Genomic DNA, 560,806 nt, shown 5'->3' with positions numbered 1-560,806 from the left:
CATATTTAAGCATTTAACCTATCACATTTCAACCATCATTTATTACCAGGGTCAGAAGTCTACCTGGACGCCTTCACAATCACTTCTGCAGGCTCTGGAGCATAAAAATCAATGTCAATGAAGCAGTTGGTTTAACCAATCAGATTTCAAGTTGGCAATCCAAGGCCTGCTCGAAGGCGCTGGAAACATCAGAGTTTATGCAAATGATGATTGGCTTGTCACTAGCCAGTCATAGTATCACTAGCCGCTAGTGATAAGAGCATACTGGACTGAGCTAGCACACAAAATCTGTCGCAAGCTGTATAAGTAAATATATTGTGTTGATTTAATAGCAGTTTTGTCAACCAACAATAGCTGAAGTAGGAAAGAAATGGATTTGGTTGCAGATATATTGTTAAAGCCATTTTCAAAACGGACTTTTCAAGAATAGATGGACATCATTAAGGTTGGACAGCTCAGAAGCTAGCAAAACTAACTAATAATATTGCAATTTTATGAGGTCATCATGAATCCACACGTTCATGGTAAAAATTCGAACACACACAGTTATTTCCTGGCCAGACATTTCTAGTGTGTAGTAATATAACATCACACTCCCAGCTGATTGATTAAGAAGTAGCACTACTGAAGGCCTAGAAGTGCCATGCACGACCCGCTACTGTATATACACATATGATTTATATGAAACATATGATTTATATATTTATATAATCTGAATCTACTCTCTCACCTACCTGCCCTTAACTCATTCATTGCCATTCACTTATTTATTCGGGAATCAAAAATATAATGTAGAGCGCCACTCCTAAATTTGTTCAATTTTGATTTTTCTTGCTTGGATGCCGATAACTGGCCTTGCACTGGCCAGACCTCTGGCAATGTTTTGTTCCTTCCACAAGGGGCAGCATTTCCCTATTTTTTCGTGTTAGCGCTTTACTCCAGCTCCAGCTGTTGTTAAAGCGCTATATAAACCAATATGTATTTCTTGCACTGTATTTAGGACAGCCGTCCTCATTTCAAGCACATATAACTCCAGACCCATATAATTTAGGATTTAACTCTTTTTTTCTAGTCTAAGGTTTATTACGCAGCATTGAATATTTATGTAGTCTAGTCCTAAAACTCAATATTCTGTGGGTCCTGGAATCTGAGTGACAATGACAAAAATCCTGGCACTGGAGTGGACACAGTTTTGCACGTCTGGCAGTGAAAGAGTTAATACACAGTCACCGCCACATGCAAGTAACATAATGTTCTATTGTGTCTTATGAAACAAAAAGCTAATAATTCCCAGGTCCTGAGTTCCTCCACCAATAACTAAAAAAAAAACAGCCTTGAAGTTACGCGCGATCCGCATTTTAGATCCCAGGCTCAATAAGTGAGGTCAGACCTCCTCAGCCAACCACCAGATGGCAATTACTTCCTCCAGTGGCGTAGCACGACCCCCAGTGCCCGTGGCAAGGAAAGTATTACCCCCACTCCCTCTTCTTCAATGTATATTCCCCTTCCAACTTCCAACCAAGGACACATTGCAATAATTCAAAAGAAGCGGGCAAGAAAATAAATACATGAGATGGATTAGGTAAACGAATATGTCTACTTCCTATACTTCCTTGAATTACAAAATAACAAGTGAAACTTGGCTGAGGTCACTTTAAGTGCCACAATTTGAAGAGGGGCGAGTAAGGGCTGCCTTGTCCTTCACTCAGAGCCTGTCAAGACTGAACAGACATGTCAACTCTGCCACCCCCACGGCTGCCCACCTAAAAACCAAAGCAGCAGGAAAGGTAGAAATGCTGTGCACTGCCATCTCCTGCAGACGAAAAGGTTACATAAGATGAAAATTGGCCCTGTCAGGATGATATCGGGCAGACCTCCTCCCTCGTCCCCCCAAAAAAAGAAAAACAACAGCACACCATTTACAAGAAGCATGCAAGACATTCTGTGAAGGGTGCTATTAAGAGCCGCTTTACACCAGGGCTTTTTTTTGGTGATGTCTCAGAAACTCTTAGCTTTATCTTTCAACCTCTGCATGCAAGGACTGTAAAAACAGAAATGCCCATCAACATGAGTGAGTCCATCCGTGCCAGGAGATTATGTCCCTTCCGGGACCTTGCCCACACAGCAGGCAGGCAATTGGGGACCAATGCCAGGGCCTGCTTACAGAGATTTAGCCATGACTTTACATTCGCCGCTTTGGTCAAACACATACACACACACACACACACACACACACACACACACACACACACACACACACACACACACACACTTGGGTCTCTTTTGGAACTCCTTCTTACGAGTGGATTGCGGTTTTTGCTGCTTTGGTCTGGTGAGGGTGTTCCAATGTGGGGCGATGTAGAAAATGGAGGAGTAAGTTGGTGTAAATGTGTTGTTTGGTTTAAATGGCAAGCATGAGTCACATCACGCTGCACGTCAATGAATGGCTTGATGTCAAGGGTGTCAAGAGCACAAGCCCAGAGTTGTGCATGATTGCCACGAGAGTCACAGTTATTCATTTCGGATTCGATCTCGGTGATCGTGGCAATGAGTCCGTGTTTTGAGGCTGTGATCAGAGGTCCGACTTTAACTCGTTCACTGCCATTCACAAATTTATTTGAGAATCAAAAATTTGTTCGGGTATTGTTTTTTCTTGTTTGGGTGCCGCTAAAGAGCTGGCCAAGGCATTTGGCAATGTTTTTCTCTTCCACAAGGGGGCAGCATTTCCCTTTTTCCATGTTAGGGCTTTGTTTCAGCTTCAGTTGTTGTTAAAGCGCTATATAAACCAATATGTATGGATTGCATTATATTTTGGACAGCTGCCCTCATTTCAAACTCATATTTCCATAGACATATAATTTAGAAATTAACTTTTTTTTATGGAAGAAGGTTCTAAGGTTTCTTACACTGAATTGAATGTTTATGTAGTTCTAAAACTCAATATTCTGTGGGTCTTGGAATTTGAATGACAATGACGAAAACCCTGGCATTGGAATGGACACATTTTTGCACATCGTCTGGCAGTGAATGAGTTAAGGGGAAGTAATACAGAGCCGTGGACCAAGTATGGCCATTTGGTTAAACTTACTTAACAGACCCATTAAAGGACAACTGACGTCACTTTTTTGTTTCCTAACTGACATCAGAAAAACATTTTATAGCATCTAAAATACCCAAAACACGCAGTATGAGATTTTTATTCAAATGCAAAACACCAATAAAAATGACTTCAAGGGTCCAAAATCTGCAAAAAATTGAGTTGTGAATTGGGCATTTTCAGAAAGTCCCGCCCCCAGTTCGTGATGTCACGCCAAGACGTCTTGCATTGCTGGAGAATCAAAACAATGGCTTCAGATTTGGAGAATATGCTTTCTTGTTACACATCCAGTTATGAATATGATTCAAATAGTTCTGAAGAGGAAAGCATACATGTTTGCAATCGATTAAATAATTTATTCCGTGCCATTTTGAGGCAACATTGAGGGGGAACTGTATCACCAATAAAGAGGCAGAAAATGGCAACCAAGCTCCGTGTGAGGAAATAATCAGCCCGTTTCCACAGGCTGATAAATTCCTTACATGGAGCTTAGTCGCCCTCTTCTGGCTCTTTTTGGTGCAACATGACATTTTCAGACCAAACTAGTACAGCAAAATATATTGACGTGATGGAAGGACTGCTAGAATGTGTCCTTTTTTCAGTTAGGGGTGTTCCTTCAGTGACGTCACGTACAGACTCGTCACCAACTCAAAAACATGACTTCCGGAATATTTAGCGTGAGTCTTAAAACGTAAAATATAGCTATATGCGGTGGAATCTGTGTAAAATACACTCAGTAGAATCATTTGAAGCCATTTTACAAATTATGGACACAACTTGCCCGGAGACGTTGGTTGTCCTTTAAGGGAACATTGAAGTATTTTCTAGTGTATAAGGTGTACTAGAGTATGAGGCGCACCCCTAATGAATGGTCTATTTTTAAACGTTTTCCATATATAAGCCACACCTTCAATGAATGAAAAAAAATTATATATAAATGTTTTCCAAATATAAGGCACACCACATTGTAAGGCGCTATAGTCGAGGCTGGGATTACGCACTACTTCTTCAACAGGGTAAAAATGGAGTCGGTGGTTGCTGACAGTAGTTGTGAGACCTGTTGTGGCTCAAAATTACTTCTATAAGGCACACCTGCATATGAGGCGCAGGGTCATCTTTTGAAGAAAGTCAAGGCTTTTAGGTGCGCCTTATACACCGGAAAATAAGGTACCTTTTTTAAATAACAAAAAACATCTGATACATGACAAAATTGGTTTGTTTTGTTTTGCAACCTAAAGGGGTGTTCACTGAACTTATGTCCAAGTCGACCTATTATACAATACACACAATGCACAAACATATAATGTGTCAATGACCCTTTAACAGTAATGAAAGCATCAAATGTACATGACAGCAATATATTCTGTCCTTGACGTGACTTCTGCGTTGGATTACGCAAGAGACAAAAGGGACAGCGGAACTATATGTCCTTTCACCGTGTTGCATGACATCCATAAGATGCTCGGTTATCCCACAAATAAGCTGACCAAATGACACATGGCCCAAAAAAAACGAATACGACACCTTCCGTTATGCAGCGCTGGCATTGCATTTGATGCTTTTCGAATGAATCGAGCAGACAGATGGAGGCACGATGATCTCTTTGTTTTCCCTCCGCACAACCTGTCTACTTTTTTATTGAGGCCCTCTCTGGCCAATGGCTGGTGTACATGCGAGGCATCCTCCCGAGAGTTTCGGATTTTGCTCCTTGTAAAGACTTCGCAGTTCACGGCGAGGAAAAATAAATACGTACATGAATAATCAAAGTAATCCCTTGTTTGACGTGGTTAATGGGGACCAGGACTAGACGCGATAGATAAAAATCCGTGAAGTAGGGTTTGGCCAACCACCTCCAAGCCACCCCCTATCCCGCACCCCACGTGGGCTTGCTGTATTTATGATTAAACAATTAACTCATTCACAAATTTAGTCTGAAATTGAAAATATGACAGAGCGCCATTCCCAAAGGTGTTCATTTTTTTTCATGCTAGGGTGCCGATAAAACGCTGGCAATTGCCTCTGGCAATGTTTGTTCTTTTCCACAAGGGGGCAACAGTTCTCTTTTTTCCCATGTTAGCGCTTTGTTCCAGCTTCAGCTGTTGTTAAAGTGCTATATAAACCAATATGTATGTACAGTATTGCATTGTATTTTGGACAGCCACCCTCAAGCTCATATAACTCCAAACCCAGATCATTTAGAAAATAACTTTTTTCTGATGAAAGAGGTTTCTTATGCTGAATGGAATGTTGATGTAGTCATAAAACTCAATATTCTGTGTGTTCTGAAATTCGAGTGACAATGACAAAAACCCTGGCACTGGAGTGACACATTTTTGCACATGTCTGGCAGTAAATGAGTTAAGGAGACCATGCTGTTTTCAGTTCGAGGGTTTTTGTCATTGTCATTCAAATTTCAGAACCCACAGGATATTGAGTTTTAGGACCACATAAACATTCAATGCAGCGTAAGAAACCTTAGACTCTTTTCTTTCGTCAAAAAAGGAGTTAATTCCTAAATTGTATGGGTCTGGAGTTATTTGAGCTTGAAATGAGGGAGGCTGTCCAAAATACAATGTAATACATACATTTTGGTTTACATAGCACTTTAACAAAAGTTGAAGCTGGAACAAAGCACTAACATGAAAAAAGGGGAAATGCTGCCTCCTTGTGGAAGTGAAAAAATACATTGCCAGAGGTCTGGCCAGCGCTTTATCGGCCTGCCGGCAAAAAACAGAAAACAAAAACCGAACAAATTCGGGAATGGCGCTCTACGTCATATTTTCAATTCCCGAATAAATTCGGGAATGGCAGCATGTGACTCAAATAGTCATTGCGTGTGTTGAACAATCTCCTCGCTTTATTTGTACGCCTGCACAGGTGTGGCGGGTAAACAAGGGCAGGGTACAGATCCATCTGACTATTCTAGACTTCTGGGCTGCTGTCTTCATTTCTTTATTATTTTTTCCAAACATGATTCAGGCCTGCAGATGAGAGCACGCAGGCAGACAAACGCTGACTCGCCGGTATGGATTAACACTCTTCTGTTTGGGCTCCTGTCATCCTCACACGGACATCACTCAGCATCCATGATTCAGCCCTCCAACATGGCTTTGTGTCATGCAAAAGTGGTCTGCGGGCGTAAACATACCCACACCCAGCTAATCTTCGTTCTGCTTTCCGGCTTTGAATTAATCATCAACAGGGTCTCCTCGTATCTCTCAAGGTTGTGTCAGTCGTGTCACATCATATACGGGGGGTGGGGGGTTCCATGTGATGTGCGGGTCTCGGACAGGTTGTGTTCTGCTGACCGTCTGGAAGTAAATGTGTGTCATGTGAGTCTAAGTGTGTGCAAACATTTGGTTAATATTTGAGAAGTGGTTCAATTAGTGGTGAATATAAGCCTTTCAAGGTCAGCCGTTGCGACATCAGACATCTTATCCTGTTATCAAGGTTATGGGGTGCATGATAGGGTTAACCTAATTTTCCCGTCTTGGTGGATTTGAACTCATTCACCGCCATTCCCGAATTTAGTCCCTTAATTGAAAATATGATGTGGAGCGCCATTCCCGAATGTGTTATGGTTTTGTTTTTTCATGTTTATCAAGCTAGCTATCTATTAGCTATCTATCTAGCTTTCTATCTATTTGAGTTACTTCCGGGTCGAGTGAACGCTGGCGCGTGTGGCTGCCGCGTGTGGCTGCCGCTGCTCACCCACAGAAAAACTGATCCTGTGACTGTAAAGTGACCTTGAGAGTTTTGAAAGGCGCTTCAAAATGAAATGTATTATTATTATCGAAGTGCTGGCCATGGCCTCTGGCAATGTTTTTTTCCCCTTCCACAAGGGGGTAGCATTTCCCCTTTTTTCCATGTTAGCGCTCTGTTCCAGCTTCAGCTAAAGCGCCATATAAACAAATATGTATGTATTAAATTGTATTTTGGACAGTCGCCCTCATTTAAATCTCAGATAACCCCATACCCATATAACTTGTGAATTAACTATTTTTTCTGATGAAAGAAGAGAGTCGAAGGTTTCTTACGGTACATTGAATGTTTATGTAGTCCCAAAACTCAATATTCTGTGGGTCTTGGAATTTGAGTGAAAACGACAAAATCCCTGGCACTGGAGTGCACACATTTCTGCACATCGTCTGGCAGTGAATGAGTTAAGTGAATGACATTGGAGCTAAACGTAAACAGGCAACACTTTGAATCCTGTTTATCAACTCAAGCTTCATAAATAACAAAATAAAGGTTTCACAACTTTTAGATAAGCAAATCCCAAGTTTAAATTGTCCCCAACCGCACGTCAGCAAAGTGCCTCAAGTATTGCAAAAAGGAACTGCTCCGGTTTGTTTTGCTCCGAGAGGGAGAAGAATGTCAGGTTGTCAGTAAAACAGTTTCACATGATTTAGCCTTAAAAAAATCGCCTGCCAATGACTTGCGACCATTCCTGCCGTTCATTCAAAATCAGTTTGGATAAACTTGCCCACGATTCTCATGAGGACAAACCGTATTAAAAAAAATGTGATTGGTATTTTGGCGACAAGATTCTATTTTTGCTCGCTAACAACAAATCATGAAATTACAATATCATCGTTTTGAAATAACAATTATTATATCAAATTGCACGGCTAAACCATATCGCATTTTGAAGGGGGATTAGGCCATAAAAAAAAAATAACCAAACATGAAAACTTTACACACGATGACAGTTGGGCAGATTTACAAGATGCTCTCCTATTATTTAGCGCAGGATTTTGATGTGCCTTATGTTAGCTTTGAATGTTTTGTGACTACACACACACACAAAGGAAAAAAAATCCACTTTCACATGATTATGTCAGCGACATAAAGTGGTCTGCTTAGTGAGGAAAAAAGGGATTATATTCCATCTATCCTCCACACAAAAGGAAATAGCTACCCACTCTGCAGATCCTCTGGTGAGAAGATAATCTTTTTTCAGCTGTATTCAAGACCAGTTTTACAGCCAGTACGGCGCTCCACTATCGATCTGTGATTGTTCTGACAGGTTGTGTCATTCAAAAACGGGGTCTCTGGGGAGTAAAGGGGGGGAGGCTTTTTGTAGCTTCTCTCGCCAGGTTTAGCCGCTTGTTACATTAAAACAGGGGACTTCTGTGACAGAGTCAGCATTATGAAAACTAAGAGGATTAGCTGATGGACATTTCTGGCGTGGCTGGTCAATTATCGAAATGAAAAGTAGTGACGGCACTGGCAAAGCGATGGTATGTTCTGTTGCAATATAACCATGGCCACCCCCATGTCTCTACTCTGCCCTTTTCGTATTGCTCCCCTGTACACAATGATGACAATGAACAAATAATTGCAACGCACAATTGGTACGTTTCTGTGTGTTTTGTGAGTGAGCCATGGATTAAAACAGAGCATTTAAATTTTAATGTCTCTAAAGAGCAAAACTGTATGTTATGCAACTGTAAAAAAAAAAAAAAAAAAAAAAAAACACGCTTGCACGACAGCCAGTCATCCGTGCTGGAATCTAACTCCTCCAACCATGTGCATGATCACACACTCTTTCTCCCTCCCTCACCCGATTTACTGTTGGTTTCCCGTTTAAATGCCCCCCAACCCCGCCCTCTTGTCATCACACCCGGGGGCACGTGCAAAGTTCGTGGGAAATAGCTGTGATGGTGATGATTTGGTAAAGAGTATTGTCGTGTTGCCTCATCAACTTGTTTCTATCATATTAGAGGCCATATTGCCATCACCATGTGCCACAGTGTGCACTTCGCAGTCTGTCAGACCCCCCACTACTTTTTGGGGTTCTCTTCTGCACCGCCTGACGCTTCACCTGATCTAGCGTCTATTGACTTAACTCATTCACTGCCAGTTGTGGAAAAATGTGTGCAGTCCAGTGCCAGGGTCTTTGTCATTGTCACACGAATTCCAGGACCGTCAGAATATTGAGTTTTAGGACTACATAATCATTCAATGTGGCGTAAGAAACTTTAAACAATTGTTTTTTTTTATCTGAATAAAAAGAGTTAATTAATAAATTATATGGGTCTGGAGTTATATGAGCTTGAAATGTGGGCAGCTGTCCAAAATACAATGCAATACATAAATATTGGTTTATATAGCGCTTTAACAACAGCTGAAGCTGGAACAAAGCGCTAACATGGAAAAAGGGGAAATTCTGCCCCTTGTGGAAGGGAAAAATACATTACCAGAGGACATGGCCAGTGCTGTATCACCACCCTAGCATGAAAAAAAAAAAAACAAATTCTGGAATGGCGCTCTACTTCATATTTTCAATTTCCGAATACATTTGTGAATGGCAGTGAATGAGTTAAGGTCGCCTCCCAGTCTCTCTTTAAGCGGAGAGATAGATGTTTATAGGGTGAAAGAGGTGTCACATATTTATTTAATGGTGTCGGAGAGCAACCAAACAACAATTTATGACCGCCAAAACATTTCTTTCGCCAGTATGCAAAGTCGAGATTGATAGGACCATGTGTCAAAAGAAAGAGATGACAAATAATGTGCACTTGCTAGGATGACATTAATCTTACACTTTACAGAGCTACGCTGGGGGATTCACACGATGCCACCTGATGCGTGACTGTTCGCCGTTCTCTTTATCAGCCATCTTTTTAATACACTGCCGTGTCCAAAAATAGATAAGGAAAGCGAGCTCAAATCTGTTTGGCTGCAGCAATCCCAAAATGATAAACGAGAGGGCTAATCCGAGCTCATGGCACGACAGCGGCTGAAGGGTCTTTTCCAGCCCACTTGTCACTTTAGGCAATACTGTCATATGGCCTCTGACGGTTCACATGAACCCGCTGCACGAGGACACTGGACACCGTCTGCGAGAAATAGACGGAAATGTCTCCATCTGCAGGTGGAGGATGTTGGTTGGGTTTTTTAATCCATCTATTTATATGCAATAGGCATTTGAAGATTTTCCTCAGGCAAATCTGATGGAATTGTTTTCAAAGCACCTACTAATCCTTGCTTCTGCTTTATTTTGACGGTAAACTTCACTAAGAGTTGCCAATAAACAAGCCTGTTTTTTATAATAATAACAACATCGATGAGAAGGTTTCTTCAGCCGTCATCTGTACAAAAGTGAAGGTTTCGGACGTTTCGCCTCCTATCCAAGAGGCTTCGTCAGCGAACTAAAGTCTGACTGGTCGTATCGGCCCCATTTATATAGCCCTAATGTTGCGTCCCGCCTCCGTCTGTATAAAAAAAAAAAAAAAAAAGTTTGACCTCAATCTCACCTATCACACACACGCAATTTTATTTGACATGTAAACTAAAGGAATGTTCACCGGTTTGACACCAAAGGTTTCTCCACTTTGACGCAGCGTCCTCTTTGAGTTCATGTTCTGCGCTGCATCTATTTTAAGTTCTTGTCAATTACACATTTTCATGTTGACGTCCTGGTTTGCTCCTGCTTTTCCTTTTTACACATTAGGGATATATAAATGGGGCCGATACGACCAGTCAGACTTTAGTTCGCTGACGAAGCCTCTTGGATAGGAGGCGAAACGTCCGAAACCTTCACTTTTGTACAGATGACGGCTGAAGAAACCTTCTCATCGATGGACCACTCTTGTACGACTGAGAGCTTACACAGACGAACAACAACAACAATAATAATACAAATAATAATAATATAAATAATAGAAATATAGATAATAATAAAAATATAGATAATAGTAATAATAATCATCATCATAATAATACATTTCATTTATAAGCGCCTTTCAAAACTCTCAAGGTCACTTTACAGCCACAGGATAAGTTTTGCAGTGGGTGAGTAGCGGCAGCCAGACGCACCAGCGTTCACTCAACCCGCAAGTAACTCAAATAGATACAAAGCTAGCTAACTGGCTAATAGGTCGATAATAATAATCACAATAATACGTAACTCAAATAGATAGAAAGCTAGCTAGCTAGACAATGGATAGCTAATAATAGCAACAATAATACATTTCATTTATAAACTAGAAATTACATCGACTCATCATCTTGAGTTGATAGAAAGTGGGAATTTAAAACAATCATTCACACACGCAGTCACACCTCGGGACAGTTTAGAGAATTCCATCTCACACGTTACGAGACCAAGTGAATTTCCTGTTGCGTGTCTTGAGTGTTGTATAACATTGGGCCGTAACATGCCAGGCAGTATTGAGCTCATCTGCACTCTCTTGCCTTCTAAAAAAATCTGAGATTATAGTTCTGTATTTCAACTAAAATATTTAAACGACCATATTTGTGATGTGACTATTGTGTGAGCATCAGAAACAAATACAAAAAAATCAGATTAGGAAAAATGTGTTTTACTGTCAAAATGAAGTGGAGAGGAATCTCTTGTCACATACAGAGATCAATCAGTCAGTATAAAACAAACACCAAAAAAAGAATCCATTGTCATGATCTAACATTAAAGAATGGAATATAAAATAATATGAAACTGTACAGTTGGAGGTACCAAGGGTCCAACGGATGACTTCTTTGCGTCGAGTCCTTGTACGGGACGGCCTTGGTGGTGGCTACTGCTGTTATACGACAGCATACTGCTGATACAGCAGCTCCCGGATCTTATAGTAGTCATCGCACAGGCAGCCTTCCAGGCCGATGCGTCCCGCCTCCGTCTGTATAAAAAAAAAAAAAAAAAGTTTGACCTCAATCTCACCTATCACACACACGCAATTTTATTTGACATGTAAACTAAAGGAATGTTCACCGGTTTGACACCAAAGGTTTCTCCACTTTGACGCAGCGTCCTCTTTGAGTTCATGTTCTGCGCTGCATCTATTTTAAGTTCTTGTCAATTACACATTTTCATGTTGACGTCCTGGTTTGCTCCTGCTTTTCCTTTTTATTTGGCTTGATATGACAAGTTTCACCTGTGGTGGTGTTTTTTGTACCCACCCCTCCCCGTTTCCTGCGGTGAGATTCTTCATAAGCCTCTGGGCTTTCTGCCCTACTTAGACGAACTGTGTTTCGTGAATGTTCTGTTGAGTTTCATTTCGGAGTATTTTTTCCCACTCAAAACTACATTATGGTCACACGCAAATTATTTTAATGAAACATTGAAAACATCATAGTATGAGTGACGGTATTCTTTTAACTCATTCAGTGCCATTCACAAATTAATTCGGGAATTGAAAATATGACGTAGAGCGCCATTCCCAAATTTATTCAAGTTTTGTTTTTTCATGCCTGGGTGCCGATAAAGCGCTGGCCATGGCCTCTGGCAATGTTTTTTCCCTTCCACAGGGGGCAGCATTTTTTTTTTCCCATGTTAGCGCTTTATTCTACCTTAACTTATTGTAAAAGCGCTATATGAACCAATATGTATGTATTGCATTATATTTTGGACAGCCACCCTCATTTCAAGCTGATATAATTCCAGACCCACATAATTTAGGAAATAACTTTTTTTCTGATGAAACAAGAGAGTCTAAGGTTTTTTTACGCTGCATTGAATGTTTATGGAGTCCTAAAACTCAATCTTCTGTGGGTCCTGGAATTTCAGTGACAATGACAAAAACCCTAGCACTGCAGTGGACGTATTTGAGCAAATCGTCTGGCAGTGAATGAGTTAAATCGTGCGTTTACAGTAATCCCTCATTTTTCGCCATTAACGGGGACCACTCACGATTAATGAAAATCCGCAAAATAGAGTTATGTAAGAACCACGTGATAAGACAGAGGTGGGTGCTGGGCGGGACTGAGAAGATGTACAGCAAATCCACATGGCTGTAAATTATGGGATATCGTGCTGTCATTGGGTGACGTCAGCTCTGGGAACCAATCATGTAAAAAACCTCTGAATCATTCGGCCTTTGTTTATTCTGAATGTTTTTTTCTTGAAAAAAGTTAACCGCAAAGTAACGAGGTATCACTGTATATAATATCACATTTGAATGCAATGAAATAAAATAGTGAGTAAAAAAAAAATATATATATATATATATTACTCACTCTGCGGACAGCTACTAGGTTGTTGCACACCAACACTCCTCCCACAAATTCAGCCTGGATGCCTTCCCTGAGAAGGACCTGCTTGAAGTCGGACAGGCGGGGCTCGTTGATGAACACCGACTGATGTCCAGGCGCCTGAATGCAACACAGAGGTGCGGTAGAGCAGTTGGACACTAACTTCAAGGACGGGCTGGATTGGTTTTCTGGCCTTGTTAATGCATTACCGTAATACGAATATCTAAAATCTAAAATCTAAAATCTAAAATCTAAAATCTATGCGACAATTTATAGCAGCGAGACATCGCGGCCGCCCCAAGGCAAGCACTGTATCAAGTAATCTGTCGTCATCAAGATGATAATGTTCCATTTTGACGGAGACCGTCACAGGGATACTCATTTAAAAATATTGCTGTGCTTTTGTAATGCATCTTCGTGATAGCCCTTGCTGAGATTTTTGACTGCTGCGTAACTAAATGATGTAACAGCACTCCATAACTTGTGACCCACAAGAAAGGACTTTTCATAATTGAAATGTGTGCGCGCGTGTGTGTGCATGGGAAAATATCACACTCCCCGTTAAGCACACAAAAGGACATTGTTAGAAAGAAATTTCAAGTCACTAATGTGAAACTTTTTTACAGGCGAGACCAAAAAGAGATCCACTGCATGGAGTTTGGGGTTAATTTGCATGAAAAGTAAAATGAACTGAAATGAAGTCAGTCGAACCTGGGAGGCCAAGGAGACAGACCGCGGTGAAGATACATTTACAGACACGGGAATAATAATTGAAAGCACTTTGTTGCATGAAAGGGAAAAAAAAGCACGGTCACTGACACAACTTGAAATAGAGGAATAGTAAAGTCAATGAGAAATTCTAATTCTATGTCAGTGGTGTAACCCGTTGACAATTAATAAAATAACACAGTTAAAAATAAAGTTTAAAATAAAACTGTTAAAAAATAAATACAACTATTAAAAATAATCTATTAACTCATTCACTGCCAGACGATGTGCATAAATGTGTTCAATGTCAGGGTTTTTGTCATTGTCACTTGATTTCCAGGACCCACAGAATATTGAGTTTTAGGAGTACATAAACATTCAATTCAGCACAATAAACCATAGACCCTGTTTTTTTGCATTGGAAAAAAAAGTTAATTCCTAAATTATAAGGGTCTGGAGTTATCTGAGCATGAGATGGGGGCAGCTGTAAGAAATACAATACAATAAATACATATTGGTTATATAGCGGTTTAATAACAGCTGAAGCTGGAACAAAGTGCTAACATGGAATTTAGGCAAATGCTGCCCCCCTGTGGAAAATAAAAACCATTGCCAGAGGCCAAGGCCAGCACTTCATCGGGCAACCAATCATGAACAAACAAAACCCGAACAAATTCAGGAATGGCGCTCTACGTCATATTTTCAATTCTAGAATAAATTGAATGGCAGTGTAAGAGTTAATAAATAAATAAATAAATTCACTCACCTTGTGTGAGGGCAGCGGCTCCAGCGTGGGAATGACATCACTCTCCTCTGACGGCTCCTTGTCATCCTCTCCAAATAAATTCTTCATGGCCCGCTGAGCCGCCACCATTGCGGCACTGTCTTCACTACCGAGGTCGGGTGCGGTGTCCATGGGTTGCTCGCCTTCATCGGGTTCATTTTTGGTGCCCTCCTCCAGCATCACGCCCGTGTCGACTTTTACCACCCGCATGTCCAGCACCCCGTCAATCCATGCCAACTCTGTGTCTTTGGCTTTGCAGAACTGCAGCGAGCTCACCAGGAAGTCTTTTAACCGCACCTTTGGTGCAAACCAAAATGTTGATACCTTGACTTACAGGTTTAAGTTCTTCCGTTGTCACAATGAGCAGACAAAAAAACATTTAAATCCCAAATCATTTTCTCTGATGAAATTTGCAGTGTTATTAATCTGTTGCATCCCTCAACCCCACACACCAAAACACGTGTGTATTCAATAGTATATTTTCCGTAATTTGCAGTTGTCCTTCATGCAAGCAGATGGATGATCTCATGCAGGTAAAAAAATATTTCAAGAGACTGTACATTTAATGATATTCACAAATACGTCTTTGTCCGAATAAAAATAGAATAAAAAAAAAACTATTTTGAAATGTACCTTTAAAGGACAACCGACGTCTCCGGACAAGTTGTGTCCATAATTTGTAAAATGGCTTCAAATGACTTCTACTGAGCGTATTTTACAAAGATTCCACCACATATTGCTATATTTTACATTTTAAGACTGGCGCTGAATATTCCGGAAGTCTTGTTTTTGAAACGCCCCTGACCGAAAAAAAGAACACATTGTAGCAAAAAAGGACACATTGCAGCAGTCCTTGCATCACGTCAATGCATTTTGCGTCAACGCTCCATGTAAGGAATTTATCAGCCTGTGAAAACGGGCTGATTAATTCATCACATGGAGCTTGGTCGCCATTTTCTGCCTCTTTTTTGGTGATACATTTCCCCCCAATGTTGCCTCAAAATGGCACGGAATAAATTCTTTAATCGATTGCAAACATGTATGTTTTCCTCTTCAGAACTATTTGAATCATATTCATAATTGGACAAGTAACAAGAAAGCATATTCTCCGAATCTGAAGCCATTGTTTTGATGCAAGACGTCTTGGAGTGACGTCATGAACTGGGGGTGGGACTTTCTGAAAATGCCCAATTCGCAGCTCAATTTTTTGCAGATTTTGGACACTTTAAGTCATTTTTATTGGTGTTTTGCATTTGACTAAAAATATCATTGTGCGTGTTTTGGGTATTTTAGATGCTATAAAACGTTTTTCTGATGTCAGTTAGGAAACAAAAAAATGATGTCGGTTGTCCTGGGCACCGTCTGTTGGTTTTAACTAGCAGTGCATTTCATCCCAAATGTAATAATTATAATTATTATTATTAATAACACTCTTCTTCTTCTTATAATAATAATAATAATAATAATTATTATTATTATTATTATTATTATAGTATTATTAGTAGTAGTAGTAGTAGTAGTAGTATTATTAGTAGTGTTATTATTATTATTATTATCATAAGAATGATAATTAAAAGTATTATTATAAGAATAATAACAATCATATAACACACCTATAATAATGAAAATAATAATAACAATAATAATATTAACTATTATTATTATTATCTTTAGGATGTTTTGTATTATTATTATTATATTACTATTATTATTATCATATCCTATTATCATTATAATAATAATAATAATAATAATAATAATTAATATTATTATCTCCCGGCAAATTGGCATTTTCATGTTTATTATGTTTGTTAAAGTCATTATAAGTGCCTTGCATGCTGGATCCGAGAGGACAGTAATTTCATCTGTGCTGTATGTCATGCATATTAGAATATTTGTCAATAAATCTGACTTTGACTTTATTATTATTATCATCATTATTACACCGAGGTGTCATTTCACAATGCACTAGCGAGAGAATATTTTTCCGATTGACCAATAATCGATAAATTGACTTATCAGGCCAATTGTAAGCTGGAGAAGAGGAGACACAGAGCTGACCTGGTAGATGTGCGTCTCGCTTGTGGCGTCTACTGTCTCCTGCAGTTTGGGTGTGTACACTTTGAGATCCTTGCTGAAAGCCTTGCAGGACTCAGCCAGGTCCAGACTGGCCTCCGCAGGGCCGTGGACAATCACAAGTTGCCTGGGCTTCATCTGGTTGATGATTTTCTTGATGGAATCACCGTCAGAGCGACCTTCGTAGTCTATGTATGTTATTCTGGCTCTGAAAATGGGAAGGCAGAATAATGTTTCAATCATGACGCTCCTTGGATTTTAACATGCCCAGATCAAGTTGGTAATCGCTCACCTGATTTCAAGACTCTCAATACTAGAAACACATTTTGTAGGAACAACAGAGAGATCTTGGTCCATCGGCTCATCGCCGTTGGTCAAGCCTAATTCCATTTTGCTTTTTTCCTCCTCTGCAGCTTGCAGCTCAGGAACCAGAAAATCTTCAATCCTGCAATCAAAAAGAATGACCGACTGATAAATAACAGCTCAACTTTTATTTTCCAAAAATATCTTCCACTGGATACCTGATGATCTCTCCGTATTCGTCCCATTTGATCCTTTCTTCATGTGTTGGGAACATTGGGTAGGACTTTTTGGCTTGTTTGAAGAAACTGCCTTTACGGTTTCCTTCGCCCTTCATCATCAAGTCGTGGTGTTTGGATTTTACCACCGTCGGCTGATCCAGGTCATCGTCCAAGTCACTCTCGTCGCTTGAGTCCACATCCACCCTGCGGGATTTCCGGCTTCAAGTGTCAGCTTCACACTATTTACCACTTTGATACAATATTTGTTGATATACCTGTATCTGTATTTTTTTTAACATACCGGAATATTCAGACCAATCCAAATCAGGGAGTTTACCGTATGATAATTTCTTTGATGAGGTCCGTATTGAAGTATTAACTGTTAATATTTTCAAATCCACACATATTGAAATATTTAAACCAGCATTGAGATTAGCTCCGATTGGCTCAATCGCACACACTCAACACACCCAAAGTATGAGGCAAAGTCTTAGATGCAGTCAAATCGCCACTCATCTCAATGACATGAATTCATTCTGGAGCATCGATGAAAAGGTTTCTTCAGCCGTCATCTGTACTTCTTTGAATGAGGTGAAACCAGAGCCAGGGATAGGACAATAGATGTAATCAGATTAGCTTCAGGGAATAGTCTACTGCTCCCCGAAGCTCAGAGCAGGGACCTATAAGAGCAGAGGTCTGGCACCGCCACCTCTGTCCATTAGGGATATATAGAGGATCATAGTTACCAGCACAACTTTAGTTCACTGACGAAGCTCTTCGGATGAGGAGTGAAACATCTGACACCTTCAAAGAAGTAGAGATGACGGCTGAAGAAACCTTTTTCATCGATGGACCACTCCTGTATGACTGAGAGCCTACAGACGTATTCATTCTGGACCTTATTTTTGCCATGCATATTTCTTTTACTTTTTTGTTTTTCCAATTCTAGAATCACTTCACTGTAAACCTGACTTACTCTTTTTCCTGTTCCAGTTTCTTTGCCGCTTCTTTCTTTAATTTGTCATTTTCAAGGTACTCTTCAAGCTCCTTTCCTTCGAGCTTCACTCTTTTTCTCACCTGTCAGAACACGCAACAAAGTGACATGTTAGATTGTTTTATACATGGAAAACTTAGGTAATTTGAGGGTACAGTATACAGCAACAAAGAACATAAATCTAGCATGTGCTAATGGTCACTTGCGTTGTTACTGTGGCTTGATCATATTCCAAAGTCTCCACTTTGCTGTAACAGCCCATGTTTTCTCTGCACTCCCTCTACAACAGCTGCATGCTAAAGCCTTCTCTTTCCCTCTATTTTCATTGCCTCTGAACATGCAACCTTCCCAATGATGCATTCAAGGTAGCATTGCTTTAGCCCTTTCTGGTGCGACATATTTTTAATTGCAAAATGGACTTGATTTACAGGTGAACGTACATGCGACTATAAACACATTAAGGACAACCGACATCACTTTTTTGTTTCCTAACTTACATCAGAAAAACGTTTTATAGCATCTAAAATACCCAAAACACGCAGTATGATATTTTTGTCAAATGCAAAACACCAATAAAAATGACTTAAAGTGTCCAAACTCTGAAAAAAAAAAATGAACCCGGAAGTGGCCAGTTTCAGGCCCTGCCCCCTTGGACGTGGTGTCACCCCAAGACGTCTTGCCTTGCTGGAGAATCAAAACAATGGCTTAATTTTCGAATATGCTTTCTTGTTACTCATCCAGTTATGAATATGATTCAAATAGTTCTGAAGAGGAAGGCATACATGTTTGCAATTGATTAAATAATGTATTCCACAGGCTGATTAATTCCTTACACGGAGCTTTGTCGCCCTGTTCTGCCTCTTTTTGGTGCAACACGAAGTTTTCAGACCAAACAAGTACAGAAAAATGCATTGACGTGATGGAAGGACTGCTACAATGTGTCCTTTTTTTCGGTCAGGGGCGTTCTTTCAGTGACGTAACATGAGGACTCGTCACCAACTCAAAAACAAGACTTCCGGAATATTCAGCGCGAGTCTTAAAACGTAAAATATAGCTATATGTGGTGGAATCTTTGTAAAATACGCTCAGTAGAAGTCATTTGAAGCCATTTTACAAATGATGAAAACAACTTGTCCGGAGACGTCGGTTGTCCTTTAAAGGACAACCGACGTTTTTACCGGACACCATTTTTTTTTTCCTCATTGACATCAGAAAAATGTTTTATAGCATCTAAAACACCCAAAACACGCAGGCTGATATTTTTAGTCAAATGAAAAACACCAATAAAATGACTTAAAGTGTCCCAAAACTACTTCAAAATGACCTCAGAAAGTTTCAGTTTCAGAAGGTCCCACCCCCTTGTTCATGATGTCACGCCAAGACGTCTTGCCTTGCTCGAGAATCAAAACAATGGCTTCAGATTTGGAGAAGATGCTTTCTTGTTACTCATCCAGTTATGAATATGATTCAAATAGTTCTGAAGAGGAAAGCATAAATGTTTGCAATCGATTAAAGAAGTCCTTCCGTGTCATTTTGACGCATCTGGACTGCAATGTAGCGTCCCAGAAAATTTACATATGGCGCCCAAGCTCCATTGGAAGTGGGCTGATTTGTCTGCTAGGAATTTGTGTCAGCTTGTATCAAATAGTAGTCTTGGTGCAAAACACGATTCACCATCGCGTTATTTATGTGTTTTCCTTCTAATTTCGCCATCAACATGGATCAACACGAAGTTTTCAGACCAAAGTACCCAAAATGCACTGTGTGTCGCTTTCTCGGTCAGGGACGTTCCAACCGTGACGTCAAGGTAGGTATCGTCGCCAACTCAAAAACAATACTTCCTAAATATTCAGCGCGAGTCTTAAAACGTAAAATATAGCTATATGCGGTGGAATATTTGTAAAATACGCTCAGTAGAAGTCATTTAAAGCGATTTTACAAATTATGGACACAACTTGTCCGAAGGCATCAGTTGTCCTTTAAGTTTAAAGTTGCAATAAAAACTATGCGGGGACAAATGGAAATGTCCTCTGGCCATATTCATCATGTCCTTCTTACCTCCAGATCCAGCATCTTCTCTTCGGGGTGGTCAATGAGGTATCGGGCCAATGTTCCAGGAGTGGTACGATAGGTCAGAATGACCGAATGTTTGCTATCTTGACACCACTTGATAAAGAGTTCTCGAGAAAAACCAGACTCGAGGTCCGGCTGGCTGCACAGTACCACTTTAGGGTTGGGGACCCGAGCAAGGTCAGCCAAACTGTGGCAGAGGGTCAAATGACGGAACTGGAAAGGGTTATTTCTCTTGTCCTCGAAACATCTCATCAGCTTGTCGCTCATCCACTCCACCTGTGATCAAAGTGTGCATCAGCTCCCACTGTTGCATTGAACCTAACGAAGCAAAAAAACAAAAAAACAAAAAAAAAAACAACGAAGGCAAGACTGATACCTGTGACTTTGAGAACTCCACAACATTGTAGCTGACATTGTTAAGTAGGGCGAGTGGGTAAGCTCCGAGCCCGGCATCCTTTGTCCTCCAAATCTGGTCTAGGAGCTGAGCCAACTCCAACACCCGACCGGCTGTATCCACAGCGATAAGCACGTTACCGTCCCCACGGAGTGTCTCCATTACGTTTGCTTTGCAGGGAGGTAATAAAAGGGACAGAGAAGAGGGAAAAAAATCGTTTTCACACCTTGCTTTTAGAATACATCAATTACAGTAGGATTGTTATCTAAACAATTACAGTACTTACTAAGTAGCTGTTCATCTCTTTGTTTGCGGCGCGGTTGTACATATGCCGCATTGAATGAGTCAGTAATGAGCAAAGATGGTCGACTGATGCTCTCCATAGTGCAGCCATTCAGGTGGCTAAAAATAGAAACACAAACAAAGTCTGAATAGCTAGACAATAACATTCCATGTTGTTGTCCATTTTTAATCATGTTGTAACCATTCACATTCGAAGTGATGTGCAAATTTGTGCCTGGAACATTTATTCCTTCTTACATTTCTCTTTTGTGGTTAAAGTCGACGGCATAAACAACCTCCTCCTCCCCATCTTTCACAATCTTCCATATAGTTCCACCAATCATGTGACCGGCAGGAAGTGGTGTAATTGAAAGACCATGTCCTTTGCCTATCAGAGAGGAAGAAATGACGATTACATTATCTGCAGTATAAATGGCAGCAATTAAATTATTTATGTTGGATCACACTTTTAAAATCACTGAACAGCCATTTTACTGGGGGTGTCTTGACAATTTATATCCACTAACGCAGCTGTAACATTCACGACAAAATGTATTAATAACACATTTTAACTCACCTTTCAGATTGACAATCTGCGAATACTTTAACTGCTGAATTTTATCAAAAGCACTGTCTACATCATCAAGGGTGTACAGAGTAAAATCTTCGCTGTTGTTCCGTGACTATATATGGAAAAGAGATGAAAAGGGAATTAATACCAGATGAAAAATGAAGCTGGGTGTAAATGCACCTGGGAATCCTTCTCACCTGATACAGGTCATACATGAACATTTGACCCATCTTGTATACCGGAATCGTTGCATATATGGTACAATTCAAACCTAATTTACCAACAGCATACGGTAAAGCTCCAAGGTGGATAGGATCAGGATGGGAGAGAAGCACAGCGTCAACCTGATGTACATGCCTGCAATATACAATGACCACAGATTACCCATGATTCCATAGGCATCATCAGGCCCATTCTGTCTGTGCACTTTCACAATGTCCATCACTTTGAGCAGTTTCTCTCCAAGTTATTGAACACCTCCACTTTTCCCCCATATTTTGTCTTTGTGTTGCCTCCTTCTAAATTTAAGACCAATATTCCAATTACCGTTTTATGGCATCAATTATGTCCATGGAGAAGTTCTCGTCCCAGCCACAGTCCAAAAGGATGCGAAATTCATCCACCTGGAGAAGGTAGCAGAGAGCGGACTCCTCCTGAACCCCTGACAAAGCTGTCAGTTTGATAATGGACGTCATTTTGGCTTTCTCACTTGTCTTCACGCTGGAAAAAAAAACAATATGACATCAAGCATTGAATTATGAACTTCACTGGCAAAGTACATGTCTGGAAAGACACAAAAAGACAACAATCGTTATTTAAAACTGTATCCGCCTCTACTTTAATTGATCCACTAATTAGGATACACATTTGGATAAACACACTGTTGCGGGTCACGCTACCAAAACTACCAGTAAGTCTACTTGCAAGCTGCATTTTCGCTTCTGCATACGTAACGCAAGATAAATTCAATATTTTAAACGTACCATTCAGATAGAATACGTATAGATTTAAATATTTAAGCAGGGTGGTCTAACAAGCAAATAATCGTAATATTCTTTTCTTTTCTTTTAGGACATTTTTGCAAGCGTCGAAGCATCACAAGCAGCCATGTTTGCCTCTGCGTCATAGGTCAAAGTGAATAAGAGCCTACCAACTCGCTATCAGATGCAGGATAATATTCTAACCAATAACAAATCGATTTCGTTTCTGTAACATTATTAGACGAACATTATATCTATATTAAATGTCCATATTAAATTTTGAAATTGTTAAATACATGTTGTTATGCATTATTTTGATGCCCACAACTTGCTAAAACCACCCACTCATGTCGGCGCAGATGGTGTATTCCAATGTCCTCTGTAGGGTGAGTGAACAGCAAAAGGCCGTACAAAGCTTTCTTTAAACACAAGGTAACTTAAAACATAAAATAGACGTTTTGGCATGTGACTAATAACCGCCTTTAAATTGTTGTCATAATTATGGTTTAATTACTGTAATGTAATAAAAACTTTCATGTAAACAGATTATTGCACGCAGTGCTAAGCCATTAGCTTATCGATACATTCATTTTCATGACCACTTGTCCAAACAATATGACATGCTAAAACATATTACATGGTCGGTACTGCAGCCCTTCTGAAATGTACTCGAGCTGAGCTTTGTTTTACTGCTCATTCTCTCCCATCTACGATTGCGTCAAGGTGGAAACGGCAACTGGTCATGCAGAGTATGAAATAACATACTGTATACAGTATTTGATTCTTATTGAATAGGACAAAACCACCCCCGCAATGTGATTTGAATCTGAATATATGCTTTTATTCTTTAGCTTAATACATTTTGACTGAATGTCAAGATTATTACTAAAATCTTACTGCTTTTTTTTCTGTATTTGCAGCAAGCATGGTCAATTTTGTACATTTCGCCCGCGAGTACTGGGTGAACTTGCTTGTGCCCATGGGTTTTGTGATTGGGTTGTACCTCGACAAGCAACAGGACAAGAAGCTGACGGCTTTCAGGAACAAAAGTCTTTTATACGGCAGGTAGGATTCTACGTAATATTTTGTTGTCGTCTCTCAAAGCAAATGTGTTGATTGTCTTCATATTTCTATTCTGTGTAAGGGAGCTGAAGCCTGGCGAGGAGGTGACTTGGAAATAAGACTTCTTCACCCCAGTGTTTGTCCACTATGTCCGCAGTGTAAATAATGGATGATGCTGAAATAATTATATTGAAAAACACTCATGTCTTTATTTTGAGTTGTATCAACCAACAACAAATGTACTTTCCCATCCATTTCTGTTTTATTTTTATTAAAAAAAGTAATCAGATCATGTAAAAGTGAGTTGCTCAGACTCAGTATTTGAGCTTCAAATGTGCAGATCAAAGAGTGGGAGAATGGGAGTGTATCCACACATCCGAATTTCTTTATTGCCGTAATATTATGCCTTGTTTTTTTTCCAGCTGGGCCTTCATTCTCCTTCGTTAGAGAGCAAACACTTACGATGTGATTCAGCATTCAATTGGAAAACATTTGGAGATTTCTGTTTGATGATTGTTTATTTCGACAACTACATCATTCCATTTATTAATTCTTCAAATTACGATTCCATCCGGATGACCCCCTCCTGAAAAAGTAGCTTGGCCAAATAGATCTGGGGAAGAATAGAAGTGCAGGCACATGAGCAACAACCGACCCATCATTCTATGTGCCTTGATACAAAAAATCTCCATTATCGGAGCAAGAAAAACACACACCTTTTCCTGTAGAGAATCGCACGGGAAACTGCCCACAGTCACAAATTTTGGATACGAGTGTATCAGAAACTCGACGGCATCTGTGTGCTGGAGGAAGGATTTTCGATACATTACATTTTCAGAGTTAAAAGAAAAGGTCAGATTAGTTTGACATCTACCTCAGGTTTTATTTCAAAGCTTTTCGGCTCTTTTTTGTGATAAACTCTGGAATTGTCTGTGTTGTAGTAAAGATGGACGGCATCTCCATCACTGCATAACCTTCAGAATTAAAAACCAAAACCATGTGAGCTGAAAATCGCGTGTTTACATAAATTATGTTACATAGGTCAAATTACCGGGCACATTCTGCTCGGAGGAGACCAACCCGGGTCTGGCTTGTGATATGTGTGCCTGCATTCCTTACGCGCCCTTCCTCCAATCGAGCAGGTGCGCCAGACACACTGCATGCTGCTTCCTCTATGGGAGGGGTGTGTTCAAACAGAGCGGTGTTCAGTCACATGCTCAGTAACTGAATTAATTAAAAAAGATACGTCCGTGGTATAACACATTTACAGTACATTGAGAAGCGCAGTACGGAAAAAGGGCTCACCTGCAGTGAGCTTCGGCGGCAAGGAGTCATGAAGGAAGTCTCTGGCTTTAACATCCACAGCGGCGTCAACGGCAACAAAATTCCTCAGCTTGTTCATAAGGTTGTCGATTTTGGACAAGAATTTAGCCCTGCGTGGATCATCCTACAAGAAAGCAAACAATTTGGGATATGCGATAAAAGCACACGCGAAATGTTAACGTTGGGTGAAGAGGCACACCTTGTCAGAGTTTTGAACGCCCATGTAGGAAAGGTAATCCAAAGGTAAGCCTTGTCTGAATTCGACATCCTCCTCCATTGCGATTTCGAGAGCAGTCGGGACTATCTGGGAAGAGAACCGTATGGTGCTACTCCATCCCCAAAATAGTGACTCAAAAAAATACAATAAAATAATGCCTATTATTGTGAATTTTCTCTTGCGATTTTCCTTATTATGGTCAAAATTTTGAGTGGTTTCCCCTTCAGATAGACAGCTTTGTTAATCAGTAACTGGTTTTACTGTATTTTTGTTCGTTTCATGTCACCAAGAAGCATTGTGTTTATTGTGATGCAAGGACAGTAATCCCTTGCTACTTCATGGTTTGATGATCTCGGCCCTTGATGCATTGTGGATTTTTTTTCGAACCTTTAAAAAAAAAGGCCGCAAATGGCAGTGAAAGTCACTACGGTAGAGTACTGTAAAACTACAACGGGTCACAGAGAGCAGTATACAACATTCATGAGATTTGCCATTAATTTATTCATCCATTTTGAGGTATTACTGTGCTGTAAATGCACAAAATCTAAAATTAGTTCAGTCACCAAAAACATTGGTTTCATTTGATCACGCCTCACAATGAGTCGACGATTAATGTAAACAAAAGTTTCATCACTTTGCGTACTGTATATTAATCGTCTTGACTTTATTTACATTCATGTGATGCAGCGCTGTCAGCTCTGGTTTTTCTTTTTTCATTTGTTTTCGTGCTGACTTGGGCAGAAGCCAATTGGCCAAGAGATGACACTACTGGACATCATTGCACCCACCTGAATGCTTATCCCTCCCCCTGGTCTCGCATTAGTTACATACTGTACGTATTCTCGCATTTTAATTCTTACTTAATATGATGACAGTAAGTGAAAAAGTAAAATTACTTGACAAACTGAGGGAAAGTTGCACGCCATTACAATGTTAATGAATTTACGGTGTGTTACATCAAAAAAAGACAAGTCGTGTATATGTAAATATTATATTGTATATGCATGTTGACAGTGGGCTGTTTATTGTATTAGTTTTGTACTGTACTACAAACATTTACTGTGCTTCTTTATGCATGTCCTGTACTGTGTTCTACTAAATTTGCCCTTATAAATATTTTTTTGTACTCATACACATGTAAAATTACCAATACATGTCGTATTTGCTACATTGCTATTTTTCATCTATCGCGGGTGGTCCCGGTCCGCATTAACCCAGATAAATGAGGGATTACTGTACATTACCTTCTGCAACAAATCTCCCCAGCTGTTTTTCTGGTAAGTGGAAATGGTGAGATGCATGGAGTGCACTTCAGGGAGGCAGTCGGCCTGGTGGATGAAACCTCTCGGAAAGTACAGCATATCTCCTGCTTCTAGAACAACTTCCAAAATGGGCTTCCCGATCTCTGCCTGGTTAAAGTTAGCTGGAAAGACAAAAACATCACCACTAACTAATTCAAGTTGGTTTTACTCTTTTGTATTATTGTACATGGTGTACTTACGGCTTGAAAGCACGGGCAAGACTTCATCGTCTGACCTGAGGGGAAGTTACAACACAACATAAACAAATCTTGCATACCAGCTGACGAATTATTCAATATTTTTTTGACACCATGAGTCTCAGCAATGAATATGTTCTCGCTTCAAGGATGGTATTTTTTTTCTTGTAAAGCTTTTAATTGAAACACGTTTTCGATACCTTGATGCAATGTTATGACTTTATGTTACTCCAAAGTGTTGGATCGCAATCATTGCGCCTCTTTCAAAATAACATCACATTACTTTTGTGTCACCTCACCTTGGGTTGTAGACCCTCCAGTGTTTCTTTCCCTCCAGCTGAATCACAAATGCCTCAATGTCGTCATAATGTGGGGCGAATCCTTGTGTGCCCGGTGGCGTCAAGTAGCTGAGGCGGAGAGAAAAAAACATGACTAGGATAAAAACCTGATATAAATCGGCTACCGTGTCGATGTGCTACTCACACATTGGCGCCTGCCATGCTGCCAAAATGCTCCTGCAAGATGGACAGAACATTCCACATGGTGGAGGAGAACGCCTGAGGATTCAGCATACGGAGAGAGCAGCCATTCTGGGAAAATAGTCATTTATTCCACATTTAAAGACGAAAATGTTTCTAAAAATTACTAATAATGGTACGTCTGAATATACCTCATAGAAGTCCCAAACAGTGAGTGGTAGTGCTCTACCAGGGGGGTTGTGCGTTTCCCTCTTGCCATCTGTGTAGCTTGTGACATCCAGATTCACGCCATACTGAACATCCTCCTATTTTTTATTTGTTTTATAAAAAGAAAAAAATGGCACCAGAAGCATGTGGTTTAAGATTTCGGTCTTGACAATTAAAAGCGAACACTGAAGCATATGAAGCTGTTTTTGATTTTTACCTCTCGAAGAATGCAATTAAATTCTTCTGTGGAGAATAACCCCTTGTAGTAGTTGGGATTTTCACGCTGAACAAGGATAGGTTTCTTTTCCCATGTTTCCCTTGGAGATGAAAACAAGAATGGTACAGTATATGCATCCACACATGGCATGCAAAAGAAAGGCAACATTTTAAGGCCATAACACTCAGGAATGATAGAAATGGTTGTCACATTTTGTAAAAGAAAAGTATCCATCTACCTGAAGAAGGCCTGGGTGGGAATAGGGTTGATCAGCCACTGGAAAAGCTTGCCGGCACGCTCCTTGCTGTTGTTTATCTGTGCCAACTCAGCTAGTAACAAAGTTAGTGCCTCTTCGCCCTCGTTTACACACTCCCGCTGTGTTTGAAAAATAACAAACTCTTAAAAACTTAACCATGTATGACAGAAAGGGCAATACATCCTCAAAAGGTTGGAGCAATTTAAGTTTGAGTCTCACTTCGGTCTTCTCCTGGATTTCAACCTCTGCTGCATGATTCTTTGATTTCCTTTTCTTTGGTGGTGCGATGTTTTTAGAATTAACATTTTCAACTGCATTGCCTTGGATCCTTTTCTTAGATGACGTCTAGAAAATAAAACGAGTTTAAAAAGAGGTCATGCAGCCTAAAAATGCTTTTAAAATAATTGGATCATTAGTTATATTAAAACTATAGGCATGTATTTGTAGTATGAAATGGAGAGAACCGTTACTCTGCAGAAAATTAAAAATATATGCCAATGGCCACGTTATCACATTCCCGACCTGGTCCATTGTTAAAAGAGAACAATGGCGTAGATGCAAACATCTAAACCATCTATTTTTTTTCTTTCGTTTTTACCTGCAATGAACTTTTCTTGCGAGAGAATGACAATTGAGGTTGGAGTGTTTGATAGATGGAATAAGCGGATATTTGTTTTCTCTCCATTTCGCATCGTGGGCATTGATGTCATAAAACGGCGACTTGTTTCGTGTCTTCTTCGGCCAATATAATGTGTCATTTACACTTCCATATTCTAGCGCGCTCCCTGGGAACCCAGCGATACTGCAGGTGCTGTAAAATTAAAATTCATTGTCTTCTTTTCCTTACGGGTTAAAATTCATCGTACAGTATTTAATTCATAATTCAGAGTTCTATATGGTCATTACACAATGCACAGCCTTTGTTTTACTTCTTGGTTATTTTTTATTATATTTCTTAAATATATTTTAAGGTTGAAAATAATGCTGACAATTGGATTGGATTGGATTTGCCTTTATTAATCTCACAGTGGATAAATTTACATTTCACAGCAGCAAAGTGATGAAAGGAATGAAAGTAGAAAAAAGAAATACATGAGCTGCTGGAAAGGCAGCCACTCTCGCGGCGCCTTTGAAGTCAAAAGAACAAAAAAAAAAAACGAAATAACAAATAATATGACAACACAAAGACACAGAGAGTCATTCATTAGGACTTGCTGTACCCTCTTTGTGATGACATGAAGCAGTTCTAGATGAAAGAGGAGAGTATCAAAGCGTCTTTCCACCAGTGGATCAGGGACATCATGGTGGAACGTGCGCGTCGACTACAAGCTAAATGTTGAAAGCAAACACACAGCTGTAGCATCCATTGACGAAAAGAGATTGTCTCACATCTCCTGTCCCACATAAATCTGCTTCAATTCCAAGCCGCAACAGTTCCACAGATGCATCGGCGCTCTGCGCTGACGCTCCTTTCTTCTTATCTTACAGTTGATATTCTTATTTACAGTTGACATTCTTATTTTCTTATTTTGTTATGCTTATAATATCTTATTTTCTATCCTTTCGCCCCCACCCCAACCCCATCCCTTTTCAACTGCTGCTGTGGACTGCAAATTTCCTCATTGTGGGACGAATGAAGGTTTTCTGACTCTGATTCTGATTCTGATTATCGCAGGCTCCTCAAGCCATACATCCATCCAGCCGCAGACTGTCCAACAGCACCGACCTTTCCGCTGAACAAAGCGGGACTGTGAAGATGCTGCCTATTACAGGCGCAAAAAAAAAACCACAATGGCCCCTTTGGTGGCCAGCGATGGCAGTCGAATGGCACCAACATTCCTCCCATTCAAAAACAGTACTGGCATATTCATGCTGCCGAAAAGGCGCAACCGCTCAGCACAGTATCCTCCTTGATGAATGTCATGGTCAAAAATGCTGAAGAACAATCCGTATCCATTCCACACGACGCCCAACAACACAAAGTGACAAAAGAAAACACAAAACAAGACAAAAACAACAAAAAAAGCAAGGCACTTGCTGACGGCTGCCTACTCGGGCGCCATCTTGGACTTCTTTATTCTCCAATCCTCCTCCATCACCTGATTTGTTTATCCCATAAAATGGAGTACAATTGAATTGGAATTCAGGGGTGAGAAACATTCTATTTTCATTCTAAATTCAAAATCGTACAAAGGAAATTCGGTGATCATTTAAAAGGGTAAGGAAGGAAAAAACTACGCCCAACGTGGGGCTCGAACCCACGACCCTGAGATTAAGAGTCTCATGCTCTACCGACTGAGCTAGCCGGGCTGTGAACAACGCGTCTCACATATCAACTAATCAATGATAGCCGAGGCTGCGTCTGCATTGGAAAAGGTCATGTCTTGATTGCGTTGAAAAGCTCATTACTTGCACGAAAGTTTATTCAATTTGCAAATTCATTTGCCATAGATCTTTGCAGTACCATTCAAAACCAGACGACGACAGAGTTTTACAGTGTTCGCGTACGTGGTGCAACACCATTGATTTACCACAATGCATAGCGGCAAAACGTCGCCACTATTTGTACTGCGGTATTATCGACAATGCAGTTTTTGATGATGGTGTGACCTCCTTTGCTACTCGCTCCCAAACACCCATTCGTTCCAAATTAACACACTGGATGTACAAGTAAGCAAACAGGCGGAGTGGTTTATTTTTTTGGACAACACGTTGCACCTCCGGTGTCTCAGAGCGGTGAGTAGCAACTAAAGCTAACATTGCTGGGCCAGTCAAGAGGATAGAGCATGATGCATAATGCTGTGACGATTACAGGCTAACCTTAGTAGCGAGATGACAGTTTATGGTTACGTCCAACTTGTTTAATGTTTGTTGATTCTGACGTGGTTGCAGTTAAATGACGAAGGATTTATCGGAGGCCAATATGTGATGCTTGTCGTGTTATACAGCCAAGACGTGTGTGTGTGTTTGTACTGAAACAACACATCGGCGTGCTCTTAAGTATATAGATTTGCATCCCGTGTTAATGAACACCATTATGTCTGCTTTCTTCTTCTTTTCCTTTCGGCTTCTAGGGGTCGCCACAGCGAATCAGTAACCTCCATCTTCAGAGGTAGGATACTGCATGTTTGTTTTGGCCCAGCTTTTACATCGGATGCCCTTCCTGACACAACCTTCTGTATTTATCCGGGCTTGGGACCGGCACAAGAAGACTTATGTTCCTTTGTGGCTACAGAACAAGCAACTCGCTCAGTAAAAGGCTCCCAAACACAAAATGGTCATCAGTACAGCAACAATCAAAAAAGCAAAACTATACTCACCATTTGATGACAATGCTCTGATCTTACCATGAAATGGGCATCTCTTTCCCTATATTACATCACAAACAGGACTTCAAAATCTACGTTAATATGATTAATACTGAAAGAAAAAAAACATAAAAAATGTGATGTCAGTTAAGAAACAAAAAATGGTGTCGTTGTCCTTTAATACTTTACATTTTAAGCGCTCTCAAGGACACTTTCCAGTCATAAACAAGCATAGGTACTATAATAAATAAAATACAATCACAAATAGAATGCAATAAATAAAATGCAATTATCAATAGAAACAAGTGAGAGAGCTACAAATATATCCATGAATATTCATTACCTCTTTTTCCAGATAGATTAGACCTTTGTCTTCCTCCTCCTAACCGGTATTGCTACAAATTGAACAAATGAGCTAACCCTCAGAGCCTAGCTGGCTCTTCTTAGTTATGCGGCATTAGTTTATTAATTTTAGCGACATTAACAAATGAAACACAGAACGCGCTTTACTCCACTAAATCATTACAATGTTCTATAAAATGCACACGTCATTGCTGGCAAACAAATATTTTGGGGATTATCAAGATTGAGGAGAGTATATTTTCTACTTTCATTTCTTTCATAACTTTGCTGCTGTGAAATGTAAATTTCTTCACTGCGAGACTCATAAAGGCAAATCCAATCCAATCCAAGAGCTGCGACTCTAAACCACTTCATTAAAAGCATTGGTGGCATACGAAGTTTCGTACTTTTCAGTGTTGTCAGAGTCCATTATGAAAAAAACAATTGATTTTTCTCAATGTCCCAATTGACATTGTGTGTCATTCAAAATCGATCACACACTGCAGATCATTGGCAGCATCAACACTCCATAATCCTATCGTAATCTGCCATTATAGTTAACATAAACAGGGATGCTGATCTAGAGGAAATGAAAAAAAAAACATATTGACCGTCAACATTACTATGCAAATAAGAAAGGAGTCTGAATATTTGGCAATATATTATCTAACATTTTCCATTCGTAAATGACTAACATGAAGTCGGGATTGAGCAAAAACCAATGTGCTCTTTATTTGGGAAGGAAAGAAGGGAAATCAAAATAATGTTGAGAAGTAATTGTCTTGTTTTAGAATATTAAAACACTAGTAAGCATGATGTCATGTTCTTATCTTTCAAAATAAGACCATTACACAACAACGGTGAAGAAATTAAAATAAACCAAATGTAAATATTGCATGCAGTTTAGTTTACCTGGTCTGACTCTTTTCCTCCCTTGATTTAAATAAAATATTTAATGGACTGCCTGACAGGTTTGATTTGACTTTTTGTCAACACGCAAAAATACATTTTTCAAAATTCTGTCCCTGTTGAAAAATACAGGCAGTTGAATGAGAACACACGTTAATGTTGAAGGGAACCAAAAGACGGTTAATTTTATCGGTTTTCAGTCATCACACGCCTCACGATGCAACCAGAATTTGGGATGCTGTAGCGAAAGAACAGCTGCAACAAGGAAGACTGGATATGATTTTTTTTTGGGGGGGGCGTGGGGGGGGCTGCCATCTGCCATCCTCGGCGCAGACTGATTCACCAAATGCAGCTGCTGCCTACTTGCATGCCCTAACCCCCAGAAACCACAAAATCATAGCTAGGCTCTCTTCCTGTTTATACAAACATCTGTTTTCAGAGATTGGAGACTTTTGCAGGCAGCCTATTCCATGTCATTGCTGTCAGAACGGCAGCCATTTGTTTCATAATGATTATTTCTGATGCCAACAGTTGTAACTTCCGATAAAAATCCATGAGCTGGATGGCAAGTAGCATCTCATGTCTTGAGATTTGATGATGTGATTCAACGCCATCTCTTTACGGCAACACTCCTGCATGTCAGGAAGCAAAATTAGTCTGCTGATGCCTTTTCCGCACAGTCGTCGTTTTTCACTGGCAGTCGTCACGTTTCATGCTCAAATTGGGATAATACACTTTGTTGTGAGGCTTGGGTGTTTTTCATGGTTTCCTGGTGTATGCTATTAAAGGACAACCGACGTCTCCGGACAAGTTGTGTCCATAATTTGTAAAATGGCTTCAAATGACTTCTACTGAGCGTATTTTACAAAGATTCCACCCCATATAGCTATATTTTACGTTTTAAGAGTTGCGCTGAATTTTCAGGAAGTCTTGTTTTTGAGTTGGTGACGAGTCCGTACGTGACGTCACAAAAGGACCGCCCTTGACCGTAAAAAAGACGCATTGTTGCGGTCCTTCCATCACGTCAATGTTTTTTTGCTGTACTTGTTTGGTCTCGGGACCTGGTGTTGCACCCATAAGCTGCCAAAAGGCCAGAAGAGGGCGTCCAAGCGCCATATAAGGAATTTATCAGCCTATGGAAACGGAGGTGGCCACAGGAGGTCGCCATTTAGTGCCTCTTTTTTGGGTGAGAGATTTTTCCCCAATGTTGCCTCAAAATGGCACAAATAAAATTATTTAATCGATTGCAAAATGTATGCTTTCCAGAAGTATTTGAATCATATTCATAACTGGATGTGTAACAAGAAAGCATATTCTCCGAATCTGAAGCCATTGTTTGGATTCACTAGCAATGCAAGATGTCTTGGCGTGACGTCACGAACTGGGGGCGGGACTTTCTGAAAATGCCCAATTCGCAGCTCAATTTTTTTGCAGATTTTGGACACTTTAAGTCATTTTTATTGGTGTTTTGCATTTGAATAAAAATATTTCACAGTTCTGCTCTTTGCAGTATTGTCCTTGCAAAGCAAATTAACAATAGAGTCAATTGATGAGAAGGTTTCTTCAGCCATCATCTGTACAAATTTGAAGGTTTCGGACGTTTCGGCTCCTATCCAAGAGGCTTCGTCAGCGAACGTCTGACGTTCCACTATGATGTCCCATATCCAGTGGTGGAAAGACGCTTTGATCCTCTCCTCATTCATCTAGAACTGCTTCATATAACAAAGACGGTACAAAAAGTGCTTAAGAATGAATGACTGTGTTTTGTGTTGTCATATTGTCATTTTTTTTTTTTTTTGTTCTTTTGACTTCAAGACGGCGCCGCGCGAATGGCTGCCTTTCCAGCAGCTCATGCATTTAGTTTTTGTACTTTCATTCCTTTCATCACTTTGCTGCTGTGAAATGTAAATTTCTCCACTATGAGACTAATAAATAATAATACATTTAATTTCAAGCGCCTTTCAAAACACCCAAGGACACTTCACAATAAAAACAAAACAAAGCACATAACAATAAAACAATAAGTAAAATGATGAATAATAAAATATCAGATTCAACTAGACATTGAAAGCAATTTTAAACAGATGGGTTTTGAGGTGGGACTTGAAAATAGGGAGGGAGTCAATATTATGGATGTTGGGTGGAAGTGAATTCCTGAGTTTGGGAGCAGAGCGGCTCTGCATCCCATCGTGGTGAGACGGGCAGAGGGCATATAGAAGTGAAGGGAGGATGAGGATCTGAGGGACCGAGAGGGAACGGAGATTTAAAGCAGGTCAGAAAGATAGGGAGGGGCAAGGTTATGGATGGCTTTGAATGTAAACAGAAGTATTTTGAATTTGACTCGATGTTTAACAGGGAGCCAGTGGAGTTGCTGGAGGACAGGGGTGATGTGGTGAAAGGAGGGGGTTCTAGTGATGATCCGGGCTGAAGAATTTTGGACGAGTTAGAGTTTATGGAGAAAATTCTGATTGACACCGAAGAGAAGTGAGTTACAATAATCAATGCGGGAGGTGACAAGACTGTGGATAAGGATAGCAGCGGAGTGAGGGGTGACCGAGGGACGGAGACGGTTAATATTACGGAGGTGGAAATAAGCAGACCGAGTTATGTTATTTATATGGGAGTGAAAAGATATTGAGCTATCGAGGATGACACCCAAGCTCTTGACCTGAAGGGAGGGGGACACGGTTGAAATGTCAATAGCGAGAGAGAAACTGTTAATTTTGTGGAGGGTGGATTTGGTACCGACAAGGAGAAGTTCAGTTTTTTTCACTGTTAAGCTTGAGAAAGTTATTGGAAAGCCAGGATTTAATTTCTGAGAGGCAAAGTGAGAGGGATGAAGGTGGAGGAAAGGCGTCAGGTTTGCTGGAGAGGTAGAGTTTGGTGTCATCCGCGAAGCAGTGAAAGTGAATGCCAAACTTACGGAAAATATTGCCAAGAGGAAGTAGGTAGATAATAAAGAGAAGGGGCCCCAGGACAGACCCTTGAGGCACACCAGAGGACACAGGAGAGGACTGTGAGGTGAACGAGTTGATTTGGATAAATTGTGAGCGATCAGAGAGATAGGAATTAAACCAGCGAAGTGGGGTGTGCGTGATGCCTAGGGTGGAAAGTCTGTCGAGCAGGATAGGGTGGGAAATGGTGTCAAAAGCTGAGGTCAGGTCGAGAAGGATGAGGATGAAGCGTGAACCGGCATCGGCTGCCATGAAAAGATCATTCATGATTTTTATGAGAGCCGATTCAGTACTGTGGCGGGGGCGGAAACCAGACTGGAATTGTTTGTAGAGGTTATTGTGAGTGAGGTGAGAGTGAAGCTAATAAAGGAAAATCCATCCATTTATGCGGCATAGTGATTGAGCCGTGATAGTGCGCTTCCTGGTCCATATTGATTGATTATTTTGACGGGCATTCAAATAAAACCTATATTCAATTCCTACATTTTATAGCAGCCTCTCTTTGCCAGAACACATCCGGTTGAGCAGCAACCAGCAAAATAAATTTTGTACCCTCGTTTGTGTCTTTCTGTTTCTCAGGTTTCCTAAGTGTGAAGAATATTTTCCTTGGGTCAGAATATTGTTCAACCCCAGATGGGAGCAACGTGGCCACCCGATTGGACCTCTCTTTGAGCCATCATGCTTGCTCCTCGTCGCTCATTGAGGGCTTTCACTGCTCAGAAGTGGAACAGTTTCCTGACTTGATTTGCACCCCTTAAATATGGCCTTAGCTTGATTAGGCTCTCACATGGTACGGTACATATTACTTTACAAGTGAAGCTGGGTTCACAGTTGATAATCACAGAACCCAGAAGAAGAAGAGGCGGGCCGTGCCGGTTTTCTTTTCTTTTCAAGATTTGAAGGTCAACACATGAACCAAGCTTTGATGATATAACATCCACACCCCCGCTGCCCGACAAGGTCGAATCATGGCTGCTGCAGATCCCCGTAGCATTAATTTCTTGATGAGCCAAGGGGCAGACTGATTGGAAAATGCAGCGCAACGGTGGCGGACTCGGGGGTGGCGGACAGCCATGGGTGTTGAGGCGTGTGCGCCTCACCTGGCTCAGTTTCATGCTTTTCTTTATCCTGGTTTTCTTCCCACTGATTGCCCACTACTACCTCACGACCATCGATGAAGCCGGGAGTCCTGACAAGCGGATCTTTGGTCCCCGGCCCGGTGGCGAATTGTGTGAGGCCAAACATGTGCAAGATCTGTGCCGCATACGCGAATCTGTCAGCGAAGAACTGCTACAGCTGGAGGCCAAAAGACAGGAGCTCAACGGGGAGATCGCCAGGCTCAACCTTCGCATTGAGGCCTGCAAGCGTAGCATCGACAGCGCCAAGCAGGACCTACTGCAACTGAAGAATGTCATCAGTCAGACGGAGCATTCCTATAAAGAACTAATGTCCCAAAACCAGCCAAAGCTGTCCTTGCCCGTCAGGTTGCTGCCTGACAAGGAAGATCCTGGACTCCCTCCACCGAAATCTTCCCGATTCTGCCGCCTGCACACCTGCTTTGACTATGCCCGTTGTCCCCTCACATCGGGATTTCCAGTTTACGTTTATGACCCGGGCTCATATCCATGGGGGGAAAATATTGATCCGCTGGTGAAGCAGGCTTTTGTCGCGTCGGCTAAGACTAATATTTACGTAACGGATGACCCCAGCATTGCGTGTCTCTATTTGGTGTTGGTCGGGGAACTACAGGAATCGCCTCCTTCTGACCTGCCAAATCCGTTGGATTTAGAGAGGCAACTTAAAGCGCTTCCTTATTGGAGATCAGACGGACACAATCATGCACTCGTCCACCTCTCGCGAAAATCAATGACGCAGAATTTCCTATATAATGTCAGCACGGGGCGAGCAGCCGTGGTTCAGTCCACCTTCATGGAGCAGCAGTATCGAGATGGATTTGACATGGTCGCGTCGCCACTGGTTCACGCTCTCTCGGAGCCCAACTTTTTGCAATTGCCTCATCAGGTACCAGTAAAAAGGAAATACCTGTTCACCTTCCAGGGGGAGAGAGTCGAGACGCTGAGGAGCAGCTTACGAGAGGTTCCTCCGCAGTCATTTGAGGACGAGATGGACGGCGATCCTCCAGCTGACTATGACGATCGCATCATTGGCACATTAAAAGCAGTGCAGGATAGTCAGTTGGATCAGGTGCTCATTGAGTTCACCTGTAAAAAACCCGAGCCGAGTTTGCCGACCGAGTGGTCTCTCTGTGGAGAGCGACAGGACAGGCTGGAGGTCCTAAAGGCATCTACTTTTGCCTTGGTCATTGCCGCAGGAGATGGGCAAGTGGTCGCCTCGGCGGGCTGCGGAATGAGACTTTTCGAAGCTCTCGAGGTCGGGGCCATCCCCGTAGTGCTCGGGGACCACTCCAAACTACCTTACCATCAGTTTATTAGATGGCATGAAGCTGTCATTATGGTCCCGAAACCACGTGTGACAGAACTCCATTTCCTGCTGCGCAGCCTATCAGACAATGACATGCTAGCTTTGAGACGACAGGGTCGCTTTCTGTGGGAGACGTACTTTTCCACCTCCGAGAACATTCTTAATACCATCCTTGCCAACATTCGCACCAGGATTCAGGTTCCTGCCGCACCCATCAATGAAGAGCCTGCACAAGAAATCCCCCATAAAGCTGGGAAACTCGCCGGTACTGATGCCAATTTAGCAGACAACGGGGATCTTGATTTGGGTCCCGTGGAGACGGAACCTCCGTACGCCTCCCCGCGCTTTCTCCGCAATTTTACATACACGTCGGTGAGCATATACCAAACATGGAACCGCGCTCCCGGCCCTTTTCATTTGTTTCCCCATACTCCCCTGGACCCCGTTCTGCCTTCTGAAGCCAAATTCCTGGGTTCGGGTACAGGTTTCAGGCCCATCGGTGGAGGAACGGGAGGGTCTGGGAAAGAGTTCCAAGCGTCTTTAGGCGGGAACGTTCCCAGAGAACAGTTTACTGTTGTCATGTTAACGTATGAGAGGGAGGAAGTGCTCATGAACTCTTTGGAGCGGCTGAATGGACTGCCATACCTCAACAAGGTCGTGGTCGTGTGGAATTCGCCCAAGCCTCCTTCTGATGACCTGCTGTGGCCTGATATTGGGCTGCCAATTGTGGTGAGTTTCAATCGGGCAAATAAACTAGTGGTCATAGTGTAAAAAGCCCCTTTCAATCTCCCCTAATTCCATTACAAGTACCAATAAGAATCACTTTGATTAGCCAAGTATTTAGATAACACCTTGTTCAGAATCAGAATAAGAATGATTAGTAGAACACACAAGGAATTTGTCTCTGGTAGAACATGCTGCATTAGTATCACCATAAAAAAGACATTACAGCTAATTATGAAGGACACCAATAAAGGCTAATCTAATAGAATTCTTTTGTGAAAGTGGTACCTCTCAGAAACACCTGTGAGACAATATACAAACTATCAAGCATACAGTGGTTCGAGTACAGAGCTGGAGCTACAATGATTATAACGTGATGCTGTTCCACAGATGTGTGCAACATTGCAAAGAGGCACTATACAGTTATATTTGGTTACTGTTTAGAGAGTTAAAGGCTAGGGGGTAAAAGCTGTTTAAATGTCTGCTGGATTTGGTGCGCATGGATCGGTAGTGTCTACCTGAGGAGAGTAACTGGAAAAGGTGGTGGGCAGGATGCGGAGGGTCCATTCGGATTTTCCGCGCCCATGTCTTGATTCTTGCAATGTGCTATATCAGGCAATCCGAGTTCTTTGAAAATTGTTAGTAGCTAAGCAAGTATTTTATTTTTCATCATTCTGCAGGTCGTCCGCACCGAAAAGAACAGCCTCAACAACCGGTTCCTTCCCTGGGATGTTGTGGAGACCGAGGCCATCCTTTCGATTGATGATGATGCCCACTTACGTCATGATGAGATCATGTTTGGCTTCAGGTCTGTTGTCGAGGCTCAGTTCAAATAACCCAGTGTCCATATTTGAATATAAACTGTTTAATTTGACAACAAATATGCCCTTGATCTTTATAGTGCATGCACATCTTGTAAAAAAAAGCTGAACACAGTGACACTGATATGTATGAAAAAAATGTGGTTCAGTTCCAGATTTTATTTTATCTTCGAACAGTCTGATGACAGCTAAGGCGATAATCAGAGGAGAAAATCAAAAATACCAAGTCAAAAATGTTGCCATTGCGTCATAAATAAAGTATGTAAAGTATGTGGTTCAACCTGCCTTCTACCATTGCCTTCAAAATAGTGTCACAACTCACTGCAGTAACAGCTTGTGCAGACTTGTGTTGTACAGGTGTGTGTGCATGTGTACATACACATGGACATTTGTGAAAAAATTACTCCAAAGTGCTTTACAATTACTCTGGAATGTGCCCCCGAGCTCTACTTGGAGCTCAGGTCAGGAATAATTTTCAGTGTCTCCCTTCCAAGAGATCTTGGAGGAGCTCAGTAAAGGTATTACATATTTGAGGTATTTGGCACCCAAAGGGGGTCTCAGCTTTGTGCGCTGTGATCATTAGGAAATGTTTAATGATGTTGTAATTGGCTATCCTACCTCGGTCTGAGGTTTGGTTGATCCAAAGCAGGCACAAGCCAAAGCCACAACGACTTGACTTTCACCCAAAGCCACAACAGCCTGTCTTTCAACGGCCACTGTTTGCGTCTTTTCACACACTCTCGTGTTTGTTTTGCGCTTATCTCAGAGTGTGGCGAGAGGCCAGAGATCGTATCGTTGGTTTCCCCGGGAGATATCATGCCTGGGATATCAACCATCAGTCCTGGCTCTACAACTCCAACTACTCCTGTGAGCTCTCCATGGTGCTGACCGGAGCCGCATTCTTTCACAAGGTTTGCACCTACCTGTTTATCCAGCCCGGGAGAAAAATACCTTATTAACAACACAGCATGGATCTCTTCCTGTGGTTCCCCATCAGTATTACGCATACTTGTACTCGTACGTGATGCCCCAGGCCATTAGAGATATGGTGGACGAGTACATCAACTGTGAGGACATCGCTATGAACTTCCTGGTTTCGCACATCACTCGCAAGCCTCCAATCAAGGTCAGTGATAGCGAGCAATCAGCTGTGCTTGCTGTTCCACTGCTATGTGTGGTGGGCATGCACTCATGGCTCACGTCAAGACTACCGTATTTTCTGGTGTATAAGGCACACCGGAGTATAAGGTGCACCCCCAGTGAGTGGTGTAATTTCAGGCTTTTTCCATATATGAGGCACACCGGACTATAAGGCGGACCTTCAATTAATGCATGTTTTTTTCCCCGAAATATTATATATAAATATCTAAAAGTTTTCAAAATATAAGGCATACCACATTATAAATGCCGGAGTAGAGGCTGGCGTTACGCAGTACTTCTTCTACTGGGCGACATGGAGTCGTGGGCTGCTGACGGTAGTTGCAAGACCTATTGTGGCTCAATATTACTTCACATATAAGGTGCACCTGCATATAAAGCGCATCATTTGAAGAAAATTAAGGCTTTTAGGTGCACCTAATACACCGGAAAATACAATACACATCTGCATCAGCGGGTGGTGTTATTTTAGCAGGTAGCAGTCAGTCTTTTGTTACCATAACGACCTGGAGTGGATCATTGCGACCAAAGTGGCTCCCCCTGAGTGGAATAAAACTGACCGCCTACGAGGACAATAAAAGCCTTTTTCCTTGTAGAGGCTATTCTTCAAAAATACTTGTGTGTCATGACAGATAATTGGGGAGGCATGTATTCAATTTAACGTAATTCTCGAGGCATTTATTATTTAACTCAGGACTGCAAGCTGTTTTCCAAGTCGAGTTCCTCATATTGCCAGCTGTACTTGGTCATGTGACACATTCTGTCACCATTTAAGAACCAAAGGAAAGAGTAGAATTTATTTTTATTCATACATGGCAATATTCCTTCAAAGGATTACATGTCAGTTTTCCTCACCATCTAACAAATGCTTTATCTGCCTCGTCCTTCTCAGGTCACATCTCGCTGGACTTTCCGCTGCCCTGGTTGCCCGCAGGCACTTTCACACGATGACTCGCACTTCCACGAGCGCCACAAGTGCATCAATTTCTTCGTCAAGGTGTATGGCTACATGCCGTTGCTGTACACGCAGTTCCGTGTGGATTCTGTCCTTTTCAAAACGCGCCTGCCGCACGACAAGACTAAATGCTTCAAGTTCATCTAGGGGTGGGCTAAGGAGCCATAGCTCCAAATGATAATGAAGTCGAATGGATGCATGGGAGGACCTCCCATTGGGAGGTGATGCTGAAAAGGGGCCCCACTGCCAACTTAAAAAAATCCCTTCAAGTGAATCACCCCCCTTTTTTTGTGTCCTCATCAAGCTTCGTTTTGAACCACTACAGATGTTTTATAATCCTGAAAGTGATTGCACACAGTGTACAGAAATGGGGATGATTTCTATCGAAAAGAATTTTGTCACCTATGTTGACCCACAGACAGCTTCATTGCATCTGGTTGGTCATTTCACAGTTCACGAGCTGTATTCTGAGAACATATGTGTGATGGAAGCACTGATTGTCAAAAATTATTTTATTGAGCTTTATTTTTTTAAATGTGCAAATGGACATTTTTTTATCCATCTATCCTGACTTAGAAGCCTAGGGGTAATTCCCGTTAAGTTCAACAAGTCACCATAATGCCTAAATTTTATTTGTGTGTGTGTCTGTCTGTCTATGTGTAGTTTTTCCTTAGCGTATCACAAATGCTCTTTTGTATTTTAACAATATTTCAGAGTGTGTGGGCGTATTGTCCATTTGTGACATGCTCAATCTCAGCTGCCAAACACCGCACAATGTCAACCCCTCCCTGCCCAACGGTGACGTGAAAATATCGAATTAAGGTGAAATAATGGAGGTACACGACAGAATGAACATTGGCTGTCCTGAATTGACTGCTCTTAGTCCAACCGCGTATGACCGACTTGTACAGAACTCTCCCAAACACGTATGTCTAAATGTCACTTTAAAGTGTTGCCATATTGGTTTCACTTTTTTTTTTGAGAAAGTAATCAGTTCATGAATGTTTTCTTTGCCAAACAGGTACAAACGATGCAGTCTGGTACGGCCGCAAGCGAGGTGATTCATTTGAGCGTCAGAATTGTGAGTCGAAAGTCTTTTAAAGAAACAAACTCGATTCAACAGTCCTTGTGTTGGGATGCTTTTTAAAAAACACGTGCTCGAGTCTGTGTTTCCCGTATATTTATTGAAGACATCTTCTTTTTGTAATTGACTGACACATGCAATAAAATAACGAAAAATTGGAGTCTCAGGAAGGGCCAATGAAAATTAGCTTGTGCCACTTTCCTCCCTGGGGTCTGTTCTTGTGTCCAAACATTTTAATCAGCAAATTTGGGAGGCAGCTGGTATTTTTTTTTTTTAATTCGCTGTGGCACAGCTAGTTTTCCATGGTTAGGAGCAGGGAAAATATATTGCAGAATGCTGCAATCATCCTGCATGTTCCTTCCATGAGAAAAAGGGTCATTATTCTGAACCAGCAGGAGACAGAAGTCCGGTGAATGGAAATAAAAAAATATATGAACATAATCTTGACTTTTTTTTTTTCCCCCGAAACGCGAGTCACTTCAAATTTGATTTAAAATTAAAGGGTTAAATATATTAGTACTATTTGCAGAGGACTAAATACGTGTGTTCAGATATCTCAACATGTAGGGTAGCAACATTGCCACAATACATCATTTTCCTACTGCAATTGTCTGTCAATTTCAGGATGATTATTTTTTTTTTTGTGTACTTTGAAAATCAAACATGGCTAGCTACTTGAACACAAATTTTTCCCCAATGCTACTTTAAGCCCTGGTCCCTTGAGATGCTTAGAATTTGTTACCAATTTGTGGTTACTTGACTTTGGAGGATCCGCTAAATACCAGCATCCTTTCTCTTTATGGATACACAGCCTTTTTGCCTGGAAGGAGAAAATAAGACGATGCCGCAAAACGGTAGTTTGCATATCTCCTCAGAAAGGGTCGCATTTGTGCATGAATGGACTCAACCCACCTGTCAGAAGGCTGACTGGTGAAAGAGAGGCTCAGTGTGTTATGACACTAGAAGACGAGCTGCACTAGAATAACCTCGCCGAGCAGCTGTGCCCAATTCTGGAAGACCGCAGGGACATGGTTTGACTCCACTTCCTTTGCATCATGTGGCGCTAGTTTTACGAGGTCTTTGTAGAAATCCGGTAAACCTCTTGACTAATAATTAAAAAAAGGATGTTCTTGCATAATAAATACATGTAAACAAATCACAGCGTATGAGCATCATTGCAGCATGTAAAATAGGCTTTTTTTAAAACAGTGTGTTTTGCTTATCAGTGTCTGTGACCCACAGAGTGTCTGCTATGCTGGTGGCTGCCGAAGGAGGAGCCCACGCCCGCTCCAAGTTCTTGGCTTTGAAAGGTACCAACAGCAAAAATGTCTTTTTATGCCTCATGGCTCTTCACATTGTAAACGGTTGCTGCAAACTGCATGCAAATTACTACAGGTGTGATGGTGTAGAATTGATGGGAACACAAGACCCTGTTGAAACAAGTTTTACCCCCCGCGCTAATTCATTGCAATCCCTTTCCAGCGCAATGTTTCAAGGAAATAATATAAATTGGGCAGCATCAGCGGTTATCATATATCCCTCACAGTGTTGAGATTCTGAGTTGAAATCTTCCCTTTGACGTTTCATTGTGGAGTCGACATGTTCACGTCATGCTTGGGTGTTTCTTTTTGTCTGCCTTTTACAGCGTCCACACACTCGTATTCATCAATGGGTCCTTCAATGTGAAAACTGAATATGGTAATAATCACAACATTCATGTCACTATGTGACTGTATGGCAAAGTATACTTAGTAATTCTCATGCCAGTAAAAAAAAAAACTTAGCTTTTAACTCATATACTGCCAGACGTGCAAAAATGTGTCCACTGCAGTGCCAGGGTTTTTGTCATTGTCACTTAAATTCCAGGACCCACAGAGTATTGATTTTTAGGACGACATAAACAATCAATGCAGCGTAAGAAACCTTAGACTCTCTTCTTTCATCAGAAAAAAAGTTCCTAAATTATATGGGTCTGGAGTTATAGGAGCTTGAAATGAGGGCGGCCGTCCAATATAAAATGAAATACATGTATATTGGTTTTATATACAAAGTACTAAAATGGGTAAAAAGGAAATGCTGCCCCTTGTGGAAGGGAAAAAGAGCATTGCCAGACTCCATGGCCAGTGCTTTATCGGCACCCAAGCATGAAAAAAACTAAACCCGAACAAATTTGGGAATGGTGCTCGATGGCATATTTTCAATTCCCAAATAAATTTGTGAACGGCAGTGAATGAGTTAACAGGGCTCTGTTCCATTTTTATATCACCTGTAAAGGTTTCTTTCCTTCTTCACGGCAGCTTCAGGATCTCAAAATTTCTATTTGACAAGGTCTCAACAGGTAGCGTCTGCCTACGAGAGCATGTGATGCCCCCCGCACCCCCCAACAAGATGGACCGGATTTACAAATATCCCAAATAGCAGGCACAAATTTGCACACTCACACCAGCAGAATGTGCGCACTGTTAATGGGCACCATATGCACGATCGACACCCAGAAAACTGCTATGGGCGAGTCTAGAACCACAGTGTGTTCAAAATGCAGGGAAATGCAGTGCTGAAAAGAGTTTTGTCTGTTATGTGACTGGCTCAGAATTAGCACACAAATCGTTCAGTCGCTCCAAAATTGCCTCGCTGATTAGGCAATATGTCCCGACAACTTTTGTTTCTGCCATTTCAAATTGCAATTTTGCATTTTTGGCACGCTTGTCCCTGGGTGCCCCCAGTTAGAAGCTCGGCATCCACATCTGTGTGAGCAATCAGTCTGTGCCCCTTTCTGCTTGCATCAACCTTCAGTCAATAAATCAGACCCTTTGTGTCGGTAAGCGTGTGCCAGTGACACACCTGCTGACCCTCAGCCTCCTTCATCTCGGTCCAATGGGCCAGTTCCTCCTCGCCAGTGCTGCTGTGACCCAAGGAGACCCAGCCCAAGCGCTCCCGTGGCCTCATGCTACTGCGGCGGCAGAAGACTGACAGAACTAGTGACACATCAGTCAACTGGAAGAGCGCCACCTGGAAGACGAAGGTCTCTTTGTAGGAAGGGCTGGGGTGCCCACGGCATACCGCCGTCTTGAACTTGGACATCTCCTTGCCTTTGGAGTCCAGCATGGTCAGCGTTACATAAGTGTCTGCAAAAGGATGAGGTTGGGAGAGAGCCATCAAGTGGTGGAAAGTGAGTAAATCACACACTGCAGCAAAGTGATTTGAAATTCACAATTATGAGTTGTAGCTCAATAAATATGGAAATCATACAAAATAGGACTGAAGACCTCAGGATTAAAAAAAATGTTTTTATCCCCAACAAACGGTGATTTTTGAGGACCATAACTCATTCACTGCCAGACGTGCAAAATTGCGTCTACTCCGGTGCAAGGGTTTTTGTTATTTTGACTCAAATTCAAGGACCCACAGAGTTTTAGGATGACAAACATTCAATATAGCGTTAAAAACGTTATACTCTGTTATTCCATCTGAAAAAATAGTTAATTCCTAAGTTATATGGGTCTGGAGTTATCTGAGCTTGAAATGGGGGGCTCTGTACAAAATACAATACATATATATTGATTTGTATAGCGCTTTAACAACAGCTGAAGTTGTAACAAAGCGCAAACATGGACAAAAGGCAAATGCTGCTCCTTCGTGGGAGGGAAAAAAATTGCCAGAGGTCTGGCCAGCGCTTTATCGGTACCCCTCCGCAAGAAAAACCAAAACCCAGTGAATGAGTTAAAATGAGTGACAACTCACCCAGCTTTGAACACACAAAGGAATGTGAATCAAAATTGAAATATATTAGCACATATTTCTCATGTGTTCATGTATTTTGTTCATATTTAAAACATTTTTCTCATCCATTTGGTGAGGAGGTGCATGGTCCTATGTGCCCACCCACCCTTACCCGGTGACCCACCAGTAGCACTAATGAATCATTTTTTACCTCTTCCAGCATTTTAGTTGCTTTACATCTTATAACATACCCCATGAGGTTCTTACCTCTCATGATATAAAGCTGTCCCCCAACGAAATGCTTTAAACAACAAAACAGACCATCTATAGCACACAAAGATTGGAAACAATGAGAAGCAGGAGGTGAAAAGCAGCACACAGAGGGAAAAACTGTTGCAGGAGTTTCAGAAAGTGCCAAAAATCAAAGTAATGAGAGAGCTACTTGACTTACTGACAGGTTTATCGGATGCTGTACTTTTAAAATGGCTCCCTTGGATCACCTCAGCAGACAGATGTCCTGTGGCAGAGTTGTAGACGAGTCCCAGGAGGATTTCTGGCGAGGACGAGTCCTCGGTGGAGTGGTAGGACACGGCACCTGCGCTACGGGACACGCTCACCATTGAGCCGCAACCCTGAAAAAGTACAAGAGAAACCGAAGGGAAACGGTTGCATGTCAAGACTATCAGGAACAGGAACAACCCCCGCTGAATCGGACACAAAATGGGCTTGTATTAAAAGCTCTCACTGTAAGTTCCGATCCAGGCTCGAGGGTGACAGGCAAAGCGATTTTCCCATGCAGGTTCAGCTTTGTCAGGTGGAACACCTTCTCACCCAGGACCTTCTCTTTTTTCATCCTTCGGATGCTGTACAGGCGAAATCGAACAGCACAATCGCTCAGCACCTCCTGTTCCACTCGAGAGAACTTGAACGTCTCTGTGAAAACCGGGCACGGGCCCTTCTGGATGCCCGTCTTGGCTCGCTGTTTCTTGGTAGGGAGCAGGACAAGGTGGACCTGCCACGAGATGTTGCCCGCCTGCTTGAGAGCGGGGATGTCCGTCGCTGCAGTGACCGTGACGGCGAGCCACTGCTCGTTGGAATCGTACTCGAAGGCCACATCCAGCGTGCCGTACTTGGCGAGGGGCTCTGGCTCGTAGGCTGAGGGGAACAGTGGACCAGAACTGTCCTGAAAAAATATATATATATTTATTATTCAATATACATAATTTAAATTTATTTTTTGATTAGCTTTCAGATTGGATTTGTTAGCATTTAATAGTTAATGTGCCTTTTTAAAGAATGGATGGATGCATGGCTTCAGGAGCCCGCGATGAGAAGAAAAGAGCATCCGCGCAGAGCGCCGATGCGTGTGTGGAACGGTCGCAGCTTGGAATTGAAGCGGATTTACGTGGGACAGGAGCTGTGAGACAGTCTCCTTTCGTCAATTGATGCTACAGCTTCGTGTTTGCTTTCAACATTTAGCTTGTAGCAGATGTGCACATTTCACCATGATGTCCCTGATCCAATGGTGAAAAGGATGCGTTGATCCTCGCTTTCATCTCAAACTACTTCATACAACCAAGAGGGTGCAGAAAGTGCAGAAAATTGAATTACTGTGTGTCTTTTATGTTGTCACGTTATTTTTTTGTTTTGTTTTGACGTCAAGATGGCGCCTTTGCAGCAGCTCCTGTATTTTTTTTCTATTCTTCCTTTCCTCTTACTTTCATCACTTTGCTGCTGTGAAATGTCAATTTCTCCACTGCGAGACGAATAAAGGCTAATCCAATCCAAATTGCCCGCAAACAGGGACCTTCTTCTCACCTCAGGCCCCACCACAGCAGTGCTGTCACTGGGGATGTCCTCCTCGCAACCTTTGTTGAGGTAGCTCTCCGTGTCCTGATCCACGCTAGCCTCACTGGAGCAGCGCTGAGGGGATGACCCCCTACCCACTCGGGAACGAGAGGAAGACACACAGGCCATCGAGACCCGGTCCTGATAGGGAGGAGGCTGGCCCTCCGTGAGCGAAGGCGCTTCCTTTAATTTCTGGATGCGGCTGGCTGTTCTCATTCCCAATACAGAGAGATTTCAAAATTGGGTGAGTCAATTGTCATTCCACACTCGCATTACACATTGACACGCTTTTATCAAATTAGCACCTCCACAATAGAATATTGTAATTCCAATCCGAGACGAGGACGACACGGACTTGATTACAAATCCCCCTGACCCACCCCATTTAAAATTTACTCTTCACTTCTATCTACTTGAATGAAATATTATTCATTCCATAATGCAACACCCGTGACAATGAACTCTCACCATCTTCATTGGAGGCCTCACTGCTGTAGTCTTCCTGTTCTGTGACCTTGTTTTTGCTGTGGCAAATTGTGGTTGCGGACTGGACCACAAATTCTGGATCTCTTTCCTCCTCACTTTCTGTCAAAACCGCTTCTGATAGGACAAGTAGGTAAAAAAGGGGGATAAATAACTTTAGTCTCAATGTAATATACATGTAACATCTGACTTACAGCCAGCTCGACCTACGACCACCCATACTTACGACCTCCAGACCCTATTTTTTTTTTTTTTTAATAGCAGGCCGGCAATGCGTACCGCAATTTTGGCCAGCCAGCCAGCATCTCACTCTCGCACAGCAAACGACAGTGTGATGCCACCAGAGGGGGAATTTGCGAGTCATTTAGCCTCTGAGTCTAGTCAACATTTTGAATGGATTTCGACTTACGACCAATTTGATTTAGGACCGTTTGGTCGGAACGGAACTCGGTCGTAAATCTGATGTTACCTGTATATATATTATACTATTTATGTATTAATAATATACATCATAATGTAATATAATATATAGGAAGTCCAAGATGGCGTAACAATAGTGGTTGCCTTTCCAGCAGCTCCTGTATTTTGTTTTTCTACTTTTTCCTTTCATAACTTTGCTGCTGTGAAATGTAAATGTCTCCACTGCGAGAATAATCAAGGCTAATACAATAACAGCAACAACAAAAAAAACAGTGCCATGCGTATCATTTGGAACAGTTCCCAATCAATATTTTTCGGTCGAATTTGGGCAACCAATCATAAGACGGAAAAAATTCTGAGTCCCAGAGCAGACTCGAATGACATTCGATTGGACAAACTAAAAATGATAATAATCTCACATCTATTTACAGATATTTGAAGAAGTGAAATTAAGTGATTAGTAACTTTGATTCACCTTGCTGGCCCTTAAAAGGACAACCGACGTCTCCGGACAAGTTGTGTCCCGTTGCCGTCCTCAAAACACAAACTCATTTGGGGGAAGAAAAAAAAAAGCCGCCATGAATTAGAACTACGAAAGTGTTCCCGCAAGTACGTGCAATTTTTTTTCTTTCTTTTTTTGATACTTTTTCCATAATTTGTAAAATGGCTTCAAATGACTTCTACTGAGCGTATTTTAAAAAGATTCCACTGCATACAGCTATATTTTATGTTTTAAGGCTCGCGCTGAATATTCAGGAAGTCTTGTTTTTGAGTTGGTGACGAGTCCGTACGTGACGTCACTAAAGGAACGCCCCCTGACCGAAAAAAGACATATTGTAGCAGTCCTTCCATCACGTCAATGTATTTTGCCGTATTGTTTGGTCTGAAAACCTTGTGTTGCAACCAAAAGCCGCCAGAAGAGGGTGTCCAAGCTCCATATAAGGAATTTATCAGCCTGTGGAAACGGAGGTGGCCACAGGAGCTCGCCATTTTGTGCCTCTTTTCTGGTGATCGTTTCTCCCCAATGTTGCCTCAAAATGGCATGGAATAAATTCTTTAATCCATTGCAAACATGTATGCTTTCCTCTTCAGAACTATTTGAATCATATTCATAACTGGAGGTGTAACAAGAAAGCATATTCTCCGAATCTTAAGCCATTGTTTTGATTCTCAAGCAATGCAAGACGTCTTGGCGTGACATCACAAACTGGGGGCGGGACTTTCTGAAAAAGCCCAATTTGCAGCTCAATGTTTTGCAGATTTTGGACACGTTAAGTCATTTTTATTGGTGTTTTGCATTTGAATAAAAATATACTGCGTGTTTTGGGTATTTTAGATGCTATAAAACGTTTTTCTGATGTCAGTTAAGAAACAAAACAGTGACGTCGGTTGTCCTTTAAAGTGAAAGAACACCACAGAAAAAGTCAAGAAATTACAGAAGCTTAATGGAGTCACGGCGTCCAGTGAAGTGAATTTAAAGGACGGAAGGTTGAAAGCATCCAAGTGGCACACCATCTAACCTTTTTTTCTTTTGTTTTTCTTCTTGGGCTTCTTTTCTTTCTCCTTCTTCTTTGCTTCTTTCTCTGCTTTCTTAGCTGCTTCCTCCTTCTTTTTATCCAACTTTTTCTTTTTCACTTCACTTCGAAAGGCATCCGGCATGTCCTCATCATCTCCTTCTCTCTCGAGGCTGTAGCTCTCCTCTTCATCTTGCTCATTCTGTTCCTCCTTCTGTTCAGGTAACATTTTCTCACTTTCAGCGCCCGACGATGGAGGGTGGTCATCATAGTTTTCACCTCCAACCAGCTGTGTTACATCTTCACCTTGCCTCGCTTCTTTGCCTGTTTTTTGTGATTCATCATCTTCTGTGTGCACTTCTTGTCCCTCTTTAGGAGGCTCTTGGTTTTTCGTGATCACGCCGGCCTTCTCCAAGCGCTTCTCTCTCCTCTCTTTCCTCCTCATCTCCCTTTTCTCCATCAACTCTTTCTCCTCCTCCTTCCTCTTCTCTTCCTCCGCTAACTCAGCTTCCGTCTTCTTCACCCGCCAGCATCCGTCCCTCCATTCCCACTCCAGTTGGCTTTGCTCGTAGTCCGCCTCGGAGGCGTCACTTGTGTTGCTCTTTGAGTTTGAACTCATTTCCGGCCACAAACTTCTACTTGCAGCTTTTCCGTCCTGGGTGGTGGACATCTGAACCGAATCCTGCTCTCCGTCCTCCTCCTCATGGACCTTGTTGATGATGGTGTTGACCTGCTCGGTGAGCTGGTCGCTAACAGCGTACGTGACGTCGCTGACGGCATTGGCCAAGTCGTCCACTTTGCTGCTAACCGAGTCCAAGATGGAGGAAATGCTGAACGGACGGAAGGTTTTGCTGAAAGTTCTTGAAGAAGGCCATCTTGGCATCCAGTTGACTGCCAGGTTAGTTAATCACAGGCACTGATACGGACAAATGTTTGTTAACAGTGGGGAATGGCAGGAGCATCCTACACTCCGCAAGCATTATTAGTGAAATGAATGGATTTTTATTCAATAATTAATTTGAGTTCATTTTTAGAGCAGGTTTAACCGTTTTATTCGTTTTTTTTTTTATCCACCCATCCATTTTCCAAACCGCTTTTTTCAAATGTCCCCATCGTGGGACTATTAACCATCATATTAGGTTGAAAAAAATCACATTGATTATGTTGTGGGTCATTTTTACATGTATGTAAAAATTCAGAAGCCTATCCTGACTGTCTTTGGGCAGAAGGTGGGGACACCCTGAGCCCGTTGCCAGCCAATTGCAGGAGACTTAGATGAGCAACCACCTAAAGACAATTTTAACTTTTCCATGAACCTGTGATGCATGTTTTTGGAAAGTGGGAGGAAATCCGAGTACCCGGATAAAAACCACGCAGGGAGAACATGCAAACTCCACATGGGAATTGAACCCTCTGCTATTGCACTGTGAGGCCGACATGCTTAACAGCCGAGCAATGACCCATGCAGAGAACTATTCCCTCATTTAAATCAAACCATTTAAAATTAACTGAAACTAATGAAGTCAACAACTATACAGTATATCGACAATTATGGCGCATGTTACCTGTCTTGTTGTTCACGCTGTCAGAATTGTCCACTGACCGTTTGTTGCTGAGGTAAAGAAAAAACAGAGCCATCAGTGCCATAAAGGCAGCGATGGAGGACAGGACACCCAGAAGCTCAGGTGACACTGAGGACATAAACACAAGGGGACAAAAGGGAAGGGGAAAAAAATATGATTTATTTCAGGGCTTCACGAGCAAGTTTACATTATGTAACTAAGAGACGGGAAAACATCGTCGTCAGGAATGCTGCAGCAATCTGATTTCTCTCCACGAAGGTGCAGCAGCTCTGTATGTAGGCCAGTTGCGGTGAATAGTATCATGCCTGTGCTATTTTTACGAGAGCCTGACTGCATCGTAGACCGAGTTAGCGCACTGGCATCACATTCTGCCTTTGTTAATCAGCCAGATTCTCGCACACACATTGAGTACAACGTCAGACTGAGGTTGACACATTCAAATGAAGAGAAAGTACACATCAATCATGACAATGCTTCTTTCGGCTCTGCAAGACATTTGTTCATTTATCTGCAGGGACAGAATAATACAGCCTGGAAAAAGCTGCAAACTGTACACCTAATGGAATATTAAATCCTCAGACCTGAAAAAAATCCTCTTCTGCAGTTGTCTTACCATGTGTATATCCTCTTTCAAGTCAAAATTATTTCCAAAGAAGCTCCTTTTTCTGCTAGATAGTGACGGACACAGAAGCTACAGTATTCTATTTGGAAATGCTGGAACAGCAAGCCTCGATGCTATCTATTTAAAAAAATACAGTAGCAAGCTTATTGTCACATTGGATCTGGCAACGCTCGACAAATGTTAACAATGGCTGAATAATTCAAAGCCCTGTGGTAAATTGGCCTCTCAGCCCCCCTTCATTGGAAAGTGGAGACGCAAGGAGCCAACATTAGAGACTCGCATTGTTGTTAGGGGGTGGGTAGGACTTTTTCAAATGTTATTAATGTAATACTTTGTAATTAGTATCAACTTCTACAATGGTGCAGTAAAATATGATACAGTTGTCTCAAAAAAGGCATATGAGTTGTTACACATGACCCTCAGATACAAAACCTCAATTCTGACTACATCATGGGCACATTGCTGATTCCTTGTGCTGAACTGAACTTGATATGCCATTTATAATTCAGCAACATGCCAAGGGAGCGCACTCCAAAATCAAAAGGGTACCACCACATTCACGATGCGTGTTCGTTTGCCGTTACCTCGTCGTGCGCAGACGAGCTCGTGAACACCGCAATTCCTCCCGCCGCCTAGTGAGAGAAAATGAGAAAAAGGAGAACAGACTTTAGACTACATTTTTAGGAATTCCAATGTTTTTTCCCCCATTCTGGAATGTTAAAATTAATTCATACTGTCAATTAAAGTCTCTACAGAGCGCAAAGTGGAACAACAACACTCTCTAGCGGTGAAGGACGGTACATATTCATTTGCAGTATCAATTGACAGTGGTTTACAATGCAATACAAGACATATTGACTTACATAGCGCTTTAACAACAGCTGAAGCTGTAACAAAGCGCTTTACGTGGACAGCTATCATATACATGAAGTCAAGCAGTCATAAAGATAGTATAAGGTTTGGATACTTATAATCCAATTCAAGACACTTTTCAAACAAAACTAGCTAACGAAGATTGGAGTCACGGCTTGAAGGGGTTTGCTTTTTATTCGCTTGAGATTGACATCGACATGCAACATCTTATGTTTGGGAAATATTTATGAGGGGCAAACAAGAATAAATACACGTAGAGCCTAAAATGGAGGCTGATTTGTTTTATGTTGCACAGCGGACAGAAGCACTCAGGCCCAATCACTTAAAACTCTGCAGGCAATTCATCCATGATCCAAATGCTTGCCAGTGCCAAGAAATTGTCGCACTCACCAGAACCGAGAGCACCCACTTTTAAGTCTCATGTCTGATGAGAAGCAAATACGTATAGAGGATACCAATTTTATGCAGGCTTGTAATTTTTCCAAAGCGAATTTGGGATAAAATTGAGTGGTGATGGTGAGCCACTGGTGTAAAAATGATGATGCTGTGATCCCATATTTTCGAAAAATATGATCACCTTTTTCTCGTCTTTTAACAGCACATGTCACGTGACACAATGTTCACAGTGGGACACTGGATGTCACGTACCACTCTACACCACCTAGTTGAGGCAGTTTCCGTTTAAGATAATTTTGTTATGAGACAGTAAACTTACCATGTGGGTCACGTCCTTTGTACGCACAATTTTGCGACAAGAACAGCCCGTCCCTGGTACTAACGCTCATCTGCTAACCGCATAGTCCCAGCAAAAACAAAAGTGTTCGGGACACCAGAACCTACATGGTGCAGCAATAATGAAAATGAATCGGCGTTTGAGTGTGCATTCATTCTGGTTTAGTTACAATATGAGAGCACGTGAACGCACCACCCCATCGTGATTTGAGCATCAGAGCATCCCACATCCCGTGTTGGGATTGTAACATTCCTCAGCATCATGCAGCTCCTCGCGATAGGCACCACCCCGGCCCAAAAAAACTGACCCCCGTTTTAAAACTCCTCTTACTGTGGCTTTAAACGAGATCGTCGATCTGTCCTGTAGTAAAGTTTCACGAGACATCCACGCCCACCATCGCCACCCCCAATACAACACCTGAGAGCAAACACTTACCGTCCACCGCCATGATGCTCTGTCCCGGACTCTACCAAGTGTAAGGAGGGGAGGGGACTGTGATGGTCCTCTTGTCAACACAGGGAGGTCATTCATGCGTTAAATACATACATACACGCTGTGTTGTGCATCGATTTTTCAATATATCAAACGGACTATACCAGTTCTCTCAAGTAGAAAGCGAGACCAGGGCTGTGCAACTTAAATGCACGTATAAAATATCACCTATAATATATTACTAAACTATTCATTTAAATAGTTGCATGACTTTAGCGAGTGTTCCGCTATTCACTTTCCCCGACATAAAATAATTGTGTAGTAGTAATAATAATAATAATAATAATAATAATAATTACAGTCTATAAAAAGGTACCCACTTTAAATATCCTGTGACTGTAAAGTGTCCTTGAGAGTTTTGAAAGGCGCTTATAAATGAAATGTATTATTACTATTATTATTATTATTATTATTATTATTATTATTATTATTACTTTCGGCAGTCAATTATGCGCTGACGACTACGTCATCGTAGAGACACACCCACCAGACTTTCGTTACACTTCCGCAAACTTTTGCCTTTTTTTTCTTTCTCCGTTCTACCACTTACTTTCTCTGTCAAAAGTCATTTCGGAAAATGAGCGAAATAAAGCTAAACGAGTCAAGTCAGGCGGAGGAAAAGGGCGATGAGAAAGACTGGGCCGCGTCTAAAGCATTTTTTGAAAACCTCAAAACAAACAAACCGAGACCAGTAAGTACACGAGCTTGAGCCACGAACTTGAACTTCGCGTATTTGTTATAGTAAGGACTGTGACTAAAATTGACAAAAATGACAATGTTGTTTTCATGTTTTGACTGATGCCCGTGTCTCTCCAGCCTAAACCCAAGTTTGCTGTCACAGTCGCCGTATCTTCCCGAACCCTCTTCAACATGGTGGAAGAGAGGCTCATCTATGAAAAGGAAGGATTGGAGAACTACGTGGCTTATCAGGTTGAACACGAGAACGAGCCTTTGAAGCCCGGACCTGCTTTCCAATTCGTCAAGGTGAGCCGGCAGGCATTCGACAGCAAGTTCCTGCAGGGTACTTGCTTGCAGGGTGTGGTGCTTGCAATGCTTCACTTAGTCTCACAGTAATGTATGCACACAGGGCCAGCTCCGCAATTCACTCTCTGATGCTGAGTGAATTTTTAATCTTTGTGTCGATGTTTTTCCCCCAAGTACTTTGGTGTATGTATTGTGAAATGTAAATTTCTCCACTGCGAGACTAATAAAGGCAAATCCAATCCAATCCAATTTTTAGACCTGCATGTCATGTTAACAGAAGACACAAAATTGTCATTGTGAATACTTGCGCGTCCATGTGTACACCGCGAATTGATGATTATTTCAATTCAGTTCCTCACTCAAAGTTGACTAGGTGAGGCTTCCGGTCATACTTATACTTATGAGTATGGATGGCAACGCATTGTACTTTGTTTATTGATGGTTAAAATTAGGAAAGGTGATCATTTTTCTCCCAAAAATAACTGTCTTTATGCATCTTCAAGGCATGACAAAACTTTTCATAGCCCATTTTTGAAGTCCCTTGCTTGTGTAACATAGGGAAGTTGCATATACTGTAAAATATAGCAATCCGGTAGAAATCGCAATGATTACTCCTCAGTTTATAAGTCCCTCCATTGTGTTAAATGCAGAAAGAATGTCGTGAAACGGTCACAGTGGTTTTGCGATTGATTGGTTCTTATTGGCCTAAAAATCAGTGCAGTTTTTTTGGGCGGTTGTGTGTTTGAATATAAAATATAATTTAATGAAAATGAAAATACAATGTGTCAAGAACACTGACGAGAAAAGGACAAAATGTATATACAACATTTTCAATGCGCTCCCACAGGCACTGATGACGGTCAACTCTCGGCTGAGGGAGCTCTACCCGGACAGCGAGGAGTTGTTCGACATTGTCCTCATGACAAACAACCACGCCCAAGTTGGCGTGCGCCTCATCAACAGCATCAATCACTACGGTATGGCGGCATTTGGTGTGATGTCGAACAATGCTGAATTGCTAACAATTCTTCAATGGGTCTTCCTTTCAGATTTGACCATTGAGAGATTCTGCATGACTGGAGGAAACAGTCCGATCGGCTACCTCAAAGCTTACATGACCAATCTGTACCTCTCAAAGGATGCTGAGAAAGTCACAGAGGCCATTGATGAAGGCATGTGATGGAGTGATGAAGATATGTGTGTATATATGCTTATTTCTGGCATGTGTTTGTTTTTAAATGCTTCTGCTTCAGGGATTGCCGCGGCCACGGTGTTCATGCCCGAGACGGAAAATGAGCTGTGTGACAATCAGCTAAGGGTGGCTTTCGATGGCGACGCCGTCCTCTTCTCAGATGAGTCGGAGATCATTGTGAAGCAAAGTGGCCTGGACAGCTTTTTTCAGCACGAGAAGAAATTTGAGAACAAACCACTTGCTCAGGTACCTGCTTTTGTATTTTAATAAGATATCAAGTATAGTTTAAAAATATTTTCCCCTCCTATTATTAAAAAGGATAACAAATGAAATAATGACGGATTAAGATCGCGGCCTAAATCGGCCAGGTCTCACTGAACAGATTTTTCCTCTATATTTATTTATTTAATTATTTTAGCTTTTTTAACTCATTTATTGCCATTCCCCTTTCCTCTGTCCTTGTTTTGTCATATTGTCTGTGTGCTGTCATATTATTTTTTTTTATTTTTTTTTTATTTTTGTTCTTTTGACTTCAAGACGGCGCCGCGAGAGTGGCTGCCTTTCCAGCAGCTCATGTATTTTGTTTTTCTACTTTCATTCCTTTCATCACTTTGCTGCTGTGAAATGTAAATTTCTCCACTGTGAGACTAATAAGGGCAAATCCAATCCAAAATAAGACATAGAATGCCATTTTTTGTCAGGATTTGTTATTTCTTGGGTGCTGATAAAGCACCGGCCAAGGACTCTGGCAATGTTTTTCCATTCCACAAGAGGGCAGCATTTCCTTTTTTTCCATGTTTGTGCTTTGTTCCAGCTTCAGCTGTTGTTAAAGCGCTATATGTATTAATCAATATGTATGCATTGCATTGTATTTTGGACAGCCGCCCTCATTTCAAGATCATCTAACAGAATTTAGGAATTAACACTTTTTTTCTAATGAAAGAAGAGAGTCTAACGTTTCTTACACTACATTGAATGTTTATGTAGTCCTAAAACTCAATATTCTGTGGATCCTGGAATTCGAGTGACAATGACAAAAACCCTGGCACTGGAGTGGATACATTTTTGCACGTCTGGCAGTGAATGAGTTAATTAGTCAGCTAATTTATGCAGACTCGAAATTTTATTCTTACAAGTATAAGAATTGTATTTTTAAATCCACATTGAGAGGCGCTCATTCTAAACCTGGTGTGAAATTGACATAATGTCATTGAACTAAACACTTTGGTGATGGTTTTAGGGCCCTTTGAAATGCTTCCTGGAGGCCTTAGGAAAGCTCCAGAGAAAATTCTACGCCAAAAATGAGCGTTTGGATTGCCCCATAAGAACCTTCCTGGTTACGGCCCGGAGTGCCGCCAGCTCGGGGGCTCGAGTGCTGAAGACCCTTCGCAGTTGGGGCCTGGAGATCGACGAGGCTCTCTTCCTGGCAGGAGCCCCAAAAGGGCCCCTGCTGCAGAAGATAAAACCGCACATCTATTTTGATGACCAGATGTTTCACATTGAGGGGGCCCAAGAACTGGGCACTATCTCCGCTCATGTCCCCTATGGAATCGGACAGAAATACCACAGGGGAAAACTCATTGAGCAGCCAAAAACGGAGTGAACTGTTTCAGGACAAAAGATGTAATGTTGAATTTGTACTGTAGTTTTATTTGCTAGGGAAAAGGGATTATAAGAATATCATCTTGTCATGTTTTTGCAGTTCACTGGAGACTTAGGGAATAGGGCTTTTTTATTTTGTATTTTCTAGTTTGTGAATGATATTTTCAAACCATCTTATTGTGCATTTGAAATGGCAAAGGCTAACCAAACAACAGTGTTTGACACTGTTTTTCCTGTTTTATTCACCGAGGCACACAACTGCAATGTTTGTTATTTATATTCTGAAAATACACATCACTGTTGGCCAGTGTTGCTTTCAGTGTCTTCTTTTGGTGTTGGTGTTGTCGTCTTTGTGACTTGCAAATAAGATTATATAATAATAATACATCCGACGTAAAAGCTTGGCCAAAACAAACATGCGGATCAAACCTCTAAAGATGGAGGACACTGATTTGCTGTGGCGACCCCTTGAAGGGAAAAGCCGAAAGGAAAAGAAGAAGAAGAAGAATACATTTAATTTCTAAGCACCTTTCAAAACTCTCAAGGACACTTTGGCTCCAGCTCACTCCAAACGCAAAGGTATTATGAAATTGAATTAATTGATTTATGCCTCGATATTTTATTGGTATGAATGGCCATTGCTCCCCCCTTTGCCATATAAGCACAATCATCACACTCATAATCTGAGTTTTTTTTTTAAATATTTTCGCTCTTTTATTGAATGAATGGTTTTGTTGTTATTTAAAACTTTGTATTCGTCATCGCATGATATCTAAATGTTTAATGGTTGCCTAGTTTTATTATGTGTTTGATATAAAAGCGTCAAACACTATTTTCCTACTTTGTTTTAAATTTCTCCCCGAACGAATTTAATTTTTATTTTGGTGACGCCAGTTGACCGCAATGTCTCTCGTATACGCTAGAGGGCACTGTGAATCACAAAATGTTGTTCGTCGGCTTTTTTTACGAGAAAACTCATCAACATTAATTCTCATTTAAGATTTGTTTGTTAAGATTAATTAAAACCACTGACAAACTATGACGAGGGTAAGGATAAGTCTTTCTTGACCGTAAAATGCTTATTTTAAAGCACGTTTCACGTTGCTTCCTGAACGAGTAACTGTTTCCGGTCACTTTTGTATTCAAAAAGATGGTTTGGGATTGGTAAGTAGTTTTGATACAAGCTAAAACATTGTTTTTAAATGATGTGTCAGCGTTCTTTACTGGTACAATATTAATTCACAAGCTAGTAGAAGGTGAATGCCAAACGCCTAAAGTGGTTGTCGAGTTGTCTTGCTTTTTAGGCTGAAATTGGAGATCTTTCAACACTGTTTCTGTAGGTGACACCAGCAACAATATCTTATCTTTTTAATAGGGTCTGCTGCAAATGGCGAGACTGGGGTACACCATATATTATTGGAGAAACAGGTCGATTAAGGTTGAAGAAGAAGTCAGATGGTCCTCAGCTCTGACAACAGCAGCCAATGCACCCTTCCAGAAGGAAGAATTCCAGGAACTGTATCATCAACCAGGTCAGAACACATCCACAGAGACGGTCACATATTCACTTCTTCTTTGAAAAAAGTCGCCTCCTGAACTGCAATTTGTTTCTATCTTTTTTTTAAATCACATAAACGTCGCCTCATTGCAACATGTCTTTTTTAATACTGCTTATCCCGAACGGACTATAAAAGAGAGCCAGCATTTAATCCATAGGAAATAAATGTTGATTGTTTCCATTTTTTTTTGTTGTATAGACCACAGGTAATATTCTTTTGTTGCTTTGATTTACTTTCCATATTGCTCATTTTGTGTGCATCAATGATAGAACCACAAGAGGGTGCTAACGCGTTGTTGTATTGCACGAGCCTTTACCTTGGACGCATTGGCAGTACAGTGTGGACAATAAATTGAAAAAAATAAAAACAAACCATTATATTTGGACTAAACGTCATAAAATATCACTGCTCAGCATACAAAAATGTCACTAAAAAACCTATATGTTCACATAAACATTTTTTCCATCCTGTGACAATGCCAAATGAACCCTGTTGTGTCAACATTGAATTTATTTCTGAAGTGTGCTATATTTAGTTATTTCAAGTCTTGAACTGTATTTCTTTACATGTAGTCTTGCCTTTTCACATTCTTTTGACACTTCATAAACCTTTAAACTTTTGATACAATAATCTGAAAAGTTGACATTTTTATGCTGATTCATTTCATTGGCTTCTAAGGAAGGCATGTCAAACAAGAAATGCAGAATTATATATTTTTTTACAATGTTTATAATATTGCTAGTTAATAAAATCGAATCCTGCATTTCTATTAGTTTTATACATTACAGTTAATACATCAGAATACAAACATAGGAAACACTTTTTATGGATATTTAGGAACAAACAATATAAAACCAAGCAAAGTAATTTGCACTCACTGGGACGTCTGAAGTAATTCTGATGCAATCTTGTGTTGACAGCCAAAAAATGCCAAATGCCGCCCGTTATTGGAAGAATGGGGTATGAACTTGTACCGCAAATTTGGGAAGAAACTTACTCTGCTGTATTTTTTACCAGTAAAAAAAAAATATGGTGGTACTCATTTCTACCGTCAGTATCGAAAGAGTTAAAAAAAACTCTTTTAGGTGAGGGAGTACAGATGAAATTTACAAAACCGTTAGATGCCTGTTTTCGCCAAAAAATGGAAAAATAAAATGAGCATCATATCATCAGTTTTGCGAGGTCTACAATTTCCCCTAAACTTCAAAGTTGCTCAAACAACAGGTGAGGGAGCACCAGGAAACCATTACAAAATACTTCTGTGTAGGCTCTCAATCGTACAGGAGTGGTCCATCGATGAAAAGCAGGTGATACCAGAGCTAATGGGGCAATCAGTGCCAGGGATAGAATATTAGAGGTAATCAGACAGAACAAAAGAAGTAATCAGATTGGCTTCAGGAAGTAGTCGACTCCTCCCCCATGTGGCCAGAGTTACCGGCATAACTTGACTGACGAAGCTCTTCGGATGACGAGCAAAACGTTCGCCACTTTCAAAGAAGTACAGATGACGGCTGAAGAAACCTTTTCATCCATCACAAAATACTGTTCATCAGCACTATTTGTGTGGCCTTAAAAAACACTTCACAGGATTCTTTTCCCTCTCCTGCATGCACCAACATCCCTCCAACAGCGCGTGCATGTGTGTGACTGCGAAGTGCGTGCTTGCGCTCAATCCCGGCCATCCGGATTAGTGACGTCGGCGTCAGCGCTCACCCTCACCGTTCTGATAAGAGCGCAAATGCCGAAGCCTTCCTGCCGTCTTGCGTTCCTGCTTGCCTGCTGCTCCTCTGCTCAATTTCAGATAGTGCTAATGGAATCTGTCCTGCACGATTGTAATGCAAGCGAGACTCATTCTCCACGGAGCTTGGAACTGTCAACTTGGCGTGTGTGTATTTTGGAAGGGGGGAGTGGGGTCATGGAAGTAGAGGACGAGGAAGAAGTGGGTGTGCATGTCTATACTACATAAATGTATGACAGGCAACTTCCTTCTTGTCATGTAGTCGTTTTGTAACCTACAATGCTACCCTCTCTTGTGGTTTGTAGTGATTAAGTAGTGAACTTTGACAGCGTTATGACCTCATTGTTTCCATCCAGGGGTGGTGCAAGCATGGACTGCCTGTCATTTTTTTTCAACAACAAATCAAATTGCCTCAATGCTGAGAGCTTCTCTCGTCCTTCTAATTACAGCGCAGGCCTTCCTGCGTGCAACTTTTAGTTTCTCTCCATTATTTAGGTACTCAAGTACCGTATTTTCCAGTGTATAAGGCGCAACAGAGTACAGATGCTCCCCAATTTACGAACGAGATACGTTCCAAACGGTCGTTCGTAAGGTGAATTTGTTTGTAAGTTACTTCAGTGCTGTATTTTGGATGGAATGTATGTTTCAGGCTTATATAAGTACAGTAAAGTCTCGTTATATCGATATCGGATATATCGATAGTCCCGGTTATATCGATACTATTTCTATGCACGTACGGAGAAAATTACATGCAAACAGGGTCGGATATATCGATAGTCCCGGTTATATCGATATTTTTTCGGACTCCCTTGAATATCGATATAACGAGACTTTACTGTATGTTTAAAGTTCATATAAGTGTGTTAGCTTGCATTGAAAAATAAACATTTAATAAAATATATGCTCTATAAAGATATGTTCATGTACAACTGGAGAGAATACTACATATGTTAGAGAGAGAGAGAGCTCTCACAGCCCCTCACGTCGGTATTAGAAAGAAAGTAGCACTACTCGGGAAAATTGGAAAAATGTGTGAAGTACAAAATCTAATTTACAGCATCTCTGTCCGAACACACAACCGCAAAAATGTTCGTATGTACCGTTGTTCGTAACTTGAATGTTCCTAAGTAGGGGAACGTTTGTATAAGGTGCACACCCAATGAATGGTGTATTTTCTAACTTTTTCCATATATAAGGCGCACTGTACTGGAAGGCGCACTTTCAATGAATAACAAAAGTTTCCCAAATATAATGAAGAAATATATAACGTTTTCCAAATACGTATAAGGCACACCACATTATAAGGCACTACAGTAGATGCTGGGGTTACACTCTACTTCTACAAGGGGAAATGGAGTCCATGGCTGCTGACAGTCGTTGCAAGACCTGTTGTGGCTCAATATTACTTCACATATATACCTGCGTATAAGGTGCAGTTTCATTTTTTTTGAAGGAAATGAAGGCTTTTGGGTGCGCCTTATGCACCACAAAATACTCTTTGTTACTTTGTATCAGTATCGGCAAGTATTAAAAAAGGAATACTTGTACTGGTATGAAACAGCCTTACTCATTTTATATGATGGTGTTTTGACTATGGTTGTTCAGCTTTTTATGCTTGTTTGAGAACGCCGCCAGTAGTGTTTAGCAACTCTGCATACAAAGAAGGAACGAGCTAGCGTTTCACAGGAAACGCTCAAATGGATTAAATCCATGGAACCAAACATTACAGAAGTACAGAGTTCATCTCGTAGATAGAAGGGGGAGAAAAAAGACCACTTAGTTATCTACTAGGGAGTAAGAATCAGAGGCTGCAGAATGTGATACTGACTAGGAAGAAAAGACGCCACGTGATGAGGAAGATGGGGCGCGGGGGGCAATAAAGACAAGCAGAAGGTGGGGACCTGGCAAATTAGCAAACTCAGGGTTCTGTCCCTGCTTTGCATTTCATTTACATGGCTGGCCCTATCGGCCAATCGGATTGGGAGTGCAGCCCATGGCTTAGGAAGCTGAATAAAGAATCCAAATGCCTTCACTGCTCTCAACCCGCTCGCTTATAATACCCTGTCTGCCTCTCTTTTCGCTCTCTCTCTCTCTCTTCCATAATACCCTCGCTGGGTCTCTCTGGAAGTAAACCCTGTCCGCTGTGATAGTGGGATGAGCTTGATTGGGAGACGTGCAGGGGGGCTTTTATTACGGCTGCCACCATTGGAAAAAAAAACAGTTATAATTGCAAGCTTATATACAGAAGGCGCTTGTCACACGTCTGTCAACTATGCACTATATATATATATTATATATTATTTTTTTTGTATATTTTAAAAAGTTATTTCAGAAACATTTTTGAATGAGAGAGGTAATTTACTTTCAAAGTGTAAACATGACAAGTCATTACTAAAGTGGTGGAATGTAATATGTTGCACAACATGAATGACAACTATTAATCACTTTGCCTGTCATTGTCATTATTTTCCCTTTTCTTAGCCTCACAGGCAGTCATTCATCCCACTGCCGTTAATCATAAATAACAATACCTGATTTGTCAGGGAGGAGTGTTTACAATGGGACGTATCCCCCGCCCCCTAGCCCACCCTCTGTCAAACTACCACAGTGTGTCAGTGTGCCACCAATTACCCAGTGCAACTTGAATGAGGTCATCACGGGATGGGGTCATTAGCAAAACAAACCCAGCAACCCTGCCGGGACTTACAGGAGGAGGTGGGGAGGGGGGCATTTTGGAGGGATTGGTGTGGCGGGTGCTCAAGAGATAAGTACAGGGTACTGTTGGAAAGACTCGCTATCTGTAGCGACCGCAGTAGAACAAGTAGTCAATCACTCTCTTGATTGGATTTTGGCGAGACTGAAAGAAAAGATGTGAGTCACCTAAAAATATATCTCATCTCATCTCATTTTCCGTACCGCTTATTCCTCATTAGGGTCGCGGGGGTTGCTGGAGCCTATCTCAGCTGTCTTCGGGCACGAGGCGGGGGACACCCTGAATTGGTTGCCAGCCAATCGCAGGGCACACAAAGACGTACAACAGTCACTCTCACACTCACACCTAGGGACAATTTGGAGTGGTCGATCTGCCTGCCATGCAAGTTTTTGGAGTGTAGGAGGAAACCGGAGGACCCGGAGAAAACCCACGCGGGTCCGGGGAGAACATGCAAACTCCACACAGGGAGGCCGGACCGGGTCGCGAACCTGCGACCTCTGCACTGTGAAGCAGGTGTGCTAACCACTCGACTACCGGGCCACCCTCCTCAAAATATATGTTTAATAATAATAATAATAATAATAAACGTTCTCCAGGTGCCACTGTGGTTGCCAACCGTAGCATAGTAGGCCCAATTTGTTCCTGTAACACAAAAACTCCTCTGTGCAGCATTTTATGGTGAATAAATTTCACCTTAGCATTATATTTAATGCTTCAATATAAACTCGTCTTGTGTTTGGTTTTAACTCCTTTCCCTGCCAGACATGTGCAAAAATGTGTTCACTCCAGTGCCAGGGTTTTTGTCATGGTCACTCGAATTCCAAGACCCACAGAATATTGAGTTTTTGGACGACATAAACATTCAATGCAGCGTAAGAAACTGTCTTCTTTCATCAGAAAAAAAGAGGTAATTCCTAAATTATATGGGTCTGGAGTTATATGAATTTGAAATTAGGGTGGCTGTGCAAAATACAATGCTATACATACATACAGTATTGGTTTATATAGCAACAGCTGAAGCTGGAACAAAGCGCTAACATGGAAAAAAGGGAAAAAAACATTGCCAGAGGCCATGGCCAGCGTTTTATCGACACCCAAACACATCAGAGAATTTATGTTCATTACTATACTGTACTTCTCTCTGTGCGTCTGTAGGGTAATGCCACATTAAGTGAACACATTGACTCGAAATCCCCATCCTTACAAATCCCAATGAATCAGAATCAGAAAGCCTTTAATAGTCCCACAATGGAGAAATTTGCAATGGAGCCCATTCACAGATATCGACGATGCTCTTAGTGAGCATCGAGGCCCATCCGTTTCGCGAGTGTGTGTCTGATTGTGCGTGTCCATATTTGTGATTGTATACCTCCATTGTGACGCGTGTAATCCGCATGCTCTCTAATCCCCGAGCAGGTGGCCTTGCGTGTGACGGCTGCAGGGGTTGCGTTGAGGGCACACGCTTCCAGCATCACACACACACACACACACACACACACACACACACACACACACACACACACACACACACACACACACACACACACACACACACACACACACACACACACACACACACACACACAATTGAGCCACATCCACACTACAGTGCTCGATTTGGTGTGTAGTTTTGTTGCCTGGTGTACACCGACCGGCCTGAAAGGGGAAGACGCACCGCCGTTACCCGTTACCCTTGATTCCGCTTATCACCCAAGCCCTGCCCCCTGCACGCCGCCATCTCAAACAGACACGCTCGCCTCCGGGAGCTGCTGGCGAGGCATCTGTCTACTGTACGATGCCTCCATCTGCTTCTCAGACAGACACGCGTAACCAGAGGGAAGGTTATTAGCAAGCCTAATAGTAGTTCACACTCCTGGCTGGAGAGGAATAAGTGGCATGGATAAAGCAGGCAAGTGAGTGGCGTTTCTTGACCTGGCCTCAATGTAAGAAACGAAACTCTGAGGCCCCTCCAACTTTGACCTCGACATTGTATGGAGGCGAACTGCATAGTTTGGCGGTTGAGAAGGTTTTTCGACATGCTCTTATGCTCTCAGTTAAACACACATTGTCATTTTTTTCACAATCAGGTCTACACGTCAACAAATTTTGGAATCTGAGTTCATTTTACAGGCCATAGGGTAGCAATTCACTTAAATTCACATCTTTTTGGGGCACGAATCACGTTGAAATGACCGAGGATGCAATTGATCTGTTTTTCCACCATCTACCTGTTGCTCTTTGCTAAGGCGCTTTATAATACATGTTCGCATTTATGAAGATCAGGGGTGTTTTTTTTTTGTCCAAACATTGATAATCTGATTTTGTTATATAGGCTAAATGAACAGGAGGAGCAAGTATGAACTTTATATAAGGTAAAAATATAAATATCTCATTTTTGACATCGGACTTTTTCTTGAATCCTGGAATCCATTTTATAAATATAGATACGTATGTTGTGTTGTCTGACGTGGACACTAAAATCATTCAAGTTAAATCTCACGATTTGGTCGTGAGAGTCGATTTTGACCATAATACTCACTTTATAAAGCAACGACAGTACTGACAACATACAGACAGTTCATTTGTAAGGTGAACAAAAGAAAATGTAAAAAAGAAAATACGTTTTTATACTAATTGAATGTGTATATAATCAATTCAATTTATTTACTTCTAATTTATACTTTTGTAACGCTCACATTACCATAGAGTCACGAGTACGAAAATCTCCCGATTTCTGATTTTTGAAACTTAACATGTATGTAATATAACTGCAATTATATTACAAATTGAATCCATGGCTGGCATTTTGTATCTCGCGCAAGCGAGCTTCCTCAACGGCCTGTCTGACTCGGACACACAAACGCCATTGTCTCGCTCATTCAAATGAGATTCCACGAGTGGAGCAGCAGTGTTGTTGTTCATGTTGTTGTCATAGATGAATAATGTATGGGGCTGCCATAGTTGATATGTGATAGAATGTAGGACACACACTTATGCATAACAATAGTCTACAGTTGTGTTCTCACCAACAAAACTGGCCACTTAGCTTCCACGTTTGCTTTTTAATGCCGTTGCTGCTCCTCGCCTTTGACAGTTGCTCAGTTGGTCTACTTTCACTTCTTTGTTTTGTTTCTGACACAAAAATGAACTATTCCCCCCCCCCCCCCCACTACTGGTCTCCCTCCCAATGGGATTTTTAATCAGGAGTTGTCCGTTTTAAACGTTTTTCTTGAGACGCCTTTCCTCGCTCTCAGACACGGAATCACTTTTCACTCATGTGACACATCAACTGGGTGTCCTATAAGTGACTTAGAAAAATAGTGTGCAATATATGTGCAAACCTGTTCGAATATATCGTTCAGCTAAGTTAATGAACATTTCAATTAGCCTGTTGCTTCAATCGGAACAGAGAATTAATATAAACCACAAGAAAAAAAGTTGCAACACTACAAAGTGCATTTTAAAGGAATATCGTAGGATCATCAATGTGTTTTATGTGAAATAGAGTAATTAACTCATTCACTGCCATTCCCAAATTTATTCGGTAATTGAAAATATGATGTAGAGCGCCATTCCCGAATTTGTTCGAGTTTTGTTTTTTCATGCTTGGGTGCCGATAAAGCGCAGGCCATGGCCTCTGATAGTATTTTTTTCTTTTCCACAAGGGGGCAGCATTTCTCTTTTTTCATGTTAGCGCCTTGTTCCAGCTTCAGCTGTTTTTAAAGCGCTATACAAACCAATATGTATGTATTGCATTCTATGTTGGATAGCTGCCCTAATTTTAAGCTCATGTAACTCCAGACCCATATAATTTAGGAATTAACTATTTTTTTCTGATGAAAGAAGAGGATCGAAGCTTTTTAACGCTATATTGAATGTTTACCTAGTCCTAAAATTCTATATTCTGTGTGTATGGAAATCAAGTCTTCTTTTCCTTTCGGCTTTTCCCTTCAAGGGGTCGCCACAGCAAATCACTGTCATTCAACTTCAGAGGTTATAATGTTAAGCAGATTCCTTACTTACAGACAGTGTATTGTCGGTGTTCAAATACCTGACATGTTTCGGCGACTACTTCCGCCTTCGTCAGAGTGTCACGGATGTTGCTGTGACGCGCCATTTTCAGCTGGTGTTGCTATGAGGGCGTGACCTACCTGTCAGAACTGACAGGCAAGCCACGCCCCCCGCTGTCCGCTCGTCCCTCCAGGATGCTGCTCCAGGTAGTAGAGAGCATGTAAGCTCCCTCATCCCTGTTGATGGTCCTTGGTCCTCGCTTTCGGATTTCAATGGCCTCCCTGATCCAGCGCTGATGTTTGTTGTCTTCGGTGCGGATGACTCTGGCCTTCTCCCAGTCCATGATGTGGTTCTCTCTTTTGCAGTGGTCCGTGATGGCTGATTTATGGTGCTCCTGTTGTGCTTGTTCTTTTATTGCTGAAAAAGCAAACAAACAAACAAGAACACAGAGCAATGGTAACACTACCGTACATAAGAGGAATCACAGAACGCATACAAAGGGCACTGAGGAAACACAACATAAACACACCGGTCAAACCACACACAACTCTCCGTCAAATCTTGGTACACCCAAAGGACAAAATACTCCCGGAAAACAAATGTAACTCAATATATGAAATCCCATGCAAGTCATGCAATAAATCATACATCGGGGAGACAGGAAGGAGTTTCAATACAAGAAAAAAAGAGCACAAGAACGAGTGCGAGAAGGAGACGGCAACAATCCAAACAAGAGCAATAAAAGAACAAGCACAACAGGAGCACCATAAATCAGCCATCACGGACCACTGCAAAAGAGAGAACCACATCATGGACTGGGAGAAGGCCAGAGTCATCCGCACCGAAGACAACAAACATCAGCGCTGGATCAGGGAGGCCATTGAAATCCGAAAGCGAGGACCAAGGACCATCAACAGGGATGAGGGAGCTTACATGCTCTCTACTACCTGGAGCAGCATCCTGGAGGGACGAGCGGACAGCAGGGGGCGTGGCTTGCCTGTCAGTTCTGACAGGTAGGTCACGCCCTCATAGCAACACCAGCTGAAAATGGCGTGTCACAGCAACATCCGTGACACTCTGACGAAGGCGGAAGTAGTCGCCGAAACATGTCAGGTATTTGAACACCGACAATACACTGTCTGTAAGTAAGGAATCTGCTTAACATTAGTTATCAAGTAGACAGGATGAATTTAGTACAACGATTCAGAGGTTATATTCACATGTTTGTTTTGGCCAAGCTTTTACGTCGGATGCCCTTCCTGACGCAACCCTCTGTATTTATCCGGGCTTGGGACCGACACAAGAAGATACAGGCTTATGTCCTCTTGTGGCTACAGAACAAGCAACTCTATGAACTTGATAAAAATGAAAACAACAACACCGAGCGTTAATAAGTAAAACGTGGTCTCGGATCGAGCCGGTGGTTGTGTTCTCGCGAGGCTTTCAGAAATGTATTATCAAAACTGAAATATATGTATGGATGCATCATGTCCTAAACCTGGTTAAGATGTGAGTAGTCTTATGTGCACCCAATCTCCCCCAGACGCACTGATGAAAAATTGGGGCCCCTTTCAGTAGTGATTTTGCCCATCCCTGCTCTTTGTTTTACAATAGTTTCCCCCAAAATATAAAATCAAGTGACAATGACAAAAACCCTGGCACTGGAGTGGACACATTTTCGTGCATGTCTGGTAGTGTAGGAGTTAAGAATATAAGAGTACGTATTATAATTACTGTATTATGAAGATAAAACTGGATAGAAGTGAAGTAATATCGCATTATTTTCCTAAAACTGTTTAATATGAGAATAAAGTTGTTTAACGAAGCCATATTTGGACCAAAAACAAAAATGCTTTTGGTCGAATGTAATGCATTTTCCTAACTTCATGACTTTTCTCACAATTTGTTCGATTTCAATGTAATTTTATTATCAACAAAAAAACAGTCACATTTAATTTTACATGCATTATTTTGTTGGGTGGGTTTTATGATTTAAATACCGGCAATTAGTACTACTATATGGTTGAATGGAGTTTAACTTTCAACATTTTTTTTTCCATTTCATCAAAGTTTTTTTTTTTATTCTGACTCTTCTCAACCGAATATTTAAGCCACTCGGGTGTGTATGACCATCTACGGCATGAGGAATTCCCAGACGCACGGTCAGGTGAATCATCCTGGAAAAGCCTGGCCTCAGGAACCCCCTAAAAAAAGCTTCTGAGGCTTGCTCTTCCACTTTATTGTTTGCCATACTCACAAGCGAAGAGGGGATGAATAAAGCGCGTCTGGCAGCTCCATATGGCCCCTCTGGTGGTGCTTGTGCTTAATTAAAAGCTAATGGATACTAGTGGTCTAGGCCGCATGGGGGTCAGTGAGGAGGGTGGGAGTTCTTCTCTTTTCTTGAGACATGAAGCTCACTCATGACTTTCTGCTCCATGTTGCCATTTTGGTTAGGGCAACCTGTTGAGGTTGATCGAGGATGTATACACATGTAATCTCTTCAATTCCCCAGTGAGAGGTACTGGATCATTCTATTCTGTCTTTGTACGTCCCAACTTTTTGTGACTTGTCAATATGGCCCCAAAACCTTTTTTCCCAAAGAAGACATATGTCACATTTTACTACCCTACTTGCCATGATGAAATTTGATGCAAAATTTGCTGTGTTCAAGACTGACTTATCTAAACAAATCATTCACAGCTAATTGGAGGTCAAACAGCCCACAAAGCCCTCCTCTTGTCCTCGAATGATACCTCCATACACCCACTCCCATAATCCTGCACATAGAATTTCCCCTCCCTCCCAAAGAAATTAAAAACAAATCTAAATACCTGGAGCGGAAGTGATTTTATAGCTTGATCACCTAGTTGATTTGGAATAGATTGTGGGTCAGAGGTTGAAGGAAATACGTAAATGTTTATAGTCTTGTAATGTTCTTGTGTAATTCACGTTACTCCTATTATGACTATTTATATTATTTATATAACTTGACTTTACCTCAACGCTATTGTCGGAACGTTTTTTTTGTCCGGCAATAGTGAGACTAGTAATTGAAGGGAGTTATTTCTCATAACTATATATGTATGGCTTTTGTTTTTTGAAATATGCACCTTAATATCTTCAAACTTTGCAATATGTCTTTTCTCATGAATGTTCAACATTGATAGAGGTCACAAAGCAAAACAGCAGATACACATGCATGTACACATGCAACTTGGCTCATGTTTATTTAAATACAGCTTAACCTGCATAGTCCCCATTTCAACTATAATAATTTATAATTAAACAGTTGCTTGCAAAAAATTGCAACAAAAAAAGGGAAATTGATCTATAGAACAACATAGAACAAAACAGAATTGGATGAAAACGAAAATTGGGGGAAGCGTTTGATTGTCTTAGTTTTTAAACATATTTGTCATAAATTAAGTAGTGCCTCCTTGTCAGAAATCTTTCATATGCCAAAACTTTGAGCACATCGGGAATACTTAAAAAGTGATTTAACACCACCGCCACCACCGCCATGCACCACCACCAAAAAAAGTTATATTATTTGTTATTTTTTTAATTGTTCCTTCTGCTCGATCACTCGATCAAAGTCTGTGGTGTGAGATCTCAGTTGAAAAGATGGGGGTATGGAAGAGGTAGAGGAGCCAGTCGGTCGGCCGGCTCACGCCCGAAGAGGAGACCCCCTCGGCCGGCTGGCCTTCCGGCTCGTTCCCGAACAGGAGTCCCCCCGGTCGTCTCGTCTGCCGGTTCGCGCTCGAAAAGTAGTCCTCCCGGCCGGATGACCAGCTCGTGCCCGAAGAGCAGTCACATCGGCCGGCTCTCGCCGAAGAGGAGTCCCCCGGTCATCTCGCCGGCCGGCTCGCGCTCGAAAAGTAGTCTGCCCTTCCGTCTCGCTCCTTATGAGGCCCTGCGGCCAACTGGCTCAAGCCCGAAGAGGAGTTCCCCCGTTCGGCCGACTCGCGCCCGCTCCCGCGGGGCCTCTAAGTCCAATCACAGAACCTGGAACTTCCACGCCGCCTGCTGCTCTTTATATTCCAAACAATCAGTGTTGAAATTGAGCTTCCATGAGGACGAATTTGTCTGGTCCTTATAGTCCATACAGTCCGCGGTGCCTCCGTAGCCGTATGCGGACGAAGAGAGCGCCGAGGCCGGACTTAGGTGACTGGACACTCCGCTGCCGCCTCCTCCGCCGCTCATCGGGGTCATGGCGGAGCTCAGCTGGTGGTGGTGGTGGTGGTGGTGCATCGGCGAGAGGTATGGCCCGCAGTCCATGCCGGAGAAGTAGGACGATGAACCCGTGTAGCCCTGGTTGTAGGCAGACGTGGCCTGGGTGTACGTCACCGGGTAGGAGCGCTGCATGCAGGAGGACGCCGAGGAAGCGGCCATGGGGTCGGACAGAGGCGAAATGGAAGCCGGGCTCCAGATGGACACCGGCGTCGCCGCGGTGCTTACGGCCGACAGAGACGCGTTGGAGGGTGGGGTGAACTGCCCGCTCGCTCCGCTGTCCGAGCTGGCCTCGCGGACCGGGGAGGTTTTCTTTTTCACCGGCCTGGTGATGGACGCTTTGCTGGGTGCTCCGCTTTGGGTCTGCTGGGCCTGCTGGCGGTGTTTGGCCCTTCGGTTTTTGAACCATACCTGCAAAGTGAGAGCAAATCGTGCGACTGTGAAACATTTAATCCACACAATTAAAAAATAACTAAATAGAAAAGATAATATTTATTTTATATCTAGTTTATAGAGGCCAACAACACAATTACATTATCAGTTATATATAAAACTGCGGTATATGCAAATGTACCTTGCATCTCTCAAGCTCCTTTAGAATTTTGAAGCCCTAAATGCTCGTCTTATTATGTTAATTAAAATTTGTTATGATATGTTTTTTTATAGATCGTTTTTTCAAGTTCTGCACTTTTAGTAACACTCTTGCAAATATGTAATACAATAACATGTTTGTGGCATAAATATTCAATGCATGATATTTTTCACTCATGTAAACAATTTTCCAATCATTTAAACACATTTTCACACATTTAAATAATGTCTTCAGTAATTAAAACATTGAAACCCACAAGTGGTCAAGTGGTACTTTGATTCAAAAAGTGAATCTCTAGACACGATGAAAATAGTTTTAATAATTGCACCCTTTCATCACTTAAGATTTCATAAGAAACGATTTTATTATTCTTTTAGATATGATTGAATAAATGACATTTTTAATCATAGCGTTAATCATAGCGTCAAGCATAGTCCATTGCGCAAACTATTTGTATTGATCATTGGGGGGGGGGGGGGGAAACAGAATATGCAAATGTAATTAGCCTGATAATATTTTTTGGGGGGGCTGACCTGCACTCTTGATTCAGGCAGGTTGATCTTGAGGGCCACCTCCTCCCTCATGAAGATGTCCGGGTAGCGCGTCTTGGTGAATAGGTTTTCCAGCACGTCCAGCTGGGCCCTGGTGAATGTGGTCCTCTCCCGCCTCTGTTTCCGAGGCGCGCCTGCGTGCAAATTTGATGAAACATGCATGAAAGAAATAACCGCATTTTTCTTCGCTTATTTTCGTTCCAAAACAATTTATTATTTACCCTGGTATCCCACGGAAGGATGCAGCAGGTCCACTCCAGAGGAGGATAAACTGAGTCCGTTGACTGTGTAAGGGGGCTGCTTCAAGTAGGACATCATCGTGATGACTGATAACCCGCCCCCTAAAAAAACGATAAACTTAAATAAAAAGAGTTTTCCTCTGCTCTTTTCGTTCCAAGATGATGATGGAGGTGCGCTAAAAGAAGTGAGCGTCTCAAACGTGTGCGCGGGTTCTTAAACCCACAGACCCGTTCCCCTCCCCTCTCTCCCGTCCCTTCCCAGCTGTCTATCTATCCGCCCCCAAAACATACTCCTCTCTTAAAAACAAAACATTGTCGTTAAAAAATGCACCCCTCCTCCCAATTCCCCGCCCCCTTCATCAAGCATTACCATATATACCCACAGGTTAGACTGCAGCTAAATAGGCAGCTGATTGGGGGGCCATTTGCAAGGACAAAGCCCACTGTTGACGATAAGTAACGCTGATAATAAGAAGTTGCAAACAAAAGCTGCCAAGTGAGCTGCGTTATTCAGCTACAACGCCCCCCCACCCCGCTCCAACAGAGTGCGCCCCCTCTCCCACCCATACTCCCATTTTTTGCGATGTCATTAAAAGCTTCGCACATGTCAATGTGACCTAATTACAATACGAAGGATAACTTTGGGGGGCAGTCATGAAGAAGCGGGTCTAATTTAGAAATCACATCGACACTCTTAAATGCGAAGTAAACACTCCTGCCTCCGACTCACTTTTAACAGTCTCTTCCCCGAACCCCCCCTCCCACACACCTCCGACTTCGTCCTCATCTCCTAATGAATTGCTCCCGGTAATTAGATTTAGAAGGTGAGACCATCGTAAAGTGTTGATTAGGAGACTGCACTTAATCTTAATCTAAACAAACAAGGGGTCGATTTTTTTTAACCGGCGCATTAGTTTTTTAAGGCGCTTAAACTAAAATGTATTCTTTTTATTATTACATCGTGTATATGTATATATATATATATATATATATATATATATATATATATATATATATATATATATATATATATATATATATATATATATATATATATATATATATATATATATATATATATACAGCAAATCAGTGTCCTCCATCTTTAGAGGTTGTGATCTGCATGTTTGTTTTGGCCAAGCTTTTACGTCGGATGCCCTTCCTGACACAACCCTCTGTATTTATCCGGGCTTGGGACCGGCACAAGAAGACGTATGTCCCTTTGTGGCTACAGAACAAGCAACTCGCTCAGTAAACGGTCATCGGCACAGCAACATTCAAAAAAGCAAAAACTATACTCACCATTTGTTGACAATGCTATATATAGATACATCAAAAATATATTGTATATGTTTATTGTTAAAGTATATTGTATTTGTATATTATTTGTTGTTTTGATAATATTAAAGGGGGTCATAATGATGACTTAATACAACATTAAATATTTTTCTATACACAATTTGACCTGCAAAGTACACACAAAGCTAAAGTATGTTTTCTTAATCGAGCCAATAACGGACGATGCAATCTGTCACTTTTGTGGGCCCCCACCCAGACTGCACCCCCTTCTCCTCCCTCCACCCTTAAACCCACCAGTTGCTCCATGCACATCCGCTCAATAATAATCATAATAAGTACCAGTCTTTAATCATTATTGGCTTGCTATACGAGAAGAGATAATTTCTTTTTGACAGTTAATCAGGGTGGCACGCGTTGGCCTGATTAGAAACTTGGCATTCAAAAGGGGTGCATGGACTTCTTCCATACTGCGTGTAGATATACATTGTATATAGTCCACTTCCGTCATTTTTGCATCAGTACCCTCAGACAAAGATTGGCATTGTGTCGATCATACCAGCTGATTGCCAGACACACATGAGCACACACACAGACTCCCCCTCAAAACACCCCAATTTGCACAATAACAACCAACACACACACATTTTTTAGTATAACTGTAATCACTCTCTTGCCAAATTCTCAAGCATCCTTGATCCAAATGTATCGTACTATTAATATAGCCTACTGTCATATCTAATTATAATACAGTAAAGTCTCGTTATATCGATATTCTCGGGAGTCCGAAAAATATCGATATAACCGGGACTATCGATATATCCGACCCTGCGCGCATGTAATTTTCTACGTGCGTGCATAGAAATAGTATCGTAATAAACGGGACTATCGATATAACCGATATCGATATAACGAGACTTTACTGTATAACTAAAAATGTGCCTTTTTTTACTATCCTTCTCTTATTTCTGTTTTCATTCTTATTTTATAAATGTGTTTTTTATATTTCTATAGCTTATCCAGTTGTTTTCAAAATATCATTTTGTCCAGAATTGATTGGCATTCAAATCTTTTGTATATGTTTGTTCAGGGTATTAATTTCCTTAACTTGCATTTCCTTTCTATCCTACGCAAGGCCTACAATGCAACTGATTTAATCACGTTACCGTAATTAAGTCCTTGGAGCATTAGTATACATGGGTGACATCCTGGTACATGTATCCAAGTGGTTTTATCTCAATTTGTGCTCCATTAAACACTTGAATGCCCTTTTCCCTGGAGGGGCGTCAATATTGCAAAGTTCCCTCAGCAGAAAAAAAAACGCCTCCTCAATTAACTCCCAACATGGACTCCCGCCTTCCTCGTCTTCCCCCGCCCTCCTATTCCTCCGCTCTGGCACCATTTGGGTGACCCAACTCTATTTAATTATAGCAAAATAAACTTTTACACTTACTGTAATACGTTCAAGGGCCTCCCCTCTGGCTGCTCAACTCCAGTTTTAAGCGGATGATGCTTGGTGATGCACACTATTCATGCACTCACTGAAAATCGAGAGAGATAGGGCGGAGAGAAAGAAACTGAGAGAGCAAGATGGAGAATAAGAGGCTTTTAGGAGCCAAGAGAACGGAGAGAACCCTACAGAAACATGATGATGCACCATTGATTGCTGTCAATTTATAGTACAGTTTTTGAGTAGTGACTATATGACTGTCTTTTTTTAATGCTTGAGTAATAAAAATTAATGCATTTTAATTGCCATTATTCTGCTTTTTAATCACCCTACAAAGAGCTGTTTTTAATATTTTGACTATCATGACTAAATGTACAAAAAATGTTTAATTTTAAACACAATAACAATCATGAAATATGTCATGTGGTGTTACTGTGAATTGTAGAGGTTTTTTTTACTTTATTAAAAAAAAACAAATACACTATTAGAATAGTTCCATGGCACTTTTTTAAAGCGCTACATGAGTATCAACCCATTTACCATTGCGATCTTTTGATCCAGATTCCCCCACTCCACCGTGCATCTCTTCTTCAGAGGGAAATTCTACCAAGGCCTGAAAAATTCCACACACAAACATAAATGATTGACATCCCATATTAGACATTACATATTAGAAAATAATTTAATGTAACAATCGTGGACAATTTTCAAATTCTTTGCTGCACGTCACGTGCATGTCTGAAACCGCCACAGCGCCATACTTTACATCACAGGTGTCAAAGTCAAGGCCAGGGGGCCAAATCTGGCCCGCCACATCATTTTATTCGGCCCGTGAAAGCAAATCAAGTATGTCAAGTGCCATGACACTTGCTAAAGTCTGAACCAAAATTTCAAATTGTCCTATGTAAACCACAGTACTTCAGATTTGAAAACTCGTTATTTATTCATTTTTTTTGTGCACTCTATATGTAATATGTGGAGGGGATGAAACATTCTAATGGCTTCCCCAAATTCATCATGGCCCTCAAGAGAAAACCGCAACTACAATGTGGCCCGCAGCAAAAAAATGACTTTGACACCCCTGCTTTACATTATGTGACACTTTCTGTTCACGAGAAGTCATTGGAAATTTAAATAATACACAGGAGTTGGTATTTTAATGTGCTCAGAAGTCAACAAAATTTTTGCACTTTGTCGTCAATTTTCTTTCTAGACCGACATTGTTAATGCAATCAAAAAGTATTACAGTAAAGTCTCGTTATATCGATATTCTCGGGAGTCCGAAAAAATATCGATATAACCGGGACTATCGATATATCCGACCCTGCGCGCATGTAATTTTCTCCTTGCGTTCAGAGAAATAGTATCGTAATAAGCGGTACTATCGATATAACCGATATCGATATAACGCGACTTTACTGTATTTATCTAGAATTATGTCCTGATACAACCCAAATCAAAGAGCCCCACACCCCCTTCCTTCATCAGCCATCGTGTCAGCTCCCCATTGAGTGCTTTCATCTTCAACTGTATTATACATAATTCATGCATGCAAAGATATCTCCCAGCTCCGGGGGGAGTATTTTCTAATAAACGGCTGGCCGTGTTTGTCAAAGAAAAGGTAAATGGTCTTGTTAATGCGTCGGGCAATATGCGCTCCTCCTGTCTGGAGGCCAATTGACAGAGCCTGGCGATATGCTACAGGACATGTCTGTGGTCAAGGTTTAATCTATGACTCCATCTGTTACACCCCTCCGCCAATTGGATGTTGCATTAGTTTTCTGGTGCCATCTGTACAGTAGATGTGACAGTGATAGATTTATTGATAGGCGTCAGGGGCCCATTTTGTATTGATAATGCCGTAAAGCAAGCAAAGCGGGCGTCCTTTTTTCTAATGACTTGTTTGGCGTCATTGGAGAGACTCTTCAATGGCAGCAGTTGCATGTCAATATGAAACAACAGGATGATCCAATATGTGAGGAAATGAAATTATCAGATAAACAGATGCTTTCAAAAAAACAGCTATGAGGCAATATTTCAAGTACGTCTTTAAAAATAAATGAACAAAAAAGACTTGTAGCTAGAGTTGTGAGTAAGACTCCTAATCTACTAATTGGTTATTACATTTAAATTGTATGTGCACTTTGCACCTGCTGTAATTTTGATCATTTCTGCATACCCACTCTCCAATCTGCAGTCTACTCAGTAGGGGTTTGCATTCCTCGTGGTAGTTTGTTAACCCCTCCCACCTCCTCAACCCCAACCCCAGTCCCCACATACACTCTCTGGGCCAAGTCAAGTGAGGAAGCTTCATACCTGGGAGTTGTTCAGCAGGGAGCAACCCCCACCGGGAGATTCAGAGCAACCACTGAGCTCACGGAGAAGGCAAGGCGGGCCAAACAAAAACACAACCGGTCATCCGCACAGTAAACAGCCCACCAACTGGCGGCCAGCATCTGTGCTGAAGCAGGCACATGGGTGTCCATTCACATTCTGATGATTGCAAACAGTGAGCCACTAACTCTGCCTTTGTATAGTTTCATGTAAAAAAGAAAAAAATACATACATATCTTTATGCCGACATTAAGGAAAAGTACAATGAACCAGCACCACAAAAGATTTAGTTCTGGCCATTATTTCCTATATTCAGAAGTCACTGATGGCATAGTTTTACAGTTGCATGCCTTGTGTGCAGGCAGCATTGGATCAGTTCCTGCTCAGTGGATGTGGATGGACATTTATGTGATGATGTCATAATCTTGTCAAAATTTGATTGGATTAGCCTTTATTAGTCTTGCAGTGGAGACATTTACATTTAATAGCAGCCAAGTGATGAAAGTAAGTGGAAAGGAAATGAAGTAGAAAAACAATATACAGGAGCTGCTGAAAAGCCGCCATCTTGAAGTCAAAACAATGACAAAAATCAATAACAAATAATGTGACACAACAAAAAAGACACCAGCAGTCATTCAATCTTAAGCATTTGCTGCACCCTCTTTGTTGTGTGAAGCAGTTCTAGATGAAAGAGGAGATGATCAAAGCGTCCTTTTTACCAGTGGATCAGGGATGTCATGGTGAAATGTGCACGTCTGCTACAGGCATAATGTTGAAAGCAAACCCAGAGCTGTTGCATCCACTGACGAAAAGAGATTGTCCCACGTAAATCCGCTTCAATTCCAAACTGCGACAGCTTCACATACGCATCAGGACTCTGCGCCGACGCTCCTTTCTTCTCATCGCGGGCTCCTTAAACCATACATCCATCCAGCCCCAGATTGTCCAACAGCACCGACCTTCATTTATAGCGAAGGCAGGGCACCGGCACCACCATGTCTGGACAGTAGGGATATATATAAATATATGGCCTAAACTACCAATAAGACTTTACTTTGTTGACGAAGTTTCTTGGATAGGAAGCGAAACGTCCGACACCTTCAAAGAAGTACAGATGACGGCTGAAGAAACCTTTCCATCGATGGACCACTCCTGTACGACTGAGAGCTAACAGAGACGAAGGCAGGGAGGTTTATTGATATATTATATATATATATGATCTATTACTGCAAATCATTTTACCCCCCCCCCCCCCCCCACACCGTGCACTCTGTCCCCCAAGAAACAGCTCATAGACAGACTGCTGCCGCCTCACACTACCCCAGTTTGAGGACCACTGGACTAGACATAGAGTGTCAAGTTAATCCATTTTCAATTGATGCCCACTGTTGTTACAATGAAAACAGTTTTCTTGAGTAAATTTGCTTTCTCACCTCAGTTCTCACTCTTATTGCGTCTGTTTCTTTTGGGGTGTGTGTCTCCCTTCTTTCTATGCTTTTTAATTAGAGGGGCCTATTGGGCCACCGAACCAAGGACTTTAATCCCCAACTGACGAACAATGCAAAAAGCCAGCCTTTGAACAGCCGACCTGCTAACCCCCCCATCTTTCCACCTCCGTTACCAATTTCTGCACTGCTGGAGCACCCCGACACGCCTCCAACCGTCGGGAAAAGTAGCTTCTCTTCCCTTGCCATCTCCTTTGAATTATCACATAAAGCATTTGAATGTGTGACATAGCATTTCAAGGTCACGCTAGGGTTTTAGTCAAGCTTCAAGTCTGAGTCTGTGGTCAGCCAAGATAGTGTGACCAAATATTCCTACTACCGTATTTTCCGGTGTATAAGGTGCACCCCCAATGAATGAAAAAAATTTTGCAAATATAATATATAAATATATAAATGTTTTCCAAATATAAGGCACACCACATTATAAGGCATTACAGCAAAGACTGCAGTTACGCTCTACTTTTTCAAGAGAGGGAAATGGAGTCAGTGACTGCTGACCGTCATTGTGAGACCTGTTGTGGCTCACTATGACTCCACATATGAGGCGCACCTGCGTATAAGGCGCAGGTTAATCTTTTGAAGAAATTCAAGGCTTTTGGGTGCGCCTTATATACCAGAAAATATGGTAATTTCTGGAAGCATGAGCACATTTTGTGTATTTGACATTCATCTTTTCTTTAAAAATAAATAAATAAGAAGTTACTCACCAGTTCCACAGTACTTGAGTTGCATTTTCAGACTATTTTTACTAATTTATGTTATAAAGTAATAGACATTATAATTGTTGGTTTTTCCATCCAGGACCGGTACCACCTAATCCAACCCAGGGTAAATTCTCATCCAATTAAGTCGAACGCTTTTCACCACCTTGGATTCTGACCGCACCAACTTGACAGTTGTCCAAATTGAGCACCATAAAAAAATAATTCTGACAAAATTTGATGTTTGTGGTCATGAATGCTAATGAAAGCAGTTCACTGGCTGAGCTAATTTTCCTGTAATATTGCCGATTATCTGTCAAAAATTTGCCAGCATTGCTGTCTGACAATCGCCGCGCACAATAGCCATAATGACATTTTTAACCTGACAACCCAAAATGTGGACAAAGACAAACCACTTTGTGTGTGTGTTTTACATTGGGAGTGCTCCCTCACACCAAAACGCTTGCTTAATCACAGCCACCAATATTTCCATTGCGGACAATTAGCATCTCGCTTTCATGTGGCAAAATGGCTGCAGAGCGTCAGCACAGTCGCAAAACACACGGCGAGAATAAAAGAGCAATTAAGACGTCGGGTGAGCAGGGGGGGGGACACAAGACGAGGCGGTCTGCCGTCGTGTGATTTGAAGCTTGCCTGGCCCAGTAATTAGCCTCGTCATTGTGAGATAATGGACTTGGCCGCTCTTCCTCCCTCTCCCTACTCAGTCCATGAGGAGGTTGAAGGCCACAAATGTGCTGCTTGACATCTGACAGGAGTCTTGTCGGTTTTCAAACAAATCGATACTGAACAGCAGCGGGTCAAATATCATTCTTTCCATGTCTTGTGATGGTTACCATTTACAATCCAGTATTGACGAACACTACAGTCCATCTGAGACGTCTTCCTCTTTGTGTTTGCTCTCAAAACGTAACAGGTAACAGATGTGCACATTCTACTATGATGTCTCTGATCCACTGGTGAAAAGGAGGCGTTCATCTTCTCCTCTTTGACCTCGAACTGCTTCATATAAGAATGTGTTTGTCTTGTACTCAAACATCATAGTGTACATGAGGAAAGTCGTTAAAATTGCTCAACTGTCCATGTTTTTATGTTCCTGTTGTGTTTATTATTTTGCTTTGTGTTGACTATTATATGAAGCGCTTTGTTACAGCTGCAGCTGTTGTGTAACCCCTATATAAATTAAGATGTATTGTATTGTACTCTTTGTCTATTGATGCGCTCACATTCGTGGCGTGAGTATGTGTTACTTCCGGATTGAGTGAACATTGGCGCGAATAGCTGCCGCTGCTCACCCGCAGAAAAAGAAAATTCTTATTTTGTGATTGTGAAGTGTACTAGAGAATTTTGAAAGGCGCTGAGAAATAAATTGTTTTATTATTATTATTATTATTATTATTATTATTATTATTATTATTATTATTATTATTATTATTATTATTATTATTATTAGTGTTTCACTGTTTATCATCACAAATAATAAAAACTCTGACATGATTGCTTAAATCTTGTGAGGAGCTCCTCATCGCTACTTTCACGGACCCAATGAATAGTTACAATGAGTGGATTGTTCCACATTTATTTGAGAGTTGTTGCTATCTTTTCACAAGTTTACCTTTTTCACTTATATGGAAATGATTACTGAATCTGTTGTTCTCCCAGGAATTTGCATTTTGTTGTCATCTGGAGAAAAAAAATATTGTATTTACTGTCACTCCAGCATCAGTGTTAAAGGTTACTGGATGCTTGTTTGGATTAATCTCACTTTTAAATGTCCTCTCTAGTGGCCTATCAGCCTTTTAGGACGTTGTCATCACTGAACCCTGAATCATAATCTTTGGCTAAATCGATGTAAGACGGGTAATTCGATCAAGCAGCATTTTCCTCCAGAGAAGCAAAATCCTGTTGACTATTCAGGGATTGAATCATCCAATGGTAATGCCATTAGACCAATGCTACGGATTCCTCAGAAAATGCTGTTTAATTGCCAGTAACCAGCCATTGTCTGGTGACGGCTACGCTCTATGCAAGTGGCGTCAGCGGCGGGTAGGGGGTTCAGGGGGAGGTTCTTGAGAAAAAGATAGCCCCCTCGCCTTGAACCAATCGCCATTGAGAGACAGATTTATGCCAGGGCTGAAAAGTAGCAGAGGCACTGGCTTAACCAAAGTCTTCAAGAGTCTAAATGCAGAGTTACACTTTGGCCTTTTATCATGGGATTTGTGCGACAATGCGATTTGGAATGGGGGGAGCGGGGGTTGTCTAATCAAGATTGTTTTATTTTTTTGTATTTGAGGTTTGCGAGGATCAAGTCGTGTCGCTCACGTATATTAGCGCACAAGTCGATTGTTGATGTTGTAATCGCCATGTTTATATGTGGCTTGAAGAGAAATCTCTCGGCCCAATGAATAAATAACCTTCAGATGTTTTTGTCAATAAAACTGATTGCGCCTTTTTATTGGACGATCCGAATGGTGACAATATAATGGGAGTTTGAATCGGAGGCCCACAGTGGAGTACGTAGATTGAAAGTGAGAGGTGTGTCGGGCTTCTTTTGTGGCATGCTGCCTGGGAGACAGGCGCCGCTGCCAGCACAGACGTTGATAGGCTTTGACAGCGCAAAGAAGCTTTTCTTGTGTGTTTTTTTTCAACTTAGCGACAACAACAAAAAACAGTGGACTGTTTTTTTTTTTGTTTTATTTGCTAGGAAACAATGACTTTTTGTGCATGCTGAGTGAAAGCAAATGCATTGCTCGAAATGATTTTTTAAAAGACCTTACGGCATGAGGAGACCATTGGATGTAGGCCTCATATTACTTTTTGCCTGTTGGCACTTTTATTGTGGTCTCAGATATTGTTTTGCCAACTTATGCTGGAGACAAAGACAATGGCATTTCAAATATGTACACTTTTTTTTCAATTGGGGCTTATTCGCAGTTACTCCTAGTATGAATTTGACCAAGTCACAGTCCTGAATGGTACTGCTCAAAGGAAAGTGTCATGATCTGGTTGGCGACCAACGGGGGGCGCTGTCGGCCCCGCCTGCACCTGCACAGGTGCTGGTCGTCCCGATCAGATTGGCGACCAACGGGTAGCGACGTCAGCCCTGCCTGCAGCCTCGCAGGTGCTGGTCGTTTTAATCACTGACACTTAAAAGGACACCCGGCACGACCATCGGGTGTCGGTTCATTGTTTGCTGCATGTTTGCTTTGTCTGCAATGTGTATGCTGTGCATGTGTTTGTTTAACCTTGGCGGACTTTTACATTTGGTCTTCTTTTGCTACTTTGTATTTTTTCCATTCAGATGATTTTGATGTTTTACATTTTGTTCCTGCTGACTTTATTTTAATACAATTTGTCAAACAACCTCCTGCTCCCTCCTGCTTGCTTTTTGAGATCCGCACCCGCCATCACCACCTCGCAAAACCGTGACAGAAAGGTTCTTGGTGCAAAGTCCAGGCGAGCACAAAACAAGATTGGGAAAGACATGATGGCAGAGTGTCATCTTGGAAACAATCTGAGAATAAACATAACACCATAATGCCCAATGTTGATGTTTCCCTCCCCAAACACACCTGATCTGCTGATGATCATCGTGTTCAGTTGAATCGGGTGCATGGGAGAAGTAAAACACCTAAAATATGAGTGACCGTGACCCTCGTGGACAGAATTTGGACAACCCTGATTTTGAGTTTTCTCTTAACTTTACAATGATACTGTATTTTTGGCATTTTAGGAGGAAGACCAGAGTACCTGGAGAAAACCAAAACAAAGGGGAGCATGCAAACTCCACAAAGGAAGGCCGAGATACAAATCCATGATATGCAAAAAAGAAAAACACAAAAAAGGTAAATATTACTGTATATCCATTTATGGGATGGCCTCCAGATTAAGAGACATTTCTCATCCCAAAATGACACTTAGCATAAAAACTTGCCGCGATAGTGCCCATTTTACATCTTGTTTTGTGTCATTTTCGACACTGCATGGCACCATGTGGGAACATAAATGTTAGAGTTTTAGGGATTAAAGGGTCTAGGTTAAGAGTCAATTAAAAGGGTTTATGTGTGGTAGCCCCTTCTAGACTTGGCCATACTAAGAAAACTGCATATTTCCACCTTTGAATTGTCAAATGCTATTCGTCAAGAAGCCCCGAATGGACATTATGGTACCATTCAAAATGTCTTTTCAATGAAGTTGATGAACAAATAGTCAGTTGGTGCAGGATGTTTTTACACAAGAGAAAACGAGTGATAGGTGGAGTATCACTTTGCGCGTAGTGATTAATCTGTGGTTTTAGTCACCTGGGGAGCGCGCCAACCTCTTGACGGGCTCTTAGCGGCGTCGCTAATGACGAGTTTGATGCGTGCTTTTATCGCTCTGCCCTTCGATGACTGCACAGTTTCATTAGGCATGTCTGTCTCATATCTCACTTTGCACCAGAGCAAACTGTGAAGGGATTAATTTTATGATGGACCCCCTACCTTCTCCTCGTCTCCCTCCCCGACTCAGCTACCCAGCTACCAGCCAGGCACCCAAGAGGAATAGCGCCTTTGTTGCCCTGCCGTTTTTTTCCGAGTTGAGGAACAAGAGGAGTTTAATCCTCATTGTCCGGGAGACTGCCGAGGGTGAGAGGGGGTCCTGCGGCTGTAAAATGATCCAACTGGCCTCGGCTAATCCCCTGCTAACCCCCCCTCACTCCCAGGCCTGACCCACTCCCGGCCTCAATTCATGCCCCGCCGCGCTACCGCCACATTATTACCTCCTGGTGAGTGCGCAAATGTTGCTTTTAAGAATAAAAATAAGGATGTTCTGAATGGAAATGCATAAGGATGAGAAAGTGAGAAAAAAACAAGACCATAAGTGGTGAATCCGCCAAATGATCATCAATCGTTTTGTTTTTTTTATAAAGACCATACCTTTAGTCCGTATTGCTATATTTTGTTGTTAAAATATTTGCATATTACTATATTGTGGGTCTGTGGTAGCTCTCCAATACAGTGCTGCACTTCTTGAATTGAACTCTGCAGCACACACTAACCACATACTTATGTGCTAGGTGGTATTAGCGCCGTGTATGTTTTAGTTGGATATAACTTGAACCGCATGCCATCTTAATTGAGAAGAAATTCTCAATTTGGGGAGCCAGAGGTGTCTCATCCGGAATGACAATGAAACACCCCGCTGAGGGAATCCAACCTCGTTTTTAAAAAATGTTCCTTCATGTCCAGTATTTTGGAAATGGCTTAATAACAGTGAATGTTCCTGGTGACATTGAAAGAAAACATCTGCATGGTACGATAAGCAAAAAAAATGCGCCCAAAAGTGTCAATCGGCCATGAAACAACTTATCATTAGAGAAGTGGGATTACTGGGAGGCCGGACGTCTCGTTGACGTTAAGTCTTTTCCCCGCACAAGACAGATGCGTCGCCGATTTTCTTGCCTTCCCTTCCTCTCCTGTTTTCTCCCTCCTTTCCTCTGTCTCTCTTTCTGTGAGTGACATCTCAATGGTTGCCTCTCCCAGGCTTATCAAGCCTCAGCAGATGGTTGACTTGGATCGCTGTTCATACGGCATGATCCGCGATGGCGATAAAACGCCATAACAGAGGAGGAGGGAGAATGGATGCCATCTCTCCATGGTTCCCCCTTTCGTCCTCTTCCTCTACTTCTTTTCTTCTCCTCCTCCAGCTTCCCGTTCCCACCTGCCCCCGAAGCACTCAGTCTTCACCGTCCTTCACCTTAAAGAACAACCGACGTCTCCGGACAAGTTGTGTCCATAATTTGTAAAAGGGCTTCAAATGACTTCTACTGACCGTGTTTTAGTAAGATTCCACCACATATAGCTATATTTTACGTTTTAAGACTTGAAGAAGTCTTGTTTTTGAGTTGGTGACGAGTCCGTATGTGACGTCACTAAAGGAACGCCCCTGACCGAAAAAAAGACATTGTCGCAGTCCTTCCACACGTCAATGTATTTTGCTGTACTTGTTTGGTCTGAAAACCTCGTGTTGCAACCAAACGCCGCCAGAAGAGGGCGTCCAAGCTCCATGGAAGGAATTTATCAGCCTGTGGAAACGGTCTGATTCATTCCTCACAACAGCTCGGTGGCCATTTTGTGCCTCTTTTTGGGTGAGACATTTCCCCCCAATGTTGCCTCAAAATGCCACGGAATAAATTCTTTAATCTATTGCAAACATGTATGCTTTCCTCTTCAGAACTATTTGAATCATATTCATAACTGGATGTGTAACAAGAAAGCATATTCTCCGAATCAGAAGCCATTGTTTTGATTCTCCAGCAATGCAAGACATCTTGAGATTGTCTAAGCCCCAGGACCCCCTCATTCACTCAGTGGGCTTTGCAGCCATGCCAGAGATTTTTATACATGAAATGACATTGATTAAATAACTATATCAACAAGACAAAACACAGATTTTAATTCTTTACAACAATGCCTTATGTTGGATCTGGAGGGGCAATGCCCAGTTTTCCCTAGCAAGCAAAATCAAGACAGCGTTGCTTCGTCCAATTCACTCCATATTGGTCACCGTCTGGCAACCTCCACATTGCAACTGCATCCTTCCATCCATGCAACCTAACCCGCTTTTTGTTCTGGTCCCGCCCCCTCACTCAGTCCCTAATTAAGCCAACAGAAACTAATTAAATGCAACTCTTCGCGGACCAGACGCGGAGGCTGGACAGAAAAAGACAAGAAGAAGTACACTGGGACAGAGTGTGGAGAAGGGTGGGGGGCAGGGGGAGACAGAAATTTGGGCATGATTTGACCTTACACAACTTGTTTTTTTAAGGTATTTTTTGCAATGGGCTTCACTTGAGTGCCAAGCGAGCACTGTAATCACCAACACACCAGTCACATGATGCAACTGACACCCCGGAGATATTTGGAAAGCAGGGTTGCAAGTGGGAAAAAACCTACAACAGGGACAGAATAGAATAGTGAATGTATTTATATGCAGCCAAGTGTTTGTGAGAGTCCCTGGAAAAAAGCTGGCGAGAAGTGATGGAGAAAGTCATTAAGAGAAGCCTGTTCAAGTAGATAGGCCCGAAAGGAGATTTGAAGAGGGGGAACTGATTGCACATGTCTCATTGCGGCTCTTCACCAGTTCTCAGCACCTCGAGGCTTAGAGAGCGCTTTCAAAGGCATGCTCAGCACTGCACATATCAAGCTGTAGATGTCTCTTTCAAGTATGTTCAAGAAAAATATGTATTTATCTTTTGTGTCAGTGAACTTAAACACCATATTTGAAAAAAATGTGCAATCAATGTTACATTTGATTGACTTATTGAGAGAACACAGTAATAGCTTCCATGAGCTCAACAATGGAACAATGTTAAATATTTCAGAGCAAATTATTTCTATAATTTACTTACACACACACACACACACACACACACACACACACACACACACACACACACACACACACACACACACACACACACACACACACACACACACACATGCACACATACACACCTTTTTTACCCTTATATTTGCACTGAAGTGATGATTCATCTGCTGTGCTGCTCAATTACTCATTCTCTCTTTGGGTCATTTATTATTATTATTATTATTATTATTATTATTATTATTATTATTATTATTATTATTATTATTATTATTATTATTATTTCCATCACATATTGGTAAAAGGAAAAACCAATGGCGACATATTGCCAAACAAAATGACCTACTCTAATCTACATTTGGAAGGTTCTCGTGCAAATAACTGTAAAGTGTCCTTGAGAGTTTTGAAAGGCGCTTATACATTGAATGTTTTATTATTATTATTATTATTATTATTATTATTATTATTATTATTATTATTATTATTATTATTATTATTATTATTATTATTATATTAGCGTTACAGAGAATGAGGTGATTAAAAAATGTTCTGGTGCCATCTAACGGACGTTAAGAAAATTACAACACTTTGATTTTGCCATCTCCACAAAGTGCCCACAGTACAGTAGTTCTATATCATTTTAATCACACAATTATTGATTTATGTAATTAATACCACAATTGTAATCGATTTAATGAATTTTAGTTCGTTTTTCATCCACAAAATGTACAAACTATGTTTATTTGCAGTGTGGAGGAACTTGACAGTTAAAAAAAGTACTTACGATAAATCACAAATTATACCGCCACTAACAAATGCAGACAATCTATTGAATGTCATCACATGTGTGTGTGTGCGTGCGTGTGTACGTGCGTGTGTGGTTGTGTATACGTGTGCATATGTGGATTATAGTATAGTCAATAGCTCCGTATTCGTCGTCTATAAATAATAAAAACAAAACACACGTCTTAAAAATATACACTGTGGGTAAAAGCAGGTGTTTGTGTTTTACGGCACTGTCGTAAAACAACAGTGAGCGGCAGTGTTGCAATGGCCTTTGCTGCTACAGCACTTTGCGGCAGCAGGGAGAGCTCGAGGAGAACGATAGCGAAGAACGTCGCCGCTTCGCGAGCCACTTTCGCCCCAATATTCAGCGGATTTACACTGCATTCGGAAGAGTCGCACCCGTTTCGCTGTTGCACTCCATTTGGGCGTCTTGAATGAGCTTGTGTCTGACGTTTCCGAACCGCGAATCGCCACCTTGATGCGGTGGGATGGCCACAGTGCCGCCTGGGCCTAGTAGCGCACCGGCCGAATCCCCGACTGCAAGTCCGCCTTTCCCCGGGGCTGGGGGCGAGGACCGAGGGCCGCGTCGACCTGGTGAGTACCCCGGGTTGGGGAAGCCACTCGTCGAAGTCAAGCTGCCGGTCAGGAAGAAGCAGAAAAACATGCTAGCCAGAGCTAGCCCACCGGCGTTGCACCTCAAAATGCCAGACGTGGAGCAGCAGCTCAACGGCTTGGCTGGTAGTCCCGTGGAGGAGCCAGGGGGACACCTTGACAATCCGAGACCGCCAGCGGACGACTGTGACAGCGGCGACGACGACGACGAGACCACGACCGCAACGAACGACATGGAACATTGCCAACGCGAAGGCCCCCGCTCCAAAAACGGCCGACCCTCGCCTCTGGTTAACAATAGCGTGAACGGGATGCCGGCCCGAACAAGAACTCAGGCAGCGCTGCTAGCTTCCGAAAGCTCCGGGGGCATGGAGCCGCTGCAGCAGCCGAAGCTCCAGCCTCCCTCGGACCAGCTGGCCCGGTTGGAATTGGGCGCCTCGCCGCAGGAGGACGGCCATGACATTTCTTATGTACGCTACGAGTCCGAGCTGCAGATGCCATCGATTATGAGACTCATCACCAAGGACTTGTCTGAGCCTTACTCCATTTACACATACAGGTACTTCATCCACAACTGGCCACAACTTTGCTTCCTGGTAAGTGTCAAATCCACAACCATCATAACATCACACAGTATACCCGAGTTATATGACATACCTATGAAGCAACGGAGAAAATACCCTCGGTGGTTCACAGGGGACATATTTCAATACGTTTTTCAAAATTGGATCGTCATTTGCATCAGCTAAGCCACGCTTATGTCAAGCACCATGTACTAAGTGTGTATTGAACCTAATTTGACCCTTTGAATCATTTGACCTCATCTATGTGGTCAAACTCAGTACTGAGATGTTTTAAAGCAGCTTTGTGTATTACTGACTCAGTGTTTATGATCATCCAATAATCCTAAATTGTTTTAGGGATGGTCCAAATTCCATATCGATGCACGGATTGTCAACTATTAAATTAATTGTCAATGTAGTAAGTAAAGTAATGTTTTCAGTCCTAATGTGTAGTAGTGATCCTTGTAGTAAAGTCTCTCGATTTTATTGCATCGTCCGTCAGTCAAATTCGCCGCTTGCTCAGTTAAGCCCGTTGTCTTCTCCAGTGAGTTAACTCTGTGAGTGTATTTTGAAAGGCCATGGTGGAGCAGGAGTGCGTCGGCGCCATCGTGTGCAAGCTGGACATGCACAAGAAGATGTTCCATCGTGGCTATATCGCCATGCTGGCCGTCGACTCAAAACACAGAAGGAAAAGCATTGGTGAGGAAAAGGATTCTAACAAAACAGGTGTGTTATAAATATGAATTAGTAAACCCATGTTGTGTTGTCAGGTACTAATCTGGTCAAGAAGGCCATTTACGCCATGGTGGAGGGTGACTGTGACGAGGTAAGCGTGCGAGTTTCTGAGTTTCTGTTTTATTCATGAAAATTATGGTTTCCAATTAAAACAATAAGTCAAAAATTGTCAAAATAGTAAATACCCAACATTCATTCAAAACACAAGATCACTAAAGATATCTAAATTTAGAACTGGCGATCGGCACAGTGCCAGCTGTTGGCTTCCTTTAGATGAATTGCATTCGCGTGCTAGAGGGCTTTCCTGGAATCCAGAATCAAGAGTTTGCATCGGTTTTATCATTGTCATGTAATGGAATCTGCCGGAGAAAAAGCAACAAGTGTGAATTGTAAAAGAAAACTATAGTCGTTTTGTGAAGAATACTCCTAAGCATTTCCAGGAGTTATACTTTGGTCAAGAAAAAGTGAAAATGGATAATGTTAATGTGGATGTCTTTCAAATTTGAGTTTGTTGATAGCTGTTTTTGTCAACCCATCGGAAATATAGGTTAGATGTGCATGTTTGAAGTTACTAACAATGTCTTACAATTCACTGTACTTTTCAAACAAACATCATTAAATGTTTGGTTGATTGTCAAATATTTCTGTTTTGTTTTCTCAAAATAGTAGCAAACATGATATTTTCATGATTGCCAAGTTGAAATATGGGTATAAGTTGGCAGGTATTTATTTTTTTCCTCGAATTGCAACGTTTTGTTTCTTTGTAACTTCCACTGATTTCTCCCTCTCCAGGTAGTTTTGGAGACAGAGATCACAAACAAGTCGGCATTGAAGCTATATGAGAATTTAGGCTTTGTGCGGGACAAGCGGCTCTTCAGGTACTACCTGAATGGCGTGGACGCTCTGAGGCTCAAACTGTGGCTACGCTGAAGGGGGTCAGAACTGGAGAATGGAACTGGCGAGGGAGGGAGTGGTGCGGGGGGATGCAAGCTATTAAACCTGCCTGCCTCATTTCACATTTGACATACAGATACACACACGCATACAAGCAAAAATGTGCACATATATGTGCATCCACACATGCGCTGCTCTTTCCCTCTAGATATTTCCATGAAGGCATCTCTTTCTCCCGTCATGAAAAAAAATAAGATGGAAGATTGTGGGGAGGTGGGTGGTCGGGTCTCTGAATGACCTTGATGACAATTTTCAACCTTCAGACTGTGAGCAAGGACACATGGACGGACAAAAAAAAAACAAGTAAGCAAGGGGTCTGAAAGACCACCCCCAAACTTAATGATTGAGTTTATTTTTGTTTCTTTTTTAATATCCTTTGAGGACTTGTGTGTGTGTGTGTGTGTGCGCTCGTGTGTGTGTTTATCAATTTCCCTTATGTCCACTTGCTGGTGCTGTATCTACCACACACACCTCAAGTGTGCGTGTTAAAATCACTCCATCAGCACTTCAAATATCACATCGAATTTTTGCCCCCCCGCCCCTTTTTTTTTTGCTGTCCTTGTTCGTAAAAATCCAGTGAAGCCCAAAAAAGGAAAAAAACTCTTCTGCAGAGTTTCTGACAAAACACCCGCTGCCTCACTCACACATTCAAATGCACTGCCAGCTCTCGTAATCCCCAATAAGAGAAGGCCAACAAAGTCATGCAATAGTTTGTTGACTCCTGCCAAGCTAATGTAGCGTAAACATTGAATCAGATTGTACTGTATCGCCATTTTCAAACACGATTTGTCATCAAAATGTATGCATTATTAGCTGAGAAGTGACAGAAAATGAAAAGAAAAGTCTTGAAAAATCCTCAATTTGCATCCAAATATGTAATGCATGTCTAGAGCGCTGCTTCTGAGAATAATTTAATGAATTTCATATAACAAACATCGGGGATAATGTGGCCATAACACTGTCGTCAACTACCTTGTTTGCAGTGTTTTGCGCAATATTATCCCCGCCAAAAATGCAAACCACATAACACTTATAGCAAGCGTCATTATTTTGTTTTGTTTTGTTGTTTTCTTCCAAAAAGAACAAATGTCAGATGCACACACATACAACTGTTTTTGTACATGTTTCCTGCTCATTGGATGGACTCATGTATTTCATTTTTAATAATCTTTTTTTTTCCTTAATCACAATTTTGGCCTGCACTGCAAAATAAATTAAAAAAAGAAATCAAAAAATTACTAAAAAAAATTAATTAAAGAGAGCATGACATTTACAAATTATATTGCAAATGTATTCTATACTTTTTTTTAAAAAGGAACGGTGCACTTTTTCAAACATTTTGATGTCATTTTTAAATGATAATTTTGGGCTGCAATATGTCGGAAGGAAGCAGTCTGGATTTGTCAAATTAGAAAACCTACTCATAATATTTTGTATTCCCCCCCCCCCCCCAATTAGAGTTTGTAAATGAATGAATTTTGCACAATTTGGCGTAATTTTAACAAATTCAAATGACAGTTGTAAAAATGATTTACAGTGCATTCTAGGTTTATTTTGCGCTTCCACAACAGCTCTACCTTGAATAAAGCCACTACATTTTACTCGACATTCATTCATGAGGTATATATATTTTTTTATATTCAGCTAACAGTCATGAATATCAACCAATAAAAAATGCATTATTTTTGAACCATTACAACTTTACTCGTCACTCTCCAACCATGAAACTTGTTCAATTTGACTTTGAAAAACTTTATTCGTTCTGCTAAATTATCTCATATTAATTCAACATTTTTCACAGTTCTTTGCTCAGTCAGTCTTTATTTTATGTTCAATGCCGCAATGTTAGGCAGAAACAAATTGAAATTTCATGAAAACCAAGACGGGATCTTACAGAAAACGAGCGTTTTTGTTGTTACTGCACGACAATACTTTCACATCTGCGTTTCACTGTTAATTTCCATTGGAATCCAGTTTCCATTTGAAATGTACAATGCCAATAGTTAAAAAGTTCTAGAGCGAAAGTAAAATTGGAAATAGTGTTCATATAACTATGCGCCTTTCTCCATTTTTTAACGCCGTACATTCATAGACATGACTGGCGACAGTGCAAGTTTTATTTTATTTTTTCTTGACAAATGTCGTATCTTCTGAATTACACCTTTGTTCGTAAGTGTTCGACTCTGCTCCTTCTGTTGATGTTGGCAACTTGTAATTCATCTTTTGCAAAGTCACCTGCCCGTGTGCTTTTGTCATGCCGATATGGTGCCAAAAGTCACATTTGACGTCAGAACAATGGCGGGGGGGGGGGGGGGGGGTCTTAATGCCACTTCTTTTGTACGTAATAGATCCTCTGTGTGCAGTTGTTTTGCTTTTTTTTGACTATGCGGGACAGTTTTGACTTTTTCCGAGCTTAGTTTTATTTTCAACCTTGATGTTTACTTCTGCCCTTCTGGATGTGTTGCCACGGCGATGGGGCTATTTGAACCCGTCTTCTGTACAATGGATGAAAAGCTGGAATCTGTTTATGTGTGCGATTATTCTGTGACATTTTTGTCATAATGCTGTGAACCAGGCCTGAGCGCATCTAACTGAAGGGCTTTGTCGTCTTTATTGTTTGAGAGGGGGAAGGTCCCAAAACATGATGATCCACCCACTTTCTTGGAAGTCCTGTTCTCACTGGTGTCATCTCCATTCAAAACATCTTCCATGACCTTCTCTGTGTTGAAAAGGGCGATTTGCTGTTGTTTCTCTGCATGTCAGACTTGTCCCACCCGCCCCTCTACTTCTTCCTCATCATCCACCCCGCCATCTTTGATTTGGATATGGAAAATGTCTGATAGCTTTTATTTAATGTGGAGAAGAGAGAGCGAGAGGAAAAAAAAGAACACAGGAATAAATTATTTGATTTTTCTTTTTTTCTTAAGTTGTTGTACACCGGTGTGGTCTAAGTTGTTTATGAACATGAATCACACTACGTTTGATTTTCAGGAATTATTTTTAATTTGGAAAAAAAAAAACATTTTTCATATCTTAGCATAGTATTATTGCATGAACACATATTGAACAATGGCTATATGAAAAATACAACAATCAAATCATATTTAAAAAAAGTTAGTCAAATTGGTGTACCTAATGATATGTTCTATGGGTATTTATGGACTGAAAGGTCTTGCTAGTGTTAACAAAATGTCTCCCAAATTGTTATGAGACTGGACAAAATTGCAAAATAATAATCTCTTTAAAAAGAACAAACACTTGTCAAACCCGGTTACCACCAAAAACACTAGAGAGACAGCTGGGAGTCCTGTGTTTTGTGTTGTATGCTACTTTTGAAACATTGTTGAAAAGCTGAAAAGAAGAAACATTTTAAATTCAGATACCACCTCGGATTGATAAACTAGCCCTTTTAACTCATTCACTGCCAGACGATGTGCAAAAATGTGTCCACTCCAGTGCCAGGGTTTTTGTCATTGTCACTCGAATTCCACATAATATTGAGTTTTAGGACTACATAAACATTTAATGCGGAGTTAGAAACCTTAGACTCTCTTCTTTCATCAGAAAAAAAAGTTAAGTCCTAAATTATATGGGTCTGGAGTTACCTGAGCTTGAAATGAGGATGGCGGTCCAAAATACAATGCAATACATCAGAATCAGAAAACCTTTATTCGTCCCACAACGGGGAAATACATATTGGTTTATATAGCGCTTTAACAACAACTAAAGCTGGAACAAAGCGCTAACATCGAAAAAAGGGAAATGCTGCCCCCTTGTGAAAAAAAAACATTGCCAGATGCCATGGCCAGCGCTTTATCAGCACCCAAACATGAAAAAGCAAAACCCGAACAAATTCGGGAATGGCGATCTATGTTATATTTTCAATGCCAGAATAAATTTGTGAATGGCAGTGAATGAGTTAAAACAGCATTTTTCAAAATGCTACTTAAAGAAGTGATGCGACAGGCATCAAAATCCTGCAATTCTTCCAAACTAACCCACTGTTGTATTTGAACAGCACTGGGTTTGCTTTGATGCTGAGCTAACAACATAATTGGCATCATTAGCATCTAATCAGTGCCATATTTTTTGCTCTTCTTTTGCTTCCTTGTTGCCTTGCTCTTTTAAGTCAGGGTGAATACATTTGTATTTACATACACTCATACATTTACAGACACTGTGTACCTTTTCATTGATTCTCTTTATGTAAAATGTGTGTTTCACGTGGCCCATGGAATGAATTCCCACATGATTGTCTGGGGATATAATACTGTCTGAAGCAATGGGATGTTATTGTCACAGCGACCGTGATTGGCTCAGTCTTTCAGATCAAAACTCATCCTCTGAGCTTTCTGCCAGCAGCATGGCTTGATCCTGTTCGCCGGCGCGTGTCTCGCCTGGGTGCTAAGGGCAACACAATTCATAGGGGTTCGTCATTACCTCTTCCAAAAGACAGATGTAATTAGATGCTTCATTGGTAACAGGGTGAACTGAAGGAAATACATTTTTGGCATGTGGTCTTAGTATATGTGTGTATATACTATGGTGCGTAAAAAAATCTAATTGACAAAATTTAAAGGACAACCGACGTCTCCGGACAAGTTGTGTCCATAATTTGTAAAATGGCTTCAAATGACTTCTACTGAGCGTATTTTACAAAGATTCCACCGCATATAGCTATAGTTTATGTTTTAAGACTCGCGCTGAATATTCCGGAAGTCTTGTTTTTGAGTTGGTGACGAGTCCTCACCCTACGTCACTGAAGGAACGTCCCTGTGTACGGAATTAATCAGCCTGTGGAAACGGGCTGATTAATTCCTTACACAGAGCTTTGTCGCCATTTTCTGCCTCTTTTTAGTGCTACATCCCCCCCCCCCTATTGCCTCAAAATGGCACGGAATAAATTATTTAATCGATTGCAAACATGCATGCTTTCCTCTTCAGAACTATTTGAATCATATTCATAACTGGATGTGTAACAAGAAAGCATATTCTCCGAATCGGAAGCCATTGTTTTGATTCTCCAGCAAGGCAAGACGTCTTGGGGTGACGCCACGAACAATGGGGTGCGATCTTCTGAAACTGGCCACTTCCGGGGTCATTTTTTTGCAGATTTTGGACACTTTAAGTCATTTTTATTGGTGTTTTGCATTTGACTAAAAATATCATACTGCGTGTTTTTGGGTATTTTAGATGCTATAAAACGTGTGTCAGTTAGGAAACAAACAAGTGATGTCGGTTGTCCTTAATGGTTTTTACATAACCCTTACCACGATATTCTTGGCAAAGGTCAATTACCGTATTTTCCGATGTATAAGGTGCACCGGAGTATAAGGCGCACCCCCAATGAATGGTGTATTTTCAAGCTTTTTGTCTATCTCTAAGGCGCACCGGACCTGTGACTAAAGTGTCCTTGAGAGTTTGGAAAGGCGCTTAGAAATTAAATGTATTATTATAAGGCACACATTCAATGAATGAAAAATACTTTTCCAAAAGATAATATAGAAATAGATATGTTTTCCAAATATAATATATGGCACACCACATGATAAATTGCTACAATAGAGGCTGGGGTTACGGACAACTTCTATGAGGGGAATTAAGTCACTGGCTACTGACAGTCGTTGCTCTATATTACTTCACATATAAGGTGCACCTGCGTATAAGGCACAGAGTCAGCTTTTGAAGAAAATCAAGACTTTTGGGGGCGCCTTATATACTGGAAAATACTGTATATTTGCGTACTAACCTCCACGGGCCGGACCTTCCTGCGTTGGCGTTTAAAGCTGTTCCGCCTCCTTTGCTGGATCCACCTCATGCTGTAAAGGGTGCCCACAAGCAAAAGGGCTCCCCCCATGCCAATGCCAATTGGGGCTAACATGCCCGAAACGTAGCCTACCTGTCTCATGGAGAAAAATAAACGTTGCAAAGACACATACAAAAAAATATCAGTTTATAATATTATTCTCACCTTTTCTTGGATCAGCATCACCCAGCTGTGCACTGCAAGAAATTCAAGTACTGTTCAGTCAGTTTTGGAAGGCAAGTTCACAATTTCACATACATTTTCTGTTTCGTGTCACGTGCAAACGCTATGAAAAGGAAATCGTGTGCTATATTTTTACGTATATCAAACAACTATTTGTTTACTGAAAGAAATACTGTAGGATTCAAATAATTATCTATAAGCTGTCTTGTAACATTCAACTTATTCAAAATTAAATTACATTTTACTTTGATAGATTTATTCATGCAAAAATAGTGTAACTCTTGACACTAACAAAAATGTCATCCCCTCCCAAAGCGCCGATGCTGTTTCATACTCAGGCCCTGGTTACGTTGCACCCAGACGGGAGGTGGTGGGATGAGGCTGTATGGAGGCTGAGTTTGGAATGTCTCAGTCGGGTCCTCTTCAATCCCCTCGTCCTCCATTAGTTCCTCGGAACCCTCATCCTCATCCAGATCATCTGAAACACGAGCAAGTTAAGTCACTTTTTAACTCATTCACTACCATTTACGAATTTATTTGGGAATTGAAAATATGACATTGGGCACCATTCCCGAATTTATTCTGGTTTTGTTTTTTTCATCAGAAAAATATTATTTCCTAAACTATATGGGTCTGGAGTTATATGAGCTTGAAATGAGGGCGGCTGTCCAAAATACAATGCAAAACACACATTGATTTGTATGGTGCTTTAACAACAGCTGAAGCTGGAACAAAGCGCTAACATGGAAAAAAAGGAAATGCTGAATGGCAGTAAATGAGGTTTTTTTGCACTTATTATAACTGTCATCTCCAAAGAGAAAATGGAACATTTTTATTCAAAGCAGCCATTTTATTTTGGGGGTTCAGACCTGATTGGTTGCTGTTATCCAGAAGCTGGGCACCAGCCGTCATCAGGGATGCTGTGTGTGATGGCCTGTCTGTTTCCGTGGCGACCACACCCTCCGAGTCTGTCTCCAACAGCAGTGTCACGACTGTTGCCATGACGCCAGCCGGAAGCTGAGTTGAAGATTCCTCCAGTGGCTCAAAAATGAGAGGCAAGGATTCGGATGACATGGTGCCCTCTGTGGTGTCCTCTTGGGATGACAATGGTGTTGTGTCTGCTGTTGGGAGTAATGCAATGTCATAACTGTTTAGCTCCACTGAAAGGTAATCAGTGACATGTCGGGAACATTTAGTGTCATGACTGCTTTCCACAGGAGTGAAGCTAGCTACACTTGCCTCCGTTGGCTCTGGCAGCCTCCGTCCACAGGTCCTCCACGCTGTCCTCTTTGAGCATGGAGTCCTCACCTATGTCGGGAAAGAAGAGTTCCGGTGACGTGGGTATGACTGGACCTAGATCTTCCCACATGGACAATATTGTGAATGTCTGAGTGGGATTTGGATCTCTAGTGGACGAAGAGCTCCTTGGTTCATCATGCAGCATGACCTTGATGTCACTCAATGTGTCTCTCAGTGTTCTTTTCAGGGCAGCATTGTGGATGTTCTCAAACATCCTCCGGAACTTCTTTTGGGCTTCGGGCTTGGATTCTGAATCAAGACTGTTCTTGGTTGTCTCCACAATCCTCAAATATCTCCCTCCGCGTGAGTGTTCATTTTCCTTCTGGATACCCAAGGCCGTATTTCCAAAGACAAGTAGGCAAACTCCGACCAAGAGGAGTGTTTCACACGGCAACATCTGTCTGCTCTCAGTGGCTGCACATTAAAGAAGCACATGGTCATTCATCCAAATGATAATGCTAATGCGTGTAAGAGGCGGTTTTATTTTTATAATATTGCCAAAAATAAAACCCTGAGATCTGTCATGGTTACCAAATCCGAGCTAATTAAGTCACTGTAGACGTTGCCAAGTACATATGTTAAAAATGTCAACAACAACAAAGCCCCCCCCCCCACCCCCCCAAACCCCGCTTCAAATCTGCAGCGCAAACCACTGCACGCTGCGTTATGGATCCACTCAAATTTCACCACACGGGTTAAGTATAAATCCATGCGCATTTTAGGGTATCTAGAGAACAGGAATGACAAAAAAACGAATGAATTTACCTTGCAGGGTGCATGATAGATCGAAGAGATTGTCAGGAGTGAGGAGAATGTAGGATTCGTGGGCTGATGGATGGAGAGAGAGAGAGAGGGGGGGGGGGGTATGGGGTGGGAGATTGTTCTCCTCAATTGCACCTACGTGAGTGACGCCGTCAATTAGCCCCCAAACGATGGAAACCGCCGGTTGCCCCCTATAAGGCTGTAACTGATCATAAATGCAAATTTACGATCAGAAACAGCCATTATATAATGTTAAGCGTGTGGTATAATTCATGGATTGGTATCCATTTCGCTCGCTGTGTGCCGTGCAGTCCAGTGGGTGGCGGTACATTGTATGGTTGTTTCCCAATTGCCAATAAATAAACGAGAAAAGACTAAAACAATGACATCGCCCACGTCAGGTTTACACGGAATTATCAATTAACGTGCATTACATTTAACGCATCGTGTGAATATAATAAATCCTGGAAATGATCCACTAGTCTGCGATGGCTATTTCTGCATTTATGAACAGGCACCTTTGGGGGATGTCTTATCTTGCATGCATGCATGCATGCATGAATGTCATTTATTTAGGCCATGCAGTTCGTGAATGTCCTAAATGTGTAAATATATTTGCGTATCGAAAGTAATATGTTTACCCTGTAATGTTACTAATATGTGATTAAAATGACCGGAAATACATTTAGTTTGTGCAAATCTTTTAATTGTTTGTAATTGTAATGGCCACGTTTTTGTTTTCCAATTAAGTATATTTAGTATAGTATATATAAATATATTCCTACAAATATAAATGCCTGTTGATATTTTGAAACGAAAGGAAATATATTTTCTTCACGTTTTGTCGTATTTTTATCAGGCATATTTAGCGACGTCATAGCTTTTGTCAGGCCCATCCCAAAAATAATGCCAAGAGTGCATCGACACGACTGAAGCGACAATATTGAAATTGAGTTAAAATGCCATTATTTGATGGTTTGGGAAGTGGAGCAGAAAAAACAGCCATCGTTATTGATCTGGGAGCGGCGTACACAAAGTGAGTGTTAATTGTTAGCATTCGGCTAGCTGATACTACGCCTAAGTGCTAAATGTTGGGGGCTTTTTCCGCTGCATTGAACAACAATCTTTCTTATCACTACAATGGAAAGCATTCATGACACTATATGATGCCAACAAGTCGCTGATCGCATTTTCGTGAAGCTAAACAGTTTAAGATGCATTGTCATTAAGGTGACGAATAATCATTCTCAATTATTTTAATGTGGTCGTTCTGAATCTATATGCTATGTACAATTGTCATCTGTAGTCTGTCGTTGTACCGATGTGCCCAGGAATGTTCTTAGTATGTTGTTGCGAAGTAACAGAAGATCCTTTGGAAAAATGCCATCGGAGGTAGACGTCTCCAATCGGATTAATCTAACTTCAACTGCTCTATGTCTTCACAAAGACAAACTCCTTGTTTCAATGACCCTCCAGAGTTTTATATTCAGCACTCATTTATTTGGGAGGTATCTAATCAAAAAAGTTGACTTCTAACCTAATGGCATTCATTGTCTTATCGAAAATACTTTGGTTGCTTTTATCATCTGGGCAGTGGTTACTTAAATCAAGCACAATAGTCTCGCTTCAGGCAAATCACATGAAGCAGAACACAAAAACATCTTTAACAACTCAATGCTTATTTTTGCTGAACAGAATGTTGCCATTGATGTAATGTTGCACTTTTTTCCTCAATTTCAGATGTGGCTTTGCAGGGGAAACGGGGCCCAGGTTCATCATTCCGAGCGAGATCCGCAAGCGGGGACAGCAACAGGTGCGAAGAAAATCTTTGTTTTATTTAGCCGTCTTATATAGTGTTTCTCCTCATGGGATGGGAAGACAGACCCATTCACACATTGCATTATTTCTCTTTCAGGCAACCAAAGTGGTTCAATACAACATAAACACAGAAGAGCTCTATGTCATCCTAAAAGAGTTTATCCACATTCTATACTTCAGGTATTGCACTGTATGCTTTTTGATAATGAATAATAAGTTGAACAAATGCATTATTATTGTTATCTATAACTTTATGGAAATATTTCCAATCATCAGACATCTGCTAGTGAACCCTCGCGACAGAAGAGTGGTCATTATCGAGTCCATCCTCTGCCCATCTCACTTCAGAGAGACCCTCACCAAGGTTTTCTTCAAACAGTTTGAGGTAACGACAATGTGTAACAGAAATCAGCTTTTCTCAAATTTTAATGTGGGCTGTTATTATATATTCATTGATCGGTTAGGTTCCCTCTGTGTTGTTTGCACCGAGTCACCTCATGGCCATCATGACATTAGGTATCAACTCGGCCCTCGTGATGGACTGTGGCCACATTGAGACGCTGGTGCTGCCTGTATCCTTTTATTCAAACCAGGAATTATTTTTTTATTAAACACCCGATTTCTGATGTTTGGGGCTTAGGTATTCAGAAACACCTTAACTCCACTACCAGGTGTATGAGTGCACTCCGATCCTGCCGGCTTGGGAGGCATTGCCTTTGGGTGGAAAGGCCATTCACAAGTGAATAGCTTTTTTTGGACTGCATCTCACACGCATGAGCATTTGTCAGATAACTGACTTAATTGTGTTTGTATGTGTCTTTTAGAGAATTAGATGGACTTCTTGTGGAACAGTGCACTGTGGACACAGACACCAGCACTGGGGAAAGTGTCCCTTCCATCATTGGTATTAAAAACTTTTATTTTTCAACATGTGCCTTTGAAGCAAAAGTATTTTATGGTGGTGGAATAAAAAACTGCCTTGCTTTAATCAAGAATAATCACATGGAAAGTACTACCTCATAGATTCCATTTTATAAAACACATTACAGAATAAAAAATTCGGGGTTTGGAACGGATAATTTCAATTTCCATTTGAATCAAAGGGGAAAACATGAATTGCGATACATCAAGGCATATTGAATCTTATCGCGTGAATTCATATTTGAAGATATATTTATGCAGTATTGTCATTTCCATTCAGGCACTATACCAGAAGAGACAGTGGAAGACATAAAAGGTGGGTCAAAACACCCAAAATCTCCAATCCCACTTTGACCAGATGTAATTTTCTGATACAAAAGTGTTTCTTATCCACAGTGAGGACATGTTTTGTCAGCGACTTACAAAGAGGCCTCAAGATCCAGGCGGCTAAATTCAACATGGATGGTTCCGCAGAGGTAAGTAACATGTGAGGACATACCTAATTAACAGAACCTAGAGGAAATTGTTATCATCTTTGTGTTTGTAGCGTCCGGCTCCACCACCAGATGTTGACTATCCTCTGGATGGTGAGAAAATCCTGCATATCAAAGGCTCAATCAGGTGAGAACAGTATCGACCTGCTAAATTTGTCACCCGACGACCGTTCATTTTCTTTCTTGGAACTACAAACACATTAGTATAATTAACTCATTCACTGCGAGACATTGTGCAAAAATGTGTCGACTCCAGTGCCAGGGTTTTTGTCATTGTAACTTGAATTCCAGAACCCACAGAATTTGTGCCCCCTGCCCATCTCAACACGATGGGTGGGGGACAGAGCTTCCAGCCGCTCTTCCCCCAAACTCTGGAACTCACTTCCTCCCAACATTCGTAATATTGACTCTCTTCCCACCTTCAAATCCCATCTCAAAACCCACCTCTTTAAAATGGCATTTTCTGTGTAGCTTTATCTGTTGCTTCTATTTATAATTGTATTTTATGTATTATTGTATCTATTCTTGTCTGTGACTGTAAAGTGTCCTTGTGAGCTTTGAAAGGCGCTTGAAATAAAATATTATTATTATTATTATTATTGATTTTTAGGACTTAATCCAGCGTTAGAAACCTTAGACTCTCTTCTTTCATCAGAAAGAGTCAATTGCTAAATGATATGGGTCTGGAGTTATATGAGCTTGAAATTAGGGCGGCTGTCCAAAATACAATGCAATACCTGTAGATACATATTGGTCTATATAACGCTTTAACAACAGCTGAAGCTGGAACAACATGGTAAAAAGGGAAATTCTGCCCTCTTGTGGAAAAGAAAAAAATATTGCCAGAAGCCATGGCCAACACTTTATCGGCAACCAAGAAAGAACAAAACCCTAATGAATTTGTGAATGCCGCTCTACGTCATATTTTCAATTCCCGGATAAATTTGTGAATGAGTTTAGAATATTTCCAATGAATTGTGCAATTATAGCTGTGTCAACATGCTAACTTTGCCGGTCTCTGGAATTCAATACAATGGCAGGATTGAAACTGAGATTTAGCGCTGAAGCTGTGTTGACATGCTGTCTTTTTGTTTTTTTTGTAACATGGGGAATCTCATTCTGTCCACTTTTTTTGCAGGGACTCACTGATGGAGATTATGTTTGAGCAGGATAATGAAGAAACGAGCGTGGCCTCACTGATACTTGACGCCCTGGTTAAGGTACGCCGACAGAAGTCGTAATAGATGGTAAAAAAAAAAAAAGAATAAATTATCTGTTATGTATATTTTATTCTTTTGTTGTTCAATTCCGTCGTTTTTTTCACAAGTAATTATGTTATGTAAATAATTCAAACTGACAAGGAAAACCCCCACACATATTTTCCTCTGGGTGGTCACAATGTAACATCTTGTGTTATTTTAGTGCCCCATTGACACACGCAAAGTGCTGTCCGAGAACCTGGTGGTGATCGGTGGCACGGCCATGCTGCCAGGCTTCCTCCACAGGCTGCTCGCCGAGATTCGCCTGCTGGTGGAGAAACCCAAATACCGCGACGTGCTGGCCAGCAAGAACTTCCGCATGCACTCTCCGCCCGCCAAACCCAACTGCACCGCATGGGTCGGAGGTGTGGAACACTCTTTTAACTCATTCTTTTCAAAATATATATATAAAATCTCATTTTAAACTTGGTATATTTCCACTAGGCGCCATATTTGGTGCACTACAGGATATCCTGGGCAGCAGATCAGTATCCCGTGATTACTACAACCAAACAGGACGCATACCAGACTGGTGCTGCCTGAGCGCGCCGCTACCCGAGTCGTTGTACGAAGCCGGCAAGACGCCGCCTCCGCTCATGAAACGAGCCTTCTCCACGGAGAAGTAGAACACTGCTGCAACCTTGTCCTCCCTTGTAGAACCGCAACCCTGGAATCCTTATAACAGATCCACACTGCTTATGTGTTAAGGTAAACATCTGCTTTGTATTTCTTGTCCAACCAAAATGGCACCATGTTAAAAACCACGTGAGGCGTTACTGTTTTAACAGAGGTGAAAATAAGTTATATTTATTTAATATTGGTGGTCTCTGTCGAAGTCTTCAAATAAAGGTCTTCTGCACATTTACGTTTGTTTTTTTTCAGTCATACCAGCGAATTCAATGAGCAAAAAAATATGGCTTTTGATTCACAAATGTTTGCCCATCTCCCATCTAAACCAATCTTAAAATTGAGGACGTTAATGTGGTCGCACAAAATATGTTTGTGCGACCACCTTACCAGCCAATCACGGGGCATTTAGACGAACAACCATGACACTTTTTGTCTTTTACGCAATTTTCTTTTGGTTTGTGTTAATTGTCACATGATTGAGGAGTAACATCAGTCCACAAAGAAATAGGATCACACACTACAGCAAAAGTCTGCAATACTGTGCAAACGCAAATGTCGAGGGACGCCTTGGTACATGAAACCATTAAATAATTTGCTGTGGTTGGCCTTCCTTTCCATCATGCTTGTTATATACAGCAAAACACAAACATGGCGTAACAATAAAAACAATAATGCAGGTTCTAAACTCATTCACAAATTAATTCTTGAATTGAAAATATGACAGAGCGCTATTCCCGAATTTGTTCAGATTTTGTTTTTTCTTGTTTGGGTGCTGGCCATGGCCTCTGGCAATGTTTTTCCCTTCCACATGCCCCTTTTTTTCCATGTTAGCGCTTTATTCCAGCTTCAGCTGTTGTTAACTCCCCAACTTACGAACGAGATACGTTCTGAAATGTCGTTCGTCTGGTCAATTTGTTCGGAAGTTGCTTAAGTGTTATATTTTGGATGGAATGCATGTTGAAGGCTTATATGAGTATGGTTAGGGTTTATACAAATATGGTTTAGGCTTATATAAGTAACCTTTATTGGTTTGTACTGGAAAATAAACATTTAATAAAATATGTGCTCTATAAAGATCTGTACATGTCCAGCTGAAGAGAATACTACGTTACTACGAAAATGTTCGGATGTACCGTTGCTCGTAACTCAAATTTTCATAAGTAGGGGGGTGTCTGTATAAACCAATATGTATGTATTGCATTGTATTTTGGACAGCTGCCCTCATATAAAGCTCATATAACTCCAGAGCCATATAATTCAGATATTTTTTTTTTTCCTGATTAAAGAAGAGAGTCTAATGTTTCTTCCGCTGCATTGTATGTTTATCTAGTCCTAAAACTCAATATTCTGTGGGGCTTGGAATTCGAGTGGCAATGACAAAAACCCTGGCACTGGAGTGGACACATTTTGCACATCTGGCAGTGAATGAGTTAATAGGTATTATTGGTGTAAAAAGGCGCATTGCCTAACCGCCTGGAAAGTGCCACGCAAATTAATGTGTTTTCATTGTGACTCACACTTGATATGTTAATCATTGTCTCTCACTACTCGTGACAGCCGAACTTTCAGCCTGTGAAGATTTTTTTTCTGCCAGTGGGAGAACAGATTTGCGTTTTATGACGCCACCCTCTCCAGAGAATAGAAGATCAAATTAGCTGCGAGACAAGCAATGCTATTATATAATACGCCACAATATTACGGTCCCACGTCAGTGGATTCCCCGATGGTACATGAGATACGCTAGTGTTTCGCGTCCGTGTAGTACTGTACGCTTCCTGAACACCGTGTACTTCGTCTGCCTCACATTGGGAAGCAGTCACGTTTTTCAGCTGCTGGCCAAGCTGGCCAATCAGGAGATCGCAACACGACTGTATGGGCGGGGATATTGGTGACGTCAATCAGACGCCAGACAACCTGCGTCCTCTTTTTCCATATATGGGAAGTCTCTTGCACTTATTTCCTGCTTGACGTATTTTTTCACCGTTATTAGCGATAAAACACGACTACGCATACAAATGTATTTTTTTAAATGCCTTTAGAGGGATATTAAATGATATTTTGCGGATTTTGTCTGTGTTTGGTTGCCACCGTGCTTTGCATGTGACTGACAGGCGGAAGGAGGAGCCATCCTGTCTCGTGTACTGCATCGTGGAGAGCCGAGAGTGGTGCCCACAATACACAGACGGAAGAGCATCCACCCGAAGAGCAGTCTGCATATCCAGGATACACGACATTTTCAGCCCTCCTGATCGCTTGGTCGCCAGAAAGTAAGTTTTATGAATTTGTATATTTATTAACAATATTTTTGTTTGGTTTGTATGTTTCTCTTTACAGTTGGGGCTAAAGGTTAGCTGTCGACGCGACGTCAAATAAGCGCCAAGCTAACAAAAGTGCTAATGTTCGAGATGTTTGCGATGTATTGTGTCGCCTCTAAACATTTTGGAAACACTTGCTAGTTTACGCTGCCCTTAAATCGTGTCTTGTACTTTAAGAATAGTGCATTGGTATCCTAGTGTGAACACTTACCACGAACAAGTAGTCTGTGCAGTTTTACGATGTACACTGCAATGCTCGTCTTTCAGAGGACAACTTGTAGAGTTTTCAGATATTTTTTTTACTGTGTGTAAGCGGGTGATCGGTGCATTCATAAAATTGCAAAGTCATTATTTTGTCTGACCCTGTCACTGCCAATCCAAAAACCTTTCGGGCGAACAGTAATCTCGAAAAAAATGTCATAAAAGACCCCCGTTTTAATTTACAATACAACATCAGATCATAATAATATGATGTAATATATTGGTTAACCTCTAGAGATACACCCAACCCCCCCCCCCCCCCAAAAAAAAAAAAAAAAAAAAAAAAACAATGAAGCAACATAATATACACGTTAGTTAAGTGGTTAATGCCTTCACCTTCTGACGTTGGATTTTCGAATTTGGTATTCCAGCCTACTCGTTTGCAGTTTGCATGTTCTCACCATGCCTATGTGGGTTTTCTGCAGGTACTCTGGCTTCCTCCTCTATGCCCAGATTGTTTTGTGATGTTCGCTGAAGATTCTGAATTGTCCTTTGCGCCCTCCTATGAGGAATGGTGGCGGTCTGTTTGGCAACATTAGCGTTCAAGAGCAGGGGTGGGCAATCCCAATCTTGGATTTATGTTGCATGTTTTGCATCTCTCCAACTCGCAAGACAAAATTTAGGCTGTTCATATTCTGCTTATTCTTGAGAGTGAAAAGCATTTCCTGATTGATTTCTATATTTACCCTCTTGATATGCTGATATAGTTGCTGGTAGACCATCTTGTAACTAGCAACTGGAAAGCGAGGAGATGAGTACCAAACGGAAGGCGGAAAGTGACTCGCGGCCCCCCAGCAGGCTACACATCATGAAATCTCACCACACTTCCAGAGTCGACTCGGAAAGGGACTCTGGATTCTCAGGTTCTGCTCTCAAATTTTACCAGGCTTCACTATGTGTTTTTAAATGACCATGCAACCAGCGGCCCATCCCCTTTTTTAATGTATTTTTTGTCATCGTCTTCAGATGCGAGCTCAGAGTATACAAGCAATGTGGACAACACAGACTCTGAGGACTCACCACGGCCTTCGGTGCAACAAGGCGCCCAGGGTTCTACTTCTGGGCAGATGGCTGTGGTAGGGGGGTCCTACTCCGGCATGTCCCCCATGATCATCATGAACAATATGCTCCTAAAACAGGTACAAGCCTACTCAAACTTTTTTTTCAGAATCAGAATCATCTTTATTGACCAAGTATGTAGAATACACAAGGAATTTGTCTCCGGTAGAACACACTGCACTAGTATCATCATAAAAAAATAGTAAAGAGGCACTATACAGTTATATTTGGGTTACTGTTTTGAGGGTTGGGGGAAGAAGCTGTTTAAATATTTGCTGGATTTGGTGCGTGTAGATCGGTAGCGCCTGCCTGGGGGGAGTCGCTAGAAAAGGTGGTGAGCAGAGTGCGGAGGGTCCAGTAGGATTTTCCGCGCCCTTGTATTTGATTCTTGCAAGTCCTCGAGAGTGGGTAGGGCCGTACCAATGATTTTTTTCCGCCGTCTTAACTTAACATTTAATTCCAATGGTGCCTTGACTTCAGTGTTTATTTAGATTAGTGAACTTGCTTGCAATTCAAATCACGTAGCTCAAATCAACTTTGCTCATTGAAAATGAATGAAAATGTAGTTGATCTGTACCAACAAAAATACATGACCTTAAATGAAATGTATTATTATTATTATTATTATTATTATTATTATTATTATTATTATATTATTATTATCATTTTCTTGCTATTTGCTATCTATTAGCTATCTGGCTGGCCAGCTATCTATTCACTGTCTAGCTGGCTGGCTATCTAGCGAGGTATTTGTTGGCTATCGATTGGCTAGCTAGCTTTCTATCTATTTGAGTTACTGCCAGGTTGAGTGAACGCTGGCGTGTGTGGCCGCCGCTGCTCACCTGCAGAAAAACGTCTCCCATAAAGTGACCTTGAGATTTTTGAGAGACACTTATAAATGAAATGTACTATGTATTGATGAGAAGGTTTCTTCAGCCGTCATCTGTACAAAAGTGAAGGTTTCGAAACCTTCACTTTTGTACAGATGACGGCTGAAGAAACCTTCTCATCGATGGACCACTCCTGTACGACTGAGAGCTTACACAGACGTGTACTATGTATTATTATAATTTGCTAGCAATTTGCTATCTATTAGCTATCTGGCTGGCTAGCTAGCTATTTGCAATCTAGCCGGCTGGCTATCTGGCTAGGTATCTGTTGGCTATCGATTGGCTAACCAGCTAGCTCTCTATCTATTTGAGTTACTTCCAGGTTGAGTGAACGCTGGCGCTCGTGGCTGCTGCTGCTCACCCGCAGAATAACTTAGCCTGTAAAGTGACCTTGAGAGTTTTGAAAGGCGCTTATAAATGAAATGTATTATTATTATTATTATTATTATTATTATTATTATTATTGATGGTGTTATCACGGCAGCCTGGAGACAACCCGCCTGCCATGAAGCCCTGGGGCTTCAATTCCAGCATGGAGGTGGTCCCGCCGACCCAGGTGGTCTTCCTGCAGCCCGTTGTCTCCCGCCAGGCTTCAAAAGAGACCTCCCGACACAGACGCCCAAAGAAGTATCTTCCCATTCTCAAATCCTACCCTAAGATTGCGCCGCATCCTGCCGACAATTCCTCCTTGGGAAGGGGGAGCGCCACTTCCTCCACCTCTTTGGCATCTTCTATATCTACTTCGTCAGCATCAGGGTCTCAGCGGGATCACGGTTCAAAAGAAAAAACGCAGAAGAACCAGAGCAAGACTTCATTCCTCTCCGGAAGCATTGACGACACGCAACAGCCTTCGCCGGCTGTGAGCCAATCAGAATCATCCCTATCTTTCTCCCTCCCTCCCAGCTGCGCGAGCAGTCCGCTACCCCTTGACAATGTCTCGTCGGTTGAACAAAAGTGGGACAATGACGACACGAAGCGAAAGCGGTTTTGCAACACGTATAACATCCTAAGCAAATCGGGCCTCCTGGATATCACGCTACGCACCAAGGAGCTCCTGCGCCAGAACCGCCGCACGCAGTCGGACTTGGAGCGCCTCAGGGAGCACACTGATCTCTTCCTGAAGGCGCTACGTAGCGGTGACACCAGCATCTGCGTCAAGCTTCACGCTAGCCTTCATGAGGAGGAAAAGGAGGACAAGAAGCGGGCGTCACTCGCTGGCTTAAAGGACGATTAGGCCCCCTGACTGGAAAGTACATGGCCAATCCTTATTTAGGGAGGGTTGTGACAGACAGATGGATGGTGCGAGAGTCATTTTGCCCTCATTAGACATCCACTCCAACCCTCGCGTGCACAGTTTGGCCTATATTTTTGGCTGCCAGCTACCCCCAGACCCAAACACGCGATATTTTGTTGGTTCAACATCCGCTGCACTGTTGTTCAAGTCACACTTTCATTATTACCGGCATTTACTATAAGATTTCACATATTAACTCATTCACTGCCAGACAATGTGCAAAAATGCGTTCACTCCAGTGCCGGTGTTTTTGTCATTTTCACTCAAATTCCAGGACCCACAGAGACCCACAGAATATTGAATTTTTAGGACTACATCAACATTCAATGCAGCGTAAAAAAACTTATATCATCCTCTTTCATCAGAAAAAATGAGTTAATTCCTAAATTATATGGGTATGGAGTTATCTGACCTTGAAATGAGGGCGGCTGTCCAAAATACAATGCAATACGTACATTGGATGCACCTTTATTTGTCTCGCAGTGGAGAAATGTACATTTCACAGCAGCAAAGTTATGAAAGGAAAGGAAAGAAAGAAGTAGAAAAAATACAGGAGCTGCTGGAAAGGCAGCCACTCTTACGGCACCATCTTAAAGTCAAAAACTAAAAAACAAATAAGATGACAACACAGACACAGAGAGTCATTCATTCTTCAGCACTTGCTGTACCCTCTTTGTAACATGAAGCAGCTATAACATCCATTGACGAAAATAGATTGTTATACATATTGGTTTATATAGCACATTAACAACAGCTTAAGCTGGAACAAAGCGCTCACATGGGAAAAAAATGGAAATGCTGCCCAATTGTGGAAAAAAAAACATTGACAGAGGTCTGACCAGTGCTTTATCCAAGCATGAAAAACACGAACAAATTCGGGAATGGCGTTCCACGTCATATTTTCAATTCCCAAATAAATTCGGGAATGGCGTTCCACGTCATATTTTCAATTCCCAAATAAATTCGGGAATGGCAGTGAATAAGTTAATAGAAAATCCCGTCATTCTTATCACTTTGATTGACCCAAAAGAAACCCGTAACCATTCCCAGTCACTTCAATATGGCGTCCACGTGAACCCAACATGTCACTTTTTGCACAATTCCATCAAATTACATTTTATGACGCTGGAGGCCTTTACTTGTACAAATGCATCATGAGCATGAAATGACTCTTGACTGAAATAACATATCAGCATACTAACACAAAAATCTGCAAGTAATTGACGTGCCTCGAAAATAAGGTTTATTATTTGACCGTAATTAGCTGTTGATGCCTCAAAGTGGTCACAAAGAACTACTTTTGTCTGAATGAACTCATAGTACCAAGATTCCGTCCATTGGTGCCAAACTAATACTGTTTTATGGCTTAAACACAAGAATAGTGCCATTATGTGCTAGTTCGCTGCACTTTGAAAGAGTCAACAAATAAAAAAGGTGGCGGTTAATGATTTCAAGCCCTGAATCTTCTTATCGTGATGCCCATATATGTACCAACTACAAATTTACCAAGGCAAGATTAGGTGGGGTTTGTGATGGCAGCCACACCTTACTTCAAACGCTGACTTTACATGAGCCGACATTTTGGCAGGCGGATCATGTCAGCGTCCCTTTAAAGGACAACCGACGCTTCTGGACAAGTTGTGTCCATAATTTGTAAAATCACTTCAAATGACTTGTACTGAGCGTATTTTACAAAGATTCCACTGCATATAGCTATATTTTACTTTTTAAGACTCGCGCTGAATATTCACGAAGTCTTGTTTTTGAGTTGGTGACGAGTCCTGACGTCACGGAGGGAACGCCCCTGACCGAGAAAGCGACACACAATGCATTTTGCGGTACTTTGTTTGGTCTGAAAACTTCGTGTTGATGGTGAAATTAGAAGGAAAACACATAAATAATGCGATGGTGAATCGTTGTGTGTTGCACCAAGACAACTATTTGATATTCGCTGAGACAAATTCCCAGCAGACAAATCAGCCCATTTCCAACGGAGCTTGGGCGCCATCTTCTGCATTTTCTGGGTTCTACATTGGTGTCATTGACGGCTTGAATTCATATGGGAGGACTCCTTTAATCGATTGCGAACATTTATGCTTTCCTCTTCAGAGCTATTTGAATCATATTCTTAACTGGATGAGTAACAAGAAAGCATCTTCTCCGAATCTGAAGCCATTGTTTTGATTCTCGAGCGAGGCAAGACGTCTTGGCGTGACGTCACGAACTGGGGGCGGGATTTTATGAAAATCCACAATTATTGGTGTTTTGCATTTGACTAAAAATATCAGCCTGCGTGTTTTGGGTATTTTAGATGCTATAAGACGTTTTTCTGATGTCAGTTAGGAAACAAAAAAAATGACGTCGGTTGTCCTTTTAATTTCACGTTTCATGCATTGTCGCCTTCCTGTTAGTGAAGCCGGTGCTTCATGTTGTGCCATCTTTGATGATTGATCTGGCGATATTTGAAAATGTTCAAAGTGGAAAAATGACATTGAAAATGTTCAAAGTGGAAAAATGACATTGATGATTGTGGTGCCTTTGAGCACTTTGCATTATCCTGAGCGGACTAAAACATGGCAGCTAATGCTAATCATCGCATGCCCCTCAACCACTATAAATATTCCCTTTGTCTTGAGCACCAAAAAAATACTTGAAATGGTTCACGAAATCGAGGGATTGTGCACTGTATATTTTCCCAGTTCAAGCCCCATCAATATAATTACGTCTAATCCCATTGACGACGCTTCAACTGTTGTACTCAAGTCTTCTAAATGGGTGTTAGACCACCTTAAGCCGCTTGTGGGTCGTGCTTTGTTGTCCTTTCTGTCTTTCCAGTTTTAGTTTCTGCTTTTATAATTGACTGCATACGTTGAGAGACCAATCGCCAATATTATCACAAAAAACATCCGCTCGTAATGTTAGTCTTCTTAGTTCTTTGTGATTCTGTAGCTAATAATGGAAGCGTTTCTTTGAGAGAAAGCTAAAAGAGGGTCGTTTTAACCTGCCAGGTGCACATTATCAGCTCCTTATGAAGTGAGTTGAGTGTGAGTATATGTGAGTGTATGTCTCTATGAGAGTAAGTTATTCAGTTTGTAAAAAAAGAATCAATGTGAGAAAGGGTTTGTGTGCATAAATGATTTATTTGTGTGTGGCGTTCAATCCCGCAGCTTCATGGCCCAGTCAAGCCTAGCTGACTGGTCAGCACATCGGGCTTGCAGTGCTAAGGTGCCGGGTTCAGTCCTGGCTCTGGCCTTCCTGTATGGAGTTTGCATGTTCTTCCCGTGTTGGCCTGCTCTTTCTCTCTATATAAATCTGAGTAGATCCTGTCATCATCCGCAGTCATTGGTCAATATTTAGTGATTAAATCAGCATGAGGTAGAAGAGAATAATTTTAACGTTCTTTTATTTGATTCTGGGGCACTGTGTCTCAGTTTTTGTATTTTCAATGTCATTTATTTTGTAATAAATGCTTTCAGTTACTGTTGTGTTTATTATTTTGCTTGATGTTGACCATTTTATGTTTGGGAGCCTTTTACTGAGCAAGTTGCTTGTTCTGTAGCCACAAAGGGACATAAGTCTTCTTGTGCCGGTCCCAAGCCCGGATAAATACAGAGGGTTTGGTCAGGAAGGGCATCCGACGTAAAAGCTTGGCCAAAACAAACATGCGGATCAAACCTCTAAAGATGGAGGACACTGATTTGCTGTGGCGACCCCTTGAATGGAAAAGCCGAAAGGAAAAGAAGACGGCGGCACCTTTTGTGAAACCGCTATATAAATTTGAATTTATTGTATTGTATTCAGTCCAAAGGCAAACCAACACGGCCATATCCATTAATGACCACAAGAGGGCGACGGTGAGCGCAAATATTAAGGACGAAGAAGGCGGAAGTGGAGTTTTGATTGGTTCACCTGTGACGACTTTAACAGCGCCGCTAGCTTACAAACTAGCAATACTAGCCGGACACTCTTTCGGTCCAAATAAAACATCGTGTCATTGCAGTTTCAACACAACTATGTTTTTATGAGGTGAGAAACACACTTGTCACGCTATTTTAATGCACCATTTAAATAGTTGGTGTTTAAGTTTTCGACCGTTGGTGGCTGTTGATATGTTGGCTAGCTAGCTCATCGCTCATAACAATAACATACAAAATGTTGGGTAACATTTCGTATGTCATTCACTGATTACTATTTGGTGTCGTCTTCGTCGAACGAAAAAATATCGGGGACATATAATCTGACTTAATGTTTTGCAACTACAGCTCGAGGAGCGACGTCTCCGACTTCAAGATGAACACAAACTTGTTATGACCACCGCATAACTTGACTTCTAAGCTTCTTAAGGTTCGGAGATCAATTTTATGGTCTTTGTTCGTGAAGAAAGTTTTGCTTGTAGTCATCTCTGTTGTTTGCTTTAGCAGGTGATACCGAGAGAGACTCATGCTTTCCGATGAGCTCGATTCCAAACCAGAGGTAACCAGATGCAACCACTACATAGTGTGTATAAAATGCATTATAGAGTACACTTTACCCGCAATGCAAAATCATGTTTAAGTGAACAAACACGAAATAGGCAATTTAGTTGAAAGTAAAGAAACCAATGCAGTTCACACATTGTCACACATTGTCTTGAATTTCTTGATTGTAAGGAAGAATCAATGAAAATGTTTTTTCAGCGATCATCTGTACTTCTTTGAAGGTGTCGGATGTTTCGCTCCTCATCCGAAGAGCTTCGTCAGTTCGCTGACAATTGATAACTTTATGTGAGCTGTAAAAGTAGTGTAAACTCTACTCTGTAAACTGCTCTTCGTAATGCTTTTGTAGCAATGATACTTAAAAGAAATTGCATTTATTTGCTCTAATGGAGACTGTGATTCTTGACATTGTAAAATTGCAATGTGTGTACGGTAAAACAAAAATCACATTTGTGTCACGTCTCCTCTTCTCAGCTGCTGGTGCAGTTTGTCCAGAACGCGTCCATCCCACTGGTCCAAGATCTGGAGGATCCCGAGTCCAAACATCCTTGCCTTCCGTTACTGACCCCGGTCGGCAGCTCTCTGTGTGGCCAACTGCAGCTTACAGGTCACATGACAATACTTCATTTGTACAAAAGGTTTTAAATCATAATTTGAAATGTTGACATCAGACCTTTTCCATTATGGATGACCATTTTAGATAAACTCTGGCCCTAAAAAGCTATCGCTATTTCCGAGTGTGGTTAATAAATAGCTTTTGATTTGCATGCTCAAGAATTTTGAGTTGCATTTATAGATATACTATTTTGCTGACGTCCACGTGGGGATGTCCTGTACACATTGATGTCACCTTTTGGTACAGTTTGGCAAACAACTAAGATGAAATTTTCGCTTTCCTTTTCTGTTCAGACGGAACGCTGAGCCCCCAACCAGAGACTTCAGCCTCGTTGTCAGAGCTGGGGGCCGTGTCACAGCGGAGCCTGCTGGCGGTGCAGCAGATGCATGTGGAAAACCCGCAAGCCTCACCCAGTCCGCCGCCCATCCTCCATGATTTGCAGCAGTCGGACGGCACGTCCTATGTTCTTCTGAACCTGGCAAAAGGTACACAACAAATGTCAATGTTATCACGTCCCCATAATTTGATTATTAACTCATTCACTGCCAGACATGTGCAAAAATGTGTCCACTTGAGTGCCAGGGTTTTTTTCATTGTCACTCGAATTCCAGAACCCACAGAATATTGAGATTTAGGACTACATAAGCATTCAATACAGCATAAGAAACATTAGACTCTTTTCTTTTATCAAAATAAACAGTTATTTCCTAAATTCTATGGGTCTGGAGTTATATGAGCTTGAAATGAGGGCGGCTGCACAAAATACAATGCAATATACATACATATTGGTCTATATAGCGCTTTAACAACTGCTGAAGCTGGAACAAAGCGCTAACATGGAAAAAGGGAAATGCCGACCCCTTGTGGAAGGGAAAAACTATGCCAGAGGCCATGGCCAGCGCTTTATCGGCATGAAAAATAATAACCCGAACTAATTCGGGAATCGCAATGTACGTCATATTTTTAATTCCCGAATAAATTCGGGAATGGCCATGAATGAATTAAACAAAACAATTGTTAGATTAATTATTAAAAAGTGTTGCAGCTTTAAAATAATCTATTGGAACATTGCAGAGTTGTGTTAAGTGTGTAGTATTAATCTTAAACAGCAGTGCAGAATCGATCCAGTTTTCCTCAAAAATTGCTTTTAACATTCTGCAACTGCATTCATGGTGAAAAGGAGCCCTGGATTATTTTCATTGAGAAATACAATTTTGTCCCAGGCATCACAGCCTCCTCGGAGTCGCTCATCTTCGCCGGGGACGGAACGGGCGATGACGTCACCACGGGAGACTATGGTCTGGATGGCATCGCCCCTTGGTACCTCCGGGTGCAGGAGTTGGCCCACGACAGCCTCATTGCGGCCACGCGGGCCGAGCTGGCGCGGGACGCCAAGGCCAGTCAGGATGCCAGATCAGCCAACGTCGCCAACGGTAACACTGCCAGCCTTGTCTCCAGTCATTATGTCAGTGGGATTTGGCATATTGGGAGTTTGCATATTTGGAGTTTGCATATTTGGAGTTTGCATCAGCCACGGCCACCAACGGTAACACCGCCAGGCTTGCCTCCAGTCATTATTTCAGTGGGATTTAGCATATTGGGAGTTAGCATATTAGCAGTTAGCATATTGGGAGTTAGCGTATTGGGAGTTAGCGTACTGGGAGTTAGCGTACTGGGAGTTTGCATACTGGGAGTTTGTATACTGGAAGTTAGCGCATTGGGAGTTAGCACATTGGGATTTTGTATATTGGTGAGCCCCATTGAGCTACAGCAGGTTGCAAACTACTAGCCCAAGAATATACATTTGTAATTCAAACATAAAAAGAGAAATCTTTTCAAAGCATTTTTATTGAAGAGGAGGTGATACCCGTGCAAATGGGGTAATCAGAGCCAGTCATAGAATATAAACAGACAGGACGAAAGAAGTCATCAGATTAGCTTGAGGTAATAGTCCCATGCTCCCCCAAACCTTAGAGCGGAGACCTATCAGAGAAGAGGTCTGGCACCGCCACCACTGGACTTTAGGGATATATAGGGCCAGAGCTACCAGCACAATTTTTGTTCGCTGACGAAGCTTTTCGGATAAGGAGCAAAACGTCCGACACCTTCGAAGAAGTACAGATGACGCCTGAAGAAACATTTTCATCGATAGACCACTCCTGTACGACTGAGAGTTTACATAGGGATTTTTTTATCGAATGAAATTATCAAGGGTTATATGTTTGAATATAATATAAAGCTAACATTAGAACGTTACAGCTAACTTCAACATGCACTGCTTGAAAGGACGGCGCAGATAATGAGGTCAGTGCTTCGATGAAGGTGGAAGCATACTCAACACTTCTGGTCTACAGGTCTTGTGGATCACATCTTCGTGTGTCACCTACAGGCCACCACACGCCTGACTCGCCTTCAGGTGATGAGATGCGAGAGGAGACGGTGTCGCTGCAAGCGCCGCTCCCGCCGCCTCGCACTGGGCGCCCGCTCGCCTCCAGGCAGATCCTGCGTTGCTCTTTTGAGGGATGCTGCAGGACCTTCACCTGGCCTGCTCATCTCAAGTATCACCTCAAGACACACAGGTGACAACCGAGATAACACGGTTTGAGTTTGACTTTGACTGAATTTATTCGGGAATTGAAACTATGGCGTAAAGCGCCATTCATGAATTAGTGTTTTGTTTGGTTTTTGTTGCTTGCGTGCCGATAAAGCGCTGGGCAGACCTCTGGCAATGTTTTTCCCTTCCACAAGGGGGAATTTGCCTTTTGTCCATGTTAGCGCTTTATGTCTTTAGCTGCTGTTAAAGTGCTATATAAATCAATGGAATTGTATTTTGTGCAGCCGCCCTCATTTCAAGCTCCGATAACTCCAGACCCATATGATTTAGGAATTACCTTTTTTTTCTAGTGAACAAAGAGAGTCTAAGTTTTTTTTAATGCTGAATTGAAGGTTAATGTAGTCCTAAAACTCAATATTCTATGGGTCCTACAATTTGAGTGAAAATGACAAAAACCCTGGCACTGGAGTGGACACATTTTTGCACATCGTTTGGCAATGAATGAGTTAATAAAATGCCTCAACTTCAAAATGTGTTCGCGGAATTATTTTAAGTCTTATTTTAACTGAACTCCATGGTCACAGGCACTTGATATGTTGTCCTACACGTATGCAAAAATTAATCATGACTGGCTACTTTTGCGTGGCATGTTTTTTTTCCGGCTTGTGTTCAGGAATGACCGCATGTTCCGCTGCGTGGCGGAAGGCTGCGGTAAGAGCTTCTACGTGCTGCAGCGTCTTCAGGTTCACATGAGGACGCACAGTGGCGACAAGCCTTTTGTATGCAAGGAAAACAACTGTGGAAAGAAATTCACTACAGCCGGAAACCTCAAGAACCACAAACGAGTGCACACCGGTGAGCAAATTTGCTGCTTTTACCATCTTTTTTTTTATAATTCAGTGTGATTTTCAAATTATTTAAGAGTATTCTAGTTGTGTCCACTTGCCTGAGACCGATTAACAAAGCAGCCATTGTCCATTATTTATGACACGTATTTTAGCACTGTGGTGCGGCATAGTGGAATTGCAGTAAGCAAAAATACCTTTTTAAATTGGTAACATGAAATTTCACGCACTACTTATTTTTGGATTGGATTAGCCTTTATTAGTCTTGCAGTGGGGAAATTTACATTTCACAGCAGCAAAGTTATGGAAGAAGAAGAAAGTTATGGAAGAAGTAGAAAAACAAAATACAGGAGCTGCTGTAAAGGCAGCCACTGTCACGGCGCCATCTTGAAGTGAAAACAACAACAAAAAATACCAAATAACAAGTAATGTGACAACACAAAAGACATACACTCATTCATGCTTAAGCACTTTCTTCACCCTCTATGTTGTATGAAGCAGTTCTAGATGAAAAAGGCGTGGATCAAAGTGTCCTTTTCACCAGTGGATCCGGGACGTTATGGTGAAATGTCCATGTCTGCTACATGCTAAATGTTGAAAACAAACACAAAGCTGTAGCATCCGTTGCCAAAAAGCGATTGTCTCACATCTCCTGTGAAACGTAAATCCGCTTCAATTCCAAGCAGCGGCAGTTCCACATACGCATTGGCACTCTGCCCAAAACACAAATATAATCTGGATTTTTGAAAAACATTTTTTTCGGTATGTTATTTATGCTTTAGCGAGATTGTATTGATTTGATTATATTTGTGAAAATTAATGTGTGTGCATATGTTTAGGAGAGAAGCCATTTGTGTGTGAAGCAGATGGATGTGGGCGCTCCTTTGCCGAGTATTCCAGTCTGAGAAAACACATGCTCGTACATTCTGGTCAGTACAACCCCCCCCCCCCCCCCCAACCTCCCTGCAATATGGACGTGTTTAAGTGACTTTTAGATATTGGGTGTGACTTAGGAGAGAAGCCTCACCAATGCGGAATCTGTGGGAAAACGTTCTCTCAGTCCGGAAGCAGGAACGTCCATATAAGGAGACGCCACGGGGAGGACAGCCTCGCACCTGAAAACAGGGAAACAGGTCTTTACACAAACGCGCGGTGGTCTCATTGAATGTGTGCTTCAATCTAATTTTTTTACAGTGTCGGTCTGGCTTAAGAAAAATAGCAGATACAAGATGGATTGACAATCTTGTCACTTTTTCATTTGTGTGACACAGCTGAGGCCCTGACACACAGCAGCCTCCTGGAAGCCGACGGCGAAAGCAGGGCCGGCCTGGTTGCCATGGCCACCGGCGTGGATGCCGTCAACCTCCATCACGCCATGCTCAGGTCACCAGGTTGGTGTTATTTTTAGGGATGAAGCCATTTTAAGTACAATTACCGTCAAGGTAGCTTTTTTTGTTGTTGTGTTTCCTTCAGGTCCCGCAGAATCTGTGAGTGTCCTCACTTCTCCACATCAGATGGTCACCATGACAACAGAAGGGGCCACTCATGGAGATGTCGTGGCACTGCTATAGAACTTGAACGGAAATGCCACTTCCGTGAAATATCGAATTAATACTTCTGAAGATTAAGAATATTTGATACTCACCAAATGCTAATGTGGTGGTGGGTGAAGGAAAGCGAATTTAACTTGGTTGTGATGCAGTAATGGCGGAACACGAGGGAGGTTTAACTCCTTGGACGACCAGAGCTTTGTTGAAGTGAGTCTCCACTTTGGTGATCTTCAAGTTCTTGATGTGAGGCTGGACGCGGCTGCCTGACGAACATGGGAAATCGCTGACCTCATACTTCCAACATGCAGGGCGGACTGTCCTGTGCAAATGCGCATAGCTTGGCCGCTCTTGCCATCCTGTGAGGTACATCTGAATTTTGCCTTCCGTTATATGTACCAACAAAATGTACTCCTACAAACAAGAGAAAGGGAATGTTGGATTACACTGTGACATTGTTTCCATTATTGTTTTCAAGTTGATGAGGTTTAAACCCCACTCAGTGACATCTAAAAATCAAACTTTAAACACAAATGATTGTTTTCCTGAAAAATTTAAACGTGGGCGAGATAAAATGTTCTAAAAGACGGACGCGCTTTGTCGCCCTCTTGTGGCACATTAAGCACAGTGCAAGACATTTTTTCCTGCTAAAATAATTGTACATGGTTTTCACAGAACACTCAAAAATGCATGTCTGTCATATGTGATCACAACATGAGATATATTCACTCACCAATATGAATCAAATTATTCTATATTATATGCATGGTGACATGCAAAATAGAAAAAAAAACCCTGAATGGTTGTGTTTTTTTTTTCCAGCTAAAAACGCCTTATTATACACTGACTAAAATTGTCCTATTTAAGATTAGAGTACTGGTGCACTCGCTTTTGGTGGGTACATGTGTCATGTGTTTAAACCCAACGACAGGTCTTTGTGAAAATTCCACATGAAGCATTTGATGTTTATTTTTTTTCCTGGGAAACCTCAGTTGTTAGTATCAAATAAATATGAGGAGTCAGTCCAGTGAAAGTCACTGCTCGTGTAGTGGTGCACACACTGACATTGGTAAAAAAAATAAGCTTGAAACACTTAGTAACTTTTTCCTGGGAAACCTCAGTTGTTGGTATCAAATTTGACCAAGCAGAACAGCGATTCATAGTCACTGGTGGTGTAATGGTACACCTGCTGACATTGGGTGCAGGCAATGTGGGTTCAAACCCTCCTTGAAGAATTGTATTAGGTAAAACACTTGGTTGCATTTTCCTGGTACACCTCAGCTGTTGGTATCAAATATGACCAAGGAACCTAAACATTCATTGTCACTGGTGGTGTAGTGGTACACTTGCTTGCGTTTGATGCAGGGAAAGTGGGTTCGAAACCCACATGCTGCAATTGAGAAAAATCGACATGAAACACTTAGCTACTTTTTCCGGGGGCACATCAGTTGTTGGTATCAAATGTGACCAAAACGCCCAGCATGTCACAGTCACCGGTAGTGTAGAGGTACACTCTCCTGCATTGGGCGCAGGCGGTGTGGGTTCAAATCCCACCCGGTGAGAGAATAAATGTTGGTTCAGATGGTCAAGCGTGAGCTGGGTCCCAGCCCCAGCGGTGGTTCCGGCATGAACAGAGCCAAGAAGGCCGGCTTGAAGAACGGGTGGTCCTGAACATGGTTCAGGATCTGGGATGTTGAAAAGCCACGAATGAAAGCGAAGCGAGGAACTTATAACACTTTAAAATATATACTAAGTGTTTTGCCGAGGATGTCAAATACAAGTGCCGCACGAACCGACACTCCCTCCCCCTTGGTGTAGTGGTACAAGCACTAGACTTGTAACCGGGCGACCCGAGTTCGAAACATACTCACGGCAGATGCGGCCACTTCAAGTTCCTCTTCGCCTGTGGAAGGACAAAAAAAAAGAATTAATCACAGATTGTTCTTTAGTCTTACATAAAATAAAATTAGCATGACAAAATTGAGAATGGAGGAAATGTTTACTTACAGTGGTTGACACATTGGCCTCAAGAAGACGATGGAACAGTCAGACCTGTTGCAGTTCCCCAAACAAAACACCTGATTGAAGGGGGGAGTGACAAATGAGCTCACTCATCATGGTCAATCTCTAACACTAGTTTAAGTGAACAGCAGGCTTACCAATTTGGCTGGTGCATCTGGCCAACAGCTCCATGCAGTACGTGGGACGGCAGCGTTGTGCGATGAGACCTTAAAAAAAAGGCATCTGAGATTTTGGAAACGTTCACAATCAATACACATGCTGCCATTCATCCATTTTGCTTACCTGACTTTTTGGCCAATCGTCAACCATCCACAACTGCAGAGGAGGAAAAAATAATTTAAAATAAAACAAGTGTATGCTGGTCAATTTACTCATAAACCTTATTAAGTTACCTGTGTTCCACTCAGTTGTGCATTTGTGGAGCAGCTCCTTTTCTTCATCTCACCCATCGCAGCCCTGCAAAACATACCCACAAAATGGCAGTTGCCCCACATGCGTGTTCAATTAGCCAATTGTTTGGTTACCTGGCAGGAGCAGACTTGTCACAGCCTTCGACTCGCCATCCATTCGACTGAGAAGCCCTCAATGTGCATTGAGACGAGCAGTTCAACAGAAGGAGCGACAATTCGCCCATGACACCTGCTTTCAATTGCACCAACGTAATACTTCCGGGTTAGGGGTCAGGGGTGGAGCCAAGTCAAGAGCTATCCGTCCGGGCTACGACAGCCAATCTGATTAGGGGGTATGGTCATTTGGAACACCTGATCCAAGTGAGCCTCATTGTGCAGTGGCGTAACTTGTATTTTAATCTTTGACCCCCGACAGATCGATAGAGCTCATTTTCAGATTTACATGGTCGTTTTTGGGAGCTAAACACCGACTTACTATCAGTCACCTTTGGTGTAGGAGAGAACCAGACTTGTCCACAGGCAAGCTGAGATCTAGATCCACTTGAGGCCTGTTGTCCTTTTCGATACAGCTTTTCTTAATCTGTGAAAGAGAAAAGACATGTTTATCCACAGATAGTTCTTCAGTGTTTTGTAGAAATAGCAAATATTTCGGGAATGGTGGAAATTGTTACTTAGAGCAATTCGCAGTGGCCTCAAGAGGGCGACAGCTTGTGCTTGAGGACGATGGCACAGTCGGCCATGTTGCAGTTCCCCAAACGATACACGCGATCAATAAAAAAAAAAAAAATATGACAATGATCCCACTCATCATGGCCAATGAGTTCCCGAAACCTGGTTTAATTGAACAGCAGGCTTACCAATTGGACTGGTGCATGTGGCTAACAGTCAGCTCCATGCAGAGGACCTCCAAGTTGAATTTATCTCCGCAGGAAAGCATGGCGAATTTTGACATTTGCATTTATTAAAACCAAAAGAAATTATCAAACATTTTTTTTTATCAAGGTCCATATGATGAATACATTGCCCTGGTGTGTATGGTGTACAAAATGTATTACAATCTTTACATTATCTTCCTCTTTAATCATCATATATAATGTGCTAAAAGTAGTGTACACTTTTGAAATTAACTTTCATTTTAAAGAACCTACAAAGTAAGATGGCGGATGGATTTGATAATTAATGTAATGCTAAACAATCAAAATGAACCAATGAGGACAAGACATGAAGCACGGATTTACCATTGTAGCATTTGGCTGATCAATTTGTGCAAGTCTTGCAAAGCTACGTTAGTGTGAAACAGCGTTTTTTTTGTTTTTTACAATTGAGGGCTTTCCAAAACACATCACGAATGCCAAATAAACCTCTGTCAATTATTGCCATTAAACTTCAATCTGAACCAGAGCGGATAATATTGATACAAGACATCTTGAAAGCATCACAGATGAAAGTGTGTAATCACATTTCGTATTGGACCAAAGGTCATCCTACCCATGTATCAGTCGCTGCGTGTGCTGGGGAAGCTGTAGTTGGCATCTGATGTGACCACTTGGAGTCTAATCTTGATTTTTTTATTGCACCTACAGACTTAAAAGAGCGATTGTAGACATCACAAAAGAGATCCAACTTGTCACATGAGCCACCAACGCGATATATTTTGTTTAAAAAAAGCATAGCATCCTTCCTCCATTACTCCGTCATGTTATTTAAGGCACATGTCAATGTCACAGAAGGTAGCATTGGAGGTTTAGCGTCCCATGGTCGGCATGGTAACCGCCGGGCTGGATACGGTGGCATCCTCTGCTTTCCATTGTGATGTGACGGTCTTGATCTGTGTGTAAAACTGGATCCCCTACACGAATAAATGTCAGTTTGAGACAATCAATCTACTTTTCTGTGGCGATTTGAACGATTTCTGTGAAAGATTTCTGACCTGTTTGCCATAGAAGTTCGTGTCACCCCTGAAGGAGCCCCTCGAGCCGGTGAAAGAAAACATGGGCAGTGGGACGGGAATGGGAACATTCACGCCAATCTATGGATAATCACAAATTAAAAATTGCTGGGTCCGAGAGGACAGTAATTTCATCTGTGCTGTATGTCATCCATATTAGCATATTTGACAATAAAGCTGACTTTGACTTTTGACTTTGAAATTATCACATCATTACATTATACACGCAGACAGGTTTTATAATAATAATAATAATAATAACAACATTATATTAATAATTAGCCATCTGGATAGCTAGCTATCTCTTACCTATATGGCTATGTAGCTGGCTATCTATTAGCTAGCAAGCTGGCTTTCTATTTATTTGAATGACTTCCGGATTGAGTGAACTCTGGCGCATCTGGCTTGCCACTGCTCACCCTCAGAAAAACTGATCCAGTGACCGTAAAGTGACCTTGAGAGTTTTGAAAGGCGCTTAGAAATGAAATGTATTATTATTATTATTATTATTAATAATATTTGGATATTGGATATTGGATAATTAATAGAAATACATTCCATTTAGAAGCGCCTTTGCTGGAAAAGCTGCTGGAAAGGCAACTCTCGGTCACTTTTTTTCAGTCACAGGATAAGTTTTTCTGTGGGTGAGCAGTGGCTAGTCACAAGTGCCAGCGTTCACTTAACCCAGAAGTAACTCAAATAGTGAGAAAGCTAGCTAGCTAATAGATAGCCAGCTAGCTAGCCAGCCAGAGAGCTAATAGGCAGCAAATAGAACTCATTCACTGCCAGGCGTGTGCTAAAAATGTGTTCGCTCCAGTGCCAGGGTTTTTGTCACTGTCACTTGAATTCCAGGACCCACATAATATAGAATTTTAGACCCTCTTCTTTTATCAGAAAAACAAAGAGTTACAGTAAAGTCTCGTTATATCGATATTCAAGGGAGTCCAAAAAAATATCGATATAACCGGGACTATCGATATATCCGACCCTGTTTGCATGTAATTTTCTCCGTACGTGCATAGAAATAGTATCGATATAACCGGGACTATCGATATATCCGATATCGATATAACGAGACTTTACTGTAATTCCTAAATTATATGGGTCTGATATATTTTTAGTCAAATGCAAAACACCAATAAAAATGACTTAGTGTCCCAAATCTGCAAAAAAAACTGAGCTGCGAATTGGGCATTTTCAGAAAGTCCCGCCCCCAGTTTGTGACGTCACGCCAAGACGTCTTGCATTGCTGGAGAATCCAAACAATGGCTTCAGATTCGGAGAATATGCTTTCTTGTTACACATCCAGTTATGAATATGATTCAAATAGTTCTGAAGAGGATAGCATACATTTTTGCCATCGATTAATGAATTATATGTGCCATTTTGAGGCAACATTGGGGGAAAATCGCTCACCTAAAAAAAGAGGCACAAAATGGCAACCCCCAGTGGCTACCTCCGCTTCCACAGGCTGAAAAATACACTGACGTGCAATGCGTCTTTTTTACGGTCAAGGCGTACGGTCCTTTAGTGACGTCACGTATGTACTCGTCACCAACTCAAAAACAAGACTTCCTGATTATTCAGCGCGAGTCTTAAAACGTAAAATAGAGCTATATGCGGTGGAATCTTTGTAAAATACGCTCAGTAGAAGTCATTTGAAACCATTTTACAAATTATGGACACAACTTGTCCGGAGACGTCGGTGGTCCTTTAAAGGTTTTCTGATTGCGATTCTGATTGCTGTATGTGATTTCACAATATTAAGAAAAGCCAAGATATTTTGTTATTGACAGACTGATTTCACCTGGCCCACGTCCACCTCGTGCGTATATTTGCGTGCGGTGGCCCCGTTGGAGGTAAATATGGCCGTGCCGTTGCCAAAGGGGTTGTTGTTGATCATGGAGATGGCGTCATCCAGGTTGTCAGCCTCCAGCACGACCAACACCGGTCCAAAAATCTCTTCCTTGTAGCATGTCATGTCGGGCTGGAGAAATCATTAAATGCAATAAATAGCAAGTCTTTGCCTGCAGCTGCTTGAAAGTTCAAACGTTTTATGCTTCGGTGAAAGTGCAAAACAAGTACGTTCGCATCTTCCTCGGGATAGTCGCTCGGTGGGGGACGCAAAATAGAACAACTGCGTGAAGACACAACAATGAGGATTTTTCCTTCATTCAATAGGGTGCTTTTTGTTTGGTGTGATGTGATTCTTACAGGGGCGTTTCTGTCCGTCATCCCCCTCCATTGCATTTGAGGAATCCACCGATGCCTATGTGGAAGTGTCGCGGCTTGGAATTGAAGTGGATTGACGTGGGACAATCTGTTTTTGTCAATGGATGCTACAGCTTCGTGTTTGCTCTCAACATTTAGCTTGTAGCAGACGTGCATATTTCACCATGACTTTCCCTTAACCACTGGTGAAAATGATGTTTATATCCTCTCCGCTTTCATCTAGAACTGATTCATACAACAAAGAGGGTGCAGAAAGTGCTTAAAATTTAATGACTGTTCTGTCATTTGTGTTGTAACTTTATTTTTGTTGTTGTTTTGACTTTACGATGGCGCCGCGAGAGTCTGATTTTACAGCAGCTCCTGTATTTTGTTTTTCTACTTCTTCCATTCCTTTCCTCTTATTTCCATCACTTTGCTGCTGTGAAATGTCCATTTCATCACTGCGAGACTAATATAGGCTAATACAATCTAATCCAATTTTAGCACAGGCCAGGCCAAATCCAACAATACTTTTATAGAATAATAATAAATTATCAAGAGTGATATAATACTTGTAGCGTTAATTTAGACACCGGCCCACCTTGATTATCATTAAAAAGGCTCCTTCATATGTATGAACGTGAGCTCATTAAAAATATAGCCGCTTGAATAACTACATGTGAAAAAAAGATAACTGACAAATCAATTGTCTTGAATATAAACTATCCACGAACCGGTAAAATTATCATTTATTTGATATGGATGATTTATTTGATTAATAATCAAGTGAAATACAAATGTATGCTGCAAGGATATCATATTTGAGTATGTTTTATCAATCTAGCTAGCTAGCTATGTAGCTGGCTCGCTGTATATCTTTCTAGTTGACTGGCTAGCTACCTAGCTAGCTATCTATCTATTGGCTAGCTATTAGCTAGCTAGCTTTCTATCTGTTTGAGTTACTTTCGGGTTGAGTGAATACTGCTGCGTGTGGCCGCCGCTGCTCACCCACATAAAAACTGATACCGTGACTGTAAAGTGACCTTGAGAGTTTTGAAAGGCGCTTAGAAATCAAATGTATTATTATTATTATTATTATTATTATTATTCTAACCTGATCATGTGACAAAGGGTCTTGAAATCAGTAGAGCTTTTGAGATAGGGGATGAAGCGCGGCTTTCTCACGCCATTTAAAAGGGACAATTTGAGGGGCTCTAGGTCAGGGATGCAGTCAGTTTTTGCCGCGGGCCACATTGTAGTTACGCTTTCCTCTCTCGGGCCGTTATGAATTTGGGGAAGCCATTAGAATGTTTAACCCCCTCCAAATATTACATATAGAGCGCACGAAAAATGAATGAATAACTATCTGAAGTCAAGAACAATGACTGTTATTGTGGTTTACATCCAAAAATATGAAATTTTGGTTCAGATTTTAGCAAGCATCATGGAATTTCACAAGTTTGACTTGCTTTCGCGGGCCGAAAAAAATGATGTGGCGGAACGGATTTGGCCCCCGGGCCTTGACTTTGACACCTGTCCTTAGTCGAAAGCTTCAGAACATTTTCTGAGGAAAAAGAGAAATAGTGGAGACTTACCGTTACACTGCTCAAGATGGTGGGTCCTACAAAATTGCCGTTCTCATATCCTTTCACGTTGACGTTCCTGCCATCCAGCAGCAGCTTGGCGCCCTCGTCGACGCCGCTCTCGATCAGGGACTCCACGCGCGCCTTGGCTTCGGGCGAGATGAGCGGCCCCACGTCGGCGCCGGGCTGATCGCCTTTACATCTTACCTTGTTAGTCTGCAACATGTAACTGAAGTGTGGGGAGGGTATGGCGTTTACCTGCGTTGACCCGCAGCGATTTGGAGCGCTCCACCAGCTCCGGGAGCCAATCGCGAGACTCCCCCACAAAAATGGCAGTGGAGAGAGCCATGCAGCGCTGGCCGGCCGCTCCGAAAGCAGCGCCCACCAGCTGGTTGATGGTGTTCTCCTTGTTGGCGTCTGGCATCACCACGCCGTGGTTTTTGGCGCCCTGGGTAAAATAACCCACACATCAGGCAGAATCTTGCGCATAAAGTAGCGTGTATGGAATTGAAAATATGACATCGAGCGCTATTCCTGAATTTGTTCGAGTTTTGTTTTTTCATGCTTGAGTGCCGATACAGCGCTGGCCATGGTCTCTGGCAATGTTTTTTTTTCTTCCTTTCCACAAGGGGACAGCATTTCCCTTTTTTTCCATGTTGCTGCATTGTACTAGCTTTAGCTCTTGTTAAAGCACCATATAAACCAATATGTATGTATTGCATTGTATTTTGGACAGCCGCCCTCATTTCAAGTCAAAGTCAAAGTCAAAGTCAGCTTTATTGTCAAATATGCTAATATGCATGACATACAGCACAGATTAAATTAATGTCCTCTCGGACCCAAGCTCATATAACTCCAGACCCATATAATTTAGGAATTAACTCTTCTTTTCTGATGAAACAGAGTCTAAGGTTTCTAACGCCGTCTTTAATAATAATAATAATACATTTCATTTATAAGCGCTTTTCAAAACTCTCAAGGTCACTTTACAGTCACAGGTTAAGTTTTTCTGTGGGTGAGCAGCGGCAGCCAGATGGGCCAGCGTTGACTCAAATCGGAAGTAAGTCAAATAGCTAGGTAGCTAATAGATGGCTGCTAGCCAGCTAGCTATTTGTCTTAAGTTCATTCTGTCTCCTTGTTATCTGTTACAAATCCGCTAGATAGCAAACAACTAGCTGGATATGTTACAATTCCACAAACAAGAAACACTTTAAGGGTGTAAACTGCTGCGTGACTCCGACAACAACAACCTCTTGGCCATGTTTGCTGTTGTACTGGAGGTATGCGAGCTTTAGTCCTTAAACTCAATATTCTGTGAGTATTGGAATTTGAGTGAAAATGACAAAAACCCTGGCACTCGAGTGGACACATTTTTGCACATGTCTGGCAGTGAATGAGTTAATATTTGAGGCTAAGATGTACCATGTTAGACTGCACCCTCTTCCCGTTCTTGGAGCCTCTTTCATAGATGTACTCTCCCGCCTGGTTGGATCCCACGAAGCTGATGGCTTTAATTGCGGGGTGGTCACAGATGAAGTTGACGGCTGTGTTGAAAATATACACGGAGGCTTTAAATCCTCTGGATTAAACACAGCGCCCGCGTTCGTTACTGGACTGACCTGCGTGCTGGCCGTGGATGATGTTAAGAGTGCCGTCGGGCGCTCCGGCGTCCTGCAGCATCTTAGCCAGCAGCATAGTGCATCCGGGAACGCGCTCTGACGGCTTCATCAGGTAGGTGTTGCCGCACACCATGCCGATGGGGAACATCCACAGCGGGATCATGGCGGGAAAGTTGAAGGGAGCGATGCCGGCGCACACACCGATGGGCAGGCGGTAGGTGTACGTATCCATGTCCTTAGTGATGGACGGCAGCGTCTCACCCAGCATCAGCGACGTGATGCTGCAGGCGTGCTCCACCACCTCTGTCGGAGGATGGCGACAAAATAACGGTACGTCAAAATGGCTGGAAATTCGTACTCCATTTTGTGGTGAAGAAATTGGTATGAGATTTCAGTTTAAACTGTGGTATGAAATAAATAGTGATACCTCAGCTTACAAACTTAATTGGTTCCCAGAAAGTGTGTGTAAGGTGAAAAGTGTCTCTTCCAAACATCAATTTCCTATAGGAAACGATTAAAAATGAGAATAATCCGTTTCCAGGTCCCCATAAAACATAATTTTCTCCAAAATAAATCTTAACTACACAAGACATACCTTCTTTTATGTCTAATAAATGTTCTATTGTATTGTAATTAAAGAAATAAACTGTACAATAAAGGTGTTTTATTTACCTTTGTGATGGTCCTTGATGTAGTTGCCTCTTGATGATATCAGAGTGAAGTTGTCGTGCTTTCTTTGCGATAATAGAATAGAATATCCTCACACACGGTCCCCTGCTCACTGCTTTTCGTTAATCCATATTAAACAGAAGTTTTTCAACATCTTCTATTGCCTGAGACCGTTACTTAGACAACACAGAAACACCCTTAACCACACGTAGCAATGGTCGACTTAGCATACTGGTCCTGGGACGCCAAGTCAAATCAAACGCACACCTCGTTCGTGTTTCTCGATGATCTCCTTCTTCTGCGCGAGCATAATTTTCTTTTCTGTCCTCTTCGAATTAACACTAGCCTGTGGTGGGGTCTTTTTCGGTCCCAGAAAAGCAAAAGTATCCACTTGATAACAAACCACGTCTGCACTGAAATAAAGAGGGTGTGGAAAACTGGTCCGCCAGCCATTGTGCCGCTCCGTGTGTCTCCCGAAAACTAGTTCATATGCCAAGATTATATTTTCGCTAATTTAATGTTTGTAATGCGAAAAGTTCATTAGCTAAAGCGTTCGTAAAGCGAGGTATCACTGTAACTATCTCGATCAGATCTGGATTCAATAGATGCAATGCGATTTCTGACAGTGAAAATAAGAAGCCATTTTTAAAGTCAATGTTATCGGCAGGTCCTTAAAAATAATTGTTGATGACAATGAAATGGTTCAAACAAAATAAACAATGATGTCAGAATTCATCAAATCTGTGAAACCTGTAATCAAGCATGCATCAGTAATTTCTGAAGTGGCAAATTGCCTTTAGGTATACACAGCTTATGTAAACAGGATGTGACTGCTTGCTGACACGATATCGAGTTCATTTCTCTGGCATTAAAAAAAGTTTTCCAAGTCATCCTGCTCCAGAGAATTCACATTAAGCACCCATTCATTTAGCTGAAGAAGCGTTTTGGCACTCACGCAGTCCTCGGAATACATCGCCTTCAGCATCTGCCAGAGTCTTGCCTTGTTCTAATGTGATCATCTTAGCCAACTCTTTCTAAAATAAAATAAAAAAGTAAGACAGACAAGAATCTGCAACTTTCCTCGCATGGGAGTTGTGATGACATAATCAAAAGAACTCTTACAATATTGTCTTTGATAAGCTGCTGGTAGCGTAGGAAGATCTGCTGGCGGCTCAGGATGGACGTTTCTGACCAGGAGCGGAATGTGCGGGAACAGGACTCCACAGCAGCCAGCATTTCTGACTGGGTGGCTTTGGGGACGCGACCCACCACATCATTTGTGGCCTACGACGAGAACAGGGAGCAGACAGCCCGTTCAGACACGTCGACTGCGACCGGTGCGGGGAAGTCGTTACTTCGGATTATTCGCATTATTAAAATTTACAACAAAATGTTTTTCTTGTCCTTCACAATGGCGTAAATTTAACTAGCGTATTTACGAGGCTTCATCTGCCCGCCAGAATGTTGCTGAGGACTCCGATATCTTATGAAGTACTTGATTCCTCTCTTCAAACTTCCTTTAATAGTGCAATAGAGCCAGCAAATGCATCTATAAATACTCACAGGGTTGTGAATGTCGAGCCATTCGGATGTGTTGGACTCGACAAATTTTCCATCAATGAACAGCTTAGTGGTGGGCTGCAGAGGTCAAACAAACACACCATCACGTGACATATACTGTACTCTGAAATTGAAACTTGATATGGAACCGTTGTACTAAGTTCATCCCATCTACTTGATATCTAATTTTAAGCAGATTCTTTACGTACAGACAGTGTGGGTGTTCAAATATCTGACATGTTTCGGCGACTGTCCACACACTGTCGAAGGCGGAAGTAGTCGCCGAAACATGTCAGATATTTGAACACCCAAAGTGTCTGTAAGTAAAGAATCTGCTTAAAATTTGATATGGAACCATTAGCGTTTATTGGTGGGTTGTTGAATTGTATGTTCTATCTCGCTATTTTTCACCATTTTACGTTTTTCTGCAGAGAAAAGTGCTTCAATTAGACGAAAGGTGACGTGAAGGATCCCTGTCACGTTCACTCTCAACGTCAACGTGACGTTGCATATTCGGGAGTTGGGGAAAGCTGCATCGTGCGTTATTTCATCTTACCACAGAGGAGTAGCACATACGGCCCAGCTGGACGGAGGATGTCTGGAAAGTATTCAAACAAATTTGGTTAGCACTCAACTCGGCTATCTTGTTCACGTGATGCAGATAAGACCCATTTCAGTCATTAATCAAAACACGTTTATTCACTCGACAATGACTTTAAGTGAAGCGAATATGGCGTAATTTAACCGAGCAACCAAGCCTCGTGCAAACACCGCAGCAGTGCATGCTGCAAGCTAGCTTAGTAGCTATTAGCTCCAACCTACTAGCCCAGAAGTTGACATTTTTGTGCAATTTTCATGATGTACCTTCTTTTTCAGCACGGAGCGGAATATTGCTGCCATTGTGGAAACTAAGGTTAGTTTTAGTCCTTCAAGCGACCCACCACAAAACACGTAGAAGCCGTCAAAACGTCCCCTGGCAAGAATGCAGGAGGTGGGAGGCGGGGTTGGATCAGTAACCTGCGATCCGTAAAATACTCGGAGTGCTCGGTGTTTGTGGTAGACTATTGCTCCACGTGGTTTGTGAATCGATTAAAATATACGTCAGCGAGTGCCGTCGTTTTACTTCCCTGTTAGGGCGGGAGGTTTTAACAGCGGACCAATCATCAGGCGGTAATTACCAGACGCCCCCATTTCCTACAAGCTGATTGGGTGTTATCAATCGTCACCTGAATATAACTCGTCTGTGGTTCAAACCTCTTGGCGATGTGTGGCGTCAAAAATATGTCAAAAGGTGCGTACACTAACAACAAGTCAAGATATAATAAAAATCGGGGTTCAGCGTCAAAGCTCGCTCAGAGACAAGTTAAGTGAAGTCAAACAACTAAAATTTAACACTCGAGTTGTGAAGTGCCAGTTTCCATGGGAACATGTAACATGGATTTCCTGCAGTGGAGTTGTGAAGATGTTGCGAGATGGATTGAATCCATTGGGTTTCCACAATATCACGTAGGTTGTTATTAACACTGGATAACGACGATATACAGTAGTGAATATCATTTAAATTGTTTTCATGGCAGCTGTGCTTCACCGAAAACTGTGTCACGGGGAGAAAGCTGATCTTTGTGGATTGTGTTCACATGCCAAGACTTGGAATCACAGATTTTAAAGACATGCAGGTAGTGCAAGTCGCTCACAAGCGTTATCATAAACAATAGAAGCTTATATCCAATATAAAAGAAGGTTAGAGACAATGTGCAACACACACATTGTCTTTTTCTCTATGTGCACCATTTTATCAAAAGGCTCCCTCACCCCCATCCGACATTGCGTACTCACCTGCTGTGTGCTCAACAGGCTATCGCAGCACGCGTGCGTGAGCTGCTGGGAATCTCAAAGGTCCTGTGGAGTCGCAGCATCGCGGACCCGCCACGGGACATTGAGGGTCTCCTCCTGGAGATGAAGAGCCGCACAGGGGTGAAGACCGATGAGCTCACCCGACAGCAGCTCCTGGAAGACATCAGCCATTGATGAGATCAAAGTGTGTACATTGAACCGCTGTGCCTTCCAGATTTTACTTTTCAATTTTTTTAAATGTCTTCCCAATTGCAGAAAGGCAAAATCACAACACTAATGGTCATATAATCTTCATATATTCTTCATATATTCTTCATTCTCTGCAATAAACGACTAGTATTACAGCTGCTTAGTGATTCACGGATGAGGAACTTAATACAGTAATGTAAAAAAATAAAAATATTAATTGTAGAAAGTAATTCCATAATAGATAATTAGATATATGCATTCTAAAAGGAAAACTACAATGCCGCGAGTTTATGGCATACTGTATTGGGCCTAGAGAAGCAAGAGGTGTGTGGGGTGGGGGGTAGATGCAATATTCTGCCCTCCAACTGCCCTGGTGAGTCACTCACATGCGAGTTTCTGACATTCACACTTCCCGTCCGCTGAGAGCCTGCCTGTTGTAATTACGGCCGCGGCAAAGTGCTGCTAGTACAATATGCTGTGTAATCAAATCCATGAGCTATTGTTTGAAATAATCATGACTTAAGTGTGCCGTCGGGGCTTTCACTGAAGAGGACACGTTGGATGTCCATTTCTATAACCCAGTACGCTAATAATCTGACCTCAAGGTAACGGTAACTAGCAGTCTGTTCAGTGCTGAGGTCTTGTTGAAAGGTATGTTAAAGTCATGGATAGTAGTTAGAAGGTGCACATCTGGGTTTAGGCCTGTTTCGCTGCCATTTCTCCTCTGTGTCATCCACTTTTTAACGTTTCATAAAAATAAATATTTTCCTTTTCTACATGTTGATTTTTTTGGAACGGTGGGCCTGTCAAGCCCTTTGAGACAATGTTGTGATTAAGAGCTAAATAACCTGTTTTGACTTTAACTCAATCACTGCCAGACATGTAAAAAAATATGTCCAAATACAAGATATAGCATAGCTATGTATTGATATATAATACAGTACGTATATCTTCCTGCAAAAAAAAAAAGAATGTCAATTTCAGTCAGGTTGGCAAACTGTATTATTGGATCAGAGCAAGCGATTGTGGAGTATCATTTGGATTTTTTATAATCATTTTAAATTTTTTATACTAATAAACAATGAAAGCATTTTTGTGTTTTAGTTACTTCTATTTTTTTTACTTTGTTACTTCCGGGTTGAGTGAATGCTGGCGCGTGTGGCTGCCGCTGCTCACCCGCAGAGAAAATATCCTGTGACTGTGAAGTGTCCTTGAGAGTTTTGAAAGGCGCTTATAAATGAAATGTATTATTATTATTATTATTGAATGAAGTAAAAGCAATGGCATTTTAACTCATTCACTGCCAGACATGCAAAAATGTGTCGTCTCCAGTGTCATTTTAACTCAAATTCCAGGACCCACAGATATATTGAGTTTTAGGACTAGATAAACATTCAATGCAGTGTAAGGCACCTAAGACTATCTTTTTTCATCAGAAAAAAAAGTTAATTCCTAAATTATATGGGTCTGGAGTTTTATGAACTTGAAATGAGGGCGGCTGTCCAAAATACAATGCAATACATATTGGTTCATGTAGCGCTTTAACAGCTGAAGCTGGAAGAAAGTGCTAACATGAAAAAAAAGCAAATGCTGCCCCCTTGTGAAAGGGGAAAAAAAACATTGCCGGAGGCCATGTCCAGCGCTTTATCGACACCTAAACAAGAAAAAACAAAACCCGAACAAATTTGGGAATGATGCTCTAAGTCAGGGGTACCGTTATGAATTTGGGGAAGCCATTAGAATGTTTAATCCCCTCCACATATTACAAATAGAGCGCACAACAAATTAATGAATAACTCGTTTTCAAATCTGAAGTCAAGAATAATGACTGTTATTGTGGTTTACATCCAAAAATATGACATTTAGGTTAGGATTTTAGCGAGCTTGGAATTTCACGAGTTTGATTTGCTTTCGCGGGCCAAAAAAATGATGTGACGGGCCGGATTTGGCCCCAGGGCCTTGACTTTAACACCTGTGCTGTAAGTCGTATTTTCAATTCCTGAATAAATTTGTGAATGGCAGTGAATGAGTTAAGGTATACTATCGTGGGGGATGCTTTGTTATAACATACCAATGGATTCTCTAGGGAGCTTTAAGTTTCAGCCAAGTCAACATTTATTCACCGACTGATCTGCACTTTACTGTGATTGCAACAGATGCAAGAATACCCAAAAACAACAACATATTTCATCGCATCCTCTTCATTTAGGTCTATCCCCAAACTAATTAAACATTACTGCTTTGCAATTTACCGCTGCCCATCTGTCTGAGACACCTGCTTCCCATTTGGGCTTGTTTGGGAACATTACCCCATCGTAGGTGTTCGTCAAAGCCTTGAAATTTATTGCTTCATACCAAAAATAGCTAACTTCTTGTCACTTTGAAAGACGGAAGCTTGAGGCTTCACAACAAGTATGGAGGCCTGAATTGTTCAAACATGCCAAGGGGTGCGACTGACTGAGTTTTGCTCCCAAATCCGTATATTTTTGAGAAGAACAAAGTGCTGCATGCTGCATTCTGTCGCGCATGCAGTCTCTCTCTCTCTAGCTCTCTTTCTCTGTGTGTGCATGAATAAATGATGACGCTGGGCCCGTGAGAGCAGCCGGGCGGCAGGCAGGCAGGGCGCATGCATGTGTGTGTGCGTTGCATCTGTCCGCGCTAACAAACGCTCTCTGTGCAGCCGCCATTGCAATTCCGAACACAAGCGCCAGTGGAACCAGCCAGCGAGAGCAATTGTGTGTGTGTGTGTGTGTGTGTGTGTGTGTGTGCAGTGTGTCTGCACGGATGTATGACGGCGGCAACCTAGCAGGCAATCTGGATTAAGAGAGAGAGAGAGAGAGTGGGGACGAGAAAGGGGAATTATAGGAACATCTGGCCGCAGTCATTCACAGGAGCTGTTCAAAAAAGCAGCCTTCATCCTCCTTTTCTCTTTCTCTCACTCTCCATTTCTACCTCACTTTTTTTGAGGAGGAGGTGAGGCTTCCTTCCCCCGAGCAATGCTCACTCCTCAACGGATTTACCGTTCTTCCTTCCTCCTTGAAGGGCATCGATAGGGCTGCCAAGGCCGACCACATGTTACCGGAAGCCAGGCGAACGTGTGCGGGACACCTGCATTAATCCGCTGCCATTTCTTACCTCCTTCCGAGACGGAGATGTTGGTCTTCTCCCTTTGACTGTGTGGCTGGATGTGTCCTCCGCAAGGTAAAAAGGAAATCTCCCCATAGATGTCAATCAACTCTTGTGATGGGGTGGGGATGGTGTGTAATTGATGTGAGATGTGTACTTGTATGCAGCACTCCTGCAAGGTCAGGGAAAAAAATGTATTTTAGTTTGTAAGTGATTAGTCATGAACACCAGGCTATATTTCAGATTTGATGTCTGCTGCGATGGGGGCTTTATTGCCTCTGACCCCTGAGGATGAGTCGATAGCCGCGACTGATGAAGCTTCGCCTTTCTGCTGGCACTGTCAAGTGATTTAAGATGAGATGATATGCAAATGACACCTCAGTCACAAGGTGTGCTGGCGTCTCACCCGGGTGAAGAGTGTTCATGTTCACACCTCGCTAGGCATGTACCAGGTAGAATCTATTACGTGAAGCATTGCTTAAACAAGGACACATTATTGTGGAGGCGACCACAGCTCCGAAATCCACAAATATCATTTTAAATAGCAAACAGGGAACTTGTTTTGAACATGCTCCATAACATTAAAGAAAACTGAATCATATTTATACATGACCAAAACATTGTGGAGCAACCATAACCCTGAATCTGCTGGAATACTAATTTTTGACGCAACATGTATCATATTTTATAACACGCTCCACACTGTGTGGAAGCTTTGTTATGAGCTTTTGTTTTGGTTAGCAACTTATTCCAAACTGACTCATGAGTCAAAATCTACAAACAAAAATTACTACTCCGAGAAACAAAAGGTGGGGGAAAAAGTCAGGCAAGCTTTTTGAGACCTAAACTTCGATGAACATGCCATCGTGGAGTTCATACCGGTCAATTTATGTTGTTATGTTTTATTTTGTTTTTTTATCACTTCAAATAACTTGCGGCGTACTACAACCTTTATAGTTTTTTTCACTCATTCACTGTCATTTACAAATTTATTTGGGAATTGAGCGCCATTCCCGGATTTGTTCGGTTTTGTTTTTTTCTTACTTGGGTGCTGATAAAGCGCTGGTGAGACATCTTGCAATGTTATTTCCCTTCCACAGGGGGGCAGCATTTGCCCTTTTTCCATCTAGCTTCAGCTGTTGTTAAAGCCCTATATCACAGGTGTCAAAGTCAAGGCCTGGGGGCCAGATCTGGCCCGTCACATCATTTTATTCGGCCCACGAAAGCAAATCTAGCATGATAAGTTCCATGATGCTTGCTAAATTCCAAAGCGAATTTTCGTAAGCGAATTTTCGTAAATTCACGTCATTATTCTTTACTTCAGATTTGAAAACTAGTTATGCATTCATTTGTTGTGCACTTTGTATGTAATTCTCATGGCTTCCCCAAATTCATAATGGCCCTTGAGAGGAAACTAACTATAATGTGGCCCACTGCAAAAAATGACTTTGACACCACTGCCCTAAACCAATACGAATGTATTGCAGCCGCCCTCATCATTTCATGCTCAAATAACTCCAGACCCATATCATTTAGGAAATAACTATTTCTTTCTGATGAAAGAAGAGAGTCTAATGTTTCTTACGCTGCATTGAATATTTATGTAGTCTTGAAACTCAATATTCTGTGGGTGCTTGAATTCGAGTGACAATGACAAAAACCCTGGCACTGGACTGGACACATTTTTTTGCACGTCTGGCAGTGAATGAATTAATTGTAAATGGATTTTTGCAAAGACCATTTTGGCTCAAATACTGCTGGTAGCCAATGACAATGCTGCCGCCGATCGCTACTATTGTCACGGCGAACCAGCAAAAGTAATCCTCAATCATATATATATATATATATATATATATATATATATATATATATATATATATATATATATATATATATATATATATATATATTTTTTTTTATCGCAGTGCACAGTCGGATTGATAAAAGCATAATGTGCGTACGTGCGGTAAGCTGTCTGCATTTCCGCTTGTGTTAGCGTTTTTTTTTATCATTTCAAATAATGTATGGCGTACTACAACTTTTATACGGGAATTGTCATCATTTATAAGGGCAGCTACAGTATAAGCCAAGTTTACAGGTATGGGAGTTCAAATTGGAAAGTTGTAATATAATGAAAAAAAGGTTTTGGGAGAACATAATCATTAAAATAAGGAAAGATTTATAAGCACTGGGATGCTAATGTTCATGAAATATCACCTGCAAGATTATTTCATTGTCTTAGTAGGTGCTGCTGTTTTGGTAAGCAACAGAGGTAATTAGCGATGAGCCATTTCTTTCCCTGGTCGAGTTGCTGTTTGGATGCATCCGGCCACTAATTGGGGCTTTGCATCCGTTAGGTCACTGTCTGAGGAAACACGGTAATAAACACGGTTCATCATATTTTTACATAAATTAAGCTCGGCGTCTCCTTGCCTCGTGTCAAGTGTAAGTCATGGTGTGCTTTATTATTCCCTGGCGCCTGCGGGCATAATTTGATTCTTCAGTGCGGGCCTACCATATGCAAACACCCCCTACACGATTCACATGAAGGCAGGTAAATGGTTAACGCTAAATTGACTTTCACTTGTATTGCACGTTTCTAACATCAATACCCAAACCGCCCAACGTTGTTATTTCATTTACCCACTAATGACACAGGATCAGGAGCAACTGATGGTTCTGTAAATGACATTGAAAAATCTGTCAAGGGCTGTGAAGAATTTCCGTGGCAATCTTATATACATACATTGACGCCTTGAGGTAGGAGTTTTTCCATATTGGAGCTATCATTCGAATGATTTCATTTATTTATTTTAAAGAAGAATGTGTTGAATTTAGCTCATCCTCATTTTGCCACAAAATCCGCGACAAAGAGGGTTGTTGCAGTATTTTGGCTGTGTGCAACGTGGGAAGTGGTTGAAAGGGAATAAACTTATTTTTCTTTCCCTCCTTCTTAATATAAGAACTTCCAAGTAGCGTGCTGGCAAGGAATTAAACGGACGGATGAGAACGCACATCTCATATTGATATTCCAGAGTGCTTTCCAAGGTTTCTGTGAGGGAAAATCCCAGGTCATAAGCCCCCCCACTCCCCTCACATCAGGGGTGCGATCGCGCAAGAACGACGGTGGAATGCTGATGAGTAGTTTCAGCTGCATCTCCTGTCTGTTCTAGACAGCTAGACGGCGGAAAATATGGCGAAGGTTGTGTGTCAGTTTGCTCCTCACCATCCGATCCTGACTTTTGCTTTCCGCTCTGATGTCGTGCGAAGGAAAACACTTGCAAAATGGCAGGGGGAGACGTGTCGATGTTGATGAAGGGTACTTCTCTTGATTCAACAAGGTCTTCTTAGTGTCATGCAAACACACACGGGTTGAGATCTTCACGTTCAGTCAAAGCAGAGAAAATGCAGTTGCCTCTGAAATTGCATTTGAGTTTTGCCCCCACCTGAAAAACAGGAAAAAAATCAATACAAGGAGTATTGTGTTGCATTGCAGCATGTCATTGCAATCAGGGATGGAAGGGGTAGCCGCAGATTTTACTCAAGTAACTTTCGTCACTTTGGAATAAGATGACTCAAGTAGAAGTAAAATGTAGTCCACCAAATAAGTAAGAGAAGTAATTTTTTTACTGAAGAAAAAATACTGAAGCATGCACGTAATTTACGATTTTTAATCAAGGCATAAATGTCAGCTTGCCAAAAAGTATTAAATGGTAATGTGCAATTTAATTCTCGACAATATCATTTTTACTGAGACGGCAACACAATATGTCTAAATGTGTAAATAGCTCAAATGACGACCAATCCTGCCAATTGTCTTTAACTCATTTGTTGCCATTCCCGAATTTATTCGGGAATTGAAAAGTGTGACATGGAGCGCCATTCCCAGCGCCATTTGTTCGGGTTTTCGGGGTGCTGATAAAGCGCTGGTCAGACCTTTGGCAATGTTTTTTCCTCTTCCCCGAGGGGGAGGCATTTGCCTTTTGTCCATATTAGCGCTTTGTTCCAGCTTCAGCTGTTGTTAAAGCGCTATATAAATCAATATGTATGTATTGTATTGTATTTTGGACAGCCGGCCCCATTTCAAGCTCAGATAACTCCAGACACATATGGGAATTAACTCTTTGTTTTCTGAGGAAAGAAGATAGTCTAACGTTTCTAATGCTGTATTGAATGTTTATGTAGTCCTAAAACTCAATATTCTGTGGGTCCTGCAATTTGAGTGAAAATGACAAAAACCCTGGCACTGGACATTTTTGCACAGCGTCTGGCACTGAATAAGTTCATTCATATTCTTTTTCTACACTGATGAAACAACACAACAGGCTCATCAGGCAGATCCCTCATGCACAATCCTATCTTTGTTGTTTTTAGAAAAAAAATATCACTTTGAAAAGTTTGTGTGTGTGAAGCTTGAGATACGCGTGGTCATGTAACGCATATTTCAAGTAACCACTGTAATTATACAGATACATAAAATTTGAATGTATTCCTCCTTTGCAAATGTGCCAACAGTTTACAAATTTCCAGGGTAATGCGTTATGGTTTACTCAGTTGCTTTTGTGTTTTTTTTTTTCTCATCCTGCCAAAGGCGTTCAAAACAATACCTGCAGGCTTGGCCAGTGAACAATCATAAATTGATGCAGTGGGAGCATCAGTAGCATTAGTGTCAATGGCTGTCTCTAACCATTTGCAAGTAACATCACACTGACAATTTTCGGGGGCTTTAATGCAGAACCTCATTCGTTATCCGTGACTAAATTGTCCGGGTGCTCTCTCTCCCTCCTTTGGGGATTGTTTGTTATAAATGTCATTAGGTGATCTCGAAAATGAGCCCCCCCCCCTCATCACCTCTCCCCTGATTGCATCTCACCTCCCCCTTCACGCTCCCTTCAATGTGACATTTTTTTTCTGTGTTACCATGGCGTCGCCGCTGTCACCAAAGAGTTATCACATTCAGAGGAGCGTCACAGCGCATACCCAAGTGCGAGTGAGGCAGACGTTGCGGCATCTATGGTGGGTCACTTTCATAAACTGCTTTGCAGCATCCATTTTCCAGCCACATTGCAGTTTGTTTTATTTTGCTAAAGTGGGAGACACAAAGAGACAATAGGGGCAAATGTGAGCATTTCAGAGTCAGCAAAGGCCCGATTATCAGATGTCTCTCAAGGATTATCCGGAGTGATCCCCTTGCTGTGTTGGGGTACACGCATGTTGATAATTGTTCCTAATCCTGGCATTTTATTTCCATTCTAAAGTCAGTTAAAGACAGATTATCGGATGTCTTTGAAAGATTATGAGATTGTGATCAAATGTATTCAGCGAGGTACAAACATAGCGATAACTTTGTCTCAATTTAACTCATTCACTGCCATTCACAAATTTATTCGGGAATTTAAAATATGACGAAGAGCGCCATTCCAAAATTTGTTCTGGTTGTGTTTTTTTTCCATGCTTGGGTGCCGATCAAGTGCTGGCCGTAGCCTCTGGCAATGTTTTTTTTCTTTTCCACAAGGGGGAAGCATTTCCTTTTTTCCATGTTAGCGCTTTGTTCCAGCTTTAGCTGTTGTTAAAGCGCTACGTAAACCAATATGTATGTAATGCATTGTATTTTGGACAGCCACCCTCATTTCAAGCTGATATAACTCCAGGCCTATATAATTTAGGAATTAACTGTTTTTCTGATGAAAGAAGACAGACCACCAACTACCACCAACGCTGCATTGAATTTGAATTTTGAATTTATGGACTCCTAAAACTCAATATTCTTTGGGTCCTGGAATTCAAGTGACAATGACAAAAACCCTGGCACTGGACTGGACACATTTTTGCACGTCTGGCAGTGAATGAGCTCAAGAAAGCCAGCAAAGACACCATTTTTAGATCTGTATAAGATTATCCTGAGTCATTCTTCCAGTGATGTGCGTTTGCAAATTCGGGAGGAAAAAAATCGATGTGTGTGTCAGCCTGCTTTTTGCATCCTTTGGGCAATCCCATTTGTCTTGCTTGACCTTCCTATGATTCCCTGGCTGGGTGTGTGCTTGCAGAAGCTTTCTCATGTCGCCGGATAAACATTTCCCTCCCGTGCAAAACAGTCGCAAAGCGAGTCAAGTATCGATATCCTCTGCTACTGTACCGCACAGCTATGCTGCAGTCGCCTGCTTCCCTAGATAGTTGGGGTGGAGTGGGGGGTGCAATGTGTGGCAAGCTGCCTCTATTAAACAGCGATCCACCCACCGTAGTGTACATGTGGGTGTGCACTGTCAGTCTGTTTTGTACTCTAGGGCCGCAAAGACAATCTGGGAGGTAGTAAAGCAACATGTGATTGACTTGACAGGGCAGGTGATGACGGTCAGTGCGCAATTTTTTTCTGTCCAACCTTATCCAGAGAGTAATGATCGCACCCAATGTGCAGGATAATGACTCAATGCCGGCGGTGTGACATTTCAAAGAGGAAGACAGTGATTGATGAGCACGTTGATTGATTATCTGCTTATTTGTTGGTGTACCTGATGAGAGCAACCTGTTATGCAAATCCCAGCGGAACGCCGGTAATTAAATGCAAATTAGTGGGGACGGTGGTGAATATCGCATGTCCTCTTTTGCCAGGGATTAGTGGTAACTATTCATGCCACGTTCGGCTTTCCACAGGAAGGTGCAGCGAGACAGCGAGATATAGAGAGAGAGAGGCTCAATCTCTCCACAGTAAATCAATATCGAGTCTTGAGCGCAATTTGAGCATGGAAGTTGGAGGTCGTTTCTGCCTCATTGCCCATCAACAGAGGTCCTGTCAGTCAGCCTCAAAGCAGTACACAACGTGAAACTGCACCTCAGAGTCTCATCAGCATGAACATATCCATCTCGGATCTTCGTTAAAAACAACATGCACACCTCATCAGCATTAGGGTTTGCTTCACATTAACGAGAACATATACACCTCAGGTGCTCGTTAAAAACAGCACCCCGTATATATCATCAATCTCGATGGGGACTTAAGCACTTGATTAACACGTTCATAAGCACCATAGATCCATATCACCATAAACGTTCACACATCAAGGCCTTATTCAAATGAATACATAGACTTCAAGTAGTCCTTGAGATGAACTGAAACTGTCAACTTCAGCTTTTGTGAACTCATTCACTGCCAGATGTGTAAAAATGTTTCCACGCCAGTGCCAGGGTTTTTGTCATTGTCACTTGAATTCCAGGACCCACAGAATATTGAGTCTGAGGACTACATAAACATTCAATACAGCATTAGAAACCATGGACTCTCTTCTTTCATCAGAAAAAAAGAGTTATTACCTAAATTATATGGGTCTGGAGTTATATGAAATAAGGGCGGCTGTCCAAAATACAATGAAATACATACATATTGCTTTATACAGTGCTTTAACAAAGCTAAAACAAAGCGCTAACATGGAAAAAAGGGAAATGCTGCCCCCTTGTGGAAAAGAAAAACAATTGCTAGAGACTATGGCCAGCGCTTTATCGGCATACAAGCATGAAAACCCAAAACCTGAAAAACTTTGGGAATGGAACTCTACGTCATATTTCAATTCACAAATAAATTGGTGAATGGCAGTGAATTAGTTAAAGCACTATATAAATCAATATGTATTGTACTGTAACTTCGATACATCCGATCATCAACATTTACACCTTCAATATCTCAGAGGTTGATGTACTGTTGAAAAATACAGAAGACATTTGCAGTACTTTCACTTTACAAGCACCGAAAGTAAAAGAGCATACGCTGTACTTCTGCTTTTATGAGAGTCTACTTAGGGTCTCGAGAATGGTTCGACTTATGGCAGAGCGTAGCTGCTATGATCCAAAGACAAATAAATGAACAGATTGTAAACCTCGTTGCAATTTCTGGAAACGTGAACTCACAGACATTTCCAGCTTTCTCTTTTCAGCTCCTTGACAGCATGTCTCACCATTCGCACGTCATGATTAATTCTGTGTGGGACTCGGTGAGGGTGTCTGCTCACCGCATCTTGATCAGCAGTACTCATAAGATATGTCATATCCAGCAGGCTCACTGTGACAATATCATTTTTTCTTGATCATCATCTTCATGGCGCATTTCGAACCTGACCTCCTTCATTCCCGCATTGTCCTCGCCTGTCAAAGCATAACGGTTGCCATTGACCCCTCCCGAAACATTGATGTTTCCTTCCTTTACCGACTATCGAAATTATTCGGCACATGTTGGCTTCTGCAATCACGGCGGTATTCATTTGGAGTAGCTCCATGCTGAGGCCAGACTTTTATTCAGGGCTGTCAAGACTCAGTACTGACAATGGAGGCATTATGAGCAAACCAACCAGCCATAACCAGAAACCGGACCTTTATCATCTGTATTTAAAGGTTAGTCTGTAGATCTTTTTACTGCAGTTATGGGAATAAGAATCGCTTGTTGTCAGCATTTGATTGGATTGGTTTTCACTTTGGTAGAATACAAGACAGAAAAATGAGTCGAAATTCCAATTCTTGACAGTCGCTATAAGATTTCCACGCCAGGGGATTCATCAAAAGGATCTCTCATTGGCCTCCATCTCTCTACTGTGTCATAAGTCAAAGTCGAGAAAAAAAAATCAATGGCAAGGCATAGCGCATCATTGCAGAGCCAAGAAGCCCAATGATCCCAATCATTTTGGCCACATGATCCTGGGAGATAAGCATCTAATTCTGATCAAGGTCTCGGATGGACACTTCAGACTTTCATCCCTGTGTATGCGAATATAAAAGCGATGGCATTAGCATTAAGCCCCTTTCAAAATGCCTGTCAACGCAATCTTTTTTTTGGGAATGAAACGTACTGAACCGTCGTATCAACCGAAGCGGGTTATGGGAAATCAGAGACTCGGGGCAAGTTTGTCAAATTCAGCATCTGAGACTCACTTCTGATGACAAGTCGTGTTCAAAGTCATTGCCGCAGCCTGACAAGCATTTACAGAGCCCGTTGGCGCAGACTCATTTTTTTGATCTTGGAAAGTCTTGTCAGTGAAACATTTCTGATACACTACTTATAGAAAGGGCCTCATGTCGGAAAAAAACAGGATTGGCATTCCCAGGTCGACTGTAAGCAACTGTCACACTGCCCATAAATACTCTCTTTTCCCCACATAATTAACAGAGGAGTAATGGAGTACTTTACAGCCACGGCAATGTTCCGCTTTGTTGGGTTCTGTGTGAAAGAAACTACCTGAGCATTCAGTGGATAATTACACGACTCAATCTACCTCTCACCACTACCCCATAACAATTACACCAACCATCTATACTGAACCAAAATGCAATATAGCAGCATTTCACTATACCACGTACATCAGGTACGGCGATTCGGAATCCAAAATTTTCTAACATTATGGCCAAAAAATTAAAATTAAAAAAACCATGCTTACAAGCTTTTATTTGGCCAGATGATTTTGGATGCAATCAGTTCATCTAAATTGGCTGTTCCTTGCTGAGATCTGTCAGGCCAATCACTGACTGACAGACGGCGACTGACAGATTAGAATAATATGAAAGCTAATAGAAGAGATGTGTGATTTAAAAAACAAAAAATAAAAATCCAACATTAATATGGACTGGAAGCAGTGCTGCCAAGTGAAAAGCTACAAAATAAAGATAATACACTGTTGGTTAAATTAACACAATTTAATGATGCAAATATTAGAATGTAGCCAGTACATGTTGGCAGTCATGCAACCACTACAACTGGGTTGCATTAATGTTTAAAAACATGTTCTAAGCGACAAAAAAAAAAACCCACACACCCAACACAAAACAGTCACGCGGGCTTCTGAAGTCTGCAGGTGACTAATTAGTTCCACGTCTAATTTGCACGGCATTCATTGTTTGTTGACCCCCCGCTTACAATTTAGACAGAGTGCTGAGCCAATGATTCTATTTACAACCTAGTTGTAAAGCGCTTCAGGTTCAAAAGCATCTCTGTCTTGGAGGGAGCGAATTCCCCCAGCAAGACAAATAAATGTTTAATAGCGATGACGGCGCTGCGCAGTCTCAGTTCGATAAACCATTTCCTTCTGTGTTTCTTTCTACCTTATCTTTGCAGGTGTAACTAGGTGAATGAAAAGTCCAATGGAGGCCCTTCTGCTTTATCTGATGGTCCTCTGTGTGACTGTAAAGGCCCACAAGGTTCAAGTGTGCCCCAAGCGTTGCATTTGCCAGGTGCTCAACCCCAATTTGGCCACGCTGTGCGATAAAAAGGGGCTGCTATTCGTGCCCCCCAATATCGACCGGCATACGGTGGAAATGCGCCTCGGGGACAACTTTGTTACAAGCATCAAGCGCAAGGACTTTGCCAACATGACCAAGCTGGTGGACCTGACGCTTTCCCGCAATACCATCGGGACCATCGTGCCGCATGCCTTTAAGGACCTGGAGAACCTGCGGGCGCTCCACTTGGACAGCAACCGGCTCACACGCATCACCAATGACACCTTCAGCGGCATGTCCAAGCTGCACCACCTCATCCTCAACAACAACCAGCTCATGCACGTTCAAATCGGCGCCTTCAATGACCTGACGGCTCTGGAGGAGCTGGACCTGTCCTACAACAACCTGGAGACCGTACCTTGGGTGGCCATTCAGAAAATGTCCAGCCTGCACACCCTAAACCTGGACCACAACATGCTAAGTTACATCCCAGAGGGCACCTTCTCGGGTCTACAAAAGCTTAAGAGGCTGGATGTGACCTCTAACAAGCTCCAGAAGCTTCCTCCGGACCCCATTTTCCAGAGGTGAATGAATGTCATAAGTCTTAACATTCAGGTTTGAAACAAGTCCCAAGTTACGTCTGTGTAGGCTCTCAGTTGTGCAGGAGTTTTCCATCGAGGGAAAGGTTTCTTCAGCCGTCATCTGTACTTCTTTGAAGGCGTCGGACGTCCAAAGAGCTTTTCGGATAAGGAGCGAAACATCCGACACCTTCAAAGAAGTACAGACGATGGCTAAAGAAACCTTTTCTTAGAAGTTCCAAGTAACTGTGTGCCACATCATATATCAAATTCAAGTCATCTTGAATCTCATGAATAAAAAGCCAAGCCCGATTAAGTCTTGCACAAGTTTTAACCAAGACAGTCTCAAGTCTTAAAAGCGGCTAAAGTCTGACTTGAGTCCAGTCATGTAACTGGGCACTCTCATCTCTTCCATTATTTTGAAAGAGCTGGTGTCCTAGCCACCTCAGGAATCATGGGTCCCACTTCGTTCGCATTGAGCTTTGGCGGGAACCCGCTGCGGTGCAATTGCGAGCTGCTCTGGCTTCGGAGGTTGCAGCGCGAGGACGACCTGGAGACCTGTGCCTCGCCTCAACACCTCGCCGGACGCTATTTCTGGACTGTGTCGGAAGAAGAGTTCCTGTGCGAACCCCCTCTCATCACCAGACACTCTCAGGTGTGACCACCACCCCTGCAGTCCCTCCTCCCTCAATTAATTCATTGTGGCCTCACATCAAATATCACACTTGGCAGACTTTACAACCAATAAGCGATTTGCACATTGTGATACATATGCCATTAGAGCGATAAGGTCGAGAAGAAAAAAAAAACGATCCAATGGAGGTGGCCGTATCTCATCTCTTTTAAATCACTGTCAATGTTTTTATTGTTCACGCACATTTGCCGCGGTATTGACAGGCTTGCCGCTGCACTAATTCAATGTGTAACTATGATCAATAGTCGATTACATTTACAAGGAGCAGGGCTGTAAAACCTCTTACCAGGTCAGTATATCAGTCGGGTGGTGTTGTTGCAGGAGCTGCGGGCTCTGGAGGGTCAAAGTGTCACACTACGTTGTAAGGCTCGGGGGGACCCGGACCCCATCATCCACTGGATAGCACCTGACGGACGCCTCATGTCAAACTCTTCGAGAGCCTCCGTGCAAATCGATGGCACGCTAGACATCCACATCAGCACCGTCAAGGACTCAGGTTAGTTTGGATGAGGAAATAGTCACTGACGAGAGTAACAGCTGTGCCTTCTTTTGTTTTTTTCAGTCGGAGGAAAAAGTGTAAATATGCATTAAAGAAGATGATGAGAAGGTTTCTTCAGCCGTCATCTGTACAAAAGTGAAAGTTTCACTTTTGTACAGATGACGGCTGAAGAAACCTTCTCATCGATGGACCACTCCTGTACGACTGAGAGCTTACACAGACGTATTAAAGAAGATGAGCTAAAAATATTTATGGACTTGGTGCCCAGTGTTCTTACACTTAGTGTTTGAGATGTAGCACTATTAAATAGTCCGCTTAACAAGTGCTGCTCAGCTTTTTATTACCTTTGTAATGCTCAACCTTTTTCTGTGTTTGTGCTAAATGAACCTTACTGTAAGGTTTAACTGTAGGCGTAATTGGCCTAAACAGTGTTGCTTTAAATTAAATACATGTACACGCCTATCCTAAGGTTTATAACAGCGGAGGGATAACATTTAAAAAATGGGCAGAAAGGCCGGGTATTTTGTGCATGGGAATAAGGGTTAAATGTGAATGTAAAAAAATGATTATTGCGATCATAATGTAATGCGTTATTGTGGTTTTGAAATATTAGCAAGCTACTGTGTTAATAAAAATAAAATCCTGTATTTTCAGGTGTATAAGGTGCAATGGAATATAAGGTGTACCACAATGAATGGTACATTTTCAAAATGGTTCCGTATATAAGGCACACCGGACTATAAGGCGCACCTTCAATGAATGAAAAAAGTTTTCCAAATATAATATATAAATATCGAAAGGTTTTCCAAATATAAGGCACACCACATAAGGTGCTACAGTAGAGGCTGCGGTTACGCAGTACTTCTTTTACAGTGGGAAATGGAGTCGATGGCTGCTGACAACAGTTGCGAGACCTGTTATGGCTCAATATTACTTCACATATCAGGCTCAGGGTCATATTTTGAAGAAAATGAAGGCTTTAGATGCACCTTATATACACTGGAAAATATGGTACACTCATGAAATGACATGACTTAACTCTAGGTTCTTTCACCTGCGTGGCCTCCAACCCTGCCGGAGAAGCCCATCAGAAGGTCGACCTGGTCATCGCTAAACTGCCTCACATCACCAACAACACAGCAGCCGAGCAAGAGCCAGACCCGGGGTCTTCGGACATCAGCACCGTGATCAAGACGGGGGCGGAGGGTCCAGGCGGCGGTGTGCCCCTCGGAAATGCCAAGACGGGCCTGGAGAAGAAAGTGGTCATAGCAGAGGCCACGTCAACCTCGGCTGTGGTCCACTTCAACTTCCAAAGGAACATTCCGGGTATCCGTATGTTCCAGATCCAGTACAACGGGACTTACGATGACTCCCTGGTGTACAGGTGAGGCTTCAGGGGTGGCATTTCGAAACCAGGGGCTACTGTGAGCATATCTGCTGCTGTTTTATACTTGCCTGAAAGAAAGATTTTTTTTTTTTTTTTTTTTTTTTTTTTTTTTTTTTTTTCACAAAATCTGAATAAGGGGAAAAAATAGTTGTAAAATAATGAAGTGACAGTATTAGGGGGAATTACCAGATAACAACCAAAATATTAAATGAAAATAGAGAAAACAATATTCCCCTATTAAGAACATTGCAATAAAATGAGAAACACAATCTGAATTTCAAGAGAGGGAGAAATACTTTTGCAGGAAGGAACATTGTAAAATTCCGAACTTGCTAAATATAAAATGACCTCAACCACATGATCAAGATTGTCAAACTGCTTGTTTTACCAACTCAGGAGACAAAATCCCTCAGGGAATTTGGTGCCGAGAATGGACTATCTTTGTGATTATTTGCGATGTGCATTAATCCAATCAAGACTCCTAATGCACCGCATCCTACTTCTCCTTCTTCAACTGCTAATCCCTGTTTGCCAGAGTGTACCATTTACCGCCTTGATAATGCTTAATCAACAAAATCAAAAATAACAAATGTCAGCACTAAGCTAGAGATGAAAGCAGCGTCAGCCCGCCCGGCTGGGAAAAAAAGCATCCCATGCATCTCGTTTATATTCTCTTAGATGCTCATCATTACCAGGACATGATGGCACAGACTGGGACAAAAAAAGGATGCAGTCAAAAGCATGTTTTTGGTGTTGCGCTGCAATGCAGAAAAATAATATTTTTTCATCACAAAAAGAAACTGCCTAGAATGAATCAAATGTCACCAATAATGAAAGGGAGGCATGTCTCACATGGCAGAATGTCATCGACCAAACAATCAAATGCATAATCTGATGAAGCGCTAATCCAGGGTTGGGTAAATTTGATTGACGTTTAATTTTGAAACAGGACAGATGGCCGAGGTCATTACTAGATAAGTAAATCCAATCAAAATAACACGTTAACATGTACAGAATCCTGAATTAATGAATAAAGTAATTTCTCAATGCACAGACATGTTTGTTGGCTGCATGCCATACCGTGTTGACGTCTGTCTGCTCAAATCCACATCTTCCCAGAATGATCCCACCCACCAGTGAAAGCATCCTGGTTAACAACCTGGCGGCGGGGACCCAGTATGACCTGTGCGTGTTGGCCATCTATGATGACCAGGTCACTTCACTGACCGCCACCCGGGTCATCGGCTGTATCCATTTCTCCACCGATCCGCAGTACCTGAGGTGCCATTTCATGCAGTCCCAGTTCCTGGGTGGGACCATCGTGGTCATCATTGGAGGGATTATCGTGGCCTCGGTGCTGGCGTTTATTGTCTTTCTCATTGTCCGCTACAGAGTGTGCAACCAGGGAGAGGCAGATAAGGTTAGTCATTGGCAGGAAATGTATTGTGAGTATTTTAGTGGGAACATAATACCTCTTTCTTTCGGGCCATGGTCACAATAGAAATAGTAAACATTTTTAAAAAAGATGTTTAAATTTATTGTTAATGTAAGCACAAAAAAAAACATCACAAAGCTGAGTCGTTCAGTCCCTACCTTAATGCTTAGGCTAATTAATATCTATGTGGCCGTGCCATTTCTCGAAAAGCAATGGAGTGTACACAACATAAAGTCCAAGATGGGAGCCATTGGAAAGTGCTCTCACGAGCCTTGCTTTTTTGTTGGTTTTGTGTTGCCTTTTGTTATTTTTTGGTGCTGCGAGTGTGGCTGCCTTTAGAGCAGCACCTGCATTTTGTTTCTACTTATTTTCCTTCCATCTTCCTTTCATCATGTTGGATGGATGGATGGATTTGCCTTTATTAGTCTCACAGTGGAGAAATTTACATTTGACAGCAGCAAAGTGATGAAAGGAATGAAAGTAGAAAAACAAAATACATGCGCTGCTGGAAAGGCAGCCACTCGCGCGGCGCCGTCTTGAAGTCAAATGAACAAAAAAAGCTAAATAAATAATATGACAACACAAAGACAATATGACAACACAAAGACACAGAGAGTCATTCGTTCTTAAGCACTTTCTCTTTGTTACATGAAGCAGTTCTAGATCAAAGAGGAGAGGATCAAAGCGTCTTTCCACCAGTGGATCAGGGACGTCATGGTGGAATGTGCACGTCCACTACAAGCTAAATGTTGAAAGCAAACACGCAGCTGTAGCATCCATTGACGAAAAGAGATTGTCTCACATCTCCTGTCCCAAATAAATCCGCTTCAATTCCAGTCTGCAACAGTTTCACATACGCATCGGCGCGACTCCGCTGACGCTCCTGTGCTTGTGTCTTGCTGCTGTGAAATGCAAATTTCTCCAGTGCAAGACTAATAAAGGCTTATCTAATGTAATATAATAAACCCCTGTACAAAGACATTTCACTTTTTTCCCCAACAGACTCTGGAGATGGGCGACATTCGTTCGCTGAGTAGCGATGGCCAACTTCAAGGCTGTGGACTCCCTAAATCTCTGTCCAAGCAGATCCTTGGTCCGGAGAAGAACGACAAGGACTGTCTTCAAGTCGCCCTCCCGCCCCCTGATCAGGCCAAGCAGCGCGTACCCGTCGCAATCACCGCCGCCAACACAGGCAGCGCCAAACCCTCACTGCCCGACTGCACTGTGTCCACCTCGGCCGCCAGCCATAGTTGGCACCCGGCCTCTCCAAGGGTGAGGCGCCCGATTTCTATGTCAAAACCGTCTGATGTCCGACGAGCCGAGATGCAAGAGGACGTCAAACTTAACAACGTCAACCGCAATAACTCCTCAGAAGTGAAGGGGCCACCTGCGGTAACCCACACTCAAGCTCCCAAATGGACTGCAGCTCCTAGAGTCCCACGAGTACGCCAAGTCCCTCGCCAGTACATGACCGTGCCCGCAGGGGCAGTCAGATTCAACCGCAGACACTCCCTCAACGCGGATTCATGTCGGGAGCGCTTATACGTGGGCTACACCAAAACGGGGACCAGCCTGCGCTCCAAGCGAAGCTTGTCCATGAGTGGCGAGCTACCGCAGATGCACATTACACCAAACATTCAACAAGCCCGCGACAAGCTGTCCCGCTCCGAGTGGCTCCTGGAGAGCACCTTATGATTCGGAGTAGACAGACGGATTTTTCCTGAATTGGATTGTGGCCTACTTGAATGAGAATTGCCTTGCCTCTGCAGTGGCGTTAGTGTTCGGCCATTTGGAAGAAAGGGAGGGCCGGAGACTTGATGGACCTCCACGCAAATCAAATGGAAATACAAGCAGGTGTACGGACCTGCCTTTATTTTATACGCTGTAACCAATTGATGTTTTCTTCACAAGCGGACCATGAGAAGCACAACGTGTATAGTATACAACAAGCTCCTGTACAAAGGATTTCCAAGGCGTATATCTCAAGGCGACTATGGAAAGTTGTTTGCAAGGACATCAAGGAAATGGTGTCTATAAAGCTGTTTGAGAATTTATTCCATCTCTTTCATATCAATCACGAGGTACGTGAGAGTACGGTCTTTGTCCTCTTACATCGACAATTCAGCGCAAGAGTAGAACAAATAGGGCTACTAGTGTAAGGATATTGAATAAACGCTAAATCGGCATTTCTATAAATCCTCAATGTCCTTGCTATCAGCTTAAAACCCATGACTAGTACGGTTTGTTCCTTATGTAGAACGTATAACGGATGTGTCTTTTTTTGTTTGTAATTCAAGGATAGTGATACTTGAACGGATTTGTTATGAAGTCGTTTGGAAAGCTATTCCATATCTTTGATAGCAAGCGTAAGGTTGAGGACTAACATGGTTTTTGTCTCCTTGCTCGTATGACAATTCAGGGCACTAACAGGAACGGTTTTATTAGAATCATTTTTTCACTACTAGTGCCACTTTTGGCATTCTCAATGATTACATTTTTTGTTGTAAACTACTTCTCTGCAGCAGTTGCACTATTGGGTGCTACTAGTAGGAGGCAGTTGTTCTACTAATGTGCTGATTTGCCTTGCTCGGGCGTACTAATACTGTACATGGACCTGAAGACAGATAGCAAGGATAGAGAATAATTCCCAAACGGCTTTCCATTTGACGACTCATATCGTCATTGCGAATGCGGTAACCCAGACCCTGCACGATAAAGACAGACGAGGATTCGCCTCTGAATTACCTTTTTATTTCCTGTGTGTGGATATAATGAATGTGCTTTTTACATGCCAGACAGAGCACAATGCAGCATAGCATTTTTTTTGCAGGGGGGGCGGTGACACAAGTTGACTCAGCCTGATACTGCCCTCTGGTTTGAATTGATCAAATAACTTTTATCACATCAGAACGCAAAGACCTAAAGGGCATGGTTACGTTACGCGAGGATGGGATTCAGACAAATGAAGACATTTCCATGCTTCCCCCGGTCTCTTAACGCTTTATCACGCTGATGTAAATTAACTTGTCAGAGCAATGAGCACAATTAGGTATTGGGAGGGGGTGTCTGCTCTTGATTTTGCTGTTGTTTTGATTTGATGTTTAACTGTATAAATAAAGCAGTGATACAAGAGAAATTTCACTTGAGATGTCTAGTTCTACAGTATGTGTGTGTTGCTATTAAAAAAATTAAAGTTGCTTTCCTGTAGCAGTTTTCCGCTGTCAATGGCAATCTGGCTGAGGTTTGGACCGTGGAGGGTGTTGACATGACGGCCGCTTCTGTTGCATAAGTAGCATGACATCATGTCAGCGCGCCAACAATTCAATTCATGCTAATGATGTGACTCTGTGATTTGTGAGAAAAAAAAAACCTGGCAAGACGGGATCATTGGGAAAGAATAACAGTTGTCAAACCAATTGAGCACCGTACCTATGATGTAATACCAGTGGTGGGCCATGCATGTTAACCCTAGGCCTTCAGTAGTGCTACATCTGAATCAATCCACAGCTGGGAATGTGGTGTGATTTACTACACATCCACTAGAGGATGTCGTTAGCCAGGAAATAAATTGTGACTTTAAGAAACAAGAAATACTGTCATTAAACTGTTCGAATTTTGACTATGAACGTGTGGATTCATGAAAAAAAAACAATATTATTTGCTATTTTTGCTAGCTTCGGAGTTGTCCATTAATTTCCTTAATGGTGTCTATCTATTCTTATATAAAGTCTGTATTGAAAGTGGCTTTTACAGTATCTCAACAACAAACAACCAAATCCATTTTTTTCTCCTCTTTCAGCCATTGTGGGTTGACAAAACCACTATTAAATCAACACACAAAAATATTTGTTTATGCAGCTTGCTAGTGATACAGTCTGCTATCTCTGGCCAGTATGCTCTTATCACTAGCGGCTAGGGATACTACGATTGGTTAGTGAATCATGTGACTAACCAATCATCGTTGGCAAAAACTCTGACGTTTCCAGTGCCTTCCAGCAGGCCTTGGGTTGCCAACTCAAATTCTGAATGGTTCAAGCAACAGTTTCATCTACATTCTTTTTAATGCTCCAGGGCCTGCAGAACCTATTGTGAAGGCATCCAGGTAGATTTCTGACCCCGGTAACAAATGATGGCTGAAATATGATTGGTTAAATGCTTAAATACGAGAACACACATCTTGAAGTGGCACAACAGGGGAAAAGCAATGAAAGGAAGCTGAAAGTATTTAACGAGAATTCCTGGACACAGTATAATTAACATTAGTCTGTGATTCAGATATTTTTAGGGCAGCAGGGAAGGCCTTAAAGGCCCACCACTGTGTAATTTTACACTGTAGATTTACATTTAAATAGTAATGTAAATTATGTCGCTTTGCATAAATCTGACATTGCGACACACTTCACTGAAATGTAGTTGTCAGCCCCCAGAGGAGAGGGCATTTGTCTTAAAACAGGTTTGGATTAAATTTTAGTTTTGGATTAGACTGTTTTACTCTTCCAAAGCTGACTCTATCACTAACTGGAGCCAAGCATATCTGCCCGCGATTTATCTAACATTGATCCGAGACGGCAGCCGCGACACAACATGAACATGAGCTCATCCGTTGTATATTTTGGTTGCTGGATGCTGTCTGATTGATTCTTACATGTGCTCTGCCTCTAACAGCAGGGAGTCTCGGGGGGCTATAATTGATACAGTCATTCAGGGTGCGCTGGCTGGGGGTGTCTCGCATGTACGACAAAGCATCACTTTCATCCGCACCAGCTGGTTGCTACCATGTTTATTCAACATTGGGAGCTCATTAGTGCTGATTAAAACGCTAAGGAGTCTGGCCAGAGCCTCGGTTCATTCTTTGCTGATACAAAGCCAGAGGTGCCGTTAAATAATAGATAGTGGGGGGAGTCAAAAAGTGGGGGAAAAATGGAGGGTTTTGCGAAACAAATACAGCGGGGATGAAGACAGGGGGGAGGAGGAGAGCTTGGAAAAAAAGAGGCCACCGGGGGAATGAGACGGAATTTGAAATAGGAGGAGGAGCATCATTTTGCATCCTTCTTTTGCAGTCTGAAGCTTCTCAGAATAAGGGCAAACACCCAAATCGGGGGAGTGAAGGAAGGGAGTGAATTAAAAGGTTTCAAGAAAGCGCTTTTAATTGTACCAACATAATTTTTTTTAACGACAAATCGGCCTTACTATCAAGCGATGAGTCAAATTGATATTAAAAAGAATTTTAACTTAATGTGTTCGTCAAATAATAAAATAACCACTTTTTTGAAGGAGGTGAATTAATAATCAGAACGTGGGAATTTAATAAATCAATAAGTGTGATTTTGACTCATGAGTGGCGCAGCAGCCTCAGGTTGTTGCCATGGTGACCACTGAAATGCAAGTCCTAGCGACATAGCTAAGTTTGTGGGGTGGCTACATAGACTTATTTTCTTTGTGACATTTAAGTTAAAAGCATGAGTCTCTTGATGGGGACCACTGAAGCCACCCCATCGATTGCAGACAGCGCTGATGGATCCAATCGGCGCCGGCGGCTTTCTTTTTAAACACATCGCCGCGGCTATTAGAAAAAAAACGGAGAGGCGATTTGACTTAATTCTGGAGCGCCTTTGGCTCACTGTCGTTTGAATAGCTTCCTGCAGCAGATGCTCTTATTAAGTTTTCCCCATTCCTGGGAGAATGCAACCAAGAGCACCCGGGGTGCACCAAAACAATCACCCACTCAGCCCCCTCATCAAGGTGGAGCTGGGGGTGCGAAAAAATTATGATGGAGTATCCACTATTGCGAATAGTAAATGGGTCCAGGATGAACATCCTCACTCATTAATAGCGAATGTGACTCCTGTTTCTGGGGAAACAGCCGTCTGGGCTGCGAGAGGTAAGGGAGAGGAAATTGAAAGAGTCAATTCACAAGATGACTGCCTTGTTTACTCAGCAGCGGTTCATCTACATTGAAACCAAGGGTCCTGCCGATGGTGGTGGAGCCACTGGGTCAAGTTTGGATCTGGAACTTTGCATTCAAATTGAAATTTGTTGCAGTGGGATGAGCGTGAGAGTTCATGTTAAAGGTTTGGTGTACAGGTGGGATTTGTGTCTACCGTTAGGCGCAGCGTTGGTGTTGAGGGTTAAGGTAAGGATCAAGGTATTAGTGGTCACAATAAAAGTAGTAACAAAAGCTAACCAACAAATGCAAGTACCAATTTCGCTTCCAACACGTTGTCAGCTATGCTTATTCAATGTCATTCATGAATTTCTTCGGGAATTGAAAATATGACGTAGAGTGTCATTCCCAATTTTTTTATGCTTGGGTGCCGATAAAGCGCTGGCCATGTCCTCTGCAAATGCTTTTTTCCCTTCCACAAGGGGCAGCATTTCCCTTTTTTCCATGTTCACACTTTGTTCCAGCTTCATCTATTGTTAAAGCGCAGTATACACCAATATGTATGCATGGCATTGTATTTTGGACAGCCACCCTCATTTCAAGCTCATATACCTCCAGACCAATATAATTTAGGAAACAACTGTTTTTTTCTGATGAAAGAAGAGAGTCTAATGTTTCTGAATGCTGCATTCAATGTTAATGTAGTCCTAAAACTCAATATTCTAACAAAGACAAAAACGCTGGCACTGGAGTGGACACATTTTTGCTCATCGTCTGGCATTGAATGAGTTAAACTATGACTATCTTGCCTCACGACATGAAGTTTATCATGATATTTTAAATCATATTTAGTAATTACGTTAATTTGGCACGAGAATTATGAGCGACCGCGTACAAAAATTGCTCGAGTAGGAGAATTCTTGTAATACATGACAGAAAGTTGCCATGGGGTGTTTGGAAAGGGGTCATGATTCACTTCCAAATATTACAGCATAGCGAAGTAGCAGCAATCGACAGACCCGCCTGGGGTATACTGTCATCCGGATCATATAGGATTATGCCAATTCGCTGTTTTATTTTTTGCATGATAATCTTACTTATTGGCGCCGTTGATCTCATCTAAGTATGCATGTCGAATGTCATGCTTAACGCGACTGGAACGCTAATTGGGGCGTGTGAGTCTAACGTGCCAACACGCATCGAAAGCACCCCATTCTGCTGGAGTTTCATCATCCGTCATCTCGTAGAAGGCTGGGAATGAACCGGACGATGAACAAGAATTACTTTTAAATGTAGCATGAATTCTATATTTGGAGCTGACATTCTGATAAGAACCCAAAAAAATATCTCAACATGACTCAAATGTGACCCAGATGTGGCCCCACCTCTTAAAGGTACGTACATACATGGATACAGACACTACAATACACATGGGATTTTCTATACATTTTGTGCCAGTAATGTGTTTATAAAATGTTGTTTTCTTACTTTTAAGAAAGGGATCATTCTTAAAAAATAAATAGCGTGCAAATTATTTTATTTGGAACAAATGGAGATGTATGAGGCAGGTGGCTAATCATTTATAAGATGATCATTATTATATATCACACATTATTATTATATTCGGTATGCTATGAAATTTTTGATTCAGTGTGTTTGTGCGTGTGCACACACACATAAACTGAATATATAAACATTGAGAACCTTTCAAAATGTTTTCCACAAATAACAGTAAAAATGTGGGAATTAAGCCCAATTCCCAATAATTGTGCATACGTATTTCAAAAACACACAGAAAAAAATGCATGTAAAAAACAGCAATTGTGTGAATCCACTGTTGCGAAAACACGAGGATTGAGGGTTGCACTTACAAAAGGGTAAGTAGTATGCTGTGCGGCTCTGTCAAATGTGCAGAAAAACAAAAATTAAATGTGACACATTATTTTTTGAAGGGGGGGGGGGGTCACTTCAGATATGGATTAAAGAACAAACACGGGCTGGAAGACAATTATAAATGCAAATGCAACACCTCACCCTCTCACCCGTGTAAAGGTCAACGCAGGATTGACGCATTTGGCCTAGACGCAATTAAGAGATAGGAAAACAGAAGTTAATGCGTGGTATATATCAACAGAGTGTAGGATAAAATAAACTCGATAAAGCCATTATCCTCATCATATATCATCTAATCACTGGAATGCACAGTTACACAATCGGAGTTCTGTTTACAAAACACAGATTTCGTAGGGCTACGTAATCGAATGACATGGTTCATGTACAACAAATACTGTTTCTGCAATTATCTCAGACAAGAAAAAGATACAAATGAAGACAAAACTGATCCTATTTAAATTCTAATTGTTATCCAAACAGCAATACCCGTCCATTTTTAATTAAAATGTCCTGCATTGCAGAGCAATTAAAAACAGGACATTTTTCAATCGACTTTAAATTTGGAAGCCAGTTTAGATGGTGAGGGAGAAGGTAAGAATCTGAGGTATATATTCTTGATTCTTTAAGCAGATATATTTTCCCGGCTTTAACACGTTGGGATGTGTAGGCATTAGAAAGAAGCGAGACGGAATTGCATTTGATTGACAGATGACAGTTGAGCAGGGTGTGATTTCAGTGCACTGAGTGGAAGCGCCAGACTGTTCTAGAGCGGTAACTGCAGCCTGATTTCACTCTTTGTAGGACTTTATCGTGTGTGTGTGTGTGTGTGTGTGTGTGTGTGTGTGTGTGGTGACAGAGACAGTTCAGTCGCCGCATGACCTAATTAGCGATTTGGGGATGGTTATTATTATAAAAACAAGACCGTGTCAAAGCTCCATAGCAGGAGTGGTCACACTGTAGGATTACAAATCACCGGAGCTCATTCGGAGACTTTAATTATGGCACGGCGAAACAAATTGAGCGGCAGACATGAGATGCTGACTGCGAATGAGCGCGAACAAGACAGAAAGGAAGGCAAGTGTGTCAGAGACGAAAGCGGATGCATTACAAGTTGTGTGACGGAGGGAAGAAAAAAAGCTGGCCTTGAAATTTCAACTACGCAGAGGTAGCAATCAGATGTGTAACAAGCGGCAGCGTATGCCCGCAGAACTTGTCTGTGGCGAGCACACACACAATCTTGCCTGTTACCTTGGCAACATGTTTCTTTATGGAAATAGCATATCTGGCCGCACTCCATGACACAAAAAGAAGTTTGACAAAAAAAATCACATCAATAAAAACAGGTTGATGTTGTGAGAATTGACCTGAAAGAAAAGCAAGGCACAAGTCTCACCACGTCAGGCCCTTTCGACGAATGATGAAAGACACTTCATTGGGTGCACCTCTGTCAATGCTTAAAAAACTCCTTGAGGGCTTCTATCCTGTGAATAATGAGGATCGTTAGAGCTTCGTGTGTGTAAAATTGAATAAATAAACCAGCACAAAATATATTCATATGTCATTCTACTACTTGGGTGTACTTGATTCTCTTGTTAATTTTTGCTACGCTCCTGTGTTATTCTCAGCTACAAACATAAATATACAAGTAATTCAACTCAAATTGGTCTTGTTACGATGCTGTGAAAAATACTTATTTTGAAAAGGTTATTGTCTCCTCTATTCATAAAGTTTGAGCCTTTTCATATTTAATCACAGTAGTATCACAAGGAGGAATCATCTATTTATCAAACTGACGCCACCTTACGCAACCTCTCTGCAATGTTTAATAAAATCCAACACAACCGCCGTAGTAGAAAATCTCACCTTCACAAGCGAAGGTGCGCTGTGTGGTTGTTTCTGGGAGACAGACTAATGAAAAGGAAGAAAATCATGCGCTTGCTTGGCGGCTGTGACGGCTTTCAAAAACTTAATACGGCGCAGGTAAACATAGAGCAACGGGATTAAAGATGGGGGTGGGGGGTTCCTGCTGTAATGAAATAAGCGTGTGAAAGAGAGCAGCTGCTGGAGCCTTGACAGACTGCAGCTGCATAACAAGTAGAACATTTACTCTGCCCTTGTCATACCAATAAAACAACAATTCTGCTTCAATGAAACATCTTAATAGTTCAGATACAGTGGAAATGACTTGGGCTGAGCAATAATGGATTTTAAATCTTTTAAAACATTCAATGAGTTTTAGGGTTTTAACCCTTTAAATGCCAGTGTTGTTATTTGTATGTAATGTCAATTCCACAAATGCCAGTAAGAATAAATTGTTGTCCAGATAATTAATAGAGGAAACAGCTTTGGTGGTCTTGGATATGTCATAGATTAACAATGCGATCAATTGAGTGCATTAGCATTTTAATACGGTCCTTCTTGAAACATTTGTAGTCAAACGTCTACTTGAAATAAAACAATCCTGTAACAGTGATATTTGATGTCACCCTTTTCATCCAGATTTTGTCATGGTCGATTTACAATTCAGCGCTAATGAACAGACAAACAAGAAGATTTTTTTGTATGAGTAGATATTTTATCTATGTTTTTAACTACCTGTTTATAGGCATCGTTCGTAACATGAAGCACACCAAGACTGGATTTCACGTTAAATGCACTCCAACAGAACCTCATCAGTGGCGTGTGTCAATGTCATCAGTAATCTTTTTCTTTAGATGCCAGCGGTTCTTTAGTCGATGTGTGACGTAACTTAGTTCTGGATTTGCCTACCAATGAGTGTGCGTAAGTCTGTGGAATGTAGTAACAATTCATGCATGAAAGACATTTAAAAAGATTTACATTTGACTCACGCGACACAAATGCGACAGTTAAACAGCACCTTGGAGAGCTCCCAAAGTAATGACACCTGTGACCAGCAGAGGGCAGCATCTGAGTGTAAAGCGGCTAGAATTTGGACATTTACCTGTCAGCAGTTTACTTGGAAAGACTCCCAGTCTCTTTTCTAGGTTAGGAAATAAAATTGACAATTGTAAAACCACATCGCTGTCCGTTTTCCTTCCATGTTCTCTATAACTTCTCTAATTTAAAAATATTGTTGTAGCAAAATTCCTATCAGAGGTTAAATAATCGGAAAAATCTGCCAAAAAAATCAATACTTACAAATATCCTTCAATTTTTTAAGTGATATCAATAAAAAATGACATATGAATAAATCAAATGTATACTTTTAACAAATTGTTACATTACCCATTTTTTCTAACAATTAAAAACAAATCACATCATATTTAATGAAATATTTTAAAATAAGTACATACCATTCAAGTGAATTACTTTTCCTGCTTTACTGTAAAGTGGAAATTACATGGATATATTAAAAATGACTTCAATTAAACAAAGTATTGATTACAGAAGTGACATCAGTTTGACCCACCTATTTATGGAGATAAGATCACCAAAATATTGGAAACCACAACAACAAAAAGGTCACACGAGAGAAGGCAACCTCTAATATTAGTTAAAGCAAATACAGCAAAGAGGCATCTTACCATTTGTTGAAAACTGTCTTCTAAATCAAAATTTTACAGAAATATTTAAAAAAACATGCATCTGATGAGCTGTTTTGCCAGTAGATGCCTGAAATATGAGAGGGGAAAAAATATATAAAATTTTAATGTGTCAGGTGAATTACAAGAGACAGTCTTTGAATCGGTTGTGTTACTATTCCAACAAGGATGAGTGTTTTTTTTCCTTTTTATTGTGGCCAGTTGATGTACAACAACATGGAGGACAAACGAGAGGAGTGATCTTTCTCAAGCCTGTACAGTACATTTGAAACAAAAAGGAAGTGAAACTCGCACTTGTCTCACTGTTTGAGAACAGGAAAAACCAGTAAATGTTTTGAGAAACACTTAAAAGAATCGCACCTCTTTGTCCATACGTCTATGAAGAGTATATGTGGTTATTGTTTTCTTGTGCCGACTAAAAAGGCATAACATAGGTTGTTGGTGTACAATATGCACACCGGAATGGCAAATAAAAGCCTTGTGACTATGTGAAAATCACTGATTTAAAAAAAAAGTCTTCTGCGGAGGGAGTGAGCTCCATCTATCCCATTCAAAATGCCAATGGTGGGGACAGGAAAAAAACCCAGTGTTCAGTGTTTTACTTTTTTCTTCATTGATAAGCAGATGGGGAGTGAAGTGTCTCATTGGTTGTTCTTGGCTTTGGCGTGTGTGAGGATGTGCGACTTGAGGTTGGTGGACTGCGCAAACTTCTTATTGCAGCCATCAAAGGGGCACACATACGGACGGTCGCCCGTATGGATGCGCACGTGGGTGCGGAGGTTGAAGTCCAGCGAGAAGCGCTTGCCGCAGCCTTCGAAGGTGCACTGGGACACAAATGACAGACACAACCAGGGTTCCTATAGGCTACTTCAAGTTCAATTTAACACATTGAAGGCCCGTGGAAGACTCCCCCTACTTACACGACATCACAACGCAGACAATGGGGAGGTTCGAAAATGTTGGCGATGGAGCATTCATCGAGGTTATGTACTTGGATAACTTGGCATGGGACTCGAGCATCTTCATGCCCATTGGTGCACAGCTAAATTCTTGTTTTTGCAGACTATAAGAAATCCTTGAACACAGCTATCCACTGGTTTGAGTCCAAGGCAAAAGAATTGCTTTCTCAACTGATCTTTGTTCAGTTAACATTTCCCCACATCTCTAATATAGAGCGTGTTGCTATGGTTAAAGAAACAAAATAAAGAATTCCTTTGACCCAAAACATTTCATACTGCCCTATCAGCAAGAGACATAATATGTAAATCTGGACAAAAGTGTAAAGGCGTTAAATTTAGCGGGATTAAGACGATATTAAAATATATAATCCATGCAAAATCATGAATTTATATACGTATTTAAATGAGATTTTAGGCCCTGTTTAAGGAAAAAAAATATGCCGCCTCTGAACGTTCTCCATGATCAATCAATCTTTCATCCACTCGAACAGACCTTTGTCTAATGGATCCTTATATCCCCTTAACCTGGCACATTTTGTCAAACAGCCTGATAAATCCTAATTTGCCGACTTCAAGTGTATCTTTAGTCTAATAATAGTACATCCTTCATAGATGTGAATCTCATCTTTAAAGGCTCACTTGGAAGGGCTTCTCCCCTGTGTGGACGAGTTGGTGGCGCTTGAGCTTGGAGCTCTCCACGAAGGCTTTGCCGCACTCAGCGCAGACATGGACGCGGGGGCCGTGGGTGTGCAAGTGTTTCCTCATGGCCGAGTTGTCCCTGAACATCTTTGTGCAGCCCTGTTTGACGGAAACAAAATCAATTAAGTGACCACCAATGACATTTTTTTAGCTGCAGGATGGTACTCCTTCTGACAGGAACATTATGTGCTGTTAGGTGGTCACCAGGAATGAAATCAAACTTACTTTATGAGGGCACGCTATCGTCCTGGGAGCGTCGTCCTCTTTGATCTTCCTGGGTTTCATCCTATTTGTGCCAAAAAAACACATTTAGCAGATGGTTGAACTGAATAACAATACTTGGGGGTAATGAACAAGGATTTTCATGATTAATAACACCTTGTCCAAGAGGTTTCTACCTGGCAAACTCCGCTAGTTGCTTGGGGTCTGAGAGGTCAATGCCTGGAATGCCACCCGGGGGCAGCTTCTTGCCAGTCATGTATTCCGAGTAGTCGGGCGGGGAGTTCTCACCCACAATTTGCTCCTCCACGACTGACTCGTGGTCAATGTCTTCATGGTTGTCTAGAAATACATTGCAGAACTGAACCGGACACACAATGGCATGTGCCTGCAGGCATGTCTGTGAGAAAGTGATGCATTTAACCACAACACTTCAATTGTCTCATGGAAAGATTTGGATCAACATTAAACGTTTGGGAATTTTTCATGCAAAAATGTGAGAGTGGCGCTGATTGCTACAACTACAAAGCTTTAATGTTTTCAGAGCAGGAAGGAGAGCACGGTGATACCATAACATCAAATGGACACTGGAATACACCAACAGTTACTTTGCCTGTCATCCTTGTGTGTCTGACCCATCAATATAGTCAATAGTATAGGGCCTCCATTTATCTTATGATGATACTAGTGCAGCGCGTTATACCAGAGACGAATTCCTTCTGTGTTCTACATACTTGGCAATAAAGATGATTCTTATCAACCCATGCTGCATCCAACCGATTAGTATTTTCCCACTCAATGTCTACTTGGCTATTTGTTGTTGTCACTGTCTGCAATCTATTTTCATCAGGAATTACTCAATTTTATATATATTAAAATATAAAATTGTGGTTTTACATTTATTTGAACAATATGCAGACATAAAATGATCTAAATCACAACAATGACGTAGTATATTGCTTGTATTGTCTCATTCCATCACCCAACAAGAGCTGTTCAGCGAATAAATAATCAAGCGTTGCTAATGTAGTTGGAATTGCTCCATTTTTACGAATTGCCAGCCTGACCGTGAATGAACACAATTTTCAAAAAAAATATCACTACATTCATACATAGAATGACTTACTGTAAGTGCTGCATATCAATTTAGCAGTATTTTCGTGCCTTTAGTAACATATTCTAATGTTAATAGAGTGAGCATTGGCTTACTAGAAGTATGGAAATACTGCAGCGGTTGTCGAAAAATAGACGAAGTTCAGTGCTCTCAAATTTATCCTTGTGTATAAAAGACACATTTTGGCCTCAACGGAACAACCAAAACAATAAACAGAATTAAAGAAAATAACGTGTGGAAGGCATTGCTTTCGCGACACAAGACTTGGCGAATCGAGGCCTGCTACTTTCTTCGAAGCTGCTAACAGCTGTTGGAAACTAGCCATTAGCTAACAATAAGCATTTTGTCCCAGAATGGCACAAAGGGCAATTTGGTCAATTTATGGACGACTACTGGATTAATATCGGCGCGTCGATGTTTATTGGCGTTGTTGTTGAACCAAAATGTGACGTTTACTCGGGTTCGGTGGAGTACTACGAGAGCAGAGGCAACCAATGTTTGGGCACGCCGCGGTCGCCATTTTTTTCGGGGGCCGCCGCCATACTTCTCTGGACTGGGGGAATATGGCGGCGCCCAGTAACACTTAAAACATGGCTTCCCGTCAAAACAAAAACATTTAGACGAAGTTTCTGGGTCGAACCAAAACTTCTGTGCGGCTTCGCTCGCCACTTTGCGACAGGACGGAACACTCCAGGAACTAGTCGGGTGCAGCAGCAGGACAACGCCCTGGCAAAGAAGGCCTCGTGTAGCCGAGTTGTGACAGTCGTAGAGGGGGTAACAAATAAGACTTACCCGACGCCCACATCGTCACGGAGAATTCCCCCTCCAAAGTTTTTATCTGCACTTGCTTCTGTTCCCATTTCCTCGACCCTGTATCCAGGCCGCTCATATAGCTCTTTTTACCAGCTTTCTTTCCGCCCGAGCCACCGCTACCGCCTCCTCGTTTCAGCCGACCCATGGAGCTCTTCCCGGCGACAGTCACTAACGTTTGTTCGATATACTCGTCTTCCACCCCCGGGGCTGGCACCGGGATGAGAATCTGGTCCTCGAAGCCTCCGCCGCCGTCATCCGTATGCAGGTCAGAATCATCCCCGCCGACTATCTCCTCGCGTGTCTGTACTAGGATAACCTCTGGATGGTGGTGGTGGTGGTACTGGTGGTGGTGGTGGTGGAGGGACCCAGGTTCGTCGTCCAGCGGCTGGAGGGCGATCATGGGCTCGTCGTTGTCCTCGTCGTCGTCCTCGTCTCCTACCACCGTGGTCTCGATGGTCTCCACCGGGATGGTCTCCACTTCTATCTCGTGGAGCTCCACGATCTCGGCCGGCATCTCTGCGCCGTCCGACCCGATGTACAGAGTTTCTCCGGATGCCATGTCGAAGTCCTCCAGCTTGGCTGTCTCATTCACGCCACGTTTATGTACAAAATTCCGGGCTTTCGGGACCCGCCGTGCTACTTCTCACACGCCCCCCTTAGCTCCGGTTCTCACCCTGGCCGACTTCACCGCTTCTTCTTCGGCTCCAACACTCGCCACTCTTCCGTCCCGCTCCAGATCTCGTCGACGCACTGTGCCGACGCAAGGAAACACCGCGAGACCTGGATAGAGAGGCACAAGTCCCCACCCCCAATAAAAAAATCTAACACGCGATCGCATAATTCTTAAAAAATCGTATTTAATATACATGCATTGGGAACTTAATACCCAGAAATATGTTTTTTTTTGTTTATTTTGAAGGGGAGGAAAAAAGTCCGTGTTTGGTATTCTATACATTCAGGTTTCTTCTATGTGCAACCCAAATAACTCATTCACAATTTGCGTTGGTATCAAGGCAAAAAAAATAAAATACTATTGCTTTATAAAAGACAGCCACATAAAGGAAATTCAGCCTTATTGTCCAAGATGTTCACAGTTTTATTTGATTTTGTTTCAAAACAGTGCATTTCTTCTTTTTTTCTTCAACAAGGAAGCACTTTGTCATCATAAGGAGAGCAGAATCAACAATACGTTTCAGCCAATAAACGCTTTTAAAATCATTATTAACAACATGATCTCACATATTCTGGGGTGTTGTTTTTTAAGAGAATTGCAGTGACTGTTGTTGGTCAAAAGTGTCATTTTGCTATTAAAAAGGAAATGAATTCATTTAAAAATATTAATCTTAAAGTAAATTAATAAAAACGTGCAAAATTATCTTGACTATCATTCAACCATTTGTCCATTAAAGAAGTGTTTATCCTGTTGATCAGAAAAGAAATTCAATATGACTTTTCTTATGGGCTGCACGGTGATCTTGTGATTTGTATTTCTGCTGCACAATTCTGAGGTTCATAGCTCTAATCCCAGTTCTGGTTTTTCCTGTGAGTTATTATGCTATGATGATTTCCTTGCACATTCCCAAAACCTGCATGTCAGATTTGTTTCGTACTGACCACAAGCACTGCGACCAATCTAGGGTATAGTCTGCCTCTCCTAAATCAACTGAAATAAACTGTAGCTCCAGTCCCTATTGAGGATAAATGCCATAGAAAACGAATGGAGGGGTTATCTTTATTATTGTATTCCTATTATTTTAGTTGACCAACATTTTTACTGATTTATAAAATACAAATAACGAAGAATAAGATAGGAAGGGTGATGATGATTTGAAAAAAAAAGTGTAGAATAAACTCCTGGACAGCATAAAACTATTTGAATATAGAGTTTTTTTCAGGCCAAAGTTAGGGGGGAAAGAGACATGTGAAAAGAATGTACAGTCTCTTCACACATGCACACACGCATTCATGCAGGGGCACGCACGCACGCACACATGAACAGAACACACACATACAAACACGTTTACGGCTCCTTCCGTCAGGTCAATGCATGCCGTAAAAACATTGCAGCTACGGCGGCTCTTCAACACCATAATGGACGGCAGGGTTTAGGCCCAACTCCTCCATCTCCTCGGACAGGTGACATTTATGTTGTGCTCACTCGAATGAGCTCGTGTCTAAAGGCTATGTGGAATAAAAATAAATAAATAAATAAATAAATAAAAATAAGTTGTATGCGATATGCTGCCAATGTGGAGTAAATATTTTTGACTGGGTTATGTTGTTGAACGTAATTGGTAAAGATATTCACCTGTATTGGTAAAATATAAGGTAAATTAGCTCTCACCATCAATAATTTCTTCCTTCACTTTGTGCAACTCGCGGAACACTTCATCCAAGATTTCCTGAAGGAATATACACGTCAGTCTTTTGCAGGACAAAGAAAAGTTCTTTTAAATTTTAATATTCAATTGTAAAGAGAAAACATACCTGTTTCATCCTATCCATGTCTAACGCATCTACGTCGATGCCGCTCCCCGCGAGCCGAATCCTATGAGGTTGTCATTAGAGCAAATATTCAATATATTTTGGAGTGTTTCACAATCATAATAATATATATCACCTTGAAGCCATGGCTCTGTCAGCAGAGTTGGCCCTGTCCCATGGCTTTTTTGCACCATCTGTACAAAGAAGATACAGAGATTTGCATGAAATTAACAACAAAATCCATGTCTCAAATACTCTAATGAACTAAAATGCAATTATGCATCAAGATCTTTACACGGTGCTAATGCTCGCTTACCTGAGGCAACGTGACCGCCCCGAGTGCTGGGAGAAGTAGAATTTGGCTCATCCTGAGGGAAGAAATACATGTGACTTGTGTGTTTTAAGTTGCTAAACATCACAGTAACAATTCTTGTAAAATGTAAGACAATTTTTATCGGGGATGAGCCTCACACTTACACTTTGGTTGTCGTCTGACCTCTCTGACGCTGCTTTTCTTCTGGGAGCAAGAGAAGGCGTGATGTTAGGAACGTTTTGAATAAAAAAATAATGATAAAAAGCATGCAAAGTAAAATCAAAATAACGTTGTGTGAATACGATGAGACCATTTCCATGTCCGTTTATTTTGGTTCTGTATTATACTGCCCCTTGGTGGTCACAGTTCAGACTTCAAAAGCAAGCAAGCAAATAGTGATTTAAAAAGAAAACATGTGCCAAGAACATTTACATTTACATTTCAATTCTCATTAGTTTGTGTTTTATGAAATTACAATTTACTCAAAGTCCAAACTTAATGAATAAGGAGATGATATCACACCAGCATGAAACGTACAGTAAGTGGCAACTCAAACTTCAAGCATCACTACAAGGCAACTAATGCGGAAAAAAATGTATCAATAACATTTGAAAATGGCTGACCTTCGGGCCAAAAGAGCGTTCATCTCCTCCATCAATCCTCCATTACCGCCACTTGTCCGGTTGACTTCATTGTTTTTACCGTTGGCTGAACTTTGTGAGTTAGATGAGCTCTCCTCCGGCTGGTGAAAGTAAAGCGTCATTGTTAAAATCTTCATTGAAAAAGTTGAAAACGGGACATATGCCGTAGAGTAGAGAGAAAGCAAAAACAGAGAAAGACCGGCCATTTCAAAAGTTGTATACGCTCTCTAAACTGGTGATGTGTATTTGTTGGCAATTAACCAATCACATTTAAAGGACAACCGACGTCTCCGGACAAGTTGTGTCCATAATTTGTAAAATGGCTTCAAATGACTTCTACTGAGCGTATTTTACAAAGATTCCACCGCATATAGCTATATTTTCCATTTTAAGACTCGCGCTGAATATTCCGGAAGTTTGTTTTTGAGTTGGTGACGACTCCTCACCCTACGTCACTGAAGGAACGCCCCTGACACAAAAAATGACACATTGTAGCAGTCCTTCCATCACGTCGATGCATTTTGCTGTACTTTGGTCTGAAGAAGTCATGTAGGACCAAAACGAGGCAGAAGAGGGCGACAAAGCTCCATGTAAGGAATTAATCAGCCTGTGGAAACAGGCTGATTAATTCCTTACACGGCTTTGTCGCAATTTTTTGCCTTTTTTGGGTGCGACATTTCCCACCCCTGATGCCTCAAAATGACACGGAATTAATTATTTAATCGATTGCAAACATGTATGCTTTGTTCTTCAGAACTATTTGAATCATATTCATAACTGGATGAGTGACAAGAAAGCATATTCTCAGAATCTGAAGTCATTGTTTTGATTATCGATCAAGGCAAGACGTCTTGCCGTGACACCACGAACATGGGGGCGGGACCTTCTGAAACTGGCCACTTCCGGTTTCAAATTAAAGTACTTTTTAGACACTTTAAGTCATTTTTATTGGTGTTTTGCATTTGACTAAAAATATCATACTGCGTGTTTTGGGTATTTTAGATGCTATAAAACATTTTTCTGATGTCAGTTAGGAAACAAAAAAGTGACGTCGGTTGTCCTTTAAACTATTGTTATGGTGGAGTCAAAATAAAGTTCAGATGTTCTTGCTGGCCTTCCTTGACCTGTTCCCCTTTGGAGTTAATTTCTCTTGGTCCCATAAAAAAATAACAGAAGAATGTCGACTTTTATATCTATGCAGTTTAATTAACTCATTCACTGCCAGACATGTGCAAAAAATGTGTCCATTCCAGTGCCAGGGTTTTTGTCATTGTCACTTGAATTCCAGGACCCACAGAATAATGAGTTTTAGAACTACATAAATATTCAATGCAGCATAATAAACCTTAGACTCTCTTCTTTCATCAGAAAAGAACGACTTAATTCCTAAATTATATGGGTCTGGAGTTACATGAATTTGAAATGAGGGTGGCAGTCCAAAATACAATGTAATACATAGATATTGGTTTATATAGCGCTTTAACAACAGTTGTTGCTGGAACAAAGCGCTAACATGGAAAAAAGGGAAATAATGCCCCCTTGTGGAAAGGAAAAAAAAACATTGCTAGAGGCCATGGCCAGCGCTTTATCGGGACCCAAGCAAGAAAAAACAAATTCTGGAATGGTGCTCTACGTCATATTTTCCATTCCTGAATAAATTTGTAAATGGCAGTGAATGAGTTAATGGTAAAAATGTAATGATATAAGGAAACAATAGTAATCAATTTTAAATCATTAATATTGGCGGGCCTCACTCTTTGTACCCGCCGCAGTTTGGCACCCGCAATCATGGCAGCGAGCCCTGTCTGGGCTTGTGGCTCCTCCCCGATAAAGGCCAGTGGGGGAGGCAGCGGCGGAGGCGAGGCTCCGGCAGAGGGTGGCGGAGGTCCAGGAGGTGGTGGTGGAGGTGGAGGCCCCGCTGCCAAGCATGCAGGAGGAGGTACGACCGGCGGCGCCACCGACAGCACTGCGGGGTGGCCTTGGAAAGGAGAACCTAAATAAAAGCAAGTAGGAATTCCAAAACTGCCATTTTGGTCTAATATGACATCACTGTGTGACATCACAACCTGAGTTGGAGGAGCGTCGTTCCCGCTCCATATGGGCCTGTATCTGCTGCTGCTGCTGCTCCATCATCTGCCTGCAGGAATTCAAGAATTGAAAATTTATCAAGATAATTGTCCAATTTTAATAGAATGAGACGGAGTATAATAATAATAATACATTTAATTTCTAAGCGCCTTCCAAAACTCTGAAGGACACTTTACAGTCACAGGATAAGTCATAACAATAAAAAAAAAAAATCACCTTGCTCTCTGGGCTTCCACTTCTTCTGAGCTTGGTCCATTTTGGACTTGTCGCTGCACAGCTGGACCTGCATAAGAAAGGACGAGTGAGAAAGCAGCTATGATGAAATGGAGGAGAAACATCTCAAAGTAGCAATATAATCAGAATCAGAATCAGAATAATCTTTATTGGATAAGTACAGTAAAGTCTCGTTATATCGATATCGGATATATCGATAGTCCCGGTTATATCGATACTATTTCTATGCACGCACAGAGAAAATTACATGCAAACAGGGTCGGATATATCGATAGTCCCGGTTATATCGATATTTTTCGGACTCCCTTGAATATCGATATAACGAGACTTTACTGTATGTAGAATACATAAGAAATTTGTCTCCGGTAGAACACTGCACTGGTATCATAAAAAAATGCAAAGAGACACAATACAGTTCGATTTGGGTTACTGATTAGAGAGTTAATGGCTTGGGGGAAGAAGCTGTTTAAATGTCTGCTGGATTTTGTGCGCATGCATCGGAAGCGCCTGGCTGAGTGGAGTAGCTGGAAAAGGTGGTGGGTGGGGTGCGGAGGGTCCAGTAGGATAAAGTCAATTCGGCATAAAACTAAAACCACTTAACCACACCAAAGTAAACATTCACTTTCAATCTAGCTTCATGCAACTCATGTAGATGGAAAAATTGGGCCAAAACACTCCTATTGTAATCTAATTGTCCCATTGAAATGAACAGAAATCCCATTGTCAATTGATCAAACAATAAAAGACACCAAACGACATATACAAAAGTACACCTACATGACATGCCGAAGAAGACGAAGCGACCGTAACAGACACACAAGCACTGACACAGCCACTCGCTGCTGCCTACCATTGCTAGACTTTGCCTGCCCTTCCACCTCCTCCACCATCATCGCCTCACTTTAAGCCCCTCCCTCACTTACTAGTGACAGATCATCTGTCATGTAACGCAAACCTCCAAGGCGGCAGAAGCGCAGCGAGCGCAGAGTCTAGTTTCCATTATCATCGACGCCATGAGTTCGGAGGAGATGCAGGGGGCTACTTCATTTTTCGATTCTGAACCCCAATAAAACCGAGGTTGTTTATTTATTTTTTGTTTGTTTTTTACTTCAATATGGTGCCACAAGAGTGGTTGCCTTTACAGCAGATATGTATTTTGTTTGTTTGTTTTCTGCTGTGAAATGTAAATTTCTCCACTGTGAGACAAATAAAGGCTAATCTAATCTAATCTAATCTAATCTAATCTAATCTAATCTAATCTAATCTAATCTATATTATTTTTTTTGGCATAAATCACATTTCTTCATTTGTTCAACTGACAAGCGGGTTCATTGTAGTCAGAGTAATGCCCAGCCAGACTGATTCCGCCCTCTTTTTTTTATTTAATTTTTTTTATGAGACAAGACGATTCTGGGCCTATGGGTATATTTATTTCGAGAGAGGGGAAAGACAAAAAAAACTATTATTTTCAGATGCTTGCCTCCTAGGACACATTTTTACAAATGGCTTCAAATGTTCACTAGTGGAGGGGGAAGAGTGAAGTAAATAGCTCAGGTGGGAATAGTATTACCCAATAATTGTTGCATTCATTTCGCATTAAAATAAATTGAGTTTGAACAGTGGTACTATTGAGAATAGTATTTAGACTATTTAGAATAATTATTTAGAATAGTGCGACAGCTTCATGTTTGCTTTCAACATTTAGCTTGTAGCAAATGTGCATATTTCACCATGATGTCCCTGATCCACTGGTGAAAGGAGGCGTTGATCCTCTCCTCTTTTATTGAAAACTGCTTCATACAACAAAGAGGGTGCATAAAGTGATTAAGATTGAATGGCTGTCTGTGTCTTTTGTGTTGTTTCACATTATTTGTTAGTTTGTTAATGTTGTTTTGACTTCAAGATGGAGCCCCGTGAATGTAATTCGTTTTTCCACGTCTTCCTTTCCTTTCCTCTTACTTTCATCACTTTGCTGCTGTGAAATATAAATGTCTCCACTGCTGGACTAATAAAGGCTAATCCAATCTAATCCAATACGACAAAACACCATTTGTTGTTGACCCACCTCCATCCTGGGCACTGAGCACGCTAAGGGCGAATAGCATAGCGTTGGAAAAGGTGGTGGCCTCCTCCTTACTGGCAAAATTGAGACCGTACACCTGCCGCGCGTCCCTCCACTGGTGGAAGGTTGGCGTGGCTTGGTTATATTTCAATCCCTTTACGATGGAGTAGTTAATGACCACCTGCACACATGTGAGGAGTGTGTAAATGGGAGGCAATGGACATTCTCAATTTTATCATCTTACATTATGTGTATACAGAATGTGAATGGATCCCCAGTTGGTCACGTTATGCATAACATTTACATGGCCTTGATAGGTGAAAAGGTTCTCTGTGTGCATCGATGGACAGACGGATGACGCGTGACACACCTGCTGATCTTGCAGCTTGACACCCACCACCCTGAAGGTATTGCAGGGGGTGTTGTGGTAGATGTTGATGCGGCTAAAGCCCTGCTGGCCCGGCTTAATGGGGACCCATTTCTTGCTGGTGTCGTCGTAGACCATGACGGAGGCCCTCGCTTGGCAGATGCTCTGCTCACTGGTGGGCGGGTGGGGTGAGGGTTGGGTGGAAGAAAAAAACAAACCAATTAGGAGATAGGATGAAATGTGCAACCTTGGACAATTCTTCTTGCGCATTAACGTCACACTGCTGCTTTGCACCTGAAGAGGAAGCTCAGAGTTAACCACAAGCTGTTTTTTTCCCAGCCTGCACAGTGTGTAGTTTTCATTTAATGAGCAAAAAACATCAACCATTCAGCAACTTTTAGAGGCAGTAGGTGGTCGGCGTCTACTCCCAGCTTCCTGTGTTTGTGCCACAATCCGCTAATTAGCTCCTGGTTACAAGACAAAATGAGCTATCGAGCACATTAAGTGAAGTAGTAAATAAATGGGGGAATACTATGAACTGGTCAACAACTGTTTGCTGGACATATACCGCAATAAATAAATAAATACAATGTATTCAGAATCACATTCATACCCAGTGGCAGGGTTCATGTCAACCCTAGGCCTTCAGTAGTGCTACGTCTGAATCAATCCACAGTTGCGAGTGTGGTGTGATTTACTATACGTCCACGAGAGGATGCCGGTAGCCAGGAAATAACCTGTGACTTGAAGAAACTGAAGAAATACTGTTATTAAACTGTTCGCATTTTACTATGAACGTGTGGATTCATGACAACATCATAAATATACATGCAATATTGTTTGCTATTTTTGCTAGCTTTGAAGCTGTCCAACCTTTCTTATTGATGTCCATCTATTCTTGAAAAGTTTGCCTTGAAAATGGCTTTAACATACTGCAACCAAATCTATTTCTTCTCCTCCTTCAGCCATTGAGGGTTCACAAAACCGCTATTAAATCGACACAACAATATATTTATTTATGCAACTCATTACAGACACAGTGTGCTAGCCCTGACCAGTATGCTCGTATCACTAGCGGCTAGTGATACTATGATTGGCTAGTAAATCATGTTACTAGTCAATCATGAAAACTGACATTTCCAGCACCTTCCAGGAGCCCTTGGGTTGCCAACTCGAACTCTGATTGGTTAAAGCAACACTTTCATCGACATTGATTTGCATGCTCCAGAGCCTGCAAAACTGATTATAAAAGCATCCAGGTAGATATCTCACCTTGGTAACAAATGATGGCTGAAATGTGATTGGTTAAAAGCACAACAAGGGAAAAGTAATGAAAGGAAGCTTAAAGACAATTTGGAATTATTTTATTAAAAAACATGGACAGATTCAGATATTTTTAGGTCAGCAGAGAAGGCCTTGCACCACTGTTCATACCGAAGGAGTCCATTTTAACCCCAGACCTCAGACCTGTGAGTCGGATGTACTTCCTGAGTGTGCTGAGCATCATAATAAAAATCCTTGCACTATGGTTACCCTCTCTCACTTTTAAACTACCTTCCCTTCTTCTCTTTTCTGACACAGCTTTTTTGTGTTCGCCTCAAGGGTTGATGGTCTAATTTTAGCTTTGCAGAGGGCAAGACACAGATGGGACATCTTCTTCTCCTTTTTCTCCTGGTTCATCTAATTTGCAAGTCAAAACTGTGTTCACTTCTCGTTGTCTGTTTTTGTTCCCCGCCTCCAACGTAATTCCATTTAATGAAGTCATTCCACTTGCACGTGTGGCTTTTGTCAGGGGAACACATGGTATAGGTGTGTGCGTGTGTTAACTGTATGTGTGATTACAGGAAAGGGAAAGTGGGGCGACCAAGAATGCCACAGTGGGTAGAGACAAGCAGTCAGATGGACAATGCAGCCAGACACAACACTGGAGGCCACACACATTGTCTCATTAAGAGCATCAGCAGATGCTGAAAAAACCACTGAATGCATTTGGTTTAAACAATTAGCGTAATAAAAGGATGAAAGGGCATGTAGTGAGGGAACTGATGTCAATGCACAGTTTATTCATCCTTTTTTGATTTAATGGATTGAGGTGACATCTGTATTGCATATAACAATATATGTCACAGTGGTATGATAGCTGCATTACATCACATAGAGAGCCAATTCTAATATTTTGCTGACCTTCTCTGTGAATAAAAGTCATGTTATTAATAAATCCACAATTCTTCTTGCATGAGTGCTTTGTTGAGATTCTGTCAGAATTCACTGCGGCAGCCTGGGTGACATTTAAAGTGTGTGCCTGTTTGTGACTTATTCATGTCTCGTGGAGAAACTATTCATATTTGATCCAAGCTGCACGATTGCTCTGCTAGTGTGCATGTGTGTGTGTGTGTGTGTGTGTGTGTGTGTGTGTGTGTGTGTGTGTGTGTGTGTGTGTGTGTGTGTGTGTGTGTGTGTGTTTCCGTTTCCTCCCCGCCTTCTTTGCCTCTCTTTTAGCACAGGCGCCTCATTTATTCATGCTGCTTTCAATGCCACCGGGACTCTCCATCGCCATTTTATGCCAGTCGCGACGAAGCTTCGCTTAAAGTTTAACTGAGTTGACAACTTAAATAAAATAAAACAAACTTCTAGTGTTTTTGTGCGGGGAGGGAGGGAGATATAACCTCGCATACAAAATGATGTGTAATATAGCTTGTCAAAACAAACATGCAGTTGAGAAGAGACTCACAAAAATTAATGTTCTTTTGGGGTGTGTTTTTTGGGATGTCCTTAGTTGTTTTGGTTTAATAATGCTTGCAAAAATAATGTAAAGCACATTGAGCTCGGTTGCATATGAAATGTGCTCTATCAATAAATATCCCTTTGTAAGGAAAAAAGACAAATCAAACTAATAATTTTTTTTTCTTCACTTTAACTCATTCATTGCTATTCCCAAATGTATTCGTGAATTGTAAAGCATGAACAGAATGACGTGGAGTACCATTCCCGAATTAGTTCGGGTTTTGTTTTTTCTTGCGGGGGGGATAAAGGGCTGGTCAGACCTCTGGCAATGTTTTTTTTCCATTCCACGAGGGGGCAGCATTTGTCTTTCTGTGGGTCCTGGAATTTGAGTTAAAATGACAAAAACCCTGGCACTGGAGTGCATATATTTTTGCACTTCGTCTGGCAGTGAATGAGTTAACTTCCAAGCTTATAAAATTAGGTCTTATCATACTATGATTCATAGTTTCAATAATCACACTTTTAATTTACTCATATTTCAGCTGCGCCTGGCACTTTTGTCATGGTTTGACATGATCCACAGAGTCCATTAAGACTTTGATCAATTAAACATATATTAATGTGTGTGGTCTTATTTTTCTTCATCTCTGTGTACACTACAGTTTGTGATTCTCACATAGTCGATCACAGTATCGCTAAAGAATGAGCTCACAGAAGGTGTCTTTGTGGTCATCGGCAGCTGTTTGGTGGTAATGTCCACGTCCTTAAAACAGTCTACAAACTGTTTTGCGTGTTTGTCGTCCACAAATACAGTAAAATGTGTGTGTGTGAGTGTATCAGCTTCATGGTACTATGCAAGTTGCATGAAACAAAGGAAATGACAGTTTTAACCATGTTTGTGATTGAAATGCACTTCGAATAACATCTTTCTGTAATGGAATAAATCTAATAAGTTAACCTCTATCGCTTGCATAAAAGCAAATGGCATAACACAAACATAGTTAATAGTTGAGTGTTACTGCCGATTGATTGGATATGCTAAACACACACAGTATAATTGTGCATGTGTGACAACAATGAATATGTCTACTAATTCTGAAACAGAAGGCAGATCCTGTTTATGTTTCCCACAGTGGAAAAAAAATCTGCACGCAGGAGATTTCGAAAAGGGAGTGGATAAGTCATCATAAAGCTCATTTGGCCAGTTGGAGCATTGACAACAGTTTTAATGCTAATTCACGTAATGCTTTTTTTAAGGCTCTGGAATTTGGTTGCACGTCCGGTGCTGATGGTAACAATTGTGGAAAAAACGAAACCCCATTGTGCTTATATTTTCAAACACAGTCTGCACATGCTACTTGACATTTTAAGGGAGCCCCCTCAGATTAAACACACATAAACACACACACACACACACACACACACTGATTATACTGTTACAAGCATGCACGAGTAGGCTAATCTGTTGGCATGACAACAGCCATAAAATACTGGCTCTGGCCTACAAAATATGGCTGCCTAGTTGAGACGAAAAGATGAATGAGCAGTAGTGAGATATAAATAAACAAATGTATTGGTGAAGGAGGAAAAAACGCATGGCAGTCTACTCATTAATGGAGCGAGTAATAACATGCCACATCCTGTCTGATCCTCGCATAATGATCATACTCAAATGTCGCATGATAACGCTTTCAGTGTGATATACAGTATGAAGATGTATCTGTAATAAAACCCACTGAAGTGGATTATGTCTCGCCAGTGTCTCCATTTAGAGCTTAAGGACATTTAATTTTTTCTGCTGACATGACCTTCAAGTCCCCTTCAGGGTTTTTGTCCATGCAGCCCAAAGCTTTGTGAATATTTCTCAACATGACCACTTTCAACTCTGCTGCATATATACACACGTGCTTGATAATGCCCCCATAAAAGCATCTCATTAAACTTTCACATCGACCTCCTACCTCCCCCTCCTCACGCTGCTATTGCTGTTACTGCTTTACATCTCTCAGCATCAGCAACCAGGAAACTCTTAAATGCTTTATGGGAATACATGCAGCGAAAAGAAGCCACCATCAACCGATGCTAAAGCCCTTCTCACAAAGAGATACCGTGAAAAAAATTGCCATCACAAAGAAAGGCCTTAATTTATTTGACGGTGCCTTTTATAAAGCAAAACCAAGCCACCAAGTCACAATTAGATGGCATCAGGTTTTGACTGGAAGAACTGGCAACTCAAAAAGGAGAAAGAAATGGGTTTGTGTATTAACCTTCACAATCGCTCATGTAGAATTTTCTTCATGGAGCTCATTTGCCAAACATTGATATGGCGAACCTTTTTGATCCTATTATTTCATATGGGCAACATGGCCAGTTGATATGGGGGTTGCTTGGTATGGCGATCACGATATAGTGAAGAATCACGGCCCTGTAAACCTGTTCCAACCGTGGGGCACTGCTGCCAAAGAAAAAAAAGCTTCTTAGCCAAGCTGAGTCCCTTAAAGCTGCATTAATCGGAGCTGTTAGAGGAGTCGCGGTCAAATGTATCACAATCTGTGAAGCCAGGACAAGTGCTGGTTTAGGGTGTTTAGTTGTATACCCCGCATACTGCCCGAAGGCAGCTGGGATAGACTCCAGCATGTGTCCGTGACCGTTGTGAGATTTTTACATCATACATATATTGAAGTCACTTGTATCTCAAGGCACCACTGTACTAAATTCATGCAACATCTCCTGTTATGCTAAAGGAGAGCTGCTTCAACTTCCAGACATTTGTTGAATGCCAGAAGACCAGTAAAACACAAACACAATGAGTACCCTGACACGGCATCTGTCAGCTGGAGCTCACACACCAATGTCACATCCAATCACACGAGGCCCTGCATGTTGCAAATACTGTACATAAAAACACAAGTACGCTATTTTTGAGATATGTCGGACGCATTTCAGTGTGATTAAAAAAAATAGTATGAAATAAAAAAGAAAAATGTAAATGAAATCTATATTCTCAAGTAGTCCCCGCAATCAGCTGTGGTTCGCTGGAAGCAGATTCTGCACATTTATGCAGTAGATAGCGAGCTAGATAGCTAGCTAGATAGCGAGATAGCTATCTGGCTGGCTGGCTCTATGTATGTATGTATGTATGTATGTATGTATGTATGTATGTATGTATGTATGTATGTATGTATGTATGTATGTATGTATGTATGTATGTATGTATGGATGGATGGATGGATGGATGGATGGATGAATGGATGGAAGAATAGATTGAAGAATAGATGGATAGATGGATGGAAGCATGGAAGGAAGGATGGAAGAATAGATGGATGGATGGAAGGAAGGAAGGAAGGAAGGAAGGAAGGAAGGACGGAAGGAAGGAAGGAAGGAAGGAAGGAAGGAAGGAAGGAAGGAAGGAAGGAAGGAAGGAAGGAAGGGAGGAGGGATGGATGGAAGGCTGGATGGACGGCCGGAGAGAGAGAGAGAGGGATAGAGCGATAGACAGACAGACAGACGGGGAGGCAGGCAGACATACAGATAGATAGATAGATAGATAGATAGATAGATAGATAGATAGATAGATAGATAGATAGATAGATAGATAGATAGATAGATAGATAGATAGATAGATAGATAGATAGACAGACAGACAGACAGACAGACAGACAGATAGATAGATAGATAGATAGATAGATAGATAGATAGATAGATAGATAGATAGATAGATAGATAGATAGATAGATAGATAGATAGATAGATAGATAGATAGATAAATAGATAGATAGATAAAAACATGTGAGACTTATTTTTACCCACAATTCTACAAGTCAACTGCAGCAACAGCGACCATATGTGAACTGGTTAGGTTTGGCGCCTCAGGCAGAGACGAGGGCAGCCTGTGGATGCAACACAGGAACACCAATGCCGGCATGGAGAACAAAGGATACGAGCAGGGAGGCGCCTGAAAAAAACAACCTCCGTTTGTGACCGGACTGAGGCTCTGTCAGCACCCCCCATTGATGCACTGTCGCCAGGCTTGATGAGCCTTCACTGGCCATCTATGCTGCTCCCAGGGGCCAAATACACGAGCATGCATCCTCACCTCCTCCTGCCCCCCTCTATCAGTAAGGCCACAGTTGCCGCTGAGGCAGAGCTGCACTCCCAGAGATAGAATTACTTCCTTTAAACATTTTCTGTGTAAATTCACTACCTGATTTTGAACTCGCTGAGCTGCTGTTGTGCCCCCGGCTCGGCACAGTAGATCTGCGGGAAGTAGAAACGATGCGACTGCAGATTGATGTCCATGTCGGCGGAAAAAGAAACGCCAAATCGGCGCTTTAGAGTCTCCTTTTTTTATGATTGGTCCAGGCTTCCGTAGAAGACGTCAGAGTTCAAGAGGCGACATAGCACCTGAAATGCTAGGAAGGCATCATCCGCCTCTATCGCTAAAAGAAAGGCCCACTAACCTATATCCCAACTCCTTGAATGAGCAAGATGACTCAACAAAACAAGGATGACAATGCCACCGCAGGAAATAAATGGAAAAGCCAGATTCCAGTTAGCACCAAGATCCGGATGAGAGCGAGCGAGGATGCTGGGTATAAAGAGAAAAAAGAGAGACTGCGATAGAGAGAGATTCCTGGTGCTTTGAGGCGTTGCCCTCGCTCTGCCTCTCCTCTCGGTGTCTCATTGGATTACCTACTCTCTCTCTATCCATCTCTCACTCCATTACTCCCCTCCCAGCTGTGTTGAGAGCTGGTCCTGCCAGCCCTCCCTTCCTCTTTTCCCCTTTCCCCCTCCATCGCCCTCATCCACCTCCCCCTACCATCTGCTGGATTGGGCAAGCGTAAAACCACGTGGAGAGCGAGAGAGAGAGACAGAGAGAGAGAGAGAGAGAGAGAGAGAGAGAGAGAGAGAGAGAGAGAGAGAGAGGAGAGAGAGAGAATTTAATTCATCTGATGGCTCACATCTCAGGACAAACACACGCACACACACACGCACGCACACACACACATTCATTAACAGTACTGCGACGAAGGTCAAGAGAGTCTGACAGTGATGCACTGCGGGTAGTGGTTGTAAATAGAAACACAACATGGAAAGAACAGAAGCTTGACACGTTTTCAATCAGTTCCTAAAATCGGCGGCCAGGTGTCAGACTCCCAACAGGGCTAATGAATGTTATCATGTAAATAAAGACGGACATTTTGTTAAACATTTAAATAACTAAATCATTGTGTTATAGAATTTTGATCAATTCATATACTGTATCTTTTTTTGTGTATAAGGCGCACCCAAAAGCCTTCATTTTCTTCAAAAGATGAACCCACGCCTTATACGCAGGTGTGCCTTATATGTGAAGTAATATTGAGCCACAACAGGTCTCACAACTAATATCAGCAGCCACGACTTAATTTCCCTCTGTCAAAGAAGCCGTGATTAACCCCAGCCTCTACTGTAGCGCTTTATAGTCCGGTGTGCCTTATATGTGTAAAATGTTTTAAAATACACTATTTATTGGGGGTGCGCCTTATACTCCGGTGCGCCAATCCACCAGAAATTACAGTAATCTGAAATGCATTTTTAATTATTCAATTATAATTTTTACCCCATAATCAAAATGTTTTACTCCAATTCTCATTCCTACCACCAATAACCTTACACTTGCCTGGTACCGTCTTTAGTTGAATAGTATTAAATAAGAGCACCCAACATTTGCTGGGTCAGACACTTCATCATTCCAGACTTCCAGTCATCCAACCTTTGAACCTTTAATATTGATGCACTTTCATCTTCTGCAGATGCATGCAGATTATAAATGATGTTCAGATAAAAAAAAATATATAATCTCTGTAGCAATCATGGTTTGGAAACAATAAATCCCTGCCATATTTACACTGCGCGCTCTCTTTCTAGGACACGACTCTCTGGCTTCGTCCTGCTGCATTTGGCCAGTGGGATTCTTTAATTGATCAGCTGACATTACTTTACTGTGCAACGATGGACATGCAGCTATGTGCTAGTATGTCGGACAAAAAACACAGTAGAGTATTAAAAAAAAACAGGTTCATGTTACTTTGTCATTGCTTGTGTGCAAATAGATTTTCTGCCTCATGGCTTGGAGCTCGGCTGAAGTTGGGCCATTATCAAGTGATCGTCAAACTACATGAAAACTATCATGTCAACACTTATATGCTGCAGTTTTGGGATAGATTAGCATTAGCATTAATGTCTGACAACTAGGACATACAGAGATGATTTGGAACGTGGCAGAAAACCGGAGTAACCACCCGGTGAAAACCCACATAGGCATGGGGAGAACATGTAAACTCCACACAGTCTGGAATAAAACCCGGGACCACTGCACTGTGAGGCTGAAGTGGTAACCAGTTGTCCAACGAGCGATAATGAGATTTGGCAATTTTTTTCTAAAATCACCTACCTGCATCATTTAATTTAACCTTATATGGTATTGGTTTTGTCATGTGGCCACAGAAAATCCAGAAATCCTTTTCCACCCACACAGTCATGTGCACCTGCAGGCCAAGAGCGATGTGAGAAGAGATGAATGAGCTGTGAACAACACGTACACATACACACGCACGCGCACGCGCACGCGCACGCACACGCACACGCACGCACACACACACACACACACACACACACACACACACACACACACACACACACACACACACACACACACACACACACACACACACACGCACACACACACACACACACACATATGCACAAATGGGAGCTGGCAGTTGAGATGAAAAAAAAGGGCGCAAGGGAGAGCTACTTTTTATTTAAAACACACACACACAGAATAGAGTCACTAACCGCTCCACTTTCACTGCAAATGAGTCACCCAGAATGCACAAGGCGTCACATCACATGATCTTACACCTGACACTGAATATTTCCCGGACATATGCAGTCAAGTTAAGGTTGTCACAATGCATTAATTAGCATTATTGTTAAAAATGTCACTGATCTGACTCACCGTGGATGCTGCTGCACGCAAGCAGCCGACATACGCTACTCACTGCATTATAAAACTATTAATTTTTCAAACAATGTTTTTAAAATATGTTATAGGTACAAATACAAAATAAAAGTATTTTGGTAGACACTCCCCTGATATTATTTGCAGGGAAGTAACACTTTTCCAAAACCTCTCAGCCCTTGTCCCACATTTAACCGGCAAATGGCTACAATTATTATTATTCATATGGGTCACAATGGATGCCATCAATACACATCACGCAGAGCGGGTGACATTCGGTCCCATTGATCGATCCTGCTATTGGAGAGCACGAGCGTGCTGGGCTTGGGTCAAAATGAGGATGCTGGACAAGTAACCAGAGTGTTACTGGGTAATGGGTAATGGGTAATTCTTAACCCATTAAAGAGTATAAACAGTCAAGATAACAAATATATCAACAAGGACAGCTGGGGAAATCCTGTCACACATTTGACAATGTGTTGTTGTGCATTAGGTCTCAGTTCGCCACAATCTTAACATCAAATTCATGTTTGATGCAAGATAGTACTGTTAAATTGTCGCACAGAAGACAAAATAGGTGGGGAGAAAATTTTATAAAGTCACTTAAGAAGACGACAGTGAGACCCCACACTTGCTTTTTCAACAATACAATACAATACATATTGGTTTATGACAATATGTTATTCATGGAATGAACGTGACAATTACAATAAAAGCCCATTTTATTTTTCAAATGTGCTAAATTGGCAGCATGCAGGAGTTTGAATATCCCTGCCTAACCGGAAATGGAAATACATTTGAAATTTTGGAGGATTGTGCGCATGCTCAACACACACCCACGGAAACTGTCAGCAAACACATGCAACCTGCTAATCACATTTATTGCATTTTATTTTAGAGGCAGCTTTCAGTGTAATTAGAACGTCTTTAGCCTTTTTCCAAATACGTAAAAACAGCAAGAATGTCTTCTTACCTCATTTTAGCTCTCCGAGTTTCTGTCAATCATCCAGCGCCTTTGTGCTGTTGAAAACGGCGTTGCTAGCGCCTCCTGCTGCTATTTTAATGTACAAATGTTAGCTTACTCAAACAAGAGTGGGGGGGGACTTTCGTGGGAAGGCGGCAAGGTAGAAGAAACACAACACGAATGGCCACCTTTTCTGGTCGATTGTGCGTGTGTTTGGATAAGTAGCTGTGGTGCAGTTTCACAGCTGCAAGCCGCTGTCCCATAGCATCGAAGCCGGGCAGACAAGAACTGCATGGCGGTCCAGGGATGCCATTTTCCCACCGAGCTCAGTGGTGAGATTCACTCCCCTCTTGTGGCCATTACATGAACTGCGACAGCCTTTTTGAAAGAATAATCATAATACAATACGTACGTACATTTCATTTATAATCACCTTTCAAAACTCTCAAGGGCACTTTACTGTGAAATGGTCATCTCTTTACATTCGTTTCATCATATAAAAAGATGTACATTTTGCTTCTGAAGTTTATTTGTGTAAGCAGGTTATGGTTTTGTGTACTTTTGGCAGATGGGTAGATGGATGTTTTTATTTGATATTCATGTTTTTTCTTGAAAAATACATACAAGTTGCATTATGACTGGATTCAATACAAGGAATTCTGATCATGCGTGGGTGGGTTTCTTTTTATGACCACATGAGGGAGGTAAAGGTGTTTTCTAGTTTTTGAATTGAAACTTGTCATCTATGGCGAGAAGCGCGTCTTTGTATGCAACTAAACCAACGATGCACTTGATTATTTATTTTTTTTAATTATTAACGTGTTTTCAAGCCCGTTTTTAGTTTTTAATGCATTAAAAATAAACAAATGTATCTCCACAGGTAGCAGCCCTAGATGTGCAATTATGAACAAAAGAAGAGGGAGCACAGAACAAAGGTAGTTTATTGTTTTTTTACACATAACCTAACATTCGAGTGCATTCCGTTCTGTATGTGTTTGCAATACACATTGTAGAAGTACGAGTGAAAACAACAGAAACAACCAACCTATTTCAAACTATGGTAAATTATCATATTTCCTCAAATTTTATACCGCCGCTTTTTGCAAAAATACTTTAAGTCAATAAGAAAGCCGAAAGTCTTCCAAAACATCCAAGATCAGCAGATGATCTATAAACCACATGGAGGCTTTTTTTCTGAGCTGGTCAGTAGCAAATCTGAAAGTACTGGCTTGGAGACTTGATGGGGCTTTTGTAGTTGTTCACATCCTGCTCTGTGTTCTTTTGACTGGTGACATTGGAGCAAGTCTTCTGAAGGTTCAACATGAAAGACGGGCTTTTCCTCCTTCCATCGGATTTGGTCGCACCCCTTGCCTGCTGGGTCCCCACCGGCCCACCACCGCCACCCGCCGCAGGCACCGTGGAGGTAGCTGTTCCAATGGTCTCAGAACACCCAGTCTTTCTTGCGTGGGGGCTCAGATAGATCTGCATAGTCACTAAGTGAAGCCGTGAGATGGGGAGGATGGGGAGGAATGTGAAAGGGGGCAGAATGGAAGGGACAAGGGACATAAGTCATGGTGAGATGTAGAAATAAAAGAAGAGTCAACATAGAAACACAAATGAAATACCACTTCAATACTAGATAGGGGAGTAATGTCGTCATGGTTAAGTCCTACCTTTGCTGTGTGTCACTCGCCTCAGGCCTGCATAAACAACACACTTAATGTCAATGTCTTCTTCCACAAGTGATGGATTGTGAAAATAAAATACTTTACCTAAAGCCACAGGTTCCTCCTTGGATCTACTGCTCCTTTTAGCAAGGAGAAAATATAATTATAATACATTGCATTAACCCATTCACTGCCAGATGATGTACAAAAATGCACCCACTCCAGTGTCAGGGTTTTTGTTCTTGTCACTCGAATTCCAGGGTCCACAGAACATTGAATTTTAGGACTACATAAACATTCAATGCAGTAGAAGAAACTTTAGATTCTCTTCTTTCGTCAAAAAAAAAGTTAATTCCTAAATTAAATGGAGTTATATGATCTAGAAATGAGGGCGGCTGTCCAAAATACAATGCAATACATACATATTGGTTTATACTGTATAGCGCTTTAACAGCTGAAGCTGGAACAAAGCGCGAACATGGAAAAAAGGGAAATGCTGCCCATTGTGGAAAGGAAAAACATTGCCAGAGGCCATTGGCGAGCCCTTTATCGACAGCCAAACACAAAAAAAACAAAAACCTGACCAAATTTGGGAATGGCGCTCTACGTCATATGTTCAATTTCTAACTGAATGTGTGAATGGCAATGAATGAGTTAACATGCACATGCAGCCAATTCACTGATTGCGAGCCAGGAGTGTCAGAAACGGACAAGCTCACCCATCTTGTGTGCTTGTACAGGATGACGCCGATGAGGATGGACGCATTTTGGGAGTCTTACATGGACTGTCCTTCACACTTCTTGCTGGGCTTCTGACACCACTGGACAGGAGAAACAAGTCAGTATACAGTATTTGTTTCCCCCCAACTTAACTCATTTACAAATTTATTCAGGAATTGAAAATATGACATCGAGCACCATTTCCGAATTTATTCGGGTTTTGTTTTTTCATGCTTGGGTGTCGATAAAGTGCTGGCCATGGCCCCTAGCAATGTTTTTTCATTTCCACAAAGGGGCAGCATTTCCATTTGTTCCATGTTAGCGCTTTGTTCCAGCTTCAGGTTTTGTTCAAGCGCTACACACAGTAAACCAATATGTATGTATTGCATTGTATTTTGGACAGACGCCCTCATTTCAAGTTCATATAACACCAGCCCTACATAATTTAGGAATTAACTCTTTTTTTCTGACGAATGAAGAGAGTCTAAGGTTTCTAACACTGTATTGAATGTTAATATAGTCCTAAAACTCAATATTCTGTGGGTCCTGGAATTCGAGTGACAATGACAAAAAAACTATTCCCAAAATAATATTATCCTCTCACCAGCGAAGGGGTGTAGGACTATAGTTCCTGCAGGTAGCTCCAGATGGTTGGATGCCGCTCTTCCTGACGCTGGAAACTCCCGAGGACCCCACGGGTGCTCTCGGGGGTACACCCAACGAGACAGGTCTCCCTGTGAGGTGACATCAATTTACAGACAGTAAATGTTGTAAATTTTATCAATGTTACTAAGTTGAGGGTTTTATGGAGGATCATCAAGCTATAAAAATATCTCGGATAAGGTCGAACCCAAGTAATAAATAAATAAAGTGCTTCAATCCAAATGTTGCAGTTATCGGTGAAAGCACTAGCACTGACAATAATTCTTTTGGAGGGGGTTCAACATTCCAGGAATAGTGTTGAGTGAGTGGGTTTCCTTTTGTAGTTCACACTTCAAAGACAAAGTGGAAATAAGTAAAATTGAACGGTTCATACAAATCTTGATTAACCTTTATTTCCTGCCGTCCTTTTGCCCGATGCGGCGGCATTGGCGGAATGGTGCTCCTCGGAGATGTTGAGCCTCTTGAGGACGTCGGCTAGGGTCATCTTCAGTAGCTGAATCTCATCCTCCTGCATCTGCATCCTCTGCTCAAGGTAGGTGAGCCGGTCGACCACATCCAAGTTGCTGGCCGCTGAGCTGCGACCATCTGGGTGGAGGAGGAACATGTATATATAATGTGACACATCTCTTCAATGCTTCCTTAAAATCCCCGGCTTGTTTGAATCAGGTCTCGTGATTAAGGTTGCGGATTTGTCAAATACATTGACAGATGGGCCCATCTCCATATCTCGGAACACTTTCTTCATACAACTTTGGCATTGTATTCCATAATATCGATTAATATCTTTTTTTTTCAAATATTATGGCACATTGGAACATTGGATTGGATTTGCCTTTATTAGTCTCGCAGTGGAGAAATTTAGATTTCACAGCATGAATCAATATTAAATAAAAGTAAAATGCCAATGCAAAATTAGGAATGCACAATGTGACTGTGACATTCTCCCTCCGGTAGGAACATTTTCAACGGAACCACCCTCTCAATCTCCAATTTGATCTTTTTAAAACAAATAAATAAATAATCATTTCAATTGCACTTTTCTTGTAGTTTAATCTAAATACATTTCATCCTTAAAAACTGGTTGTTGCTCTCCATTTATTTTAGTAACACTTTTGCTTCACATTGCAACCAGAAAAAAAAAATACAAAATAAATAAACACATTCAAAGTAAATCATGTCAAATAAATATTACGGGGTTGCAAATATGCCCAAAATCCCAATTTTTCATAAGCATTAAGACTAATCTTTCCAAGCCCCTTCACATCTCGTGCGCAGGAGTCAGACTAAAGCAAATGAGGTCAAAGCACAGCTGGATAGACGGGATGATACACAAAATTTGCGTTTTCAATGCAAAAAAATGTGTCGGTATACCATGTGAGACACTGAATGCTGACGACGAATAATCGCGGTGAAACCTCTGCGAGCCCGCCGGGCCTTCCTCTGTCACTTTAGCGGTCTTCCTTCTTTTCTTCTCCTCGCGAGAGCACACTCTCTCTGTCCTCCTCACCCCTGCTTTGGGGCCACCCACACGGGATGACGCTTGGTCCATTCTCTTCTCAGTCTTTAGCACGACTGGCAAAACGACCAGGTTGCTCTGAATGTTTAAAGCCCTCCGCTCTGGGTTTAAAACCTCAGCATTGGTCCAAATCAGTCTAAATTAGTGTATGTGTGTGTGAGAGAGGGGGTACAATGATAATCCTCTAGATTGAGCCCCTCTGACCCGCCCTACTGGCCTCACACATAAGCCTCATGTCAAATGAGAGAAAAGGAAACAGAATGGGGGAAAATCTGGCCTTGATTTATTTTCTTCTTCTTATGGGCACATCGACATTGGAAGATAGACGTGGACAACCTTGGTGCAAGAATCAATTTCATTTTGTTGTCGTTAAACCGCTATATAAATCAATATGTATTGTATTGTATTGTATTGTATTCATTTTGAGCCAGTTACTGTGAACACATAATGTCATTGAAAGGCCATGTATAGCCTCTATTTGGCTGTGTTCTGTGTCCAATATGGTTTAACCTGAATCCAGCACAAGAATTTCACTCAACTAAACCACACCCGAAAAAGGCTCACATCCACAACACACGAATACTACACTACAGTAATTGCTTTTTGTGAAAACGGTTTTTCTCTTCACTCTCTTTCTGTATTTTCTTTTAAAAAACATACAATGCTGTTTTTGTTTTCCTTGATTACGTTTAGGAAATAATGGTGGTTTTTTTTGGGCGGGGTGCTGATATGGATTAATGGCATTTGGGGGGAAAAATATTCGAAAAAATACCTATTTAATCAACACAGCATGACATAATCTGCTTCTAATTTCCTGTTTGTCTTCTCTCTCTAAGCGGCTATGACATCACACATATGCGCACCCGCACATGCGCACATGCACTCTCCATATGGGGATTGGGATTAGAATCCCGCGTAATCCCACTCCTGTAAAAGGGAATTAGCAGCCTGAAGCTTCCTCTTAGACATACAAAGGCCACGCTCTCCCTACATGCCTTTCATGCAACTATATCAAGTCACACATACCATATACAGTAAAGTCTCGTTATATCGATATTCAAGGGAGTCCGAAAAAATATCGATATAACCGGGACTATCGATATATCCGACCCTGTTTGCATGTAATTTTCTCAGTGCGTGCATAGAAATAGTATCGATATAACCGGGACTATCGATATATCCGATATCATATAACGAGACTTTACTGTACATCAGTAAATAGTTACACATTTCAAAATGTATTCACAAAACCAGGAGATCTTTCAAAAAAAATCATACGGAATTGTTAGATTAGGCTTCTTTGACATATAATTAGAGAGCTTGTTTAAAATAGGTTGTTTTATCGCTGTCACCTTGTCTCTTGCTATGGATGTGGCACACTTACTCATCACGCATTGTTACATCGGAGGCAAACTACCCCACGATCACGACTCTTGCTTGCAGGTGTAGTTAAAATCATATAAGAACAGGAATCATTTTGCATGGGGTAGCTTTTCTTTTGCATGTGGCAAAAAGTGTGTCAATCTTTGACAAACTGATGACGCAGCATGCAAATGGTGCTTGCATCACAATGAATAAAACCACACAATCGCCCCTCACACTCGTAATCTTTATTTGAATATTTTATTTTTATTAGTAACAAAAAACGGCATTTGATGACAAAAGTGCATCTACCTGTCATCGAGTCAGCGTCAGGCGCCACGAGGGAATCACTGTGGTAGCACTCCTTTAGCGACCCCCTCTTGAGGAGAGCGCTGGGCTCCTCTTCAATGCCCAAACCAGGGTCAACCAGCTCCTCCAAAACCCCCTTGGCCGTGCCCGTAGCCATGATGTGGGTCACCTTCCCTGAAACAGAAGGTCGCTCACTCAACTTCCCGCTCCCCTCACCCGCCACCCACCTCCACTTTGACAGGCTTGCAAGGGCACAGAGAGACGTATGTCATTCAGAGGACAGATTAAGAGGCTGCTAAACCATTCCCACACACAACCCAGTAGGGGGGTAGACTTTGTGCATGCATGTGCATGTACTGTATACAGTAGATGGCAGTAGGTAAACACTTTCACAAGGCCCGTACACACACAAAAAACAACTTCCAACAATAAATAAATAACCCAAACGGTACCTTCACAAAACATCCTCATGTAATCCGAACAATTTAAAGATTGGAATCAATTTTCTTTTTTATATCCTACAGTACATCTCCACAAAAAAAAAGAAAGAAGAAAAATGAATTTTGAAAAATTCTGCACCACTTGTCTGGGTTGCACTGTAATGGGCCAGTGGGCGTTTTCACTGTGTAGCTTTTAAATTTTATGTATTTATTTACTGCCCTCCTACGGTGACCGCGGACCATTGCGCGCTTCCTGTTTTGATCACATGCATAGAAAAGAGAGCTTCCCTTTTGCACTCAAACTGCATCTAGAAGGGGTGGGGTAACAAAACAAAACAGCCATGGACAGCCCTTTTCAACCGATCGGAGGCCATTTTTGTTATATAAATGACAGTTTTTATTTTTTGTTTTTTTTGCTGAGCTTTAAAAAAGCCATTCAAGGAGAGACATGGCACATCATTTTCTCAAAACTGATTCCAGGCGGTTTATTAACATGTCCGTGACAAACATTTGGATTAAAATATGTATGAATACAAATGTAATAAATGTTGTATATCAAGATAGAATACCAAACTATTTATTTGTAATTAGGTATCTTAATGTTTTAAATTATATGTAAGGTAATTGTTTGATTAAACAAATTTGGCATCAGTCTCATACTAATTACATTTTGGTTTGAAACCAAGATGGGATACAGAGGTAGTTTTTTTTGTATGTTTAAAATCAAAAAATAAAAATCTGTTTTAGACGAATAAGCATCCATGATCACACTAGGGAAAATTTGAACTGTTCCATGAACCTGCGATGCATGTTTTTGGAATGAGGGAAGAGACAAAAGTACGTATTTGGTAAAAGTATTCACACAGGCACAGGGAGCAAACAGATGCAAACTCCACATGGGAAGGCTACAGCCCGAATTCAAACGCTGCACCTCTGCACAGTGATGCAGATGTGCTAAACAGTGGATAACCGTGCTATTGATCCAGCGGGGGACGAAAACCACACTCAAACACTGAAATTGCACAAAGAACTTCATTAAAATGTCTCAACATTCTTTCAATGCAACATTAAAATCAGTAGGGATGTTACATTAATTCAAGAGCTCTTCCAGGGTATGACAAAAAAGTGACAAGAGTATCTGATAGGCATGTCTCTACTGCAAAAATATCAAAACACTTTTTTTTTGTTTATACCTCGTTCATCCCAAGACTTTTCCCAAATATATCAAAATATACGGCAATAAGAAGCAAGCTACTTTTGTTTCTGACTCATGCTTCCTGTGTGACAAAATCCATGTCAAATCTCTTATCCTCTCAGCTTCTTGAACACACAAGACAGTGTTTGTGTTTCAACAACTACCCCACCAACTTCATTGATACACCACGTCTGTTATAATCAGTCAATTTCCATCAATAAAAGGATATCATGAAGTCAACAAAGCATGCTCCCCAATAAGTTATATTGACCACTTAAAGGACAACCGACGTCTCCGGACACGTTGTGTCCATAATTTGTAAAATGTCTTCAAATGACTTCTACTGAGCGTATTTCACAAAGATTCCACCGCATATAGCTATATTTTACGCTTTAAGACTCGCGCTGAATATTCCGGAAGTCTTGCTTTTGAGTTGGTGACGAGTCCTCACCCTACGTCACTGAAGGAACGCCCCTGACCGAAAAAAAGACACATTGTAGCAGTCCTTCCATCACGTCAATGCATTTTGCTGTACTTTGGTCTGAAAACTTCGTGTAGGACCAAAACGAGGCAGAAGAGGGCGAGAAAGCTCCATGTAAGGAATTAATCAGCCTGTGGAAACGGGCTGATTAATTCCTTACACGGCTTTGTCGCCATTTTCTGCCTTTTTTGGTGCGACATTTCCCACCCCTGATGTCTCAAAATGACACGGAATAAATTCTTTAATCGATTGCAAACATGTATGCTTTCTTCTTCAGAACTATTTAAATCGTATTCATAACTGGATGAGTAACAAGAAAGCATATTCTCCGAATCTGAAGGCATTGTTTTGATTCTCCAGCAAGGCAAGACGTTGGGGTGACATCACGAACAAGGGGGCGGGACCTTCTGATACTGGCCACTTCCGGGTAATTTTTTTTTGCAAATGTTGGACACTTTAAGTCATTTTTATTGGTGTTTTGCATTTGACTAAAAATATCATACTGCGTGTTTTTGGTATTTTAGATGCTATAAAACGTTTTTTTGATGTCAGTTAAGAAACAAAAAAGTGATGTTGGTTGTCCTTTAAGTACTTCATACAGTTAACCCCATTTACATATCATTAAATATAATTCATACAGGTCTTGCAAAAATACTAAACAATGTTTCTATTCAAATAGTGCTTGGATGAAATATGCACGCTATGATTTTTATGTATGTATTTTATAAGGGGAATCTAACTTGTTAATTTAACAGAAAAAAAATAATGATATTAAATACAGCTAAGCTGCTTTACAACAAGAAGTGACCTAAAAAATTGTATTTGCTATAATCAAAATGTAACTTCCAATATTCCATATTAATTAGGGCTGCATCAGGATCAATATGACATATAATCAGCTCTCTGACTGGGGCCAAACCTTTGGATTTATGCAGCCTCCGACGCACAATAATAGCTTCTTACGTAAACATCGATGCATACATATATATTCATAAGTGATGGCTTCGGTTATATATGGACAGTTGCAGCAGTGCTACAAACCCAGTGAAAGTTCAGGGTTGGAACTTTTAGCCGCTGGCTTAAGGAACGGAACAAACACAGAGCTAAGGTGCGTTCAAGGGGAAACGTGAGAGACAGTCGCTCAGCTCAGCCTTGTGTTCATCCTGCCTGGCAGCCAATGGGGGGTGGTGGAGAGGAGAGGAAAATCTGATTTGATGGAAGCAGAAAATACAAGCGAGCTCACGAGTCACTGTGCAATGATATAACTGTAACCTCTTTAGCCAGCTAAAGGGCCCCGTGCTTTGCCTTTTAAAAATAATAAATGTAATTACAATTAATAAAGCGCCTTTCAAAACTCTCAAGGTCACTTTTCAGTCACAAGGTCAGTTTTTCTGTGGGTGAACAGCGGCAGCCACACAGGCCAACGTTCACTCAACCCAGAATAACTAAAAAAAAATTGGGTCCACTTAACTGCTGGAAATTTACAATAACATCGTGTTAATGCTGTCAATTCCAAAGCCTTACAAATGGCACTACATTTTGCCCCCTTTTGCCCCCGATGGGGACAATGCTTCATTCATGAACTGCCACAAGGCCAATGTTGTGCACACAGCAGCAATGTCATTGCCACCGTACGCCAATTCTGATCAGTCACATGCAACGTCGCCACCAACATTGACAATGTCACAGCTCCACATTGCAATAACACCTACGTCAGAATGTCACCGCAAGGTCGTAGCAATCACATTACCGAGGTTAGCAATGTCGCTGTCGGCTAAAGGTTGGCGCTGCATTTTCAACTTGCAATGGCAATGTCGCTGCAATGGAAATGTTACCAGAATAGTTGTATTAAATTCATCCTGTCTACTTGATATCTAATTTAAAACAGATTATTTTCTTACAGACAGTGTTTTTTAGGTGTTAAATTACCTGACATGTTTCGTCAGAGTAATGAAGGCGGGAGTATACGCCAAAACATGCCAGGTAATTGAACACCTGAAAACACTGTCTGTAAGAAAATAATCTGTTTTAAATTAAAATATGTTACCAGAATGTTAAGAACTGTGACAACGAGGGACAGGGAGGTCACCAGATTCAAGGTCATTCAAAACCGCAAAAAAAAAAAAAAAAAATCCCATCCCAAAACTTGATAGAGATACGTTGGCTTGGTAGAAAAATGATATGCAAAACATACTTTTGAAAAGTGGCTGCAAGCAATACTTTGAGGGCCATGTCACATTTGCATGTACGCCTCCACTCTTTGAGAAATTGAAGGTGACATTGATATATTAAGATCACACTTACTCACAATAACTATCTGCAAGCTACGAGAGTTAGTGTCTCTACAATTCTTGAAATAAATACATTTCATTCGCTACGGAAGCAGCTAGTTAGCTAACCGGCATGGCTTACATTAATTTGTTTCCACTCTGACGTGAAGTCACAAAGTAAAAAAGAGCAGAGACGTATCAACTCCTTTGATGAGAAATAAGCACGTTGACTGTTGCATGACAACATTTTGATTTTAGGGGAAACAAGATTTTGGGGGATGTATTTCATTTTTTTACCCGAATGTTTCAAGAGCTGCAATTGCCAAAACAAATGTAACTGATGTACCCTTGGGCAAGACGGAACTATAATTTTCTCCCGATGGTCCTCTGCACCTTATATGGGCAGGCATACAATGGTGTCTGAATATGTGTGTGCAAATGTGAGCTTCTGTGAAGTACTTTGGGCACTGGGATGGTATAATTAAAGCGCTAGATAAGTGCACTACGATTCCTGTTTTGCATTTTTTTTCTTTTGGTTGTCATACCACCATCAGTATTTGACACCAACCTATGCCTATGAATGACAATGTCAGATGAAAAACTACATTGTCTTCCCACACAATGTTACCCACAATGTTATTAGTCCCTTTTCTACTGTAGGTTCTTGAGCATGCGTCCGTAGCGGAAGTCGTACACGTGTCGGCACAGGTAGACCAGCTCGGGGTCCACATCTGTGGGCACAGAGCGGTGGGAGGGCGGGGCAAAATCTTGGCAGCACGGCACCACGCTGCTGATGCCAGCGATGGGTAGGGCGCCTTCAGAGCGACACTTCATCAAGGCACAATATCTACAAACACAAAATGAAATACACATTATATTGATAAATTCAGGTTCAGTCTATTTGAGCAAATTTATTGGGACAGCCTCATTCAAACGTCAGTGTAGAGTGCCGATGCGTATGTGGAACTGGCATGGCTTGGAATTGAAGCGGATTTACGTGGGACAGGAGATGTGAGACCATCTCTTTCATCAATGGATGCTACAGCTTTGTGTTTGCTTTCAACCTTTAGCTTGGAGCAGAAATGGACATTTCACCATGACATCACTGATCCACTGGTGAAAAGGACATATTGATCCTCTCCTCTTTCATCTAGAAATGTTTCCTACAACAAACATTGTGCAGAAAGTGCTTACAGTTGAATGTCTATGTCTTTGTGTTGTCATATTATTTTGTTATTTTGTTCTTTTTTTTACTTCAAGATGGCGGCGCTAGAGTGGCTGCCTTTGCAGCAGGTCCTGAATTTTGTTTTTTTACGTCTTCCTTTCCTTTCCTGTTCCTTCCATCACTTTGCTACTGCGAAATGTAATTTTGTCCACTGTGAGACTAATAAATGCTAATCTAATCCAACCCAAACAGAGATCCTGCAGAATTGGTGCATTGGAGCCATATAATTGCAAACTTGCGACTCACATGTCTTAATTGCATAAATTGAGAATTTTATGAGTCTAGTCCAAACTTTTGATTGACTTCAAAATCAACCTTTATCCACACTTAAACTGATCACAATGTGATCGCTGTCCATCACCTGCAGTACTGGGCTAGCGGGAGGACGTAACATCTGTCTTCGATGCAGGCTACGCTGTTCTCATCCTGGTGTCGAGAGGCAAATATCTCGTTCTGAAAAGAAAAAAAATAGCTTATATTCTTTGTTTGCTCCCATCACATTGTGTGGTGGCATCACAATATAGAAAACAGGAACCAAAAAAAAAAAAAACAGCTTATATGTAGATTGCATGTTCTCAAGATAGCATCCTCTGACATTCAAGTGTGAAAGTGGCAGTTCCCACAAAGGAATTAAAACTATGAGTGAGAATTCTCCTGTAAAATAATAGAATGACAGTGATGTCATCGTAGTGCGAGTCATCTCACCTCGCAATGTGTGCTGGGGTCTCTCCCTCCCTGTGTCTGTTCTGGCCGGTAGTACCAGAAAAGACTCATCATGAGCTCCCCTGAGGCAACCAATATAAACACACATACACACACACACACCACGTACTGTACATCAGCAACCTTGACACCCCATCCATCAGTCCTTGCTCCCTTGCTTACCTGTTTTGGGATCCTCCCACAAAGCGGATATTTTGGCCACGTAAGGCAGGGACTTCTTTCTTGGGCCCGAGCGCAGCAGCACCGTGTCTCGGACACGGATCACCTCGCCATCCCTCTCCACCCCCTCATAGCACTGCCTGAGGGCCGTCTCGTCCTCCCCCTGGCACCACCCAAACAGAAAGCACCATTCTTCTACTGCCTCCAAGTGGATATCACTTTTTTTGTTTTTAATCTCACCGCGATGAAAACCTCCTTCTCTGTCGAGATTCCCACAGGCCGCCATCCATTGGTAGAACGTCTGCGCCCAATTCGCCTTGGTTGTGGGCGGCGAGGTACGACGCTTTGGTCTTCTTTTGAGAATCCGCGCACTTGGATGGCAGGCGCTTTTAGCCAGGCTTGCGGTGGCACCTGATGCTGCTCATGGTCTGACAGTGGATTGAGCAAGTGGGCGTTAGTAGTCTGGGTGGAAGTGGACAAGCTGGATAAAGGGCAATTGGAGAGAGGCAAAGATGGTGGGACTAGAATGGATGGGTTGTGGTCCCCTTGAGGGGAGGAAAACGTTTCTGGAAAATGGGGAAATTGACACTGTCACACATTTGAAAACTTCTCATACGAATGTCTTAAAAAACTGACCGCCATGCATCATTCTTCTTTTAATAATATCTGCCACATTACTGTGCAGCGTGCAGAGAATCAAGATTGTCGCAGGCTGAACCTTGCTGACGTTACAGATTGTGCAAATGTGCTACCATTGCCTCATTCTACCGTACTTTTGGCAAATCTGGCTTTTGTTGCTATAATGATGAGAAGCAGAACTTGACCCTTCCAATGACAGTACATTGAGTTCTAATGGCAAGAACAAATATTTATTTGTTTGTAAATACAGTAAAGTCTCATGATATCGATATCGGTTATATCTATATATATATAGTACTGCTTATTACGATACTATTTCTATGAACGCAAGGAGAAAATTTACATGCCGCAGGATCGGATATATCGATAGTCCGGTAATATCGATATTTTTTCCGACTCCCGAGAATATTGATATAACGAGACTTTACTGTATAGTATTTGTTTGTGGTACGATAAACCTTATCAAGGAAGCCCTAATCTGAACCCCAGGCTGAAGGTTGTCGACTGTACAAGACAAGATGAGAAAAACGTCTGCAGCAAACAATAATAAATATCAAATGGCAGTTGTTTCCTACAAACCTGTTTTGATGCTATGCGAGCATCCAGTGCACCCCACGTTGAAAGAGCACCCTCTGCTTGTGACTGTGGCAATGGCTCTGCATGTGTAGTTGCCCATCCTGCAGGTGTCGCCGTAACATAGGGATGCCACAGGGTTGCAGCATGCCGGGTGAGGAATGCCTGAGGTGTGGGTGACGCAGGAGGCGGGCAGCGGTTTGGAACCCATCATCCGATTTGGGCACAAGGCAGGTGGCACAAAGTTCAGAGGACGCGGAGCAAGCGTGGCCGACGTTGCCGTGTGAGGTGGTGGCGGGTGTGAGGCGATGTGGACATAGTAACAAAGGCAGGGATGGGGGCTGAGGGTGAGTGGCCGGTGGGAGTGTGTTAAGGATGGCATGGTCACCAGGCACTCGTGTTTGACTGATGTGCCGCCTTGTTTGCCTGAATCAGAGTGCCTCGGGAAGTAGGCCAGACGGTGACAGTATTCCATTGGGCGCTCAGGGCGGCAGCAATAGCAGGGGCTCACTTCAGTTTCCAGCTGTTCTTCCTTCACGTTTTTGAAGGGGTAACTTAACACGCTGCGAAATTGGTAGCCCGGTTTGGCCAGCACGTGGTTGCCAAACTCCCAGTCAACTTTGGGCTCAAAGTGAGCCTTATTCTTGCAGGTGGGCCAAGTACAGTGCATGGGGGAGACCTTCATGGAAGCCTCTTTTTGCTTTTGGGACCCCTCTTTGTGCTTAACTCTTGAAGGCTGTTTTTGCGTCTGGGTCTGGGAAGGAGTCTTGCAGTCTGACGTGGTAGTCGCAGTGGATATAGTCTTAACTCTTTGTTTGGACACAGCAGACAAGCTGGTCAGCTTCAGCAGGGCGGCAGCATTGAGTCCAGCCAGTCGCCTTGGGGTCGGCACATCCAGAATTTCCAAACTCATGGCCCGTTTACTGTCTACTTTGGTAGACCTGGATTTCTTGACCTTCTTGGAGATTTGTTCAAATTTGTGGGACTGAGACAGATTAGAAACCATCCCCCGAGAGGCCTTCGTAGATACCACTACATCTAGGGAACGTGGTTCATTGATAGCTTCCCCCTTGTGTCTTTTGGCCAACTTGGCTGCCAGTTGGAGGTCAGTGGCTCTTTCCAGGAGCAGAGTGTTGACAGCCTCAGCATTGAGGGAGGCCAAGCGTCTCTTGCGGGGTTGTGAGACGTGAGCACTGGGAAGTTTTGATTTTACTTTAGATGCCTCGCCGGGTTTACCTTTCTTGGACTTGGCTTTGAGAGATCTCTCTTCAACTTTCGTTCTGATGCTTTCCTCCAACCTTGTGAGGAGAACATGGCAGCTAAAGCCCTCTCCAAGTCTCCCTCGTAGCGGATACAATTTCCTGTCAGACTTATTTTCCTCATCTTTACTGGGCCTCTTGACCTTCATTGCCTTCTTATTATTCACTTGGCGGATGACCTCACCAAACTTCTTTGTCCGGCCAAAGCGGAGGGCGCGGTCACCCTGGTCCCCTCCCATGTTGCGGCCGTGTGGCTGCTGTGGACAGCGGGCCCAACCGGAACCTTTATGACTGGTGTGGGTCATCACATGCTTCCAGCGGCAGCCTGGACTCCCAAAATGGAATACACGGGCTGATATTGAGAGGGTAGTGGGTGCATCTCGTATTTCATCATCATCTTGAAAGTGGATATGTATTTACATAAAAATTGCCATATTGATTTTTACATTTAGAGGAGAGATTTTCTATCATCACCTTGTGGGTAGAGACCAGTGAATCATGTCATCTCCCACAATGAAAACACATGGAGCACTGTATGTACCATCTGATTTATCAGTAATGTCATGATGCTATCATCCCCCTTGTGAGCTCGTTGCACCCATGACCTAATTGGAAACTACGAGCATTGGTGGGATCGTAATCATGGCAATTCATTATTTATATAATCACACATACACATATTGTACATGCACAGGCTCTAAGTACAAGTTAGAACATTAAAAATATCCTTGGGGTTCTCATTCTGTTAGTTGAATGTTGTCATGCCAACATGTGCAGCCAGTGAACCACTGTTGTGCTTTAATGTGAATGTACAATGTGTTTATGTTCTTGAGAGTGCCTTGTTATTATTTATTTATTTATTTATTTATTTATTTATTTATTTATTTATTTATTTATTAACATGACAGTCAGCATGTGATCAGCACCTGGCACCGCTCAGGTTGAGGTGGAGTTTGCAATGACTTAACTCCTACATTGGAAATTTCCAATGTGTTTCTATTTTTGCACTTTCTACACTTATTCAGCATGTGTGTATGTGTTTTGTACATTTATGACTTTGTACATGAGTATGTTTTTTTGTGCACCCTTGACACTCTAGTTTTACGGTTTACAATACTTTGACCTTTTTGGGGCCTGGAAAGGATACAGTTTTCCAATGTTTTTTTCCCCCGTTTTTCCACCCTTGACAGTTGATATTTACATCTTAAGGAAACACGTGTATCTTTTTTGGTTTTGGAAAGAATACAATATGTCAAATAATTATTGTAGCTTGTCTGGAATGCTGCTACAATATTGCTAATCTTTTGTTGTCTTTACAATTCACTTACAGCATACCGGTAAATATTTGGTCCCGTAAAAAGGCACAAAAAAAGCCAATCAATGAGCTCAGGCAACAGAAATGGATTCCTCGCGAAAGAGTTCAAATGCAACCCCCACGTCCAAACAATCCCGGCTTCCTCACTTCCGTTTATATTCTTGACACTCTAGCCTTAAAGCATCTGAATCATTTTTGCTGAGATCCAGCGTTTTACACCACACATACACAGTGTGCACATCTGCAGAATTATTTTATTTTGTTGTTATTTTTATACCTTTGAGACTTTAGAACGCGCTGGTTTGGTGAATGCAATAAGGATGTTATTTTTTTGTAGGATTTCATTGTTCCCCCACCCCTTTTCTATACTCGTGACACTTGACTTTTAAAGTACAACGGCACCCCTTTGAGCCAAGTAAAACGTTCAATAATGCAATAACATGTCCCCTTGGCTACATTACGGACTCTGGATTTCCAACAGTTTTAAGTAATTGTACAGACTAATTGACTTCATTTTGCTCTATTACGACATTGTTTGCCTTGCACTTTACCAGTGGATGGAAATATGTACGAAGCTGCTGCTGCTGGTGGGGTGCATCGGGATCACAAACAAGTCCTAGACTACCACTCCCTGGGAATCCCTTTCTCGCCACGACTTGTAATTTATAGAATGAGGATAGAACAATATTCTGTGTCTGAGAAGGACCCTGAGATATGACTTTGTTCAGAGGCCCGCAACGAGAGGGTATAAAACCGGGCTACTTACGGCGATGGAGGTGAACATCGCAGCCGTTTCAAGCTCACTGCTGCGGGCGTCCAGCCGGCCGTTGGCAACGCTACTCAATACTCCGATCCAACTAATCTTCTTCCCGATCGCTCTCTTTTTCGATCTATCGTTTGAAGTTCGTTTGGAAAACAATTCCCAGCTCTGGTCACCAGCGCCTCCACCGTTTCCACCTCCCCGGAACCGCCAGCCTTGCTCAGCCAGCTCGGCTGGCTTGTAGCCGCAAAACGGAGCCGAGTGTGCGGAGGTTCTCGCTTGGCGCAGCCGCCTCCGGCCAGCGTTCGGAACAACAGCTCGGGAGGCAGACAGCGAAACAAACGACACTCGAACGGAAAAAAAGTCTGAAGCCTGCTGGACGATCCCTGGCTTTTCTCTCAAATGTTTAAAAAGAAGCAGAGGTGAAGAAGGGACGTCTACATCCTTCTCTCGTGCGCCCCCGGAGCTTGTGATGGCTACATGGTGAGGCTTTTAAAGGGGTATCCACGCGTGATTGGGTACGGTGGGGCAAGCGCACGTCGCGCAAGCACGCGTAGGACACGTATGCACGACCCACCCTGGTAACTTTGCAGGAGGGGGTCCACTGTGACGTAATCGGACACGAGCACCTGTGTACTTAATCCTCCTGAGTGCCAGTTGCATTAGTTACATTTTATTTGTAATAAAATGTGGGTAAAATAAAATGTGTGTGCGTGTGCATGTGTGTATGTTTATTCATTGAGATGTCTCGACGTTTTTAAGGTCATCAGTACGGCACAAAAATGTGATGTTCTTCACAGATGCAAAAGAACACACAACTGTGACTGTTCTATTTTCTCTCCATATGTTTTTTCTCTCCAACGTCTTTAAATTGTTTGGAAGAATTCTTCATTATTTTCCAAAGCATTGCGGTGAAGAGGGTTGATCCGATCTCATTGCCCCCATACGGCGTGCATGTTACAAATCAGTACTGTACTCACAACTGAAAGCAAACAGACCAAAAATTGTAATTCACAATGCACACTTTTATTCACAACCACAGGCAACAACACGTCTGTGTAGGCTCTCTTAGTCGTACAGGAATGGTCCATCGAGGAAAAGGTTTATTCAGCCGTCATCTGTACTTCTTTGAAAGTGTTGGACATTTTGCTCCTCATTCGAAGAGCTTCGTCAGCGAACTAAAGTTTTGCTGGTAACCCTGTCCATATAGCCTGAATGTGCCAGACCTCTGCTCTGGTAGTTCCCTGTGGTTATCCCCTGTTCTGATAGGTCCCGGTGCCGGACTCATGCTCTGAAAGGTCCACGCTCTAAGGTTGGGGGAGCAGTGGACCACTATCTGACAATCTGATTACCTCTATTGTTCTATCACAGGCAATAACGACACTCACCACCTGCACATCAAAACATTAAGGTAAACATCCTTTACCCAGTAACTTGAGTCATACTGAATAAAAGTTAAAAAAAAAATGATGTTATTGAAAAATAATTAAAATGAGAAAAACAATCTTACATTCACACACACAAACATTATTTCTCCAGGGTCTTGATTGATAATTATTGAAGGCTAAGCTGCCAAAAGTTCTATTCCCAGCATTCCCTTTTCCCCATTTGCTGCCAGTGTAGAGCTTGGCCTTAATCACACATACATACACACACACAGTGGAACTCACCATTAAGCTGATTCAGGATGGAGGCAGTTCAGTTGTGCTAACGAATAGATGATGCACTAGTCAAGGAAAAAGAGACATGCTGAAACATGAACTGGTCCTTCGTCAACATCACTAGACCCCTGTGTGCCATTATGTCATGCAAAAAAGTCTCATCACCATAAAAAAAATGAAAAAGCATTTAAGAAACTAACTTAAATGTTTCAGTCTTAAATTCACTGTTTATATGCTAGCTTTTTCATAATACATTGCTCAGTGGATGTATAAAACATCGATCCTTCAACAACAAAGGGGTTGACAATCAAAACTTAGCCCAATCCATATTTTTGTGCCACTGTGAAAACCATTTTTTCTTGCTCTTTATAATGTATCTAAATTAGGCCTTTAAACCAAGGTCCATTTCTATGGCACAATGCTGCAATCTGGTGAAGTAAATACACATTTGTAGACGTCAGCCAGTCAAAACAAAAACAAAAAAACAACAACCCAACAACAAGTCATTGCCCTAAATCTAACCTGAACAAAGCTCTCATCTCTGAGTGGCACTTATGAAAAGCTCAGAGGTAAAAATTTAATGATGTCAAGCCTTCAAAATTTTCCAGCCTGTTTTTTGTTTTACCCTTTGTATAATGAGCACAGTCAGTCCGCCAATCGGCAAGCTCCCAGCATCTCTGAGTACTCCATCATAAGATTGTTTGATCTCGGAAAGATTGCGGGAGATTCTTTCTAAACCTTGCACCGATCACACTTAACTTTAATGATGCTCAAAGTTTCTTTGCACCTCCTGAGTTTAAGGGTTTTAATTTCTTGCATAGGCTTTGTGGGGAATGTTTTTCTCATCTCCTCCATAATTCAGACCAGTGTCTCCTCGGTCAAGACATTTCAGCTTTTTCTTCTAGGACTGGCTTCAGCCAATCTGGAGGAGATTGTCATTGTCAACATCTATGACATTATCATTCTTCAGAGGTCCTACGATGTCTCGGAATGGTTGTGCCGCTTGCTGAAATTTTTTACGGTTTTGGGGGAAATCGGCAGCATCCTCTTCACCGTCCTCATCAGCATCTACCGCTACCAGAAACTCAGATACGCCAACAAAAGAGTCAACCTTCCTATCTGCCTGGATAACATCCATGCTGCTTGGACAGCAATTGGGCTTTGCATTGGCATCTCCATCCTCTTGAGTGCCCCCATTTTTGTCATGAACTTGCACAGCCTGACGGGGAATCTCATGGAGAACCATACATGGAATCACACGGGGTGCCCGCCGGACTTCTTTTTATGCAGCAACAACCACTGTCCAACGGTTAACCGCGTTTACAAGCACACCTTCATTCTGTTGTGTTACTTGTTGCCTCTGACGATTGTGACCCTTACAAGTTGCCTCATCGTCACAGTGTTGCTTGGCCCGAGGACCACGGTGAAGCCATTTGCCACCGTGAGTGGTTTGACCCAGATTCAGAAAAGGTGTAACTTTCGAGGGCTTCGCCGGAGCACCATTGCAATCCTGGCAGCAATGACATTGTTTCAGGTAGACTGGACTCTTTATTTGGTTTTCCAAATGACTTTCAATGCCACTGACTTTCCTTTTTGGGGAGAATTGGAGTTCTTTATTTCAACGTCCTACACATCCTTCAGTCCATATGTGTTTGGGATTGGTCAAAGCTGGTTTTCCCACAAAAACTTTTGGAAAAAGTAATTGGTTTTATGTTGTATCATTAACAGTGTCACGAAAAAAAAAAAATATTAATGTAACATTTGCATTTTAAAACATTTTTTAAGAACTACCCTAACCTAAATTGTGAACAGTATCAGAACCAGAATGCCTTGAATAGTCCCGCAATGGGGTAACTTGCAATCTACAGCAGCAATTTGAAAGGTGAAAAGATAAAAACAAAGTATTCTAAGCATAATTGAAATGTCAAAGCACTAAAATTTATAAATATGCAAAAATGTTTCATAAAGAACTGTACATAGTGCAAGTATAAAAAATAAAATCAGAAAAAATAAAAGCATATTTGATATATGTAACTGTGTTGAGTCAATATAAGGTGGCTCTGCCATTTACAATGCATTTTTTTCACGTGTGATTATTAAGAAGCCTGACAGCAGTCGTTAGGAACGAGTGGCGGTACCTCTCCTTCTTGCAGTCAGGGTGTAACAGTCTCTGGCTGAAGGAGCTACCCAGTGCCGTCAGGGTGGGCAGGAGTGGGTGGGAGAGGCTGTCCAGCATAGCTTTTAGTTTAGCTAGCGTCTGTCTGTTGCCCACCTCCTCCAGAGAGTCCAGCGAGCAGCCCAGGACAGAACTGGCCCTTTTGACCAGGCGCTCCAGTGTTTTTCTGTACCGGGTGGTGATGCTGCTTGACCAGCAAACAATTCCATAGTGGATAGCTCAAGCGACCACAGAGTCATAGACATTTTTCAGGAGTGAACCCTGAAGCCCAAAAGACCTCAGGTTGCTGAGTAGGAAGAGGCGACTCTGTTCCTTTTTGATCAGGGCATCCGTGTTTGTAGTCCAATCCAGTTTATTGTTGAGAAGAACACCCAGGTACTTGTAGGAGGTCACCCTCTCTATGTCCATACCCTGGATGTTTAATGGTGCAATTAAGGACTGTTTCCTGCAGAAATCCACAACCAACTCCTTGGTTTTCCCGGGGTTGATCTCGAGGTGATTCTGCTGGGACCAGTCCACGAAGTCCTTCGTCAGAACCTGGTACAATATCAGGTCATCAGAGAAATTCTGAAGGTGGCAGGTTGGACTTTTGTAGTTGAAGTCCGAGGTGTAGAGGGTGTTTTTCAGGCCTTTCCAGACACCAGTGACATTGCAGTGAGTAAACATTAAAAAATTTAATTACATCCAGATTAAAGGTGCCTTAAAAATACATTGACAGTGTTAGCATAATCCTGCTAACTCTGCGACTACTGGTATATTTGCAGAATCACAATGACTGTCCTTGACATGGCATAAGAAGAAACTGATATGTTTGAGTCTGGCATGCCGAAGCACATTAAGTACGCGTATAACATCAGGAACAGCAAGCAGACCTCCGTGGCCAGATGGTGTAAAATTCGGCAGCAAGATTAAAGATCTTTACTATAAAGTGGGCACCTGGAAACACATTCCCCACCACGTCCATGACTGTCCTGTTATACCTCCAGTAGCTATGCAGTAGCTGATAGGAAGATATTTTAAAATATATATATAGTAATAACAATGCATTCAGTGAATTTACTTCAGTAATGACTTGGCTTGATGTGGACTGTTGTTAATTTATATATGAAATCAGAATCAGAATCAGAATCAGGATCATCTTTATTGCCAAGTATGTAGGACACACAAGGAATTTTATCACGACGAAGCCACAAATAAATATTTAGAAAATTGAGAACAATAGTTCATTATTTTTTAACGGTCACCATAGTTGGGCATATTTTAATACCATAAAAAAGATGGATACTTTAGAGCAAAAAATCTTAGAACGTCGACATTTGTACGGTGTACTGTTTACAGGAGACGCCATTTTGGAATAACTGACCAATGACGAACGACTTTGCCTCATTTCAATCGAGAAAAGTCGTTTATTATTGACAACGGCTTATTTTGTACCGCAACGAGTCTCTGTTTGGTACGTCACCCTTATTATTTTGAGTTGTATAAAAAACGTCCGAAAGTAATATTTTCACGACTTCGGTTGAGTTTAGGTCAGGAAAAAGAAGCATGCTCATTGGCTACCGAGGAGCCGTGGCGCCAATGTGTGACGTCACACCCCACTACTCAACGTTTGTCGTGTGAACGCGTGTACGCGCTTAGACGAGTCGGAGCAGGTAAGATATCAAGCACCACGAGGAATAAGTCTCGTGAAACGTTTTGTGAACAACTTCTTTGAGTTTTTGTTGTTTATTTGCATCGTAAATTATCCCACTTTCCGCACGTTTGCCAAGCAAGGATCACGCGCTATTGGAGGAAGAGAAGGACGGGGGATGGGGTAAGCAGAAGGTGGGGGAGGCTGATACTGTGCATGCGCCTTCTTGGCTTGTCGGCGTGTACGCGCGCTGGGTCGGTCGATGCAAGAGAGAGAGAAATATCCCGACTGGCCTGGCCTAAGCGTGGCTCCCGGTCTCGATTATTTGCCACTTTGCCTCGACGGACCAAGAGTTTAGGAGTGTTTGTGTGTCCTCTCCGACACTGCCGGGGCAAGTCGGTTTACACGGCGGCCACCGAGGCCACTCACGAGGCGGGCCTGCCGGAGCGGAGAGGTGAGGCGTTTGAGGAAACTGCAACTTTTCCAACTTGGTGAGTGGCGGCCTGCCTGAGCACTCTTTCTATTTATTCCCCCACTCTTTTGCTTATACATCAGAATCCCATCACTTCGTGTACCTTTGCGATATTATTAACGTTTGCACTGACATAAGACACAATTTGAGGGGGTAAACATTAGTGGCGACGTGCCGCTTATAGCGATTAACACCTCTGTATGTTTGTGTGTAGCTTTATGGCGTTGCCGACTTATCCTCCTCTCCAACAAAACCCGACGTTAATTAAATTTAATCTCGTTCTAAATTCCACACGTCAACGCGATATGGATACCCGTGGCATTTTTATTTGATTTATTTCGAGTTGAAAGCGCACAGTATCCTTGGCCAGCCTTGTCAGCCATATCCTCCACGCGGAGACACCGAGCTGCCATTGGTCGGTCACGCCGACGAAGATCCCACTTGTCGTGGCAAAGTCAAAGTCCACTTTTGTCGGTGTCGGACCAATCGAGAAACGGCCACTAATACGTTTAAAAACAGTTACTGGTGACGTTTTGTCGTTGTGGGTCACGGGTGTTTGGATGGGTGTGATGCAGTTCTGTGTTCGACCGTCTCACGTTCAGCAGAATCGTCCTTTTCCTCCTAAAATGTAAAATAAGTTTATTGTATTAAAAGCTTAAGACATAAATATACAGCAAAAGTACTCATCAACTTTCATTAAATGTAACCCAAACACATGTTTAGATACATTTATCTTTTTTAAATGATCCCCTACCTTAGTTACTGATGTTTACTAAAGTGGTGAAAAGGGCATCTACTGTATTGTTAAAGGATCAACAAATTGAGGAAAAAAGAAGGTTTTGGAGAAGATTCTGCATAGCGGCGGGGATAGAGAGCTATAGTTTTAAGTACAAATGGCTTTTGGACTCATATCAAAGGAATAAAAGCAAAACAGAAGGGGGGCATCTCTGCATATCTTGATTCATGAATTGGGATACAAGTCAAGGACGGTTTAATTTAAAGTAGAGCAATTGAGTTCCATTCAGTAAGGTTAGAATTGGACTCAATATAGTAGAATTCAGTTCAGCTTGATTTGTTCTCATGAGTGTTTTTGTTTTTTTAAAACGTAAATTAACTTGTCATTAGGTTTCTTTTAATGTAGTTTTTTTCCGTTACAGGTATAGTTTTCCAATGAAATTGATTTGATCTGTATACAGTTTAAAGTTAAATATGTTTGGAGACATTTCTAAAAATTGCAAAACAACATACATTTTCAAGAACCATTTTTTTATTTGATTTGATTTTAAAAATACTCTGAAACCTCTGAATCCGACTTATGGGAAAACAGCCAAGTTTTTAACATGGTATAAACCTTTCATATTTGCATCCAAAATCAGGACCCATATGAAAGATTTTTTTGGGTGAATTTTGATGTTGCCATCTTGTATTTAAAGGTATGTTATTTTCCATCTAGGAAGAAGTGAATCCCGTGCAAGCATCAGTGATGCCCGCAACACACCCTCAACCCGGATCCATGCAGGACCAACATGTTGAAGAGGGACCCATGGCTAATGTCCCCATCTCAGGCCATGTCACAGCTCTCCCTTCCTCTGCACCCCCTTCTCCCACCACGGCCATATCCATGGCGAATACCAACATAAGTGTGACAGCCCTCCACTCTCCTGCAGAGGCCAGCCCCGCAAAGCCCACTGTGGCTTTGCCCACCGTCTCTGGGTTGAGCCCGGCCGGCTCGCACATCGCCTCTGCATCGGACTCGCCAGCGTTCTCTGTGAGCAACGCAAAACAGGCACCAGTGGATTTCGGTCATCCAAACCTGGACGATGAGCACCCTAATAAACTGATGTGCAAAGGCGTGAGCGTGACGCTGGAGAATGACCGCGTGTGGAAGCAGTTCCACAGCTGTGGTACGGAGATGATTCTCACCAAACAGGGCCGCCGCATGTTCCCTTATTGTCGCTACCGCCTAACTGGACTGGACCCTGAGCAACAATATATCCTGATGCTATCCATTGTACCTTCTGACAAATACAAATACCGCTGGAACTCGACAAACTGGGAGGTGGCGGGCCCGGCAGAATACCAAGCCCAGGTTGCGGCGCGGGCCTTTTCCCACCACACCACACCGTGCCGCGGCTCGGACCTCATGGGCATCATGTTGTCCTTCTACAAACTCAAAGTCACCAACAACCCCAAAGACTTGGAGGGTCACATCATCCTCACTTCCATGCATCGCTACATTCCACAGCTCCACGTCATTCCCCTGTCCGAAGACATCACACCGCCGCTGGTTGCGGGACCCGAAAGCTTGACGTTCACCTTCCCACAGACGGAGTTCATGGCAGTGACCACTTATCAGAATTTTCTCGTCACACAGCTGAAGATCAACCACAATCCTTTTGCCAAAGGCTTCCGGGAGGATCGATTTGGACCTAACTGGAGTGATATCCCAGTAGAAAAACTGCAGCTTGACATGGAAATGGAACCAACTGAGGAGCAACCAGAAAGTAAACCTGTTGACCAAAGGTAGGAGTTTTTTGTTACCTTTTTTTCTGGAGTTTAAAAAAAATGTTTTTGTCAAATAGGAATAAATGATTCACATGCATCCATTACTTCACAATATTTATCCAGATGGAACAATTTATTTACATCCACCAATAAGCAACCAATGCAAGGTGTTATCAGTTCTTACTAACTATTCTATGTTAGATTAGGTGAGTGATAAACGACAGCATGTTCGGATTCACACATACAATTTGTTTATGTCGCGGATGTGGGACCGGTCTTCTAAACCGATTTCATCGCTACGTGAGCATTAACCTCCGCCGCGAGCTATTTGTCTTGCTATCTGGCTATCTATTAGTTATCTGGCTGGCTACCTAGCTGGTTATATATTTTCTATCTATTATCTATCAATCTATCTAGCTTTCTATCTATTAGTTATCTATTAGCTAGCTAACTTTCTATCTATTTGAGTTATTCCTGGTTGAGTGAATGCTGGCACATGTGGCTGCAGCTGCTCACCCACAGAAAAACGTATCGTGTGACTGTTAAGTTACCTTGAGAGTTTTGAAAGAAAGGCGCTTATAAATGAAATGTATTATTATTATTATTATAAATCTGTTTATGTTCCTGTGTGAAAAGGTGGCAGATTTACAAAATATTTCACTCAAGTCACTCAATGGATAATTTGCTTTTAATAAAAAATGTAGTTTGAATGTTGATTTGTATTTTCCCAACAGACCCCTGAGTCTTGAATCAGCCTACGTTCCCACTGAGCAAGAGTCCATCAACCACGATCCAGTCACTCCATGTGTGCAAGGCCGACAAGCCGTCGGAGACTTGAGGCTTGCTCTCAAACGTTCATGGCTGAAAGGCGATAATAACACAGATAATGACACGTCGCCCAGCAAGCGGCTCCACATTGAGTCCCCCCCAAAATCCTGTGTGAGTTCTCTGCCGTCAGTGCAGAGAACCTTGTGTTGGGATCAGAACAACAGGAACGGGCACTGGAGCCGATTGGAGGGAGGATGGAAATATGCTACCTTACGACCTGCAGATTGTCGCAGACACTCATCGAGCGCCAGCGCAGAGCCTGAATTAGATGAAGTCGAGGGACTAACCTTTGTCTCATTCGCAACCAGGGTAAATGCCTGCAAACTACAGATCCAATAATGTTTTCTTATGCTTCTTAATTGGTTCATTACCAAAACACAAATACGTGTTTTTCTGGTCATTGGCTTACAGTACAAATTTTAAATTTTAAGCGTTTTTCTCTCAATAATTTGTCAAGCAGATCACAAAATATATTTAATAATAATAATAATACATTTTATTTCAAGCGCCTTTCAAAACACCCAACACCTTCATTTGATTGCGTGTGTGGTTCAAAATGAGTAAAGTATATGATGAAAATAAGTGGAAACTACATTTTATGATGGGGAAAAAAATCACAGTGCAAGCAAATCACTGGGTAAAATCAGATTCAGAAAGCCTTTAATAGTCCCACAATGTGGAAATTTGCAATCTACAGAAGTGAATTTGAAAGGGGTGGGGGATCAAAAGATACTCTATGCACCAAAGAGAATGTCAGGAGACTGACATGTACAACTGCACACAACAAGTTTCATAAAAAGAACTGTACATAGCGTAAAGTATAAAAATACAGTATAAAAAACATGAAATGTTTTGGGAACAGTGTCCTTGTTGAATGTGGCAGCCATTTTGCACTTGTGGTATCCAAGGTGAACATAAACAAGGCTGTGTAGTCACATGAGTGAAGGACTGAATGTTAAAATGGAAGAAACAAGGTATTTTTAAGGAAACATACCACCACAAAGCTTTTCAAATACAGTTGTCACCTGTCGCTCCGATCATGGAACCTGCACAGCTTTCCACTGGACTTCTTTTCCGTGATACAGGAAGCTCTGGAGGATCACGTCCGAGCTGAGCCATCCAGGAAGTCTCCGCTGGCATTAACGGATTCCTCCCCGATGACCCCCATACAGCAAATAAAAACTGGTACAATGTTGTTTTTCAGGTGATGTAACATTTGTATCTAATCCCGCAAATCTAATCAATTCACATGTTTCAGAAGAGGATCCTCCAGAAACTACAGAGGAGAAGATTGGTCGCCTTGAGGCCATCTTGCGACAGGATCTCAAAGTGGCAAAGCACAGACAGGTGATCCATCCTGTCCTGGAGGAAGGTGAGCGGATGCATTGACACCTTGACAATTATAAACAAGGATTGCTGTGCCCTAATAATAATAATAATAATAATAATAATATCAAACATGAATTGTGTTCTTTTTTTCAGTGGGCTTGAAGTTGAGCTCTCTGGATCCCAGCAAACCAATTGATCTGCTCTACTTGGGGGTTCGCCTGCCACTCCCACCCTTCATCCATGACAGTAAGTCCTAGTTAGACCCACCTCAGAAATTCAAACCGCCTACTCATAGCGCAGCACAGCACACAGCTCGCTTTGAACTCCCAAAGCAAATGAAATGACAATTAAACATCCTCACACCTAGGTACAACCTCAAATTAAGCAAGAAAGAGCTAAATTCACCAGCCTGAGTAGTTTATGTTGCCTTTTGAAAGCGTCAGCGTTAATTCCGCTCGTTTGCTTTGCAGGTGAGGGTTTGACTTTCATCTCCCGAACAGGAAAAACAAGTGACGTGACTAAAATAAAGGGTTGGAAAAACAAGTTTGTTCAAAGCAAGCAGCCAAGCGATGGTGAGGTGACTTCTACGTACTCTATATGCCTTACTGGGTTTTAAATATGCATATCGTTTTGTTCCTTCTTCCAGGCTCCCAAAAGAACCTGTCAGCCTTCTGCAGCAACATGCTGGACGAGTACTTGGAGAACGAGGCCCAGCAGATCAGCGAACGTGCTGCCGCATTCTCCACCGGCCCCGAAGCCCCCGTGGCCTACCAGCTACCCGCTAAAAGCGCCAGCTACGTGAAGACGCTGGACACTGTCCTCAAGCGCCACAAGACGCCTATTGGCATCAACAACAAGCCATGTCCTCTCTCCTTTAAGCCACTGCTATATGCTGCTTTGACATCGCCGCCTCCAAACCTGGCGAGAACTCCAACCACCACCATGCTTTGTGCTTCTAGTCCACGCAGGTAATAACTAGCCGGGGGTTCCTCTTTTGGGGTGTTTTTATTTATTTATTTATTTATTCTTGTGTTCCATGTGGAGGAACATTGTGCATAAACCATAATAGATGAGGGACAGTAAAAGCCTTGCACGCTACGCAGACCAATGCATTGCCTCTGGCTTTTTCAATCTTGAGAAGTCTTGAAAGCCTCTTTTATGATCACCTCTCCCAGCGGAAAAATCAACATGATAAGCCATGTTTATACAATGGGACATTTTCCTATCCCCTTGCGGTCAGACCGACACAGGCTTCCCGGTTGATGACTACCATCAAGTCAACTGCCCCACCGATTGTCCAGCAGAAACTGTTGGAAATGGAAAACGATGTCATGAGCCAGGGTTGTACCCGAACGCACCTGACACCAATGAGGGTCTCGGCCTCGCTGGCTGTTATGATGACCAATGAGGTACTAAATAATTGCCAATTGTGCATTTCTAACACGTCTAAATATCCACAAAAGGTCCATCAGCACCATGACCAGACCGGCACCACTATATATCATCGGGATCAGTGATGTCCAATAGCTCATAACTGACTAACCAACAAATTCAGGGATGCATATTCTCATTTTTTAAGAAACAATCAAGTCTCCGGAGGGTAGTGACAATTGTTTGCAGCAAACTTCTGTTCATGATTCGAATTTAGTGGATAATGGGAATGATTTGAGAAGTGTTGGCAGCACATTCAAAATCTGCAAAGCAATTAAATTTGTGTAAGTAGTCGCTAGTTAGATATATTGTGCTATGTCAGTTTTCTTTGTCTTTTTTGTAATATTGTAGATTATCAGAATAGCACATGATTCATTGTGTAGTAACGAAAGAAAAGTGAAAATGTTATTTTATGTATGGATAAATTCTTTCTCTTGAATTAAAATTGTTGATGTATTAGAAAAATAGATTTTACTCAAATAATGGTTTTTCATTTGCCATTTAGAAATATAATGCTCAAATGAATGTATTTTGGTTTATTTCAATTTGTTTTGTAAACTTCGGCAGTCTAGTTAAATCGGGCCCATCAATTTTATAATTTGGCCCCTTTTTCAGACACAAACGGACCAACTGGCCCCCTTTATTAATTTCCCACATGCATCCCTGCAAATGGAAGGCATACCTAAAAATGTTGCTGATGCACATTGCACAATATTTTACAATTATCAGAGCCAGTCATGTGAAGGTCAAACATTTCCACAAAAAAATATTAACCTGCTCTTCCTCCTCTGTTTCTTTTTTCTTCTTCCTTTTTTAACCAGACACTGCAACAGCAACCTGAGAAATCACCCCCAAATCCACTTCAGAAGATGAAGGGATCAGAATGCAGACAAGAGTTCTGCCGACTGGGTTGTGTGTGCTTCAGTCTCAGTTATCCCATCGTGGGCCCGCTCCACTGCCGGCAGCCTGCATGCATGTTCAGATGTGCCTGCTCCAAACAGACAACACAAGATAACTGGCAGCAGGATGAAGTGAATCGTGGTAAGATCATAAGTTGAGCCTGGCATATTCAATTTTTTTCTTGACCACATGCAAATGTTACTCCTGAATAATAATAATACTAATAATACATTTTATTTACAAGCGCCTTTCAAAACTCTCAAGGACACTTTACAGTCACAGGATAAGAACATTTTAGAATCTAAAATGTTGTTATCCTGCCCACTTGACTGCCGAGGCCCTATGTGGCCCACGGTGTCAAATGAGTTTGACACCCATGTTTTAGATCAAAGTCGTGGATTTTATATTTATTAATATGAATATTGATGGTATTAGTATTATTTTTGTTGTATGCCATTTCACTTCAATTTTTATTATTGATTTTTACTTTTATGTCCCTTGAAGTGCTACTATAGAGGTCATGGTCATTCAAATATTTTTTTGTTTTTTTTTTTCTCTGCCAGCAGGGACAAATCCGGAGCACAAGTCATGTTCCACCACACAGTCCAATAAACTGTGGAATCGCAGTATTTATGACGCGGATCCAGATCCGCTCTTTCAACCCGAAAGGCAATGTCCGCTCCCTGAACCCCTTCTCAAGCCGTATGCGGCGCTGCCCATGCAACAGGTTCAAAATAATTACATGAAGATTTAAATGAATAATTATAAGTTTCCTGTAAATGAGCAACACCAATCTGTAATTGCAGATTGAAGAAGAGGACAAGGATCCTGTATACAAGTACCTGGAGAGCTTCCTGACTTGCGCGCGCGTTCGTCCGTTCAAAAGCAAGCCGCCATCTCAAAACACCATTGATTACATTCCAACACTCTCCATCAACTCCAAGAAGTGTAGTCAGCCACCATGCGAACCAAAAAAGCCAGGTAGGAACCATTACGATGGTTTATGTTTAAATTGACTTCTTTATGAGTTTACAATAACGTATGTGTGTTCTTACACAGAATACACAATTTCCAAAGAGAAACCGATTAAAAAACAAATCGAGGTCCAGTCGGTATGTCGCTGGGAGGATGACCGTGAGATGATCTTGGAGACTTTGTTCACACGCCTTAATCAGGATAAATTGTCCGAGCCTTTCAACACTGGACCATATCTCATCCACCCTGTCACCAAGATATTTATTCAAAAGCCTACCGGGTCAAACCTCACCTATAGGGTGAGTTTTCTGTGCCTGTTCTAAGGTTGCATATAGAGGACCATACATTGCGTATTTGTCCTTGAGTGACTAGTCTGTGTGGTAAACTCAAAAATGACATCATGTCTCCTCCAGGTACGCATCAGTCGACCAGGAAATTTTCATGTCATATCTGAGGAGCAGAACTCTCATGAGGATTCGCTGGACATGAAGGAAGAAGAAGCCGAGCAGTCTGTGGGGCAATCTGAAATCATGCCCTTCCTTGGTGGCGTGTTGCCTGCTGGTCTGATGGTGGCCAGAACCAAACCAGTTAGCGGCCAAACATCTGAACTCATACAGGTGAGAAAATATGATCTTGGTCGGGAGTGTGAAACACATAAGATCAAAAATGTGATTAATTCATGCATTTTAGCCATTATATTTTTCTGTTCTATCCTAATACTGTTTTGTAACCAAAAATACATTACTAGATTTATGGATTTAAGTTTACCATTTATTTTCATGCCGTTATATTTCACCCTATTTATGACAATTTGGGGACATGTTGATGTGCAAATTTTAGGTCAGATTACTATTAGATTCTGTACCATTTTCTTAATCATTATTTTTTTCCTTAAACAGGTCAATGGCAAAACCTACAACTATGTTAACCTGCTGCTCGGCAGCATGGGGTCACTGCACCCAGCCAACCGGCTCGCGGCATATGCCACAGGCAGGCTGCAGCAGCGCTCCAACCTAACTCGCAAGATGGACCATTCCCCCATCGCTCCTGTGCGCCAAGTTGAGGCAAATCCTGCCAGTCAAAACTTGAAGGCTACTGACAGACTGATGCCCATGGCGATGTCAGCAAAGGACAGCACTGACTTCCAGACCCAACCGCTTTGTATGATTATATTATTTATGAAAAGTCTGTGTATAATTTATTCAGTCCATTTTCAGGTGGCAGTCAAAAAAAAAAGCAAAAAAAGTGAAAACTTGAAGATACTACGTCCTTATTAGGATTTTATTTTATTGATTTCCTTCACTGTAGAACAACGTGCAAAAAAACATTGATATTAACTTATTCACTGCCATTCACGAATTCATAACTTTGCTGCTGTGTTACTTCCGGATAGGCGAACGCTGGCGCGAATGGCTGACGCTGCTCACCCGCACGAAAAAAATCCTGTGACTGTAAAGTGTCCTTGAGAGTTTTGAAAGGCGCTTAGAATTTAAATATGTTATTATTATTTATTTTTAAATTGAAAATATGACGAAGAGCATCCAATTTTCTTTTCCACAAGGGAGCAGCATTTCCCTTAATTCAAGATCATATAACTCCAGACCCATATCATTTAGGAATTTTCTGATGAAAGCAAAGAGTCTAAGGTTTCTAACGCTGTATTGAATGTTTATGTAGTCCTAAAACTCAATATTATGTGGGTCCTGGAATCAGAATCAGAAAACCTTTATTCGTCCCACAATGGGGACATTTGCAGTCCACAGCAGCAATTTGAAATGGGATGGGGTGGTGGGGTGAAAGGACAGAAACAAGATATTCTAAGCATAGCAAAATAAAAATGTCAACTGTATACTGTAAATGTGCAAAACCGTTTCATAAAAAACTGACATAGTGCAAGTGTCAAGAAAGGCATATTGATATATTGCATCAACCCATATTTACAAGTCACATGTGATCATTGTGAATTGCGAAGCCTGACAGCAGTCGGTAGGAACGAGCGGCGCTACCTCTCCTTGCAGCGCGGGTGTCATAGTCTGGCTGAAGGAGCTACCCAGTGCTGTCAGGAGGGGGTGGGAGAGGCTGTCCATCATAGCTAGCATCCGTCTGTTGCCCACCTCCTCCAGAGAGTCCAGCGAGCAGCCCAGGACAGAACTGACCCTCTTGACAAGGTGCTCCAGTCTTTTCCTGTCCCGGGTGGTGATGCTACCTGACCAGCAGACAATTCCATAGTGGATGGCTGAAGCCACCACAGAGTCATAGAAAGTCTTTAGGAGTGACCCCTGAACTCCAAACACCCTCAGTTTCCTGAGTAGGAAGAGGCGACTGTCCCTTTTTGATTAGGGCATCCGTGTTTGTAGTCCAGTCCAGTTTATTGTTGAGAGTAACACCCAGCTACTTGTAGGAGGTCACCGTCTCAATGTCCGAACCCTGGATGTTCAACGGTGCAGGTGAGGATTGTTTCCTGCAGAAATCCACTACTTTCAAGTATTCAAGTGACAATGACAAAAACCCTGGCACTAAAGTGGATACATTTTTGCACATTGTCTGGCAGTGAATGAGTTAATTGGTATATATTTTTTTTAAATCTGGTTTTTGTTGGATTTAAAAAAAAGGTGAAATTACATTTTGATAGTCATTTGAAAGTGGAAAGAACAAAAAAACACAAATGCAAGTTACCATATTGCTATAAATGTGTTTTCATGATTCTTAACTCTTGTTTTCCCAGTTCAATTGTCAAAGTGTGTGAAAAAAGAACCCGAAAGTCCAACACGGACCCACCTCGCCCCACTCGCTGCCATCAACCCTTTCCAGCGGTCGGCCCGCTCATCCGTCTCACTCACAGTGTCACCTTCGCTGAAGACTCCCAGCTTCTTGAGCCAGAGCGGCACCTATTCCTTCAGAATCTGCCCACCATCTAATCCGGCCAAGAAGGATAAAAATCATCCTGGCGTTACCCTCCCGGGGGGCTTTACTCTCATTCGCTTACCCAAGTTAGAGGAGCCGAACGAGCACACAAGTACGGAAGCTCAGCAAGGGACATCTAACGGAGATGAGCCGGTGGCCATTAATGGAACCCAGGAGACCAAGGATGACCATCCTATGTGTTCTTCAGAGGACTGTGAATCTAGTTTGTCTGATGACAGCGCAGACCATGACAGTGATGTGAGTAAACCAGTCTAATATCAAAACACACCCCCGCCAAAGACTCACTCAATAGAAAATCCTAAAAAATATCCCAAATGGATGTGTCATAGCATCACAACGAATATGTTATAACGTTTCAGTTTTTTGTTTTTGTGTACAGGACTCCACTGTTGACATCGAGACCATCGAGGAGTCCAAACAGGAAGTGGCCCTCGCAAGACTGAAGGAAATGGCCCAGAATAAATCACCTGCATTGTGCACGGGCAAACTGGAAAATCTCAGCTCAAGAAGGCGCAAGAACCACTGTGTTACTGAGAAGCAGCGCCGCTTGGAGCAACGCGCACTTTTTGACAAGCTGAAGGAGGTCCTCGGCCAACGCGAAGGTTCCAAACTACACCTTCTCGAAACGGTTGGTGCACCGTGTTTTTATATTCAATGCGTTGCCCATATTTTGTTGAATCGTTTTCCTTATTTCATCGTGTGTTGAAAATGTTGAACCGAATGTGTTTTGATGAAACATGGATATCCCGCTGGGTATGTGTGGTCCTTAGGCTTTGAGGGAAATCAATACGTTGAAGTACATTTCTGACGGGCTCCAGGCGAGGAAGAAGAAGCTGGCTCAGATCCATGCGGCTCACTTGAAGAAATTGTCCTGCTTGTCTGGTATGTGTTCCCCCTTTTGTTTGATCACAGTTTAAAAAGAAAAAAGAAAAGATTCATTCATTCATTGAAGTCTTTTGTGTTGTTTGATTTTTTTTGCATCATAGGGAAACCTGAGGAACTGATCAAATGCAATTTGGACATGATCTTCAGAACTTTGAAGGGCAAAGATGGCTTCAAAACAGAGCCTTTCTTCATGCGTCTTTACCAATCCAATAAGGAGCAAGCCGCAAACGCCTCCAGTCCACGTTCTCGACCACCGCCATCACCACCACCACCACAACCAAAGCCTTCTCCCCAGCTCGTCCCATCGGAACGCCCCTCACTTTTGCCTCTCACACCCCAAAAGTATGCTCCATCTACTCCAAAGCCGAACGATGCTGCAACCCCTGCTGTGTCGGCTCCACCCAGCAAGGAGGCATTGACCCAATCTGCACAGAAATTTGCCATCCCTCTAATTCGTTCCAAGACTGGCAGACTCATCCTGCCTTCGTCGATGAAACCTGGTAAAGGACCACCCATGCAATTCTGATCATGTCATGACATATATGTATTATTATGTACACATCAATAATGTATACATTTTAAATTGTATAATGGTGCATTTTGACTGCCTTTAAAACCTACTTTGACAGAATCGCCAATTTCTTACAGCAATATTTCTTAAAGCAAAAAAACAACTACTTACAGTTCCACTTAGGCGTTTGCGTATTGTCTTAGCAGGCCAAGGCATCTACAAACTCATGCTGATGAACCCCAACCAGGATGCAGATGTTACTTCCCAGTCTTCCAGCACCGGCTCGAGCATCCCATTGGACCTCGCGTTACCTCCCAATGCAGCCAAGCCCAGAAGCCAGGATAACGTGCCGACAGCAGTTCTTGGGAAACAGGTGCTGTGTTGCTTTGTGTAAGCGGGTTCGGTAAATGATACAACGTCTGGATAGAGTTGAGGCTCTTTATTAGGACGGCTGTGTAGGTTGGAGGGAGAAGGCAACTGTGTGGCTCTCGTAGGCTCTCATCAGACTGTCTCCTTTGATCTATAGCCAGGCATCACTAGTAGAACATGCAAATATGATTTGCTCATATCATTACAGGTGCCACTGCAGTCTAATTTGAGCGCATCTACCACACGTCGAGGAAGAGGAAGACCTCGAAAGGGTGAAAAGGTCCTGAAAAGGAAAGCAAAACCAGACAAGGATGAAACATTCATTCCAAACCAATGTGGCGACCAACCAATTAAGCGCAAGAGAGGGCGTCCCCGCAAAAGCGAGCCCTTTGCGAGCCCCAAGTACACGTCTCCTAATGGGGCTTCACGGCCGCGCACACGAGGCTCCCTGGGTAAGGACTTCCCCAGCGCCAAGCGGCAGTCCTGGATTGACATTGAGATGGAGCTGGACCCTGATTCAGACTCAGAATAAGAACATTTTTGACTGCAACTACAGGCCTGATTGCTTACACCAGATGTGCCTGTCTATAGTTTGCATGTGTGTGTGCTTGTGTCAGGGTTGCAAAAGGCAGAAACGTTTATAGCAAATGTCCATTGGAAGTTAAAAGATGGGGAATATTTTAAATACGTCGCATTATGAAATAATCACATTTGAATATAAATGTCGCCATGTTTTGTCATCAGCAAACATCCTTACAAATTCAATTGAGCAGCTGCATCACTGAAATTCGCAATTATCGTCAATAACCCAGCAGCTATTATTTACTGTATTTTTTTAGTACTTCTATGAAATTGAGTTGTTTAAATTTGCTAAGACAGTAAACTAGGAGTTCTGTACAAAGAGCAACCTTTATGTTTGTAAATTTCTCTCCCCCTCACAAATTTCTATGAAACCAAGTTCACAACATGAATTTTGCAACCTCGGTTTGGGGATATGAGGACCAACACCACTGTGAATATTCAATGCTTCTCACTGGTCTCGCCAAATTAAGATATTTTGGTACATCTGGGAGCATTAATTGACCTGCTGAATGTAGCTTCATGAAAAATATCACAAATGTCACCACTATTTGTGATTTTGTTGTTGTTTTCCACTTAGTGGCCCGAATAAGAAACCTCTCTACTGTAAATGTTAATCACACTACTGTGATGAGGGTTTTAAATGACTTTTTTTCTCTCCATTCTATTGCCCTGTGGAAATCATGTTTGTTACGAGCACTTTGCTTTTGAAAGTACATGATTTGAATCAGTTGACCGCAAACCATGAAACGTCTACCGTCACATGTTGAATCTATTAAAATAACTAATATTGTGAATGGAAGAAATCATTTTGGACTATGTGGGTCTTTTTGCTGTTAAATTGAATACATTATAATATTTTGGAGCCGAAAGCTATTTCCTCTTGTCAGGGAAGTCCAGCAAAAGCTTCCTCTCCCACCGTGGGACCAGCGTGGGACGTCACATCCTCCACAGGTAAGGCTACGCTTACAATATGTACACCACCGTTACTGTTTTGACCTCTCTGTTTCCCGATGGCCTCGTCACAAAGTCGGCAGCCAACAATTACTGTTTGTGTTCTCTTGAGGACAACCCTTCACTTTTTCACAATAGTTTGCACAGACGTGGATTGAAAATGTTTGTGTCGTTCATAATAATTTTCCATTCTATTTTTATTCATGTTTACTCCTGCAGGTGGTTCCATTACTTTGTAAGCAGGCCGCGAATGAGCTTCATTGCAGTCTGAGGCGAACCGTCACGCTCAACGCAGTGGTCAGTGTGTGTTTATACATGACCTAAGAAAATGTTTGAATGTGTAAACTGGCTGTTGGCTGATTTTGTCTGGATAATGACTGATTCAACTCAATATTCTCAATTGGGGTTTAATATCAACATTTCAGACCACAACTGATTATCATCGTTTAATTGTTAGCTGGTACCAACATAAAAATGAGCATTTTAACTCATTCACGAATATATTCAGGAATTGAAAATACGTAGTCCGCCATTCCCGTATTTGTTCGGGATTTGTTGTTTTCTTGTTTAGGTGCCGATAAGGCGCTGGCCATGGCCTCTGGCAATTTTTTTTGTTTTCCACTAGAGCGCAGCATTTCCCTTTTTTCCATGTTAGTGCTTTGTTCCAGCTTTAGCTGTTGTTATCGTGCTATGTAAACTAATATGTATGTATGAGCATTGTATTTTGGACTACCAGCCTCATTTCAAGCTCATATTACTCCAGACCCATATAATTTAGGAATTAACTCTTTCTGATAAAAAAAGAGAATCTAAGGCAGGGATGTGAACGTCATTTTTTGCAGCGGGCCACATTCTAGTTACGTTTTCCTTTTGCGGGCCGTTATGAATTTGGGAAAGACATTTGAATGTTTAATTCCTTTCACATATTACATATAGAGCGCACACCAAATTAATGAATAGCTAGTTTTCTAATTTGAAGTAAAAAATAATGACTTACTGTGGTTTACATGGGACAATTTGAAATTTTGGTTCGGACTTTAGCAAGCATCATGGCACTTGACATGCTTGATTTGCTTTCGCGGGCCGAATCAAATGATGTGACGGGCCAGATATGGCCACCGGGCTTTGACTTTGACACCTGTGGTCTAAGGTTTCTGATGCTGCATTAAATGTTAATGTAGTCCTAAATTACTATCCTGAGGGTCCTGGAATTCAAGCGACAATGACAAACTCTGGCACTGGAGTAGACACATGAGAGTTAAATTTACACTTGAAAAAAAAATGTTTGAGGATACAGTATTTAATTGTTAAAAGAACATACACAAATTCACAAGTGATAGAATGCAAATGTTGAAAACAGCTATTTCAATGTAATTTGTATATATTCATCGATGTTAATGTGGCTTTAATGGTTACTGAGCATATAACATATTTAATCACACTTACGAAATGTCAATATCATGTTAAGTTCATTAACTGATGAATTTGTAGAGCGGTTCTATGGAAGCGTCTCCACATTGACAAAAGTGAGGACAACATCATGCAGGATGTTGATTCTGTTGATCTGGTTGAGCTCACGGACGCGGTGGCGGAATTCAAACAACGGAATGTTGTTGACCGCCACACGGAACGAGTCCTGTGTGCACAGGATCTTCATCTGAAACACACACACAATCAGTGAGCATTTTACTTTTGGAGTAAGTGTAGAAGTGCCCCACCGGGTTTACTTGATGCCACTATTTTGAAGTTTTTGTTAATATATATTCATGGGAACATGTGCAGTTGGCCTAAAAGCTTGAAATTATCTTAGTAGACTACATAAGACAAGAACACCTTCATATATCTCACAATGAAGGCGTTCCCAAGATATATCAGGTTAGTCAATGTCCAAATTGTTTTTGACGTTGACTTTGGTGGATCCGTTGTCCTTATTTTGGTTTTGGTTAGTATTAGGCTATTGAGCAACAACACAAGACCACGACTGACCTCCAGGAGTCTCCCTGTGGAGGGTCACTTCCCTGATCTAGGATCAGCTTTCCCAATCGCCTTTCCAACCCTTTCCATCTTTTCAGCCAAACGTTAGCCTGACATTCAACCCGAGGAGGGGTAACCTGGAGTCAGTCAAGGGCGTCATGTGTTGAAGCTCATATGCAGACCTGGCGGTTGCTACCAGGTGGTGGTTTTCCTTCAGCTTACCTCAAAGGGGCTTCCCAGGGCGAAGGGGAAGGGCCCCTTCAGATCTCTCTCCTCCGGACCCCAATGCTCGCCCACCTTGTGATTGCGCACCAACACTTGCTTTCCCCCATCACTGAACCGAGGGTTGATATGGAAGGCGATGTCGTTGCCTCGTAGGAAGTTTATAGTGAACCTATGAAAATATTGTTTGATGAATACCTCAAATGGTTAAATATTGAGAGGATAAGTGGCATTTTTTGTCTTTGTAGGAGTTTGGGGGGCCAAGAAACTCCTCATAATAAATCAGCAACCTGAAGAACATTGTTCACTTCAACTCATTTGCATTAGTATTATTGGATCAAAATCTAGACCCAACATACCAGGTCAAATCCTCAACAGAGGATATATAGGACCCAATTTGGACCCATTTGGAGTGTGGTAATCCTCCCCTCGAGCACTTACATTTTGGCATTCGGTTTTATCTGGCCCAGAATAGTCATCATCATCTTGTCATAGACACCTCGAGCCAGGTTCAGATTGTATGGTACACTCTACACGTCAAAACATAACCAAGAATAAAAAAACTTTATTACAGAAGTCATATTTTCTGCTGTACGTTGTTACTGTACTTACTAGTGGTCCTGACATTGGCGGGAGCCAGTGTTTCGGCATCAGGGCCGGGTTCTGTCCTGGCCAACCTGGCTGTCCGGGATTGTAAGGCCAACCAGGGTTTGCACCCCATGTCGGCAAAGCTGGATGGAGGCTCGGAGTCGGAGCTTGAGCAGGGGCAGAAACGGGAGCGGGTGCTGGGACAGGAACTGGCGATAAAGCCGGCACCTGGAAGGGTACCTGAGCCTGAACCGGTGGCTGGGCAGGCTGGTACTGGGCAGGCCAACAAGGCTGGCAGATTTGACTCTGAGCTGGAGCCACGGTCTGAACCGGAGCTGGAACAGGAGCAGGAGCAGGGATCATGCTTGCAGGTTGGGCAGGCGAGGGTGTTAGGATCTGAGGTGGGACCGGAAGAGGGCTGGGTCCAGAGACAGGCAATGGTTGAGTCCCCAACCAGCATGGAGTGTTTGGCTGCCCGGTCCAGCATGGTGCAGGTTGCAAGGCCTGAAGCATGAACCCAAATATATTTATTTTGTTCTTTTAAAGCTGATATCACTAAAATTATAAACTGAATACATGGTTGGACCTGTTGGGTGGGCTGGACCTGCTGCTGAGTGGGCATTAGCTGCTGGGTGGCCTGCACAGGCCAGTTGGGGAATCCAGTCCCGGGAGTCTGGCTTGGCCAAAGGGTGTTAGTCTGTGGGGCAGAACCAGGCGGGCAGCTGCCACACAGAACATCAGCATGCTGAAGGGGGAAAGTGGGTGAAGGTGGAGGAGAGGGTAGAGGGTCAGGGGCCAGGATGGAGATACGAGGCAGAGAAAGGGTTGACAGTATGGAGGACACCAACTTGGCGGTGCAACATTGACAAAAGCATCAAAATTCATGTTTAGAGAAAATAAACTAATATTCTTACCTGGGCTTGCATCTGATAATGTGGGGTGTTACTTACGTCCATGCTGCCTGGGCAAAAGAAATCGCTCCAAAAAATCAGCGTCAAAATTTAAAATTTTGCCCCCCAAAAAAATTTTGTTAGGTTGCCGTTAGCTACACTGAAAAGTATAATGTAAAATGCCTTCGTTGTTTGCAAAACATGCCAATGTGATGTGTGACAGAGTGCAATCTGATGTTTCCTAAAAATGTGAGCTGCTTCGCAAAGATCCTCAATTGTATGACACTGATTGAATATTCCATTATTTTCAACTTTTAATGTAAAGGAAAGGTGATATTTACGGAATACTAAGTTGTTCCTTGGTAGGTGGCGTCTGTCAATGCGAGTGACAATGTGAGCGCTCCTATTTCCCCAAATTGACCGAATGTTGCTGTGGTGGCACTAAAAGTCTGACATGAACCGGTGACTCACACGGATGACACACAGGATCATTGAATGTGAGGACACGTCAACAATGTGAGTGTCCTGATTTCAGCACATTGTTTGCCCTTGTGACTGCTAATTACATTTGGGTTGAAATATGTACGTGTAAAGCGAAAATATGCAGACCTACAGAAATGAGCACATTACACTAGCTCACCTAAAATAACAGTGTAGAAAAATACCAAAATGTCAGTTTTTTTTATATAAAGCAACATGATTGAAATAGTTTTTAAAGCTAAAATTCAATTATTGTTGCATGAATTTTTTACTTCACTTTTTACCAATAAAAAGAAACTTAGTAGTCAAACAATTTTTACACACGTATTAGCAAAACGTTTCATCTCCAATATCTAATATTTCAACCCTCTTGTGTACGGAAATATTCGGTCATCTTTGTATGTAACCATGCATTTTAATCTATATCTTAACTGGCGACACCAAGCACTGGTTGGACTACCAACTTGTTTAATTTTGGTTTTTATTTGTGGCATGAGAGCATGACCTTGTATTTCCTCACCGATTGTAAACAATTTGTGCAAATTATAGAGACAGTATTTCAAACCAAGCAAAAATTCGGTGGAATAAACTTTTTCAAATATTGTGTAAATATTGTATATTTCAGAATCAGAAAACCTTTAATCGTCCCACAATGGGGAAATTTGCATTCCACAGCAGCAATTTGAAAGGGGATTGGATTTGGATTGGATTGGATTTGCCTTTATTAGTCTCGCAGTGGAGAAATTTACATTTCACAGCAGTAAAATTATGAAAGAAATGAAAGTAGATGGGGTGAGGGGATGAAAGGATAGGACAAAAAAAAGATATTCTAAGCATAGTAAAAATGCCAGCAGACTGAGATGTATACTGTAAACGTGCAAAACCGTTTTATAAAAAAACTGTAGTGCAAGTATCAAGTATCAAGGTATATTGATATATGTCGCTGTATTGCATCAACACATATCTCCAGTACAAGAGTCCAGTTTTTTTTCCCCACATGTGATTATTGAGAATTGAGAAGCCTGACATCAGTCGGTAATGACCTCGTCTTTGACCATCAAGGTCTGTAGCAAAAGCATCAAAAGTGTGTTACAAACGCTTACCTGTGTTGTTGGAGGCACTGTCAGGCTGCAGTGTACTTGTTAATGCCTTTGAGTCGAATGGAAGCAGTCCAGCGGCCAGAACTAAAATCTTTTATACGCACGAAAAGTTGCTCACTCACTGAACACGCCCACTTTTCTGCAGTGCCTTGCAATTGTGACACATGAACATAAGATGTTTACCTCAATGCATCTATTCAACCCTCCCCATTTCTTATGTGCCATTTACCTCCACCAGGGTTTGTGTCCAACTTAACTTCATTTATCAGTTCAGTGTAATTTTTGTTTTTGTACTTTTTAAATTAATTCACATTCACCATTAAATCCTCATTTAATTATTACAGATCACAGTTGGCATTCCAATAATTGAAGTAATTTACAACGAAATGCCACATTAAAAAAGCCACTACCATATAATGTATGTTTGCGGTACATTTTCAGGTAACAACTACTACAAATAACACTCAGGATTTGACAATGACAATAGCTCGTCTGCGCGCATCCTTAATTGAATTGGCCAACAAAAAAAATCCCAGATTACTGCAAATTCTTCAACATGGTGTTACTGGGTGACCGTTAATTGTATAAAAACATCGACAAACAGACAAACAAATGCATTATAATTCATTTTGAAAAATGAACACGAAGTGATTATTTTTTATAAAAGTAGTAGAGGTGAATCAGAATCATCTTTATTGCCAAGTATGTAGAACACACAAGGAATTTGTTTCCGGGCGAACACGCTGCACTAGTGTCATTATCAAGAAATTGCAAAGAGGCACTATACAGTTCCATTTGGGCTACTGTTCAAAGAGTTAATGGCTTGGGGGAAAAAGCTGTTTAAATGTCTGCTGGATTTGGTGCGCATGGATCGGTAGCGCCTGCCTGAGGATAGTAGCTGGAAAAGGTGGTGGGCGGGGTGCGGAGGGTCCAGTATGATTTTCCGCGCCCTAGTTTGGATTCTAAAATGTAAAATTTAAGTAGAAACATTGAGTATAATAAACATTTTGAAATGAAAGTACAATTCATATTAAAAGCACCGGTTAATACACATTTAAAATGATCAACCTGCATAAAATGATTTGGCAAAAATAAACACTTCATCAAAATGTACATCTAAAGACAATAAATTAAACTATACATTAGAATTTAAAATAAAACAACTAAACTTGAGTACAAAAATAACACGAATACCAAAATATACATGTACATTGAAGTTGAAAAACAATTTGACAAAAAAAGTAAGTTTTATGACTAACAGTGTTTTGAAAGTTGCCATTATCTATCCATCCATCTATTCATCCATACAGAAGTGTGAGATTTTGCCGCAGTCTCACAATCCACCACAAGAGAGCGCCCTCATGGTTCTCTATGACGTCACACGATCAAACTGCTTCCCTTTTAAAACGATTTCTGTCGTTTTTTTACATTACAGTTTGAGCCAAATGTCATTTTAAATCAGAGTTATGACGGCCCTGTTGAGGCAGCCTGCGCATTGTAAGGTGATCAAAGCTCAATTTTCGAACCTGCACATGCAAATCATCAGTGACGTCAGCACTAATCCCAATGAGCACCGTGAATGTAATTGGAATGGAGAGTTAGCATTGCGCTAACATGAGCACGACAAGACCTGCAGACGACAACCTGCGTTTAGATTTAGAGAAGGAGATTTGTCAATGCACGAGACGGTGATCTTATCCCCGGTGCTCTCACAGGTGCACCGACACTTTCTACCACGGTGCTCTCCGCCCCACTCCTACAACTAATTCGCTTCTCCGAGCGGCCCGGATGTGGCGCACAGCCGGAGAACTGCTCCCGGAGACTCAACATGGCGTCGTTGGCTCACACGTAACACGACCCTGCTCCTCTCTCGCAACAATCGTATAGGAGAAAACGGGAGAAAGCCACGGGACATGTGAGCTCTTCCACTCGGCGACGAGCAGGTGAGTGCACGGTCGTATTTGCATTCTATTTCGCGCCGGGTGTAGTCAATGGTAGGTTCACGGTGGTGCAGGAGAAAAAAGGGGAGAAAGCGAAAGCTCGCCGGCTGCAAGGACGAAGCTCCCTTCATCTTAATGTGTCTGAACAACCGTGGATCGGCTTGCCTCGGTCCGGGCTGTGGTGACTCCCTCATGCGGTAAGAGAGCTGTCATTTGCGTAGCCCGAGCGTGTGTTGTCGTTGACTGTCGTTGGCTGTCAGCTTCCTCACCGCGCTTCGGCCGCTGTCCTTGGTAGTAGCAAGTGGGCATCACATTCCCCATTCAGGATCGGAATGTGTGGTTTTGCATCATTTTACATGCTTTCTTCCTCTGCCGAACGCTAATAATCTGTTTTACCCTCCGCTTAACTGTTGAATGTGTCATCGATTTCATCACTTGTATTTTTGCAGCACGAGTACACTGTATGAAAGCATTAAAATATGGTATGCATGCACACACTCAGCCTCCACTGTGTGCTAATGTAGGGCAGGTAAATAAAGGGCGGCAGATAACTTTTTTTTCCTAATTCATTGTGGCCGCGGGATTAGAATAGTATAGTGAGGAGGGAAATTAAGTGTGCTCGCTACCACAACACACAGACACACTTGCTAAACTCGTCATCGCCACAAGTGCAAACATCACCTTAATGGAAGTACAGTAATACTATCAAATAACAATATCTAAACACAATTTACACAACACCCCAAGCACTGGTTGGACAACTTGTTTGATTTTGGCCTTTATTTGTGGCATGAGAGCATGACCTTGTATTTATTTCCTCACTGAGTGTAAAAGATTTGTGCATATTAGAGATACAGTATTTGAAACCAATTCTGTGGCATTTACTTTTTCACATATTGTATAAATATTGTATAGTTCAAAATCAGAAAACCTTTACTCATCCCACAATGGGGAGTTTTGCAGTCCACAGCAGCAATTTGAAAGGGGATGGGATGGGGTGAAAGGATAGAAACAAGATATTCTAAGCATAGCAAAATAAAAATATCAACTGTATACTGTAAATGTGCAAAAATGTTTCATAAAAAACTGTACATAGTGCAAGTATCAAAGAAAGGGTATATTGATATTTGTAGCTGTATTGCATCAACACATTTACAGTACAAGAGTCAATTTTTTCCCCACATATTCTGATTGTTTAAGATTCACATTGTCAATATGTCAATTCAATAGACACTGTTTGTATTTCCCCAAATAGTGGACGTTACCCTGACAGACACTTGGTGTGTCAATCCACTGCAAAAAAAAATCCCTGTTCTTTTTTGTCATTTTGTTAGTTTGAAACCAAACACGAGATGGCCTTTTTTAAAAAAAATAAGCATCAATCAGTTTTTGACAGTAGTGTTTGCATGCATGTCCATGCATGTACTCTTTACACTGGGGATTCACATAATGTTCAAAGCTTTCGGGAATGCTATAGCCTACGCGAATAATGATTCATTACTAGCTTTCAATCCATCATAACCTGAAAACTACCCCGCCCCCACATTTCTAGATACTTAGCTATCATCTCTATTGCTGTCAACAACAAAAAATAGGACAAAATATTATTTTCAATGACCCTTTAATCAGAGAGGAGACACAAATTGTTGGTCACGCGTTGATCATAGTTTTGACAAATTAAAATGAGACAAAATGTGATTTACAACATAAAATAAACTATGTATTCTATGTCATGCAAGCTCATGCATATTGTGTTGCAACGTTGCAACTCCTTTTCCCAATTCCGATGAGCCGTATCTGTTTTTTAATTTTTTTTTTTCGCACATCTTGCCACCTCTGCTGAAATATCTGATTAAATATAGACTAAAATAGTTGATAAAATAATTAATTTATAAATAAACACACGTGGAAAGAAAACATGGACTCACACATTGCAAATAGCACAGCCACTTTTTGTCGAGTCAATACACTTTCATTCAGTACAGTTTTTATTTGATATTTTTATATTTTGCATGTGTTGGAGTCTAATTCACACTCTATCACTATGTAAAGTTCTTTTTATGATTTCTTTAATGCAGTTGTACATTTCAGACTCCTGACATTTTCATTTATGCATAGAATTCTTTATTTTATCTTTTCACCCCCCAACCCCTTTCACTTTTTCTGCTGTAGATTGCAAATTTCTACATTGTGGGACTATTAAAGACTTTATTATTCTGATTATTGACAATCCAGACTAAAATAAGAATAAGACTAAAATGCTCACAATTTTATCGGGCTAAAAAGAACATGAGCAAGCCTAAAACTAATTAAAGAGTAAAAATAACAGTTTCACACAAAGAATCGACTAAACAGGCCGAGCTATCATGTACAGTATTTTTGGTGTCTTTGGTTGCTCATGCTAAATTACATAAGATGGAGTCACACGGTGAATAATTTAACCAGGCGGAGGAAGTCGGCGGTTATGCGTGACTCCCCCACTGGTGCCGTTACATCATTCGAAGCGGCATCTTTATGCTAGAGTGCTTACCTGTGTGACAGTTTGGAGCCTTTCGGAAAACCCAGATGGAAGTTTTGTATTTTATTTATTTATTTTTTAAAGCCTTTCTCTGGTTGCCTGGATTTTGAAAAATAGGCCCCAACCTTTACAAATGACACTTGGAGAGTGCACAGAAAGCCTTGTAAGGCAGATGAGGACAAGAGGCCTTGTAAGGGCTGAGGAGGATGATGAGATGATGGCAGGATACTTAAAGGACAACCAACGTCACTTTTTTGTTTCCCAACTGACATCAGAAAACGTTTTAGAGCATCTAAAATACCCAAAACAGGCAATATATTTTTATTCAAATGCAAAACACCAATAAAAATGACTTAAAGTGTCCAAAATCTGCAAAAAATTGAGCTGCGAATTGGGCATTTTCAGAAAGTCCCGCCCCCAGTTCGTGAAATCACGCCAAGATGTCATTGCTGGAGAATCAAAACAATGGCTTCAGATTCGGAGAATATGCTTTCTTGTTACACATCCAGTTATGAATATGATTCAAATAGTTCTGAAGAGGAAAGCATACATGTTTGCAATCGATTAAAGAATTTATTTCGTGCAATTTTGAGGCAACATTGGGGGGAAATGTCTCACACAAAAATAGGCAGAAAATGCCCTCCGAGCTCCTGTGAGGAATGAATCAGCCCGTTTCCACAGGCTGATAAATTCCTTACACGGAGCTTGAACGTCCTCTTCTGGCTAGGGTTACACACTACTTCTACGGTGAGGGGGAAATGGATTGTGTGGCTGCTGACAGTAATTGCGAGGCCTGTTGTGGCTTAATATTAGTTCACATATAAGGCACACCTGCGTAAAAGTCCCAGGTTCATCGTTTGCGGAAAATGAAGGCTTTTGGATGCGCCTTATACACCAGAAAATACGGTAGTTTGACATTTCAGCTTTGTGTGTGAAGACTTACTTTTATATTCATCACAAGTGTAAAGAACACAGAGCTTTCCATGGTTGGAATACAAGCAAATGGCATTGTGCAAGCGTGGCATCTTTCCACTAAATCTGAACATTGGTCATTTTGCTGTGAAGCACGCCATTTTAAATTCCATTTGAAGTCAGTTGATATCTAAAAGAGCAGAACATACCAAAACATCAGTGCAGTTGATCATTGACCATTTCCCATTTGCCTGTAAAGACTTGCATTTTACCAGAGGTATAGAGACGCTCCCCAACTTATGAACGAGATACGTTACAAATGGTCGTTTGTAAGTTGAATTTGTTCATAAGTTGATTCAGTGCTGTATTATGTATGGAATGTGTGTTTAAGGCTTATGTAAGTATATGTTCAAGGTTTATATAAATATCTTTAAGGCTTGTATAAGTAACATGTATTGGTTTGCATTGAAAAATAAACATCTCATAAAATATATGCTCTATAAAGATATGTACATGTACAGCTGGAGAGAATACTACATATGTTACTGCAAAAATGTTTGTAACTCGAATGTTCGTAAGTAGGGGAGCGTCTGTGATATTGAACCACAGCAGGTCTCGCAACGACTTTCAGCGGCTACTGACTCCATTTACCCCTCTAGAAGTCATGCGCAACCCTAGGCTCTCCTATTGAAAAATAAACATTTAATAAAATATATGCTCAATAAAGATATTTACATGTAAGACTGGAGAGAATACTACATATGTTACTACAAAAATGTTTGTATGTATCGTTGTTCGTAACTTGAATGTTCATAAGTAGGGGAACATCTGTATTCAATATGAAGAGAGCTTACAGTATCCCTAGAGGGAAAGTGCAAACATATGAAATGCTAAAATTTTATAGATTTGCACAAAACCTAAAGGAAGACAATAGGGGGGAAGCCATTTTGAAGTTTTTACTTTTTAAATACGATACCTCAAGCGAATGCTGATGCCATGTTAATTTTCGTCATTACCATAGTTGAGTGCATACACGCACACACACTCACACACAAAGCCTTAAGCGTAGTCCTTCCATAGAATTAGAGACACGTAACCTAAATCCTCTTCACATTTCTCCGCTCAATGAGGCCGTTCTACTTCTTCTGGCAACGTGTGTGTGTGTGTGTGTGTGTGTGTGTGTGTGTGTGTGTGTGTGTGTGTGTGTGTGTGTGTGCGTGCGTGTTGGGTGTGCGTCTGTGTTGCTGAGGAGGTCTAGTGAAGCCTGAACGTCCAGCTCTGCCTGAAGGGCTTGGAGAGCCGCATCTGCCTCAGCTGCCCGACAGGCTGAGGGGACCAGGCAAGCGTGCTGTTTCAAAAAAAAAAAAATATATATATATATATATATATATATATATATATATATATATATATATATATATATATACAGTAAAGTCTCGTTATATCGATATTCAAGGGAGTCCGAAAAAATATCGATATAACCGGGACTGTCGATATATCCGATGTTGCCTGGATTTTGAAAAATAGGCCCCAACCTTTACAAATGACACTTGGAGAGTGCACAGAAAGCCTTGTAAGGCAGATGAGGACAAGAGGCCTTGTAAGGGCTGAGGAGGATGATGAGATGATGGCAGGATACTTAAAGGACAACCGCCGTCACTTTTTTGTTTCCTAACTGACATCACAAAACGTTTTATAGCATCTAAAATACCCAAAACAGGCAGTATATTTTTATTCAAATGCAAAACACCAATAAAAATGACTTAAAGTGTCCAAAATCTGCAAAAAATTGAGCTGCGAATTGGGCATTTTCAGAAAGTCCCGCCCCCAGTTCGTGAAATCACGCCAAGATGTCATGCATTGCTGGAGAATCAAAACAATGGCTTCAGATTAGGAGAATATGCTTTCTTGTTACACATCCAGTTATGAATATGATTCAAATAGTTCTGAAGAGGAAAGCATACATGTTTGCAATCGATTAAAGAATTTATTTCGTGCAATTTTGAGGCAACATTGGGGGGAAATGTCTCACACAAAAATAGGCAGAAAATGCCCTCCGAGCTCCTGTGAGGAATGAATCAGCCCGTTTCCACAGGCTGATAAATTCCTTACACGGAGCTTGAACGTCCTCTTCTGGCTAGGGTTACACACTACTTCTACGGTGAGGGGGAAATGGATTGTGTGGCTGCTGACAGTAATTGCGAGGCCTGTTGTGGCTTAATATTAGTTCACATATAAGGCACACCTGCGTAAAAGTCCCAGGTTCATCGTTTGCGGAAAATGAAGGCTTTTGGATGCGCCTTATACACCAGAAAATACGGTAGTTTGACATTTCAGCTTTGTGTGTGAAGACTTACTTTTATATTCATCACAAGTGTAAAGAACACAGAGCTTTCCATGGTTGGAATACAAGCAAATGGCATTGTGCAAGCGTGGCATCTTTCCACTAAATCTGAACATTGGTCATTTTGCTGTGAAGCACGCCATTTTAAATTCCATTTGAAGTCAGTTGATATCTAAAAGAGCAGAACATACCAAAACATCAGTGCAGTTGATCATTGACCATTTCCCATTTGCCTGTAAAGACTTGCATTTTACCAGAGGTATAGAGACGCTCCCCAACTTATGAACGAGATACGTTACAAATGGTCGTTTGTAAGTTGAATTTGTTCATAAGTTGATTCAGTGCTGTATTATGTATGGAATGTGTGTTTAAGGCTTATGTAAGTATATGTTCAAGGTTTATATAAATATCTTTAAGGCTTGTATAAGTAACATGTATTGGTTTGCATTGAAAAATAAACATCTCATAAAATATATGCTCTATAAAGATATGTACATGTACAGCTGGAGAGAATACTACATATGTTACTGCAAAAATGTTTGTAACTCGAATGTTCGTAAGTAGGGGAGTGTCTGTGATATTGAACCACAGCAGGTCTCGCAACGACTTTCAGCGGCTACTGACTCCATTTACCCCTCTAGAAGTCATGCGCAACCCTAGGCTCTCCTATTGAAAAATAAACATTTAATAAAATATATGCTCAATAAAGATATTTACATGTAAGACTGGAGAGAATACTACATATGTTACTACAAAAATGTTTGTATGTATCGTTGTTCGTAACTTGAATGTTCATAAGTAGGGGAACATCTGTATTCAATATGAAAACCAGAGAGCTTACAGTATCCATAGAGGGAAAGTGCAAACATATGAAATGCTAAAATTTTATAGATTTGCACAAAACCTAAAGGAAGACAATAGGGGGGAAGCCATTTTGAAGTTTTTACTTTTTAAATACGATACCTCAAGCGAATGCTGATGCCATGTTAATTTTCGTCATTACCATAGTTGAGTGCATACACGCACACACACTCACACACAAAGCCTTAAGCGTAGTCCTTCCATAGAATTAGAGACACGTAACCTAAATCCTCTTCACATTTCTCCGCTCAATGAGGCTGTTCTACTTCTTCTGGCAACGTGTGTGTGTGTGTGTGTGTGTGCGTGCGTGTTGGGTGTGCGTCTGTGTTGCTGAGGAGGTCTAGTGAAGCCTGAATGTCCAGCTCTGCCTGAAGGGCTTGGAGAGCCGCATCTGCCTCAGCTGCCCGACAGGCTGAGGGGACCAGGCAAGCGTGCTGTTTCAAAAAAAAAAAAATATATATATATATATATATATATATATATATATATATATATATATATATATATATATATATACAGTAAAGTCTCGTTATATCGATACGCAAGGGAATCCGAAAAAATATCGATATAACCGGGACTATCGATATATCCGATCCTGTGGGGGGGGGGAGTGCGTAAATGCGGCATCTTTGTTATGGCATGTAATTTCATCATTGGGTTCATGGATTGCGTATCTAACATGTTTTTTGTACAGTAGTGAAGTGAAAAATAAAGTTGTGCATAAAATAAAAACGTCTTTACACTTTTTAATGACTATTTCCTTTAAAAAATGCAACCAACCAATGCTAAATCGTCAAGTTCTATTCACACGAAGTCACGAACGCCAGCATGTACAATCATATGAAAAACAGTGATTGTTGCAAACAATAAAGATATCTGGATGCAACACAATTAAATACTGTACATGGATGAAAAACTGCAACGTTTACATAACTTACGTGACGTTCGAGAGTGGCTGAATAGAATGCCGGCGCGCAGCTGGGACGTTACAACAGCTTTTTGACTGACTCAAGAAACACAAAAAGTGATGTTGGTTGCCCTTTAATGCACAGTATGGAATGTACAGTCATTTTCAAAATCATGACGCTTCAGCAGACAACACAACAAACATTGTTGCAAAAAACGCTTGCATTCATGTAACAGTACATGTACATAACACTGCAATTAGTATGTATGTAAGCTATTTAAAAAAGTCATCAATCTTCTTCTGCTTCCCATTTTTATATTTTAATATGAACACTTCCATCTTGTTTAACGTTTCTAAAAAACCGGATGCATTTTCTACGGATTCAAAGAAAGATCGCGTGTCCGCAACCCCTTGCAACGCTTTTGTCGAAGTTGCAAAAGGTGTGCATTCAGTCGCTACTTCTTCATCGTCATCAGCATCATCATCATCACGGGAATCTACTGTGGCATACTTGGCTTTGACCTCCGCTGCGATATCCGCATCTGATGAGCTTGGGAATGTCGCAATGTCTTTGTCGACTGCGACATACGATGCAATGTCGGCGACTTTTAGCTTTTCAGCCAACACTGCAAGAGGAATGTTGTCGTCATCCTCTTCGTTAGCTGCAGATGTTTCCTCACTGCACCCTGGATTTTCAAATTTGCAGTGACGGAAGCAGTTCTTGATGGTGTTTTCGGACACCGTGCTCCACGCTTTGGAAATTGCTCTGATGGCATCCAAAACAGTCCATTGTTGAAGACACACGAGCAGCCGTCTGATACACACGAGCTGCCGTCTGAAAATGGCGTCTGCTCGGGAGAGCTGCCACGTAACAAGACACGTGACCAAGTTGACCAATGGCGCGACGGATATATCGATGTAAACAACAAAAATGGCCGGCGGGGGATGAAAAGGAGCACCGTAATAACCGGATTATCGTAACAACCGGGTATCGTACTAAACGGTACTAATTATACATAAAAAGACTAGAAATGTGCAAGGGAAATGAAAATAATATCGTAATAAGCGGTACTATCGTTATAACCGATATCGATATAACGAGACTTTACTGTATATATATATATACACAGTAAAGTCTCGTTATATCGATATTCAAGGGAGTCCGAAAAAATATCGATATAACCGGGACTGTCGATATATCCGATATCGATATAACGAGACTTTACTTTATATATATATATATATATATATATATATATATATATAAATAAGCGTTGATTTGGGACAATTGTGTCATGGAGTCAGCGCGCTAGCTATGCCCGCCCCTCGGAAATGCATCTTCCCTTCAAATTGGTTGCTGGTTTTGTGCCTTGTTGTTGTTGTGGTTGTTGGCTGTAACTGTGTATCTCTGCACCTCACGTAAAGAAAGTCTAACATGAGACCCAGCATGTGAACAGGAGCTTTGAGCACCTCGTTATTCACCATGAGTGCATGGAAATCACGGCAATGTAGTTTTGTGGAGGTATTAAAAAAAAAAAAAAAGATAGACGATGAAGTACCATCCATTTTGGGATTTGATTGATGGTTGACATTTGAGTGTGGCGTAGTTTCCTGTCTTTCAACAGACACACCTACGGCATTGGAAAAAAAGTGGGAGTGGCTTCATTCTCTTGGGTTTGAAGCCTCATTCTAATATCCCAAATGTGTTTTCTCATTTTTTTAAACATTCAAATTTGGCAGCGTTGTTAACCACACTTAACTCATTCACTGCCGTTCATGGATTTGTTTGGGTTTTGTTTTTTGATGCTTGGGTGCCGATAAAGCGCTGGCCATGGCCTCTGGTAATGTTTTTCTTTTCCACAAGGAAAGCATTTTCCTTTTTTTCCCCATGTTTGCGCTTTGTTCCATCTTCAGCTGTTGTTAAAGCGCTGTATAAACCAATATACTGTATATACTGTACTGTATATGTATTGCATTGTATTTTGTACAGCCACCCTCATTTCATGTTCATATAACTCCAGACCCATATAATTTAGGAATTAACTCTTTTGTTTCTGATGAAAAAAGTTTCTAACGCTGTACTGAATGTTTGTCGTCCTAAAACTCAATATTCTGTGGGTCCTGGAATTCGAGTGACAATGACAAAAACCCTGGCATTGGAGTGGACACATTTTCTGCACATTTCGGGCAGTGATTGAGTTAATCTAGTTATCCTGTCACCCACTGGTCCAGGCGTAATGTGGGAATTAACTCTTTATTCTGGAATTGAAAATATCACATTGAGCACCATTCCTGAATATGTTTGGGTTTTATTTTTTATTTTTTTGCCAGGGGGGGGGGGGGTGCCAATAAAGCGCTGGTCAGACCTCTGACAATGTTTTTCCCTGCCATGAGGGGGCAGCATTTGCCTTTTGTACATCTGCCCCCATTTCAAGCTCAGATAACCCCAGATCCATATAATTTAGGAATTAACTTTTTTTCTCATGAAAGAAGCGAGTGGAAGATTTCTAACGCGGTATTGAATGTTTATGTAGTCCTAAAACTCAATATTCTGTGGGTCCTGGAATTCAAGTGACAATGACAAAAACCCTGACACTGGAGTCAACACATTTTTGCACGTCTGGCAGTGAATGAGTTAAATTTACATATTTATTATTATCAGTAATATTCTGGATTCAAAATGTATCTGTTTGGATTGAATTATTTTGATTTTAATGATTTGGTAGTTTGTTTTATTCTTGTCAGCCAGTGAATTGAGCAAACCTCCTCCTTGTTTGGTTTCATGTGCACAGACTTGACTAGTTGCTGCCTAATCGGCTTTTAAAACGATACCTATTTGGAAACGGCCGGTCTGAGCAAGCCAATTGCTTTGGCGTCTGCTCCCTCAGTCACTTTCTGCTGCTTTATTAACACCAACAAATGCCAGTTTTAATTACCATACTATTTAGAATGCTTTTATCTCAACTACGCCCGCCCAACATGAAACTTAAAGGACAACCGACGTCTCAAGTTGTGTCCATAATTTGTAAAATGGTTTCAAATGACTTCTACTGAGCGTATTTTAATAAGATTCCATCACATATAGCTATATTTTACATTTTAAGACTCAATCTGAATATTCAGGAAGTCTTGTTTTTGAGTTGGTGACGAGTCCGTACGTGACGTCACGAAAGGACCGCCCCCTGACCGAAAAAAGACATTGTAGCAGTCCTTCCATTACGTCAATGTATTTTGCTGTACATGTTTGGTCTGAGAACCGTGTTGCACCCAAAAGCCGCCAGAAGAGGGTATCCAAGCTCCATATAAGCAATTTATCAGCCTGTGGAAGCGGAGGTGGCCACTGGAGGTCGCAATTTTGTGCCTCTTTTTTTGGGTGAGAGATTTCCCCCCAATGTTGCCTCAAAATGGCACGAAATAAATTCTTTAATCGATTGCAAACATGTATGCTTTCCTCTTCAGAACTATTTGAATCATATTCATAACTGGATGTGTAACAAGAAAGCATATTCTCCGAATCTGAAGCCATTGTTTGGATTCTCCAGCAATGCAAGACGTCTTGGCGTGATGTCACGAACTGGGGGTGGGACTTTCTGAAAATGCCCAATTTGCAGCTCAATTTTTTTTGCAGATTTTGGACACTTTGTCATTTTTATTGGTGTTTTGCATTTGAATAAACATATCATATTGCGTGTTTTGGGTATTTTAGGTGCTATAAAACGTTTTTCTGATGTCAGTTAAAAAACAAAAAAGTGCCGTCGGTTGCCCTTTAAAAGTCATTACTGCCCCAATTACTTTTTACGGCTGAATATGTAGAGTGCAGATGTAACCACACCCAAAACAAATCTTACCAAGGTGGTGAACCAGTCCAGTAAGAGAAATATGGGGAAAGCATCTCTTCTGAGTGTTTACCGCAGAAGTACAGTTCGACCATATTTGGCATTGGTTGCTAACCAACGAAACAGGAATTAGCCTGGAGCCTTTCCTTGTTGGATTCAATGTAAATAAGGGCGCAAATCACAGAAATCTCTCCATGCTGCAATGGAAAGCCGTGGCTTGATCAGGTTTGAACTCAATTCACTCGCATTCACAAATTTATTCAGGAATTGAAAATATGACATGGAGCGCCATTCCCGAATTTGTTCAGTTTAGTTTTTTTCGTGCTTGGGTGCCACTAAAGCGTTCGTCATGGGCCTCTGGCAATGTTTTTTCCCTTCCACAAGGGGGTAGCATTTCCCTTTTTCCCATGTTAGCGCTTTGTTCCAGCTTCAGCTGTTGTTAAAGCACTATATAAACCAATATATATGTATTGCATTGTATTTTGGACAGCTGCCCTCATTTCAAGCTCATATAACTCCAGACTCATATAATTTAGGAATTAACTCTTTATTCTGGAATTGAAAATATGACATGGAGCGCTGTTCCCAAATTTGTTCAGGTTTTGTTTTTTTCTTGTTTGGGTGCTGATAAAGCGTAATAATTTAGGAATTATTTTTTTTTCTGATGAAAGAAGAGAGTAGGGTTTCTAACGCCATATTGAATATTTTTGTATTCCTAAACCTAAATATTCTGTGGGTCCTGGATTTCGAGTGACAATGACAAAAACCCTGGCACTGGAGTGGACATATTTTTGCACGTCTTGCAGTTAATAAGTTAAGATCCCATTTTTGTCGTTAAAAATAATTTTGCAATGCACAGCGCTTGCAGGTGTTGGTTGGATGGCATCCGTACCACGACAGCACTAACACAATACGTTGTTTGATTGATAGCACGTCAGTTCAGCTTTAAAAGGCGTTTCGTTTCCCTTTTTATCGTGCAATTTTCATTGCGAATACACAAACTTGCTGCATGCATGTGAGTGAAGATTACAGCCTGAAGATCTTGTGATGTCGGTTGCTCCTGACATAGCACAAAGCGTTAGCGCAGATGCGGCTGATGAATGGATGAAAGCGGTTATCCGGTGACACAGCTGTGCCCCCTGTTTGATGCGCTGGCATGAAACAGCTCCCCCCCCAAAAAAGAAAAGAAAGATGCACGCTGGCTGGCGTGCCAGTAGGGCTCTCCAACCAGCAGCTGTACGCTCATCAGGCCCATTACGTCGATCATCGCTGTCGTTGTGTCGCTGTTTTACTCTCACGCTAAGGTAGTATGAAAAGGCTAATTTCTCTCATATTAGGATTAGCTTGATGGTGTAGGTAGTCCATGACATAACTCCCCTTAAAACTGCCTCGTTTCAGCAAAATAAGGTGTAAAGACTGTCTTTCTGAGACATTCTTTGTATATCCTGCAGATATTTATTCGTCAGTCCGTCTGTGGTTGTTAATCCCTCCATTTTAGGAATTGCCGCCATCGCTTCTTCTTGCTCCTCAGTCAGTATTTGCCCAAATTGTTCCATGGAACTGCATAGGGGCGTGATGTGGCGCTAATCCTGATGTGTTATGTCAGTTGCAACGGCGAAGTCATGCGGAATGGTATGAGGCTGCTGCTCTGATGAGAACATCTTTGCTGGCAACCTCGGCCCAGTAGGTCGTCGTAATTCTCACCATTGTAACATTCGGAATCAGGAAATGTCATTAATTAAAAGATGACTAAATAGCTGATTGGATTGACCTTTATTAGTCTTGGAAAGTAACACTCTGGACCTGGTTATCTTAAAACCCAAGAACCATTAATTCATTCATTGCCGATAAAGCGCTAGTCAGACCTCTGGCAATTTTTTCCCTTCCACGCGGGAGCAGCATTTGACAACCGCCCCCATTTCAATTTCAGATAACTCCAGACTCATAATTTAGGAATTAACTCTTGGGTGCCGATAAAGCGCTGACCATGGCCTCTGGCAATGTTTTTTTTTCTTTTCCTCAAGGGGGCAGCATTTCCCCTTTTTCCATGTTAGCGCTTTATCCAGCTTCAGCCGTTGTGCTATATAAACCAATAGGTATGTATTGCATTGTATTTTGGACAGCTGCCCTCATTTCAAGCTCATATAACCCCAAACCCATATAATTTAGGAATTCGCTTTTTTTATGGAAGTAGAGAGTCTTAGGTTTCTTACGCTGCATTGAATGTTTATGTAGTCCAAAAACTCAATACTCTGTGGGTCCTGAAATTTGATTGAAAATGACAAAAACCGTGGCACTGGAGCAGTCACATTTTTGTGACCCGTTTGTCCGCAAGTGATGCTCCTTCTTGCTACACATGATTAATAATGTACATCAGTTTTCAGTGCTTCCGAAAATAAGTCGAGAGCACGAGAGCACTCTCTAAAATGTCAAATCCAGTCCAAACCGGAGTCACTGTCAAACCAGCTTGTCTCTTCCAGATTTGTCAAGCCGTCAAAAGCCGAAGCGGCAGAGGGCCACATGAGTAAAGCGCAGCTGGAGTAGTTACAGCCAGTGGCCTTGGAATGCCCTTTGAAAGCTCTCCGCTCACCTCCTCTTCCACTCGTCATGAATTATTTCGCCGGTTCACATGGATGGAGAAGCTGCTACCATTAAAGGAGCATCTTTGCGCACAAAGAAATCAGCACTTTCAACATTTATGTGTCATTTTTAAGAGACGCTTGAGATTGCCCATTATAGTGTGGTTCCTACTCACTCTACGGCTATTATAATACTGTACGTAAAACGGGGAATGCCAATTTGACCAACGCGTACAATTATTGCCTGCTTGATATGTGTTTCTAGCTCGCTAAATACGATAATTAAAAACTGAAATCAGTTAACGTTCTTACAGCGACAATTTTCTATGGCATGCGATAAAGGGCCAGTACATTGTGGTGTTCTGATCAATTGGATTGAAGCTTAAGCTTTTTCTGCACCCTCTTTGTCGTATGAAGCAGTTCTAGATGAACCGGGAGAGGATCAAAGCTTTATTTTCACCAGTGGATCAGCGACATTACGGTGCACGTCTGCTACAAGCTAAATGTTGAAAGCAAACACCAAGCTGTAGCATCCGTTGATGTAAAGTGATTGTCTCACATCTCTTGTCCCACGTAAATCCGCTTCAATTCCAAGCGGCGGCAGTCAAACATACGCGTTGGCGCTCTGTTGTATATGTTTCTATTTATCTGCATGGGGTGATGCTGTGGCCTGTTAGGTCAAGATAAAACTCGCCTTATTGTGTTGTGTTTTGCAGGAAACAACAACACAATGGCTGATGCCTTTTCCATTAATGTTTTATGCCAATCGCAAGCTCCCAGCAACCTGAATACCCACTGGCCAATTTGAATCCTTATTTCGGTTACTTGAAGACAAATGGAACAGTGCATCTTCTTTGGTTTTGACTAATAGTTGATCCAGAATGCAGTTGGTCTGTTCCTGTTGACTTTAGCTTCTCATATTTGTTACACAAGTGGATCTTGTCATGTGAACTTTTGCCCAAATCGAGGTCACACCGATGTTCCTCTTTCCGCGGATTAACACGGCAAACGGGACATGGCGGGGAAAATCCAGTCAGTGCGTCATCTGTCAACGCTGTCATCTTTTTTTTCTACTGCCACAGTAGGACAGATTGAATGTGCTACATTGCCCTGTACATAAACTTAACATATATTTGTCCTACGCCGTTGGATGTTGTGACGCACTGGATGGCGGTATCATGCCCCCATGTTGCCCTTACTATAGGGCCGTGTGCACTTTGGTGCGACAAAAAGAAACCTCAACTCCTATCCTCGCACGCCAGCTCCACGAAGCGCTTGACAGTGGTTCGTTTAGGTCAGACGGAGTTAAGCAAACAATGAAAGCAGAAAGGAATGGGCCCGGGCTTTAGCTGTCTGGCCGCAACTTGGCGTACAGGCCGGACCGCTGGCATCAACGCTTTGGGAGTTATCAGAGCATGCAGGCACAAACGCAGTCACGGGTTCGTCGTCGTAGTAACATCTCTCTTGAGGGGCTTCTAAGGATCCGGGAGCTGACCTGAATCATCAGTTGTATCGACGCCCCCGTCAACCTCAAGGGACTCCAAGGCTGGTTATCTTTTGTGGTGGATAATGGAGCCATTAGAGATGCACTTTATGTCCAGTGTGTGACCAGGAACTGAGTGCATCAGAGCATTTGACCATGGCCAAATATTCATCACTTTGACTAGGTAAGGACTGTAACTCAACTTTCTCATTTGGGTGGGATTTACTCTGGTCCGGGCTCTCTGCAGTTCATAATTGTCACCCATTGAATTGTCGCGGCTTGGAATTGAAGCGGATTTACGTTGGACAGGACATGTGAGACAGTCTGTTTTCGTCAATTAATGCTAAAGCTTCCTACTTGCTTTCAACATTTTGCTTGAAGCAGATATGCACATTTCACCATGTCGTCTCTGATCCACTGGTGAAAAGGACACTTTGATACTCTTCTCTTTCATCTGGAACTGATTCATACAACGAAGAGGGTGCAGAATATGCTTAACATTGAAGGATTATGTCTTTGTGATGTCATATTATTTTGACTTGAAGGTGGCGCCGCGAGTGTGGCTGCCTTTACAGCAGCTCTTGCATTTTGTTTTTCTACTTCTTTCTTTCCTTTCCTCTTCCTTCCATAACTTTGCAGCTGTGAAATGTACGTACATTTCTCCACTGCGAGACAAATAAAGGTGAGTCCAATCAAATTGATCAGAACACCACCATGCAACATTTAGCTTGTAGCAGACGTGCAGATTCCACCATGACGCCCCTGATCCACTGGTGAAAAGGATGCTTTGATTCTCTTTTATCTAGAACTGCTTAATACAACAAAGAGGGTGCAGAAAGTGTTTAAGATTGAATGAGCTGTGTCTTTTGTGTTGCGTCACATTCATTGTTATTTAGGTTTTTTTTGTTGTTCTGACTTCAAGATGGCGCAACAAGACTGGCAGGTCCTGTATTTTGTTTTTCTACTTCTTTTCCTCTTCCTTCGATAACTTTGCTGCTGTGCAATGTGAATTTCTCCTGCAAGACTATTAAATGCTTATCCAATCCATATTTGTATGCTGATGCAAGTTTCACCCAACAAACACAATTCAATGTGTGGTTAGTGAGTCAATTGTGTTTTCCAGCGGGGTGGTCAATCCAGAAATAACTACCTTTTGAAAATAACAAACTGCTCTTAAATATTTCTGACGTTTCAATGATGGTGAAGTGCTGTGAATAGTTTCTGAGCACACTGTGCATCAAGGCTCAGGTCAAATTGTATTGTGGCCGTTGGCTGTCTCAAAAAAGGGGGGTAGATAGATGGGGGAAATGCCTGTGGAGACCAGAGAGAATGACAGATGGTTTGGAGACAAATCAGCCTGTGAATCAGTGTCTTTGCCCTGCTGACGACTCAACCCTTTCACATTGTGTTTGTGTGCATTTTAGTTGGGGATAATGTTAAGTGTGTACGCTTACAGTCGGCCTCGAGATTAACCGGGATGGTGTGGTGGGGTCTTTCCTCTCAATGGAGTTTCTTCCAATAAGGTTCAACACTTATATCGGTCATGCGTTGCCTCGGAACCTTGCGAGAGACAATTTAAGACCCCCGTAAGCCTTTTATAATCCCAAGATGAGGCCAACAAGGTCATGAGTCTGCCCTCTTTGTCATAGCGACCCTCCCTGCAGACCACAGCCATCAGAATTTGTTTCTGGTGTCCTTCAAATATTGCTAAGAAGCTACAGTATTTGCCATCTTTTGATTACCGTATTTTACGGTGTATAAGCACCCAAAATCCTTGATTTTCTTCAAACGGTGACCCTGTGCCAAACGGTGACCCTGTGCTGCTATGTAAGTAATATTGAGCCACAACAGGTCTCGCAGCCACAATTCCATTTCCCCTTGTAGAAGAAGTAGTGGGTAACCTCACTCTCTACTGTAGCGCTGTATAATGTACTGTGCCTTATACATATATATTTATATATTAAGTTTAGAAAACGTGTTTCATTCATTGAACATGCGCCTTATGTATTGGAAACGTTTGAAAATACAGTAAAGTCTCGTTATATCGATATTCAAGGGAGTCCGAAAAAATATCTATATAACCGGGACTATCGATATATCCGACCCTGTTTGCATATAGTTTTCTCCGTGCGTGCATAGAAATAGTATCGATATAACCGGGACTATCGATATATCCGATATCGATATAACGAGACTTTACTGTACACCATTGATTGGGGATGCGTCTTATAGTCCGCTGCACCTTATACATCAGAAAATACGGTATTCAGTATTCTCGTGGCCCATTTTCACTTGTATGATAATCTTTGCTGATATAGTATCTTATACATATTCTTAGATAGTACAGTCTGAACTGGTGCACTTGGCGAACTTTTGAATTGAAACATAGCATTAACTTTCTGCACTTCGGGTAGTATTTTTTTCTAGCTATCTTATCAATATTGATATGTTGTGAAAGGATCATCCGATAAATGCAACCTCCACCATTAAAAATGCAGACCCCCCCCCCCCCCACCCTATGTTTCCATCCCCATCATGTTTGGAACGCATGTCTGCAACTGTAATTACTTATAAGACTGATCCGAGTGTCAATATTTCAATATTCCAACTTGCGGCGAGCGGTCACCTTGTGTGATGCTGGCGCTAAAAACAGAAACAAGGTTAGCATAGTCTTGGAGTCGTGGAAGTAGATCTGGATGTCAGCCCATATATATTGCGTAAGATTGCGCAAAGTGGAAGGATGAACTTTGTGCTGCAGGCTTCTTATCTAATAGGACACTTGTGCAGAGATGTATGTAGTATGTATGTATGTATGTATGTAGTCCCTAAAACTCAATATTCTGTGGGTCCTTGAATTTGAGTTGCAATGACAAAAACCCTGGCACTGGAGTGCACACATTTTTTCACATCATCTGGCAGTGAATGAGTCAAGGCTCATCTAAATAATCCTTTGTAAAACTTTAGTCGTCCAGCATGTCTTGCTAAATGGAAGAGGTAACACTCTGGGATCATTTTTTTTTTCATCCAATGCCTTATTTTACTGTGAGTGATCCCACACAATCCTTCATATGAAAAGATAATTGCTGAAGATAATCTTTACATATAACTGACAGTGGGTCCTTTGGACTTTGATCGCCAGGGAGGGAAAATGCTCAAATTAGGCGTGCTAATTAGCGTGTGTATCCTTCAGTTTGTTCTAATGCAATTTTTTGAGACAATTTATAACTCCTAAATGTCCATCTCTACCTTCACCCACTCTGCTGTGATAAAAGCAATCGTCGCTGTCCAACAATGATTGTTTTTTTTTCACACTTGCAAGGTTGCCATGCTCTTGTGTCGCTGCACTGTGTGAGAATCACACACACAGAATGAGTTCGACAGAGTCGACCTGGAAATGTTCAAAGGTGTAACACAGGTGGGAAAATGCCACAAACGCTCAGTCTTCTTTTGTGATGCACACAATTTTTTTCTGGATGTCTCTGAAGCAAAATGGGTCACATTGATTTCTGGCACTTTTTTGTTTTTCATCTGGGAAGGATTAACGTGCTTGCATATTTTAATGACAGGAATCAAATGTTCAACATTTTCAGGCTTTCCAGGTGAGGCGAGCGAATAACATATTTTCCGGTGTATAAGGCGCACCCAAAAAGCCTTGATTTTCTTCAAAAGATGACCCTGCGTCTTATACGCAGGTGTGCCTTATATGTAAAGTACATATGCTACCCAACTTACGAACAAGATACGTTCCGAACGGTCGTCCGTCAGGTGAATTTGTTCGTAAGTTGCTTCAGTGCTTTATTTTGTATGGAATGTATGTTTAAGGCTTATATAAGTATGTTTAAGGTTTATATAAGTATGTTACGCAGGTGCGCCATATATTTGAAGTACAGACGCTCCCCAATTTACAAACAAGATACATTCCGAACGCTCGTTCGTCAGGTGAATTTGTTCGTAAGTTGCTTCAGTGCTATATTTTGTATGAAATGTATGTTTAAGATGTATATATGTATGTTTAAGGATTCTATAAGTAACCTCTATTGGTTTGTGCTGAAAAATAAATATCTAATAAAATATATGCTCTATAAAGATATGTACATGTACAACTGGAGAGAATACAACAGACGTTTCTACAAAAATGTTTGTATGTACTGTTGTTCATAACTCGAATGTTCGTAAGTAGGGAACCATCTGTAATATTGAGCCACAACAGGTCTCGCAATGACTGTCAGCAGCCAGCTGACAGTTTTCCGTTTTCCCTCTGTAGAAGAAGTTGTGCGCAACTCCATTCTTCTGTAGTGCCTTATAATGCGGTGGCTTATATTTGGAAAACTTTTTTTCATCCATTGAAGATGCGGCTTGTAGTACTTTGCGCCTTATATATGGAAACAAGTTTGAAAATATGCCATTCATTGAGGGTGCGCCTTATACTCCGGTGCGCCTTATACATCGGAAAATACGGTAATATGTTGTATGCCATTGCAGACTCAGAAAAGGGGTGCTTCAAGTGTGACTCTGGCAACAATGGCTCCTAGAAAGAGTAAAACAATGCTCCCCTTTCACAGCAAACGTCATGACATTTTGTCCCAGGGACACCACGCATTTCATGTGACTCTCATAGCGCACTTTCAATCCCAATAGAAGCATTAAAATCCCAAGTTGGTATCATTTGTCTCACATTTCGTTCCACCGCAGAGGATGGAAGGAGTTCTTTCTTTTTTCCTTGCTGTTTAAATTATGTAACCAAACTCGACTTGTTATTTTCTGGCATGTTCAGACACTTGTGCTTATTCTTGCCTCCTTTTTTCCCCTGCATAATTGTGAGATTGAACTGTAAAATATACGATAATACATTTAACTCATTCACTGCCATTCCTGAATTTATTCGGGAATTGAAAATATGACAAAGCGCCATTCCCGAATTTGTTTGGGTTTTGGTTTTTCCATGCTCGGGTGCCGATATAGCGCTGGCCCTGGCCTCTGGCAATGTTTTTTTCCCTTTCAAAAGGGGGCACTGTTTCCCTTTTTTCCATGTTAGTGCTTTGAGCCAGCTTCAGCTGTTGTTAAAGCGCTATAGAAACCAATATGGATGTATTCCATTGTATTTTGGACAGCCACCATCATTTCAAGATCATATAACTCCAGATCAATATAGTTTGGATTTAACTCCTTTTCTGATGAAAGAAGAGAGTCTAAGGTTTCTAACGCTGTATTGAATGATTATGTAGTCCTAAAACTCAATATTCTATGGGTCCTGGAATGCAGTGACAATGACAAAAACCCTGGTGCTGGAGTCCTATTTTAAACTGACAGTATAGGGGGATAGCATGAGCGCATGTAGCGATAGTCTGATTAAAAAGTGGCGTCCGACCCAGCAACAAGTGCTATTATTTCTCCTCCTTTTTCTTCAGGTTTGTCAGGGCTTTCCAGCATGTTCGGTAAGAAGAAAAAACGGCTGGAGATCTCGGCCCCATCCAACTTCGAGCACCGGGTCCACACGGGCTTCGATCCACGGGAGCAGAAGTTCACCGGGCTGCCGCAGCAATGGCAGAGCCTCCTGGCCGATACTGCCAACCGGCCTAAGCCCATGGTGGACCCCTCCTACATCACCCCCATCCAGCTTGCACCTATGAAGGTAGGAAGGAGGGCGACCGGATCAACTTTTTTAGGTTCATTCCTGTGATTCTTATCTTTATTTTTCTTTTAAGGATACATTTTTACTCCAGAATGTCTGATTCATGCCATTCCATCCGACAGTTGTTCCTTTGTATTCTCCAATACCATCTGGCCAACTCACACCATTCCACCACTCTTAACTCGCTCACTGCCAGACGTGCAAAAATGCGTCCACTCCAGTGCCAGGGTTTTCGTCATTGTCACTCGAATTCCAAGGCCCACAGTATTGAGTTTTCGGACTACATATACATTCAATTCAGCGTAAAAAAACGTGAGACTTTCTTATTTCATCAGAAAAGAGTTAATTCCTAAACGATATGGGTCTGGAGTTATATGAGCTTGAAATGAGGGGGGCTGTCCACAATACAATACATAGATATTGGTTTATATAGTGCTTTAACAACAGCTGAAGCTGGAACAAAATGCTAACATGGGGAAAAAAGGGAAATGATGCCCCCATGTGGAAGGGAAAAACATTGCCGGAGGCCACAGCCAGTGCTTTATTGGCACCCAAACAAGAAAAAACAAAATCCGAACAAATTCAGGAATAGCGCTCCACGTTATATTTTCAATTCCTGAATACATTCGGGAATGGCAGTGAATGAGTTGAAAAGCATATTAATTAATTCACTGCCATCAATGAGTTAAATTGCATAATTTATTCTGGAATTGATAATATGACGTGGAGCGCTATTCCCAAATTTGTTTGGGTTTTGGTTTTTCTCACGGGGGTGCTGATAAAGCACTGCTCAGACCTCTGGCAATGTTTTTCCCTTCCATGAGGGGGTAGCATTTGCCTTTTGTCCAACCGTCCCCATTTCAAGCTCAGATAACTCCAGACCGATATAATTTAGGAAGTAACTCTTTTTTTTCTGATGAAAAAAGAGAGTCTACGGTTTCATGTGCTGCGTGAAATGTTTATGTAGTCCTAAAACTCAATATTCTGTGGTTCGTGGAATTCGAGTGACAATGACAAAAACACTGGCACTGGAGTGGACACATTTTTGCGCACGTCCGGCAGTGATTGAGTTATAATAATCACATCCCTTTACATTTATAATTTGTGAAAATAAGAATTTAATCCATGAACATCAATGCAAGTCAACATTTTCTTTGTGTCTCCTCATCCCCCGATCCTTCTGAGTGTCTCCTCTGTTGTGTTGTTGTTCATTGGCTTCCGCACTGATACTCATAAACACTTTGCAGTAAATTTGAACTGGCCCCAGCCCCCCTATTTATATTTTTGACCCTCACGATCTCCACTTACACTGTCCGTCATTGATCCGATGTGGGGTGTGAATCATCTCTTGCTTAACTGTCACAACGAATTACTCACTCCACTGCTGTTTGGAGTGCACACAGTTCACATCAAAAGCTTGTTTCGCCACACATCCAAAATGGCCACCACCAAGAACAGCAATATGCCACAGGAAATATCTCTGAAGAGGGGGGAACAAGAAAGTAATTGTCTTGCTCTCTTCACAGATATCTCCCAAGAAGGTCCGGCTGTCCGAAACGCCCAAAGTATGAGTCCCTCTACCCGTTTGTCCACACCCTCATCATTCTACTCCCCCCTCCCGTTGCACCCCCCATCCCCTTAGTGCCTTTTTTTCTGCATCTCCTCTCACCGCTGCCTGCTGCTACCATGCATCCAGGTGGGGGCGGGAAGTGGCAAAATGACTCCACACGTGACATAACCACATTGTTCTGCCAAGTCTTGTATTACACTGAGTGGGGAATGGACTTGCAAAAATGTTAATTAGATATTACCAACCTTTTTTTAACTCATTCACTGCCATTCAGGAATGTATTCCAGAATATGACGTAGAGCGCCATTCCCGATTTTTTTTTTGTTTTTACATGCTTGGGTTTCGATAAAGCGCTGGCAATGGCCTCTGTATATTGTTTTTCTACAACAAGGGGGTTAACTTCCCCTTTTTCCATGGAAGCGCTTTGTTCTACCTTAACCTATTGTGAAAGCACTATATTAACCAATATGTATGTATTGTATTTTGTACAACCACCCCCATTTCAAGCTCATATAACTCCAGACCAGAACTCCAGACTCCAGAGATAGGAATTAACTATTTTTGTGATCAAAGAAGAGACTCTCAGGCACCGGTGTCAAAGTCAAGGCCCGTGGGCCAAATCCGGCCCACCACATGAATTTTTTTCGGCCCGCGAAAGCAAAGCAAACTTGTGAAATTATGCTTGCTAAAATCCTAACCAAAATTTCATATTTCTGGATGTAAACCACATTATTCTTGACTTCCGATTTGAAAACTAGTTATTAATTTGTTGTGCGCTTTATATGTAATATGTGGAGGGGATTAAACATCCTAATGGAGAGGAAACCATAACTACAATGTGGCCCGCGGCAAAAAAATGACTTTGACACCCCTGCTCAAAGGTTTCTTACACTGCATTGAATGTTTATGTAGTTCTAAAACTCAATATTCTGTGGGTCCTGGAATTTAAATGACAATGACGAAAATCTTGGCGCTGGACTGAACACATTTTTACACATCTGGCAGTGAATGAGTTAATGGTTGCAACATACTTCTTCTCACCATCAAATTCTGAATATATTCTGGTTTTTTTTTGCGACAAGACAAACGCCTTGAGACCACTTCAAACACTCGACTCATTTGCCGCTCAGTGAGATACGGGCTTTAGAGCTCATTTCCACTCTTCTGCATGAGTTCCAACACTTCCCAAAAACCCTCGCTGCCGCCCCCCCTCTTCCCCAAGGAACCACTTGATGAACTATAGCAGCATGTTCCCATGATCCTCTCTCTGATAATGAAACTAATGATTGGTGCAAAGTGCTTCTAGTGAAAGATGATTCTGCTGTGTTGACATGGATTTCACTTAAACTGCTCTTGAATGTTAACACCCGTGATGGAGGGTTGATTGACAGCGCATTGTCTAATAGGGAAGTCGTCCTAGCCATTGCACCGCAGTAACGTCTACTGGCACCACTGCGCTCCCACTGGTTGTCTCGTGGTACATGTGTGAGGCCGGGAGCCTACTTGTCAGCCTGCTCATCTCCACTGCAGCATTAGTATTGCTTTGAGCCTCCCCCGCCGCCGCCATCATCATCATCATCATCAAATCCACAAGTGTGGGTTCACACATGCCCACAGCAGCACGTCTTCAACATGACCGTCTCTATAACGGCATATTGAGCTTTGAATTTGAAGAGTGTGCGTGTGTATATGCGTATTAAAGCCTGTTGGAGTCATGAAAATCGTCTCAGGTTGCACTCGACTTTCACCCCCTTATATACAGTGCTAGGGATGTGTGTTTGCTTCCTTGTTCGTACACATGGTATGTTAGCATGTGTGTTGATGCGAGTCTTGCAGTTTGCTTAGGTTACCTCAGCCGTCGGCTACTTTTAGAGTAGACGGAAGTGTGATTTGGAGAATTTGCCTCTCGTAGCATTTGTGGCGACTTAATTGCAGGAGGTATTTCCATTCCGACAGTCTATTCACTGTTTTGCGGTTGTCCCGATCCCCAGCAAATAGATGACTGTATGACAAAAATATTTGGAAGAAACATTCAGCAAAAATACGAAATGGATTACATTGGATTAGCTTTTATTAGTCTCGCAGTGGAGAAATATACATTTCACTGCAGTCAAAATTGTGGAAGGAAGAGGAAAGGAAAGGAAGAAGGAATAGAAAAACAAAATATAGGAACTACTGTAAAGGCAGCCACTCAGGCGGTGCCATCTTGAGTGTCATAACAACACAAAAAAAACTACATAAATAATATGACACACCACAAAAGACACAGACAGTCTTCAATCTTCTGTTTGTTGAATGAAGCAGTTCTTTGTTGTATGAAGCAGCCTCCTTTTCAACAGTGGATCAGGGACATCATGGTGAAATGTGCACATCTACTACAAGCTAAATGTTGAAAGCAAACACGAAGCTGTAGCATCCATTGACGAAATGAAATTGAGTTGATGAGTCTCACATCTCCTGTCCCACGTAAATACGCTTCAATTCCAAGCCGCGACAGTTCTACATGTAGACACACAACAATTCAAATTGAACCGAGATTCATACCGAAAACCTCGGCACAGTGAGGCCGACTTGCTAAACCCCAAGACAACCTTGCCCTTCATCTCAGAAAATCAAATGAATCTTTTTTGAGACATTAAATTGACAACAATTCAATCATCGTTTCTCTGCGTGATCTTAAATACATTTTTTTTTTTTAATTTTGTTGACATAGCGCCACCCCGCCCACCACACTCACATGCATCTCTGAGCTGCTTGCACTGTGGGGTAGTGTGGGCGTTGAAATCTCTGTGGGTATTTTCAGGAAGCTCAACATTAGGCCTTACATCATCCTGGAAGAGGTGGATTGTTAACAAACAGATGGCGCATGCAGAATTATTTTGTAACACAATCTTGCCACTAAAGTGTATTAGCTAACTAGCTATCTATCTAGCTAGCAAATTAGCTATATAGCTATCTGGGTGGCTAGCTATCTAGCTAGCTATCTCTCGGCTTTCTATTAGCTATCTACTAGCTGGCTAGCTCGCTTTCTATCTATTTACGTCTGGGTTGAGTGAACGCTGGTGCGTGTGGCTGCCAGTGCTCACCCCTAGAAAAACTTATCCTGTGACTGTAAAGTGGCCTTGAGAGTTTTGAAATGCGCTTATAAATGAAATGTATTATTATTATTATTAATGGCAAAAAAAATATTTTTAATACTTGGATATTCAGAAGTGGCAGTAGGGCAGCCATGTTAAAATGGTGTCACGTGATCCCCCCGCTAAGTCGTAAATGTCATCTGACTGCCCCCGCTGCACCCACCGCTAACACTTTTAGAGGAAACCTGATCGTGACGCTGCTCACAAGCTAGAGGGTCTCCAGCTGGGGGCCAACGGTATAAAATAATGGCGGGGGGCGAGAAGCCGCGGATGCCAGACAAATGAGGGGCTTTGAAGGACCAACCAATAGGCCAAAGTCGAGCCTGGTGGAGGGGACACGACAACAGGTGGGATTTTGGTGGTACCCAACGTCAGCTATTACTGCTTTTGGGATATATCTGTGTGGAAGAACGGATTCTATTTGAGGTCACATACTTGACCGTGACTTTCTATTTTGGGTGCTTCTCTACTCTTTAGCGATGCTAGGGTTTGAGCCTCCAACAACACCATATAAGCTACCATATTACTTTCTGTTGCGCAACAAACGCATGACATGTTTGTCAAAGAAGAAGTGGATTGGATTGGATTGGATTTGCCTTTATTAGTCTCACAGTGGAGAAATTTACATTTCACAGCAGCAAAGTGATGAAAGATGAGCACAAAGACAGAAACCACCAATGAAGAATGCGTGAGGATACTTTGACAGTAACTCTTCCATTCTTACCGCAAAGTAATAATGGCACTGACGCACTCTTTCATCATCCACATCATTGACTGTGCCATTCATTTAGTGAGCGCTGCTGATCAATACGCCTTTAAAATCAAGTCCAATTGAACCGGGACTGTCTGAATTGATGCGGGATTAGGTTGTTGTTTGTGGGAATTCACTTGAAGCAGAGTAGCCGCTGATTGAGAAAGAAAGTGAGCGTTTTTTTGTCTTTCTGGGGCAGGGAGTGGATGCCATTGATCCACTGCTGTCATTCTGATGAGAGTTGGCTTCCACCTTTTGCGTGCTTTGCCAGAACGTTTTTTAAAATGCCAGTTGATTTACCTTCACAGCCTTATTGAATAATAATACAGGGTGACCCAAAAAGATGTGTACCCATGAACATTTCAACTGTAGCTTTGATTAAAACGCTATTTATTTCAAATTACAACCACACAATATTCAATGCATTGAAGACCAGTCACCAGAGTTTCAGCTATTTCTGTACATTTTAGTCAATTTATGGCTTTCCCAAGATGTGTTCAAAATGGCCACCATTTCGTTGCAATCAACGAACCCGTCTGACAAAGTTGCAATCACTTTTACACACTCCTCTTTCGAGAGAAAACATTACTGCATTGAGGGACTCAGTTTCTTTCAGGAAGGTGACCCAAAAAGATGCGTCCTGCTGAGTCCCTCACTCAGAAATAGCTGAAACTCTGGTGAATGGTCTTCCATAAACTGAATAATGTGTGGTTATAATTTGAAATAGTTTTTTAATCAAAGCCACAATTGAAATTTTCATGGGTATGCATCTTTTTGGGTCATCCGTTAATACTACTACTATAATAATAATAATACATTTAGTTTATAAGCGCCTTTCAAAACTCTCAAGGTCACTTTACAGTCACAGGATAAGTTTTTTTCTGTGGGTGAGCAGCGGCAGCCACACGCCCCAGCGTTCACTCAGCCCCGAAGTAACTCAAATAGATAGAAAACAAGCTAGCTAGCAGTACGACTAATAATAATAATAATTTTTATTATATTATATTTATTATAATAATAATAAGAATTTTTATATATAATAATAATAATAATAATAATAATAATACATGTGATTTATAAGCACCTTTCAAAACTCTCAAGGACAAAACAAGCACAATAAAATCACTGATTGGATTGGATTTACCTTTATTAGTCTCATAGTGGAAAAATTGACATTTCACAGCAGCAAAGTTAGGAAAGTAAGATGAAAGGAAAAAAATAAGTAGATAAATAACACAGGAGCTGCTAGAAAGTCAACCACTCTCGCGGTGCCATCTTGACTTGCTGCACCCTCTGTTACATGAAGCAGTTCCAGATGAAAGAGGAGAGTATCAAAACGTTCTTTTCACTAGTGGATCAGATAAAATTATAAATAAAATATATGATAAAATGATTTCTTTTGTTGCGATTTTTGGAAGGGCTTTCACACAATTAATTTAAAACATAAAAAAGCATTTATGCATCAAAATGATTTAATACCTTGCAGAGTAGGAATTTGATAATGATTATGATAAGTAATTAGCGAGGACTGTATAAGCTTATGTCAGTCATTCAGGGCTCAAAATGCGGTTTGATACTGTCCTCTGCTCCCCTCGTATGGCTGAACAGCAAACTACAATTTAACACTTGGACTGTACTGCACTGCTTTATTCCAGTAGTCCCAATTGATATGTGGTTAAGTGAAAATAGTTGAAATCAATGTAGAATAACCAATAAACGCCTAAATGATGATTGTAAACAATGGACAAAATCAAAAAACATTCAAAACGTAACCGTGCAAAATTAATTAAATTGAATCAAATGACTTCCAAGATGGCGCCGCGAGAGTGGCTGCCTTTCCAGCAGCTCCTCTATCTTGTTTTTCTACTTCTTTCTTTCCTTTCCTCTTCCTTTCTTCATTTTGCTGCTGCGAAATGTAAATTTCTCCACTGCAGACGAATAAAAGTAAATCCAATCCAATATAAAAATAAGTTTTTAATTAATGTATTAATTTTACACTCGGGGTACAATTTTTTAAATATTTAATGCAGTGATTTATTGTCGTACCACAAAGCCCCCCCTCCCCCGCCTCTCACTCATGGTTCTTACCACAGTCACTGACCATATTGCATTAACTAGCAACACCCAGCAGAGGGCGGCAGAAGCTAAAACACTCAGTTCCATCTTGTCCAATTATTTTTGCTTCTTTGCTGCATTCCCCCATTGCCCCCACCAACAGTCAGTTATGTACTCAACAGACCGCCCCCCACCTGCCCCCAGGAGGAACGGTTCCAAAATCTCTTGGGGGTTGCTCGTATACTCGCTCTTGCAAACAGCCAATCATATTGTCCATATCTTAGAATCCCCCCCAAAAAAGACACGACCTCATGACTGCTTACAGACTGCATTCATGGGTATCGAAACGATGACTGTATATTATCACCTGCCTTTTGACATGTCTTCCCAGACTTAGATGATGCGATTAAGCCCCCCCCCACCCCCGCTGTACTTTTTAGCATCCCTGGTCCAGCTGCCCGTGGGCGCCGCTGTCCGCTGAGCTGGGTGCTCGTCGGACTCCAGGAGTCAGCAGCAGGACACGCTCATTAATTATGCCCGCCTTCATTACCAGCAAGGTTAATCCCCCCTTATCTGCCAATGAGGCTCATTTGTCATCGAGCCGCCTCCTCCCCATACGTGTTTTTTTTTCTTTCTCAGCGAAAGTTGACTTTGTTTTTTCCTCATTGTATCCTTCCTTGTTGTCACATTCGATTTTCTTCATTGTATTTTTCATTGTATGGACTCCCACTCTCTTTTTTTTTTTATTTGGCCTTTCAGCTTCAGGTGTTGTTAAAGCGCTATATAAATCAATATGTATTGTATTTATTTCATTCCAATTTTCCTGTCATGTTATTGTCCTTCCTTTTTTCTTGTCATGTCCCGTACTTTCCTTCCGTTTCCTCAGTTATATTCAATCTGTTTCTTTTCCTTAACTCATTCACTGCCATTCACAAATTTATTCGGGAATTGAAAATATGACACAGAGCACCATTCCCGAATTAGTTCGAGTTGTATTTTTTTTCTTGCTGGCCAGACTTCTGGCAATGTTTTCCCCTTTCACAAGGGAGCAGCATATCTTTTTTTCCTTGTTAGCGCTTTTTTCCAGCTTCAGCTGTTGTTAAAGCGCTATATAAACCAATATATGGCATTGTATTTTGGACAGCCACAGTCATTTCAAGCTCATATAACTCCAGGCCCATATAATTTAGGAATTAACTTTTTTTTCTGATGAAAGAAGAGAGTCTCAGTTTTCTTACGCTGCATTGAATGTTTATGTCAGGGGTGTCAAAGTCATTTTTTGCCGCGGGCCACATTGTAGTTATGGTTTCCTCTCGAGGGCCGTTATGAATTTGGGGAACCCTTTAGAATGTTTAAATCCCTTCAAATATTACATATAGAGCACACAGAAAATTAATGAATAACTCGTTTTCTAATCTGAAGTTAAGAATAATGACTTTTATTGTGGTTGACATCCAAAAATATGAAATTTTGGCTCAGATTTTAGCAATCATCATGGAATTTTGAGTTTGATTTGCTTTCGCGGGCCGAATTTTTTTTTTGTGGCGGGCCGGATTTGGCCCGCGGGCCTTGACTTTGACACCTGTGGTTTATGTAGTCCTAAAACTCCATATTTGTGGGTCCTGGAATTTGAGTGACAATGACAAAAACCCCGTCACTGGAGTGGACACATTTTTCCACATCATCTGGCATTTTGCTTACTTTTACATTTTGTTTACTTTTCCTTCTTTCCACTGCTTTGCTTTAGTTCCTGTCCTTTTCTCCCTTTTCCTTGATTTTTTTTCCATGTCTTCTCCTTGCTTCTTTCTATACTTTAATCTTCTTGCTCATTTCATGTCCCGTCTTCTTCCTTCGATTGCCCTAGTTGTGTCCTGGGCTTCTTTTTTCCACCTTGTCCTATCCTATTCCTTTCACTTTTCCCTTTCCTTTGCGTTTATATCTTGTCCTGTCCTGACCCGTGATTTAATTGTCCTATCACGAGATTCCTTGACTTAGCCGTCTTGTCCTTTCCTTTTTTTTCTATTTTATTTGTTCCCCACTTTAATTTCTTGTACTGTACTTTTCCTTTCTTGTATGTTCCTTTCTCTTCGAATCTTTGCGATTTCCACTCCTCCATTATTTTCTTTTTGTCATTGCTCCACTTTTATTTCCTTCTCTGTCCTGTCCTTTCCTTTCTGCCCCCCATCCCATCTCCTTTCTTCCCATCCTTCTCCCTCTCTGCTGTACTTAACTTGAACAGGCCATGGTGAGTAGATCTATTACAGCTTATCTCTAAAGGACAGGCCAACGCTGCACACCGGTGAAATATGGCCGCTGTCAGAAACGACGCCTAGCATGACCCGACTCACGCTTGGCGTAAGGATGTAAAGAGGCAGAGGAGGGCGGGTGGGTTGGTTTTGCGTTAGGTGTACAGGGGATGGTTTCTGGGGAGCCTAGCCCTTATATAAGCCTTCTAATTCAAATTAATGGGAAGATTTTCAGGCGCGATCCCGCACAGTGACATATTTAACCCCCACCCCCCTCCCCCGCCGTTGACACTGGTAACCATGTTTCTCCCTCCCGAGCAGCCACCATCCACATCTCCACACGTAGATATTGATGAGCAGCTACATGAGATGGTCAATGCTGAACACTAATTGAGTTAGCCTGCATGTAATGCTACTTTCACGCAGAGTGGCCGTAACAGGCAATTAATTTAATTTGTAATTCTGGTGAGTAACAAAATGAGAGAGGCTGATTGTCTGCCCCGTTCAAGTCCCAATGCAAGAAATGAATATTGCTCACCCTTGCAAATGTGACCTGTCAAATGTTTGCGCTCTGCGCCGGTGCGTATGTAGATTTGTCGCAACTTAGAATTGAAGCGGATTTATGTGGGACAGGAAATGTGAGACATTCTCTTTTCGTCAATGGATGCTGCAGCTCTGTGTTTGCTTTCAACATTTAGCTTGTAGCAGACGTGCACATTTCACCATGATCCACTGGTGAGAAGGACACTTTGATCCTCTCGTTCATCTAGAACTGCTACATGCAACAAAGAGGGTGCAGAAAAGTGCTTAAAGGACAACCGACGTTACTTTTAACTGACACCAGAAAAACGTTCTATAGCATCTAAAATACCCAAAACATGCAGTATGATATTTTTAGTCAAATGCTAAACACCAATAAAATGATTTAAAGTGTCCAAAATCTGCAAAAAATTGAGCTGCGAATTGGGCATTTTCAGAAAGCCTCCAGTTCGTGACGTCACGCCAAGACGTCTTGCATTGCTAGTGAATCAAAACAACGGCTTCAGATTCGAAGAATATGCTTTCTTGTTCCACATCCAGTGATGAATATGATTCAAATAGTTCTGAAGAGGAAAGCATACATGTTTGCAATCTATTAAAGAATGTATTTGTGCCATTTTGAGGCAACATTGGGGGAAAACTCTCACCCAAAAAAAGAGGCACGAAATGGCGACCTATTGTGGCCACCTCAGTTTCCACAGGCTGATAAATTCCTTACATGCCGCTTGGACGCCCTCTTCTGGCCTTCTGGCGGCTTTTGGGTGCAACACGAGGTCCCCAGACCAAACAAGTACAGCAAAATACATTGACGTGATGGAAGGACCGCTACAATGCGTCTTTTTTTGGGTAAAGGGCGGTCCTTTAGTGACATCACGTATGGACTCGTCACCAACTTAAAAACAAGACTTCCTAAATATTCAGCGTGAGTCTTAAAACGTAAAATATAGCTATATGCGGTGGAATCTTTGTAAAATACGCTCAGTAGAAGTCATTTGAAGCCATTTTACAAATTATGGACACAACCTGTCCGGAGACGTCGGTTGTCCTTTAAGATTCAATGACTGCCTGTGTCTTCTGTGTTGTGACACATTATTTGTTATTTAGTTTTTTTGTTGTGTTTTTTACTTCAACATGGAACAACGAGAGTGGCTGCCTTTACAGCAGATACTGTATTTTGTTTTTCTACTTCTTCCTTTCCTTTTCTTTTCCTTCCATAACTTTGCTGCTGTGAAATGTACATTTCTCCACTGCGAGACTAGTAAAGGCTAATCCAATCCAAACTTGTCCGAAGGCCGGTTGATTTTGTACCCCAATTCTATGTCGGCGATATCACTGGTAAATGTGTCGTAGTGGAAAAATGACCGGCTTTTTGCTCTCATTTTTGATTTTCAGTTTGATGCAGGAGTTATTTTCTGTCAGGTACAGCTTGTTGGACAAACTGCAGCATCTGTCCAAATCATGATAGATTTGTGTCCCTGAGAAAATCCATCCTGCAGCCTCTCAGCTTGATGTAGTCGCTGCATATAGCGGACATTTCACCTTGTGTTCCAGTTCACGGCACCCAGGTAGCGCATAGCAGGGGAGGGAACCTTAGGGGGGAGCTCGCTTGGAGAGAGAGAGAGAGAGAGAGAGAGAGAGAGGCGACTTCAATGGTTTATCGTCTGAAGCATATGTATGAGCTGGAAATAAAAGCCCAACTAGCCTAAAGGTAGTGATAAAAAAAAGGTGTGAATAAATGTGAGCAGATGAGCCCCTCGAGTTATTGCAACATGTTGAAAAGGCAAACATTTCTGTTTGGGTGTATTTTTAATGTTATCTGCCGAAATGAAGAACAACAAATTGCTCTGACTCCTCAATTTAAATATAGAATGTTTTTTTCTTTACAACTGGAGGAAAGCACGCATTCAGCACACATTCAGCATATATATACCTAATTGGTTCACAGAAAGTGTGTGTAAGGCGAAAGGTGTGTATTCCACCATTAATTTCCCATAGGAAACCATTAAAATGCGAACAATCCGTTCCCAGGTCCCCATAAAACATAATTTTCAACTAAATAAGCCTTAATACTACACACAATATACCTTATTTTATGTATAATAAATGTGATATGGTATTGTAGTTGAAGAAATAAACTACTGTATTATGAAGTCGTTTTATTTACCTTTGTGATGGTGGTTGATGGCTTGATGGAATGGATAGCTTTTTGCATAAAGTGTTTCAAGTAGCTCTGGGTTGTACATCTTAGAAGTTGTGATATAGCAACAGATGCAGGCAGACACACTAGAAACTTCGTTAATAGCTGGTTCCCTTCTTGTATGTTCTCTTCAAATTGTACAGATGGCTTGTGCGGATTATTTGTGGAGCCATATTGATGGGATATTTTAACCTTGCCGTCTACACTCTGCCTTTGAACTATCAATAAAGTTGAAACGAGTCCAAATTTCACTGTGTTTTCTATCCATTTTCTCACCATTTAACGTTTGTTTTTTTGTTTCAAGCTCCGTCGTCTCCCTTTCGTGTGTGTGTTTCTGTTTCTGTAAGCCCTCCCCCCGTTCACTGCTGCGTTTGTCCTGCTTCGTCCCCTACCTCTTCTACCACGGATCTTGACCAATCACGTGCGGCTTTCACCAAAGACTGGGGGCGGGGAATAGAGGACAAAAAAAAGTCGGCTGCTATTTCCAGCTCTTTGTTAGGATCTCCAAGAACTGGCTCGTCACATCACTCATTGTGGCGCTCCACGTGTTTCCCGAAAAATAGTTTGTATGCCAAGACTATATTCTCGCAAATTTAATGTTCGTAAAGCGAAAAATTCATTAGCTAAAGCCTTCGTAAGCCGAGGTATCAAGGTACACACACACACACACACACACACACACACACACACACACACACACACACACACACACACACACACACACACACACACACACACACACACACACACAGACACACACACCGTACCTGACAGCAAGTGCGAGTTTCACATTGCAGAGTCATGATTCTTTGCAACCCAAGACATCCGCGGTCACACTAACACATTTATCGGAGGTAATATACAATCTCCTTTGTGATCAGATGTTGAATCCTGCAGAGTTATGAACCTGTGTACGATCCCCAAGGATTTGACTGTTGTGTTAACGCATAGTTTATATCCATGCATTGAAACCGGAGGTTCCGATGTGCGTGTCAACACTGATGGATGAGTGGCGTGAGTACGGAGCATTAAAGGAGGAGGCTGGTGCAGGTGTTTGAACAGATACAGATGTATTCTTGTGTCAGCAGATCGCCGCTTTGCCGCCTTTCTGCCTCAGCACATGTGACAAGAGCATGACAGAGACGCGTGACAGTCCGTCCAAACCAAGAAATTGCTGATCTCTGTTGTTCAGATGAATCATTCCAAGCCCCCAATGCCAAATCGCAATAAGGAAGACTCCACAAAATGAAATTGCTCAAATTGAGCAGGAAACCTAAAAAAAAAACATACAATATGGCCGCCCCTGTATTGTCGGCTGCAAAAGTTCCTAAATTCAAACCCACCCTCCTACTTGAAAAGGTAGTTTTTCTTCCTCAAGGGAAATCAAAATGTATGCATTTGCTGACAGCTAATTTCGCGTCTTTCACACGCGTCATTGTGATTGCCACCAATTTAAAATACCGTATTAAAGAATCGGCCTGGTTTCTAATACATGCACGATGCTGAGCTTTCACACGTTAGCCCTGACATGTAAGGCAGCAAATGAGCATGAACAGGTCAAAAGTCAACATTTGGATTAGAAGTTGCTCCAAGACAAGCGAAATTCTGCCTCTGGATTCACCACATACTTTTACCTACACGCCAAACTACATCTTTAATGTCTTGATGCACTACTAGTGCAGCACCGGCTTTTCGTGAGTCACAGCGACCACGGCGCGTGAAGAGCTTAGCGTGATGTAGGAGGGGATGAGAAGCACCCCTGATGTTTTAAGCCGCCTCTGCGCCTAGGCACATGTATGTGTGCACCCCTAATCACTCTTTCTTTGTGTGTGTGCGCACGTGCAGTATGTCACGACTACTACAACGCCTCCCCCTGGTACACCCACTGAAAATGATGCTAATCTGTTGTGAGGGAAATGGGGCAGGGAAGGCAGCAGCTCAGATCCACCGCTTGCTTCCTGTTAGCATCTGAAACTGAGGATTTTGTTTGTGTACTGTATGTCTGTGGATACTGATTTCAATCTTTGGATATATATTTATATATTTTTGTTGTATTCAGATTTGAATTTTACCACTGAACAAATTCAGCAGTGAATAAGTGTGACTTGCAGCATGTAGCGTAAATTTAGCGAGAGAATTGCTCGTTTCTTCACTGCAAGTGATGATTGACTTCATACTTGTTCTAAAGTCAAAGAATTGAAATTGTGCCCTCCCCCCTTAGGGAATTTCAATTCATTCAGTTCTCAGACTGGAACTGAAGCGGAATGCACCCTCATCTTTATTAACCAGCCATTTCATTCTTGGTTCTTGTTGTTACTGATTTCTTTTCCCTTACCTCAATTCTTTTTAGACAATCGTCAGGGGAAACCGCCCCCCAAAAGATGCATCCATCAACGGCCTGCTGGAAGAGTTTGACAACATCTCAGTGACGCGTTCCAATTCATTACGTAAGGAGAGTCCACCAGGTGCTCACCAAGCGGGCGTTGGCTCCAGGATTTCAGCGGGTGCCCATGCCGGCGGCCCAGAGGAAAACGGCTTTGGCGGCCATTATTACTCGCGCTACTCTTGCGATCTGGACACCTCCGGGAGCCGGGATTACTCTCTGGACAAACCGGGCTTCTCTGCTGATGGCGACTGGGCCGTGGGCCGCCATTATCGCTTCACCAAGCACAACGGCCACTCGCACCACATCCGCAGCCCCTTCTATCCAGACGCCATGCCCCAAAAGTCGGACTATGGCAAGCTCCCGCCCGACTACCATACCTACTTGGAGAGCAAGGGGCGCTCCACCGACGAGGTGGCGTCCACCGTGGGGTCCAGCGGTTACTACCGGGCGTCGGTGGGCGGCTCGTCCAGCCAGGACTACCGGGACACGTCGGTGGGAACCCCTTCCCGCGCCTCCCTTCATAGCGAACAGATCAATTACCCGGACAGCGAGTGGAGCTACGGTGGCGACTACGACAAGAGGCCCAAGAGTTCATACGTGATGCAGACCAGCCCCATGCCGGCCATCAGGCAGAGGTCTCGATCGGGGTCCGGGCTCCAGGAACCCAATGTCCCCTATGTGGCGGGTGGTCCCTTTAAGAATCCTGCCCAAGCCCACCCATACAACTCATACACCTACCCACGCCTGTCAGAAAGCCTCGCTGCCTCACAGACCATCAACAAGGTAAACACTGTGTGTTTGGATTGGATTAGATTAGCCTTTATTCGTCTCACAGTGGAGAAATTTATATTTCATAGCAGCAAAATGATGAACGTAAGAAGTAGAAAAATAATATCCATCTTGCAGTCATCTTGAACAACAACAAAAAACAAATAATGTGACGCAACACAAAAGACACAGACAGTCATTCAATCCTAAACACTTTCTTATGAAGCAATTCTAGATATGAAAGAGGAGAGGATCAAAGCGTCCTTTTCACCAGTGGATCATGGACGTCATGGTGTAATGTGCACGTCTACTACAACCTAAATGTTGAAAGCGAACATGAAGCTGTAGCATCCATTGACGAAAAGAGATTGTCTCACATCTCATGTACCATGTAAATCCGCTTCAATTCCAAGCACTGACATTCCTCCCAAATCAAAAACAGTGCTGGCATATTCATGTTGCCGAATAGGCGCAACCGCTCACCAGATGAATGTCATGGCCAAAAATGCTGAAAAACAGCTCCTTACTTGGTTTCTCAGGATACTCTCTTTATTTCAAGACTAATTTGTCTGGGTTTCGTGCCGACATTAACATACATCTTTTCAGACCTTCTCCGCAGTCGGATCAATTAGCGCTTAAATCGTTGAGGGCAGGGTCGTGACATACTATACATAAGGAGAGCGGACAGAAAGTGAAGTCAAAGTGGAACAAAAGAAGTGGGATGAGGGAAGTATCTGACAAAAAGAATAAAAAGATCTCCCAGAGCAAGACGACATTTAAATAATATATGTTCCATTTTAATGGGACTGTTATGTAAGAAGAGTGCAATGAGGCTGATGCTCTGAAAAGGAAGGAAAAGCATTTCGTGTAAAGTCACAGAGTTAGGCCAACTATGATGCAATTCCCAAACTTCTTTCATCGGTATGGCCATACAGTCATATCATAATCATATATCATGTATGAAATTCAAAATAAGAGGATTTTCAAAAATATTCACATCCCTTTATTTTATTTTGTAGTTAATTTCATGAGTAAGAAAAATGCAGTTTTAACTAGCAGTCAACCTGCATTGGAGAGAAGAAGGTTCGGTCTTTCTGCTCACTTTCCAAGCTCTATTAAGGCAACCGCGCAGCGTGATGGCATCTGCGGCACTACTACCGTACCCCCCCCCCCCCCACACCCACTTCTCCCCCCTCCAGGCAGTGACGAGTCCAGTAGGTTTGCTGATGTGGATCCCGGGGCGGCTTGATGAAAAAGCGTTTAACCTCCACGCTTCAGCAAATAGAAAAAGAAATGCAGATTGCAAGCCTATGCAGTGTTGGATTGCAGTCGGCGTGGTGGGGATCATATTCTCAGCTGGGGCGGAGGGGAGGCAAACTAGTGTTCAGGGTGTACTTCTGCGATACTCATGAGGAGGAACACTTTGGATATAAAATAGGACAACATTGATTATTATTTTATTTTATGATTTTTTTTAAAATGTGAGAAATGAATTTAGATTATAATGACGCATTTTAGGGAGGACCCCCCCCTCCCAAATGAATGCAGCAAATATCTTCATCATGCGCAATCAAAGGATGGCGGGCATTTCCCTCCGGGTGCACCATGCTCATCCCTACACCACACTACACACCATTCTTCTTGCACCCCCCAGTGCTTATTTTCTTGGATGTAACCAACATAGTCCCGCACTAGCTTTATTTATACCCTCTCTCGCACAATAAGAAACACACACACTGCCTCTCTCTTTTCTCCCCTTTTCTCTGCAGCAGCTCTCGGTGACAAATTGATGTTGCGGCACTCCCCTCCCCCCACACCCCCCTCTTTTCTCTCTCTTTTGCAGCCTTAGCATAAAAGCGGGCTTGACCGTGTTCCGCCGCCGAATTCAATTTCACACTTGAGTTAGGTTGTTGATTACCCTGCCAAACTCAGATTAATGTGCATTTAACCAACATGGATCAGGAGACCCCCTTTGGCTGACAGCCAGCCAGACAACGATACAGTGGGAAAGGGGGTTTGGATTGGGGGTTGGCATGTAGCACTCTTTCCTCACGATGCACAGAGTGATTGATTATAAAAGTTCACACCGTGTAATTATACACCATCTTAACACGTCAGGAGTGATTCTCCTCCTCTTCCTATCTTTTCCATGTGCCTGCGCCCACATGCCATCAGAGAGTTTAGTTCCTTATTGACACACGTGTTGTTTCCCTCTAAATGGAGCCCCATGCTTGTTGAATGAGCGATGGTGTCAAACTCATTCCAAATGGCACGTAGATCGCAGAGCGCCAATGCGTATGTGGAACTGTCGCTGCTTGGAATGGAAGCGGATTTACACGGGGATGGAAATGTGAGGCAATGGATGCTTTGTATTTGCATTGGATTAGGTTGGATAAACCTTTATTAGCCTCGCCGTGGAGAAATTTACATTGCACAGCAGCAAAGTTATGAATGGAAGAGGAAAGGAAAGAAAGAAGTAGAAAAAAATACAGGAGCTGCTGTAAAGGCAGCCACTCTCGCGACGTCATCTTAAAGTCAATAAAAAGCGCTTTTTGTTTGCTTTCAACATTTAGCTTTTAGCAGACGTACACGTTCCACCATGACGTCTCTGATCCAGTGGTGAAAAGGACACTTTGATCCGTTCCTTTTTCATTTAGAACTGCTCCATGCAACAATGAGTGCTTAAGATTGAATGATTGTCTTTGTGTTGTCATATTATTTTGTTTTTTTATTGTTCTTTTGACTTCAAGATGGCGCCGCGAGGGTAGCTGCCTTTACAGCAGCTCCTGTATTTGTTTTTGTACTTCTTCTTTTCCTTTCCTCTTACCTTCATCACTTTGCTGCTGTGAAATGTACATTTTTCCACAAACTAATCCAATCCAATCCATCTCATCATGATCTCCATGACTGATCTTCACAAACCGTATTCATTGCTTCACTTCTGACAATCACGCTTCAGTGAGTGTAATTCGTTGTGTTTTGTAATTTCTCGCGTGCATGACTGAAGTTGCCGCAGGGTGACTACGAGCGTCCGTCGCGGGACGGCAGTCCCCATGCAACGGCAGGCGACACCTATCCCCGCGGTCCCCTCAAGCTACCTCAGAACCACGGCAAGCCCCCCGGTTACCCGCCTATACACCTCCCCTATCCGCCTGTCTTTCACCATTACAAGCCGTCCCCCTACCACCATCCGCCTTCCCAGCCTAGCCCGCCGTACACCCCACAGGTAGGCCAGCAAGAGACACTAAACACCACAACCAAACACGTGCTTGGATTCACTTCTTACTATTTCCTAATATTTTTTTTTCCGCTACACGGGGCGTAATCTCAGCCATCGTCCCCCTACATCCCCCCGGGGGCGTACCCTCCTCCCTCGTGGGACTCCAACTCTGACACTCAGCCTTCCAGGGTGTCGCACGAGCAGTTCCGAGCTGCACTACAGCTCGTAGTCAATCCAGGTAACTAATTTTTGGTATTTGACTCAGCATGATTCAGACTTGACCTTGGTTTTACTCCCTGGTGCTTTCTACTATCTTTGTGACTGCTTTATTTCCTGTATAGGATATTTTTTTTTTTTCAACTGTCACTTTGAATCCATTCGCTGTCATGCATGAATTTATTCGGGAATTGAAAAGTGTGGCGTGGAGCACCATTCGCGAATTTATTTGGGTTATATTTTTTCTTGTGCTGATAAAGCATTGGTATTTGTGTTTTTTTTTTGGTGGGGTATTAAGAACATTTTTTTCCCCAAATGTCTCTTTTAACTCATTCGCTGCCATTCACGAATTTATTGGGAATTGAAAAGTGTGGCGTGGAGCACCATTACAGAATTTTTTTGGGTTTTGGTTTTTCTTGCACGGGGTGCGGATAAAGCGCTGGTCAGACCTCTAGCAATGTTTTTTCAGTTCCACGAGGGGACAGTATTTTCCTTTTGTCCATGTTAGTGCTTTTTTACAGCTTTAGCTGTTGTTAAAGCGCTATATAAATCAATATGTATTTTATTGTATTGTATTTTGCACAGCCTTCACATTTCAAGCTCAGATAACTCCGGAACCATTTAAGGTTTCTAACAATGTATTGAATGTTTATGTAGTCCTAAAACTCAATATTCTGTGGGTCCATCAATTTGAGTGAAAAATGACAAAAACCCTGGCACCGGAGTGGACACATTTAAGCACATCATGCAGTGAATGAGTTAAAATCTATCAAAATTAACAGTTTTTTTTGCTGTCGTTTTTTTCCCTTCACACAACATAAAGGATGATTTATTTCTTTTCTAAACATAATTTGGTTTGTGGACTCTCTCATCAAGGTGATCCCCGTGAGTACCTGGATAGCTTCATCAAAATCGGTGAGGGCTCCACAGGCATCGTGTGCATCGCCAATGAGAAAAACAGTGGAAAACAGGTGGCTGTCAAGAAAATGGACCTGAGGAAGCAGCAGAGAAGGGAGCTACTTTTCAACGAGGTGTCAATATCCCCACATTAGTGTGTATGAGTGTGTGAGTGAGTGAGTGTGTTCTCACCATACGTACATCCGAGGGTTGTTTATTCTGCAGCTAATTAGTTTCATTGTAATCCTCTTAATCCGCACATGTAATCCTATTACGACTAAATCTCCAGAATGTATTCAAAGAGTCATGTCAATGAAGAGCTAATATTACATTTTGTGTGTGCGTGTGTAGGTAGTTATCATGAGGGACTACCACCATGAAAACGTAGTGGATATGTACAATAGCTACCTGGTGGGAGATGAACTGTGGGTGGTCATGGAGTTCCTGGAAGGAGGGGCGCTCACTGATATCGTCACACACACAAGGTAAGGAACTAAACACACACATGCCAAAAACAAAAAATGTGCTTTGAAACACCACTCAGGTGATTTTGAGCAGGCATGATGCTGAGTGCTAATCATTTATACCTCCCCTGGCAACCTATTAGTTTAGTTGTATTGATTTTTTTAACCACCTTTCTATTTACAAGTGATCACATTTTTTTTTAAATACACACAAGAGCAGCTGTAAAAACATTAGTGTATTTAACTTATGGTAAAATGTGCCTGGAGTGGAACTCCAAATGGCGACACAGATGGAATATGTAATGATGGGGGTGGAGGGAGTCTTAATGGTGTACACTTTTAAAACAGAGGACACGTGAGCAGTGGAGGAACATGACGCAGATGGTCTATAATGAAGTCTTTCACAACATTTGGGACTTTTTTTTCTTTAAACTCACCAACTTTCCTCTAATTGCCTCCCTGTGTTAATGCGTTTCCACGCTGATTGGTTTGGTACTTTAATTCCCATCACTTGTCTGGATTTTTGGCGCATGCTAATAAAAAGATTGTCGACTTACGTTATGTCCCCTCATGAAGGAAGAAAAAAAATATTTCAACTTAAATCAAAGTTAGCTGTACATCATTCACTCATTCAGTGCCAGATATGTGCTAAAATGTGTCCACTTCAGTGCCGGGATTTTTGTCATTGTCACTCGAATTCCAGGAGCCACAGAATATTGAGTTTTATGACTACATAAACGTTCAATACAGTGTTACAAACCTTAGACAATCTTCTTTCATCAGAAAAAAAAGTTAATTCCTAAAGTATATGGGTTTGGAGTTATATGAGCTTGAAATGAGGGTGGCTGTCCAAAATACAATGCAATACAGACATTGGTTTATATAGCGCTTCAACAACAGCCGAAGCTGGAAAAACACGTGAACATGGACAAAAAGGGAACTGCTACCCCGTTGTGGAAGGGAAAAACATTGCCAGAGGTCTGGTCAGCGCTTTATCTGCACCCAAGCAAGAAAAAAACCCCAAAGCCTGGACTAATTCGGGAATGGCACGCTACGTTATATTTTCAATTCCCGAATAAATTTGTGAATTGCAGTGAATAAGCTAAGGAATATTCACCTCAAATAACACAATGAACCATCTTACTTTAACATCTTGACAGTTATCTTCGGAAAATTAAAAAAAGTTTAATTATTTGAGCAGAGCTAACGTTGGCTCATTTTAGCATTGAAACAAAGTTATTTTAAACAAAAAAAACAAATAGGCTATTTTGTCATGTCTTTGCTGTTAATCGATGAGAAGGTTTCTTCAGCCGTCATCTGTACAAAAGTGAAGGTTTCGGACGTTTCGCCTCCTATCCAAGAGACTTCGTCAGCGAACTAAAGTCTGACTGGTCGTATCGGCCCCATTTATATATCCCTAATGTCCAGACCTAGTGGTGCCGGACACAGCTTCAATAAATGGGGCCGATACGACCAGTCAGACTTTAGTTCGCTGACGAAGTCTCTTGGATAGGAGGCGAAACGTCCGAAACCTTCACTTTTGTACAGATGACGGCTGAAGAAACCTTCTCATCGATGGACCACTCCTGTACGACTGAGAGCTTACACAGACGCTTTGCTGTTAATGTAACGTGCATTTTTGAAAGCATAAGCGTGGCTGCTGTTTTGTCTTCAGCATTGTTGACCTTCCCATAACAAGCTTACAAGATCATTAACATGCGTTTTTTTGTTATGTTGAAAACAATTTTCTGTTTCACTGGTCCTTGTCTGCATTGTGCATATGTATACACATCTCCATTGACTGTTCATTAACCGAACACACATTTGTTTTGTTGACAACGTGAGCCACTTTGACTTCACAGGGAGAAAATACACATGCACACACACACCAAATCCCAATACATAGCAGTTTCAGAATTGTGCCACACCAGAAGGCACACAGAGTCGCCAGCTGGCCGTGTGTGTGTGTGTGTGTGTGTGTGTGTGTGTGTGTGTGTGTGTGTGTGTGTGTGTGTGTGTGTGTGTGTGTGTGTGTGTGTGTGTGTGTGTGTGTGTGTGTGTGTGTGTGGTTGTGTGCGTGTGTTCATTGAAGCTGTAAACGTATCGTGTATGTGTGAGGCGTCGTACTGCACCTGAACCTCCATCTGGGACCTCCAGCTCTTCATATCACATCTGAAAGTACAACCTCCATCTTCTCAAGATATTTCATGACCATTTAACTCATTCACTGCCATTTTCTGATGAAAGAAGAGAGTCGGGTTTCTAACGCTGTATTGAATGTTTATGTAGTCCTAAAACTCAATATTCTGTGGGTCCTGGAATTTAAGTGCCAATGACAAAAACCCTGGCACTGGAGTGGACACATGTTTGCACGTCTGGCAGTGAATGAATTAAAATAGTACTCAAAACGACTGCAAATTTCCCCATTGTGGGACGAATAAAGGTTTTCTGATTCTGCATATGATGTATGCGTATTTGCACATATAACAGGATGAACGAGGAGCAGATTGCCACGGTGTGCTTGTCGGTGCTGCGTGCCCTGTGCTACCTTCACACGCAAGGTGTCATCCACCGAGATATCAAAAGTGATTCCATCTTGCTCACCAGCGATGGACGGGTAAATGCATGTACTCTGATCAAACACGTCAATCGTTCATCCGCTAATCAGAAGGCTGGAAATGGAATATGGGTAAAAAATTCTGAATGCTGCTAAACAAGAGCTTTGAGGTTTGTGATCTAATTCAAATGTGAAAAATAGTATTTTCTAAACATTTTAAGCTGAAGCAAACATTGCAGCATCCACAATGCTAATCAAATAGGCGGTAAAACAACATACCCTCCGCCTTGACTAAAAAGCAATTCGTGACCAATATATCAAACAAGTGGGTAACTTTTTTGATGTGTGCGCGCAGATCAAGCTGTCCGACTTTGGCTTTTGTGCCCAAGTGTCCAAAGAGGTGCCCAAAAGGAAGTCGTTGGTAGGCACGCCGTATTGGATGGCGCCGGAAGTCATCTCCAGACTACCTTATGGGACAGAGGTGACCCACATACAGACTCTACAATATCATAGATGCAGTGGCGGTCCGTGGAGTTCATCCCTAGGCCTTCAATAGTGCTATGTCTGAAGCAATCCAGGCTGAAAAAAGTGTTGTGTGATTTACTATACGTCCACTAGAGGGTACCATTAGCCAGGAAATAACTGACCTGCCTTTCTTAATGATGTCAATTTTTTTCTTGAAAAGTCAGTCTTGAAAATGGCTTTAACAGTCAATCTCCAACCAAATCCATTTCTTCTCCTCTTTCAGCTATTTTAGGTTGACAAAACTGCTATTAAATCAACACAATATATCTGCTTGTGCAGCTCACTACCGATAAAGTGTGCTAGCCATGGCCAGTATGCCAAGGTTTGGCCAGTATGGCCAATCATGTGAATAGCCAATCATAGTTTGCGAAAACTCTGACGTTGACCAGCAGCTTCAAGAAGGCGTTGGTTCCCCTTTTGGGTTGACAACTTGAAATCTGATTGGTTAGAGCAACAGTTAGATCGACATATTTAATGCAACAGAGCCCGGAACTGATTGAGAAGGCGTCCAGGTACATTTCTGACCTTGGTCATAAATAATGGCTGAAATGTTATTGGCTAGATGCTTAAATACAAAAACACATCTGGAAGCAGCGCAACAAGGGAAAAGTAATGAAAGGAAGCCGAAAGACAATTTGGAATTATTTAATTAGAATTCATTGACAAAATACAATTGACATCAGTCCCTAATTCAGATATTTTTTAGGCCAGCAGAAAAGGCTTTGCAGGCCTTGACGGTCCGCCACTGCATATATGTAATTTGATGATATTTATTTATCATGACGTGTGAGTGCAGGTAGACGTGTGGTCGCTGGGCATCATGGTGATTGAAATGGTCGATGGTGAGCCCCCATACTTTAACGAGCCCCCTTTGCAAGCCATGCGGAGGATACGTGATAACCTGCCCCCGCGGCTGAAAGAGTCGCACAAGGTGAGCGTTAATTTGTGATGTCTGAAATGATTTTCAGGTGGTAAATGGACAGCTCGCCCAGTTGCTAATTTACAGGCAGCGTGGGATCTGACCCCACATGTGAAAATAATGAAAATGCTTACTCTACATGGTATTTTTTGGGGTACAATGTTTGGGTTGTCTTTCTCGACCTAAAAAAAACCTTATGGTAGCTTTATTTTTTTCCCCTCACTAAAAACAACCGATGACACATGGTAATTTTTAGACCAAAATACAAAGTGAGTCAGTCACTCATGGAGGAGTGGTCACCTGTAGTGTAGTGGTGCACTTGCTTGTGCTAGGCGCAGAAATTGTGGTTTCAAACCGAACTCAGGGGCATGGTGAAAATTCAATTTCGAACACATACTTAATTTTTCCTGGGAAACCTCAGTTGCTATCAAAAAGAACCTGGTTCAATCACGGTCTCTGGTAGTGTCGTTGTGCACTCACTGACTTTGGGTGCAGGTAACATTGTCATTGTGAAAATTCAACTTGGAACACTTTTTTTTCCCGGGAAATCTTAGTTGTTGGTATCAAATATGACTAAGGACCTCTGCCATTCACAGTCACTGCTAGCCTAGTGGTACGCTCACTGACATTAGGTCCAGGCAAACTGGCTTCAAATCCCACACCTTGGCATTGTGAAAGTTACTTTTTCCTGGGAAACCTCAATTGTTGGTATGGAATATGACCAAGGACCTTCACCATTCACAGTCACTGCTAACCTAGTGGTACACTCACTGACATTAGGTCCAGGCAAACTGGCTTCAAATCCCACACCTTGGCATTGTGAAAGTTACTTTTTCCTGGGAAACCTCAATTGTTGGTATGGAATATGACCAAGGACCTTCGCCATTCACAGTCACTGCTAACCTAGTGGTACACTCACTGACATTGTTCAAATCCCAGACATTTAGATGGAAAAAAATAAATTGTGAACACTTAATTACTTTTCCCGTTCAACATCACTTGTTGGTATCAAATATGACCAAAACGCCAGGCATGTCACAGTCACTGGTAGTGTAGAGGTACACTCTCCTGCGTTGGGTGCAGGCAGTGTGGGTTCAAATCCCCACCCGGTGAGGGAATAAATGATGGGTCCAACCCCAGAGGCGGTTCCACAAAGAAGGCACAGCAAACAACGCTGGCTGCAAGAAGCAAAGGGAGGTCCTGAACGTCGTTCAGGATCCGAGATGTTGAAAAGCCACAAATGAAAGGGCGAAGCGAGGAACTTATAACACTTTAAAATATATACTAAGTGTTTTGCCGAGGATGTCAAATATGAGTGTCGCACAGATCAACACCCCCTCCCCCTTAGCGGAGTGGTACAAGCACAAGACTTGTACCTGGGCGATCTGAGTTCGAAACATACTCACGGCAGATGCGACCACTTCAAGTTCAGCTTCGCCTGTGGAAGGAGGAAAAGACAAATGAATCACAGATTGTTTTTTAGCCTTACATAAAATAAAATGAAATTAGCATGACGAAATTGGCAACGGAGGAAATGTTTACTTACAGCAATTCGCACAGTTGCCTCAAGACGGCAACAGCTTGCGCTTGAAGACAATGGCACAGTCAGCCACGTTGCAGTTCCGCATACAAAACATCTGATTAAAGAAGAAAAATGTGACAAATGAGCTCACTCATCATGGGCAATCACTTGCATACCCCTGGTTTAAGTGAACAACAAGCTTACCAATTTGGCTGGTGCATCTAGCCAACAGCTCCATGCAGTACAAGGGACGCCAGTGTTGTGCGATGAGTCCTTTTCAATTCTCTATTTGTGGAGCAGCTCCTTTTCTTCATCTCACCTATCGAGGCCCTGCAAAACAGACCCACAAAATGGCCGCTGCGCCACATACATCTTCAATTAGCCAATTGTTTGGTTACCTGGCAGGAGCAGACTTGTCGCAGCCTTCGACTCACCATCATTTTTGACCAAGAAGCCTTCAATGTCTGCATTGAGATGAGCAGTGAACCGGAGGGAGCGACAATTCGCCTATGACACCTGCTTTCAATTGCACCAACGTAACACTTCCGGGTTAAAGGTTGGGTGGGCGGAGGTATCTGTCAAGGCAAAAGCAGCCAATCCGATTAAGGGGCGTGATCATTTGGCACTGCATTTGGAACACCTGATCCAAGTGAGCCTCGTTGTGCAGTCGTTTTACTTTCTTTGACTTACACTGGCCTTCGGACCCCTCACAATTCGATCGAGCCCATCTTTACGTTGCAGAAACACAGTCTCCAATTGTGGCTTTACCAGACATACATGGTTGTTTTTTTAGAGGCTTAAAATGACTCCCCACATACACTGTAATTTTTTTATGCACAAATTGACTTTCGATTGTCATTCTTTATTTATTTATGGTGAAAAATGACTTACATGGTCACCCAAAAATATAGTAATAGCACACTTGCAGGTTCTTTGTCCAGGCAACGTGAAATCAAACACCACTCAATGACGTGGATGTTTATCTTGAAACAGTTACTTTTTCCTGGGAAAGTGGGTTCAAGCCCTTTGTCATTGTGAACATTAAACTTGAAACATTTTTTTTTTTCCTGAGAAACCTCAGTTGTTGGTATCAAATATGACCAAAGACCCTTCCTGTTCACTGTCACTGCCAGAGTAGTGGTATGATTGCTGCTGTTGGATGCAGGTGAACTGGGTTCAAACCCTGGACATTGAGGTGGTCGCAATTAAAGTTTAAACACTTATTTTCAGTTACTTTTTCTGGGCAAAATCAGTTGTTGTTCCAAAATATGATCAAGGAGCGACACAGTTTCCACTCACTGGTAGTGTAGTGGTATACTTGCTGCTTTGGATGCAAGGGATGGGGGTTCAAACCCCGCACATTGACATTGTGAAAGTTCAACTTGACACACTTTTTAACATTTTCCTGGGAAACCTCAGTTATTCGTATCGAATATAACAGAGTACCTGCACGGTCTCCGGTCACTGCTGGTCTAGTGGTGTACTTGTTGTTGTTCGGTGCAGTCGAACTTGGTTCAAATCCCACACCTTGGCATTGTGAAAGTTATACTTGAAACAGTTACTTTTTCCTGGGAAACCTCAATTGTTGGTATGGAATATGACCAAGGACCTCCGCCATTCACAGTCACTGCTAGCCTAGTGGTGCACTCACTGACATTAGGTCCAGGCAAACTGGGTTCAAATCCCAGACATTTAGATGGAAAAAAATAAAGTGTGAACACTTAATTACTTTTCCCGTTCAACATCACTTGTTGGTATCAAATATGACCAAAACGCCAGGCATGTCACAGTCACTGGTAGTGTAGCGGTACACTCTCCTGCGTTGGGTGCAGGCAGTGTGGGTTCAAATCCCCACCCGGTGAGCGAATAAATGCTGGGTCCAACCCCAGAGGCTGTTCCGGAAAGAAGGCACAGCCAACAAGGCTGGCTGGAAGAGGCAATCGGAGGTCCTGAACATCGTTCAGGATCTGAGATGTTGAAAAGCCACGAATGAGAGGGCGAAGCGAGGAACTTATAACACTTTAAAATATATACTAAGTGTTTTGCCGAGGATGTCAAATATGAGTGTCGCACAGAACGACACTCCCTCCCCCTTGGTGGAGTGGTACAAGCACAAGACTTGTACCTGGGCGACCGGGGTTCGAAACATACTCACGGCAGATGCAGCCACTTCAAGTTCCTCTTCGCCTGTGGAAGGAGAAAAGTCAACTTTAATCAAAGATTGGTCGTCAGTGTTATGTAAATTTGGACGACAAATTTGGGAATGGTGAAAATTGTTACTTACAGTGATTCGCACAGTGGCCTCAAGACTGTGACAGCTTGCGCTTGATGATCGCAGAGATGATGCAATTCCGCAAGCAAAACACCTGAGTGAAAAAAAAAAAAAAGATTGAAGAAAAAACATCACAAATGAGCCCACTCATCACAGGCAATGACTTCCCTACCCTTGGTTGAAGTGAACTGCAGGCTTACCAATTAGGCTGGTGAATCTGGCCAACAGCTCCATCCAGTATGAGGGAGGGCACCATTGTGTGATGAGACCTTTTCAAATAAAATAAAAAGCATCTGAGATCTGGGCCACGTTGAGAAGTCAGCACGACAAATTAGACTCACCTGTGTTCCACAGTTCTGCATTTGTGGAGCAGCTCCTTTCCTTGATTTCACCCATTGAAGCACTGTAAAACACACCCACAAAATGGCAGCTGCGTCACATGCATCTTCAATTAGCCAATTGTTTGGTTACCTGGCAGGAGCAGACTTGTCACAGCCTTCGACTCACTATCATTTTTTACCAAGAAGCCCTCAATGTCTGCATTGAGATGAGCAGTGAACCAGAGGGAGCGACAATTCGCCCATGACACCTGCTTTCAATTGCACCAACGTAACACATCCGGGTTAAAGGGTGGTGGGTGGAGCTATCTGTCCAGGCAACAGCAGCCAATCCGATTAAGGGGCGTGATCATTTGGCACTGCATTTGGAGCACCTGATCCAAGTGAGCGTCGTTGTGCAGTCGCTTGACTTTCTTTGACTCACAACGCCCTTCGGACCCCTCACAGATCAATTGAGTCCATTTCTACGTCACAGAAACAGTCTCCCGTTGTGGCTTTACCAGACATACATGGTCATTTTTTGGGGCTAAAAAAAACTTACATGGTTGTTTCGTTCTGCGCAAAATGTCTTACAATACATGGTCATTATTTATTTTTGCATTATTCGCTAAAAATGAATTACTGTACATTGTCACCCAAAAATATAGTAGTGGGACACTTGCAGGTTCTTTGTCCAGGCACCGTGAAATCAAACACCACTCAATGACATTGTGAATATTTATCTTGAAACACTTAGTTACTTTTTCCAGGGATACCTCAGTTGTTGGTATCAAAAACGACCACGGAACCAAACCATTCACGGTCACTGTTGGTGTAGTGGTCCACTTGCTGATTTTGCATGCAGGCTAAGTGTGTTCAAATCCCACACGTTCAAATGACTAAATTGAACATTCAACACTTAGTTACTTTTTCCTGAGAAACCTCAGTTGTTGGTATCAAATATGATCATAGACCTATGTGCGCCAATGTCCCTGATAAAGTAGTGGTATGCTAGTTGACATTGGAAGCAGGCAAAGTGGGTTCAAACCCCACACGCCAATATTGTCGAACTTAAACTTGAAACACTTAGTTACTTTTTCCTGGGAGACCTCAGCTGTTTGTATCAAATATGACCAAGGAACCAGACTGTTCACAGTCACTGCTGGTCTAGTGGTACGCTCACTGACATTGGGTGCTGGCAAAGTGGGTTCAAACCGTACACATTCACATTGTGAGAATTCGACTTGAAACCCTTATTTACTTTTCCTTGGAGATCTGAGTTGTTGATATAAAAAACGACCACAGAACTAAAGCATTTGTAGTCACTGGTGGTGTGGTGGTCCACTCACTGATGTTGGATGCAGGCAAAGTGAGTTCAACTCCCACACATGACGTTGTCTGAACAGAACATTAAACACTTAGTTACTTTTTCCTGGGCAACATCAGTTGTTTGTATCAAATATGACCGAAACGCAAAGCAAGACACAGTCACTGGTAGTGTAGAGGTACACTCTCCTGCGTTTGGCGCAGGCAGTGTGGGTTCAAATCCCCACCCGGTGAGGAAATAAATACTGGGTCCCACCCCAGAGGCGGTGCCAAAATGAAGGGCGTGGCCAATAAGGCCGGCTGGCAGAATCAATGGGTGGTCCTGAACATCGTTCAGGATCTGAGATGTTGAAAAGCCACGAATGACAGGGCGAAGCGAGGAACTTATAACACTTTAAAATATATACTAAGTGTTTTGCCGAGGATGTCAAATATGAGTGCCGCATGGAACGACACTCCCTCCCCTTTGTTGTAGTGGTACAAGCACTAGTCTTGTACCTGGGCTGCCCGAGTTCGAAACATACTCACGGAAGATGCGGCCGCTTCAAGTTCCTCTTCGCCTGTGGAAGGAGAAAAAGACAAATCAATCACAGATTGTTCAAGTCTTCAATAAAATGAAATTAGCATGATAAAAATGTCAACAGAGGACATGTTTACTTACAGCAAATCCCTTGGTGGCATCAATTGGTCTGGAGATTCTGGCCCACAGCTCCATGCTGGGGACCTCCACAGAAATGAAGGACGGCGCTGGTGCACAATGGGACCTAAAAAAAAAAGATTTGGTCCATTATCTGAATAAACACATGTACTCACTTCACCAATTTTGCTTACCTGCCTCCTCGACCCATCGCCATCATGCACAACTGGAGAAAAAAAAAACAATTGCATGTCAATTCATCAATTTACTGGTGAAGTTTGTCCTTGTTGTGGTGAGGCATCCACGCGTCAAGAAGTTGGCTAGATAAATTATACTTATCTGTGTTCCACTAAATTCTGCATTTGTGGAGCACCTCCTTTTCTTCCTGCAAAACACACACACAAAATGGCAGTTGCACCACAGGTATCTTCAATTAGCAAATTGTTTGGTTACCTGGCAGGAGCAGACTTGTCATTTGACTTGCCGTCCATTCAGCGAAGAAGCCCTCTTGTGGGACAACAATGACTCCCCATCTGTATTGAATAGTGTTGACCGGAGCAGTTTATCAGGGAGAGCAACCATCGGCCCTTACAACTGCTCCAACTGACGATTTCCAGAATGGGGGGTGGGGGGTGAAGCTAAGACCTTTCTGTTCAGCCCACAACAAGACAAAATAGCCAATCTGATTAGGGGGGCGGGCGCTCTCCTCCCACCATCCCATTCCACGCTACATTTAGAACACCTGAGCCAAATGAGCTTCGTTGTGGAGTGGCTTCCCCCCCCCCCCCACAGCCTGCCATTGACCCATTCTAAGATCAATAGAGCTCATTTTTCCATGTATAGCTAGGCATTTTCAGCCCAAAAAAGACCATGAATACTCATACTTAAGCCCGCCAAAAAAGATCATGTACTGTAAAGTGTTTTTGCTACGAAAGAAAAAAAGAGGAAACAGGATAAGCTGAGTACTACTTGTGATTGTGTTGTGGCAGGTGTCGTCGGTGCTGTGTTCCTTCCTGGACTTGATGCTGGTACGCGAACCTTCCCAGCGTTCCACCGCACAGGAGCTTCTCCAGCATCCTTTCCTTAAACTGTCGGGACCGCCTTCCTGCATCGTGCCCCTCATGAGACACTACCGCCACCGCTGAAAAAAGACGCACGCACACACAAAAACACACACACGCAGTTTGGTGGTTACTGCCCACCCTTTGTCAAAACTGACTCCCCTTGTAACCGTGACGTAGATCAGCTCACCAACAGACAACAGAAACTTAGACACGGACTCCTGGTGTTTTAGGGCCTGTGTGGTTGAATAACCACCCGCGCCGTACCTGCACATGTATTTTAAGAGTAACTTGTAAAGATTGAGTGTACAGTTTTGATAACTGAGTATTTAATGGTGTGGTAGCCATTGTGATGGGAGCAGTATTGAGTAGACGTTCCTAAGCTTTAAAAGTGATGAAAAAAATGTCCTAAACAAATGTAAATACACACAAAGACACACACGTGCATGCACACAAATACGTACAGTATAAATCTGATGATACTTTATCTGTATCCACTGATCTCGATCTTTAGATCTATACCTGTCCGACCAGATCTAGATCTACATCTTTCAATCAAAAAAGAAAGTAATTAAAATAAAATTCTCTCTCTCTCTCTCTCTCTCTCTCTCTCTCTCTCTCTCTCTCTCTCTCTCTCTCTCTCTCTCTCTCTCTCTCTCTCTCTCTCTCTCTCTCTCTCTCTCTCTCTCTCTCTCTCTCTCTCTCTCTCTCTCTCTCTCTCTCTATATATATATATATATATATTGTATACAACCCAATTTATATAGCACGTTCACAACAGCTACACACACATGGCACAACACAGACATACACAAATATTCCACTTTAACCCAACTGTTACTGTAAAAAGAAATCAACTAAATATATGATATTACTATTATCCATCTTTGTAGACAGAACTTTAAAACTTTGGGCAAAAAAGGGTAATGTAAGGCATTTTCTACTAGCTTTTCAAAGTATTTATTTATTGCTTCATTTTTTTGTCTGGTGTGGCCTTTTTTTAAAAAAAAAAATCAGTCATTTCTTAATTGTTGACATTATTTAATGAAAAAGAAATGCAGTGGTTGAAAGGGATTTCTTCAAATACACTTCAATGCAACTCAAACTTCACTTTGCGTTTTTGTGTGAAGACATATGTGGACATTTACATGATTGAGTATATACATTTATGAATGGGATTATACATTTGTATGATCTTGTCAGTGCATCACATAAAATAAACACGAATACTGGACCAAATAGTTTTAAAGACCACTGATTTCACATGAAGGGTGTGAATAAAAAAAATAAAAAAAGACATTGCTGTTCAGCAAAATCATCTCTTAATTTACCCAACACCACTTCGTACCCCTTGATGCTATACAAAAATTCGGATCAAAAGGAATGATTGCTGTAACCACTTGATGTATATTAAACATCATGCTGTTGATATATCAACACAATGATTTTAATTTACGAAAGTACACATTATTTTCCAGATTGATTAACTCATTCACTGCAATTTACGATTTTATTCGGGAAATGAAAATATGACGGAGAGCGCCATTCCTGAATTTGTTCTGGGTTTTTCATGCTTGGGTGCCGATAAAGCGCTGGTCAGACCTCTGGCAATGTTTTTACCTCCCACAAGGGGGCAACATATTCTATTTGTCCAGGTTAAAGGTTTTTAAAGCGTGATATAAACCAATACCTATGTATTGCATTGCATTTTGGACAGCCACCCTCATTTCTAGCTCATATAACTCCATACTCATAATTTAGGAATTAACTTTTTTTCTGATGAAAGAAGAGAGTCTAAGGTTTCTAATGCTGCATTGAATCTTTATGTCATTCTAAAACTCAATATTCTGTGGGTCCTGGAATTCAAGTGACAATGACAAAAACCTTGGCACTGGAGTGGACACATTTTTGCATGTCGAGCAGTGAATGAGTTAAACCGATACAAGCATGCCACCGGTGCGAGCCATTAACGATGTTTTCACAAATTTTAACATTGATTACATATACACTTACATAATATGTCCAAAACATGTCATCAAAAGCCTTTTGTTGGTTATCACTGAAGTCAACATGCTTTGAGTGCATCTTTGGCAATTGTAGGCAGCCAATGAAATGGGTTTGTCCATTCATGTCACAAAATGCACTGATTGTAGCACTTACTGAAGAAATCAATAAGGAAAGAGAGAAAAAAGTAGACAAGGTTATAAAATGAAAAATAAATCCACGACGAATAAATCCCCTGAAATGCAAAAGTGGTATCCATTTTGACCCATCAATCACTGTGATTTGTACACTGTATGTATGCGTTATGGAGTTGGATAAGGGACAAAAGTTTTATACTGGGGGGGGGGGAGATAAAAACTTAAATTGAAAATTGTGTTGATCCCGATTTTTGGAAAATATAAAAATGTGTTTGAAATAAAAATTGTGTGAAATATTCTGTTTAGATATCACTTTGATTCATTTTGTCAATTCTTTGGAATAAATTATAGTTGACGTTCACACACATACGCATGTATAAATAATTCTTGGCTATCCCGCACCAGGTTTTTGGCACACTGGGGTACCTCAGGTATCCACTCACAGTACCCTTTTGATTGAAAAAAAGTTATTTATTCTTATAATTGAGTATTTCCCCCAAAGGCTTTCCTTTACTGCCATTTTCACTTGTCTTAACTGCCCTCTCATCATTTCCCCAAAATCCGCAGGGGCCTTGGAGCCAAGAACCAAACGGAGTGGGAGGAGGTGATGTCATTTACGGTCTGATTTGGCTTGGTGTGCTGCAAGTGCTTTGCGGCATAATGGGATATTGATTGAGGCGGGAAAGCAGAGAACAGCATTCTCTTCCTTTCTTGGTCTTCCACAGCACACGTCACCCGGAAATAAATTCACCTCCCCCCCCACCCATTCTATATATTCATGTGTTTTGCATTAAATATGGATTATTAAAATGTCTCGTTATACTGGTGTCCTCTTCTTTTTTTTAAGATCATGACTTTTGACAGGATGTGTTTGGCAGATATGGCTAATGTGTTTTAAAGGCACTGGTTTACATTGAGAGGGAAAGTAAAAACACGAAATGTAAAATGCCTCAATAACCTCTTGAGGAGCTCGCAATAAGAAGAAAGGAGCTTCGATGCGGAACTGTCGCTGCTTGGAATTCAAGCGGATTTATGTGGGGACAGGAGATGTGAGACAGTCTATGTCAATAGCTGCTACAGCTTCGTGTTTGCTTTCAACATTTAGCTTTTGTCAGACGTGCACATTTCACCATGACGTCCTGATCCACTGGTGAAAAGGATGCTTTGATTCTCTGTTCTTTCATCTTGATTACTTCATACAACAAAGAGGGTGCAGAAAGTGCTTAACTCATTCACTACCAGACGTGCAAAAATGTGTCCACTTCAGTGCTCGGGTTTTTGTCATTGTCACTTGAATTCCAGGACCCACAGAATATTGCGTTTTAGGACTACATAAACATTCAATACAGTGTTAGAAACCTTAGACTCCCTTCTTACATGGAAAAATGGGAACTGCTGCCCCCTTGTGGTAGAGAAAAAAAAACAATGCCAGAGGCCATGGCCAGCGCTTTATCGGCACTCAAGCATTCGGCACACAAAATCGGCAATGGCGCTCGACATCATATTTTCATTTCCTGAATTGCAGTATGTGTCTTTGTTTTGCTTTTTTGTTCTTTTGATTTTAAGGTGGCGCCGCGAGACTGTTTGCCTTTACAGCAGCTCCTGTATTTTCTTTTTCTACTTCTTCATTTTCTTTCCTCTTCCATCACTTTGCTGCTGTGAAAAGTAAATTTATCCACTGCAAGATCTAATAAATACTAATCCAAAGTATGAACCCAAATTTTACTGGAAGACTTCAGGTGCATATCAGGATATAAATGCCACTGTCAATTTCAATGACAAAATCAATAATTCCATCTGTGCGCTGACTTCACTCATCTATCTCTTGGACAGAAATGGACTGAATGCGTGCAAGATGTCAATAAATGTGAAAAAAAAAAACATTCTCACAACGAGTGTTTTGATAAGACTTTTTTAGGCATAGGATTCGAGGAAAATATTGCACACTTTTTTTTATATGTGATGGACATGGACATTATGGATATGGGATAAATGATCAAATGGCTTTTGATGCTAACATCCATCTGGAGACGTTCAACACGCGAGGAAAGGATGTCCCATTACATGTTCTTGTACATGGAGCGGTCGCGTGGTAGTTGTGGTGGTGTGTTGCTGGCACTCAGCTTGAGGTGGAAGTGGTAGACGGTCAACGTGATGATGATGATCAGAGCCAGAATGAAACCCAGAATGAGTGGGAGAGTCTCCTCCAGGCGCTCGCGCTGGTCCGTGATGCATTTATATGCTGAGGGAGTCACAAAAAAAGACAATAAATAATCCGAGAACATAATTTTTCAATATTTTGTGAACATTTTAGCATCTTTCGACTTCACGGCCAGCAGCTGGCCTACTCACGCTCACTGAAGACGAAATCTGCAGCCATGTCAAAAGGTTGAATCTGAATGTCGTACATGTGCACGGTGACGCCTTTCTGGTGGTCGCTGCTGATGAGGGTCAGCGTCTGCTGGGCGGTGCAAACATACGAATGGCCGGCCGGCGTCACCAATGCCGATAGGCGGTGGGTAGTTGCCGTGCGCTTACCCGCTAATGATGAAAGTAAAAAATATTGGGATTTGACTCTCTGTACAGCGGGATAAGACGATGGGGGTTAAATGTGGATGATGTCGCAGCAAGTGGGTGCAAAGCTGCTGAGTCACGGTGGAATAATCCGACTCACGGTTGTAGGCGTTGATAAAGTGGGAACTTTCGGATGTGTCGTACACAAATTGAACCTTGCTGATCTTCCACACCTCTGCACCTTTGGTGCGCTGCTCCTGCAATGCGCACCAATAAAAGCGTGGGAATTAAGACCGTTTTTGAAACAATATTCAGGATTTAAATGGATTTCTTTCAGAAAGAACGCCTTTAATAGTACCACAATGGGGAAATGTGCAATTTGGGAGAAAAAAAAGTACAATCAATCAAATCTAAATCAGATTTTAGGAAAAAAAAAAATGGGCATACATATGTGCAACTTTGTAAGCCTTTCAAATGAAATATAACATTAGCTTACAAAGTACTTTTAAGTCATTGTTTTGGTCATATGTCGCAATACAGTCATGGTGTGTGTGTATGTGTTTGCATGGCACCTTAGAGAAGAAGATGCGCAGCGTGTAGGCGTTTTTCCAGCTGATGTGGATCTCCGATTCGGCGTGGCCACATTTGCCGTCAATCTGAGCGCCTCGAGGCAACGTGAACGACGCCTGCTCCGTGATTAACTGCCAGCACACATAATGGTGAAAAAACATCATTGATTGAGTCGTGCCGATAACAATTTCAACTGCCATCTTTTTAATTCTGCTGAGTCAGCATTCTATGATATAGTTAGAACCCTGGAAAATGTCTTTTGCCTCACATTAGTTAAAAAAGGCAGGTGGGGGCTGGAGAATGAGGGTGTAGATGTGGTAAGACAATGGAGGAGATGAGTGGGGGTTCTCCTTACATCTATCCGGTTGAGAGCCAGGACGTCGTACGGCACAACCAGTTTGACGGCGAACTCCACCATGAGGCAGGTGGTCCCGTTCTCCCGCACGGCGAAGATGGCCCGATCGGGGTTCTCCGAAAGACCCGACAGGTTCTCCCCTTCCTGCTCACCCACCGACAGCGACAGCAGCAACGCGCCTGCACGGGAACACGATCAGTACTGTACTCCAAAACAAAGAAAGAAACAAACGACAACAACAAAATGCATTGTCAGCATAAAAAAACAAAATAAAATAAACAAACGGGAAGTGAGGAATATAAAGCTCATGGGCCAATAATGAGCCCCTTGAGATTTAAGTTGTGGAGTAATGACTGCAGTGTGGAGTAATGACTGCAACACTCCCTGGTCAGCAATACACACACACACACACACACACAACGCGCACACACACACGAAAAATCAGAATGCCGCAAATAAAGCAGAGTCAGCATTAAAAAAAAATCACTCTGAGTTTAAGGAACGTGCGGATTGTCGTCCATTTACAGTTAAACTTCAATTCCATTTAAGCAGATACAAAACATGGATGGAAATAAATTACTTCATGAACAGATCACATTTCAAATTATTATTTAAAATGAATTACATTAACTAAACCCTGGTTGAAATTCACTTTTGGATAACTCACTTTCATTTTTTGAACATCTCTCACTTTCACACACACAAAAGACGCAGAATCATCACGAACCTAATAAAAAAAGCTGTCCGCTGTCCATGGTGCTGAAACCCGCTCGTCCCATCTTTCAGCAGGGGTCCCCTCCACCACCAAAGCCGGCGTGGACAACTAACCCGGATCAGCTGCAAGTACCTGAGCTGAGTGGGAAAGAGAGGAAGAAGAGGCAGGAAAGCGAGCGAGAGAGAGAGAGCAAGAGAGAGAGAGCAGGAGGTGGGAAATCCCTCCCCTCAAATCCTCACAGATGCACTCCCCAAAGTAGATAAATAAAATACATAAATAACATGGAGGGGTTAAAAAAAATGACACTTGATCCAGCACACGAAAGACTACATGTGACAAAGTGAAGTCATCTGCTACGCATCAGTCAACATCCCCGCAGTGGCTCTCGACTGGGCTGCAGGTTGCGCTACCAGTGAGGTGTGACCGTGAGACCTCCGCCTAACCCACGCAAAGCTACCCCCACCTCCCTCCGAACCCCCCAACGAAGCTGCCAAAGGGTCCGCCTTCACCTCTGCGCCTGCACAAAAGAGCAGTGGAGCTTTTATGTTGCGCTCAGATGGAGTGAAGGAGACAAACTGTGATTTTTGCAAGGGAAGTCTGCCATCCCCACTTTGGTGCGACTGAATACCTGAGAGTACAACTGAATACTGCAATACTATTTTTCAAAGTTTTATTTTTGTGTATTTTGAAGAAAAAGTTTATTTTGGAAATTCAATCCTATATTTTTCCCCACTCCATTTCTGGCGGATTCTGAATGGATATTTTTAAAGCATTTTCAGGAACTTCTGTGATGCAAGTGGACACACATTGACATGCTGTAGAATCAAGTGGGAGGACAATGGGGGGTAAACTACACCCGTGGGCCGGTTCTGGACCGTTGGTGTTTTTGTTCGAGTCCGATGAAGATTTGTACGCAAGTAAGGTTTGATTTGAAAAAAAAATACATTCATTTCTTTTGGACTTAAAAAAACTGGTATTGTGACTTGAGAGTGACTTGAAATTGCAGGGGAGAGGCAGGGAGAGGGAGGGGGGGGCTGACTGGTTTATTTTGAGCACAATTAACTCATTCACTGCCAGATGTGCAAAAATGTGGGTTTTTGTCATTGTCACTAAGATTCCAGGACCCACAGAATATTGAGTTTTAAGACTACATCAAAGTTCAACGCAGAATAAGACACCTTAGACTCTTTTTTTCATCAGGAAGAAAATAGTTAATTCCTAAATCATATCAGTCTGGAGTTATGTGAGCTTGAAATGAGGGCAGCTGTACAATATGCAATACATACATATTGGTTGATATAGCGCTTTAACAACATCTGAAGCTGGAACAAAGCATTAACATGGAAAAAAGGGCAATGCTACCCCCTTGTGGAAGGGAAAAACATTGCCAGAGGTCATGGCCAGCGCTTTATCGGCACCAAAACAAGAAAAAAAAACCCGAACAAATTCTGGAATGTTGCCCTACATAATATTTTCAATTCCCGAATAAATTCGCGAATGGGAGTGAATGAGTTAAAAAAAAACTACATTTTATATGAATATGCATTGCATTTATTTTTTCTGCATCATTTTATTTTTTACTAATGTTTTGGTGAACGTGCATATGAACTGGTTGGCTTCTGTACCTCTATCAAAGTTTAAAACAACTGCTCTAGATGCTTCAAAATAGAGTCCAAATATTAAAATGTGTGATTTTATTTTGTTGAATTGTAGATTTCTTGATGTTAAACAAGTGTACACAAGTGGAAAAAAAAAGACAAGAAAACAGATGCTTTCAAGTCCCCCGTTCCACTGCCATTTATTGGGTACACATACTATAAAACAGTATTAAAGGAGTCGGGTAACAACCATGTCATCTTCGCTTAAAATATAACAGTACACTTGAAACACAAAAAAAAAGACAAGAAAAAACACATACACACATTGGGGATGGTTGGAGAGGTACAGTATAAAAAAAACCTCCAACAAAAAAATTAAACTATATATATATATATATATATATAGTTATAGATCTCTATATAAATAACTCTAATAATTTGGCATTGACACTTGCTCAAATAAGTTAAAACAATCCTAGCAGACATTGAGTGGCACGTTTGTAAAGCCAAAGAATAAAAGCACTTTTTCCCCCCCGCCTTAGGGGAGGTCATTCCTCTGCTCATACCAATTAGAAAAATAAAAATAAATAAAAAACTGTTATTCACCACGTGATGACATCCGGATGACATCCTGAGGACGCAACATTTTGGTGGCCCTTTTTGTCGCCTGCGCTTTGAATTACAGTTAAAGTGAATAATTTCACATTAAAGTTGGTCAAACTTTTGTCCTCTGTGGTAACATTTAGTTTTAAAAATGGAAAAGCCACCGAGTCATATGTAAATTAGGTTAAAAAAGGGGGGGAAAAAGTTAAATCGTGTCTGTAAAAATAGTTTGTTTCAATACTTTTGTTTTCCAAAGACTAGGAACAAATTATCAAATGTGATGAAAACACAAATAAATACGAATAAATACATTCCACTGATCCGTGTTTTGGAGGAAAAAGAGCCCAAATGCAAAGCTCTAGATAATCAAATACAGTATCAACGCTTAAAGGACAACCAACGTCACTTTTTTGTTTCCTAACTGACATCAGAAAAACGTTTTATAGCATCTAAAATACCCAAAACACACATTATGATATTTTTATTCAAATGCAAAACACCATTAAAAATGACTTAAAGTGTCCAAAATCTGCAAAAAATTGAGCTGCGAATTGGGCATTTTCAGAAAGTCCCGCCCCCAGTTTGTGACGTCACGCCAAGACATCTTGCATTGCTGGAGAATCCAAACAATGGCTTTAGATTCGGAGAATATGCTTTCTTGTTACACATCCAGTTATGAATATGATTCAAATAGTTCTGAAGAGGAACGCATACATGTTTGCAATCGATTAAAGAATTTATTCTGTGCCATTTTGAGACAACATTGGGGGGAAATGTATCACCCAAATAGAGGCACAAAATGGCGTCCAAGCTCCTGTGATGAATTAATCAGCACGTTTCCACAGGCTGATAAATTCCTTCCATGGAGCTTGGTCGCCCTCTTCTGGCGGCTTTTTGGTGCAACACGAGGTTTTCAGACCAAACAAGTACAGCAAAATACATTGACGTGATGGAAGGACTGCTACAATGTGTCTTTTTTTCGGTCAGGGGCGTTCCTTCAGTGACGTCACGTACGGACTCGTCACCAATGCAAAAACAAGACTTCCTGAATGTTCAGCGCGAGTCTTAAAACGTAAAATACAGCTATATACGGTGGAATCTTTGTAAAATATGCTCTGTAGAAGTCATTTCAAGCCATTTTATAAATTATGGACACAACTTGTCCGGAGATGTCGGTTGTCCTTTAAAAGGAAGGAAAAAAAAACATACTTTGCCCTCACCCGTTTTACATGGTAAAAAACACTTTGCAGATTTTGAAAAAAAAAATGATAAAACATCTTCAAATGTCAATGTATTTCAGGCAAGACAACTTTTCTTTGGCAGTAAAATCATATGAGTGGGGGGCCACATCCATTTCATACAATTGGATAAAAAATGTTCATTACAGTACCAGCCATTTCCAGACCGCTTGAAAAAGTACCCGGGATTGAATGTGGGGTCTGAGATGCTAATAAATTGCCTGGAAGTGTCCATTTCATTGATTTTAAGAGTGTTTTTGGGAACATCACTCATGGTGAGGAAAAATAAAACATGAAAATTTTCATTGAGGTGGACATTTTTTCCCCCATATCGTGCTACTTCAACAAAATCTATTTAAAGAAAAAGAAAAAAAAACAATCGCATTGGAAATCAAATGTGGTTGTACAAACAGTGCTACATTCCAATCATGTCATGTACAAACAAAGTGTTGATGTGCACAGTTTCAAAGCTAAATGGGGTGTTTGTCGGTGGGCTACAGTGTGGTTGCGTTATGGGTGTGGGTGTGTTTGTGTGGGTCAGACGCTCACACCACTGTGGCAGGTCGGCGCTCCATCTCCTCCTCCAACTTGGCCATCTGGAGCATGTCCTTTGCCTTTGGGAGAGCGTGCAAAGCATTTCAGAAAATATTCAAGGAAGACATGCACATATGTTCCTTCATGCTAGCGCGCAACGCATAAGATAAGTCGACGAAATTCCGATCAAATGCCAGGTTTTTGTGGAATAAAAAGTGAGATCGAGATAAGTTACGGGCATTCATAAGTTGTCTTCACTTTCAAACTGCTGTGAGAAGCGGCCTTCAGGGCATTTTAACTCATTCACTACCATTCACAAATTTATTCGGGAATTGAAATTATGAGGTAGAGCGCCATTCCCGATTTTTTTTCTTGTTTGGGTGCCGATACAGCGCTGGTTAGACCTCTGGCAATATATTTTCCATTCCATGAGTAGGCCGCATTTGCCTTTTGACCATGTTGGCACTTTGTTACAGCTTCAGCTGTTGTTAAAGCCCTATATAAATCAATATTTATGTATTGTATTGTATTTGTACAGCCGCCCCCATTTCAAGCTCAGATAACTCCAGACCGATATAACTTCGGAATTTTTTTTTTTTTCTGATGAAAGAAGAGAGGCTAAGGTTTCCAACGTTGTATTGAATGTTTGTGTACTCCTAAAACTCAATTCTATGGGTCCTGCAATTTGAGTCAAAATGACAAAAGCCCTGGCACTAGGCTGGACACATTTTTTTTGTGCATCATCTGGCAGTGAATGAGTTATCGACAAAAATAAAAAGAGGAGTAATAAAATAAATAAAAGTGTGCCATTGGTAAAACTGTGGAGGAGGTTGCCTACCTTTTTGTTTGTTTGCATGGTGTGATGCCAAAAGCTGTGACGGGAAGAGCAAATCATATTAAAAACAACCAAATAAATGAACTTATGAGTACTACATTTCCCGGTGTATAAGGCGCACCGGAGTATAAGGCTCATACCCAATGAATGGAAAAAGGTTTTGCAAATATAATATAGAAATATATAAAACGTTTTCAAAATATAAGGCACACTACACTATAAGGTGCTACAGTAGAAGTTGTTATGCAATACTTTTACAGGGGAGAAATGGAGTCAGTGGCTGCCAACAGTTTGATACCAATATGATGTCACATATATGGCGCACCTGCGTACGAGGCGCAGGGTGATCTTTTGGAGAAAATGAAGGCTTTCGGATGCACCTTATACATTGGAAAATGCGGTAGGCATACATCACATGTGGAGGGATGGGGATGAATGAGGTTTCCCTAATGAAATGTCTGGTGATGGTCTATTTATTTATTTATTTATTATTTTATGATTACGACATTTTTTTGGGAGTGAGTGAGACGCCATGTTCTGCTGCACCTGCTCGTTGAACTTGTCCAGTTTCTCCACCTGCTCTCTCTGGTTCTTCTCCAGCTGTTCCATTTCCTTCTGGTGCTTCATGGCCAACTAACACACACATGCATATACAGTATATATGAACATGAAAATGATACTTTTCCCACTTTATGAGCACACACACATAAACACACACACAATCCACAAACATAATAAACACAAAAAAACACACAATACACACACATAGTGAACACATGCACACATACATAAAACAGACTAACACACACAATACACACAATACACACAAATCATAAACACACAGATAAACACACAAAACACACACATATTAAACACACAAGCACAACCACGTAAAACACACAGTCACAAACACACACAATACACACACACACACACAAGCACAACCATGTAAAATACACACTAACAAACACACAAAATACACACACGAACAGACATTACAAACACACCTAATAGACACACACAAAACACACACATTATCAACACACAAGCCTGCCCACGTAAAACACACACACACACACACACACACACACATTATAAACACACAAGCATAACCGCGTAAAACACACACACACAATACACACACAAAACACACAAAACACACACACGATCACACATGATAGAGACACACACTCATACCCACAATACACACACAAACACACGCACACACAGATAATAAACACACATAATAAACACACCCACGCACACATAATGCAACCACACGTAAACACACACAAACACACAATTACAATATGCACACAAACACACACACACGATCACACATAATAAACACACATAATAGACACACACTAGAGACACACACTCATACCCACAATACACACACAAACACACACACACACACACACACAGATAAACACACCCACGCACACATAATGCAACCGCACATAACACACACAAACACACGAACACACGCACACACACACATACATAAATACACACTCACACAAACAATACATACATAATAAAAACACGAACACACACACACACACACACACACACACACACACACACACACACACACACACACACACACACACACATACACATATTACAGATAATAAACACTCAAACACAAACACACATTCGGATGTGTGTTTGTCATCTGCATACACACCCTCTTGCGCTCATCCATAAACTTCTTAGTGTTGCTGCTGTTCAACTCTCGCACTCTCCTGCACGTCATCAAAACAAAAAATGGTGTCAGCGCACTTAAAATGGATGACACGCACGAGGGTTATTTACAAGTCCAGGTTGTACGACGGGACTGCGTGTCATGCAGTAAACACAACGTCCTTGGACGCAGAATCGCTGGACTATGAGAAGATACCGGCGAACCGAAATGCATGACGATAGCCAACACTCCATCATGCAGGGTCATGGTGAGTGTGTGTGTGTGTGTGTGTGTGTGTGTGTGTGTGCGCACTGCACCTTTCCCGCTCCGCTTTGTTTTTGATGCTTTTATCTTGACTGATGGCTTTGCTGTTCTCCATCGACATCTTGGCCTGGTTGGCTCGCATCTCTTTGCTCTGCCTGCATGACGACAACAAACGGAAAAATTGGCGACTTTGCCACCATCTTGGAATGTCGCTTTGTCCAATTCCCAAAATTCCGACCAAGAGCCAATAAAAAAAAACTGTCTTGCCGCTCGTGGATGAGTTTAAGCTGTCCGGTCTGCTGCTCCTGAACGCTACTCAGCAGCTTTTTGAGGTGTTCGCATTGCTGCGTAACGTGGGCGTCCTTCATCTCCTGCTCATTGCTGCCGTGGCCGCTGATCAGCGCCGACCATTCCTTGGTGTGTTGCGCCGTCACGTCCTTCACCTACCGCATCAAACAAACACGCTCCGTTCAGATCGGATCCCGGCGCCAAAAAAAGTGGACGTTTCGGTGAAGTCTGCACCTTCGCTTGGTGATCGCTGACCAACGTTTGGATTTTGTCTTCTGTTTCCTTCTTCAGTTCATGACAGTTGTTTTCCCTGATGGAAGACAACGCGTGAGTCACCCGTGCATAGCTTCACTTAGTTCAGTGAAAAAGTCGGTGCAGAGTGCCAATGCGTTTGTGGAACTGTCGCGTTTTGGAATTGAAGCGGATTTACAGGAGATTAGAGACAATCTCTTTATGTCAATGGATGTTTACAGCTTCGTTTTTGCTTTCAACATTTAGCTTGTAGCAGACGCGCACATTTAACCATGACATCCCTGATCCACTGGTGAAAAGGATGATTTGATCCTCTCCTCTTGCATCTAGAAGTGCTTCATACAACAAAGAGTGTGCAGAAAGTGCTTGAAATTGAATGACTGTCATTGTGTTGTCATATTATTTTTTGATTGTGTATTTTTGTTGTTGTTTCGACTTCAAGATGATGCCGCGAGAGTGGCTGCCTTTAGAGCGGCTCCTGCATTTTGTTTTTCTACTTCTTCCTTTCCTTTCCTCTTCCTTCCATAACTTTGCTGCTGTGAAATATAGATTTCTCCACTGCAAGACTAATAAAGGCTAATCCAAACCAATCCAATTATTCCCTGATGTCCTGGTGTCGTGAATATGAATATTTTTCTCCTCGTAAAGTTTGGTTGAAATAAAAATGACGACTTTAAAAATGACTTTAAAATTACATTAGGGTGCGGGGGAGCACTCCATCATAATTTGGAATGCAGTGTACTACTCCACATTGACAGGCGGTGGTGAGGAGGCAGCAGCTGTTTTACCCTCGTTTTTTGATAGATTTCTCCAGCAATTTCTCCAGCGTGCTCTTCTCCTTGTCGTGCGTAGACGCCATCTTGTCCACTTGGGCGCCGTGAGCTTTCTGCGTGGCGTTTTGATCCTGTCAAGACCATTACAAAAAAATAATAATCAGTTGCGATATCGATCCATGCGCACCAAATACAGCAGGAATTAATCAGTCTGTGGAAACGGGCAGATTAATTCCTTACACGAAACTTTGTCGCCATTTTCTGCCTCTTTTTTTAGTGCTACATTTTCCTTAAATTTCCTATTGCCTCAAAATGGCACGGAATAAATTATTTAATCGATTGCAAACATGTATGCTTTCCTCTTCAGAACTATTTGAATCATATTCATAACTGGATGAGTAACAAGAAAGCATGTTCTCCGAATCTGAAGCCATTGTTTTGATTCTCCAGCAAGGCAAGACGTCTTGGGGTAACACCACGAACAAGGGGGCGGGACCTTCTGAAACTGGCCACTTCCGGGTTCATTTGTTTGCAGATTTTGGACACTTTAAGTCATTTTTATTGGTGTTTTGCATTTGACTAAAAATATCATACTGCGTGTTTTGGGTATTTTAGATGCTATAAAACGTTTTTCTGATGTCAGTTAGGAAACAAAAAAGTGATGTCGATTGTCCTTTAAACAGCTTCTTCCCCCAAGCCATTAACTCTGTCAACAGTAACCCAAATAGAACTGTATAGTGCCTCCATTTTTCTTATGATGATAATAGTGCAGCGTAGTGTACCGGAGACAAATTCCTTGTGTGTTCTACATACTTGATAATAAAGATGATTTTGAGTCTGATACAATGCAAAAGCATCGAAGGACTGCGTCACTCACCTTCAGGTGCTTCTTTTTTAAGGCGCTCAGCTCTTTTTGTTGCTTTTTTAGGAGTTTAATGTACGTCTGCAGCAGTGGGAGAGACACATTGATTTCGTTACTATATTTTCTTTAAATTATACACATTTTTTCAACGTACCTTCATTTGCTTTAAGTCGTCGATGCTGACGTTGGGCACAAGTGCGTTACCTGCAAAGGCGCGGGACCACAATCATGACATCATGCGTGTTTTGAAAAAATAAAATAAAAATGCACATGTGTGTCACCTTTCTTGAGCTCCGCCGTGTTGTTCTGGGCAGCGTTGGAGGTCTGAGCCACCTCCGAGCTGTTCTGCGGCGTCACACTGGCCTTCACGGTATCCCCTTTGCTCTTTCCCTTTTTGTCATTCTTTGAACTTCCGTTCGGGACGTCAGCGATGTCGTTCTGAAACGGGACCAGCATGCCAGAGTCCGTTTTGACGACTTTGGGGCGGCGGCTGATTTCTTTTTGTGCGTGGACTTTACCGTGTCGATGCCGAGGGCTTTCATCTGGTCGGCTCTTTTCTCCGCGATGGTTAGAAATTTCTTGGGGTCGGACAGAGCGTCTACGATAGCTGTGAAATACGATTGAAATCAGAGAGGAAGTGCTTTGGAGACCTTCGCCAAGGCTTACAAATTTTTCATAGCAGCTACCAACTTCAAACTGAAAAGGAAAATACATAAAATATGCAGATAATGATAACTATGTCATCAAATATATGAAATTATTAAAAAAAATCTCTATGATCCTGCAAATCCAATACCGTACAAGGATAGGCCCAAAAAACAACAAAGGTTCAGTAGTTGGACAATCCGCATGGCTTAAGGAGTTCGCAATGAGAAGAAAGGAGCGTCAGTGTAGAGCACCGATTTGTGGAACTCTCGCGGCATGGAATTGAAGCGGATTTAGAGTACGTGGGACAGGAGATGTGAGACAATCTCTTTTCGTCAATGGATGCTACAGCTTTGTGTTTCCTTTCAACATTTAACTTGGAGCAAACGTGCACATTTCACCATGACATCCCTGATCCACTGGTGAAAAAGAGGCTTTGATCCTCTCCTGTTTAATCTAGAACTGTGTCATACAACAAAGAAGGTGCAGAAAGTGCTTAACACTATGTCTTAGTGTTGTCATATTATTTGTAATTTTGTTTTTGGTTCTTTTGACTTCAATTCTGCTGTGCAATGTAAATTTCTCCACTGCAATAATAACAAAAGCTAAGCCAATCCAATCCAGAAGTACAAAAAGAAAAGCAATCACTAAACAATTACACACAAAGTGAATCGAGCGTCAGAGCCCCCTCACAGTCGGAGGATGCGTTAATGTTATTTTCTCTGCTCTTCAACCCTTTGGCTTACTTTAATGGCAACAGCAAATGTCTTCTCATTTGCATTTTTAAAGCCATTGCGGCAGCACAACGGAAGGAATTCACGAAGTTCACAAAGTTCCCCTTCAGGGCTGATCATAAAACAAGTGGTGTGAAATCTACCCGCGGCAAATGTTGGGGCATTTTTGTCTCGCTCACCCCCAAAGCCATCGGGCACGTAGGTTTTCAGAATGATCTGGCAGAAGATGGTGGGCAGCGAGAGGGGTTTGTTGCCTTCGTTCCGTAGCGAGATGTGACGGTAACCGGCCTGCAAGCCGTCCAGGGGGAGGATGCGCTGGCCGATCAACTTGTTGTTGTCGTCATAGACGGCCAAGCGGAGCACCGCCAGATCCGGCAAAATCACCTAAAAGGAAAACACCGCTTGGTTTGTTACTCATCTTACACGTGGCCTTTTTTTAAGGCGCTTCCCGGTTCTTGCGTGAAAAAGAGAGCCTGTCGGCGGCCCGCGATGCCCCTCGCTGATGGTGCTTAATGTGCGTGCGTGTGGACAGTAATTTGGTGTGTGTGTGTGTGTGTGTGTGTGTGATCGATGGTGTGCGTTAAAGGGAGCTGGAGTCACAGTCACGGCTGACAGACTTCTCATTGTGCTGAGAGCAGCACTATTTCTCTCTGGCTCTCTCACACTAACTCTTACATGCACGCATCTTACAAACCCCCCGGGCAGCGTAACCTATGAATTTCTGATGTTTTTAACTCATTCACTGCCATTCACTGTGGAAAAATGTGCCCACTCCAGTGCCAGGGTTTCTGTCATTTTCAATCAAATTGCAGGATCCACATAATATTGACTTTTAGGACTACATAAACATTCAATGCAGCGATAGAATGAATGAATTTCAATGCAGCGATGATCTTCTTTCCTCAGAAGAGTTAATTCCTAAATTATATAGGTCTGGTGTAATCTGATCTTGAAATTGGGGTGGTTGTACAGTGTATAATACATTGGATACAGATTGGTTTATATAGGGCTTTAACAACAGCTGAAGCTGGAACAAAGCGCTAAAATGGAAAAAAGGGAAATGCTGCCCCCACGTGAGAGGGAAAAACACCGAAGGTCTCACCAGCACTTTATCGGCACCCAAGCAAGAAAAAAACAAAACTCAAACTAATTAGGGAATGGCGCCCCACGTCATACTTTCAATTCCTGGATGAATTTGGGAATGGCAGTGAATGAGTTAATCTGTCATAAATTATTAGAAGATGTTCATTCTTTTTTTGTTATGAATCTATGCGCCATAGAGAAAAAAAAGTACCTTTCGGAAAACGAATGGTTCCTCGTTGTAGGCGGGATTGAGTCCGTTGTTCATCACCATGCGGGTGCGAAACTCTTTGCGAATGGTGTCGGTCGGTAGGCCGTACATGTCTACCTCCACGTACGTGCCAATTTTCTTATCTGACAGGAACTGTCCTGAGAACACCTTAGGAAGAGGCCAAGAAGTGCTAAAGATTTTTATATACACGAAGAATGAGCATCATTTATTTATTTATTGCTGTGTTAAGGTGCATTATTAATGCAAGCTTTCATCAAATCTCATTTAGAATGTTGTATGTCAGCGTATGCGTTGAAATGATGCAAAAAAGCACACGTTTGCAAGGCTAACCTGTACACTGCATGTGGCGGCGATGACACCATCTACCGGAGTCTCCGAAAAGGGATCGAACATCCGGTCCGACCGCCGCATGAAGTCGGGCTTCAGAAGGTACCTGATTCACACAAGAATGGGAAAAAAAAGATAAATCAATGAAATCCACTCATTCACTGCCATCCCCGAACTTATTTAGGAATTGAAAATATGACGTGAAGAATGAATGACGGTATGTGTCTTTGTGTTGTCATATTATTTGTTATTTACTTGATTTTTTTTTACTTGAAGATGGTGGCGCAAGAGTGGCTGCCTTTCCAGCAGCTCATGTATTTTGTTTGTCGACTTCTTTCTTTCCTTTCCTCTTCCTTTCATAACTTTGCTGCTGTAAAATATACATTTCTCCACTGCGAGACGAATAAAGGTACATCCAATCCAATCAATTCCCGAATTTATTCGGGTTTTGGTTTTTCCCTTTTTTACATGTTAGCACTTTGTTCCAGCTTCAGCTGTTGTTAAAGCACTTTATAAACCGATATGTATGTACAGTATTGCATTGTATTTTGGACAGCCACCCTCATTTCAATCTCATATAACTCCAGACCCATATAATTTAGGAATTAACTCTTTTTTTATCTAATAATAGAAGCGATTCTAAGGTTCATTGCGCTGCATTGAATGTTGATGTAATCCTAAAACTCAATATTCTGTTCGTCCTGGAATTCAAGTGACAATGATAAAAACCCTGGCACTGGAGTGGACGTGCACATCTGGCAGTGAATGAATTAATAAATCCCATTAGAGATAATGGCAAAACGCCCCACGACCTCCTTGTATATTACACATATCACATTTCCAGCATTAGCCGTGAAGTCTGAGTCCTCTGGGTGAAGCGGGGCGGGGTTCCGAAGAGGGTTAGACAGATGACATCTCCAAAAAAAAATCTTACAGGGCCCGGGAAGCAAGAGGCGGTGGGTACAGTCACCAACGGCAACCGCTAATGAGATGTGACAAGCTTTAAGTGATGTGATAGAGAGTAGGGGGGATGTTCTCACCCGCAGGAGCCGTTGTACTCAAACTTTCCCTGGTTCAGCTGCATGGCCAGATCTGGGGGGGGGGGGGGGGGGACAGAGAAATTCAAAAGCATAGCTAGGGCGTACAGTGCTCATCCTCTCGTGCCAATGCCTCTGGCCTCGCGCATGGCCAGCTGCAAGAGACGCCATATGTTCAATGGTCCTTTCGCCACGGGCGGCGGGGCAACAGCTGCTTGACAACAGGCTGGCGCAGTGTGGTAAAAGGGAGAGACTGTCTTTTCTCTCCATTTTGGAAAGCAGTTTTCTTATTATGTATGTGTATGTATGTGTGTGTGTGAGGGCAACGGGGGCCCGGCGTGGCATGATGCGGTACCTGGGGTCTGAAAGTTGAGCGAGACCATCTGGCAGCCGGCGTTCCAGAAGATCTGAGGCATGTAATTACTGGAGTCCACTCGGCCCCCTTTGGGGTAGATGCGGCTCATCTGACGCTTGTTGTAACTACGCTTGGGCTCAGGAACATTCCGACAAAGACGCGGCATGGATGCGATTGCGCGTGCAGGCGTGCTTATGTGTGCGCATCGGGTGCACCGCATGACTATTTTTAGTGTGAACAGCTTGGGTCAAACAGTCCCTTTGAGGGAAGATGGAGTATGTGAGGAACAGCGAGCAACAACGTTCAGATTTTATTTAAGAGCAAAAAGCATCACAAAACTGAACAGATTTTCACTGACTGTATTTTCCAGTGTATAAGGCGCACCGGAGTATAAGGCGCAACCCCTATGAATTGTGTATTTTCAAGCTTTTTTCCATATATAAGGTGCACCGGACTATAAGGCTTCAATGAATGAAAAAGGTTTTCCAAATATAATATATAAACATATAAATATTTTCCAAATACAGTGTATAAGACACACCACATTATAAGGCGCTACAGTAAAGGCTGCGGTGACGCAATACTTCTTATCCAAGGGGAAATGGAGTTGGGGACTGCTGACAGTATTTGTGAGACCTGTTGTGGCTCAATATGATAAGGCCCATGGTCATCTTTTGAAGAAAATGAAAACTTTTGGGTACACCTTATACACTGGAAAAAAACAGTCATTTGTTCTCAAGTTATTATTTCCTGACCACACATAATGTACCTTTGCTCATCTTTTCTATGCTAGTCGGCAGAATATACCAACACTTTTTGATCCACAGGCTTTCGCTCATCCAATGAAATAATTGTTTACTTGTAAAATTGATGTTTTTTTTCTGCAAGACCTCACTTCAACCTTTTTTTGCATTACTACACTACGTCACTTTACATACGACACTACATCACTTTAATAACGACACTATCTCACTTTACATACGACACTATCACACTGTTGCCAATTGTCTTTTCTTGCCACATTATAAGTGCCCTGCACGCTGGGTCCGAGAGGACAGTAATTTCATCTGTGCTGTATGTCGTGCATATAAACATATTTGACAATAAAGCCGACTTTGACTTGACTTTGAATGCCAAGGCGAAGTGGACGCGTTATTTTTTTCAATAGATATTCATACATTTTTGTTGGGTGGGAGTGCCTTGGCTGAGTAATGTTTTGCAAACACTGTCCCGACTAACTCAACCAGAATGCAAAGGATACTTGACAAATTCGATGGCATTGGTCTTCAAGTACCCGAGGCCCACCGACTCATTGAAAGACGACATGTTGTGGTGGATGTTCTTCTCTAAAAGGCAAAATAACAAGGTAAATACATGTATCAGTTTTTTGGGAAAAAAAAGAAGACCTCATATTGTAACATATATTGAGGTTGCCAGATACAGCCGCGTGAATCCACCTTGTGACAGTTTTGCAACAGCCATTTTTATTCTCGTCCATATCGGCCGTTTTAATTCAAATCAATGCTGAATTAGGAAGAAAACCAATCAAATATTGCGTACTGAACACCTAAAAAAATGCAACAATTAACTCGTTTGTTTTTCATGCTTGGGTGCCGATAAAGCGCTGGCCTCGGCCTCTGGCAATGTTTTTCCCTGACACAAGGGGCAGCATTTCCCTTTTTTCCATGTTAGCGCTTTGTTCCAGCTTCAGCTGTTGTTAGACCGCTATATAAACCAAGATGTATGTATTGTATTGTATTATGGACAGCCACCCTCATTTCAACCTCATATAACTCCAAGAATTAACTCTTTTTTTCTGATGAAATAAGAGAGTCTAATTTTTCTTACACTGCATTGAATGTTTATGTCGTCCTAAAACTCAATATTTTGTGGGCTCTGGAATTCGAGTGAAAATGACAAAAACCCTGCCACTGGAGTACCTGCCACATTTTTGCACATTGTCTGGCAGTGAATGAGTTAATAAAAAAGTGCCGTGAAACATTCTCTCCTTCATAAAAAAAAAAAAAAACTCACCCTCAGCCACATCAAAACTTTGAAACTTGACGGGCTGCGCGTAGTTGACCATGGCGGAGAGGTACGGGTGGATGTTTGTGGTGGCGCCCACGTATGTGTATTGCGCAATCAGAGCCTCCTCCAAATCCTCTGAGCCTTCACCGCCCTGATCCACAAATAATAAATAATAATTAAAACACAAAAAATGAATCCGGTCCATCCAGATGTGGAGGATGTCAATCACTCCACACTCACTTTGCTGCTGTGAAATGTAAATTTCTCCACTGTGAGACTAATAAAGGCAAATCCAATTCAATCCAATCCAATCCAATCCAAATGCTAACCTTCTTATTATTATCTGGGTCGGATGCTTCGGAGATATCCGTCGTGTCGGCGACTTCAGTAGCTTCAGAGATCTCGGTGGTCTCGTCTTCAGGTGCCTAGATCACCCCCCGCCCCGCGAGGCAATGGCGTGATATGAAGAAACTGGTACCTGGTACGAGTCGTCTCGTCTCAGTGGATTTGTCTCACCTTTTTGATACTGTTGTCGCGCTCCTCGGATTTCTTGCCGTTGACGGCGTTCGGTTGAGAGTCACCGTTGGGCTCTTTGTCACTGGCCGCCTCCGAAAGGCTGCTCGGTGCCTCGGAGGTCACGTCTTTATCCTCGGGTTCCTTTTCCCCTGCACGGATTTTCAATCTATTTTTAGTACGTATGAACAAAAGCGGCAGCGTTTTACGGCCATATTGTTATGAGACACACTTTTGCTGTTGATTAAATCGACATTGAAATGCGGCACAGGCAGCCTGTTTGCTGGCTTTGGTCACATGATATTCACAATGCGAGCTCAATGGCACTTTGAGGCCAATTTAGGTCATGGTGTAAAAGTCAAGGCCCAGGGGCCAAATCTGGCCTGCCACATTATTTTATTCGGCCCGCGAAAACAAATCAATCATGTCAAGTTCCATGATGCTTACTAAAGTCCGAAAATTTCAAAGTGTGCCATGTAAACCACAAAAACAGTAATACATTTTTACTTTAAATTTGAAACCTAGTTATTCATTAACTCATTCACTGCCAGATGTACAAAAATGTGTCTACTCCAGTGCCAGGGTTTTTGTCATGGTCACTCAAATTCTAGGACTTACAGAATATTGAGTTTTAGGACTACGTAAACATTGAATGCAGCGTAAGAAACCTTACTCTATTCTTTCATCAGAAAAAAAGGTTAATTCCTAAATTATATGGATCTGGAGTTATATGAGCTTGAACTGAGGGCAGCTGTCCAAAATGCAAGGAAATACATACATATTGATTTATATAGCGCTTTAACAACAGTTGAAGCTGTAACAAAGCACTGACATGGGGAAAAAGGCAAATGCTGCCCGCTCGTGGTAGGGAAACATTGCCAGAGGTCTGACCAGCGCTTTATCGTAACTACAATTTGGCCCACGGCAGAAATGAGTTTTACACCCTTGATTTAGGTCAACAGCGGAACCATGTCAAAATTAAATGAACGGGTGGATTTTTGTTTTCTAGCTTGAATTATTATATATTTTTTGTGTGTTTTAATTATGGGTTATGGTAAGACGGGCATTGCAACCATTTTCCGTGTCATCCTCGTTCTCCTCTCCCATGATGATGGCCGTGGTGTTGGTCTCCCCCGCCTCCATGTGCTTCTTGAAGGCCTCCAATTGCTCTGCGCAAGGAAACACGTGAAACCAGTGAACGTCTGAGGAACAAGAACGCACAATACAGGCGTTGTACTCACTCTGCTCCACTTCCGGTTTCAAACGTTTGTTTTTGATGAGGATTTTTCGTTTGAGGTCATTTGGCGAAGGTAAAGGACGACCCGATTCGATCTGCGAAAAGGAACGGTCACACAGGGGAATTGTAGAGATTAACTAAAACCATTCGAGGGGGGATCTTACCGGAAAGTTGTCCAACGGCTGCCTCTGAAGAAAGTCCCCAAAGATTTCCTCGCAATACTTGGCCATTTTGTACTGTTGCGGTTTGCTGCACACACACATATGCGCATTCACTACACAACCAAAAAATCATCGGCATCATCACAATAGTGCAAAATACCTGCAGTGGTTCTCAAATGATAAAATAACAGGAAACTCCGAGGTGACAAATGCCGTGTCTTTGATGGCTTGGATGACGTCCTGCATGGATGTAATAAGACATTTTTTACACAAGAGGGTGCCACTACGTCATGCAAAATCAGAATCAATCAGAAAGCATTGAATAATCCCACAATGGGACAAAAATTTGCAACCGTTTTGCTGCAAAATGCTCCAAAAGGAAAGCCGATGACTACCTTGAACAGAATATCGGTGCACATGGCTTTTCCGTGAGTGATGATGGGCTCCTGGTCCTCTCCTTTGCCATCCCAGCAATCCAGCTCGACGCATCTGACGCCCATCCCCACATAATCAACATCTGCATACCGACCGGAAAATGTATAATTTGTGTACTCAATCAACTACCTGCATCCCGAAAGCAGGGCCTGGCGATACATCTCCACCGACGACTTGCCGCCAAACTGCCGGCCCGTCAGGTAGGAATTGTGAGACGAGCTGATAAAGTAGTGAGCCAGTGGTTGGTCCATGTCCTGGTACAGCTCCAGGCGGTCCAGGAATACCGGCGCGTTCTCGTCCGACATCAAGTAGCGGCAGAAACCGTCGCTGGACATGTGGCCTGGACAGGATTGAAACTTGTGAGCTTTCATGAACTGGATTGATTGTTTGGGAGATTTTGCGATTGATTTAACGTTGATTGTGCATGAATGAGAAAGGAAATGTTGATTTTTTTTTTTACTCATTCGCTGCCATTCCCAAATGTATTTGGGAATTGAAAAGTGCGGCATAGAGCGCCATTCCCAAATGTGTTCTGTTTTTTTTTTTTTTTTTTTTTGCGGGGTTGCCGATAAAGCGCTGATCAGACCTCTGGGAATGTTTTTCCCTTCCATTAAGGGGCAGCATTTCACTTTTTCCATGTTAGTGCTTTGTTACAGCTTCAGCTGTTGTTTAATACAATACATAACGATCCATATTGATTTATATAGCACTTTAACAACAGCTGAGGCTGGAACAAAGCGGTTCACATGGACACCTATCATATACAGGAAATAAATCAGTATACTACAACTTTTTGTAAATTGGGTTTCTAGATCGCCACTACGGTTTTGGAAAGTGCAGGCTCTCTTACTCATAAAATAAAATAAATGTTACATAAACAAAGAAATAGATAAGTTAAATAAATACATAGACAAACATAAATAAGTAAGTAGGTAAATAGATATATAAACCAATAAGTATGTATTTTATTGTATTTTGGACAGCTGCCATCATTTCAAGCTCAGATAACTCCAGACACATACAATTTAGGAATTAACTCGTTTTTTTTCTGTTGAAAGAATAGAGTCTTAGGTTTCTTACGCTACATTGAATGTTTACGTCGCCCTAAAACTCGATATTCTGTGGGTCCCGCAACTTGAGTGAAAATGACAAAAACCCTGGCACTGGAGTGGACACATTTTTTGCACATCGTCTGGCAGTAAATGAGTTAAAAATAGCATTTTTGAAGTGACTAACTCGCTGTGACTGTAAAGTGGCCTGTAAAGTAACCTTGACCTTGAAAGACGCTTATAAATTAAATGTATTATTGTTATTGTGCCACACAACTAGTTGCAGTTTCCTTTGAGCATTGACAGATGGCAGCAGAGGCCCACAAAAAAAAACTACCGCTTCCGTTTCATCCCACCTTATTTCTCACCTTTTTTCTTTAGGTCTTCGTCACGTTCATATTTCTCAATGATCTGTGTAGCTCTCTTGGGATCGTAGAACGGAAAGAGGATCTCATTGAGCCGGGGGTCCCGTTGGTTCTGGGAGAACAAGCGTCAAAATGAGAATGGGAAAGGCTTAAACGGAAAAAACAAAGTTGCGTGATAACTCAAAACATTACACCAATCACTAATAAACGCTCTCGTGTATCATGTGGGATGCAGTGGCTACAGAAACACAACACAAACCAGCGGGAAGCGACAGGATGGAAACGACTAGCCTCCTGTTACCGTGGCAACACCCATCAGACACTGGCGAGGCTGAAGCAAGAAGGGGTGTGAGGGGTGGGGCTGAGGGACGGCATGCAGAGTTGGCGTTGGAAGAAGTCGCCCTCGGAATTGAAATTTTCTCCTTCATGGAGTCCGGTTGGGGACAGAGGGCGGGGTGGGGGAGGCAAGGCAAACAACACGGGCGCTCTCTCTCTCTCTATCACACACACACACAATCTCTAACACTCTTATACAGACACACCCACGCAGAGAGAAAAAAAAGTCATAAAGCGCTTACTTCATTGAGAAAGCTGACTAACTGGTCTACTGTTAAATAATCACTTTTGCTCCCATTGCTGCAAAGGAATCGATTAGAAGAGAGAAAACAAACAAACACAAAAATGTTAGGCCTCTGGAAATGGTCAGTCGTTCACGCAGCAGGTAGTCCATTCACATAATTCCGAACGACAAGCTCTGCGTTTTTTACTTCATAGGGAACATTTCGTTAGGTCGAAGATCATTAATGGCCGAGAACCGGAGAAGTGGGTTAGAGGCTTTCGTTAGTGCAGCAGGCGCAGCAACAATATTGGTCACAATGATTCGCAAGAGGATGCAGCAGTAAGGTGAGTAAACTCACACCGATTTTTTTTGTTTGGTTAAGCTAACGTGATTTTGACGCAGACTTGAGTGTGTGGTCATTTTCAAGGTTAACACATTCACTGCCAGACATGTTCAAAAATGTCTCTACTCCAGTGCCAGGGTTTTTGTCATTGTCACTCGAATTCCAGGACCCACAGAATATTGTGTTTTAGGATCACATAGACATTCAATGAAGCATAAGAAACCTTAGACCAGGGGTGTCAAAGTCATTTTTTGCCGCGGGCCACATTGTAGTTCTGGTTTCCTCTCGAGGGCCGTTATGAATTTGGGGAACCCATTAGAATGTTTAAATCCCTTCAAATATTACATATCGAGCACACAGCAAATTAATGAATAACTCGTTTTCAAATCTGAAGTCAATAATAATGACTTTTATTGTGGTTGACATCCAAAAATATGAAATTTTGGCTCAGATTTTAGCAATCATCATGGAATTTAACAAGTTTGATTTGCTTTCGCGGGCCGAAAAAAATGATGTGGCGGGCAGGACTTGGCCCGCGGGCCTTGACTTTGACACCTGTGCCTTAGACTTTCTTTTTTCATCAGAAAGTAAAGAGTTAATTCCTAAATTATATGGGTCTGGAGTTATATGAGCATGAAATGAGGGCAGATGTCATAAAATACAGGGTGACCCGAAAAGATGCATACCCATGAAAATTTTACACACTCAGTAGGATGCATCTTTTTGGGTCACCCTCCCGAAAGAGGAGTGTGTAAAAGTGATTGACAACTTGTGATTGACAACAGAATTAGCTGAAACTCTGGTCAAAGGTCTTCCATAAACTGAATAATGTGCGGTTGTAATTTGAAATAAATAGCTTTTTAATCAAAGCCACAATTGAATATTTCATGGGTACGCATCTTTTTGGGTCACCCTGTACAATACAATACATACATATTTGTGTCTGTAACACTTTAATAACAGCTGAAGCTGGAACAAAGCGGCGACATTGAAAAAAGTGGAAAGGAAAAACATTGCCAGAGGCCATGTCCAGCGCTTTATCGGCACCTAAGCATGAAAAAACAAAACCCGAACAAATTCGGGACTGGCGCTCTCAGTCATATTTTTAATTTCTGAATAAATTTGTGAATGGCAGTGAACGAGTTAAAAATGGCAACGAGTGGAACCTTGTAAATTAACTTGATGCCCGTCGAGATTTGTCTGGAACAATTTACGTACAATTTAAATATTTTCCGGTGTATAAGGCGCACCGGAGTATAAGGCATGCCTCTAATGAATGGTGTATTTAAAAAAATTGAGGCGCATTTTCACTGAATAAAATAAAATCCAAATGCATGTATTATATATATAAATATAAATACGTTTTCCAAACATAAGGCACACCACAATATAAGGCGCTACAGTAGAGGCTTCTGTTCCACACTACATTTCTTCTATAAGTGGAATTGAATAATCGATCAGTAATACTTCATATATAACGCGCACCGGCGTATAAGGCACAGGGTTATCGTTTGAAGAAAATCAAGACTTTTAGGTGTGCCTGATAGCCCGGGAAATACGGTACTCAAAGTGCAGTGTGACAACTTAAAAAGAAGAAAGGTGGATTCGCACATCTTCTTGAAGAGGTCCTCAAGGTCCGTGCGAGGGCAGATCTTCTGCGTCAGCGCGTAGAAAATGTCAAAGGTGAACACCGAGGGTTCGATTTCATCATTCTGTTGGTGAAATTTTTAAAAATATATATGTATATATATTTTTGGCATCCATTCAAGCTTTGATTGCACTTTGCCGCATAAAGAGAGCTGACCTTGCCACTGGGGAGGCCCAAATCTTTCAGAGCCTGGAAGATGCCTTTCTCAGTCTTGCCTGATGCAAACGTCCGTGTGATCCTTGAGTTGCAGGGGGGGAAAAAAAGCTTAATTATGAGCTCGGGCCTGAGTACCAATTGACTCTTACCCTCTCACGGGAATCTTGCCGTTAACATTGGTCAGGACGCACATTTTCATCCAGCTGAGACAAGGATAAAAAGACATTTGGCACATTAATCGATAACCCGTATGCCGGATGGGCTGCCAGTTGCACTTACTGCTTCTTTAGGCAGGTCATCGGACACACGTTGTTGGCCTTGAAGTTGTGAATCACCGACCTCAAGCCCTCCGTCCATTTCTGCAGACACAGAAAGGTAGCGAGGGGCAGATTGGGAAACTTGATTTAGCAAAACATGCTTTTTTTTTCTAAATTTGGTAAGAAATAACGTTAAGGAACATATCATGCGCTAATCTGGACTCTGGGAACTTTGTCATTTGTGTGACAATCAAAAGGCAAAGGAACACGGGACTGTAAAGTGTTCTTGAGAGTTTTGAAAAGCCCTTAGAAATCGAAGGTATTATTATTATTATTTATTATTATTATATTATTATTATTACCGTATTATTATTCTTACTATTATTATTATTATTCCGAATACTATTCTTACTATTATTACTATTATTACTATTTTTACTATTATTACTATTATTACTATTATTAGTATTACTACTTACTATTATTACTATTATTACTATTACTATTATTACTGCGACTAGTATTGCGACTACTATTGCTACTGCTACTGCTACTACTACTGCTATTAAAACTACTATTACTACTACTACTATTTTTATTATTATTACTATTTTTATCATTACTATTATTATTATTTTATTATTATTATTATTATAAGGATGGCATCAAACAGCGAATGCATGTTTTTTAAGGTAAAAAAGCCTCATACTGTGAGAGGCTACATTGATAGTCAAGCGATTGTTTTTGTTCCGGAGTCTGGAAAAGAAAAAAGCATGTTATGCACTATCCCGAATCAATATGCTCATTTCTGCGATAGAGACATCCAATTTGGACTATTGAGTGTGCATTTACTGTTTTACACTGTACACCAGGGGTGTCAAAGTCATTTTTTGCCGCGGACCAGATTGTAGTTCCGGTTTCTTCTTGGGGGCAGTTATAAATTTGGAATTCGAATGTTTCATCTTGGCCACATAATACATACAGAATGCACAACAAATGGATAAATAACTACAGCATTTTCCAATGTATAAGGTGCAGCCCCAATGAATGATGTATTTTCAATTTTTTTCCATATATAAGGCGCACCAGACTATAAGGTGCACCTTCAATGAATGCCAAAAAAATGTCCAAATATAATATATAAATATCTAAAAGTTTTCCATATATAAGACACACCACATTATAAGGCGCTATGCAATACTTCTTCTACAGGAGGTGGGATGCTGCTGGCATTAGTGATTGTGGCTCAATATTGCTTCACATATATGGCGCATCTGCCTATAAGGCGCAGGGTCATCTATGGAACAAAATGAAGGCTTTTGGGTATGTTTTATACACCGGAAAATAAGGTATTTTTCAAATAATGACTGTTATTGTGGATTTACAAAATTTTGGTTCGGACTTTAGCAAGCATGGCATTTGACTTTGACATCTATGCTGTATAGCAAGCAGCATATCATGCAGCAGTGTCTTGAATCAAGACATGCTTTTTTGGGGGGGTGGGGTTAGGGTGCTTTCAGTGTTTCTGTATATTTTGGTACATTAAATTTGATTCAAAAAAAACACCAACTAAAAACTATACATGGCTACCACAGGCCTGACATCAAGATAAAGCCATTAAGCGAGATGACACGAGCTCTTATGGCGTGTGTGTGCGCATGTGTGTTGATGTAAATAACTATCACGTTTTGAGGTCTGCTTACAATTGGCCATGTGCACGCCGGAAGGTGCTGACGGTGTCTTGGTGAGAGGTGTGTGTGTCTGAACAAGTAAACCTGTGGGCAAACACGATCTGCGCGTGAGTGTGTGTGTGTGTATGTTGATGAATAAATATTGGTCACCCCGTGGCGGCAAACACCGCAGCGTGTAAACAGATTTTTTAATTGTTTTTTTTTAATTAAAATCACCCAATAAAGATGGAGATTATTATAGGAATTAACATTGACTTGCTCACTGCCAACCGCGCAAAAATGTGCCCCCTCCAGTGCCAGGGTTTTTGTCATTTTCACTCAAATTGCAGAACCCACAGAATATTGAGTTTTAGGACTACACAAAAATTCAAGACAGAGTTAGAAACCTTAGACTCTCTTCTCTCATCAGAAAAAAAGAGTTAATTCCTACGTTTTCTAGGTCTGGAGTTATTTGAGCTTGAAATGATGGTGGCTGTCCAAAATACAATGCAATACATGCATATCGGTATATGTAGCGCTTTAACAATACAGTAGCTGATGCTGAAACAAAGCGCTAAAATGGAAAAAAGGGAAATGCCGCCCCCTTGTGGAAAAAAAACATGGCCTCTGGCGCTTTATACACCTAAGCATGAAAATAAACAAAACCCGAACAAATTCGGGAACAGCGCTCTACTTGATGTTTTCAATTCCCTAATAAATTTGTGAATGGCAGTGAATGAGTTAATTATTAACATCAGTTTTTGCAAGCTGAGTGAGATATAGCAACGAGCAGTTGTCTTGAACAAGGGAGCTAAATTCAGCTTTTTAAAGTCAGTTTAGCTGACTTTTATCAACTTGTTGCATATTGTAGTTGGGATGTCTAAAAAGTTGTTTTTATGAGGACTTAGTTTTGCGAGACATGTGGCAAGCAACATATTGCGAACTATCTAAAAAAAGCTTTGGTTCTGTAACAAACTCACCCTGGCCGTGTCTGGGTTCTCCGCCACCATAAACATAAAGTTAAGGTTCACCAAGTCGGCGCCGCTGCAAATGCAGATGATGCAGCCCTCCAAGTCCGCCTCTGTCTTGCCCATGGCCTCGAACGACGACAGGATCTTTGGGTCCTGGCATGGAGAGAAGAACCAGTGAGGATGTATGTAAGAAATTCAGAGGAGATCCACTAATTTGTCATAATTTTTCTGATTATTTATATTCATGATTGAAAAATTTACTCTAGTGTAGTTTTTTACTTCCCACTACTGCACAACACGCCCAATCGCGTGCTGTATATCAAAGTGTGTGTGTGTGTGTGTTAATAGTGAAAGCACCTAGCAACAGGCAGAGCCAGGCCGGCAGATCTGCAAACTAAGTGCCATTCGTCTCCCGCGTGGCTCATTGCATTATGTGTGCTTGTGTAAGTAATAACGTTAGCCTCGCAAGAGAAGCCCTCTCACCGCCACTGTGTGTTTGTGCGTGCGTGTGTGTGTGTGTGTGTGCGTGTTTGTCTCCCCCGTAGCACAGCTGCAGAAACACAACAAACAAAAGGAGCCAATATCTGGCCACACCATCTTGATAGGTGGCCTTACATGCACTGTTCTTGATATGAAACAGTGGCGGACAGTTGAGGCCTGCAAAGCTTTCTCTGCTGGCCGAAATAGATCAGATTCACGGTCTCCGCCACTGATTAAATATGCATACCGTAGACTTATCCATCCTTTAGTTTGTACCTCTATCTTCCTCCATATCATTAAAAACACAGACAGAAAGTGGATCTCTATTTTAGCTCTCATACTGTGGCATAATGACCTGTGTGAGAGTCTTCTCAGTGTCAGCTTTTGACCCCAACGTGCAAACTCCTTAACCTGGTGCATCAAAAATAAAAAGCGCAGCTCTCAACATAAAAGAATGATATCTGCGTTCAGCTTTTTCATCACCGTGGGGGGCGGTTTTGGTGCTGCGCGCACTTTTTCCTCACCTTAGGGACAGCGCCGACACGGATACTGTTGATGAGGGAGCACTCCAGCACCTGGCCCTCCTGCAGGGGGAGATGAGGAAGTGGAGAGACGGGCAATTAGCGAGCAAGGAACTAGACATGTGTTGGTTTTAAATATTCATCTGGTAGGAGTGATGCAACTGTGGGTCACATTGACACCTCAAGCAAAATGAGACTCTAATCAAGGCTACATAAAAAAGGTGATGAAGATCTACCTTTCCTTCGCTTTTCCAGGAGATGAAGAAGCCATACTCATCGACTTTAACCTGACAATTGGGTTCAAAGATGTATGGGTCCTGAAAAGAGGCAAAATAGTTAATAAGGTCATCCGTATTTAGTTTCAGTGTGTATGTTTTAACTCATTCACTGCCAGACAATGCACAAAAATATGTCCACTCCAGTGGACACACCTGTTTTCTGGGTTTGGTCAATGACCTTCACGTTGCGAGCTCGAGGGCACTTTGAGGCCAATTTAGGTCACGGGTGTCAAAGTCAAGGCTCGGGGGCAAAATCTGGCCTGCCACGTCATTTTATTCAGTCAATGAAAGCAAATAAAACCTGTGGAATTCTACGACGCTTACTACAGTCTGAACCAAAATTTCAAATTGTGCCATGTAAACCACAATAACAGTCATTATTTTTTACTTCAAATTTGAAAACTAGTTATTTATTAACTCATTCCCTGCCAAAAATGTGTCCACTCCAGTGCCAGGGTTTTTTTTTTGGTCATTTTCACTCAAATACCTGGAACCATTGACTATTGAGTTTTAGGAATACATAAAGATTCAATACAGTGTTACAAACCTTAGACTCACTTCTTTTATCAGAAAAAATAGTTAATTCCCAAGTTATATAGGTCTGGAGTTATCTGAGCTTGAACTGGGGGCAGCTGTCCAAAATACAATGCAATACATGCATATTAGTTTATATAGGGCTTTAATAATAATAATAATAATAATAATAATAATATGTTTTATTTCAAGCGCCTTTTAACAACAGCTGAAGCTGGAACAAAGAGCTAACATGGAAAAAAGGGAAATGCTACCCCCTTGTGGGTAACATAAACAGAGGTCTTGGCCTTATTTACCTCGCCAGGTCGTTCATTCATGTCGCGCATTAGCCATCAAAGCGCCACAGTTTGCTTGGTAGTGTTGTTTTTTTTCAAACAGCGTGTTATTGGATAAAAGGAAGAAACCTTAGACTCTCATCTTTTATCAGAGAAAAAAAGAGTTAATTCCTAAGTTATATGGGTCTGGAGTTATCTGAGCTTGAAATGGGGAGGGTTGTATAAAAGGCAAATGCTGCGCCCTTATGGAAGGGAAAAACACAGAATAAAAAACATTAAGTCTTGGAAGCATATGTCACTCAGTAGGGGAGTTGCTTGTGGGAGAGAAAAAAAATCTGTGTTGGTTAATATATTTGCTTCAGTGTGTGTGTGTGTGTGTGTGTGTGTGTGTGTGTGTGTGTGTGTGTGTGTGTGTGTGTGTGTGTGTGTGTGTGTGTGTGTGTGTGTGTGTGGAATTGGCGAACACTATTAAAAATCAAGACGGGAATATCACCTTCAAGTGCTTGCTAAATGAATGGGTGATTTTGGGCCTTTTTTTGGTGGTACCTCATCAAACCTGTCGAATGGTGCGCCCTCCTGCATGAATTCGGGCACATTCTTCTGCCAGTTGAACTCGTACCACTTGGTCATGGCTGCTCAACCTGACCTGCGACAAAAGGAGTCACACATAAGGCGGTTAATGAGTTGAAGATATGCTAAACGCACATGGCGAAGGACAAGGAAGGATCATTTCAATTCTTTTTGGGGGTTGACTGTAGCAGGCCTTGACTGGTGGGAAAATAGAATGTAAGAAAACAAAATGCGACCGTGTCCATTTGTCCAAATTTGCTAGCGGGGTCCTAGAAAGCTAATTTTTCGACAATAAAATCTCCTAGACAGATTGCTTCAACACTTGGAAGAGTTTTAACGATCTGTCTGCCTAACCTTGTTCATGGCCTTTTCCTATGCCAGCCCGACGCAACACAGCACCTCTCCCCGTGGAAAGCGGCGCGATTAACCACCCGGAAAGTTTATTGACTCGATTTGAGTGGTGTATTTCTTTATTTTATGACTATTTCAAAATGGAGGGGTCGCTGCCACTCGTGGTGAACCGTGAAAAATCCCCACTCAATAACGAATAGATGGTGTGCAGAGAGAGCAAAAAAAAACCACAACATTTGACTTGCGGGGATGAATTTTCGCGAGTGAGATAGCAAGTAAAACCGTGCAAATATTTTGCTACTGCAGTTTGTTAACTCATTCACTGCCAATTCCCAATTTATTTGGGAATTGAATATATGACGTGAAGCACCATTCCGAATTGGTTTGGGTTTTGGATTTTTTTCTTGCGGAGGTGCCAATCAAGCACTGGTCAGACCTCTGGCAATGTTTTTTTCCCTTCCAAGAGGGGGCAGCATTTGACTTTTGTGCATATTAGCGCTTTGTTATAGCTTCAGCAGTTGTTAAAGCTCTATATAGATCAATATGTATTGTATTGTATTTTGTACAGCCACCCCCATTTCAAGCTCAGATAACTCCAGACCCATATAACTTAGGAATTAACTCTCTTTATGATGAAAGAAGAGAGTCTAAGGTTTCTTACGCTGCATTGAATGTTTATGTAGTCCTAAAACTCAATATTCTGTGGGTCCAGGAATTTGAATGAAAATGACAAAAACCCAGGCACTGGAGTGGACACATTTTTGCACATTGTCTGGCAGTGAATGAGTGAAAAATCTTTTTCTTTGTCTTTTTTTAATAAAGATATCTGTAATTAAACTTGACTGGACATGTTTTAGTAACTCTGGAGACTGATTACTACAGAAGGAAGAAATATGGACAAACCCAGAGAGAGTGAGGGAGTAAGAAGGGCACACGCAGGGAAAACGACAAGTGAGGGGCAAGGGGCGAGACGCCACAAAAGAGCGGCTGTCAATCAGTCGGGGGTGAGACGGCTGAGGCCAACCGCTGTATGTGACAGAGAGCGAAAAGAGGCCAATGGAAGGGGGGTCTGCTATTGAATTGGGCGACACCAGTAGACAATGAAAGGGGTGCAATGGGCATTTGATTCCATATTCCGTATGTTTTAGACATCTTATGTATATATTCCAATGACGACCCCAATGACGACCCCAACCGGACTCAATCTACCAAATAATTCCAAATCAGATTGTAGATGGATCTTAATTTAGTTTAATTGGGTTGCGCCGTCCTGACGGAGGCGAGGCTATCTCTGCAGAACGCGTTAGGGAATATTTTCCCCGAGAGATGACGCCGATGACGTCCAATAACAGCTTTGGGTTCCGTTTGGGACAGCGCAGGTGAGAGACTGAGGTGGAGGCGAGTAACGTCCGAAACCACCTGTCCAAAACCCCGACAAGGAGACAATTATGAAAGATAGAGAACACCCAGCGGTCCCAAACCTCATAAACTAAAATGAGGCTACATCCGTCAGGCAGTGGAAAGGTTGAGAGAGGACGGGGTTCAATTCACGTGAGGTACTCGAGACGAGTGACATTAAGAATCTACACTAAGGTTGTCAAACTCATTTTTTGCCGCAGGCCACATTGTAGTTACGGTTTCCTCTTATGAATTTGGGGAAGCCATTAGAATATTTAATGCCCTCCACATATTACGTACAGAACGCACAACAAACTGATACATAACTACTTTTCAAATTAGAAGTCAAGAATAGTGACTGTTATTGTGGCTTATGTACGACAATTTGAAATTTTGGTTCGGACTTCAGCTAGCATCATGATAAATTTACTTGCGCGGGCTGAATACAATGATGTGGCGGGCCAGATTTGGCCCCCGGGTCTTGACTTTGATCCCAGTGCTCTACGCTTACATTTATTCTTATTTTTAATTAATTGATATATGCCTAGCACTTTATCTTTGTATGACATGCCCCAAAACTTTGGACATTCTCTGTTTTTTTATGAGGAAATATTCATTTTGACATCATTTTTTTTTATCCCGTGCCTTATACGCTGTTAATATTTCATGATTACAGCTCATGTTCTTGGATTGGATGAGTCTTTTTTTAGTCTCACAGTGGAGAAATTTACATTTCACAGCAAGCAAAGTGATGAAAGTAAGAGGAAAGGAAAGGAAGAAGTAGAAAAACAAAATACAGGAGCTGCTGTAAAAGGGAGCCCCTCTCGCGGCGCTATCTTGAAGTCAATAGAACAAAAAAACTAAAGTAACAAATAATGTGACACAACATACAAGACAATCGATCTTAAGTACTTTTTCCACCCTCTGTTGTATGAAGCAGTTCTAGATGAAAGAGGAGAGGATCAATGCGTCCTTTTCACCAGTGGATCAGGGACATCATGGTCAAATGTCTGCTCCAAGCTAAATGTTGAAAGCAAACATGAAGCTGTAGCATGCATTGACGAAAAGAGATTGTCTCACATGTCCTATCCCACGTAAATCTGCTTCAATTCCAAGCCGCAACAGTTCTACATACGCATCGGCGCCATACGCTAACGCTGTCCAACAGTACCAACCTTTCCATTCCTTTCTTAGACCGAATCTGCCTTGCATGACAGTCACTATATATTTATTTTTATCTGGATTTTTATTTTTAGAGCGTTGGGGGATGTTTCAAACGGGTTAATTTGACCCACAACATAAGAGGTTACAAGCTCCCCCTTTTTCTAAACATCACATTTATTCGAGAGCCTTTTAAGTACAAACATGTCGTCATTAAGATCTTACCGCTTTTGTAAAAAAAAAAAAAAAAAAAAAAAAAAAGCCCTACTCCGCATTTCACGTAAACCTAAATCACTTTAAAAAAACTATAAAATTGCCAAATTGAGCTATCCAAAGAATTTAACACATGGCTTAATGGACGAAGCGTCTCCCTAATAAATGATGGCCTGAAGCTTTTACTGAGTCGACGAGACTCAAACAAATGTGCGTGTGTGCATGCGTGTCTGCTGAGCTGAGGGCAATGACATGGGTGAAAGAAGGCTTTTGAGGAGGTGGTGGGGTGAACGGGCGGTTAAATAACGACTGTCCTCGGGGTTATTTGGGAGCACGTTGAATGCAAGCAAGCGTGGGAGCGGAAGACGTGTTCAATTAAAAGCATTTCATGGCAGAGCTACTGTTATGTTGATGAATACTGAGGAAGGACAAAAACAAGACAGGCAGGGGGACGTAAAAGAATGGGTAGAAAGGGTCAAAATCTAAGTGCCAAACTGTCGTTTCAGGCTGCCCTGCCACACGGCAAACACACACACAGATGGCCTAATATTCATACAATAATCTTTCCCGCTGGCATGTGAGGACGCTACAATCTAAATCGACAGGCTTAAATCTAATCTGAGCGCAGAGGCATTTGTGCCTGATTTGGGAGGTGACAAAGGTGCCACAGGGAGAGTTGGGGGTGGTGGGGGGACAACCCGCCAGCGCTGGAATTCTTTGGGCAAAAATACATTAGATAACTGACTTTGTCCTCGAGAATGAAAACATCAAATTATATGGCAAATTACCATTTTACATCATGAGCTGCCCACTGCTGTGAAATACTGTGTGTGTGTGTGTGCGCGCATGTGTATATATATTTGATGGTCTCAGTGATAGCAGATTAGGAGGCCAAAGGTTCAGTTTGCCCAAATACACATAACTTGAGCAAGGATCTCCTGAAGAAGCACTTTTGCCCAAACATGGTCTGAAATATTCAAAGTACAAACAGGACACCCCTCCCCCTGAAAATCACACACACACACACACACACACACACACACACACACACACACACACACACACACACACACACACACACACACACACACACACACGCACACGCGCACACACACACACACACACACACACACACACACACACACACACACACACACGCACACACTACCCAAAGTGTACAGTATTGTATGAGACACTTGTGCTTTTAAATGGAAATGATTTCATCTTGCCAAAAGGACAATTTCCACGCTCTCATTTGAGTTTGTGAACAAGGTCCACCATGACGTCTCTGATCCACTGGTGAAAATGAGGCTTTTATGCTCTCCTCTTTTATCTAGAACTGCTTCATGTAATAAAATGTTTGTCTTGCACTCAAACATCAGAGTACATGGGAAAAGTCGTTAAGATTGCACAATGTTTCTGTTGTGTTTATTATTTTGCTTTGTGTTGACTATTAGGTGAAACACTTTGTTACAGCTGTTGTGAAAGCGCGATATAAATTTGGATGTATTCTATGGCCACTTTAAGACTTCGAAATGAACTCGAACCCAGAATGCAATTCCACCTGGTTGCATTAATGTCAAATCTGAAATATGATTGCTCTCCATAACAGGGGATGGGGGGGGGGGGGGGGGGGGGGTCGCTATAAACATACTTGTGAGTTAAAGACAGCAAAGGGGAAGACAGGACGGGGTAGGGGGGGAGGATGAGCTGGACAAAAATAAGGGATTTCTCCCATTGCCCAAATAGGTATGAATTAATCGGGAATGTGCGCATCCTTGGTAGGCTACTGGCGAGGCAGCCAGAGGGGTGGGGGAGGGGGAGGGGAGGAAAATAGAACATGTCCATATAGAGAGAAGGTGGAGGAGGAGAAGCTCTGAGGTCCAGATGTTACATGCTTCCCCGTAATAAGAGTCGTTTTCTGAGCTCAGCCTTCTGCGAGAGGTCCTGAGGACAGCTGGAAGGAACCGCAACTATAGATCCGAGCAATAAACGAGTCATACGGATGCATTCTTTTCCAAAGCAACAACAACAAGATATATTATATAGAGTATATAATAGTAATATAATGGACCCCCCTGGCCCTTGGGGGTACAAAGAAAGAAGTCATTGAAATGCTCTTCTGCAACAAGTGCTTCTCAGGCAGACAGCAAGATGAGCAAAAGGAGGAAAACCTGCCTGATAAACAAACCCTCCGCAGATGTTGCTCATCTCTGACAGAACTGGTCGCCATGGTAACCCAGGGGCCAGCCATGGCCTTCTTCATCAGGCAGATGCGCACACGGTCTCAACTCAATAACAAGTACACAGACAAACATTCCAGCCGTGTGATCTGCAGCCCTAGTGTTTATTTATACTGACAGGGACAGAACAGAAGGAGGGGATTGGGGGGAACCTCACAAGGCCACCGGGCCTGAAGGTTCCCTTGGGCCTTGACACAAATTGCTTGACCCATCATTAGCCACACATAGTTATGTTTCCATCCCCACCCGTGGAATTAATGCGCCGAGAAATGGCCTCGGAGTCTTGTTTATGCAGCTTAGTGAAAGTACTCGCCTTTAGCGACTCAGAACTTAATTTGAACTGTTTCATCGTTGCATTTTATTCATGATTGGAGAAAAGGACGCCATTTTTAATTACTCACCAACTTCGCAGACCAACTAGCATCAGTGATGTCATTGGATTAACCGCAGTTACCCAACCGCAGCTCCCCACCTTATAAACGAGATACGTTCCAAACGGTTGTCCGTTAAGTGAATTTGTTCGTAAGTTGCTTCAGTGCTATGTTTATATGGAATGTATGTTTAAAGGACTACCGACACTTTTTTGTTTCCTAACTGAGATCAGAAAACCGTTTTATAGCAGCTAAAATACCCAAAACACGCAGTATGATATTTTTAGCCAAATGCAAAACACCAATAAAAATGACTTAGTGTCTAAAAACTACTTCAATTTGAAACCGGAAGTGGTCAGTTTCATGAGATCCCGCCCCCTTGTTCGTGGTGTCACTCCAAGACGTCTTGCCTTGCTCGAGAATCAAAACAATGGCTTCAGATTCGGAGAAGATGCTTTCTTGTTACTCATCCAGTTATGAATATGATTCAAATACTTCTGAAGAGGAAAGCATACATGTTTGCAATCGATTAAAGAATTTATTCCGTGTCATTTTGAGGTATCTGGGGGGGGGGGGGGGTAGCACCAAAAAAAGGCAGAAGATGGCGACAAAGCTCCGTGGAAATTGTCTCCTGGGAAGTTTTATCAGCGAATATCAAATAGAAGTCTTGGTGCAACACACAACGATTCACCATCGCGTTATTTATGTGTTTTCCTTCTAATTTCGCCATCAACACTGATCAACACGAAGTTTTCAGACCAAACAAAGTATCGCAAAATGCATTGACGTGATGAAAGGACTGCTACAATGTCTCCTTTCTCGGTCAGGGGCGTTCCTTCCATGACGTGAGGACTCGTCACCAACTCAAAAACAAGACTTACGGAATATTCAGCGCGAGTCTCAGAACGTAAACTATAGCTATATGCGGTGGAATCTTTGTAAAATACGCGCAGTAGAAGTCATTTGAAGCCATTTTACAAACTATGGACACAACTTGTCCGGGGCGTCGGTTGTCCTTTAAGTCAAACACTGACCGGGGAAGTATAAAACACAGACGCTCTAACAGTCGTAAAATAAATTCACACCTACTGTAGTACGACGACATATTCTTGGGTCTTCAGGAAGCCATTGTTGCTGGCACGTAATTAGTGAATGACATGCCAGCAGCCATTACTTTTTGGCATCGCCATTCACCTCAACTGGGAAGAAGGATTTCCTCCTCGCCCACATTACTCTACGCAGCCAATCGTAAGAGAGTTCGGCGGATTGGGGCCTGAACTCGTTGGCAACACTTCAGTATAGCAGGGCGGCGATTGGTCAGCCTTTGTGTCCGTCGCGTAAACATCCAGCCTTTGAAACCTCTAATGTGTCTGTGTGCGTGAAGCATAGTACGCAGCCAATCGCATGCGAGCATCCCTGCCCAAAGATTTTTTTACATACAGTACCCACAAAAATGTTCAGATGTGCCGCTATTCGTAACGCAAATGTTTGTAAGTTGGGGAGCGTCTGTACTATCATTGCATTAAAAATAATTACCAAACGTTTTCTTGATGTACTTACCGAGCAGGGTGGGGTGGCAAAACGAGGGGGGGGAGTGAGGGGGAGGGTAAACAGCAAAGGCCAGCACCAGACCACTCTGAAATACAGAAAAAGAAAGAAAAAAAGGGGGTCACGAAGACAGCGAGAAGAAAATTAAATCATTCTTGAGTGTAATCACGCTGCTGACTTCAGTCTCATGGTGTACACTTACAGTAATAATAAAGGCGCCTAGAGGGGGGTTTCATAGGCACACACATACACACACAGCACACACACTGAGGGACAATAGTGATTACTGTTTACAAATGACTTTTCCTTCTCTATGCTAGTTCGCTTTTACGATATTACCAAAAGTACCAATATCTGCAAATGCATTTAAAAGAACAAGACATCTTTCATCGCCTTTTGAGTCCATTTTTTGAAGAGATGAAGTGCTAAATAATTCCATAGGCTTTCCCAAGCAAAGACAGGAAGTGCTTGCGGCTGCGCGGTTGCTTGGTACAAAGATAAACGGATAAATGCAAGGCACGAAGGGCACGCCGCCAGAAGCATAAAGGCTGTGTTGAGGGACTCTCCCCATTTTTAAATGATTGGAACAGCATCAAGCCATTTCTATTCATTTTGTTGTTGGACAGTTTGCAGCTGGATGGATGCTTGGCTTGAGGAGCCTGCGATGATAAGAAAAGAGCGCCAATGTGTATGCGGAACTGTCGCGGCTTGGAATTGAAGCGGATTTACGTGGGACAGGAGATGTGAGACAATCTCTTTTCGTCAATGATTGCTACAGCTTCGTGTTTGCCTTCAACAATTAGCTTGTAGCAGACGTGCACATCTCACCATGTCGTCCCTGATCCACTGGCGAAAAGAACACTTTGATCCTCGATATTTCATCTACAACTGCTTCATGCAAAAAAGAGGGTGCCGAAAGTGCTTAAAATTGAATGACTGTCTGTGTCTTTGTGGTGTCATATTTTGTTTTTTTTTTTGTTTTTTTGGTTGTTTTGACTTCAACATGACGCCGCGAGAATGGCTGCCTTACCAGTAGCTCCTGTATTTTGTTTTTCTACTTCTTCCTTTCCTTTCCTCTTCCTTCCATAACTTTGCTGCTGTGAAATTTTGCTGCTGTGTCAATGTTTCCACTGTGAGACTAATAGAGGATAATCCAATTCAATCATGTCAATGGGGAAGACAGATTTTTAACTAATTCACTGCTATTCACGATTTTTTTCGGGAATTGAAAATATGACAGAACACAATTCCCGAATTTGTTCAGGTTTTGTTTTTTTCTTATTTGGGTGCCTATAAAGCGCTGGACATGGCCTATGGCAATATATTTTCCCTTCCACAAGGGAGAAGGATTTCCCTTTTTTCCATGTTAGTGCTTTGTTCCATCTTCAGCTGGTTTTAAAGCCCTATATAAACCAATATGTATGTGTTGCATTGTATTTCACACAGCCACCCTCATTTCAAGCTCATGTAACTCCAGATCAATATAATTTAAGAATGAACACATTTTCTCCGATAAAAGAAGAGAGTCTAAGATTTCTTATACTGCATTAAATGTTAATGTAGTCCTAAAACCCAATATTCTGTGGGTCCTGGAATTCGAGTGACAATAAAAACCCTGGCACTGGAGTGGACACATTTTTACACATCTAGCAGTGAATGAGTTAATAGCATATTATTTTTTTTTTGTATTAGGCGAGCAGTTAGGAAAGTGACGTCAACCATAATACCTGCAAAGAAAAAAAAAGTCCAACGTATATTGTCAAAATAAGAGCAGCATCAATGACAATGCAACCTACACGCTGAGTGGCAATCCAGTCGAGAGCTCTCTGTCGGGATTGAGACCGCGCAAGGATGTACTGTTCTGTATAGGCGTTCACCGTATTTGAGAGGACACAACGTGAGCAATTATCATTAAAGCAGCGGTCTCGGCGAGGATTTACAAAATGTACAGAGGCAGAGCCTGCGGCGTCATTTCACCATTGACAATGTCGCAAGAGATTAAAAAAACGGTGCAGACTCACACACTCACACACACACACACACACACACACACACACACACACACACACACACACACACACACACACACACACACACACACACACACACACACACACACACACACACACAGCATATCCCACGGATATCATGAGATGGGACACGGCCAAGTGTCATTCTCTCCCATGTTACCTGGAATAGGCTCTTCTAAATATAACACAGCGTCACAGAGAAACTAATGTTTTATGCAGTCAACACAAGGAAGGAAGTTTTTGGACGCATCAAACAACAGCATAGCCACAGCTCGGGAACCCTGGACCTGGTGTCCCTGGTGTCTGCTTGAATATCAGTTGCCCCAAAAACCCCCCGGGAGGGGTTATTTCTCAGCCATCTTCCTGTTTTGTATGGCTCCTTTGGGACATAAAACAACAGCAGCGCTCTCAAAAGCAAATATCCAGGTTTTTGTCATGCAGCTGCATTCCCAAAGAGCCAGTGGGATTGTTTTTGCCAGATTTGAAATAGTAGCCTTAAGGCGGCAGCAGATTGAAAAGGACTGTTTATTTTGGTGTTAAATCAATTCAACAAAGGGGCACTCGGACCTCTTGAAAGGAGAATGAAAGACTTTGTGCTCCAGAGGTTTCATGGACAAATGCTCTTGGGTTGGAATAGCCTTTATTAGCCTCACAGTGGAGAAATCCACATTTCACATCAGCAAAGTGATGAAATTAAGAAGAAGGGAAAGGAAGAAGTAGAAAAACAAAATACAGGAGCTGCTGTAAAGGCAGCCACTCTCGCGATGCCATCTTGATGCAAAACCAAAACACTAAATAACAAATAATGTGACACAACACAAAGGACACAGACATAAATGAAACCGTCAGAACTGTCTGCACCCTCTTTGTGGCATGAAGCAGTTCTAGATGAAAAAGAAGAGGATCAAAGCATCCTTTTCACCAGTGGACCAGGGACATCATGGTGGAATGTGCATGTCTGCTACAAGCTAAATGTTGAAACACGAAGCTGTAGCATCCATTGACAGAAAGAGATTGTGCCACATCTCCTTCCCCACGTAAATCCGCTTCAATTCCAAGCCGCAACAGTTCCACATACGCAACATGGCTCTATGCTATCGTAGGGGTCAGTTTTGGGGGTCCAAAGAGAACTGGTTCCTGCAGAGGTGCGTTAGTTTACAATGACCTCTTGTTTGAGACAACCGTCAAAGCCGTCTAACCTGATTCGACCGTACACGTTTTGGTAACCTTTCAATGGTCCTAACTGTCATGCAAGAGCAAATACTGCACAGCTAAGCCAGTACATAAGAATAAGTCAACAACAATAAAACACTCTTTAAATACCCCTCCCCTCGGTTGAAAATGACAAAGACAAACATAGGGCCAAGTTTCGACGCCTATGGTGGCCTGCAAGAGAAACAGACGGTTAACAGTCTCGGTCAGACAATGCAAATAAGAATCTAAGGCCCGATGGCATCCAGGATAAAGTCACGTTATTGTTTTGCAAAAAGATGACCGATATTGGCTCAGAGACCCGCCAGGATGGGAACAAAAAAGGATGTAGGAATCAATCCAAACGTCTGCCACATTTGCACAGGTTCATCTGAGAACAGGTGGAAAGGCCGAGCGAATGAAGAAATAATGAAAGAATAGGAAGTGCTTGTGATCCAGAAGCTCATCTGTGAAACATGGCGAAGGTAATGTCATACCTCGGGCTTGCGCGGCTACTTTTGGAATCGGCTGACTGACCGGCTCAAAACAAGAAAATTGTTGCTGTGTCATCAATGACACACTCCTCAAAGTTTAAACTAACAGATAGCAAGAAAAACAAACGATGAAAATAGGATAAATGAGTCCAAATAAAGGATACACTTTGAGGTTTGGTGATGTGCCAAGGTTTTAGGCAAATCCACCAAGCGTCAGATGAATCTGAAGCAAATTTTGATCATAAATGGAACAAATGAATAATAATATCCAGCACACACTTATAAAGCTGTCAGGAGTCAACATTTAAATTCCAAGGTTAGAGCGGGGGAGTCGAGACTGGCTAATTTTTTTTCTGTTCTGCCACCGAGTGAGTCAAGAAGACAGATAAAATGATCCCTTCGCGCACCTTAAAAATGAAGGATAGAGTTGTTAAAAGTACAAGAATCCGGTCAGCGTCGCAGCAACCACGTGTTTCCCTCGTTCACGAGTGATTAAAGGAGAGATGTGGGCCACTGTTTTCGGTATTACTCATAACCGGATGGACGGAAATGGGTTAAAATGACTCGAAATTAGCTGATGTGAACACGGTAGGAGCACTTGAGTCTCTAGACTGAAGTTTACATAGCTGAGAGTCAAGTATGTTAACAGACAATGTGCAAAAATGTGTCCACTCCAGTGCCAGGGTTTTTGTCATTGTCACTCTGTTAGGGCAATTCGGAATGTGACATAATGACAGGAAGTCCGAGAAAATAAAATGATGTGTAAGGAAAGAGTTTTATGGTAAAAAATGTGTTCGTATAGCGAATTGTCCTGACAACTCAAATTCCAGGACCCACAGAATATTGAATTTTAGGACTACAAAAACATTTAATACAGCGTTAGAAACCTGTGACACTCTTCTTTCATCACAAAAAAAGTTAATTACTAAATAATATGGGTCTGGGGTTATATGAGCTTGAAATGAGAGCGGGTGTCCAAAATACAATACAATAAATACATGTTGCGCATTTACATAGCGCTTTAACAACAGCTGAACCTGGAACAAAGCGCTAACATGGGGAAAAAAAAGATGAAATGCTACCCCCTCGTGGTAGGGAAAAACATTGCCAGAGGTCTGGCCAGTGCTTTATTGGCACCCAAGCAAGAAAAACACAAAACACAAACTATTTCGGGAATGATGCTCTACGTCACATTTTAAACTCCCTAATAAATTTGTGAATGGCAGTGAATGAGTTAACTTTTTTTATTGTCTCGCTGGCCAACGTTAAAAAAATGTGATGGTTTGGTTCCAGAACCGATTGCTATTTCTATTTTTTTCAATGGGAATTTTTGTTCAAACCCAAACAAGTGGTATTCCTGGAATAGATTTTGTTCCGCTGTATAGAACGTAAAATAACACTGGTTACTTACTCTTTACTTTTATTGTTGTAAACAAAAAACAAGAAGAAAAGACTTTTTTCTGTGAAAGAATGATTTTTCAAAATAAACTAAACTTTCAAAAGCTTTCAATTGCGAGAACTTTCCACAATGTTCAGAGTTTGTTATGACGGTCTCCTAATAATGGATTGATATGTTCCTGATGTTTGTTCAAATGACAAATACGACAAGTGGCTGCTGACGAATAGCTGGCGCAGGCTTCGGAAATCCATTGCACCACTTGTTTAGAATCCTCCAAAATGGTCCTCGGGTTTTTGTTTTACAGGCAATAAAGTTAAAAGGACGATGTTGAAAATGCAGGTCGTGAATTAGGCTCAATCATTTACGTGGGATAAAAAGCAAGGATGGCGGCTTGAGATGATGCAAGTCAATCGGCACAAACCTGCCACGTTTCAAATATTGATGGAGAAATGTTACATACTTACGCTGTCTTGGATTGGATTGGATTGGATATGCCTTTATTAGTCTCACAGTGGAGAAATTTACATTTCACAGCAGCAAAGTGATGAAAGGAATGAAAGTAGAAAAACGAAATACATGAGCTGCTGGAAAGGCAGCCACTCTCACGGCGCCGTCTTGAAGTCAAAAGAACAAAAAAAAAACTAAATAACAAATAATATGACAGCATAGAGACAATATGACAAAACAAAGACACAGAGAGACATTCATTCTTCAGGACTTGCTGTACCCTCTTTGTGATGACATGAAACAGAACTTATTGTGAACACATTTCAATATTACATTAAAACTTGCGTTCACAGTTATAATAATAATAATAATATTAATAAACTGTGCTCCTGTTATTTATTTTTTTGCTGACTTTAAGAGCCTTTGGCAGGCCGGGCTGTGTGTAATAATAGCAATCCAGCAGAGGATGGGACGCCATCGAGTATTGCGGCGTTCTGGAGCGAAGGTCGGCAGTTTAATTGGAAGAGCAAATTTTTCATTCACGTGTATCCCCACCGTGGACGCAGCCATGGGGCAAAATGGCGCCCGTTCACGTGTGTGTGCATGCGTTGAGCAGAATGCTAGCGGAAAAGGACTTTGGTCGCTTTGAAGGGATAGATTTTATCACAGGGGTAGAACCAAAAGTGGTTTTAAGATGATGAAAGGTGGGAAACACCTGAATGCTAATCACCCCCCACCGCCATCTGCTGTGCCATGATATCATCATTCATACAGATTACATAATAAGGCGAGAACCTCGTACATACAGCTATCACTTCCCTGCCTCATTACGGCATCCTTCTGGGAAGCTTCGACGCTGCTGCAGCAGCAGCATGTTTCGAAGTAACTGTGTTGTCACTTTGTGTTGTCATAGGGCGGCGCATGCACACCACACGCCTTGCACACAATGACGGAAACTCGCTAATCTATGCGGTTTGAAGCCCCCCCCCCCCCCCCCCGCAAAAAAAAAAATCAAATAAAAAAACTCAGCCAAATCTCGAGAGAAACAGAGACAGAGAGAGACAGAGAGTAAGAGACAGAAACAGAGAGGACAGAGAGAGACAGAGAGACATGGAGAGAAAGAGACACAGAGTGAAACAGAGAGAGACAGAGCTAGAGAGTGAGGGAGACAGAGCGAGAGACAGATAAAGAGATAGAGAGAAACAGATCAACAGGTAGAGAAAGAAATAATACAAAATAAAACTCACCAGTTCTGCATCAATTCAGCAGGAAACGCTCATGTCTCCGCCAGCCTGCAGAGACAAAAAAGGACATACAGTAAGAAAGGGGGACAGAATTTCATCAATCACGCCATTGGGGCTTATTTGGCTGCTTTACAAGACAGCACAAATCATAATGTCGACCAGCAAATGCAGATGTGCGTTTTATCAGAGCAAACAGGCAACAATGAAATAATGCCCACGTGAAGTGAAAGTCTGGAAGTGACGGAAGTGGACGTCCAGCATAGCACCTGATGTCATGACAACACTGACTTCAGAGCAGATATCTGTAAAACTCCCAGACACTAAAACCAAGTATTTTAGACTACAGTGATACCTCATCTTACGAAGGCTTTAGCTCACAAACTTTACGCTCTACGAACATGAAATTTGCGAGAATATAATCTTGGCATACAAATTCGTTTTCGGCGGACGAACCAAACCACAAAGCGCCACAGTGGCTGGCGGACTAGTTTTTGGCGGATGAACACCAAACCACACGGTCGAAGAGTGCCACGGTGGCTGGCGGACTTGTTTTCCACACCTACTTTCTTTGAGTGCACTCAGTGCAGACGTGGTTTGTTATGGAGTGGAGTACTTTTGCTTCTTTGGGACCGAAAAAGACCCCACCACAGGCTAGTGTTCAGCCGAAGAGGACACAAAAGAAATTATGGTCGAACAGAAGAAGGAGATCACGAACGAGGTGTGCATTTGTGTGACTTCGCTTCCCAGTACCAGTATGCTAAGTCGATCATTGCTACGTGTGGCTAAGGGTGTTTCTGTGTTGTCTAAGCAACTGTCTCAGGCAATAAAAGTTTGAAAAACTTCTGTTGATTTGGATTAACGAAAACCAGCGAGCAGGGGACAGTGTGTGAGGGTATTAACACAGAAAAAGCACAGCAACTTCACTCGGATATCATCAAGAGGCAACTACATCAACGACCATCACAAAGGTGAATGAGCATAATGACAGATCTTTTAATTGTGTGCAAAGGCAGCCTTCTTGATACACGTGACAATTTATCCATGCGCCAAATGGCTGCAGGCTAGCACCAACTAGTAGCAAGGAAGAATTCTTCAATGTCAGTGGCTAATATCAGCACTCTACCACAATTTGAACGGGAATTATCCGTCTGCTGTTTTTCGAAGTATTTTTTGTTTTAAAGCAATGGAAATAAAATGGCATTGCACATCACGAACATGGTGATATCTTAGGGAAGATGGTTTGACATGAAAAGGTTTTGGGGAAAAAAGCTTCATGTCGAGTTGGAGCTGTTTATAGTGCAAATAAACCCAGCGGCTTGCCTGTGGGTTATTACACTGAACAAATATGGAGCACTTAATCTGCTGGGTGCACGTGATCAAACACTTGTCACACCGAGCAACAGACATGACACTGTTGACGTTTGCTTCAGGTAATTTATTGCAATAAAGCAGAAATGAATATCGTTTATGATCCTCAAAACTTTAACCAAAATATACAGCCGTCATGGTAACACAAGTATACGTATGAGCTTAAATTGTTGACGCTACATTTAAAATTCGGACTTTAAAAATTCCCAGTGTAACATCATCACATTAAAACATGTCTTTATTATTGAAATTAAACGTCCTATTTTTTGTAAAAGTGACTTGTTTTCTCCACAGTATGACAATAATAATCAATTCCATACCTGTATTATTTTAACCTTTTCATTTTAAACCCCTCATTTTATTTAACATATTACTGTAATATTCCCAATATCAAATAACTGGGAATGTTACAAATTTATTTACATTGTTTTTCCTGACAATATTATAAATATTGAGCGTCAGCGCTGAGAGCCAACGTGTATGTGGAATTGTCGCTGTTTGGAATTGAAGCGGATTTACGTGGCACAGGAGATGTGAGGCAATCTCTTTTCGTCAATGGATGCTACAGCTTCATATTTGCTTTAAACATTTAGCTTGTAGCAGACGTCCCCATTTCACCATGGCGTCCCTGGTCCACTGGTGAAAAGGACACTTTGATCCTCTCATTTCATCTGCTACATACAACAAAGTTGGTGCAGAAAGTGCTTAATATTGAATGACAGTCTTTTGTGTTGTCACGTTATTTGTGATGTAGTTTTTTTTATTGTTTTGACTTCAAGATGGCACCGTGAGTGTGACTGCCTTTACAGCAGCTCCTGTATTTTGTTCTTTGACTTCTTCCTTTCCTTACTTTACTGCTGTGAAATGTAAATTTCTCCACTGCAAGACGAATACAACCGAAAACTAAATTAAAAATATTTGAATATATATATATATATATATATATATATATATATATATATATATATATATATATAGAGAGAGAGAGAGAGAGAGAGAGAGAGAGAGAGAGAGAGAGAGAGAGAGAGAGAGAGAGAGAGAGAGAGAGAGAGAGAGAGAGAGAGAGAGAGAGAGAGAGAGAGAGAGAGAGAGAGAGAGAGATTGACTTATCTCGTATTTACATGGACTTTTCTCGTATTTTACATCAGATTGCAAGGCTTTAGACAAAAAATAAATCAAGAAACATTATGCAGGCTTCCTCGTATTGCCTCCATGACGCTGGAGGAGAGACCTTGAGCAATGACACCTTGCATGCAGCAATATTATGTGGGACACAGACACACGCGCAAAAACGCACAGACACGCGCGCACAGCACCTTCGGAAAACAACATGCTCAGAACAAACACCCCAACAGACTCTTCACGGCGGGTACCGGCTTTGTCATTGCCCGGCTGCAGTCAGCCTCTGTCCCGCTACACGGCTAGTCGTGGCTACCCCCACCATCACAGATCGTGGAAACATCAATACTCTCACCTCTTGTGCATTTCAAGCCCCCGCGCGCTTGCACATGCACACGCGTCGAAACAAACGGGTAACGTTTTTTTTTTTTTTACCTGCGATCGTTGCAAGCTCAGCGTTACGCTAGCGAGTTAGCTATCAGCGAGGAATTGTCTCCAGCTGTGCATGACATAAATGTAACGCGTGCTGGCCGAATCAAGTTTTTGTTGTTGCAATCTTAAAAAAACACGAGCATTGCATTGCATTACATATCGTTTTAAACACCTATGAGTAGATTTGCAAGCTTTTCGTGTTTTTTTTTTTTCATAATCCACGAAGAAGAAGGATGCTGAGTACCCAGAGGAGTCCGTCAAGCAGTCCAGTGCGGCTCGTTGGTTCCCTCCCCAGCTACCTCCTCTTGGTCTGCTGCAGTTGTTGTTGTTGGTGGTCCCGATGCTCGTGGAGACGGAGCAGCGGACGTCCGACCCACAAGCTGCTCTTCTTTTTGTTATGCTTGATTGCATGTGAGAGAGGTAGGGGTGGGGGTAAAGAGAGCGAGAGAGAGACAGAGAGAGAGAGGGGGGGGGTGAATGAGTGCGCCGAGTGAGTCATCCAGCCCAAGCACATCCAGCTCCTCCCTGCCTGTCTAACAGCTGACGAGTGGAGCCGCCGTCCCTTGATCCGGGCAAACACTAAACTCCCAGCCCTCCACCCCACACACAGTAGGATGCACATGTCACCAAAGAAATAACCAATTTCTAATAACATGCATGGGAGTAAATGGTTGCACAGTGACCATTAAAGCTTGGAAAATACAGCCCCTATTCTGTGACTGTAAAGTGTCCTTGAGAGTTTTGAAAGGCGCTTGGAAATAAAATGTATGATTATGATGATGATGATGATGATGATTATTATTATTATTATTATTATTATTATTATTATTATTCGTCAAACATATTGTGCATCCAGCACAGGAATGTCTTGATTCCCATCGTCTCAAATTTGGTCTTGTATGACTTTGCCGTATCCAGTCTTGGATCATCAAAACATTTAAAACAAGCTTGTCGCCCAGTGTGGAAAAATTTGATGTATTCACTGCGTTTTTCAAGATGTTTGGTTCAGGTATGTTCGAGGAACAATCAAGTTGCAATAATATCAAATCATTCTGGATTTGTTTTCATGGTGGTTTTTCAGGGATAAGCGAAATAAACAGTAACCCAAATAGAACTGTACAGTGCCTCCATTTTTCTCAATATTTTTGTGATGAAACTAGTGCAGCGTGAGACAAATTCCTTGTGTGTTCTACATACTTGGCAATAAAGATGATTCTAATCTCAATTGTGAAGCGAAATGAGCCACCAAAAATGACAAATGTCAGAAAACTATGCTCTTATTTTGAAGTACTGCAAGGCCCCACATGGCATCAATCACGATTTGGCAACAGCGACGTTTGAGATTGTAATATTAACATCAGACAGTAGCTGCCGCAATGGCCAAAGATAAGGCTGTAAAAACGGAGACCACGCCCATCACCGGGGGTTTTCAAAGTTGACCTTAGGAATAAAACGCATGCTATATCCAGAAACAACAATTTGAAAAGAATTGTAATGTGAACGAAAAATCAACACGTGATGACTGTAACCTTTCCCGACAATTTGGATGCGAATAATGACAATGCAACGCTACCTTCAGATCGCACAAACTATACCATAAACATATGGTACGCACACACACACTTGATGAATGCAAAGGAAAAATGACACTGTTGCACGAACGGCAAAAAAATAATAATAATCTGTCGCGTTATAGAACATTGCAGAATATTGGCAAAGCAAACAAGAGTCAAATAGCTGCAGGTGATTGGACTGCACAAATAACACATAAGCAGTCACGCAACAGGTTTTGGGACACGTCACACATAGAAAGGTACAGACGCTCCCCAACTTACGAACGAGATCCGAACGGTTGTTCGTAAGGCGAATTAGTTCGTAAGTTGCATCAGTACTATATTTTGTATGGCATGTATGTTTAAGGCTTATATAAGTATGTTTAAGGTTTATATAAGTATGTTTAAGGCTTGTGTAAGTAACCTGTATTAGTTTGTACTGAAAAATAAACATTTTATAAAATATACGCTCTATAAAGATATGTACATGTACAACTGGAGAGAATACTACATATGTTACTACAAAACTGTTTGTATGTAACGTTGTTCACAACTCGAATGTTCGTAAGTAGGTCTGTATACACACCTAAACAAGGCGAAAACGTACAGGATACAGACACTCCCCAACTTAAGAACGAGATACATTGATAACGTGAATTCGTTTGTATGTTTGCATCAATGCTATATTTTGTATGGAATGTATGTTGAAGACTTACATAAATATTTATTTATGTAAATATAATTTATAAAATATACGCTCTATAAAGATATGTACATGTACAACTGGAGAGAATACTACATATGTTACGACAAAAATGTTCGTGTGTACCGTTGTTCGCAACTCGAATGTTCGTAAGTAGGGGAGTGTCTGAATACACACCTAAACAAGGCGAAAACGTACAGAATACAGACATTCCCTAACTTACGAATGAGATACGTTCCGAACGGTTGTTCGTAAGGTGAATTTGTTCGTAAGTTGCATCAGTGCTATATTTTGTATGGAATGCATGTTGAAGGCTTACATAAATATGTTCAAGGCTTGTATAAGTAACCTGTATTGGTTTGTAGAGAAAAAGAAACATTGAAAAATACCCATGTTCGTAACTTGAATGTTCGTAAGTAGGGGAGTGTCTGTACTTGCTTGTCTTAGTGTCACTGATGTTCTGTGGAAGTGGAAATATTCTGAATAGCTTTTCCTTTTAGTAAATAGTTTATCTTTATATGTATAATGCTCAGACCGTCGGGAGAACAAAGCGCATGCATAGAGCGGACAAGATGTATAATGTATGGTCCATATGTATGCACTTTTGTGTGAATATTTGTCCTACCTTAACGGCAGCGTGTTGAAGAGCCTCATTAACGTCTACTCCAAGGACACTTTGTTGCCAACCTCGTCCTCCGACTGTGTTTACGTAACATGCTCAATCTTGTTAAAGCTGGTCACGCAGCTCATTAGGGGCGACCTGAGAAGGGGAGTTGCATATGTTGAACATATTTTATTCTTTTGACAGCTTGCCACAAGAATAAACAAAAAAAGTGAAGTGGTGTGATTGTCAAGGTGAGGGTCTCAAAATGGGCTTTGAAGGAAAAAGGTTCCAGGGAAGGTTTCAATCAGCAAAATCACACGATGACAACCTAATTTATCTGTTCCTTGGTTAAACTGAGGCCTTAGAAACCTTTCATGAACTCATTCACTGCCATTCACCAATTTAATCGGGAATTGAAAATATGACACCATACCAGAATTTGTTTGGGTTTTCCCCGCGGCAAAGTTGCACAAAAACATGTTTTAGCTCTAAATTATAAATGATTAATTTACATTTTATTACTGTTAAGTTCTACCTTATTCTAGTTTTCATGATTTCTATTTCTTTAACTCATTCACAAAGTTATTCAGGAATTGAAAATATTACTGATAGCTCGATTCCCAATTTTTTCCTGATTTTGTTTTTCATGCTTGGGTGCTGATAAAGTGCTGGTCACGGCCTCTGGCAATGTTTTTTCGAAAAGTGGGTTCATTTCCCTTTTTTCCATGTCATGTTAGTGCTATGTTCCAGCATCAGCTGTTCTTCAAGCGCTATATAAACCAATATGTATGTATTGTATTGTATTTGGACAGCCACCCTCATTTCAAGCTCATATAACTCAAGATGCATATCATTTAGGAAGTCACTCTTTTTTTCCTGATTAAAGAAGAGAGTGTAAGGTTTCTAACGCTTTATTGAATGTTTCGTAGTCCTAAAACTCAATATTCTGTGGTTCCTGGAATTCAATTAACAATGACAAAAACCCTGGCACTGGAGTGGACACATTTTTTGCACATCTGGCAGTGAATGAGTAAATCATAAGGGACGTGGTTTCAAATCACATTCTTCAATGTCATAAAATGTAAATGGACAATGAATGTGAGACTCACCCTTCAGAGTAGACAGCAGGTGTTTGTCTCTTCATTTTGCCGGATATAAAACAACTGACTTTTTGGTGATAACTCCATTCCTCTTCTCTGATTATTTGTCATCACAGAGGGAAAAAATAGCCCACGTAATCCTCCATACGCTCACTGAGCTGAAATCTGAAATCTCTCATCCGCCACAGCAGCAAACAATCCACCAAGGCATGCAGAGTGTTTGCAGCAGAGCTCGTCCACCAGTCGCGCTCCTCTTGGGAATTCTTTGAGAATATTTGTTGCCAAGGCAATGACAGGAAGTTGGTGGTTAAGGGCTTCCCCTTCTTTCCAGGCACACACGGAAACAACACCCCCACTCTGACCATCATCAGTGTAGCAGACATAATGTCCACCGCGTCACAAGTGTCCTGCATTTGTCACTATGGAGACTTTTATGATTATACAGTGTAAGCATGGCAGGCTGGTTCACGGAGGACTTTTATGCTGCTTAGTTTAACAGGCCCTTTTAAAGGACAACCGACGTCTCCGGACAAGTTGTGTCCATAATTTGTAAAATGGCTTCAAATGACTTCTACTGAGCGTATTTTAATAAGATTCCACCGCATATAGCTATATTTTACGTTTTAAGACTCGTGCTGAATATTCAGGCAGTCTTGTTTTTGAGTTGGTGACGTGACGTCACTAAAGGAACGCCCCTGACCGAAAAAAAGTATTGTAGTATTGAAAAGAACATTGTAGCAGTCCTTCCATCATGTCAATGTATTTTGCTGTACTTGTTTGGTCTGAAAACCTCATGTTGCACCAAAAAGCCGCCAGAAGAGCTAGGGCGACCAAGCTCCATGGAAGGAATTTATCAGCCTGTGGAAACGGGTTGATTAAGTCCTCACAGGAGCTTGGGCGCCATTTTCTGCCTCTTTTTGGGTGATACATTTGCCCCCAATGTTGCCTCAAAATGGCACGGAATAAATTATTGAATTGATTGCAAACGTATGCTTTCCTCTTCAGAACTATTTGAATCATACACATAACTGGATGAGTAACAAGAAAGCATATTCTCCTAATCTGAAGCCATTGTTTTGATTCTCCAGCAATGCAAGACGTCTTGGCGTGACGTCACGAACTGGGGGCGGGACTTTCTGAAAATGCCCAATTCGCAGCTCAATTTTTTTTGCAGATTTTGGACACTTTAAGTCATTTTTATTGGTGTTTTGCATTTGAATAAAAATATCATACTACGTGTTTTGGGTATTTTAGATGCTATAAAACGTTTTTCTGATGTCAGTTAAGAAACAAAAAAAGTGACGTCGGTTGTCCTTTAAAGGTGAATAAAACTATATCTATCTGTCTGTCTGTCATCCGTCTATCCATCTATCCATCTATATGTATCTCTCTATCTATCTATATGCACAGGTTGCAAAACAATCCAAAATGCACCCTTGGAATGTACAATCATTACAGCCATATTTATTTTTAATTACAGAAAAAAAATCCCTTTGCACAATACTGTTATTTGATCCACATCATATATTCACCTTTACTATATATATATATATATATATATATATATATATATATATATATATATATATATATATATATATATACACACACACATGTACACACAGTACTATTCTAGAGTGCAAACGCGTTCAAATGCAAGAGTGCAGGATTGACACCTTCAATCAAAGTAGTCAGTCAAGAATATGCATAAATTAGTAACCTCGTGAATAAAAAATACTTCTTTCCACCCTCTCTTTTCTGTGATCAAAATCATACACTGCTTTTCACAAGTGTTAGTGTGTCAGTAGTGTTTGCCAAAGTATTCAGCATTACACAGCTTCTTATAATATTCATCGTGGGAAAATTGTTGGGGGAAGAAAAACAGCAACAAAGTCATGGGGCTCAGGAATCTGAACAATTCCTTACCTTACTACTACAACATTAGTTCGTTTTTTTTTAGGGGGGCTGTGCTATCGCATTTTCTTGATAGTTTAGCTTCATGTATATAATAATGTTCTGGACCTAAATTAATGAAAATAAAAAATGTCGCTGTAAATTTAGATTGAATCAGTGATTTAAAAACACTACAGGATATGTGCCTTGGTTATGTATTACGATTTTGGTTAAAAACCAAAGACACCCACCAAAAGACCTAATTATATGTACCAGATTGCTCAAAATCGCTACAATGGACTACTTTTGTCCAAATTAAGCTCATTTACTCATTTTCATGAAATCAAATTGCAATATATTGCGCCACGGCAGCGGCGGATGTTATTTCTTTGGCCTTAGTTGCTTTTCAGAATAATCGAGGATGGGTGGCCCTCCTAAAATTGCAACAGGTGAATTTGCACATGCAGGATTGGGACTATGCAACTTGGCCTTCACGGTATAAAAGTGTTTCCGCCATCTTCAGATATTTTTCTTTTTTTTTGTGAATGAACCCACTTTCTCAAATCAGTCACTACAGAAGTAACATCACATGTATAGTTTGAGTACATGCAGAAACTGTACACATCCTTTTCAAACGAAACATTGCACAAACATTGATCAACGGTGAAAAGGTGGCATTCAAAGGAAATAGCAGCATTGTTCTGTGAGAACAAAATCGATTGATTCTGGGTTAACCTTTTCTGTCACAATGTCGGGAGGTGAGCGCTCAGTGCATTAACAAAAAAAGTAGAGGAGAAAAGGCCCACCAGACATCAACATGAAAGAAAAATGTGCAATAGTTCAAGTTATTCCTCACAATCGTTAGTGACACAGTGCGGCCGCATCCAAAACGGCGACAACCAAACAAAGTTGAAATACAAATACAACAGGAGTACAATTCACACTGGTGGTCCGGATCACAGCTACTCACCGGAATGAGTCTTCAGATCAGTTCACAAACACACCTAAGGTCCACCTTTAAAGGGGCGTGTCGTAGACCCGCTCCAGCGAGGCTTCCTCTGCGTCATCCTCCGATTGCGAAGTTTTATGGTTGAGCCGCTCGGCCGTGGAGGAGGAAAAAGCGGGCGGATGAGCATCGCCTGGTTTGGCTTTGCTGCCGTCCTGGACGAACTCCTGGATCTCCACAGGTAGTCGGCGGAATTTATCTTGGTACTCCTGGTCCAGGTCACTCTGCAGCTGGGGATGAAGAGGCACAAAGTGTGAATTCCAATGATTACAGATGACAGCATTCGTTTTACTGCTTCCCAATGATAGCTGATTTCTCTGTTTAACTACCCGAGTGGCTCCCCCGGGGAGCAGCGTAATTAAAAGAGCAACGGTGTCGCAGTCTTCTGGCAAGCCAACCGCATTGGAGCTGAGATTATCCAAAACACGTTGTGCTTTTGGGACAAACTATACAATTTTCAATTTGGGGAGATTTGTGGACATATCTGTTGCCAAGTAATGGCAAAATGAAGTTGATTATAAAAGGAAGCCCCGCTGGTTGGGCTAAAAACGTTCATGTGACATGGACGACTACAATGTCTCTTTGGGATTCCATCTATCCTCTTTCACATGTCCATATTTGAGTCAGATCGTTTCTCAAAAACAAGGTCCGGTCTCGCAGTGGATACATTTTTAATTTTTGGTTTGGACTTTAGCTGGCATCATGCTAGATTCACTTTCGCGGGCCGAATAAAATGATGTGGTGGGCCAAATTTGAGCCCCAGGCCTTGACTTTGACACCTGTGCTCGATGCTTGCATGTATGTGTTTTTTTTAATTGATTGATAGATGCACCACACTTTATCTTTATATGAGATGCCCCAAAATGTTGGACATTTACTGTATTTAATGAGGAAAGTAGAAAAACAAAATACAGGAGCTGCTGTAAAGGAAGACACTGTCGCGGCGCCATCTTGAAGTCAGAACAACAACAAAAAAACTAAATAACAAATAATGTGACACAACACAAAAGACACAGAAGGTCATTCAATCTAAAGCACTTTATGAACTCTGTTGCATGAAGCAGTTCTAGATGAAAGAGGAGAGGATCAAAGCATTCTTTTCACCAGTGGATCAGGGACGTCATGGTGAAATGTGCATGTCTGCTACTAGCTAAATGTTGAAAGCAAACACAAAACTGTAGCATCCATTGAGGAAAAGAGACATCACATCTCTTGTCCCACGTAAATCCACTTCAATTCCAAGCGGCGACAGATCCACATACGCATCGGCGCTCTGCGTTGACGGCAACATGTGATGTTGTAATGCTGCCCATGACAGGCACAAGCACAATCGCCCCAGAGCTGTCCAGCGATGACAGTAAAATGCATTCCACAATCCTCCCAATCAAAAGCAGTGCTGGCACGTTTGTCCTGCCGAACCACTCAGCAGAGTCTCCTCCTTGATGAATGCTGTGGCCAAAAATGCTGAAAAATGATCCACGTCCGTTCCACATGACCCACAACAACACAAAGTGACAAAAGAAAACACAAAAACAACAAAAAAAGCAAGACTCATCAGAGCACTTACTGACGGCTGCATACTCGAGCGCCATATTGGACTTCTGAATAAATGCCAAGCTAAATCAGAATGAAAACAAAAGTCCTATTTGAATGAACCAAATTTCAGCAATTGGCTATTTTCAGTGACATACATTTGTTGTCATTTGACCAAATCATGTTCACACTGTCAGACATGAAAAACTCATTCCTGAAGTAAATATTGTGCAATAACTCCTATAAAGACGATTTTGGGAGTCTTTGCAGCATCTCAAGGTCACCTTGTACGCCCCCCACGCTTCCCTTCTTCGTCTCCCTCCCATCCTTCTTTGCGCCTCACTCTCAGTGTGGCTCTCACACAGCGGACATTGAGCTCATCACATCACAAGCAGATGGCCAAAAAAAAAAAAAAATAAATGCTACTGCGCATGACCTACTTAAGGGGTGGGACCATCTCGGCGTGTGTGTGACTGTGCGTGTTCACACGTGCAGGCCTGCCTGGCGCATGGCATGAGCAGCCCCTGATTAAAACTGTCATCTATCACCCCTCTGATGACACCCTGGCATATGCTAAGGAAGTCAGAGTCAACTACAAAATGTGACCATGCCTTAGTTTTGACAATGGGAGTTGACAACATCTGAAAAACTCATTCCTGAAGTAACAATTGTGTGATAACTCCTAAAAAAAGAAAGAAAATGACAATATTTACAGTGAATAAAAAAAAGATTGCGTCTTTGCTATTAGCTTTGGTTAAGGGGGGATCGTGTTCATCGATTATGCCGCATTCCAAGAAGATTGGAAATTGGATTAATCTCACACGGATTGTACAAACTGCAACCTCAAAACATTCCAGGCGAATGCAAGCGTTTTATTTTGCACTGACATTTCTACACAGCAGTCATCGAATCAATCCAGTGTTCTTCCATCCAGTGTACCGTTTGGTTCGTGGCCGCTACAAAAATGGACAAAATCAGACTTCAACGGACAGTTTGGACGGCGGAAAAAAATCATTCGCACCACCCTAGGCACTCTCGAGGACTTGCACACTGCAAGACAAGGGCGCGGAAAATCCTACTTGACCCTCCGCACCCTGCCCACCACCTTTTCCAACACCAAATCTAGCAGACATTTCAAGAGCTTCTTCCCCTGCCACCATTAACTTTCTAAACAGTAACCAAATAGAACTGCATAGTGCCTCTGTTGCGTTCTCCACTCTGGGAGTCGGGGGAGATACGGTGTGGTGTAATTCAGAAAAAAACACAAGACAAGCGGTCTCGACTCAACTGTGGTTTACTTCGAATGCCCAGAGGAAATACAAAACGCATGCGCACAACAACTTCCTGTCCAACAATGTAAAATGGTCCGACACGAAACACTAAAATGTATACCATTTGTAAACCATGTGATTCTAATCACAAATATATATAATCTTTACTTTATGAACTAAATACCAATGCAATTGCACTGTACTCAGGTACATCAGTAAAACATGTGTGCACAGCTATACCTGTAACCAAAATACTGCTTTTATGACCACTGAGGTGCATTTCCAAAAAACAAGGTACTTTTTAACTTGTCACACCTCTTTGCAATTTAGCACAACCCTGCGGAACAGCATCCCATTATAATCATTGGAGCTCCAGCTCTGTACTCACTTTAAATACTGTCTGCTTGATACTTTGCACATTGTCTCACAGTTGTTCCTGAGAGGTAGGAATTACATTAAGGGATTAGATTAGATTAGATTAGATTAGATTAGCCTTTATGAGTGTCCTCCATGCTTATTTGTCATGTCTCTTTTAGGATGATACGAGTGCAGCATGTTCTACCAGAGACAAATTCCTTGTGTGTTCTACATGCTTGGCCAATAAAGACAATTCTCATTCTGATCACGTGACAGCTGTGTGAGAGAAGTTAAATGCCGTCATGGATGAAACAAGGTCAGAAAGTAAAGTTGGCGTTTGCCCTCTGACCAACATTTGCATTGGACGTCCACCAGGTTCCTCAACGTGCCTCCTTCCCCCCCTCTTTCGTCTTTCAACATTAGTCAACAAATGTGTGTGCGCCACACACCCGGCCGGGCAGCACGTTTCCTAAAATACAACAAGCAGCATGACCTTCTTCAGTGGCTGTCCTCCTTTCGAGGAGCTGTCGAGGGAAAGGGAGAAGCTTTCCAATTTAGCATCACTCTTCTGTGTAAAATACCCGAATACCTGGACGGGGGTACATTTGAAGATGCCAGCTGCCATGAAGGAATTTGACAAACGAATTGGACGCTGAACAAAACGGTTGGTTCAAACCACAGTAGCCCACTTCAATTTTGGAGATGGGCCTTTGTGTTTTTTTTTTAACTTCCTTTGACAGTTTAATTGCCAAAGCCACAAATGCACATAGGATGGCTAAGAAAGCTTTCAGTCTGTCAAACACGTCCCCATTAGGCTTGAAAACTGCAAGCTTACTTAGAGACGATAAGAGGGTCATCATCATAGAAGAACTGTCTTGCCCATTGTGTCTGTGTGCATGTGCGTGTCTGTGTCTTTCCCTGACTTCACTTTCCCTTCCCCGAAATTTTCTCGGCAACAGCAGGAATGTAGAAAAAAAAGAGCAGTCATTCCCACCATAAAAGGAGGAGTTCCAAAGGGAAGCTTAAGATAGGACAGTTGCTAAACTCATTACTTATAAATGGGGTTAGACTGGAAATGCTCAGTTTGATGTTAATGGAGACGTTTAAAATACAAAAAAAGTAAAAGAAATACATAAAATAAAATATTATTAACGCATTCACTAACAGAAGTGCAAAAATGAGTCCACTCCATTGACATGGTTTTTGTCATTGTCACTTGAATTCCAGGACTTACCGAATATTGAATTTTAAGACTACATAAACATTTAATACATTGTTAGAAACATTATAATCTCTTCTTTCATCAGAAAAAAGAGTTAATTCCTAAATGATATGGGTCTGGAGTTATGAGCTTGAAATGAGGGCAACGGTCCAAAATATAATACATATTGGTTTATATAGCGCTTTAACAACAGCTGAAGCTGGAACAAAGCGCACACAAGGGAAAAAAAGGGAAATGCTGGCCCCTTGTGGAAAAGGAAACAAAAAAAAAACATTGCCAGAGGCCATTGCCAGAGGCCATGGCCAGCGCTACATCGGCACCCAAGCATGAAAAAACAAAATCCGCAAAAATTCGGGAATGGAGCTGAAAAGTCAGATTTTCAATTCCTGAATAAATTTGTGAATGGCAGTGAATGAGTTAAAGAAAAGGAAATAATGAAAACAATAATAAGGCAGAACTTAACAGTAATAAAATGTAAATTAATCACTTATAATTTAGAGCTAAAACATGTTTTTGTGCAACTTTGCCGCGGGCGACGTGGTGATGATGTCACCGTTCACACCCATTACGCCGCACACTCACAGCAGGGTTTTTTTTTTTTACCTTTGGTCTTTCATCCAAAATTTGCTGCCGTATGTCCTTGTGTTTCTCCTGCAGTCGCTCCTGTCGTTTACTCTGCGCATCCTCCAACTACACGCACAAGAAATTGAGATTCAATGGAAGCTTTTGTATTTGTGTTGCTCTTAAAATGATGACATTTAGTCTGCGTTTGACCGAATACAGAAAATCAAAAGCTTCAGATTTTGAGAAGCTATTGTAACGCCTGCAAGTTGGACGAAAGGCATTACGGTCAATCGTCCCTTACCCGTTTTATGTACTGCACCACTTCATTGACAAACGACCTGTTTATCTCCAGTTTCTCTCTGCAGGCAACAACGGCAGCACCAAATCAGTCATTCCTTTATCGACGCCGCTACCTTGTGGTCACATCAGTACACTACAACACTCACTCCTCCGTGACATTTTTGTCTTTGGACTTGGCTTCGTTGATCTTCTCTTGTCTCTTTTTGTCCATTTTTTTCTTCAGGTCTTTCTTCTCCCTGCAAAGAAACAGCCGGGGGTGAGATATATTCCCATGGTTTGTGATATGACAAATGCTGTACGATGCGTTTACTTTTCACAGATGTCTCTCAGCTTTTTCATCTGCGCACCCTGAAACTCCTCGGCGAGGGTGTTCAGTTTCTCCACCAGCTGCGTACAAATAAAGAAGAAAAAAAATTGTCATGCAGTGCAATCAGAAGAAATAAAGATGCATGTTTCTTATTTCATTGTTGCTATGTGTTTAGAACAGTGCTGGACAGTCAAGGCCTCCAAATCCTTCTCTGCTGGCCTAAAAATATCTGAATCACGAACTGATGTTAATTATATTTTGTGCATTATTCTTATTTCAAATTGTGTTTCAGCTTCCTTTCATGACCTTTCCCCTGTTGCACTGCTTCGAGATGTGCGTTTTCATATTTAAGCAATAAAGCAATCACATTTCAGCCATCATTTGTTTACCAGAGTCAGAAATCTACCCGGACGCCTTCACAATCAGTTCTGCAGGCTCTGGAGCATCAAATGTGTCGATCAAACTGTTGCTTTAACCAATCAGATTTCGAATTGACAACCCAAAAGGGCTCCCAACGCCTTCTGGAAGTCGATGGTCAACGTCGCAAACTATGATTGATTAGTGACTAGCCAATCATAGTTTGAGAAAACTGCACTGATCAAGACAAGAGCATACTGGCCAGAGCTAGCACACAATATCAGTCGCGAGCTGCATAATAGAATATATTGTGTTGATTTAATCACAGTTTTGTCAACCCACAATGGCTGACATAGAAGAAAAAAAGGATTTGGTTGGAGATTTACTGTTAAATCTATTTTCAACACGAACTTGAAAAAAATGGACATCATTAGGAAAGGTTGGTCAGTTATTTCCTGGCTAATGGCACCCTCTAATGGACTTGTCGTAAACACGCCACTTTTTTTTCAGTTTGGATTGATTAAGACGTAGCATGACTGAAGGCCTAGCGATAAAATCCCCTGCCCGCTACTGGTTTAGAAGTCTGTTGAAGTAAATAGTTAAGATGGGCCCACAATGGTGACTTCAACCCCAAAATTGCTTCTCGTTACCTTCATTATTGTTCACAGAGGCCTCATATTAGGCGCGGTTTGCTATCTGCTTGATCAGAACTGACTTGGCAGTGCGTGCATGTGACTCCAAGCAGAGGATATTAATGTTTCGACAACATACACATGATGCAGAATTAATTAATTAAATCCCCTTGTGTGTGTTTTTTAATACGGGTGATGATCATTCAACACACACTATAATGAGAAGCAGGTCAGTGACTTCCATCTCGCAAACGGTTCACCTGCTTGATGTGTTCTCTCTTCTGGTACTTCTCGCTGTAGTACTGCTCTTGACGTAGCGTGAGGAGTTGCTGCTGTTGCTGCTCCTTTAGGTCGGACAGACGTTGGCTACACTCCTGGTCCAGATCGGAGAGCTCCCGGTCCAGAGTGGACAGGGACTGTTCTGACCGGCTGCGCACAGACAAAGAATCGGTTTTGGGGCCATTGCACATTTTTTTTAACTTTTAACTTTAACATTCACTGCCATTCGCGAATGTATTCGGGTATTGAAAATATGACGTGGAATGTCATTCTGGAATTTGTGTGCTTTTTTTTTTTGCCGATAAAGCGCTGGTCAGACCTCTGCCAATGTTTTTCCCTCCCACGAATAGCGCAGCGTTTGCCTTTTGTACATCGGCCCCCATTTTAAGCTCATATAACTCCAGACCCATATAACTTAGGAATTACCTCTTTTTTTCTGATTAAAAAAAAGAGAGTCCAAGGTTTCCTCCGCTGCATACAATGTTTATGTAGTCCTCAAACTCAATATTCTTTGGGTCCTGGAATTCAATTGACAATGACAAAAACCCTGGCACTGGAGTGGACACATTTTTGCACATTGCCATGCAGCGAATGAGTTAAGAATCTTGGCATGAGAGAGAAAAGAGAAAAAGGGCTACCCACCTTTTCTTACCATCTCGTTTGTGGCTTTTGTGCAGGGCATTGCGCCTTCGCTGCTGCTGACTCTGCAACTCGCCCACGCGGGCCGTGTGTTCCTTGATGAGTTCGGCCGTCTTGCGGTGGTGTTTGCGCACAAGCTCCTTCATCTCCTTGTACTGTTTCCGCTGTTCCCGCACAAAGCCCTTGAGCTGCTTCAGCTCCTCCAGCGTCAGAGCTTCCACTTCTATAAGACACAATGATGGTGAAGAGGTATTGGACGAAAAATAAAAAAAATAAAAGAGAGAGAGGTTGTTACCCGTGAGTACACTCTGGATGATGTCCTCAGTTTTTACAGGTGGTTTCAAAGAACCTAAAAAAACAATGATGAGACTTTTGACTTCCATCCCAATACAAACTCATACGTTTCGTTATCCCACACCCACCTTAGCCCAATGTTTACATTTTCACAAAAAACTAAAAGTGCCACAATTCTCCTTAAAATTTGCAGGAGGACCCCATACCAAAAACTAAACGGAGGCTCAGAGGGGTTCGAGCCTTTTCCGTTGCCGCTCCAACTCTCTGGAATGACCTGCCACTGAACATTTGGCTACCCCACCACTGCCCATCTTTAAAACCTCTCTCAAAAGTCACTTGTACTCTTTGAGCATGACTCCGACTAGATCTTGGTGTTTTCTACTATCTTTGTCGCTGCTTTATTTCCTGTATATGATCGCTGTCCATGTTAAGCGCTTTGTCACAGCTTCAGTTAAAGCGCTTATAAATCAATATGTATTGTATAAATTTAAATGTGAAAATCAATTTTTAAATACAGTCCAACCTGTTTTTTCGACCATAATCCATTCCAAAAACCGGTTAGAAAACAGATTTGGTCGATAACCAGAACATTTCTCATGACAATCAATGGAATCAATGTCCATTTTTTTTATTGTGATTGATCAATCCAAACACGACTGCTCACAATGAAACGTGACAAAAGGATAATGCGTCGGTCACAATGAGACACGACACAAGGAAGTGACGTACGTATAAGGCAGGGGAGGGGGAGTCGAGAGGTGCATTCACCTGTGCTCAGTTTAGTCAAGAACCCATTTTTGTACATCCGCCCAAATTTCAAACTCAGATAACTCCAGACCTATATAACTTAGGAATTAACTCTCTTTCTGATGAAAGGAGAAGAAAAAGACAAAATGTTTGGTCGAAAAGTAATTTGGATATGAATTGAGACATTTGAAAACCCAGGTTTGACTGGACTGATGGCTGTCCATGTTAAGCGCTTTGTTAAAGCTTCAGCTGTAGTTAAAGCGCTATATAAATCAATATGGATTGTATTGAATGAGAATGAATGACTCTCTGTGTCTTTGTGTTGTCATATTATTTGATCTTTAGTTTTTTTTGTTCTTTTGACTTCAAGACGCCGCCGCCAGAGTGGCTGCCTTTCCAGCAGCTCATGTATTTAATTTTTCTACTTTCATTGCTTTCATCACTTTGCTGCTGTGAAATGTAAATTTCTCCACTGCGAGACTAGTAAAGGCAAATCCAATCCAATCCAATTGTATTTCATAGTTCTAGACAACCAGACAGACAGCCGCCCTCCCTTGATGACAAGAGTTTGACAAAATTCGCCAGAAATGGATGTCACGCAGTTGAAAGGTGGCCAAATGTCACATCCCACCCATTGATTGCAGTGAAGAATGGACGTGTGTGCCGAATATAATGTCTGACCTGCAGATTGAGACTGCGGTCCAACCAGCGATGGCGGCTTGGGGGCAATTGAGGTGTGGCTCAGTCCGTTCTCAGCTGGCACCGCGGCCCTGGGGTCCGTCTTGGATTCCGACGGGGGGTCGTTGCCTGCCTCCACCTGTCCGTCAAAAAGAGACGTAAGACGGCCGCCCTCCCAAAAAGTCAAATATCATCATCCCCGTGAGCATTAATAAACTTTCCTGCGTGTTCCAGAACACCCCCTCATTGTAACGTCTGTAACCGAGAGCCTGCACATACTCATCCATTTCCAATATGCTCTTATCCAATGTGCTCTTATCTGTTCACTTCCGTGTCCTGCCGTGGCCTGGCATTCATCTCAGAGCACTTGGAGACGGTTGCCATGGCGACACTACAAGTCACATCAGCTAAATGGCGTCTCCCAGTGGAATGAACCTCAACTTCACTTTGCAGGCACTCATGCACAAAAACTTGAATGAATTGTCAAAAATGATTTCCTCTGTAGACTGTCCTTTTATTTTGAAAAGTCAACCTTATATTAGTGCAACATCTGCATTTTTGTTTTGAAAAGTTGTGCTTCTGAGAACTGCATCCTTGTCAACTTACACATTTCCCCTGTATTTTTTGTCTTCATAATTTCAAATAATGTACGGCGTACTACAACTTTTATATGGGAATTGTAATAACTTATAAGGGAAGCGATTAGCCATGGTTGACAGCTATGCAACATGCAATCTAAAGAATGAGTGCTTTTATTTTAATAAGTGACTCCTACCTCCTTGTCGGCCTCGTCGTCCCCGCCCTCCTCCAAGGTAAGCGCCGCCAGTTGATTGGCTCTCTGCTCCATTAGGTTGACGTAGCGGATGGGGTTGGAGAGGGCCTCAATGACATCTAAGCGTGGAGGACAGATACGGTGAGGTTGATGATGGTAGTGTTGGAGACAGGTTTGAAAATGTCCGCTCACCGGCAAACGTGTCGGGAACATAATCTTTGACTTCCACATAAACGAAGAGAGCAGGTAGCGTCAGGGTCTGGTTCTTCTCGTTCCTTAAGTTGATGTAATGATAACCTGCAGGAAGAAGATCCAAATGAAGCTTTGAAACCGCATTCTGGTACTGAAAATGCCACGTTGAAACCATAATAGCATTTTGAAACCAGAAATGAACCCCCTAAAGGGTCTTTAAATTCCCAAACTCAACACCCTCGCCCCTTAAACCTCAATTTTTACCTACCCGGCCGTATGGCTGAGACGGGTATGATGCGGTGCCCTATGAATTTCCCGCCCTCTTCAAAGACAGCAATCCTGAGCGAGGCCAATGTGGGCAGGACCACCTTCTTGAAGACGATGGGCTCCTCATCCCAAACGGGATTGACGGCGTTGCCCGGCGATGTTTTGGTTTTGAAGGCTTTGCGCTTGGTGTCCACGGGAAGGCCGAACATGTCGATCTCCACGTAGGTGCCCACCTTTTTGTCTGACAAGAACTGGCCCGAGATGATCTAGAACGGGGCAGGCGAGGAAGTCATCAAAGTCAATGGTTGTATCTTGAGTGAAAACGGTGCCTCGACTGTATTTCTCAAAAAAATAGATATAATAGAGGACCCTCAAAATTGTTCACCTTGACAGAGAGCGTGTTGGCGACGATCCCATCCACGGTGCTCTCGGTGAAGGGATCAAAGTGCTTATCGGGGCGCCTCATGAATTCCGGTTTGAGCCGGAAGCCTGATTTGCCGTTATACTCGTACATGCCCAGGTTGAGCTGCATGGAGAGATCTGCACACAAGGGACGAACGGGATCAGAAGCAAAAAAAAAAAAAAAGCAACATGGTTGTACATTTCTTACCGATGGTCTGGAAGTTGAGCGCCACCAGTTGGCAGCCGGCGTTCCAGAAGAGTTGAGGGTTATAATTGGAGGAGTCCACTCGGGTGCCTTTTGGGTAAATCCTGCTGAGCTGCAATTTGTTGTATCTTCACAAAGCAAGCAAGGCTAAGGACACTGATACCTTGGCTATTTTCACACCCGAATTCTACATTCAATTGAGTTCAATCCATTAAAATGTATCACGTAATTTTAAAAATCCCGTTAGGAAGAATCTGCAAAAGTTAACTAATTCATTGCCAGTCAATGTGCAAAAATGTGTCCACGCCAGTGCCAGGGTTTTTGTCATTGTCACTCGAATTTCAGGACCCACAGAATATTGAGTTTTAAGACCACATAAACATTCAATGCAGTGTAATAAACCTTTAGACTCTCGTCTTTCATCAGTAAAAAATGGTTAATTCCTAAATTATATGGGCCTGGAGTTATCTGAGCTTGAAATGGGGGTGGCTGTACAAAATACAATACAACACATCCATATTAATTTTTATCTCATTTTAACAACAGCTGAAGCTGGAACAAAGCGCTAACATGAACAAAAGGCAAATGCTTCCCCCTCATGGAAAGGAACAAAAAATCACCAGAGGTCTGACCAGCGCTTTATCAGCACCCTTGCAAGAAAAACCAAAACCACTGAATGAATTCTATAAGGAAGGATACTCAACAAACTCGACAGGAGATTTGGTGAGCTGCTCCAAAGCTTTGGTCTCCACAAAGGACGACATCTGGTAGCTGCGATTGGTCTCTGTGAAAGGCATATAATGAATGAAGATGCACAACATCCAGAAGAAAACAACCATCCTGTACGTGACCATACTTTTGGATGCCTCAAAACTGTTAAACTTGACAGGTTGGATGTAGATAACCAAGTTTGACATTTCCTCCGTGGCGAATGCCTCGCTTCCTGCCGTTCCCTGACAAAATAAACCACACAGTCAAAACACTGAGATGCGCTCAAGAATAGATGGGCGTTTTCTGGAAAGATACACCAGAGGGCAGCGTCGGCACGGCACCAACCTCGTCCATGGATCCCTTTTTACAGTCATCATCGTCCTCGTCCTCGTCCTCACTTTCAGCCTCCACCTCACCTTGATAAAAACCATTCACGCAGTGAATAAAAAATGGTGGAAGAGCATTCATGGTAAAATGCAAGTGCACAATGCATTACTACCAAATAATTCAGATAGTTACAAAAAAAGTCCACAATAGATTAAGCCGCTCTTCTACTAATCTTTTTGAAAAAAACAACAACAACTAAAACCAACAACACTTTAGTAATTAATGCCCAAAGAACACCCTAAATGATTTTTTAATACATTGCAAAAAAAAAAAAAAAAAAAAAATCAACAACAACACAACTAGCCCTCCTGTGGTCTTCAGGTCAAAATGACTAGAGACTGTGTTAAAAATGCACATCCGAAATTACATCTATTTTAACTTTTTAATGTTATGACTTTTCCTAAGTTGTCCCCAACTATAGAAAAATGGAGATTTTGTTTTCATTCCAATTTCCAATGAAGCTGTAGAAAAAAAGTACAAAGATGGCATTCGGGTTAAAATGACCTGTGAGGCAAATCGAGTTAAAATCAAGGCCATAATGTTTTTATTTACACACCACAGGATGTTTCAATGTATTAGTTGTATCTACAAACAATTACTGTAGTTGGCATACTCCCAGATGGCAGAGTTCTTTTTTGTGGATTTCAAGCTATACTCTTTTCTGCAATACAATACAAGCAATACAAGTACAGGTGAGGAGAGAGCAATATATCACATATTATGGTGAAGAACAAGTTTTTTCTTCCAGCAAAATTAAAAATGTCTAAAAATTCAATTAACCTGCTTATTGGAGGGGGGGGGGGGTTAACGGAAGATGGGTCATTTTGAACCAAAAGATATGGGGTGTGTGCAAAAAATGAGGACAACAGGAGGGTTAAATATTCCACCATAACTCACCAATGGACTTTCTTCCCTGTGGCCTCAAGCAGAGCTCGGCGCCCTCTCCTGGCTGGGATGTCTCATTGCCATCCTCCTTTGTGGACCCTTTGCCAAAAAATAAATACATGCATAAAAATGCTTTTCCAATGTCCCGAGAAGCAGCTCACAAGAGATTTTATGTTTATCTGATGCATAGCTAAACAGCGCGAGTAGCAGTAGTTCTATTACTGACCAATGAATAACTTTACTCCGGGAATAATACACCTTTCTTGTTATCAGGATGCCGTTCCTGTTTGTCAGTATGCATTTTTATTAAGCTGCAGAGACAGCGCTCCAAGATACGCATGTGTGTTATGTATTGAAGGCACCCAGGTGGGCATGCGGCGTCCGTGTCTGACAGGGAATATATGCAATCCATTCAGTTGATGGAGAGGGCAATGAAAGTGATGAATGATAAACAATGAGGGAGCCGTTCTTCCACTGACCGCAGCACATTATTGCGACGTTAGTGTGCGTGCATGCGTATGCGCTACCGGCTCCGGGCGAAGAAGGTTCGCAGACGCTGGACGAGTCGCTGTAGGTGTTGGACACCTGCTCTGATAGCTTCTTCTTAGCGCTGCCGTCTGATGACGCCTTGAGGTGCTTTTTCTTGTTCTTGACCAGGATTTTGCCCATCAGTTCAATTGGGCTCGGTAGAGGTGAGCCAGACTCCAACTAGATCAGAGGTGTCAAAGTTAAGGTCCGGAGGCCAAATATTGCCCGTCACATCATTTTATTAGGCTCGCGAAAGCAAATCAAGCATGTCAATTGCCATGATGCTTGCTAAAGTTCGACCCAAAATTTCAAATTCTCCCATGTAAACCACAATAATAGTCATTATTCTTTACTTCAAATTTGAAAACTAGTTATTAATGAAGTCATTCACTGCCAGGCCAGTGCAAAAATGTGTCCACTCCAGTGCCAGGGTTTTTGTCATTGTCACTCAGATTCCAGGTTTTAGGACTACATGAATATTCAATGCAGCGTTACAAACTTTAGACTCACTTCTTTCATCAGAAAAAAAAAAAGAGTTCATTCCTAAATTATATACGTCTGGAGTATTATGAGCCTGAAATGAGGGCGGCTGTCCAAGTCAAGACATATATATTGGTTTATATAGCTGAAACTGTAACAAAGCTATAACATGGATAAAAAGGGAAATGCTGCCCCGTTGTGGAAGGGCAAATATTTCCAGTGGTCATATCAGCGCTTCATCAGCACCCAAGCATGAAAAAAAACAAAACCCGAACTAATTCGGGAATGGCGCTCTATGTCATATTTACAAATCCCGAATAAATTTGTGAATGGCAGTGAATTAGTTAATTTGTTGTGCACTAGAGGGGATGAAACATTCTAATGGTGCCCCCAAATTTATAATAGACCCAGAGAGGAAACCGTAACCACAATGTGGCCCGCTGCAAGAAAATGACATTGAACTAGATGATAGAGTGAATGCTCAATTGATGGACATTTAAAAAATGTTGAAGGTAAATCAAATTCGCTGTAGAACGAAAGACTGGTTGATACATTTAACCCCCCCCCCCAAACATGAAGCAAAATATATTCTGGAAATATACCGAATCCAACCCGTCATTTCTTTGCCAAACAGATATTTTTCAACATGCCTGGCAGCCGTCTCAATGACATTTCCCTGCAGTGAATGTGATGGTAGGACCAGCAATCATCTTTATTGTCACCCACAGGCTCAGCTGGAACCAATCGGGCCACATTAGTGTATCTGCTACCACCCGCCTCCCCGGCAACCATTATCCAGGAAATCCAGAGCAGATATCATATTGGCTATGTTACACACGCAAGTGGAGGGAGGGATTTGCGGGGAGGGAGAGGCTCGTCATTGCCATCACCTTCTCCCAGCAATTATACAGCCGCTGGTCGAAATTGGTCTGTGTGACATCACGTTGTGCGAGCACGCACGCTATCCCCATGCGACATTCCCCCGTTTTATCCCCAGTGTCAGCGCTGACTGAGCCCCTCTGTTGAGGGGAGATAATGCTTCTGCTCGCTTCTGAAAAGACGTCCTTGTTGAAGCAAACGGAAACAGGGAGCGCTGTATACACCTGAAACCAAAATTGTCACGCAATGACCCCGTCTCACCGCACACGCTGACGCATTTGGAGAAAGAGGGCGAGATATGGGTGACAATAGGCCACGGCAAGCTTTGGCCCGGTAGCCATGGCAACAGGAGATACCGATAAGGGGACGCCAAGAACAAGGCACGTTTGGATGATGTTAGAAGATGCTTTGTTATTCTGGTTTGGTTAGAGAGAGGTAGAATGGCGCGAAGTGAAACCTCACTCAGTTCACTTTGCATCAGAATGGAAACTATGGCGGCATTTGTGATGGATGGCAGGTGCTGACTTTACTTGTTTGAAAAATCTCACTGTATTCCATGTTGTATTACTACTACTCAAACAACTTTAGCCCGCGCCAATCCACATCATCTCAGTTTTGGATTGGAGTGTGGGGACGTGTTATGGGAGAGATTGGCTATAAAATGATAAAGCAAGCTTGGGCCCGGTAGCCATGGCAACAGAAGTGAGACAGATAAGGGTCAGCCAAGAAAAAGCAGTGCGGAGATTATGCCGACCGCACTTTGTCGTCTGACCGTTTAATTGCACGCGGCTGGCAAGACGGCGAGACCCTTGTGTGAAATTGGCGAAGAAAGAAAGTGAAAGATTCAAAGGAATGCCGACAGAAAGTTGCGCGTGAATGTATCACATCTGCGAGAAGCCATTTTGAAGTGTGACAGACGGCCAACACGCTTTGCAAAATAAGACATAAACTGTCAATACCAAGCCATTATGTGAGAGACCACAAACTGACTGTGTATGTGTGTGTGTGTGTGTGTGTGTGTGTGTGTGTGTGTGTGTGTGTGTGTGTGTGTGTGTGTGTGTGTGTGTGTGCCCTTACTCCTTATCTGAATTTACCCAGACTGCACAAAAAATGATGAAACAGGAAAGTGTGTGTGTGTGTGTGCGTGTGTGTTTATGTGTATGTGTGTGTTAGACTCACGGGATACTTTTCTAGCGACTCTGTCAGCAAAGCGTCGCCAAATATCGAGCGGCAGTACTCGGCCATCTTGGCCTGCTGCTTGGGTCTGTAAAAAGATTTTGTGACTGATTGTTGAAGGAGACCTTCAAGGAACACAACTGATGACTTATAAGAGCAAAAGCTAATAACTGCTACATTGGGTTTGTTTATTAAATACTGATTAAACATTGTTGTGTGCAGTTTAACTCATTCACTGCTGGACAATGTGCAAAAATGTGTCCACTCCAGTGCCAGGGTTTTTGTCATTGTCACTCGAATTCCCAGGACCCATAGAATATTGAATTTTAGGACTACATAAACATTCAATACATCTTAACAAAGCTTAGGCTCTCTTCTTTCATCAGAAAAAAAGAGTTAATTCCCAAGTTATATGGTTCTAGAGTTGTATGAGCTTGAAATGGGGGCGGCTGTACAAAATACCATACAATACATATTGGTTTATATAGTGATTTAGCTGAAGCTGAAACAAAGCGCTAACATGGACAAACGGAAAATGTTTCCCCTTCGTGGAAGTGCAAAAACATTGACAGAGGTCTGACCAGCGCCTTAGCAGAACCCAAGCAACAAAAAAAAAAAACAGAACAAATTCGGGAATGGCGCTCCACGTCGCACTTTTCAATTCCTGAATAAATGGCAGCGAATGAGTTAACATTCAAATGGTTGTGAATCAGTAGCAATCACTTCAGATCCAATTTTGACATGCAAGACTTACGAGTCCACGTGATTCTCAAAAGACAAGATGACAGGGAAAGGTGACGTCTTGAAGGCGCATTCTGCAATGGCTTCGATCACCTCCTAAACACACCAACACGTATGAATTATGTTCCAGGTCACGTTGCGGTATCAGCTTTGTTTTCCCGCCTGGTACCTTAAAAGAGACTTCGGAGGTCATGGTGAAGCCGTGGGTGATGACAGGTTCTTCTTCAGTGGTACGTCCCTTCCAGCAGTCCAGCTCGATGCAACGGCAGCCGGACAGAAGAACCTGCTTGTACATTTCCACTGAAGAGCTGCCTGCCAGCTGCCCCGCTGTATCAGCAAAATACAAAACAATATCGGCTGTAGATTTATTGACAAGATGGCGCCCCCCTGTGTGGCTGCCTCCACAGCAGCACTTTCCTTTTCTTTTCTATTTTTTCATTCATTTACTTTTCTGTTTGTGCTTTGTTTTTTGTTATGCTTAGAATATATTGTTTTCTATCCCCCCCCCCCCACCCCATCCCATCCCCTTTCAATTGCTGCTGTGGACTGCAAATTTCCCACTTGTGGGATGAATAAAGGCTTTCTGATTCTGATTCTGATAGACCCGATAGCATTTTAGCCACCATCTTGTTTGGCTGCTTTAATCAACACATGCGACATCATCGTCATATAGCGCAAAATTCGACAGCGTTCTTATTTCCACATTATTGCAGCCATTAAGTAAATTTGAGTAATTCCCTATTGGAGGAGTCGCAGTCTGATCCACTTCAAAAGAGAGCGGCTGACGATGAAATCGAATCACGAAAAGGAAAATAGTCAACATCCATTGAAGGGAGGAAGAGAAAGAAAACAATGTGGGTATTTTCTTCTTGTGGATACAAGGCGCAGCAGAAAAGTTCATGAATAACAACGAGGGTGTGGATGTGTGTGTATGTTTATGTATGTGCGTGGGTACCTGTGAGGTAGGTGTTGTGAGAAGAGTTGATAAAATAGTGTGAGAGGGGAAAGGTCATGTCTTCGCTCTGGTCCAGCTTCTCAGGGGGGATGATGCTGTTCTCCTCGCCATTCAAGTACCTGGCGAAGCCTTCCACTGAGATTTGACCTGCACACACACACACAAAAAGCAGATCTCGTACTCACACGTTCTGATGTGATGCTAAATATGCAAAGTGATGCGAGTGCTTGGCGGGTGCAGCAGGTCCCCCCCTGGCCACTTTACGCTAATTAATGCGGCGCCGCCCTCTGCAGAGTCACTTCTCTAATTAACGATAGGCTGCCGTGTGTGAAATCGCAGCTTTCGGTATCGTGGCAAGGGGGATCCGCGGCCACCGGGAGGGAGGTCTAACCCCCTTCAACTCTCAAACGACTACCTCGGCATTCCCAAAGGGGAAACCGTGTTCATATCGTCCACATTTGGAGGTTCTCACTCCAAAGGAGGAATTTTTATCTGTCAAAAATAATCCGATTTTTGCTGCGTTAGACAAACGGGTTTCATGGCATGGGTCCTTGAAATCACCATTTGGGTGGACTCACGATGGACTTTTAAAACAGAATTTTCAAATGCAACATAGGATGATAGCGATCCCTCACATCTTATGCTCTGGCTCTAATCAGAATCCTTTTCACAACACGTGTGCTCTGTACGTTTATTACATTTGAATGATTTCATATTGAGTTACATAAAGGCTTACGCCAGTGAAAATCAAGACGATACTTGAGTGGCGTCTTTTTTTCTCTAACCTATAATAATGTTAACATCCAAGATATTTGAAGGACTCCTAAAAGGTGATTAGGAACATATATCTTGATACTTGCACTATGTAGTTTTTTTATGAAACGGTTTAGCACATTTACATTTGCACAGTATACAGTTGACAGTTTTATTTTGTTATGCTCAGAATATCTTGTTTTCTATCCTTTCACCCCCACCCTATCCCCTTTCAATTGATGCTGTGGACTGCAAATTTCCCCATTGTGGGACGAATAAAGGTTTTCTGATTCTGATATGAATGATAGGAATATTTTCTATATGCACATTCTAAAACATTCAATGTTTATTATACACCATTCATTTATGTGTCTAAGTTTAGTCTACGTTGTTATGCTATATATATGTGTAGTTTACCTTATTACGTCATGTATTTGTAGTGTACACACTCATATTTGGAGTGTACACACTCATATCAGTTTACGCCTTAAGTCACAGCCGATTGGCTCCCTTTGAAATGAGGTCATTCCCGCTAATGTATAAATAACATCTGTTGGGGGAAACAGAAGCCCCCTTCTTCACTGGTCCCTTTCTCTCTCTCTCTCTCTCTCTCTCTCTCTCTCTCTCTCTCTCTCTCTCTCTCTCTCTCTCTCTCTCTCTCTCTCTCTCTCTCTCTCTCTCTCTCTCTCTCTCTCTCTCTCTCTCTCTCTCTCTCTCTCTCTCTCTCTCTCTCTCTCTCTCTCTCTCTCTCTCTCTCTCTCTCTCTCTCTCTCTCTCTCTCTCTCTGCGTCCCGTTCCAAGAATAAATAATCTTTCCGTTCCTCATTTCGATTACTGCTGATTGACTATTTAAACCAATGCAAGCAAAGAACATGAACCAGGAAAAGAACAACAACTTTGACCCAACAATGAACTCAAAGCAATAATTAGTATAAATAAAGAAGACATCTGATTTTAAAGAGGGAAAGCAACCTCATTGAACACAATAGATGAGGATGTTCTTCCTGCCACAGGAGGTGCTACTACAATTTCTACACGGCAATCATAAAAAAATCACTCCTGTTTAGTTCGGGGCTGCCACAAAAATGGATAAAAATCTGACTTCAACGAGCAGTTAGGAAGGTGGTAAAAAAAAAGCATTGGCATCGCCCTACCCACTCTCGAGGACTTGCACACTGCAAAATTCAAGACGAGCGTGGAAAATTATTCTGGACCCTCCGCACCCCACCCACCACCTTTTCCAGCGACTCCCCTCAGGCAGGCGCTACCCTTACTAGTACTGATACTAGTACTAGTACTATTACTGATACTAGTTCAGCGTGTTCCCTTGGAGGCAAATTCCTTTTGTCAGTGTGATGCAGTTGCAGGCGAACCTTTTGGGCTTGTGGGCCACGTTTGGTTTTGAAAATGGAAGCGTGGAAGTATCACGTCAAAAATACAACTGGGAGTGTCCTTGAAGGCAGTGAAAGTGGGGCGCTCGGATCCCTCTGCCAAGCAGATGGCGGCACTTCTCTTCCGGCGGGATAAATACTTGGCGCAGGGCAAGAGATGACATTTTTGGGCCTTTGAAGGGCAAGCTTCCAACATGCACCAAATATGCCTGTTGATATAATATGATTGTTTCAATCAGTGACGTGCAGTCAGTGAAGGCAGGTGAGGCAGTGCCTCACCTGTCATCATGGAAAGCTGTCATGGAAATATCAAATGAAAAAATAAATTAAACAGTTAGATGTATTTAGTGATTTGTACTTTAAAGTTCTTGTCCATTTAACTTCACCGTTTTAGGATTTTTTTCAAAATCGCTGAATTTACCGTTCAAATACTAAGTAGAGACGAGCGGTGACGTCATTGATGACGTCAGTGCCTCACCAGCCATGAACCTCACCGCACGTCACTGGTTTGAATGTGCTTTAGGGGTGATGAGATCAATTTGTTGGGCAAGTCTGACTTACATAAGAAAAAAAAAAAAGATCTGACAGCCGGGACAAAAAAATATTTTGGCTAGTCATGAGAGGATCTATACTATCACCATCCATCTTCCCATCCATGTTTGAGAATGAGATTGTACAAATCAGGCTGAATGTGTAATTTCCAGGATTAAATATTCATTCTTAGCAGTTAAGAACTGCAATAAATGATTCATATTATTCAGTCCTGTCACGATGAGAAAAAAAAAAAATAAATAAAGTAATTTGTGACAGGAAATCATCCTAAAAAAACATCCTCCCACGGAAAACGTATGTTGACACCGTGAGAAAGATGATGTCTCAGTGCAAGACGACAGTTTATTGAATGAATAGCTTTCCGCCGATTTTGTAAAGCCTTGACCTTGATGGCAGTCGAGCGCGGGTTGCTCGTGCGCAGCCTTGACTTGAGAGAACTTCGCGATGCACCGCCAATTCGACGCTCATTCATGAATTATTCGCTCAGTCGTCACATCTGATGGCAAAAAGCGGGACGGGCTACTGTGCTTTTTCATCATGCACCATCTTGAGCTGACTCGCACTCCTTTCAACAGGCAGGCGGCACTAATCTTGTAAACATTGCTCCAAAGGTTTTCCGCTGATGATTGATTAGTTTTGATCACACAATTGACGAAGAGATTTGGTCTTAATACCAAGCTTACACGCTCGAGGGTAAATCCAAAGAAGTAGGCAGCCGTTAGCAGCCGTTTTTTGTGGTTGTTTTTGTCTTGTTTTTGTGTTTTCTTTTATCACTTTGTGTTGTTGTGCATCGTGTGGAACGGATACGGATTTTTTCAGCATTTTTGGCCACGACATTCATCTGGGTTACACCTTTTCGGCAGCACAAATAAGCAAGCACCGTTTTTGATTGGGAGGAATCTTCTTTTCCTTTGGGCTTTTCCCTTCAAGGGGTCGCCACAGCAAATCAGTGTTGTCCATCTTGAGAGGTTTGATCCGCATGTTTTGTTTTGGCCAAGCTTTTACGTCGGATGCCCTTCCTGACACAACCCTCTGTATTTATCCGGGCTTGGGACTGGCACAAGAAGACATATGTACCTTTGTGGTGGAATGTTGGTGCCATTTAACTGTCATTGCTGGACAACTCTGGGTGCTTTTTTAAACTTGTAATGGGCAGCACTACAACACACACACATAAGCTTCCAAAATAACAATCATAAAATGATAGTTATACTCAAGTTGTGTAAAAAAGTGTTAAATGCGGCAGATTAAAGCAACAAAATAAAACAATTTGACCTGCATTACATTGAGATAGTACACTTGAGAGGTGAACATTGTTGCCATGGTGACCTGCCTTGCTTTATAGTATCATAGCAGTGCACCAGCCGGGACATTTATTTAGCATCAGGATTGTTGAAAAAATTGTCGCGGCTTGGAATTGAAGCGGATCTACGTGGGACTGTGAGACAATCTCGTCAATGGATGCTCCAACTTCGTGTTTGCTTTCAACGTTTAGCTTGTAGCAGATGTGCACATTTCATGATGACCCTGATCCACTGTAGAAAATGACGCTTTTCATCCTCTCCTCTTATATCTAGAACTGCTTCATACAACAAAGAGGGTGCCGAAAGTTCTAAAGATTGAATGACTGTCTGTGTCTTTGTATTATCATATTATTTATTTAATCTTTTTCTTCTTTTGACTCACATGGCGCCGCAGGATTGGCTGCCTTTCCAGCAGCTCCTGTATTTTGTTTTACTTCTACTACTACTTCTTCCTTTCCTTTCCTCTTCCATAATTTTGCTGCTGTGAAATGTGAGAATAATAAAGGCTAATCTAATCCAATCTAATCCAATCTCAAACTCACCATTCTGTGCGAGAGCAGCATTAGGTTCGTATTTGTCCAGCAGCAGTTGGACCTGGTCGGGCTTGAGAGGTGGGTACAGGATCTCATTGAGTCGGGGGTCTCGCTGCTTGTTGTTGATGAACTCCGTCATCTGCTCCACGCTGAGATACGGGCGGCAATTTGCACCCCTGTCCCGTGAGGACAAAAAAGGAAGTAAACTTCACGTGCACTCGTGTTTGATTGAAATTGTCCATTTTGCGATATGACTGATTATTTTTTCATTTCTGGATGTTTTAAGCACATTAATTAAGACAGAGAAAATATATGCAGTTCAGCAACCAAAGAACCCCCCCCCCCCCAATAAAAATTAAGGTGGGAAAAGCATGTAAAGGTTCTTCAAAATTAACAGGGTGCTAAATTTCCCTTTGAATGATGCAATCGCCAGTAAATCGCATGGTCCCAAAGCCTCTGTGTGCCATCCCTTCAGCGATCGCCATGAAAAAAAGAAGCGGGACGATGAATCACCCGCCTTCCGCGTCTCCAAATAGACTTGCCCTTTATCCCACACAATCTGCCAATGTTTTGATTCCCTCCTTTTTTTAAGGTTACCTAGGCGATGGAAACCCTGCAAACTGCCGGTTTACAAAAAAAGGCAAGAAATAAACAAAAGAAATAAAAGGGAGAGGGAGAGATAAGTGAACATCTTACACATCTGAAAAGATGTGGTCCAACTCAGGCCGGGCGCAGATGTTGCTGAGGAACAGATTGTACACCTCCAGCGTAAAGTCTTCTTGGGGGATGGAGTCATTCTGTAAGTAACAAAATAAAACTTGTAAACCCCCTCAGGTGGGAAAGAGAAACTAGAATCCAGACATTCGGCGCCACTCATTTACTGTATATTATTCATCAAGTACATATTTGAATAGGTAGGCGGAAAGCAGTTATACTTTGGATTTGAACCATCACTGTCACCGCCCTACCCGCTCGAAAGAACTTGCACACTGCAAGAATCAAAAGCGCGGAAAATCCTACTGGACCCTCCGCACCCTGCCCACCACGTTTTCCAGCGACTCCTCGAAAGGCAGGTGCTACTGATCCATGCGCACCAAATCCAGCAGACATTTAAACAGTTTCTTCCTCCGTCACCATTAATGCTCTAAACAGTAACTCAAATAGATTAGATTAGATTAGATTAGCCTTTATGTCTTTTTTTAGGATGATACTAGTGCAATGTGATCTACCGGAGACAAATTCATTGTGTGTTCTACATAGCAGCAAAAGACTTTCATAAGGCGTTTCATAAGGTTTGTTCCTGCTGCTCCTTGTGCTAATGAGCTACTGCTCACTCTACATATTTTGATATACAGTGAGACCTCAATTTACGAACTTAATTGGTTCCCAGACAGAGTGTGTAAGGCGAAAAGTGTGTATCTCAAGAAAAAAATTCCCATAGGAAACCATTAAAATGGGAATAATCCGTTCCCGGGTTTCCATAAAATATAGTTTTTTAGCTAAATAAGCCTTAAAACTACACACAACATACCTTATTCTATGTATAATAAATGTGCTATTGTATTGTAATGAGAGAAATACACTGCATTTTATCATAAAGTCACAAAGAGAGGCACATTACATGAGGACTGTAATTAAAGAAATAAACTGTGCTGTAAAATAAAGTTTTTTTTAAACTTCTTCGATTGCCCGAGACCGTCGCTTTCAGAGAACGCAAACACCTTTTGCAACAGACGCACCTTTGATGGCTTCTGTGTTCCGGAGAATGGGAGCAATGGTTGACTTAGCATAGCCGTGCCACTAAATCACACAAACGCACACCTCGTTCGTGTTTTTCAATTATCACCTTCTTCTCAGCGACGGTGATTTTATTTTGTGTCTTCCTGGGCTGAACACGAGCCTGTGGTGTTTTTTTTTTTTCGGTCCCATCATGGTAAAATTATCAGCAAAAAGCTCCAAGTAGGTGATTGATGTGTGCATTCAATGAAAGGGGGTGTGCAAAGTAGCGCCGGCTGGAGCGCTGTTCGGTCGTGTGCTTCCGCCGAAGATCACTCCGCCAGCCGTGGTGGGTGTGTATTATGAAAATAGTGCTTATTATAAGGTTTAATTTTCATAAATTGGAGGTTCTTAAGACGAAAAGTTTGCAAGATTTGTAAGTTGAGGTCTCACTGTATACACACATACACAGACACACACACGCAAGCATAAGTGTGAGCGAGTTTTTATTCCTTGGTGTTCACGGTGTTTGTATTAGGAGGCCATTCATTAAGGTTCTTTTTACAACGGGTCTGTGCCGCCATGTAAGCAGTCATCGACACTTTGCAAACATTCAAATTCTTCCTTTGAGTTGCAGGGGTGAGGCCTTTTTTATTTTTTTATGTCGTCCTCTGGAATGAAAAGCTAGTTTTTCCATATTTTGTGTGTGTGTTTTGTAATCAGATAAATAAACAAAATAAACAGCTTTGCACACATACAAATACTTCAGATTTGCAGCAAATTTGTTTGAAGGACATTTTTTGTACTGAGTTTTAGGAGTTGACACCATTACATTGGGGAACAATTATTTTTTTTTTGGTTGTTTTTGGCTCAACCCAAAACAATGACGTGGTGGTTTCATGGAAAAATAAGAAAGGTATGAGCTAAGCACCCAACAAAAATAATATTTCTCCACATTGAATCCTACTATGACGGTTTTCAAAACCAATTACATCAAAACGATGTGGAACTGCCGCAGCTTGGAATTGAAGTGGATTTACGTGGGACAGGAGATGTGAGACAGTCTCGTTTCGTCAATGGATGCTACAGGTTCCTGTTTGCTTTCAATATTGAGCTTGTAGTAGACGTGGACAGTTCACCATGACGCCTCTGATCCAGTGGTGAAAAGGAGGTCTTGATCCTCTCCTCTTTCATCGACAACTGCTTTATAGAACAAAGAGGGTGCAGAAAGTGCTTAAGACTGAATGACTATGTCTTTGTGTTGTGTCACATTATTTTGTTATTTGTTGTTGTTTTAACTTCAACATGGCGTCGCGAGAATGGCTGCCTTTGCAGCAGCTCTGTATTTTGGTTTTCTACTTCTTTCCTTCCTTTCTCCACCTTTCATCACTTTGCTGCTGTGAAATGAAATGTAAATTTCTCTACTGCGAGACGAATAAAGGCTAATGCAATCCAATCCCCCCCAAAAAAATAACTCAAAAATAAAAAACTCACACTGCGAAAACACTTTGCTAAATGCTCAGTAAGTACAATCCATAATTGGAAATCAATGCTGCTGATGGGATGGAGACGCTAGTAGCCGGAGGGTTGGTGTCCACTTGAGGGGGTGAAACTACATGCGAGGAACGTAAAAATAAAGCAGTTGCATCAGTGTGGCTCCCTGGGGGGGCCCTTGTGTCATGAAAAGCGAGGATGACTCAGACGACGGCACTGACGGACGCATAAAAATCAAGGAGGAGGAGAGATGAGGACAACAAAGGAGGGGGGAAATGAGGAACGTTTGGGTGTCTCACTCTGCCGGAGGGAAGGTTGCAATTTTCCAACGCCGTCTCCACCCGCTTGCGGTCTGACGAGAACACCCTGAAGATGCTGCAGGGATGACACAAACATCCGCTGAGAATTTGACAGTTACATGTAGGAAGTATCTTCTTGAAAATGCAGGACAGTAGTCCCTCGTTTTTCACTGTTAATAGGGACCAGGACCACCCGCAAAAGACAAAAATCTGCGAAGTAGGGTTTGGACAACACACACTTTCACACACACTCAACGGCCAAATAAACACAACACTGATCTTGGCAACCACTTGATTAGACTGATCAAAAGGTAACCCACGTGAAAAGACACACAGGGGTGCTGGTCAGGGCTGAGAAGATGCACAGTCAATCCACATTGCTATAATCATGGGATATCGTGCTTTCATTGGATAACGTCAGCGCTGGAAAACAATCAAGCTACAGCCATGTACATATAAAATGTCTAAGTCATTCTGCATTTTTTTTCGGATTGTTTTTTATTCCTGGAAAAAAACGTGATATATCAAAACTGTGATAATCAAACAGCGAAGTAGGGAGGGATTACTGTATTCTGTTTCATGATACTCATCTTGACATCAGTTTCACTCTGAAATAAGTCCAAATTTTATTGTTTGTCGTTGTGCTAAATTCATCCTGTCTACTTGATAACTAATGTTAAGCAGATTCCTTACTTACAGACAGTGTATTGTCGGTGTTCAAATACCTGACATGTTTCGGCGACTACTTCCGCCTTCGTCAGAGTGTCACGGATGTTGCTGTGACGCGCCATTTTCAGCTGGTGTTGCTATGAGGGCGTGACCTACCTGTCAGAACTGGTAGGTCACAATAATAATAATAACGCACCACAATAATCACGGACCCGGAAGACAAAACACAGGAGGAAAAACATATACAACACGCACTGAAAAAATGCCAATATCCCCAGTGGGCAATAACTAAAGGGGCAGAGCAGGTCAAAAACAAAAACAACACAAGACAGGGAAGAAAGAAAAAGCAAACAAACAAACAAGAACACAGAGCAATGGTAACACTACCGTACATAAGAGGAATCACAGAACGCATACAAAGGGCACTGAGGAAACACAACATAAACACACCGGTCAAACCACACACAACTCTCCGTCAAATCTTGGTACACCCAAAGGACAAAATACTCCCGGAAAACAAATGTAACTCAATATATGAAATCCCATGCAAGTCATGCAATAAATCATACATCGGGGAGACAGGAAGGAGTTTCAATACAAGAAAGAAAGAGCACAAGAACGAGTGCGAGAAGGAGACGGCAACAATCCAAACAAGAGCAATAAAAGAACAAGCACAACAGGAGCACCATAAATCAGCCATCACGGACCACTGCAAAAGAGAGAACCACATCATGGACTGGGAGAAGGCCAGAGTCATCCGCACCGAAGACAACAAACATCAGCGCTGGATCAGGGAGGCCATTGAAATCCGAAAGCGAGGACCAAGGACCATCAACAGGGATGAGGGAGCTTACATGCTCTCTACTACCTGGAGCAGCATCCTGGAGGGACGAGCGGACAGCGGGGGGCGTGGCTTGCCTGTCAGTTCTGACAGGTAGGTCACGCCCTCATAGCAACACCAGCTGAAAATGGCGCGTCACAGCAACATCCGTGACACTCTGACGAAGGCGGAAGTAGTCGCCGAAACATGTCAGGTATTTGAACACCGACAATACACTGTCTGTAAGTAAGGAATCTGCTTAACATTTATTGTTTGTCATTTCTGTCAACTACTTGTCCTTTTTGGCCCTTTGTAAGCAAGCAGCAGAGAACCGCCGACCCCTTGCAGTGCAGCATTTATAAACAAATGTTTACATAAAGCTTTGAATTAATTGGCCCATTCCACTAAAACGTGTATAAACTCCGCCACCCTGCACACTTTTAATGCCAGCCGTATATATTCCCTTTAAGCACGGCCGTAAACCCTGCGTGGCAGAAGGATGAAGGGCAATGAGGAGGAAAAGATGTCTTACTTCTTGACAGGGATTCGACCTTCAGGGTTCAATTGCAGCTTCAGTCGCGTGTATCTGCATTGAAAAAAAACATTTCAATCGGGATTCTATTCATAAGCCTGATGTATATAAACACAGGCAGAAACGCGACAGTTTAGCCTGTGCAGGCCAATCCGAGACAGTGCTATAAATAGAAGCAACAAGAGACGAGCCCTTAAGTGGCTGCTGGCTAATAATTAATATCCACTACAGGGTCTACTTCTAATGGCACTCACACTCTATTAACTCATTCACTGCTAGACATGTGTAAAAAAAAACGTGTCTACTACAGTGCCAGGTTTTTTGTCATAATCACTTGAATTCCGGGACCTACAAAATATTGAGTTTTAGGACTACATAAATATTTAATGCTTCATGTCATCACAAAGAGGGTAGAGCAAGTCCTGAAGAATGAATGACTCTCTGTGTCTTTGTGTTGTCATATTATTTGTTCTTTTTGTTTTTCCTAAGATGGCGGCGCGTAAACATGCAGCGGCTCCCCTCTCCCGGCAAATTGGCCTTTTAATGTTTATGTTTGTTAAAGTCATTATAAGTGCCTGGGTCCGAGAGGACAGTAATTTTGTCTGTGCTATATTTTGTCTGTGCTGACTTAATACAGCGTTAGAAACCTCAGACTTTCTAATGATATGGGTCTGGAGTTATATGAGCTTGAAATGAGGGCAGCTGTCCAAAATACAATGCAACACATACATATTGTTTAGGTTTATACTGTATAGCGCTTTAACAACAGCTGAAGCTAGAACAAAGCGCTACATGGAAAAAAGAGAAATGCTGCGCCCTTGTGGAAAAGAAAAAACATTGCCAGAGGCCATGGCCAGCGCTTTATCGGCATCCAAGAAATCAGAAATTACTTTCAAATGCCATATTTCTTGTTTTAACTTTTCTCGGATTTTGGTCACCTCGTGGGGACGTCATCAATCATGTCAGACCAAAACCCGATGAGGATGAAGGTGCCGGTTTAAGATGCTTTTTTTCAGATTTTATAATTCATAAAGAGTAGTCAGAAATGGGGGCTTGATATTAGCCTTTTTGGGGGGAAAAAACACAATTTTACAAAAATCTGCTCTAGCACGTCAACGTAATGTTTAAAAATGTCATTGTAGCTGGAGTAATCACTAACAATATAAGATACCGTAGGTTTTGCCGCCCTCTCTATGCTGCAGACAAATTAGCAAATGTAATGCTTCAATATAAATATTGTAGCATTGAGGGAACAGTCGAAGTCATGGGACGACATTTTGCTTGCACATCTGCTGATGTGCAAGCATCAGCAGCTGGTGGTAGGGACCAAAGTGCACTGAAATTACTCTGATGTTTATTTTGTTTTGACACAGTGTACTGTAGGACTGTGTGTGTGTGTGTGTGTGTGTGTGTGTGTGTGTGTGTGTGTGTGTGTGTGTGTGTGTGTGTGTGTGTGTGTGTGTGTGTGTGTGTGTGTGTGTGTGTGTGTGTGTGTGTGTGTGTTTGTGTGTTGTCAAAACACGCAAATAGTTTGCATGCCCCACTTTTAAACATTCTCACCACACTCAATGAGGCAGGTCTGCCCAACGCGCGGTCGGTCGATGGCTTGCTTTTATTGTCTCATAAGTCAATTTGCCTGCTGTCAAGAGAGAGGAGGGTGAGGGAGGCGTTTGTGGTTGAGAGCTGATCAAAGATAAACAACAAATAGTCGCGTGTTGTTGGCGGCGTCATATTTCAGGTTATTCTAGCCGGGAGGAATCGAATCGCGTGCTGTAAAAGTCATTGGCTGGGTCACTCTATACACGTAACAACTCAACTGAGGTTGGATTTGGTGGTGAGAGTGTGTGTATGTCTGTGTGTGTTAGTGTGTTTGTGTGGAGATGGCTTACGCTTTTTCCAGGCAGGCCTCTCTGGACATATTTTGCACCAGCAAGTTGGAAGCAAGAGTGAAAAGCTCCTCCGCCCATTCCTATGGGAAACAACACATACACATAAGCTTCCAAAATAACAAACAAAAGGCTAAAATGATAGTCAAGCTGTGTAAAAAAATGTTAAATGGGGCAGATTAAAGCAACAAAATAAAACAATTGGACCTTTAAATGGCATTACACTGAGATAGTACACTTGAGAGGTGATCATTGTTGCCATGGCGACCTGCCTTGCTTTACAGTGTCTTCTAAGTGCACCGGGCAGGATTTTTTTTTCGTATTAGCATTGTTGAAAAAATTGTCGCGGCTTGGAATTGAAGCGGATTGAAGATAATTTATTTTTGTCAATAGACGCTACAGCATCGTGTTTGCTTTCAAAACTTAGCTTGCAGCAGACGGGCACATTCCACCATGTCATATCTGATACACTGGTGAAAAGGAGGCTTTCATCCAAATTTCCCCATTGTGGGACTATTAAGGGTTTCTGATTCTGATCCTCTTCTCTTTCGTCTAGAACTGCTTCATGTAATAAAGTGTTGTAGTCTTGTACTCAAACATCATAGAGTACATGGGGAAATTTGTTGAGATTGCACAACTGCCCATGTTTTTATGCACCTGTTGTGTTTATTATTTTCCTTTGTGTTATTATGTGCTTTGTTACAACTGCAGCTGTTGTGAAAGCGCTATATACATTAGGATGTATTACGTATATGAAAATATTTGTAGGAATGCCAAAAAAGTAACAATTTTGAATTAGAGATGGAAACTGGGAGCAATGTGTTTCAAGATCACATATATGCTATACTTCACCTTGGCTGTCTCCTCCTGGAAAGCCATGAAGTTCAAGTACGTGATGTTGACCATGTCGGTGCCGCTTACCACCGTCAGCATCTTGTTCTCCATCTTACCCGACAGTGCGCTGACGTCCAGAAGCTCACGTAATTTTGCCTCCTACAACACACAGAAGACATAAAAAAATGACAAAAAGGTGTTAAGCACCATGCAAAGAGCAGCGCCGTGATGTCACATCTCCATTTTTTTTTTTGGTGATGCCCTTTAAAAATATCAAGAGGTGAGAAGCAAGAGTGTAAACGCTTGCTTGTTAAAAGCTGAGATGCTCCTTTGACGACATAATCACTTGTATGTTAATCCCATCTCAATGAAGACTTCTGTGAAGATGTATTACTTACTTGCGACTACAACAAAATCCCCAAAAGCAATCTATACATTTAAGTGAGCTTTGCTCGATCTCACAAACAGCAATTTCCCCAACGTTCAAGATGATGCGAAAACACCCCGAAAAACAATGCATTGACTCCCGGTGCAGATAGGGGAATGTTATTGTCTGACGGGGAAGGAGGCAGTAAAACAAATGTACATTTAAACAGCTCATCTGCATGGAACACAACCCATTAGAGAAATACAAAATACCTCTGAGGTGGAAAAGGGGTGGAATAAGACTCCCTCTGGTTCGTTGGACCAGCATACAAAACAGCCGCTTAATTAACAACAACAAAAGGTCTTGTGAAAGCTTAGCGGGGCAGGCAAACGAGCGGCGCTAACTGAACAAATCAAACAAAGAGCTTTATGTGCTGCCTCACTTTGCCATCAGGCAAAGGCGGCCAAAACGGAACCTGCTCATTTCCGGAACTTGTTCGCTTCACTTTTCCCTTTTGGCCATTCAAGCAACAATCCTGAAGACGGACGATTATGGGCAGGGCGGGGGGAAAAAGGCCACTTTCAATTTTGCTACAACGTACTGCTGCTAGGAAGAAGTCATTTGCGGTCCCTTGTGACAGGTTAACATTGCAGGGAGTGACCAAGGAAAGAAAGACAACATGAGGAATGTCACGGTCAAAGAATCGCGGAAAGCTATGGATATGAAATGTAAATCGCGGTAAACATTTCCTGCGACGGTGGGGTGAGGTCACACGACAGCACGGGTCATCAAGCCCAAATCAAAGGTGTCTTCTGTGCACCGCGATCAGCGGATGGCCAAATCCTTCAATGAATCAATTGGATTGAATTGGATTAGCTTTTATTAGTCTTACATTGGAGAAATGTACATTTCACAGCAGCAAAGTGATGACAGTAAGAGGAAAGGAGGAAAGTAGAAACACAAAATACAGGAGCTGGTAGAAAGGCAGCCACTGTCGCGGCACCATCTTGAAGTCAAAAGAATACAAAAACACAAAGACACAGACGATCATTCAATTTTAGGCACTTTCTGCACCTTCTTTGTTATAAGAAGCACTTCTAGGTTCAAAGAGGAGAGGGAAAAAGCATCCTTTTCACCAGTGGATCAGAGACGTCATGGTGAAATGTGCACGTCTGCTACAAGCTAATTGTTGAAAGCAAACACGAAGCTGTCGCATCCCTTGACGAAAAGAGATTGTCTCCCATCTCCTCTCGCACGTAAATCCACTTCAATTCCAAGCCGCGACAGTTCTACATCGGTGCCCTGCGCTGATGCTCCTTTCTTCTCATCGCAGGCTCCTCAAGCCATGCATCCATGCAGCCGCAGTGTCCAACAGCAGCAAATTGGATGATTCATCTATTGTTCGTCCTAGCGAGACCACAGTCTCAGCATGCTGCCCTCTCAACAAGACCATGGCAAACCGTATTTGGGGGAAACATCAAACGATGCCCGATAAGCAGGAAGTACTTCCTTCGCAAGGTTAGCACGTTTTACAGCTTCACACACCATGAATGTTTTTTCTCGCAAAGTACTCAGGCAGAGGTAACACAAATCCAGCCCCTCTAGAATAACTTGAAAACCTTTCCGATTCACACCCTTACTTCAGTAGCACCAAAGCTTCCCTCACCAAACCCCCTCTCTCGCTCGCTGTGGGCGTGTAGTTGAGCTTTAAAGCTTCCCAACTGATCAAACAGCTTATTTAATGGCGCGGAAACCTTTCATAACCCGAACAGGGGCGACAGTCTCTGGTGAGCTCATGGACAACACGTGCAAATCTCTGAGAAAGTTGCACCCACTCCCCATGAGTGCATGGCAACACCCCCATGTCTTGAAGGCTGCATGTTTGATCGCTCTCATAACAAAGTGTGACCGACACCCGCAGGGACAATTCATAGGTCACGGCCGGCAAGAAATACATATCTGACATTGATGGATGGGATCTTGAGCATGACATGTCATTGCGTCTTCTACTGTCGGTTGCCAGTTCTGCCGATTCATCCCCCCAGGAGATGTTCAACGCCCTAATCCTGAGTGATGCTAGACACCTCGGGTAGATGACAGAAAAAAGGGACCATGCACCATACCCGAAGAGATTTGAAGCCAACGAACCACTCTATGGTAGGCTAAACTCAAAGACAAGTTACAATATTGCATTACTACTTTTTTGCTATCTGTCTGAAGAAATTTCCTAACCGTTGCAATGACAGCAAGTTTACCTCAGGTGACATTTTTCAAACTGGCACGACAGTCAGGAGAGAAGAAGACTTCTTATACCCCCCGCCCCACAAGAAGGAAAACATTTATGAACGCTATTGGCCTTCGTCTTGACCTGTAGCCACAAGAGGACATAAGTGTCTTATTGTGCCGGTCCCAAGCCCAGATAAATACAGAGGTTTTGTCAGGAATGGCATCAGACGTAAAAGCTTGGCCAAAACAAACATGCGAATCAAACCTCTGAAGATGGAGGACACTGATTCGCTATAACGACCCCGCAAGGGAAAACCCGAAAGGAAAAGAAGAAGATTGGCTTTCGTCTTGACTGAAAAAGTTGAACAAAACGGATGAACGGATGCTCCAATAACGAAGTGTTGACGGGTACTTCACTTGTGTCATTCTTCAAAGGCCGTATGCCAACAGCCTCCAGTTTTCATGTCTCGCCGAACGTTGGCTCTGGGGTACATTCGTCTTGTGACGCACTCCAGAGCCGAGCAGCGTGAAAAATGTCTTTTTCAAAAGAGCAGTTATACAACCAATGTATTCCTCATCCTTTGGTCATGAATAATCCAATCATAGCCTTGTGCCAATTTACAGCAGTCATTCTTCACAAGGCAGTGCCGAAAAGCCACTGAGGCGCTAGGATGCCTCCGGGCCGGCGACTTCACACTTGAGATGCATCGATCTTGAGTGTGAAATTAATTGAACCTATTTTCCACCAAAAGAAAGTGAAATTATGTAGCGGAATGGAACAAAAGTCATTCTGGAACCTTTAACATCAGGTTTAGTTTAAAGGAGGGGTCTCTAGGGAACCACTAGGGTGGCTCGAAGGAGCCGCATGGCGCTCTAGAGCCAACGATTGCCGCCTCACCGGTTTAGGCTTTGAGTTTAGGATTTTGTTACATTTGTATGCACTCACTCAGGAAACCGATTTGATTGCATCTGGGTGTCTGTCTGCCAATCACGGCGATCCTGATAAGTAAATCATCTTTAAACGTCGCTAATCTGCCACCGAGGAGCTCTTCACTCACACTCTATCATCCTTTTCAATAATTTGCTTGGGATGAAAAATGTTAAATGAATTTTACTATCATAGCGATGCAGAACGCGAAATAAGCACTTTGCATGATGCAGTCAATGCAGCCTCGAGTGTTTTGACAGGGCGCACGTGATGGCGGCGAGATGATGAGGGGAAGAAAGCTACGGAAATAGTGAGGAAATTGAAACATTTTATTCACAGATGGGAAGTACAGTCATACCTCGGTTTTCATCCATAATCTATTCCAAAAGGTGGTTTGAAAACCGAAATAATGTTTCCCATTATAATCAATGTAAAAAAAATGTAATCCGTTTCAAATCTAGAAAACGGTGTTGTCTTTTTATGTTTCGATGTTTAAGAACAATACAAAAATGTCTGCTCACAATGGGACGTTACACAAGGATAACGTCCACTTTCCGGAAATCTCAGCTAAACTCTCAGCGAAACTCGACTACTTTTTTTGTACTTGTTTTGTAAATATTTATTTAACAATAAAAATACTGTACGTTGCTCACAATGGAATGCAACCACAGAAGTGACATATGAGGAAGCAGAGGAGAGTTTAGTGGCGCATTCAAGATACCGAAAGTGACATATAAGGAAGCGGAGGACAGTCTAGTGGCGCATTCAAGTGCAAACAGTTTGGTCGAGAAGGGAATTTCGGATGTAAAGTGAGGCATAACAAACTCTAAATTTTTGGTCAAAAACCCAATTGGATGTGAATCGAGACGTTTGAAAACCGAGGTATGACTGTATGCTTTTATTTTTGTAATGTGCAGTTAAGTTAGAAACTGCAATGATAAGCGCTTTCCAACATACGGCCGTGTGTCCCTTTGAACCACACACTGTAAAGCCTTTTGAAGATTAAATGCAGGCTAACGAGGTAAATTGTGCAAATAAAGTTTTAGAGTAAGCGACAGTGAGGAATAAAACAAAAAAAGTCATTCCCACTGAGTGTGCAGGCAAAGTCAGAGAGGCGTAAAGGGGCAAGGGGGCTTCGCGTTTGATGAGGTGGAAGCGCTCTATCTGCCACGCGCACTTCCTGCACGTCAACTCCATCAGTCTCAACACACGCGCTTTCAAGCACTCACCTCATTACAGAATCACACGAGACCAAATAGGCTAGACTTCATCTTCCAAGCTTCAGTTGCATAACCTGCCAAATACGATGGCTGCAGAATTTCATCAAGCGGCAGATGCTTGGGGGTGTGTCTGGAACAATTACAGTTGAGTTTTTTTTTTGGCACCTCTAACAAGGAGGTTATGTGGAGTTTGCTTGTGGTAAGTCGAAAGCAGAATGACTGCATCCATTCGTGACAAGGCGACATGAACCGCTTGTTTTACAAGATATTGTGTTTTAAAATTACTTGGAAAATAATAAAATTGAGTCAGAACTACGTTGTAAAAGAAACAAAGAACAGGTGTGAGATTAGAAGAAAAAAGTGTACCCAATAGTTCAACCATGCTTAAAAGCATTTTTCTTCCTTGCTGCTTTGTCCTCGGTGTTCCACTCTCCTCGCATGCTCACCCACTCGCTGTGACTCATCCGCATCAATTTCCAAGCTAGACGAAGCCCGTTTGGGCCCGAGCTGTCTGTCAAGCGGGTGATGTTGGGCACTTAAAACAGCTAGCGGCCAAGAGAAAGTGGCAGGTACATAACTACGGTAATTACACTGGATGTCCTGCAGCGCACTCATTAACTCGAGGCGGCACAATGCTGGCGGAATACTGGCAGCAAACTTCTCTAAACAGGTGACAAAATGTCCACAGGTGAAGCATTCAACTTGCACGGTGGGGGTGAACATAGCTTCACCTCATTAAATTCTGTCAGAAATGTTTCTAATGGAGCAAATCTCCATCTTAAATCATCTCCTTCCAGCTTCACTTTATTACATAATCGAACATGTTGGCATGCAGTGTTGTTACACAGTCCCCCAACTGCCGAGTAATGTCCCCCATTATTAAATAAAACACCTCTGCTGAAAATGAATTAAAAAAAATGTCATGACAGCAGGGATCTGCTTCGTGTCCGGAATGCATAAAATATTGGGACACAGAAGGTGGTTTTAGCGCCAGTGGAAAGAGTTCAAGGGGGAAGTGGGCATATGTTTCCTCCAAGCTCCACCACCAGCAGGTCACAGGCAACAGCTAGAGGGCTGCATTGTCAATTATTTACTCAGAGTCCCCATTGTAGACTTGCCCTCAGGTCAGGGGAGGGATGGAGGGGGGAGCCTGGCTTTGCTTAGGGCAGTTATAGGGGGTAAAAAATATATTTGTTTTTGCAAGTTGTATTATGTTTTGTGGTTGATTTGGACTGTTTCGCTTGGCTCATTGAATGTATGGCTTTAATAGTTTCGCATTGCAGACATTTACAATTCACAGCAGCAAAGTTATGACAGGAAGAGTAAAAGAAAATAAGTAGAAAAACAAAATACAGGAGGGGCTGTAAAGGCAGCCACTCTCGCGGCGCCATATTGAAGTCAAAATAACTAAAAAACAAAATAACAAATAATGTGACACAACACAAAGAGAGAGACAGTCATTCGATCTTTAGCACTTTCTGTACCCTCTTTGTTGCATGAAGTAGTTCTAGATGAAGAAGCATCAACTGATCAGCTGAATTACGAATTTCATTAGAAACTGAATGAAAGTTGGCAATGAGCGCAATGATCTACCCGTGAGGATTTATGCCTGTGGTCACCAGTTAGCTATTGGACATGAGTAGCTGCAGCGTGATGAAGACATCCCGCTGATTGGGACATCTTTGAGCCATCTGCCCCCGGTGGTTAGGTCGCCAAGCGGGCTTCACAGAAGGCGCGCCAGAGAAGGACTGTGACTTCAAACGAACCTTGGGATTTGCTACGACCCTAAGAGACCTTGGCTTTTTTTATGCCCGTGCGCTGAGAAAGACGATTATCCAAACAACAGATGGAATGAGAATGAGACAATGGTTGGGAATAAAGTGAGTTTTCATTGCCACTCTATTCCCTTTCCGAAAACCTAAAGAATACGGTCAGGGTCAATGTGGCACTTTCACATTATGTCTCTTGGCACCAAAGGAGAATATAACACACATAAGTGCTAACACACACGCACATATATTGGATTGGATTAGCCTTTTCAGCAGCAAAGTTGTGGAAGGAAGAGGAAATGAATGAAAGAAGTGAAAAAACAAAATACAGGAGCTGCTGTCAAGGTAGCCACTCTCACGTTGCCATCTTGAAGTCAAAACAACAACAAAAAAACATAACAAATAATGTAACACAACAAAAGACAGACCGTCATTCAATCTGTACCCTCTTTGTTGCATGTAGCAGTTTTAGATGAAAAAAAGCGTCATTTTCACCAGTGGAACAGAGACATCATTGCGGAATGTGCACGCCTGCCAAAAGCTAACTGTTGAAAGCAAACACAAAGCTGTAGCATCTATTGACGAAAAGAGACGGTCTCACATCTCCTGTTCCACGTAAATCCGCTTCAATTCCAAGCAGCTTTTAAGATTTTAAGATTGAATGACTGTGTGTGGGATAAAAAACAATCCGTATATGTTCCACACAACAAATCAAAGTGACAAAGGAAAACACAAAAAACAACACAAAAACCACAAAACAAGCAAGGCTCGTGAGACCACTTTCTGACGGCTGCCTACTCAAGGCTTCATGCACACACAGTTGCTACTGAAAATGATTATTAAGCTGGCTCGCGATGTTTCACTCTCGCCTCACCTCTGTGATTAATGGCTGACTGGTGTGACCGTGGCGGTGATTTAGCAATATATATAAATTCCAAAGTGCTGAGCCATCATTTGATCCACCCACCATTAACGCTTGTCCCTTATAAAAAAAGATGAATGATAACAAGGTGATGCTCAACTCTATCGATCGGGGCCCAATTAAAATACAGCCAATCGGTAGACGACACGGAGAAAGTTGGTCGCCGGCGATTGCTCTTACGTAACCGCAAGTGAGAATCAACTCCAAAGTGACGATTATTAGCGTCGCGCCTTTAGCGCCTGCGTCATTTAAATGACTCACACTTTTCAATCAATGCGATGAGTCACTTTCAGGCGTGTTTTTACTGCCAATTAAAATCAAAGCGCTTTCTCTGAGAATCGTGGTAGGAAAATACTGTTTTGAAGCGCTTCCTATCTCGGGCGACTGCGGATGTGGCATCATTAATCGGGAAGGAAGTTAGGATGTTGATGAAACAGAACCACATCGTGATCGCTGGAGCGACAAAAAATAATACAAGGAAAAGGAGAAAAAAGCAATATTAAATTGGGTCGCTTCAATGCGATGACAACCCGTTTAATTAACACATCATCTTCAATTACAGCAGACGACTGAGAGGAAAAAGGGGGTGTACCACAGAATCTTGGCCGCCCTCGTTACCTCTTGTTCTCATCTACAGGCGGTTTCCGTGGTAACAAACCCGGTGGATCGCGTACAGCCAGGCATGTGTCAAGCCTGTCATGGAGGAAGAGCTGTTCGCTGCCGATGCGGGTGTGATTGGTGATTTTTTTTTTCACATATAAATAATTAGAGTGCCAAAAAAGGTCAAATGAGGTCAACTGACTGGATGCAGACAAGGTTTCGAAATAAACTGAGAGGCTACTGATTGTAGAAAAGGTAGCCATGATAAATAGTAAATGGACACTGTACCACAGTGGTGGGCCGTCAGAGCCAGCAAAGCATTCTCTGCTGGCCTAAAAATATCTGAATCACAGTCTATGTTAATTATATTTTGTCCAGGATTTTTTTATTAAATAATTCCACTTTTTCTTTCAGCTTGTGCTGCTTCCATCATTTGTTAGCAGGGTCAGAAATCTACCTGGACGCCTTCACAATCAGGTCTGCAGGCCCTGGAGCATAAAAATCAATGTCGATGAAACTGTTGCTTCAACTAAACAGAGTTTGAGTTGGCAACCCAAGGCCAGCTGGAAGGCACTGGAAACGTCAGTTTTCGCAAACTATGATGGGCCAGTCACATGATTAGCTAGTCACTAGCCAATCATATTATCACTAACCGCTAGTGATAAGTGCATACTGGCCAGAGCTAGCACACTGTCTCTGTTTCGAGCTGCATAAGCAAATACAGTAAAGTCTCGTTATATCGATATTCTCGGGAGTCAGAAAAAATATCGATATAACCGGACTATCGATATATCCAATCCTGCGGCATGTAAATTTTCTCCTTGTGTTCATAGAAATAGTATTTTAATAAGCAGTACTATCGATATAACCGATATCGATATAACGAGACTTTACTGTATATTGTATTGATTTAATAGTGTTTTTGTCAACCCAAAATGGCTAAAGGAGGAGAAGAAATGGATTTGGTTGCAGATTTGCTCGTAAAGACATTTTCAAGATGGACTTTTCAAGAATAGATGGACATCATTAAGGTTGGACAGCTCCGAAGCTAGCAAAAATTGCAAATAATATTGCAATTTTATGAGGTTATCATGAATCAACACGTTCATAAAAATGTGAACAGTTTAATGACAGTATTTCTCAAGTTTCTTCAAGTTACAAGTTATTTCCTGGCTAACGACATCCTCTCGTGGACGTATATTTAATCACACCACACTCGCAGCCGTGGATTGATTCAGACATAGCATTACTCAAGGGCTAGGGTTGACATGCACGGCCTACCACTGCTGTCACAAATGTTGGTCCAGATTTTTCAGAGCTTAAAGAACTTGTCACCCGTCCGCAGGTAAGAGTTTAGTGCAGAAAATAGTTTCTTCTACCTTATGGTGACAGAGGCTTATAAAGACAGTCAGCTTTGAATAAAATGCTGACTTTCAAGCCACTGTATTTGTTGCTCAGCTTGTCCCGGACACTTCTGGCTTATTGGATCATCTCCAAGGTCTGCCAATGTCAACATTTGCTGCGTTTAACAAAATGTCACATCTGATTTTATCGGCTAGAGTTTAGACGCTGATAGTCCCTGAGGCTGGCACTCATGTTTGATTTCAGTTTCAGAGACGTTTGCAGAACTTTCTGACCTTCATTCGGCAACACTACATTTGGCCTTCTGTGAACTCAAAATCTATCTCAAGCGCTGTTTGTGAATTGTCTGAGAGGTTTACTATGGCTCACGGTGTATTTACATTGTGCATTTTGGAGCGCCGAGACAAATCAATCGTCACATGGCAAATTGTTCACAAAAGGCTTAATGCAGCTTATGTGTTTGGAAAAGCAATATCCTTCTCTTCTCTTCCTTTGGAATACAAGCTAAGATACTCTGGAAGTTCAAAGACAAAGTAACGGTCTATTAGAGGCATTCCGATTGGGAAATTGGGAGGGGGGAGGAACAGATGTGCCATTGTAGTCTTTTGGACTTCTTTTTCACAGAGAGAGCAATCTGTGTCCATCACTGCGCTCTCCATTTCATGTTGTTTGGTGGATCAGAGAGTCTAAGAGCCGGCTAGCTCACCTCCCCTTCGACTTCTCGCCAGGCGTTAATGGCACGCAGCGCGAATTAATCGGAGCCATTGATCGAAGAACTAAGCCAAAGCCAAACTGGTCTGTCACGCTAAGCTAACCTTTTACCCCGCCATTTCTATTCGTTGGCCGCTTTCCCAACAGGTGACGAATACTTTTATGGAAATCAATAATCAATGCAATCTTTTAATGCAAGGGTGTTAAATTCATTTTTTGCAGCGGGCCACATGGTAGTTACGCTTTACTTTCAGGGGCTATTATGAATTTGGAGAAACCATTAGCATGTTTAATCTTTTCCACATCACATATAGAGCGCACGACAAATTCATAAATAACTAGTTTTCAAATTTGAAGTTAAAAATAATGACTCTTATTGTGGTTTACATGGGACAATTAGAAATTTTGATTTGGACTTCAGCAAGCATCATGGAATTTCACAAGTTTGATTTGCTTTCGCAGGCCGAATAAAATGACGTGGTGGGCCAGATTTGGCCCCCAGGCCTTGACTTTGACACCTATGCTTTAATGGAACCGGAGTTCAGTCTAGAAGGTTGAGTGTGATAGTTGGGCGTATTTTATTTAGGGTTGGGTCTGCGAGGCTTTTCATCGTCAGATGTTAATCAATCATATAAATGGGATGTACACCAAAAAGGCACCACAATTCGGAGAAACGTATCATATAAGATGCAGCCAAGTAAGTACATCGCCCCTGCATGGCTTTAATGATTTTGGCGCTAATCCCGTTGTCCTTGCACTTATGACTGTTAGCCCCATTTAACGACGGCTACCGACGCATACCGAGAATAGCAGCATGACATCGTCATGATATCATCTTTCTCCACACGCGCCTTGAGGCAGCTGCGGCGGGACACATACGGTGCAATGCGGTGTGTTGCTCTGTTCCTTGTATGTCACTAGTTGCAAAAATGGGTTTTTAGCTTCAACGTGCGACCATGAGATGACATCATGAGAAAATAACAGCAGAACTGAAAGTAGCCCATTGAGGGCTTTCATACTCTAAATGAGTTAATGGGTGGGTTGGTCTGTTGACATTTTTTTCAAGTGCGAATCAGTGTTTTTCCAACAACAACATACCGAATAAGTCCTTATCGCCGCACACCTCAATGCATGATTGGAAAATTACACTTTGAAAGTATGTCCAGGTGTATGTCTTGATTTTTCCTCAGAGTGAATAGAACACAGACGAGGCTTTACCCGGTTGAGGGCCTGCTGGTCTTTACCCAGATCCTGTTACAAGGCTGCAGACACACAAGTTTGAGCCGCATTTAGCAGCAGTCTACTGGGGGTGAGCTGTGAACTGGCTTTGTCGGGAAGCCATACTGGGCAGCCATTTAACTCATTCATTGCCATTCACAAATTTATTCGGGAGTTGAAAATATGACATAGAGCGCCATTCCCGAATTTGTTTGGGTATTGATTTTTCATGCTTGGGTGCCAAAAAAGCGCTGGCCATGGCCTCTGGCAATGTTTTTCTTTTCCACAAGGGGGCAGCATTTGAAAATGTAAATTTCTCCACTGCGAGACTAATAAAGGCAAATCCAATCCAATCCAATCCAATCCATTTCACCTTAGTCCATGTTAGCGCTTTGTTCCAGCTTCAGTTGTTGTTAAAGCGCATTACTTCCGGGTTGAGTGAACGCTGGCGCGTGTGGCTGCTGCCGCTGCTCACACACAGAAAAACTTATCCTGTGACTGTAAAGTGACCGTGACAGTTTTGAAAGGCGCTTATGAATGAAATTATTACTATTCTTATTCTTATTATATGTATGTAATGCATTGTATTTTGGACAGCCACCCTCATTTCAAGCTCATATAACTCCAGACCCATATAATGTAAGAATTCACCCTTCCTTTCTGCTGAAAATCTAAGGTTTCTAACGCTGTATTGAATGCTTATGTAGTCCTAAAACTCAATACATAGGTATAATCTAAAACTTAAACTAAGCAGAGTAGCAGAAACGATGCTTTTGGAGAACTTGGCCACATAAGCAAACAAAAATGAAAGTGGCGGCATGCACGTCGTCGCCACCGCAGCGGGAACATTCTGTGACGACCACAAAAGCACTAAAAATAAACCACAGAGTTGGGGAAATGAAGAAAAGAAGACAACACGTCCCTCTGCCTGTCTGTGATTGACACGGAGATCCACCCTGTCGTACAAAGCGTTGCTCTGACAAGCCACCAATCTAATCAGCGTAAATGACGGCCGGGTGGGTACATGCTAATTAGTGCCGGCAAGGACATAGTCACTCATCTGTGTGTGTGTGTGTGTGTGTGTGTGTGTGTGTGTGTGTGTGTGTGTGTGTGTGTGTGTGTGTGTGTGTGTGTGTGTGCGTGTGTGCGTGTGTGTGTGCGTGTGTGTGTGCGTGTGTGTGTGTGTGCGTGTGTTTACTTACAGTCACTGACTTCATCAGGTTGATCAGTTTTGAATTTTGTTTTCCTTATGTGATTTACTAAATGATTACTTTTTACAAATGTATCTTCTTCCAACATACACAAAGTGAATTGGAATTACAATATACAGAATTTGAATTATTATACATTCAAGTGCCAGGGTTTTTGTCATAGTCACTTAAATTCCACGAAATATTGACTTTTAAATAAACATTCAATACAGCGTTAGAAACCTTATACCACAGGTGTCAAATTCAAGGCAAAATCCGGCGCGCCACAACATTTTTTTGGCCCGCGAAAGCAAATCAGACTTGTGAAATTCCATGATGCTTGCTAAAGTCCGAACCAAAATTTCAAATTGTCCCATGTAAACCATATTAACAATCATTATTCATGACTTCAGATTTGAAAACTAGTTATTCATTAATTTGTTGTGCGCTCTATATGTAATATGTGGAGGGCATTAAACATTCTAATGGTGCGCCCAAATTCATAACGGCCCTCAAGAGGAAACCATAACTACAATGTGGCCCGCTTCAAAAAATGACTCGGACAGCCCGGCCTTAGACTCTCTTCTTTCATCAGAAGAAAAGAGTTAATTCTTAAGTTATATGGTTCTGGAGATATATGAGCTTGAAATGAGGGTGGATGTCCAAAATACAATGCAATACATACACATTGGTTTATATAGCGCATTAGCTGAAGCTGGAACAAAGTGCTAACATGGAACAAAGGGAAATGCAGACCCTTGTGGAAGGGAAAAATAAATTGCCAGAGTCCATGGCCAGCGCTGTATTTGCACCCGAGCATGAAAAAAACTCGAACAAATTCGGGAATGTCATATTTTCAATTCCCGAATAAATCCGTGAATGGCAGTGAGTGAGTTAAACACCGCAATGTTCACCCAAAACAATGTCATATTGTCGGAGGAAAAAGAACATATGTTGCTCAATTTGCATCAGTGTTGCAGTAATGAGAAAGGATCCACTACTTTAACACGCGTGGAGCGACATAGGTATAAAGCGCATACAATAACAGTCATCAATGCGCCTCCATCAGGCTGGGGAGAGTGAGTCACGTACGAGCAGCGACCGCTCGTAGTTGAGGGGGCGCGGAGATGGTGGCAAGCCAATGAGACAATGAGCCACATTGTTTTGCCGAAAAAGTAAAAAAAAAAAAGCAAAGTGAGATGCAGCCATGACTAATTACACGCTGCCTGTGGAGCGTGACTGCGCCCGACTGGGGGCGCAAAGCTGCAGGTTGCCATGTTGGTTTGAGGGCAATTTGGCCGCCGTAGAAATCCACATAAAAACATTAGAAATAAATAAATGGGGATGGAAGAAGTCTGTCCCTCTTACTCGCTCACTCGCTCGCTCTACTTCCACTCGCGCAGAGTGATGATACATTGCCACTATCGATCAGTGGTATTGATTTTTATCATCTCAAGGCAACATTTTTAAAGTGGGTGTCATTCAGCTATGATATCAAAAAAATGGCAAGCAATTTTGTGGGGGCATTTTGCACTCCGCACGCCTGAAAGAAAATGACTGTAATTTAAAAGAAAAAGTACAATCATTATATATATTATATTATTATAATAATTGTTGAATATTTAAAAAAAAAGTGGATTGGATTAGATTTGCCTTTATTTGTGTCACAGTTAAGAAATTTACATTTCAAAGCAGCAAAGTGATGGAAGAGGACAAGAAAAGAAAAGGAAGAAATAGAACAACAAAATCCAGGAGCTGCTGGAAAGGCAGCCACTCTTGTGGTGCCATCTTCAAGTGAAAAGAACAGAAAAATAAAATAATAAAATAATATAATAATAATAATAATAATAATAATAATATGACGACACGAAGATCAATCCTAAACACTTTCTGCACCTACTTTGTCATATGAAACAGTTTTAGATGGAAGAGGAGAGGATCAAAGCATCCTTTTCATCAGTGGATCAGGGACGTCATGGTAAAATGTGCGTGTCTGCTACAAGCTATATGTTGAAAGCAAACATGAAGCTGTAGCATCTATTGATGAAAAGAGACTGTCTCACATCTCCTGTCCCACTTAAATCCGCTTCAATTCCAAGCCGTGACAGTTCCACATACGCTTCGGACTTATGACTTTAATCATCTTGACCTCAATGTGCTACATCCTTTCACCTCGGTTTTCCCCACTTCCTTATTCTGCCGGCCTCACTCATCACAACAGACAGCTAGTCTCCATCTCGCGGTAATGGATTTCCGAGACGTCGGCCATCTTAGCCGTCACATGCGCCGTTGAGAATAAACTGTAGTGCGTTCAGTCTTTTTGTCCATTGCAAATTAATACTGGAAACTTTTTTTGGGCTCACCTTTGGAGTTTTGGTGCACTTTCCATTGCGGGCATCTTTGATGTAAGCTATGTCCAGTAAGTCGGTCTCCTGCAGGGGACAAAAAAACATCACAGTCAGCATCGTCGTTGGAAAGAGTTTAAGAATGTGCTTGTCACATGTTAATTTTGTTGCCGTTTGTTCAATAAAAAGGTTTCCTGGGGGCGTATCACATTAGCAAGCTGCTTCCTGTCCGCCGCCGTTGTTCCTCCGGAATGACATCAAAGAGCGGCCCTTTCGACATAGGCAATTTGACTCAAACGCTTGCACTATGCAAACTGGGGAGATTTCATTGCTGCCCGTCGCTTGTTCTTGTATTTTATGAGCAAATAGAAAAACACTTTTTATTATTTTTTCTATTGGTAATGTCTTGAGACACTGCGAGGTCGCTCGTTTTTTCTTGTGGCCAATGCTTCCCAATGGAAATGTTCTATCAGCTTTTTCCTTGCGATTTTTTTTCGTGGGGATTAAAGATGAGAGGATCACACAGTAATTGATGCCAGCGACTCGCATGCGACTTATATTGTTCATCAAATCACGTGCGCCTCGCCTCCTTCCGCCTTTTCAAAGTGCAGCGGCCAGCATAAAAATAAATACGTACATAAATAACAATACTTTAAAAAAAAAAGAACTGAAGACCATTAGCCTACGCGGCAGACCTGGGAAGCGAGCAGCGGTACCAGCTGGGGGCTGGGGGGAGAAAATAGTGAAATTAATGACCGTGCTTAACCTCCGACGACCGCGGGCGGTATTGTCTGGCTGCGGATCGCCGTGACGTATGTGCAATATGCTGCTTTTGTCGAATGGAAAACATTTATTTTTGTTGTTGTTGTTTAAATTCGCAACAAGAACAACCTTGTCCGGATTTTTTGGAGGGAATTCATCACAGATGCACAAGTATTGGTACTCGATTCACTGTTTGACTCCATGTTTTAGCTTTAATGACCATACAGGCGTACATACTCGCGTCCATATATGTAGGTGCTCCAGGCAGCCGAAAATAATTGAAACAGCAGTTGCCAAGACCCGTAAAATTGGCACTTGACAGCCAGGAAACAGGTGGCGCTCGCACGGGGAGTCAGAGCTGCTCAACTCATCCACACGTCAGCTTGGTAAAGAACAACAGGGAGGCTCAAGTCTCGGGTGGCTGCTCAGAGTGCACACAAACACGTGGGAGGAGAGCGGTTGCGCTGTCCGTTCCACTGGATGCCTTTGTGAAAGTCAAAAAGACGGACGATTGAATTATCTGGACGTTATAGCCACAGATTGAATATTTAATGAGGGTCAAGTGGTAAAAGATGGCGGCGGGAAAAGGAAATGAGGGGAAGTTAGAGACCGTTGAGATAAAGTGCAGATTGCAATTGCATACTGAGCTGATGATCCATCATATCGGGTACCGACACGCTGTGATGAACGGCCAAATTGCACGAAAAAAGGGAGGAAATGGGCCAGTAACTTTGTCTCGTCTTGTCTTTCTCTTGGTAAAGGGTGAACAAACACCTTTTGGGGGTTTCTTGAAAGGCGCCATCTGGTATCCACGTTCCTCCGGGCCAATCAAATGAGCACAAATGCACAGACATACTCCGGCTCCCGCACTTGACGGATGGAGAGCGGCGAGGGACTGCGGAAGGCAGAAGAGTGCACTTCCCGTTTGACAGATAGCAGAGCGGCGAAGGTTGACAGGAGGGAAAGCAAAACTGCGAACGCCGTCCGTCCATCACGCCGCTTTGTTGCATGACGTCCCTCTCCCCCATCCCCTGACGTCTCACCTGTCCCCTGGGCGGGCATCTGTCTGCTTCACTGAGATTAATGCTCGCCTGCCATCGTGGATGACAGCGAGCATCTCGTCAAATCAGCACCGGATTCCTCCGTTTACAGTTTCAGTTATTTATCTTTGCATCGTCAGTCCTCTTTAGTCTGATCTTTCAATCGTTTGAGATTCTTTCAGGGTTCATAGTAAAAGATCAACTCTCACAGTCCTTGCAAATGCAAATGGGGAGATCTGTGTAAAAGTGGTTTTCATGTACCATTAGTCTTAAAATGCCCTGCGTAGGCATCCTTGACTCTTGACTTTACAATTAGGTGACATACTTGCACATTTTTACTTCCCTGGATAAGGTCCAAACACAACCTTCATAAGGTACCCCAGAGTCCAATAATAGGCACTTTGGCGAATGCATTTGCGTAGATTGTACCTTGAGGGCTGAATTTCACTCTGCAGCCGTCATCAAAATTACATCATTGTCTGCATATAGTCCAGCAAGATTCCCGAATGCCCACACTCATAGAAAATGTACATCCTTGGAGGTTGTATATTTTGTTTTCTACCCTACAAGCCTCTTTTCCATTTAGACTGCAACGGCGACATCATAGGCGCTCGCATAGCAACTCCGCAACCGAGTCCTTTGAGGTTCAACAACATCGGCATATTTATAAATATATATATTATGTATGCATATATAGTATATAATAGCCCGCGATGAGAAGAAAGGAGCTTCAGCGCAGAGCACATATGTATCTCTTTTGTCAATGGATGCTACAGCTTCGTGTTTTCTTTCAACATTTAGCTTGTAGCAGACCTTCCACCATGACGTCTCCGATCCACTGGTGAAAATGCTTTGAACGTCTCCTCTTTCATCTAGAACTGCTTCATGTACTAAAATGATTGTCTTGTACTCAAACATCATAGAGTACATGGGGAAAGTTGTTAAGATGGCACAACTGTCCACATTTTTAGGTTCCTTTTTTATTATTTTGCTTTGTGTTGACTTTTATGTGAAGCGCTTTGTTACAGCTGCAGCTGTTGCGAAAGCGCATTGTTTGTTTTTGACTTCAAGATGGCGGCGCATGAGCAGCTCCTGCTCCTGTATTTTGCTTTTGCTGCTGTGAAATGTGAATTTCTCCATTGTGAAATGAATAAAGGCTCATCTAATTTAATCTAATCTAATCTAATATTTAGGCCTCAGGAAAGCGATAACAAGAGTTCAAAATTTACGCGAGCGAACACAAGCTCCGCAGCCTCTTTTCACATGCTTGTAAATGATTAACAAGGTCACTCAATGGAGGGGGGAAAAACTTGGCTATGGGTTATAATGCCTACTTGCTATCCCACTCACCACTCAACATCCATCTCCTCCCGCCATGATGGCGTTAAAGACCTTTTCTACTTTCCAGTCGCCCACTCGAGCGGTCGGCGCTCATTCGTTGATGTGCGGTGGGAAACAAAAGGAAATTGTGGGAAAGCAAAAATTGCTAATTGCTCGGCACACAAATGGGCCTTGTGAAGTGGAAGCCGCTTGCCACTAAGCACTGATTGCCATCGCGATCGATTCATTCTGCATTTCTGGAAATGACATGGACATTTGTCATTTCTCTCTCTCTTGTTATTGTGCACCGTACATGTATCAAATTATTGTCATTCTTCCAATTTTTTTGTAATAAAAAAAAAATCTACATTTTGTGACGCAATATAATAATGACGTGAACGTCTGCAAAAGCGTATTCAGCTTTATTTTATTTTTTTTAAGTTGGATGCTATGGCAACCACATTGAAATGTCAGTTTAGGAGAGTGAGCCCTCAGATTGATTAAACCTCATAGCTCAAATCCAGTCCTGAACGATTTTAATGAATCCAGACCAGCTGACATCAACGATTTTCAGAGATCAATAAATGACTGCATACAGGTAAAGGCACTTTAATTAGGAACGGATAAAATAGGGATAAGATGCATGGAACTTTTTTTTTCCGTCATCAGGCAGTAAGGCTGGGTGAATCCATTTTATCGATTGTTTATTTTTCAAGATAATTAATTGGGTTTTTGGGGGTGGGGGGGTGGAGGGGGGCAATAGCCAGAAATAGAAAATCTCTAGTGGACTGCTTACACAAACAACGTAGATATGAGGGTGGAATTTGTTTACCAAAGAATTCCGTGGTTTTTTTTCAACTAATCTCAACCACTTTTGAAAAAATGGAACTAGTGATTTTTTTTTTCCCTTAAAGGACAACCGACATCACTTTTTTTTCCTAACTGACATCAGAAAACCGTTTTATAGCATCTAAAATACCAAAAAACGCAGTCAGTATGATATTTTTTTTCAAATGCAAAACACCAATAAAAATGACTTAAAGTCTCCAAAATCTACAAAAAATTGAGCTGCGAATTGGGCATTTTCAGAAAGTCCTGCCCCCAATGTGTGACGTCACGCCAAGATGTCTTGCATTGCTGGAGAATCAAAACAATGGCTTCAGATTCGGAGAAGATGCTTTCTTGTTACATGTCCTGTTATGACTATAATTCAAATAGTTCTGAAGAGGAAAGCTCTCATGTTTGCAATCGATTCAAGAATTTATTCCGTGCCATTTTGAGGCAACATAAGGGGGAAATGGATCACCAAAAAAGAGGCAGAAAATGGCATCCAAACTCCTGTGAGAAATTAATCAGCCCGTTTCCACAGGCTGATAAATTCCTTCCATGGAGCTTGGTCGCCCTCTTCTGGCGGCTTTTTGGTGCAACATGTGACGTCACGTACGGACTCGTCACTAACTCAAAAACAAGACTTCCTGAATATTCAGCGCGAGTCTTAAAACGTAAAATATAGCTATATGCGGTGAATCTTTGTAAAATACACTTAGTAGAAGTCATTTGAAGCCGTTTTACAAATTATGGACACAACTTGTCCGGAGACGTCGGTTGTCCTTTAAACTAATAATCACTCCAGTTACTACTCGGGAAGCAATAAACGTGTGCATCAGTACCTCACGTAAACGATTCTTTCTATTTTCCATTAACTCATTCAGACGAGGTGCAAAAATGTGTTTTGTCATTTTCACTCAAATTCCAGGAATCCACAGAATATTGAGTTTTAGAACTACATAAACATTCAATAAAGCGTGAGAAAACTTGGATTCTCTGCTTTTATCAGAAAAAAACAGTTAATTCCTAAGTTATATGGGTCTGGAGTTATATAAGCTTGAAATGGGGGTAGGTATACCATGGGCAAATGCGACCTCCTCGTGGGAAGGAGAAAACATTGCCAGAGGTGTGACGAGCGCTTGATCGGGAAAACTTCGGGAATGGCAGTGAATGAGTTAAATTCCGTTATTATCTCCCCACAGGGTGTCAGATCACAAGCGCTGTTGACTACCGAGGTTACGTAAAGGGGTTCTCAGGACTTCTGTCTTGGAAGCTTTACAGACACCTCACAGATGCGTACAATGCAGAAGGAGGCCTGGGAAGCATCAGAAGCCTTCTGGCGGTAAACCAGAAGAAATGCCTTTGGAGAGTGGAAACAAAAGATTTGCATATTAAATGGTGTTCAAGAGTGTCGCTTGGTGAAAATGCAGGTCCGGGAGGAAATTTGTGACTTTTCCCTCAGTCCCTCTCAAAAGTCGCTCTCTGTTGCAAATGATGGAAAAGGGACCACACCGCGCCAGGCTGGAACTTGGCTGCGATGGCAAATTAACTTTTTCTTTCGATTGGCTGCAGATTTATTTCTGCTGTTGTTGCTCGCTTCTCTCTGAGTGCTGACGGAGAGAGTGGCGCAACAAGCTAGGCGATCAAGGAAAATTGCAAAGCTCGAGCGATCTCGCGAACGTGTATTGCAGAGAAATGGAGATGGACAGTGTGGAATAGACTACCCGTCACTCATACCCAATACGTTGAGCACTTATTGGGGTTTTACGTTGACACACAGTTACGTCATTTCAAAGCCTTTTCAAGCTTCTGTTCATTGGCTAAGTAAGGAAACAAAGCACAAACAACACCTTCCAATGATATGATTCTCCGAACGAGTGGTATTCTCTGGGAAACAAGCTGCCGAGCGAAATAGAATGTGACATTTGAAAAGGTGGCCTGAGAGCAGTCGCATGGCAACTCCAGCAAAAGGACGGTTAATTTTACGCACCCTGTCCACTTTGCTGGCTTCTCAACACCGCGGCACTCATTATTTTTAAACTCCAAAAAGAAGCACCTGTCCTTAGTCCGAGGTTGGCCGGCTATGCGGGTGTGCAGTTCATTCGGTACACCAGGACCTGAACGATACCCTCGCGCAAGCGTGAAAGTATTTTAACGGCTGTGAATACTGAGAAAATACGCTTGGTTTCACCGTCATTATTCCTGACTACTCCACAAAGGAAATGTTATATGTGATCGATAGTAAACAACAGTGAACAGACTATTAGACCGTTTACAAGGCAAGTTAAATCTGCAGGCCCTCAGTCAGCACGGTTTACTGGTGCAATTGTGTTGTAGCTCCTCAAGGAATCTCAGGAATGCTTTTACTCTGTGGGCCATTACGCCGGTCCCCTCCCGAGAGCCGCATAACAACTGGCCGTCGGGCGGCGTTGCCCCCATGTTTAAAATGACCCGCTCAACAGATGTGCTGCGAGAACACGCGGCGGCTCTGTAAACATGAGGCAACATCCGCAAAGACGTGCGGCAATTATACATGTCCAAAAAAGATTTTCACCGGTACCAGTAACGCCGGTTTTGAGGACCAGTGTTAAAGCCACAAGAGAGTAAATAGGGGTCCATAGGCAATGATCCTAACACAAACTGAACATCAACGAATGAAAATTAATCTTGCAATATATTTAAAAATATACCGTATTTTACGATTTATAAGGCGCACCCAAAAGCCTGTTATTTCTTCAAAAGGTGACCCTGTGACTTATACGCAGGTGCGCCTTATATGGACAGTAATATTGAGCCCCAACGGGTCTTGCAACTCCTGTCAGCAGCAACTCACTCCATTTCTAAGAAGTAGTGGATAACACCAGCTTCGACTGTTGCGTCTTATAAGGTGGTGTGCCTTACATTTAGAAAACATTTATATATTTATATATTATATTTGGAAACATTTTTTCTCATTCATTGGAGGTGCCCCTTATAGTCCGGTGCGCCTTACACAGTATATGGATTTTTTTTGAAAATACACCATTCATTGGGGGTGCGCCTTATACTCCAGTCCGACTTATACATCGGAAAGTATGGTAAGTCTTGACACAATAAAAAACATATTAAAACGTAAAACATACGTTTTTGCCCAACAAAAGCATTGCCGGTCAATTTTAAACAAGTTCAAGCAAATTGCCTGTGGCAAAGTCATTTCCAGAAAAGACACGCATTTGAATAAAAAGCAATTTGCACTTGAGCAATGCACCCCACCCTTGAGCAATGCACCAAACAGACCTTTTTGTTGATGTACACTCCAGTGCGTACGTTACAAGTGACCTTTAGCGCATGTAGCGGGTGTAAACACAGTGTAAAGCGCCTCAGGTGGTCTAAGATGAAGGTTGTTCTTGTTTCTTCACGGTCTCTATCTGAAGATATTCGACAACAAAGGCCCCCCTGACTATCTTTGTGCTGCGTGCTAATACTAATTAACGCTCAGGGCAGGTTAAGTCACATTAGCAGGCCCGCGCACATATCCGGATGCCCTTGTGAGGGCTAAGATCAAATCAATGAAGGCTATTTCATTGTATGGTATCCAGTCTATCCTCCTCTTTCACCAATGAGTTTTACAGACCTATTACAGACCGCGCTGACAATCCAAGAGCGTGTTTGGAGACTTTTGAGAGGAACAATAGACAACGCTCGCGTCTCACGGGTGTCGGGTTAATGCCTTCATCAAATATTTGAATTCAATGTGAGAGAATGTCTCAGCTTTATTCTGTTCTACGGTTAGCCCGTTACCTCCAAGGGAATCAGGTGATAATGCTTTAACTGACAACCATTTCCCAGAAAGACTTTCTTATTGTCGACATTGTATTTGCACTTTAGTTTGCTTGCATCTTTGGTACCTTACCTTGCTCTGGTCAGTCCAGTAGAGGAAGTAGCCTTTGGGGTCAACGGTTACCGTCACGGGGCTCACAGTGGTGGAGTCCTAGAAGAAAAGATGAGCAATTGAGCCCAAGTCTATTTAAGTGTACAGCTGCTGAGAAGGATTCCAAATAAGCTCCACTAGCACGAGTGGGTCCATAAGAGCAATGAATAGACTTTATATTTTACTATCAGCAGAAATAGAGAGCCCCCAGAATTTTATTTCACTCCAGGCCCAGTGGAGGCATGAAGCCATTATTCTATTTTTTTCCACCTCAGTTGACTCCAAATTTTGGGCAGACACACAATTCTGACTGTGCGGCATGCTGGATATTATTGGTTATAGCTATATTAACTCATTCACTGCCATACATGTGCAAACATGTGTCCACTCCAGTGCCAGGGTTTTTGTCATTGTCACTCAAATTCCAAGACCGTCAGAAGATTGAGTTTTAGGACTCTCTTCTTTCATCAGAATAAAAGAGTTAATTCTTAAATGATAAGAGTCTGGAGTTAGAAATGGGGGCAGCTGTACAATATTAAATACATTTGGTTTATATAGCGCTTTAACAACAGCTGAAGCTGGAACAAAGCGCTCACATGGAAAAAAAGGGAAATGGTGCCCCCTTGTGGAAGGGAAAAACATTTGCAGAGGACAAGGCCAGGGCTTTATCGGCAACCAAGCATGAAAAAACAAAACCTGAACAGAATTCGGAAATGGCGCTCTGTCATATTTTCAATTCCCGAATAAATTATTGGAATGGCAGTGAATGAGTGCAAAAATAAATAAATAAATAAATAAATAAATAAATAAATAAATAAATAAATAAATAAATAAATAAATAAATGGACACAAAGAAGAAGTTCGCCCAAATATTGTGTCCTAAAGTTTGGTGACGGCTATGCTGCATTCTTGAGAAAAATGTTCAAAGTAAAAAACAAGCTTCTAACAAGGTCTCGATCACGACCTTTGCCAGCATCTGTTCTACGTCGCATTTCAGGTGAGACCCCATCTGGAGCTGCTGGTAGGGAAGGGAGGGTGGCATCAAAGGCTTTGATATTAAAAGGGTCGGAGGGCACAATATTCTATTAGCTTTCTAGTTCCAACCTCAGTAAGACGATGTGGTAGAGTTGCGGCACTATGGCAACGCTTTCCCGCTTGCTGATGCCGGCACAGCAACGGTGGGCATGACGGTAATGGCTGAGTCGCATGGCTGCACAATCTTGACAGGCAAGAGACTTATGTCGACAACAAATGCGGCATGCATGTTAGATATGCACTAGACGTGTGCACTCAAGCATAACAATTGGCAGCCAATACAATTTTCCTCAAGCAAAAGTCGATATAGGTTTTATTTTTAATACTACGGTCACATTGATCAATTGTTATTCAGATTGTTCTGGCCTGTTAAATTTAGAGAAGGAAAAGTAAAGTGAATGCAGAGGAACCTCAGTGTAATAAGCGTGGTGGATTTTCGTGGATGTTTGTTGGCTCGCAGGCGCAAATAAAGCCATACTAAAATAGATGCATGGGCAGTTCTTATATGGCGGCGATACAGGAGGTGCAGTGTATCTACGAAACGAGTGACGGCCCTGATTGATTTGTATGGTTCAGTTCACTCATTCACAGCCAGACGTGTGCAACAATGTGTCCACTCCAGTGCCAGGGTTTTTGTCATTCTCACGTAAATTCCAGGACCCACAGAATATTGAGTTTTAGGACTACATCAACATTCAATGCAGCGTAAGAAAACTTAGACTCTCTTCTTTCATCAGAAAACAAGTTATTTCCTAAGGAATATGCGTCTGTAGTTATATGACCTTGAAATGAGGGCAGCTTTCCAAAATACAATGCAATATACATATATTGGTTTATATAGCGCTTTAACAACAGCTGAAGCTGGAACAAGGCGCTAACATGGAAAAAAGTGAAATGCTGCCCCCTTGTGGAAAAGAAAAAAACATTGCCAAAGGCCATGGCCAGCACTTTATCGGCACCCAAGCATGAAAAAAAACAGAACCCGAACAAATTCGGGAATGGCACTCTAATTTTCAATTCCCGAATGAATTTGTGAATGGTTAATAAAATTGTGTTAATTAAAATATCAACTCCGAATATTCTTTATGGATTAATATAACATACACAAGCACGCTATATTGTGAATAAAATGTCAAAGTCACCACACGGTTCTAGTTTCTCACATTTACACTAGCGAGCCAAGGCAAAAATAAATCTAAAATATCTCATAAATCAAGTTCCTCGCATCTCAATGCACAACTGCGTTTGGGGAAGCACAAGAACAAAACGAGCCGCAATTATCTGCCTGCACAATTTCCTCTTAAGAGACATTCAAGAGTTGCATCTGAAACTACAAAAGCACCAAATTTGATTTATCTCCCCGGAGCTTCAGTATTGTGTTTGTCTGTCCATCTGTCTGCTTGTCTCTGGGTTCTTTCCATAAAGCCACACAAGCGAGTGGAAAGAGGAAGGAAGAAGTGCCAGGGAAATTAAACAAGAGAAGGTATCTGAGCTCATCTTTCCCAGTGTGTTATATTTTCACAGGGAAAAGAATGAGGAGGACATTTTGTACTGGAGAAAAGCCCATAGCCACAAACGGTCAGTACACAAGCATTTAAGGGGTCGGGGAAACACCTCATGGACTTCTAAAAACAAATAATTCCCGAGAGACAAAATCAAAATAATATGATAATCACATGCTTCATTTGTTCCACTTGTAAAAAATACATGGTGATTTTCTCTAGGATAACTATGGTGTCATCAAATTTGGTTCATATGGTTGACAGAGAATTTTGGCGGGATCTGTATTTTCCATTTTGATGTTTAGTCGTGAGCTGCTTTTGCATAGAACAAGAGAAGAAATGCAAAAAAAGGATTTGAAAACAAATCATGTGCATCAATACTTGTTGTATTCTTGTCCTGCTACTCCTCAACACTACTTGCGTCTTCTCAGGCTTGATATGTCATACGACTCTGCTCGGTATATTGCTTTAGTTGAGTATCTTAAAGAACGTGCATTCGATTCAACTACTCGGGCCCCCTAAAACAGGTGCTTTTTTATTTAGGTTCCTAAAAAACATCACATTATAAGAGTCACTGAAAATTGCACATTATAATAAACTCATTCAGCGCCATTCCCAAATTTATTCAGGAATTGAAAATATGACATTTCCGTATTAGTTCGGTTTTGTTTTTTCTTGCTTGGATGCCGATAAAGCCCTAGCCAGACCTCTGGCAATGTTTTTTCCCTTCCACAAGGGAGCAGCATTTCCTTTTTTCCCCATGTTAGTGCTTTGTTCCCGCTTCAGGTGTTGTTAAAGCGTTATATAAAACAATATGTATGTATTGCGTTGTATTTTGGACAGCCCTCATTTCAAGGTCATATACTGTAGACCCATATACATTAGGAAACCTTTTTTTCTGATGAGAGAATAGAGTCTAAGGTTTCTTACGCTGCATTGAATGTTGATGTTGTCCTAAAACGCAATATTCTGTGGGTCCTGCAATTTAAGTGAGAATGACAAAAACCCTGGCACTGGAGTGGACACAGTGTTGCACGTTTGGCAGTGAATGAGTTAAAGAATGTCAAATCCCGTGGTTTCTTGTATTCATTCCAATAAAAAATAGCAATGATGAAATAGCAGCGGGGCAGCTATGGTACAACAAATGAGATATTTCATCAAGTGGAAGAAGCTGCTTGCTGCTGTCTACTTGGCTGTAGGCAAAAGGCAGCAGCAGTAGCAGCAGCTATGCACGGTATATGGCTATTTGCCGGATGGAGAGACTACTCCACTGTGGATTCTTTTGACAGGACACTCGGATGCAATCATGCAATCAATTTTAATCAAGGTCATTTGTCTGAAGCCCAACACAGGCAACGATAACAGAGAGTGGGGTGGGGAGGAAGCTCAGAGAGCGAGGAGGTTAAGGGGAGTATGATGATGATGATGATGCTAATTATGATGACGATTAGTCAACTGGAGTCATGTCGCAGAAATTAATTCAAGTTTAATTTCAATAACATCCTCATGTAGACGCGCTGACTATACTAAATGGCGTGTAAACAAAGCATGCTGCGCTCTCAACACACTGTCACCTCCATTCATCATCCGCCCGAGCACATTGTGTCATAATATTGTCCAATAATTACAACAATAAGAGCAAAACATATGATTGCATGCAGAAACATCACAAATAATTTCTGCTGGTGACTCACATCGTCCCATTTCATGAATTTGTTGCCCTTTCTGAGGCTCTCAGGCACGGACACGGGCTTGAGCTGCAGCGCGTGGACTCCTGGCTGAGCCCCTGCCATCTAGTCCACCACGCGTGAGGAGGGAAAAGAAAAAAAAGTCAGCAGTATTGTTCCTTTAGGGACCACCCGCACCCCACGCCCCTAAAAAGACTCTTTTTTTAAAAAATAATTCATATTTTCCCCCCACAGAAACCCTCAACGCGCCAGTGCGCCGCGCATTGACCGCGGTGTGTGTGTATGTGTGAGGGGGCGGGAAAGTGGATCCGAAAGAGCTTCACGGTCTGAATGATTTGGAAAAACTGGAGTAGGCATAGTGAGAGGGGCAGAGAGGGAGAGGAAAAAGAGAGATGAAAATGAATGATGATTGAAGGTGATCTGGCGCCACCGTGTGTCCAAGGTAATAAGAGGCCATGATTGGTGGTATCTTTGGGTACTAGAATAATACACTATCATCCAAAAACAAACGAGAGTCTCTAAATTTCAAGTGGCTCATTGCACCGCAATAACATTCTTTGTATCGCAGAGGATAAATAATATATGCCAGCGAGGAATGTATTTGGATTGGATTAGCCTTTATGAGTCTTGCAGCTGGAAAGCCGCTGGAAAGCCAACCACTCTCGTGGCGCCATCTTGAATTCAAAACAACAACAAAAAACAAAATAAATAATGTGACACAACACAAGAGACACACAGTCATTCAATCTTTAGCACTTTCTGCACCCTCTTCGTTGTACGAAGCAGTTCTAGATGAAAGGAGGATAAAAGCATCCTTTTCACCTATGGATCGGGGACGTCATGGTGAAATGTGCACGTCTGCTACAAGCTAAATGTTGACAGCAAACATGAAGCTGAAGCATTCATTGACATCTCCTGTCCCACGTAAATCCGCTTCAGTTCCAAGAGCGACAGTTCCACATACGCATCCACGGTCTGCGCTGACGCTCCTTCTGATCGCGGGCTCCTCAAGCATTCATCCACCTGCAGACTGTCGAACAGCATCAACCTTTCTGCTGTCCAGTGATGACCGTCAAATGGCACAGACATTCCTCCCAATCAAAAACTGTGCTGGTATATTCATGCTACCGAAAAGGCGCACCCGCTCAGCAGTGTTTCCTACTTCATGTTATCTTTTTAGACTGGCTTTTGCCCAAAGTGTCCTAAGTCAAAGCAGAGGGCATCCAGACACCCAGACGAGCTAAAAAGTTCGATGAGAAGAAAAATAGATTTGGGCAGGCATGTCAACCAGAAAAAAATTGCCACTCTACACAATCCTGCAATGAAAATAGTTAGCAAACAACGTTTTTCTTTGTTTTCGTTGTTAATCTTTTGTCATCAAAAAAGGTCCATAAGCCTCGCCGGTCACCATTTTTACAGTTAATGCTAATTGCTAACAGGTGACGGACCGCCACATTATTTGTTTTGATTGGCCAGTGACCTGTCAATCATCTTCCAACTGTCTCATAAATCTTTTTTTTTTTTGTAATTCACTGTGGATATTTGATAGGTCTGCTTTTCCCCAGCAAGCAAAAATGTATTCAGAACAGGAAGATTCCACATAAAACAATTACGCTTGTCTCCTTGTCAAAAAGTGACAAGTCTGTGACAGGTCATCAATAAACCAAGTCCAGTAAACAACTGGTGGCCTCACTTGACTTTCGGCCTTTTAAGTTTCCTTCTCCTTGACTACACTTTAAAAAATCCAGTGAGTCATTGGCGAAAAAAGTGCGCCTGAAGGGCTTTAACTTTGCTGCTTAAATTAAACATGAGCCACCACCGATGTGGCCACCAGAAAGTTCTCCATCGTTCCTCAAAAAAAACAAAAAAACATGATTGTGGAAGGGCTCGGGCAAGTTGTCAAATCCACGGTGACAGGTTTCAACTTTGGTTCTTGATGGAGTGTGACGGCATTTGAAAATGGGCTTTGTATTCAAAGGGCCTCCAGATGACTCACACCCTTATTAGGGTTGAGAATACGCCGGGTCGAGGACACGCTCCTGTGTTTACACCCCGAATGAGTCACTCTCGGTCATGGGTCTTTCATGTCTGTCGAGCACAACGTACCCGGGAAAACATGGTGGGGATGAATGCAGTCCTTTCTACGGCGTGATGCCACCGCGCACACTTGCCACCATCTGTCTGTCTGAGGGAGTCGGGCTGGTCTGGGGGAGTCTGGGGCGATGATGTTAAGAAGGCCAGTTTTCTTTCATTTGTGCCTTCCATCCACTAGTCCGGTGGCGAGCGAGCCTCTGAGGGAGGATGTGTCAGCCGTGACTCAGTGCGTTGGCAGCTTCCTTGGCTGGGCAGAGAAGTCTGCACTTTGATATGTGACGGACGGGTAGACTTCCTGGTCTCTGTGGGGAGAAGACCTCACTGACTTTTTGCTTATTCACTGACAACAACTCGAGTGTTGGTTAGGATTTTGTAGCCCCCCAAATCATGACATCACCATCACTTTAAAACAAAACAGTGGTATCGTCGTGGACTTAGAGCTAAGACTAACGTATGGCGATGGAGTTGAGTGTGAATAAAAAAAATACATTTGAGTTGACAAAACTCTCACACAAAGCGATTCATTGCACATATACTAATGCGCTGATTTTTGAGGTTGCATGCATCAGAATCAGAAAGCCTTTAAGAGCCTCACAATGGGGAAATTTGCAATTTGTAAAACCAGATACGATATGATTAACTCATTCACTGGCAGACGATGTGCAAAAATATGTCCGCTCCAGTGCCAGGGATTTTGTCATTTTCACTCAAATTGCAGGACCCACAGAATATTGAGTTTTCGGACTACATAAATATTCAATGTAGTGTAAAAAATCTTAGACTCTCTTCTTTCATCAGAAAAAAAAAGAGTTAATTCCGAAGTTATATGGGTCTGGAGTTATTTGAGCTAGAATTGGGGGCAGCTGCGCAAAATACAATTCCATACAGATTGATTTAGATAGCGCGATAACAACAGAAACATTAAAGACAACGTAAGAAACATTAGACTGTCTTCTTTCATCAGAAAAAAAGAGTTATTTCCTAAGTTATATGGGTCTGGAGTTATCTGAGCTTGAAATGGGGGCAGGTGCACAAAATACAATTCAATACAGATTGATTTATACAGCGATATAACAATAGAAACATTCAATACAATGGAAGAAACCTTGAACTCTCTTCTGTCATCAGAAAAGAGTTAATTCCTAAATTATATGGATCTGGTGTTATATGAGCTTGAAATGGGGGCTGCTGCACAAAATACAATAAAATACATACTACCTATTGATTTATATAGCGCTTTAATAATATCTGAAGCTGTAACAAAGCGCTAACATGGACAAAAGGCAACTGCTGCACCCTCGTGGAAGGGAAATATATTGCCAGAGGTCTGACCAGCGCTTTATTGGCACCCCCGAACAAATTCTGGCGCTCCACATCACACTTTTCAATTCCCGAATAAATTCGGGAATGGCAGCGAATGAGTTAATATTTCTGATATCATATGTGACGTAGTAATGGGAAAGTATGAATACGGGCCTCCTTTTTTAAGTATGTATCGGGTACTTTTTGAGGCTGCCGATACAAGCCACTGATATGTGCTGCCAACACATAGTAGCCATCGAGTATCGGTAATAATATCCTTCATATCATTTTATCGGCACTGAATGGCATTGAAACCATTTTGCGAAATGTCCAGTAATGCACCCAAACTGTTCATGGTGCACTTTGTTAATTATTATTCTACCTCACAAGAACCCAAGAGTGACTCAAGAGGGCGGCGGGCATTAAAAGAAAATCTCATTTCACTAATGTATGAAGCGCAGGGAAGCACAAGCGATCCCTGTAAATTTGACTAGCTGCTCTGGCCCTTGTGTGAACCCCAAATAAAACACTGCAATGTTTTTCGTGTGGCACACTAGCGCCACCACATTGGATGACTAGTGTTGATGCACTTGCATTCATGTTCTTATTTGTCCAGAAAAAAAAATCAGCTTTGTGTTTTTGAAGAGTTCAATTATTGGGTAAACGCATTCTTTTGAAAGGGGGATAGGAAAAAAATGAACAATGGAAAATAATCTGAGCACTATTATGGTGCAAGATATATATAAAAAAAGAAAAGAAAAGAAGTTTTTTTGAACAGTTTAAAATAGATGATTTCATGAAAATTATGACTTAAATCTGGAATACTTAAAATGCGAGAGGTATTAAGACAAGTAAAAGTGAGGTATTGCAAACCTGCGGTGCTTCTATCATGATCAAATCGTTCCACTTTTGGATAAGTATTACTGATCAATAGATAGCGCCCAGTTGCCCTTAAGATATATTTTCTTACACGACACTCCGAACAATGACTAGAAGGGAAGGGAATTCCAGCTGTGGTCACATCTTTTTGTGTGCAACAGCAGATGGAGCTGCAGATCTGCAACATAGTAAGCTGCAACAGCACAGCTCAAACTGGAAAAAAAAGACCAGCGAAAAAAAAGATACATTTTACTTTTATTCATTTTGATCCCGATTAGTTGGTTTCCAACGGATGAATAATTTAACAGGTAAAGAATTTCATTCACACTTTCCCATATTAGCCTTTTTACAATATCATGTATAAAACACCACCTGGTACTCACAATTGCAAATTCATGACTAGTGGAAGACATTTTCATCACATTTAAAATGCTTAATTTGAAATATAAAGAGCAAAGTTGCGTAGCTACAAGCCAACTTTGGAAGAAAAACTGACCAATGTTTCTTTCTTATTCCTTTTTTTGCGCTCATACTATTCCCCACGGATCCAATATTTATGGATTGGTAAAACCAACACAGAGAGGGGAGTTGACCAACATATCAAGTGTCAAGGCCTTGTCAGAAAGCCCCTAAATTTGCATCATTACTGGACGGTCTCATGGGGGGTGGGAAGGGGGAGCCGGCGGGGCTAATTCAAACCATTTCCACTCAGCTGCTTTGAGAGATGTAGTTCTATCACCACTGCAGAAAAATAACTGTGAATCCTCGCATATTGCAGGGGGGGTTTGGGACCATGCCCTGAAGCAACTATTAAAAAGTGGTCTACTTTCAAATATTTAGAATTTTTCAGGATGTAACAATATCCGAATATATGATCACAATATGCACCTTATATGATAAATGTGTGTTTTTTTTTAAATAAATCTAGCTTTTTATCGAGGGCTATCGACATTATACAAATTATACGCAGCTCTCATTGGAGATGTGCCATTTTGCTGGCATCTGGTGGCAAAGAGGACAAAAAAATGCCAATCGGCCAGCTTAAAAGTCCAAGATGGTTCACGAGTCGGCAGCTGTATGCAATTGCTCTCACGAGCCTTCCTTTCTTTTGTTACTTTGTGTTGATGTGCGTCATGTGGAACTGATGCGCATTGTTTTTCAGCATTTTTGGCTAGTACATTCATCAAGGAGGAGACTGTACAGAGTGGTTGCACCTTTTCGGCAGCACCAATATGCCAGCACTGTTTTTGATTGGGAGGAATGTTATTGCCATTTGACTGCCATCGCTGGACAGCAGAAAGGTCAGTGCTGTTGGACAGTTTGCGACTGGATGGATGCATGGCCTGAGGAACCCGCGATGAGAAGAAAGGAGCGTCTGCGCAGGGCGCCGATGTGGATGTGAAACGGTCGTGTCTTGGAATTGAAGCGGATTTACGTGCGACAGGAGATGTGAGACACTCTCCTTTTGTCAACAGCTTCGTGTTTGCTTTAAAAACTTAGCTTTTAGCAGACATGCACATTCCACCATGACTCTACTGGTGAAAAGGAGGCTTTGATCCTCTCCTCTTTCTTTTCGAACTACGTCATGCAACAAAGAGGGTGTAGAAGTGCATAATATTGTGTCTTTTGTGTTGTGTCACATTCTTTGTTATTTACTTTTTTTGTTGTTGTTTTGACTTCAAGATGGTGCCACGAGAATGGCTGCCTTAAAATCAGGTCCTGCATTTTGTTTTTCTACTTCTTCCTTTCCTCTTGCTTTCATCACATTGCTGCTATGAAATGTAATTTTCTCCACTGCTCATAAAGGCTAATCCAATCCAATCCAAAAAGAAGTTGCACAGAAAAAAACATGTACCGGTGAATGTATGAATCGTGGAACTACAGTCTTGGTTGACCATTTTTTGGACATGATGGCAAATTTAGCCATGTCACAGGATTGATTAGACTTGACTCGACGTGCACAAAGGGGCTATTGTCCATAGAGGTGATGGCTCAATTCCAAAGATTGCATTAAAACAAAAAAACAAAAAAATTATCCTCCTGGTGTGATAGCAATCTTCAGCTAAATCCCTTTTCTCAATCCCTACACGCTGGCGCAAACCTAAACCCGTCTCGCGCTAAGATGCTGATCTAAAGTCAGTTTTGAGCGCCGCAAATGCTTTTCAAATGAAGATTAAGATAGCGGGTAAAATGGTCCGCGGCCCATGCCTTGGGCCAGGTGCGGAGTAAAGGATCAGGTGAGCAGTGAGGGAGTGGGGGAGCTTTGGCCACCCCAAACCTTTTAAAGAAAGAAAATGTTGATGTTTACATCCTAGCCGTGACCCTCTCTTGGCCTCGTCACTGAAGCATTCCTGCCATAACTGCGACACATCTCGCTAAGCTTTAGGACACCAGAGGGACAGTGAAAACACCGCTTAATCACAGCCAAGGGGCACCTCGGTGATAACAAAGCACCCCCTTAACCCCTTTGTGTCGTGTGAGTGTGTGGGTGCTTGGAAGTTGCATTTAGAGATTGAAGTTGTACTAAGGGATTAACTGCTCTTTTTTACCCTCCTTTCCAAAAGTAACATGTTTAAGCACCATAACTGTATCGACAAAGTATCTATATGTGGGCGGGTGTCAGTATATACATGCAAGTACGGTGATGGCTGTACAATAGAGGGCCACCCTGCACCACCCAAAAAAAAAAAAAAAACACAAGAAATTAGATTAAAATAAGTTTTTAAGATTCTATGTGAAAATTCTGATCAATTATAGGATCAGAAACAGAAAGTATTTCACTCATTCACTGCCATTAACACATGCATTCGGGAATTGAAAATATGACGTAGAGCGCCATTCCAGAATTTGTTCGGGTTTTGTTTTTTCATGTTTGGGTGCTGCTAAAGCGCTGGCCATGACCTCTGCTAAATCTTCCACAAGGGGGCATCATTTCCCTTTTTTAGTGCTTTGTCCCAGCTTCAGCTGTTGTTCAAGCGCTATATAAACCAATATGTATGCATGGCATTGTGTTTTGGGCAGCCACCCTCATTTCAAGCTCATATAACTCCAGACCCATATAATTTAGGAATTAACTACTATTTTTCTTATGAAAGAACATAGTCTAAGCTTTCTTACTCTGCATTGAATGTTTATGTCGTCCTAAAATTCAATATTCTGTGGGTCCTGGAATTCGAGTGACAATGACAAAAACCCTGGCACTATAGTGGACACATTTTTGCAGATCGTTTGGCAGTGAAGTAGTTAATAGTCTCACAATGGGGAAATTTGCACATTCTAAATGCATTGAGTCGAAAAAAAAATGACAACACATGCAACAAACATTCCAACAAACATTTTCCACAAGAAAATGTAAAGTATTGTTCAGAATTAAATTATGAAATAAAATGCAAGTAATCAGTTGATGCATCATGAAGTGAGCTCAGTTGAGTTCACCGTTGCTTCTGGACGTTCGAATCTTAAGGCATCACTGCACAGTATATCTATTTTTGGATGGGCAAGATAAATATTAATGATCCGTTGCTGCATTTATTTAACTTTGTCTGCTCTCTGATGTGTTTTTGCCTTGGGGCAAAAAAATAAAATAAAAGTTTGGTAAAATCCATACTACAGAGCAACCTTTGGAGTTGGGCAATCCGATTAAAATATGTTTTCTTGATAGGAAAATTGGCTTTCCCACATTTCCCAACAAAGAAATAATAATTTTCAGGAATTTCACACTTGCAAATATTGGAAACGGTTACCTCGCAATGATCGGGCCAGGCTAATATCTGGATCAAGCATATCATGTCTGATCAGCCTGTCACATTAAGGAGAACCATACTTCGGCTTTGGGCAGAACAAGGCGTCACTGTAAAAATAATAAAACAAAATCATGCACAATTCACAACTTTGGCGTACAAATGGCATAGCTCTCGTCAGCTTGGCTGCGGACCGCTGAGCTTGAGAAAGGGAGGGGTCAACACGGGTCAAGCGAATCCAGCTAAACAAACAAAACGCTATCAAAGAGGAAATTTCTTGGCGGATCCGCCAGTTTTCCCTCTTCGCAAGCGCTGCAGATGTACATTGACCAGATGCTCCCTCGGGATGGGAGGCACGAGCTCGGGCTGTCAGTTCGTAACACTGCAGACTATTTAGCAAGGGTGTCTTTGTATTCAACACTCACGGGACACAACATTAGGCACACCTGCAAGAGTCGCGGTGGATCGGTGTCAATGCCTCCCTTATGTATCGGACCCGTATAGCGTAGGGTTTCATTTCTTCAGCAAACACGCGCAGAGGCGCACATGTGCCCAGCAAGGGGCAGCACAATGGCTCTTCGGGGTTGCTAGGCGCCACGGTAACATAGGACGGGGATAGAGTTGCCTCAGGTGATGCGCCTTTTTTTGTCGGGTGGCCACGATGCTCGGGACTGGCAGGCAACTTCATCATGTTCAAATTGCAATAGCGGAGCGTCAAGCCTGCAAAGCCTAAAAAAATCTGAATCACGGACTAATTATATTTTGTCCAGGAATTCTTATTAAATAATTCCAAATTGTTTTTCAGCTTCTTTTCATTACATTTCCCCTTTTGCGTTGCTTCCAGATGTGTGTTTTCGTATTTAAGCAATTAACCAATCACATTTCAGCCATCATTTATTACCAGGGTCAGAATTCTACCTGGATGCCTTCACAATCAGTTCCGTGGGCCCTGTCGCATCATATGTGCCAATCAAACTGTTTCTCGAACCAATTTGATTTCGAGTTGGCATCGGTTTATGTTAGATTTTTCACCAACTATGATTGGCTCATGACGAGCCTGCTCTGATCACAAGCTGCTAGTGACAAGAGCATACTGGCCACAGCTAGCATACTATATTGGTAGCGAACTGCATCAGCAAATATATTGTGTTGATTTAATAGCAGTTTTGTCAACCCAAAATGGATGAAGGAGTAGAAGAAATAGACTTTTTGCACATAAATATAGCCATTTTCAAGACGGACTTTTCAAGAGAAAATAGACATCATTAAGAAAGGTCGGTATCAGGAATGAGTACATTAGAGGGACAACTCATATTACAGGCTTTGGAGAGAAAGTCAGAGAGGCCAGGCTGAGATGGTTTGGACATGTCCAGAGGAGAGAGAGTGACTATATCGGGAGAAGGATGCTGAGCCTTGAACTGCCAGGCAGGAGACCGAGAGGAAGACCGAAGAGGAGGTTTATGGATGTGGTCAAAGAGGACATGAAGGTAGCTGGTGTGAGAGAAGAGGACGCACAAAACCGGGATAGATGGAGGACATTGATTTGCTGTGGCGACCCCTGAAGGGAAAAGCCGAAAGGAAAATAAGAAGGTTAAGAAAGTTCGGTCAGTTATTTCCTGGCTAATGGTACCTTCTAGTGGACTTGTAGTAAATCACATCACACGTTTTTCAGTCTGGATTGATTCAGAGGTAGCACTACTGAAGGCCTAGCGATGAAATCCACAGGCCGCCACTGACAAATTGTCATTCAGGTCTCGTTTGTGCATTGATGGGGGTGAGGCATAAGTTCGGATAGCGTTTTTTTTTTTTGTATTAAAACTAAACTTGGCTTTAAAAAATAATCTATTATGCCCTAGTTATGAGCAGGGGAAACTGTTCTCAGTGTCATTATTGGAAAATCATTGGTGACCCGAATTAGTATTTTTTTTTTTTGACGTTGTAGACGCCAACAGAGGGCTGTACACGAGCAGGGCGACTTGCTTCCATCTGCCCCGTCCGCTTAAATTAGCAGGGCCTTGCATCCAGCAGCATCTGGTTCCAATATGGAGCCCGGCGGAAGGGTGGGTGCCTGGCTATGTGGCGGAAAATACAGCCTACTGTACCTTTAAATAGCCCCAAGGAGGTGGTTGGGGACGGATGCCGTGCCCGAGCGCCCAATCCTATCTCGAGCTGCTTTTGAATCTGGCCTAACACTTCTTCCCCCCACCCACCCACCCGCCTTTGGAAGAGATGTGATATACAATTAGGCAGGAATGCCTGCAATGCTGCTTTTCCCAGAGTGTGTTTCGGCAAATGGACCAGTTGCGTTTTGGAGGGTTTTTTTTTCTCCTTCCTCCTCAGTTTGTTGTCAGTACTACTCACCGGCGCAAGGCCGTGCTGATCTCTCCTCATCCTCCCGTGATTCAAAGGCTTCATCCGTAACGTAATTGTTAGGCAGGAGTTTGTAACAAAGGTGATTGCATGTTTGTCAAACACGTTTAAACAGTGTAACAAGACGTGCACTTTACAAACAACATACTAGCAAGACAATAACAGTTGATACCAAAGAGACTATATGCAGATGATACACCTGTAAAGATATGACATAGGGATTTGATTAAACTTTTGACCTATTTTTGTGAATAATTTTGTGTGTCTGTGTCAATTCTTTCCGGCGTCCAATTCTATCCGAAGCTGTAAGCAAACCTGACAACTACAAGGTGGAGTCCGCATAAAAACAAAAATTATACTATATCATCATAAATAGCAAGAAGAAAGACAAATATGCTTTAGGAATCGCAAGGGAGGAGAAAAACTTCCAGCCAGAAACGCGGCGAAATCAGATAAGAGTGATGACAAGGCGAGGAGAATCGATGACAAAACTTTGACATTTTTGGCCGGCATATGTCAAATGCTCTTCTAAATAACACGGAGGCTGCAGTGTGCCTTTCGCACAGCCGCAAAAATAAGCAAGCAGAGAAACACATGATTTTTCATCGTCTCTGTGATTACAATTTTGCATATTGGCGATCTTCAACCAGGAGATCAATTTTTCTTCTCACATTTTGGCATTTTGCGCTCGCCAAAGCGATACGACAAGCATTAGCGATCGACCGTCACCCGGCCGTCCAATCCGACGGCCACACGGACGGCTAACTACCGGGTCATTTCATTAAGTTGTGACTTCCTGTCTTTCCCTTCCTTACATGGAGAGTTCACAGGTCAAGAGGATCTGTCAGCGGTGACAGAGGGGATTATGGGTGTAGACATTCCATTGGCAGTCATTACTAGCCTCAGTCAGCACCCAGACCCCCCCAGCCACCCACCCACCACCCCTGGCCTCTTTAACCCTCATCTTCTGTCTTTCTGTTTCTTCTCTCTCTTGTCCTCTGACAGGCTAAGAAGCAATTAGTGTCACATTAGGCATATCTAGGGAATTATTCTTTTCGGTGGCCGACCGTGACTGAAACAGATGCCTTTATTTTATACTGTACGGCAGTGGCGGACCATCAAGGCCTGCAAAGCCTTTTCTGCTGGCCTAAAAATATCTGAAAATCAAAGACTGATGTGAAGTATATTTTGTCCACGAATTCTTATTAAATAATTACAAATTGTCTTTCAGTTTCCTTTCATTCCTTTTTTCCCTGTTGTGATGCTTACAGATGTGTGTTTTCGTATTTAAGCATTTAAGCAATCATATTTCAGGCATAATTTGCTACAAGGGTCAGATATCTATCTGGACGCCTTCACAATCAGTTCTGCAGGCCTTGGGGCATCAAATGTGTCGATCAAACTGTTGCTTTATCCAATCATATTTCGAGTTGGCAACCCAAAAGATGTACCAACGCCTTCTTGTAGGCGCTGGTCAACGTCAGAGTTTTCGCAAACTATGATTGGCTAGTCACTAGCCAATCATAATATCACTAGCCACTGATGATAAGAGCATACTGGAGCACACTTTATCGATAGCGAGCTGCATAAGCAAATATATTGTGTTGATTTAATCATAGTTTATTCAACCCACAATTGGTTGAATATTTACAGCATTTTCAATGTCATTGATTCAGACACACATTAGCACTACTGAAGGCCTAGTAGTGACATGCACGGCCACCACTGATGTACAGCTGTGGTTGGTCTGAGAGTGGGGACCTTGTGGCATGTCAAAAATCCAGGGCTCGACACCATATCTGGACCTTCCTTTTAGATTTTAGGGAGTGGATGAAAAATGTAACTGCAGCATGCTCGAGGTTGACACCTGCATGTCAGCTTCTGGACAGTGGATATTAAGTCAAACGATGTCAAACCGGTGCTTTATCAGTGCAAATTATGGCAAAATGTATTAATTGGCTTCTCCATCCTGGAATGTTTTGATGGAGCCAAACCAATAATTTTATTTGCACACTACTTTTCAGTTCATCTTGCACCTGTGGGCATTCTTCATTTAAGCGGATGTTGTTTATTCTAAAAAATGTGGGCCAGTGCACCTGTAGTTATATAGTCAAGCCCTGCCACCGACCTTAACTAGCATCCATCCATTTTCAGCACCGCATCATGACATCATTACAATCGCAACATTTTTTTCCATACAAATTTATCAACCTTAAGTGCTCGTTGGGAAAGCGGGTTTGAGAGACCTTTCTCTTAAACACTTTGTAACGGCACGTCTTTGTCAGCAGTGGAAGGTTTACAGTTGACATTCCTCCCATAGCCAAACACAACAGCGGAAAGGTGGAAAGGGAAAAATGAGCCGCGAGCAGGAAAGTGAGGCTTTTTTTTTACCCTTGCATTCGAACCTCAACCCAGCAGGATTCCTCGCATTCCAGATCGCGTCGGAGCCGCCGAAACTGGTCGGAGGCCCCGAGCGAGCCCCGCTGGGCTATGGCACACGGAAAGCCCTGTCTCTCCCTTTTTTTCCCTCCCTTGGGGGTGAAGCTTCGCGAGTATAGGACTCAGATACCAGTGGACGACTCCAGGAGATTTTTCAAAGTCACTGCACGGCAGTAATAGGATGGTTGAAGTCGACGTGAACGGCAGAAAAACGGCTGGAGGTCTTTGACAGTAATGCAAAGGACCTTTGTTGACTTAACCTTGTGGGTCACGCTACAGTTTAGCGGGGAATGAATGACTTCATTTTGGGGGTTTAAATTAAAGGGTTCCGCCTCTCTTGAACTTAAAACAGATTTGCACAGGCGCAGGAATGAACAATGTACTCCCTCAGTGCTTCGAGGGCCGACCACTGGTTCTGTAAGGCAAAAAAAAAGAACTATAGGGCTGGCTGGGATTGGATCGGATTAGCCCTTATTAGGTTATTAGTTAGATTTATTAGTTAGAAAGAGGAGAGGATGCAAGCGTCCTTTTCACCAGTGGATCAGGGATGTCATGGTGAAATGTGCACGTCTGCTACAAGCTAAATATTAAACTCAAACACAAAGCTGTAGCATCCATTGAAGGAAAGAGATTGTCTCACATCTCTTGTCCCACGTAAATCCGCTTCAATTCCAAGCAGCGACAGTTCCACATACGCATCGACGCTCAGTGTGGGCTCCTCTTGTGATCCATACACATTTAAGAACCATATAACTCCTCAGTTGGTGCATGTTTGCAAACAATCACATGATGCTTTAATAATAATAATAATAATAATAATACATTTCCTTTGAAGTGCCTTTCAAAACTCTCAAGGTCACTTTACAGTTACAGGATAGGTTTTTCTGTGGGTGAGCAGCGGCAGCCACACGCACCAGCGTTCACTTAACCCGGAAGTAACTCAAATAGATAGAAAGCTAGCTAGATTGCTAAGAGATAGCTTGATAGCTAAGAGATAGCTATCTAACTAGGTAGCTAATATGTTTCCTGACTCAAAAAGCTAGCTAGCTATATTGCTAATAGAGACATTGGAGCGTTCACTTGATTAATTCATGATTGAACAATACAAACATCAGGGAACGCTACACGAGGATAGTGCATCGGTGACAATGAGACATGGCACAAGGAAGTGACGTATAAGGAAGCAAGGGAGTCTCGTGGTGCATTCAACCAACCTTTCTAATGTTTGATCTACATCCACATCATTAAAAAAAATGTGCTGACATGGTATCAGTTACTTGTGCAGTTATTGGGCCACGCCATATTTGAGTGAGATTGCTACCTTATGGGCCTTAAAAAGAAGAACCAAAGGTTGTTGAATAGAACCTTAAAAAAAGCAGGGGGGGGGGTACTGTTTCATTTAGAGGTCGTGGTCATTTTGGCAACCCGATTTTTACCACCGGGGAGCCTTGGAAGCTTCCATGCTCACACATGGCATCAAGGCTCGCTGTGGTGTGAAAACGGGAACACGCCAGGGAGAAGCCTGGACACCATGAGGAAACAAATTAGAACCTATCGACCGTCGTACTTAGACGAGCTCACCAAAAGAGCAAGAACTGATTAAAGGCCGCTTTTCAAACGGCTTCCTTTTCAGAGCTATTATTTCCCAATAACCAGGAGGGAGGAGCAGATTGAGATCAGTCATCTCATCTGTTGTTTCTCCCCTCGCCTTCTTATTGGTGTTTTTTTTTTTTGAGTGCCCCCTCGCAAAAGAGCTCACCCCATTTTTCCTGTCACTCATCGGCTTGTAATACCGGGGGACTCACGGGTGTAATCCAAGCCCACCGCAGGACTCCACGGTGAAACGAGTCTCTTCGCCCAATGCTCCCAACAAATGAGGCATACTACAAAAGAGCTCGTAATTCTGCCGCTGTGGAAAAAAATGCTTTGATGCCTCAAACAGAATAGGGTATCGGCAACCCTAAAATCGTCTGAGCGTCTTCATCCCCCATACATATTGACAGATCATGGTTACGGGGAGATGTTTTTTGGAAATAGTCTGCATTTTGAACCACGAGAGCAAGGACCTCCACAAAATCTGAATCTGAATCATCTTTATTGGCCAAGTTTGTAGAACACACAAGGAATTTGTCTCCGGTAGAACACGCTGCTCTAGTATCATCACGAAAACATTACAAAAAAGTATGTAGGGTAAGTGGTACCTCTCAGGAACAACTGTGCAAAGTATCAAGCAGAGCTAAAGTGATCAGTGGTAGAATGAAATAATGAATAACAACAGTTGTACAGTTGATGCAGAAAATCAGTGAACCATTTTAAAGTAATCAGTCGCTGTGTTTGTAGTACAACACGTGTGCAATTATGCAGATGCCCTTCAGCGCCTCAAAGTGTCTGGTGCTAGAGATTAATTGGTCAGTAACCGTGGTTAAGGTGGGTAAAGAGCTAGAGCTACAATGATGATAACAGGATATCTTTTACACAGGTTTGTGCAAAATTGCAAAGATGCACTATACAGTATGATATTTTTAGTCAAATGCAAAACACCAATAAAAATGACTTAAAGTGTCCAAAATCTGCAAAAAAATGGGCATTTTAAGAAAGTCCCACCCCCAGTTCGTGATGTCACGCCAAGACGTCTTGCATTGCTGGAGAATCCAAACAATGGGTTCAGATTCGGAGAATATGCTTTCTTGTTACACATCCAGTTATGAATATGATTCAAATAGTTCTGAAGAGGAAAGCATACATGTTTGCAATCGATTAAAGAATTTATTCCATGCCATTTTGAGGCAACATTGGGGCAACAATAGATCATCAGAAAAGAGGCACAAAATGGCGACCTCCAGTGGCCACCTCCGCTTCCACAGGCTGATAAATTCCTTATATGGAGCTTGGACTCCCTCTTCTGGCGGCTTTTGGGTGCAACACGGTTCTCAGACCAAACATGTACAGCAAAATACATTGACGTGATGGAAGGACGCTACAATGCGTCTTTTTTACGGTCAGGGGCAGTCCTTTCATGACGTCACGTACAGACTTGTCACCAACTCAAAAACAAGACTTCCTGAATATTCAGAGCGAGTCTTAAAACGTAAAATATAGCTATATGCGGTGGAATCTTATTAAAATACGCTCAGTATAAGTCAAAGTCGGTTGTCCTTTAAAGAGTTAATGGTGGTGGGGCAGGAAGGTGTTTAAATGTCTGCTGGATTTGGTGTGCATGGATGGGTAGCTGGAAAACGTGGTGAGCAGGGTGCGGAGGGTCCGGTTGGACTTTCTGTGCCATTGTCTTGGTTCTTGCAGTGTGCAAGTCCTCGAGAGTGGATATGGCTTAAAGATTTGTCGAGTGCAAATTAAGTAAGCAAAGTCTGGATTTACAACAAACGAACAACTAATCGGGATACCGAAAGGATGAAATTTAGCCTGGGAAAATCTCGAAAGACACAAGAGACAGGAAGAAGGTTAAAGACCTTTGATTAAGTCTCAACTGTCTTCTACGAGTCTGTAATCATAACACACCATCAACCTTAAACTTCAGACATTCCGGTAAGCACCTGATTGTATCTCAACATCTGAATCTGCGTGGCAAATACCACCCCGTGTTTTTTTTTTTTTTTTTTTTTTTTTTGGCGGGGGGGTGGGGCTTTGTTTGCGGTACTTACAACCTGTGGACAGTTTCTTCTGTTGTTATGCATCACATCTAACAGAAAAAAAGATGAAGCGCTAGTGGAGATAAAAAGCCACCTCTCCAAAGGGGAAGAAGAGAAGAGGAAGCCTTCAAGTGGAGAAATGTGCGGTTTAGGCAAACAGAAGTTACATTCTTCCAGGTGGTCCCAGACGTCCTATCCAAACAAAGGTGTCACGGCATAGAGTTTGAGTTATAAAAAAAAACAACAAAGACCAAATATGCTCCTATCTCCTGACTTTAATGATTAATCTGATCAAGGCAACTATTCATGTGTCGACGCCAACGCTTGAGCAAGTCTTTTGACTTGACGTGCCGACAAGTACCAACAAGAAACTGTTGTGTCTCACGGGTAGGACGTGACTTTGTAGTTTGAGTGTTCACACCGCTGGAAACTCCGAACAGATGAAAAAAAAAGTGGGATGAAATTTACGGCGCGACTACACTAGATCGGATCAAGGTTGTGGTGATTAGCGAACACGTTGAGATCAAGACTACCTCAAGTTGGAAATCGGCCCATCCGGGAAAGCCTACTTGGGAAAATACGGTCACACAGTAGCAGTGTGGGTTTTGTTGTGGATAAATGTGCTTGCTTCTCCCGTGATTCTTGGACGACGTTACCACAGATTGTTTTCAAAATATCGGTCAGTATCGCCAGGCAGTGAGCCGAGACGTAAGCTGGACTCTGACCCCCTGACATAAATTGTCAAATTTGACTCATCATTTCGCCATGCTCGACGCAGAGCAACCGCAAATGGATTTTCGCTTTCCTGACATGCGCTGAGCGAGTTATGCTACAATTTGTGAATGGATTGCGTGTATGATGGAGAGCTCTGTCACTACAGTTTGCATCTCCCCTTCCACCTTACTCGTGCTTGTTGGCACGGATTTGTTCAAGCGGCCAACTAACTGATTATAAAAGTTTACTCGGGGCCCTCCAGAGAGCAAAATGCGGCTTCCCTATCCAAAACGTTGCCTTCGGTGTTAATACGGTGTGTCAAAAAGCGCCATCGAGATGGAAAACCGCAGACGAGCGAATGAAACAAAGATGGCTTTTGTGCCTTGGTTCTGGGAGGCCGCTCGCGCTTCTCTCGTACATGCGAAATTAATTAGGAGGAAATACTAAAACACTCGTGTGGAAATTGCTTTCCACCATATGTTGCGCATATGAGGATCAATTTCGTATGCTCGGGCGCAGTGGAATGACTCTCTAACTCGCCAGGGTTCTTTGATGAAAGCCAATCTGCCACTCAAGGCACATAAAAAGAAGCCTGGATTCGACGCTACTGTTTGTTCCCCTTTATGGAGTCTTAGGTAATATGATTACTTGACCAGGTTAAGAAAATAGAATGCTTCATTCCGGGTTTAAAAAGTTGACTTTATGACAAGAGGCCCAGTGTCCAAGCATGAGAAGAATGAGTGGACAGAAACAGCCAACGTGAAGTTACGAGCGGCGTGGGAGCGACGGCCAACAGAGCTTGACTACGACGGGCCGGAGGCGGCGCCGGGGGAAGTTACGGCGTAATTTGTGAATGGGTTGTGGATGTTTGGGACTTCCGTGTCTGCTTGCGACTTGTTTCGAACGTTCGCAAAAGCTTTCTGAGGAAGAGACTGGCTGTGACAATAATACAACTCAGCTTTGCTCCTGCTGCCTTTTTAACTCATTCACTGCCAGATGATGCGCAAAAATAAACTCTCTTCTTTCATCAGAAAAAAAGAGTTAATTCCTAAATTATATGGGTCTGGAGTTATATGAGCTTGAAATGAGGGTGGCTGCCCAAAATACAATGCAATACATCTATATTGGTTTATATAGCGCTTGAACAACAGCTGAAGCTGGAACAAAGCGCTAACACATGTTTTCAATAAATTTGTGAATGGCAGTGAATGAGTTAAAAACAGACTAGCATGCATGCATGCTTACTAAATAGAAGACAATGTAAATACTTATCACCATTTTTTTAATCAGGTTTTTATAAAGTACGGTGCAAATTATTTCAAGACAAATGCACGTATCATATTTTCCTGTGTATAAGGCGCACCGGAGTCGCTTTGGCCAAAACCACTACCTGACCGAACTATCATGGCCTAATCTAATGGGCCAGTGTAAAGAGGGATCAGTTGTTTGTTTTTTTGATGGAGATGGAGAAAGGAAAAAAAGACAAAAAAACCTAAATGTACTGTATTTTCCGGTGTATAAAGCGCACCAGAGTATAAGGCGCATATCCAATGAATGGTGTTTTCAAACTTCTTTCCATATATGAGGTGCACCTTCAATGAATGAGGGTTTTCCTAATACAATGTAAAAAGTTTTCCAAATATAAGGCACACCACATTATAAGGCGCTGCAGTAGAGGCTGGAGGTACGCACTACTTCTTCTACAGAGAGAAATGAAGTCGGTGGCTGCTAACAGTCGTTGGGATACCTGTTGTGGCGCAATATTACTTCACATATAAGGCGCAACTGCGTATAAGGCGCAGGGTCATCTTTTGAAGAAAATCAAGGCTTTTGGGTGCACCTTATACACCGTAAAATATGGTACATATGATGCTTTGCGTGACGTCTGGAACTCATTTCAATTCATTTCACCAGAGGGGGTGTGGGATGTCTTATTTATTTGAGTAAATTCAGTTATGAGCGCGGTCATAGAACAAAATAAAGTCAAGGTACCACTGTATGTGTTTTCACGGACTTTTGGATCCAAACCAGTCTATAGACTTGTCTACTTATTACATAGACATATACAAAAACACAGCGTCGTGTGGTTAGAGCGAAAATTGGCAGATCTCGTTTCCTGCCTTCCGTTTACATACATGGCTGCACAGTGTCAAGGATGTGTTGGGGCTTAGGCAACCCGAGTCAGACAGTTGGAACTGCTTCTCACTAGGCTCGGATTTGTCGAATCTTCGTCATGCGGTTTTATTGAAGGGGACACTACACGCATTAATCCCCCCGACCTGGGAAGCTTTAATTGCTATTTCCTCGTGGTTGCGATGAGACAGAACAGAAAAGGGAGCCCAAGTGGAGTCATACAGCGGTTCTCCACCGCCTGTGTTCTATAACTATACATCTTACACCGAGAGCCATCTGGAGTCTGTTTATTGTATCACAAACACAAACGACACGTAATGGTCATCTAGCATGTGAATTACAGACCTGTGTGCGTGCTGTGATGGGGGGTGGGTTCATGATTAACCTCATTTGATTTCCTCTTCAATTGAAGGCTTTATCTTCACCTGATTGTACATCACTCCGCCATACGGAGAACGGATAAACAGAGGAAACCGCCAATTAGATGGCATTCCACAAGAGATTGTATGTGGAAGAGGGGTTACTGTATACAGAAGAGTTAGTTTAGTCCGATAAATATTTACACAGAGTGCCACGAATGGAGACAAACGTTACCGGGAAATACGCTAGACAGTGAGGGTGGAAAGTGGGGGGCTGAAGAAGGACTTCCCACACTTAAAAGAGTCAATGACACACTGGCACTGAGCTTTCTCTCTCTTCCGATGCGACGTGATGTGTAACATCCGTTTCCCAATGACATTGACAGCAATTTACAAACGGGGATGGGATATGGGGAGGCGAAGAGAGCTGGGCGGAGACACTAATAGTTGCATCAGACTGGCCCGAAAAGTTAAAGATACGTACATACAGCGTGCCCAGGGAGTGGATGTCAGTTAAATGTTTATACAGCTGCGCAGAGGATTATTATTATCGTCAAACCACGCTGCTATAATGTCATTCTGCGGATGCCAGAGCACAATCACGTCCTCCCTTTGGTCGGAGAGCCTTCTTCTTCTTTTTTTTTTTTATTTGGTATTTTATTCTCCCGTCCCAGGCTGCTGCGGGTGTAAAATTGATCCCCTTCTGCTCAAATATATACAGCGGAGCCCTCAGAAGTCAGCTGCACCGTTCATATGTTGATAATCCGGGGAGTCACAAAAAACAGAACATCCAATTGTGTCTTCAATGGAATTTTTGCTGTTGCATTAAATAATACATCACCACCGTAAAGGCTATGTTGCCATGTTCGCAGGTTGCGTAATCAACAGCAAGCTTGTTTCATGTCATTGGTCATGTCATGTCATTTAACCTCAAACCGTATCGACAATTTGACCTTGTTTAGTCTGATATTAGATAACGGGCTCGGAGTAAAGTATTCTGCGCACGATTCTGCGTGTTGTCAGGCATGATGATAAAACCCCGAGTGATACAATGAATTGCAATCTTGGCCTGTAAGATGGCAAAACAGTTTATTTTTATTTTTATTTTTATTTTTATCAAAAGTGAAGATATATTGGGATGTTTATGCATCCTGGGCAACTATGAGCCATGTTACACACTGAGCCTATTTTGACCTCAGTGGGCCATTATTATACACCAGAAAATGCAGTGCCATTATTGGTGTTTTGGGGTGAAGTTCAATTTAACATTAGGATGTTCTTGCTTGGCTTTTTTTGTGTGTGTGATTGCGATGCTACATATCAAACCACGGCCATCATCATCATCTTCTGGAAAGTCAGATTTGGGTGACTTTAAGGCATTGGACTTTTGGAGGTTTCTACTGTAAGTACAAAAACCAAACTTACACGCTTAAGCAGATATCGAGGCAACACTAAGTGTTTCCCATTCGTCTGCCTGTAAAACAGCTGGTCATGCCATGGAGTGGGCAAATGTAAATTTTATTTTATGTTTTTTACGCGGGCTGTTTATGTAGAGCCCAAGCTTCTAATCATGCAGACATATAATTGAGTGACGCGTGGGCTCTTTATGAGTGGAGCTGCACTCAAAAGGGCACATCCCTATACTTAGAGCTCTCTCTCTCTTTCTCCTTCTCCCTCCCTCTCTCTCTCTCTCTCTCTCTCTCTCTCTCTCTCTCTCTCTCTCTCTCTCTCTCTCTCTCTCTCTCTCTCTCTCTCTCTCTCTCTCTCTCTCTCTCCTTCTCCCTCCCCATCTCTCTCTCTCTCTCTCTCTCTCTCTCTCTCTCTCTCTCTCTCTCTCTCTCTCTCCCCCACTCTCTTCCTCTCTCACTCTGTTTCTCTCTCCCCCTCTCGCTCTTCCTCTCTGACCCCTCTCTTTCTTTTCCTTTTCCTCTTTCTCCCCCCCTATCCCTCTCTCCCACTTTTACACTCTCCCTCTACCCCTCTCTCTTACTCCCTCCTCTCCCTGTCTCTCTTCCCCTCTCTATTTCCCCTCCACCTCTACCTCTAAAGCCCCCCCCTCTCTCTCTTTCTCCATCTCTCTTTCCTTCTCTCTGACCCCTTCCCCCCTTCGCTCAAATGCTAAACGGAGAATGCGTTTTTATACCAATTCCTATTTGCATGTCAGAAGCAAAGCCATTTTTTCTATTGGAGTTATCCCAATATGTTTTACTTCACCAACGCCAAATGGGAAATGTCATGTCGACTGTATTTTCTTTTGTTCTAATAAAGTCGAACATCCATCGTTTTGTCTTCCTCTAAGCCACGTTTGATCAAGTGCCAAAAACATTTCACAAGGGCAACTTTGAGCTCTCAACTGAGCTGCAAGAATTGGTTTATAGAAAAGATATGGAGCGACAGAGTAAAGAAGTTACACTTCTTTTGCAGTGCCTATAAGATCCACATTGGAACTCTGTACTGCCTCGGTACTGCACTGAAAAAAAAACCTGAAATCTGGTGCAAGGACAGGCATGCTTTCCGCTCAGCTCCTGCGACACCCTCTAACTTTTGGTGATTTTTTTTTTTTTCACCAGAAAATTTGCTTAAAACTCCGTTTGGCAGAGTTCGACTTTGGAGGTTGTACTAGATGCTTATAATTACAGGCCGAGCGTGAAGATTAAGAGTGTCATGGAAAAGAAGCCGCAAACAAATAAACAGCTCGCTAAATTATGCGCCGTTTGTAGCGCGTGACCAACGTCAGTGCGTTCTTTGGCACACACATTTTGGGAGCTTTGGTCGCCTGTGATCTGCAAGGGGCCCGTATAATCTGGAGATGGACTTGTTGCTCAAATTAGTGGGGAAGAGAAGCGTGCCACATGTTCAGTGTCCATAAATATTGACTATGGCTTATTTTTATTTATTTAATTATTTATTTTATTGCCGGCCGTCTCTGACACTAGTGGCTTTTCCATTTCGGGAACAAGCTTAATGGCATCTGTCCCACTTCTAACCACCAGCCTCAAACACGCTCGCCTTAGACGCACTTCTCCTGTCAAACACGTGTGGTGCATTCCACTTTGAATCATTTTTCTCCCAAAAAAAAAAGACAATCGAATGAGAGAAGTCACAAAAGCAAATGCACGGCAAAAATCGATTTTCATAGCAGTCATATTCCAGAGTGTAAAAAAGCCCATCTGGCTCAAGGCAGAGGAATGTAGGCCGTGAGTCTGGCCAAGTTGCTGTTAACAGCAGGTGAAAGGCTAATGGTTGGATCTTGCGGTGTCATCTCAGGGCTTCAGCTGACCCCCTCCCCGCAAACCGCCCCCGACTCGTGGAATGTAGGTGATGACAAGCGAGTGCTGTACCATCCGAATCAAGACCAAAACGTACACGTGGAACACACACATGGATGATCCCACTACATTTTCTGTGAGTCTTCTCTAAGATAAAGCACAGGTGTCAAAGTCAAGGCTCAGGGGCCAAATCTGGCCTGCTACATCATTTTATTGGGCCCGCGAAAGCAAGTCAAGCATGTCAAGTTCTGTGATACAGCATGTAAAGTCTGTACCAAAATTTCTAATTGCCGTATGTAAACCAAAATAAGTCTTTATTCTTGACTTCAGATTTGAAAACCAGCCATTCATCAATTTTTCATGTGCTCTGTATGTAATATGCGGAGGGGATGAAACATTCTAATAGGTTCCTATAATTCATAACGGCCCTCGAGAGGAAACCGTAACTACAACGTGGCCCGCGGTAAAAAAAATAAGTCTGACACCCTTGAAAAAAAGCAACCCATTTGAATTCTTATCGAAATTATTGTCAATTTCATGCAGTATGTTGTAGTAGGGTGGCATAGGCAAGGTCTCCTGCTATCCAAAAGAGAATCATCAATTTAAATGAAAATGGATTGATAATGCATCCCAACAGAAACACTTTTAATTGTATTGTATGTTAGGCTGCATTCAGTTTGGTACCGGGACAGAGCATATTATGTAACAGACAGGAAGTGTGCTCCAACTGCCTCACGTCCTCGTCTGCAAACAAACTTGTGAACTCAGCCGATGTTTTATAACAAGGATGAGGCGGAAAAGCACAATGTTAACATTTTAAAAAGTCGAAATGGTGAATCGTTGGAAGACGAAAGGATTTTTAATCAGGCGTCTTGACATCACAGATTTTAAACGATCGCTGGTGGGTTTGCAACATACCCACCAGACCATCACAATGAACACAAGTTGCATTTGCACATCGATACCATTTAATGACCAAAGCGAATCAGAGCTGCTTTAATCTTGAGCTTTTTTTTCCCTCGTCATCAGTAGCACGCATTGATCGCTTTTTATATACATTACTTCCCGTCACGTAGCAATGCATCACTTCTCTCTGGTGTTTTGAGGAGATCATGTCGCGTTGCCCAGTTAGATACTGTACATCTCATTGTTTGAGACAGATATGACACCATTTATCTAATCTAAGTCTCCGCGTTGATCCAATTACACGCTGTTTGAAAGGGCAACACTCCCAAGAAAACTGTGGCGCTTTGATAGCTTATCCGCGACATGAATGAACGACCTGGCGAGGGAAATAATAAAAATAATAATCACAGAAATGAGTACTTTCTCCGTGCTAGTTAACTCATTCACTGCCATTCACGAATGTATTCAGGAATTGAAAATATGATGTCCAGCGCCATTCCCGAATTTGTTCGGGTTTTGTTTTTTTCATGCTTGGGTGCCGATAAGGCGCTGTCCATGGCCTCTGGCAATGTTTTTTCTTTTTTCTTTTTTCCCTTTTTTCCATGTTAGCGCTTTGTTCTAGCTTTAGCGGTTGTGCAATATATAAACCAATATGTATGTATTGCATTGTATTTTTGACAGCCGCCCTCATTTCAAGCGCATATAACTCCAGACCCATATCACTTAGGATTAACTTTTTTTTTTTTTTTTAATGAAAGAATACAAATAACGTTTTCAAGGAAAGCCGTTACTACACATGATATCTTATCAGGTTAAGGGGTGCTTGAAAAGGTTAACCTAATTTACCTGTCTTGGTGGATTTTAACAAATTCACTGCCATTACAGAATTTATGGAATTTATTTGTTTGGGTTTTGGTTTTTCTTGCAGAGGAGGCTAAAGCACTGGTCAAACCTCCCACGAGGGGGCAGCATTTGCCTTTTGTACAGCCGCCCCCATTTCAAGCACAGATAACTGCAAACCTATGTGACTTTGGAATTAAATCTTTTTTTTCTGATGAAAGAAGAGAATCTAATTTTTCTTATGCTGCATTGAATGTTTATGTAGTCTTAAAACTCAATATTCTGAAATTCAAGTGATAATGACAAAAACCTTGGCACTGGAGTGGACACATTTTTGCACATCGTCTGGCAGTGAATGAGTTAATAGTTGGGGTGTTCAAAATCACCATTCGCACAATAAAGAGGTTCTCCCCGTTGTCAAAAAAATTAACTATGACGTCTGAATATGTTCCTGATCGGAATGAGAGTGTGGGAAAAGCTATAAGACGCGCTTGTTTTGACAGAGCAGCATTTCACTTGAATGATGTTTCCCCCACTCACTCGCAGCACCGGGGAAAAACATGGCTGGAAGAAAAGTAAACCACTCTGAAGCCCTTCACTTTTATAGCGCAAGCGAGCTCTGTGTGGGAGCCCCTTCGGTCTGACCTTGTGTTTTTGTTCAGGGAATATTTGTGGATCGCATATACAAACAAATGCACACTGGAGGGAAAAGAAGTAGAGCTGCGATGGTGGCGGTTGTCTGTCGGTTTGTTCGCACTTGGTTGCCATGCAATGAATGAAGCAAGCCATTGTGGTTTCCTTGTAACTTATAGGTTAAAAAAACAGAATGGAAAGCTGTTCCATGTCAAAAATATATGTACATGCTCATGCACATGCACATGCACACACAATCTTTTTTGGTGGGGCGCATCATATTCACGATTACTTTGGGAGCTATCGCTAAGATCGCAAAAGCAAACACAAGAAGTTTGCTGCTGAGGTGACTAACATTATGCAACCAGAGGCCTTTCTGTATTTGAATTGCTAAATGGGTGATCTGGGATTATCCCTCATCAAATGTTTTTGTCCTGGGGAGGAGACAAAGATACCTTGTGAATCTCTGTAGGCTTTAATCTACTGCTATCACTGGATGAAAAAAGAACAGTCGCTTTGGCCAAAACAACTACCTGACCGAACTATCATGGCCTAATCCAATGGGCCAGTCAAAAGAAGGATCAATTATGTGTGTTTTTATGGAGATTGAGAAAGGGAAAAAAAGAGAAAAAAAACTAAATGATTTTCCAGTAAAGTATTTTCCGGTGTATAAGGTGCACCACCAGTGAATGGTGTATTTTAAAACTTTTTCCATATATAAGGCGCACCGGAGTATAAGGCACACTGTCAATGAATGAAATATGTTTTCTAAACACAGTATAATACAGAAATATATAAAGTTCAAATATAAGGTACAACACATTATAAGGCGCTACAGTAGAGGCTGGAGGTACGCACTACATCTTCTTCAGGGAGAAATAGAGTGGGTTGCTGATGACAGTCGTTTCGAGACCTGTTGTGGCTCAATATTACTTCACATATAAGACGCACATGCATATAAGGCGCAGGTTCATTTTTTGAAGAAAATTAAGGCTATTGGCTTTCTACCCCGGACAATACAATAGCTAAATTTCTTAACAAACCAGGTGTTGGCAGGTTGAACATTTGGTTCCTGAGCATTTTAGTGACTTATCCGACTTAACTCATTTCATATCGTAATTGCAGTACAACCATCATATATATTCTTCAAGACTGTTTGCAATAGATACTTTACTAAAAACAAGAAAAAAAGAATCTATATATATATATATATATATATATATATATATATATATATATATATATATATATATATATCAAATATTTCAGCAAATATCAGAGAAGTTAGTGATGACAGGGTGAACACCCCCCCCCCCATCGATAATAACTTGACTATCAGAGTGTGATTACGCTGAGTTTTACAGCGTTCCCCCGCACTAAACAATGTTTTGTAAATAACAGTTGACAAGCATAATTTACATTTAGCACCATTTCCCAAGACCTCCATCCTGACCCCGCATCTCTTCCACAGAGCGAGTAATTCCGAAAGAAGCATCAGGTCTGTATCTCTAAAGGGGGTTCCAATTTGGGGCTTACCCAAATTACCATTGTTTTAAGCACTATTGTAGCTTTTCCTTATCATAACCCCCCTGGGTGACAAACCAGAAGAATCCTTCAGGCCTTTAAAAAAATGAGATCTCGCTCTCATGTGTGCTTATTTGATGGGGGTGGTAGGGTGGCTTGGGTGCGAGTGTCGCACCCACCCACCTACCACCATCACCGCTTCTACGACTACCACCACCCCTCCCGCCCGCCCGAGGGCTTAAAGTCCGCGGGAGGCGCTTTCAAGGGCGGCCATGTGATTGACAGCCCCTCGGTGACATCACCGGACGACAAAAAGAGTGGCCGGCCGAGGGGAAGGAGCCAATCAATCGCAGCACTCCGGCGGTTGCGCACGGGCGCAACCATTCCAACTCCACTCAAGAGCGCACCCAGACATTGACACGACGTTTTTTTTCCTCGTTTGGAAGATGTTCCACCGAGACGCATTATACTTTGATCGCTCTCCTATGCGCGCAGAAACATCCTCGTGACAAGAACGGGTTTAGTGCTTTTGATTTCCTTCTTTTTTTCGTATGCGTGTGCGTAAAAAGGACGAACCAAGCCGGCGCGCGTGACATTATGTGCTCGAGCGAACAAGTGATAGCCTTGGGCTGTCTGTTTGTGATCCTCCACGGAGAATCCGCGTGGATTTAACGCGACTTCATGTGGACTTTATCGGAGCCCAACGGTGGAACGACGACCGGACACAACGCTTCCTCGTCAGGTAAGAAGAAGAAAAAAAACTTGAGAATCAACAAGTGACTTAACAGGCACTTTTTTACGCTCTTAAATGAGGCGGTGGATATTGTAGGAAAGTGGAAAAAGTGTGGTTAAAGTGCACTTTTCCTTTGGAGGCAGTTTTTTTTAGATGTGTTGTACATCTGGCCCCGGTGGAGCACGTCAGATCTAACACCTGCAAGCCTCTTGAAGTAACCCTATCCCTTATGATTATACAGTCAAAGTCTCCGCAAATTGACGCTTGTAGCACCCGGCCGGCTGGGGCTCTTCTTTTCCTAACTTTTTTTTCTTTCTCTTTTTTCCCTCTTAACCCCCCCTTCTTGAAAATACTCTTTCATGCCTCTTCTGATCTCCACTCGCCTACATTCCTTCTGTGTATTTCTAATTGGAGACTTCTTTGATATTGCACTTCCTGTCATTCGTAGACTTCCTCCATCTTTATCTTATGGATCCGACTTTATGCCCGTGACTAATTCCCAACCGCCACCGCCGCCACCTCAAAGCAAAGAGGTGTCTTCTTCCCCTTTCTTCCATGCCGCTCAGGGAATTAACGGGACGTCCGCTTTCTCCTCCGCAGGGACTGACTGATCATGGTCACCGTGGTCGGCTCTCTCATGGTACTGCTTATGGCTCAGGTGTTGATGGAAGGCACAACGGGACTCATCCCCGAGGTGGGCCGAAGGCGGTACAGCGAGTCGAGCCGGCACAGCCCGCAGCAGTCTGCGAGCGTCCTGGACGAGTTTGAGTTACGACTCCTGAGCATGTTTGGCCTGAAACGCAGACCGTCGCCGGGCAAGAACGCCGTGGTTCCTCGCTACATGGTGGACCTGTACCGTATGCACTCGGCCAACGGCGACCACGGTGCCCGGCGGCCCAAGAACATGGGAAGGCACGCCGAGAGTGCAGCCAGTGAGGCCAACACGATTAGAAGCTTTCACCACGAAGGTGCGTATTAGCGAATACCTCGACCTGTCAGCCTCCAGCTCCTGGGCTCTCTCAGACAGCCCAAACATGTACTTAAACGTGACTCAGGGTGTCAAGCACGCTGACTTCAGAGCACTCTGTTGTTTTACAGCACCTTTTTAGTCATCCAGAAGGTGACATGCTTCTTAATTTATTTACACTGTTAATGTCAGTTTTGGGGACACTTTAAAAAAAGGCTGTGACGCAAGACCTTTGAGCAAACATTAAGGAGGCAGGGTGGAGGGGTGTCTGGCTACTACTTCTGGGAAGCAATTGATCCTTCAAAACTCTACTTGAGGATTTCATATATCTGGCCATGTTCTTCCACCGTACATTGAAGACGAACATCTGTCTTTTTCGTTTCCTTACTTTAACGTCTTCAGTTTTTTAACCCTGGTGGACTGTCATTTCCATCTTGATTGATTAAGGTCTTGTGAAGGCGATAAACAATGATGACGAAGCAAGATATTCCCCTTCAGTAGCCTTATTTAAGATATTTAGTTTAACGGTATCCAAAATGGAGTCTGGCAAATGCATTATGTGATGAAAAAACAAACTTCTGGCATTCGATTCAATTCAATTCTAAAAATAGAACACATGTCTATACCTTTCCACTAAGATAAGTTGAAGTCGTACTTTCTTCCCCACAAATTTCTCGACTTTGAATGATGTCCACTTTTACCACAACTGCTGGCCAACGGCTGTCGCGAAAGCTTCAACACATATCCAAGTGGCTGTGGAATCCCTGAGAGGTGAATTTGTTACTTAATAATTAATGGTGTTTGCAGTGCGCCTCTGAAAACAGTTTTTCCAGACACGCACCGCAGGAGCGGGATAAAGAGCGACGTTGGCCTTTGCGCAGATGATCGCTCGGCCCCGGGTCACTTCAGCAACCCGCAACATGGCATTAAGGCAAACGTGTCATCCACTCGGACGTAATTCTAAATTGTTATCCTGTCCAAATTACCCCCTTTTCACCTTGCACCACTCCTCTAAAAAGCTCTTGAGTCACTAATATATCCGTTACTAGTCCGATGAGATGAATTCTTAGTTTCAGCTCATTTTAATACTGATTTAAAGGACAACCGACATCACTTTTTTGTTTCCTAACTGACATCAGTAAAACGTTTTATATCATCTAAAATACCCAAAACACACAGTAAGATTTTATTTTAGTCAAATGCAAAACGTCAATAAAAATGACTTAAAGTGTCTAAAAAGTATTTCAATTTGAAACCGGAAATGGCCAGTTTCAGAAGGTCCCGCCCCCATGTTCGTGGTGTCACGGCAAGACGTCTTGCCTTGCTCGAGAATCAAAACAATGGCTTCGTATTTGGAGAATATGCTTTCTTGTTACTTATCCAGTTATGAATATGATTCAAATAGTTCTGAAGAAGAAAGCATACATGTTTTCAATCGATTAAATAATTTATTCCGTGTCATCTTGAGGCTTTAGGGGTGGGAAATGTCGCACCCAAAAAAGGCAGAAAATGGCAACAAAGCCATGCAAGGAATTAATCAACCCATTTCCACAGGCTGATTAATTCCTTACATGGAGCTTTGTCGCCCTCTTCTGCCTGTTTTTGGTCCTACACGACGTTTTCAGACCAAAGTACAGCAAAATGCATTGACGTGATGGAAAGACTGCTACAATGTGTCCTTTTTTCGGTCAGGGTTGTTCCTTCAGTGACGTAGGGTGAGGACTCGTCACCAACTCAAAAACAAGACTTCCGGAATATTTAGTGCGAGTCTTAAAATGTAAAATATAGCTGTATGCGGTGGAATCTTTGTAAAATACTCTCAGTAAAAGTCATTTGAAGCCATTTTACAAATTATGGACAGAACTTTAAGTGTTGAACTACTTAAAATGTATTTTCGATGTACAATATACAAATATACAATGTACGATATACAACTTGTTGCAGTACGATGTTACAATAATAACGGCCACTCAATTCTCAGAGTTTGATGGCAGGTTTAAGTGACAGAGAAACACAGCAACGTCAGGGGATGAGACGGAGGCTGGCGTTTGCATATAAAAGCCACACTGACATGCAGTTCAGATCAACTGAGGATCAGGAAACTGAGGAGAGGGCTGGCACGGATGAGACAAAGGTCCAAAAGTCATCACTATTTGAGACCAGACTAGATGAGGATCCGTAAGATCTTTTGAGGAGAAAATTAAGTGGGAAAGAAGTGATGACTGTTCTGGTTTGAGTGTAGACCAGATCAATTGAGTGCCAGGACTCTATGTATGGCACTGGAACCAAGTGGTGCTTTTGAAGAAGGGGGCAAAAGTGGTGACTATTCTGCTTTGACCTTGGTTGAAGCTTTCTTGGGTGAGTTACATTTAGGTGTACTGTTAGGAGGAAACCATTCTGATTCAAGTTGAGAGTACAAAAGTTAGGGTAGTAAGGAACAAGATAAAATTGAGAACAATTAGGGTTACCCCAAAGGTCAGATCAAACACGGAACGAAAACCCCTGAATCGGGAGCCAAGCAAACACTATTCAGGCTAAAGCATAGGCCAGACCTCAAAAAGGCTAAAAGTAAAGATTCAAAGGTGTCATAACTGACCAAGACTTCAAAACATTCAATTGTCTTCCGATCTCTTTACACGTACTATTAAAAAAAGAAGATTGATACATCTGTTTATCATCACCACTTCGCTCAGATACTCTGTTTCGCTCGCAGTCAAAATCCAGGAATAAAAAGCAGCTACGAGAAACGGTGCAGTGACATAAAAACCCAAATTGACACTGCCCGTTTTGTCTCGGTACGGAGCCCGAAAAGAAATTAGGAATGTTGATCAACGCAATCTACAATTCACACGTATTTAACAAGCCAGGACTTGTTTGCTGAGGTGGAGGAGGGAGCTAAAGACGGCGTGACAGAGAGCGAGACGGAGCAAAGAGGATTTGGAACACGGGGAACAGGAGGATTTGGGATTCTGAGGGGGTAAGGACAGAGTAGGAAGAAGGAGAGACAAGGTAGAGTGGGGCCAGTCACACCCCCCCCCCCCCACCCACATCAAATAAGGAGTGATACGCCTAATTGAGGTCTTTGTGCCTTTGGTGGGAGCTTTAGAATGAGATGGTGGAATTTCCGAAACAGTTCCTTTGAACGATGCTGTGCGCCGTTAAAAGTTTGCAACGCCGTGCGCGCATCGCTGCCCGTCATGCTCACAAGTAAGAGTTCAAAGTGGGATTGCGGCACAGACAATTGCACGCCGCACTATAATTTGTGTCACTTACACAGCGAGGAGGGAAAAACCAATGAGTCCATATACTGTGCTATCTTAACCATGCCTTAGAGCAGTCATAATAACGCGGCTTGTCTAAATGCACTTTCAAGGAACAACCTCTCCAAGTTTCTCTAAAACAGTCCTAATCCTGAACGTAATGAATCATGTGTTGTCTGAGATTTATTGTATGACTGCGGAAACGGTCGGCTTGACATTTAACGGTCAGCTTGGCATTTACGGCTATATTCATGTGCTTGAGATTGTAGCAAAATGTCAAACACTATCCAGAACTATGCCACTTATATCATCTGCAGCCTTCTATAATCAATATTTGGGTAAGAACCTGCCAGAGATGCTGATTACTTATAGACGAAATATAGTTGGCCTTGTGAGCCGTCTGATTGTGTCTGGGTCATGAAACGTTTCCATTTCTTGAGGAAAGGGGTTTTTTCAGCCGTCATCTATACTTGAAGGTGTCGGACATTTTGCTCTTCATTCGAAGAGCTTCGTCAACGTACTAAAGTTGTGCTGGTAACTCTTGCCCTATATCCCTATTAGACAGTGGTGGCTGTGCCGGACCCCTGCTCTAAAGTTGGGGGAGCAGTGGAGCCAAACTGATTACTTCTATAGTTCTATCCCTGGCTCTGATTTCACCTCATTAGCCAATCTGATTACCTCTCCTCGGCTGAAGAAACCTTTTACTCGATGGTCCCCTTCTGCACGACTGTGGGCCCACACACGTTTCCATTTGTTAATATAGTTTCAATCACATGGTCAAGCACCCCTATTTTTAAGGCCTTGGTTGGATTAGATTCACACTGTAACAATCTGATCGTAAAATGTACTGTAGGTCAGTGCTTTGGTAGCATTTCGCCATTATGGTTTACCTCTGTCATATTAGCTCAACCTGCACTGTCTTTTCTAGAGTCTATGGAGGCTCTGGCCAGCCTGAAAGGCAAAACCACCCAGCGGTTCTTCTTCAACCTCACTTCCGTCCCAGAAGAGGAGCGTGTCACGTCGGCAGAGCTTCGCATATACAGAGACCAAGTCAAAGGAGTTGCCGACAACAGTTCTGCATATGTCAGCTCGGCGGCCGCCGGCTTTCATCGCATCAACATTTACGAGATATTTGGGACACCCAAATCCGGTGACCAAGGGGAGCCTCTTGTTCGCTTGCTAGACACCCGGTTGGTGAAAGACTCTTTCAGCCAGTGGGAAAGTTTTGACGTTAGTCCCGCTGTGTCGCAATGGACATCCGGGAAAGGTCACAACCACGGCTTCATGGTGGAGGTGTACCACCCAGAGGAGCATCAGGCCAGCGACAAGCACGCCCATCGACGCGGCAGGCATGTGCGGGTGAGCAGGTCCCTGCACGAGGACCAGGACTCGTGGCCTCAAGCCAGGCCTCTGCTGGTGACATACAGCCACGACGGGCGCGGGGACTCAGTGCTGCACACGCGAGAAAAGCGCCAGGCCACACTGCGCAAACAGCGGCGGAAGCACCAGCACAAGGCCAGCTGCAAGAGGCACGCGCTCTACGTGGACTTCAGCGACGTGGGCTGGAACGAGTGGATAGTGGCGCCTCCGGGCTACCACGCCTTCTACTGCCAGGGGGAGTGTCCTTTTCCCCTGGCGGACCACCTCAACTCCACCAACCATGCCATTGTGCAGACGTTGGTCAACTCTGTGAACTCCAACATCCCAAAGGCATGCTGCGTGCCCACCGAACTGAGCCCCATATCTCTGCTATACCTGGATGAATACGAGAAGGTCATCCTTAAAAACTATCAAGACATGGTGGTCGAGGGATGCGGTTGTCGGTGAGAATAAGAAAGCGGGTACAGATTGAAGGTGTCGAAAAAGTAGTGGAAAAAAAAAGAGACCTCAAAAAGGTTACAATGGACACCCAAGTTTCCCAATGAAGACGTTATTTATATGAAAAGACACAAACGGAGCTATATAATATGAATATATTTATGTCTCTGTTAAGTTGGGAAATAAATATTTTAATTTTACTGGTTTTGAAAAAATGTATTTCCAATGTACATTTCCAAATGGGTGCAATACCACATGAAGTATAATGCGCAGATGTTTTTCTATTTTGTATTTATTTCTATCATAACCACTTTATTTGTAAATAAATGTGTATTTATCGTGAGAAAACGTGCTTTGCCTCGAGTTTTGCCCGACGCCGGCGACGTATGGCAAGATGCAGAAATGCACACAACCAGAAGCGAGTTTTGGGACAAAGATTGCAAAATCAAGCAGCGAGCTCTTGATGGTAAGTGTAACTGGAGCGCAACAACAATAGTGTAGTCGGCTGAGGTCAGAGTGCCACTGCTGCAGCGAAGCGCAGTCATAGGACGGCGGAGGCAAGTTACACAAGCGCAAGAGACTCCCGTGGGAGGGTTAGAAAAACATCGGAGATTGTTTTCCAAGAACGACGGCAAAGACCCCCAAGACTTGTGAAAACCAGTTCCCGGTGTTTTTCCTTGTCAAATTAGCAGAAGAAAAGTGTGTTCACACTTGACAGCTTTGAGTTTAGTCCATGCGATTCCTCCTCCTGATGGATTGAGTGTGAAGGCTTTGGCTGGCGACGCACCGCTGCGATTTTTCTATTTGATCAAATGTGAATGCTTTGACTGAAAATGAACTCAAGTCAGATTTGTCGGGATTTATGATTGAAGTGTCAATGCTTTGGTTGAAATGAACGTTTGATCAACTATGATCACCTTTTTGTATTATGAGTGTCATTGCACAGCTTTGGCCGAACCGAATAACCAAATTACAGGGTGTGGACATCGTCTTCATTTAATATGAAGACCAATTATCTGATACAAGAAGGCAGTGTATGATCTTCTGTTTTAGCCCGGACCAGAGAACAAAATTACAAATGTGAACATGGCCTCAAATAAAGTAGGCCGTGGATGTGTCAAACAGAATTTTATCCGGTCAAATTGCAAACGGGGAAGCGTTAATTTGAAGTAAACCATTACCATTAAAAATATATATATATATATATATATATATATAATTTTCTGCTTTGTCTTGCAATTTTTTCTAGAGTGCAATTTTTTCGTCAATTTAAGTAGAGCAGAGGACATAAAGACTAAAATGCGCGCAAAGTACCAATGTATTTCGATTAAATGCTTTAACATGCAAACAAAATGATAATTTGTGGTAAAGCTATGATTCCCAGAAACACCTTTATTTTATGGATGCAATTTATTTCAAGGGCTTTTTTAGCTTGCCAAGTAGGACTGAATGTTGGATTCAAAACAAACCAGATACCATTTTTGGTTTTCAACAGTAACGGAGAACCAAATTACAGGTCTGAACATGGCTCGAATTAAAGAAGGGAAGCCTACACAGTTGATTCATCCGGAGGTTTGGTACGCGGGGATCATGCGAAAAACACATCAGAGTGAGCCCGCGCTAACAGGCCCTCGGGGGAGGGGGGGGGGGGTCCAAAAGAAAACGACTGGCACTTAAATTAATTAAGACAAACACACCTCCACCTGTTCACGTCCAACTCGTGCTCAGACAGATTAATTCCTCCCTCACATGACTCAGTCATTGCTGTGTCTCAACACCAGTAAGAATCAAAGAAAAACAATCCCAAGGTGGAAATTAGGAATGTGTCACAACGGCAAACAAAAGTGTATGCTAACGGGGAAAACAGCTTGAGAGTCTTATTCGCTAAGACAGTGGGAATGGGCTGGCTGGCAGAAAAAAAACATATCATGTGTTGCAGCGAGACAGACTGAAGCAAGAACACCTGTGTCAATATCTTCCTGCTTGCAATGTTTTTATGATGGAAGCACTGTCATTTCTAGCCTGAACTGAAGGCTAGAATATATAGAAGACGTGGGGAGAGAGGCAAGGGGGCTACAATGGCGGGATCAGATAATAAGAGGAGGTGTGTATGTGTGTGTACATATGGGAAGAGAAAACAAGCCCGTAGAGAGATTTGCACAGTTTTGACAGATTGCATTTTTTGCCGTGTTTGCATTAGAGAAACCCTTTTTTTTGAGGGATCACAAGGCTGCTGAAAATGCTCTAAATATATATATATTTTTTAAGTGTGTGCACATCGGGACCATGGAATGTTGGTTTTCAATCTCGGACACATGAAACGCTCGCATGGAAAACCAGTGCACCAGTTGTTTTTTCAATCAACTATTGAAGGGCTTCCTGGTGGGTGCAAAAAAACAAATGTGTGTTCAACAAAAGATGGCGGTGTGTGTGTGTGTGTGTGTGTGTGTGTGTGTGTGTGTGTGTGTGTGTGTGTGTGTGTGTGTGTGTGTGTGTGTGTGTGTGTGTGTGTGTGTGTGTGTGTGTGTAAAACTGCGTGAATGTTAAATTACAGTCATAATTGAATATCGTTTCCAAATGTGCACTCAACTTTGGGGGTTGATGCAACAGTGTGATGATATATGCTCACAAACAATATTCTGCATGTGTTATTTGATTCTAGCATCTCTACCCGCACCCCCCCTACTACGTCGCACCCCCATCTGGTGTCCATTGCTGTTCCATCGACCCCACCAGATACCGCAAGCCTGCACATGGGCTGCATATACTCGCGCTAGTAGCCACTTTTAACGGTCTTGGGGAGGAAGTTACTTTATGGGCACATTTAATGAACATTTGATAAAAACAACATTGGACATTCCTGCGAGGTGGGTTCCAGCGGTAATGTCGGAAGCGGTACGAAAGGGGGCCCGAGGGGGGAGGGGAAGGGGAAGTATCTTTGTGTTTAAAACAAGTGTTATATTTAATGGTTTGTCTTTCTTGTTAGAGTCTATAAACCTTTCATTGGTTGAGGGTAGAAATACGGCTCCCTGAATGTTGCATACACGGGTCTCATTCATTCCTAAGACTGAGCTTACAGCCAAATAAGGTTTGCAGTTCCTCCGTGCATTCTTCCTCTGTCTCCTCCGTGCTTAGTATCGGACAGCTCCTCCGGGACAACTCCTAAACGTCTTGCTAAGAACAGGTTTCAAGGGTCAAAGTCATAAGGACCTATTATCTCCACCATTACCGGGTTGACTTCCAGACCTCATCAAAGACCGCTAGCTTCCAAGTGCGGTCAGCCATCGGGGACAAGACACAACTATTGAAAACTCACTCACAATGGAAGAGGAATACCCCATAAAAAACCCTGAAATGACAATATGTATTTTCAATCAGTCTTTAAAGCACAATAATGTGATTTTGGAAAGCCTCCCTGCACCTGCTGCACAGGCTTCAGCCTTTGAGATCTGCGCCATCCCACCACCACTCGTTTCTCGTTCAACATCTGCCCCATCCGTTAAAAAAAGTGCTCAAAGCTTATTTGATGCACGAAAACAGCATTCCACATCTGTTGATTGGAAATTGCTTGTTTACTTGAGAATTTGGTTTGGTTCAATTTGGGTGAGCCGAACCCAGCTTTGGGCAATAGGCAGGGGACACCCTGAACCGGTTGCCAGTCAATTACAGTGTAAACAGATACAAAGAACCACTTATACTGACACCTTGAGATAATTTGGAGTGTTCAATCAGCCTGCCATGAATGTTTTTGGAAAAAGGGAGGAAACCCCAGGAAGTACCCAGTGAAAACCCACAGAGGCACAAAGAGAACATGCAAACTCCACACAAAACCTCTGCACGGTGAGGTCAATGTGCTAACCACTGAACCATCTGGCCGCCCACTCCAAGACCAGTATCTCAAAATGATGTATTTCAAATCCGAACGACAAAATACAACTTGATCCCACTCAAGTAATCTGTTCTGGTATGTGGCAGTGGAAGTTTGCTCTACACCGACTTCGATTTTTCATGTTTTTTTTCTTCTTCTCTATGGTACTCACTGACGTTGACCCTACTGGAGGTGGATTGAATGCAGCGGCTCTCCTAGACACATCAACAAACAGACCTTGAAGCTCAACTGGAGCAAGCGGCCTAGGAAGCTTAAGGAAAAAGTCTAGGGCATTTAGTGGTCAGATGGAAAATGGCAGGGTGCAGACACAAAAGAGCAGGTGCGGTGGGCACGGCTGTGACACAAACTACCCAAATACAGGGATATAAAATCGGATTTCCAGATTCCTGGCAAAGCCCCGAAGAGGAATATATTTTCTTGCTGCTTTTATCTTTGATGACAGCGGCCTCAAAGTCACTATAGACCATCTCTGATTTGCTCGCGGCCAAACCAATCGACTTGAGACGTTAGCCTCTTGAGGGATTTCACTTACTCACTAACCTTTTTTTTCTCTTCTTCATGTGCTGCACATGCTAATTTTAGAGGTGGTGCTGGTGGTGTTTTTTCTGTATTCCGAGAACAGCCGGCAAGATGACGTCCGACATAGCTAAAACTGTGGCATCTGCACTGCAGCTCTGAACACATCAAACGGACATGCGTCCACAGGATTGGTTTTAACGGGGCAAATGAGGAAATTATTCCACGGCTTTTCTACGCATACACACTTAGGCATGTGAGCGGGAGTCAGGAGTCACTTCTTTGGACTTTGATCGCCACATTTACATTCAAAAAATGCAGGCAGGAATTGACACCATTGCCACTATTCTTACATATGTTCGTCCAGCGCCATTGCTATAAGAGTTAATCGTCCGTGCAATCGTTGCGCAGCTGGCCTAGAGTGACATGTTGAGGTCATTACCTATGGCTTTGGAGGAGTCCATTATGAAGTCCTATATTTGCGATCTTAAAAAGCATCGCCAGGTCCACATTTTAATGGCTGTTTAATCACCACTAGTTCCTCGGGGAAACGGCGAGCGAGACCTTTGAAGGACAAGGTCTTGCGCCAAACACTTTTTTCCACCCCCTCCAAGCAAAACCGTCTTGGAACATGATTCAAAGCCCCTTAAACAAGAGGAAAGACAATTTGAAAATGTTTGTCACCCAATACATGAACTAAATGGCACATCCATATTATTTTATCTAAAATCATGTTCCTTTTTTGAAGAACTATCAAAGGAGGGGGAATTCTACTTCATAATCTATTTTACTTTTATTTTACTGTCGTCCTGTGATCAAATAACTTCAGGATGTGTTTCCAGCCCTTTGTTCACCAACACATTTCTGCAGAGGATACAGGAAGGACTTCCATATGGACCACATATGAACTTCTAAAACGACCAATGGAATTGCCTCTAGACACTGATCTAAGGTCAGTGCGGTGTTTATTCCTGTTGATGTTACAGTTTTTTTAGAGCGAGGCGGGGGGGGGGGGGCATGCAAGGCGAATAGCGACTGATGACTAGGACACTTGCTGAAGGGCGTCTCCTACACTCCGAGCTTGAAAGGGTTGCAGAAGCGGCCCTCTCTCTTTATACTAGGAAGTCAAGATATCAATCAAAAGAAGCAAGCAACATGACAACCCACAGCACGCCTGCGAAATAAATGTCCATATCTGACACAGTAAATCTCACCATCGTGGATTCTCACATTTGTCGTTAAGTCTTGCATTTTGGGTGTGACGCATTAAGGTTTCCTTTTTTGTGTGCTCTCAGCTTTCAAGGAAGAAAAGTATTTAGCCCTCGCCGAAGGTACGATTATCACATCAAACCAACGATAATATTGCCCCAAGTTAGTACAATGTCAACGCAGCACCTTGTAGAGCTTTAGGCCTGGAACGAGCTTCGCGGAGCACCCGTTGATCCCAAGCCATGAAAGGAGACCTGTTGGGGAGTTTGGGGGGTGCAGGGAGGGGGGGGGTCTCACTCGGTGGTCTATGAGAACAAGCTGGTGCTGAACTTTTTGTACTTAGTGCAGATTACCAGAAGGCCGCTTCCAGATGCAGATAGCCAAGGGGTTGACAGGCTCTATTTTGTCCTGGGTGGTATGACAGAACTTCACTCCAGCACACTTTTCTCATTAGCCTAATACGTTTTGTACATCTATCGTCAAGGGCACAGGAGTCAGCTCATCCACATCGAGGTGCCGGTCACTACTATTAGCGCTACTATCTAGATCAACAGTGAGTCAAATTCAGAAAGTTTGCAGACAACACCACGGTCATCGGTCTCAAAGATGGCGAGGAGTCTGTCTACTGACAACAAGTGGAGCAGCTGGAGCTCTGGTGCTGTCGACACAACCTAGAGCTGAACAGGCACAAGACGGTAGTGATGATAGTGGACCTCAGGAAACATCTATCCCCACAGCTCCCCGTCACACTATCCAACTGACCCGTGTCAACCATCGAGACCTTCAAGTTCCAGTCTCCCAAGACATGAAGAGGGAGGTCAACATCAACTCCAACCTGAGAAAGGCCCAACAGAGGACGTACTTCCTGAGGCTGCTGAAGAAGGAGGTGTTACGACATTTCTACATGGCAGTCATCAAATCAATCCTGTGTTCTTCCATCACGGTTTAGTTCGGGCCGGCACAAAAATGGATAAAACCCGACTTCAACAGACAGGACAGCGAAAAAATCATTGGCACCACCATTCCCACTCTTGAGGATTTGCGCACTACGAGAACCAAGGCAAGGGCACCGAAAATCCAACTGGGCCCTCCACACCCTGCCCACCACCTTTTCCATCTACTTCGCTGTGATATGCGCACCAAATCCAGCAGACATTTAAACAGCTTCTTCCCCTTAGCCATTAACTCTCTAAATAATAACCCAAATATAACTGTATAGTGCCTCTTTGCAATTTTGCACAATCCTGTGGAACCTTATAATCATTGTAGCTCCAGCTCTGTACTTACTTGAACAGTTGTTGCTGAGAGGTACCACTTACACGACGGAATTCGATTAGATTAGCCTTGCCCAATAAAGATGATTCTGATTTTGATTACTTCAATATCCCGATAGTGTCATTGTAAGAAAACCATCATCGTGGACTCCATGATTTCCACCGACGCCGATTTACACCAATGGCTGACACGGGCGCCAATAATATTCTCCATGTTCCACTCGGACATGCTAATGAGCTGTTCCCCTCCCTTGAAGTCTCCCAAAGCCAACTCAGCTGCAAGGTGTATTTGTCACCCCTTCAAACTGCGGACCGACAGACTGACAGCAGCGAAAGCAAAGTCTGCCTCACCGGGTTTCCAGTGACTCACTTCCTGTCCCCGCCCTGCACCTGCGCTCCAACTTGTGAGTGATGTCATAGCATGTTTTTCCTCTCCTTCAGTCATGGCATAATGTGTGAACATCCATCAGCAGGTTCTACCTCAAACATCCATCAAAAGGGCCCACACAAAGTCATCAGTGCTAACAGTACCTTCAAGTTCATCATAAAAATACATTAAAAAAACTGTCTATCTGCAAATCTGTTTTCCGGTGTGGGGAAGGAGGAAATAACTCTATATGCCCTTAATATATGGAGGAATAATTACAGTGAAGCATTTATACCATCAGTGACCACAGTAAAATGATAGATTGAGGAGCGCGCACTACACTACTCGGATGGGCCAACGACTAAATGGAAATATTAACCATCAGTCCATACTATTTTCCGCTTTCCTGTTATTTTTCAAATATTTTAGAGGTGGGGAGTGGGGGTGGTGGTTCTACATACGTCAATGGTCAGGAAATAGGTTGAGGCAACTGTTAGCACACAAGAAACCGATGAGACGTGGACAGGATATTTGAATATTCATCTGTTGCTAGGTTGAAAACAAAAAATGACTGATCAACAGACAACTTGTACATGTGCTTTTCCTCAAATGCTGAGCATTCAGCCGCCTGGGCAAAATCTCAAACATACAGCGCCACCGTTACAAGTCACGACAATGCAATAAAGCCTACTTAAACCTTTCTCCCTTCCGAATGTCATTTGTAAAGTTTGCAACATGCATGGGGTTGATGGTGAAAAGAATCCTCGTACTGTCGCTGTGCAAACACGGTGCGTTCTGTTGACTGGAGCATAAAATAGTGCTGTTGGGTTTTGGGTTTCCAGAGCGGGATCAGGGCTGCAGTATATTGAGTCCATGTGGAGAGTGCATTTTTAATCTGAGCCTTAGCCACAGTCCTTCCTGTTTCTAATTTGGCGCTGCAGTGGTTTTGTCCTGAGGCCAAAAGCCTCTCTTCCACAGAGTGTCTATTTCCTCTGAAGTGAATAGTAGCAGGTGTGCTGGCCCTGGCCTTTAGAGGAGTCTGCTTATGAATGGCCCACATCTCACTCCCTTTTTCGCCTGGCTTTGTTTTCATTTATTTTCTCTTCTTCCTTTTAGGCCGAACTTTTGTGCCTGACTTGCATTCTCTCTCGCACACTTCCGTTGCTGTTGTGTCTTCCACTCTCCTTTGTCTCTCTCATCCTCTGCCTTTTTCTTTTACTTTGAAGAGTCAAAGACGAGCGAGCGGGGCTGATGAAAGTATTAAGACGATGACAAGAACAAGGTCAGTGCGGTAACATCTCAACCCCCACCAGACGCGCGTGTGTCGTAAATCTCACGCGCAAAAAAAAAAACTGAATCAGTCCAAACATCTGAATAAAGTACACATAAGACAAAAATACAACAGATTGCAAACCTGAGGAGGACGTGCCAAGATTCATCATACAATGAAGGTCATCAATAACAGAATGAAAAGAATATGTCATTGGAATTTATCTGATCGATGAGCGGAGGAGACACGCTGTCACACTGTGTTCAAGGAAGCCCTGCAATTGGCATTAACCTCCAATGACCTTCACTTCACGGTCACGACCCCCTCCGCCCCCTCAACAAAATACACTCCCTTGTAGTGGAAGGGATGCTTAAGCTTAAGCAATAAATCATACAAATCATCAATTCATCCCAAAGTCATATTCTCACTTATCTCAAAGGGAAAACAAGGCGAATGGGATTGGGGCGGTGGAAAACGGGGGCGGAGGGTGCAGGAGGCATAGGCGTCGCTTGCCAAAGACTTGTGGCCTAATGCGAGGGTGAAATACAGCTGCAAAGCCATTAAGGAAATGAGTCCAACAAGACGGGCTGTTGAAGAGCAACACATGAACTCTTAATGGTGTTTGCGTTTGTTCAATTTTGTTTCCACATCATTCACCACAGGAGAACTGAGTGTAAAGATAATGAGCTCGCCATGTCGATGTTGACAGAGTGTGCCAGTTTACAAAATGTGCAATGAATACGGGGAAACTTCTGAGATCATTTGTCAATGATTAGAAAATAACTAAATAATGAAATTAATCCAAATGTGCCATTTTAAGACACTAATTCGACGATGGAAGCGGTCACCTTTGACCCGCCATAACAATTGAGGTTAGCTGATCTCTCAGAATCAGAATCAGAATCAGAAAACCTTTATTCGTCCCACAATGGGGGAATTTGCAGTCCACAGCAGCAATTGAAAGGGGATGGGGTGGGGAGTGAAAGGATAGAAAACAAGATATTTTAATCATAACAAAATAAAAATGTCAACTGTATACTGTGCAAATGTAAATGTGCAAAACTGTTTCATTAAAAAAATGTACATAGTGCAAGTATCAAGAAATGCATATTGATATATTGCATCAACCCATATTTTTAAGTGTCCAGTTTTTTTTTTTTTTTTTTTTTTTCACATGTGATCATTGAGAATTGCAAAGCCTGACAGCGGTCAGTAGGAACGAGAGGCGGTACCTCTCCTTCTTGCAGCGCGGGTGTAATAGTCACTGGCTGAAGAAGCTACCCAGTCCTGTCAGGATGGGCAGGAGGGGGTGGGAGGGGCTGTCCATCATAGCTTTTAGTTTAGCTAGCGTCCGTCTGTTGTCCACCTCCTCCAGAGAGTCCATCGAGCAGCCCAGGACAGAACTGGCCCTCTTGACAAGGTGCTCCAGTCTTTTCCTGTCCCGGGTGGTGATGCTGCCTGACCAGCAGACAATTCCATAGTGAATGGCTGAAGCCACCACAGAGTCATAGAAAGTCTCTCCCACCTTTACTCTTGTGATTGTCTGCCAAACTCGACCGTCAACATTTAAGTTTGTAGCGTTCTGACATCAGCACACACTCTTGTGTTTATATAAGATGTTCAAACTTAATGCAGATTAAACAAATCCAATGCAAAGCCATCCCCCGACTTCAATTCGACAGATCACCATGACCATACTCCGTTTGATACATCCAGAAAGTATTTTGAGACTACTCATATGTGAATTGCTGTCACCCACGAGTTCCCACAAGCTTGCATGTGGTCGAATTTGCTCCGTGCGGTGTGGAGTATTTTCCTAAAAATCTCCCGAGTTCCCTGGCACAGGTTGTTTGGCAACGGTTCCATTCCCACACTTATGCATTTAAACGGCATGGCTTTGTCCTCGTGAATCCAGACCAAAGCAAACGTAGCACAATGCAATTTCACCAACGCTGACTTTTTCCATCTTGACATCAGATAATAACTGATTACTTAAACTCAGGAAACATCCAGCGGGTCGGACACCAGCCACGCCAGGTTCAGTTTTTCTCATACCAGACCACAGGCAACTTCCAAGTTTGGCTGAGGACAGGCGACAGGATGAATGAAACCGTTGTGTGGTTGGAAAATGGTCAACTCCCACAAAGCCTGAAAACTTTCAAACCTTTTCCTGAGAACAAGGTTAGTTTATTTGTCCTCAGAAAGCACCTCTGAAGTTTGTTTTCCCCACGAGTGGCAATAGTTTCTCACTCAGGTAGGATGCTCTCCAGTTGGGATGCTTTTTGTCTCATCACCTGGGTCCTTTCAATGGATGTGAGATAATGATTGACCTTCATCTGTACCGCTTTGGCTGCGGTCCAGCTGCCCATCTGGTCTCATCCGGCGTGGCTATCAACGGCCGACTACATTGACACTAGCGAGCTGTCCACCTTATTGTATCACATTCTCCAGGCTTTGTCCCGGCATTCCCTCGCCAGCTAAAGGTTGCAAAAATCTCATCCGCCACATCAGAGGGGATCTATTAACCCTTGACCCCTAGTTGGTGTGTGTGGACAAGGCCGCTCCTCACACCCAACGCCAGACCCATTAACACGTCGCCTTGCAGCAGAAAAACTATTTTGACGGGCCGTAATTGGCGCTAAGTGATGGTGGACAAAGACCCCCTCTGTGCCACCCTCTGGACTGAGCAGCGCTGACCACTCACAGAGCTTCACGCTTGACATTTCCTTTCCGGGTCTGAACTGGGGAAGCCCCCTTCCTGCACCGCCGCCACCTCTACTGATTCCTGTATCCCTGCACCACTCTCCCTGACCCCTCCCTCTTCTCCTAGCCACGGCGCTCCTTTGAAAATGTGAGATAATGAGGGTCTAGCGGGGGCAAGCTGGCTGAAGCGGGATTGCACAGTCCAGACCTGCATAGGCTGATTAATCTAACGGTGGAGCCATTCCTTTCAGAGCCAGCCTAATTAGTTTATGTTAGCGGCAGAAGGTCAGGGGACGTGTTTGACTGGGGTCTTTTCTTCAAATGCCACAATGGTGTGATGATCGGTGGATGCAGGTGCAGCAATCGGCTGGCTTTAATGTTGCCGAGTTGCTGGATTATTCGGTCCAGTTGCAAACCGGCCAAGACAATAAGGTCTTTCAACAGGTGACACTTGACATTTATTTGCCTCAAATCTGTTTTCACTGCTTTTCAAGTTCAATACGATACAACATATCGGGACATCTGCATTTGTCTTCCTATTGAACAGGAATATGCCAAGGCAACCCACTGTAGCTTGTTGGTGAACTAAAGACAAGTCTAGCTGTCCTTGCCAAAGGGCCGTGCCAGTCTCTCATCCCCCATATTTAAGAGTCTGATGTCAGACAGGAGCGTAGGAAACTTTAATACGAAATGTCTGCCTCTGTCATTACCCGCCTGTGCGACCGCATATCAGAAAGCTGTGACTGATGTGGGAAAGCCTAGGCCCTGTACTCCCAACTCCTGTTGGCCAGGCCGTCTCCTTCTGTCCAAACCAAACTGAAAAGTACAGGACAGGCACGGATAAGGGTTGACATCAAGGAGGAAGTGGGCTCTTTAAGACCACTCTGTGGTCAGAGAGAAGGAGAGATATTCATCTTTGGCATCTTTTACTTACACGCTTTATTCTCATTTCATACTCGTGCGGTAGAATAAAACGACGGTTACAAATGAAGGTGCAGCCGGAGAAGGTCTCAAATCAAACAATCTATGATGAATGAATGATTTGTTTTAAACCTATTTTGAACTGATGCACAGATTACATTCAAGCGATTTCCATTTGACTCACATTTTTTAGTCAATCTCAAACAGCCCATCTTGATTAACATCGAGTTCAGTTTTGTTGAAAACAAAGCTGGTGCGCTTCTTATTATGAACCCGAGACACTTTTGTAACTCATGTGGTTCAAAAAGAATAACCGAGTAGTTTTGCGATTAGACTGAACCAATATACAATGAAAAACACACCACCTATATTATAAACCGGAAAACCAAAGTGTGAACACGACTTCCAACACTACGTCTTAAATTACCATAAAAATCTTCAACAGTATTTGCAGTGTTTTATTTACAAACTCGCAATATGAAAATCATGTTTACTAATTCGTTCGCCAATTCATTTCTGTCCATATTTTCCAACACCTGCGGTGAGGGAAAACATGCCAGCTCACTTCATCAGCCAGCCCATGCAATGTAGCCCTCTATGAGAAAACACCTGCAGCACCCAATGTTCCCACTTGGCTTTGTGAAAGCATCTGAACGGACGGGCTACGGTGGGAGTGCTAGGAGGGGAGAGTGGGAAGCCCAGACCCAGGTTTTGCCTCGAAGGTCTTAACTACCACTCCAGTCCACGGGTTGCCTTTGGCCTTGCTAACTGTTCCATGAAATGGGCCCCAGGAACAGTGCAAACCTCCCAGAAACAGGCCGCTCACTGTTAGCCAACAGTGCTGCCTTTGTGTGAAAATTGTCTAAGCTGGCCCGTCAGTGCACCGGTGCTGCCTTTCTTTTGAGCCTCAGCTGTGAACAAACAAAGCTGGCTAAAAAGGTTTGCATGACGGTTAGGTAGGTAGCTGGATAGCTGCCTTGGTGCCCGTGTCAATGAGAGGAATGATGTATTTGTTTGCTGCGTCCTGCAGGTGCAATGGCAAATGAGAGACGACACACTCAAAGGCCCGTTGATGAGGCCATTTTTTTTTTCATTTTAGGGCTAAACATGCATACAATGGAAGAACTCAATTCTACACTCCCAAAATCCCACCTGAATCCGCAATGGCTCGGTTATTCATCTGATTTAGCCTTATATTTTGTCTAACCCATGAAATCCATCCATCAATTCTCTTCATCAACTAGTGCAATCCTGCAATATTTTGCCCTGATTTTGAATGATACTTATATACTTGTTTACAAGTGGCGGGCCGTGCATGTCACTCCTAGACCTTCAGTAGTGCTATGTCTGAATCACTCCACAGCTGCGAGTCTGGTGTGATTTACTACACATCCACTAGAGGATGTCGTTAGCCAAGAAATATCTTGTAATTTGAAGAAACTGTCATTACACTGTTTGAATTTTTACTATGAACATGTGGATTCATGATAACCTGATAACATTGCAATATTATTTTCTATTTTTGCTAGCTTCAGAGCTGCCCAAAATTTCTTAATGAGGTCCATCTATTCTTAAAAAGGCCGTCTTGAAAAATGACTGTAATAGCAAATGTGCAACCAAATCCATTTCTTCTCCTTCTTCAGCCATTGTGGGTTCACAAAACCGCTATTAAATCAACAACAATATATTTGGTTATGCAGCTCGCGTCAATACAATGTGCTAGCTCTGGCCAGGATGCTCCTATCACTAGCAGCTAGTGCTACTATGATTAACTAGTGACTAGCCAATCAGGTGACTAGCCAATCATAATTTGCGAAAACTCTGACTATGCAAGCGCCTTTTTAGCAGACCAACTAAAACTAAACCATTAAAGCAACCGTTTCATCGCCATTGATTTTTATGCTCCAGGGACTGCAGAACTGATTGTAAAGGCGTCCAGGCAGATTTATGACCTTGGTAACAAATGATGGCTAAAATGTCATTGCTTAAATGCTTAAATACGAACACATAAATCTGGAAGCAGTGCAACAGGGAAAAAGTAATGAAAGGAAACTGAAAGACAATTTGAAATTATGTTATAAGAATTCAAAAACAAAATATAATTTACATTCGTCTGTGATTCAGATATGCTTAGGCCAGCAGAGAAAGCCTTGCAGGCCCTGACGGCCCACCACCGTTGTTTACATGGTTGACAGCAGTCACCACAATCATTCTGTCGGTAGACAGAAAAGGACAACAACAAAAAAACACATGCACCACTAGTAGCACTTTCATTTGACCATTTTTCACTTTTTTTTCATAATTGTTCCCCAGTTGCTTTTTTTATATCTATGCTCTCTGCGCCAATATACTTTAATATCCACAGCCAAGCCAAATATTTGCAGCATGGCCTGTGCTTCTAAACTAAGCAGTAGTTGGGGCAAAAGAGGTTGGTCCTTGCCAGGAGGACCGCACAGGCAAGGAAATGAGATTCCCTCCTCATCCAACCACTCTGCTTCTAATTTGCCTTTCTTTGCTTGTTACACAAGAAATAATTCCACCAGTAAAGATACAGGTCTTTCTTCAACACTTGACTGATGTTTTCTTCCACTCACTTACTCACCTAGCATCACGGTCGAGCTATATGCATGGATGGCTCAATGGCAAACGGACTCTTTACCACTTCTTTGGAACAGATGACACAAACCGGAGAGTCAGAATCGTTTACAGTTTGTGCAATACCCCGCAGAGAGGCCCAGCAAATGCTTATTCCACAGACTGAATGGGGAAATATTTGCAATGGTTTCCATCCAGAGATCTGTGTCACTCGGTTCCACAGTCACGGCACAGGTGAGTTGGAGTAAGAGTTGTCTGCCACTAGACGTTGGCCGGTCTTGACTTTCCACAAGTGAGCGGTGCCACCGACAATTTGCAACAACAAGAAATACCGTTGTGCCTGCACTTCCCTGCCGCAAGACGGTGCCCAGATAGACCCATCTACCTGCTACGAACCAATCCGGTCAAGATGGGTTTACGAGTGGTAGCCCTCAGGAGAATAGCAAGCTGTCATCCGGCGGTGTTGCGGCAACAAGCGGCTGAAAACAGCCTCTCTCACGCTGAGTGTGTTTTGGCATGCGAGGGCTGCAATCATGCATGATTAGCCCAAGAACTCCATTCCAAGGCTGGACCAGACCTTGTTCCTGTCACCCTGTCAGGAATGATATTTACCTACCACTTTTCCGAAGTGTAACAAGAAATAAAGAGAGTCTTGAGTGATCGATGGAAATCGGGCAGGTGTGCAATGTTGACTTAAATATTTTTAAGCCGACCCCAGCAACCTCAGTCCCGCCCTCCTCAAACACATCGAAACAGGGATCGCCATATGTTGGATTTCACTTCATTTTAAGATGTATTTTTACATCCGTTAAGGAAGGTTTCATGTTGGTGGTTGGCTGACGCAATAAGCAGATAAAGAAGGGACGGAAATCGGGAAAGCAAAATATTATTTGCAATAGGTGCAGACTCTGGAGTTTATTTTTCGGACCTATGGGTAACGCTGATCTAAATTTGGGTCATTTGGTTTTGGCAAAGGGCCCGGAGTCTCATGTATTTACTTTCCGACTAATTTTATCTAAGAGGAGACTGAGGGCAGCGAGAAAACGAGTCAAGGGATAATGAAAAAAATGCTGATATACTGAAACAAACAACGGACTCAAGCATTCGCTTTTGGACTAAATCTATCCAAGCACAAACCGACACCCGAAAGAACATGGGCCGATGCAAAAAAGTAGAGATATTGGGGTACAACTCATAACTTCACAGCTTATTAATATAATCTGGCAAAACACTGCAGCACATAGGTCAAAAATCCAAAAAGTATTATTTTGTTGCTACTTTGACAAATATTATCAATAAGGAGCAGTGGCGAGCCATGCAGGTCACTCCTAGGCCTTCAGTCGTACTAGGCTTTGGGTTGCCAACTCGAACTCTGATTGGTTAAAGCAACAGTTTTAGCGATATTGATTTTTATGCTCCAGGGCCTGCAGAAATGATTGTGAAGGCGTCCAGGTATATTACTCACTCTGGTAACAAATGATGGCTGAAATGTGATTGTTTAAATGCATATCTGGAAGCAGCACAACAGGGGAAATTTAATGAAGGAAGTTGAAAGACAATTTGGAATTATTAAATAAAAATTCATTGACAAAATATAATTCATATTAGTCTGTGATTGAATGTTTTTAGGCAAGGAGAGCAGGCCCTGGAGACCCTGATGGCCCACCATTGATAAGGAGACAGAGGGTAGTAATAAAACAGGCCGCGGCAGCAACATGGACACTATGGAGGACAGTATTTAAGCAGTGCCGATGCAAATGAAGACAACTTGTCCTTGGTGGAGGCCCGCACTTTATCTGCCATTCTAGATTTAACTAGTACATTTCTTCTATTTTTTTCTTTTGAACATGCGCTGTAAATGTCTGGCTTGTATAGTTGTTTTTTTTTCCTTTGGCAGCCAAAGCAGTAAAACCGGCGCAAAAGAAACAAGACTTATCATAAACCACTCTACGGATTACACAATCAAACTTCTGTTTTGCATCTTTTTCAAGTGTTGACCCCGTTTGACACCCCGGCGGCAATAAAAGAATGCAGCTCTGATTTAGGTTTTTTTTTTTTTTTGGGTAATCCCGAGCTATGCGCATGCAAAGCTGGGTTATGCGAATTGAAAATGTGCTCAAAGCAAAGTGAACCTTGCCTATGCTTTGAGCCGCTTAATAGCAAAAGCAGCCTTACACATTCAAGGGAGTGAGCTCACCCCTGGCCAGCGACCGGCCCACAACAGGTGCAGCCCTCTCGCTTTCCTCTCCTTGCACTCATCTCGCTGCGAGCTTGTTTTCCTCCTACATGTGGAAAACATCTGCAGCAGTGGTCCGTCTGTGCCTCCCCATCCCACTCCCTCCCCATCCCGTTATTTACTCCCACTGCCCTCAACTGTCTTTCCATTCTCATGCCAGGAACAAGGATTGTAAATATAAAGAGGTGTCACTCCTGTCTTTTTCTGGGCACGCGCCGGAAGTTTGCTGAGACGGATTTTGATTATGAAAAGCCAATGTGAAATGATACCGTCACGTGCAGCTGGCGTACTTATTTTCCATCGCAAATCACCAAAAGTAGTTTGTGTTCAAGAGGATCGTTATTGAAATTTAAGATACAAAGTCTTAGTACAGCGTATTCATTGCCAATTTTCATAGATGTTTTCATAGACCAATGGACGAACAGAAATACAGTCAGCTGTGACTTCAAGAGATCTGTCGTCTCCAAAGAAGAAGCTATCGGAAATTTTACTCCATTCACACACTTTATAGAGGAGGTTCGATACGACAGAGGAACTTCATCATGTGTTATATTAACTCATACACTGCCATTCACTAATTTATTCTGGAATTGAAAATATGATGTGGAGCGCCGTTCCCGAATTTGTTTTTTCATGCTTGGGTGGCGATAATGCGCTGGCCATGCCCTTTGGCAATGTTTTTATTTCCCCACAAGGGGGCAGCATTTGCCTTTTGTCCATGTTAGCGCTTTATTCCAGCTTCAGCTGTTGTTAAAGCGCTATATAAACCAATATGTCTGTATTGCATTGTATTTGGGACAGCCGGTCTCATTTCAAGCTCAGATAACTCCAGACCCATATAATTTAGGAATTAACGCTTTTGTTCTGATGAAAAAAAGAAAGTCTAAGGTTTCTTACGCTGTGTTAAATATTTATGTAATCCTTAAACTCAATATTTTGTGAGTCCTGGATTTTAAGTGACAATGACAAAAACCCTGGCACTGGAATGGACACATTTTTGTACATCATCTGGCAGTGAATGAATTAAAGTACTGAGAATTAAATGAGGATGAAGCAAGATGTCGACCAAATAATCAATCGAAGCATGCTAATCATCACAATGGACTTTCAATCAAGATTATCAATTGTTTGTATGATCAAGGTAAATTGTGAATAGTATTTTTCCATTACTGTATATTTTAAGTGCCATTGAAACATCAGAATGATTGCCATTTAAGGCTTTCGTTTTTGCAAAATCCATTTCATGTACTTTTAATATTTTTATGACTCACGGTAACCTCTACGTATAAAGATACAGATACCATTTTTCCTCATTCGGTCTGATTGGAGCTTAGATAGCGGATGAATAGGTAACTTCAATCAGTCAAATAGGTGCTAATGAACTGAATCTGAACAAGGTTTACTTTCCGCCCCCACAATCGTTTCATTCACAGAAAGCCGACCACAGAAAGTGTCTGTAAAATTATCCCGGTTTGAGTTTATGCAACCTTTCCTAACCCTCAGTATGTCTTTCTCCCTCCGGCCCGCCCCACCCCCCACCCCAACACGACCCCTGGGCCTTTAAGGTCGGGCCAAAGACAACACTAACCAACATCAGCTGATACAGGCAAGGCTAGCTGGATTTACATGATTCAAAATGGCAACCATTCATGGCCGGTCGGAAAAGTGGACGTGTGGCGGGAAGCGGCGCAAGGCCCCCCCACTTCCTCTTACACATTACCTGCAAGACCGGTCACAGCATCTCCGGGTTGTAGGCGGGGGTTGGGAGCTTCGTCCACAGCACAGCATGCGGCGGCACGGCATCAAATTGCTTCCACATCATTGCCTCTGAAATCCAGGCCCTGCAGAGGAAAAGGTGGTATTTTAAAGCCATTGTATGCGCAGGGTTTCCTTCTCTATTCTCTGAGGGCTTTGACAAAGCTAATAAAAGTCACAGAGGCGCATATGGCTTCATTCAGCACACCTGACATTCACACAGGGACACAAAAAAAGGCATCAAACTTTCCCCTCATGCGGTGAGAGTGACGACGAAAGAGAAAATTTGAAGGTCATTACGCACAATTTGCGTCTTGCAGTCGGCCAAGAACACGTCTGAGATGGATGATCACCATCTATTACTTTTTTAGTCCGAACTGAATGACAAGGAGCTGCCAGAGACAGGTAAAGCGATACTGGCAGTTTACGGTAGCCACATTTCCCAAAGAGGCACCGTATTACGTCCCTTGCCATAAACCTTGTCTCCAGTACTGCCTTATACACCGCTGACAGGCGGTATTTACGACAGGCCGAGCAGGCACCGTGAAAACTTTTATTTCCATCAGATGTTTCCATGTGGAGAGCGCTGTGCAGAAACATCGGATATCAGGGGTGGCGGCCGTGGCTTACGGTGATGTAATTCCCATCATCCTCGCACCCCCCATTTCGCTAACTTTTGTTTCTCCCTTGATAGAAGCAGAAGGCCACCCCGCATTTGCAACTTCTCCACCGCTTGTAAAAAAATGAACAAGCCATATGAAACTGCAAAAATTCTGCTCTGGATGAATGCATTCTAAGTATCGTCACATGTATATATTTTGTAACAAATTTCTTCCAGGAGGAAACTTGACAGAAATAAGACAGAAATAAAAAAGGACCGCGGCACCAAAATGGAGACTATGGAGTACATGGGTCAACAAAGGAAGTCCAAAATGGTTCCCGAGTAACAGAGTGGTTGCGCCTTTCTGGCAGCACGAATATGCCAGCACCGTTTTTGATTGGGAGGAATGGTAGTGCCATTTGACTGTCATCGCTGGACAGCTCTGGGAGGATTGTGCTTTTTTATGCCTGTAACATGGATGCGTATGTGGAACGGTCGGGGCTTGGAAATGAAGCGGATTTAGGTGAGATAGGAAATGTGAGACAGTCTCTTTTTGTTGTTAATAATAATAATAATAATAATAATAATAATAATAATAATAATAATAATAATAATAATAATAATAATAATAATAATAATAAATTTTATTTCTAGAGCCTTTAAAAGCTCTCAAGGACACATTACAGTCACAGACAAGCATAGATAAAATAATAAATAAAATACAATTATGAATAGAATAAAATAAATAAAATACAATTATAAATAGAAACAAGAGAAAGAGCTACACAGAAAATGCCATTTTAAATAGGTGGGTTTTGAGATGGGATTTGAAGGTGGGAAGAGAATCGATGTTATGAATGTTGGGAAGAAGTGAGTTCCAGAGGTCCAGAGTTGGGGGGCAGAGCAGCTGAAAGCTCTGTCCCTCATCGTGCTGAGATGGGCAGGGGGGCACATAGAGGTAGAGGGAGGAAGAGGATCTGAGGGAACGAGGGAATAGAAATTTGAAGAAGGTCAGATAGGTATCGGGGGGCAAGGTTATGGATAGAAGATGTATAGAATATATATATATGTAAAGAAGAATTTTAAATTTGATTCTATATTTGACCAGGAGCCAGTGGAGCTCTTGGAGGACGGGAGTGATGTGGTGAAAGGATGAGGTTCTGGTGATGATCCAGGCTGAAGAATTCTGGACTAGTTGAAGTTTGTGGAGAGGTTTCTGAGGATGCTACAGTTTTGTGTTTGCTTTCAACATTTAGCTTGTAGCAGACGTACACATTTCATTATGACGTGCCTGATCCACTGGTGACAATGACGCTTTGTTCTTCTCCACTTTCATCTAGAACTGCTTCATACAACAAAGAGGCTGCAGAAAACGCTTAAGATTGAATAACTGTCTTTGTTTTGTCATATTATTATTATTTTGGTTTTCTTTTTGTTGTTTTGACTTCAAGATGGCACCGCGAGTGTGGCTGCCTTTCCATCAGCTCCCGTATTTTGTTTTTCTACTTCTTTCTTTGCTTTCCTCTTCCTTCCATAATTTTGCTGCTGTGAAATGGAAATTTCTCCACTTTGAGACGAATAAAGGCTAATCCAACTTCTCCAGTCCAATCCAACTTCTATATCTCAGGTGTCACACACAGGACTAAGTTAGCGTCAGTATGAGTTCATTTTATTTCCATTTTAAGCTTGCTATAAATGAAAGTGGAGGGTCTTGGTCATTGAACTGATGCAGCAAAGAGGAGATCATTCCTGAGAAATCCAGAAATAAAGCACAACAACATCACTTTGCTCTCGGAGATGTTTTTCATGCATTTGGATTTCCTACAACACAGAGCTAACACATTTATAAGGCTCAACGCAAACCTCAAAATGCTTCCGTTAATAGAAACGCCTATGGCTGCGCACTTGTAAATAAACCTTTAATCAGGAAATAGAGGAACCTTTATGATGAGTCTCTGGTTGCAGCGTAGAAGACATTGTGATACATTCATCAATTAGTTGGTTTTAAGGGGACCTTTCTAAACTTACTTATACACCAAATAAGCAAATGCGCTTGTTATGTTGTGCGGCAAGGGATTTCACGACCTCCAAAGAGGTCGAAGGCTTCCGAAAAAATAAATTAAGAAGCCGAGACTGGAAATGTATTTTCAGGAGGGCAATGAATCTGAGCTTTAACACTCGGCGAGGCCATAGGGCAGTGCCCCTGTTCCAGTCCCCAGAGTCGGGTCCTGTCAAGAGTTTCTCTTTCCCTGCGACTTCTCAGGCCTCCTGAATGCCCCTCGTCCCCCTTTCAGTACTATTCCCACAGGAACGGGTCCGGCGGTCTCACCAGGCTGCAGAGGTGAGAGCGTCCAAGGGGATTGGGGGCGGGTGGCAGCAACTTGGTAACATTATGAAAACAACACTTTTGAACGATGTTTACCTCCGCACCCATATTGAGTCATGAATTCGGCCTCCGCCGAGCCATCAAAGCTAACGGTGAGGTAGTTCCTTGTTACATTCATGACTCCCTCATGTCTATCCCCACCGCCCCACTAAGTCTCTGGAAGAACCCCGCAGCACTAGCAACACCCTCCACCCCCTTCAAATCTTCCCCAAAACACGAGCCTCGGCAGCATGAATGGGTCATTGTGATGCGTCTCCGTCACGGCAGCGAATGTTTTCACTTCCATTTGATCCATAGGCGAGGCTGCTAATTGGGTAAGCGTGTTCCCAGGTCACCGGGAGGTTTTCCCTTTCCGTAAACACGGAAAGTCGGCAAAAGAAGGCCCCCACAGATGTTGTTTCCCGCCCGCTTTCCATTTAATTTATTTAGCCTCAAAAAGCCCACTTTATCATCAATATTCATCCTTTTCTGCCACTCACTGCAGGTGTCTCAGGGACTCGATGTGACTGCTTATTTTCCATCCTTTCCCAAACCTAAGGAGTTTGTTTTTTTGTTCACCTCTCCACAATTTACATTTCCTCTCACACAAGCCCACCGCAATGATCTCATGTACCGACATGACACACTCAGCACCGTGTTTGTTTTGGGTGTGGAGTGCTGCAGCTATATGGAGACTGTGGAGTATCACAGGGCGATTGGTTCCTCTACGATGAAACTACCACCAACTGAGTAGTTATATATGCTGTACTGTCATACTGAATGCATCCATGCAAGAGCCTCCTGTATTCACTTAGGTGCAAATATTATCCAAGAGGAGATAAATGCATAAAGAAAATTGAAACTGTCACATATAATATTGCATCGTCCAGAAAAGTGTATAAAGAAAACGCAGGTGGCGCTTGTGGAGTAGAGGCATTTTCACATTGCGCTTAACAAGAGATGTTCAGCTTGGACCGCCAGTTCTATCTTAGCCGTGACACAAAGGTTTTGCCCCGCCTCCCCACCCCATAAATGCTTAATAATCCTCCTGGGATTGTTCACTTTGAATGGATATGCTCTGCAAACTAAAGCCTCTAAAACCAGGGTGGTGTTACACTAAGACGCAAACCTAAGCCCCTGTTTTCTTCCTTTCGGGGACAACAGAACTTTATACGGTTCCTCAAGTCCTCCAATTACGTACTGGGTATGGGATCTACTTTAACACGGTGATTTGGCGTCGCCGTGTGGCTTGAACAGGTATGTCATTTGGAAAAATAAACTGTAAAATGTGTTTTGATGTGGAAATTTGTCAAATGACTTGGCAATGTGAGGGGTGTTTAATGAATTTGTAATTTGTACTTCAACATATCAACAAGATCCTTGAAGTAACAAGACACATACAATTTAAAACATTAATAAAAAGACTGTCATTCATACAATTTTTGTGATTGTGATTGGGTACTCAGTGCTTATACTGGATGCTTTGTTTGGTGTAGTGAATGGTTGTGTTATTCAGGTGTCACTTATTAGGGGAGACAAATGTGACATAAAATGTTATTGTCCGAATAATTTAGCAATGGGTGGAATTTGGTCAGTCGAGCTTCAAATATATTCATGACAATGTGACGTCGCCCAAACCAAGCATTGGTTAACTGCCCCAATACATCTCGGATATTGAGTTTGAAGCGTGCTTAGGGTGTCAAGGTAGCAGGTAGCATAACTAATTCCATGAATATAAAAAGAAAGAAATAGCATCTGGTATATTCAATGCACCCATTTTCTCTGGGTGAATTCGATGAGAATTTCGAGAGAAATTAGTTCACCGTCTAATTGAATGTAACCATACGCACAACCTTGCAGTAAGTTTTTCGACAACTTAAAGAGGCGTTTCTGCGTTTTTGAAACCTTAAAAATGACGTTTGTTGGGAAAACATGCCTCGGTTTGTTGCACCAGGAGGACGAGCAAAGCGAGGCCGACCGCTTCCGTGTACGTCACGCACCTGGTGAGAAGAGGCGGAGCTTCTGTCTGAAAGGATCTCCACGTCTTCCTTCACTATTTATCAGGAGAACTCCACCTGGAGCGCCTCTAATTGCCAAATCCAGGTAAGGCTTTTCAAACTGTGTCGAGTCATAAAGCGTTTTAATTGGGAAAAGGTGATTATATTGCGTCGAACTCATTTTTGTTCTTGCGTGGGTATGTACAAATAGAGCTTAATGATTAATTTACCGTTTTCTTTGTCCACAACTGAAAGAAAAGACTGTTATTGTCACCATCAATGTGCTTTTGCTTCTTCTTCTTCCTCTTTTTCTTCTTCTTCTTCCTCTGCTTCTTCATTTCCTTCTTTTTCTTCTTTTCTTTATTCTTCTCTGTGTAAACCAAAGCTTCTAAAAAAACAATTGACACATTTCCTTTAACATGCCCTTACTTTGTATGCAACCCCACCTGTGTTTGGGGAATATGCCTACTATGTGCTTTTTGATTTTTTTTTTAATATATATATATGCGCAAATAAAATAAGATCTCAACTTTATGATCAATGGTGATGCAAACTCACAATTAAACCAAGTGTACATTGTTTTTACTAAATCGGCCTCATGGTTAACTGGACAGATCAATACAAATTGGAAAATAAACTATTTTGAGTGTGATACATTTTCTCGCATTTTCCTGACTTCTAAGCTGCAGATTGGTGCTCAGGGCAGCACAGTCATGTCCCTGCTCGTCATGCATTCCACAGTGAAACCCTCCCTGATCCTCCTCTTCCTCCTCCTTTTCTTGTCTCCCTTTGTTACCTTTCCCTTCTCAAGCCTTTTATCCCACACTTATAATATTAAATGGTCATTTGCGGGTAAACGTTGTTCTTTTTCCTGTTCTTTGTGGCTTCCATGTTTTAATATTTACGCACTGGCAGCCAAATTAATAATGATGCTGTCACAGGAAATTGAGAAATATCAGAATATTTTGTCTTATCTATTGCCCAATATTTCCACAAAATAAAAACTACATAGTTTAATCTAATTCTCTTAAGCAGGCATTTCATTCTAGTCGGGTATGTAAAGTTATGACATCTCGCCGTACTGCATTTACTTTCATTCTATCTAATTTCATTCTACTATCTATATATCTATTTAGTTTTTTGCCTCACGCCATATTCCACTTTTGCTTTGTATCCTGCCATATTTTATTTGGTTTTGTATGAATGAATATTTGTGTATCATTGTATTGCCAGTTTTCAATTGTATAACTCTTTTTATACATATTTCTCTCTCATTTGAATAAATAGAGTAATGATCACTCCTGCGGAGTATGGGGAGACGTCATGGGAGTTGCAGGTGCACGTAGACCAAAAAGACGGTGATGAGTCAATGCGCTTCAAACTGCGCGTGAAGGGTGACCTGCACATCGGAGGTCTCATGCTGAAACTGGTGGAGAAGATCAGTAGGTGTCAGATGCCGCTGACCGTAAAAACTTTGGTGCTGTTTGCCAGGCCGCACCTTTATTTGGCTCGCATTGCTTCACACTCAAGTGCCATTGTCTTGAATCACAATGGCTCATGTTGCCCCAGGGCACAAAGTTCAGTTGCAATTTAATCAGATCACACGCGGCCTTGTCAACTTGGTTGAAAAAAAAAGGTCTATTTCATCTAGAAGACAGGGTTTTTGAATATATTTTTTTATATATTTTCATTTGGTGTTTATAATAATAATAATAATAATAATAATAATAATAATAATAATAATAATAATAATAATAATAATCCATTCCATTTATAACCGCCTTTTAAAACTCTCAAGGACACTTTACAGTCAGAGGACATTTTTTTCTGCGGGTGAGCAGCGGCAGCCACACGTGCCAGCATTCACTCAAACCGGAAGGAATATAAAAATATACTATATTATTATATTATATAAAAAATATACTGTATATGTTTCTCCTTCTAACAAAAAGTCAACATTTGTTGGGTGCTGTTATCTTACGTCATTTTATAATGCATTTAGAAACAAGTCTCTCCATCCACTTGACAGTGTTTTTATAGCTTACCTGCGTGATGTTTTTTTATGTGCAGAGGCTCCCCAGGATTGGTCAGATCATGCCCTGTGGTGGGAGCAAAGGAAATGCTGGCTGCTTAAAACCCACTGGACCTTGGACAAGTATGGAATTCAGGTGGGGAAAATAGCAGAAAATTGTAAGTACAGACGCTCCCCAGCTTACGATCGAGATACATTCCGAACAGTCGTTCGTAAGGTGAATTTGTTTGTAAGTTGCTTCAGTGAGGTATTTGGTATGGTAGTAGTATTTTTAAGGCTTATATAAGTATGTTTAAGATTTTTATAAGTAGTTATACGTTTAAGGCTTGTATACATAAGCGGTTTATACTGAAAAATAAACACTAACAAAATCTAACTTCATGCATCTCTGTCGGAACATTTTTCGACATGCCCGCAAAAATGTCTGTATTTACCGTTGTTCGTAACTTGAATGTTCGTAAGTAGGGGATGTCTGTACTGTACAAGCCACAATGTTTCCCCATTGTGGGACAAATAAAGGTTTTCTGATACATTTCCTTCATAACTTCAAAGGTACACTCCAAACCTACACTTTTCTCACGGACAAAAACAATCTACGGTTTTTGCGAGACCAAATTTTTTTACGTTTTTCCGGCCACATAGGCTGATGCTGACCTGCGCTACACGCCGCAACACAAAAGCCTGCTCTTGCAGCTCCCCAATATGAAAACCATTCAAATGACCGTCAGCTTCTCCTGCGTGGTCTTCAAGGCTGTGGCAGAGATCTGTCAAATCCTCAGTGAGTGTATTCCGCTCTCATGATTTTTTTTTCAAAATGTAACTTTAATCGTCTTAAATCAGCCTCCTTCTTCTCTTTGTTGTCAGACATCCGGCGATCTGAGGAACTCTCCCTGCTCCAGCCTCCGGATGATCAATCCAAGAAGAAGAAAAAAAGGGGGAAACACTCTCCACTGGAGGATATCTGGGACATTGATTTAGTCAGCGGTGGGCCAGGGGGCTCAGGTCCAATGTACAGCAAGAACATGACAGCCACCTACGACCCAGAGAACGGGATGCCCGTGTCGGCCACCAGCCTGTGGTTTGGTGAAAACCCCCTCGCCGATTGCCAGCCCAACTTGCCACCTGACGAGCTGGCCAAGCTCTACCAGTCTTTATCCCTGGAGGACAAAGCCATCAGAAACGGCGGGTAGAAGATGTCACTCTCACACTACATACAGTCTTTCCTTTGCTAGTATTCATTTTGAACTACTTGACATGTAATTGACAGGTGGCTGGACTCTTCGCGCTCACTAATGGAGCAGGACGTTCAAGACAACGACAAGTTGCTGCTGCGTTTCAAGTACAATGTTTTCTTTGACCTCAATCCCAAAGTAAGTTGCATGCAATAGATTCGGAGTGAAAGACACTAAGTCACATCATTGTTTATTGGGCTGATGATTACTATAAAGCCAGTGATAGAGAATAGACAGAATAGAAGTTATCATATAGAAGTTCTATGCTGTTGTATGCTTAGTTGGGCGAACACAAGGCCCACAATGGAAGCATAGAACATCTGGGGTCAATCTGAGGTGTACAGACACAGCCTGTTAAACTGTCATCCTCAGGTAGGAGATCTGGCCGTGGGCAGAATTTAGCACTTGGTAAAATCATTCACAATTCATGGAACCCATTAAATGTCTTTGTTCTGTTGGTTTATGGATATTGGTGCTTGTAACACGGGATGTTCAGGGGCGTGGTATTCAAATCAAGAAGACTGTGTTTTACTAATGTATCATTGAAATGGGCATATACTCTCAATAAATAGCTTGGCAGAAGGCTGCAGAGGTTGGGCTGTGTCCCCTGCTGGCAGTAAAAGAAAATCTTCCTGTGTTCAAGCCTTTCTTCACAGTGTCCGAACAAACATTTCTGACAGCCACACATTGCATTTCAGTACGATGCCGTGAGGATAACGCAGCTCTACGAGCAGGCTCGCTGGGCCATTCTGCTTGAGGATATCGACTGCACCGAGGAGGAGATGCTCATGTTTGCGTCGCTACAGGTGAATATAATAACATGACACACATCATTGCACATCAAAATGGAATATGTATTGTTTCCCCTTTAAAATTGACTTCGGCTTCCATCTTGTCTTGACAGTATCACATCTGTAAACTGACCATGTCCACTGATCCAGTGGACCACTCCAACGAGCAGGAAATTGATGAAGTGGAAGCCGCCCTCTCCAACCTGGAAGTGACGCTGGAAGGTGGCGTCTCAGACAGAATTCTGGTGAATATATTTCAGAAAAAAAGTATTTGGGGGCTTCTACAGGAAAAAAAACAATGGGGTGCTTCTACTCGTGGGCCTCTGTTGATCGCATGTCTGAACTTGGCTATGATATACGATCATCGACAGTTGTTTGTTCCAACCTCTAGGAAGACATTACAGACATTCCAGAGCTGGCAGATTATCTGCGCCTTTTGAGGTAAAAATCTACTTCTTATTGTCTTAACTCTGTTACCACTGTCAAAAATCCGCCACTATTCATCAATGACAGAAATGGCTTCTTTGTAATGGCCATACAAGTGCAAAAATAACAATGGTTTAAACGTCACAATTGAAAAAAGAGAAGAGATTTGACTTTTTGAACATGGGTGTAAAATAAATTAATCACTGTGAAAACAACTTTCTTTCAACTCAGACCAAAAAGACTAACACTGAGGCCTTACAAAGAGTACTGGTTTGTATTTAAGGACACCACCATCTCCTACTACAAGAACAAGGAAGCTGCCGTGGGAGAACCCATAGAGCAGTTTCACTTACGAGGTATTGTGTGATTTCAAGGGTTCATCTTAACAAATACCAGAAGATTTGCTTGAACTTTCATCACCGTGTTATCCCCAGGCTGTGAAATCGTCCCTGACGTCAACGTCACGGACAAGAAATTCGGCATCAAGCTCCTTTTGCCGGTGGCGGACGGGATGAATGAAGTGTACATCCGGTGTGACCACGTAAGCTATTTTGCTGCATACCGCGCACATCAAGTAGATGTGGTATCTGGATTGGATTGCATTAGCCTTTCTTAGTCTCACAGTGGAGAATTTTACATTTCACAGCAGCAAAGTGATGAAAGGAAGAGGAAAGGAAAGGAAGAAGTAGAAAACAAAGTACAGAGCTGCTGTACTCTCGCGCCGCCATCTTGAAGTCAAAACAACAAAAAATAACAAATAATCAGAATCAGAATCTGAATATTTTTTATTGCCAAGTATGTAGAACACACAAGGAATTTGTTTCCGGTTGAACACGCTACACTAGTACCATCATCAAAAATTGCGAAGAGGCACTACACAGTTCCATTTGGGCTACTGTTCAAAGAGTTAATGGCTTGGGGGAAGAAGCTGTTTAAATGTCTGCTGGATTTGGTGAGCATGGATCGGTAGTGACACAACACAAATGACACAGGCAGTCCTTCAATCTTAAAACCTTTCTGCAGCCTCCTTGTTGTATGAAGCAGTTCTAAATGAAAGAGGAGAGGATCAAATCGTCCTTTTCACCAGTGGATCAAAGACGTCATGGTCGAATGTGCATGTAACAGTTCCACATACGCAGCCGCAGACTCTCCAACAGCACCGACCTTTCCGCTGAACAAAGCGGGGCTGTGAAAATGCTGCTCATTATAGGCGCAAAAAAAGCACAATCGCCTCAGAGCTGTCAAGCGATGACAGTCAAATGGCACTGACATTCCTCCCAATCAAAAACAGTGCTGGCACATCCGTGCTGCCGGGCGCAACTGCTCAGCAGAGTCTCCTCCTTGCTGAATGGCGTGGCCAAAAATGCTGAAAAACAATCGGTATCTATTCCACACGCCCCACAACAACTCAAAGTGACAAAAAAAAACAACAACACAAAAGCAACAAAAAAGCAAGAGTCGTTAGAGCACTGACTGACGTCTGCCTACTCGGGCGCTATCTTGGACTTCTTTGTTTTGAACTGTAGTATTTGTGGTCCCGCAGGAGAATCAATACGCCAAGTGGAAGGCGGCATGCATCCTTGCCTCCAAAGGCAAAACCATGGCATACAGCTCATATAAGTCAGAGGTGCGGAGCATCCAGTCCTTCTTGCAGATGAAGAGCTTGGCGCCCCCTCCGGGCCAAGCTGCTCCCGACTTGGACGCCATGGAGATGAACGCCGAATGTTTTGTGTCGCCACGCTATGCCAAGAAGCACAAGACAAAGCAGGTTGGGGCGGATAGTATTCACACTAAGCAAAAAAACACTCTGGTTAAGCAAGTAGTCTAAACCTCTATGATGTGTCAAATTTAGAAGAAATGTATATTTTACGAACGAAAATGTAAATATAACCACTGACTTTCCATCACTGGTCGCCATTGAATGTTCTTGTTTCAAGCTTACGGCACGTATTCTAGAGGCCCATCAGAACATAGCGCGCCTGTCCCTCATGGATGCCAAAATGCGCTTCATCCAGGCCTGGCAGTCTCTCCCGGAGTTTGGCATCAACTACTACATCGTCAGGTACTGTGTAAGGTAAAAAAAAGTGTTTCATTCATGAGAAATAATTCAAGAAGTCCAATTTCATGAATCAGATTCAAAGGTTGCAAGAAAGAAGAAATCCTGGGCATCTCGTATAATCGCCTGATCCGTCTCGACATGTCCACCTGCCTGCCCGTCACGACGTGGAGGTTTGCCAACATGAAGCAGTGGAACGTCAATTGGGAAATAAGACAGGTGAGTTTTGACCAAAAAAAAATGGGAAACACGCCGATAGCCTTTTATTTTGGTTTAAGCATCCTCAAAGTAGAACTTCTTGCAGAAATGTTGTATCAAACGCAAATAAAGTTTCAATAATAAAAAATTATACGCTCCAACACTGTTTCACTCAATCGCATTAAATCTGATAGTTGTGTCTATCATGAGTGAACCCACAAAAAGAGCCTCAAGAAGCAATGCTTTGCTGTGCGTAATTGCAGGTAACCATTGAATTCGACCAGAATGTTACCATAGCCTTCTGCTGCCTGAGCTGTGATTGTAAAGTAGTGCACGAGTTCATCGGCGGCTACATCTTCCTCTCAACGCGATCCAAGGACCAGAATGAGACCCTAGATGAAGAACTGTTCCACAAACTGACCGGGGGTCAAGAATGAGCAGAGACAACACTGTAATTTAATAATGGGCCAGCGAACAACACTGTAATGCTCTTATTGATGAAACAAGCCAATCCCTGCCAAGATAAACCCTCTTCTATTGTAATCCAAGAACTCGCCAGAGTAAAATATTATTTATCTTTTTGTTCACATTTTCAGCATTTTGATCTGCAGTCAAGCCAAGACCTGGTGTTTGTGTAAATAATTTTGGTTTCAAACTTTGTATGAATCTACACTTGTAAGAATAAATCGCTTTTTATGATTTTACTACCTTCTTGTGGCATACTTATTGTCTTTAACTGCATCTGGACAGTGTTTTTCCAGCTATATGCAATGCGCAAAACAGGCTTCATGTGTTATTTTTAACTTCTTAGTATAAAAAAATATCAAATTTATTTTAGTCCATTGAGACACAATTGATACATATACGTTTTTCCCGGGAGTTATTAAAAAAACAAATTTACATCGATGATTCTGAAATCGGCATTTACGATTGCGAATCCTCATGCTATTGGCTGGCTGGAGTCGGTTCGAGCCAATCACCGCCAACAAAGACGAAAACGCGGAAGTAGCTCCATGCTGTTTATCCGTCACCCTGAAACTGAAAGTGCAAGACAACGTTTGCAGCGCGATATTAACAACCATCATTTCATCAACAACCTTGACATTTGTCAATCAGATTGTTCGATTGAGCGGGAATTTGTCTATTATTACCGATCATGGCGGACGCTGCGGACGACGACTCCCCGTACAAGATCAACGAAGGAGACTACGTTATGCTGAAGCGTGGCGAGGTCTACAAAGCTGTGCAAATCCAGTCGAAAAAGTTAGTATGAAACGCTTAACGTGTCCCGTTTTGATCAGATGTCAAGATAACGCAACAAGATTTGTTTTCGATCTTGTGTGCAAATGCAAACTGGACTGGAAGTGGTGCTTTATCAATCTGGGGGTTTACAATGAAAAACATCCTGTTTGTATAAACAATGAACTCGTTTGATGATGATGATAATAATAATAATAATAATAATAATAATAATAATAAACGAGTTGTGAAAAAAAGCTATTTCTCCATATTGTGACAACAGGAAGATGATGTTTGAGAAGCAGTGGTTCTTCCTGGACAACGCCGTGGGGCACCTGTACAACACTGCTTTTGAAATTGTATCTGGAGGACAGCTGCAGCCCGTGCAACCAAAAGACGGGGCAAATGCTGCATCTGGTAAGTATTTTTGTTGTTTTCCAGTGTTATACAGAACTTAAATAGTGAAGTAAACATTGGAAGTGCAAAGAGTTGGTCTGAAGAAGGACAGTTTGGAGAGTACAAATTGAAAAGGCGGCGTCACCTCTACACTTTCTCCTACAGACACAAAGGAGGCGGGCATGGACAACCGTAACATTGTGGACGACGGCAAGTCGCAGAAGCTGACCCGGGATGACATTGAGACACTCAAAGAGCAAGGCCTTAAGGGTCAGGTAACGATGAAAACTCTTAAGACGTGCACCATGCCATTGTGGGATAGAGAGCGGACATCCATTGTCAGTCCTTCTCCATATTTTAGGGCCTTATTGATTTTTAGACAGATTGCTTTTGTTGAGCAGTAATAAAAGTGAATAAAGCAGGCAAATAATCTCTTTCACTATGTTGTTTTATTTATGCTGCAGGAAATCATCCAGAAGCTCATAGATAACAGCTCCACCTTCAGGGACAAGACCGAATATGCCCAGGACAAGTATATTAAGAAGAAGAAAAAGAAGTGAGCCAGATATTATTATTATTATTATTATTATTATTATTATTATTATTATTATTATTATTATTATTGTTATTATGATTATATACAATCATTGTATGTGCGTGAGCGGTATCTCACGTTTTTTTTTTCAGGTATGAGTCCACGGTAACCATTCTTAAGCCGACTTGCCGCATAATGGCGCTTATGTACCACGGACGAGAGCCAGGAAAAATTTGGTAAAATATTATAATTTTTTTTGCTGTCATCCTGCAGAAACACAACGGTTTGAATAATGTGTTTGTGCGTGTCTGCGTGTGTAATGCAGTCACTTGCGATATGACACGTTAGCGCAGATGCTGACCTTGGCCAACATCCACGCCGGCAGCAAAGTGTTGGTGTTTGAAACGTGCGCTGGCCTCGTGCTGGGGGCTGTCATGGAAAGAATGGGAGGTGAGTTTGTTGTTCATCCCGAGGCACATACTTAACATTCAGTAACATTTCACAGCAAGCCATAACCGACATAATAAATATTAATTAGCATGAAGGGAAACACGGGTAAATTGAAAGCGTTGACTTGTCATGCCTTGAAAATTATTTCCAGAAATTGCATTTTTTCACCCATAATGTATCCATATAAACCAATGTATGATCTTTTAGTTCGCTAACGAAGCCTCTTGGATAGGAGGCGAAACGTCCGAAACCTTCACTTTTGTACAGATGACGGCTGAAGAAACCTTCTCATCGATCAATGTATGATAGATACAAAATTGTCACCTGAATGTCACCATCTTATTTTCCTCCCGTCCAGGCTATGGATCCGTGATCCAAATGTATCCGGGGAGCGCGCCGGTCCGTGCAGGAGTGGAGAATTTTGGCTTCCCCGCTCACTTCAACGACACGCTGCATGACTTTCCCATCTGTCACGTGAATGCTTTGCTAGCAGGCACGCTGGACACAAGCTTGAAGGACCCCGGTACTGGGGAAGGTACACATTCTTCCGAGTTTGTTCAAGGACCATTTACACGTGTTAGCCATTTACACTACAGGAATTTATAGATAGTATTGGATGCAGATATTTTGACTCAATTGCTGTATTTTTCGGTGTAGAAGGCGCACCGGAATATGAGGCGCACCCCCAATGAATTGTGTATTTTTTTTCCCATATATAAGATGCACCGGACTATAAGGCGCACCTTCCATGAATGAAAAAAAGTTTTCCAAATACACTATATAAATATATAAAGGTTTTTCCAAATATAAGGCGCACCATATTATAAGGCGCTATAGTAGAGGCTGGGATTACCTACTATTTTTCTACAGGGCGAATGCAGTCGGTGGCTTCTGACAGTAGATATTAGACCTGTTGTGCCTCAATATTACCCTAGATAAAAGACGCACCTGCGTAAAAGGCGCAGGGGCATCTTTGGAAGAAAATGAAGGTCCTTGGGTGCGCCTTATACACCGGAAAATACGGTACCCTTTTCTCCATTAAAAAAAATTGGCAGTTCCTATCCATTTACTTCTGCTTTTAGTCTTTGTTAACCCTCATATTATGTTGATTGTGTTGTGGGTCATTTTTACCGGTATGTAAAAATCCACAGTCAAATAATAAGTGACATCAGCAACAACTATTTCTGAGATGTTATAAACATACATGAAAAGAGAGACAACATATTTTATATCTCATTGGGATATTTTAGAACTGTTTTGAAGAAAGGAAACGGAAAGGACATCCAGTGCTTTTGTCAACACAAAAATGGAAACGGGTCAAATTTACCCCATAACATAATATGAGGGTGAAAGGAAGATCCACAATGTAGTTTCTCTATTCACAAGTGTATTATGCTGTGGATACACTGCTTTTTCAGAGGTACCTCACCCCGACGTGGCTGCTGAGCCGCAACCCAAGATGGAGGACACCCTGGATGAGTCCGAGAATATGGAGACGAACGCCAGCGGGGAACCACGCACAGACGACGATCGCGAACGAAACAAAGATGCGAAGGTATGACACAAAATCGGATGTGATTGACAGGTTGATGGATGATCATCGTGTTTGAACTGTTTTCAGGCTCAGCTCAAGCGTGTGAAGAAAGAGGAGATGCGTAAGAAGCTCGCAGCGGCAGCGGCCCAGTTGGAGGGCATGAACGCAGATGGGTTCGTGTCGCTTTTCTAGGATACGTTATGGATTGAAATGGATTTTCAGAAATGAAAAATTGAATGTCCTGTGGGATGGTGTGGACAAAGCGATAACAGAATAGTGTTCTCCTCCTTATGATTGATGAAACATCTCACTGGTGTTCATTTATGGATTCTCCCTCATGGCAATGGCTGTATTGTAGCCGATCTAAAGCACAAGCTTCTCGCATTGAGCAAAATGACAACATTTCCAATAACTTATTGGCGGCACGAAATTTTATTTGCTATGCGTCCTCGCAGATTGGTCATCGCCTCTCGCTTCCACCCATGTCCAGTCCTGATGCGGCTGCTCAGGTTCTTGTCACCCTCCAGGCCCTTTGTGGTCTACTCGCAGTATAAAGAGGTAAGCAAGTGCGATTGTAGTTTATTATTTAAAAGACAACCGACATCACTTTTTTGTTTCCTAACTGACCTCAGAAAAACGTTTTATAGGATATAAAATACCCAAAACACGCATTATGATATTTTATTATGATATTTATTGGTGCAAAACACCAATAAAAATGACTTAAAGTGTCCAAAATCTGCAAAAAATTGAGCTGCGGATTGGGCATTTTCAGAAAGTCCCGCCCACAGTTCGTGACGTCATGCCAAGACGTCTTGCATTGCTGGAGAATCAAAACAATGGCTTCAGATTTGGAGAATATGCTTTCTTGTTACACATCCAGTTATGAATATGATTCAAATAGTTCTGAAGAGGAAAGCATATATGTTTGCAATCGATTAAAGAATTTATTCCGTGCCATTTTGAGGCAACATTGAGTGTATTGACAGTGTATTGCGTTTCCACAGGCTGATAAATTCCTTATATGGAGCTAGGACACCCTCTTCTGGCGCAACACGAGGTTTTCAGACCAAACAAGCATTGACGTGATGGAAGGACTGCTACAATGTGTCCTTTTTTTTTTCGGTCAGGGGCGTTCCTTCAGTGACGTCACGTTCGGGCTCGTCACCAACTCAAAAACAAGACTTCCGGAATATTCAGCGCGAGTCTTCAAACGTACAATATAGCTATATGCGGTGGAATCTTTGTAAAACACGCTCAGTAGAAGTCATTTGAAGCCATTTTACAAATTATGGACACAACTCCGGAGACGTCGGTTGTCCTTTAAGACGGGTCTTATTACTGCAGGGTCGACGTGAAAAATGAGGAAAATACACTAGTAAAATGTGTCTTTATATTTTGAGGAAATTCAAAAGGAGCAAACATCGAAGCAATTCAATATTAAAACGTTTAGTCGGCCATCTTTTCTGCAGCCGCTCGTCGAGTGTTTCACCAAACTGAAGGAGCAAGGCGGCACGGTCAACCTTCGCCTTTCCGACACATGGCTGCGGCATTATCAGGTTACATCCTGTCCCATCGAGTCTTCCCTTTAGGTCCTCGTCGTATATATATGTAACGTGCCCTGACTTGTGTTTTCCCCCCTCAGGTGTTGCCTAACAGGACGCATCCCATGCTGTTGATGAGCGGCGGTGGAGGTTACCTTCTCTCGGGTATCACCGTGGAACGAGACAGTTCGCGCCAGGCTAACTCAGAGGAGCCGACGCCGAAAAAACAAAAACTGACAGAAGAGCCAGTAGCAAAAAAACAAAAAGTGACAGAAAGCTGAAGGGCTTAAAGGCCTTCTCGGCAACAGAAGCGGCGGAAATGTCTGATTTGGTACATTGCAAATTCTTCTTGGCAGTTAAGCAAGAAAAAGCCTAAAAAACCCAAGCTTTGCCATTTGGGTCTAATTTTTTTTTTATCCAGGAATTGTTATTTTTTTGTAACCTCATGACTGAATCTTCACAAAATTAAAACATTCTGATGCAGAATTTAATGCGTTTTAATTAATGCAAACAGGGACGTTAGCATGCAGTCTTAAAAATATACACACACAGCTCTTTTTTCATCTAACAACATCACAATAATTACAAGTAATAATTTTTGTAAGTAAAGGAGTCGTGACATGACGGTACATGATTTAAAATAAACTCCCAGAATAATCCTTTTATTGAACACAAACACTTGAAAAGACAATGACATCAGTTAATATTGGACACTTTCTATCTATAAACATCAAAAAACATTCCCATGCACACTTTTAGGATGTCTGATCAAAATAGCACAAATACAACAATAAGGTCATTGATTCATTTTTCAAGCACGGCTTCATAATTAGGATTTTAGTGTTTTTTTTTTAAAGCTTTGCAGACGAAACAAACAGCATTTTGTTTTCCGTGTATACCTTAAAAGCACAGCTCATTCGTTATCATGCAACTTGGCAGCAATTTTTTTCATCTCCTCTTCCATTCCCGCTAGGTTTTCCAGTTCTTTCTCCTGCAAAAAAGATGTATAGTTTGAAGCAGAGCAAAGTTATTGCATCTATAAATTTCTGCAAGTGCTGAGTGCTTACCAGTCTCTTCAGACTAGGGCCTTCATCACACAAGATGTTTGGTCAATATATACAAATTCTGATTCAATAGCAATCAGATTAGCAATACAACAATTTTTTTACGGGGGAGCATCCCTGGAATTTGATTTTATAAGATTGGCTTCAAACCAAAATAGATGGCTGGTAAAAAAACAAACTGCTGTCCACCATTGAAGGAAAAGCAAATTGTTGGGGTAGGAGGAAATAAATAAAAAATGCAGGCAGCTTCGCTGTGCCAAAATTCTGCTGGGGGAATATTAGCATTGTCATTCGTTGGAGGCCAAGTTGTGCACTCATTCGGCAAGTGCTCGGCATGTCTGTGTGTGGAATGTACATTTCCATAATGAGTTACCCTTTCTCCCCCGGCCGCCTTCTCCCTGAGTATGTTTGTGAAGAACCGACTGGATGTGCTCTGCGGCTTTAGTTGGGTCAGCGAGCACGAGATGGAAAATAGCTTACCCATAGAACATCATGTTATCTTCTGCTGATATTAACAAATCCCGTCAGATTTTATCCGTTTATTTTTATTTGGAGATGAGGTGAATTTTAGAAAAATATAAATTGACGAACCTCTTGCGGCGTGAGTGCCCTCGGATGCATGGCGCCTTGTGATTCCTCTCGGTCAGCGAGTTGGTCGATTTTGTGACTCAGCAGCTTAGCCGCCTCATCCATCTGCACTCATTCACAAGTCAGAACCGCGTTCAAAAGTGGATGCTTGACATTTGGAATTGAACTTGATCGTGAACATCTGGTCTACCTTGTTTGGGGCAGCATGGTCTTCTTGAGTCTTTTTGAACCAGGCAGGATGGTAGTAGCCTTTGTAGATCCACGGGTTTCTTTTCTCTGCCAGATAACTGCAAAAACAACCACCCCGAGTAAGACCAGGATGTCATGTTTCCACTTTCTGAAGACTTTGTCTGTAATCTGTCCAAAGAAGTAAATACCTCAGAATTTTGCTCCTATCCTCTGGATTTTCTGAATTGTCACTCAGGTCTTCATCTTTGTTTTTGTGGCTGTACCGATGCAATGGCTTCCAAATGTGCTTTTCAGAATTTTTGTCATCATCTTCGTTGTGTCTCTTGTCAAAGCTCCAATCCTCCTGACTGCGTTCTCCGTCTGAGTACTCCCATTTTTCCTCTGGGAGTTCTTCATCACGCTTTGGCTTGTTCTTGTACAATACCCAAGGCCCCCTGAACTTCTTCTCCCTGTCAAAGTCCCAAGATTCCTGGCTACGTTCGTCATCAGGTTCTTCTTGGGCTCCCTTTCGAGCTTCTTCTGGGAGTTCCTCATCTCGCCTGTGTCTCCTCTGGTGGTATCTCCCAGGTCTCCAGTCCCTTTTGTATCTGTCGGTGTCAAAATCCCAATATTCCTGGCTACGTTCCTCATCCGGATCCTCTGAGAGTTCTTCATCTCGCTTGTGTCTCCTCTGCTGGTATCTACCTGGTCTCCAGTCTCTCTTGTATCTATCGTTGTCAAAATCCCAAGATTCCTGGCTGCGCTCCTCATCCGGATCCTCTGAGAGTTCTTCATCTCGCTTGTGTCTCCTCTGGTGGTATCTACCTGGTCTCCAGTCTCTCTTGTATCTATCGTTGTCAAAATCCCAAGATTCCTGGCTGCGCTCCTCATCCGGATCCTCTGAGAGTTCTTCATCTCGCTTGTGTCTCCTCTGGTGGTATCTACCTGGTCTCCAGTCTCTCTTGTATCTGTCCACGTCAAAATCCCAAGATTCCTGACTGCGCTCCTCATCCGGATCTTCTGAAAGTTCTTCGTCTCGCTTATGTCTCCTCTGGTGATATCTACCCGGCCTCCAGTCTCTCTTGTATCTGTCGGTGTCAAAATCCCAAGATTCCTGACTGCGCTCCTCATCCGGATCCTCTGAGAGTTCTTCGTCTCGCTTATGTCTCCTCTGGTGGTATCTACCTGGTCTCCAGTCCTTCTTATCCCTCCCGCTGTCAAAATCCCAGGATTCCTGACTGCGTTGCCCATCCAGATCCTCTGAGATTTCCTCATCCCTCTTCGGTCTCCTCTGGTGGTGTCGGCCAACCCTCCATTCCCTCTTGTCCCTTACATCATCGAGCCCCCATGACTCCTGGCTGCGTTCCTCATCTTGTTCCTCTGACAGTTCCTCGTCACGTTTGTATCTCCTTTGGTGATATGTTCCTGGTGATATCTTCCTGGTCTCCTTCTTATCCCTTCCGGTGTCAAAATCCCAGGATTCCTGACTGCGTTCCTCATCTGGTTCCTCATCTCTCTTATGTCCACTGTGGCGGTAACTCCAAGGCCTCCATTCTCTCTTGTTCTTCTCGTCATCAAACCCCCACGACTCCTGACTGCGCTCATAGTCCTCCTCATCATCTCCACGCTTGCTGAGCTTGTGTTGGGGGTGGTATTGTTCTGAGGGCTTCCAAATAACCTCGTCCAGCTCCTTTTTGTCATCTCCGCTCCTACGACTCAAATCCCAGGACTCCTGGCTGCGTTCTTCATCACCCTCCTCCTCTTTAGACTCTCCTTCCAAAGGTTCCTTGTCACGTTTGGGCTTCTTCTGGTGGAACTGTCCTGGCCCCCAGCTGCTTCTCTTCTCCCGTTTCTCTTCTTCATCCTCGCCATTTCCTACTTGGTGTGTTTTCTCCAGACTCCAGTATTCCAAATTAGGTTCACTCTTCACGCTTCGCCGATTTGACTCTACTGAGCTCTGAAGTTCTTGGATGTCTTGTGGGTGATCTTTAGCCTGCTCTTCATGGGTTGCCTCTTTGCTCTTCTTGTCCAGCGGACCATGTTTAATTCCTGCAAAAGGACAAAATGGATCATGGAGTGTTTGCCATTCTTTCTGCTGAACTAACTGTAACATAGCACAAACCTTCTTGGAAAATCTCCTTGCATTCTTCGTCCAATTGAGCGCTCGGATGGGTGAGTGCTTTGGACAGAACCTCCGCCAAACATCTTGTCACCTGATTAAGAAATAAGCCTTGTGTATGCTGCCAAATGAGTTTTTGTATCCATTTTCTATCAATATTTCAAAATAACAAATGTTTTTTTTCACTTTATCAAAAATTTAACTGACTTGATAATGATAATGTTTTCTTGAAAAAAAGTAGGACAAACAAGACTCCTGGGGACACACAGCAATTTGTCCCTGGGCTGTTCTTCATCTAAGGGTGAGTAATTTTGTTTATTTTACTTTTTTCCCCTTAAACTTTGTGCATGGCACACTTTCACGATATATTTTGTATTTTATATTCATTACTGTATTGTACGGAGTAAGAGATGTCACCCTTCATGGATGGAGAGGTGCACCTAATGATTGTATGCATGTATGGTTGCATTCCCATGTGCTTATCCTGCGTTTATTGGGTGATTGCATGTAGAATACAGCACTGCACAACATACCGTGTCATATTCATACATGTTAATGCAACATAATACAGTGACTTACCACATCTTCTCTTTGGATATCCTTCTCCACTGGAAGTGCTTGATTCACTGTTTGAGAGACAAATATGCCTGGCGTTACCCAAAAAGAAAAAAAGAAAAACGCAAGGAAAATCAAATAATGGTGTAATGCAAAAGTGCTGAGTGCCACTGTCCATGGTGCTGAACTCACCTATAAGAAAAGCGAATCCAAGTAGCAGAAACAGAGGAATCCGAGTCATCTTGTGAGATCCGGCGAGCCTCCCACTAAGGCGGGAGGGATGCTTTTGCGGGAAGGGGGAGCATAACCTCTAATATAAAGGCGCTCAGAGTGGGGGAGGAAAGGAGCGTAGGAGGGGATGCTCATGTCATGACTCATTAGACCTGCAAGGCGAAGCAGCAACAACTTGTTTTCTTTTTTTTTTCTTTCTTCTCCTGTGGACAAAATAAGACATCTCACAGGTGATGGTTTAAACATTATTAAGAGGAACAGGATAGCTGTCGGCGGGTGGGGGCTTAATGCCGCGAGGCGCCCAGGGGCATGGCAACTATTGGCAATCACACACCCTACAAACTTCATTACCAGACCTTCGTTTTGAGTTCGGTTCCGGGTAGTGATACTCTTCAAACTGGAATAATTGCATGCATTAAGTTAAATGTGTCGTTCTTCACTTTTATTTTTTTATGCATCTTTAAGGACACATTTAGCCTGTAATAATGCAATCAGAGACAATATAAAACTGTTTTTGTTTAGAATATATTTGGGTTTGTTTCCTCATGTGCCTTTATTGTCGTCACCGGGTCTTGTCTTACGAGCCCATTATGGTTTGTTTTGGACTTAGTTTAACCTGTCCGTGTGTGTGGGGGGGCAGGGGGGGATATACGGTTTAAGCACCTGTGGGGCTTGAAATTGGCTATCTCATAAGATTCAAAACAGCTCTCACATTTGCAGTCACCGGTGTACCTACTCAAGTGTCCGGTGATTGTAAACCAACTGTTAGCCTCCCTGTCAATCATTAATTTTGACTTTTCGTCACATAACGCAACGGTACAGTAACGTAATTCATGACATGCAGGCTGACTCTCTTTCAGCACAACAATATCCTCCCCCATGTGAGTTGACCATGCAGGAGAAAGATACATTTTCAGCTAACTGAACAGATACACTATACCGGTATCATTGTAAAAAAGCTATTCAAAAGTTACTTTTTATGATTTATTCTGTCCATTTCATAGATGAAGAAAAAAGGCGTTCTTTGAGGTCAATTATTATGCCCACTAGGTTAGATGACAAATGCGCCTGTGGACATCATCCAAAAGTGAGTAGTTATGTTTTATGGATTTAATTATATGTTTTATTATAATTTTATTTTGCTTTTATGACATGGCATTTAACTTTATAAATGAATGACAAAAGGCGTGACAAAGCCTGATGAATGTGACGAGCGTGTCTGCTGTTATGGTGGCTTTTGAGCGCCTCGTTGTTGCCACGAGTACATGCACATCACGGAGAGTGCCTGGAACAGTCTGGCAATGCGGAACGGGGCTTCAGACGAGCATGTCTGCTTTAGAGTGTCTTATGGGTCACCCGTGGGTCTGATGCTTACATGCTTATTTATAGATTGCTTTGTTTTTGACACTATAAACTGGTATATAAACGCTATCAAAACACATTATTCATCAAGCGACCTCTTACATGTAAACCACACACGTATTCCATCTTGTCCAGACACCTAAGACATCAACGCTGCATCTCACGGGGCTGTTGGGGTGAGCCGATGTCCATGTTTGTTAGAAGACTCATGCATGTCAGTCGTGGGATGGCCTTCAGCAGAATGAAGAGGCGAAGGATAAAAGGGGCATGAGGGGGGTGCTGCAGCCAGCGGCATTCAATCATCCATGCCTGCCACATTCTCATCAACAGTGTGCGCTCATATGTGACGCCCTGTGATGATACTCCCTGGCCTTTTTTATATTACAGAAAAGGGGAATGGGGGGAGGGGGGCAGCAAGAAGCATTACGCTAAATCACATTTTATTATTTGTTATAAAGTACACAGGCCACAGATAGAACACGACGTGCACTGTAATAGTTATTTACCAGAGCCGACTGCTGCAGGATGTTTTTTGTTGTTGTTATTAATGCTTCTGCGTTTATTTTGTGCCGTCAGCTTGATAAACAGCCCCCCGCCAAAAAATCTATACATACAGTGATACCTGGGCTTACAAACGCTTTAGCTCATGAACTTTTCACCTCACGAACATTAAATTCGCAAGCATATAGTCTTGGCTAACGAGCTAGTTTTTGGCGAACGAACCAAACAACACAGCACCACGGTGGCTGGCGGACTAGTTTTCCACACCCACTTTCTTTGAGTGCAGACGTGGTTCTTTTTCCAGTAAAGAACATTTGCTATTATGGGACCGAAAAAGACCCCACCACAGGGTAGTGTTAAGCTGTAGAGGACGCAAAAGAAAATTACGGTCGAGCAGAAGAAAGTCATCGAAAAACATGAACGAGGTGTGCGTTTGTGTGACTTAGCGTCCCACTACCAGTATGCTAAGTCGACCATTGCTGCGTGTGGCTAATGGTGTTTCTGTGTTTTCTAAGCAAGGTTCTCAGGCAATAGAAGAGATTGAAAAACTTCTGTTGATTTGGATTAACGAAAAGCAGCTAGAATGGGACAGTGCGAGTGAGGGTATTATTGCCGAGAAAGCATGGCGACTTCACTCGGATATCATCTAGAGGCAACTACATCAATGACCATCACAAAGCCAAATAAAACGACTTTGTAATATAGTACAGTTTGTTTCTTTAATTACAATCCAATAGCACATTTATTATATGTAAAATATGGTATATTTTGTGTAGTTTTAAGGCCTATTTCATAGAAAATTAATGTTTTATGGGGACCTGGGAACGGATTATTCAAATTTTTAATGGTTTCTTATGGGAAATAAATGTTCGGTAGATGAACTTTTCGCCTTACATACACTTTATGGGAACCAATTAAGTTCGTGAGCTGAGGTATCACTATATAATCTATAAATATGTGAGATAAAGACAAATTGTTCCGAATCTTATTCCACCATTGAGTGCGCTTATTCTTTTATTATGTGGTATTTATGTGGCTGTTCATAATTAACCAATGTCAGCCAACTTAATTTGTGTTCAAAAGTCAATAGCCACTTGCCACCATTTTTGGACCTCTGACTTATACCGCAAAATGCTCTCGTTACTAAGTTACTGCATACATGTTAAGTTTCAGAAATCATAAATCGGGAGATTTTCATACTGTGATGCGTGTTACAAATAATGTGAGTGTTACAAATGTGTAAATTATAAGTAAATAAAACGCAAAAATTCTTTCATTTTTATTTTCCATTCGCTTAGTATAAAAATGTCTAGTTTTTTACATTTTCTTTGGTTTCACCTTACAAATTATTGTGAGTATTGGGGTCAAAATCAAGAGTCTCCCGACCTAATGTTGAGACTTAACATGTATGTTACTGTGTTGCAATGGTAGAATTTTGACAGCCATGCTTTCCATAACAGCCATTCTAAACATTTTTTGGCATAGCAGTTTTTTGTCTCCAAATACAATTATTCACTGTCTTGAACAGTATTCTATGCTCTTTGTTGCCTACACTCGCCACGTGATGCAAATGTGATGACTGAAACTTGGACCTAGAAAAACAAACATTTGAAAGGGATTCAGTCCTTTCAATCATTAGCTGCCAGCAATAACAAACGTCGCTTGCCAACCGTCATGAAACCAACAATGCAACTACAGTTGTAGAGTTCATAGCTACAAACCCAAACCCCATCAAGATGAGCCGCAATGCTAAACCGTCTCCATTTTCCTTTTCTCCTTCCTCTGCTGTCTCAGGATCATTTACACAAGGGGATGAAAGCTCTTCCCAATGCCTGGAGTTTCTTTGGGTAGGCAAATCCAGATTCAGATTCAAATATGATCTAAGTTGTATGTCTTTGGAGTGCACTGCTCAAATTCGCTTTCACGGGAGTGTGCCAGAAGCGAACCTATCAGTAAAAAGTTTTGAGAAATGTTTTTAGGAGAAAAATATAGGAAAGGTACCTGTAAAGTGGATCAAAATCAAATTTGATTGTTTTGTTGAAAAGTTGTATTCAAGGATAGAAAAAGCCATTGAATAGAAATGTAGTTCATATTTTATGTGAATTCCAAGATTTTATTCATGCGTGTGAAACTGAAGTTTGATGTTAACGATGAACGTGCACGCGTGTGTGTGCAAGTGTGCACGAAGCATTTGCACCGCAGGTACAGGGAGTTCATCGGCCAAATGTATGTATTTTCATATACATACTGTGTAAGAGCATTAAGTGAGGTAGAACGAGAAAAAGAGTGAAGTACTTTTTCTTAATAAGCGCTTAGGGGAGGTAAGAAAATGGTGGAGCATAAGTACCATCAAGTCAAAACCTTTTTGGCATGAATAATGAATGCCAAGAAGAATAAAAGCAAACAAAATCACAACACCTTTATACGTGCATGTTTTTGTCAATTAAAGGTCAATTAACAGCTGAAGGCCCTTTACTCTTTCCTCTATTTTGTCACCTTTTTGTTAAATGTGACATTAACAATAAATGTTGTTCACAAAGGTGAAAGGTCAGCAAGTTACAATTCGGTTATTTACGATCGTGTTTGGCCTTAGGTGACAGGTGTCAAATAAATCCTGCCGAACCCTTGATGTTGATGCTCAATGAATTTGTTGACCTTTATTTCGAGGGTTAACCTTGTTGTTTAGAACAATTATATTACTCGATTGGGACCAATGACTGGGCTGAATTTCGAGTACATTTTACTTTGTTATTCTTTGTGTATTTTCAATCAAAATGTCACACTATTGTTCTGTCAAAACGTTTTGAAAAACTAATATTATTTCTTAATTCAGCTAGTTAATTATTACATTTTAGCTTTTAGCTAACAGGTTGGACATAGTAGCTGATATGCATAACTGGTTTGGAAGCGACTTTCACCATTTGTAGTTTAAAAGTTAGTCTGAGCTTGACAGTGTGCCACACAAGTTCTAAAACACCCTCATAGCAGTCCTAACATGCAAAAATGTAAAAAAAATTAACACCAACATCAATTTGTTATTTCTATAGTTTTTTGATACGTGCAAAATAAAGACTCAAAGTGACCGTTCATGTTTTGGTGAACTCCATAAAAACCTACCACGAAAAAGACGGCATATTTTACCGAGAAAACAATGAATCTATGAGGTAATCATTAGCTTCCACAAACAATATGCGAGACAACATTATAATCGGCTGAATTAGCTCATAGATATCACGCACGCATCGTAAAATACTCATCTTACACTTGTTCATTGAATTACTTTTAAATAAATCTAATGTTATGAATAGGCATTGGAAGCCATCTTTCTCTCTTTCCCCGAAACATTAACTGTATAATTATCATGCAATACGTTTTAATGTCAAGCTTAAGGACCTTCTAAAGTATACCTGTTTAAGCCTTAGGGGGGAGGCTTATTGGTTTTTTTATGTCTCTTTTTTGTGCGTTTACACATTTAGATGGAAGAAGACAAAGTACAACCCAGGGCGGCAGAGCCCCTCAAGCCTTTCATCGGTGAAAACAGTGGTGAAGTAGATCGTAACAACAGTATGACAGTTTACAGTGTGACCCAGACTCCGCCCTGGTACTTGCTCATCTTCTTGGCATTTCAGGTGATTTCCATGTGTATCGCAAAAAAATTGGTGTGCAAAGTCCCTGTCCAATTTACCAGGCTTTTTTTGGCTCCACAGCATTACCTGACAGCATTTGGCAGCAACATCGCCATCCCGCTGATCTTGGCGGACAGCCTGTGTTTGCAGCATGACAGTTTGACCCAGAGTCACCTGATCAACACACTTTTCTTTGTTTCGGGGCTGTGCACCATGATGCAGGTCACCTTTGGCATTAGGTGAGAGCATGCTGACATAAGGACTGTAACACATGGATCATGATAAAAATCTGTTGCGTGCCGTGCATATCACCCCTGGGCCTTCAGTAGTGATAGGTCTGAATCAATCCACAGCTGTGAATGTAAAATGTGTGGTGTGATTCTCAGTACTACAAGACCACTTGAGGGTAGCGTTAGCTAGGAACTGAGTTGTGAAGAAAGAAATACAGTAAAGTCTCGTTATATCGATATCGGTTATATCGATAGTACTGCTTATTACGATACTATTTCTATGAACGCAAGGAGAAAATTTACATGCCGCAGAATCGGCTATATCGATATTTTTTCCGACTCCCGAGAATATCGATATAACGAGACTTTACTGCATTGTCATTAAATTATTCAAGGTTTATTATTTATCTTATTTGGCATTTTGGTAGCTTCGGCAGACAGCTCTGACCAACCTTTCTTAATGATGTCGATTTTTTTTTTTGAAAAGTCTGTCTTGAAAATGGCTTTAAGTAAATCTGCAACCAAGTCCATTTCTTCTCCTCCTTCCAAAACCTCAATTAAGCTTATGCAACTCGCTACAGAAACAGTGTGCTAACTCTGGCTGGTATGCTCTTGTCACTCGCGGCTAGTGACACTATGATTGACTAGTGACTAGCCAATCATAGTGTCACCATTGGTTCCTGTTCTTGTTAGGCTTCCCATCCTGCAGGGGGGCACGTTCGCCTTACTCACCCCAGCATTGGCCATGTTGTCCATACCCGAATTCCAGTGTCCCTCTTGGACCAAAAACGCGACCCTAGTGAACACATCCTCGCCCGTCTTCATCGAAGTGTGGCAGACCCGACTGAAAACAGTAAGCCGACTCAAACGTGGTTAGAATTGATGGAATGACATCAGGTTCTATCCTCCCATCCCAGCTCCAGGGCTCCATCATGGTGGCCTCCGTTCTGCAGATCGTAGTGGGATTCTCTGGGCTCATCGGCTTCCTGATGCGCTTCATCGGCCCTCTCACTATCGCGCCCACCATCTCGCTCATCGGTCTGTCCATGTTCGATGCGGCTGGTGCCAGGGCAGGCAGCCACTGGGGGATCTCAGCCATGTGCGTGACTTGAAGTGAAATGTCTCTGTGTGTGTGTTGTGGAGTCCCCAGACCCAAAAGGTTTGCAAACACCACCGGTAAAGCAGTAGCAACGTTTTTTGTCTAAAATGTACAGGACTGCAGTCTTGATCATCCTGTTCTCCCAGTATTTGCGACTCATCCAGATACCCATTCCTGCATACAGCAAGGCCAGAAAGCTGCACACCAAAAAGTTCTACATTTTCCAGATGATGCCTGTAGGTCCTAAAAATTCTCTGTGACGGTTGGCGTGTGATTCTAAAAATTGATGTTGATTAGATTCTACTAGGCATTGCGGTTTCCTGGTTAGTGTGCCATCTGCTCACCATCTACGACGTGCTACCATATGATCCGAACCAATACGGACACCAGGCCCGGACTGACGTGAAGGGGGATGTGGTCACTCAGGCTTCCTGGTTTGTCCTGCCTTATCCGGGTAAGTGTTATGATCCACGCATTGATTTGGTTCAGAAATAGAATAGAATAGACTAGAAATTTTAGGTCCATGCTATGCCTCCCATACCCCTGACCCCAATTGTAGAACCCCTTATCAAGAATGCATCTGAGTAGGCTCTCGGGAGTGGTCCATCGAGGAAAATATTTCTTCAGCCGTTATCTGTACTTCTTTGAAGGCGTCGGACATTTCGCTCCTCATCCAAAGAGCTTCGTCATTGAACTAAAGTTGTGCTGGTAACCCTGGCCCTATATCCCAAATGGACAAAGGTTGCCGTGCCATACCCCTGCTCTGATAGGTCCCTGCTCTAAGTTTGGGGGAGCAGTTGACCACTCCTTGAAGCCAATCTCATTACTTCTATTGTTCTATCCCTGGCTCTGGTTACACTGTCGTCAAATGAATGGTTGCTTGCTTTTAGGTGCAGAGGTGCTGCAGATTAAGGCCCACTAGCATTGTCCCCGCCAAATCTTTTTTTGGGCATTTGGAGTACTGTTGCTATTATGGGACCGAAAAAGATCCCACCGCAGGCTAGTGTTAAGCCGAAGAGGACACAAAAGAAAATTACGGTCGAGCAGAAGAAGATCATCGAGAAATATGAACAAGCTGTGCGTTTGTGTGACTTAGCGTCCTAGTATCAGTATGCTAAGTCGACCATTGTGATGTGTGGCTCAGGGTGTTTCTGTGTTGTCTAAGCAACGGTCTCAGGCAATAGAAGAGGTTGAAAAACGTGTTGATTTGGATTAATGAAAAACAGCTCGCAGGGGACAGTGCTCGCAGGGGACAGTGCGTGAGGGTATTTTATATATATATATATATATATATATATATATATATATATATATATATATATATATATATATATATATATATATATATATATATATATATATATATTATCGCCGAGAAAGCACGTCAACTTCACTATCATCATATCATCAAGAGGCAACTACATCAACGACCATCACAAAGGTAAATAAAACAACTTTATTATACATTACTGTTTATTTCTTTAATTACAGTACAATAGCACACTCATACATAAAATAAGGTATATTTTATGTAGCTTTAAGGCTTATTTAGTATAAAATTATGTTTTATGGGGACCTGGGAACGGATTAGTCTCATTTTTAATGGTTTCTTATTGGAAATAAACATTTGGCAGACGAACTTTTCCCATTACACACACTTTCTGGGAACCAATTAAGAAAACTGAGGGATCACTGTACATTACTTAGTGTTAGATAATGGCCTTAACATATTGTTTTTCATTTGGCGGCCTATCTTTTGGTTGTACTATTTTTTTATCTTAAGGTATTTATAGGTTTGAAATAGGTAGACATTTTGTGTTGCCATAGGACCCTTTGCAATATAAGGTACTGCTACTCCTCTCCTTTTTGTTTCTTCAGGATTTTTGGTTTCTTTCTTCAGTGAACTTTAGTTCTCTGACTCTGTTAATTTTCTGATCGAAACATCCGACATCTTCAAAGAAGTCCCGATAACGGCTGAAGAAACCTTTTCCTCCCTGATCAAAAATCACCTTTTCCCACAGGGCAGTGGGGTACCCCGGCAGTGAACCTGGCAGGCATTATTGGCATGATGGCGGGAATAGTTTGCTCCATGGCCGAGTCTGTGGGCGACTACCATGCGTGCGCCAAGCTCTCAGGGGCGCCGCCTCCGCCCAAGCACGCCATCAATCGGGGAATCGGCATGGAAGGGATTGGCAGCTTGTTGGCGGGGGCCTTTGGCACCGGTAACGGCACCACCTCGTTCAGTGAAAATGTGGCTGCCCTGGGCATCACCAAGGTTTGAAAGGGAACGCTTTATCATTTTAAGTTTTAAGGGTAGCACCTTCAAATTATCTGATTAACAGTGCACTAAAATACATGACTTCATATGAATAAATGATTTCTGATTATGTGTCTGTGGCACAGGTGGGAAGTCGAATGGTAATTCTGCTTAGCGGAGTCGTGATGATACTAATGGGGATCCTGGGTAAAATCGGAGCCATTTTCTCCACCATCCCCAACCCTGTGATTGGAGGAATGTTCCTGATCATGTTTGGGGTCATCACTGCGACCGGAATCTCGAACCTACAGGTGATCCGGAGTGACTATTTCTTTTCCAGAAGTCATAACTTTACAGTTTTTTTTCTTTCTCTCTCTTTTTTTTTAAGTCAACAGATATGAATTCCTCCAGGAACATCTTTGTGTTTGGTTTCTCATTGTTTTCTGGGCTTGTCATTCCCAACTGGATCACCAAGAATCCAAATGTCCTTGTCACGGGTATGAATCTTATTTATCAGTCTGCTGATTTTCAAATGTGTTGGGTTTTGTGGGGAGCCACATTTCCATGGACACATTCATAGTCATTGTGCAAATAAACCTATGAAAATACCTGGATACATTGTTTCCATAGGCTTAAGTGAAGTGGATGCAGTGTTGCAGATCCTTTTTACCACTCAGATGTTTGTCGGGGGTTTCCTGGGGTTCTTCCTGGACAACACAATTCCTGGTAGGTTTAAGGCTAAATTATCCCCAGCTATCTACTCGCAGTTTATACAAAAGAGTTCTTGTGTGATACAGGTACCAAAAGTGAGCGCGGACTGTTCGTCACGGCCGAAGCACACCCGGAAGCTTCTGGCAGCTTAGAAACGGATGAAATTTACAACCTCCCCTTTGGAATCACCGGGTGTCTGTCATCACTGCCGTTGATTCTCAAAATTCCGTTCTGCCCGGGGGGAGAGCAGAAACCTCTCTGCACGTCAGACAAAGACATGTCGTAGAAGGCAAGATGCATCAGGTACCTTTTGGACTCTCATCTTCGGGTTTGCCCAAAATGGACATTACCGTACTGTTTGATTTACTGTGACTTGCTTTTGTAACTTGACTATCCTTGGGGTTCAACAATTATGGATACAAACAACACCTTTACACCTTTCGCATAACATGCCACTCATTTCTACTACTACTTGTACTACTTCTGTATAAACCTGTGTAATGGCATATTGATGAGCGTTCTTCAGCTTTTTTTTTAATGCAACACGATTATGCAGCTGGAAAGTCTCCTTCTCCAACTCACGGCAATAACATTGGACAAGGCGAGTGCACAAAGATGAGCATAAGATGAATTATAGTACGCTCCGGTGCGCATTACTGCCAGCGCGTTCAATGTGCACACTAAAGTAAACAGGAACGGGATGCCTATTTTTTTCCTGGAGCAAGTTTGCGTGTCTCCTGGAAAACATCAAGGCTTACCTAATGCAAACAGCGAAGAAATAGTGAAGATTTTGATTTCTGTTGATTATTGAATTCACACTAAAATGTTTTTTTGTTCCAGTTGTTCTCCTTTTAAATGTGAAATATGGATGCAACCACTTTCTGACTACAAATAAACACCATTGAATCATTTTTAAAATGTATTTAACCCCATCTTGTCAAGGGTCCGGAAGCTTCTCGACAGAACTGGACTCTGCAAACATAAACTCCGATAAAGATGTACACAAATATTTATTTCCAGAAAAATGCAAAGTGCATATCATGACACTAATACAATGTTAACCCACAGAACAATACACAGTATTTATACACATTTAAAATAATGCATGCATAAAAAATATATTCCGGTGGTACTTGTGATTAAAAAACGTTTAATCTTACAAATTAACAAAAATGATATTTCTGAGTGGTGTTTTGTGGATGAAGAGAAAATGAAATTAATAAGACACATATAAATATACATTTACAGTGTCCATCTCAGTCGGACATTTTTACTATGCTTAGAATATCTTGGTTTTTTTATCCTTTCATTCCCTTCGCCCACTCCATCCTCTTTCAAATTGCTGCTGTGGACTGCAAATTTCCCCATTGTGGGACGATTAAAGGTTTTCTGATTCTGATAACTGAAGATGGATGATGCAACAGGATAATCATCCAAAGCACAGATGTAAATCAATAACAGCAGTGCTTCAACGTGAGGAAAATAGGCCTTCTGGATTGCCCTAGTCAAACTCTTGACCTCAACTCGATGGAAATACTGTACCATGACTTCAAGAGAGTGATTTACATCAGCATCCCAAGAACATGGCTGAACTGTAAGAGTAGTGTTGAAGAGGAATGGTCCAGATCTTCTTCTGGCCGTTGTGCAGATCTGATCTGCTACTGGTAGTGTACAGTGTACACTTTTTCTTGCAGCTGTATTTAGAGAACTTTGAGGTCATTTCAAGTTTTTATTTTTTTAACATGACAGCCCAAGTATCTTGTAATTCCATCAAACAACAGTGCAAAACATTTACAAAAATCAGGATCGTGGCAAAAAAGCCGTGCCCTGTGAAATGTAGCAACAACAAAACAAACTACGTACATACTTTCACTTCCGTAATGGATACATACACAAAAGCTATTCCTGATCGTTCGGTTGTTGCATTGATGGCGTTTCATAAAACACATATCTTAGAATGACTTCGTTCAGGTGCACTCTTAGTCTTGATAGCGACTATTTTTGTCAAGTTTAATGCCAGTGAGGAATTACGCAAACTCCCTGCAGTGGAGTCAGTCTTTTGATTGGGAACGAAACTGGTTTACGCACTCCGCGGACGACTATAAAAGCAACACAGTCATCGAGACATGTTTAACCAGTTTAAAAAAAAAACGGAAAAGGAGACCAATAACATGAACGCAGACCTTTCAAATAAAACGCAAGAGTGTGCGGTTTGCGAGAAGAAAACAATTAAAAGACGACTATAAAAGCAACACAGTCATCGAGACATGTTTAACCAGTTTAAAAAAAAAACGGAAAAGGAGACCAATAACATGAACGCAGACCTTTCAAATAAAACGCAAGAGTGTGCGGTTTGCGAGAAGAAAACAATTAAAAGGCCAATATATCGCGATGAAATTAGTCAAAAGATTTTATACCGTTATATGATGAAAATTTGACAATATTAAATAGAAAAGTTACATTTCAACGTGACATATGTTTTATTTTGAAATGAAATCATCTAGATTAGAGCTCTTCTCTAGGCCAATAGGAGATGTCATAGATATCTTTGTTGGGCTAGCTCTGCGGGATCCACCACTTAACGGAATTTGTGTTGATTTTGTTCACAAGAAATGGTATTTGATTTCAGCGTTGTTATTCGGTGTCGGCCAAAAAATGCCTCATGGAAGGCTGAGAGGTTCGTGATCGTTAATGAAGTTCGTTCGCCCTTGTAACTTGACTAATCGGCCTTGGCTCCATCACGAACCGTCCCATCGCTGCCCAAAAAGGTAATTAAAAAAGGAAAACTGTCACATAAGTTGTGTGTGAACCAGAGTATCAAAACAGGTTTACTTTTGTCCTTTTCGGTTATTAAGCTTTCAACTACATTGATGTTCTTTACCTCCCCAACGGTAAGTTCAGGTCATGTTTCGTTGTTTATTACAAAAATGCGCACCAAATCCAGCAGACATTTAAACAGCTTCTTCCCCCAAGCCATTAACTCTTTGAACTCTTTCAACAGTAGCCAAAATGGAACTGTATAGTGCCACTTAGCAGTTTTTTTGACAACGATACTAGTGCAGCGTGTTCTACCGGAAACAAATTCCTTGTGTGTTCTACATACTTGGCAATAAAGATGATTCTGATTCTGATTCTGAAAAAACGAGGTTTAAATCGCTGCAAAAGTAACTGCACAACGCTTCAAAGTATTTTCAGCATATTCAGAGATAGATAGAGAGATAGATGGATGGAACCATGTAATTGTTTATATTAGTTAATGTAAGATCATAGCATTGTTGTCGTCGTAAAGGACTTTGAAGTTATGTTCGTGAAGATATTAATGAAAAAGATGCACATTTCACGGTGACATATTCCTCAATCTCCACTGCATCTTTATCTTTATTTAGTTCATAACATTGCTTGTTCTGGAGCCACATGGGGTCTTTTTGTGTCGGTCCCAAGCCTAGATAAATACAGAGGGTTGTGTCAGGAAGGGGATCAGACGTAAAAGCTTGGACAAAAAAAAAAAAAAAACACGCGATTCAAACCACTGAAGATGGACACTGTTTTGCTGTGGCGACCCCTGAAGGGAAAACCCAAAAGAAAAGAAGATTCGGGATTTGGATCATATGCATTTCAACATTTAATAATAATAATACATTTCATTTCTAAGCGCCTTTCAAAACTCGTTTTACTAAGTTCATCCAGTCTACTTGATATCTAATTTAAAACAGATTCTTTACTTACAGTGTATTATAGGTGTTCAAATACCTTGCCTTGCAAAACTCTCGAGGACACTGTGCAGTCACAAGTTATTACATCACATGCAGTTATTTGAGTGACAGGTGTACACACAATATTTTCCGTCCTCTCTTTTGCATGTGCCAGTGGATACTTTATCAGCAATGGAGGTCTCTCAGGTGACCCTCAGTGTCATAGGAGAAACGCGTCCAGGTTTGTTAACACGGCCGTCACAACACAAAAATACAGTACAGTAGTAATATAAGAAAACCGGATTCGCAAAATCACCGAATGGCATTCCGTTTACATTCCTGCAATTATATCATTTCGTTGGGTACATACTGTACCTTGCCTTTATCTCTCTAAAAGACATGTCTATGGCTCATATTGAAATGCTTACTACATTAGTTTCTGATGTAAACTGCACAAACAGCCAGATTTTTTTTCTCCCAACAAACCTCTGTTGAAATCTTTACATCATGTTGCTGCTTGCTGTCAAATCAACTGGCTAACATTCAAAATATTTTAACAAATCCAATGAGTTACTGTTCAGTGTCCTCGAATCTCTTACTGTGATATTTTTTGTTTACAATTTCTACTCCTCAATTATCCTTAGGCGAGGTGATTGCCTTGGTTGGGAGCTGTGAATCCCTAGGCATCTGGAACTACCTAAAAGCAGTGGTCTTGAATGCCCTGAACGATGAGGGGTTTGTGATAACTTGGTTTTGCAATTCCACAAAGGCTCCAAACATTGTTTTTTCCCCTCCCATTCTGACTGTAATGTCCACCTTCGTTTCACCAGAAATACATGGACGACAACGGTCGCCATTCCCAAGGGAGTTGAGGTCAAGTACCGCTTCTTCAAGGGATTCTTTTTTGAGGCAAAAGTGAGTCATTTTATATTAACACATGGATGCCATAAGTCAACTATCTTCTAATAGTGAATTTAAACGTACAATGACTTTTTACCCATAGAACAGGAATATGTTGGCAGTGTTTTGTGTGAAGTGACTCCCCCCAATTAAATTAATAATTTTAAGGCTTAAGATGACACATGATTGTGTTATGAACATTCAGTTGGGAGAAGTCACTTCACATAAATCACAGCCAATATATCAATTTCTTGACTTTGCCTTCAGACTCAACATATCCATTTCTTGACTTAAAGCAAAGTCTCTCTTTTTTAAATAAAAATTACCATTAGCGAACCCCGTTCTCCAAGTGTTTGTCATGTTGAAACAATAAAATAGCAAACAGCATTCTCCACTGATTCGTGGAATGGGTGGATCATGATTCATCAAAATGGTTTTACATTCGTTTTCGTCATGCAGTGCATGATAGAATGAGGCTTCATCTGCAATCCTTTAAATGCATTATTTCCACTTTGCTCAGTGACGGGAGCGAAAACAATTAATAGTTTCACTAGTGCTTCTTCTAAAATGGAATAACCTGGGCCTCCATTTGTTGCTTGCCTGGAGCAATGACTTTGTGCCAACATAACTAATCATACATTTTTTTAAATCTTGTGACATGTCCGAGTGGATTGTCTTCTGGCGCAACCAGGAATACTATCCCCCCCCCTCATTGCATAACTCTCTGGATCCTTCTCTTATTGACCTTCACCTTCATTTGAATATCTATGAATAATCATCTAATCTAGTTGTTGTTGCAGACATGACTGACTAAAGGTGGTTCAAAATTTAGCTGCATGTGCAAACTTGACTGCCATAAATGACACGATAAGTGAATGCCGTATTTCATCATATGCACACATGTATTAAGTTCGCAAAATCTGTTTGTGTATTTATGAAGATTATATTTTAGAAACCTGTGAAAAAAAATCGAAACCAACATTTTACTTGCAGAGGACGGGCGATCCCTGTGGGGTGATAGTCAATGTATGGGAGAGCCATCATCATCCCCGCGCCATGAGCCCCACAGGTATTACAACAAGTGCACAACGTGCTTGACTTGTGAAAAGCTTGTTCATAAACTCCTTGAACATCTTAAAAAAATACAATAAAATCAACACTGCAGATTATTTCAGCATAAATTGGTTGTTGAAAGCAATGACCTGGGATACTTCTGGAACGAGCTTTGCACACAAGTAAACACGACAGTAGTTGCTTGGGGTAACAAACACATTACTGTTTGTTCTCATAAACCAAGTTGATTCTAGATCAGCCGACAGCATAAACACCTTTGTCACCCCACCCTTTATTCCTGTTACACGATGATTCGTGGGAACAAATTCGTTTTTTGCCATTTCTGGTGTTAGTAGTGGAAAGGCATCATTCAAAGCATGTTCTTTAATGGTTGCCAAGTAAAGCAACACTATCATGCATTGTTGTTAATAAGTAACTATTCACAGGAGTTTTTTTTACTTATTTTCTCTTGCTTTCTCTCATGTTGTTTTTCATCATTACAGCATCTCACGTGAATGTCAGCTGTGGACTGTTTGGATTTCACAGTAAGTCTATTGGACCAAATGAACAAACAAACAAAAAAACATACAGTAAAGTCTCGTTATATCGATATCGGATATATCGATAGTCCCGGTTATATCGATACTATTTCTATGCACGCACGGAGAAAATTACATGCAAACAGGGTCGGATATATCGATAGTCCCGGTTATATCGATATTTTTTCGGACTCCCTTGAATATCGATATAACGAGACTTTACTGTATTTCAAAATAGGACTGAATCAGCTGCTTGAATAAAAACAACAAACAAAAAAAGCTGTTTATATTGTCATGTCAAATCAAAATCATTTTGGGATTTATTTGCTTCAAAACTGAAAAAAATGTCATGTGGGGATTGGCAAAAATACAAAATCATATTTCCCTCATTTATATATATTTTTTCCACAATATTAGTGTGCTCTTTATTTGTCGTGAGCAAAAGTAGACTTAGCTTTTGATTCAGGGCAAAGTTTAACGCTCTGATTGTTGTGAATAGCGTTTTTGGAGCTAGAACAGACCTGAAATTAAGTATGAATGATGTCCTTCGTCATTTTAAAAAAACGACAGGGAAACTCATTATCAGCAATTATAGCAGACAATGTCACATGCTTATTTTCTGTTTCCTCTTTCACTTTAGATGGAGTCTCGTGTGTTGACATCGGCTGGCTCACCTGCCAAACGGAAATTCGCCTGCGTTTGCACTATTCCAAGATGTCTCCGGTGTCCATCACCAAGAAGAAATTCAAGAAGTCACGGTTCAGGTTGGTCAAAACACGTCACAACAACACGCCTTCTTGGAACAATAGCTCAAAGCGGTAACACGAGTTGACTAAAACAAAAGGAGGTCAAGTGCGAATCGTGCATGTGTAATAAAATCAGCCTGTGTGTTGCCATTTTGTTTTCTTTTAAAGGCCCCAAAACCTCACATGGACATTTTTATCTACTTTTTTTTGTGTTGTTTGATAATTTCGGTCATCTGGCATAAATGCATTTTATATAGTGCCCGTGTGTTGGCTTTGATTTAAAATGTTTTTTGAAAACCATACCAATTGTTAACATAGTTGATTCTCTTCAGGATCAAACTGACACTGGAGGGTGTTGAGGAGGAGGACGAAGAGTGCGATGAGGAGGGCGAGGACACACGCAACATGTCGTCCCCGCCCAAGGTGCCCACCACCCTGGAAATCAGCATGATCAGCCCAAAATGCTACAAGTCCCGCCACTCGCAGCCCGAGTGCGGCTACGCCCTGGAACCTTCACAGTGGACCGAGTACAGCATCCACAGCATGGACCCCGACAACCTTGAACTCACCTTTGAGTTCTTTGAGGCAAGAAGACATGCCCGAGATGGGATGATGGTAACTTTGAAAGCCTTTTTTCTAACAGTGAGATTTGCAGGAGGATATGAGCGAGCACGTAGTCCAGGGCGACGTTCACCCGGGTCATGTAGGCACCGCCTGCCTCCTTTCTTCTACCTTCCTGGAGAGCGGCAGGGACCACGGTCTGGTAACGCTGCCAATCATGGGGCGCAATTCCAGGCAGACCATCGGCAAAGTGCGAGGTAAGGACGCCCGTAAAATGGAAGGATGAGATGACAGTGAGTAAGAAGCCTAACCGTTTATTGTGTTGTAGTGGACTACCTGGTGATCAGGCCTGTCCCGGGCTTGCAGTGTGATATGAGTGTCACCTTCAGCAAGTACTGGAAGAAAGGAAGGTCCTTGAACGTGGGTCATCGGGGAGCCGGAAGCAGCCGAGCTGCTAAGTAAGTACAGTCCAGTCAACAGGGCTGCACCCTTATGGCATTGACGCATTTTGAAAGCCACTGCCGCAACTTTGGAACTCCTCTGCGCCATCACCGACGCAAGTCTATTAGCGCATATTGCTACATGATCTGCACCACATATAACATCGTACTTCTGTTAAAATAGCTGAAGTAACAAATTTAATTAAACAGCATTTGAAAGCTGTTCGTTTTCCTTCCGAGGTTTTAACTTTCGTCGTCTGCCATCTTGCCTGACCGACATCTCGTCATAGTCGCCTTGTATTTGTTTCGGTGCCTTCCAAAGTCGTGGTTGAGGATATTTCGGGTTTCTCCGTGATCCGCCCAAAGCTGCCGAAAGGGCTAATCGAATATTTATTTACCCATGGTGCATTGCATTATTTACATCAAACATGGCGCATAGAGCTTTAGAACATAAGAAAAACTCTGAAAATACTTTAAGAACAGGCAGCAAACTAACTTGTTTTTTTAGAAACAATCGAATACGTCTGCGGACGGTAGTGACAATTTGTTGCAGCAAACTGCTGTTAATGATTCGAATTTAGTGGATAATGGGAATGATTTCAGAGCTGTTGATGCACATTGGAGAGCAAAGCAAATAAAGCTAAGAAGACACTAGTACGATAGTAAGAAATATTGTACCAAGTTTGTTCTCTTTGTTTTCTCTGTAATACTGTCAAATATCAAAATAGCACAGGATTGGTTGTGCAGCAACTAAAGAAAATAGAAAATGTTTATCTTACTTATGAATAAATTATTTTACTTGCATCAAAGTTGTTGATATATTTGAACATTTGATTTTAGTCAATTGTTGTTTTTTCATTTGCACTTTAGAAATATCATGCTTCAATGAATGCATTTTGGTTTATTTCAATCAGTTTTGTACACTTAGGCAATCGGCAGTTGAATAGGTCCAATCATTTTTAGAATTTGGCCCCCTTTTCAGACACCAGGGGACAACTGGCCCCCTTTTTTAATTTCCCAGTTGCATCTCTGAGTCAATATGCTGGTTTTTGCTATTTAAGAAAATTCTTGGTCTCTTCACACTTACGTGCCTCATCCAATGGTTGTGAATCACTGTGCTAATCACAATCACACTGTTGTGTCTTGTTTGAGCTTTTAATAAACTCTGCAACAGATACTTTTAGCACTATAACCCTCTGTTGTTGCATGCCCAGTATCTCCAAATGCACTGTTATGTTTTCAGGCATCACAAAGTGCGAGAGAACACCATCGCCTCATTTAAGAGCGCTGCCAAGCACGTATGTTTCTTTGGATAGCAACAAAAGCAGCATTACCATTTGTTAAAACCGGTGCAACTTTGTTTGAACGTGCAGGGAGCCGCCTACGTGGAGTTCGACGTCCACCTCTCCAAAGACGCCGTGCCTATCGTGTACCATGACCTCACGTGCTGCATCTCCACCAAGAAAAAGGTTGCAGCTTTGATTTGAGGTTATACTGTAAAGTACAATCACAGTATTAGCGTGACGACATAACATTTCATAAACAAATAAGGGCAGCTATTTCTATGTACAAACAGTCTTGGCCATGCTTCACACTGTAATACATTGACATAGTGATTTTGCACAATGTCACATGGAATGCTAGAAGCCTGTCCAATGGGAAAACAATCACTTTTCTTGACTTGGATGTCGCGTGCCTTTTTTTCCAGAAAAATGACCAGACACTGGAGCTTATTGAAGTGCCTGTAAAAGATCTGACATTTGATCAGCTGCAGCTTCTGAAGGTAAATTGCACAACCCACACAGCCGAATGAAGCTTTTGTATTTTTTTACAATTATATTATTTGGCACACGGTTTAACCCTCATTATGTTACGGGTCAATTTTACCTGTTTTCATGTTTGTGTTGACTAAAGCACTGGATATGCTTTTTCCTTTCTTCAAAACAGTATAACATGTATAGGCTCTCTTTTCAAGTACAGTATGTTTATAACATCTCAGAAACAGTTGTTGCTAATGTCACCTCTTATTTCACTGTTTTATGTGGATTTTTACATACAGGTAAAAATGACCCACAACATAATAAATGTGATTTTTTTTAACATAATATGAGGGTTAACTTTTGAGTATTACTGCACATTTTTAAGATCTCACGTTGTCCAGTTAAGTACGTGTGTTTGTCTTGTTTACTCAGCTGGCTCACGTCACTGCCATGAAGGGAAGCAATCTCAAAGGTCAGTTTATTTTCTTCAAAACCTCATTCAGATACTTTTCTTTTCCTTTCGGCTTTTCCCTTCAGGGGTCGCTGATTCAGATACAACGTAAAAAACAGACCACAGGTGACCCAACCGTGTTTTTTTTTTTTTTTTTTTTTTTTTTCAGAGGTGATGGAGGACGATGATGAAATTGACGAGCATCAGCCCTTCCCATCGCTCCCGCAGGTAAGTCAAGTATCATTCTGTTGATTTCTCAATTGATTGAAATATTTCCTCATCCCCCCTACGTAGCTCTTCCAAGCTCTCCCAGAACACGTGGGCTTCAACATTGAGCTCAAATGGATCTGTCAAATGAAGGTAACACATCTCAAACAGAACGTGACAACTCCTATATTTTCCGGAGTATAAGGCGCACCACCAATGATTGGTGTATTTTTAAACTTTTTCCACATATACACTGGACTATAAGGCGCACCTTCAATGAATGAAAAAGGTTTTCGAAGTATAACATAAATATGTAAAAGTTTTCCAAATATAAGGAACTCCACATTATAAGGTGCTACAGTAGAGGGTGGTGTTATGGAGTTGTGACTCCGAGACTTGTTGCAGCGCAATATTACTTCACATATGTAGCTGGCTAGCTGTATATCTTTCTAGTTGGCTGGCTAGCTGTCTAGCTAGCTATCTGTTTGCTATGTATTAGCTAGAAAGCTAGTTCTCTAACTATTTGAGTTACTTTCAGGTTGAGTGAACGCTGGCGCGTGTGGCTGCCGGTGCTCACCCACAGAAAAACTTATCCTGTGACTGTAAAGTGACCTTGAGAGTTTTGAAAGGCGCTTATAAATGAAATTTATTATTATTATTATAAGACACACTTGCGTATAAGGTGCAGGATCATTTTTGGAAGAAAACTAAGGCTTTTGGGTGCGCCTTATACACCGGAAAATACAGTTAATCTATGGAAATATGTCAAGTACTCAACATTTGTCCTGACAGGACGGATCATGGGAAGGCAACATGACATCCTACTTCAATATGAACATGTTCATAGACATCATTTTGTCCTGCGTTTTTCGCGAGGGAGGCAAGCGGCGCATCATCTTCTCTTGCTTCGACCCCGATATCTGCTCCATGTAAGATCGCCATCCACCATAAACTGTAGTGACATCAACATGTTGAATCAAACTAAGACTCAAACATTACTAAACTACTACCACAGCTAAGTTTACCTGCTCAATGTTACTGGCTTGAGTTAGCCAACATTCAAATAATGTAATCAATACTGTACTATTCAACATAGTCTTGACTGAATAACCGCTAAATGTCTGTTCGAAAATAATACAATACATATTGATTTATATAGCCCTTTTACAACAGCTAAAGCTGTGACAAAGCACTTAAAATGGACAACTATCAGATACAGGAAATACGGCAGTCACAAAGATAGTAGAAAGCACCACTAATCAGTAATAGAATAATATTACATCATATCCATATTTATTCCTGTGTTCATCCCTCAGGGTGCGTCGCAAGCAGAACAAGTACCCCATTCTTTTCCTGACGCAGGGCATCTCTGAACAGTATCCAGAGCTGATGGACATCCGCTGCCAGACCACCCAGATCGCCATGAGCTTCGCTCAAAGCGAGGGCATCCTAGTATGAGACCGCCCACCCTCCGTTACGTATTAAATTGGACAGTTTTTGGACATTGGGGTTACATTTATCAACAGGGTATCAGCGCTCACACTGAGGAGCTGCTGGTGAACATGAGCCTCATCAAGGAGGTGCAGGACAAAGGCCTGGTGGTGTTCAGCTGGGGCGATGACAATAATGAGCACGAGAATAGGAAGAAACTGAGGGAGCATGGCATTGATGGACTCATCTATGACAGGTAAGATATCCTTCTATCCCTCTTTTTTTCCTCATCGTAATACTTCTCATTATGGTCGTAAGTTAGCTGGAGCCTAACTGAACAATGGTGAGTGAAGCCAGGTACACAAATAATCACTCTTAGTGCAGTGCCCGATCATACAGGGTGACCCAAAAAGATGCGTACCCATGAAAATTTCAATTGCGGCTTTGATTAAAAACCTATTTATTATAAATTACAACCACACATTATTCAGGTTATGGAAGACCATTCACCAGAGTTTCAGCTATTTCTGTCAATTTTTAGTCAATTCATGGCCTTCCCAAGATGTGTTCCAAATGTCCACCATTTCATTGCAAGCAAACCTGTACTCGTCTGACAAAATGTGTCAATCACTTTTACACCTCGTTCAGGAGGGTGACCCAAAAAGATGCGTCCTCCTGAATTCCTCATTGCCGCAATGTTTTCTTCCAAAAGAGGAGTGTGTAAAAGTGATTGCAACTTTGTCAGACGTGTACAGGTTTGTTTGTTTGTTTGTTTGTTTGTTTGGGTCACCCTGTATTTGAGCATAGTGATAAAGTGACCACATTGTCAATTGGGTTATTACCATCAACGGTAACAGGAACACTTAATCATAATTTCCCATTTTGCAAATAAGGGACATCCATTGCCGTACCAGTTGATTGTATTATAATTCTGGAGCGGGTCACAAAGTTCCCTGGTGTTGAAAAGCTGCAAGGTCAGCAGGTTGTATTTGTTATTTCTTGTGCCTCCTCACAAGTTTGTTGCTGCAAACACGTTTTGTCCACATCTTCAAGGCTCGTCACATCAGACAAGAAAATAATCAGCCATGGATGACCTTATCATCTGCTGCTCCTTCCCACATTACAATTCATTGTGCATTGCGACATGTTCCTCAGGCACTTGTGTTTGCTCTTCTTTTTTCACTCCCAGAATTACGGATACCTCACTGCCAAATTCGGAGTCGAGTCCGTCAGATTGCTGTTAAGTCTCACTTGTGTTTTAGTGCTTGGATGCTCATAAGCTTTCAATGTTGCAAAGCAGTTGTATCGTTATGCACGTCTTTATTATTAACCCGGAGTAGTGCTTTGGGATTGTACCATAGACGAAAGGGTTGGCCTACTGCCCTGACATCTCATTATATTTTGTCTTATGAATCCTGGAATGTTGCGCTCCGCGGGAGGTTTCCTTGAAACGTGACTGGTCGTCTTTTGCATGAGGCACTTGGTGTATTGGAGGTGTCACTCACTAGAACAGCCAAGGCCCACAAAATACCACACTCTTAAACAAAGCCAAGTTTTGATAGTTACTCTGGAATCTTGTCAAACATTCTGACTTGCATGGGGATCCTATGTGTATTTTTAGTACCAAGGTTTGACACAACACTCGGTTTAGTCACTGCAGCATGTGATCCTCTGGGGAGTTAAAATTATAGTCTTTAAAGGAATTACAGCTTCACTTTACATAGAAAGCTTACATACTCACCAGCCTTCTGCTTCTGCCTCACCATTTGGGATACTGAGCTGTGACCTCAGAGCAATTCATGCATCAACCATTTAGACCAAATGCAGGTTTGTACTGAACAAAAATGGCTGCATGAATGTTTTTTTCCTTTGCCTCATGTCCCATTTTTGTATATTAGGTGTAAAATCTCTTTCTTAATGTAAGTCACCAAAATGAGAGGATGTTGCTGACGCTGTTGATCGAAAGCAAACTCCCCATCTGTTTCTTCAAGGATCTGCGAGGAACAAGTAGATCAGCCCAACATCTTCCAGGTGGAAGAGCAACACTCCCTGCGAGAGGTCATCACAGACGAGACCCTTAAGAGTCCCGGCTGCTCCTGCTACTCCATACCGTGCTCCACAGCGCCATGTGTCGCTAGCAAGGAGCGGGCCTGCAGTGGCGGTACCGAGTCAGACTCAGGCCTCAGCTCCTCGTAACCCCGTCCAGTTTTCACGAAAGGGATTTTGTGTTCTGATTTTGCATCTCACAAGTATCTGCTTTTGCGCAGAAAATGGCCACTGTGAATTTCAAATTGTATCGATCACTCGCATTTAAGGCAATGCAATGCGCTGCATTCAGCACTGCAACATTATGCAGTGCACTGATCCACTATTCATCACAGGAGTTACATACCAAATTTACCTGTGGCTAAAATAGACTTTTTAACACACTTTTTAATACTTACAAACATAAATTATGGAGAAAATCAATTGAGTAATCAAACAAAAACTTTTTTAAAGGTTTGGTTTGTTATATAAGACCTAATATACCCATTTTTAATGCTTGAACCATATTGTTTATACGCACACAATCAGGAAAAAATCAGCAATACAGCAGGACCACGATAATCCAACTGCAATATAACAGTGGATTAATGTCGCTCTCATTGTACAAAAAGTATGTCCCACTTTTTGCCATTTCTCTTTAAAGCAGTTAGGATGAGAAACTTGTTCAAATAAGAGATTCAAACTTATTTATAGTCTTTGCTTTGTTAGTTGTTTTCTCGATTAGTGGCCTTTTTGTGAAATTGGAAATGATTGTAACGTGGCGTGTACACATGCAACATATTACTCTTTAAACTTGATGCAAGTTGACTTTGTTGATCATATTGGTTCAATCTTTCTTTTCTCCCCCTTACACTTGGGTCATGTCAACTATCATTTGGGTGGCTTTCGGCGGAGGACTGTTTTTACCTTCTGTTACATTGTTTCTCGTATACTATACCAATTATTAAATATACTTTATCACCTGGTGGAATATGTCTTGCAATGTTATGTATACATTTTCATGCTGAGTGTTTGGAACAGAATGAACAATAATCTTTGCTCCAAAGAATTAAGATGAACTTGTTTTTATTTCAATGTGTGTTGAGCCATACGACCCTTGATGATGTGCACGAATAAGGAATAAACTACTCTGAAGAAAGTGTGTACAAAATATTGTGTATATTGGAACCTAAGGTGCGTATGTACGTAATGCGTTTTTGCTTCGAGTAAAAGCCAAAAGTCCACCGCCATCTGTTAGTCAGAATTGTTACCTACGTTATAATACATTTAATTTATACGTTATTCACTTTTAAAAATGTTATTTATGGTCTTACTCGGCAAATTATAAATACAGTATAGTGTATAATTTTTAACCTGACAACGAAAAACTACATTGGTGTTTAATTTCGCTTCCGTTCGTATAAAAATAATTCGTTTTACATTCGGATGGGAATTGTAGTTCTCTTTCACACAAAGGTAACGCGCAAACTCTGAAACTAAACTACAACTCCCATGCTTCCATATCAACGCGACTAAAAACCACACTGCTGCGCAAACCCGTTTCGCGTAATCCCTGTTCTGACAACTCAATCCTCTGCAGTCCTTTTCTGTCTTTAAACACACTTTATAACCTAAAAACATGGACAACAGTGGGAAAGAAAAAGAAGCGATACAACTCATGGCCGACGCCGACAAGAAAGTCAAGTCATCGGGCTCCTTTTTGGGAGGAATGTTTGGCGGGTAAGGAAGCAGCTCTCCGTGACATTCCCTAATACGTAGCCGGTTTCTTTTCGCATAGAACCGGTTTGTTCATGTATTACGTCACCAAAATAAAACACCATATCGGAATTCGTTGACATATGTCATATATGTCAACTAATTGGTTAGTCTCTTGCTGACAAATATATATGTCAACTAATTGGTTTGTCTCTTGCGACTTTAAACAAGCTAGCTCACCATGATAGTTTTGTATTCCTTCACGACGTTGTTTCCCTTCTCCCCTTTCTACTTTCTGCACAGAGGAAATCATAAAGTGGAGGAGGCATGTGAGATGTACTGCAGAGCAGCCAACATGTTCAAGATGGCCAAGAACTGGAGTGGTGAGATAAGAACATGAAAAATAAACATATGAAAAACCCACACCTTCAAGGATGTATTTCTTGTTGCACAGAGAATCATTTTGTAATTGTGCTGCCAACTTAATGCCGACTCACGGTCCTGAATGTGAAATAACTCTTGTAAAAAAATGTAGCTGCAGGTGGTGCTTTTTGCAAGGCTGCACACCTCCACATGCAGCTGCAGAACAAACACGACTGCGCCACCAGTTTCATCGACGCCGGCAATGCATACAAGAAGTCCGATCCCAACGGTGAGCCTCTGGACTGATAACAACTGGGAATATTTAAAATATAAAATTATTCATGTCAAGACACGTTATATCAGTGAGGGAATGAGTGCTCAAACCAGTGGATTAACAAAGATGACTATAATGGAGCCTCAATGATGGAACCAATCAAAATGTTCTCATAGGAAAAAAATGATCCAGTATCCAGTTGTTGAGGCCATAAAATATTGAATAATGGTACAGGGTATGTTTCAAATCACATCTTGACATCTTAACTGCTGGACAAGTCAAAAAGTAAAATATCAGTATCTCTTTCCACTTGACACATTTTGTCGTCTCTCGTGGCCATTTTGTGTGTCTTTTTTGTGTTCTCTGGTTTTTAACATCTGTCCTGTCATGTAAACTAACACTTTTCATTTCTTAACATTCCCTTCCTCCTCTTCCTCTTCCTTTTCTTCTTCTCTATGCTGCCAAAAGAGGCAATCAAGTGTTTAAATGCTGCCATCGATATTTACACAGACATGGTAAGAAAGCGAAACTTGTAGGAAGTAGACATATTATTAGCAGGATAATGTTATCCAATACAAAAGCTGTCTCAAAAGGTAAAACTGCAACAACAACAAAAATTTACACTGGTAGAAGGAAATTCATTTCACTACAAAATAATTAATTGAAATGAATCCATTCCAGGGAAGATTCACCATCGCTGCCAAACATCACATCAGTATCGCTGAAATCTACGAGGCTGACCTGGTGGACATTGAAAAAGTACAAATATAATTTATTCTGGAAATATGTACCGATATTGCTAGAGAATAGTTGTTAATTTTTAATTTTCTTCTACAAAGGCAATTGCACATTTTGAGCAAGCGGCAGATTACTACAAGGGGGAGGAATCAAACAGGTATTTAAATTTGATCTGTGCAAGAAATCTATATAAGAATATTGATGGGATTTGGACATAAAATAAAGCATGGTATTTGGTGATTTCGTAAATTAATGATTTATAACTACGTATGTAAGTGTTCAGAAATGTATGTACGTTTTTAATACGCAGAAGTAACCTCTGAGGGATAATCTGTACAAGAATAGGTTAAATAATAATAATATTAGATTAAATACTTTTTTTTGTTAGTGATGTAGATTTTCACCTGGGGAACCATAATTGACAGCTGCCAATTTTGTAACTGACAATCTGTTTTTTACCCTGATTTTAAGATGATGCATTCACAAGTCATAGACCCAATGTCACCCCTGACCAAAATGCATTTCCGCCTCAGTATCTGGTGATATAGTATTTTGTAGTATTTTTGAGTATTTTGTAACATAACAACTTCCTCTCTTCTTTTAGTTCAGCCAACAAGTGTTTGCTAAAGGTGGGGGCCTACTGTGCTCAGTTGGAGCAGTACCAGAAGGCCATTGAGATCTACGAGCAGGTAAAAGCTTAACTGTACAATGTGGCCAAAATGGAGTCTGGCATTGATCTTCATGGGACAACAATTAATAGAATAGTACACTTAGTTGACAATTTGAAAGTGTGGAACTTGATGTCATTAAATGGTATAATCAGTGTCTACAAATGAGATTTGATGATTTCTATGAATATGGATACAAACAGGTCGGCGCCAACACGATGGACAACCCGCTGCTTAAGTACAGCGCAAAGGAGTATTTCTTCAAAGCGGCGCTCTGTCATTTCATCGTGGACGAGCTCAACGCCAAGGCAAGTGTGCTTCTTGAGGGTTTCTAGGACGCTGCTGGTAAAACCTTCTCCCATTCAGGTGTTTCCTTCCCATAGATCGCTGTGGAGAAATATGAGGACATGTTTCCAGCTTTCTCCGATTCTAGAGAATGCAAACTGTTGAAGGTAACTGCCATTTGGTTTTTACTTCTCAAACAAAAGATTTAATAATTTATTATTATTTTTTAGAAACTGCTGGAGGCACATGAGGAACAGAACAGTGAGGCCTTCACAGAGGCGGTAAGTCTGTTGAAAGAGGCTCAAAACCGAGATTGGCCGGTTTATTCTTGTCACCTTTGTCTCTCCATTGTGGCCATCTGCTTCTTGCTTAATAATTGTGTCATGCTTTTTGTGGTTCAGGTCAAGGAGTTTGACTCCATCTCACGTCTGGACCAGTGGCACACCACACTGCTGCTGCGCATCAAGAAGACCATCCAAGGTGACGAGGGAGACCTCAAATGAGAGTAGGCGGACGCTCACACAAAAAGATAAACAAATCATATGCATGCCCCCCCCCAAAAAAAAAATACATGTGCACACACAACTACGCGTTAGAATGATGTTTCCCTCCAAATCCAGTCGGCCGGCTCCTCTGGCGTATACACCCCATTGTTAGTCATTCAAAACTTATTGTTGTCGTTTTAACTCTCATTTTTCTAAATGAGGTGTGGCACTAAAGAAACAAAATCACATTAGTTTCTCAATCTTTTTTCTTTACTGTGACACATACAATATCCTCTAGCTAGTGACACAATAAAGCGTCATAAAATCTTGCGAAAAGTTTCTCACATAGCTCGTCTTTGTGATAAATTCAGAACTATTTGTACCAAATATTCTAAATATCAATCCTATTTGACTGAAAACACACTATGACGATATGGGGTTTAGAAATGTGTCAAAACTGTTATGCAAATTATAAGCCATTATTTCTGCTCCACGTGCTTGGAATATCTCTATATTTACAATTTTGACCGAGTTTGTCTGGTTCAATATTTATTATTAACGGCTAGCCTGTCATGTTCTCTCGATTATATCATGTCGTTCCCCTTCCTCACCAAGCATGGCACACCCAACCCATATCGCTTCCAATCCATCACCAAAGTATCCAACCTATTCCGAAAAAAAAGAAAGAAAAACAAACAAATGGACAATAAAGTTGTATTCTATCCTCGTGAGGCTCTACAGGTATGTTTCATGCACCAAGTCATACAAAATTGCTTTTATTTATTTTTTGAGTTCCACAGAAGTACTGAAAATACATTGGTGTTATTGATTTTAATGACAATATGTGAATAATTTGATCCCCAGCAAATACACAAAAAAATCCTTATGTTAACGCACATTGTAAATTCATTTCTCTGGGAGAAAAATGTAATGACATTTTATTTATTTTGTTGATACAGGGCTCCTTATTTGCAATTCATAACCCCACATTATGAATTATGCATATGCAGATGATAATGCCAGAAAACACCTTTTTGTACGAGCGGTGTTGCCAGCCACCATTTCTGCTTTCATTCACAATTTCATTTCCTTTAATGTTCACAATGAATTCATGTAGCAAGTATAATAGCTAAAAATTAGCTCAAATTGTGATTTAATATAGCCTTGATTGTTAAACATGGAGTCCAAAGGAATTCCGATTTCCGTTTACACTTCCTCAGGCTTGGCCATCCTCTCCTTCCTTCTCTGATGCTTTTTGCTGCATTAGCTCATCATCACAAATCTTGTCAGACACGACCACAGTCAGAATATTGGGCTGCTCCACTTCCGCCTCGTGTGCCAGAATGGTGTGCGAGGCGGCCTCTTCAAGCAGGCATGACATGGAGCTGGTATCCACGGGGACCGCGGGGGTGATTTCGGGGGCGTTTGCCTCCACAGGGATGGCGAACGGTTTGTCCAAAGTGATGCTTTCGCCACCGCTCGTGCCATCTGACGTCACCACTGTTTGAATTGTGCTGATCATGCCCAGGTGGTCATGATTCACCAGGGTGAGGGCGCCCGACTCTGTAGGCATTGCCGCAGAGGTGACGTGGATTTTCGATGCTTTTTTGGCAGCGTCCTTTTTCGCCTGTGTTGTAGTTTTGCTTTGAGCTTTGGTTTTCCTCTCCTCCACATTGCCCTCTAAGACCACCAGGTAGTTCTTCCAAGGGGCAGTCGCATCATGAGTCTTAAGTTGGTACACAGTGAAGAAAAAGGCGAAAAGATGTGATTTATTATACAGGTAACATCCGATTTATGACCGAGTTCTGTTCCGACTGAACGGTCGTAAGTCAAACTGGTCGTAAGTCAAAATCCATTCAAAGTGTTAAATAGAAACTCGGAGGCTAAATGACTCGCAAACTCTGGTGCCATCACACGGTCAATTTCTGTGCGAGAGTGAGATGCTGGCCGGCCAAAATTGTCATACACGTTGGCGGCCCGCTAGCGTGTTGCGGTGCCAGGCGTAGAATTAAAATTTTAAAAATAGGGTCTGGAAGTCGTGGTTGTAAGTGCGGGTGGCCGTAAGTCGAAATGGTCGTAAGTCAGATCTTACCTGTATATTTTTTATCCTAATTTTTTTAATGTACAGTAAAGTCTCGTTATATCGATATTCAAGGGAGTCCGAAAAAATATCGATATAACCGGGACTATCGATATATCCGACCCTGTTTGCATGTAATTTTCTCCGTGCGTGCATATAAATAGCATCGATATAACCGGGACTATCGATATATCCGATATCGATATCACGAGACTTTACTGTATTTATTTGAATCAGCTACTGTCTTTAACTTATGTGTTGGTTGTTATATGGTTAGTCACAAATTTGTTGATTGTGAGTAAACTTTGTTCTATGGCTTAATTTATTTGGTCTTATTGTTAAGTTAGTGGTTGGTTAGTTTTTGGTCAGTCTGTCAGTTTTTGTATTTTTGGTTTGTTGTTTATTTTTCCCATTGATCAAATCATTTGTTTGAGTCAAATTACGAGACGTGCGTGTAACTCACCGTAGTGTGCCGGCGAAGAGTCGACTTGTCAGTGAAAGTGCGGCTGCATAACCCGCACATGTAGGGCTTTTCACCGGTGTGGATCCGCTGGTGCCGTTGGAGAGCGTTGAGCTGCGTGAAATGCTTTTCGCAGTAATTGCAGGCGTAAGGGCGTTCACCTGGAGCAAGGCATGTCCAGGGATATCAAACGACAATCTCTTAATCTTGGAACATCCAAACCGAATGCTTACCCGTGTGCACTGTCAAATGCTGCCGAAGGGAGTTCCTTTGGGCGAAGCCGCGGCCACAGTGCTCACACTTGAACGGCTTGGAGCCGGTGTGGATGTTGGAATGATAGCGAAGATATTCCTTGGAGGCAAAGCTTTTCCCACAGGCCTCGCACATGAAGGGTTTCTCGCCTTTGACAACAACAAAAGTTGATTATGGCGCTATAAAGGACACGTTCGTAATTGGGTTGTCGTCTTACCCGTGTGGGCGCGCTTGTGGTAGACGAGCATGCTTTTTTGGGTGAAGCGGGCGTCGCACTCATCACAGGCAAAAGGTTTCTCGCCCGTGTGGATTCTTAACACAACAAAAATGACGACATTTGTAAATCTTTTAGGATGTGGAGTCAATCACTCACGGTTTTCCAATTATTTGCGGCGGGGTCCAAGCCCTACGAATAGCTTATCATTTCATGTTAATTCTAACTTCTGCCATTTTATTGAGCTGAATTCAGTACGTTTGCCTGTCGCCATACCCTGCTGGCATCGACAGATGAACATTTTTTTAATTGAAAGTAAACAAGAGCACAGTGGTACCTTGGGTGTTTAACTCATTCACTGCTATTCCCGAATGTATTCGATAAAGCGCTGGTCAGACCTCTGGCAATGTTTTGCCCTCCCACGAGGGGGCAGCGTTTGCCTTTTGTACAGCCGCACCCACTTGCACCCAGACCTATATAACTTAGGTTATCTAAGGTTTCTAAAGCTGTATTGAATGTTTATGTAGTCCAAAAACTCAATATTCTGTGAGTCCTGGAATTTGAATGAAAATGACAAAAACTCTTGGCACTGGAGTGGACATATTTTTGCACGTGTCTGGCAGTGAATGAGTTATTTTGTTCCGTGGCCAAATTTATACCTGTGGTGCATCTTGAGAGCCGACTTCTGGGTGAAGCGTGCTCCGCAGTCGGTGCAGACAAAGGCCTTGATGCCGCTATGTGTCCGCTTGTGCAACATGAGGGAGGCTTTGGAGCTCAGTGACTTGCCACAGTCGCTGCACTGGTGCACATGAGGATCGTGCACCTAAAAGGGCGAGATGGGCGAGTCAGGAAATGTGGTAAAAGGATTGGTGCTTGAGTTACAAAATCAGCAAGTTTTCCTTATTAATAAGGACTTTTGTTTGCTTTTTCATACCGACACAATCCAAGAGAACATTTCCATGATTCCCGAGCTGAAATTCTCATGGAAATTTACCAGAAACATTGTGGAAATTCTCTGGATGTTTTTCACCCCTTTGCAAACTAATCGGTCCCGACCTGCTTGTTGTGGCGCACCACATCCTTCTTGCGCTTGAAGGTCTTGGCGCAGATCTCGCACGTGAAAAGCCGCTCACTGCTATGGACGTGCTTCTCGTGAATCCTCAAGTTGCTGCGGTTGGAGAAAGTCTTCTGGCAGGTCTCGCAGCGGTAGACCTGGTCAGCTTTGACTCCGTGGTTGGTGCTAGAGTGAAGCGGAGGACAATGAGTTGAAGAAGAGGTTGTGACTCTAAAATTTCCAGATGATGTCTGAATTATCCAATATTGTCCAAAATGATAATGATAAATAAACCCTGCCTGTGTTTATTCCCGATATGTCCATGGTAATAACTGAATTTGTGGTCCCGTGACCAAATAGGTCATAGAACCCTGGACAATCAAGCACCTACCTCATGTGCTTCAGGTAGCTCCTTTCATAGTGGAAGCTCCGCCTACATTCAGTGCAAAAGAATTTCCCCTTGGATTTGCTGTTGGATGCCCTGATGGCCTCTTCCTCACCCACGGTCAACAGCAATGTTTCCTCTGTGTCATTCAGACTCAGTGTGTCCTCATCAAAGTGGGGTGAGGTGGGAGAGGAGGAGTACATAAAGTCATCTTCCTCTTCACCATTATATTCCTCGCTTGTAGTTGGGATACGTCTCTGCAAGACTTTGCGACCACCCAAACTCAATTTGAGCTTGGTGGTCTTCACCTTCTGTCTTTTCAAAAGCCGCTCTGAACTCTTCTGAGGCAGTTGACGTTTCAATGGCTTCTTCTTTTTGTCAGACGTGGTCACTTTGGATGATTCTCTTCCCGCATCTGACCGGGATGTACAATTCAAGCTGCAAACCCTGGCCAGCTCTGTGCATTCCAAAATGTTGGCCGCCGCTTGCACGTCAGCCATCCTGCCCCGGGGCACCTTTGCCTTACCGGTGTACACAAACTCCAAAAAGTCAGAAAAGTCAGACGGGTGCATGTTGGAGAGCGGGATTTGGTCTGGGATGGCATCCATTGATAGGAAGATGTTATTGAAGTAGCCGCTCGAGGCGGCAAGAACCACCCGGTGAGCCTGAAATGTCTGCGAGTGGCCCTGGTAGTCGACCTGGACTGTGATGTCACTAAGGTGTCCCTGCAGCCTCAAGTGTTGCAAGGCGTCCAGGATATCCTTGTGGTGGGTTTGGGACTTGAGCTGGACCACCGCCATGCCCATTACAAAGTGAGTTTGACTGAAACAAAAGTTGTAACAGCAGGTGTTAAAGGGTGCGATGAAAAGAGGTATGGTGGTGATTAGTGAACTGAGACGGGTGGATGTCACGTTAGGTGTGTATTCATGTACTTACAGTACATGTACCCAGGTGACCTCGGCACACAAATTGAAGTGAAGAAAACTCACGAACTACTCTAGATTGGTTTATTATAAAGTATAAGAGTATATTATGCTACTGTCAATAAAAATAAACTACATTTTGGTTGAATTTAGGGCAAGGTACAAAAATGAATTAATGGCATTTCCTATCATTTCAATATGAAAAGATCTTTTGGGAATTCTAGCAGATCTCGCTGAAACCCGAGTCTCAAGGCGCTGCTCTGCACTTTATAAATTAATGTATGCAAAGGCGAAACGGGGGGCGCTATGGTGGTCTGAAAGGATGGAGGAGGGTAAGAACGGTGTTTGAAACGTAGAAGATTTCAAAGATAAGAAGGGGCGATCGCCACTTTTAGCTTCTCCCACTCAATATCCGAACCTGAAACCCCAACACCGAGCATGTGATCGTAATTTGAAACCTTAAAACTTGCATAGCGACTTGTGAAGAAAAACAGGGGTAGATCATAACCGGTGCTGTTCATAGCCAGTGTTACATATACTGTAAACCAAATGGCACTCGTGCAGAAACGTTTTCCGGAAATATGCATTCAAATAACGACGCAAAACCATTTATTCATCGTAAAAATACAATCTGTGCCCGTTTCGTTGCATGTTCGGGCAATACTGGCCAACGAAATCCACAGTTCAACCGCAGAGAAAACACAGAGCTGAGTGAGGCTCATGCGACTAATTTTATGATCGTAACGACTTTCTTACCGTAAGGTCGCTAAAATGGCAGCCCCACTGAACAGTCGAAAACGCTAATCGCTGTGCGTACTCGAAAACATACGGAACTTAATCCGCAGGGGAAGATGGACGGCAACTCCGGCGAGACAAACAGCACTAAGGCTAATATTTTATTCAATAATATGAATAGGAAATATTTTCATTACATGTGGTCTTTTTATTAATGTTGTTTGTCAATATATACGCGAAAGAGTTACGTAATGCTGTCAGACATAGTTACTTTCATTATAAATTGTATTTATTTTGTCCCTTATGATACTCCGTATATCTACACAATGAGGGTATACGCATGCGCAATGCGGCTATTTATATGCAAGGTTTTCACTGCATGTTTATTTGTTCTCTTTCCATCAAAGTTGCACGTTTTATCATAGTTATTGCATTTATGTACGTAATTGATATGTGATGATTTATTCCCTTTTTTAATTTTACAATTTACATGTGGCAATCAGCAAGGTTCCTTATGTTTGTATGATAACACTTTGTCCACAAGATGGCGGTATTGCATTGCTTGTCAACATAGCGAGCCGATGTCGTTCCAAAAATATACATGAACTGTATACAACACAACACAATAGATACTGTTCAATCTCACCCCCTTAGGGTTTTAGCTCTTTTTTTTTTGCTAATTCGGCTGTTAATTAGCACTGCACGCTGCACGTCCAACGAGATCCTAAACCCTCGTGCTGAGACATAACTTAGGTTAGGTAGGAGAGGCGTCTGATTACTAAGCCCTTTCAAGGCAGGGAAGCCATTCATATTTACACTGGCATAAATTTTACTTTGAGATGCAAAACGCATTGTAAATATTCATGCAACGCTACGTGCACGATGAAGGATGTTCTGCTGTTGCCAAGGTTTCTTCTCTCCTCAAAGAAATCCATACAGTGCGCATTTAGCATAATGAATCCTCCAAGCCTGCAGTGTTCCATTGCTTCTGTGACTCATAATGTACGCAGGACTTTGCACTCACACAGATTAATTTTATTATATTATTTTCACTATATTCATGGGTTCCCAAATGTTTGATTAAACAACATTTGATCGACAAAAATGTTATCAAAGTAATTTATTGATCAAAACAAAACAATTAAAAGAGAATAGTTTCCAGTCCCATAGGGTCCAGTAATAAACATTACAAAGTGTTTATTGTTACAATCTTTTTAACTCGAGCCTTATCTCCAAGGTTGAGAATACCACTGCCCTTACTTGGTATAACGACAGATGTGCGGAAAATAAATCCGTCTATATACACCAAAACTGTGTCATCTGGATGAAGCGCCTGATATCCTCACTGATATCCATTGGATATCAGTGAGAAAGCATTGCAGCTTCTCACCAGAGATGACTCATACTCACAGCAGATGCTAAAATGTGGAAATTAACTGCGAAGAGAGCAAAGCAGCGGTGACTCGCTGGTGTATGAGCTCCAAGAACCGCAGTCTTCTCTTTGTATCAGACAAGCACACTGGGGCCTAGCCAGACCGACTGCCACTTGGTCCAACTCCGTGTTCTGCGGTGGTTTGGCCTTCCGCTCCCCTCAAGCTCACTTAACAATAAGCATCAATCATTCCATTCATGTTTTTCTCTTCTGTAGAATCAGTGTTCGACCGTACTGTTCTGATTTTGTGTTGGCAAGAATCTCAATTGTGTGTTTTCTTCTCGATCTTAATGCTGGACAAATGAAAAAAAAAAATTATAGGGTATATTTATACAAACAACCATTCACACTTACGGATAATTTGGAGTTATCAATAAACCTAACATCATTGGTTTTGGAATGTCGGAGGAAACCAAAGTAACTGAAGAAAATCGACAAAAACACATACAAAATCCAGACAGGAAGCCTGGAGCCTGCAGTTGAACCCGCAACCTTCGAACTGTTAGGCACATATGCAAACTTAACATATTTATTTGCTAATGCAATTAAACTGTGGCTAAACACATTCACGCACGCACACAGACCAGAGTTCAGGCTTGTCTCAAATGGCTGTATGCCACACCGCTCGAGTCTAGCCTTGGCGAGTCGAGCCGCAACCTCACGAGCAGGATGAGGACACCACAGCCTGACTTCATAATTGTGGTTAAATTTTGCTGGACTGATGAGTCTTTATGCTTTTTGAAGCAACATGAGGCCGTGGATATCCTTTCAAAAATAGGCTTGTTGTGGCTCATACAATTGCACAACTAGACATGTTGTATCATGTGGATCTGAGAAGGATACTGACTGCCTTTTTTCCCCTTCATAGTTGGCATGACATGAAAACGGACAAGGTCAAGGATAAGAAGTTGAAGTAAGAAGCGCCTGATTCATCGCAGCTGGTCAGGTGATAACACATTATGTTAAAAGACAACATCATATGATCCAAAGTGTAAAAGATTTTTGTTCCGTGATCCCGTGGTTGAAGTTATTGTTTTAGCCTGTATATTTTGGGTTCAAACTGCAATCAATGAATGAAAAATAAATGCAAAAGGAGTAGGAGGAAAAAAAGGAACATACAACAATATTAGGCAAAAAATATCCATCAATTTTCAACACCGCTTATCCTGAAAAGGGGAGAAAAAGGCAATCCCGGCAGGCTACTCATTACTAGAGCCTGAGCTAATTGCCAGTTGGTGGCAGGGCAAATCAGGGCAAACCAGGTCAGGTAAGTGTACCGCTGTACCCTCAGCCACTGTTTAAAAACAACAACAACTAATTAACTGCCAGATTATATGCAAATACATGTCCACTCCAGTGCCAGGGTTCTTGTCATTTTCACTCAAATTGCAAGACCCAGAAAATATTGACTTTTAGGATTACATAAATATTCAATGCATGTCATGTAATTCAATGCCAATATTCAATGCATGCAACGTAAAAAAAACCTGAAACTTTCTTCTTTCATCAGAGAAAAATAGTTCATTCAAGTTTTATGGGTCTGTAGTTATCTGAGCTTGAAGTTGGGGCAGCTGTATAAAAGGAAAATGCAGCCCCCTAGTGGGAGGGAAATACATGTGCTTGATTCACATACCCCCTTCCCCCGCAGGAAAAACCAAAACACAAACAAATTCGGGAATGGCGCTCCAAGTCTTTCTTTTCAATTCCCGAATTAATTTGGGAATGGCAGTGGATGAGTTAAGCCACAACAGACATAAACATTAGAAATATCCAACAAATAATGAAAAAACATGTTTTTGTTAGTAGGATTAGGACACTGAGAAAGGCTGCTAAATCTGTCATAATCTTTGTACTTTTTTTGCGACATTATTATTGTGTGGTGAGATTTTTACTTCTGAAAAATGGGTGCATTGGTTCAATAAAAGTTGGGAAACATTGCTGTGTAATGTATCTTATTGTTTCCTAAATGTGTCCCAAGGGGGACTTCTTTGGAAAGACTTTGGCTTGCCAAAGCCATGTAGTGACTCAATAAAATATGGAACAAATGACCAAAAAATAGTGTTGGATTGTGCAAAACAAAGACATTTTCATCCAATGCCCGCAGACTAATTTTCATGAAATGAAAAGCATCAGAAAGATTACTTTTTGACCCTCCCTGGCATTTTATTGATCAGCCTTCCCTCCCTATCTTTCCATTGATGAAACGATTACTTTGGCCTCTGACTCACCGCCTGCGTCCCCACTGGCTCCCCCGCCCGTCGCTCCTCCTCTCCCTCCTTCCTCCTCCTCCTCCTTCATTCGTCCTTGCCAGTGTTCCCTCCGCTGTAACCGAATCTCGCACTTGAGAAGCTCAAGGACGGACGGCCGCTCGCTACCATTGCCGCCGTGTTCAGAAATAGAGGGCTTACCTCCTGCAGCCAAATAGATCCCAGCCTTAATAAGTGACTCACACGCTTTTTTGGTAACATTTGTGGTACGCTTAGTCAGGTGTTTTCCCATAACGCAACAGTTCCATTAACTCATTCACTGCCAAACAATGTGCAAAAAATTGTCCGCTCATGTACCAGGGTTTTTGTCACTTTCACTCAAATTGTATGACCCGCAGAATACTGATAGTTAGGACTACATAAACATTCAATACAGAGTAAGAAACCTTAGACTCACTTCTTTCATCAGCAAAAAGTTGTGAATTCTTAAATTATATGGATCTGGAGTTGTATGAGCTTGATATGAGTGCGGCTGTCCAAAATATAATGCAATACATACATACGTACATATTGATTTGTATAGCACTTTGCTCACGCACAGTAATTCCCTCCTTTCTGCTGCTTCTTCCCTTCTCTTGTCCTCAAATGCAAGACAAAATGCAAAAATATGCAAAATATCAGATGGGAAGACTCATAAGTATTAGCAGTGTTTGAAATAACGTCTGCACGGATGCCCGAGGCGTGTAAGTTTTACGCCGGGCGTACAACTTCCAGAACCTCTCTGCCTGGGTGGCCGACAACTTTTTCCAGAGGAAAAAAACAAAACAAAACCGAAAGTTGTTTTTTTTTTTTTTTTTTTTTTGTTCAAATCAAACGTTTGCTTTATTCTAATTTTGAAATACAGTAAAGTCTCATTATATCGATATTCTCGGGAGTCGGAAAAAATATCGATACAACCGGACTATCCATATATCCAATCCTGCGGCAATTTTCTCCTTGCGTTCATAGAAATAGTATCATAATAAGCAGTACTATCGATATAGCCAATATCGATATAACGAGACTTTACTGTAATCGTTTGGTTTGAAATTTTGGAATTTCGGTTCACTTGGCAATTTTTAATTTCGGTTCGTTTGGCAATTGACATACTTGGCAGCCAATCAGAAGCCTGCATCGAATAACTTCGCGCCCTGAATTTCCCGAGCGTTGTCGGGTTGTGTATTTGCATATCATTTTCAAAAGTAGACGCACAGCGAATACAAGAAAAATGGATATAACGTTAGTAATCAAACCAAAACCTTAGCCCCAGAAGAGAGACTCAAAAGAAGCTAACAAAATGTATGACGCTACAAAACGTAAACGTACATTGAGAGCATCGTGGAAAGAGGAGTTGCAGCAGACGACACAATGCAAATATTGCACTGTGCAACCTGCCGGGAAGTGTATAGACGAATGACAACTGGAGCAAAATCATCGGCAATGGATATTTACGACAAATTAAGCAAGGGAGCATTTGTGGTAGCTACATCAATTACTTAATTTTAAAGTGTTGTTCTGTTATATATTCTGATTATCAATCCTTAATACTTTGCAACAATCTTTTTTTTTTTTTTCGCGATTAGTCGTCTTATTGTGTTTCAAGTTGTGAAAAATCGGGCAGGCAACTTTTCAGAGTTGTCTGCCCTGGTTTCCACTAACCTTTTGTCATGAGTTTCAGACACTGGTATTAGGAGAAAAAATGAAAATATATTGACGAAATATGTCAAAATAATTACAAAAATATGACAAATATGAGGGAATAAGGAAAAAAACCGAATGAAAATATGCAACAAAAGTATAATATTGATTAGCATTTTATATAATATTTGTAGATTTTAAAAAATATAAGTTATTCTCTCCCAATGCAACTGTTTCGTCAGCACATTCGCGGAGTCCGACAGAAGCAACCTCAACGTCTTCCTCCACCTCTTTCCTCACTTCCTCCATGTGTCCTCTCTGGCTTTGCTTCCGGGGAATTGCATCACTCGTCTCTCTCTGCTTGGACCTTCTAATCACATATGGCGCACGCACACACACGCACACGTACACACACACACACGCACACACATGCACACACACGCACGTTATGTGGTTTCATGTGGAATGTTACGCTTGGTCGGTGTGCTTGATTCTGGAGGCTTTCCCTTTCCGTTCCCATTTTCCCCAGCTTCAACCCGCATGGAGCCACGTAATCAGTATTACTAGTTTGTGAATGAATGTGAATGGGAAAGATTGAGTGACTAGATTTGCCTATAAAATAAACGTTATACAATAATTACTCCTTGCTACAAAAACAAATACAACAATTAACTGATTCACTGCCAGACATGCAAAAAATATGTCCACTCCAGTGCCAGGGTTTTTGTCATTGTCACTCGAATTCCAGGATTCGCAGGATATTAAGTTTTAGGACTGCATAAACATTCAACACAGCGTTAGAAACCTTACACTCTTCTTTCATCAGAAAAAAAAGAGTTAATTCTTAAATTATATGGGTCCGGAGTTAAATTAGCTTGAAATGTGGGCGGCTGTCCAAAATACAATGCAATACATACAGTACATATTGGTTTATATAGTGCTTTAACAACTGCTAACAAAGCGCTAACATTGAATAATATGGAAATGCTGCCGCCTTGTGGAAGGGGAAAAAAACATTGCCAGAGGTCTGGCCAGCACTTTATAGACACCCAAGGAAGAAAAAACAAAACCCGAACTAATTCGGGAATGTCGCTCTACATCATATTTTCAATTCCCGAAGAAATTTCTGAATAGCAGTGAATGAGTTCAAGATCAAACATAAAAAAATACAGTTAGAATGCTTGCCAAATTCTCAATAGCAGCTCACTGCTTCAGTCCGAGAACCACCAACTCTCGACTTGATCACCATTCGACTGAATATGACCAAAAATGGTGTGGAGGAGTGTGAGTAGGAGATACCGATTGTGGGAAGTCGGATGGCCAGACACACGACTGACATGTTTACACGGAGGAGCGAGACTGTGACGTAGTAGGCTTTTGAGATGTGGACAAGATGGAAGTCAGCTTGCGCTGCTAGACATCTGTAGATGAACTTAAATCCACTGGAAAATGTGTCCATTGATTACATGACAAGTTGGAGAAGGTACTAACCCCTTGTAGTCAGTCGATGGACAGGAAGTACAGAGGTGTAGAGGGTCTGCATACCACTTGACATTTTGTCAGTAAGTGGGTCAATTGGTCAGTTAATCGGTATATTAGTACTGACAGACTCCGATCTTACCAAAAAAAGCTTTTAAATTTCCCAATTCTGCATCAAGCTCGATGGGAGACTTGATCTCCTTGACTTCATCACCGTGACATTTCAAAGCAGCAAGTTCGCCATCATTTTGTACGACCGCAATGTTCCCTCCGTAGTTATGACCTGGTGTCACACCCCCTGCTTTGTGTACACAAAGACCGCCACTTGGATCTCAAATGGCACCTCATTTGAGAGATCTGGGGGGGGGGGGGTGTCATGTTCTAGTCAGGCCGAGTTGCCATGGAAACTCTGCATCGTCGTGGCAGACTTTCCGCGGGGATCTTTTGCCGGGCTGTCTCATCAGGGACCCTCGCTTCAGTGATGCCAACCGATGACTCACCAGTGTCAATTTTTGAATTCACTGAATACTGTATTTTGGGTGCACCTGCACCATACAATGCTGTCTTGAACTTATTTCATTTATTGCATGTTTACCAAAAGAAGAGATGTCCAATACCGAAAGCCATTGTCAGTATTAGACAGACCCGTTGCTTGCTCTCACTGCAATGCAAGACAAGCACCTTTCAGGTTAGCCATTAACTAACCTAATGAGGTGTGAAACCGTTGTGAGGGGGGGGGGGGGGGGTACTCATCCCAATTTTAATGGCATGGGGGGGGGGGTGTTCGAACATCAAATCGAACATCACTTAACCAGAAAAGTCACAGAAGGCCAGCAGATGCCAACAGCCTGCCAGTCTCACTGGGGTTTCTGGCTCAGTGGTGCACGGCTGATGTCTTTTCCGCCTGCAACCTGACGTATGACTCATCTGGTTTGGTCATGTGATCCCACGTGCAGCCCGCGGGGGGAGTGGGCTACCCCCCCCCCCTCCCCTCCACTATGCCATCGGCGTAGCTTGTTAAGAAGCATAGAAAAATGGTCTTTTTTTGTGATGCTGGAGTATGAGTGGCAGTGTAAGAATTTTCCGTCGTGATGAGAGATGAGTCAGAGACCCGAGGGAAGCGCGTCCAATTGAGGAAATGTCGGGATATTCACTGCCCGAGATTGCACGTGTTGGGGTGTTTTGTTTATCCCCGTGGGAGGTATACGCGACACGCATGCATCATCGTGGGAATTGTACACATCATTAATCCGATGGGGTTCCCTGCTTTGTAAAAACATTCTCCAGCCTACATTAACTGACATTGAACACAGTGTGGCTGCAGAGACAGCTGCATGTGTTTTTCATGTTTTGATGAATCTATTCTTATATATTTTATTTGATGTTTTTAACTCATTCACTGCCAGACATGTGCAAAAATATGTCCTCTCCAGTGCCAGGGTTTTTGTCATTGTCGCTTGAATTTTAAAATCCACAGAATATTGAGTTTTAGGACTACACAAACATTCAATGCAGCATCAGAAACCTTAGACTATTTTCTTTCAACAGAAGGAAATAGTTAATTCCTAAATTATCTGGGTCTGGAGTTATATGAGCTTGAAATGAGGGTGGCTGTCCAAAATACAATGCAATACATACATATTGGTTTACATAGTGCTTCAGCAACAGTGAAGCTGGAACAAAGCGTGAACATGGAAAAAAGATACTGCCCCCTTGTGGAAGGGAAAAGCATTGCCAGAGGCCATGGCCAGCGCTTTATCGGCACCCAAACATGAAAAAAACTAAACCCAAACAAAATCAGGACTGGCGCTCTACTCTACGTCATATTTTCGATTCCCGAATAAATTTGTGAATGGCACTGAATAAGTTAATGATAATTTTCACTTTATGTGGAATAGATTGTAGGTTTAAATTTCTGAAACATCCATCTTGACCAGCACCAAATGTGCTTGAGTTTATTATTTATTATTATTATTTATATAGCAGCATTTTTTGGAAGGTGGTGATAAAGTGATGCATATTTGCCCCTAGGGTAAATGCACAAAAGAAGTGGAACGCGTGCAAAATCCCTAAAGTATTAGCACACTGTGATCGTGTTTGTCAATGTGCAACATTGACGTGTGCCTTCAACCATAAAATGTCAGCAGGTTGGATACACAGCTCCGGGTGTGGAGTGCATCATCTCCCTCTATCCAAGCAAACCTCCCCCCCCCCCCCTTCCTCAAACTGTGTGCCCAATGGAGTGATGAAACTCGAACCCGAAGCTGGCCGTCTCCGCCAAGCGAAAGGCGTCGGGGATTCTGATTGGTTACATAAGCACGCAACGGGACCGCGCACGCACTTGCACAGACCCTTGAGGCCCGTGTTTGCCTTTCCTGTAATCGGAGCATCCGTTCTCTGAAGGGTGATGTAACCCGACGCCAGGCGAGCCAGTCGCGCAGATGTGTCGAAATATAGGCTACCCCTGTGCAAATGTGTGTGCGTGTACGCTTTCTTTATATCGCCTTGCATCACCTGTGACACGATTTACGAGCGATTGCGAAAAGTTGGCGGGCAGAGATAAGTCGGGCCCTGCCGGTTCGCGCTCTGGTAAATGCCAGCTTTCCTTGCATCACCGCAATGGTACTTTATTTTGTTATATGTGACTTTTTTAACTCATTCACTGCCATTTACGAATGTATTCGGGAATTGAAAGTATTTCGTTGAACGCCATTCCCGAATTTGTTTGTTTTTTTGTTTTTGTTTGGGTGCCGATAAAGCGCTGGCCATGGCTTCTGGCAATGTTTTTCCCTTCCAAAAGGGGGGAGTATTTCCCTATTTACCATATTAGTGCTTTGTTCCAGCTTCAACTGTTGTTAAAGCACTATTTTAACCAATATTTATGTATTGCATTGTATTTTGGACAGCCACCCTCATTTCAAGCTTATATAACTCCAGACCCATATAATTTAGCAATTAACTTTTTTTTTTTCTGATGACAGAAGAAAATCTAAGGTTTCTTAAACTGGATTGAATCTTTATGTAGTCCTAAAACTCAATAATCTCTGAGTCCTGGAATTTGAGTAACAATGACAAAAACCCTGGCACTGGAGTGGACATATTTTTGCACATAACTGGTAGTGAATGAGTTAATTTAATAGTTTATAGTTTAACCGTCTATGTTGTAACATGTGGTCCGTATTTAAACAACAGCGTGTTCAAAGAGGTCAGGGGCAAAGCACATAACACTTAACAGTGCCGGTCTTTCGTCACTGTGGGTTTCCTCTCCGGGTGACCCATTTGGCAAATGACCAGCATTTCCTTCTTTTTATCAGTCATTCGCTGTGCCGCCGTTGCCATGCCAACGCCGCCACTGGCAAGACAAAAAGATGAGGACTCGCTGGCTTTTCCATCAACGCGAGTGAGGCTCTCTCCCAAATCCTTTATGGATTAAAAATGCAATATTTTCCCACCATTAAACCTCAAAAGCACCTTACATTGATTGTGGCTTTGACGATGCTGCGCAAAATGATTGATAGGTTCACTGAATGGTGATTTGGGGGCAAAACCTGACAGTCTGGCAAAGCTCAATCCGCAACAATCATTCATAATTCTGTTCCAAACCCCCCGTGTATTCACGAGACTGGATGGCCGCTTTGCATTACGCTGCCGTCTTCCCCCCGGACGCCTGTCGCATTTGTGTTATTTACGATGCTTTCTGCCACTCACGATGCTCTAAAAGCAGAGACTGAGGTGAGATAGCACTGTTGCTAATGTTTGTTACAGGAAGAGATGCTCGGAAAAGGAAGCATCATGGACTATTTTTAAATGGATCTGATAGCTATGTCGCAGAGTATATAAGCCCAAATCTGGAATGTACGTCAGATTGATGACAAAAACTTTAATACGGAACTACCACTTCTGTTTTGTTCATTGAATGTTGCAGCATATTCCAAATGTCACAATGCAACTCATTCACTGACAGACGTGCAAAAATGCGCCCACTCCAGTGCCAGGGTTTTTGTCATTTTCACTCAAATTCCAGGACCCACAGAATATTGACATTTAGGACTACATAAACATGCAATGCAGCATAAGAAACCTTAGACTCTCTTCTTTCATCAGAAAAAAATGGTTAATTCCTAAATTATATGGGTCTGAAGTCATCTCAGCTTGACATCAGGGTAGCTGTCTACAATACAATACATACATATCGGTTTATAAAGCACTTTAACAACAGCTGAAGCTGTAACAAAGTGCCAATATGGACAAAAGCCAAATGCTGCCCCCGTGTGGAAGGGAAAAACATTGCCATAGGTCTGACCTGCGCTTTATCGGCACCCCCCACATGAAAAAACTAAACCGAACAAATTCAAGAATGGCGCTCCACGTCACACTTTTCAATTCCCGAATAAATTCGGGAATGGGTTATGAGTTAAAAACATTTTATACAATACAATACAATACAAAGTAAAATAATAAACACAACAGGAACATAAAAACATGGTCAGTTGTGCAATTTTAACAACTTTCCCCATGTACTCCCTGCCATCCGCAGCAACGAGCAATGGATTTGATTTCATGACATGCACAATTGCTAAACAAAAAAACCATGACCATAAACGTCATCATAGCTTCCTGCACACCACATTCCGTTTAAAGTTATTTTGCAGACATTTTCAAGTGGAAAAGTGTCATCCGTTGCCTCGGCTTGCGCGCTCGGCATCCTTGATGTCAATTCCGTCATTCGTCCTCCAAGGTGAGCTCCCTCCTCCCACTACCTCGCCACCCGCCTGTTTCTTGCTTTCCGCCCCGTGTTGCGTCATGTTCCGATCAGAGCCACAACAAGAGACCCAACACGGAGAGGCAGCAGGACGCACAGCCTGAGGCAAACTTTGCAACAGGACTTTGGGGTGGAGGGTGGGGGGGGGGGGGGTTGCCAAATAGGACAAAAAGGTTATTTTGTAACTGATACATTCTTCTTTTAAATAAAGTTGTTGAATCACTACTTTTTTGACCCCCCCTCTTTTTTTTAACAAGTATCTGTACTTATAGTAAATTAACGAGTGTGAATACTTTTGCGACCTCCACTGCCCTCCAATGCATGATTTATAATTGAAGTGATGCATACGAGACACCACTTCCTGTCTTCCAATAATTAGGTATCGCATGACCTGCCCATCATGTGACGCATCGGCAACCAAGTGAATTGAATTGGCCGCCTGATTTTTTTTTCCTTTTGCACCATCAGGCCTTCCCACCCTCTTTAAAAGCTCTAAGCTGTGATTTTCCGAAGGACTGTAAAGTTTGAACCTGTATTTTTAAACTTATCACGGTTTGAAAAATAACATTGCCATGCTTTCAGAGACATTTTGCAATTTTGTTACCGTAGCTCAGCACGAAGCAGCAAAGCATATTTTTTTCACCAAAAAAAAAGATTATGAGCTCTATTTAAAATACCATATTTTCCGCTGTAAAATGCGCACCCAAAAGCCTTAATTTTCTTCAAAAGATGACCCTGCGCCTTATGTGCAGGTGCACCTTCTGTGAAGCAATATTGGGCCAGAACAGGTCTCACAGCCACCCACTCATTTCCCCTTGTAGAAGTAGTGCGTCACCCCAGCCTCTACCATAGCGCCTTATAATGTGGTGTCCTTTATATTTGGAAAAATTTTATATATTTCTATATTATACAGTATTTGGAAACCTTTCTCATTTGTTGAAGGTGCGCCTTATTGTCCAATGCACCTTACACATGGAAAAAGTTTGAAGATCCACCATTCATTGCACATGCGCCTTATACTCTGGTGCCTTATACACCGGAAAATACAGTAGTTGTATGTTTAATTAAAAACCATTTTATAAGGAATTAAACAGCTAACCCAAACCAATTAGAATTTTGATTATTTAAAAATATGTTCATGAAATTCGTAATACATATTCAGTTTTCAAAAGCGAAATTAAATTACTGTGCAATCTTAGCAGGATAAGTAAACATGCATGTTTTTTTATCTATGTACATTTATATTTTAAAAATAATAAAAATACCTTTTTAAATCACAGGAAAAACGCAGGAATTTATTTGAGAACTCTCAAATTAAACCAAATGTAAAATAACTATTTTGCAAACATTAAGCAACATGAAAATGCAAAAAAAAACCTGTGGGCGACGGTTAGTGATCACGAGAGCGTCACATGGAGCGTCTGTATCACATGCTAAGGCGTCACATTGGGCGGGAGCGGACACGGCAGCCGGTCCAAACTGGTTCTAGGCGAGGGGGTGGGCAGGGGGTGCTTCTTCCAGGTAACATGCCTGGGAGAAACCGGGAGAAACTGTCTTTGAAATCATTCACCGGCATCAGCCATGTTTAGAAGAAATATCGCGTGTACTGTCATCGATCAGAACTTTAATCAATATTTGATCTAGTTTAAACCGCGTTAATATACACATATAGTACAAGTAATGCAAAGTATCGCTCCTGTCATTCTCCATTGTCGTTCTTCTGCATCCTCCTTGGCCCACAATGACAGCAGCGCCATGGCAACTATCGAGCAAGAAAAAAAAAAACAACGGATAATATCAGCCAGTCAGTGAGGCTGCCATATTGATTGATGTCCAATGGTGCCATTGAAAAGTAAGGCAGGGTAATGTGACTAAACGCTTGAACGGAATCATGCCTAAGTCACTGTCATTGACTTTCTTCTCTTTTGACGTGTTGGCGTGTGTGCCCTCTTATGTAACCTGAACAACTGCTTGCGCAACACACGGTCAACTGGAAGCAAGATGGGGTGGCTCTTACCCCACCGTAGCTCCATGATTTCTGCCCTCCCTCCATTTCCTGCATGCCTGCTTGCTTAAAGTGCTTCACCAAATACACACCGGCATACACACACAAACACACACACACAATCACACACACACATGCAGGCAGGCATCGTGCACGCCACAATGGAAACTGTGAGTCACCATGTGCGCTCCTTTTGGTATTGGAATCAGAAATCATTGCAGCGTTGAGTCACATCAAGCTTTCTTTTGCATTTGTTCGTGTGTGTGTCTACACATGGCTTGGCTTATTTGCAATGATAATGCAAGCAACGCGTGCTCAAGGGTGGTCAAGGCATATTCATTATACACAGCAGTGTACACTGCGTGTTGGGGCCGCACATAATGAGCGCACGCTTTATGCATTTAGGCCTCGCGAGCGTGATAACAACTCTTCTGAGTGCAGTGAACCTTCAATGTTTGTCAAGGTTAGGGTCCAAACACAGAGTAATGCAAGCCCCATGCCCCCTCAGAAAAAAATAATGTACCATATTTTCCTGTGTATAAGGCGCACCGGAGTATATGGCGCGCCCCCAATTTATGGTGTATTTTCAAACTTATTTCCAAATACAGTAAAGTCTCGTTATATCGATATTCAAGGGAGTCCGAAAAAATATCGATATAACCGGGACTATCGATACAGTAAAGTCTCGTTATATCGATATTCTAGGGAGTCCGAAAAAATATCGATATAACCGGGACTATCGATATATCCGACCCTGTTTGCATGTAATTTTCTCCGTGCGTGCATAGAAATAGTATCGATATAACCGGGACTATCGATATATCCAATATCGATATAACGAGACTTTACTGTATATGGCGCGCCGGACGAAAAGGCGTACCTTAAATGAATGAAAAAAAAATGTTTCCAAATATGTGTAATCCATGAATATATAAAAAGTTTTCCAAATATAGGTAACATCCGACTTAGGACCAGCTCGACTTACAACCACCCTTACTTACGACCATGACCTCCAGACCCTATTTTTTAAAATTTTAATTCTATGCCTGGCACCGCAACGCGTTAGAAGGCCGGCAACGCGTACGACAATTTTGGCAAGGCAGCCAGCATCTCACTCTGGCACAGCAATCGACAGTGTGATGGCACAAGAGGGGGGAGTTTGTGAGTCATTTAGCCTCCAAGTCTCTATTCAACATTTTGAATGTATTTCGACTTACGACCGTTTGGTCGGAACGGAACTCAGTCGAAAGTCGGATGTTACCTGTACATGAATATATAAAAGTTTTCCAACTATAAGGCACACCACATTATAAGGTGCTACAGTAGTGGCTGAGGTTACACACTACTTCTTCTACTAAGGAAAATGGAGTCGGTGGCTGCTGACAGAAGTTGTAAGTCCTGTTGTGGCTCAACATGACTTCACATATAAGGCAAACTTGCATATAAGGCTCAGGGTCATCTTTTGAAGAAAATAAAGGCTTTTGGGTGCACCTTGTACACCGGGAAATATGGTACTTAAAGGTCACTTGACTTCACCTTTACTTGACTTCCCTGTCTTCTGCTCGGTCAGAAGCATGCACCACCAGATGATATATTTGGTTTTGCCGTGTGTGACACACACACACACATATGCTTTGAGAGCCTTGTGAGCAATAGCGTTTCTCCTTTTGTTTTATTTTGTCTGACCTGAGCAGCACTGAGCCGTGAAAATGAAGCCGATAAGATTTTAGCTGTGAATCTTTTCCAGACAGGCGACATGGCAACATCATTACCACATAATTTAAAGATAGCGCTTACAAGGACAGCCGCCTTTCAGAGACGTTGCACTTTTTTGGTGACTTGAATGATTTTGAGGAATGAGAGCATTTTTTTGGAAGGTCGTCCAAGTTCCTTTGCTAGTCATTTGATGCAATCACAGGCCACCATGCGGAAACCAAATCATCCCCCTGTGAGACCGCAGAGGAATGTCGACGGCATTGCTGATCAGAAGTTGTCTTGCGTGGAATATTTTGTCAAAACAACTTTCCACGTTAACAAAAAAAAGTCTATTTATAAATCACGGTCTACCATTTGACTGTAAAATGCAACCGTATTGACCCTAAGATGTTTGCTAATGTCTGTTGTATCCAATCAAAATAATGTTGAAAGTTGTTTCCAGAAAAAAAATATCTTTGCAACAACAAAGCTGCATTGAACTAAAGGAAAAGTAAAGTCAAGTTGAATAGCAGCTGAAGTTCTACAGCTTTTGGACAAAATCCCCGGTCGGATCATTAAAGTACAAGTGCTAGAATTCCACCCAAATTGGCTGCTTTGAATAAAAATGTCTGACATCCTGTTTGATTTTTGTCATGGATCCCAGAAACCTTTTTTCACGTATCTTGTTATGATCGACCTTTTCTCATAGCGAAACCTTATTATACTCAATATTTGAGAGTCCCTCATCTGCTTCTGATTGGAGCTCATTTAGACCAATTTCTTTGTCTGAATTTGCCCGACGGATAAGAAATTTGAGGATTCATCCAAAGTGGCTGCCTCGAGCCAAAATGTCTGACTTTCTGTCCGATTACAGGAAAGAAAGCGCCTAATTTTTTGCTCATCAGTGAAGCTTGTTTTTATCACTTTCTAGGGCGGCTACCGATTGACTTATATGGATGAGACGCCTGGAATAGATCCATTGGCACTGGAATCTCAAGTCTGCAGGACTTGGTTTCCTTTCTCCGAAAATGAGGCGACCCAAAAATAGGTAAGCATATTTGGGACTGGAAAATCACTGTCAGTCTTTCATTTTGATGCATTTGCATCATGTGTGTATGCTAATGGACAATAAACATCCTGTGGATTGTTAAACATCTGCCTTCCTGGAAGCACACGAGAACTACAGTGCTCCTTAAAGGACAACCGAAGTCTCCGGACAAGTTGTGTCCATAATTTGTAAGATGGCTTCAAATGACTTCTACTGAGCGTAATTTACAAAGATTCCATCACATATAGCCTTATTTTATGTTTTAAGACTCGCGCTGAATATTCCGGAAGGCTTGTTTTTGAGTTGGTGACGAGTCCGTACGTGACGTCACTGAAGGAACGCCCCTGACTGAAAAAAGGACACATTGTAGCAGTCCTTCCATCACCTCAATATATTTTGCTGTACTTGTTTGGTCTGAAAACGTCATGTTGCACCAAAAAGAGCCAGAAGAGGGCGACCAAGCTGCATGTAGGAATTTATCAGCCTGTGGAAACCGGCTGATTAATTCCTCACACGGAGCTTGGTCGCCATTTTCTGCCTCTTTTTTGGTGATACATTTCCCCCCAATGTCGCCTCAAAATGGCACGGAATAAATTATATAATTGATTGCAAACAATCTCGGCCCGGTAGTCGAGTGGTTAGCACACCGGCTGCACAGTGCAGAGGTCGCCGGTTCGCGTCCCGGTCCGGCCTCCCTGTGTGGAGTTTGCATGTTCTCCCCGGACCCGCATGGGTTTTCTCCGGGTCCTCCGGTTTCCTCCCACACTCCAAAAACATGCATGGCAGGCGGATTGACCACTCCAAATTGTCCCTGGGTGTGAGTGTGAGAGTGACTGTTGTATGTCTTTGTGTGCCCTGCGATTGGCTGGCAACCAATTCAGGGTGTCCCCCGCCTCGTGCCCGAAGACAGCTGAGATAGGCTCCAGCAACCCCCGCGACCCTAATGAGGAATAAGCGGTACGGAAAATGAGATGAGATGAGATGAGATTGCAAACATGTATACTTTCCTCTTCAGAACTATTTGAATCATATTCATAACTGCATGTGTAACAAGAAAGCATATTCTCCGAATCTGAAGCCATTGTTTTTATTCTCCAGCAATGCAAGACGTCTTGGCGTGATGTCACGAATTGGAGGTGGGACTTTATGAAAATGCCCAATTCACAGCTCAATTTTTTACAGCTTTTGGACACTTTAAGTCATTTTTATTGGTGTTTTGCATTTGAATAAAAATATCATACTGCGTGTTTTGGGTATTTTAGATGCTTTAAAACGTTTTTCTGATGTCAGTTGAAAAACAAAAAAGTGACGTCTGTTGTCCTTTGAGGCTCAAAAAGACTTGGACCCGTAGCCAGCGAGCGTGTTTGTTACACCGACCCTGTTCCACTCCAATCCTCTCCGTGGCAATAATTCTCCTTAATATCCACAATGGGACATCAAACAAACATTTCTTTCCCCCCCAATGCGCCGCTCGCCGGTAATGAAGTTTCGTAGGAGGGCCTCGCAAAGCAGGAAGGTGGGAGGTTTGAAAGTAAAAGTGGCCCAAATGGAAATCGGATGCAAGGCGCAGCCTGCTGTCTGAAAGCTTATGACCTTTGAGAATTTACCGGATGTGGAAGTTGTTGCTTAGCAGGTTTTCTGAGCCCACACATGTGCACGTACCATATACACTCGCACGTCGATGCAAACAGCTCAGGTGACAGTGCAAACAATGAATACACAGAGCGTACAGTAAAAAACACTGCAGGGGCGATGACTCATCCGTCCATTGATGAGCTTAACAGCCGTCCACTTCACTTCAGGGTTCTGCCTGGGCTTGGCTCCCTCGTGGCTCAAACACCCCCCCCCCCCCTCTCCGCCAATTGGCCTACTGAACAGCACATCTCCTTCCCTTCAGCAGAGCATCTTAAATTAGAGCTCTGGCAGGGGGCCATGTAAGAGTGCAGCATGCACGCAGACAGACAGACATTCACACCTCTGGAAGTCTGAGTCAGAAATGGGAAGCCGTGCTGCAAGACTCGCACCTCATTTTGGCCGACGTGATGCATCTTGAATGACCGGGGGAAAAAAAACACAGAAATGCCTTAATAGGTGTTAGTTTAGTAATGGCTAAGAAAGAAAAAAGGAGGATTTACTAACTGCAAATTAGAACTAGAATCCTCAGGCATTGTTATGCGCTAACGTATGCTCAACACACCCATTTGTGCCAACCTCCGACGGCCAAATATGTTGCAAACGCATCATTCCTGTCAGCGCTAATACCGCAAACGTTGACAGTAATCACAGGCCGTTCAATACTGTGTGTGTTTTTTTTCCCATTTTGTCAGTCTTTAAGCTATTTGGCCGGCGGTAGAGGTCTTTGAAGAAAACAGTCAAATTATTATCTTAATAACGACTCATCCTTGAAATGGGAACAGTCCTCTCTTTGTGCTTCCATCATGCAACTATTCGGATTGTTTTTTTTTACACTCTTATCTGCCTTTGTCCTCAATCCGGCATGGCCTAGATTCTCATGTGATCAACTTTTAAAGCACAAGCTGTCTCTCTGGAGACACTATTAACTAATTCGCTGCCATTCCCAAATTTATTTGGGAATTGAAAAGCGTGACGTGGAGCACCATTCCTGAATTTTTTCTGGTTTTTGTTTTTCTTGCTGGGGGGTGCCAATAAACCGCTGGTATGACCTCTGGGAATGTTTTTTCACTTGCACGAGGGGACAGCATTTGCCTTTTGTCGATGTTAGCGCTTTTTTACAGCTTCGGATGTTGTTAAAGCGCTATATAAATCAATATGTATGTATTTTACTGTATTCCAAAAACTATACGGATAATGGTTGGATGGATTGTATTTTCTACAGGCGCCCTCATTTCAAACTCATATAACTCCAGACCCATATAATTTAGGAATTAACTCTTTTTTTCTGATGAAAGAAGAGGTTCTAAAATTTCTTACACTGCATTTAATGTTTATGTAGTCCTAAAACTCAAGTTCAAAGTTCAAGTTCAGTGGTTCCTGGAATTTAAGTGAAAATGACAAAAACCCTGGCACTGGAGTAGACACATTTTTGCACATCATCTGGCATTGATTGAGTTTAAACCTGCAATCAGGCTTATGTCGCTGGAGACAAAACAGGAAGCCGTGTTCAGGAAATGGAGTTTCAGGTGTTGACATGCAAGTGCTGGAGGTGCCTTTTATTGGCCTTCATTTGTCGTACAGTAATCAACCTGTCGACACAAAAATAAAAGTACACCACCTGCAGGTTGATGTTACATTCCGTAAACTGTAGTATAGAAAATATGGGTATTAGCTGGTATATTGGTAGACAATTTTAATGTTTAAGGCCCTTTCTGTAAGTTGATTAACATTGATTCCGTAGATAACATTGCACTCCCAAGTTTAAAATCAAGCACGTGCCATCACAACACTGTGCGCCGCATTAGGCGTCACCTTGGTAATCTATTTCTAAAGTGTAAGCGGGACACCTTGTGATGCGTGGGCGCGCTCGAAAATGAATCACGTTGACTAAACCGACGCCATCGTCGTTTTCCTTTTCAAGCACATGACAGGTAACTCTTGATAAGAATTGCGCGTGTGTGTTTATGTTGTGGTGCTGTATAATATTTCTCGGGGATGCAGAAAGGTTGCCGTGGCAGCGGCGTGAATGAATGTGTCTGTGCGAGAGCTTTTTAGGAGAGGCCAACTGAGGATAACGCGCTTGTCATTTTGCCGTCGTTTATCTTGCAAGCTGCTGAACGTTGTGGCGTGTTTTTATGTTATTTTTTTTAAACTGACCTTCTGCATTGTGCTGAGACATAATGGCGACATAATAATACCCTCAGATTTCATGGCTCATTGACACTTTTCCGTGCGTCCTGTTTTGATATGATTTGTGATCGAATATATCAATTCATATTTTGTTTTTAGGAATTCTGGGGGCTCCGTCTGCCACATTCTTGAGTTACATTGCACACCATTGCGGCGATCTCCAACCCCTGGAGGCCTGACAGCTCGTTTAAGGTGAGTAACGCCACTAAGAGGATGGGAGGAAGACAGTGGCGGGCCATGGATTTCATTAAGCCTTCAGTAGTGCTACGTCTGAATCAATCTAGACTGAAAAAGTGTGGTGTGATTTACTACAAGTCCACTAGAGGTTACCATTAGCAAGGAAATAACTGATCGACCTTTCTAAATGAAAGTCTGTCTTGAAAATGGCTTGATCAGTAAATCTGCAACCAAATCCATTTCTTCTCCTCCTTCAGCCATTGCGGGTTGACAAAACTGCTATTTAATCTACACAATATATTTGCTTATGCAGCTACAGATACAGTGTGCTAGCTCTGGCCAGTATGCGCCTATCACTCGCTAGTGATCAGAGCAGTTTTCAGCGCCTTCCAGCAGGCCTCGGGTTGCCAACTCGAAATCTGAGTGGTTAATGCAACAGTTTCATTGACACTTATTTTATGCTCCAGGGCCTGCAGAATTGATTGTGAAGGCGTCCAGGTAGATTTGTGACCCTGCTCGAAACTGATGGCTGAAATGTGATTGGTTAAATGCTTAAATACGAAAACACATCTGGAAGCAGCACCAGCTGAAAGACAATTTGGAACTATTTAATAAAATTTCATGAACAAAATATAATTAACAGTCTGTGATTCAGATAAGGAAGGCCAGCAGAGAAGGAATTGCAGGCCTTGACGGCCTGTCACTAAAGGAAGCTTAGCCATCCTCTGGCAGTTGACCTCCTTGCCAGTCTTCTAGGACACGTCAGTCATAAGATGGCAGTCTAGTAGAGTGGGTAGGCGGTTGTCTCGAAAGCCGATGATGACCATTCCCAGTGGGGGTTTTCTCTCGTGTGAAGAAGGGATTCACAATTTGGTTAGCACATTTGCCTCACAAACAAAATGGAGCTTCTCCAGATGGTTTGATGCCGTTTTCAACTGCTTCGATGCGGTCGACGAATCCCACCTCCGTTCCTCATCCCTGAAAGACGGAAGCACCATTCCCCATCACCCTCTCATCGTTCCAAGTGGAAACACATTTGGAATGCCGCACATTACAGTCGCGATTCCCCCATTCCTCCTCCATCCTCTTCCCCTATCTAATTTGCCAGCACGCGCTGAATTCAAATTCCACATGTCACGTGAATGCCCCTCATTTGCATAATCCTGGAAAGAAGGAGGGCGGTGTGATCCAATCGGAACCCGGATTTACAGTGCGTAAGGGGGGCGTGACAGGAGGCTTCTCGCTTGCTGGACGTGACGTTAGAGTCAGTGTGCACTGTGCAGCTTCCACTCTGCACTGCAGGAACCAGGCAGGATATCCCACTCTCCTCCCCTTCTAAGTCAGCCCAGGGAAGAGGCACCGCGCCACGGGAGAGGATGCCCTGCTAAATCAAGGGATAGGCCCGGAAAATCAGCCGGCCCCGTCCTTTCTTTCTTTCATTCCTCCTGCAGCGACAAGCGACACCCTCCTTCCACCTGGAAGCGAGAGAGAGAGAGGAAGACGCCTGCTTATCCTCACAAAACAAGCCACCACCACGTCGACTTTGCCTCCCCCCACGCCCCAACTCGTGTGCACGGGGGTTTCTCCGTGAAGACCCCCGCGTGTGGATTCTATGGAACAAGGGCCGGTCTGGTACTTGTTAGCACGAAGGCTAACTAGTTAGCTACACCTGCTAACCACCGTTTTTTTTCGTCATCGATTGAGAGCTAGTTTCTTCTGTCTACTTGTTATTTTTGTATTGCTTTCACGAGCATTCGTTCTGGTCTATGTTTCTATTTTAAGAAACAATTTTCTCAATGTTTTAGTGCACTTTACTAAATAAGCTAATGCACGGGCGGATGCCTTTTTAGCTCGCGTTCAGTCCATTAAACGTGACTTTTTTTTTAACAGCCGAATGCATTTTTGAACGCTTGAACGTAACATTGTAAAGGGTCGTGAAGTGGTTCGGAAAACGTTCTCCGTGCATTTTGGGGCGCTTTGAGGTGAATGGGACAACAAAGGCGACTGGAGTCGGCGATAATTTTTCTTTTCCTGCAAGTTACTTTTTATTTCAATTAACCTTGCAAAGCGAACGAGCCCAATCCCGAACGAGGAACACCCCAAAGCGGACTTGAAGTCGTCATCGTCGATCCCGGTGGAGCTATTACACCAAAATTCACCCATGAACATACAGAGGTCACGTCCTATTAACATTTCACGTCATGGCAGATCGCGGCACAAATCGCACGACTTTGAAGATCTATCTTGCCTGAGGAACGCCGAGTCGAACCAGAGCTTCAGCCCCAATCTCGGCTCCCCCAGTCCCCCGGAAACCCCCGACGCCTCGCACTGCATCTCCCGCATCGGGGACTACCTGCTGCTGGAGCCCCTGGAGGGGGACCACGTCTTCCGGGCTGCTCACTTGCACAGTGGCGAGGAGCTTGTCTGCAAGGTGAGAACCCCCCACACACACACACATCAAGCACATCCGCATTTGTCCAAGTGCACCTATACCCAAATGTCATATGCATTGATCCACAAGCGAGCACTCTGCACTACTTGGCTCACATTTCAAATACCCAGAGAGGAGCCTCATGGAAAAAGTGAATGGGACCGCATGACGTAACGTTCATTATGGTGCAGGAAACCTTTACGGACGCGCGCCAGCGCGCACCCGACGCTGCAATCCGACACAAGATTTGCATGTGAAATGTGCCATTGAAAGGGAAACTCCTCATTTCTGATGCAGTCGTGTAAATGGACTGCATGTCATCGTCGTCATGCTTTGCAAACGGACATTCCGTCATACCGGCAAGCTGAGATTTATGAAATTTACTGGCTGCAGAGTGCAAAATGTGTGACTGCATGTATAATGTATCCGTTGTAAGCACTTTGATTGTTCATAAAGGCACCATATAAGTCTGATGCATTATTATTATTAGCATTATTATTAGTAGTATTAATATTATTGTGCACTGAATACATTCATCATAGCCTCCAATATGCTGCAATGATACATGTCACCTTTTAGTCCTCATCAGTATACCCAATCTCATTTTATGCGCCTTTTGGGATGGCTGATAGACATCACGCCTTTGTCATCCCATCACTTCTTCGTCCTTGTTCGATCATGCCAAACTCCCAAATTTTCTTATTGGCAAGCCATCATTGCAAGTTGACTAAATTGCCTTCCTAACATCATCCATCACTTTGTTCCCCAGGTGTTGGACATTGGTCGCTACCAAGACTCTCTGGCGGCCTACTTCGCCCTGGGCCACCACCAGCACATCAACCAGGTCCTGGAGGTCCTGCTGGGCGAGACCCGGGCTTACGCCTTCTTCGAGCGCAGTCATGGCGACATGCACTCATTTGTGCGCACCTGCAAGAAGCTGCGCGAGGACGAAGCCGCCCGCCTCTTCTACCAGATCGCTTCAGCCGTAGCACATTGCCATGACAGCGGCTTGGTGCTGCGAGATCTTAAACTGAGGAAGTTTGTTTTCAAGAATGAGGACAGGTGAGTCATGTGGCCGAAAGTCAACATCTGGACCAATTCATGATTGCATCTGCGGTCATCTATGTTTGTGTTGCATCAGTTCCTAATGAATCACTAATAAATTACATGCCAAATCATTAACTCATTCACTACCATTCACAAATTTGGGGATTGAAAATATGACAGAGCGCCATTCCTGAATTTGTTTGGGTCTTGTTTTTTCTTCTTTGGGTGCCGATAAAGCGCTGGCCATGGCCTCTGGCAATGTTTTTTTCCTTTCCACAAGGGGACAGCATTTCCCTTTTTTCCATGTTTGCGCTTTGTTCCAGCTTCAGCTGCTGTAGCCCCGTATAAACCAATATGTATGTATTGCATTGTATTTTGGACAACCGCCCTCATTTCAAGATCATATAACGCCCGACCCATATAATTTAGGAATTAGCTCTTTTTTGTTGAAAGAAGAGAGTCTAAGGTTTCTTACGCTGCATTGAATGTTTATGTAGTCCAAAAACTCAATATTCTGTGGGTCTTGGAATTTGATTGACAATGACAAAAAACCTGATACTGCAGTTGACATGTTTTTGCACATCTCAGGAAGTGAATGGGTTATGGTTAAGGTCATGTAATACAGTAATCCCTCGTTTTTCACAGTTAACGGGGACCAGGACCACCCTCGATATACAAAATGCCCTCGAAGTACAGTTATATAATAATAAACACAGGGGACACTAGGCGGGGCTGAGAAGCCTATCCACATGGCTGTAAACCATTGGATATTGTGCTGTCTTTGACGTCAGCACTGAGAACCAATCGATCTACAAAACCGCTGAGTCATTCTGCTTTTTTTTTGTATTCTCAACGTTTTCTTCCCTTAAAAAAAATATGCGATGCACTGATACAGCGAAGTAGCGAGGGATCCCTGTAATTAAAATGATAGATAAATTGGAGATTGGCGCCCTCCGGTGGTTAAGGGGTGGAATGGTCCTCTATTAGGGAGGCATAATGGCAATGATAACGCGAGTCCTCCTGCTTTCGAATTGACATCTAACCTCACAAGTGATGAGAAAATTGTGCCTCTAACTTGATTTGCGTTGGGAGGGTGGGCGTTTGCTTACCCGCATTTGAATTCAAGAGGAACGCACGCATCCTTGTCTGGTTTAAAAGCTCTTGTTACTTAACAGCACTCCGGGGTATGTTCCCGTCTCCTTTCAGTGCATTTTACACAGCAAACACAAGCTGTTCTGTCATTGCTAATGTGTGTTTGGGGCGCAGACATTCAACACCTCTCATTTCAGCCCATTTTATAGGCACATTTGTCCCTTTTTTTCATCTAAATGAACGCTCAACATTAATCCTGAGGATTTATCCACCTCGCTTCCTTTTGTCTTCCAAGGAGCGTCCCGTCAAGCCTAATTACCCCGCTTGTGCTGCTTTAATTATCAGGCCTTTTGCATTGAGGTCATGTTCATTTCGTTCTTTTGTTGCCCTGATTTCACATACAGATGCTCTCCTACTTACAAACATTCGAATTATGAACAACGGTACATACAAACTTTTTGTTGTAACATATGTAGTATTCTCTCCAGTTGTACATGTACATATCTTAACAGAGCATATATTTTATTAAATGTTTATTTTTTTTTTAGTACACACCTATACAGGTTACTGATACAAGCCTTAAAATACTTATATAAATCTTAAACATACTTATATAAGCCTTAAACATACATGCCATACAGACTATAGCACTGAATGAACTTATGAACGCATTCACCTTACGAACGACCGTTCGGAATGTATCTCGTTCGTAAGTTGGGAGCGTCTATATTTTCCGAAGCAGAGTAAACGTCCTACAAAATCTTTCGTCTGTGTAAGCTCTCAGTCGTACAGGAGTGGCCCATCGATAAAAAGGTTTCTTCAGCCGTCATGTGTACTTCTAGAAGGTGTCGGACGTTTCGCTTCTCATCCAAGAGGCTTCGTCAGCGAACAAAAAATTGCCGGTAGTTTTGTAATCAGGCAGGACAATAGAAGTAATCGGTCAGGACAATAGAGGTAATTAGTGTAGCCTCAGGGAATAGTCCTCTGCCCCCCCAACCTGAGACCAGGGACCTATCATAGTAGGGCCAAAACTAATAGCAAATTTTAGTATGCTGACGAAGCCTCTTGGATGAGAACCGAAACGTCCGACACCTTCAAAGAAGTACAGATGACGGCTGAAGAAACCTTTTCATCGATGGTCCTACAAAATCATTGCTTCGGAATAATCGGTGGCGATCAGAACATATTCTTATTCAATGAGGATCAAAAAAAAATCTGTTTTAATTCTCAGTAAATCAGTGTCCCATTATTTTTTTTTTTTGCGATAACAAACAATGGCGGAGTTCCCTCAATCGTTCTCCTCACATGTTGTTGTTTTCACTGTGAAGGAGTTCTCTGAAACTGGAGAGCCTGGAGGACACGTACATGCTGGCAGGCAGCGACGACTCACTGTCCGACAAACATGGCTGCCCAGCCTACGTCAGTCCCGAAATCCTCAACGCTGGCGGCAGCTACTCAGGTAAGGCGGCCGACGTGTGGAGCCTGGGCGTCATGCTCTACACCATCCTGGTGGGCCGCTACCCCTTCCACGACGTGGAGCCCGGCTCGCTCTTCAGCAAGATCCGCCGCGGCCACTTTAGCGTGCCCGACACGCTCACGCCAAAGGCCAAGTGCCTGATCCGCGCCATTTTGCGCCGCGAGCCCACCGAGCGCCTCACCTCCCGCGAGATCCTCCAGCACCCCTGGTTCGCCGCCGCCGCCTCTCCCGCCGCTTCCCCGGGAGGGCGAGGGGAACCGGAACAGATGGTACCGGATGTGAACATGGAAGAGGAGGACTTATTCAGTTGAGCACACGCCCAAGCACAAACAGACCACAGCTGTCGTTTAGCCCTATTATTGCTTTACAGCCCCCCCAGCATTTTCACAGAAAAAAAAACTTCAAACCTGGCATGATAAACATTGAAAGCTGACCCATAAATAATAATGTAGCAACGTGCTGTTCGAGAAACACTTTCTAAATATACTTAATGGTTTGATATGGTGCTCGTACCAAGTAGACACATTTTGGACACTACGGCAAGCATGAAGGGACTTACTTCTCCATGACTGGATTCTTCATCATTTCTGGGATGTAAAGGAAACAAAAAAAAAAAAAAGACATCGTTTCTCTTCTGCTGTCAGTCTCGGAATGTTTTTCCCGCATTTCGCTGTGTCATTCACTTGATGCGTGTCCAAACATTTTCAATTTAGAGAACTTTCAGGGTTGAGAGTTTTCAAAGTTGGACATGTTTTGTGGTGTGTCTTTTGAATTCATGGGAATGACTGACAGGTGACCATTGCGTTCTAAATAGCAAAAATAATGGCAACAGTACTACAACAGTACTGCTTCGAGCGAAGCAAAAAAAAAAAAAAGATTTGCCACAAAATAAATTAGCGTACGCTACCAAACCCAATTCCCTAAAATTGTTACAGAATCGAACTTTGAAAATGTCTGGAATTTTGTAACCCGTGGAGTAGTATTCTGTTACAAAAAAAAAAAAAAAATCTGCCAACTATTTCTCGGCAGTGTGCACTTAACGTGTGGCGACCATTTCAAATTTTGTATTTAAACTTTTTGGAAGAACGATAGTGTGGCATTTATTTAAATTAAACAGCTATATACGAATATATGTACATATATGTGTACATAACACACAGCCATATATATATATATATATATATATATATATATATATATATATATATATATATATATATATATATATATATATATGAAGTATAAATCTATATATTTAAAAGTACTACATAGCTGCATTGTTTTGTTTGTTTCTTTTTGACACAGGATGTTGTCTCACGCTCGCCAACCACCTTATGGGCTAGTATTCCCACCGCCAATGCCCCTCTTCAATTGCCAACAGCATATACCACTTGCAGAACTCCGGGTCCCGCTGTGCATTATGGGTAAATGAGTCTCTTTGGCTCCCCTTACTCATATTGCAGAGTTCTTATTTTGAAGCCACGTATGAGCACTGGAAAGTGTTTTTTTTTTCAATTATTTTTTGTCGTTTGCTACTCCGTGAGATGTTCAAGTGGTTTATTCTCAATGTTCCTTGAATTTATGCCATTTTGCCCACATATATAGTAGGATGGAGCTTCCTTTTTTATTAAAAGTGGTGCTGATTTGGTACTAATTATTAATCCTGGAGTAAGGCATTTTTTGTGGTGCATGGTGGGATATTTGCCTCAGATGTTCAGATGATAATGTTTAAAAAATATTTCTGGTGAGATTCTGGTGTTTTGTCCAAATTTATTATTCCGTAAATAAAATTGTGAACTGCGATTTGGTGTCATGTTCTAATTTTATTCGGGTATTTAATGTAGCCATAATATCAGGATGAACTGACGTAATCATAGTAACCCACATTGAAAAAAAATGTATGTTGAATGTACTCTATTTAAATCTGTCACGTGGTTACAAAATTAAAAATGATTTGGATAATTATAGTTTATTAATGTAGTCAATTCCAATGAAAATTACATCTCATAATAATTCATAAATTAAATCAGGAGCGACAGTACGTACATGTTTATCCATTGGACAGCCACAATAAATACATTACTTTGGCTCCGCCTTTTGGCCAAATGGTGTACTACGTCCAGTTTTTACATTGGAAATTCACATTTTTTTACAGCCGGCAACATGTATTTTAGACATTAGTAAGGACCACTAACCAAATTGAACGAAATACTATCGTCAATTAGCTACGCAATGACAAACGCAATGTTCAACAAATTATTTCAAGAAACTAATGCACTTTTCTCAGAGCTTTATTGTGTACATTAGGTTTTGTGTTGCTCCACAAGCTCTTTTTTTTATGCTTCTTGTTTGTCAAGGACTTAACGTGGCAATAAAATGTTTCATTGGCGTCATCCTTCTATCGGCTGCTCTTGTGTGGAGATCAACTTTTATGTCATGCAGTATAATATGTTTGTTTATATGACTGCAGGTGACATATGACATTGATTGGTTTACCTCACGCCCAATTGGATAATGCAAATTCCTCAGGGCCTCATATGTATGTTTGTCATCTCAAATCATGTCATGCTGATTTATGTGATCTGATGTAGTGAGCATTCTGGCCTGCAAGCCACATTATGAAGGCTTGCAACAAAATTACATTAAAATTAATGTCAAAATTGATCCAAAAAATTGGGCCCCACTCAAAACAAAATCACCCCAAAATGACCCTCACAAATTGCAACAATAATTAAAAAAAAACAAACAAATGATCAACTCAAAATTCTGTTGAAATGACAAATCACAAATAACAAACACAACATCTTAAAAGATTTAAGTAATTGTCTTTAGTCCAACAACTAAAATCTCTGTGCAAATATCCCTATAAAGGGAATCTCTTTAAATCAGAGACCATGTGAAACAAAAGCCAAGCAACCCTTACTTTGATAGTCCCTGTGAATGTGATTACAAATTAAAACGAGCCAAGACCAAGTCCTCCGACACGGTCTTTTAAACATGGATGTGTCTCAACTGTGACTTCAGTCTTTCACTAGAAATCAGTGGCTGTGTTTTTATGCATGAATAGACAAACTGTACTTTCCTCTGAGGAAAAACTAACCATTATATATAATGGTTCGTTAATCGCTTGCTATAGCAAGCAATTAACCTTCAAAGAAAGAAAGAAAGAAAAGCTCAGTGGCAGCGGGTTGAGAGTGAATCAATGCTGTTTCATTTCTAGACAGAGATAATGGATCAATGCAGACATACTGTCTGACAGCATCAATGTTTTGTTTTTTCCTCCCTGTGTAATTTCACTTCCATAACACCACCACTTAGTTGATCGGTATAATTCATAAGGAGTCATATATACTTTGACGAAATGAGATTGGACCAGTGAGCTGCCCTTGAAATACAAATTTTAACAGATCGTAAAGGGCTTAAAATTGTCCTGATTGTTGCACCGTCCTAATTGTACGGAAAAGGATTCGGGCCACTGAAGAAAAACAATAAATTTGGCAATAATCTCACTTTAAAGTCAGAATTCTGACTTTAAAGTCAGAATTCTGACTTTATACTCGTATTTCTGACTTTTACATATTTCAATTCTGACCGTATTATCAGAATTCTGACTTTTAAGTCTTAATTCTGACCTTTGAAGGACAACCGACGTCTCCGGACAAGTTGTGTCCATAATTTGTAAAATGGCTGCAAATGACTTCTACTGAGCGTATTTTAAAAAGATTCCACCGCATATAGCTATCTTTTACGTTTTGAAGACTCGCTCTGAATATTCAGAAAGTCTTGTTTTTGAGTTGGTGACGAGTCCGTACGTGACGTCACTAAAGGAACGCCCCCTGACCGAAAAAAGACAGCAGTCCTTCCATCACGTCAATGTATTTTGCTGTATTCTTTGGTCTGAAAAACTTGCGTTGGACCCAAAAGCCGTCAGAAGAGGGTGTCCAAGCACCATATAAGGAATTTATCAGCCTGTGGAAACGGAGGTGGCCACAGGAGGTCGCCATTTTGTGCCTCTTTTCTGGTGATCGTTTCTCCCCACTGTTGCCTCAAAATGGCATGGAATACATTCATTAATTGATTGCAAACATGTATGCTTTCCTCTTCAGAACTATTTGAATCATATTCATGACTGGAGGTGTAATAAGAAAGCATATTCTCCGAATCTGAAGCCATTGTTTTGATTCTCAAGCAATGCAAGACGTCTAGGCGTGACATCACAAACTGGGGGCGGGCCTTTCTGAAAATGCCCAATTCGCAGCTCAATTTTTTTGCAGATTTTGGACACTTCAAGTCATTTTTATTGGTGTTTTGCATTTGAATAAAAATATACTGCACGTTTTAGATGCTATAAAACGTTTTTCTGATGTCAGTTAAGAAACAAAAAAGTGACGTCGGTTGTCCTTTAAGTCAGAATTCTGACTATATTGACAGATTTCTGACTTTAATCTCAGAATTCTGACATTATTCTCAATATTCTGACTTTATTCTCAGAATTCTTACTTTATTCTAAATATTCTGATTTTAATCTCAGAAGTCTGACTTCAAAGAATTCTGACTTAAACTCAAAATTCTGACTGAAAGTTAGAATTTTCATTTTAAAGTCTGAATTCTGAGAATAAAGTGGGAATTCTCACTTAAAGTCAGAATTATGCGATTAAAGTCAGAATTCTGATATTAAAGTCAGAATTCTCACCTTACAGTCATAACTCTGAGTATGAAGTCAGAATTCTCAATTCTGACTTTAAAGTGAGAATGTTGCCAACCTAATTATTTTCTTCGGTGCCCCCCCCCCCCCCCCCCCCCCCAACCTGATCACCCCAAAATATGACCCGGAATTTCCTGACAACGCTGTTCATACTCCACTGTAATAGGAGAGTCAACCCTTTTTGCTGATGCTAATTGCTAATGAGAATGATGAGGTCCTATGCCAGTCAATTAAACACGTGGCCGCGGAGAAATGAGGCGAAAAAATGAAACACTTTCAGAAGGCCGTCTATTTGCTAAGATTTTTTTTCATACAGGGTCGGATGTTTGCAGCATTTTACTGGCGTTGCCCTTGAGTTTCCCGACCTTCATTTACATGCAGGCAAGTTCAATAAATCATAGCTTAAGTTCCGAAATTTACTCAATGAAATCGTTTGGGGAGGTTAAAAAAAGTTACATTACAGTCATTGAATCTAAAATGAGGCTTCGTTGAGCAGAATCACCTGTGCACTTCTACCAAATGTGCGGCAGGTGGCGATGTCTTGCTGATGAGAGGCCAGACCACGCACACACACACACACACACACACACACACACACACGCACACGAAAAAAGGGGAGGGACCTGATTCAGAGTAAAGTGAATGGACTGTCTCACTTGTCTTCCTCCAGTCATCCAGTCATCAGTGCACCTTGGTCACGGTGCGTTTCGCCTTCGGTGACCTGCGACAGGGACGAACGCGCTCATCTTTTCGCGACCCCCCCGCCCCCTTACCGACCCTACTTGGACAACAATGCACCAGCGCCCTGTCCTTTTTGCCGGATAAGGTCCGCGTTGCAAGGGAGGACGGACGGAGGCACGAACGGAGGAACGAAGCAAAGCCGCAGCTGGTGCTGATTTGTCGGCCGGGGCGAACCCAGGACCTCCAGAGCGGCTGCGGAAGGTAAGCCAAGCTGCGTCCGCCTTTCGGTCCTCGTATGTCGGGTACCAATTTCGACACGAGTCGGTCACTTGTCATGGCATTAATGAATGGTTTTAAACCGTGTGCGCAGGCGCACACAAGTTGGACGTTGTTATTATTATTATTAATATTATTTTTATTATTCATCATATCCACGCAGCTGGACATGGCACACACTAATGCAAATTGCAATGACAGGATATTTCATTCCATAAAGTAATCATGAGCCATAACAGGGTTAGATTGTTATTTCTCAAGCAAACAGCGTTCATGTTGCATTAATTTAGCTAAACTGATGCAAACAAGCACCAGAGACCTCATTGTACCTCTAATAATACTATTTTTTTGTTGTTTAATTAATATATACAATGGCATGCTTTGCATCATATCAATGGTCACAATATAAGGAGTTTGACCTCTAACCCCTATCCTAAACATATTGTTGGATCATACACATTTTGTTTGTGGAGCAACTTCCTGACTGTATCTATATTTAGTCACGGCTCGACTCGTCCAAGTCAGAGCTCATGTTGATTCCAATGATGGTAATATCATAATATGGTCGCCATATTTAGCATGATTTATAAACCCCCGCCACCTCCCTTACTCCTTGCTGACGCTTTTACGAGCCTAGTGATGCATCACAAGCGCGCACTATGTGACAGTATAGTGAGGTCCGTTTTTCAGCTGAATTTATTTACTTATAGTATCTCAATGTTTTTAATGCAACTCCCTGGATTTATTTGAAAACTGAAGACTATTTACTTTCTCAAAGTAGGCCCCCTCCCTTTTTTTTAAAACCGTTGCACATGATGTACTCCATTTTCATTTATTTTTGTAACAGGCTCATTCAAATGTATGTAACCTAATAATTTACACAGAAGTGAACAACTTGCAATGAAATAAGGAAATACTGTACCCAGATTTTCCATCTTGAGAAAACATAATACAAAACTGCGCCTCAGGTAAGTATATGGTGAGTTTTTTTTTTTCGATGCTTCTCAAACTGTTTATATTAAGTTTCCAATTTCTTCATCCCTATCCACCATTATTTTATTTTTGGATTTACGTATCTGCACATTACTTTAACTTCACAAGTGTGAGTACTTTTGCCTCATCTGCTGCATGTACAGTACAGTACAGTACGGTACATTGCCTCCCTTTTTTCGCCAGCGAGGGTAATCCGTCCTTGTCTGATGTGAATTACGCCAGCCCCGGAACTCTCCTTGCCTGGCGGAATTTGTTTCGAGGTCCATCCGAAGACATTTATCCTATTAGCTGATGGGCTCCCATTGTCGCTTTGCTCAGCAAATTATAATACGTTCGCCTTGGAGCATTTGTGTTGTCGTTTTTTGCCTCCACCAAGCACAAAACTAGGACCAGGATGGATTTATGCAAAATGTGTTTGTTTTTTATCTTTATGATGGTTAGTTTATGTCTTTACTATTTTATTGGATTAAGTTTGAATAAAGGTACCCTACAATGCTAATATCGTTAGCATTTCAGGGTACCTTTTGCATCTTTTTTTTCTTTCCCCAAGATGGCGCCGCGAATGGCTGCCTCGGTCACACGCTCCCTAGTATTGTTTACATGATCTCTCCTTAATTAATTTTTTTATGGTATAAGTTCCAAAATGACTACTGCACACTGCGAATGTGTCAATCCCGAACAGTTGCCCCAAATGTTTTACAAACCGAAAAGTAAATAGCGAGCAAATATGAACACTCTGTCTTTGATCTACCTTTGCTTGTTTTTGTTGATTTTTTTTTTTCCTTATTTGACATACAATGGAAGCTTCCTCTTGCTTCGGAATATAAATGGTAGCGTCCCATTGTCATACTTAGGAAACAAAGAAATAGCATTGTACAGTAAGCTAAGAAATGGACAGACGAACCATTTTATTTGAGGTTTGCTTGTTTAAAAAAGTAAAATGATTTCTTTGTTGTGCTCTGCCGCTTAATGAAACCAAATCATGCGTGTGATTTGTTCACCAGGCTCCTCTTGAATCGTGAAGGGCGTTCTTATCTTCCGGCACTTGAGCCGGTGCGAAATGTTAAATGCGATACTTCAACATTACTCCTTTTGTGATTGGATGTATTGCTTTAATGATTCAAACAATTGATTTTGCACAAGCAAGAGTCCGGGTGAAAAAAAGCAATTCGCCAAAGTAAAAGAAAGATGAAGTGCCTCGTTAGCATTAGCTAATCCATCCGCCGCCCCCCTCCCTCACTCACCTTTTACAAATAATGCTGTGATGCTTTTCCAGGAAAGAGTGGCGATGGCTTGAGTGAAATGTCAGGAAAAAAAAACAAGACATGCACCTTTTTAGCTAGCAACTTAGCGCCTTCCTGCACTTAGCTTAATTGCTCCATGCAGTGATCGCTTTAATGACGAACATTGATCACAGCGCGTTGTCCGATCTTAGCCTGTGTTGATTAACGTGTCAGATGGAAGTGGCTCGGCTTGGCCTTGACGTGAGCCGCCTGCTGATAACTTGATGAAAGCGTTTTGGAAGCGGTTAGGTTGGAGTGGTTTGGTTGATGAATATGTACTAGGGTTGAACAATTAATCAAATTCAAATTGACATTGCGGTGTCGTGCATGCAATATTCAAATCGCAGAGGCTGCAATTTGGGGTCAGTGGTGGCGGCGGAGTGGGTTCTGCTTCATTTTGTTCAGTCAGGAGGCTATATTTATTTATTTTTTGAATATTTTTTGTAAAAGTGATTGATTGATTTGTATATAGTGTCTAAAGAATAAACTTTACTCTAAACAGATTAGATTTATTCAATATTGGATTGGATGTTCCTTTATTAGTCTCACCGTGGAGAAATTTACATTTCACAGCAGCCAAGTGATGGAAGGAAGAGGTAAGGAAGAAGTAGAAAAACAAAATACAGGAGCTGCTGTAAAGGCAGCCACTCTTGCGGCGCCATCTTGTCGTCAAAAGAACAAACATAATAATAATATGACAACACAAAGACATAGTCTTTCAATCTTGAGCATTTTCTGCACCCTCTTTGTTGCGTGAAGCAGTTCTAAATGAAAGAGGACAGGATGAAAGCGTCCTTTTCACAAGTGGATCAGGGACATGGTGAAATGTGCACTTCTGCGACAAGATTAAATGTTGAAAGAAAACATGAAGCTGTAGCATCCATTGACGAAAACAAATGGACCTCAAATCTCACATAAATCCGCTTCAATTCCATGCCGTGACAGTTTCTCAGACACATCGACGCTCCTTTCTTCTCATCGCGCGCTCCTCAAGCCATGCATCCAACCCGTGGTTGGTAAAAACTGATTTTTTTTGTAAATTTCATTTGGACGGCTTTTACTTACATTTTATTTGTATAATATTAACATTTAGTAGGCACTCTGACATAAGTGGACCCATTACAAAAAAAAATCCCAAGTCATCCTGCTTGAACATGCACAAGAAGTCTTATTTGAATGAACAGTTAATTTCGTTTGAAATATTTCATTCCCTTTCGAAACGGTAAACCAATAAGCTGCCATAAAGTGTTCTTGGAGTACACTTATGTCAATTTACGATGAACATTTCTCTCATTGAAATGCTGCGTTTTGCTGAATTTCTCCTCCAGTGCCCGTTTAAAGCCATTATCGTCCCCTCAATGCCTACTCAAGCTTTACACGATTTGTTTGGGAATACTCGGGGGCCAGCGCCCGCTTTGAGGCCCAAGCTTGTCAGGCGCCATCAGAGCGGGTTGATGGTGAGGTGCTGGGGTCTTCAGAGTCTCGGTGGGGGTGGGAGGGTGCACTTAAGCCTGTTAGCCTCATATGATGAACACAATGGGAGAGCCACACATGCGGTGAGGCAGGTCAGGGAAAACGCGACGATCTGCAGTTTAGTGTTCTGTCAAGCTGCCATGCATGTTTGTGGAATGTGGGTGGAAATTGGCGTACCCAAAGAAAACCCATAAAGGAGATCATGCTAACACCACACAGGAAGGCCTGAGTCGGAATCAAACTCTCCATCTCTGCACTGTGAGGTCGTCGTGCTAGCTCGTTGGCCACCAAGCCATTACAATTAACTCATTGACTGCCATTCCCGAATTTATTCGGGAATTGAAAACATGACGTGGAGCGCCATTCCAGAATTTGTTTGGTTTTTGGTTTTTCTTGCGGGAGGATGTTGATAAAGCGCTGGCCATGGCCTCTGGCAATGTTTTTTCCTTTCCACAAGAGGGCAGCATTTGCCTTTTGTCCATGTTAGCGCTTTGTTACAGCTTCAGCTGTTGTTGCAGCGCTATGTAAACCAATGTGCATATACATATTTCACTGTATTTTGGACAGCCACCCTCATTTCAAGCTCATATAACTCCAGAACCATATAACTTAGGAATTAACTCTAATTTTTCCTCATGAAAGAAGAGAGTCTAAGGTTTCTAACGCTGTATTGAATGTTTATGTAGTGCTAAAACGCAGTATTCTGTGGGTCCTACAATTTGAGTGAACATGAAAAAATCCTAGCACTCTGGCAGTGAATGAGTTAATGAAGTAATGAATTTGTTTGGGTTTTGGTTTTTCTTGCGGGAGGGTGCTGATAAAGCGCTGCCCAGATTTCCCTTTTTTCCCCAATGTTAGCACTTTGTTCCAGCTTCAGCTGTTGTTAAAATGGTATGTGTGTATTTCATTGTATTTTGAACAGCCACCCTCATTTCAAGCTCAGATAACTCCCAACCTATAACACCTAGGAATTAACTCTTTTTTTTCTGATGAAAGAAGAAATTCTCAGGTTTCTTACACGGCATTGAATGTTTATGTAGTCCTAAAACTCAATATTCTGTGGGTACTGCAATTTCAATGAAAATGACAAAAACCCTGGCACTGGAATGGACACTTTTTTACACGTTTGGCAGTGAACGAGTTATATCAATATAACTTTCAAGAATAAAAAAAGACATCAATTGCCCCATAAGCTTTTCGTGATAGCTCGTATGCTCGGGCGCCATATGCTTGTCACTTGTGATGAAAAACTAGCGTTTGAGGTGCCGCTGTATCGCTTGTCCTAATGAAGGCAATGGTTCAGGATTTGTCATTAGCAACCAGACGCTACTTGAAGTAATCACTAAGGACAATTAATGACCCACCTCCCTCTTGCCCCACCCTAATGTTTTCGTGCTGCAGGTATTTACAGGGCAAAAAAAAATCACCGCCAGTCTTAATTTATCAATTGCCGAGCGTGCGCGCTCTCGGCTGGTCCTCGGCCAATATTTCATGACCAAGGCAAACGCGCTGTAAATAAGATACGATTACAAATGCGCATGCACACCTTGGCGCAAATATGATTTATGTATCCGCTTAAGTCAAGAAATGCAAATGAGAGGAGACGTGTTGCCCAGAGAAGGTTTTGCGCCTTGATTCGTTCGCCGCGGAAAAATGATTTAAGGCCGCCGGAAAAGATAACCTAAAATGAAAACCTCGCTCGTAACTTGTTTATTACGGGCGATTTAATCTTATTTTTACCGTATGGGATTAATAACTTTTACGAGTACCAAATCAGAGCTGGTTTTTATATTCTTTTAGACAGACACAACGAACACCAGGGGGAGCTAGAAAATAGAATGCACTGTAATTATAAAAAATAAAAATACACATTGACAGCATGAAAAAGAAAGTGAAAAATGATAACTTAATTGCAAATGGAACAGGCGAAGTACATTATAAAAGTCTACATAGGTTTAAAATTTATACTAAATACTTTTTTTTTGAAATTAACTCATTCACTGCCAAATGTGAAAATATGTGTCTACGACAGTGCCAGGGTTTTTGTCACATTTTCACTCAAATTGCAGGACCCACAGAATATTGAGTTTTAGGACTACATACTCATTCAATGCAGCGTTTGAAACCTTAGACTCTTCCTTCATCATAAAGAATTAATTCCCAAGTTATATGGGTCTGGAGTTATCTAAGCTTGAAATGGGGGCGACTGTCCAAAATACAATGCAATACATACATATTGGTTTATATTGCGCTTGAACAACTGCTGAAGCTGGAACAAAGCGCTAACATGGAAAAAAGGGAATTCTGGCCAGTGCTTTATCAGCACCCTCTCTCGCAAGAAAAAACAAAACCCGAACAAATTCGGGAATGACGCTCCACATCATCTTTTCTGTTCCCGAATAAATTCAGGAATGGCCGTCAATGAGTTGATTGTAGTGGAAATGCTGCCCCTTGAGGAAAGGAAAAAACATTGCCAGAGGCTGTCCCTAGCGCTTTATCGGCACCCAAGCATGAAAAAACAAAACTCGAAAAAAGGAATGGCACTGTCATTTTTTCAATTCCCGAATATATTCGGGAAACGGCAGTGAATGAGTTAATATTCTGTCGGTCCTGCAATTTGAGTGAAAATGACAAAAACCCTGGCACTGTATTGGCACTGTATATGGGGGTGGCATTACAAAATACAATACAATACATACATATTAGTTTATGTAGTACTTTAACAGCTGAAGCCGTAACAAAGTGCTAACATGGACAAAAGGCAAATGCTGCCCCCTTGTGGACGGGAAAAACATTGCCAGAGGTCTGACCAGCGCTCTATCGGCACACCCCCCGCAAGAAAAACCTAAACCCGAACAATTTCGGGAATGGTTCACCACGTCATGCTTTTCAATTCCTGAAAAAAAAGCGGTCATGGCAGTGAATTAGTGAAGCAAGAATATGTCAACAATTCGTGAATAACATCCGAAATGCAAAATTAGAATTGAAGTAGCAAAGTGCCGGGTCCGTAATATGGCATGTCAGTGCTTGACAGGAGGGAGAAACATTTAAAATGGCGGCGTCCACTTTGATGCTGCACCCGAGTGGCATCTCCGAGGTCTTAATTGCCCTGCGCTGATTAAAAGCCCCATTTTTTTCCTTCACAGAATTTTTCACGGTCAAGTGGCTGCTCAGGTCCATGTAATGTAACAAGGATGATTTATGCCCCTCCCCCTTGCAAGTCAGTCCAGGCCGCTAAAGTGAAGTGATTTTTGTTACTTGAGGTTTTGTTTATCGTGCATAGAGGAGGCAAAATATACATCTATCGGGAGAAGTCAATGAGCTTGTAAATGATGCCCGCGCTTAATGGAAGCATCTCTCATTTCATGGTGGCTACACATCTTTTTTTCTTTCCCTCCAGGTTTGTTCACTCTGCTTGTTCATTTTTGAAACATTTTTGTTTCTTCATTGATTGACTTATTGAACATATTGAACTCTTTCATTACCAGACGCATCTTGATTCCGTGTCTTGAAAGTTGATTTAACGAAGATTTAAAAAAAAAAAAAAAAGAGTAAAATTATTTAAAAAATGATTTTGAAAGTTCGAGATCTAGATAGGTCGGAAACCTTCTTGACTAAGAGAGCCATAAAAGTAAAATATTTAGAAATGTTTTTCAGTAAGACACGCACACACGAACGCAAACACGCACGCACGTGATTTCAACAAAATGTCAGAATATATTATTTAAAGGACAACCGACACCATTTTTTTGTTTCCTAACTGACATCAGAAAAACGTTTTCTAGCATCTAAAATACCCAAAACATGCAGGCTGATATTTTTAGTTAAATGAAAAACACCAATAAAAATGACTTAAAGTGTCCAAAAACTACTTAAAAATGATCCCGGAAATCAGTTTCAGAAGGTCCCGCCCCTTTGTTCGTGACGTCATGCCAAGACATCTTGCCTTGCTCGAGAAACAAAACAATGGCAAAGAAGATGCTTTCTTGTTACTAATCCAGTTATGAATATGATTCAAATAGCTTTGAAGAGGAAAGCATAAATGTTTGCAATCGATTAAAGAAGTCCTTCTGTGTCATTTTGAGGTGTCTGGACTGAAACGAAGCGTCCCAGAAAATGCACAAGATGGTGCCCAAGCTCCGTTGGAAATTTATGTCAGCTAGTGTCAAATAGTACTCTTGGTGCAACACACAACAATTCACCATTACGTTATTTATCTGTTTTCCTTCTAATTTCGCCATCAACACGTATCAACATGAAGTTTTCAGACCAAACAAAGTACCCTAAATGCATTGTGTGTCACTTTCTCGGTCAGTGACGATACCTACCGTGACGTCACGGTAGGTATCGTCACCAACTCAAAAACAAGACTTCCTGAATATTCAGAGCGAGTCTTAAAACTTAAAATCCAGCTATATGCGGTGGAATCTTTCAACAGTAGCCAAAATGGAACTGTATAGTGCCACTTAGCAGTTTTTTTTTGACGACGATACTAGTGCAGCGTGTTCTACCGGAAACAAATTCCTTGTGTGTTCTACATACTTGGCAATAAAGATGATTCTGATTCTGATTCTGATTCTGATTCTGAAAATACGCTCAGTCGAAGTCACTTGAAGTGATTTTACAAATTATGGACTTGTCCGGAGGCGTCGGTTGTCCTTTAAAATAACTTTGTGATAATATTCACCAGGAATAGTTTTCCATTCCGCATGATTGGTAAAAAAAAAAATCCAGCCAAACGATCGGAATGAAAGTCAACTTGCCGGGTCCAGAGGCAAAGCTACTGCTAGCTAGCCTGCACACTGCTCATTAGCTTGCCCGCTTGCTTTCTGCTGTCTCTCACAGAAGTATATTGATGCTAACGTTAGCATGGGGCTTGTCAAAGTGCCACTGATATTCAACTGTTTCACTCATGGTATTGTTTCATTGCAAATTACAATCACGGCAGAACTTTTTCTCTCCACAAAGGGGGCGTTTACCTGTTTCGTTACATCATCAAAGCGAGAATATGTACAGTAAAGTCTCGTTATATCGATATCGGTTATATCGATAGTACCGCTTATTACGATATTATTTTCATTTCCCTTGCACATTTCTAGTCTTTTTATGTATAATTAGTACCGTTTAGTACGATACCCGGTTGTTACGATAATCCGGTTATTACGGTGCTCCTTTTCATCCCCCGCCGGCCATTTTTGTTGTTTATATCGATATATCCGTCGCGCCATTGGTCAACTTGGTCACGTGTCTTGTTACGTTAGCCGCCATCGGTCGCGCCATTGGTCGACTTGGTCACTTGAGCCGCCATCGGTCGCGCTATTGGTCGACTTGGCCGTGTGACTTTGTCACGTGACACGCTATGGGTCGCGCCATTGGTCAACTTGGTCACGTGTCTTGGTTACGTGTCACGCCATCAGTCGCGCCATTGGTCGACTTGGTCAGGTGACTTGGTTACGTGCCCAGCACCCGTGTAGCAGAGCCATTTTCATTTTCAGACGCTAGCTCGTGTGTAGCAGACGAGATTGAAGTGTTTGTGTTAAAAGGTAAAAATGGGAAGCAGAAGAAGATTGATGACTTTTTTAAATTGTATATATAATACAGTAAGATGTAAGCGTTGCAGTTTCCCTGTTGTGTTATGTACATGCCCACTGTACTGTATATGAATGCAATCGTTTTTTGCAACAATGTTTCTTGTTTTGTCTGCTGAAGCGCGATGATTTTGAAAATTATTAACATTCCATACTGTGTATTAAAGGACAGCCGATGTCACTTTTTATTCAAATGCAAATAACTTCACGCCAAGACGCCTTGCATTGCTTGTGAATCCAAACAATGGCTTCAGATTCGGATAATATGCTTTCTTGTTACACATCCAGTTATGAATATGTTTCAAATACACTGTAGTTCTGAAGATTAAAGCATACATGTTTACAATCATTAAAGAATTATATGTGCCATTTTGAGGCAACATTGGGGGAACATCTCTGACCCAAAAAAAAGGGAGCTAATGGCCAGCTCCGTTTCTTATATGGCGCTTTTGTTTAATGCAGTTCGGCGCGGGATCGGATATATCGAGAGTCCCGGTTATATCGATATTTTTTCGGACTCCCTTGAATATCGATATAACGAGACTTTACTGTATTTCGTTTTATCGGCGAGCAAGATGCAATCATCAAAAGAGCTATATGGCTCGCGAGCCATGGGTACCCGACACTTGGTCTAAATCATGGATTAAAAAAAAAAAAAAATCTATCATTTATCAGGGCTACTTTGCAACATTTTCCTTTTTTTTCCCCGTCTTATTTTTGAAGTAAAGATGTCGTCTTGCAGCCTGCAAGGATTCCCTCGGGTTAGATTTTGCCAGGAGTCACTTTTGTACTTTTTTTGGGGTACCTCCCCCCCACCTCACCACCACCCTGCACAATCGTCACGACCCAGTCGAGAGAAATACAGCTTCATCCTGAAAGCTACCGTCTTTCCTCCATATTCTTCTGATTAAGTCATCTTCTTTTTAACACTTGCAGAAGTTTTTTTCCGAAAAAACCGTCACTGCCGATATTCAGCCAGCTGCAGATGCTGGCGTTCCGACACCACAACAACAATTCCACCCTCGCCTTTTTTTCCCCTCCATGCTGTCATGCTGGAGCTGCTGAATGGTTCTTGTTGGAATTGTAGCCTATTTTCCCCCAGAAAAAAACACCCAAGAGAGAACACTTGAGTCTGTGTTTTATTCGTGCGTGGGTGTCGTAATATCAGTCTTGGAGTGGGGTGTGAGTGGGGGGGGGGGATTCTACTTTTTGAGCGAGGAATAAGATGTGTCCGCCCCGAGTGATGCTTTATTCAGGATTTTCTCGGGTTGAATGAGGAATTTGCTCGTGATCCCGCAAAGGCTCAAGATGAGAAGAAGGAGCTCCCGCTTGCCCTCGGGCACAGCCAAAGTGTCACATCTACACCCACGCGTCTTGTTTTTACACCAAAATGTCATTTTGGCACCCCGATGACATAATCTGGAGGAAAAGGTTTCTTCAGCCGTCGTCGACGTTTCGCTCCTCTTCCGAAGAGCTTTGTAAGTAAAGTAAAGTTGTGCTGGTAACCTTGGCCCTAAATCCCTATTGGACAGAGGTGGCCGTGCCAGACCTCTCCTCTGAAAGGTCCCTGGTTTCACCTCATTTGCCAATCTGATTACCACTATTGTGTCTATCACTGGCTCTGGTTTCACCTCATTAGCATGACTAAGCCAACGTGGTATCTAGTAGTCTGTTACAACAGACTTCTTCGGCCAATCAGAGCCAGGGATAGAACTATAGACGTCATCAGATTGGCTAATGAGGTGAAACCAGAGCCAGGGATAGAACAGTAGAGATAATCAGATTGATATCAGGGAGTGGTCCACTGCTCCCCCAATCTTAAAGCAAGTACCTCTCAGAGCAGGGGTCCGGCACGGCCACCTCTGTCCATGAGAGATATCGGACCAGGGTTACCAGCACAGCTTTGGTTTGATGACGAAGCTCTTTGGATGAGGAGTGAAACATCTGACACCTTCAAAGAAGTTCAGATAACGGCTGAAGAAACGTTTTCATCAACCCCGATGCCATGTTACCACACCGTGTAGTTGTGTATCGACATATCATGTTTTGTTATATAATACTGGCCGTTCAGGTTTTTACAACACAAAGTATCAGATTCCAGTAAGAGCAGGGTGGTGTTTGTCCCGGCCAGGGAACACTGGGGGGTCCTGAAGGACTTCGGTATGCTCTGCTTTGGTATTACTGAAACACAGCGAGTAACCCATGCAGTCATATCTCCGCTCTTCACATCCAGCTTAATATCTTTTACTCATTTTACTTTGGTGTCCAGGCCCTGAGTGCTTTTTTTCCTGTCTTCTGCAGCCCCACGCCTCCGGTTTGACCTTTTCCCGCCAGCCAATTAGCTTACGCGGCACGCTAATGTTCTGGACATTTGCGCTTTTTTTATTGCTCGCTTCCGCCCGTCCTGGCGTCGTCATTGATCTGGTTACCAGATTGCCGCGGTTCCGCTATTCTGTTTCCAGAAAAAAAGTTTCTCTTTCATTGTTCGCATTTTGAGTGAGCAGCATTTGGATATGCTGTTGTGAACGTCATAAAACTTTTTCGTTTTTCCAGGTGCCTGATGGGAAGACGCCCCCGAATGTAATTTGAATGTGATGAGCATCGCCGTCATCCAACAGAGACTGAAGGTAAGATGCATGAAAACCACCCATGCTAACTAAGCTAAAGCTACATCCAATTCCCAAAGAAAGGGATTTATTTTCTTGCACCTAAGCAATATTTTTTGAATGTTTCCTAAAGCACTTACAAATGTTAACATCGTCATACTTTGAAGGATTTATGATTCACATGCGCGCCTGTGCCGTTGATAGTTGATGCTCTCGCCTTTCCAAACCGCACCATGATAGCTTGTCTTCTGCAATGAATTGAAATAAAAGCAGTCGGTCCAAAAAAAAAAGGAAAAGGTTAAAAATGACTTGGCAGCCGCGTTGACAGACACAATTTGTTTCTTTTACAATACGCCTTGGAAAACAACGGTCATGATCGGCGCGGCGCGAGCTGTTTACTCGCAGACCCGTGATGGCGCCGCACAGCTGTCAGGCCTCATCATTCTCCGCGTTTACCTCCTATAATGATGGATGACAAGCGTCCATCCACCAGGAAAAGGCGCCTTTTGCCCGTTTTGCACGTAGAGACCGCCACGTAAAGTCGTGTCGCGGACCCGCTGCGGATGAAAGATTGCAGGGCACCATGGGAAGCGCGGCCTTGGTCCGTCCTGCCGAGTGGTGCAGTAAATTACGATTGAGAGTTGGGAGGCGGGTTGGTGGTGCTGCGCAGCGAACTTTCCTTCCTCAAGGGGCATGCGTATTTCTCCACGCCTGCACTGTGCACTTCATAAATACCCTAGACGAGGGCTTGGCAATATGACTGAGAAGTATATCTTGATGTCACTATTTCATGTAGGTTATTTGTGTAGTATTTTATTTTTTTGCTGCAATCCAGTGCCAGGGTTTTTGTCATTTTCAATCAAATTGGAGGCCCGATAAATACTAACTCATTCGCTGCCATTCCCGAATTTATTCGGGAATTGAAAATATGACGTAGAGTGCCTTTCCCAAATTTGTTCTGGTTTTGTTTTTTTCATGCTTGGGTGCTAATAAAGTGCTGGCCATGGCCTCTGGCAATTTTTTTTCCACAAGGGGGCAGCATTTCCCTTTTTTCCATGTTAGTGCTTTGTTCCAGCTTCAGCTATTTTTAAAGCACTATATAAATGAATATGTATGTATTTCATTGTATTTTGGACAGCCGCCTGCCCTCATTTCAAGGTCATATAAGTCCAGAACCATTTAAGTTAGTGTCAGGGATGTTTGATCGGACACCGTGGAAAAGACTCGAACCCAGAAAGATTGTCTTTTACTGCCGGCAGGAGACGCAGCCATTCATGACAGACGTCTGAATTCTGCAGCCCTCTGCCAAGCTATTTATTGAGAGTATATGTATATTTAAGTGATACATTAGTAAAACATAGTTTTCTTGATTAGAATACCACACCCCTGGAACGTTCTGAGCCCCAACAGCTGTAAGCAATAAAACATTGTCTCTTCGACGAACTGATAAATTTGTATCCTGGCTAATGAGCACTTCCTGTGAAGGAGTTTTAAGTCGTAAATTGCTTCGGTGATAAAGGAGTATCCCAAGTCCTAAATTCTGTGAAAAGCCAGATCTCCTAGATGACGATGACAGTTTAGCTTGCTGTGTCTGTTTAGCTTGCTGTGTCTGAAACTTTTAAATATGATAACTTCTTATTCTCTATCACTTATTAATTAACTCTTTTCTTCTGATGAAAGAAGAGATTCTAAGGTTTTTGACGCTGCATTGAATATTTATGTAGTCCCAAAATGTAATATTCTGTGGGTCCTGGAATTTGAGGTGAATGGCAAAAACCCTGTCACTGGAACGAACATGTTTTTGCACATCTGGCAGTGAATGAGTTATATAAATATAAATTTCAAGAATAAAAAAGGGCCCCATTAGCTTTTCACGATAGCCGGTGACTGCTCAGCCCCCATATGCTTGTCACTTGATGAAAAGCTAGCGTTTGAGGTGGCGCCGTATCGCTTGTCCTAATGAAGGCAATGGTTCAGGAAGAGCGTGTTTGGATTTGTCATTAGCAACCAGACGCTACTTTAAGTAATCACTAAGGACAATTAATGACCTCCCCCCATTGCCCCACCCAAATGTTTTTGTGCTGCAGGTATTTACACAGGCAAAAAATCCACCGCCAGCCCATATAATTTTGGAATTAACTCTTTTTTTTCTGATGAAAGAAGAGTGTCTAATATTTCTTTCGCTTCTGTAAATGTTCATGCAGTCCAAAAACTCAATATTCTGTGGGTCCTGGAATTTGAGTGGCAATGACAAAAGTGGATGCATTTTTGCACATCGTCTTGCAGTGAATGAGTTAGCCCCAATGCTAAAACTCTACCCAAAACCTTTTCCTGACATCCTAATCCTGTATCGTCGTCTTGTCTCTCACTCCTCACTGCAAAACTCATCCCTAACCCTGAACTTGAAATATTTTTCCGCTAACCATATTTGCACATGACTGGCAGTGAATGAATTAACTTGTAGGACTACATAAACATTCAATGCAGCATAAGAAACATTAGACTTCTTCTTTCATCAGAAAAAAAGAGTTAATTCCTAAGTTAAATGGGTTTGGAGTTATCTGCGCTTGAAATAGGGGCGGCTGTACAAAAGGCAAATGCTGCCCCCTCATGGGAGGAAAAAAACATTGCCAGTGCTTTATTGGCAGCAAGAAAAACCACAACCTGAACAAATTCGTGAATGGCGCTCCACGTCATGCTTTTAGATTCCTGAATAAATTCGGGAATGGCAGTGAATGAGTGAAATGATCCATACTATGCTGATCTTGTAGATCATGGGAGGAAGCATAATAATGCATTCGTAATGGTATGATGCATTATTAACATAATGTGTAACTGCACAGTTTTTTTAGCTATTCCACACAGGATGACTGAAATATTAGAAGTGGGTTATTTATTAGATCACATTGGCCAACGTGGGCGTACGTCATATAACGCTTGACGAGTGAGTACAAAATAAAATAAATTACCCTCCCTTAACCTGCTGACACAGCACAGTCGTAGATATGGCCGACGCAGGGCTTTTGGGGTGGTGGTAATGAGGTGACCCTTGAACCTGCTGTAACATGTGCTATCATGATGAGGTGCGTAGAAGGTCAGGTTTTCCTCCCAAGACCCCTCACTCGTCAATTATCTTCCTCCCCAATGGTGTAATGACGACGTACGAAGCGATGGGCGTATGGGGGGTTGCATTCTTAAGCGTGGGATCGTAAGAGGCGGACACACGCTGGCGCGCAGCGGGAGGAAGGTGTGGTGTGTATGGGGGTGCGTGGGGGGCAGCAACAACAACATATTCAGACCGCTGAGTCTAATAATGTGCGCAAATGGCCCATTTTTCTTTTTTTTTTTGCAGTGTGCGAGGCAGCACGGATGATTTACGATGCCGCTATCAAAGTTAAGGCTCGAGGGCCAGATACGGCCCGCTGCATTATTTTATTAGGCCCATGAAAGCAAATCAACCATGTCATTGTGATGCTTGCTAAAGTCTAACGCCAAATTTCATTTTTAAAAATATATTTCGCGACATTATTTGAACAAGCAATGTGTCACGTTTCGGTTTGCCACCAACAGGTGGCACTATAAGGCCCCGCCTACAGCTGCACAGGTGTTGGTCGTTTTAATCAGTGGCAGTTAAAAGGACTCCTAGCACGGCCATTCAGGGTCGGGTCATTGTTTGTTTGACCCTATCAGGTTTGTTTCGTCTTGTCGTGTTTTTCCTCATGGTTTTGTTTGCTACTTTGGACCTTTTGTTCTGATGACTTTGTTGTCTGAGATTTTGTTCCTGCCAACTATTTAATCCAATTTGTCAAATATGTACACCCTGCTCCTCCCTCTTGCCCGCTTTTTTGGGGTCCACCACCACCACCTTGCAAATCAGCCTTGATTTGTGATTTCATAACAAGTTAGCTATCAATGCGCCTTGTATATAATATGTGGAGGAAGGAATTTTTTTTTTTTTTACAAAATTCACAGTCACATCAGCTCACCCGAGTGGGACCGTCACGTCAATGAGGCCCGTAACAACAAAAAAGAAAAGGTTTGTCGCAGCTACGTGCGACTGCCATGCATCTGGCAGATATTACTCGTCCTCCTCCTAAGCCATGTGAATTTCCTCGGCTACTGTGAACCACAATCGCTGGCTCGTATTTTGAGGAAAATGTGAAGAAAAAAAAAATCGAAAAAACTGACGTCACGCCTTGCCTGCCTGTCCTCTAATGAACTCCGCGCTCTACACTCTTGTATGAAGCTTGCGACTTGCCGACCTGATAAATAACCACTTCTTATCAGTGACATCAATTTTTACTTTTTCTGACAGCCTGTAATTATTCGCGCCGTTTCACCGGCGTACTTGCATCACCTCATCCCCTTTTTCATGTCGTGATGTCACTCAAAAGCAAGTTTTAAAAAGTAAGATCCTCAAACAAACACCAATTGGGAGATCCAAAATGTCCGTCACAACGGCGTCGGAATTTTGTGGATTGTAATTTCGGATGTATAAGGCGCACCCAAAAACCTTGATTTTTCTTCAAAAGATGACCCTGCGCCATATACGCAGGTGCATCTTATATGTGAAGTCATATTGAGCCACAACAGGTCTCGCATCTCCTGTCAGCAGACACAGACTCCATTTTCTGGCCGTAGAAGAAGTCGTGCGTAATCCCAGACACTACTCCCAGCAAAACCTTTATCTATTTAAAATGTATAAAAAGGTGTGATGTTGATACAGCATGGGTGCAATTGTAAAGCAGAATTTAATCACCTTCCAAAAATAATACCCACGTCTTTCAAATATTCTGAGAAATTTGCTAAATATTGATTACCGTATAATGTGGTGTATAAGGAGCACCTAAAAGCCTTGATTTTTCTTCAAAAGATGCCCCTGCGACTTATACGCAGGTGCGCCTTATATGTGAATTAATATTGAGACACAACAGGTCTCGCAACTCCTGTCAGCAGATACCAACTCAATTTGTCCGTGTAGAAGAAGTCATCTGTAATCCCGGCATCTACCATATCGCCTCATAATGTGGTGTGCCTTTTATTTGGAAAATGTATCTATTTATATCGATTATATTTGGAAATTCATTCATTCATTAAATGCACATTATAGTGCACCTTCAGTGCACCTTATGTATGGAAAATGTTTGAAAATATACCATTTATTGGGGATGCATGCGCCTTATACTCCGGCGCGCCTCATACCCCAAAAAATATGGTAGTTATTTAATCTCTTCAATGTACTCCATCGTCAATTTTTTTGCTTTTAATTGTAATTGCATAAAATCTAAGTAGCTTATTGCTCATAGTAAGCCGACATTATGTTTACAATGTATCGTGAGAACACAACAACCTTCCCTCCCCCAAAGCATGTGTGTTAGTGGGGGCTTTGAGCCAAATCTGAGCAGCATGGCTTAAATCAACAAGGCGATGTAACGCCTTTTGCATTCATAACGCCTTTATTCGAAGAAAAGAGCCAGCTGGTCTTTGAACATCAGCGAGTTTTTCAAAAACCTTGTTTTCCCCCTTTGTTGCGGTTTTGTTTGAAACGCCCTTCATCGCTTTTTTTTCCCTCCTCCATCCCCATGTACAAGGTTCTCCTCAAAGTGAAGGAAATATTCAAATAGTTGTTGTTGTAGTTGGTCGAGAACGCCAAGTCCCTGTCTGGCACGTCAGCAGCAGTGTTATTTACGGCTTTTGGACTTGCTATTGATTTTTATACCGGGTGTCTTCATCCCCCCCACCCTCTCAAAAGGTTGCTGAGGGTCTTTCGGAGATATTTATTTCCAGGCCCTTGGTCGTGAGCTGTCGCAGGTGATGTCACCGTAGTGGGTAATCATTTGTGTGACCTTGTTCTCTCCTTCTCCCATTTTGTCAAGTGGGCCTACCGCCATGATTGATGATATTGACTTAGAAAGCCGGCCAATGACGCTGCAGTCAGACGGCCAAGAAAACATCACAACTTGCTTTCCGTTGGTCCCCGAAATGTAATGATAGGTGATTTGGGATCTACTTGAAACGAATTAAAGCATTGGCAGATAATGTTTGCATGATTCCAAACGTAGCTTTATAGAGAAATAGCTCCATTAACTCATTCACTGCCAGACAATGTGCAAAAATGTGTCCACTCCAGCGCCAGGGTTTTTGTCATTTTCACTCATATTGCAGGACCCACTCCTAACCCAATACTACTAACCCAATATTGAGTTTTAGCACTAGATAAACAATATTCAATACAGCGTTAGAAACCTTAGACTCTCTTCTTTCATGAGGAAAAATTAGAGTTAATTCCTAAGTTATATGGCTCTGGTGTTATATGACCTTAAAATGAGGGTGACTGTCCAAAATACAGTGCAATATATGCACATTTGTTTACATAGCACTTCAACAACAGCTGAAGCTGTAACAAAGCGCTAACATAGAGAAAAGGCAAATGTTGCCCCTTGTGGAAGGGAAAAACATTGCCAGAGGCCATGGCCAGTGTTTTATTGGCACCCAAATAAGAAAAACCAATACCTGAACAAATTCGGGAATGACGCTCCACGTCATATTTTCAGTTCCCGAATAAATTTGGGAATGAGTTAAGAGTTAAAAAAGAAGTGTGAAGCTTTATGGATGCAAGGAACAGAAATTATGTAATAAGCAATATAGGCACTCGTAAAGTGCAACACCGGGAGGGTGCGTAAAGGGAGACTTCGCTTTCTCAGCGTATTCCCCCACAACAGCTGGCACATGTTAGAATTTTATTGCCGTGTTTGCAACATCTATAAAGAACAGACATTTTACCTCCAATGCATGAAATGAAAAAAAAGCATTTAAAACTGTTATTGTCATTGAACACCATTTTTATTTGAGTTCTTGAATTCCGCCATGTTTCTTCCCCTCCCAAACTATATATTTTTTTTCACCCTCAGATTCTCGTTTGTCTTCTGATCTCTAGAGCACAGAGCCCCGGGGAACGCCTCCCCTTACAACTCACCTGTGCGCTCTCCTTCTTTGCTTCTATTTTCTCTTTTCAGGCCGTGTTGTTTTGCTTCTGCACGCCCCCCCCAAAAAAATCAATAGCCATTACACTCGAGAGAAGTCGGCGTTCTGTCTCCGCTTGCCTGACGGCTGTCATCTCCTTTAATTGCAGCGCTAATATCGTCTCCTCTCAGTTTGGATGTAGGTCAGCAGACCTGCAGGCGCTTCATCCTCCTCAACTTTTCTTTCTCTGACAAGTGCGAGCGATGAACGAGTACGTTTGCTTTTTAAGCTAAGTCGTACATCCGACGTTCAGTACTGTCATCGCATTGCCAAATTGAACGGACAAAAATAAATAAATAAATAAATAAACTGCACCACCGCCACTCTAAACAGGATTTCCTGTGTGTATGTGTGCATGCACTCACCCAGCTGGGCTGGATGAAGCTGGTGGCACTGTCTCTCGGACCATCTGCTACCCCGCTGCTCGCCTCGCCGACCTCCTTCACATGACAATGCCAAAAACATGAGGACGGTCCTTCTGCTCCCTTTTGGACGGCTTCATTACCTTCCACCTCCAGTCTGATATTTTACAATCAACACAAATTAAAAAGTAGGACCTTAGTTTTGAATATTAGCAAAATATTAGCCGATTTGCGTTGAATTAATTTAACTCATTCACTGCCAGACCATGTGCAAAAATGCGTCAAGGTTTTTGTCATTTTTATTCAAATTGCAGGACTCACAGAATATTTAGTTTTAGGACTACATACACATTCAATGCAGTGTAAGAAACCTCACTCTCTTCTTTCATCAAATTATATATACACAGGAAATTATATGAGTATGATGTTATGTGCTTGAAATGCGGGCAGCAGTCCAACATACCATGCAATACATACATATTGGTTGATATAGCGCTTTAACAACAGCTGAAGCTGAAACAAAGCGCAAGCACTGAAAAAAGGGAAATGATGTGGAAAAGAAAAAAAACATTGCCAGAGGCCATGGCCAGCGCTTTATCGGCACCCAAGCATGAAAAAACACATCCCGAATAAATTTGGGAATGGCGTTCAATGTCACACTTTTCAATACCTGGAATAAATTTGGGAATGGCAGCGAATGAGTTAACAAATCGCTTCCCTGAGCCCGTTTGTAACCTGTGATGCTCCGATCCTTCGGTAGCCCGATCATTCAGCACGATCAATGCATTTAACGGCCGATCAATCCCATTATTTATTCTACGTTTCCCGTTTTATTACATACAACATCATCCCACCATACATCTTCATATTTATACTTAACGAAAAGATAGCAGCTCTTTTATTTTCTTCTTCTTCTTTCTTTCTCCCTTTACTGAATCTGCAGAGACCTCTCGAGTTGTCACTTTTATTG

The 560,806-nt window shown here is 42.0% G+C and overlaps 38 protein-coding genes, 1 long non-coding RNA gene and 1 other non-coding gene across 88 annotated transcripts in view; 20 read left to right on the top strand and 20 right to left on the bottom strand.

Moving 5' to 3' along the window:
• Nucleotides 1-10,706: 10,706 nt before the first annotated feature.
• Nucleotides 10,707-22,635, bottom strand: cpsf2 (cleavage and polyadenylation specific factor 2). Its single transcript, XM_089022036.1, has 15 exons — nucleotides 22,480-22,635; nucleotides 22,043-22,216; nucleotides 21,694-21,853; nucleotides 21,503-21,608; nucleotides 21,184-21,313; nucleotides 20,930-21,045; nucleotides 20,626-20,813; nucleotides 20,235-20,525; nucleotides 18,159-18,259; nucleotides 17,183-17,386; nucleotides 16,954-17,106; nucleotides 16,647-16,869; nucleotides 14,568-14,882; nucleotides 13,079-13,213; nucleotides 10,707-11,742 (listed from the first exon to the last, which is right to left on the bottom strand). Exons 2-15 carry the CDS (start codon nucleotides 22,189-22,191, stop codon nucleotides 11,650-11,652), a joined length of 2,364 nt encoding a protein of 787 aa, XP_088878162.1. The 5' UTR covers nucleotides 22,192-22,216; nucleotides 22,480-22,635; the 3' UTR covers nucleotides 10,707-11,649.
• Nucleotides 22,636-22,780: 145 nt separating this feature from the next.
• On the top strand, nucleotides 22,781-23,837 carry ndufb1 (NADH:ubiquinone oxidoreductase subunit B1). The gene is made up of 3 exons (XM_089022039.1): nucleotides 22,781-22,908; nucleotides 23,397-23,541; nucleotides 23,621-23,837. Exons 2-3 carry the CDS (start codon nucleotides 23,402-23,404, stop codon nucleotides 23,655-23,657), a joined length of 177 nt encoding a protein of 58 aa, XP_088878165.1. The 5' UTR covers nucleotides 22,781-22,908; nucleotides 23,397-23,401; the 3' UTR covers nucleotides 23,658-23,837.
• A 141-nt stretch (nucleotides 23,838-23,978) lies between these two features.
• riox1 (ribosomal oxygenase 1) lies at nucleotides 23,979-28,482 on the bottom strand. Of its 2 annotated transcripts, XM_089022038.1 has the most exons (15): nucleotides 28,334-28,482; nucleotides 27,955-28,080; nucleotides 27,718-27,854; nucleotides 27,480-27,579; nucleotides 27,247-27,360; nucleotides 27,060-27,166; nucleotides 26,876-26,983; nucleotides 26,580-26,614; nucleotides 26,323-26,501; nucleotides 25,061-25,165; nucleotides 24,844-24,985; nucleotides 24,590-24,710; nucleotides 24,413-24,512; nucleotides 24,255-24,341; nucleotides 23,979-24,151 (listed from the first exon to the last, which is right to left on the bottom strand). In XM_089022038.1, the coding sequence occupies exons 1-15, from the start codon at nucleotides 28,418-28,420 to the stop codon at nucleotides 24,098-24,100; spliced, it is 1,602 nt and encodes a 533-aa protein (XP_088878164.1). In that variant the 5' UTR covers nucleotides 28,421-28,482; the 3' UTR covers nucleotides 23,979-24,097. The 2 variants fall into 2 exon arrangements, with proteins under 2 accessions (XP_088878164.1, XP_088878163.1); XM_089022037.1 differs by having other exon boundaries at nucleotides 23,979-24,341.
• Nucleotides 28,483-29,972: 1,490 nt separating this feature from the next.
• Nucleotides 29,973-30,045, bottom strand: trnak-cuu (transfer RNA lysine (anticodon CUU)). The gene has a single exon. It is a non-coding gene; the product is annotated as a tRNA-Lys (tRNA).
• A 67-nt stretch (nucleotides 30,046-30,112) lies between these two features.
• On the top strand, nucleotides 30,113-48,097 carry extl3 (exostosin like glycosyltransferase 3). Of its 6 annotated transcripts, XR_016118387.1 has the most exons (11): nucleotides 30,113-30,471; nucleotides 30,810-30,847; nucleotides 33,885-34,024; nucleotides 35,828-38,419; nucleotides 39,094-39,221; nucleotides 40,001-40,145; nucleotides 40,232-40,360; nucleotides 41,285-42,273; nucleotides 42,369-42,428; nucleotides 43,674-43,741; nucleotides 47,955-48,047. XR_016118387.1 is itself a non-coding variant. In XM_089021507.1 (8 exons), the coding sequence occupies exons 4-8, from the start codon at nucleotides 36,281-36,283 to the stop codon at nucleotides 41,492-41,494; spliced, it is 2,751 nt and encodes a 916-aa protein (XP_088877633.1). In that variant the 5' UTR covers nucleotides 30,113-30,471; nucleotides 30,810-30,847; nucleotides 33,885-34,024; nucleotides 35,828-36,280; the 3' UTR covers nucleotides 41,495-42,872. The 6 variants fall into 6 exon arrangements, 2 of the variants coding, with proteins under 2 accessions (XP_088877633.1, XP_088877634.1); XR_016118385.1 differs by having other exon boundaries at nucleotides 41,285-42,428; nucleotides 47,975-48,097; XR_016118384.1 differs by having other exon boundaries at nucleotides 41,285-42,428.
• On the bottom strand, nucleotides 43,674-51,291 carry LOC148883914 (synaptotagmin-14-like). The gene is given in 8 exon segments (XM_089021510.1): nucleotides 43,674-45,556; nucleotides 46,419-46,475; nucleotides 46,603-46,783; nucleotides 46,897-47,334; nucleotides 47,970-48,205; nucleotides 48,468-48,599; nucleotides 50,423-51,248; nucleotides 51,250-51,291. Coding segments are annotated over 8 exon segments (2,244 nt in total). The 3' UTR covers nucleotides 43,674-45,224.
• Nucleotides 48,111-58,805, top strand: LOC148883913 (cytosolic 5'-nucleotidase 1A-like). Of its 3 annotated transcripts, XM_089021513.1 has the most exons (7): nucleotides 48,111-48,243; nucleotides 51,062-51,314; nucleotides 55,536-55,703; nucleotides 56,551-56,680; nucleotides 56,753-56,875; nucleotides 56,957-57,141; nucleotides 58,136-58,805. In XM_089021513.1, exons 3-7 carry the CDS (start codon nucleotides 55,590-55,592, stop codon nucleotides 58,496-58,498), a joined length of 915 nt encoding a protein of 304 aa, XP_088877639.1. In that variant the 5' UTR covers nucleotides 48,111-48,243; nucleotides 51,062-51,314; nucleotides 55,536-55,589; the 3' UTR covers nucleotides 58,499-58,805. The 3 variants fall into 3 exon arrangements, with proteins under 3 accessions (XP_088877639.1, XP_088877637.1, XP_088877638.1); XM_089021511.1 differs by lacking the exons at nucleotides 48,111-48,243; nucleotides 51,062-51,314 and adding an exon at nucleotides 55,217-55,410; XM_089021512.1 differs by lacking the exons at nucleotides 48,111-48,243; nucleotides 51,062-51,314 and adding an exon at nucleotides 55,268-55,460.
• Nucleotides 58,806-71,718: 12,913 nt separating this feature from the next.
• Nucleotides 71,719-74,296, bottom strand: LOC148883912 (homeobox protein OTX2-like). Its single transcript, XM_089021736.1, has 3 exons — nucleotides 74,113-74,296; nucleotides 73,874-74,025; nucleotides 71,719-73,159 (listed from the first exon to the last, which is right to left on the bottom strand). The coding sequence occupies exons 1-3, from the start codon at nucleotides 74,207-74,209 to the stop codon at nucleotides 72,515-72,517; spliced, it is 894 nt and encodes a 297-aa protein (XP_088877862.1). The 5' UTR covers nucleotides 74,210-74,296; the 3' UTR covers nucleotides 71,719-72,514.
• A 15,480-nt stretch (nucleotides 74,297-89,776) lies between these two features.
• naa30 (N-alpha-acetyltransferase 30, NatC catalytic subunit) lies at nucleotides 89,777-94,053 on the top strand. The gene is made up of 4 exons (XM_089021918.1): nucleotides 89,777-90,796; nucleotides 91,339-91,462; nucleotides 91,534-91,589; nucleotides 92,291-94,053. Exons 1-4 carry the CDS (start codon nucleotides 90,077-90,079, stop codon nucleotides 92,426-92,428), a joined length of 1,038 nt encoding a protein of 345 aa, XP_088878044.1. The 5' UTR covers nucleotides 89,777-90,076; the 3' UTR covers nucleotides 92,429-94,053.
• On the bottom strand, nucleotides 93,895-100,596 carry armh4 (armadillo like helical domain containing 4). The gene is made up of 7 exons (XM_089021917.1): nucleotides 100,506-100,596; nucleotides 99,681-100,154; nucleotides 99,311-99,562; nucleotides 98,776-98,919; nucleotides 98,424-98,455; nucleotides 98,202-98,351; nucleotides 93,895-96,856 (listed from the first exon to the last, which is right to left on the bottom strand). The coding sequence occupies exons 2-7, from the start codon at nucleotides 100,135-100,137 to the stop codon at nucleotides 96,782-96,784; spliced, it is 1,110 nt and encodes a 369-aa protein (XP_088878043.1). The 5' UTR covers nucleotides 100,138-100,154; nucleotides 100,506-100,596; the 3' UTR covers nucleotides 93,895-96,781.
• A 792-nt stretch (nucleotides 100,597-101,388) lies between these two features.
• Nucleotides 101,389-105,855, top strand: actr10 (actin related protein 10). The gene is made up of 13 exons (XM_089021916.1): nucleotides 101,389-101,538; nucleotides 102,243-102,315; nucleotides 102,418-102,500; nucleotides 102,597-102,705; nucleotides 102,785-102,892; nucleotides 102,992-103,059; nucleotides 103,145-103,224; nucleotides 103,522-103,557; nucleotides 103,638-103,717; nucleotides 103,789-103,862; nucleotides 104,874-104,955; nucleotides 105,158-105,359; nucleotides 105,439-105,855. Exons 1-13 carry the CDS (start codon nucleotides 101,462-101,464, stop codon nucleotides 105,618-105,620), a joined length of 1,254 nt encoding a protein of 417 aa, XP_088878042.1. The 5' UTR covers nucleotides 101,389-101,461; the 3' UTR covers nucleotides 105,621-105,855.
• Nucleotides 105,856-107,548: 1,693 nt separating this feature from the next.
• LOC148883908 (CLOCK-interacting pacemaker-like) lies at nucleotides 107,549-114,923 on the top strand. 3 transcript variants are annotated; one of them, XM_089022228.1, is made up of 5 exons: nucleotides 107,550-107,891; nucleotides 108,626-108,754; nucleotides 108,908-109,063; nucleotides 109,167-109,339; nucleotides 110,634-114,923. In XM_089022228.1, the coding sequence occupies exons 3-5, from the start codon at nucleotides 108,952-108,954 to the stop codon at nucleotides 111,381-111,383; spliced, it is 1,035 nt and encodes a 344-aa protein (XP_088878354.1). In that variant the 5' UTR covers nucleotides 107,550-107,891; nucleotides 108,626-108,754; nucleotides 108,908-108,951; the 3' UTR covers nucleotides 111,384-114,923. The 3 variants fall into 3 exon arrangements, with proteins under 3 accessions (XP_088878355.1, XP_088878354.1, XP_088878353.1); XM_089022229.1 differs by lacking the exon at nucleotides 108,626-108,754 and having other exon boundaries at nucleotides 107,549-107,891; XM_089022227.1 differs by having other exon boundaries at nucleotides 107,550-109,063.
• Nucleotides 114,924-115,332: 409 nt separating this feature from the next.
• On the top strand, nucleotides 115,333-121,585 carry znf410 (zinc finger protein 410). 2 transcript variants are annotated; one of them, XM_089021442.1, is made up of 12 exons: nucleotides 115,333-115,469; nucleotides 115,706-115,787; nucleotides 115,865-115,916; nucleotides 116,393-116,525; nucleotides 116,828-117,019; nucleotides 117,758-117,967; nucleotides 118,924-119,113; nucleotides 119,762-119,943; nucleotides 120,773-120,862; nucleotides 120,947-121,066; nucleotides 121,205-121,324; nucleotides 121,407-121,585. In XM_089021442.1, exons 3-12 carry the CDS (start codon nucleotides 115,884-115,886, stop codon nucleotides 121,502-121,504), a joined length of 1,368 nt encoding a protein of 455 aa, XP_088877568.1. In that variant the 5' UTR covers nucleotides 115,333-115,469; nucleotides 115,706-115,787; nucleotides 115,865-115,883; the 3' UTR covers nucleotides 121,505-121,585. The 2 variants fall into 2 exon arrangements, with proteins under 2 accessions (XP_088877568.1, XP_088877569.1); XM_089021443.1 differs by having other exon boundaries at nucleotides 115,862-115,916.
• Nucleotides 121,586-121,757: 172 nt separating this feature from the next.
• On the bottom strand, nucleotides 121,758-124,707 carry LOC148883906 (uncharacterized). Of its 3 annotated transcripts, none has more exons than XM_089021446.1 (7): nucleotides 124,027-124,707; nucleotides 123,895-123,958; nucleotides 123,785-123,817; nucleotides 123,640-123,708; nucleotides 123,488-123,558; nucleotides 123,352-123,383; nucleotides 121,758-121,894 (listed from the first exon to the last, which is right to left on the bottom strand). In XM_089021446.1, the coding sequence occupies exons 1-6, from the start codon at nucleotides 124,134-124,136 to the stop codon at nucleotides 123,368-123,370; spliced, it is 363 nt and encodes a 120-aa protein (XP_088877572.1). In that variant the 5' UTR covers nucleotides 124,137-124,707; the 3' UTR covers nucleotides 121,758-121,894; nucleotides 123,352-123,367. The 3 variants fall into 3 exon arrangements, with proteins under 3 accessions (XP_088877572.1, XP_088877571.1, XP_088877570.1); XM_089021445.1 differs by lacking the exon at nucleotides 121,758-121,894 and adding an exon at nucleotides 123,028-123,165; XM_089021444.1 differs by lacking the exon at nucleotides 121,758-121,894 and having other exon boundaries at nucleotides 123,244-123,383; nucleotides 124,027-124,141; nucleotides 124,398-124,707.
• A 145-nt stretch (nucleotides 124,708-124,852) lies between these two features.
• aldh6a1 (aldehyde dehydrogenase 6 family, member A1) lies at nucleotides 124,853-134,520 on the bottom strand. The gene is made up of 12 exons (XM_089021441.1): nucleotides 134,367-134,520; nucleotides 134,059-134,100; nucleotides 133,506-133,580; nucleotides 133,065-133,226; nucleotides 132,898-132,976; nucleotides 131,274-131,576; nucleotides 131,077-131,198; nucleotides 129,913-130,102; nucleotides 129,667-129,848; nucleotides 127,668-127,847; nucleotides 125,843-125,941; nucleotides 124,853-125,761 (listed from the first exon to the last, which is right to left on the bottom strand). Exons 1-12 carry the CDS (start codon nucleotides 134,400-134,402, stop codon nucleotides 125,657-125,659), a joined length of 1,575 nt encoding a protein of 524 aa, XP_088877567.1. The 5' UTR covers nucleotides 134,403-134,520; the 3' UTR covers nucleotides 124,853-125,656.
• Nucleotides 134,521-134,571: 51 nt separating this feature from the next.
• LOC148883904 (sterile alpha motif domain-containing protein 15-like) lies at nucleotides 134,572-136,623 on the top strand. The gene is made up of 3 exons (XM_089021447.1): nucleotides 134,572-135,008; nucleotides 135,080-135,178; nucleotides 135,357-136,623. The coding sequence occupies exons 1-3, from the start codon at nucleotides 134,922-134,924 to the stop codon at nucleotides 135,528-135,530; spliced, it is 360 nt and encodes a 119-aa protein (XP_088877573.1). The 5' UTR covers nucleotides 134,572-134,921; the 3' UTR covers nucleotides 135,531-136,623.
• Nucleotides 136,624-138,158: 1,535 nt separating this feature from the next.
• Nucleotides 138,159-157,040, top strand: lrfn5b (leucine rich repeat and fibronectin type III domain containing 5b). 2 transcript variants are annotated; one of them, XM_089021440.1, is made up of 7 exons: nucleotides 138,159-138,746; nucleotides 148,762-149,449; nucleotides 149,870-150,098; nucleotides 150,459-150,633; nucleotides 151,720-152,020; nucleotides 153,143-153,443; nucleotides 154,461-157,040. In XM_089021440.1, the coding sequence occupies exons 2-7, from the start codon at nucleotides 148,776-148,778 to the stop codon at nucleotides 155,151-155,153; spliced, it is 2,373 nt and encodes a 790-aa protein (XP_088877566.1). In that variant the 5' UTR covers nucleotides 138,159-138,746; nucleotides 148,762-148,775; the 3' UTR covers nucleotides 155,154-157,040. The 2 variants fall into 2 exon arrangements, with proteins under 2 accessions (XP_088877566.1, XP_088877565.1); XM_089021439.1 differs by having other exon boundaries at nucleotides 151,681-152,020.
• Nucleotides 157,041-163,621: 6,581 nt separating this feature from the next.
• yy1b (YY1 transcription factor b) lies at nucleotides 163,622-169,245 on the bottom strand. 2 transcript variants are annotated; one of them, XM_089021455.1, is made up of 5 exons: nucleotides 168,582-169,245; nucleotides 166,855-167,017; nucleotides 166,682-166,742; nucleotides 166,397-166,555; nucleotides 163,622-165,622 (listed from the first exon to the last, which is right to left on the bottom strand). In XM_089021455.1, the coding sequence occupies exons 1-5, from the start codon at nucleotides 169,159-169,161 to the stop codon at nucleotides 165,440-165,442; spliced, it is 1,146 nt and encodes a 381-aa protein (XP_088877581.1). In that variant the 5' UTR covers nucleotides 169,162-169,245; the 3' UTR covers nucleotides 163,622-165,439. The 2 variants fall into 2 exon arrangements, with proteins under 2 accessions (XP_088877581.1, XP_088877582.1); XM_089021456.1 differs by having other exon boundaries at nucleotides 166,855-167,005.
• Nucleotides 169,246-187,733, bottom strand: evlb (Enah/Vasp-like b). 4 transcript variants are annotated; one of them, XM_089021453.1, is made up of 13 exons: nucleotides 187,495-187,733; nucleotides 176,795-176,963; nucleotides 176,428-176,605; nucleotides 174,345-174,411; nucleotides 174,107-174,177; nucleotides 173,795-174,033; nucleotides 172,023-172,141; nucleotides 171,564-171,603; nucleotides 171,403-171,454; nucleotides 171,223-171,280; nucleotides 171,090-171,150; nucleotides 170,947-171,004; nucleotides 169,246-169,382 (listed from the first exon to the last, which is right to left on the bottom strand). In XM_089021453.1, the coding sequence occupies exons 1-13, from the start codon at nucleotides 187,497-187,499 to the stop codon at nucleotides 169,246-169,248; spliced, it is 1,254 nt and encodes a 417-aa protein (XP_088877579.1). In that variant the 5' UTR covers nucleotides 187,500-187,733. The 4 variants fall into 4 exon arrangements, with proteins under 4 accessions (XP_088877579.1, XP_088877577.1, XP_088877578.1 ...); XM_089021451.1 differs by lacking the exon at nucleotides 187,495-187,733 and adding an exon at nucleotides 183,720-184,185; XM_089021452.1 differs by lacking the exon at nucleotides 187,495-187,733 and adding an exon at nucleotides 183,720-184,185 and having other exon boundaries at nucleotides 171,564-171,600.
• Nucleotides 187,734-188,408: 675 nt separating this feature from the next.
• Nucleotides 188,409-194,117, bottom strand: LOC148883900 (uncharacterized). Of its 7 annotated transcripts, none has more exons than XM_089021461.1 (7): nucleotides 193,726-194,105; nucleotides 190,923-191,120; nucleotides 190,477-190,606; nucleotides 189,872-189,973; nucleotides 189,258-189,286; nucleotides 189,159-189,185; nucleotides 188,409-188,978 (listed from the first exon to the last, which is right to left on the bottom strand). In XM_089021461.1, exons 1-7 carry the CDS (start codon nucleotides 193,877-193,879, stop codon nucleotides 188,689-188,691), a joined length of 930 nt encoding a protein of 309 aa, XP_088877587.1. In that variant the 5' UTR covers nucleotides 193,880-194,105; the 3' UTR covers nucleotides 188,409-188,688. The 7 variants fall into 7 exon arrangements, with proteins under 7 accessions (XP_088877587.1, XP_088877586.1, XP_088877590.1 ...); XM_089021460.1 differs by lacking the exon at nucleotides 193,726-194,105 and adding an exon at nucleotides 191,907-192,148; XM_089021464.1 differs by lacking the exon at nucleotides 193,726-194,105 and adding an exon at nucleotides 191,907-192,146 and having other exon boundaries at nucleotides 189,258-189,292.
• A 1,063-nt stretch (nucleotides 194,118-195,180) lies between these two features.
• Nucleotides 195,181-205,232, bottom strand: LOC148883899 (bromo adjacent homology domain-containing 1 protein). 3 transcript variants are annotated; one of them, XM_089021448.1, is made up of 7 exons: nucleotides 204,768-205,232; nucleotides 201,434-203,011; nucleotides 200,456-200,781; nucleotides 200,219-200,378; nucleotides 200,039-200,118; nucleotides 199,695-199,786; nucleotides 195,181-198,955 (listed from the first exon to the last, which is right to left on the bottom strand). In XM_089021448.1, exons 2-7 carry the CDS (start codon nucleotides 202,989-202,991, stop codon nucleotides 198,760-198,762), a joined length of 2,412 nt encoding a protein of 803 aa, XP_088877574.1. In that variant the 5' UTR covers nucleotides 202,992-203,011; nucleotides 204,768-205,232; the 3' UTR covers nucleotides 195,181-198,759. The 3 variants fall into 3 exon arrangements, 2 of the variants coding, with proteins under 2 accessions (XP_088877574.1, XP_088877576.1); XM_089021450.1 differs by having other exon boundaries at nucleotides 200,456-200,643; XR_016118379.1 differs by lacking the exon at nucleotides 200,039-200,118 and having other exon boundaries at nucleotides 198,817-198,955.
• Nucleotides 205,233-206,985: 1,753 nt separating this feature from the next.
• Nucleotides 206,986-208,476, top strand: ora6 (olfactory receptor class A related 6). Its single transcript, XM_089022032.1, has one exon. The coding sequence runs from the start codon at nucleotides 207,186-207,188 to the stop codon at nucleotides 208,122-208,124; it is 939 nt and encodes a 312-aa protein (XP_088878158.1). The 5' UTR covers nucleotides 206,986-207,185; the 3' UTR covers nucleotides 208,125-208,476.
• Nucleotides 208,477-210,235: 1,759 nt separating this feature from the next.
• On the top strand, nucleotides 210,236-224,758 carry mgab (MAX dimerization protein MGA b). Of its 5 annotated transcripts, none has more exons than XM_089022232.1 (21): nucleotides 210,236-210,719; nucleotides 212,158-213,223; nucleotides 213,940-214,342; nucleotides 215,119-215,218; nucleotides 215,292-215,405; nucleotides 215,516-215,608; nucleotides 215,833-215,934; nucleotides 216,009-216,330; nucleotides 216,603-216,771; nucleotides 217,615-217,834; nucleotides 218,257-218,420; nucleotides 218,500-218,674; nucleotides 218,753-218,967; nucleotides 219,082-219,285; nucleotides 219,568-219,829; nucleotides 221,394-221,830; nucleotides 221,973-222,221; nucleotides 222,364-222,475; nucleotides 222,580-222,978; nucleotides 223,193-223,362; nucleotides 223,567-224,758. In XM_089022232.1, exons 2-21 carry the CDS (start codon nucleotides 212,184-212,186, stop codon nucleotides 223,888-223,890), a joined length of 5,274 nt encoding a protein of 1,757 aa, XP_088878358.1. In that variant the 5' UTR covers nucleotides 210,236-210,719; nucleotides 212,158-212,183; the 3' UTR covers nucleotides 223,891-224,758. The 5 variants fall into 5 exon arrangements, with proteins under 5 accessions (XP_088878358.1, XP_088878362.1, XP_088878361.1 ...); XM_089022236.1 differs by having other exon boundaries at nucleotides 212,154-213,223; nucleotides 218,260-218,420; XM_089022235.1 differs by having other exon boundaries at nucleotides 212,154-213,223; nucleotides 223,196-223,362.
• A 1,415-nt stretch (nucleotides 224,759-226,173) lies between these two features.
• Nucleotides 226,174-230,254, bottom strand: LOC148883896 (uncharacterized). Of its 3 annotated transcripts, XM_089022624.1 has the most exons (8): nucleotides 230,149-230,200; nucleotides 228,626-228,636; nucleotides 228,262-228,522; nucleotides 227,700-228,179; nucleotides 227,529-227,617; nucleotides 227,088-227,259; nucleotides 226,878-227,002; nucleotides 226,411-226,548 (listed from the first exon to the last, which is right to left on the bottom strand). In XM_089022624.1, the coding sequence occupies exons 2-8, from the start codon at nucleotides 228,629-228,631 to the stop codon at nucleotides 226,545-226,547; spliced, it is 1,137 nt and encodes a 378-aa protein (XP_088878750.1). In that variant the 5' UTR covers nucleotides 228,632-228,636; nucleotides 230,149-230,200; the 3' UTR covers nucleotides 226,411-226,544. The 3 variants fall into 3 exon arrangements, with proteins under 3 accessions (XP_088878751.1, XP_088878749.1, XP_088878750.1); XM_089022625.1 differs by lacking the exon at nucleotides 226,878-227,002 and having other exon boundaries at nucleotides 226,174-226,548; nucleotides 228,262-228,420; nucleotides 228,590-228,636; nucleotides 230,149-230,254; XM_089022623.1 differs by lacking the exon at nucleotides 226,878-227,002 and having other exon boundaries at nucleotides 226,174-226,548.
• Nucleotides 230,255-231,725: 1,471 nt separating this feature from the next.
• On the top strand, nucleotides 231,726-286,920 carry pak5 (p21 protein (Cdc42/Rac)-activated kinase 5). 6 transcript variants are annotated; one of them, XM_089021689.1, is made up of 13 exons: nucleotides 231,726-232,088; nucleotides 250,845-250,940; nucleotides 252,934-253,157; nucleotides 254,684-254,722; nucleotides 268,004-268,822; nucleotides 271,815-272,033; nucleotides 272,139-272,265; nucleotides 273,120-273,274; nucleotides 273,492-273,625; nucleotides 276,095-276,221; nucleotides 276,517-276,642; nucleotides 277,483-277,617; nucleotides 284,669-286,920. In XM_089021689.1, exons 3-13 carry the CDS (start codon nucleotides 252,954-252,956, stop codon nucleotides 284,822-284,824), a joined length of 2,241 nt encoding a protein of 746 aa, XP_088877815.1. In that variant the 5' UTR covers nucleotides 231,726-232,088; nucleotides 250,845-250,940; nucleotides 252,934-252,953; the 3' UTR covers nucleotides 284,825-286,920. The 6 variants fall into 6 exon arrangements, with proteins under 6 accessions (XP_088877815.1, XP_088877814.1, XP_088877818.1 ...); XM_089021688.1 differs by lacking the exon at nucleotides 250,845-250,940; XM_089021690.1 differs by lacking the exons at nucleotides 231,726-232,088; nucleotides 250,845-250,940 and adding an exon at nucleotides 232,128-232,282.
• LOC148883895 (uncharacterized) lies at nucleotides 278,538-284,266 on the bottom strand. 7 transcript variants are annotated; one of them, XM_089021700.1, is made up of 13 exons: nucleotides 284,133-284,266; nucleotides 283,874-284,064; nucleotides 283,704-283,806; nucleotides 283,571-283,602; nucleotides 281,741-281,802; nucleotides 281,572-281,668; nucleotides 281,412-281,493; nucleotides 281,283-281,314; nucleotides 279,562-279,702; nucleotides 279,332-279,484; nucleotides 279,152-279,242; nucleotides 279,008-279,043; nucleotides 278,538-278,805 (listed from the first exon to the last, which is right to left on the bottom strand). In XM_089021700.1, exons 2-9 carry the CDS (start codon nucleotides 283,897-283,899, stop codon nucleotides 279,678-279,680), a joined length of 459 nt encoding a protein of 152 aa, XP_088877826.1. In that variant the 5' UTR covers nucleotides 283,900-284,064; nucleotides 284,133-284,266; the 3' UTR covers nucleotides 278,538-278,805; nucleotides 279,008-279,043; nucleotides 279,152-279,242; nucleotides 279,332-279,484; nucleotides 279,562-279,677. The 7 variants fall into 7 exon arrangements, with proteins under 7 accessions (XP_088877826.1, XP_088877825.1, XP_088877824.1 ...); XM_089021699.1 differs by having other exon boundaries at nucleotides 278,538-278,783; XM_089021698.1 differs by having other exon boundaries at nucleotides 278,538-278,783; nucleotides 279,012-279,043.
• Nucleotides 286,921-287,052: 132 nt separating the features above from the next.
• lamp5 (lysosome associated membrane protein 5) lies at nucleotides 287,053-292,094 on the bottom strand. Its single transcript, XM_089021694.1, has 6 exons — nucleotides 291,048-292,094; nucleotides 290,321-290,499; nucleotides 289,968-290,096; nucleotides 289,556-289,652; nucleotides 289,234-289,422; nucleotides 287,053-289,123 (listed from the first exon to the last, which is right to left on the bottom strand). Exons 1-6 carry the CDS (start codon nucleotides 291,097-291,099, stop codon nucleotides 288,942-288,944), a joined length of 828 nt encoding a protein of 275 aa, XP_088877820.1. The 5' UTR covers nucleotides 291,100-292,094; the 3' UTR covers nucleotides 287,053-288,941.
• Nucleotides 292,095-293,047: 953 nt separating this feature from the next.
• On the bottom strand, nucleotides 293,048-340,043 carry plcb4b (phospholipase C, beta 4b). Its single transcript, XM_089022192.1, has 42 exons — nucleotides 339,411-340,043; nucleotides 338,323-338,457; nucleotides 335,686-335,841; nucleotides 332,526-332,570; nucleotides 325,730-325,805; nucleotides 318,409-318,508; nucleotides 317,012-317,092; nucleotides 316,779-316,838; nucleotides 315,784-315,927; nucleotides 313,156-313,235; nucleotides 313,026-313,079; nucleotides 312,877-312,958; nucleotides 312,684-312,784; nucleotides 310,749-310,806; nucleotides 310,174-310,282; nucleotides 308,886-309,096; nucleotides 308,717-308,810; nucleotides 308,482-308,561; nucleotides 308,325-308,409; nucleotides 308,165-308,255; nucleotides 307,997-308,092; nucleotides 306,927-307,075; nucleotides 306,740-306,835; nucleotides 306,417-306,561; nucleotides 305,644-305,728; nucleotides 304,383-304,507; nucleotides 304,031-304,082; nucleotides 302,994-303,096; nucleotides 302,646-302,810; nucleotides 301,531-301,735; nucleotides 300,491-300,579; nucleotides 300,254-300,410; nucleotides 300,127-300,176; nucleotides 299,988-300,053; nucleotides 299,126-299,241; nucleotides 298,320-298,395; nucleotides 298,065-298,240; nucleotides 297,851-297,952; nucleotides 297,537-297,594; nucleotides 296,390-296,476; nucleotides 295,847-295,880; nucleotides 293,048-295,088 (listed from the first exon to the last, which is right to left on the bottom strand). The coding sequence occupies exons 6-42, from the start codon at nucleotides 318,490-318,492 to the stop codon at nucleotides 295,012-295,014; spliced, it is 3,723 nt and encodes a 1,240-aa protein (XP_088878318.1). The 5' UTR covers nucleotides 318,493-318,508; nucleotides 325,730-325,805; nucleotides 332,526-332,570; nucleotides 335,686-335,841; nucleotides 338,323-338,457; nucleotides 339,411-340,043; the 3' UTR covers nucleotides 293,048-295,011.
• A 972-nt stretch (nucleotides 340,044-341,015) lies between these two features.
• Nucleotides 341,016-400,097, bottom strand: plcb1l (phospholipase C beta 1-like). Of its 2 annotated transcripts, XM_089021904.1 has the most exons (32): nucleotides 399,793-400,097; nucleotides 395,544-395,621; nucleotides 387,720-387,788; nucleotides 372,862-373,002; nucleotides 372,013-372,092; nucleotides 370,124-370,177; nucleotides 368,103-368,178; nucleotides 365,290-365,390; nucleotides 364,603-364,769; nucleotides 360,061-360,207; nucleotides 359,275-359,432; nucleotides 359,119-359,201; nucleotides 358,368-358,452; nucleotides 355,829-356,009; nucleotides 355,314-355,400; nucleotides 354,375-354,445; nucleotides 354,175-354,271; nucleotides 354,018-354,102; nucleotides 353,322-353,446; nucleotides 353,097-353,251; nucleotides 352,713-352,977; nucleotides 352,445-352,549; nucleotides 352,256-352,371; nucleotides 351,484-351,619; nucleotides 350,057-350,110; nucleotides 349,765-349,984; nucleotides 349,104-349,272; nucleotides 347,858-347,934; nucleotides 347,694-347,783; nucleotides 347,549-347,606; nucleotides 347,287-347,373; nucleotides 341,016-342,530 (listed from the first exon to the last, which is right to left on the bottom strand). In XM_089021904.1, the coding sequence occupies exons 1-32, from the start codon at nucleotides 399,889-399,891 to the stop codon at nucleotides 342,312-342,314; spliced, it is 3,735 nt and encodes a 1,244-aa protein (XP_088878030.1). In that variant the 5' UTR covers nucleotides 399,892-400,097; the 3' UTR covers nucleotides 341,016-342,311. The 2 variants fall into 2 exon arrangements, 1 of the variants encoding a protein (XP_088878030.1); XR_016118442.1 differs by lacking the exons at nucleotides 341,016-342,530; nucleotides 347,287-347,373; nucleotides 347,549-347,606; nucleotides 347,694-347,783 and having other exon boundaries at nucleotides 349,775-349,984.
• Nucleotides 400,098-426,922: 26,825 nt separating this feature from the next.
• bmp2b (bone morphogenetic protein 2b) lies at nucleotides 426,923-433,939 on the top strand. Its single transcript, XM_089022260.1, has 3 exons — nucleotides 426,923-427,377; nucleotides 427,969-428,336; nucleotides 432,524-433,939. The coding sequence occupies exons 2-3, from the start codon at nucleotides 427,982-427,984 to the stop codon at nucleotides 433,420-433,422; spliced, it is 1,254 nt and encodes a 417-aa protein (XP_088878386.1). The 5' UTR covers nucleotides 426,923-427,377; nucleotides 427,969-427,981; the 3' UTR covers nucleotides 433,423-433,939.
• A 23,195-nt stretch (nucleotides 433,940-457,134) lies between these two features.
• fermt1 (FERM domain containing kindlin 1) lies at nucleotides 457,135-464,554 on the top strand. The gene is made up of 15 exons (XM_089022377.1): nucleotides 457,135-457,217; nucleotides 458,399-458,553; nucleotides 459,182-459,279; nucleotides 459,786-459,921; nucleotides 460,008-460,329; nucleotides 460,411-460,513; nucleotides 461,074-461,181; nucleotides 461,280-461,411; nucleotides 461,558-461,607; nucleotides 461,824-461,948; nucleotides 462,027-462,133; nucleotides 463,136-463,360; nucleotides 463,530-463,654; nucleotides 463,726-463,867; nucleotides 464,110-464,554. Exons 2-15 carry the CDS (start codon nucleotides 458,403-458,405, stop codon nucleotides 464,281-464,283), a joined length of 1,998 nt encoding a protein of 665 aa, XP_088878503.1. The 5' UTR covers nucleotides 457,135-457,217; nucleotides 458,399-458,402; the 3' UTR covers nucleotides 464,284-464,554.
• A 297-nt stretch (nucleotides 464,555-464,851) lies between these two features.
• trmt6 (tRNA methyltransferase 6 non-catalytic subunit) lies at nucleotides 464,852-470,030 on the top strand. The gene is made up of 12 exons (XM_089022196.1): nucleotides 464,852-465,109; nucleotides 465,369-465,502; nucleotides 465,647-465,756; nucleotides 465,946-466,037; nucleotides 466,169-466,252; nucleotides 466,342-466,466; nucleotides 466,825-467,001; nucleotides 467,885-468,021; nucleotides 468,088-468,173; nucleotides 468,456-468,558; nucleotides 469,473-469,559; nucleotides 469,646-470,030. Exons 1-12 carry the CDS (start codon nucleotides 465,003-465,005, stop codon nucleotides 469,823-469,825), a joined length of 1,422 nt encoding a protein of 473 aa, XP_088878322.1. The 5' UTR covers nucleotides 464,852-465,002; the 3' UTR covers nucleotides 469,826-470,030.
• A 32-nt stretch (nucleotides 470,031-470,062) lies between these two features.
• On the bottom strand, nucleotides 470,063-474,335 carry chgb (chromogranin B). The gene is made up of 7 exons (XM_089022195.1): nucleotides 474,231-474,335; nucleotides 474,063-474,109; nucleotides 473,487-473,577; nucleotides 471,574-473,413; nucleotides 471,387-471,483; nucleotides 471,200-471,301; nucleotides 470,063-470,535 (listed from the first exon to the last, which is right to left on the bottom strand). Exons 1-7 carry the CDS (start codon nucleotides 474,277-474,279, stop codon nucleotides 470,458-470,460), a joined length of 2,304 nt encoding a protein of 767 aa, XP_088878321.1. The 5' UTR covers nucleotides 474,280-474,335; the 3' UTR covers nucleotides 470,063-470,457.
• Nucleotides 474,336-477,791: 3,456 nt separating this feature from the next.
• LOC148883886 (solute carrier family 23 member 1-like) lies at nucleotides 477,792-486,372 on the top strand. 2 transcript variants are annotated; one of them, XM_089021770.1, is made up of 12 exons: nucleotides 477,792-477,979; nucleotides 479,609-479,761; nucleotides 479,840-479,997; nucleotides 480,682-480,841; nucleotides 480,906-481,087; nucleotides 481,272-481,323; nucleotides 481,385-481,541; nucleotides 483,109-483,362; nucleotides 483,491-483,655; nucleotides 483,733-483,841; nucleotides 483,975-484,070; nucleotides 484,142-486,372. In XM_089021770.1, the coding sequence occupies exons 1-12, from the start codon at nucleotides 477,869-477,871 to the stop codon at nucleotides 484,339-484,341; spliced, it is 1,797 nt and encodes a 598-aa protein (XP_088877896.1). In that variant the 5' UTR covers nucleotides 477,792-477,868; the 3' UTR covers nucleotides 484,342-486,372. The 2 variants fall into 2 exon arrangements, with proteins under 2 accessions (XP_088877896.1, XP_088877895.1); XM_089021769.1 differs by having other exon boundaries at nucleotides 481,203-481,323; nucleotides 484,142-486,370.
• Nucleotides 486,373-486,585: 213 nt separating this feature from the next.
• Nucleotides 486,586-499,019, top strand: gpcpd1 (glycerophosphocholine phosphodiesterase 1). 2 transcript variants are annotated; one of them, XM_089022240.1, is made up of 21 exons: nucleotides 486,586-486,823; nucleotides 487,923-487,988; nucleotides 488,392-488,482; nucleotides 488,578-488,662; nucleotides 489,641-489,716; nucleotides 490,204-490,245; nucleotides 490,880-491,003; nucleotides 491,318-491,570; nucleotides 491,641-491,803; nucleotides 491,875-492,004; nucleotides 493,230-493,284; nucleotides 493,360-493,455; nucleotides 493,695-493,769; nucleotides 494,179-494,218; nucleotides 494,367-494,425; nucleotides 494,492-494,557; nucleotides 495,197-495,333; nucleotides 495,721-495,856; nucleotides 495,931-496,091; nucleotides 497,025-497,074; nucleotides 497,827-497,945. In XM_089022240.1, coding segments are annotated over exons 2-21 (1,890 nt in total). In that variant the 5' UTR covers nucleotides 486,586-486,823; nucleotides 487,923-487,939; the 3' UTR covers nucleotides 497,829-497,945. The 2 variants fall into 2 exon arrangements, with proteins under 2 accessions (XP_088878366.1, XP_088878365.1); XM_089022239.1 differs by lacking the exon at nucleotides 497,025-497,074 and having other exon boundaries at nucleotides 486,588-486,823; nucleotides 497,827-499,019.
• Nucleotides 499,020-499,398: 379 nt separating this feature from the next.
• Nucleotides 499,399-528,855, top strand: napbb (N-ethylmaleimide-sensitive factor attachment protein, beta b). Of its 3 annotated transcripts, XR_016118484.1 has the most exons (14): nucleotides 499,399-499,600; nucleotides 499,880-499,959; nucleotides 500,112-500,228; nucleotides 500,682-500,728; nucleotides 500,895-500,972; nucleotides 501,053-501,108; nucleotides 501,556-501,640; nucleotides 501,823-501,927; nucleotides 502,003-502,071; nucleotides 502,135-502,185; nucleotides 502,306-502,409; nucleotides 510,793-510,870; nucleotides 524,681-524,797; nucleotides 528,722-528,855. XR_016118484.1 is itself a non-coding variant. In XM_089022142.1 (12 exons), the coding sequence occupies exons 1-11, from the start codon at nucleotides 499,500-499,502 to the stop codon at nucleotides 502,405-502,407; spliced, it is 891 nt and encodes a 296-aa protein (XP_088878268.1). In that variant the 5' UTR covers nucleotides 499,399-499,499; the 3' UTR covers nucleotides 502,408-502,409; nucleotides 510,793-511,738. The 3 variants fall into 3 exon arrangements, 2 of the variants coding, with proteins under 2 accessions (XP_088878268.1, XP_088878267.1); XM_089022142.1 differs by lacking the exons at nucleotides 524,681-524,797; nucleotides 528,722-528,855 and having other exon boundaries at nucleotides 510,793-511,738; XM_089022141.1 differs by lacking the exons at nucleotides 510,793-510,870; nucleotides 524,681-524,797; nucleotides 528,722-528,855 and having other exon boundaries at nucleotides 502,306-502,547.
• On the bottom strand, nucleotides 502,558-508,650 carry gzf1 (GDNF-inducible zinc finger protein 1). The gene is made up of 8 exons (XM_089022140.1): nucleotides 508,514-508,650; nucleotides 506,841-507,656; nucleotides 506,452-506,635; nucleotides 506,055-506,218; nucleotides 505,399-505,493; nucleotides 505,163-505,330; nucleotides 504,933-505,090; nucleotides 502,558-504,115 (listed from the first exon to the last, which is right to left on the bottom strand). Exons 2-8 carry the CDS (start codon nucleotides 507,638-507,640, stop codon nucleotides 503,606-503,608), a joined length of 2,079 nt encoding a protein of 692 aa, XP_088878266.1. The 5' UTR covers nucleotides 507,641-507,656; nucleotides 508,514-508,650; the 3' UTR covers nucleotides 502,558-503,605.
• A 526-nt stretch (nucleotides 528,856-529,381) lies between the features above and the next one.
• Nucleotides 529,382-531,281, bottom strand: LOC148883882 (uncharacterized). Its single transcript, XR_016118504.1, has 2 exons — nucleotides 531,153-531,281; nucleotides 529,382-530,274 (listed from the first exon to the last, which is right to left on the bottom strand). It is a non-coding gene; the product is annotated as an uncharacterized LOC148883882 (long non-coding RNA).
• Nucleotides 530,270-536,003, top strand: trib2 (tribbles pseudokinase 2). Its single transcript, XM_089022360.1, has 3 exons — nucleotides 530,270-531,230; nucleotides 532,000-532,292; nucleotides 534,698-536,003. Exons 1-3 carry the CDS (start codon nucleotides 530,961-530,963, stop codon nucleotides 535,155-535,157), a joined length of 1,023 nt encoding a protein of 340 aa, XP_088878486.1. The 5' UTR covers nucleotides 530,270-530,960; the 3' UTR covers nucleotides 535,158-536,003.
• Nucleotides 536,004-540,237: 4,234 nt separating this feature from the next.
• The window catches only part of klhl29 (kelch-like family member 29), a 128,606-nt gene continuing 108,037 nt past the window's right edge, over nucleotides 540,238-560,806 (top strand). The window contains exons 1-2 of the mRNA XM_089021986.1: nucleotides 540,238-540,493; nucleotides 552,399-552,472. The gene's annotated coding sequence lies outside the window, so the exon portion shown is untranslated. The remainder of the gene's footprint in view (nucleotides 540,494-552,398; nucleotides 552,473-560,806) is intronic.

The sequence above is a fragment of the Hippocampus bargibanti genome, linkage group LG19, assembly GCF_051943395.1.
Source record: "Hippocampus bargibanti isolate YZ-2025 linkage group LG19, ASM5194339v1, whole genome shotgun sequence".
NCBI classification, from domain to species: domain Eukaryota; kingdom Metazoa; phylum Chordata; class Actinopteri; order Syngnathiformes; family Syngnathidae; genus Hippocampus; species Hippocampus bargibanti.
This window is presented reverse-complemented; position numbering and strand designations above follow the sequence as displayed.

Bases quoted from the DNA above. Each gene is read 5' to 3' on its own strand.
- cpsf2 (XM_089022036.1), bottom strand. From the start codon at position 22,191: ATGACGTCCATTATCAAACTGACAGCTTTGTCAGGGGTTCAGGAGGAG. The intron at 21,046-21,183 runs GTAAGAAGGAAT...TTCTATTTTTAG, and splicing joins TTTAACCACAAAAGAGAAAT to CCACCTGAATGGCTGCACTA. The intron at 20,814-20,929 runs GTAAGTACTGTA...CTCCCTGCAAAG, and splicing joins AAGAGATGAACAGCTACTTA to CAAACGTAATGGAGACACTC.
- ndufb1 (XM_089022039.1), top strand. From the start codon at position 23,402: ATGGTCAATTTTGTACATTTCGCCCGCGAGTACTGGGTGAACTTGCTT. The intron at 23,542-23,620 runs GTAGGATTCTAC...ATTCTGTGTAAG, and splicing joins AAAAGTCTTTTATACGGCAG to GGAGCTGAAGCCTGGCGAGG.
- riox1 (XM_089022037.1), bottom strand. From the start codon at position 28,420: ATGGAGAGAAAACAAATATCCGCTTATTCCATCTATCAAACACTCCAA. The intron at 26,502-26,579 runs GTAAGTACACCA...TTGTCTTTCCAG, and splicing joins CTTGCCCGTGCTTTCAAGCC to CTAACTTTAACCAGGCAGAG. The intron at 24,513-24,589 runs GTAATTTGACCT...TTAATTCTGAAG, and splicing joins CTCCGAGCAGAATGTGCCCG to GTTATGCAGTGATGGAGATG.
- extl3 (XM_089021508.1), top strand. From the start codon at position 36,281: ATGCAGCGCAACGGTGGCGGACTCGGGGGTGGCGGACAGCCATGGGTG. The intron at 38,420-39,093 runs GTGAGTTTCAAT...ATCATTCTGCAG, and splicing joins ATATTGGGCTGCCAATTGTG to GTCGTCCGCACCGAAAAGAA. The intron at 39,222-40,000 runs GTCTGTTGTCGA...CGCTTATCTCAG, and splicing joins GAGATCATGTTTGGCTTCAG to AGTGTGGCGAGAGGCCAGAG.
- LOC148883913 (XM_089021511.1), top strand. From the start codon at position 55,297: ATGAGCGAAATAAAGCTAAACGAGTCAAGTCAGGCGGAGGAAAAGGGC. The intron at 55,704-56,550 runs GTGAGCCGGCAG...GCGCTCCCACAG, and splicing joins CTGCTTTCCAATTCGTCAAG to GCACTGATGACGGTCAACTC. The intron at 56,681-56,752 runs GTATGGCGGCAT...TCTTCCTTTCAG, and splicing joins CAACAGCATCAATCACTACG to ATTTGACCATTGAGAGATTC.
- LOC148883912 (XM_089021736.1), bottom strand. From the start codon at position 74,209: ATGATGTCCTACTTGAAGCAGCCCCCTTACACAGTCAACGGACTCAGT. The intron at 74,026-74,112 runs GTAAATAATAAA...ATTTGCACGCAG, and splicing joins TCCTTCCGTGGGATACCAGG to GCGCGCCTCGGAAACAGAGG. The intron at 73,160-73,873 runs GTCAGCCCCCCC...CTCACTTTGCAG, and splicing joins TGCCTGAATCAAGAGTGCAG to GTATGGTTCAAAAACCGAAG.
- naa30 (XM_089021918.1), top strand. From the start codon at position 90,077: ATGGCCACAGTGCCGCCTGGGCCTAGTAGCGCACCGGCCGAATCCCCG. The intron at 90,797-91,338 runs GTAAGTGTCAAA...GTATTTTGAAAG, and splicing joins GGCCACAACTTTGCTTCCTG to GCCATGGTGGAGCAGGAGTG. The intron at 91,590-92,290 runs GTAAGCGTGCGA...CTCCCTCTCCAG, and splicing joins TGGAGGGTGACTGTGACGAG to GTAGTTTTGGAGACAGAGAT.
- armh4 (XM_089021917.1), bottom strand. From the start codon at position 100,137: ATGTTGCCGTGTGAAACACTCCTCTTGGTCGGAGTTTGCCTACTTGTC. The intron at 99,563-99,680 runs GCAAGTGTAGCT...TACTCCCAACAG, and splicing joins GGCTGCCAGAGCCAACGGAG to CAGACACAACACCATTGTCA. The intron at 96,857-98,201 runs GTTAGTACGCAA...TGTTGCCCTTAG, and splicing joins GGAAGGTCCGGCCCGTGGAG to CACCCAGGCGAGACACGCGC.
- actr10 (XM_089021916.1), top strand. From the start codon at position 101,462: ATGCCATTATTTGATGGTTTGGGAAGTGGAGCAGAAAAAACAGCCATC. The intron at 102,316-102,417 runs GTGCGAAGAAAA...TTTCTCTTTCAG, and splicing joins GCAAGCGGGGACAGCAACAG to GCAACCAAAGTGGTTCAATA. The intron at 103,718-103,788 runs GTAAGTAACATG...TTGTGTTTGTAG, and splicing joins ACATGGATGGTTCCGCAGAG to CGTCCGGCTCCACCACCAGA.
- LOC148883908 (XM_089022229.1), top strand. From the start codon at position 108,952: ATGAGTACCAAACGGAAGGCGGAAAGTGACTCGCGGCCCCCCAGCAGG. The intron at 109,064-109,166 runs GTTCTGCTCTCA...CATCGTCTTCAG, and splicing joins AAGGGACTCTGGATTCTCAG to ATGCGAGCTCAGAGTATACA. The intron at 109,340-110,633 runs GTACAAGCCTAC...TTATCACGGCAG, and splicing joins ACAATATGCTCCTAAAACAG to CCTGGAGACAACCCGCCTGC.
- znf410 (XM_089021442.1), top strand. From the start codon at position 115,884: ATGCTTTCCGATGAGCTCGATTCCAAACCAGAG. The intron at 117,020-117,757 runs GTACACAACAAA...ATTTTGTCCCAG, and splicing joins TCTTCTGAACCTGGCAAAAG to GCATCACAGCCTCCTCGGAG. The intron at 121,325-121,406 runs GTTGGTGTTATT...TGTTTCCTTCAG, and splicing joins CGCCATGCTCAGGTCACCAG to GTCCCGCAGAATCTGTGAGT.
- LOC148883906 (XM_089021446.1), bottom strand. From the start codon at position 124,136: ATGGGCGAATTGTCGCTCCTTCTGTTGAACTGCTCGTCTCAATGCACA. The intron at 123,709-123,784 runs GTAAGCAAAATG...CTTTTTTTTAAG, and splicing joins ACGATTGGCCAAAAAGTCAG to GTCTCATCGCACAACGCTGC. The intron at 123,559-123,639 runs GTAAGCCTGCTG...CCCTTCAATCAG, and splicing joins CAGATGCACCAGCCAAATTG to GTGTTTTGTTTGGGGAACTG.
- aldh6a1 (XM_089021441.1), bottom strand. From the start codon at position 134,402: ATGGCAGCAATATTCCGCTCCGTGCTGAAAAAGAAG. The intron at 133,227-133,505 runs GTGAGTATTTAT...TTCTCGTCGTAG, and splicing joins GGCTCGACATTCACAACCCT to GCCACAAATGATGTGGTGGG. The intron at 130,103-131,076 runs GTACATCTTAGC...TATTTTACCCAG, and splicing joins AGAGGGTGCAGTCTAACATG to GGCGCCAAAAACCACGGCGT.
- LOC148883904 (XM_089021447.1), top strand. From the start codon at position 134,922: ATGGGAACATGTAACATGGATTTCCTGCAGTGGAGTTGTGAAGATGTT. The intron at 135,009-135,079 runs GTAGGTTGTTAT...TTTTCATGGCAG, and splicing joins TTGGGTTTCCACAATATCAC to CTGTGCTTCACCGAAAACTG. The intron at 135,179-135,356 runs GTAGTGCAAGTC...TGTGCTCAACAG, and splicing joins CAGATTTTAAAGACATGCAG to GCTATCGCAGCACGCGTGCG.
- lrfn5b (XM_089021439.1), top strand. From the start codon at position 148,776: ATGAAAAGTCCAATGGAGGCCCTTCTGCTTTATCTGATGGTCCTCTGT. The intron at 149,450-149,869 runs GTGAATGAATGT...TTATTTTGAAAG, and splicing joins CCGGACCCCATTTTCCAGAG to AGCTGGTGTCCTAGCCACCT. The intron at 152,021-153,142 runs GTGAGGCTTCAG...ACATCTTCCCAG, and splicing joins GATGACTCCCTGGTGTACAG to AATGATCCCACCCACCAGTG.
- yy1b (XM_089021455.1), bottom strand. From the start codon at position 169,161: ATGGCATCCGGAGAAACTCTGTACATCGGGTCGGACGGCGCAGAGATG. The intron at 167,018-168,581 runs GTAAGTCTTATT...ATGTATTTCTAG, and splicing joins CGTGACGATGTGGGCGTCGG to ACAACCATGAAGACATTGAC. The intron at 165,623-166,396 runs GTGAGCCTTTAA...TTTGTGTCCCAG, and splicing joins CAGGGGAGAAGCCCTTCCAA to TGCACCTTCGAAGGCTGCGG.
- evlb (XM_089021451.1), bottom strand. From the start codon at position 183,814: ATGGACATCAATCTGCAGTCGCATCGTTTCTACTTCCCGCAGATCTAC. The intron at 174,034-174,106 runs GTTGTGATGTCA...GCTTTTATTTAG, and splicing joins ACGACGCTCCTCCAACTCAG to GTTCTCCTTTCCAAGGCCAC. The intron at 171,005-171,089 runs GTATGTTTTCTC...ATATTCCTTCAG, and splicing joins ACATGGATAGGATGAAACAG to GAAATCTTGGATGAAGTGTT.
- LOC148883900 (XM_089021457.1), bottom strand. From the start codon at position 192,084: ATGGACCAAGCGTCATCCCGTGTGGGTGGCCCCAAAGCAGGGGTGAGG. The intron at 191,121-191,906 runs GTATACCGACAC...TCCTCCACCCAG, and splicing joins AGCATTCAGTGTCTCACATG to ATGGTCGCAGCTCAGCGGCC. The intron at 188,979-189,158 runs GTAGGACTTAAC...GGCTTCACTTAG, and splicing joins GCGAGTGACACACAGCAAAG to TGACTATGCAGATCTATCTG.
- LOC148883899 (XM_089021448.1), bottom strand. From the start codon at position 202,991: ATGACCCACACCAGTCATAAAGGTTCCGGTTGGGCCCGCTGTCCACAG. The intron at 199,787-200,038 runs GTGAGATGACTC...TTTTCTTTTCAG, and splicing joins ACCCCAGCACACATTGCGAG to AACGAGATATTTGCCTCTCG. The intron at 198,956-199,694 runs GTGATGGACAGC...TTGTGTTTGTAG, and splicing joins CCGCTAGCCCAGTACTGCAG to ATATTGTGCCTTGATGAAGT.
- ora6 (XM_089022032.1), top strand. From the start codon at position 207,186: ATGATGCTCAAAGTTTCTTTGCACCTCCTGAGTTTAAGGGTTTTAATT.
- mgab (XM_089022232.1), top strand. From the start codon at position 212,184: ATGCCCGCAACACACCCTCAACCCGGATCCATGCAGGACCAACATGTT. The intron at 219,286-219,567 runs GTGAGAAAATAT...TTCCTTAAACAG, and splicing joins AAACATCTGAACTCATACAG to GTCAATGGCAAAACCTACAA. The intron at 221,831-221,972 runs GTGAGTAAACCA...TTTTGTGTACAG, and splicing joins GCGCAGACCATGACAGTGAT to GACTCCACTGTTGACATCGA.
- LOC148883896 (XM_089022623.1), bottom strand. The intron at 227,618-227,699 runs GTAAGTACAGTA...TTTGACGTGTAG, and splicing joins CGCCAATGTCAGGACCACTA to AGTGTACCATACAATCTGAA. The intron at 227,260-227,528 runs GTAAGTGCTCGA...ATATTTTCATAG, and splicing joins ATAAAACCGAATGCCAAAAT to GTTCACTATAAACTTCCTAC.
- pak5 (XM_089021688.1), top strand. From the start codon at position 252,954: ATGTTCGGTAAGAAGAAAAAACGGCTGGAGATCTCGGCCCCATCCAAC. The intron at 253,158-254,683 runs GTAGGAAGGAGG...CTCTCTTCACAG, and splicing joins TCCAGCTTGCACCTATGAAG to ATATCTCCCAAGAAGGTCCG. The intron at 273,275-273,491 runs GTGTCAATATCC...GTGCGTGTGTAG, and splicing joins GGGAGCTACTTTTCAACGAG to GTAGTTATCATGAGGGACTA.
- LOC148883895 (XM_089021696.1), bottom strand. From the start codon at position 283,899: ATGATGGCGATGGGTCGAGGAGGCAG. The intron at 283,603-283,703 runs GTAAGTAAACAT...CTCCTTCCACAG, and splicing joins ATGCCACCAAGGGATTTGCT to GCGAAGAGGAACTTGAAGCG. The intron at 281,669-281,740 runs GTGAGTCTAATT...TTATTTGAAAAG, and splicing joins TGCAGAACTGTGGAACACAG to GTCTCATCACACAATGGTGC.
- lamp5 (XM_089021694.1), bottom strand. From the start codon at position 291,099: ATGGGACGAGCGGGTTTCAGCACCATGGACAGCGGACAGCTTTTTTTA. The intron at 290,097-290,320 runs GTAAGGAGAACC...GTGTGCTGGCAG, and splicing joins TGGCTCTCAACCGGATAGAT to TTAATCACGGAGCAGGCGTC. The intron at 289,124-289,233 runs GTGAGTAGGCCA...TGACTCCCTCAG, and splicing joins AGATTTCGTCTTCAGTGAGC to CATATAAATGCATCACGGAC.
- plcb4b (XM_089022192.1), bottom strand. From the start codon at position 318,492: ATGACCAAGTGGTACGAGTTCAACTGGCAGAAGAATGTGCCCGAATTC. The intron at 313,080-313,155 runs GTAAGTGCAACT...TCCTTGTCTCAG, and splicing joins ATGACCTGCCTAAAGAAGCA to CTGGATGAAAATGTGCGTCC. The intron at 308,093-308,164 runs GTGAGTACAACG...TTCCTTGCGCAG, and splicing joins GAAACCGGAAGTGGAGCAGA to AGCAATTGGAGGCCTTCAAG.
- plcb1l (XM_089021904.1), bottom strand. From the start codon at position 399,891: ATGGCAGGGGCTCAGCCAGGAGTCCACGCGCTGCAGCTCAAGCCCGTG. The intron at 368,179-370,123 runs GTAAGACATCTT...TCATCCCTGCAG, and splicing joins GGTCGAATCCCTGTCAAGAA to CATCTTCAGGGTGTTCTCGT. The intron at 349,273-349,764 runs GTGGGTAGCCCT...GTCTGTGCGCAG, and splicing joins AAACGAGATGGTAAGAAAAG to CCGGTCAGAACAGTCCCTGT.
- bmp2b (XM_089022260.1), top strand. From the start codon at position 427,982: ATGGTCACCGTGGTCGGCTCTCTCATGGTACTGCTTATGGCTCAGGTG. The intron at 428,337-432,523 runs GTGCGTATTAGC...TGTCTTTTCTAG, and splicing joins TAGAAGCTTTCACCACGAAG to AGTCTATGGAGGCTCTGGCC.
- fermt1 (XM_089022377.1), top strand. From the start codon at position 458,403: ATGATCACTCCTGCGGAGTATGGGGAGACGTCATGGGAGTTGCAGGTG. The intron at 460,330-460,410 runs GTAGAAGATGTC...TGTAATTGACAG, and splicing joins AAAGCCATCAGAAACGGCGG to GTGGCTGGACTCTTCGCGCT. The intron at 461,608-461,823 runs GTAAAAATCTAC...CTTTCAACTCAG, and splicing joins GATTATCTGCGCCTTTTGAG to ACCAAAAAGACTAACACTGA.
- trmt6 (XM_089022196.1), top strand. From the start codon at position 465,003: ATGGCGGACGCTGCGGACGACGACTCCCCGTACAAGATCAACGAAGGA. The intron at 465,110-465,368 runs GTTAGTATGAAA...TTGTGACAACAG, and splicing joins GTGCAAATCCAGTCGAAAAA to GAAGATGATGTTTGAGAAGC. The intron at 466,253-466,341 runs GTAAAATATTAT...TGTGTAATGCAG, and splicing joins CGAGAGCCAGGAAAAATTTG to TCACTTGCGATATGACACGT.
- chgb (XM_089022195.1), bottom strand. From the start codon at position 474,279: ATGACTCGGATTCCTCTGTTTCTGCTACTTGGATTCGCTTTTCTTATA. The intron at 474,110-474,230 runs GTGAGTTCAGCA...TCTCTCAAACAG, and splicing joins TGGATTCGCTTTTCTTATAG to TGAATCAAGCACTTCCAGTG. The intron at 473,414-473,486 runs GTTTGTGCTATG...GTCCTTTTGCAG, and splicing joins CAAGGAGATTTTCCAAGAAG to GAATTAAACATGGTCCGCTG.
- LOC148883886 (XM_089021769.1), top strand. From the start codon at position 477,869: ATGAGCCGCAATGCTAAACCGTCTCCATTTTCCTTTTCTCCTTCCTCT. The intron at 479,998-480,681 runs GTGAGAGCATGC...TGTTCTTGTTAG, and splicing joins CAGGTCACCTTTGGCATTAG to GCTTCCCATCCTGCAGGGGG. The intron at 484,071-484,141 runs GTAGGTTTAAGG...TGTGTGATACAG, and splicing joins CCTGGACAACACAATTCCTG to GTACCAAAAGTGAGCGCGGA.
- gpcpd1 (XM_089022239.1), top strand. From the start codon at position 487,940: ATGGAGGTCTCTCAGGTGACCCTCAGTGTCATAGGAGAAACGCGTCCA. The intron at 491,804-491,874 runs GTAAGGACGCCC...ATTGTGTTGTAG, and splicing joins GACCATCGGCAAAGTGCGAG to TGGACTACCTGGTGATCAGG. The intron at 494,219-494,366 runs GTCAGTTTATTT...TTTTTTTTTCAG, and splicing joins GAAGGGAAGCAATCTCAAAG to AGGTGATGGAGGACGATGAT.
- napbb (XM_089022142.1), top strand. From the start codon at position 499,500: ATGGACAACAGTGGGAAAGAAAAAGAAGCGATACAACTCATGGCCGAC. The intron at 501,641-501,822 runs GTAAAAGCTTAA...GGATACAAACAG, and splicing joins CCATTGAGATCTACGAGCAG to GTCGGCGCCAACACGATGGA. The intron at 501,928-502,002 runs GCAAGTGTGCTT...TCCTTCCCATAG, and splicing joins TGGACGAGCTCAACGCCAAG to ATCGCTGTGGAGAAATATGA.
- gzf1 (XM_089022140.1), bottom strand. From the start codon at position 507,640: ATGGGCATGGCGGTGGTCCAGCTCAAGTCCCAAACCCACCACAAGGAT. The intron at 506,219-506,451 runs GTCGGGACCGAT...TCGCCCTTTTAG, and splicing joins TGGTGCGCCACAACAAGCAG to GTGCACGATCCTCATGTGCA. The intron at 505,331-505,398 runs GTAAGACGACAA...TTGTTGTCAAAG, and splicing joins CCACAAGCGCGCCCACACGG to GCGAGAAACCCTTCATGTGC.
- trib2 (XM_089022360.1), top strand. From the start codon at position 530,961: ATGAACATACAGAGGTCACGTCCTATTAACATTTCACGTCATGGCAGA. The intron at 531,231-531,999 runs GTGAGAACCCCC...TTTGTTCCCCAG, and splicing joins GCGAGGAGCTTGTCTGCAAG to GTGTTGGACATTGGTCGCTA. The intron at 532,293-534,697 runs GTGAGTCATGTG...TTCACTGTGAAG, and splicing joins GTTTTCAAGAATGAGGACAG to GAGTTCTCTGAAACTGGAGA.